This window comes from Trematomus bernacchii, unplaced genomic scaffold (assembly GCF_902827165.1).
Source record: "Trematomus bernacchii unplaced genomic scaffold, fTreBer1.1, whole genome shotgun sequence".
Lineage (NCBI taxonomy): Eukaryota > Metazoa > Chordata > Actinopteri > Perciformes > Nototheniidae > Trematomus > Trematomus bernacchii.
Genome location: NW_022987735.1, coordinates 504,894 through 1,079,840, shown reverse-complemented (window position 1 = coordinate 1,079,840; position 574,947 = coordinate 504,894). Strand labels below are relative to the sequence as shown.

The 574,947-nt window shown below is 40.6% G+C and overlaps 33 protein-coding genes, 1 long non-coding RNA gene and 1 other non-coding gene across 66 annotated transcripts in view; 23 read left to right on the top strand and 12 right to left on the bottom strand.

The window, feature by feature from the left end:
• LOC117494996 (parathyroid hormone-related protein-like) overlaps positions 1-1,839 on the bottom strand; it is a 2,389-nt gene extending 550 nt beyond the window's left edge. The window contains exons 1-3 of the mRNA XM_034146052.1: positions 1,465-1,839; positions 1,132-1,250; positions 1-622 (exon numbers count right to left, since the gene is read on the bottom strand). The exon at positions 1-622 is cut by the window's left edge and continues 550 nt beyond it. Coding sequence (XP_034001943.1) covers positions 241-622; positions 1,132-1,235 — 486 coding nt within the window. The 5' untranslated portion in view covers positions 1,236-1,250; positions 1,465-1,839 and the 3' untranslated portion in view covers positions 1-240. The remainder of the gene's footprint in view (positions 623-1,131; positions 1,251-1,464) is intronic.
• Positions 1,840-29,009: 27,170 nt separating this feature from the next.
• On the top strand, positions 29,010-34,432 carry LOC117494988 (lamina-associated polypeptide 2-like). Its single transcript, XM_034146035.1, has 6 exons — positions 29,010-29,637; positions 29,756-29,873; positions 30,666-30,830; positions 30,914-31,023; positions 31,382-31,488; positions 32,490-34,432. The coding sequence occupies exons 1-6, from the start codon at positions 29,404-29,406 to the stop codon at positions 32,872-32,874; spliced, it is 1,119 nt and encodes a 372-aa protein (XP_034001926.1). The 5' UTR covers positions 29,010-29,403; the 3' UTR covers positions 32,875-34,432.
• A 4,040-nt stretch (positions 34,433-38,472) lies between these two features.
• ldhbb (lactate dehydrogenase Bb) lies at positions 38,473-43,054 on the top strand. The gene is made up of 8 exons (XM_034146013.1): positions 38,473-38,527; positions 38,827-38,963; positions 39,101-39,218; positions 39,561-39,734; positions 39,830-40,003; positions 40,701-40,818; positions 41,158-41,281; positions 42,072-43,054. Exons 1-8 carry the CDS (start codon positions 38,473-38,475, stop codon positions 42,237-42,239), a joined length of 1,068 nt encoding a protein of 355 aa, XP_034001904.1. The 3' UTR covers positions 42,240-43,054.
• A 519-nt stretch (positions 43,055-43,573) lies between these two features.
• LOC117494940 (spexin-like) lies at positions 43,574-44,828 on the bottom strand. Its single transcript, XM_034145951.1, has 5 exons — positions 44,766-44,828; positions 44,612-44,657; positions 44,477-44,536; positions 43,711-43,785; positions 43,574-43,632 (listed from the first exon to the last, which is right to left on the bottom strand). The coding sequence occupies exons 1-5, from the start codon at positions 44,826-44,828 to the stop codon at positions 43,574-43,576; spliced, it is 303 nt and encodes a 100-aa protein (XP_034001842.1).
• A 2,014-nt stretch (positions 44,829-46,842) lies between these two features.
• On the bottom strand, positions 46,843-49,022 carry golt1bb (golgi transport 1Bb). Its single transcript, XM_034146016.1, is given in 6 exon segments — positions 46,843-47,382; positions 47,906-47,987; positions 48,070-48,149; positions 48,151-48,249; positions 48,336-48,427; positions 48,886-49,022. Coding segments are annotated over 6 exon segments (417 nt in total). The 5' UTR covers positions 48,911-49,022; the 3' UTR covers positions 46,843-47,343.
• Positions 49,023-50,581: 1,559 nt separating this feature from the next.
• slc35b4 (solute carrier family 35 member B4) lies at positions 50,582-55,536 on the top strand. The gene is made up of 10 exons (XM_034145982.1): positions 50,582-50,814; positions 51,410-51,523; positions 51,621-51,723; positions 51,832-51,881; positions 51,987-52,068; positions 52,199-52,259; positions 52,701-52,810; positions 52,921-52,996; positions 53,123-53,198; positions 54,102-55,536. Exons 1-10 carry the CDS (start codon positions 50,738-50,740, stop codon positions 54,349-54,351), a joined length of 999 nt encoding a protein of 332 aa, XP_034001873.1. The 5' UTR covers positions 50,582-50,737; the 3' UTR covers positions 54,352-55,536.
• A 955-nt stretch (positions 55,537-56,491) lies between these two features.
• LOC117494955 (proline-rich extensin-like protein EPR1) lies at positions 56,492-63,545 on the top strand. Of its 3 annotated transcripts, XM_034145977.1 has the most exons (9): positions 56,492-56,703; positions 57,794-59,939; positions 60,037-60,151; positions 60,937-61,117; positions 61,233-61,247; positions 61,476-61,559; positions 61,798-61,868; positions 62,752-62,887; positions 62,995-63,545. In XM_034145977.1, exons 1-9 carry the CDS (start codon positions 56,632-56,634, stop codon positions 63,016-63,018), a joined length of 2,844 nt encoding a protein of 947 aa, XP_034001868.1. In that variant the 5' UTR covers positions 56,492-56,631; the 3' UTR covers positions 63,019-63,545. The 3 variants fall into 3 exon arrangements, with proteins under 3 accessions (XP_034001868.1, XP_034001871.1, XP_034001872.1); XM_034145980.1 differs by lacking the exon at positions 61,233-61,247; XM_034145981.1 differs by lacking the exons at positions 62,752-62,887; positions 62,995-63,545 and having other exon boundaries at positions 61,476-61,558; positions 61,796-61,868.
• A 14,868-nt stretch (positions 63,546-78,413) lies between these two features.
• Positions 78,414-85,273, top strand: LOC117495007 (neuroepithelial cell-transforming gene 1 protein-like). The gene is made up of 12 exons (XM_034146064.1): positions 78,414-78,553; positions 80,586-80,652; positions 80,750-80,809; positions 81,315-81,422; positions 81,543-81,710; positions 81,802-81,864; positions 81,965-82,061; positions 82,732-82,808; positions 82,899-83,156; positions 83,293-83,463; positions 83,558-83,744; positions 84,310-85,273. The coding sequence occupies exons 1-12, from the start codon at positions 78,414-78,416 to the stop codon at positions 84,639-84,641; spliced, it is 1,728 nt and encodes a 575-aa protein (XP_034001955.1). The 3' UTR covers positions 84,642-85,273.
• A 5,176-nt stretch (positions 85,274-90,449) lies between these two features.
• Positions 90,450-95,682, bottom strand: asb13b (ankyrin repeat and SOCS box containing 13b). The gene is made up of 6 exons (XM_034145943.1): positions 95,337-95,682; positions 94,189-94,388; positions 93,949-94,099; positions 92,805-92,939; positions 92,112-92,303; positions 90,450-92,018 (listed from the first exon to the last, which is right to left on the bottom strand). Exons 1-6 carry the CDS (start codon positions 95,377-95,379, stop codon positions 91,870-91,872), a joined length of 870 nt encoding a protein of 289 aa, XP_034001834.1. The 5' UTR covers positions 95,380-95,682; the 3' UTR covers positions 90,450-91,869.
• Positions 95,683-100,060: 4,378 nt separating this feature from the next.
• On the top strand, positions 100,061-118,025 carry tasor2 (transcription activation suppressor family member 2). 2 transcript variants are annotated; one of them, XM_034145924.1, is made up of 22 exons: positions 100,061-100,900; positions 101,170-101,318; positions 101,562-101,657; positions 101,752-101,824; positions 103,628-103,719; positions 104,023-104,160; positions 104,317-104,450; positions 104,571-104,587; positions 104,970-105,069; positions 105,192-105,286; positions 105,379-105,485; positions 105,879-105,951; positions 106,064-106,135; positions 106,230-108,365; positions 108,760-109,510; positions 109,702-110,155; positions 111,272-114,742; positions 116,015-116,137; positions 116,218-116,371; positions 116,474-116,579; positions 116,820-117,001; positions 117,248-118,025. In XM_034145924.1, the coding sequence occupies exons 1-22, from the start codon at positions 100,867-100,869 to the stop codon at positions 117,343-117,345; spliced, it is 8,655 nt and encodes a 2,884-aa protein (XP_034001815.1). In that variant the 5' UTR covers positions 100,061-100,866; the 3' UTR covers positions 117,346-118,025. The 2 variants fall into 2 exon arrangements, with proteins under 2 accessions (XP_034001815.1, XP_034001816.1); XM_034145925.1 differs by having other exon boundaries at positions 100,063-100,900; positions 109,198-109,510.
• A 4,565-nt stretch (positions 118,026-122,590) lies between these two features.
• Positions 122,591-133,501, top strand: taf3 (TAF3 RNA polymerase II, TATA box binding protein (TBP)-associated facto). Its single transcript, XM_034146011.1, has 7 exons — positions 122,591-123,255; positions 124,144-124,386; positions 124,962-126,793; positions 128,020-128,102; positions 129,177-129,432; positions 129,671-129,777; positions 132,616-133,501. Exons 1-7 carry the CDS (start codon positions 123,090-123,092, stop codon positions 132,728-132,730), a joined length of 2,802 nt encoding a protein of 933 aa, XP_034001902.1. The 5' UTR covers positions 122,591-123,089; the 3' UTR covers positions 132,731-133,501.
• Positions 133,502-137,649: 4,148 nt separating this feature from the next.
• LOC117494966 (CUGBP Elav-like family member 2) lies at positions 137,650-170,453 on the top strand. 12 transcript variants are annotated; one of them, XR_004557143.1, is made up of 14 exons: positions 137,652-137,843; positions 152,470-152,666; positions 155,917-155,999; positions 157,683-157,731; positions 158,209-158,343; positions 159,230-159,309; positions 160,497-160,658; positions 161,342-161,405; positions 162,154-162,294; positions 163,693-163,815; positions 164,415-164,624; positions 165,177-165,323; positions 165,783-165,960; positions 166,857-170,453. XR_004557143.1 is itself a non-coding variant. In XM_034146004.1 (13 exons), the coding sequence occupies exons 1-13, from the start codon at positions 137,731-137,733 to the stop codon at positions 165,908-165,910; spliced, it is 1,596 nt and encodes a 531-aa protein (XP_034001895.1). In that variant the 5' UTR covers positions 137,650-137,730; the 3' UTR covers positions 165,911-170,453. The 12 variants fall into 12 exon arrangements, 11 of the variants coding, with proteins under 11 accessions (XP_034001895.1, XP_034001892.1, XP_034001893.1 ...); XM_034146004.1 differs by having other exon boundaries at positions 137,650-137,843; positions 162,157-162,294; positions 164,448-164,624; positions 165,783-170,453; XM_034146001.1 differs by having other exon boundaries at positions 137,651-137,843; positions 162,157-162,294; positions 165,783-170,453.
• Positions 170,454-173,751: 3,298 nt separating this feature from the next.
• Positions 173,752-190,791, top strand: dhtkd1 (dehydrogenase E1 and transketolase domain containing 1). Its single transcript, XM_034146015.1, has 17 exons — positions 173,752-174,019; positions 174,790-174,942; positions 175,585-175,796; positions 176,904-177,098; positions 177,272-177,541; positions 178,312-178,483; positions 178,632-178,830; positions 180,068-180,380; positions 181,332-181,416; positions 181,522-181,661; positions 181,804-181,954; positions 182,050-182,156; positions 182,615-182,779; positions 186,006-186,088; positions 186,560-186,726; positions 189,674-189,759; positions 189,843-190,791. Exons 1-17 carry the CDS (start codon positions 173,848-173,850, stop codon positions 189,942-189,944), a joined length of 2,772 nt encoding a protein of 923 aa, XP_034001906.1. The 5' UTR covers positions 173,752-173,847; the 3' UTR covers positions 189,945-190,791.
• A 439-nt stretch (positions 190,792-191,230) lies between these two features.
• Positions 191,231-218,784, top strand: LOC117494973 (calcium/calmodulin-dependent protein kinase type 1D-like). The gene is made up of 11 exons (XM_034146017.1): positions 191,231-192,481; positions 204,789-204,920; positions 207,114-207,188; positions 208,799-208,937; positions 209,953-210,079; positions 210,323-210,398; positions 211,796-211,908; positions 214,424-214,502; positions 215,530-215,617; positions 215,732-215,891; positions 216,901-218,784. The coding sequence occupies exons 1-11, from the start codon at positions 192,384-192,386 to the stop codon at positions 217,050-217,052; spliced, it is 1,239 nt and encodes a 412-aa protein (XP_034001908.1). The 5' UTR covers positions 191,231-192,383; the 3' UTR covers positions 217,053-218,784.
• On the bottom strand, positions 218,597-225,371 carry ucmab (upper zone of growth plate and cartilage matrix associated b). The gene is made up of 5 exons (XM_034146018.1): positions 225,295-225,371; positions 225,104-225,166; positions 224,926-225,021; positions 219,709-219,807; positions 218,597-219,626 (listed from the first exon to the last, which is right to left on the bottom strand). Exons 1-5 carry the CDS (start codon positions 225,350-225,352, stop codon positions 219,529-219,531), a joined length of 414 nt encoding a protein of 137 aa, XP_034001909.1. The 5' UTR covers positions 225,353-225,371; the 3' UTR covers positions 218,597-219,528.
• A 1,457-nt stretch (positions 225,372-226,828) lies between these two features.
• Positions 226,829-262,125, top strand: LOC117494979 (cyclin-dependent kinase 17). Its single transcript, XM_034146026.1, has 17 exons — positions 226,829-227,198; positions 240,396-240,544; positions 248,205-248,369; positions 249,157-249,290; positions 253,793-253,918; positions 255,961-256,017; positions 256,174-256,288; positions 257,001-257,095; positions 257,311-257,373; positions 257,811-257,934; positions 258,185-258,305; positions 258,803-258,900; positions 259,060-259,165; positions 259,561-259,603; positions 259,775-259,865; positions 260,022-260,099; positions 261,148-262,125. Exons 2-17 carry the CDS (start codon positions 240,418-240,420, stop codon positions 261,183-261,185), a joined length of 1,581 nt encoding a protein of 526 aa, XP_034001917.1. The 5' UTR covers positions 226,829-227,198; positions 240,396-240,417; the 3' UTR covers positions 261,186-262,125.
• A 380-nt stretch (positions 262,126-262,505) lies between these two features.
• elk3 (ETS transcription factor ELK3) lies at positions 262,506-270,648 on the bottom strand. Its single transcript, XM_034146027.1, has 5 exons — positions 270,261-270,648; positions 267,327-267,535; positions 266,229-266,981; positions 264,316-264,438; positions 262,506-263,268 (listed from the first exon to the last, which is right to left on the bottom strand). Exons 2-5 carry the CDS (start codon positions 267,531-267,533, stop codon positions 263,170-263,172), a joined length of 1,182 nt encoding a protein of 393 aa, XP_034001918.1. The 5' UTR covers positions 267,534-267,535; positions 270,261-270,648; the 3' UTR covers positions 262,506-263,169.
• Positions 270,649-272,327: 1,679 nt separating this feature from the next.
• On the top strand, positions 272,328-279,619 carry hal (histidine ammonia-lyase). The gene is made up of 20 exons (XM_034146025.1): positions 272,328-272,867; positions 273,043-273,103; positions 273,537-273,564; positions 273,653-273,727; positions 273,808-273,880; positions 274,017-274,083; positions 274,178-274,215; positions 274,339-274,464; positions 275,128-275,267; positions 275,444-275,491; positions 275,720-275,867; positions 275,966-276,061; positions 276,472-276,530; positions 276,725-276,805; positions 277,348-277,413; positions 277,503-277,668; positions 277,857-277,991; positions 278,636-278,744; positions 278,874-278,943; positions 279,027-279,619. The coding sequence occupies exons 1-20, from the start codon at positions 272,621-272,623 to the stop codon at positions 279,156-279,158; spliced, it is 1,965 nt and encodes a 654-aa protein (XP_034001916.1). The 5' UTR covers positions 272,328-272,620; the 3' UTR covers positions 279,159-279,619.
• Positions 279,620-281,572: 1,953 nt separating this feature from the next.
• On the bottom strand, positions 281,573-281,660 carry trnay-gua. The gene is given in 2 exon segments: positions 281,573-281,608; positions 281,624-281,660. It is a non-coding gene; the product is annotated as a tRNA-Tyr (tRNA).
• An 8,415-nt stretch (positions 281,661-290,075) lies between these two features.
• On the top strand, positions 290,076-299,824 carry LOC117494976 (netrin-4-like). The gene is made up of 10 exons (XM_034146022.1): positions 290,076-290,406; positions 290,626-291,176; positions 293,505-293,777; positions 294,666-294,792; positions 295,036-295,224; positions 296,427-296,634; positions 296,776-296,888; positions 297,017-297,085; positions 297,783-297,956; positions 298,331-299,824. Exons 1-10 carry the CDS (start codon positions 290,346-290,348, stop codon positions 298,471-298,473), a joined length of 1,908 nt encoding a protein of 635 aa, XP_034001913.1. The 5' UTR covers positions 290,076-290,345; the 3' UTR covers positions 298,474-299,824.
• Positions 299,825-299,973: 149 nt separating this feature from the next.
• Positions 299,974-307,215, bottom strand: LOC117494977 (methionine aminopeptidase 2-like). Its single transcript, XM_034146024.1, has 11 exons — positions 306,707-307,215; positions 305,847-305,960; positions 305,579-305,641; positions 304,812-304,914; positions 304,358-304,519; positions 303,564-303,745; positions 303,254-303,348; positions 302,290-302,386; positions 302,096-302,199; positions 300,935-301,050; positions 299,974-300,754 (listed from the first exon to the last, which is right to left on the bottom strand). The coding sequence occupies exons 1-11, from the start codon at positions 307,026-307,028 to the stop codon at positions 300,484-300,486; spliced, it is 1,629 nt and encodes a 542-aa protein (XP_034001915.1). The 5' UTR covers positions 307,029-307,215; the 3' UTR covers positions 299,974-300,483.
• A 218-nt stretch (positions 307,216-307,433) lies between these two features.
• On the top strand, positions 307,434-315,904 carry LOC117494975 (uncharacterized protein C3orf20-like). Of its 3 annotated transcripts, none has more exons than XM_034146021.1 (18): positions 307,434-307,609; positions 307,689-307,762; positions 307,845-308,335; positions 309,462-309,518; positions 309,598-309,697; positions 310,427-310,636; positions 310,758-310,907; positions 311,219-311,339; positions 311,731-311,856; positions 311,942-312,049; positions 312,237-312,408; positions 312,672-312,894; positions 313,368-313,451; positions 313,556-313,901; positions 314,198-314,314; positions 314,870-315,012; positions 315,366-315,485; positions 315,623-315,904. In XM_034146021.1, exons 1-18 carry the CDS (start codon positions 307,550-307,552, stop codon positions 315,726-315,728), a joined length of 2,808 nt encoding a protein of 935 aa, XP_034001912.1. In that variant the 5' UTR covers positions 307,434-307,549; the 3' UTR covers positions 315,729-315,904. The 3 variants fall into 3 exon arrangements, with proteins under 3 accessions (XP_034001912.1, XP_034001911.1, XP_034001910.1); XM_034146020.1 differs by having other exon boundaries at positions 307,435-307,609; positions 311,930-312,049; positions 315,626-315,904; XM_034146019.1 differs by having other exon boundaries at positions 307,435-307,609; positions 311,930-312,049.
• A 302-nt stretch (positions 315,905-316,206) lies between these two features.
• Positions 316,207-330,166, top strand: LOC117494949 (FYVE, RhoGEF and PH domain-containing protein 6-like). 4 transcript variants are annotated; one of them, XM_034145962.1, is made up of 21 exons: positions 316,207-316,761; positions 317,783-319,748; positions 321,427-321,580; positions 321,779-321,846; positions 322,425-322,455; positions 324,438-324,589; positions 325,317-325,473; positions 325,611-325,698; positions 326,225-326,275; positions 326,396-326,454; positions 326,553-326,624; positions 326,855-326,923; positions 327,077-327,160; positions 327,274-327,353; positions 327,496-327,595; positions 327,724-327,870; positions 328,517-328,622; positions 328,886-328,980; positions 329,060-329,188; positions 329,275-329,414; positions 329,499-330,166. In XM_034145962.1, exons 1-21 carry the CDS (start codon positions 316,749-316,751, stop codon positions 329,533-329,535), a joined length of 3,798 nt encoding a protein of 1,265 aa, XP_034001853.1. In that variant the 5' UTR covers positions 316,207-316,748; the 3' UTR covers positions 329,536-330,166. The 4 variants fall into 4 exon arrangements, with proteins under 4 accessions (XP_034001853.1, XP_034001855.1, XP_034001854.1 ...); XM_034145964.1 differs by having other exon boundaries at positions 316,208-316,736; positions 327,496-327,598; XM_034145963.1 differs by having other exon boundaries at positions 316,208-316,761; positions 321,785-321,846; positions 327,496-327,598.
• A 291-nt stretch (positions 330,167-330,457) lies between these two features.
• nr2c1 (nuclear receptor subfamily 2, group C, member 1) lies at positions 330,458-341,232 on the top strand. 5 transcript variants are annotated; one of them, XM_034145966.1, is made up of 14 exons: positions 330,458-330,718; positions 333,332-333,463; positions 333,673-333,906; positions 334,159-334,237; positions 334,333-334,518; positions 335,412-335,592; positions 337,175-337,271; positions 337,499-337,683; positions 338,018-338,171; positions 338,330-338,451; positions 338,600-338,742; positions 339,459-339,596; positions 339,749-339,854; positions 340,302-341,232. In XM_034145966.1, the coding sequence occupies exons 2-14, from the start codon at positions 333,392-333,394 to the stop codon at positions 340,471-340,473; spliced, it is 1,869 nt and encodes a 622-aa protein (XP_034001857.1). In that variant the 5' UTR covers positions 330,458-330,718; positions 333,332-333,391; the 3' UTR covers positions 340,474-341,232. The 5 variants fall into 5 exon arrangements, with proteins under 5 accessions (XP_034001857.1, XP_034001856.1, XP_034001859.1 ...); XM_034145965.1 differs by lacking the exon at positions 330,458-330,718 and adding an exon at positions 330,771-330,909; XM_034145968.1 differs by lacking the exon at positions 330,458-330,718 and adding an exon at positions 330,772-330,909 and having other exon boundaries at positions 335,412-335,562.
• Positions 341,233-343,854: 2,622 nt separating this feature from the next.
• LOC117494927 (transmembrane and coiled-coil domain protein 3-like) lies at positions 343,855-356,901 on the top strand. Of its 2 annotated transcripts, none has more exons than XM_034145939.1 (4): positions 343,855-344,056; positions 352,397-353,340; positions 353,985-354,120; positions 354,596-356,901. In XM_034145939.1, exons 1-4 carry the CDS (start codon positions 343,991-343,993, stop codon positions 354,896-354,898), a joined length of 1,449 nt encoding a protein of 482 aa, XP_034001830.1. In that variant the 5' UTR covers positions 343,855-343,990; the 3' UTR covers positions 354,899-356,901. The 2 variants fall into 2 exon arrangements, with proteins under 2 accessions (XP_034001830.1, XP_034001829.1); XM_034145938.1 differs by lacking the exon at positions 343,855-344,056 and adding an exon at positions 349,834-349,998.
• A 7,779-nt stretch (positions 356,902-364,680) lies between these two features.
• On the top strand, positions 364,681-391,824 carry LOC117494926 (coiled-coil domain-containing protein 136-like). 6 transcript variants are annotated; one of them, XM_034145934.1, is made up of 12 exons: positions 364,681-364,976; positions 366,569-366,705; positions 374,845-375,144; positions 379,257-379,331; positions 380,392-380,694; positions 383,111-383,228; positions 384,294-384,570; positions 386,036-386,164; positions 387,828-387,940; positions 388,314-388,367; positions 389,337-389,387; positions 389,536-391,824. In XM_034145934.1, exons 2-11 carry the CDS (start codon positions 366,654-366,656, stop codon positions 389,356-389,358), a joined length of 1,443 nt encoding a protein of 480 aa, XP_034001825.1. In that variant the 5' UTR covers positions 364,681-364,976; positions 366,569-366,653; the 3' UTR covers positions 389,359-389,387; positions 389,536-391,824. The 6 variants fall into 6 exon arrangements, 5 of the variants coding, with proteins under 5 accessions (XP_034001825.1, XP_034001826.1, XP_034001824.1 ...); XM_034145935.1 differs by lacking the exon at positions 364,681-364,976 and adding an exon at positions 365,043-365,199; XM_034145933.1 differs by lacking the exon at positions 364,681-364,976 and adding an exon at positions 365,043-365,239.
• Positions 391,825-396,112: 4,288 nt separating this feature from the next.
• LOC117494999 (filamin-C-like) lies at positions 396,113-419,120 on the top strand. 2 transcript variants are annotated; one of them, XM_034146056.1, is made up of 47 exons: positions 396,113-396,836; positions 399,394-399,642; positions 401,140-401,237; positions 402,369-402,519; positions 402,739-402,857; positions 402,983-403,060; positions 403,152-403,314; positions 403,478-403,678; positions 403,841-403,942; positions 404,502-404,639; positions 404,815-404,941; positions 405,031-405,167; positions 405,261-405,454; positions 405,541-405,654; positions 405,762-405,905; positions 406,097-406,220; positions 406,494-406,654; positions 406,769-406,859; positions 406,989-407,158; positions 407,252-407,369; positions 407,451-407,713; positions 407,838-408,435; positions 408,880-409,053; positions 409,852-410,014; positions 410,576-410,904; positions 411,013-411,136; positions 411,302-411,458; positions 411,542-411,731; positions 411,818-411,841; positions 411,949-412,190; positions 412,299-412,398; positions 412,509-412,649; positions 412,768-412,896; positions 413,017-413,190; positions 413,303-413,467; positions 413,603-413,806; positions 413,919-414,071; positions 414,166-414,288; positions 414,393-414,641; positions 414,770-415,042; positions 415,352-415,489; positions 415,608-415,723; positions 416,475-416,607; positions 416,720-416,896; positions 417,016-417,234; positions 417,615-417,842; positions 418,455-419,120. In XM_034146056.1, the coding sequence occupies exons 1-47, from the start codon at positions 396,461-396,463 to the stop codon at positions 418,640-418,642; spliced, it is 8,229 nt and encodes a 2,742-aa protein (XP_034001947.1). In that variant the 5' UTR covers positions 396,113-396,460; the 3' UTR covers positions 418,643-419,120. The 2 variants fall into 2 exon arrangements, with proteins under 2 accessions (XP_034001947.1, XP_034001948.1); XM_034146057.1 differs by lacking the exon at positions 403,841-403,942.
• Positions 417,452-434,329, bottom strand: LOC117495001. The gene is made up of 3 exons (XR_004557145.1): positions 434,234-434,329; positions 433,942-434,032; positions 417,452-417,794 (listed from the first exon to the last, which is right to left on the bottom strand). It is a non-coding gene; the product is annotated as an uncharacterized LOC117495001 (long non-coding RNA).
• A 9,575-nt stretch (positions 434,330-443,904) lies between these two features.
• On the top strand, positions 443,905-475,629 carry kcnd2 (potassium voltage-gated channel, Shal-related subfamily, member 2). Of its 2 annotated transcripts, XM_034145941.1 has the most exons (7): positions 443,905-444,278; positions 444,529-445,710; positions 469,820-469,982; positions 470,430-470,525; positions 471,413-471,511; positions 472,501-472,721; positions 474,104-475,629. In XM_034145941.1, exons 2-7 carry the CDS (start codon positions 444,599-444,601, stop codon positions 474,279-474,281), a joined length of 1,869 nt encoding a protein of 622 aa, XP_034001832.1. In that variant the 5' UTR covers positions 443,905-444,278; positions 444,529-444,598; the 3' UTR covers positions 474,282-475,629. The 2 variants fall into 2 exon arrangements, with proteins under 2 accessions (XP_034001832.1, XP_034001833.1); XM_034145942.1 differs by lacking the exon at positions 470,430-470,525.
• Positions 475,630-476,118: 489 nt separating this feature from the next.
• LOC117494938 (5-hydroxytryptamine receptor 2B-like) lies at positions 476,119-478,231 on the bottom strand. The gene is made up of 2 exons (XM_034145950.1): positions 476,678-478,231; positions 476,119-476,302 (listed from the first exon to the last, which is right to left on the bottom strand). Exons 1-2 carry the CDS (start codon positions 478,229-478,231, stop codon positions 476,147-476,149), a joined length of 1,710 nt encoding a protein of 569 aa, XP_034001841.1. The 3' UTR covers positions 476,119-476,146.
• A 3,336-nt stretch (positions 478,232-481,567) lies between these two features.
• Positions 481,568-483,821, bottom strand: parietopsin. Its single transcript, XM_034145949.1, has 4 exons — positions 483,467-483,821; positions 482,623-482,951; positions 482,218-482,463; positions 481,568-481,717 (listed from the first exon to the last, which is right to left on the bottom strand). Exons 1-4 carry the CDS (start codon positions 483,819-483,821, stop codon positions 481,568-481,570), a joined length of 1,080 nt encoding a protein of 359 aa, XP_034001840.1.
• A 1,959-nt stretch (positions 483,822-485,780) lies between these two features.
• Positions 485,781-493,213, bottom strand: nt5dc3 (5'-nucleotidase domain containing 3). The gene is made up of 14 exons (XM_034146061.1): positions 492,800-493,213; positions 491,869-492,053; positions 491,233-491,307; positions 491,056-491,111; positions 490,699-490,789; positions 490,473-490,610; positions 489,541-489,601; positions 489,277-489,379; positions 488,912-489,013; positions 488,658-488,739; positions 488,471-488,557; positions 487,148-487,288; positions 486,994-487,058; positions 485,781-486,892 (listed from the first exon to the last, which is right to left on the bottom strand). Exons 1-14 carry the CDS (start codon positions 493,176-493,178, stop codon positions 486,634-486,636), a joined length of 1,824 nt encoding a protein of 607 aa, XP_034001952.1. The 5' UTR covers positions 493,179-493,213; the 3' UTR covers positions 485,781-486,633.
• Positions 493,214-495,747: 2,534 nt separating this feature from the next.
• Positions 495,748-503,668, top strand: hsp90b1 (heat shock protein 90, beta (grp94), member 1). Its single transcript, XM_034145970.1, has 18 exons — positions 495,748-495,925; positions 496,408-496,510; positions 496,833-496,974; positions 497,729-497,845; positions 497,936-498,264; positions 498,932-499,043; positions 499,176-499,301; positions 499,722-499,838; positions 499,927-500,064; positions 500,156-500,233; positions 500,344-500,409; positions 501,206-501,475; positions 501,856-502,101; positions 502,308-502,444; positions 502,560-502,638; positions 502,805-502,960; positions 503,178-503,282; positions 503,391-503,668. Exons 1-18 carry the CDS (start codon positions 495,877-495,879, stop codon positions 503,415-503,417), a joined length of 2,397 nt encoding a protein of 798 aa, XP_034001861.1. The 5' UTR covers positions 495,748-495,876; the 3' UTR covers positions 503,418-503,668.
• Positions 503,669-507,635: 3,967 nt separating this feature from the next.
• LOC117494952 (cAMP-dependent protein kinase type II-beta regulatory subunit) lies at positions 507,636-515,557 on the top strand. Its single transcript, XM_034145971.1, has 11 exons — positions 507,636-508,122; positions 509,202-509,237; positions 510,085-510,137; positions 510,308-510,391; positions 510,616-510,722; positions 510,921-511,074; positions 513,246-513,347; positions 513,437-513,511; positions 513,617-513,685; positions 513,777-513,912; positions 514,009-515,557. The coding sequence occupies exons 1-11, from the start codon at positions 507,858-507,860 to the stop codon at positions 514,140-514,142; spliced, it is 1,215 nt and encodes a 404-aa protein (XP_034001862.1). The 5' UTR covers positions 507,636-507,857; the 3' UTR covers positions 514,143-515,557.
• A 421-nt stretch (positions 515,558-515,978) lies between these two features.
• On the top strand, positions 515,979-524,888 carry hbp1 (HMG-box transcription factor 1). The gene is made up of 11 exons (XM_034145997.1): positions 515,979-516,034; positions 517,296-517,454; positions 517,775-517,955; positions 518,320-518,431; positions 518,539-518,653; positions 519,230-519,348; positions 520,560-520,716; positions 520,915-521,059; positions 521,641-521,928; positions 523,655-523,796; positions 523,912-524,888. Exons 2-11 carry the CDS (start codon positions 517,382-517,384, stop codon positions 523,927-523,929), a joined length of 1,350 nt encoding a protein of 449 aa, XP_034001888.1. The 5' UTR covers positions 515,979-516,034; positions 517,296-517,381; the 3' UTR covers positions 523,930-524,888.
• The last annotated feature ends 50,059 nt before the right edge of the window (positions 524,889-574,947 follow it).

Genomic DNA, 574,947 nt, shown 5'->3' with positions numbered 1-574,947 from the left:
CAGATTTCCCAAATAAATATGGACAGAAGATGTTATTATGATAGTTCATGAAACTTCAGGAAGTATAAGATTTAAAATACAAACACAGCAAAATATTATCATACTGTACAAGCACAACCCCATGGTTGTAATATGAAGTGACTGAGTCAGCCATTGGCAGAGTCTGTCAGATCCCAGTCTAGTGTCTTAGTGCAGCACCAAAAAGCTCTACGGAGTCTCTTAGCCACGGCACTGCGTCCTTCACGGCTCCTTTGTTGAAACAGACCGTGCTCGCCTCCGCTTCTTGTCGCTCTCTCTTCGTCGGCCTAGCCTCACCTTTTTTTTCCTCTTGGTGGCCACTTTAAGTGGCTGGTCCTTATAAGCCAGAGCCTTGTTGGTCTCCTGGGGCAGGTCTCTGTCCAGCTTGAACCTCTCAGGGAGGTTCTTGGTGGCCCCTGAGGGCTTCTCGTGCAGAGCGTTCCCACTGAAGGTCTGGCTCTGGGTTTTGCTCTGCTCAGGTGGAGCTCGCTCATCGGCGGTGTGCACCTCTTCCAGCAGCTCCTGCAGCCACGTGCGGCGCTTATACTCCTGCAAGGAGCGACCCTTGTCATGCATCAGCTGGGCGTGGCTCACTGACCTCCTCCTTAAAGCATGACATTAGACAGACAGTCAGATCAATGAAAGTTGAGAGTTTAATTAATTAATTAGTTGATTAAAAAAATCATTTTCCTGCACCATGCAAGTTCACCTTTCTCTGACTGCCAAACATCTTTTCTTGGCTTTTTCAGATTTATTTTAAATTTCCAGTGAGACAATTAAAGTAAAATTCCTTATTGATGAGTTTGTGAGCATTAACAAAAAGTCACAGTTTTGTTGTTCTTTTCATGGTTCACCACAGCTGACATGTTAGGCAAAGCACCAGTAAACCTCAGTGCAGTAGGTGGCAGCATAAACAAGTTTGTGAGAACCATCTCAAATCTGAGCTCTAGACCTCAAAGAGCCAGAGTTAAAACAGAGAAATCCTCCTTTACCATAATGGAATCTAAGTAATCAAATGAAGTTGTGTTTACTTAATCCAAAAACATGACATTAAAAAAATAATAATATTGAATTACTTTTCTTTGGTTATCAAAATTCATATAATTTACTCACGTTCTGCTACTAAGTGCATCAACTGGTCTCCCATCAAGAGTCACCGGGGAGCACAGCAAGAACACAGCCAGACTCCACTGATGAAGTATGACTATAGAGCACATCCTTAAGCTTAAGATCTGAAGAACACAAGAAATATTACATCAGTCACCTCAATGAGGAAAGTTAAACTTAGTTTTATGAACTAAACTGTTTGTCTACTATGCAAAAGATTGTCAGTAGCAGTGTAGGCAGCTGAAAATGACATCGTTCTTGACTACGTGAGATTTCCCAGGGAGCATTACTTGTGCCAATAAAAAGTGTATTAAAGTAGAGAAGAAACCTTAGACTTACATGGTGTGGATCCTTACAGTAAAAATCCACAAAGTGTTCAGGCTGCAAGCTCTTAAGAGATTATCTTGTAAAAAAAAAAAGAAAAAAAGTTATTCGGCAAAACACATTTTGGCCAGATAAAAATGTGTGTCCAGATCCATTGGTGTGAAGGCAGCCTGGGGAAATCCCCCGTCACTCTGCTCCATTCATTTGCCTCCCAACAGTGTGTGTCAAGCTATTTATTTCTCCCCAGCGTCCCAATTGAAAGAGGGATAAGATAGAAAGAGCCGCAGCAGCAGCCCATCAGCTGCAGAGCTGCCACTCCACCCAGTGTTGCAGTAATCTCATGAAAAGTAAGCGTGAAGCATCTTCTCTGGTGGCCGCAGCCGGAGAGCTTTTTACAGTCCAGCACTGTGTGAGGCTGTCCGAGAGAGGCACAGTGAGAAAGTCAAACTCCTCTTTGGGTGAAGATGCAGGCACTACCTTAGACCCTTCCCAATAAGTGCAGTCCTAACACCCTCCCCTCCCTCCCCTCTCTACCTCCCCCCAGCCCTTCACACACACCTGCTGTGACAAGAAGGAGGCGCCCGCACAACGTCTAAACCACCACACAACAAAGAGTATACTTAACACAACACATTTTTTAATCAATTCCAAATTATTTCAGCTGCAGTTTTTTAAATGAAGTCTCCTAATTCTTTCATTATATGTAGGTCAGAAATGACAGGTGTACACCAATGGAGGTAATCCTGTGTTACCAAGCAGAGTGTATAAGGGGAGGGGCAGGGTTACTCCAAAGTAAACAGCCAGGCCTAACCACTTTCCCAGGGGAGAATGACCATAACCTCAGAGAAACCCAACCCACAGCCTCTCACTGCAGACCATTCAATTCACCTCCACTCTGCCTCAGCAAACCAGCTCACCACCAAATGGTTACAGTGGGCACTGAGGTATCTCTCATATCCAGCTAATAAGGAAAGTGGAGAGCTTTGCATTGAGGCAGCCATATACAATCCACGGTTCACTGCTAATGCGATGAAACCAGTCTAAAGCATCCAGCCACATTCGTCATTTTTGTGAAAACGTAATGAGGTCAGTAGTTTGACGTAAGAGTTAGCGTTGTCTAAAAGTGAATTTATTTTTAGTACCACAATGATTGACAGCACTACATGCTGAAGTGCAGTAGTAGATGCACAGGAGGATTTCTTTTGAATGCACTACAGTTGAAAATGCATTTTTAAGAGGGAGAATGTAAGTCTTGACATTGAAGGGAGCACTACAATTATTACAATTAATCTTGAGGGCAATTTTTTATTTCTTTAACCATTTTTTATTTCTTTAACAAATGTCATGGGAATCTGTTCACTAGTCATCATGATACCCTCAAACTTGAACATCATGTTGGTGACAGATGAGAAGTCTGATAAAAGAGGATACCGAAAATGAAGGATTCATCCTCTTGGGAACATGAATGTCTGTACAAAATGTCACGAAGTTCTGCACAATACACAGTACCATCCCAGCCAAGGTCCCAAGCGAGCTGAGGTGATACTAAATCGTGGATTTGAAAACAACTGGTAATAAGGAGGTATCACTTGTCATCAACAATTCAAAACTAAATTCAGATTACTCCAGCTAACAAATATTGGGTATTCCCAGAATACATTTTTTTTTTTAGAAATAATAACTTCTCAGTTTGTTTATTTATTTAATATTGTTTACATTACTTTTCTTTTTTTTTTTCCTTCTTATTTCTTTTCATCGTTATGCGGTTGAATTATTATTTCAGCCCTGGAAATTGCCTTGTAATATTTGTATTGGTGAGTGCATTTGTGTACTTATACACCTGAACATATGGTGCTTATGTATATTTTGTGTATGTGTGAACATATGAATGTAAAAAAAGTAACTTGAAAATAAGTGTTCACAATGTTTATATGCATATATTATTATTATCATTTATGTAATACATGTGTACATATATATATTTTTATATATAGTATTTTCCTTTTCAAAAAAGATAGTCAACTGCTATTGACATGTGCAGAAAATGACCTATCTAGTTTTCTTATATGCATTTCTTTTTTTTTCTTGCCCTAACTTTTATTTATTTTTTCCCCAGTTTTCTTTATTTCTTTGTACTCCTTAATTTGTATACGTTTTTGACGCAATAATGCCAATGTTATATTAGGATGATTCACGGGAGGGCTACTTCCCATAAGCTATGCTTCAGCCCTCCAGCTTCTACTAATTTTGTTTATCTTTGTGTGTATGAATTATACTTTTTTTATTTTTTGGATGAATTAGTAGAATAAATAAATAAAAAATAAAAAAGGTACTATCTCCAGTGGGAACCAAGCTCTAATGGCGCGTCTCCACTACAGCGCGGAGCACGGTTTAAGAGGGCTGTGACGTCAGCGGCCCGTTTTTGGTTGCGTTTCCACTTGGCCTAGTACCGGCCGGCGGGTCCTAATTCACAGTTTTTCTGGCCTCATAAAATCGTGGTTCTAGGGCCAGAGACAACGAGGCTGAGTCGGGCTGAGTATGCTAAACTAGAGAGAGAATCGCTGGCAAGGGGGCTACAACTACAACAAGATGGACATATTTGACCGTGATTTAATTGTAATACACGTTTCAAAATGATGCCGAAGTAACAACATACTGATACCGGTTAGTAAAAACCATGAATTAATGCTTTGTCAAGTCTGCAGACAGACGGCAGGCGAAAAACCTTTTAAAATGCGTGTTTTCTAAATGGAGATTGGCTAAGCTAACGCAGTATATGCTCCGACCGTCCACACTCACAACAACGGCCTATACAGACATAAATAAAGCAGCGACTGTATTCGCCATGACACAGGCAGTCTGTGGTGTGTACTTGTTTAACTTTTGTCTAGTTTCTGAACATATATGAGGAGCTGTGAGCTCTGAGGGCTAACAGCTAACGGCTGTGTTGTTTTTCTGGGGTTCTCATTGAAGATGACGTCACGGCTCCGCCTACACTGCGTTACTATAGATACTACCCCAGTTCCTAAACTGTAATGGAAATGCGCCATAAAGTGAGCCAGTCCTAACGAGGCCTAGCCATACCGAGCGAGGCAGAGCGAGGCCGTGTAGTGGAAATGCGCCAAAAGTGAGTTGAGTAGAGTAAGGCCACACCAGGCAGTGGAAACGCTCTCCTATGCCAAAACATTTGCCGTCTGTAATGTTTGATCTTACACAATGTCATTGAGCTGAGGACCGTAAACTCTGCAACTTCTGATCTTGAATTTCACAGTGGGCTAATTAGTTTCGCAAAATTCTTGTTTGGTACAATAAGAACATGGTGTTCTTGAGTTTGATGAAAGTGATCTCTCCGTAAAATGTTATTGGACTCAAATGAAAGATAAGAACATGAACATAGTTGTACAGCTATGTTTGTAAGAGAGTCCCTCAGTTGTAGTTAAAGTTAGTTTTGTTCTGGCAGCAGATTCTTCTCTGATTTATTTCTTGGTCATGACCCATTTGTTGAAGAACAATAGTACAGCCTGTGCTAACACATTAAGAACATTTATAAGGACATTCTGCCTCTGTGCAAACTACCAATGTTCTCGTTTATTATACTCAACATCATTTTGTTGGCCTTGTTAGTGGTGTGTCTTGTTGATAGCAGACCAGTCCTGTCCCCCTCTTTGGACCAAACTCAAAATATCTTAAGTATTTGATGAATTGCCATGAAAATGTGTACAGACGTTCATTGTCCCCAGCAGTTAAACCCTACTGATTCGTTGATCGCCTGATTTGTTTTAATAGTGCTGCAAGCAGGCTAACATATTAACTTTGATCAATATCACAAATAATTGATGATTTTCATTTCTTACACACATTCGTGGTCCCGAAAGGATGAATCCTAATAACTTTTAAGATCCCTTTTCTTGTTACGTTTATTTATCCATGAAAAATGTGGTAAAAATATCCCTGATGCTAAGACGATGTACCACTACAAAGTTGACTTTGGTGATTCTTACACACTCCCACCACACATTTCTTATACTTTAGTTACAAACCTAAGAGCATTACCATCAGCCTCAACTTGACTTTGTTTATAGCTTTAACTGTAAATGTTGCTTGGTAACAAACTAAGATGGTGAAGATTGTTAACATTAAAGATTCTATAAACACAATTCAGAGCATGAACCGTGGCGTTGTTGCAAAGTATAATTAACTATTTTCGTTGTACGTCTTCCCTACACTACAACACTTACTATGTTAACCTACATACAATATAAATACACTGCAATTTGGCTGTTTTTAGTGATCCATAGTTAAAATCGTTTGTGAGGTGACTAAAATGAATACAGTCCATTCAAAAATCCTGAGTCATTTATGTGGTCTCTGCACCTACTTGCACTGTTTTACTGGATGGAATAACTTGCATTTCTCCGCATGAATAAGACTCATAAATTATTTCTGTGTGCAGTGATGATTAGTAGAATCACTTCAGGCTAGACTGTAGACCAGTCGGTGGTAAATTACTTAATAGAGGGCTCAGTATTTTACAAGCAGTCATGATTCAATTCAGCAAGAGGTCCAGAAGGGGTTTGGGGCTGGGACAAATATATGGCAGACCCCCCCTGCTGTCTCCAAAACTCAGCTTTATTCTGTTTCCAGCTAGTCTGCCTCAAACTTCCAACACTTTAACGTTCGGTAGGGAAAAAATACCTCATTTGATTCCATTCTGCAAAGACTTTACCTGCAAAAAAATATGAAAAAAATCCCATTTCCTGGCAGGCGGCAGCGTAGGGAACGGGAGCCAGGAAAGCTGCTTTTGATTCATGCTAAATTGCACTCTCAACACAGAACAGTATTCCTGTTCGTTTTTCATCCTTTTCACACTGCACCTACTTCAAATCCACACATAGAAAACATACACACACACGCACACACACACACACACACACACACCCACTATCCTGTTCCAAGCATCCAGCTCACACACACTCTGCAACCAGAGAAACACCCCTCATTTCAGAGTTCAGCTTCTATTTTTGGATGTGTTGTACCCATTGCCTATTATTGGCCCACCCTATTATGTCATCAATCCTGGCGTTAGTTGCTGCAACAGTTCCTGCTTTTGTTTTGGAGTTACGTTCAGAGTCACCCTTTGCATTAGTCAGTGTTAATTCCCACGCAAATCACACTTCGAGCTGTCAGCATTCTCTGTATTTTATTACTGTTTTACAGCACCACTCCCCTTTTAACTCTGAACACTATCCCTGCTTTAGGTTCAACTGAGTAAGTAATTCAGTGCAGTTCCTGTTAAACATTCAAATAAAAGCGTAGATATAACACTTTAACGTTATACTGTTACCATATATTTAGCCTCAAAGAACAGAATCAGGGGTTTTACAGCGTGTTTGATAAAGGTCCCATTATGATGCAGACATGACTTTAATCGCTTGGCCGTTTGCTCACATGAGAACTTCAGGTTTTCTTTAATGGGAAACCTCCTTTGAAAAATGACTTTTGCAGATTTGCTTTCCCTCGTAATGGTTTTTTAACGGTGAGTTACTGTACAGGCCGTTTCGCTCATTTTGTTTGAGGCATACTTTACACTGTCGTATTGCGGGAAGAGTTTTTGTCTAATCATTCACACCTCCCAATCATAACTGTCATCCCAGGAATGCTCTTTATTCCTCCTGACCTTCTTCCGCTTCAGCTATTTTCAACAGCTCTGCCACTGGCACTGTGGGGTATTAATAAAAGTTCAGGAAAGTTGATGCACCCGGTTTTCTTTTCAGTTGGTGGTTTATTGGTGCTTAAAATATGGCCCTCCAAATCTGGACGCTCTACAAGGACATGAAAGCTGCAGTTAGAGAAGGGATGAGATGTGGTTTAAAACTTCTCCAAAGGCTAGTTAGTATATCTTTGTTCAGATTTTTTGGCCCAACAACATATTTTCCTTTTACTAATATAACTGTTCTGGAACAAATGCAAATACTTAAATGGTAAGCAAGACATGAATTCTTATTTCACGGTTGTATTGTAACTATGAAGGTATTTACAACTTACAGCATATACTATTACAAAACATTCCATGAGTGTACTGTGGTTGGTTACAAATCCAAATAAATGTAGCATCAAGAAATATGTATTGAAGGAGTTTTTACCTCCATCAAACAATGGATATGTGTTAGCCATAGCTGTTATTGAATAAATAGTGATTTAGGATTAAGGGCTATGTGTAGCCTAACTATTGTTTTCAACAATTAACTCGTGATTTTGTTTTTAAAAGTCTTCAGATTGCATGATTTTTCTGAACAACAGTTTAACATCAAAAGTGTTTAGCTGACTTTAATAAAAGTGAAATAACTGCAGTTAATCATCACATTTGTCCAGTTGGCTCTACTAAATGTTTGGCATTTTGCTCGATAAAGCATTCAAATGAATCATTGATAATTAATACATTTAATATTTCAATAAATGGTCTCTAAATATATATGATTTTTGACTGGGCTTCTCAACTAACCAATGTATTGTTCTCACTTTCTTGTGTTTAAATAATTCATACAGAATCTGGATTCCACTGACACTGCTGATGTAGCTCAGAGCTGGTGAAAGAACACATTTCTTACATTTGAAACTATTTAAATATTTAGATGTCTGAGTTTATTTTGTTTTGAAACACTATTGCTGCTATGGCAAAAATCATAATCTCGATTATTTGGGTCAATAATTGATATCACGATTATTAAAAACGATTATCCATTTACTTTGAAAACATCCATTTATTGAAAAAGAATGTTTGAACAGTATGTTTTTAACAGTTGATTACCCTGAACTTTGAGTATAATTCAACTGAAAAACCAATTTTAAAAAAAATTAATAAAATAAAAAAAATAATCGTTTTATTTCAATTATGTTGTTTTCATAATCGTTGCAAGCCAAATCGTAATTGCGATTAAAATACGATGAATTGAGCAGCCCTACTTTTAACATAGCATTTTACATATTCACATCCATTGTATTGCACAGATTTACGGGTTATGAGTCAATGTTTAAAACAGCAAAAGCAGACTTTTAGGTTTTGGGCCACAAAGCACAATGGACAGTTTAGTCAGGATGTAGGAGAAGGGTCACTTCGCCACACTTTAAGAGCCATACATCCCGAACATTACCTTTTTCCTGCTCAGGGTTACCCAAACATGCCCTCCTCCGTCACGCATTTACTTGATCTGAAAGGAGCTGCAAGATTTGTCTGTTTCTGTTTCTGCTGCCTGATATATGATAATCCTCCTCAGGTAGCACTTTGGGGCATATTTCTTATTTACAACTAGATTCTTTTGAACGTTAACCATAAATGTCAAGCTCATGGAGACAGTGAGTCGGGGAGGTCCAACTTGGACAAAAGCACTGTGTCCAGACTCAGTCTACAGCACAGGTATATTAAATCATTATTTTTCAGACAGGAAATATCTGCCACTGGACATTTTGCCTGTAAAATGTATTTCTAAGATGAAATGATTCCTGCCTGGCACAGCTCTACTCTCATCTGAACTGGAGCTGTTTTTACTCTCATCTATTCAACGTTAGAGCTTCTTAGTGGAAACCATGTTGTTCATCTTATGATTAAACCATGCCAAAGATGTGATTCAGTGTGATGAAAAACAAGTCCAGAGTCTTTGACCTGGCCTTATGACTTGCCCGCCACATTAGCATTTCTCTCCTGGCAGATGTTGGTGGTGGGGTGTCTGACTGTGGCTGGCCTCTCTCTGCAGTGGCCCTATGCTTCAGGCTCTGGGGATGGGAGAGGGGGCTTCTTACTCCTTACTCTCCCCCCAAACCTAAACCACAAGCTGCCCCATGTCTGATGCCCCCCTCTCTCGTTCCTGACCTCAGAGGCAGACCCCAGGCCAGCTGGACTCAGCCTGAAACCCCACACAGTCACCACACAGCCGCCACCAATGGCCACCACCCTCCTGCCCCTGACCTATCACCCAAAACATTACCATAAACTTCTGCCTGGCTGCCAAACAACACACACAGCAGAGCGCACAGTCCATGTAAAGATAGCTCTGTCTGAAAGCGCTCTCGGTTATAATGGCATTTTACACGCAACATAAAACCCACTTTGGTGTTTTATGTTTTGTGGTTTGTGGTGATGCCTGTGGAACAGACTCCCGCCCGCTGCAAAGACTACTGTGCAGTATTTGAGGCTGATGAAAAATGTGTCCGCCAGTGTGTAAACCGCTTTTGAAACATGCCACAAGTCTGCATGCCACACGTCTTTCACACGCTTGACAAATCGTGCCGTTTCGCGTTGCCTTAACCCGGGCGAAAATTGAAGAATCAATAGAGGTCTGATTGAGAAGACCACACACACATGGTGTTACGGTAATGACGGCCTGAGTCTGTTTGTTTGCATAAGTGAAGAGCAGGCTCAAATCGTTAATGAGTGCTTTGCGTCCAGCGTGCAACCACAGCTAAGCCAGTGGGTCAACAAGGTTGGCCAGACTAACCACTGTGTGTGAGCGTGTGTGTGTGTGTGTGTGTGTGTGTATGAGAGAGAGAGAGACAGACAGAGAGAGAGAGAGACACACTATGTGTACATGTCTCTGCATGTCCTTGAAAAGTCAAAGAAAAGTTTACGTGCAGAAACTGAAGTAGTATTATCAGAATGGGTCAGACTCCCCTTTTTTCCCTCGCGTGTGTTAACTTGCTCTTACATCATGTTTAAGCACTCTGTAATGTTTCTATATTTAACATCATTCTATATTTACTTGTGCTCTGACACACAGATACCGTTTTGTTTTGCAGTGAGCCATTTCAGTGAATATTTAAACAGTGAAAAAAAAGGCTTCACCTGAAATTTCCAAATCGTTATAATGCACGGTGTGAGCCAAGTGCACTTCACCGACTCAAAGCTGATCCATTTACTGTAAATGAGCTTGTCTCTGTTGGTTTCCTGACCAATTACTGTACAGTGAACTTAGGTCCCGTATTTATTTATCCATATGTTATTTTAAATGGACTGCACTCAATGTAGAGTCCTTGTTGAGCGGTCTTGTCCTCCCTGCCTGCCCTGGGACGTACTCGCAGTGTTGGCAGACAGACACGGATGCTGAAGGCGGCCCCTGGACAGCTTTATTCCACGCCGAGCGGGGCCACCCGCCTCGCGCTCACCAGGGCACAGGGACTGGCACGCCGTTCCCTCAGTTTTTACCTCTCAATTTTCTGCTTCTCCAAGAGAACTGGAGAACACTGTGCAATGTTTAAAGCTGTGTCACCATGAAAGGATATCAAGGCCAACCAGAGAACTTAGTAGAAATCACTATTAAGCAAAAAGAGCTTTAAAAACTGTATGAGGGCGCACACCGAAATGAAGAGGGCGCAGCGCCCCTGTAACCCGGTTAAGACAAAACCCTGCAGCATGAGTTAAGATCACTTCATTTATAGGCTGAAAAGCAGAAATTATATTTATTAGAGGTTAAATATGTTTTAGCCTCCTCATTAAAGGTGGGGTAGGTAAGTTTGAGAAACCGGCTCGAGATACCCTTTATGTTATATTCCATGGAATGCTCTTAACATCCCGATAGCAATGAATATCTTAAGTGCTTTGACAAAAAATCCATAAAAAAATGTCATCTGTGGAAGCCGTAGTACTGTAAAAAGCACGACCAATCATTTTAGCCGGCCCGGCTAAAATAACTGGATGGCCTACCTGCCTGTCAGCCTTCCATCTGTGCACAAACTTATCTCGTGCCCTCATTGGTCATGTGCGCGTTCGTGTGTGTTGGAGGAGGGGCTCTGTAAGGAAGTGGCAGATTTGTTCCGGCTGTATATTTTCAAATTCTAGAGCACTCAAGCTGGTTTCTCCAAAATGACCTACCCCACCTTTAAGCTGACATAATGAGTTGATTAATAGATAAGCTGATACACAGAAAAGTCAATATAAACAGTCATTTGAATATTGTGATTATTTGTTTAAATCATTTTTCAGGGAAATATCTTCTCGTTCCAGTCTTTCTGATGCTCTTCTTTGTCTTACAGTATATGATACAGAACTGATTTTCCCATCAGTCTTGGGCTTGTTGGGCATATAGGGAAAACCATTTGAACTATTTACTGAACAAAAGACTAATCAAAGATATACTTAGATTATTAATTATGATATTTATAATATGTTGTTAGTTTCAGCTTGAATAAAGGCGTTGTGTATGTGACATAAAACATGTTTTTCTTATAGGTGACTCCTGAAGACAAGAATATAAATAAGTAGAAACTGGTTCACTGCAGCAGCAAATGGGATATACAAGGACACATACAGCACACATTCACTTTTTATGGCTGTAGCAAAACAAGTTTCATAGGGAGCCACTTCATTGTTAGACTCTCTGGTGCCCAATAGAGAAGGGATAGGTCATGTCTGATGAGTTATTATGAATTGCTATAGTTCAGTGTGTGGTCTCGTTTAGCAACGTGTCTTTGTAAAAGGAACTGGTAATTCTGCAATATTCACAGATATTTATTAAAGATGTGTTCAAGTTGTTTTTTAAAGCTCAATTAGTCATATGTGGTGAAAAGTGACATCATGCTTTTTTACAGGATGCCACATCTTTCAGATTCCAGCAAACACAGACAGACAGACTTTTATAGTTGGGTGAGACAGAATAAATGTGAGACGCAATAAAAAAAAAGAGACCCAATCAGAGAGGATACTGTCCGTGGATTCATTATGTATGTCTCTTCAGGTCTACACTAGTAATCAACAGACTCTGTGAACAAGCGTTTTCCTTTGGATACTAAAAGCTATATCTGAAAATAAATGCAGTAAAATATTTAGACACAAATATTAAGTCATAACTAATCAAAATCAGAATGCTAAAATCATGACAGAAAACTCAATATACGTATACAAAACCGAACCATTTTAACGGTGAGATATAACTGCGCAGGCCCAAGAACAAGTACAGTAAATGCACACATTTAGGTCGAATGCCACGTTCTGTCAGTGGCTGAGAAAAGTCGAGTTTAATGATTAATTTGGGACTTTAGTAATACAACAGAGGCCACAGAGTCACCATTTTTGATTGGTCCTTTTAAAATTGACATTATGTTCCCTTTAAATCTTTACGAGCCAGTCTTTAGAGGTGTTCTGGTCTGGCGTTGAGCTTTTAGTTAATAAAAGTAGTTCTGTTATTCTATATTTTTCAGAATGGGTTCACGCAGAGAAAAGATATACCCACCCTCTGAGCAAAAAACTTTAAAATAACTTTTTCTTTCACAAATTGAAAACACGTGCTGGGCTTGAATGATGTAAATGTTCAAAAGTGTTAATTCACTAATGAACAGTGAGTCCATTAGACATTCGATTACATACTCCGGGCAGCAGATAAATCAACACCGAGTGTAATTCAAACATGGACTCTGGCCAGGCGGCTTGTTTTCTGTCCGACTGTGGTTTTCCAACAGTCTAAATCCATGAAGCGGATTTGCTCACAACAGCCAACATATTTCTTCAATCTGCATCCCCTTGTAAAGTAAAGGAAGGAAGGCAGCGCTCACAACTGTTGGTTTTGTGCTGCCCACGCTCTCAAAACCTTGTAACATAAGGCCGTGCTTTCATTGCTCGCTCCACTGCATGAGTAAAAGGGAATTAGCTTTTTAAAGTTTGTTTTGTAAGAGTTGTAAATAAAGTGGCCCTGATTCAAACTAAGATCCCCTTTCTCTCAGATGGGGTATGGCTTATGTGGGTGGCTTTTGGAAATACTGAGGCATGCTCAATATGTTTATATTACACTGTCCCCAGGGAGCGTTGAGCTTTGTGGTGCAGATGGATTACAGGGGGAAAAGAGCTGTTGTAGACCTTTTAAAGTTCAGTGTTAATGGTGGGAGTGAAGTGGCTGTGTAGGTGTGATGTGTTCCTTTCACAGGTCGCTGGTATTTATGTTCACGACGATGAAGGGTCAGGGGGATTCCCACACCAGCTCAAATGATGGTTGTAGTTGAACTTATCACATGACATAATTGTATGGAAAAGGGGTCCTGATTTGCAGTTCAGCGTACCTTTACAGAACCTTTTTGCATGTTTTTGCTAGTTTTTGGGGGTTTTGGCCCACAACTACGAGTTAGAAAAAAACCTCTTATCTTTGGTATAAATATCCCGATACCACTAGCAGCTCTGAAGATAAGTTGTTTCCTCTGCTAAGGTGATGTTTTCAGTTTGGTTTGTCTGTTTGTCAGCTGGATAATGGAACAGCCCATTTTTCACGACACTTGTTGGAAGTGTGTAACATGGGCCAGAAAGATCCTCATTTAATATTGGAGCTGACCCAAATCAGAGAGGCAGATCGGAATCATAAAAACGCAATATGTTTTACTTATTAAAGCAGCCTTTGCAAAAGGTCTGCGCTCTTTCGGGGCCGTTCCACAGTTGTTTACTTGTTTTTTTGTCTGTTGTTATCAGGATTACGGAAAAACAACTGGCCTCATTTGCATGAAACTTGTTTGAAAGGTGAAACGAGGCGAAAACCCATGCATTTTGGAGGGGATAACATGGCAGATTCATGCATACGGTTTTTTACTTGGAAACAGCCTTGAAAGAGGTCTGCGCTTTCCAAGTGCCCCTCTACTAACACTTAACACTTGTAAAACGTATTTGTTTACTGTCTGGCTTAAAGCCACCGGAATAACAAAAACGAGAATTTAATATTTAATTAGCATTAGAGGTTCTGGTTGTGGTATTCTTTGTATCTTTGGGCAAATCCAATAAGCTGTTTCCCCATTACCACACAACTTAGCTATATGTAGCTTCATACTGTACAGACTCGCATGAATGTGGCATCAGTATTCTTATATTGATATTGTACAATATGAGAAGTTCTTGTCCCAATTGTTCCATCCAAAATAATTGTGATTCTTTATTTTATACCAATAATTATGAGTAAATGCTTAAAACTCTTAAATGACACTTGGAAAAAAAGGAATGACTTCATATTCTCTGAAATGTTAGAGGTCAGCTGTGACCGAGGTTGAGTCCACCAATTGGATCCAGGTGTTCTTGGGCAGGATACTGGACCCCAAATTGCTCCCAATGGCATGGCCAACAGTGTGTGAGTGTTTGAATGTTTATTTCTCCTGATGATGTAGCCATTGCCTCTCTATGAACGTATGTGAATGGGTAACATGACATGTGTTGTAAAAGCGCTTCAACGGGTTGTAGAAGACTAAAAAAAAGTTATATAATTTGCAGTCTATTTATCATTTTCTTAAAAGGAGCTGGTGGAGAGAGACCAAAACAGAGCTTAATAAAACGTGACTCCTAATGGATGCTAATATAGCTCCGCTGGACGTGTGTAAAACAATAAAAGATATTGAAAGATTTATTCTAATGCCTCCACAGATGTAGATTTCTGTTCCCAATCAGGACTTTTTGTGTAAGAGCACACCAGCTCTCTTCTACAGTAATGAACCACAGCGAGAGCAGTCCTGTGCTGTTTAGAAGTGTGTGTATGTGCGTGTGTGTGTGTGTGTGTGTGTGGGCGGGCATACCTGAGGTTGCTGAGCCTCGGCCTTCTCCTCAACATTAATAAGGACTTCCTTCCTACCAGACAGAGTCAAACACCTGATCACTTACCAAGTAGGACATGCCCACGCATCCCTCAGAGCTGGCAGCCTTCAGCCGCTAATAAGGATCGGCCTGTGTTCTTTAGCTGCCCATCAATCAAAATGTTCACATGCCGGACATCCATACACAAATCATGTTTTCTCTTCGTACTCCACCCCTAATGTGTGAGAGTGTGTTTATGTGTAAGCTTAGCGTTACATATCATGGGTGGCGACTATATCCAGGGAGACAGAGCAAGAAATAATCCCACTTATACACACACCACTTTAAAAAAAAGAAATACATATTTTTCTCCAATAGCAATAAAGTTTGGCTTCTTTTTAAAAGATGTTGAGCCAAGACACACCATGTGAAATGTGCATTTTCATGATGTGCATAACTTCTTATTTTTCCTCCAAATATCAGGTTTTTGAAATGTTTTTTTCTGTAATTGAATTAGAGTGCCTAGTCAAAACTGACTCAAAAACACATAATCAGCCCAGATGCTGTCAAAGTATCACCTGGCCAAAGCAACAGAACAGAAAATTGTCTTATTCACAGAGTTTAAGCTTGACACTATAATCAGAATTACTCTAAAGAGTCTCTCAACTATACAAGGATACGATTATCACTTTTCTCGAGATATTAGATTAGGGATATGTGATATCTCGAATGTGTGGGCCAGACACGCTGGCTGTCATGAATCGGGTGTGTTCAGATTAGTGTTACATGGCTCATATTCGCTCGACACGCCACACAAGAACGTTATGTTTCAGCAAGAAGAGCTACTTTAATCCGTTTTTGCTCAGCAAAGCTAACGGGGAACCAAATCTCCTTCAAACTAAATAAAAACCTACTTCACTCCTTCAGCCAGGGAGTTGAATCTCAACATAAATGATTGGCTCCGATATAGTTATTACAGACCTTTTTTTATTAATATTTTAGTGTCATCTGGTTTTCATGTTCTGAACACATCAGAAAAACATCAATAAATGCAGTTATTTTGTTTTATTTTTGTGATGTGATGAGAACATTTATGTTATGGTTGGACATATAAAGCATACAATTATTTAGCCTCCTAATATCTCATTTTGATGTTGACGTAACTGTTGTTGCATAACAGAAGGGTGGTGTACATTTAGCCACTTATTTTAAGGTAACAGTACATTAAGTTAACCATTGTACTAAGATTCCTTTTTTCTCTGTGATAATGTTGTTGGCACGGTCATTGCTGTTACTAATGTTTGAGTTGTTGCTTAATATTCAGTTTTTCTTGTATTTATTTCACATACTTCTATTTGAAACACTGTTTTATACCACAAATCTACTGTTTTGTATTCTCTGTTTTTTACGGTTAAAAAAAATTCTCTTTTATATACAGTAAGCAAGCAGCTGTGTGGCAAACATGGAATTATCACATGACAATGTAAAGGAGTACATCCCCCCCATTTCCAGCATTGGGGTTAGTGCAGCTCAGGAAGTAGAGCTCAGTTATAGTAAGGTGGGTGTTTTGCATCTGCATGGTCAAGGTCATTGAGACAAGATCAAAAATAGCTGTTTTGGACAAAGTGAATAATTATGATAATTATTTGTTATTATATTGTTATATAATGTTGACACACTTTATCTGACGTTTGGTTTGCATTGTGGAAAAACTTCCTTACAATAAAAGTAACCATCTTCTTCACCTATGTGCTTTGAGCAATCAAATCCTACAGCAAAAGAGAAACTTTATTAACTTTCTCCAGCGAGGAACCTCCCTGTCCGGAGAGACCTGGGCATGTCGTCACTTTGGAAAGCATTACAGACGACAAATATGTCACATCATTTCTGAGGAATGGATTTAAAATCATTTCCTTAAGCTGCCTGAACTTTCCTTTTTGCCCCACAGGCTCGGTACATGCTCCTTTTACGTTCAATCTAAAACCACAAAACTCACTATCAAAGTATACCAAAACAAATCTTTTTTTCCATAATGCACTTGAATATCCCTCTGTGTGGGTTTTCCACAGTACAAGTATGAACAAATTCAGGCCCGGCTGTTGTACGGGGCTAAGGTCCTCAGCTCTGTTTGATTAGGGCTACACACAGGAGGTCCACTGCACGCTGTTTTCTTTACCTGGGCCCATAACTCTTAAAAACACACAAACACTTGGGTTGTAAATGACCTGTTCATCACACAGTGACAGGAGAGGTGATTCTGGACTCTTGGTGGGCCAGGTGTGCAGATCAGGACAGCCCTGCCGTGCCAAGACCTGTTGGCATGGCGACGCGGGACCGTGGAAAGTTCTGGGATCTGTCGCTGCTGGCAGGCCCCAGCTCCTGAACGGGACTGGTGTTGGCTTTGCCTCCAGCTGTTTCTTTACAGACATGCTCAACGCCAGCAACAGCCGGGGGCCAAGATCAGCCCAGCGAGTCTGGCCACACACAGGCCACTCACACACACACACGCACACACACGCACATATACACATGCACATACACCCCCAGAGTTATACAAGCCTACACAAACAAACACACAAGCATTTTCTGAAATAAGCTTGTCTCTGCCAGAGCAACAAGATGCAACAGACCTTTTCACACATTTCATATTCCCCTATCATTATTATTTAATGTACTTTTGATGTACAACATATACTAGTTGTTTATCCATTCTTTAATAAGTCATATGTTTGTATTGCTAATAATCCTAATAATTACACTTTTTAGTGTCTTCCAGATTTGACATTCCTTTTTCTAAAATACATTTTATTATCACATCTTTCTGCAGATTGTGTTTTTGTTCTTCAATAGAATTTCATAGTTTAGATTAAGTATTCATTGTTATTGTATCAACTTTTTTTTGTAGTTTAAACGCACCTCATAACTTGGTACTAAGTGCTTTTTAATCACAGTTCGACTGACGTACTTTTTCCTGTTTAGTTTGTTTTTTCTTGCTGTGGGGTGTTTGCTAGTAATCAGACTAAATTGACATTTATTTGCACTGAATCACTGAAATAATCTTGGCCAGCGATTCAAAGTTGTTGAACCAGCTGAACTGTGTGCTGCTGTGAAAATATAATCTTATCTATGATTACATAATGAACAAAAAGCTTCTTTGTGTACAACTGCTTTAAAAAAGACCGACTATCATAAACACATTAGTAGCTTGGAATGATACATTTAAACAGCGTGCCAATCAGCTTGCCAACAGCACTGAAACCTTTCTTGGACAAACACTTTACAGGTGTTACTTTTTCCTGTGAAAAAATATACAAAACATACCCTTCCAGTTCTTAGCTAATTATAATGTGACAATGTAATACACAGTGCAGGAATGTTCCCGCTGCAGCTCAGTACTATCAATGGTGCTTGAAAGTTTTGATTGAGGAACCTTTGAAGGTGGTGTCAGTGAATAATCGCTCCGTTGAAACGGCCCCACCACAGAAAAATAAACTTGCCATCTTTTGTTTTCTTTGTGCGGTGGAAGGTTATTCATTGAGTAAAGAGAAATGGGGGAGAATTCTTTCATGGCTTTTGTTCGGTAATTCATTATGTTCAGGAACGGGAAAGTGGCTGCGGAAATTAAAATGTATTGAAATCTATTTCAGTGGTAAAGTTGGCCATGCTTCGCAGAGAGTCTGGCTCTTTTTTTTACCTTGCACAGTGAGTTTTGGTCAATGAGGAGGTGAGCTGCTTTTGTGGCTTTCATTGGAGGGCGAACGTGTAGGGTTGTGGCCGGTAGAAACCTGCAGTTAGAGGAACTAGGAAAGTTATAGACTGACCATTCATGTTTAAAATGAAAACATTGTGATCTTTATTCCTGTGGATAAGTGGCCAAATAATGTCCAGCAGGGCATCACATTGACTGCCAATTTGACTGGATCATGGAGTTTGACAGCACACAATGTGTCGATTAAAGGCATCAGTAATACAGCATGAAGAGCTGGGGGGAACAATGTAGCTATAAATCCTTTATAAAGGAATAAGATATTCTGTGTTTCACTAACAGCCACAATAGTGCCCATAATGCATTGCAGCTACTGTTTTTTGTTTTGAGTGAGTGACCCAAAATGCTTCTTACTTACGAGGCGCTGGATTATTTACAGGATATTATCAACAGGAATCGTATCATATTGCATGAATTATCATCATGATGTCACTATTTTTTTGTACTTGTCAATTGAGGTATATTGTGAAACCCCTAATTGCACCCTTAATTGTCAGTTCTGACACAAGGAATCTAATCAATGTGGTTTTCGGTCCACCCCGAAACCGCCTTTTCTACAAGCCCTTAACTTAAACAGTATCATCAACTCAAACTGCAGTTTTAAGAGTTATTCCTGCAAGTTGATTTACAACAACCTGTATGGTTGCATTAATGTCATTCACGCTTGTTACCATGTTCATGGAAACTTTTCTGTCCCTTTTTCTTCTGGCTCTGACATAGGAAGGTGACGTGGCCACTTTGAAACCCACCTGCAAAGCTTTTTTTGGCCCAGAGCCGTGGATCAACCAGACCTTCTTAGTTCTCTGAAAAAATGTAGACAGCTATTCAGAGGTCTGAAACCGCACTAATTTAGCAGGTTCTAATTTTGGTCAAATACTATGTACTTAAATTAGTTAACAAAAGGAAATGCCTAGCTAAATTGCGGTGACCTCTGCAGGTATTCCTAATGTACAAGTACTTCTTTTCCCCCATGTATTGTGTCACCAGCAGGTTTCAGGAAGTTTACATTAAAGCTCTGTCCAGCAGCTCCATAGCCTGCTGAGATGAAGTACGACCTGACTGACTGAAAGACTTCCTCTCCGCTGTCCCCCTCTCTGGGCACCGAGTGGGTGGATATGGTTAGCAGCAGTCATAACAAGCATTTTTCAAAATGAGTTTCATCTGATGACAACCTCGGACATATTGAATACTCGACAGTGTTTTCCTGTCCAAGTCTCTGAAGATGTTGTCCAACAAAGACTTGGCTCTCCTGTATAGATGGAGGAAATACATGTATATCTTTTTAGGAAATGGAGCAGACATCCAGGACAATAATGTCTTCAGCATCTTGCACACAGCTGGACATGCAAGGCTTCCTCTAGCTGCTACAGAAATGTTCTCTGAATTGACCTCGAGTCATTATGCTGTCACTTCAATTTCAATCTCCACAAGGCGTTATATGTCTTAATGCATGTGGTTACTAAACGTATTGCATTACCAGAGTGTGTCCATCAACTCGCAAAGCTTCTCCAATTAACTAATTTCCATTTACTGTCTACTGCTGATGTTGTTAGTAGCCGTACGTTTTTGCTTTTCATATCCGTGGTGACTGCCAGCACTTATCCAACCCACCCATCTGGTCTCATTTTGACACCCAAGGTTGCCATCTTGTAAGTCAAAAAAAAGTAAGAGCTATAGAGAGGTGACAACAGTTTTCCCTCCTAGCTTACCTCCCTGCACCACACTGAGTCTGACAAGCTGCTGAAAAATAGGACCGGGTCACATTTCAGCCTCTAAAGAATGTGCAGGGGCTGTGAGTAACCCTGTGGTCTGCGTCGGCATGTTTGGTCTGGCTCTTCATAATATCATGTAGTGTGCCATTGAGGGCCGAGGGCATGAACACCAAAGAGAAATGCCCAGGGCGTTCCTACTTTGGACCAAAATGCAGGCCAAATCCTAATAGTAGCACTGTAATCAGTCTTTCCTCTAATATTAGCACCATGGCTTTTTTCTCCGGGGTGGCGGTTGGTGTGATTGGCTCTGTGCATCCTGTGTGACCTTAAATTCAGTCATGTGGCTTTTATAAAGCTCCTCTTGGCATAAACAGCATTGAGCACATTAATAAAGTTCAACATTTACCTGAAGATAATGATACCAATGATTTCAAAAACATCCTTCATTTCAATTCTAAACCTCTTTAACAACAAAGTGGATTACTAAATTGATCCGTTAAGCTTCTCGGCATGTCAGATGTATTAACTTTTGCCACATGGTTTTCTCATTGAAGTCAGGAACTCTCATGGAAATGGCTTCTCCTTTATCAGAACCAGAAGTCTTGGCGATGGTTGACTGAAGCGGGCAGAGTCCAGTTACACAGAAGAAAAAAAGTGCAGGTCCCAAAAGGACTGGACATGAACTTAAAGATAACTTGGTCAATGCACTTCAAATAATGGTTGATATTTAATATCACCCCCACTGGCATTTGTCGCACCACTCGCACTGCAGGGTTTCCTTCTACTATCGCACCTGTGCTGAATCTGCAGGAAATCTCAACCAAAAAGAGAGGAGTTTTTCAATTAAACCAGAAGCCGATATCTGGTCAATCAAGCCACCCAGTATGCGCTCTCACTGTGAATTAAAATTAAAATTGATATCCCCAGCAGGGCCAATATTTTTTGTTCTGCCACTAAATGTCGGCGATTTATCATTCAAACATCCCAGGGTTTTGTGTAGGTACTTTTGGACCTCAGGTTCAGTGGGTTTGATGCTCAGCCAGGTACAATATCGAATCCATGCCAAGAGTCCAAGCTGTGAACGCTTGTCTGAGAGTTACCGTAAATCCTTCTGCTCGCACCGCTAAGAAGCTCAGAAAGCCACAGCCCTGCTATTTGCCACCCCTGTGGTCCTTACAGGTAGCCACTGAGACTCCCCAAATCATGATCTGCGTGTATAGGGGAGCAAAGCAGGAACAGAGCTCAATGGATAAAGGACTACCTGTTGCCCCTTATTTTCCTCAGTGGATAAGGACTGGGCTGTCAGTTTTCCTCTGTGTTGATTAATAAGGCTCTTTATTGGATATGATACTGATGATTAATGGCATATTATCTTGAATGTGTTGCCCTTCTGATACAAATATTGAGATTGCAGATATTTTCAGGTTAAACCTGATATCTGTGGCTGTTAATCCTGTAATACTGTGATTTACACACAATATCTCACTGTAGAAAATAATATTTTATGATTGTTCTAATGTCTAATTTGTTTAATGTAATTTAATTCCATATTATTCATTGTCTTTGAATTTATAAAATCATGCAAAAAATTGCCCACAACATGCATACAACCTTTTTTTAATTCTAACCATGGTAATTTAATTGTAATTCGTATTATATTTTCAACAATTTACTGATAAAGGTCAAATCATATCAATCACAGCCTCATGTGAACCATGGTTATTGAGATTATCCATCCTGATAGATTACACTTGCAAATCAACACGAATTAGCATAGTTCCAGTAAACATGATTATGTTCTCAATTTAGACATCTTTTTTCAGATGGAAAATGGTCCGTCAGAAGGTGAAGTCCAACACTGCCCCCACCAGGAGTTCCCAGCAGGGATCCGGGATCACACATCAAGGTCTGTCGCTGGCCCTCGACCCCTGCAGAGGCCTCTGTGACGGGGAGGAGCCCAGGTTGAGTGGGCCGGAGGAGACAACACACCATAGCTGTGTGCAACTGCACAGTGAGTCCTTTCGCCCGCTGCCATGCTGTAGCTGACCGCAGGATTGCAGTGTTTACTTAAGAGCCGGTGCATAAGAGAAAGACGGACCACCGGCAGTCACCACCCGCCGGGCCCTGGGCAGGACCTGGGGCTCATCTTTGTTGAAAATGGCTCTGGTACCTGCCACCTCCCACCGGGTTGGCCTATATTTAGCAACAAACTGAAAAACCTCTTCATTCTTAAAAAGCTGTTTAGGTTTCCATTGAGTTGGGGGTTCAGAGGAGGACGGGTGGAGATGCTGTGGTCTGAGAGGTGCTTCTCTTTGCCCTGGACTCACCTGTACAACATATTTATGTTAACAACTCACCTAGGATGGACACAGGTCTTTTTTCTTTTCAAGGAAAATGTGGTATAATAAGAAAATGGATCCTGGGAAATCCAACAAGAGACACTGTTATCATTACAGCTAACCAATGGCGTATATATAAACACATGTGAGCACACTGCCTATGCACTCCCTTTCTTAGACTATTTAGTCTAGTTTGTTAAACCTGCTATGGTGCATATTTACGTCATATTTACTCATGCAACAACTCTTAAGTCCAGACTCGCAACACAAACTGACAAAGTAAATATATATAATTATACTTTATTATACTTTATATACTGCATATAGGGTGCAGGTTTATGAATCAAACATTGAAAATAAGTTACATGAAGCAAAACTAACCAATTTAGAAATGAATCATTAGATATAGAGAAATTGTCAATGATCCTACTTTCTTTTTACCATAATATAAGATTTCTGTCCTATTTCCAGAAGGACAGTCTGCTTTCTAGATTTCCTAAAACTCTTTTTTTTACTGGTCTGAATGTTAAATACTTGACTATTTTTCATCATTTGCTAAAGAAATCCTAATGAAAGTGGCAATTTGCTGACTCTGACTTTTTCTGTTTGCGTGCTGTTCTCTTCCCCACTTCTCCACGTCTCATTGAACTCGAGAGGAGGGCAAATCCAAGACAGGACATGCGTATTACATGTTTTCGTTTGCCCTCATATATGCCTGAATAGTGAAACAATCCCTCTTTTCATGCCCATGGTCTCATTCAGTGGGTGGCGAGTGCACCACTATGATTGAGGATGAGGGAGCTGGGTGATTTTTTCCAAGGTGAGCACCTCATGGGAGATGACTGCTCGCTGCCATTAGTTTAAGTGCAGGAGTGTCAGTTAACCCGACACTGGCACCAGCAATACTTAATGCCAGATGGAGGGAGCTGTCCTTGAAGTCGTAACAAGCAGGCGCAGAGAAACAAGCCTTTATTCAGTGTGAGAGAACATAGAAAAAATTGATAACTTAGCAAGGTTACCACAAAGTGTACGTTAAATCCCACATAGGAAAGGGAGGGATAAAGGAGATTGAAGGGGGTGGGGAGGGGCAAAAGTCCAAAGTGGATAAAAACACAGTTTAGATGTTGCTGACTGTAATTTTTGATTGCGTTCAAAATACGCAGGAATATAAAACAAAGCAGCGGTTGTCATGCTAAAGCTGCTTAAGAGGTGTCAAATTATTGTACCTCAGCTGGATACATCGGTGTTGGAAGCCAGGGGGGGAGAAAAGAGCCAAACCCAGCAAACTTTGGCACATTTGTCCTTCACCGCTGGCACGGATGAGCCACGCTGTGAGGCTTCAGAGCATCGATAGACCCCCGGCGTTTTACTACCCAAAACTATGAGCTGCTACACGAGCCGAACCTTCAACGCTACCTCCTGGAAGGACAGTAAACATGACGACAAGTGCTTTTTCCACATTGTGAGCCTCCTCGTCCACTGACCAAATAGTTCTGATGTAGGTCCAGCCTAAGAGCGGTCCATTCAGGCGGGCGAGACACTATAAGGCCTAAAAGTTTCAATTTTCAAGATTGAATAAATAAGATTATATCAGCTTGAAGTACCAGGTTTTTGGGGAATGTATCCTGGCTGCAGTAGAGACGGAGCTGAGAGCTATTACTTAAAATAACTCAACACCAAGACCTCAGAAGGACCAGTAAGGAAATTACAAACACAGTCATGTCAGTCTATGGAAGCACCTCACACAAAGGTCCCCAAAGAGCTTTCTTTTTGTCAGCTTTTATAAAAATCCATTCCCTTTTCTTTTTTGATACCTAATTGAAAATTGAGCTTGAATCCTGCCAACGATTGCAATAAAATGCTGAATGCACTGAGCTGTTGGCACGTCCCCTGACCTGGCACTTTTACCTGAGTGCTGCTGAGTCTCTGTTGATTGTCTGCTTCTGGTTCATTAGGGTACGGTTGATGCTGACGCTCCCTAACAGTGACTCCTCGCTTGAGTGAGGGTCCTGTGAGCTCATGCACCCGACTAAGAGAGGAAACAGTCGAGGGGCATGGCGGTGTCACAATCGACACATCACTGGAGGCTTTTGAGAAGTTGTTGGCTCTTCCCATACTGGTCCGGTACCAGTGTTCAGCCATGCGGACAGAAAAACTAAGCAGAGGCAGGTCTGTTGAGAGCTTCAGCCAAGTTAAGCACGGAAATATTTCTTTCCTGTTAACTCAAGAGTCTGGCAGTCACCTGTGTGAGGTTGCCCTCTCTTATAGTCGCCACTGGCCATTCGGTTCACTCGTGTCAGACACGTTGAAAAAGGCCAACCTGGTGATGAAACATGAGCAGGTTTTTGAAATTGTACAGAGTTTAGCATTTTGACCCTGTGTTGCACTGCGTATCGTTGTGGAAAGTGTTCTGTTTGCAGGTTGTGTTGGCTCAAATAAATTCCCCTTTGTTGTTAAAGTGTAGAGTTACAATGAGTTCCTGAAGGCGCTGTCATGGAGGAGCCAGGTCTGCATTCAAACAGTGGATACATTTCTGTTTGGGCAAGGCTTGTGATTGTGTTTGGCGCACAGTAGCTCAATAGCACAAGCTCTACTTTGAATTGCAAATTGGAAATATTTATTTTTCTTCCACTTGGGGGCAGCAGAAACAAGCTGAAAAAAACATTAACGTCACCTTGTAATGTTTATCTGGGGAACTTGTCAGCTGACATTGGATTGTTTATTTTTCCAGTATGCATTTCTGGACACTTTCTGATGAATTGTGGTGCACTATTCACTCTATTTCTAACTGCTGTGGGAAATATCTGGCTCTTCAGCTGCTCAATGCTCTACTTTGCTAACTTTGATTTGTGTTGTTTGGTGTTAAACAGAAAGGTTTTTTGCACTATGACGGGTAACCCCAAAAAAAAGATGCGAAACACAAGTTTGATCCATTGTGAGTATTAAAATAATTGATGACATCCGCTTTAACTATCCACACAGGGTGAAGGATCTCCTGAAGTGAGAGGTGGATAATGTGTTTTAGTGCATTTGCAGAAGAGGCACTTTCTGTCAGTGCATTACTTTTTTAAGAGATGGATCGCCTACATTAAGTTTTCCCCCCAATGTTCCAACATGGCGTCCCAGTGGTGCCTCACTGTGGAGCCTTAACAGAGATTCCTCATTCACTACCTGAAAGTTCACACACAGTAATTTTTGCCTTAAGTTCAGTGAGGACATGAGCAAGAAAGGCTCTGTACTGTCTCAATGGCCAAATAAAACGGGAAAAGCCCAAATCATAATAGTAATGCAAATATATGGAGGAGTAGGCTACTTATGATACAAACAGGCAAGCGGCCAAATGGGCATCAACAAGGGCCAGAGAGGGAGTCTCATTTTTCCTTCTGACAGAAATGTCTACAACTAAGCTTGTGTCCTTTAGGTAGAGTTTGGATTGTCAACAGATGAAAATATACTGTGTGTGAGCACTACTGGATGGCTGTTTCGAGGCCAGGACACACAAATCTCAGCTCCTTTGATTTACACAGCTCCCACTTCCTGCATCCTACCCTCCCTTTTGTACAGGAAACTGCCCAGGATTTGATCTTAATTAGTTTGGCACTGCGTAATAACATATTCTGAGGATTAGAGATTGTTTTAATAGATTAGTGCAGGAAAACACACCTTTTCTTAGTTTTGGATGGCACAACAAAATACTTTGGTTATGTAAAAACTCTAAATGTAATGAAAATAAATTAAATATACAGCTGAGTGTTTAGTTATAATGTAAATCTGGACCATGCAACAGATGTGTGGCCATTAGATGATCATACGATGTGCTGAAATGTCATAACTAGGTATAACTAAGTACGTGTTTTGTTGTGTCAGTGGAATTGGATCAGACATCCTCTGGGTGGTAAAGGTTGACTTTTCCTAAGCTACTTCTGCGGTTGGCTCAATTGGGATTTAGAAATGTTTGAAATCCAAGATAAACTTTACTAAGGAGTCTGTGTTCAACATTTGTCTAAGTGATCAAGAAACACTTTTAGAACATGGATGTTTTAGTTTGAGATGTGCAGTCTTTTCCAAAAACTTACCATTTAACGGCTCAATCCAACTTCCTTTAAGCAACTGGACTTGAATTTCCCCGTAACTTGCTTTTTGTCTTTCCCCTGCCAGTTGTTTCATTTGTTCCCTAGATTTATTTTACAATCATCCGTCAAGAAATGTCGTTGATTATGCTGACCGGTCAACGTCAGGTAGAGCGGTTCCATTTAAAATGAACTCATTCTGAAAACGTGAATGTTGACGATTAAAGAGTGGGCTTTGATCATTTTTCAGAGGCCATGACTGTTATGCTTAAAGAGGCACTCTCTATGATTCTTGGCCCGTGCCTTATTTTCTGTATAAATTACATACAAAGAAAGCTTAAGAGGTGTTTCTCAAGGGCTCAACATTTTTTATGCTTACACTCCATTGGCAAATACACTATGGAAAAGCTGAACTATACTTGAAGTGCTGTATTTTAGTGTGGTTTGGAGCCGAGGTGGGGATCAATTGCTTGGTTTCTGCAGCAGCATCCCAGAAAGCCCCAGAGAGGCAGGTCTGAAGGACAGGTGGGGAGCCACACAGTGCCACCTCAAACCGCTGTCCCCACGGTGGGAAGGGGGGGCTCCACCGCAGAGTTAGAGGCCTGAGACAGGCAGGAGGTCAAACACTGCCATGTCTGTGTGCGAGTGTGTAGGGCTGCAACTTTAGAATATTTTCATTATTGAATCATCCGTCAATTATGTGCTTCTATTTATCATTTAATCTTTTATTACTGACTAAAGGTATAACGTTTTTCAAATATGTCAAAAAAAGGGACTGGAAGAAAGGGATTATTGTGCGTCTTCTGTTCTTTATTTTACTTTTACTTCTCGTACTGTAACATATGATTGTGTAGGTATCAAGATGCGCCCAGGACAAAGTTGAAAACATATGGTCATCGTGCGGATGCCATTGTGTCTCCTCAACTTTACTACTCTAAAACAAGAAAAAACGTTTTTGAAAAATCCAATAAAACTTGACCCATATTTCTTTTGAAAAGTGTGGCTCATGCTGCCCTCTTCTGTAAAGGGAGGCAAACTTCGTCTAAATAGCTCAACATTGATTCACTACCACATGATGTTATATTTAAAAAGATCCTTGGTTATTATTCATTAACTACTAAAACGTTCATCAGTCTCCTTGGGAATTTTTTCTAATCAACAACAACATTTACAAAACTTTAAGGGCTTTTCTTAAATCAATCTGTAACAGCAGAAATGAATGGATTGTATGCACAATCCAGTTTAAACAGTACAAAGTTACACATAACTGAGTGTAGGAGATGGATTTCAAAAGATTGGACAGGATTGACAGGACTGTTTAACAACACTGCATAACCCACACAAAATATATTTATATATATATATACATAAAATAATAGGAAAAATAATTTGGTAGAACTTTACCTGAAAGCAATTAATCAATTCACAACATATTTTGTCCATGAAATGACTTGGTATACCATGAAGTGATGCCTATTGCTTACATGATTTGAGGGGTAAGGCTTTTGATAATGTGTAAAACAGCAGTACATAATAACATTAATTGAAGGGGCTTGTAATTTGTTTATCTTACAACAGATAGTTGAACATAAACCAACACCTGTTGACTCTTAACACACCCACCCTCCCTACTACACAGTCAAAAGTATGACAAAATGTTTAAGAAGGGAAATAATAAAAGGTTAACAGTCATAATGGACAAAAAACTACACAAGGACTGTCGAAAAATGTTTTTATGATGTGAACAAGTGACTAGATGATGTGGAGTTTAAACACATTTGGTTGAAAATTGCAATTGTAATCTAAGAAATGCACTGAAACCAACTATATAACTCTTGCTACAAACATGCTACACAGGTGGAACTCCTGTTAGCAACCACTACAATCTAACCACTATTAGCATTGTTCTGTCGTCACTCAATGCTACTCAAATAAATAATGTAAATTCGTATTTTTCTACTTCTTAAAAACACTAACGCCAGTGAAGTCAAACACTAGTGTAAATAGCGTATGCGGGATTTAACCATGGATGTATAACGCCCATTGTAAACACACGGCCTGCTGCCGTTTCTTTGTGGCCTTCCCAATCATAGCCAGCCAACCAGAGCGCAGCTTACTGACACCTCTCGTCCAATAGCAGGGCTGGTTGTTGTTGGGGCCCTGTTGAGAACGCGGACAGACAGAGCACAAGTAGACCGGTTTCAAGCTAAGCTAATTCAATCAAATTTGCGCTTTTTTTGTTTTGATAGTTTGCATTTGTCCCGTTTGCGGCACATGCTCGGATCAGATTGAAAAATACCGAAGCTATCTGTTCCTACAACAGCCAGCAGGCTAACACTTAAACCCGGTATTTACTTTGTAAGCCGCTTCTGTGCTAGCGAGCTAAATTGGCGCCAGTCGGGTGTTTGACAACAGCGCGGTTCAGTCACGTTTCCCGGTGTTGTTGTTTGTAGCCGCTAAAGTGAACTGAGCTAGTTTCCGTTTAGGCGCAAACTGCAGAAAAGACAAAAGCGCACCACGATAGCTTAAAATAAAAAAGTTAAGTATGGCTGAATTCCTGGAAGATCCGTCGGTCCTCACGAAGGATAAGCTGAAGAATGAGCTCACAGCCAACAATGTGGCACTTCCCAGCGGAGAGCATAAGAAAGAGGTGTACGTGCAGCTGTATCTGAACAACCTAACGGTGCTCAACGATAAGAAGAGCCCGCCTGTAGACACCTTCTCCAGCGATGAAGAGTTGCCCACTCCCGTGGTGTCCAACAAAAGTCGATCTGGAAGAGTAGGTTTTATTTAATTGTTCTGTTAATTCACGTATTAACTGTGAAGTGGTGCTGAATGATGGGACACGTTTAAGTTATGAGTTGATGAATGATATGCAACTTAAATCTTTCTTGCAGAAAGCTACAAAAAAGACAGACAAGCCTCGCTCAGAGGAAGCAGAGGTGACAGATCTCACAGATGACGATTTAAAACAACAGCTGGCCAAACATGGTGTGGAAACAGGACCCATTGTTGGTGAGTTCATGGAGCCCTTTCTCAGTCTTTTGTGGAACAAAAACGATTCCAATATGGGATAAAGGATTAGGTTTTGGTTTTTTTTAAATACAAAGGCATGAAATAAGTAATATATTTATTATCATTATGTTTTTACCAATTTTGAAATCAAAGTAACATAGCAATTAATTTAAAGTAAACTTAAAATGAGTGCATCTAACTTTGTGTAGACGTGTTTTTAGTCTTAAATCCAGTTACAATCACTCATTTAAGTAAACGCTACATTCATATTTTCACCAACAGATTTTGACTTAAAGCTTTTTCAGACATTTGACCAGCTGTATTCCAAACACGGTTATTAGATCATGTTGAATAGTTTTTGTTTTAACCGTAGATTTTTAAGGCTAGGTATATCCTTGTATATAAAATGTGGGAAATGCTTGATTTTGCAACATTATCTGGTGTCTAATCTACATAATTGTTATGTAAACCATACTATCAGTGTTTATAAGAACAGCTGGCCAAATAAGTGACAACATGCATAGATATCTTTGGGCATAAAGACATTGTTTAAAGTTACATTTTCCACAATTGCATTTGTAGTTAATATTTAGATATGAGGAAAACTGCTTTGAGGCTCTTGGTTTTTAATTTGATTACCTGGAAAAATGCTTGAATTTTACTTTTAAAAAGCTGTACGAACACTTATGCAAGTTATCAGGCTTAATAACTCAATTGAACCAAATTACATAAAATCCATCAATGTATTGCATGTTATTCATCCTTTATTGTCCCCTCCTCCCCTTCATACAGCCACCACCCGTAAGCTGTATGAGAAGAAGCTGCAGAAGGTTTTGGAGCAGCCTCCAGCCGAGCCTGAAGCTCCTGCAGAGGTCACAGAGGTCACAGCTCTCCCCAAGGTGGACAGTAACCAGAACGGAAACACAAACTCTGACCACTACAGTGACAAGGAAGATGGTAAGCTGAGCTCTGACAAAGCTTAACTCATGTTTATTCACTTAAACGTTGTTTGTTTGTTTAAACATTACGTGTGTTTTCAGAGGAGATTGCTGAACCTGAGCCAGAGCCCGTTCCCGTGGTGGAGAAGGCTGTGAGGAGCCGAGGGAAAACTCCAGTTACGTCCAGAACCAGCAGCAGACGACTCGCTAAGGTGAGACATTTAACCATTTCCAATCTTAGAAATAGATATCCAGTTTCTCTTGGATTAAAATCACACTGTACATTTTACATGTATCTATTCAGTTTAATATTTAATATTCCATCTGTCACATACTTATGTATAATACCTTGCTTTATATCTTGTTATTGTTAATTTGTAAATTCAACATGTATATTTTCTACTTTCTTGTTTATTCTTGTCTTTACATTTTTATTGTACAATGCCATGTCTTTTTATGCTGCTGCAACGCAAACATTTCCCAAATGTGGATCAATTAAGTACTTCTTATCTTATCTCTCTCTTATATTGTTCGTTTGATTTAACACTGCCTTTCTAATGGCACTCACAGGTGGTGGTGGTGGAGGAAATTCTTACTGAGGAAACCCCGAAGAAGGCCAGCGAGAGTGTGGTGGAAGATATCCTCGCCAATGAAATAAGCACACCAACAGCCTTGAGGTAACGGACGTGAATCATTTACTGCAAAATATAAGCTGTTGAACATAAAAAATAGAATTGACAACATAAGTTTGGTTATTAAATAATATATTATTTTAAATCATGAATCAAGGTTCACTTAGTTTTTCCAAGAGCTTTCAATTCAATTTCACATCCTTACTTTGTACATTTTAAAAGGCATTTTTCATGGAGAAATGGCAGTTAATGCTTTTTTCAGCAACTCAAATATGAAGACTTGGTGCCTTGCTCTGCTTTTACTCATTAAACTGAGTATGTTTTGGTTTTGATTTCGCAAAACAAGACCTCAACTTGGACTTTTAGAAACAGGGATGGAAGTTTTCCCACAATTTTCTGACATTTTCATATACATTTTCTTTGGCGTATTATTTGATAACGAACCTAGTTCTTGGTCAGGGTGTCCGCGGGGTCTTAAAAAGTATTCAAAGTTGATCAATCAATTTAGCGAAAATGAAGGCTATTAAAAAGTGTTAAACGGCATTTTCCAAGGTATTACATTTTGTAGCTTGTTTTCAATAAGTATATAAATTGTCCAAAGAGGTTGTATTCTACAGTTTGCCTGAATGTAATCATTGCGTAGGTGTGTAGTGTGATTCTGTGTAGTTTTATTTATGGCATCCCGTTGGATTTGACGTCACCTGAACAGGACATCGCACGCTCACTGCTTGATAGCGTGCGAAGGTCCGTTAACGCCGGTTGTTAAACAACATCGTTATGGGGAAATGCACGTTTGCGTCCAAATGGTTGGAAGATAAGGAGGAAGGACAATCTATACTGTATATAGTCAATGTGAGGCCAATGTAACCGGTTAGAACTCGAAGTGGCGATGAGGTCTTAAAATGTATGGAAAGGGTCTTAAAAAAGTTCTTGAAAGGTATTACGTTTTACTTCAGGATTCCTGCACATACCCTGAATTAAAAGCTCCAGATGGTCTACTCTTGTGTCTCGCCTATAAGGCTGATTTTACTTTTTTCCCTGCTCAGTGCGACCTGCAGGCGTCCGATCCGAGGGGCAGCTGGGCGGCCATTGCAGCCCAGTGACTACTGGCTGGATGAGTCCCGTGTGAAGCGCAGCGTCCACTCTGAGACCCGCCCTTTCTCCGAGTCTTTCTCCAGAGGGGGCAGCTCCGTCTCTTCGAGCAAAGCTCCAGCCCAACCAGGCTTCCTCTCCATCTTGTTCAAGCTCCTGCTCCTTGTGGTGGTGGCTGCTTCTCTCTTCTATGTCTACCAGAACCTGGATGCAGATAACATCAACGCCCTCAAAGGTCTCCTGGACAGCGTCGTCGTCCCCCTTCAGGGCGCTGTGAAGAACGCAGCCCGCTACCTGGGCCTCGGCAGCAGCGGCGCCCCCAAGATCGCCGGCAAGTAAAGACGCAGTCTCTCACCCACCACCCCCCCCCCCCCCCCCCCCCCCCCCCCACCGCCACCTCCCTGCCACTTGCCACACACACACAGCACACGCAGTAAACTTGGCTCACCTTCTCTTTACCCACGTGTTTTTGGACAGAGGTTACAGATTGAATTGTAGCCATGAACTTTCTCCTCTCTGGACCGCAGCTTCCCTCACACCACAAGAGGATCACAGTAGCTTCTGGATAACACTGTTTTGTGGCAGTCAGAAGAGACTCATTTAATGTTGTTTTTAATCTGTGAATTCTTTGTGTCTTTGTGCGTATTTAACCCTTGTATGTAGAAGAGCAGGTGCAGGATGGAGAGGCCAGTTTATCCATGCATGGTTGTAGTCTATGAAGGTCATACTGTAGTTTCTAACTCTCTGTGCCAGGCTTTTTTCTGACTGTGAAGTGCCTGGACACTCTTAGCACGTCCCAGTTTAAGCACAAAGCAGTGCTACTCCTTAACCAGAATGTTTTTGTGTTTCCAGATGAATTTCAACACTTTATCTGTAGCTATACAGTTAGGTAGAGAGATTTTTTATTTCAATGGTGCTCAGGTCAATTCAGCTCAACGTTTTATTTTCATTTTGTATGTGGTCCTTGCTGGGAGGAGACTCAGAGTAATCAGGTTCCATCACTGCATGAGGAAAATCTGCCCAAGTCCAGGTTAAGATATACAAAGAGAAGTTATCAGTGGCTGAACACAGCTTTTATCATTGTAAATGGGGCTCTTTTTCATTATGAAAAAAAGTACTTTCTGATCGCTCCGTATTGTTATCATGATTATTTACTTTCATCACAACATTCGTATCAAGTTCTTAATGAAACGGTGTTTGATTATTGATCATGTAATACTTATTTGACATTTCTTCCTGAGGGAAACTGAAGTTGCTGTGTGTGATTTATGATTTGTGAATTTCCAGCCCTGCCAGTGTGCTGATTTGAGTTTACATGCTTTTGGTTTTAGTGCTTTGCTGTGCTTTCTTTCAGATCTTTTTTAGATTTCTGATCCTTCAGTCCTTTACGCAGGACTGGCTGTTGCCGTGCACCACATAGCCCACCTCACTCTGCATGTGTCAAATTATGGCAGATCTGCAGAGAAGACACATGGGACAGTAAATCAATTTACGCTCTTCAGACCTCTTTGACGACTTCTGCCAGAGCAAATACCCACGATGAAGAGACTGTATGTCACCTGCAGAGGGAGGAGGAGGGGGGGGGGGGGGTTTCACTGGAGGTGATGATGGGCGTGGAAAGATTTCCGGGGCATCTTTGTTTCTATTTTGATATTTTTCTAAAATGGCGTGTTGAATTTTTTTTATAGTACATTTTAAGGTAACATTTGAAAGCAATACGAAAAACATGAAAGTGATACTGAATTTTAATTTTGCTGACTTAACACGAGTGATTAATTATCAGGCAGCTCCCACAATGGACTGAAACAACTAGGGTTATGTGGTTAAGGATTTTTAATCATGTATTTATGATATTGTAAGCAGTGTATCATAAAATAAACGTGGCTGTTACCAGATATATTGTTCTTTGTGTTGTTTACCAGTGATTTAAAATGTGTATTGCAAAACATAAACAACGTTACTAAACATTTTCCAAAGCAATCCATACTTTCAGGTAATTTTTTTAATGTTATATTTTAAGTTTACACAAATGTCATGCTACAAATTAAATAGGGGTTATGTAGAAGATGTGTCTTAAAGTGAAAGTAACACATGCCATCTCAATTAAGTTTTAAATCCATGAATTGACCCTTTAGTGGCACAAACTCCCTATGAGTTATGCCGCTGAGAGGCTAAAATGTGCTCTTTGCTGTGACGCGTTCCATATAAGAGTCCGAAGTCATTCATAGTCCATAGTGTTTATGGGCTATGAATGATAAACAATGTACAACTGACACAAACAAACAATGTACAACTGACGGTCAACAGAAAGTATCAGAGCGCCATTCACCCTCTTCGTACACCCTATCCTCCAAACTGGCATCCAACAGGTGACCTAAAGACCAATAAACCACACCCATGTGACCATTGCCGGAAGTGATAAACAATTAAACGTTACATTAAATGTGATGCAAACAGAAATGAAAATAATAGAAGTAATAAGTAATGGCAAAACAAGCATTTTGGCTCCTACAGACCCTTTAAAAAAAAAAAAGCAGGAGAACAGGCATCGTCTTAAACTACTTTATTAATAATACTAATTAAAAGGCATTTAAGATGATTTACCGTAAGTAAGGTTTCAGATCACCTTTCCTTACTGTGCTATATTTTGTTCTATTCTTCTGACCTCCTTCCATTTAAGGATACGATGCGTGACAGCTTGACCGAGCAGATCTCCAGCCTGTACACCCTGTCTGGGGCCGAGAGGCAACGCCAACATTTAACGTATATGTTTATGGTGAATTTAAAGTGGAATTTTCCTAATCCAAACAACAGCTCTAATTGTTTAATCTCTTAGTTTCACACATTTCAGTTTTTCAGTGCACACTAGTGTCTTCAATCCAGTGATTCCTCCAGGTGCTGAGAGAAGAAGACCTGTTCCTTTTCTTAATGTGAATGTGACAGACCCCCATTGTCTCTCCATCGAATACTGATATGAACGTAGCCGTGAGACACTCCGCTGAGGCCTCCTTAGTAAAGTCCTCGATGCTTCAAGGTGACCTTAAACGACCTGGGTCATATAGCATGAATGTTTTTGAGCTAGTCTCTGCATTTATCTTTTGCACTATTAACTATAGCCTTTAAAAGACATACTTAGGTCCTTGGTTACCAAGTTGAGACCCAAATAAATATATGTTATTTGTATGTGTTCGCAGTTTCTGAGTGCAACACATTCAATCATCAACTTCAATTGCCTGAATGATTTTAAATGAGTCCTAAGGAACTTTTCATCTTCTGAGGTTAACAACATGACCGGATTGTCATCAAACACTAATAGCCATTATTTATTCAATGCAAGGTTTGACCACTACCTCAGTGTTGCTGCAGAGTTGATCAGGTGTTTGTTCTACAGTTTTCTCTGCAGTGGTTGTGCTCTAACTTTGATTCTCCCCCTGCTGGCTCAGTGGTGTCTGTGCTTCACTCAGAACTGCAGCCCGGCAGCCAGGGTCCTGGAGGCGCTCAGATTTAAGGGTAAAGAGTAAATGACTGAAACCTTTCATCCCTCCCTAAAATCCATCAGTTCTGGAGGAGATCTTTTTGTGTTTGTTTTTAGGTAAGAACACAATAAATGCACACTCAAGAGAACCTTTGAGTCCTGACATGTTAGTGCAAAAATAATAAGTGATGGCATTTGTCTTAAATTCCAAAGTTGTATGAAATGGGATAAATATTCCCAAAATATTTTCGTTTTTAATAATGTATTGTTTTACAATGCATGATTTAGAGGAATTGAATTACACACAAACACTTGAAAACTAGAAAAGTAATGGCATCCCTTTTTACATTTGATGTTTGAGGCTCCACTGTCTAGACTTTGTTTCGGTATTATTGACATGGATCCTAAATTTCTATATTTTGTTTCCCTGCAGTCCTTTTTATACAGATTGGCGGGGAGCCAGCGAATGAGGAACAATTGGCACATGCTTTCATTTGAAAAGAACAATGGGATTCATCTTTTTAAAACATTTCTGCTGTTAATAACACAGCATGAAAGTAGATTCTCTTAAGAACAAATGTAAGAACGGACTTAAGATAGTACTGGTGAATGCGGCCCAATCAGTATGAAAAAAATAAAGTTTGAAAATGCATAGAGATCCAAATGATGATCAATCTTTTAAAACATTATTTCTTCATTCTATTCAACAGGAAGTATGTGTTGTTTTTGGTGAGCGTTGTACCTAAGGTGACCCTTGGATCTCCAAACTGAGACTTTGTAGAGGATGGAGAGGCTTAGTCAATTAAATCCAGTTGGCTGCAGCCTGATCACAGAACAGGAAGGGGAACAGGCACAGAGTCCCGCATGCCAAGGGTGAGTCGAATTGAAGAAAGGACAAGGACTTGAACCCCAAGGAAGTGGACCCTCAAGACAAAACAGGTAAACAGCCGTGGGTTTCTTAAAAAAAATCAGCAGGACACATTTGAAGTGGATTTAGATGGATTTAGGTATGTTGTGTCTGACTGGGGGGAAAGTTATGATGTGTTATCTTTTCTTTATAAAGTGATAACAGGTACATTTTTAACGCCTCTTCCTGTTTTCCAGGCAGATTTTTTTATCTTTGTAGAATTGCAATGAAATCTATCCACTTTGTATGATTGGATCTACTTACTTTTGTCACTAGGTGTGTACGTTTCCAGTTTGATTGTTTATCTCCACCATCTGAACCATGCAGAAAAATGGGGGAAAGTGTACAAAAAATACGATGTTTTTGGTTGTTTATTCACAAAAAGATAATTATATCTCGTTAGCAGTTGTTTGGGAAATGCATCTTTCTTGTGAGTAATTGGCTTTAAATGTAGTTTATCTGGAACCCTTTTTACTCATCCAATAATTACCTATATAATAAGAAGGGCTGTTTTGACGAAATATTGCTGTCAAAGTTATATACCTGTATGTATTGTCCTTTTTACTATAGTGGTACTAAAATGCTCTGTTTTTGGATTACAGTTCTTAAAGTGCTGTCTGCACCGCGCTGTCTGAGTTCAAGTTTACTTAGGGCACTTAACGTTCTAAGTCACATTTAAACAATCGACAGCTGTCTTGCAAATTCTCTGATGATACTTTGGCTCCTCGATCATTAAGGTACCAACAATGTTTTTACTTTGCCTAATTAAAGGTAATGACACATTCTGCCCCTTTGGTGAACTTCCAGGCTTAAGCCACTTTATTACCTCCTCATGTTTACATGTTTACATGTTTTCAGTCCACAGCGCTTTCTCCTGCTAATCCAGTTTCACTCATGGCTAATTAATGGACACGGCACCTTTAATGGGACTCGTATTCTTTCTCAGAGATGTCAAATAGTTAGAATGAGAGATGGCACATTGCTTCATCACACACACCAAAGTGCCACGAGTGACACACAGCAGCAGAGCCCAGGACAGATGAGTCAGAGCAGCACTCCCCCTCCATCACACACTGACAGCTACAGCTAAATCTGACGGGATTAACAGATGTCCTAACAGATTTCAACCTGTTCTTATTAAACAGTCGCAATATAGCTGTATAAGAGAACATGCACTATACTCCACTTAATTAACATCATTTGTTAAGTACTTCATACACTGTATTTTAAGAAAGTCTTTTGTTATTGTTCTGTATAGACATCCTATTAGAGACAAGTTGCTCATCTATAGTTCAGGTGCAGCAGATGGAGGCAGCGTTAACGGATTACAGTAACTCCTTTAACTGTCTGCAGTCTGCCAGTGAAGTTCAACATGAGATTATAGTGCCTAGTCTTCCATTTGGGGAGTAGGGGGAGGAGAGGAGGGAGGGAGAGGAGTTGGCCCTGAGTCACATGGGCTCTGCTACGCTGCAGCTGACTGGGCTGCACACAGGGAGTGTGGGGGGTGTTGTGGATTCAGACAGTAACACACCTTCAGGTGTCCTGTCACTCTGCCATGCTGATTACTTGCTGGTATTTATACATCTCAGCTCGGAGCATCGCCAAACAATGCAAGTATTGCTGCTGTTTTTGTTACTCAGGCTGCTTGTCATTTCGAGGTGAACTTTGCAGAAAGGTGTAAAGGAAATGTGTTTTATTTTTATTGTGAGATGACAGCGAAGTCATGCTTCTATTAGAGCTACTTAGATCAATGTCATGCCTCTACACTCGAGTCATCCTGATTCTAAATGCAGTATTTATGAAATTAGAGCACGCAGCCTGCTTTCTGGATGCAGGACTGTTCTCCTTACTTGTGTCGCTCCTCTGCAGTCCATTCTGCTCTCCCCTTCTATTATTTTACTCTCCGCAGATCTGAACATGGCCTCAATTCTGCAGAAGCTCCTCACCCCTCTGTCCAGCGGGCCTCCTGAGCTCCCCAGGAATAAAGTGACGGTGGTGGGAGTGGGCCAGGTGGGCATGGCCTGTGCTGTCAGCATCCTGCTCAGGGTAAGAGTGTCATCTGTGTAAAGGTATCAAAGAAGCATATGCTGCAGCCTTATAGGAGAACAGGAGAACTTTTTCATTGATGAATGAGTTTACTGTGAGCTGTTGTTCTGAGTTTCCTGGTGTGTTGGTGTGTGTAGGAGCTGACGGATGAACTGGCGCTGGTGGATGTGATGGAGGACAAGCTGAAAGGAGAGATGATGGACCTGCAGCACGGCAGCCTGTTCCTCAAAACCCCCAAAATAGTCGCGGACACAGGCGAGTTTACCCTATGAATTATTTATGAACAAACCCCTCCTTCCTTCCTTCAGAATATAGACACAACTGGAAATGTTACTGTATATAAATACTACTAAAGTGGGGATTTATGACTTTCTCTTTATTAATTGTTTACAATAAGACAATTATTTGTAATACTTTTTCAGAAAACATTTGTCTAAAGATGCAACTGAGGCATTATTTATTGCTAACGTTTGGTGAATTCATTAGAAAAACTCTCAAAATTGACAAGTGCATGAACAAAAATCTATATTTTTGCCTATTAATCTATACATGAAGACACTTAACCATTAAGACGTATGTATTCCTCCTCTCTCCCAGATTACTCTGTGACGGCAAACTCCCGCATCGTGGTGGTGACGGCTGGGGTCCGTCAGCAGGAGGGGGAGAGCCGGCTGAACCTCGTCCAGAGAAACGTCAACATCTTCAAACACATCGTCCCTCTGATCGTCAAATACAGCCCCAACTGCATCATCATCGTGGTTTCCAACCCAGGTGCTGCCAAACACACATTTGACATCCTGCGTTTCCTCTCTCACACAGCAGAGACACAGTGTTCAGACTCTGATAACGCTGACTCTCTTCAACAGTTGATGTGCTGACCTATGTGACCTGGAAGCTGAGTGGCCTTCCTAAGCACCGAGTCATCGGCAGCGGCACGAACTTGGACTCGGCTCGCTTCCGCTTCCTGATGGCGGAAAAACTGGGGATCCATCCCAGCAGCTTCAACGGCTGGATCCTGGGAGAGCACGGAGACACCAGTGGTGAGGAGGCAGGGGATTCGTGATTGGTCAGAATACTTTGATGTCATTGAGAAACATTGAAAGTTAATATGGTTTAGAAATGTCCATTTGTGTTTAATTTGTTAAGTTTAATTAGCTTACAGAGTGTTAGCCAGGGTCTTCTTAGTTTTCGGACATGTATATTGTTTTATGTTTTGAGTTATTTTTCTGTGGGGCCAGGTATGTCTCAGAAGTATGTAGCTACTCATACTGTACATACAAAATACATGGTGAGAGAGCTGTGTATGAACAGCAGTAGTGTTCAAATATTTTAAATTGGGATTTCATTTGAGTACCACCCTCTGAATAGCTTGGTTAAATAATCTCCAATAAAATGTTGGACATTTCTGATTTCACACAACTAGACTTTAAGTGAAAAACACTGGGGATAAACTGTGAAGTTATTGCCTCATAATGTCATCTCCTGGAATATCTCGTCCATTCAGTTTTTGACCAAAATTCATGTCGTCTCCTTTTTTCATAGTAGAGAATTATTATAAGTCAGAAACAATTTAATTTACAATCATGCTGATTTTGCTTTTATTCCTATTCTAACTAGACAATATCCTTTCGGTTGAGTTGAAGTTTTTCTCAAAGGATTCTTTTTCATTTTACGATAATAACAGACTGTGGCTGTGTGAAGCGTGTGGATGGAGGTTGACGGTTTTGTGTGTTTCAGTTCCTGTGTGGAGTGGAACCAACGTGGCCGGAGTAAACCTGCAGACGTTAAACCCGGAGATCGGCACAGAGAATGACGAGGAGAACTGGACGGAAACACACAAGATGGTGGTGGACAGGTCAGTTCACTTGTGTATATTAACTTACGTGGTGGTTTTTGTTTTAAGTATAAGTAGTAGTCGTTAAAAAATAGGACAGTGACAACACCTTAAAGTAAAAGATATTAAAGAGTTAATTATGCATTCAGCACTATCTCTCCCTTGATCTCTTTTTCATCAGGTTAGAGGACTTAGCCGTCCTGAGGGAAATCTGCTTCTTGTGTTTCATCAGCTTATTTTTTAGCACTTCTGGTCTGCTTCATCACCATTAAAAAAACAATTAACTATCATAAATCCAATCTTTAAGCAGTCTGAAAACTCAGCCCCACCTTTCCTGTGTCTGTGTCCTGTGCCCCTCAGCGCCTACGAGGTGATCCGACTGAAGGGTTACACCAACTGGGCCATCGGTCTGAGTGTGGCCGACCTGACGGAGAGCCTCATCAGGAACATGAACCGGATCCACCCGGTCTCCACCATGGTGCAGGTAACGGCGCTCACACACATTCAACTTCCCTGTGTAGCAGCGTCTATATTGCGTTATAGTATTTCAATAGTACCTTTTAGAGCATAAATGTAATATACTTACTATATAACTTAACTATATACTATAACTTTGTTATTGATTTCTTCGTGATCATATCGATGTGTTGAAGTCTAAAGTTCGACTTCTTAAGCAAAATCTGAAGCTGATTAAAATAAAATTGTGATTACCTCCTTTTTAAAAAGTAAATTAAATAGTTTTTTACAATTTCAAGCTCAATTGTCTGAAATCAAGTTCACCGTACCCACAGTCAGCTCCATTGAAATTGATATATATGGCAGACATCAATAAATATATAGTTAATTCAGGTGTGAAGAAACAAATTCAATAATAATCATTTTAGTTTCGTTTTGCATTCATCCTCTGCTTGTAGCTTCCTTTGTAGCTTCCTTTATGCCAAGAGAGCATGATGAGGGAGAAATGTTCACTGTTTTGTTTGACTTATTATGTCAAAATCTTTCCATAATGTGTACATGAATACACAATATAGCAGACGGTGAACATGTGTGTCCTCTGTAATATATAACAAAGCTTTACTGAATATGGGTTCATTTAAGTGCATCTCCCTGGGGAAATATCTAGAAAATCTATTTTCTGTCTCCTATAAGTTCTTTAAAAGCTGGATGGATGAACCCCCCCTTATTTAAATATGAGCTCATGATTTTACATTGTTGTATCCTCTCTCTGTGACTTTGGGCAGACAGACAGTGACGTTGTGTTTTCTTGTCTGCAGGGCATGTATGGCATCAGTGACGCTGTGTATCTGAGTCTGCCCTGCGTGCTGAACGGCGGGGGCGTGGCCAGCGTTGTCAACATGACCCTGACGGAGGACGAGGTGTCCCAGCTGCAGGAGAGTGCCAGCACCCTGTGGGACATCCAGAAGGACCTGCAGGACGTCTAGCTGCACAGCAGGGGGCGACGTAGCTGAGCCCTCCTGTTGTGTTATCACTCTGCATTCACGAGCACAGCTCCACCTTCAAAACACCGCCCTCTGTCGACTCACAGGGAGTTTAATCCCGTCAGATTTAGCTGTAGCTGTCAGTGTGTGATGGAGGAAGTGCTGCTCTGACTCATTTGTCCTCGGCTGTACTGCTGTGTGTCACTCGTGGTGCTTTGGTGTGTGAAAGAGCAAGTTTGTGGTCACTTTAACAGCAAACTGCATGGGTTCAGTTATTCAATAGTGAAGGGAAAACAAAAAGGCTTATGTAAAAGGGTCAAATTTATAATCCTATAACGCTGTGCACATATAACACAAAGCTCCTGAAGGGATTTCACTGAATCACTGCCCAATAATTATTATTTGGATGTATTATCACAGACAGAAATGCTATGCGTCTTTATTTGTATAAACGAGAACAAGAACATTTGGATAATAATATCAGTCATCTTGCTAGCAAGGTAACAACAGCTGTAAAACAGAGTAATGGAAGATCTATGAAAGATTATGGTGCAACTATCTCTGCAGTTATATAGTACATATATAATATCTCTGTACGTCTTTGAATAACTTTAAGGATAGACATGTGCATAATGTCAGCAGGGGAAAGGTGACATTGATCAAATATAGAGACGACACTGGATGGATTATGTGTTTAATGATGGGGTTTTCTTGCACAGATTGTTATGCACACGATGCAAAATAAGGTTGATCTGATATTTCCTCCCACATTTATCAGCTCTGACATGTCTGGTTATGTTCATTATATACAAATAAAATGAAGCTGTTTAAAAAAATTATCTTTTTGTCTTTTTAATGAAAGCCGGGTTCATTCCTGTGTGTCCTGCAGTCAGTTCAGGGATCATGTGGTAAACATCTAGGAGCCATATGCAAATTAAGTTTTATTCAAAAAGATATCAGTCTAAAAAACAGAATAAAACCCTTCTCAGTTTGTGACCTTTGTTTGACTTCAGACGGCCATTTACAATAAACCTAATTGTGCCCCCTCTCTCAGAAGGTGTGATGATGTTTATCGTGGTGTGAGTCTCCTGTGGAGTGTGAATTCATTAGTTGTTGCCCCAAGCTGACACAAATCTGTTTTATAATCAATGGAAAGTGTGTGTGCCTGTAAAAGAGATCCCCTCCATGCGAAACACACACACCTCACAGACAAGGCAAGGGAATTGTATTTATTTCACACGTTGAACTACAAGTGAACTCAAACAGTAGTAACACACAGAACATCCTAATAAAAACTACAAAGTGCAGCAACAAGACAGTAAAATGGAAAATAGTTTTCACAAGTCATTTAGATTCAGCTGTTGTTCATTTGGGTAATTATCTGGATTGCCTGCAGCTGAGGAAGACAAAGAAACACACAAATATAACTTTAAATTGCTCAGATTAAGTGAAGTGATATCTGTCAGGGTTTTACCTTCGTCCACAGCTCGCAGCAGAAGCTCCAGAAACAAGGAGGACAAATTCAAACCCGGTCCATCTCTGTGAGTCACTGCAGGGACAACAGAACCAGATATTTAAGTTAAGAAAAACATGCCCTAGAAAGGAAGATTTTACAAACATACATAGAATCAGCTTTATACTCCCTTATATAAGAATATTACCGTTAAGTCAGAGTATCAAACTGATACATGTGTGTTTTTAGGCACCACTTTCTGGCAAAGTATTATGAATAAAACCTATGTCTACCTATGCTGTAAAATGTATTATCTCTTTGATTTACACACGGCATCTATTGCACGTCTGTCCATCCTGGGAGAGGGATCCCTCCTCTGTTGCTCTCCCTGAGGTTTCTCCCATTTTTCCCTTTAAACTGTGGGTTTTTCTCCGGAGGTTTTTCCTTGTACGATGTGAGGGTCTAAAAGGACAGAGGGTGTCGTTTTCTCATACTGATATTCTGCACAAACTGTGCTGTTGTATTTGCTGTAAAGTGTCTTTACTGTAGGGTATTTTTATTATATGTACAGCACTTTGGCTTGACCAAAAATCGTTTAAAAATGTGCTATATAAATAAAACTTGATTTGATTTGAAAACATGTGGAAGTCCATTTAATAATGGCTCTATTAATTGTTATCAAATCATCTTCAAATACCAATGAGACCAGTTACAGTATTACCCATTAATAGGAGCACATTTTGTGTATCCAGGTTATTAATATATATGTTATTAGCTGCACGCTCACCTGAGTGTAAGGTGTCTCCTTCCTCTCTGCTGGGGCGCTGCAGAACTGAGCGATGTCCTTCTGTAAAACATCAACATCAAACAATGGTTCCTCCTAATTTGAGTCTCAGATAATTGTACAGTTATTCATTCTTACGTGCTCCCGTTAGGTATAAGATGGCCTGAGGAGTCCAGTTTCTCTGCTGCATTTTGATGTAGAAAATGTTTCGTCATAATTATATTCCTTAATATGTTTTTGTCTTTTCAATTTCAGCTTGAATATGAAAGAGAAGGAAATGACTTTGACCCACCTGTGGGGAAGTCCAACACTGAGCAGCCAAAGTCACCACCAGCAGCGTGACAATTAGAGACATGGTAGGACTCTGTAATGACAGAATTACAAATGATAGAATTACTTGAACAGAGGGAAACAACCACATCACCGTTATTACAATATAATGAAGTTATAAGCAGATAACAGGAGGGTGTTTATTAGTGTACAAAATGTGTTAACGTACATTTCTCCTTTAAAGATATATTTAATATTCAAGATGAAGGTATCTTTAAGAGTATTTTACAATATTGTCAGTCATTATATGTTTAAACACAAAATAAATTATAATGGTTACATTCATTAACTATTGTCTTTTAAAATCCAGAGTACATAGTGGTATAAACAGTTTATTATATGCTTATACAAATAAAGGGGCATAAATTCAAGTGTGTAAACTGACTAATGTTCTTACATTTTCTCACAAAAAAGTACAATTATATTTTTTAACTTTAAGATTACAATACAAATCTTTATAAAAAGAACATAAAAGTTATTTTAAATAAAAAGAAAATCTGTTAAATTATAAAATATTAAAATAATAAAACTGTATTATTTAGTATAAGACATAAACAGCAGGAATTGATTATGTAAAAACACTTTTTTTTAAATAACTAAAATGACATTACATTAACAATAATCATACTTATAATACAATAATGATGATAAAATAAGAATAGGCTTACCTTTAATGATTTTCTGGGAAATGGATTGTGTTGTGCTCTCCTGCAGGGTGTGGGATTTCTGCTTCCTCTATCACTTCTGTTACGTTATAAAAACCAAGCGCCTCATTAATATGCAGCGTCACCAATGAGGCTAATTGGTCTCATTACGTCTCACATGACTTTTCCATTGACGAGTGACAGGTGATGAAACTGTCGCTGGTCGTTAATCACAAACACCGGAGATGGAAACTTTTTAAGACTCCCTCGAGCAGCGCAGGGTCCTCCCGGGGTCACGACATGATGACGACACTGATCAGATCTTTATGAAGGAGTGCTGAAGTGATGACAGCGAGTCGTGTGTGTGTGTGTGTGTGTGTGTGTGTGTGTGTGTGTGTGTGTGTGTGTGTGTGTGTGTGTGTGTGTGTGTGTGTGTGTGTGTGTGTGTGTGTGTGTGTGTGTGTGTGTGTGTGTGTGTGTGTGTGTGTGTGTGTGTGTGTGTGTGTGTGCAGTTCATGTCCATGAATTAAAGTGTTGTTGATGCTTGTCATAAAAAGCTGCAGGACATATTGTACAAGTGTGTCTGTCTCTCCTCCAGTGAATGAACAGGGATCTATTTTCATTGACTGAAACTAACAAGTTACAATCTTTTTAGTTTTGCTAATTTGAGCTTTGTTCATTTGTAATAATTATTGGCCCTCTTGTTGCAAATCATATGGGAAGATATAACATCTTCCGCCAGCATTCTTCAACCTCACATATACTTTGTGACCCTATGGTCCTCATCCTCAGGTTCATATATGTACAGTGATACAAGGTTACATTGATGTGTATGTAGTGCCCCCTCTACTGTGACATGTCTCCATGCTTTAATGTTCAAAAAGCTCTTTATTTTTCTCAAACTGCCTGTGCTGCAGCACCTCTTTTCACCCTCTGTCTGAAACCAGAGCCCCAGTCTGCTCTCATTGGTTAGCTGGCCGGCTCTGTTGTGATTGGTCAACCGCTTAGAGTTGTCCCTCTCCATTGTACGAGTAGCCTATCACGTACAATGTTTTGGAGCGTTAGCTAACAGAATTGTGAGTGTTACATAGTGATGTCAATATGGTAGGGTGTGTGGGAAAGAAACTCTGAGGGATCACAGGGATTTTAGCCTTTGCAGACCATTTACATGCACAAAAACCTATAACACACGACAGGAAAGGGAAAACCCCAATAAGCATAATAGGGCCTCTTTAAGTCATATGTGACTCCTCAGATATTTTCAGACAGGAACTGAAATGTTCCTGTCTGAAAATCAACAGCCTCTGTTGGCTGTTGATTGAGAATGTCACTGTTGCCCTTAAGGGGAAAACATACAAACTGATTCCAAGGTTATAAATAAATATAACACAAATGTATAAAAGACACACTTTATTCCAAGTATGCACTTACAAAACGTACAGTAAAACATCTCCAACACAAGCTTCTTAGAGCTTTTCCACAACAGTTCAGGTTTCTTCGCCTGGGTAACATTTATCTCAACATTAGTTTCTTGAATGTACAAAGTTCCAGTAACACGTCATCGAGGGACTCGTAACAAAGCTCTCAGTGTCTGTCGAGGCACGATCTGGAGGAGAGGACCCTCAAAGAGCCCCTGACTCTCCGCAGAGTTCATCCAGTGGTCCCATGTTATCAGTCCATACATATCAGACAGGAATGGTACAAAATAGGAGACCTGCTTCCAGCTTTTGAAATTAAAAAAATCTCTTGGCAGTCAGATACAAAACATTAGATGTCAGTCAAACGTACAGGTTGTTTGGATTCACAGTTCTGGAGTGGCAATGACCAAAATATACAGTCACCATTAGAAGCTATGATAAATACTGAAACTCTCCTCGAAACAAACACGGTCCTCCGTTATACCATGTTGTTGCTCTCCCCAATTTTATCCACCAGCTGGAAGAGAAAAACACAGGAGAGGTTTTTATGAGTTGCATTTTTTACAGATGTAACTGCATCAGACAAAAAAATCACTCTTTTAAAGGGATAGTTTGGATTGTTTCAAACAATACTATCTATCCATTAAAGTATATGGAGAAAAAACTTGGAAGATTTATATTCCAGCTACAACTATAATTTAATTAAAAGATTAGTCAATCAACAGCAAATCAATCAGAAACTATTCTAATAATCAATGTTTTAGCCAAACATTCTGGCGCCAGTTTCAAAATGTATGCTTTTTTGTGAGAAATAACAACATCCTTCTCCAGTGACATTACATTTTGATTGTCCCATGACTACTTGTAGCCGTTCTGTTAGTGACGACAGCCGATTAATACCGTTTTTTGCCAGGATTTAACTTTCAAATATAGTATGAAGTTGCAGCTTTTGATACGAATGAAGACTTTTCAGGCCTCTGGAGCAGGTTTGAAGTGTGCAATAATTTAAAGGGACATTCATTTCATGTTGTGATACTTACTCGACTGATCCCTGGTAAACTGAGCAAAGATCCGAGCACGGGTACTCGTCTGATGAAGCCCACCGCCACGGGGAAGAATCCTCTGTAACAAAAAGGGAGATGAAGATGAAGATAATTCTGATTCTGGATAACGATGACACTGATTTCTTTGTGTTTGAGCTGACCTGAATAAAAGGAAGAAACCGTAGATCTCCAGAACGACTCCAATAATCGGCCAGCCGATCAGGACCACCAGCACCCCCCCCCAGGAAGAAGCTGGTGGCTTTCACTTTGTGTTTCTGGAAGAAGAACCTGAACGTCCGCTCCAGGCCGATGACGAAGGAGAGGCCGGCCACAAACAGGATCTGAACCAGAAGAAGACACACGGTCAGAGCTGAGGGAGATGCTCGACTGTCATGCAGTGATGTTAAAGCATCATTTATCAACTCACATTTCCAATGGCGAGGAGAGCTTTATCAAAAAACAGCACCATCCCAAAGAAGAGGAAAAACACACCGAACCCCGTCAGCCCCATCCCAATTTCTGTAAAAGACAAAAATACATTTAAACAATTTATTGAGGTAAACCAAACTAGTATTTATATATCAAAAATAAATAAGGTATAATCAAATATTGTAAAGAGAAGGACATTTGAAGAAAGTAGATTAGTTGTTACTTCAGTAAATAAGTAGTAATACTGAAATGATAACACTTAAAATAGACACAAATTAAAGGATACAAATCAATGCAATTAACAATATAAATGTAACACTTGAAATTCAACTAAAACTACAAATATAAAGAGACATACATTAAATGATAAGAACAGTCTCCCAGTTTTAATAATACAAATGCTTCATGTACGTGCAGCTAGGTGACGTCATGACGCTCTCAGCCAATGGGGTTTGAGATGCTAACATCATCCATTCAGCTAACAAACCGGGTTTTTACACAGTCACAACAGAGACAGAGAACAGCGGGGAAACATGAACAGCTCTTACTCTGTGAATCCGTGAGGGAAATCATGTTGGCGGCGGCAGGAGAATTTATCAAACAACAAAATTCTCGTAACGATTAAACCTGCGGCTTTCTGCCGTTAGCACACACTGTACAACAGGAGGAGCGGGGTTACGCCACGTCGTCCGGATACACGCAGCACGTATTTCAACAAAGATCGTCTAATGAGAAGATGAACCAGAAACTTTGAAGCATCCAATATTTACTTTTTTTCATAATATTGTATTTTATATTTTTTTCTTTTTTCTTAAAGGTGCAGCTAGTTGTAATGACTTTGTATACTGAAGGGTAGATTGTGAATTTACTCCAGGTGTAATCAAAGTCGTTTAAGTGTTGAATATCATTTCAAAATAATTAATCAACATTTGCAAGTAACTTAAGATATTAAATACATGTAGTGGATTTACACTACATCTGAACGATTTACCTCTGAATTGTAGTTGGGTAAAATTTAAGTTAAGTCCAAGTACCTCTAAATTGTACTTTAGTACAGTACTTGAGTACATGTACTTAGTTACTTTACACCACTGTAGGAGGCTCACAGAACAGCAACATGTTACAACTAGTTTCTGTTACAAGACTGTTCCATTAATAATGAAAAATTAAATTACTCAAAGGGCAGCTCACACAAAACAAACCACCAAACATGACACTTTATAGTACATGGAATTACGTATAAGATTCAAGATTAAAAAGGCTTTATTGTGATATGCACAGTAGGTACAGTGTAGTTATAGGCAATGAACATCTTAAGTCCCAGGCTCCTCCAACAATGCAACATAAATGTATAAAACAACATTTTATTTTTAAACAATAGAAATGGCGCAAGAAGAAACAGAGTAAAAAAAGAGAATGTTTCAGATTGAACTGCAAGTAATGCAGGAGAAGTGAAGTATGGTAAAATAGACAAGCTCAAGTCCATCATTTTTCCATAGACACTGTCCAGTGATATTCCAGATAACTCCAGACAGTTTTTAACACCAAGAGATTCCAGGTGTTTCCTCCACTGCAGGGAAAGATGAGTCCTTCCATCCAGACAGTGTTTTATTTTTTCCAGACTCATACTCATCTGGGATCAATGTTTTCCACATGGAGATAGATGGAGGGTCCTCCCAAACCCACTTACCAGAAGATACAAATATATATTAAGACTGAAAACAATGTTTACCCAAGGACATCTTATAATACACAAAAAAAACTCTAAAAGGTTAAAGATGGCAAAACATGATGAAAACACAAGTAGGGCAGACATAAAAAGAGAAATTCTAATCAAACCAAAAAACGGATAAATTGTAAAATAGTGTATTGCAAGTTTTTATATTTTAAATTTAAGTTTCTTGGCTTTTGCAGCAGGGCTGGTTTTGTAATATAAGAGGTGTAGTGATATTATCCAGAGATTTGAGCGGAGTGAGACCTCCATTTTAAAGAGACAACTGATCTGCGCATGCGTTAGAATGTTTGTGTGCGTCACTGTTGCGCAGTCATTGCGCTGTTAAAGCAAAATGATACTCTTTCAATTCGTTATGTTTCACGTATTTTACCCATATTTACTCTTACTTTTGCTCCCTACACAGTATTTTTATTTATTTCGTAATGTTCCCTGAAATACAGACATTGCGTACCCTTTTCCCCCTAGTTGTGTCAGAAAGGAACTACAACTCCCATGAGCCTATGCAATAAGGAAGTTTCAATCTCAGACGTGTTCAGAGTTTGTGTTGAAGCAGAATATCTCTTGCAAGACACACAATCAGCTGTTTCTTGCAAATATGCACCGATCAGAAATCCGCTTCATTGAGTGACACCTTTTCCACAGAGCTCCTGTCTGCTCTCACCAACATGGGGACTGCTTTCGCGATTGTTCTGGTGTTTGTGGGATGTTGCTGTAACGTGGTGTCTCTGGAGCTGCTTGTAAGGTCAGTGACAAACTTAGACTGTGTATTAACTCCTGTGCACTTTACTAGAAAAAGGTTTCACAGCTGTGTTTGCTTTGAGTGTGTGTCTGAGTGTATCCAATGTGTAGCAACTGTAGAGTCATTTATTATCAATTTGTCAGAGAAAGGCTTCTCGTGTAAGTGCCACTAGGAGCTTATCTTGTACTTGTGTTTAACTTATTATAGATTAAGTGCTCTAAAGTGATTGGTGCTTTTAAGAATAAGATAAGAAATGACTTAATGTATCCCAAAGTTCAACATTTTGTGGCAACATCTCTTGATTATAAAGATAGTATAAATATTCTTTCTTTTAAGAACATATTTATTATATTTTTCATTAATAGAAATTGAACAAGAAATAGTAGAAGAACATGAAGCATATGGAAGTGAATGCCAGAGTTATTTGTATATTTTATTGAATCCTTATGACCTTCTGCCATAGAGGTACCCACTTTTTCTGGGGTGCGTAACACATGCAATTATGTCAATTATTGAGTCTGTGTTTTGCAATTTCATCCTTTAAAACTTAACATCTTGGATATAACACCTGGATATTCTCTGTTGTTGTGTCCTGCAGACAGTTTCCAGGATGTGGAAACATAGTCACCTTCGCTCAGTTCCTCTTCATCGCATTAGAAGGTTTCATCTTTGAAACAAAATTTGGAACAAAGAAACCAGCGATCCCTATCCGGTAATAACTCAACCAGGTGGTCTGAACGTCCTGCTGCAGGAAAATATGTAGAATGGACACTAAAACAAACCTGTTATCTCACATCTCTCTTCCCCAGCAACTATGTGATCATGGTGACCATGTTCTTCACCGTCAGTGTGATCAACAACTACGCTCTCAACTTCAACATCGCCATGCCGCTGCACATGATCTTCAGATCGGTAAGAGCTGCCTATTGTCTTCTTTTAACCTTTTATTATTGAGTTTCTTTAATATGACATTACTTCCATATATCACCTGAGTCTGATGTCTGTCTTGTTTCATTGCAGGGTTCGCTAATCGCTAACATGATCCTGGGAATAATCATCCTGAAGAAAAGGTACACCTTCCTGAAAACAATGATACTTCAGATATGATATAGATAAAGTCATGTCTTCAGGTTGAAAAGCACTCATTTCTGTCTCCCCTTCTTCTCCCCCTGCAGGTATACAGCAAGTAAATATCTGTCTATAGCTTTCATTTCAGCGGGTATCTTCATCTGCACCATCATGTCTGCCAAACAAGTGGTGAGTCCTCTGTTGCCTCTGTTTTTCTAAACTGCCTTTTTTTTAACAGTACAAGACGTCTTCTCTTTCAAAGTGCATGCAACATTGATCTGAAATGTTTCTGAGGCATTTTGTCATTTTGTTTCTGCAGAATGTAGCCACTGAGGGATCAGAAGAGCAAGGCTTTTACCCACTGATCCACTGGCTTATAGGTGAGTTGCACTTTCAATTGACAATTCAAAATGAAAATGAAAAGACCGCAACCATGTCATTACATTGTGAATCATTTAGTCAAGAAAATGACAAGAAAATGTGTACATTACCACAGGCCACAGACATATCTTAAATTACATATTTATTCCAAAACTTAAACATGTTTAATTTACATGCAAATAAAAGAGAGAAAGCAGCTAAGTTTAACAGCGTTTTTGTCATTTTGCTGATAAAACTACAAAAGAAATGTAACAAAATCATATTAATAAACCTTCTGTCGATTGACCTTATTGGAATGAGTGTGATGAAGCCAACCAAGGTCATAATTAGATTTAAAATGAAAAGGTACAATTAATAAAAATGAATAGACGGATTCAGATTTAACATCTCTCCCATTAACATGATCTCCTAAATTGATTTTATTATTTTGTTTTCTTCAGGTATCGCCATGTTGACCTTTGCTCTGCTGATGTCTGCGAGGATGGGCATTTTCCAGGAGACACTGTACAAGCAGTACGGAAAACACTCCAAGGAAGCCCTCTTCTATAATGTGAGTTTTATCCCTGCTCCGACATGATTGGGCTCTTTGGAAATATTCTCTCTGGGGAATCAATTATGGCTTCAACAGCTATTGATCTTTTTATTCCCATCTCTGTGTAGCACTGCCTGCCTCTGCCGGGCTTCCTGCTACTCTGCACCGACATCTACAACCACGCCGTCCACTTCAGTCACAGCAGTGAGTGTTATTAATAAATATCAATAAAGCCCTTTTGTATTGTATTGTATTGTATTATTATTATGTCAGGAGAGCATTGCATCTTTTCTCACAGATGTGAATGAACTTCTCTTTTCTCCTTCTCAGCTCCTACAGTTGTTCCTGTGGTCGGAGTGACGATGCCAATATTGTGGCTCTACCTCCTGATCAACGTCATCACACAGTATCCTGACAAACAAGTTTATATCACTACCTTCTATTTATTTATCCAATTTAAAAGTGATTACACTAATGACCGACCTCCAAAAGAGCCCCCAAATGTATTAAGAAAATAGGAAGAAACAGTATATATTTAAAAAAATACTTTTACTTTATCATTCATTTTGTTTTCTCTCTAATCCGTGCTTTTTTCTTGTAAAATATTGTATAGTTCTGGTGGGTTGCTAGTAGACACACTGTTTGTGTCATAGTTAGCGTTGGCTATCAAACATTTGTCAACCGCTGTTTGTTGGTGGTCTGATAGTTCGAGTATCCAAATTTCGGTAGTGAATTATTTCTCCAACACTGTAAATAAAGTATGCATATTCTGTAAAGTTAAAAAAAATATATATATAGGTTAAACTAATTCAATGGGTACAATAAGATGTAAGTTATTCTGAAATTAAGGAATAACTTTTAATATGCTATTAAAAGATCCTGAAAACGTATCCCTAGCACATTTTAGGTTAAGGATCATTTTTAAAAATAGGCTGGGTGTGCTACACTGGCAGAAACCCAATAACCTGATACGCTGTTCCCAACACTGATCACATCTCCTCTGAAACTCACGCATCATGTTTACACAGGTATCAAAAAATATTGCACAATTAGCTCATAGGTGAAAAGATAAGAAACCACTTTTTATTATTTTCTAAAATAACAAATCATTCTTGTTTTTATCAGCTTGAGTGTACAACATATTTAGTTTGTTTTTAACTATGTGAGGAAATCAACAAACTGTAAATACTTCACTAGAGACAAAACAAGATAGTTACACTGGCTGTCCAATACTTAAGCTGAATTGTAAATCGCATTTATTTAGTATTGTCTCATCCTCTTGTTACAGACTTTAACCAGTGTTTTTCAGGTATGTTTGCATCAGAGGTGTCTTCATCCTGACCACAGAGTGCGCCTCGCTGACCGTCACTCTGGTGGTGACCCTGAGGAAGTTCCTCAGCCTCATCATCTCCATCATGTACTTCCAGAACCCCTTCACCACGTGGCACTGGGTGGGCACGGCGGTCGTCTTCCTCGGCACGCTGCTGTACACCGAGGTGTTGAGCAGTGTGTGGGCGGCTCTGCGTGGACCAGGCGGCAAGGCCAAGAAGGCAGAGTGAAGAAGAGGAAGAAGAAGATGATGATAAGGGACTAATGGTCAGATAGAAACACAGCCAATGTGATGGACTTGGAAGTTGTTTTTGGTCAAAACTACCTGCAGCGATTTTATGCAGTTATGTCATTTTCTTAGACAGTAGTACACACACACACACACACACACACACACACACACACACACACACACACACACACACACACACACACACACACACACACACACACACACACACACACACACACACACACACACACACAGTTTAGACTAGAGGATAAGACTGGTGATACTTTATATGTTCATTATTATCAGCTAATCCCTAGGAGACTCAAATAGGAGAATTTTATTTCAATATATTTGGGCTTTAAACTATTGTTTTCTGATCTTTAATAGACCATAAGATTAATCAATAATTACAAGAATTGTTGCAGCCTTATTGTAGATTCCTGCACCCAAGTATCCAAATTACATTTTTAATTGAAGCTTTTAAAACTGGTCACATATTTTTCAAATGTTAAATCATTTCCCGGAACATAACTCGTCACTGAAGTTTTAGTGAACATAATTCAAACACGACTAAATTGTGAATTTGTTAAGGAGTATTTTTAGCTGTGACTCAATAAACAATAATCGAGGGAACATGTGATGTGTCTCAATTATGTGTTTTTAATAATTTCTGTGAAATAATGGCGCTCTAGAACAGACAGAGAAAGTTGTATTAAGCTTTGGCTACTGGGTCACTTTGGGTCACCGATTTTTTCCTAAATCGGATTATTGATAATAAAATATCACCAGCCCTATTCTTAAATATTAGTACCTCATTCGTTTTATCAGGTGCAAAATGATGATGCAACTTTCTTGTGTCTTTAAAAGTTTTTAATATTTATTTTCTCAATGTGACAGCTAATTTACTCCATATTAGCACTGATACCAACGTTTGTCAGTACAGTGAATGCAATAATGTGATGCTGTTGGATGTAAGACTATTCCTACATTAATGTTTAGGAGCAGCTGGAAACACTGATTGTATAGAGGGATAACTTATGTGGATCATAAGGATGCTGTAATCTTGTTTTCCTCATCTGTCAAACTGTCTCAGGTGTATTTCATCAGTTTTCCTCAACAGGAAACATCTTAAAATAAACCTTTACACTCCCTGCACACTCTCATTAAAATGACAACCTGCTACTAATATACAGAAGATACCAGAGTATCTGTTTTTTGAATTTTGATGTACTTTACATGAGTATTAATAACTGAACCTCCTTCATACTTCTGCTCGTCTACGTCTAAGTTGTCTGTACTCCTCTCACATAAAATATAATTGTTATGATGTATTTTAGATTAAGCAACCCAGCAGTAAAGATCCACGTTTTCCCCCTACAACATTAAAGTTATGCTTACATAAAATGTATCAATCACCATGATACAATGATATAATATACATAATTATGAAATGAGACATTTTGCATTAATAGCGCTTTAACTTTCTGTACTTTAGAAATATATTATGAAGCGTTATTTTTAACGTGTACCTTAAGTACTGCTTGAGTATTTCTACATGCTTACATTGCTACTTTTACGGAAATTATGAGTACTACCACTTCTTTAAAATAAACTTAAAGTAGAAAAAGTATGCAGAAAGCCCCATTTCAGAATAAAGTGTATCATATTTTTGGATTGTAATACATCATTTGACAGATCAATGCATGTATGATCTTAACCTTGCAGTTAGTAAAGGCGAAGACAATTGTACACACGTTAAATCCTGCTGCTGTGTATTGTAATAATAGGCTATATTATATATTATATTATACTTTACATCAATTATTTGAATCTGTCAAGTAAATAGCAATATAGTGGATACTTTACATGTAGCCTACAACATAGGCCTACAATATTTTCTTCTGAATTGTAGAAGAGTAGTCATGAAGTAGCATAAAATGTAAATTCTCAAGCCAAGTACAAGTAATTAAAAATGCACTTTCAGTACTTGTGTAAATGTCAGGCTACTTCAAAACACTGATAAATTGTTAGTTTTATAAGTATTGTTTGCTGGGACACAATGTTCCTTCATGTCTGACACGCTGTAAAGCAAACGGACCAATCAGGAGCCGCGTTGTTCAGCAATATCCAATAGCAGCAGCTCTTGTTGACGCTCGGAGTGGGAAGGGCAGATTGTTGCAGCTGTAGAGTTGATATCACTGAGAGCACATCCACCTTGTGGATTAAATAATATCATAAATACTAAGAGTAGCGAGTATCTGCTGCTGCTGGAGTGTGGATGGGGGGAAACAGCCCGAGTCACCTCCCAGGAGAGGAGGGTGGAGGAGTCACTTTTGTGAAGGGCATTCGGGTGAGTGAAAGCTCAGGGAGAATGCATGGGTCTGAAAGTGGGAGAAAGTATTCAAACAATTACTGCACACTGTTTCAATGCACAGACCCTCAATGCACAGGGCAGGAGTGTTAGGTTGTTTTTGCAAGTCTTGCTGATTTATACTTTTCTGATTTTGAGATATGTAGTATTTTTTTGTATTGATTGAAATGGACCTCATGTTTGTTGTCACTGCAGAAATGTAGGCTTTCACACACTGCTGTGGTGTTAAATATAGCAAGAAAATGGTGGGCTGTAACATGGACTACAAGGAAAATACAAATACTTGTACACCTGCTTGAATAATCTTATTAAGGAGATGATCTAATTTATTAAAAAATAAATCACGTTTTTTTTTAAATAAAACGTGTGTCACAAATATACAATTTAAAAGCCAATTCTAAATTCGTGTTTGAGTATTTAAACAAGCCCCAGAAGTTATTTTTAGGTAGTTATCAAACTGCGACCTTTGTTTATTGACCACTATCGGTGACCTCCTGCAACACCAAGGGAACTTTAAAACTCTAAGGACAGAGCAGCAAAGTAAACATTAAGCTGATACACACATAATTATGTATAACTAATCAACCACAAGGAGTGGAAGGTTAAGCAGGTCCAGATTATGTAATAAGTGTAGTGATTGTAAGAACGTTTTTACATTTTTTACAACTAAAGTTCTGTTCTTGACTAGACTACATACTGAAGCACTCCTAGTGAATTTCCTCTCTAGGGATCGATACGTTTTGACCTTATTTTTAGTATTTAGAGACTTTCTTTGTGATCATGGCCTTCAGATCTCAGATAGGTCTTAAACATTATTTAATTAAATAATGAATTTACTCTTAATCAAAAGAATACAGAAGTATTCATCAGACAGAAGTAAAGTTGCAAAGACATGATTTTCGGACACAATGACAGCTCCATTTCTTTTAATGTAGGCCGGTCACATCTCGCGCTACTAAAGCCAGATAAAGAAAAAGAGGTCAAAAGCACTTGACGAAAAACACTTAACTATAAGAAGAAATCCTTAACAAATCCATGTAATTTAAGTGTTTCTCTTGTTTCTCTCCAGCTGTCAGACAAAGTGATCCATCGGATGAAGGAGTCTAAGGTCGTCGCTCCTCCACCTTCACAGAAACCACGTCCTCCTCCACCTGAAACACAAACACCACCTCCCGTTGCCCCCCCCTCTGTCAAACACGTACTCCCTCTCCTGACACCGCCACTTCCGTTCACCCCACCCCAAACTCTTGAAGCCCCATCCCTTCCTCCATCAGTGGAACTGGCTCCTCCTGTAAAACTCGTACTTCCACCTCCTGTGAAGTTTCACTCCCTGCCAGAAGCTCCACCTCTAACTGACCCTGTTCTCTCCTCTCCACCTCCGCCTACTACACCTCCACAAGTAGAGGCACCTGTGGAGTGTCCTCCTCCACCCGCTGTAGTGGAGCCAGTAGTCCCAACTCCATTTGAATCCTTCATCCGACCTCATGTAGAGCCAGAAACCCTGTCTCCACCTCCAGTAGCAGAACCTGTTGCCATACCTCCACCTGTGGACTTGGCTCTTGCTCCACCTGAACCTTTAGCTTCCCCTCCGCCCTCTGAAACACCTGCTGCTGTAGCTCTGTCTGTTGAACCTCTTCATTCTGCTTTACTGTCTGCTCCACCAGAGGAAACAGTTCAGGCTCCACCCACTGTTGAATTAACCCCAATAACACCACCCTGTCCTGTTGAGGCTGCAGTCCCTCCTGCTGCAGCTTTTGATTTAACGCCTGCATGTGAAACGCTTCCACCTCCATCACCTCAAGAGCTGCTGGAAGCACCCACTCCTCTTTTTGAGTCAGTGGCAGCTCCATCTTCTCCACCAGAGTATGTGGCAGCACCATCTACTCTTTTAGAGTCCATTGCACCACCCTGTTCTCCACCAGAGCCAATGACAGCACCATCTACTCTTTTAGAGTCGCTAGCAGCTCCCTGTCCTCCACTAGAGCTTGTGGCAACACCATCTCCTGCCCCGGAGCCGGTGGCACCACCCACTCCTCTTTTAGAGCCGGTGGCACCACCCACTCCTCTTTTAGAGCCGGTGGCACCACCCACTCCTCTTTTAGAGCCGGTGGCAGCACCATCTACTCTCTTGGAGCTTTTGGCACCACCCACTCCTCTTTTAGAGCCGGTGGCAGCACCATCTACTCCCTTGGAGCTTTTGGCACCACCCACTCCTCTTTTAGAGCCGGTGGCAGCACCATCTACTCCCTTGGAGCTTTTGGCACCACCCGCTTTACCCTTAGAGTCTGTGGCAGCACCCTGTCTTTCACTAGAGCTTGTGGCACCACCATCTCCTGCCCCGGAGCCGGTGGCCCCACCCACCCCTATTTTAGAGCTGGTAACAGCACCACCTACTCCCACTGAGACGGTGGCACTGTCTGCCCCTCTTGTAGAGTCTGTTGCACCACCCGCTCCTCTCCCAGAGCCAGTGACAGCACCAGCGCCTTCCTTAGATTTGGTGGCAGCACCAGCTCCTCTTTTGGAATCTGAGGCGGCACCTTCTCCTCCCCCAGAGATTGTGAAAGCACCTTCTCCTCCCCCAGAGATTGTGGAAGCACCTTCTCCTCCCCCAGAGATTGTGGAAGCACCCTCTACTACTCCAGAGGAGGTGGAAGCACCCTCTCCTCTTTTAGAGTGTGTTGCACCACCCACTCCTCTACCAGAGCCAGTGGCAGCCCCTCTAGAGCTTGTCGCAGCGCCGTCTTCTCCCCTGGAGCCAGAAGCACCACCCTCTCCTCTTTCAGAGATTGTGGCAGCACCCTGTCCACCTTTAGAGTCGGTGATAACACAATCTCCTCCCTTAGAGTTGGTAGCAGCACCATCTCCTCCACAAGAGCTTGTGGCACCACCCTCTCCTCCACTGGAGCCGGAGGCTGCACCTTCTCCTCTTTTAGAGTTGGTTGCTGCACCCTCTTCTCCCCCCGAGACCCTGGCGGCACCTTCGCCTCCCCCAGAGCTCACTTTTGAAGAGCCCTCCCCTCCCTGTCACTGTGTGGAGTTGGCTCTTATACCCTCTGATGCACCTGTAAGCCATTCCTTCGTCGAGTCTCTGGCACCACCTCCACCTCCACCTGCTCCTGCTCCACCTACTGAGGAGCCCACCCTGACGCTGTTTCTGCCCCCTGCCGTTGAGGCTGAAGTTCCTGCTGTAGCCTCAGCAGCTCCACCTGCAGCAGGTGAGCTGATCGCCAAGGAAAAGATTGTAGCAAGATATTTAAATACAAATATAATTTTTTTTTAAAGCTTTTTATTAATGATTGAATGTGTTTACAGCCCCACCTGCTCCTCCTGAGATGGTGGAGGAGAACCTCAGGCAGAAGATCAAAGAGGAGATGCAGATGAGTCTGGAGGAGGAGATCTACCAGAGGAGGCAGGAGCTGCAGCGACAGTAAGGAATCCTGTTTCTGTGACCTGTCCTCTTATGTGGGAAGACTTTTGGGTCCTGTTGTTGTGTGATTAGATTAACTGTATATATGTTGTTTTCCACTTTAATTGAAATAAGATGTCTGATTGATATGTAGCAGTGAGCCATTGAATTGAATATTGGTTTAATTCATCGGTTAAAAGTGTTACATTACATTTCATTTAGCTGACGCTTTTATCCAAAGCGACTTACAATTACAGGGACATTCTCCCTGGAGTAACTAAGGGCTAAGTGCCTTACTCAAGGGCACACTAGTGGTGGTATTCCTGGCGGGATTTGAACTCACAACCTTTCAATCTTCAGCCCACCTCACTATCCATTAGACCACCACTATTACAAATTCACAAACTCTCAACAGAATGAAAGGTCAGAGTGGAAAAAAGTTTGTGTGTGTGTAGGCCTGTAATCAATGGTTATTTTCATTATTAGTTGATTGGCCAATTACTTTTGTAGCTCGAATAATCGGTTTGTGGATGAAATGTCGAATGTTGAAAAATGCACATCATAATTTCCACGATTTCCATCTATGGCCAAAACCGAAAGATACTCAGTGAAGAGTGATACTAAGCAGTAAATGCTCACATTTGAGAAGCTGAAACCAGCTAAAGATTGAACATTTTTGCTTGAAACATTGCATCAAAATTGCAGTTGATGATATTTCTTTCTATCAACTTATTACCTGTTCAATCGCTTTAAACAAATGTGTGAAGGATGAACCAGTGCAAGTAGAACATGTGAACTGTGTGCAGGCTGGAGGAGATAAGGGCTCAGGCTCATGCAGAGGCCCTGTCAGCCGCTCTGACTCAGGTGGAGAAGCAGGTGATGAATACGCTGCAGGCGGAGAAGGCGGCGTACGTGGAGACCCTGACGGAGGCCATCGCGAAGGAGCGAATAAAGACTGGCGATGAGAGGCTGATGGTGCAGCTTTATGTAAGCACACAAACAACACGATCTGTACATCGATAGGATCTCTCGTGACAAAGTGAAAACCCTTCCTCCTCTTACTGTGAATCTCTTTCTTTCTTGCCCTCTTGTGTTGTTTCAGCGGATGGAGGTGAAGGTAAGACGGGAGATCATTTATACGTGCATGACTCACTTTTTCACTTTCATTCTACTCTAATCACACTGAAGCTGTTTATGCTTTGCTGCCCTTCATTTCTTTGATGATGAGATAAGAAAACAAAGTGATATCACATATTGGAATTCTGTTTACTGTCCACAATATATGAAATCATGAACATGTCATTGTGGCGCAAAGATTGATCTATTAACACATTTAAACTCACAGGCTCATCAGCTGGAGGAGCGGGAGAAAGAGTTGAGGAAACGAGACGCTCTCTACAGGGAACACGTCACAAAACTTGAAAAAAAGGTGAACACAATGTCGAGAATCGCCTGAATCTGCAGCTCTTATTGTAGCTTCATAATGAGTATTTGCTCATTGTTTAGCTCTCCACAAATGTACTGTTTAGATTCCAGTTTAGCACTCTCATTGTGTCGTTTACAGCAGCAGCATGCAGGCATTGTCAGAGAACAAGCTCTTTATATTTTAAGTGTTGTAATATTTTACCTTTATGTTCATTCTGTGAGTTTCTTTTCCTGTTTGACAGTGCACTGAGTTTTATAAAGTGACGGCTGAGAGCTTCCAGAAGGGCAAAGAAGACACTCACAACCGTTTTGCGTAAGTTTGGAATCATTTGCATGAATCCAAAAATGATGTCGAAATGTGCCTGTCTTAATAATCTGGTTTTAAAGGGGACCTAGTATGCTCATTTGCAGGTTCATATTGTATTTAGTGCCTCTACTGTGACATGTTTACATGCTTTAATGTTCAAAAAGGTATTTATTTTTCTCATACTGCCTGTTCTGCAGCACCTCTTTTCACCCTCTGTCTGAAACCAGAGCCCAGTCCGCAACATAGTGATGTCACTATGTTTTAGAAGTAAACAAAGGAGTCCAATAGAGGTGTTCCAGGCAGAGGAAGGGAGTGTGTGGGAGAGACACTCCCTCTGGAGGGAACTTTGATTTTAGCGTATATATAAGATATTTCTCTACAGGGTTCTTACGGTCATTAAAAACCTGGAAAAGTCATGGAAATTCAAAATGCTAATTCCAGGCCCTGAAGTTTTGGAAAAGTCATGGAAATGTAACTAAAGTTGCATCAAATATAATTTATATTTTATCTAATCGCCGTAAATAGTAATACTATAATGATAATAAATACTGTATCGTATAGTAATGACACGTCAAATGGCATTTAACTGACGAGGTATTTTGCTGGTGAGAGATTTGAGTTGCTTTAGCGTGTAGAAGCTAGTAAGCCTACTATTTGATTTGTTTTAGATAGGCACAACATGTTTCATATGCAGACCTTATTTTCATGTTCCATGTAAAAATAAACCATTTTCAGTGGTACCGCTGAGAGTAATTTTTTTGGTCATGGAAAATTAGGTAACAGTCATGGAGAAGTCATTGAAAATCATTGGTGAAAAAGTGTATGAACCCTGTCTCTACTTTGCATGTTTCAGAAACCATTATTCTTTATATTTACATGTGTCTCACAGGCGTGTTGATATCCAGCCAGTGTGCAGTGACCTGCAGGGTCAGATTCTGAAATGCTACAGGGAGAACACTGGAAAGACTCTGTCCTGCTCCAGTATCGCCTCGGCCTACATGCAGTGTGTGGACAATGCCAAGAAGGTATGACTCCAATATATATATATATATATAAAAATCTACCACCGTCACTCTTTGATACATGTCAAAGTGATTTATTGTTGGTAACATTTTCACCCCTCCATCTACAGAATAAACTGAGCACAGGAGGGTAATGTGACTTGATGAAGACATCTGACAGATGTAAGAAAACAAAAGAAACTTGATGAAGATAATTCAACAAATGAACGATTTACTGGAAGCACAGGAGTCACAGGAGAATCAACTCCAGCCTTTACACTAGTCTGGAACAAGTGCCAGTCGTTTGAAGATCATCTGAAAGCCTGTTGTGCCACAGCAGTAGCAAATAGATCAAACCTGGTGCTGAAAATAAGGCAAATCACAACAAAGGAGCAAACGATGAAAACTTTAGAAGGTATTTGTATAAGATATAAGGAGTGCTGTTGATCATCATGTATGTGTGCCTTGAAGTTAGGAAAGCTATTATCAGATTGCAGATGCATGAAGGAATTGTTCAATGAGCCGAGTGTGAAGTGACACACACCTATAAGTGTTTGAGGTTATTGTACTGTACATACATTATTTCACGGGTTATTTCTGGTGCATGCACAAAGATATTAAAGACATCTCAATAAACTTTGTTGTGGAATCACAAAACGACTTCTGTTTTTGTTTTGCAGTTTTAGACAATATATGGTACTATACCCTCTAGTGGATGAATCATGTCCTCATCTAAAGTTGAATATATTTTTTACATTTTGATGTCACATGAATATTTCTGAAAACATTCACTTGCAGGGATATTTAAATAAATATATTTTTATATAACATAACATGCAATATTAATTCTTAGGGTATAAAGCCATTTTAGGTAAGCTTCCACTGTACATATGTGCCAGATTTGCTCCAGTTAGTGACTCTTACAGTACAACCTCAGAACCAGTGCCTGGATACGGTTCCAGCTGGGGTCCTGCTGTGCGGACTAAGGCTGGAAAAAGGAGTCTTTTTTTATTATGCTCCTTGGTCTTGGAATGACCTTCAATCAAGCCTCAAACTGATGGCACTTGTCCCAATAGCCTGTTTTCAATTGAAGTTGTCTGAGGTCCTTACCACCAGCTGCTCTTGCAGTAACAAGTATAGTGTACCCAAATGTGCACAATGTAGTGACTGCTTTTAGTCGTCCTTGTTTACTTAGTTGTGTTCTCTGTATTTTACATGTCTGTGTTGTGTGTAAGAACGTGTAACGTTGCTGCCTTCTTGGCCAGGTCAGCATTGTAAATGAGATTTTATCTCAATGCTTTTATCTGGTTAAATAAATAAAAAATGTTACTTATAAAAGTAACAGTAACCTGTTTATTTTGTTATGTTTATAGCATTTCACTGTTTTATTTGCACTTTGTATAAACTGTCAAATAACAAATCAACTGTTCAAACCTTTCAGATGACACAGCTCACTGAGGTTGGTCTGGTTTATTGCAGTTGTTATACACACACAAAAAAACATTTGTTTAAATGATGGTCCCATTGAGATCATAGATCTCTTTTTCAAGGGAGACCTGCAGGCAATGCAATGCACAATGATAAAATGAGCCAAAAAAGAATACCTTACTACTAATCAAACCAACCAACAAATTCAACGTGAGATCTGTACAAGTCTATAATGCTCTATTTTAAAATTACTGACCTGAAACAAATCATTGAAATAAAATGAAAAATGCTTTTAGCAATGTACAATGTACACCAGGGCTACCGCTGATGACTTACTGCGAACAAATATATGGAGACAATAAGTCGTGTACTGTATACAATTAATAGTAAAGAATTTGGGACACTGTGTCTGGCTCACTTGCTCTCAACATACTATTTTTGATTTGTTTTTGTTGCTCTTAAATATAACTCTTACACTCAACATCAGACAAGACACTGATAACACCAGTAGAGGTCCCTCCACCTTCAGACTGCTACTCAAAACATTTCCTTATCCATCCGTTATTGATTAAAGGAAGGATGGCATTCCCTTTTGTTAGTGTCACTTATTAACCATTCTTCAAACAACATGTTGGGTTCATTGACTGTAATTTTACCTGGTTAACATATGCCAGGTTTAGAGAGTTGTTTTAGACAGTTAATATTACTCTATTTTTGTGGTAAAACTAAAGCAATATTAATCTTCAATGTTGAGGGATTCTAAATTAAAGGCTAACTGATTTTGATACACTGTATAATCCCATGTGGTGACACCATTTGCTTCTGATTATAGATGAGCAGAAGCATAGGACAGGATAACAATGGATTTATGTGCAACTGTATTAAAGGGAGGTAGGCTACATTTTAAAGTGGTTTAGTTGCATTTCTTATTAGATCTCGAGTCTTTCTGCTCCTAATTTTGGTGAAACCACAGTGCTGCTGAATCGAGGACTTACGTGCCTGTTAACATGTGTGTGTTCGTCTCATCTAATTTTAGTTACACAATGTGCTGGTTGATTTCAGGAGGAAGTGAGCGTCTACATGCATGTGTGGCTGAAAGAAGTCGCTCACATTCACAGAGATGGTGAATAAAAACTTTTTTGCAATTTAGAGATTATATAAAAGGATCTGCTCTATGCTACATGAGCTTGTGTGATGTGAGGAAGTTCTACAGCCATAAAACTATCTAGAAATAAATGGTTGTTAAGCCAAAGATAAGGTCGCTTCTCTTGGTTTCTTACATTTTGGAAGTACTTGCATGTATTTTACCCTTCTTATTTTCAGTCTTACTGCATTAGTGAACTTTGCTTTGAACTCTGAATTTGATTTGTCAAAACATATTAAAGCTTATTTATTTATTTAATGAGATATTGTTACAACTTCCCTTCATGTTGAAGCCTAAAAGGACTTCCACAAGCAGACATTAAAGTGTTTGTTTACCCTTGCAGCTTACATCCTCATCTACTGGCTGTACAAGAGAAGCCATGAAAGTAAAACCAAGGAGCAGCTGTGCTCTGCAGACCAGATCTGACATGCATTTCTTTCCCACAGAAGAAGCAGCGGCGACAGGCACCAGTGTATCTGTGGCTTTTTGTGTTTATGCACAAGAGTGGTGTGTGTACTAAACATTATGTAATTGCATTTGAGTACACTCATGCAATTTGACAAAGCACTACTCTAGAAGCATCATGTTTTGTGTGTGTACCATCTGTTTTTACTATCAAATGAAGTACAAACATCCAGAGCAATAACATGCAAATGTGAGAAAATGCTCCTCTGGAAAAACTGGCAGAACCACACAGTTTGTTTTTAGTGGTTCTGCCAGTTTTTTTCACTTCACAGGAGTCATTGATTGATCATGTTTGACGTATTGTTAATGCAAACATGAACAGTTTTAAACCTGAACAGTATGACTGCTGATTCACTGGCAAAGGTCATTTAAAGCTGCTGTGACTTTAATAAATATATTTAGCGACACTAGTGTTTGGACATGAATCTCTCAACAACTATTAAATGGATTGCCATCACATTTTGTAAATATAAGATGGTAAATATGACAGCTAAACATGCATTGTCATTGTAAGCATACTAGCATACTGCTGAGGTTAGCATAGCTCATATGCAGCCTTGACTAGCTGCTTTGCCATAGCCTCTTTGTCTTTACTATTCTCGCTCACTCGCTGGTATAATTTTATATTTCCTTTAGGAGTTTGTGAAGCGCAAAACGAAACTACAAGAGATTTCATTAAGAAAATCCTGTAGTCATGGGTGAAAACAGGACTCCAAAAAATGCTAATGTGTCTCTGTGTCTGCGGATGTGTAATTAGGCAACAGTTTGCGAAAAACGTTTACTTTACTTATATGTCAAAGTTGTGCTTACAGTTTGGTCTTGCTGCCCACAAGTGGCCAAAAATAATCACATAAAGCAGTTTCAACAATAACTAAAATAGTGATGTTCTCTGTGTCCTTGTTCAGGGGTCGTCGTTCCCACTTGGGGCTCTGACTGCCATCTCTCTTCACTGCTCGATATTTCCAGGTCCATTTTCAAGGTGCAGATCACAGACATGATCATCTGACCCTCCAAACTGTAGTCAGACACTCTCCATTTGCTCTTACTGTCTGCTGTCTCTGGTGAGTGAACCAAACAGGTGACTCTAACCAACTCCCTCCCCTCAAACTGTATCTTTTTAAAGTGATTCTTCGTGTTAGCCAGCGTCGGTATGTCGATCTGATGAGGGTGGATTTGGGTCAAAAGCAGCGTCATCCTTTTGCTTTCTTCTTCAGCTTGTGCCGATGAGAGTGGGATTATTAAAGTTGTGCTGAACTGGCACACACATACCCTTTCCTTGCACCACATTTGGTTAAAACTCAATTCATCAGTTTTGGGCCCACACTGGAAAGACGGTAAGCAAAGAGCCAACGCTGTTATCTGGCCTTGAGTCAGGGCAGATGGTTCGAGGTTTGACACTTCCATCTTAATGATCCTTCGCTTTGGCCTCACCGAACCTGTTGCCAAAACATAGAAAATCAACTTGCCTTGTATTAATGACGTAACATTACATTTCATTTAGCTGATGCGGTAAACCATGGTGATGCAAACTCAGAATAATAGTTAGCCAAAACCATTGTAAGTGGTGGTGCATTGGCTTCAAATGGGCTAAACCTTGTAAGGGCTGGAAATATAACAAATGTTTTTGTTGGGTCTAAAGGTCGAGACGAAGTGAAGACTTACAGCTCTCCTCATTTCAATGGGGAGCTCGTTCCACACCTTTAGAGCCAGAGTAGCTAACAGGTGTATTTTTGTTGAGCGGTACCTGAATAGTGATCTAATTAGCTGATGCCAATACGTCTTAAAGTGACAATCTTTTTCAAATAATGCTTCACCCAGAGAGTTGGGATTCTATGTGGATAACATACCTGCAGATTCATCCATGTTGTTGGCTGACCTGTAAAAAATGGTCAAAAGTTTTCTTTCGTCCTGTTCAGATGTAAAATGTTCACATAAATCTTCCATTTTACTTAGTTTAAAGAGATCTGAAGAGACCTTTCTTTGCATCTGAGTGAGCACAGTTTTTTGAATCAAAACAATGTTAACATTCTGAATTCTCACAGTCGTTGCTACAATAATAAAATATAGGCCTGATAGTTCTGGCCTCACTGTGTCCGTGTAACTTAGATTTTAATGGAACAATTGTGGATGTAACATTTGAAGTGATAGTGATTAAAATAAGAAAAATATACTATATGTTTTGAGCAAATCTCAGGGGCAAAACAATGATGACACTTGATATGTCTGCCTTTGAAATGCAAGCAGTCTGATATTAGCGCTTCTGCGTTATCTCTCAGCCCATCATGCAGGTAGAAAATGTAGCTTTTAAATATCTATGTAGATTAATGTCTTTGGTTTAGAAGGTGAGGGAATGAATCTTAGCTGGTTAAATGTATTCAAAAGGAAAACATATCAAGTAAATGAGGCCTGTTGGTTCCACAGAGAAAAGCCCATTACTGTTATTGTCACAAGGAGTTTGTATTCTCCTTGTTGTTTCCTGGCATGTCTCCTTTCTGCTCTTTTCCCTCAGGCCATGTACCCTCCCTCACACTACCCAGGTCTGCCATCCTCACACCATCCAGCAGATGCCCTCAGACTCACCTCCCACCTACACACCTGCTATCATTTCCTTCATCCGCTCTGCCTGGCCTTCCCCTCCTACCTCCTCATCTGTGTCTTATTTACTCATCAGCCACTCTGCGGATTTAGCAGACGTCACCTTCCCACCAGAAAACTTCTGCCTGTGTTGGACTTAGTGGCAAAAGTTCAAAACAACACTCTGCATCATGAGTGCCATAAGGGAAAATGTGAGTAAAACAAATGAGAATGTGCTTAAATCAAAGGCAGTTGGACTCAACAGGGATCCTTACACCATACAAAAGAACTAGTTGTCAGTGACGCATGGCCAGAAATCAGGTTTCCTGACATTTATATGTTCCTGATTACGACGCAGGGGAAATCCACAAAGCAAAGCTTGAAGTCTACAAAACCCTTGATGGCTCAACTACTCCAAGGCAGGATTTTTCTGTGATATTAAAGTGACAGGGCATAATTAATATTTCGGTTGTTTTATTACACCTTTTCATTTAAAGAATTGTACACTAGCTTAAATGTAGCCAAAGATTCAACATAGGCCTACCTGACATAAAATTGCATCTGCAAATCCACATTTTGCTGACTGGATCACAGTTGTTTTTGCAGATTTCATTAATCCATTTAAATCAGTTGTCTTTAGCCTTCGACAGTCTATTTGTATAATCGAATGCAGAACAGATATTTCCCTTTTTTGTTAGATGTATTTTTACAACATTCAAACTGAACTGCAATCACTTCCGCATACGGTGAAGTGACTTCATACACTCGATGAATGAGATGTTTTGTTACCTGTTTTTCTAGTCCCTGTCTAACCTTCTTCCTGTTTGAACCTTGGCCACCTGTAAGCTTTAGTTTGTATTATGCCTTCAGTAATCTTGTTCCAACATCGTGTTGTATTTGAATGTGGTTCGGTACAGTAGCAGCCTTGGCCAAGTCACTCTTTATTGATTTTACGTCTCAATGGGATTTCCTGGTAAAATAAATTGCACACATTCTCCTTATGAAGGGTAACTATTCATCTCTTCTGCTGTTAGTGTGGGAGGTGTGTGTATGGCTTTGCTGAAATAATCTTCATTTTGGGTACTGAAACATATATCCAAGCATCCAATTCTTCTCAATATCACCTATGCTGTACTATGTGCTGTATGTGGGTTATATCTGCTGCATTTAGCTGGCATACGAAGGCATCGAGTTTGTCGTTACGCAATCCTGTCCTTTCTTTAGTGGTGCTATAGTGATTGTTACCAAGGACGCGTCTGAAGCCTGCAGACTACATTGGTAGTTTGTTACATAACAATGTTTGTTTTTTCTTTGGTAGATTTCTCTTGTTGCCTGCTGAGCTTGAAGGTGTGTGACATCTTTTGATTTTGCATGACAATGGTGTTATACAAGGTATATATGCAACACACTATATTGCATAGAGACTAATGGTAATCATGCAGCAGTTTCTTTATTGCAACCTGCAATGTTCTCTGGGTAATATAGATATTGCATAAGGGTTCATATTTAGCAGTCAGATGAGAGTGGCATCAATCTTCTCATCTTGCTCTCTGCCAGAAATCAGAAAGCATATTCCCCAACATTTCAAACTATAACTTTAGTTTCACTTTTAAACTTCATGCTTCATGTTCATCACACAGAAGTAACACCCACCCAGGCTGTCTTGATGTCGCTCTAAGCTCAGCGCAGTCGGAGAAGTTAAACTGAGCATTTGACAGTTCAGCAGTCTCGATATAGCTCATGTCTGTTTGCTGGTTGTCAGAGTAACACAAACAGAGAGAAGAAGAAGGTGCAGGGAAGCTCATTACTGCTAGGAAAAGTAAAAAAATAAGTATCTCAAAGTAAGTTTGCCTTCTAGGCCAATTCCAAGTCATTACTTTGAGAAACTATATCATTATTTAAGAAGTTTCTTATTGTCTTGCAAAATGTAGTTAATATTTTAGTAGTCATTTATTATTCTTAAAAGGTTCCAAGTGTTTTGGGATATTTAGTCATTATTTTGACAAAGCTTCCCTTTTTTATTTTCAAGACTTGAAATCATTATTTTGAAAGGTTTTCTCAGTAATTTGCGACATTGCTCCAATATTTTTGGGGTAGTAATGACTTACAAGATCTTTTTTAAAATCTTTAGATCTTTCATATGCATCAGACTGAACAGAGGAGTCGTATTTTCTGTTTCTCTGAGTCTTTTTAGCAGAGATGTCCTGTGGTCAGGATGGTCAGGATGTTGGGCAGCGGGCGGAGGTCAGCTGCAGGACTGACAACATCTGGAATTTAATCCCTTTTTAATGCTGCGGCTGTGGATTCACACACAGCTGGAAGAAAGCATTAGAGTAAAAGAGAAGAAAGTGGGAGGTCCAAGGAGGAGAGAGTGGCAGCAGGTGCACACAGCGCTGCAGGAGGATCAAAGTGTGGATGTTGTTGGAGAGATTATCATGATGAGGAGGAGGAGGCAGGACAGTTTATGTGACTCAGCTCTCAGAGCCACTTCCTTTGGCATCTTCAGGATGGACAGATGAAAGGAGAAGAGAGAGCGACTCATCTTGTGGTCATCTGACTCACCATATAGGAACGGATACTGGGAAAGGAAGCTGGGTGATGGGTGGGGGCGGGGCCTATGTATACATGTATACGAGTGCTCTATGCCTTTGTTGTTTGACAGAGGCTCAATTATTCAATTTCCCGTCACACCAGAGGAATGCAGGGTGAGATTCCTGCTCTGTGAGTCGTGCCCTCTCACCTGCCATTACCATACGGATACTATGTTATCCTTCCCTTTCCCCCCTCGGCCGGGAAATTCCCCAGTTTGTGTGCTTTTACTCATGGAGGAAGTTACAGGGTGTTGTTCTGGCAATCATTGGATACAAGTTGCGGCTTGGTTTAACGATATGTTCCTGTTTTCTCTACACACTTGATTCAGCTCACTTGAAGGAGTTCAGGAGTTTAATCCAGTCATAGAATAACTGGAAACAAGGAAAAATACAGAACATGTGAGGCTGATCGCTTACAAGCATGGAGAAAATAAAGCATGAGGATCATGTGGATGAAGTGGGTAAATGGAGTAAATTGCATGTTTGCGTTGCTGAGAGAGAAAGGATGCTTTGTCATGCTGGGTGTGTTGTGTTTGTGTAAGAGAGATTGTGATTTACTGCAAATTGTATTTTTCCAGTATGGTTAATTATCTTGTGAGAACTGTTTTTATGATCATTACATTTCACTGTTTATAACTATAACAATTGTGTGTGTGTGTGTGTGTGTGTGTGTGTGTGTGTGTGTGTGTGTGTGTGTGTGTGTGTGTGTGTGTGTGTGTGTGTGTGTGTGTGTGTGTGTGTGTGTGTGTGTGTGTGTGTGTGTGTGTGTGTGTGTGTGTGTGTGTGTGTGTGTGTGTGTGTGTGTGTGTACAGAGTTACAATAATGACTCAGAGCATTTGGATGAACAGCTCACACTGACTGTAAAGAGCAGAGAGAGAGAGAGGAGAGGGTGCTGTGCTCTCGCTGGCATCTCCATCTCATAACTCCTCTGACGCTCAGTGTGTTCAGACAGTCACACTCACACAGAAATACACGCAGCCTGAAGACAACCCTGAGGACTACAGCACCTGTACAGTTCCGGATAAAATACTTCAGTCGGAGCAGTGTGTGTGAAAACGTCGCAAGGAGAAAATAATGAATCGTGTGGTAAGTGAAGGATAATTTGCAACAGGTTAGTGTTTGTGTTTATTACTGTGATCATGTGTATGCTCATGTATTTTCTGTGCTTTTACTTACTCTTTTGTTGTTTCACTGTTTGTATTTAATTGTATAAGGTGTGTTACTAAAAGTGACGTAGCATTTTCACTTTCAGTCTATTTTTGAACCACTGTCAGTCACCTGTAGCTATGCAGAGTGACTGCTTTCTGACATGTCTTGAAAACTTGTTTGGCTTTAAATGTATTTTTCTTGAGAACCATTAACTGGAAAACAACTGCCAAAATCTGTGGGAGGGAATTAATCAGCTGGCTTACCAGGAGAAGAAACACCAAGGAGGTTTCTTTCTGGGTAAACGTTTCAATTCAACAACAAAGTATAAGAGTCCTTCTCTCGGTCACACTGTCTGCATTGACAATGTGATGCTAGTACGATGTATTTCCAACGATCAACATCTTTCTTTATACTGAAGTATCTTATGTGCATTCGTACTCCTTTTATTTTGCTCTCATTTGGAAGTATTATATATGTGAGTGCCAGAGCACCTGGATCCTGTCTGACGATAGTTTGGGTGTATGTATGTATATATAGTTACAATACATATTCTCTGCAAACCTCATTCTGTCATTTCAATCCTGCTTGTGATGAAGTGTTTCTTTGCCACTGCTCTCAGGCAAGGCGATAAAGGTCCAGACTAATTAACGGCAGATTGGCAGGCCTCTAAAATCCCCTTGTGGTTACTCATCCTCCAGCATCAAATAAGGTGACATGTTTTTCCATGTTTTTTGACATAAGTGATTCAGTTTTAGCTTTTTTCACACACTTGACTTCATACATAACCATCACCATGCAGAGACTGATATATGATTGAATAAACAGGAGACCGCGGCTGCCTCTTTAAAATGAAAAGCCCAGGAAATATTTTCTATGACTCATCTGTCACAAGGTGAAACACAAGTTTAGGAAGCGGAGCTGTTGTGTTGGCACATGACGCACAAGTCAGTTTATCAAGTGTTGACATCATAGACTGACTTATCTGCCGCGCAGTGTCATAAAGTTAAAGAGAGTTGTGTTGGGTTTCAAAAGCTTTACTGTTGTTTGATCCTGTAGATTCCGTAATCAAGCAACAGAGATTTATGGATGTGTTCTCTGCTTTTTGAGGATTTTATGAGAAGATTGATACCACTGTCTGTTCAATATAAACCCAGTTAGCTTAGCATCAAACTGGAAACGGTTTGAAAAAACTAGCTTGGCCCTGTACAAAAAAAACACAAGACGACACGTCTAAAGTTTACTAAAACCTCAAGTTGTTGGTTTTATATGTTGGTTTCGTAAGCATCAATCAAACTAGATATAAGATGTTCTTTTTTTAAATGGAGCAAGGCTAACCGTTTCCCACTGTTTTCTGTCTTTATAGAAAGCTAAGCCTACTCGATGCTAGCCATACTGTAGTTTCAGAAAGACATATTTTATAGCGGTGTCATATTTCATAGATACAGTATCTCTTTGCAAGACAGAGAATTACTTGAATTGACTGAATGTTGAACTGCTTTTCTAATGGTAATGAACCGTGATGCTAATATGAGCATGCAGAAAGAAAGAAAAAAAAAACATTTCATTGGGAGTAGATAATCATCAGAGCTATCCACCAGTAATCTTTTTGTTTTGTTGCTGTCTTCAATTGTAAATATTTGAGGCACCCAAAGGTGTTGCTGTTTTGCGTTCCCCTCTCCTTCTAAACTTCTGGAACCTCAATGTCAATTCAGCTTTACTCGGGTCAACAAGCCTCCATGTCCATGATGAATAGGAAACCTTTCCTCTAGATTCAATACATCCTCCCCCTTCCTCATCTGTCTTCCTCACGAGCACATGATTGCACATATTCATCGGGTTATACCTTCTGCCATTAAGGATAATTGCTCTGCCTGCCCTGCCCTAAGCGTGAACTCACTTAAGCATGCTGGAGAGCATCAGTGCAATATGAACATCGAGCTGCAACCAGAGACGCACCAAGCCTCCAAGAAGAGCTCCAGTAGAGGAGGCGCAAATGCATATGGGAGAGCTGTATGTAATATTTTTAAAGTAAAGTAAGCCTATATCCATTAAATATTTAGATCCTTTAAATCAATGTAACCCTTCATATACAAAGCTGTGCATTTTTTTTAAAGGAATGGGACAACTAGCCACATGTTTATAGCTAACACATACAATATAAACAGGATTGTCAACTCTACTGATCTATTTCAATTAGATAATTGGTTACATTCACTGTGAAATAAGAAACCAAAGTATACTAGTGACTGATCCTATATAGCTGGAGTGAGGGGCACTTTCATAGCTCATCTGATCTGAGCAATGCAGAAAGGCTGAGTCTTTGCAGCATTGGTTCCTGGTTCAAAACTGACTTCTGGCTCTCTGCATGTCAACCCGTAACTCTCCGTTTCTCTCTATGACTGTTTTATCAATTAAAGACACAAATAATGGCCAATATGCCTCAAGGACATTAAAGGAATTTCTGAAATGATGGATTTTAGTTTTAGTGTGCCAATGAAAAAATATAACGATAAATATCACACATCAAGTCTGCCTCCATGAGACTCCACTAAGTTCAGCTCTTCATATCCAAGTGACTCACTCCTGATCTGAATTCTTGGATGCTTAATGACTGCGGACATACATATTGATGTAATGAGAGATAAATTGATGACTAAAGTCTCGATGGATGCCTACTGGGCTTATTCTCAGTAAGCTGCGGCTCAGTCATCATTCTGGTTTGGTGATGCATAGCATTTACCATCAAACCCAGAGGAGGGTGGAATTTGATTTCCTTTCACTTAACTCCTCCAGGACTGTTTTGTTTGTCTAATGTGGCAAAGATGGCACGGGAACAAACCTTCTCCTTGACTGGAAACAAGATTTATCCTGCATCTTTTTGTCTCTGCCTGTCGTTTTAGATGTATTTAGATGGGATTTGGCCCATGTGGTACAGTAGGAAGGGGAAGCGGAGGTGTGATGAACAGTGTGTCATATAAACCTTCACCCCCTCCAGCTCCTGTTCAAATAAAGCCATCTGGGAACAAACATGAGTCATAGCATTATTTATTAGCCCTGCTGGACCGGATACCTTTATGCTGCACATTTAATGCTAACAATATCTCGATCATAATGCATGTTATTTTTCCCACATGTCTCTTCTTTTCCTGCTGTTGGGTCTTTTGTAATCATGTTTTATTAAAAAGATATTAAGACAGTAGATGATACACCTTTTATTTTAACAGTGTTTACCTAAATGGTGCGTTTGCCCTTGTACGGTCATGATTGAAACACTGCCCTGACATGACAGGTGCGGCATTGAGGTGTCAATCCTGCTTCTCCATTAACCGCATTTTACTTTTATTCAAGCACCTTGTACTTTTAAAGGAATGATTTGACCTTTCGGGAAACGCACTTGTTTCCTAAAATGTCTAGCAGTTTCCTTAAAAACTGTGTTCTCATCCTTATGTACATGTCTCAAACTTGATTGTTTTTACTGCATTGATTGTTTTTGTGTGTGATGAGTTTGGTCTCTTTAGGTGGAGTACTGGAAGACCTTAAATAAATATCCCTTTGAACTTTAATTTACTCTTCCACTGACTTCCTGGTTTGGCTCTGTCTTTCAATGTAACCCCACCCTCTACTGTTCGCTTTAGGCCATCGTGCAGCGAGAGGAGCAAACACAGGACAGCCTCCCTCTTCAAACAACAGCTACTTTTGACCCACATCTGCACCCAGTTACCAGCACAGGTCCATGTTGCACAACATCAGGATCTCTTTTCTGTGTATCCAACATGTCTCAAGAACAAAGCACTGAGTGTCTATACAACCAGAAGACTGCACTCAGAAACTGATTTCATTTGGTGACGTAGATGTTTGTACCCAGTCTCTAGCACCATATGAAATCAGAGTTCTGGGAGGTGGATGATCAGCATGAATAAACTGAAATATGAGATGCCACAAAGTAGGTCATATTTGTATAATTTACTGCTCTGTCCCGCTTCATTCACAAACTGGTCCCAGCTGCTGCTCCGCTTCTTGTTGAATGTTGTGTTCTCTCCGATTGGCTCAAACATACTTTCATCATGAATCCAGTTTCATTGATACATTTTAACCCATAAAATCAGCTATATATATATATATACTATGATTTTGAAGATCAGGATTTGCTTCACACACTGTATGTATAAAATACTGATATTAGCTTGTATTTTGTGCTAATAAATTGTACAATAAGCCTTAATTTCTTTGTTTATTGTGTCTTTAATAAACCTCAAAGCAACTGTCACATACTACCTCAATCCCAATAAATCTTTTCATTGCAGCTATGGTACATTTACACTCATCTGTACTCAATGGAAGGTAACTGCTTTGCTTCTTTATTAGTGCTCAAGGTTTTCTGGCTTCAGCTGAAATCAATTGAAATGACTGAATGGAATCCATTGGCCTCATTTAACCAAACTCAGTCGAAAATATGTTACATGACAAAGGTTGAAAGAGCCCTACCACCCCCCTTTGATGTATTTTAACAAAAAAAATAAGGACATGCAAGTTGAGAGTATAGAAGTTCTTCTTGACATTGAAAAATCTATTTAGTAGCTGCTTTTGATATGAGCTTGCCCATGTCAGAGAATTGTTGAAATCGCTGCACTTTTCTTCTGGTTACAAGGTTAGATTAATTGTATTTGATTAAAATGCTCCAGAACAGCCACTGAATGGCCCTTGTAAGTCTAAACAGACAAGGAGTGCTGGAAAAAATATTTCAAAGAAAGAAGAATGTTGGATACAATTTAAATCTCATAAATAAACCTCAAGGTGAGATTGTTTTGTCAAATATATCCATCTGTTTGTGTTTGATCTCATCCAACTATAAATGCACACTTTTATACATGGTATGGATGCACCCCACCCCTGACTTTATGAAGACACTATGGCAGTGACATCAGGCGTAATATCTCATGTGACTGACAGGTATGTTGATTAAAGTGGAACGGATGGCCGTACTGAAGTGATGATGTTCTCCTGAAGGACAGAGCTGCAGTATCTCACCCTGTCCTGTTGACTGATGGTCGGGTCGTCTATAGGGGACGGTCTAATGGGCTTTCAGAGTATATATAAAATCTAATCCTGATCATTATATTTTAGTCAGTGATGTCCATTAAGTTCCTTCTTAAAACATACTTATATAGGAGAGCCTTTCCTGATTTTGTTTTAATTAATTTTTAATTCCATGGTTTTTAAAGCTGTTTTATTTTTAAGGGAATATATATTATGCTTTGTTCAGGTTTATGTTTCTATTTTGTGTTATGCATTCCTAATCAAATGTAGATGAAGTTAAACTGAGGTAAACAAACGCAGAATATTAGCTGATACAAGCGAGTATGTACATAAATATATGTATTAAACCACACTTGGACAACCACATAGAGCAGCTATACACAGTTCAAATCGTTACTTACATAAGGTTGTGGTCCGGTTGTTACTGTGTTGCAGACGCCAAGTAATGAAAGCGTGCATGAGAGTGTATGACTACTGGAATACATATTATGAGAAGGCAATAAATGAACCTATATTCAGATGTGGTATGTGCATTAATTGATGTACAGAGTTTATATAGCAAATGATGTGACCTAGGAAGTGTCTTATGCTCTTCCTTAAGAAGTTAATATGTAATATGACACTAAGAATAGAATATATTCAAAAATTAAATGTGAAACTTCCCTGTTTCATGGCCATTAGCACTTCTATTTGTGTGCTTGTTATCGAAATTAGATGGGGCAAGAAAACATGATCAATAAATGTAATTAATTTAAATTGCATTAATCTGATAGTATAGGTTGGAGAGAATGTTTTTTATGCAACATGCTGCGGTGTGTTATTATGATTTAATTAGTATTCATAAATTATACCATGTTTCACGGTTGGTTTGTTTCCCATCATCCCCCGCTGTTAAAAACAAGATTATGCTACATTCAAGGTCCTATTCGTCTCACTGGCCCCTCCCACCATATGGTATCCTAGCAGCCGATCTCTGAGCCCTCTCCTGATTGGTCCGTTTCACCGAATCCGCCATATTCAAACTTCCGCCGTAGTGTGTGTTCTGTTGTCATCGACCCTCCGCTTTCTTTGTACACATCGGGCCAATTTTCATACGTCTAGAATTGTCTTTTTAGTTTGCTTGATCAATAACCACGTCTCGGTATAGGTGACTCCTACAAAATGGAAGAAATTGAAGAAGTTGGTGTGAGGGCGGTGGGAAACAAAAAACCGAAACTTCGCAGGATGTCATCGAGGACTTCAACGACATCAGTTATCAGCGCCGCTTCTCCACACACACTGCGGAGAAACAACTCAAAAAAGTGAGTCAAAAATACGTGATATTATATTAACGTTATGCATTTGTTTTATATTTGAAAGCTCAGTTTGTTCTGTACAACGACTTTAGCACATTTCGAGTTATCTTGTTGGCCTATACGGTGACGGACAGGCTGTTATTGTAACTGGCAAATGCTGCATTCAGGTGCACCTCGGAAGACGTAATGTCGGATTGTGTCACCACGATTTGCCATGCTTGTCTTTTGTGATCTAGTTTGATAAAGGAAAAATATCACAAATGTGTTCTGATGGGTCTGTAGTCTTGAAATATTGTGTGGGCATGATCTGGTTAAGTATCTAACAGTATAGCTTTGATATTTTGAGATCACATGAAAAATCACACTTTTATCAATGGCCAAAGTCAGGATAAAAATATCCAGCATACTATATTATCCTTTTGGCACACAGAACTACTATTTTTTTACGAAACAAATGACTAAATATATAGAAACCTAATATAGTATGATAAGAAACCTTTATATATTGTGAGCTAAATGCACAACAGAAACTCATTAAAGTCATATTGTCATAAACGTCTATTTTGTAGCTTTTATTTTTTTTAAAGATGAAATGATTTAATACAATTCAAAAAAACTAGGAGTCAACAAAAAGGCAATTCATTCTGAATCTGATTGTAATACCAATACTAATAAAGTATTTGAAGTTAAAATTATGAAAAGCCCCAAACCATCCCAATGTAAAAGCTGGAACAAAAATGACAATATTGCCTGATCAATTTAAACAACATATCAGTCACTTCTGTAGAGTGAAAAATGAATTGAATAATATTTTCAGCACTAATTAATGTAAGATGCAGATTAATGTTTTCCAATACTGGATTGTTTCTATAATTCTGATAATGGACACTTTGGAGTCTGTATTTTCAATGTTTCTCTTCAATAGCAACACAGACTGTAAGAGACACTCAAAAGGCATGTCTGAAAAGTTAAACCTGTACTGCACCTGTGTTTGTTTTTTCAAGCTGCAGATAGGGTTGTGAAAGTACTGCAATATTTGTGTTGGCTTCATATCACTGCATTCCTACGGTGTACATATCATTACAAAGGGCCAAAAACTCAAATGTTTTAACTTTATAACCTCACATTTATTATCTTGTTATTAAGGCTCTGTAACACTGACATATTGACATGCTTTTTGCTCCTTACTATTCAAATTAAATGTTGTTATTCCTCATCACTTAGTCTTATTTCACTTACCCTCCACTCATAATTTGGTTATTTCCAACGTGACTTGAAGGCAGGATAACAAAGCAGTGTGTTCAGCTGACATCAACCTCAGGGAGTGTTTGACATAGAAGGACATTGTTTCTCTCTGTAGCTGCAGTGTTTTGTCAGAACATAACTGACTTTTTTTAAGAAGCAAAAAGCGGTTCAGTTCCTTGTATGGTTCAAATATTAACGTCCCGCAGGCGTCATCCACAGTGTTGGACACATTTGAAACATAACAGCCAGTGTAGCAAAAGAGGCATACAAAACGCATCCATCATAAAAACAGAGCTGAAACTGATTCCCTATAAACAATGCTTCTCTTAAGCTGTGTTTGTGTGAGGACTGCAAAATATATATTATTTTTTATCGTCATTGCAATGTAGAATTGTACCATATACACATGGTACAAGACGGCAATATTTCACTAGGGTATTTTTTAGGTTAGTTTAAAGAATATCAGTGAGTATCGGTACAAAACTGCACTTTAAAATGAAACTGTCATCTCTCAACAAGCTATAAGCATTATGACTAAAAGCATCAGAACTCATTCATAGCTATTTATTTATCGTTTTTGTTAGCATGATATTCAAAAACATTATCAAATATGTTCTTGATTGTGCAGCGCTAGTTTGTATACTTTGACTGCTATTAGTGGTGCTTTTTTAGCTGCCAGCGTTTGCACATATGATCAGATTCTGTACATGAGAAGCAGGCAGTCACACTGTAATGTTGATATAAACCTGTTGTCATTGTGCTTGACCGTTGCTTTTTGTCTCCTTTCCTGTAGACCTCCACTGCAGAGAGGAAGCTCCTTCACCTTTCTCACGCCTGGGACCCCGTGGGACTTCAGTCTAGTAAGTTAATTAATTCTTCAACATGTATCACAAATACGTGGAAGTATTTTCAAATGGGATGTGAAAGTAACATATTTGTATTCTTCCTCTGCTGCAGAAGAGAAAACGCAAAGAGAAGGAAGATGACACAGTCAGTCTGTCCAGCTTCGACCTGAAGGTGAGAGTCAGGGCAGCTTCCCGTCTGTCCGCTTGTTGTGAGATCTATGACAATTTCACTCATGCGAAAGAACACAGAGCAGACATGATGTGTATTTGTGGCTGTGACGCTACCGTATGTCCCACTGTGTGCCATCATGGGTAAAACCGCCATGTGACACCCGTGAATAAATGTGTCCTTCAAAAACGGATATGAAACTGGCTTCTGTCATGGCCGGCCAGTTCAGAGGTTTCGTTGCATATTTACACCAAACAACAGCAATGCTTTATCATATACTAAACTGTTTTATAAGTAAGAATAAAGTAAAATTAGGGCTTGTCTTATTTTTCATCAGCATTTCTATCCGGTGTTAAACAATATAAGTTGGTAAAAGTTTTATTCTAAATATTTGAGAGCCTTTTATCAAACAGTATCGTTTTATTCAAGGTAGTGTTACACCACTACAGTCTATACCTCAATACAATCCATTGGAAATAAATACGTTTTTTCCCCCCTTTATTCCCAGGAACCCAGTAACAAGCGAGTCCGACCTCTAGCCAAAGTTTCGTCCCTCGTAAACTTGATTTCTCCTTCAAAGAATGGAGCTGTGCGGCGCTTTGGACAGACCATCCAGGTGAATGCCATACTCTTGTCCCACCCACTCTAACAACATACATTGTAGATTTATAAATAGAAAAAAAAATTGTTTGACTGTAATATACTCTTTCTTTCTTCCCCCCCCCCCCCCCAAAAGTCTATGTCAATGCGTGCTGACAGTAAGTCACCAGGGATGCTCCTCAGAGGCGGCAGCAAGCTGGCAGGTCCGACTCCAACGAAACGCAGGAACAGCACGCTGTGGTCCGAGACGCTCGACGTCCATCAGAAGAGCACGTTCTCCACCAAAGAGATCAAGAGACAGGAGGTTAGGCAGTTCAGGCTTTTTAAAGTTAAATAATAAATACAGAGAGCATAACAATAATATCTTCTCCTGCTGTGTGTGTTTTTTTCTTCAGGCAATTCATGAGCTTTATAGGGGAGAACAGGATCTCATAGAAGATCTCCAACTCGCACGAAAGGTTAGAAAATCTTTATTTAAAACCATACAAAGTAATCAATACATTTATCCTGCAGTTTAAAGAACAAGGTGTGCTGACTGCTGCTTTTTCTCACATCTAGGCATACCATGATCCGATGCTAAAACTCTCCATCATGACATGGGAGGAACTGGCTCAAATATTTGGGGACCTGGACTCATACATCCCCCTACACGAGGGTAAATTACCATTACCCATGCTTTGCTTTGAGTGCTTCAATTGATGCATGGAGTCATTCTTATGTTAGCCATCAAAGCTCAATGCTATGCACATTTAAGAAAATGCATACGAATAGACTAGACCCTAGCAAATGAGAATACACCAGTTCGACGGGAATGCACATCATTTACACAAATCACTGCTTTAAGCTCACAGCATGTTGGAAACTGGTTCCAAGGGACACTAAAAGTTGATAACAGGGCCGTCCTAGTGGTTGCCATGATTTCTGGTTAATGCATTTTTTGACACCGGTTATCCACTGATGTGATTGCATAAAGATTGCAGTAATATCGCTACATTTTGCCATCACAAAGTGAAAATAACATAATAAATCTTAAATGTAACTATTTAAAAAAAAAAAACACTGACAGATAGCTGCCTTTAACAATTTCATGATCCGCAAACGGCAACAACAAGTACTGCGTTTCTCAGCAGTGTGTATCACTTTTATCTTGGATAATAGTTACAGGTGTGTTGTGAACTTCTTGCAGTAGTTGGTTTAGATGATGTGCCTTCTCGTCAAAATATGTTTTGTCTATTAGCATGTGTTTTAATTTGCAGTGCGTCAAGCTCTAGGAGCCACCATAGCCTTTGACTGTGTGTGATTTTTGTATTTTTTTGTATTTGCAGACTTATTGATGAAACTGACTGAGGGAACTGGCTCTGATGGAACAATATCTCAGATTGGACAGATGGTTATAGACTGGGTATGTGTATAGGTTTTTTACACAAATTATCTTCAAATATGACACATTTCAGCGTGTAAAAAGGTTGTAACTGTCACTGTGTTTTCTCAGCTGCCTGGTCTGAATGGTTACAAAGAGTACTGCAGCAACCAGCTGGCAGCCAAAGCCCTGTTGGACCAGAAGAAGCAGGACAGGCGGGTCCAGGACTTCCTGCAGCGCTGCCTGGAGTCGCCTTTCAGCAGGAAGCTGGACCTCTGGAGCTTCCTAGACATCCCGCGCTCACGCCTGGTGAAATACCCACTGCTGCTGCGAGAGATCCTGAAACACACTGCTCCTGATCACCCGGACGTACCCAGTCTGGAGAGAGCTGTACGTTATCCTCATGACAGATAGTGCTGTTGCTTTTATTTAGCTGTTGAATCTAAAATTAATATGGCTTTTATTTCACAAATGATTTAGTTGTGTGTGTTTTTCCATACTAATGAGTCTTTCCTTGATTACCCAGATCACTATTATCCAGGGGATTCTGTCAGATATCAACGTGAGAAAAGGGGAGTCTGAGTGCCAGTACTATATAGACAAACTGGAGTATCTGGATGATAAGCAGCGAGACCCTCTCATAGATAACTGTAAGACCCTGCTCTGTCACGGCGAGCTGCGGAACAAGAGTGGCTCGGTGAGGATTACTTCCCTTATTATTACCATCTGCATACATGTTATTGTCCTGTATTATAATAGGTTTAATGTTTTAATAATGTGTCTCTTCACAGAGGCTGCATGTGTTCCTCTTCTGTGAGCTCCTGATCATGACCCGGCCGGTGACCCGTAACGACCGGAGCTGCTTCCAGGTTTACCGACAGCCCATCCCGGTTCGGGACTTGGCTCTAGAGGACCTGCAGGACGGAGAGATCCGCATGGGGGGGTCCTTCAGAGGGGCTTTCACCAACGGAGAGAAAAGTGAGTTCAGTTTATTTTCACTCCATCTGCTGGCGAAGTGTGGCTGAGGCAATTTTTGTCACCCATTATTTTACCAAAATGATGCTTGATTGTTTAATTTATCCAGAAATGATACTCTTTAATGTTGAAAATGTAATATATTTTTGTGTCTTGGACTGCTGGTCAGAAAGTATTTTGAATACACATCATTTTGGGCTCTGACTTTCGTCTTACTAAATGATGAACATAACAATTATTCATATAAACCCTATTTTGCTTCAAAGTAGGCCATCATCGTTTTCATAAACTCTGTGAATTTTCAGGGTTTTGAAGGGGTGCTTGATACATCCTTAGCCTCTGAACAAGGCACTGCTGGATGGGGCAGGTCTTAGTTTTTCATAGTACAATAAAGCTTCACTTGGATCTTACATAAGCTGAAACATTAGATTTGTTGTTGAACAATAGTTCGGTCTAGAGTTCCACAGTCTGACGCCAACCACAAAAATAAATACTCTATACAATGTCTGTTGTAAGTTATAATAGTCCTGACCTAATACAGAATTTGCTGACTTCTGTGTCCCTCTAGCTAAGAACGTTTTCCGTGTGCGCTCTCTGGATCCCTCCCATGGCCAGTCTCACACTCTGCATGTGAACGACGTCTACCACAAGCAGCAGTGGCTCAACTGTCTGCGCACCGCAATGTCTCAACAACAGGAAATGGCACCTAGAGTTCAGCACACAGAGGTTACCAGGATCAAGCGTCGCTCCTCCACCGTCTCAGCCAGCATCTCTGACGAGGAGACCGACGAGAACTGTCCACCTGTCTCAGGTCCTAAACTCAGGCCTCAGACTCTCTCCAAAACCAGACTGGACCAGAAGTTACAAGGCTCGCTAAAGAGGAAGGAGACTGGAGTGTAGACTTTGAACCCGAAAAAAGGGATCCTCTCAGACAGACACATGTACACCACACTAGTCCTGTTAAGTCACATGTCTGTCGGTGAATTTTCAAACGACCACTGTTTTTATGCTCTTGCTTTTGTCCTTGTCTGTAGATGCACTGAAAAGACCATTTCAATCTTCTCCGTCCAAATGTTTTGTCCAATTCTAGTCGTGCAATTAGTTTACAAAAAAGAGATGTATGTGACTGAGATGTATGTTTACACCTGCTAAATGTGTGTGGAGTTAGGGTTTTATGTGGTTACCTATCTATGTTTAAACAGCTTTATACCACTTTTAGCTCAAGCTTTGTTTAAACATTCATTCCAGTATTTTTCTGCTGCACTCAAAATGCATTTATATTAGGCTATAGGCAATGTGTGTGCAGTTGTCAGTTATTTTGAGTGTTATCTGTGCCAAGAAAAGGAACCAAGATACTGAGAAACTGTGAGACCAGAAATGTTTAAGATTAGATAAAAGATAATGAGAAAATGTTGAGCAACAACACCAACCATGAATATCATAAGGTTATCACATTTCTTGGAAGAAAAAAAATCTAGATTTGTTCAGTGAAATGTAAAATAGCAAATGATAAAACATTTTGTACGTTAAGAGTCCCGAGTGTGGTTGTTTGAGATTGTATGTTATAGCCGGTTACAGCACACCACTCCTCCTGGTTGTACTTTGACCTCCTCAGTCGTTTCCGCTTGCTGTTGACATAGCTGTCCAACAGTCTGTCGCAACATTTCCACCTAGTATGTAGAAATCCTACATACCCTTTTTGTAGTTTTGTTAATTTCTCAGTCCAGAATGGAACAGTTCATTTTTAAGGCCATTTAAGATTAAGACAAAAACATTTAAAACCAATGGAAAGAAAACAATACTTTCCCTTTTTTCAGTTCAGGAGCCCAATTACTGCAGTTTGCTACATTCAGTCCAGTGTTTTTATGCTGCACTCAAAATGCATTTATATTAGGCTATAGGCAATATGTGTGCAGTTGTCAGTTATTATGAGTGTTATCTGTGCCAAGAACAGGGATCAAGATACTGAGAAACTTACTGTAGTTCTTACAATGATGGGTGCTTGGTATATTTGTACATGATTCCCACGAGTAGAAAAACATTTTAAATGAACCTTGATCTGTGTCTCAAAGTTTGCCATGTTATGTCTTTGAATTAGAAGGAATTAGGCCCAAACCAAACAGTCCTTTAGTTTCATGTTAAAGAAAGTGTGGGAACCCTGTATAAATGTAAGTATACTACAGATACATATCTGTGTTAATGCTTGAGTTTGTCCTTGCGGTAAAGCCACGATGACATCAACATTTTCAGTTTCAGTGTGACTTCCTCGTACTTCAGATATGAAAAGGAAATGTACTTTATCAAGCTTGATTTGAGAAGACTTGATAACGCAAAAACTAAAAATACTACATTTATGTCTTAAATTCATACAGACAACAACATAAATAAGAGTTCATTAGGAAATAAAAGCAGTTAAGCTTCTGACTGCTGAGGAGCGACATTTTGAAATAATTCTGTCCTGGCGCTCAAACGGGGTGCGGGTGCTTGGGTCTTAAAGTTAAACCAACAAGTGCTATACTTTATACTTTATACTTTACTCTATATGAACAAGTTGCATGGCCGCTCCCTTTTCCTACTCCCTTTCTCCTGATGCCTGCTAGTACAACCATGACCATAGCTGCAAGCTGTCAGCAGCTGAACCTGCAGTATTTATAGCTCATGGTAAGCCACAAACACTAACTGCTTCTCAACAACCTAGCCGATACCCTCTTCCTCAAAATATTTTTTTCTGCTGAAGAAAGAAGCTGTGGGAGTCTTTATTTTATAGCCGTTACTTCCTGTCAAGTATTAGCTCAATGTTGCTCCAAGATAAATTGGAAAAATCCCCAGCAATCCCTGATACCCTTCTCCAATAAACATTAACACCTGCTTTTCTAGAGGTGATCAGTGAAGACAGCTGACAGAGCCGCTGTGGTTCATGGAGGTTCAAATGACAAGCTCAGGGAAGTGAAAATATTTTAGATTTTCCACACCTTCACCAGCTTTCTTTTTAACCATCAAGCCCTGCCCTTCAACAACATTCCCAACTTGTGTAAACATGTTGACGTTTTTAGCAGGAACTAGTTTTACAGGTTGTTGTAGCCTACAACAACCGATTATTATACATCCATGGGTTAAACAGGAAGTAGCAACAGGCTAGGACTATTAGCTGCAGGCTAGGCTAGAAGCCAAAGACAGGATGGGTATAAGTCTTCCCAAAATGCCCCACCCATTTTAACTTTAAGATAAAGTTTTAAATGTTGTTATGTTTGTTCAGCTGTATGTTTTTGTGTATCTTAATTTCAATAATAGAGCTTGGGCACGTTCACACCGCAGTACTTTTCCCACTTTAGTTCCGATATAGTTCCGAAATGTTGCGTTCACACCAAAAAAATCCGGAACTAAAATTAGTTTATGAGAACCTTTTTACCCCCTTTTCCGTCCCTGCTAGAGAGCAGGGACTTTCGTGGGAGAAAAAGGTTCCTATAGAGAGGCGAAGTCCCGCCCATCTACTTCCGACCCATGGGACCTTATTTCGGAAAAATTATGCATTGAAGTCAATGGGGAGAGAAAGATTATCTTTCGATCCCGTTTGAATTGTGCCACGAATTACACATATGATGTTTGTCAATCTTAAATAATAATTTCCATGTAAAAAAAGTCACAGTTTGTCGTAAAACTGTTGAAATATAAGACTATGAAAAATACGCAAGAATCCCGGTCCCGCATGCTGGCTCTTACGGAACCAACTAACTCCCCTTTTGTGTATGTACAGCTCTCAACATGCCCAGACTTGTAGTGATTTTCACCTCTTTTAATACTTTTCGCCTCATTCTGAAAGAAAGAGGTGAAATGTGCCAACGTGACGGCCGTCTTGGTGTGTGGTGCGAGACGGGAGATGTAGTTCATTGAGCGGTTTCACACAAAAAAAGTGTTACTTCACAGTTTTACGACACATTTTTATTTTTTTTACTTGTAAAATTATCTTTTAAATTGACAAACATCATATGTGTAATTCGTGGCACAATTCAAACGGGATCGAAAGATAATCTTTCTCTCTCCATTGACTTCAATGCATAACTTTTCCGAAATAAGGTCCCATGGAGCTCAACCGGAAGGGGAGGGACTTCGCCTCTCTATTTCTGATTGGCTGGGCGGATTGCAAACCACGCCCCGTAAAACTCCAAGTGTTGTGAAGCCGCCATTTTATTATCCTCGCATTAGCATTATTAGCATTAGCATTAGCCCAGCGCACAAACGCAGAGAGACTAACTTATGGAGGTGTCGGCGTTCTGGCGATTTACTCGGAAGGCTGGGAGTCCCAGCAGCTTCTACTGAAGCCAGTCCCCAACTCCAGGGACTTCCGGCCGGGGACTTCAGGTGGCAGTATACGCCGTGAAGTTGTTTGCGGCCTGCCAGTAAACCCAAAGCAGAAGAAGAAGAAGAAGTGACGTCAGCGGCTTCATTTGCCTAATCCTCCCCCAGGGATTTATTCCGGTGTGAACGCGATCTGTACATGTAGTTCATGAGAACTAAAGAGTTCTCATGAACTAAGTTCTGATGAACCTTTGTGGGAAAAGTACTGCGGTGTGAAAGCGCCTCTTTTCGGAACATCACACTCCTCATCTGCCTGAACACACCAAGCTGACTGAGACTAAAACCATTTTGAAACAGAAATGTTGTATTGTATTTGAGTCAATATCACTATAAAGTAACTTTGGTGTCCCCATCAGAATCACTCAGTCATCATGAAAATGTAGCAGAATAATGAAACTCTGAGGTCTTATTATAAATGGCTAAACATTTACACACATATCAGTACAATGATAAGTCTCTTGAAATGTGTTTCCTTCATTTTATACCGTATTTTTTCATTGGATGTAGGCCTACGTGATTTTGGCATGTCCCACACACTGCTCTGCTAACTACAGTGTGTGTAATAAGTGATTAAATGATACTACATTTTTAAAATAATGATATGGTTTTATTGTCCACAACGGGTTATTTGATAAAAACGAGTCATTTTGATCATGTATATTCTATTTTCATAATAATATTGAACATTTTGCATGTGTCCCTGACATTGCTGTCCACCCTGTCATTATGGGGTAACTGCCCCTATAAAAAAACATCTGATGTTTTCAGTGACATTACTACCACCATTTTGTCTTTCCTCAATGGAGGCTGAGATATTGGCTAGTTGCAGAGTAAATATTTAAACTTATATTAAGTAATTTTAATCATATTATGTGTGTAGTTGGATGTTGTCAAGCTTAACATGTCCACTCTGTCATAGTGAAATGTCAATTCATATAAACACCTTTCAGAAATTCGAAATCTATTTCTTAAACAGTACACAGTCACCTTGCTAACTGAATCATGTTGCTAACTGAAGGTCCACCATGTGCTCATTAAATGCTAATATTAGCCAAAAATGTCCACCCTGTCATTGTCCACCCTGTCAGCAAGCCTTCCATGACAGGGTGGACATGGTGCAAATAGTTTGCCATCATTTCATTATTATCCAAATAATTGTTCCATTAACTGAAATATATTGTTGAGAAAGGGACTAAATAGCTTTCTGAAAATGTACATTTTATAATCACTATGTAATTACAATGTATTTACTCTACTTTGAATTTGTCCCATACAGGGTGGACACATTTTGCTGTTTGCATGTACATTGTCTGCCTGCAATTAATTCTTGACCAACATCCATTTCTAACGGCATAACATATACTTAATACAATGAATATGAAGTTCAATGGAAAATCTCAGCTTTTTTTTTTGTGGAAATGGGGAAGTCTCAAATGCACCGTATGGTGATATTGACTCATTTGTAGAATGGAAACTCCCCCAAGTTGCGTAAACCATTACATTCCCAAAGTATTTCCGCATCAAGAAATATATAATCTATGAGGTCACAGTAACTGTTAAAACACAGTTTCTGTTAATTAAAATAACTGCAGTCATTGTACTGATTCAATGTTAAGTGAATAACCGATTGGGCAATAACAGACCTTACTCAGATTCTGATTCAAAACACTTTACACCTGATTCCTGTCAGCCTCTATAGCAGCGGTGCAAGTTCAGACATGTTTTTTGTTCAGTGAGTGAATACAGTCTGACTAGCGTGTGTGCCACTTATTTCATGTTTCCTCTCTAACTCACCAACCTGATAGCTGCATTGGCGTGACTTTGATAAGGTCTTTTATTTGGTGGTAACTAATCTTTGCCTGCTAACTCTCGGGACAGGATTCTTGTCCAGACAGATATCTACATATATTCACCAGTTTTTACAAACCAAAGGGTTTTGGAGAAGTCAAAGTACATTTACTGTAAAGTTCGAGGCCCTATTTCCTCTATTGACAGTACAGCAGAAACTGGACTGAAGTTACATTGATTTAGTTGCATGCTCTGTACTTTACAAATACAAGAGTATTTAAAACACTTCTGAGTTTTTAAGGTACCTTTTTTGCAGCTTTAAATGCATTTGAGAAGTAGTGAGCATACAACATATTTGTGTATAAATGTGTTTTGATATCGTCTTTGTTTGTTTTTTTCATGTAGGTTGGTTTGGAAATTAAGAATAATTTACCTCACAACAATAATCACAAAATGACAACCCAATTCGTTTTGACAAACAGCCCTTTTGAATAAATATTTCCCCACAAAAATATCTATCAATGTTGATGTTTCTTGTTCAGTTACAAAAGAAAACACAACACTGGAGAATTATTTTTAAAATACTGAAGTGGTCTGTTAACACATTTAATCGAGGTATGTATTATTTACACATTTACATTAAAAATAAATACTTTCATGTTATATACAAATAAATACAGTGATATAACCCTAGTTATAAAACTACTTAATGTTCCCTCTGTGTTTAGTTAAATATTACAGGATCTATAATAAAGTCACACTTACTTGATCATATTGAGCAAGCCAAGTTCACGTTTATATATTTTATATTATATAATCTCCAAAAAGCTATTGATTAGATAAAGCTTCTGGGATTCATTGTTTGGGCCGTACATGCCTGTATGGGAGTGGCTAATCAGGAATGTGCTCAGGGTAAAGGTGGGTTAAGCTCTGCTGGAGGTAATGTAAGGCCATCAGAATCGTTTGAGTAATAAAGATAACAGTTGTTGCCGTAACAAGTGCAAAGGGCTAAGTGGAGAATCTGTGGGTCTGTCAAAAATCATATACTAAAATACTATTCATGCTGATATGATGCAATCATTTGTATATTTATGTTCCAACTGCATCGTTTGTGTATTTTGTTTAAGTGAGAAACACCAGGATGTTTTCTATAATAACAAGAATTTCTGAGTAAGAGAAGTTAGGTTACTTAACTGTTAAGTATAAGAGTATGTTAAGCCTTAACATACTCAACTGACGCACAGTGCATGGCGGCTCCTCGGACGGTACAATGGTGTGGTGCACTGCACAAAAATTAACGGTTACAATAACTAATTATGAATACAGCTGAGTGAAAGCATGGGAACACATAGGTTATCAAATAAGACATATTACTTGAGTTAACTTGAGTGTGAACAGTCTTTTGGTCATGGCCTTATTAATTGTTAATTTAGTAGGCAGTATCGAGTACATACAGATTGACTTTGTGGTATGCAGTAAGTTTGTATATTGTTTCGAACACAGCCCAGGCCTCATCTCTCTTAACCCTTAAAAGCATTTGTTTTTCCTGCAAACAAGATAATGACAAACAGCAGAGTTGAGTTTGAGTAAAGTAATGGCTAGTGGGGAGCCAGAAGATACAACTAGAGTTGAATGCAAGTAAATATTGGACTTAAAATTAATGTGTTTTTTTTAAACATGACTTATTGCTGTGTGTTTGCTGGGTGTGTAACCAGGCAGTTGTTTGATGACAGGTAAGCCAGAACTTCACGATCAGTTTGTGGTACATAAATCAAAGTTGCCTATTTTGCTTTGGTAAACATTCTGATTATTGATGTTGTGAAATCTCTCTGCACCAAGCTATTTTGGCAGTGTTAAGACATTTCATCTGTGCTGCCTTCTGCCAACTTCAACATCCTGTCAGACTTTCTGAGTTCTGCAGAGTCAGCAGACATATTTGGTCTGGATTTTCCTGGAAGCTGAATCTTGGGTGTCTCATTGCTGTCTAGATCTCAATAACTGGAGGTGGCATGTAAGAAAGAAAACGTATGATGCGATCAGGCAGATCCAGCTTGGAAACAACTTCACATGCTCTTATGCCGAGAGCCCCTCTCACAGCCACTCTGCTGATCTGCTGTAGACTGAGAGGGGTATCTATGGAAGAGAAAGCCAAAGAGGTGACATTTTATCTGTGCTCTTAGATCATTTATATTTTTAGCAGTGACAGGAGGCACACTTCAAACTTACTCTCATAGAACTCAAGGGAGAGATACGAGGGAGATCCCAGACTGGTGTAGTGTATGGGCTTTTTTTTCAGATTATCCCTCGCGTACACGTTCCCCCCAAACTCCACAAGTAGATCGATCAAGTCGATGCTCTTAGTTTTGGCTGCGTGATGAAGAGTTGTCTCATGTAAAGTTGCAGCATTCACATTTGCCCCTTTGGGAAAGAAAGACACGCAAAACTGTATGAGAAAGAAAACACTTTTCTTGTCTATACAAACTTTGTATTTACATAATGTATACTGCCATGACGTCCAGTTAGAATATAATAGCCGTAAGCATAACAAACCAATACAAGACACACTATAGGCGAGGTGCACACAGTTTTGTGGTTGCTTATCAACAGACAAGGACATTTTAGAAAAATGTGTAAATCTCAATTAACTTGAGTAAATAAGGTGTTTTACAAAATAAATCCTTATATAAACTGTATCTTACAGAGATATTAATATAGTAACATGATTTATTTATGATAACAAACTTCAGCAATATCGGGATGTAATTGGAAAATTATTCTTAAAGTTGCCTTGAAATACATAATATATTACAAAAGCACAGATAGCAACAATCATTAAAATGGCAAATTGTCTTCATCCAGGTTTTGACTCAGAAATACTGTGACACTGACCCAGCTCTGGTGTGCAGAAGACAGACTCACCTGCAATGAGGAGAACTTTGGCGCAGTCGCAATGTTGCGTTCCACAGGCGACATGAAGCGGTGTCCCATAGTGGCAGTCGTGCGCCTCGATGTCAGCTCGTTGATCAATCATGAGCTGGACACACTCAGAATTACCTATTGTGACAGACAGGAAAAATTATGTCTCAGAATCCCAGAAGGAAGGACATAAGTACATTTGAGAAGTTGATAAAGATACATTGCTCCACACCAAGTATTTTAAGTATATAACAATCAGTTCCCATAGGCTTTAAAGGTGTATGTTCCTTTTGTTTAGTTTCATCCTACACAGGGAACTGAAGCTGTTGCTCAGCATGAATTGATTTTGGCTGGACTCTTCTTCTTGCTGTTTTTAAATCAATACAGCAATCAACTAAATGTGTTCCAGTGCCTAAGAAAGTATAGTCAGTACAGTAATAGTTTACTGGTAATTGTGTAATTTGGTTTCTGCTACATTTTCAAAGGTCTTTAATTAATATTCAAGAGCTTTGGTACTGCGTTCTGCTTCTGGCACTATAGAAGAAGAACACAGAGGAACCTAGTGTATGTTAAAGGTAGGGTAGGTAATTCACTTCAGAAACACTTTTTGTTATATTCCATGGAATGCTCTTAACATCCCAATAGCAATGAATACTTTAAATGCTTTGACAATAAATACATTAAAAAAATTCATCTGTGGAAGCCGTGGCGCTGTAAAAAGCACGACCAATCATCTGAGCCGGCCCGGCTAAAATAACTGGATGGCCTACCTGCCTGTCAGCCTTCCATCTCGTGCACAAACTTATCTCGTGCCCTCATTGGTCATGTGCGTGTTCGTGTGTGTTGGAGGAGGGGCTCTGTAAAGGAAGTCTGAAGGAAGGGGCAGATTTTTTCCGGTTGTGTACTTTCAAATTCTAGCGCACTCGAGCTGGTTTCTCCATTCTTACCTACCCTACCTTTAAAGCCTGCCTATATAATTAAATCATTCACTATTAGTTATTTCACTTTCACCGGCATTTCAACAATGTGGAATCAGGTATGGCAATGCAAGACTGAGGAAACAAAGACATATTAATGGGTAGATAGATACTTGGCTCAACCTGCAGTACATACATTCCTATGTGATGTTGTGTATAACAACACGCACCTCCCATGCAAGCTTCATGAAGCGGTGTGAAGGTAAACATTGGAGGATTAACTGTTGCTCCGTACTCCAACAGCAGCTTGACACATTCAAGGCTGCCGGCTGCACAGGCATCACACAGCGGGGTGCTGCCGTCGATGTTCCGAGCATCTACCTGTAACACAAAGAGCCGTAATGTAGTCAAAGCGAAAGTCAATAATGCTCTGATGAAAGGAGATATCAGCCTCACATATACCATCTCACCTGTGCACCAGCATCCAGCAGCAGTTTAACACATTTGGTGTGTCCCCGTATACATGCCTCATGCAGGGGGGTAATGGAGCTTACTGCCACAATGTTAACGGCTGCCCCCCCCTGGATCAGCTGCTGCAGCTGGAGCGCCCTGCCCTGCGAAGCAGCCTCATGCACGGCTGACCGGTCCGTCCAGAAGCCAAGACCTTGAGCTGCAAATAATGTGAAACCAAAAAAGACTGAACCGTCACACTCAAGTTTTTTTTAAGTATCTGCATGTTGACTCATGATGATTAATAACCGCTTCATTTTTTACTTCCTTCCAACAACTATAACACAAGTTAAACCTTACTTATTGAGTGAAGAGGCCCTGTCGCATATAGTTTTATGCAGTATGCATGCATTATGATATTTCCCCCCTATTTTTAAAATGACCTTATGTTTTTAAGCTTAAAAAGCATACGTTATATGCTGACCACAAGATCATTTAGGTATTAACTGATTAACTGACAGATTTTTTGGTCAATTATCGAATTTGAATGCCTTTGTTCATGGTAAAAAAACATATTATTCTAATTATTTTGTTTATTTACTTATGTATTCATCATAGAACATACAAATACATCGAAAACGACATGAAATATAGGTTATTTATCCTGTAATAAAAGTACTTTACCTTAAAGTTTGGAAGCTTTGCCTGTTTATGACAATTGACGGCAATTTGCACATAAGGAGGCATAATACAATCAGTCATGTAACCTACATCATGATAAACAAAAGTATTAGTTATAGAAAAAGTAGGCTATATTTGTTTGTATTACATTGTAAACTGTGTGTTATTGGGCCAAATGACCTGCACATTCAAACAGTGCACATGTTGTGTTAAATCTTTAAGTATGTCACATTTGCTGCTACAGAGCAAAGCTAGGTGCATGTAGTGCCTGCTGGCCTCACTAACGAGCTTACAGCCTGCTGTCATTATCTTGAACATCCACTTAGAAAATATGCTAGCTAACGTTGACCTAGCTATAACTCTGACCGACACTTAAAAGAGATTAATTAAATGAAATCTGAAGAAAGCTTGACATAGCAGCAACCAGCTTTATCAGGTCAACCTGTTGTCCTGAGTTACTGCTGGTCACCACCGGTTAGCTACTTACCGATTTCTCCATACAAGGACGGTCTGGTCCGAGTCATCTCCATTTCATGATACCGTTTTCTCCTCCGTTAACTGCGTTTATTTAATCAAACCTGTTATCCATCTTAGAAGTAAATGAATAAAGACTGTGCATTACTTCAAAACGCTATGGGGCATCATGCTGCGCATTGAGTGATGGCAGCGGAGGACCAGTCAACATAAACAAAGGCTTGGAATTCTGGGATATGTAGGCGAGGAACCTACCAATCACAGTAGTCACATGTACATTTGTTTCCTACATTCTAGCAGGGGTGGGATGTAACAAAGTACATTAACTCCAGTACTGCACTTAAAGGTGGGGTAGGTAATTTTGGAGAAACCAGCTCGAGTGCGCTAAAATTTGAAAATACACAGCCGGGAAAAATCTGCCACTTCCTTACAGAGCCCCTCCTCCAACACACACGAACGCGCACATGACCAATGAGGGCACGAGATAAGTCTGTGCACAGATGGAAAGCTGACAGGCAGGTAGGCCATCCAGTTATTTTAGCCGGGCCGGCTAAAATGATTGGTCGTGCTTTTTACAGTACTACGGCTTCCACAGATGACATTTTTTTATGGATTCTTTGTCAAAGCACTTAAGATATTCATTGCTATAGAGTGGCGAAGTCCCTCCCACTTACTTCCGGGGTATGGGACCTTATTCCGGAAAAGTTATGCATTGAAGTCAATGGGGAGAGAAAACTTATCTTTCGATCCCGTTTGAATTGTGCCATGAATTACACATATGATGTTTGTCAATCTTAAAAAATCATTTCCATGTCAAAAAAGTCACAGTTTGTCGTAAAACTGTTGAAATATAAGACTATGAAAAATACGTAACTAGAAAGACTACAAATCCCAGAGTCGCGTAAGTGATGTCACAATTGTTTACCTCCACCATTCAGATACCTAAGATCAGCGCAATATAGATATAATCTATCTATATGGCGCTGGCTAAGATAAGATAACTTTAACAAGATGCCTGTGTGCTTAGTACCAGGTTGTTATTATACCAGCAATGGGTCTTGCTCGTTCTTTTGCTTCCCGTCTGATGAAACGACCAGGAGTGGCTTGATCAAGTTAGCTACCTAGCTAGTAGCTAGCACGTTAGTTAGCATTACAGCCTTGTCATTTTTATTAGCCTTAACATGAAGTAACATTAAGTAACCCAAAATGTTAAACAGTAAGAGTAGTAGTCATATTTCGTGAACCCTTTGAATAGTACTGTCACCGGTGTGATCATTCTATAATACACCATTTAATTCCGGGGGAGAAATGCTAACGCTAACGTTAGCATCGGCGATCTTTTCTACTTCATGCTATCTGCACAAATGGTTGACATTAAACATTAAAACGACCAGGCAGTTCAGAGAGAATCAAAGGAAGGCAGGCTTTGCATGACATTCTTCAGGACGTGTTTCATTGTGGTGATAGTCAATCGTTTGTTGACAAGACAGTAGTGACGGCCATCTTGGTGACGTGTGTGGTTGACCAGAGATGTAGTTCATTGAGCCTTTCACACAAACAAATGTGTTACTTCACAGTTTTACGACACATTTTAATTTTTTTGACTTGCAAAATTATCTTTTAAATTGACAAACATCATATGTGTAATTCGTGGCACAATTCAAACGGGATCGAAAGATAATCTTTCTCTCTCCATTGACTTCAATGCATAACTTTTCCGAAATAAGGTCCCATGGGGCTCAACCGGAAGGGGAGGGACTTCGCCACTCTATAGAGTGGCGAAGTCCCTCCCACTTACTTCCGGGGTATGGGACCTTATTTCGGAAAAATTATGCATTGAAGTCAATGGGGAGAGAAAACTTATCTTTCGATCCCGTTTGAATTGTGCCATGAATTACACATATGATGTTTGTCAATCTTAAAAAATCATTTCCATGTCAAAAAAGTCACAGTTTGTCGTAAAACTGTTGAAATATAAGACTATGAAAAATACGCAACTAGAAAGACTACAAATCCCAGAGTCGCGTAAGTGATGTCACAATTGAGACACTACGATATACGTATAATACAGTATATATACGATCAGCGCCATATAGATAGAATCTATCTATATGGCGCTGGCTAAGATGAGATAACTTTCACAAGATGCCTGTGTGCTTAGTACCAGGTTGTTATTATACCAGCAATGGGTCTTGCTCGTTCTTTCGCTTCCCGTCTGATGAAAGAGGAGTGTGTGGATCAAGCTAGCTAGTAGCTAGCACGTTAGTTAGCATTACAGCCTTGTCATTTGTATTAGCCTTAACATGAAGTAACCCAAAATGTTAAACAGTAAGAGTAGTAGTCATATTTCATACTTCATGTTAAGGCTAATAAAAATGACAAGGCTGTAATGCTAACTAACGTGCTAGCTACTAGCTAGGTAGCTAACTTGATCAAGCCACTCCTGGTCCTTTCATCAGACGGGAAGCAAAAGAACGAGCAAGACCCATTGCTGGTATAATAACAACCTGGTACTAAGCACACAGGCATCTTGTTAAAGTTATCTTATCTTAGCCAGCGCCATATAGATAGATTATATCTATATTGCGCTGATCTTAGGTATCTGAATGGTGGAGGAAAACAATTGTGACATCACTTACGCGACTCTGGGATTTGTAGTCTTTCTAGTTACGTATTTTTCATAGTCTTATATTTCAACAGTTTTACGACAAACTGTGACTTTTTTGACATGGAAATTATTTTTTAAGATTGACAAACATCATATGTGTAATTCATGGCACAATTCAAACGGGATCGAAAGATACGTTTTCTCTCCCCATTGACTTCAATACATAATTTTTCCGAAATAAGGTCTCATTACCCGGAAGTAAGTGGGCGTGACTTCGCCACTCTATTGGGATGTTAAGAGCATTCCATGTAATATAACAAAAAGTGTATCTCGAGCCGGTTTCTCAAACTGACCTACCCCACCTTTAAAAGTGGGGTAGGTAATTCACTTCAGAAACACTTTTTGTTATATTCCATGGAATGCTCTTAACATCCCGATAGCAATGAATACATTAAATGCTTTGACAATAAATACATTAAAAAAAATCTGTGGAAGCCGTGGCGCTGTAAAAAGCACGACCAATTATTTTAGCCGGCCCGGCTAAAGGAAGGGGCAGATTTTTTTCGGCTGCGTAGTTTCAAATTCTAGCGCACTCGAGCTGGTTTCTCCATGCTTACCTACAAGTACAATTTTGATGTACTTGTACTTTGCTTGAGTATTTCCATGTAATGCTTCTTGATTCCACTACATTTAAAAGGGAAATAATGTAATTGTAATCCTTTCAACAAACATTAAACTAGTGGATTAACTCTTTAAATCACGAAAGAGTCAAATTATTTAAATATTTTACAAAAAAGTCAATCAGAACTTTGTTGGTCAACTACAGTAATATGCCACTGCAACAATATTATCTAGAAATGTCACATAATATAAATAAATATAGACACATAAAGGCAATTTTTCTGCACAATGATTACTTTTAATTTGTATATTTTCAGTACATTTTACTAATAATACTTTTGTACTTTTACTTAAGGATTTTGACAACAATTTATTGGTACTTTTACTCAAGTGAAGCATCTGAATACTTCTTCCACCACTGCATTCCAGTTATATATTTGACTAAAATAGACAAAAACTAAAAACAAAATAATATATGAAACAAATGTATTTAATCGCTTGTTAACCTGTGCATGATCTCGATCGCTAATGTTAGCAAGCACAATCAGTAGGCCTACTAGCTAACATGGTCACATTTCCCCCTTTAAAAGAAAGCTTTTTAATAAAGCTAAATCAAAATGATACATCCCTATATTGATGACGTTTCCAAGTGCAAAGGTAGGAATCTTTTTTGTGTGCGTGGTTGGACCATACAGTCAATGGGTTAAACTAGCTAACATCGCTAACTCCAGCTAGTGTTACACTAATGCTAATCCTTGATGTGTTGGACTTGGATTTGCTTTTGTTTTACCAAATGCAGCAACTGCATTAATTTTATGTCAAGGAGGTGTAATTATTTACATTTTAAATGTGAATGTGATTTAAATGGGCGAAAAATGTCAACAAACATGGACAGTTAGGCTACTCGTCAAAAAACCTCAATCAGTTGTGCGATCATTTTATGCATGTTTTCAAAACTCTACAGTAAATAAATAATACTTTATAAATATTACTATACAACCTAGATTACTCAATTGCCAGTAGCCTATACTGTAGTATTACAGTATAATCTAACCAACTATCTTTCTTAGATGAGGCAATAGAGTCATAATTAAATAATGAAATACATTTAAAATATTTGTTGGTGTCATTATTTAGAAGGTAGCCTGTAATAAGAGGTCATAGAGCTGGTGAATGAGATACATCATTTTGCATTACCTAGAAGGGCTTGCTGTACGTAAAAATCACCAGAGATGGTCTCAATATGGTGGAAAATAGAAAATAAATACTCTGGGATCGGAAAAGTGATCAAAAATGTCAAAACATTTTTTAATGGATGTCAATGGGGGAATATTTTTCTTCCGGTCCTGAGTGTCTGTATTTTGGCTACAAAGTTGATCAATCGATCAATCAACGTTTATTTATATAGCCCTATAGCCTATCCCACATTTTACATTTTACAAAAGCTCCAAACTTGGACTGAGATAAACATTTTCCAATATTTTTTTTACCAAACTATTATTCTTGAAAATAATAAGAATATTAACTGATTGCATCCCTAGTTTATTTTCATAAATACTTCACATTGAATTATATAACTAGCAAAGATAAAACTGGGAACTAAGGCTTGGTGCTGCTTTCAATGTGAGTGTGTGCTAAACTGTGTAAAAGTGAAATATGTGTTAGCAATGACGCCCAACTTCCGCTGCAGTCTGTAGTTACACTCAACTATGTTCATTGAGCCTCCATGTATTGTAGAAACCACACTATAACCTCCAAACACGGCCAGGTTTATCGTGTTCAGGGTCGAAACGTAGTCCTTTTTCATTGTTAGTACGTTTTACAGTTAGCAATCATTAATGTTTCTCGCGACAAATAGGAACACATATGGGAGGGGTAGGGAGCCGCAAGCGCAGACTGGCTCTAACAACCAGCGCCTCAGTTTGGTCTAGTACAGTTTCAAGATGGATGCTTTCGCCCTCGATAGGTTTCTGTTTCTTTTTCGTGACGAACTCGTTCGGTTCGATCCCCCAGCGTGAATAACTGAAGACCTTTCTAAATAACGCGGATTTACTGATCTACGGAACTGTTAAAAAGTGGATTTGAGAGGATATCTTTGTGTCTACGTGTTCGGACTGTCGCTTATTTTGTAACTTCCTGGTTGTGTCGCATAAAATGTCTATCGGATCTGTGGCGACAGCTCAAGTTACTTCGAAATCTTTACTGCTCACAGGATACACGGGACTTTATATTTCTGTTGATAGGTTTAAAACGAGAGACAATTGTCGTGAACGAAGAGAAAAGGGAGAAAGACAGATTTCATAAGTGCTCAGCAATGGAAAGTGGGAATGGTGGTGCCTCGAGTAAAGGTGACGATCTTCTTCAGTTTTTTCCCCTCGTGTGACTTTCACTTTTAGGATTAACAACATATTTAGATTGGATATTTATTTCCTGATAGACATACACTAATTGTGGATGATTATACCAAAAAAAAGGACGTAGAAAAAGGTCTCATGTCTCACAGTACAAACAGTCATCGAAAACTTTTTTTGTTGTTTTAGAAAAAATAACATTTGGTTTGATTTTTGCATTGTCGCTTGGATTTGATACTCATGGTTGTTTTTCTTCTCACTTCTAGGCCTTTTATTACCTGTCTCAGAAAGTTCTCTCGTCTTTCAAAACAATATTCTGATTCCAATTAAAAGTGCGTACTTGTATGAGGAGTCAAAGCAGTCTTTTAGGTACAAGTCCGCTGCCTTGGTAAAAAATCCACCACTGGAAGAAAAGGTCAGTCAAAATCTTATTTTTCATGTCTCAGCTATAAATGTCATTACATAGTAAACCACACGTAATTCTTAATCTTACATCCGTTTACATTTAGTAAAAGCTGCACAGCTTGTATACTATATCCTTCTATGTAAGAAATATAAGGTCAAAGAATAAAATGAATGCTACCTTTAATAATTACAGGAACCTCAAACATGAAATCTTAATGATTTTGACAACATATTTTGTATTCTCTCACAACAGTATTCTGCCTTCCGAGCAAAGAGAAGAGAAGTAGGATATTCAGAGGAGGAGCTGAAAGAATCCTATGGGTTTTTGCTGTTCGACGATGTCAACAAGGTAATACACTTGAAATGTTTGCACGCCTGAGAAAAACATGCTCCAACAAATCTTCTAGATCTTTCCCGTAACTGATATTTGTATTTATTTAAAGGCTAATGATCTTGGAGAAACTGGCGTGCTCACAGGAAACAGCACATGCACAACTCTGGGAGATCCTTCCAAAGGTAAAATATAATGATTTTTTTATGAGATTTTCCCCTCTCTCATACTGCCACTGTTAACCAGCAGTGAGATCACAGTGACATTTCAGTATGGTCAGCCCAACCAGAACAAACAAACAAACAAGAGGTTGTATTACTAATCAGAAAAGACAGAGTTGAGATTTGTACACAACAATTTCTGTAACATATAACATAGATATACTTACTGGTTATTTGGTAAACATGTAAAGAATTACATAAATCCTTTCTTATTTAGTTAAAGTATATATCCCAAGGTTTTATCTTTCCAGCTTTGCCCATTACATTGCATGTGGCCTATTCAAAGTATTTGTAGTGCAGATCATGCTCCAAGAAAACATATGTGTCGATTGCCTGGTGCTCCCTTGCCTTTTGAAAGTGAAAGCAAGTTAGAACTGTACAAATGTATACAAATGAAAGTGGAAGCATTTCTTTAGTCAAACAGAAACTGTAAGTTAGTGCACAGCTGTACAGGATATGAATAGTTTCTTAAGCAGTTAGACAATGAATTCAGCATTTTAATTTCCTTTTATTCCTGCAATATGGAAATGTTTCCTCTCAGAGATATTGTCTGGTCTGTTAACCTTCCACCCTCTCTTTTCTGTGATAAGTGTGGAAGACAACATGTTTAGATATTGGTCAAAGTCCCAGTTCTTCTGTAAACGTTGCAATGAAACCACACTGTATTGGCACATAAAATCAAGAGCTCCACTGTCTCACATGCCCTTGCATGTAGCAGTGTTGCAAGGGGTCATAATCTGTGTTATACTTCACACCCGTGCGTGTTTCAATCTGTGTAGTTAAGGTTTTCTCACATCAAAACAGACACAAGCATTCCTTAATGGCAGAAAGAGACATTTGGAAAGCTCATGAAGTTAGTCTTTTTCTAATATGTCATAACTTATCTCACTTTTTCTGCACATTGCTGGTGGAGGAGTATAAACCTACCAGACCGGTTATTGGCTCTTTGTTTGGCCCCCTTTGTTCAGAATTTCAAACTGAGAAAAGTTCACTAACTGTCCCTTATTGTCAAGTGTCTTAAGTCTTATAATGTCAGTCCATTGAAATCATTGAATTATATATTTTAATAACATTTTAATACCTTACGTACCTTATTAAAGATAATGCATTATTTTTGCCAGACATGAACACTCCTATAAAAGTGGCTTTTTGTGAGGAAGCATCAACACCTGCCCCTATACTTCAACCAGCTAATGTCGGACTTATGTCCATAAGATTGAACTAAATCCTTACTCAAATACATTAGAAGTAGTGAAAGTAACTAGTAGAATACAGACATTAGAGGTTATTCCTGCTGAGGGAGGAGGAAACTTTACTTGTGGTATCAATGAAGTTTATTGAATTGCTTTGGGAGACTCAGAAATAAATTAAATGATTAGGAAAACAACCCAGATCTAAAAAAAAGGTCTTCAGTATCTAAAATGAACACACCTCCTTGACTTTGATTTTAGACATAAAAAACGGTTTTAGTAAATGTAGAGTAATTCATGTGTTATGGTCTAGAAAGAACATTCTGTACAATACAACATTGTTCAGCTGCAGTGGGTGAGGTTGTTCAGATAGTTGTCAATCCTGTTGTGTGACCTTGAACCCACAAGCTTCAAGGTGTGGCCTCGCTGCTGTAGGAGTGTCAGTTGTTGGGATCAGTCACTTTGAAGTTAATTATTGTAGTTGCTTATGATGTCCTCAAATCTTGATAAGAAACCCTTCCTTCACTTATTTTTAACTGCACACATATTAAGTTAATCTCTCTGTGTTTTTACTCAGGTGTTTACATATCAATGTACTCTGACTGTTTGGATCTGAATCGCTGGTATCATGGGAAATCTGGATACATTGTCATCATCAGGCTGACAAAGGTATTCAAATAATTGTCTCAAATAGGCCCTATTATTATTTTTAGGGTCTTCCCTTTCCAGTAGTGTATATATATGTTTTTGTGCATGTAAAAGGTCTGCAAAGGCTAAAACCCCGAAGTTCACGACAGAGGGAGTTTCTCTCCCAAACCCCCCCCCCGCCCTCTCCCCCTGTAACATAATGACATTGCTGTGTAACACTTGTGCTTCTATTGGCTGGCACTCCAACACATTGTACTTGATAGGCTTTTTTCATTCAAAGAAAACATGTAATGAACAACATCACTGTGCTTTCTTTTACCACAGGGTAGAGTCAAAAACGTTTCAGAGAACTACACGCAGAATCTCACTGCACCCACTGCAGGGTTCGACTGTCATGTGTCGGAGCAGTTGCCTTCAGTATCTGCTAAAACAAGCTCCTTTCTCGCCTTTGAGAGAACCCAGGTAAGAATGTGACTGGTGATGAAAATCATCAGTGAGGATAATATGTGTATTTCTTATTTTTCTGTGTAGATGAACCCTTGTGATCTCTCTATCTTTGTGAACCTATTGGGGAGTAGACAACAGGCATTTCAAGTCTGTCTATTTTTGTCTTTGCAGTATTACATGTATGAGCTGCTAAATGATGAAAGCAATGATACAGCCCAATCTCCCAGTGCTGCCTGTCCTTTTGCAATTGTATCATTCTCATATACGGATACCAAAGCAACACCTGCAGCATCCCCAGAGAAAAGGTACTGTATTGTTACAACAAAGCATGACTCAACCCTGAGTAATAAACTATACCAATTCTTACAAATTAAGAATATTTAAGTCAAATCACTTAATTGTTTGCCTGATTTATCTTTCTTTAGAGTGGAGAGAAAACTTGGTAAGTAATATATTTTAAATATAACATTTGCGATTGGATTAATTAATTAGATGATAGAATTCTGTAAACTGCTTAGAAACCCCCCCATTGTAAATGAAGGGATTTGTTTATGCCCCCAAATCAACTAAGCCAACATTTTCCCCAACTTTGGCTCCTGACAAGATAGCAGGACATGTTTCTTACCAATTAATCCCTTAGATTTATTTTGGTTTTGATGTTTCCCACTTTACCAGTGTCTTCACTTTAGCCTTTAAAGTGAGCCTACTAAAGCCTATGATGAATGGTAGCTGATTCTGTAAGCGATCGCTTAGATTGAAATTGTAATGTCATGAATATCCTCCCTTTTAAAAAATAGTCCTTTTAATTTTTTTTCTTACTCCAGTTCCTCATTACCTTCCATGGAGTGGTCAGCTTGAACTAGGGGCCCTGTTCTATGATGTTGGGCTAAGGACTACGGCAGGGGCCTTGATTCCTGCAGAACTGTAAGTTAAAATGTGAAACATTTAAAAAAAATACTGACTTGTTTTTAATACTTAAATATCTTTGAAAAGTTTGATTATATAATCTATTTTTTTGTGCTTTTGTTTTATCTTTTCCATTTAAGGCCACCAGTGGTAAAAATTGATCAAGCAATATCCATGTCAGATCTGAGACAGCTGTTGCCAAAAGCCGTCTTTGAAACCTGCTTCGCTGGTGAAGGTGTGCTTTTAGAATATACTAGAAAAAAACCATCTTTTTGCGCAGTTTCTGAACATTTCATTGATGCATTATGTTTTTTGTATGTCTCTCAGTCTTTGTAGGTGGCTTGTACTGCACTCTGTGTGAGTTTGTTCCCTGGGGGGCAGTAGAAACCCAGTCACTTGCTCTGCTTCTGCAGGAGGTCAAAGAAAAAGATCTAGTGAGTTTCTGTTTGTTATCATTCTTTGAGAGATAGTGGGTTTTTGAATAAAAAAATTAAAAATGATTACAATGTCAATTAAAGTTTATCAGTGCCAAAAGTGGTATTTAATTCGGGTTGACTAAAAATCAGAAACCTAAAGTAATAATACTACAGCCAAGCAAACACTTACATTTGTACAATCGTTACCAGTGACTGACTGATCATTTTGTATCATAAAATGTCTTAATAACCTAATCGATCAATAATTAATGGTCTAGTGAATAGTTTTCTTAGCACTGGAAATGTCCTTGAAACAGTTGTTCTCCTTCCTTCAATAACATTTTTGTTGAATTGTACTTGCTACACAACATTCAAAAAGTTTATCTGACAAACTTGCTTATTTATTCACAGGCTCTCACGTTTCAGCTGCATGATGGTGGTTTTCTTATCCTGTTGCACTCTTCTCATTTCCTCACATATGATGGTAAGATATGAAATTGATGACAGTTCTAAGTTTTCAATCCCACACCAAAAGATCTTTGTTCGTAATTCAACTTCACATCAGCCACATACAGTATCTGCGTTTATTTCCCCAGATACTGGGTCCAATGGAACTGATGTCCTGCAAGGCATATTTGTGTTTCCAGTGTCACAAGTTATACGGAGAGGTAATTACAGCATATGTTTAACAGTTTATATTTTCATTTGATATGTTGAAATAGCCATGAATACAAACTATTACTCTTTCTTGAATTTCCACAGATACAAAACTTGTTCAGCGAAAGCCTGCCATCTCAACTGACATCCTTCAGGTTCTACCAGTGCTAAGTTATGCAGAGTGTGAAGTTGAGAAAACCCCAATTGACCCAGGCGAAGAGCTGTGTGAAGTCTTGGCGCAGCATATGCAGAGTTACGCAGCACTAATAAATCCTGGGTTTGCATCAATTCCATCTAGGGAAGTCAGCATCTTTCCAGATCAGTATGATGTACCGGATGCCCACAAGCACCTCTACTTATCCCCGGAGTGGACTAACGGGGCATGGCAGAGCTTCAGGACTTACCTCAGCAAACCTCTCTCTTTTCAACTGCCAGTGTCCAGGGCTTCAGAAATTCTTGCGACTGGACGAGTGGATCGAATGGAAGACCTTGATGATGATGTCTACATCTTTTACTCATCTCCTGAAGAGGCACCAGCTAATTCTGTTAGCATGGAGTCAGAGGATCAGTTGACAGGACAGAGATCTCCTGTAAACGTTAAAACACTTGTTGATACTTGTATTACAAATGCTGCAGCACAAGTTGACTCTACAGATGTCTCTCAAAATGTTCTAGCAAATGATTTGCAAGCTGCAGATGCTTCCCAAGACACTGGCAAATTTGATCTGACTGTGCTGATCAAAGCTGATGAGATGGCGTCAAAAAGTCTTTTGACTCCTTCTAAATCAGATGACCTTCCTGCAGAGCTTATTGTCAGCATCACTTCTGCTGAGGGAACTGTCACTAATGAGGGTTTAAGTATAATCGGTACTGTATCTGCAACAAATCACAATGACTTTCATTTGTCTGGTTTTACAACAGACGAATTACAAACGGCAGGAGTGAACTCTCTGAACGATAAGACGGTTACAACCAAAAACATTTTGGATTGCCCAGAGGTCCCCAATCTCTCAAAAACTCAACGGAAGAAACTACGCAAGGTACATTCCAAAGCTCAGAAAAAAAAAGTATCCAAAGCTTGTGTTGACCCTCCAAGTTTACAAGTACCAGAAGTGGATGACAACTTAAAGAGTCAGACGGAAGGCCAGGCCAAGGAATCTTCAGACCACCCACAGTTGGGTAATCCTTCAAAAATTGATTGGAGGAAAGGTCGGCCAAAGGGCACATTAAAGAAACTGTCAGCAAAAAATGAGAAGGTTATATCTGCTTCTGTTGGATTAACAGTACCAGAGGAGAAAAAGATAGACCCTGGACAGCAGAGCTTGGGAAGCAACCTTTTAATGGAACTTGAAGCTTTACCTTTGAGAAGAAAAACCGAGCGCTGGGACTTAAAGCCAGTCATCAGTGAATGTGGAAGAATCCTGGTTCCTCATGGCTCTGCTGAATTTGCCGATCAGATAAGGTCTTTAAAAGATAAACTTAAATCTGATAAAGATGAACTCATACCTGAAAAAGTGTTGGCTGATGCCTCTGTGAATGCTCATGAGGCAGTCGAATCAGTGGGCGGAACAGAGGCCTCAACATCCAAAGATGGAGGGAGCACCCTTCAAAACGCTGTTGACAATGAGGTCAATCCTGAACACAATATTTTAGGAGCATCAGATGATGGCAATGGTTTATTGGCTCTGAATCAAGAGATTAGTGACCATTCTTCAAAAACTGATGGCAAAGCAACCCCTCTCTCAGAAGTTGTTAAAAGAAAATACTTTCATACCCTTTCTCCAAAAAGGATTGCCACAAAGGGTGCATCTCTGTTGAGTAAATTAAAATCAGTTCTTCTAAGAGGAAAGCGAAAAACGGCTCTTCTATTGCCAGAGGAAACGACTGCAGATACTGCACAAACAAGTGAGCCCTGTCTCAAGAAGGGCAAATTTGACACAAGCATTACAAGTGTCCAGGAAACCATTATGCATGTCGGGGAAGCTTCAAAGAGGCTGTCAGTTGACCCTCTTTTTGCATATGCCCTAGGCCTGACTCCTAAAGAGACACCAGATAATATACAGAAGACACAGGATCAGGAAAACCAACAAAGGAAAGAATCATCAGGGACACAAGTACAAACCATTTTGGACAACCAACCTCAAATCCTACACAAGCCTCCATCAATCTTTCCGAGAAGGGGAAGGATTAAAATGCTCAAAAAGCACCAAGGCATCCCTACAGAGTGTGTTAAAAAGAAATGTAAGTCTTATTTCAAAATTCTAAAAATTGAATGTTTGTTTTTTGTGCATGATGGGTGACATCTCTTCAGTATTATTAATGACATTTAAATTGACTCTTTTCTTGGATCTTTAAGCTTTGCATCTGTCCTTGGCATGCTTTCGATGCCCTTTGCTACTTCTTTCTTTGCTTATGCTTTTCTCTTGTTTGTGCTTCATTTTTGCCTGTTCATCTGCACCCAAATGTGGTGGTGTTGGCCAAATAAACAAATACCTTTTTGTTTTAAATAATGACCTAGTTTACAAGGTGGCAGGTTCCCAATAGATATACATTGGTATATTTCAAATGCTTTCAATGTGCTACTTTTTATTTTCATGCTGTTTTTTCTTTTTTCTCCTCTGTTTTGTCTTCACAGGGTGGTTGCATTTTCAAACCCCAGCTTGTTATGCCAGTGAGAAACTCAAATACAAAGAGAGTACTAGAGATAAATCTGTCAGGAAGACTGTTAAGGAAAAAAAGAACAGTACTTGCTCATCTACAGATGCTTTGAACTTACTTGCTGACTTGGCACTCAGTGTCAGTAATGAAAAGGTTCCACCACAACCAGATCCAGCTCTTGAGAGAAAACCTGAGACAAGTTTGAAGAAGTGTGACCTTACAAAAGATGTTACCAGTGCTGAACAAGAGTCAGTTCTTCATGCTCTGCTTAGACAGCCTGCTGCTAGACCCATGCAACCTCTTGAGTGTCCTTCTCCAAGCCATCCTGTGGGATGCAGTGAATTGGTTGATTTGGTATCTAAAGAACATGCTTACTCATTGCCCCCATCTTCCTCTCTACTGTTGGGTCTGCCAGGTACACCCTTCCAGGTTTCTCCTATAAGTGGTTCTACCAGACTGCTGCAACATCACCAGAAAATGTTTGGCGATGGAATTAATACACTACACCCTACTGCCAAGAAATTAAGGACAGAACAAAACCACAGGACTCCTGAGTACCTGAAAATAAACAAGGCGTGCAGAATCAAATTCAGACACTCTCGTACCTTTGCTAACAAGGATGGATCAATCCAAGTCACAAAGCATTGGAAAGAAAACTATGACTTTGATCTGGACAGCAAGTTTACAAATGACTCAAAGGATAGAACTATCATCCGAGCCTTGCATGGGTATGTACATTGTGTTCAAAATATCCACACAACATTTTTTAATGAATCTCTTCACATAGTTGAATTGCTATACTTGTATCTTGCTAACAAATGTGGGCTATATACTTTAAAGTTGACTTTTAGTTCAGATTACATGATAATCAGTTATTCAACTGAAAGTGTTAATATTTGTACATTTACATCTTCGATAGCCCATGGGATTTCTCCATTGAAGACACCAGTGAAGAGGTGCGACTGATCGTCCACATGTGGATCGGTCTGTTCTACAGCCGGTCAACAGACAGGTTCTTTAATATTGAACTATGTCCAGAAGAGAGTGGTTCTTTGGAAATGTCCTGTGGAATGGTGTCAGCAACAGCTCAGCCTGAGCTCACGGTCAACTCATTGGTTCCTCTCCCAAGTGTAACAAAGACTGCAGACACATTGATTCCCAATGCTATGGACCTCAGCAAGAAGGATGATTCTGTGTTACGGCAAGGATCTGTGATTTTGGACTTGTCAATGAGAAACTCCAGTGCAGAGATAGTCACTTCAGATTCACAAAACAGAATGAAAATTTTTGTATCCAGTAATCGGAAAGACACCATTGACACCTTGAACCCTCTCAAGTCATCTGCAGGACAACAGAAGACCATCACAACTCAGGTATGGTTCTAATTTTATTGTTTCTGCAATCTATCCTGCATTTTATGTTTTTGTCATGATTTATTGATGTTCTTTAAAATAATGAAACGTTATAAGATCTGATTTGTGTTCTTGTCATGTAACCATAGACATGCAAACATAGAAGTTGGAAGAGACAATCTACAGTTATTTTTACCAGCAGAATGCATCTTAATGAGTCACAAGCTTTCTTAAATTTCCCTCAGACCTTTTGGCCACAACTCCAAATAGTAATAATTGTGGACAGGGCCGTCCCTGGCCAACATGGCTAGTGGAGCCTCGCAGCGGTGAAACAGTGCTGCGCCACACTAATTGCGCCGCATAGGTGCCCCGCATTTTCGGCTCAGTTGAGGCACCCTCCTCAAGATGAGGCCCCCTCCGCAAGGTGAGGCCCAACGCATTCTGCATGATCGGCCTGTAGGGAGGGACGGCCCTGATTGTGGACTTTGGACAGACCTCATGTCTCAAGCCTCCTAGGATGCTGAGAGTATCGGCTCTTACAGAATTAAAATCATTGTCTTGCTTCTACTAGGGAAAAATAATCCATGCTGGTAGCACCGATTGAGGTTTTGTTGCCTTGTAACCAAGACATTTTATTTTCCATTAACCTGTCTTTAAACACTGCCCTTACCGTGTTCCTGTTGAGTGATTACTTACTGTCTGTCTTCTTTACTGGGGACAGTTTAGCAATCATGAATCCAAAGTTTTGTGCTCTCCACAAAAAAATGATGTATCTCCAACAAAGCACAATGACTTTCATCGGTCTGGTTTGTCTGGTCAAAAATGATGGAGAGCTTGGCTTTTGAAGGAAGTCCCAATTCTTTATGGTTCAGATTAGTTTATATATTAGTTTATGGTATCTCCTGTTTGGCCTTCCTATGGGGTGGAGCCATGGACCCATTTGCAATGGGAGACCTTACCAAGAACCATTGTACCTAATAACCCAGCTCCCACGCAAACCCTTCAAATATTGATGCGTACTCCTGGTACAGTAGAAATAGATTATCCCTTTCAACCGTCACTATTGGGGAAAAGAGTATAAATCCATCACAGGTTCCTAAAGATAATGTAATTTCTTATGTTTTCTTATATTTGCAGTGTTACAAAAAGATGGTCCAGTCCACAATGATTGTCAATGAGATGAATGATTTCCGACGCACTCGTGAAAATATGACGACTTCTACACCTTTGCAAAAAGATGGAACCCTGGAGCACAATGTTCTACACATTTTTCAAGGTGATGGAACATACATTCCTGCACAAGAGATGAAACTAATATTCTTTCAGCCAGAAAATGATGACAATGCTCCACGAATTGGCCACTTGTTATTTGGATGCAAAAACGATAAGTCCAAAATGATAGATGGCATCTGCAATTCAGAGACTACAGGGATAAGTTTGATTGAAAAACATGGAAAGGATTTCTACAAATCTGTGAGAGATATAGAGGTGGACCTAAACAATAAAGCATGTGATGTGGTTCCTGAAGTTGAGCATGATGAAATGAAAGCCATACAAAGAAAGAAAGAAACGCCATGCCAAGAAAGCAATGAAGAACCTTCTCCAAAAGTAATTAATACGAATGATGATTCTACAAAGAAAGAATCGGGTATAGTCTGCAATGGAAGTCTTGTAGAAAATGAGAAGCCGTTATCTAGGAAGGAAGTTGTAGCAGTCTCACCAGGCAAGGATGACATTGTTAAAGAAGATATGGATTGTTCTAAAGTACACAAAGGTAAAGTGATCGAAGATGCCTCTGGAAAGGGAATTGGACTTGATCAGAAAGACAGTTGCGTTTCAGCTGTGGTCTCGTTAAAGGATTGCATCGAAGAGTGTAGTCACAAACCACCATTGGTTGAGCAACAACCTGAGGCCAACCACGAAAATGACAGTGCATTGTCAGGTGAAAATGCGATGTCAGAAAATACAGAAAAAGCTCAATTAGAAATTAAGTCTATTTCTAAAGATCTTGCAGTTGAAGACAATTCAGAAATTGATATCAGTTTGGCAGATAAGGCGCATTATCAGATGGCATTATCACCCAGATCTGATGAGAAGAACTCTATTGTGGATGGCTCCAATGCAGATGGGCCTATTCCCCTGACAAAAGACCAATGTAAAAACGGAAGCAATAACAGAGTATTGGCAAACTTGACTCCGAGTAGTCACACTTATGAAGACCAGGATACCAACTCAATTGAGGCAGAGCAAAAGGTTGTTGACCCAACTGAAAAAGAACTATTTCCTCATCAGTCTCAATCCCCTCAGCGTGAAGCTGAAGTGGCACTGATAAAGGAAACGGATGTCAATCAGATCTTCATACCAAATGAGGGATTGGAAAAGATCTACAAGGGAATTGTCATTCCATTTATTGGAATCGACACCTCCCAAGAGGATGCAGAACAACCACACAATTCAAGCTCATTAGGCAATATTAAAGAAGTTGTCAAGGAAGGAGTACCAATGATCTATGTTAGTACCTGCCCTGAAACTGTCCTTCCCACTGGGGTATGCAGTACATCTAAAATAAACAGTAAAAAGGCAGAACTGTATGCTGAAAAAGTTTCTGGAAGTGAATCTGACGACCGGTGCCCTACCCCAACTATGGATGAGACACCATATCAGCACCCAACTGGCTCTGGCCCTAGAAGTAGTAGTGTAACAACTTTTTGTGGCAGTGAAACCTCCAAAAACATGACTCCGAAATGTCATAGCAGAAAATCCCTACAGAATGAGATGCCTAACAGGTCTACAGTTCACAGTGATGCCAAGCCACATAATGATCTTGACCCTGATGTGGAACGAAGAACTCTTAGAGTTTTAAAAAGTATACACAAGTACTTCTCAAAATCAAACTATGTTGACACATCCAGCCAGGTTCAAACAGCTGATAAACACTCTCCGAATAAAACCCCTAACCTCAGAAGCAAGTATATCCCCTCTCGCATAATGCCAAGCCACACATCATCTGACTTTGAGGACAAGAAAATGAGCAATAAAACGTCGACAATGACGTCAGCCTCTACCTCACAAGAACTGCACAAAGACTCAACAGCTCACATCCTTATAGCGCCTTTCAAAAGCAAACTAGAGGAAGTACTTGGAGTAAAGTTGCAGCTACAGGAAACTGAATCATCAGTTCAACGCCTCGAAAAAATGGATAAATTACAAGAAACCTCCATTGGGCCAGATATGTGTCATCCCTCAAGATCTGTTCCCTCCACTGAGAGTTTGCAAGACATTAATCAATATACTGACCAAGATGAACATAACACAACATCCAAGACCAATTTAAGTCAGGAACCACGTTCATACAGTCAGCGTCCTATCATGGCAGTGAAACCATCCAAGAGTGATGAAAGTAAAGGAGATTTCATTTCTAAAGACAAGCAAATTGAAAACACTGTAAGGTCACATTTTTTCGCAATCAACACCATGTTCTTGGAGAAAAAGACAGAAAGCCTCAAGAGAACTTCTGAAGGACTTAATGATAAGCAAGGGGCTAGTGAGCTTCCTCCAAAGAGAAGTTTGTTATCAAGTGTTAGTGACCGTGAGCCCAAATCAGATAAAGAGGAATTTATACTTCTAGATTCCTTCGATCAGCACCAAGGAAGTGACATGACACAATTCAACAGGATTCCTTCACCATCTCTACCTGTGCACTCTTGTGATTCTGAACAAAATTCTTCTGGACTTGTTGATGGAAACCAAGGATTCATGACAAATGTTGTGAAAATTGGGCAAGCAACTAAACAGAGCATTGAGATGTATCAGAAAAACTGCTCAAATGCATCGACTTCAGATGCAGATTACAAACAATGTGGCGTAATAGATGACAGTCTTTCAATGGGACCTAACAGCTCACTCATGTGCACGGTCAATAATTCTAGCCAGGAGAGATCTCCTTCTTTTCTGGAGCAGGTTTCTCAGAGGTGCATTCAAGATGACCCTACTGAGGCGTCAATGGAGAAGGAGTGCCTAATCTTCTCAGAACAAATGAAACTGCTTTTAAAAAGGAAGAACAGGGAACCCATCTGCCAACAGGACACGCATGATAAAGTGAATTTGTCATGTGTCAGTCCCATGACTGTGCACTTTAGCAGTCTAGAGGAGCAGGAGGATTATTTGGATCCATTGGCACATTTGGATGCACCGTCATTTATTGGACATCAAATCAAGGTAGACCTGTCTGAGAGGAAAGATCTTGCAGTCTCTGCTGAAGAAGGAAGTACTTTGCATCCTCAGAAATTATCCCAAGAAACAGATAACCCAATGAAACATCCTGGAATTTCTGGTTTGAAATCTGAGTATGCCAGACTGTACAAGGCAATGATGAATGAAGTCTGCGATGCCAACAAGGTTTCATCTAGACCGAAGCACTTCCGAATGGATAGAGGTTACTCAAAGACTGAACCAAGTAACCATTTTGACTTCTGTGATCAAATGAAGAGAGAGATGGATGAGAGTTTTCGCAGCAATCTGAATTCAGTTGTGAAGAAATCCTGTAAAACAAAATACAGATTCTACATAATAGTGACGTCGGAGGATGACTTCTTTGAAGAAACCAAGGTAAGACTAATTTAAAAAAACTTCAAATTGTGTATTTCTATAAAGCTTCTATTAACTATATTGTTTTGCTAACTAAGGTGGTATGCTACCCAAACATATTTTTTGACAATGTAAAACTCATCCCCTGTTTAGAAAATGACGGTAAAACATATTTTGATATTAGAGGTTTGGTCAGATGAAAATGAAATATCTATACAAAATATAACGGTCTACTATGCTTCTGAGTCCTCGCTACCCCAGGACTATGATCTGTCCTACTGCACTGTGACCAGCCCAATGCCACTCTATTGTACCATCACACATTGTGTGAAAGTAGAATTAACAAACACTAAATAAGGTGGTAGTTTGTGTTTGAATTACTAGTTATACCGGTGAGTCAACATCCTTTAGTGTTTTGGACACATTATTTGACTTTTGGCTCCCAGTACTGAACCTTAACACTAATGGAATGCCTTACTACTATTTTTCCCAGCAATCCTTCTGTTGAATTGAGACCCTTGTGTTTCTTTGTTGTTCGTTTGCTACAATAAAACAAATTGTTGTAAAGCCACTGTTAATAGTAATTTAACACAACAGTGAAAATAATGTTCCAATGTGGCAATTATAAGAATTTATTTCAAAACGACCTAAATGTGAACAATATCATCAAGGTAAGCTACGTTATGATGATCTAACTTAATAACACACCTACGGAGACCAAAATAAAAATGTCTCCATGAATCTTTTTTATAATAAAGAACCACTGACAATACTTTTTTAAAGCAATGTCTTACGCCATTATTGTGTGAATCACTTGAATACATGTGAGTCATATGCATGCAGGCGAGGCTGGAGAAATTTCCATGTAATACCTTTTTACACCATAAACATATTTTCACAGAAATCTGTCATGTCCACTAGTAACTTCAAATTTTAACGTAAGGAAGTATCATATTGTGAAACGTTTTTTACATTATTTTTATCAAGCCTACGGTTTCAGAATTAAAAGATACATTTTGGGTGGAGTAACCTTTAAAAAAATCCCGAGATGGTTTTAAAAGGATTTTTTTAGCATTTCATGTTTTGTTTTATGTAGTGTTTCAATACATTTATTTGACCAGTTAAGGTTGTTTGTCATTTTGTAAATGAAAATAATTTAACAACCTCATATTGTCCTTGAATATCCCCCTGTACACTTATGCTTTCACAAAATATATTAGAGCAAGCAGTGCAAGATTTGCTAATGAAAAATTGATTTAAAAGTTTGATTGATTTCTCCTTGATTTTCAAAAGGTACAATTGGAGTCAGAGGGTCACACTGCTGTACAGCCAACAGAGTTCTTCCTTGGTGAGGATTGTCATTCATCTCTACTCATCATCCTCAGGAATGAAGACATTGCAGAGCACATTTGTGAGGTAATTGTTCAGCTTGAGATAAAGATTATGACAGGACTTTTTCAATAAGTATTCACGCATTAATGAGTCTGATATTTCAGGTCCCGCATTTGCTTGAGCTCAGGAAGTCCCCAGTTGTGCAGTTCGCTGGAATTGACGAACCAGATGATGTTTTGAATCTAACCCATCAGGAGGTCTTCACAAGGGGTGGCTTTATAATGTTCGACAGAGCAGGCCTGGAGCACCTGAACCTTTGTAGGTGCACTTTTCACTGAAAAAACAAATGATTGTTATTTCATATTGTGTCATTTAAGCAGACAATTGTACTCATTATATAAACTTTGTATTAATTTGAAGGCAACATCAAAAAAACGTCAGAAGTTTTGCAAGAGCTAAGCAAAACGGGGAAGTGGAAATGGATGTTGCACTACAGAGACAGCCGTTGGCTAAAAGAAAATGCAAGGTAGGGGTTAACTTTAGAAAAAATGTCTACAAAAAACCTCCCTTTATAGCAATACACAGATGTTCAAACTTATTTGGGATAATTTATACTATGTTTCTGACCTGGCACTAACCATGGTTTTCCATAAATCATCTATATTTAAATTGAGGTATTTTTCACAGATTTTCAGATACCGTAGTGTCATCATTTTATGAAAGAATAATGCTGAATGCAAAGTTTAAAACCTACTCTCATATGCAGGTTGAGTTTGGAGGGAAAGGAGAAGCAGAACTTCCTGAACTGTTGCCAAGAAGCTGGAATAGTGGAGGTCTTGCCTTATCATGAGTGCGACCTCATGTCAAGAGATGGGCCAGACTACCTTGCTTGTTTGGTCCGTTTGCAGGTCCAGAATATATCAGCACGTTACCCTGTGTTTATAACCGGTGAGACGCTAATCTACAAATACATTATCTGTTTCTTTACATTCAATGAGACTCACGATACTGTTGTTTAATTTTGAAGATGTCGTTTGCAAGAACTCTACAATTAACATCCCCAATACCTAGCTTGGAGTAATTGCTTTCAATGCTTGATTTGATTGGACTTTAAAAAGATCCTCAAAAGTCAACCTGTAGAGGTTTTAGTCATTTTTAGTGCAAAAAAATGACATGTTTTTCTTATTCTTACAGACACAACGGCAGACAACGCATTTGGAAAGAAAGGAATATTAACAATGACTTTCGACTCTTTCCTGACGTATTCTCCAAGCTTAACACGTACAGCCTGAACTGGAAAAAGTCAAATGGAGTATTAAGTTTTGCAATTCAAGAACACAACAATAACAAAAACTCACTCGATGGGAGGGAGAACCCGTAATTTACCTTGTTATGGTGATTTCAAACCTACTACATTTTATTATTTATTTTTTGATGAGGCCTTCAGCAGTTAATCTCTTTTGTATGAAGCAATAACTATTGATTTGTTATTTGACATTATTTTTCTATTATTTTTTACAAGTTATCATTCAGTTAATGGATAGAGCTACACACATATTGAAAGACAGGCAGGTGTAGTGTATATACTGTATGCATTTTGTATATTTTGTAAATTGTATTTTTACAGTTCTAAGTTGTGTTGTCTTAAATGTTGACTTAATTGAAGGAGGTGATACTGAACGTTCAGTTTGCTTTGGTTAGTCAGGGTTTTTGTACGAGCATGGCTCAAAGAAGAACCAACAGATACAGCCATGTATAGTATTTGATTTTAGGTACAACTTGACAACAAAGTCAAATAAGGCGGTTAAATATGTTATATATTTAAGTATTCTGACAGTGATTCTTAATTATTTTCTTTTAAATAGTTGAAGGAAAGCAATTTATCGTTTGACTATGCACTTGTGTTAATATTTCATGACTGTAGAGATATTTTACTGAGAATAAAGTGGTTTCAATAACAATGTAAGCTTTGGGGGAAGACTCTGGTTTTAAGTTACTTTCAGTCCATTCACACATTGGCAATACAAAGCCACTCATAAATAAAAATATTACATTTCAATATCAGCAGACAAAATTGGGATGTGCAAATCTATCCAAAGTGCTTTTACCCGATCCTTAGCATGTACATACATCATTTTAGACTTAAACTATGTGTGGAGTTTAAGTCTAAAATTAGGTCCTCTGAAGAAGATGTAATCAAATTAAGTTATTGCATAATACTGCATAATAATGCCGGAGGAATTCTGAGGTGAGGGAGGTGTGAAGGTAATGTAAAAAAATAAAATGTCTGACTGGACATTATGGCCTTATGGCCCATGCCTGAGTTCTGCTGATTTATTCTCCAGCTCATAGCCTCATCCATTCAAGCCCCCAGGAAGTGCGCCGGACTCTGATGAAAATATTCGTTGTGTCCAAACGGCGGTACTACAATTTCCGTATCAGTCCGTGACGTCACTGGGCCCAGAAAGACGTCTGTAAATCAGCGGATACTTTTTTTTAAACTAATTAAACTACCCAGTATGTACTATTGTATAGCCCTTATTAGAATAATTCTGTCCTTAAAGTTGTAAAATGCACTAAAAGCCGAATCTAGATTTATTTTCTGTCTCCATTCATTCTACTAAACCGAGAGTGGGAGCTCGGGGAGCGGGGCGCATGCTCTGTGAGCGCACATACGGGTTCTTCTGCTCTGACAGCTAGGCATGATGGGTAATCTGTGACGTTTCGCTCTCTGAAAAGTTGGGCCATTTTGTCCTCATGTGCCATGAGCAGCTCTCATAGGAAAGAACCAGACCCCGCCTCCGACGCTGTATCCAGTTCTTATTAGCCGCGTTCACACCGGAGTACTTTCACCGTACTTTTCGCGTTTTAGTTCCGTGAGTACCCCTTATGTCGCGTTCACACCAAAAATCGTACTTAATCTCGGGTACTTTTACCCCCATTTTTAGAGCCAGCTCAGAGAGCGTACTTTTCTGTGGGTGAAAAGTGCTCCAAAAGTGCCCCAGTGCTGATTGGCTGGGCGAATTGCAAACCACGCCCGTACAACTCTGAAAATGTTGTGTGGAGACGCCATTGTTTTTCCTCGCTACAAAAACACAACGCTCCGTGCGTTGTGTTTGTTTTTGAAAGCAGTTATGGCAAGCATCAAGAAATGATGAGGAGGTGTCGGCGCTTCTGGAGATCTACGCCGAGGACGCGACCCAGGGAATGCTACTGAAGCCAGTTCGGTAGCTTTCACTCGACCTGGGAATTGTGCACAGCCGGCTAAATATAAAGAAACTCAGGCAGGACTACAAACGGCGGATTCAGTGGCCAACGATGACTACCACGATGAAGGTAAAATCAACTACATGCACTGGGGTTTTAATCTGCACAATAATGGTCTCAGATGTACTTTTATTTGCTCAGTAGATCAAGCTAGCCATGCTAGCCATAATAGGCTAACACCGGCCCCGGCTAGCTACATCTAGCTAGCTAGATATTCTCGGCCGCTCTGAAAACGTTTTGACTTGTGAATAACTGTGCAGTGTTTCTGTAATTTGCTTCACTAACTCATGGCACTAATCGTCTGTTTCAGGCGAGGATGGACAACTCTCGGGATTGGAAACAAGTGAGCTTTGCATTCTAGATCACAGCGCTTTGTCGTCCTCCTTACCAGCAACCAAACGCAAAGGTACACGCACTGTAACTTTGACTTGAAAGAACGTTACGCATCGAACTGATGTTCACAATCATGTTTATTTCATAATATTCATCATATTTTATGTTTAACTTGCCTCAACAACATTAAACAAAGTTCAAGCATACATGAAGCACTCTTCAAAAAGGAACAATCCTCCGTGTTTGAACCTCTTGAATCGCTGCATAGCCGATTTATTTGGACTGGATTATCCCAGAGAGGCCAAACATTCTTTATAACACAGTTTCAGATTTGTGAAACCTTAATTCTATTTGTGAAAATACAAAAAAGGGAGATTTCAGTGCTTTTTTTACATGTAGACCACATTAGACCAGGTCCTGATCTAAAACCACTATACCTAGACTCATCAAATCTGGACTGGATTATCCCAGAGAGTCAAAAGATTCTTTAGAACAGTTTCAGATTTGTGAAACCTTAATTCTATTTGTGAAAATACAAAAAATACATTCCTAGTATGTTGTAAAACTACATGGCGACTAAACAGATCTTGTATCTTGCTTATTTTCCCCTCTTAGGAAAGCGGACACGGGATGCGAATTTCTTTGACACCGCCCAGGCGTTGGAGGACCGGCGTGCCGTGGTGAATGAGTCGCTGCGTGGAGATCAGATGGTGCTGTTCACCAAGGCCCAGGAAACGGAGGACAAGATGCTCACCTCGATGGAGCGCCAGGCAGAAGTGTTCAAGCAGCAGATGGAGTGCCAGCAGCACCAGGATGAAGTGTGGGCGCTGCGCCATGAGGAAGCGTCGGCGCAGCGGCAGGATGAGCGACAAACTGCATTTAATAACAGTTTATTTGGTATAGTTTTTGTAAATACTGACACACGACACACAACGTTGCACTAAGGTGTGTATGCTGCTGAGACTATCCCTACACCTGGGACAGTTTATTTTATATTGTTATTACTGTTATGACTTTATTTTATATATAATGTTTACTGACATGTACAACTGACACTTTATTTACATTTAAAATTGTTCTATTTAATGTTATGTCTTGAGAGTGCAATAAAGAAAACCGACATGGCGATTAAGCTTATTTCTCCTGACACTTTATCTTTTGTGACCTGTGTAGCATCCTATACATCACATGTAAGTGATTATTCTGATACCATCATGTTTCATCGGTTATAAACTGGCAAAGCTTTATTTGTCATTTATTTATCATCAATGTTGCAACCTTGTGGGGGAATGGCAGGGGCACATACACAAATATGACAATTTATATAATTTTAAATATTATTTGACCTAAACTTTTAATTCCCCCCCATTTCACACAACACAACATGGAGTCCACTATGGGCCAAAACTAACATGTATGTTTGCATAGTGTTTATGGCAGACGGATGCAGTGGGTCTCAGGAAGATATATAATAAAGGTGGGTTTGCTGCTGAGACTATCCCTACAGCTGGGAGTTTATTTTATATTGTTATTACTGTTATTATATAGTACAACTGACACTTTATTTTATATTGACAATGTTTACTGACATGTACAACTGACACTTTAGTTACATTTAAAATATTTCTATTTAATGTTATGTCTTGAGAGTGCAATAAAGAAAACCGACATGGCGATTAAACAGATCCTGTATCAGTTTTTCTTCTTCTTCTCTTGTTTTGTAGCGGGTTGCAAACAACTTTAAGGTGCTTACCGCCACCTACTGTACTTGTAATCTTCCCTCAGGGAAAAGTACTCCGGTGTGAACGCGATCTGTACTAAGTACCCTGGGGTTAAAAGCGCCAGGGCTCTTAGTGCCGGAACTAAGTACAGGAAAGTACTTGGTGTGAACGCGGCTATTATACATCCATGCATCCAACTCTGTTCCCTTCTCTTTCACTCTCTTCCTGAGTCTTTTGGAGGTGGGGATTCACCGGGCCGTAACACTGCCTGATAAAGCTTGTTCTGCCAGTTTGTCTGTATTTTTCAAGCTGTTTGCAACCTCACTCGGTGTGTCCCCTCCTTTTTTTTAGCTGATCAATGTGCTTCTTAGAAACTTCTTTTTGTGCATTAAACCCTTTCTTTTTCTTTTGGTCCCTCTGTAACTAAGCATCTGTGACTTTTTGATGAAGCAGCCAGTTGCTTCAACAAAAGTATTTTGGATCTAGATGAGTACTTTATTGATTCTAAATTGGGGAATTATTTTCGAGCCACCCCCCCTAGAAAAGAAGAAGGCAAAAGGTGTCTACATCGCTGGACTATGTAACAGAACAACACAGCATAAATAGTAACACACAGTAAATCAATGGAATTAAAATAAAGTATGTGTGTCATAAAATCCGGAAATGAAATTGAACCGACTCTCCTTAAAAAACATGTATATCCGTAGGCTAGTATCTTCCGAGCACTCCTTCACAACATTAACCCTAAAATAAAGCTGAAGTCAACCGTTTATACATCGGATGCAGGAAAAAGCGCTGTCGGTGTTTTCTCCAAATTCAGCATGACACAGCGGATGTGAAGTAAAAACCGAAACTGACCGTCGGTGTGCAACGTTAAAACCTCCTACTTAAATCGCTTGCAAATCGTTTTGATCCAGTTCCGTTCAGCCACATCTAAAGTAATTAATTAACCAATCCAACAGATTACCTGCCCCAGTTTGTGGTTCATATCATGAACAACATTTATTGGACTAACGCATGGATGTATAAAGGGAACTGGATACTGCGTCGGAAGCGGAGCACCGTACATTCCTAAAAATTGCTCGGTGGCGCATGAAGCTCAAAATGTAGCGACTGATTCAGAAAGTACCCGGATCATCCGGGGTCTTTTGCTTATGGAGCATGCGCACTTGAGTTTTCCTTAAGCCCCGCCTCCGATATCTTGCAGATGAATTATTTAAACAAGGGCTAAATAAGGGTTCGTGCTGGGTCGTTTATTTCGCAAAAAAAAAAGTATTCGCTGATTTACAGACGTCTCTTTCCCAATGTTAGTCATTGGGAAAATGGTCTTTGGAAATGGTTGAACTGTTTGGCCACTACGGCCATTCAAAAATCCGCTTCTGAGGCCGTCGCACTTCCTGGTGTTTGGACTATGACAAACGAAGTCGTTGCTGCGCAACTTCAGCCGTTGGTGAGCCGCTCGAACACAGCGGAGCCGCGGAGGCGGACGCTGATTTCTGCGCATGCCCAGTCTGAATTTCGGGGATGGGTCTATCGATGGAATCAAGATGGCGACTCTGGCGAAAGCGCCAATATATTTACTGAAGTAGATGTTCAAAATCAACCGCAGTAGCTTGTTTTCTCAAGCCCCCGAGGGGTTCCGTGAAACATGAAGACCGGGAACATGTTTTGGGAGAGGAACTGACCGGGATTAATACCGTAACAAAGTCAGCGAGATGTGTGAGAGCTATGCCCGCTCGCTGCTGCGTGTTTCGGTGGCGCAGATCTGCCAGGCTCTGGGCTGGGATGCGGTTCAGCTCACTGCATGCGATCAGCTGTCCGATGTGCTGCATCGATACATCCAGCAGCTGGCCAAAGTCTGCCACCGGTACTCTGAACTCTGTAAGTGCTCGGTTTAGTCCCCAGATTACTTTTAGTAACCCGTAAACCTGAAGAAGTCGATCACGTTGTTGTTGACTGGTTCTGTGGCTGGCGCCCCCTAGCAAAGGTTGATGTGTCAAAAAGTACAGTAGCTACAGAGCTAAATAGCCTTCATGTGTTGTTATTATGATGGCTATGATGCCCTTCAGCTGTGTTCCACAATGTGTTAGCCGATTAGTTACCTAAGTATATTGTACCTATCTGTAAAATGATTCACTCTTCTAACCTGTTGAGTGTTTGGCTACTTCTTGCTTCAAATATTCAAGATTCAAAGGTTTTATTGTCATATTCACAGTAGTTACAGTGTAATTATGGCAATTCAACTCTTAAGTCCCAGGCACCTCCAACAATGCAAAAATAAATAATATATACAAGACATAAAACACATTTTAAATACACAATACAAACAGTGCAAGAAGAAACAGATTATAAATAGAATAGTGCAAGACCAATGTGCAAGTAATGCAGAAGAAGTACACTTCATACATGTCAAATGAAATACAATAAGTTACATGTTGTAAGTGACCAATTAAATGCAGGAGTCTATATACATGCAAATAGAATAAGATAAACAAGAACAGCATGTCAAATTAAATACTGTGCAGTGAAATTAATACGGCTTATTGTAGTATGTAGATGCAAACAGTTGAATGCTATATGTTGAATGTTGTTATATGTTGAATGTCAACATCACTCAGGGCACCTCTTGTATGTGCAGCACAATCACTAGTATATAATCAATCTTTTGTCCAAGGCTATCATCAACCCTAACAGAATAATTAAGTGAACAAGATGCATTTAGAGTGTGTTTGCAGTGGTTTCATGTCTTGTTGTGCTGCTGCATTTCAGATGGAAGAACAGATCCTGTCCTGGATGATGTCAGCCAGGCCTTCAGACTGCTGGGGGTGAGTCTGAGTGAACTGGAGGACTACGTCCACAACCTGGAACCTGTGGCCTTCGCCCAACAAACGCCACTCTTTCCTGTCAGCAAAAACAACGTCTTGCAGTTTCCCCAGCCTGGAGCCCGAGATGCAGAGGAAAGGAAGGAATACATTCCAGATCACATGCCACCCCTGGTCTCCTTAGAAGATGGTCAGTTCATATAATGACAATACAAATGTGCACATCTGTGATTGTTTTAATGGCTATTTTTGGCTGTTCTATTAATTGTTTTCAATATTTGATTCACTTAATTTCTATCAATAATTGTGGACTCAATATTCTGTAAACTCTGCGCATAACATTTAGCAAAAGCACAAAACGACATCCTCTAAAAGATTCCTCTAAGATCTTTAGTAATAGCTAAATATACCAAGGTTATAACATGACAATCATACATTTTATTTTCTTGGTTGCAGAGAATGGAATAATAATTGTAGTAAACATCAACAACATCAAAAGCTAAACCATGCAAAATTATATATTTTTTAACTACTATCACTATTCTTATATATTTATATATAGATCAAGAAGAAAGAGTGGCTGGTACAGTTTTAATGGTACATTATTATCCAGTGTATATGTGCATATTTTTGGTTTGAGTCAAATCAGTTCGGATTTGCCTTTAACATATCCTGTATATCTGTTAGAACATGACTGTGTTAGTGAGAATCCTTGGAGTTAAAATTGAAAATGTTCAACTCTTTTTTTGTCCTTTTCCTCTCCAGAAGAGGAGGAGGAGGAGGCCCTTCCTGACATGGGCACCTCAGCCGAAGCTATGCAGGTGGCACTGGAAGAGGACGACGAGGAAATAGACGAAGATGAGACGGTCAACGATGAGAACCACCCACTGAAGAGGCACCGGGACCTGGACAGTCCGGATGCAGCTTTGGGCATGATGCCTACTAAGAGACCCCGCATGTACCCCGGCCTCAGCCCAGAATGGGGGGTTGAGCTCAGGGAGCCTCTTACCTCTCTCAACCCTCAACGTGTTCCCCCAGGCATGCTGCCTTCTCATGATAGCCTTGACCCCATGTCTCCTGAAACACCTTCTGGAGCCCTGCCTTCCTTCAGACCTCAGCCAGTAGTACCAAAACACTCTGATCAAAAGGGCCTCACCACTCCAGGAAGAAAGCCTAAGGTCTCGTCACCTGGCAGACAACGGACTAAGTCCCCAAAAGGGGTCCTTCCTGTTCCGGTGGGAGGTAGTCCCCTCCATTCACCTAAAACGTCTAAGGAAAGAAAGAAATCCCCGGGGAGAACGAAGAGTCCTAAAAGCCCCAAGAGCCCAAAGACGGGTTCAGCCAAAGCATCCCAACCCCAGAGCAAGTCGGATGTTGTGCACAAGCTCCCGATGTCTGCGCTGAGCGAGAGGATGGGCAAGGAGAACATCCATATGCGTCAAAATATAGAGGACAGGGAGTTAGATGAGGGCCCCTTCAAGACACTAGAGCCTGAAAGTGCAGACATCGAGGACTCCATCGATGCTGTGATTGCAAGAGCGTGTGCTGAGCGGGAGCCGGATCCTTTTGCTTTCTCCTCGGGCTCTGATTCGGATAGCAATGGAATCTCCAGTCCAAGGAGGCTGACCATCATGGAGCCAACTACGCCTAAACTCCAGATTGGGATCTCTGCGAAAGACACATCAACACCGCTTCACCTACAGGCACACGCAGGACCCGGAAAATGGACTATGGATGATTCGATCAATGAGGTGATCCGAAAGGTCAACCAGGGGGGTCCTTCTGCACCCCAACAAAGCCAAGGGGAGTACGTCTCGTCAGGATCAGCTTCACCGCCTACACCTGAACCTTTACTCAAGGTGTTTGAGGAGAAGAACAAGATGGTGCCATCAGTAGACGTCAAGAAAAAGCTGAAAAAGGAGCTCAAGACTAAAATGAAGAAGAAGGAGAAGGACAAGCCGAAAGACAAAGATCGGGAAAAGGATAAGGGCAAGCTGAAAGAGAAGAACAAGGATAAGAACCGGGATAAAAACAAGGACTTTTTCAAGGATGGAAAGATGCCCTGGAAGGAGTTTGGAATGAAAGATGACGAGCACTTCCTTCAGCGAGACTTCACTCTTCCCGAGGGCTCCATCAAGATAAAAACCAGAGATGTAGATGTCCCTAAGAAGGAGAAGGAGAAACACAAAGACAAAAAGAAGGATAAAGAAAAGAGTAAAAAGGACAAAGATAAGAGGGACAAGGGTAAAGACAGGAACAAGGAGGACCGGCAGAAACAGTCTGCGTTAGCGCCCTTTGCTCTGGGTGAAATCCCCCAACTGTTCAGCGCCGCTTCCTGCCTGCGCATCCCCTCTATGCTCCCTCCTCTGGCCCCGATCCTCCAGGATAAGGAGATAAAGAGCAAGGAGAAGGACAAGAAGAAGGACAAGAAGGAGAAGAAGAAAAAGAAAGACAAGGAGAAGGAGAAGGATAAGGAGCGAGAGAAGGCCAAAGAAAAGGAGAGAGAGAAAGAGGAGAAGAGGAAAGAAAAGGAGAGGGAAAAGGAAAAGCGGGAAAAGGAGAAGGAGAAGGAAAAAGAGAGAATTCGGTTGGAGAAGGTAATTTTATTTGTTTGATATGTCATGATGTGTTTGTTTTAGAGCAGGGGTGTCAAACTCAAGGCCCGGGGGTCAAATCCGGCCCGCGACTTCATTTGATGTGGCCCCACATGTAGGGCTGCTCGATTATGGCAAAAATCATAATCTCGATTATTTGGGTCAATAATTGATATCACGATTATTAAAAACGATTATCCATTTACTTTGAAAACATCCATTTATTGAAAAAAAAAATGTAACAGTATGTTTTTAACAGTTGATTACCCTGAACTTTAAAGGTGGGGTAGGTAAGTTTGAGAAACCGGCTCGAGATACACTTTTTGTTATATTCCATGGAATGTTCTTAACATCCCGATAGCAATGAATATCTTAAGTGCTTTGACAAAAAATCCATCTGTGGAAGCCGTAGTACTGTAAAAAGCACGACCAATCATTTTAGCCGGCCCGGCTAAAATAACTGGATGGCCTACCTGCCGGTCAGCCTTCCATCTGTGCACAAACTTATCTCGTGCCCTCATTGGTCATGTGCGCGTTCGTGTGTGTTGGAGGAGGGGCTCTGCTGGTTTCTCCAAAATTACCTACCCTACCTTTAAGTATAATTCAACTGAAAAAAAAAAAAAAATAGTTTTATTTCGATTATGTTGTTTTCATAAAGCGTTGCAAGCCAAAATCGTAATTGCGATTAATTGAGCAGCCCTACCCACAAGAGCTTGCAAAGAATATAATATGTTTGTTATATGGTTACATGGCGATTTACAGAAGCACGTTGCCCATAAACTACATGTCCCACAATGCATCTCTCATTTGACTTTTTTCTCAGATTTGATTTTTTTTCTTCTAAATATGCCTTTTTTCTCAGAATTTGCCCTTTTCTCAGAATTTTTTCAAAATGCTACTTTTTTTTTTTTTTTTTTTTTTTAAATCATTTTGTGACATTCTCACTGAAGAGACTTGCAATTATTTGCCCTAGACTTCTGCTTTCAGACCGAGTTAATTATGAAGTTATTACCCTATCCGATAATAATCCAATGCAGAGGCAATGATGTAATATAATACATTATTTTATATATATTAAATATTTACATATGTAGTTTTATATAGTCTTAAAGTTACAACCGGCCCTTTGAGTGCAACCATAATGCGAATGTGGCCCGTGATGAAATTGAGTTTGACACCCCTGTTTTAGAGTGTCATTGATGTTTACCACGTCCTTCATGTTTCCTCAGGTGAAAGTAGAGACTGCAGTAGTTCTGCCTTCTCCAGTGATCCCCAGACTGACGCTCAGGGTGGGAGCAGGCCAGGACAAAATGTAAGCACTCAATGAATGTTCCTGGAGATATTTCTCATCATGTTTCTTCCATCACCTCTTTTCATGTATCGTGATCTCCTCTCTTCTAATCTTTTTTGTTTTTAAATGTAAATTGTGTTTATCTGCAGCAGTATAATTATGACATATTTTATTAGTGTTATTTATTATTCCAATTTTACAAAGTTTCCTTAAAGTGCCTTTTCATTTTCAGATTTTCTTGACTGTAACATCTCAGTTCAGACTAGAATGTAAAATGTTCGTTTGGGTTTCCAATATTCAGTACAGTATGCCATTTACATTTGGTATAATGGTTTCAGTTCTAAAATTTTCATGCAACAAATTGCATGAAAATTCAGTATTTAATTAATTTCATAATCTTGGATTCATGTAATCCTTGTATTAGCATAATATATTAGTGTTTTTCATTTATCTTCAACAAAAACTATACAGATCTACACAGTGACTCTCAATAGACCGAGATAGCTACACAAAAAACACGCACTTTAAAAAATATATATATTTGACTGAAACATGGGGTTAAATTGTACAGCTTACACAGAGAGTAAAGTCTCATAATATCATATATATATATATATATATATATATATATATATATATATATATATATATATATATAGCGCAGTATAATCATGACATACTTTGTTATTATTATTAAAGTTATTATTTATTATTCCAGTATTGACATCTTTCTTAAAATGCCTCTTCAGATTCATAGTATTTTTTTTATTCTTTTCATACAGTACTTCCTTACTTTTCAAAATGTTGCAAATTGAATTAGGCAAAAGGATCAGGAAAAAAACATCAGTAGTCAATAATCCAATTTAAAAACAAAGAAATTCATTAAAAATAGGTGTTATTACTACGTGCTACATTGCCTTTGTGGTTCAAATAATTCTGACATTGAGTTATATTCTTTAAATTGTACAACTTACACAGAGTAAAGTCTCCTAATGTTATTAATAATGACATATTATTATACTATTATTACCTCTTCTAAATACCAGAATTATTATCATTGTACTAACTAGTATTTATCTCTCAATGGGTTTCCAGTGTCATCAGCAAGGTGGTTCCGAACTCGGAGCCCAGGACGCCGGTACCCAGGACCCCTGCCTCCAAGTCTGGACCAGGGAACCGTCCTCGGACGCCGCCTCCGCCTCCAGTCCTCGCGCCGGTCATCCCCATCCTGCCTCCAGCGCCCTCTCCTCTTCCACCAGCTCCTGCCGCTTCATCGCTGCTCTCCACGGCCCCGATGCTCTCCCCCGCCGCATCCTTCAAGACGCCGGTCCGGAGCGTAGTAACAGAGACGGTCAGTACATACGTGGTGAGTGCTTGTACGTTATTGTTAATTGTGCATAGTATAACAGTCTATGCATATGAAACACGACTACATGCATTTCCTATCATCACTTTTCTTGACTCTTAAGGTGGGCAGTAAATTAAAACACCTAAGAGATACTAACTATATGGTTATTCAAGATTTATTCTACTATTGTGTCATGGAGCAGTGTGTTACTTTTGTTTTCTGTTGTTTGCATTTCCGGTAGATACGAGATGAATGGGGAAACCAGATCTGGATTTGTCCTGGATGCAACAAAGCTGATGATGGCAGTCCCATGATAGGATGTGATGACTGTGATGACTGGTATCATTGGTAAGAGACCTACTTCAGTTTTATCTTCAGGCCTTATGACTCCCTTCATTGTGTTTTAAAATAACATCGTTCTGCATAGTTGACAATTAGGCTTGACTTTAACCAATTACAGATTTATAATTCACTGATTTGCATAATTGGGTGGTAACGATACACACAAATAGTGGGATGATATGTTTTCAGTACAACAGAGAAAACATTTTGATGTAAAATGATGACTCATTGGCAATTAAAGGGCTGGAAAAAGGTTAGTAGCAAAAAGTGAAACATATGTCAGTAATCCACTATTACATTACACTATAAACACTAACATGTGCACTAGGGCTGCACGATATTAGAAAAAACTGATATTGCGATATTTTTTGTCCCCTGCGATATATATTGCGATATGAACAAAATACAGGAATTGAAGAAAAGACCGTTTTTTTTTGTCCGCAAACCATCCTTTCTTGAACTTTAATGCTATACAATTGGTATTTTTCTAACTATATTTAACCGGATGTAGGATTTTTGTCACGGACGTCTGGATCTCAAGTTATCAGAGCAACAAGCTGAGCTAGCTCGGTTAGCAGCGCCGAACTGCCCTGGAGAAACACATGAAACGACTTTATTCAGTGTTTTTACCTTTAATCACCGGGTCCGTTTGTTTTGGAGATTTAATTGTGATTGGTGGTTTGCTGTGCATGCAGAGCCTGCATGTCACTCACTCAAGTACCCCTGACATGAGAGCCGCGCAAGTTTTCCTTTTGTAGCAAGCAGCAAAATAATTGTAACATGACGTGTTTGAGTGAATTTGCCTACTTAATATCGCACGTCGTAAAAAAAAATGTACGTCCTGCGATGTGAATATCGCGCATGCGCATATCGCGATTATAGTCACGACACGATATATCGTGCAGCCCTAATGTGCACATTTATTAGCAATGTCCTCTTTACATATTTACATAGAAATATCTGATGTTCGTTTTATTTTAGATGTATGTATCTATAGCAAAACTAACAACATGTTTGGAAAAGATTCACTTTTCTTTTGAACTCAACAACAATGCTGTTCATCATGTGTAGGCTTAGCTCTATGGGTATTACTGAAACTCATCAACAGACATTTTTTTAGCCTGCTTACTTTTTGTGGTTGTAAATTGAAATTTCAGCCCTAATTGTATTTCCCCCCCCCCCCCTTATTGTAGCAATTCACAGCAAGGAGGACGTCAGGGAAGTGAAGGGACACTCAGCGAGAGAGAGAGAGAGAGACAGAGACAGACAGTCAGAAAGAAAGTGAAAGAGAGAGATGACACAGCATACAGTTCAGAAATTAAACAAATATTTAATGTTCAGTTCAGTTCTCTTGTGAATAAATGTATTCTCTTAAACAGTGGCCTTATGTGGTTGTTTTTCAGCCTTTCTATCTCCAACATGTTACTACAACTTGTTCTACATGTTGATTCATTCACACACGCTGAGGACATTATACAGGAGTTATTTTCACATTTTATTTACAATATTATGATATTCAAATCATAAATAGGGAGAGACAAAGCAAATATTTGTAAAATCAACACTCAGTAGCCACATATATACATGTAGTAGAGGAATAAATGGTGTTGCCAACCCTTTAGTTGGTTTTGAGTTTGCAGAGACATAACGTCACCAAACATTAACAGGATGCCACACAGCTTTCATCCTTTCTACTCTTTGTCCAGTTGAATTCTGTATGTTCATGCTATTCAAACTATGAACAGCAACTTACACATTGAAGAATGTTTAGCTAGTGCCTCGTTTCTTTATTCAATAGAAAACATCACTATACTCAAAGACTCTACCCACTAGTAGTGATCGACATATTTGTAATTTTTCATTAATTGTCCTGCTGTCAAAGCTTTAATCATTCGGGGAATATCTGCATTTAGTCGCATGTGTTAGCCTTTCCTGGCTAGACAATTTCATGGACTCTTCAGACGTTGATGAACAGTTGGTCTGTCCGTTTTTTCCATTCAAGAGCAAGTGTTATAGGGATTGTTTGCATTTTTGAAGTGGGGTTGTAGGAGGTGCCTTTCCATAGTCAGTGCCTAACTTTAACAAAAGTGGTTGGCAGTCAGCACAGCCCCATTTATGGTCCTGAGCTATGCAATGTATTGCTGTGGAAGGGGAAACTATATTACAAACTATATTTTAGCTACGCCTAAAAAAGCAATATCAACTTAATTGTTCACTTCATTTAGTGCATTTTCACCGCTTTACCTTGCCGTCATTCTGTCTTTTCCGTTGGAGAAATCCAGCTGTTATTTATGTTCTGCCACAAGTCTATATTTAACACAAACAGTCATTTTGGCCTCCAGAGCATGGAGTTTCTGGTCTACAGCTGCCTCGATCAGTTAGTTTGTGTTATTGCGTGACTTTGGGGAATCCAAACTTATATTCTTATCTTATATACCCGTAATCGTCCCACAGAGGGGACATTTACATTCTGCATTTGACCCATCCTAGTGTTAGGAGCAGTAGGCTGCCATTATGTACAGCGCCGGGGAGAAACCAAACTAACCAATGTCACACAATAACAAACAAAGCAGCAGATTCTTCCAAGGAAATTGCTTAAATTCTGTGCACACATTCCTGTCTGTCATCTAATTTCAGTAATGCATTCCCCATTGGTACCTCATACAACACACTACACTTAAAGAAATATCCCTTTAAGCTTATGTAACAGTTATTATTCAGTTTACTGGGCATATCCAAACTCAATAACAGTTGGGGACTATTGCTCTTCCTTTTACATCCCTGCTAGAGAAATATGTGTTTCTTTTCATTAACCTGAACCCTTTTCTCCTTTTTTCTGCTCAGGCCTTGTGTTGGGCTCCTTACCGCTCCTCCTGATGACCAGCAGTGGTTCTGTGTTAAATGTTCCAGCAAAAAGAAGGACAAAAAACACAAGAAAAGGAAACACAAACTGCATTGAGACTATGCAAAAAGCACATTTTTGAACTTTTTTGGACTTGAAGCCATCACTGAACACTCGTGGCACTGCTGTAAAATAAAAAAAAGAAAGTTTAAAATTGAGGCTGTTACTAACATCTGATGATTTTTAATAATGATGTCAGCCATGATGCGTTGTAAGTTGGAAGGAAGAAAAAAGGCTTTAACCAGCACATATCCAGCCTTAGTTCTCGTGTGGACTCTGTGGGTTTCTCTTTTCACCTGTACACTGTTTGCTTGTTGTTTTGGTTATCCAGTCGTAGGAGATCCTGACAATTACGTCCGTATAAGGTGACCATGACAATTTGATGAGAGCTCAAAAAAGCAGAAAACCGGAGAACAACTTAACATCACCGTCTTTTTTTCTGTTTCCTTTGTCGCCACAAAATGAATGACCACCAAGTCAGACCTTTCCCCAGTTTCCTGCAGTATCATTGACCTGTCATGTATATAATGATGATGGAATCAGGTGTGTATAAATGTGTCTACCAACTTCCAAGCAAAGTGCATTTTGTTCTTAGGATTTCTGACTTGTTAAATCCATTTTCAGATATTGGTTTTTAACTTGAGTGATTTTCTGTAATTTCTGTACATTTTTTAAATTTAAAGTTTGTATTTTTATTATTTCTTCACATGGATATGTCCTGGAGTTAATACTGTAGCTGTGCTTGTAATGTAATTCATTTAGCTGATATTTCAATATTAAAGTTGATCGGTCTGTGTACTCACAGACTTTACGATGTAAATCTCAATACAATCAAAAGTGTATGCTAAATTTCCTTTCAACCACTTCTGTGTATCCTTATTTAATTACATTTTAAACAACACTGCACTGAAAATACTTTCCAGTAGCTGATTGTTTGAATTTGCTTGGAAAATATATCAGATAGGAAATCTTTTAACAAACTACATTTCAGATGTTGAATTTATTTCCTACTAATTTTAGACTTTATAACAAAACTATTTGTGTCAGCAGTCAAATCTTTGATCCTGACTTGCAGCAGTCTGTGCAACGCATTAGCCCAGATTTAGGGCTTTTTTTGTCTCGTTGTCATCTTGCACTTAACCTACATAAGATATTTAAAAGAGTGCTTGGCAGTCACATTGCACAGGGTGGCATTAAAATATATTTTGTGGATTGTAAGCAAATATGTTCTCATGTCTTTAGAAGTCTGTCTGATGATGCCTCCTGTTCAGTTAATCTGCAGCAGAGCAGTTTTTGCTTTCCCCTCAATGGCCACATGGTGTCATTCTTTATACACGCACACTAGCATGCGGCTCATGACATGTACAGACTCCACAGCAGGCTCACACAGAAAAGGACCTCACAAACCACTTTATGAATGTAAGAAATGTGACAGGTGTCTCTAAATTGATGCATGTGGAATCCTATCTCACAAGTAAATCCAGCTCCAGGAGGGCCCTCCCTCACTAGAGTACCTATAGCTGACTTAGATTGTAAACAGGATTTACGGCCTCTCATAGATATAGATATATATATATATATATGGCCATTCTCTTATATATATATATATATATATATATATATAAGAGACTGAGATAGTTGTGTCTTTCGGTGTTATCATTTTTTACGAGGCAGGTTTTGCATTCGGGTCAAAAGTTCCAGTGAACGATTTGCAACTGTTATGTCTATCGTAGAAGGTTTTATAACCACTGAAGTATAACTTCACGTACTGAACTCTGAAAGGTTGAGATGTTTATCAGACTTCTTCTATTTATTTCTGGCAACAATCAGCAGCCAGATGCTGTCTGAACTACTATAGCATAACATAACTTTATCTTGGTGGAAAACTATTTAATGATTTATAAACTGTAGCAGTACTTTAAAATCAATTAGTTGACAGAGTGGTGTGATGTGCAGAGCAGCATTGATCTGAATAAGATGTCAGAGAGCTCTTAGGAAAACCTGAGGAAAGCACATTAAAGTCGTTCAACCTACAAAAGGGTAAAAGCATGGCTTACTCTAATTCAATCTTGTTCAGTTAATTATGTTCTAATGCTGTTATATTTTTTGGGTGATAGGCAGATTTTTGTCTGTATTGTTATTAAAAAATGTGTTCTTAATCATGACTTAACCCAAATGTCTTTCAGTCTTTCTACCAAGGAAATGGTGGCACACCCACTCACTGACTTTTTTGGTGAGTTCAGTCACAGAGGACACTCTTTAGTAATATAAAGGACTTAAACTCCATCGAAGGCCTTCATTATATATGAATGCTTTACATTATCTGCAGCTGAGAAGTACACCTGACTCATTCATTCCCTTCTTGAAATTGAACTTTTCCTCTTACTTATTAATCTCTTTCTCTCATTTTGTGTGACGCTCCCATAGATGGCGTTGACGGAAATCTGCTCAGTGTCTTCCGATAACACTAAATCAAAGAGGAAGTGGAAAAAATGATGTGTGACTGAAGAGAAATGAGGAAGTTAAATGAATTCTGCCCATGCAAAACAAGCAGACACTTCAGTGTGGTGTTGCTTTTTATCATATGAGATGCATTCACTCGTGCAAGCACACATGAGCAGTCATTTTACACAGAATTAATTCACCAAAAGGTTATTGCTGAGAGACAGATGAGGCATTGTATGAATTAAAATGTCAAGAAGTTCATAGATAGCAGTGTCCTCTAATGCTAAAAGTCTCTCATGCTGTCTGTCCCTCTCTTCAGTCACACATGCTGGTGTCAGGTCTCGTACAGTCGAAGCTTGTTGCTAGCATCTGTTGGCTCATAAATTTCACCTCCTAGTGCCGGTAAAGATAGAGCTCTGCCATGTCTGACATTAAAAGGATTAAGTCTTTATTTCTGACTAAGTACAACATGTTTTCACCTTGTCCAGACGCATCTTAACTCCCCCATAAACAGGACATAAATATGATGTAAAGCATAGTATTAATTCTTCAATGTTAAAACACACGTGTGCAGCACTGCGCATTGGTACAAGCTGCAGGACACGGTGTGCACCGAGCTGTAACAGTTTCAGTGTTAATCCACCAAAACACAGACATTATTTGTTTGTCCAATCAGTCCCAAGAGGTGGTAAATGTGGCAAAAAGGGAAAGCTGATGGTTGCTTTCACTCATCACGAGGCCACCTGCAGTGCTGTAAATATATGCTGCTATTTAACTTCAGTGTGTTTTTGTCACGCACTAAGACACACTAAGGCACCAGCTTTCTCTTCACTGTGGATGTGAACAGGATGTGGTGGGTTTCTCTTAGTGATGCATCGTTGCCTCACTACTTACAGCTTTCACAAGATGCTTTTAATGTCATATTCCTACGCCATTTTGTGTTGTGTTATTTTTCTTCTTCAACCTCTTTTGAATGAGGTTTCAACTGGAAAGCATTGAGCACACACTATTATCATACTGAGCGTTTTCTGGTGCACTTACATGTTGGTAGATCATAGCTCTGTAAGATTATGTGCTCTACATGACGCCCGTGGCACTGAGCAGCAACACATCATACAGAACTGGATTTCAGCATCAGTGTTTAAATATTCATATCAGCAGAAAAGAGCAGGGCTGGAATGAAGAAGGTTTTGTGCCATGATCAGAGGAAGTGGAGCCCTTTCATGCTGATCTACTCAGTTAGATACCAGCACACACCGACATGACCCTGTTTCAGATGACTTTCCTACTTAATGTCACGTTCTACTAACAGAACACAACACCTATGGGAGAATGAGACCTAGATTTTATATCTCCTGGGTTTTGCGCAAAGAATATTGTGACAAATTGCTTTCAAATGTTTAATCTAGTGGCAAAGTGAGAGCAAAACATGATTAAAGTGTGTTAGTTCCGAATATGTGTACTGCAGCTTTAAAAACTGCTCTGCTTTCAACATATTTTCAGTTTATGGCTCAGAACACAGTCAAATGAGCTTTACCCAATGCAAGGTAACATGCAAGGAGTTTTTAAAAGCACCATGTTGTTGAGCACCACCCAGTTGATGGTAAGGGCTTTTAGTAGTTAGATTTTAATGTGAAGAAATATTTTCTATCGTAGATCTTTTTACAGAAATACATGCCTCCAGGTCGATTTCATGAGTACAATATGCTCTTTGGTAGGCCTATTGTGAGCCTGAAGTAGAGTCTCAGGCAGTATTTGCATGTATTTGAGTAGTGGATTGACTGCAGTCTGAAATGGTGAGCAATGGGGGTTGCACTGTGACCTGTCCTTATTAAACAAGTATTCATGCTGACTACAATGTATGCTTATATTCTAGCAGGCTATCTTTATCTGTACCCACTCCAGAATAATAATGACATGAGGTTGTCAGCTCTCAGCTCTCTACCTGTCACCCACTGGTTAATCATCAGCCAGCTCACGGAGGGACAGAGTCATGCACATCCCCACAGGAGCTGAATATAGAATGGCTGTAATATTTACCTACAACATGTACAGGTGCTCAGTGAGGAGTTGAATTATTAATGTTAAAAAAACGTAATGGGAACAGTTTTTAGGGAAGCAGGCTTACAGGTGTGTAGGCCTACTTTGCCTTGGCCTTTATTTGGAGCAATTCACTGAATCATACATGCCGACACTTACAGAATGATGCCACAAAACCAGGACTAGTGGATGAGATACTGAGGCAACTGTTTCCATGTTTCCTCTAATCTATCCCAATCTGACAGTGGGAATAAATCATCCATGTCCAATTTGCTGAAGTTTTCCTAGTATGGGTGTCAATTAGTGCAAGAGTGCTACTGTGGCCACAGCTTTACAGGCAGCAAACTGGGCTGCCGCAGGCAGCACAATGCATTAGCGCACGATGAGCTGTCAGAGAGGATTATTTCAGCCACGCCAGTCAGCGAAGGGGGTGGGCGCCGCTCTGCTGCACTAAACCAAGGAGAAAGAGTGGGCGGGAGACAGAGAAAGGGAGAGAAACACATAGAGGAAAGAGGGAAAGAAAAGAAAGTGTCCATTTCACCGGTTGGATTTTTCCAGAGCACCGAACACCGATGTTGGAACACTCTTCTGAGCTGGCCCTGGTGCAGAGTTTGTATGCCAACAGCATGCGTTGTCCCCCCTCTGCAGCCGGGATCTCTGTCAGGAATGAGGACCTGCCTATGAGGTACGTTTGGGTTGGCCCCTCATTCAAATCTGGGCTAGCTTTTGTAGAGCAGCCCGTATTTGGACTGCTTCTTTGTCTGGGCTGAATATTGTCATAGGATGTATTGTTTCCAGCTGAGGCGTTCTCTCATACTGTGTCTGTGTGACTGTGGGCAGGGTGGTGTTCCTCTGCTATCCCAGTGTGGTTTTTCACCCCAGGATCCCAGAAACCATCAATTTTATTGTTTGAATGTGGCCATTCATATAAATCCCATTTTCCCTCGTCAAAGAAGTGGATTAGATTTAAATTGTATTGGAATATAAAAATGAATATACAGATTCTCATGTCATTGAATTTCCTTTCTCCTCTTTGCAGAGTTCAACAAGGACTCAGATACTTGCATTAACTGTTAATAAAGAAAGAGACACAAATGTGTCTGTGATGCAGGTGTTTGTCTCTGAATTGAAAAGGACAAACCCATGTAAAAAGATATCTACTGAAACCAACCCCAGCCTATACTCCCTCAGTCAAGAAACAACAAAATATGTAATTTATCTTTAAAAGAACAAGAAGGAACATCTTGTAATTTGCATAAATTGAGAGAAACTGCACCCTGATAACAGTGTTATCATTATTAGCCTATGTTGACCCAGTAGATTTCCTCTGAAAGGATGATAAGATGAAGTTCTCTCCATTTTGAGAGCCCTTTAGTTGGTCGCCATTCTGCAGCTTTTACGAAGGGCTGAGCTGAAAAAAAGTGTGACTTCAAGTTTGAGGCAACGTTTTCAAACAGAGATGATGTGACCCATTTGGGTTTGAAGTTGGCCTATTTTTACACTGTGCAGTTTGTCACGAAGGGGTGCAAAATTAAATTTGATGATGATGATGATGGGGGAGTGGAACTTCAGCTCTACTGCATGAGAGCAAATCAAACAAAAAATGGATCACAGCGGTAATAATACTAATCTAAGATTAAGAATAGGAGGCTATTATTAGAAGATGCAAGCAACCAGCCATCATCTCTTAGAAAGGACAAGGAGATGCATAAACTGGTGCGAAGGCATTATGAATTATACAAAGCTGTGTATATTGTACATACTCACGAAAGAAAGGAGCTGCTCTTTACAAGAATGCTGCTTCTTTTAAAACAAATCTCTGCAACAAGATCCCCTGAGATCTAATTGAGTCAAAGGAAATATGTGGTTGCTGAGGATGGGATGACATTATTGTCTTTTTCCTCCATTTTAATGAAACCTGATTCTCCAGAGAGGTTTACAATATCTTTTTATAGCAGGCCCTCAAGCTTAATGGTAATGCATGTTGCATATAGTGGGCTTGTATGCATGTATGGCAAAATAGGTCGCATATCACATTATGCATACAAACCTCTTTTAGGCAATGTTTAATAAAGCATGCTCTGCACTGGTGCCAAGTTGCCTTGAAATTGCTATGGATACAAGGATTAAATTGGATTCCATGAATAGGATGTTTCTTAACACTCGCTATGAATAATATTTTTGGATTTTGCAGCTGCTGGAGCAATAATGAATGATTTGATAATTAGGATAGGCCCCAGCCTCTATGCTAAGGCAAACACTACTTGACAGCAGCCCCCCTACTGTTCCCCCCCAAGTTAGGAGGCCTCGCCCTGCAAGTCTAGCACAACAAAAGAAGATAAGCCTCCCTTCCCCCAGGGAAACAACAGCCCAGCACAAAGGGGAAGATGACCTATGACCCAGGGGGAAAGCATGACTGAAGACAGCAGAATGAAACTGCATTTTACCATTTGATTTGAAAAGATTTATATAAAATAAAGGTTCCTCATTTGGACTCTTGATGAAATATGGAAACAGGGGCAGCACCATTAAGCTTGATGATAATGACCTGGGTTTATATTTAAACAGTTTAAATGGCCCTTTAATCAGGATCATTAGTCCCTGACTCACCCATAAACGAAAAAAAAAGACTGGACATGATCTGATTCTTATAATGTGCCTTTTTTCCTAAAGAGTCTACGTGATATCAGTCATTATACGAATAAAAACAGGGATGTCACAGCAGATAAAACATAATAAACTACAAATAGGTCACTACAGTCTTTATAGAATACCACGTGCAGGCCCTGTGGGACATTACAGTAATTTTACATCGGGGGGTAGGGGCTCGTGAGGCAGCAGAAGCAGCGGGCAGCATGCTTTCAGACTTTTGTTGAAAAGGCCACGCCTCTGGTTTGCTGCAGCTCAGTGTGACAGCGGCTTGCCTGCATTTATTTCAGTCGGAGACGAGATAGAAATTAGGAGGAAGGAATAAAGGCGGATACCGGTTCCCTCTCTCTCTCATGCAGTTTTGAAGAAGACGCCCCCCCTCCCTGCACCTGTTCTGCTCCGTCTTGTCTCGCAGGAGTTGAGCCTCTTGCGAGTGAAAGTCGCTTCTCATTGTTAGATAGACGTTGTTTTGAGCATGACTTCGGCGTACAACCTGGATTTCCACCCTCTGGCCGAAAGTCGGTTAATGGCTTCGAGCGACTCAATGTAAGTAAACCAGCTATCGATGTGCATTGTGTTCCCGTCTCTTTGTGGACACATTTGTGAGTGTTTTTTTCAAAGATACAACAGTTCAGGGCGAATTAGCTACCGTTAGCTTACGATGCTAACGTTGCTAATCATACGAGCAGTGACGGTACGCTCACCTGGAGTTTAAGTAGTTTGTCTAACTTCGATAATAAGGGGACGTAACCTCAACGGAAGTCAAGTTAAAGTGAATGTAACACGACTCCCAAACACGACACGGTTTGGTGCTAACGTCACATTACTGGAAGTTGCTGGACGAAGAAAACGCAGTTTGCTAGCTATCGGATACTAGGCGCGCTACATTAGTCAAGTAACATGTGCTTCCGGAGATCACAGGCTTCGGTATCATATCTAAAAACTGCATTTATTAGGTTTTAACCACAACAAGCTGCCGAGTGTGTGTGCAAGTTAACTTGTAGGGACACGGCACCACCTTCAGAGTTAGGTTAATAAGTTTACTTTGAGGTGTGCGGGATCGAAACGGTAAGTTTGGTGTAACAACGGTCAGTTATTAACGGTTAATAGGAAGTGCGTTGAAGGGAGTTAACGCGATAGTTTGTGAATAATATGTAGTGTTGCACACCTGATACGTGATTTGCTTTTTGGTTTAAGCTGAACAGCATAAGTGCAGCTTGTTTGTAGGCAGCACACGGGCTCTGCTTTGCCTGGCGCACAACCAGACCCTCCCTGCTTCTCTGCTAGCTATCAAGCTAGCTAACCCCCTCCCCGTCCATGTTGAATGCAGAGTGCTTACTTAAAAACACGTGGTTTGCTACATTATTGAGCCATTAATGGAAATCTTGTGACAGGGCATGTACACACAAGGGAGAAGAGACATTCACCAAGCACAGATGGATGCATATCTTGTTTTTATTTATTTCATTTTTAGTACTGTCAGTCCTGCACAACCATCCGAATATTTTTGCACATTTGTACACAAAGCTACCTCTTTTAATATCTGCACATGTTTATTTTGTCATATTATACTGTACGTAGTGTTTTGGTATCTCTATATTACCCTATATTTTTAATATTACAATAGTAAAAAAAAAAATAGATTTGTTTTAGATAACTGTTTATTTATACACACAAGGCACATTCATGTAAACCTTCTTGGCAATAAACCTGATTCTGATATTGTATCAGCACTTCTTAAGGGCGTTAAGACCATAGTATATTTATTTAGCATTAAAATAATCCGACTCTCGTCTTGCTTTGTGTCTTTCACTTCTGTAAATGTCATGACCCAACTGTTATTTTGTAACAGTATGTCTTCAGACTGTTTTTTTGCAGTCTTATCATTAACGAATGTCAGTGTGGTTGGCTGCAAGGCCAGTTCTTGATTTGTATTTTTGATCTTTTGTACCACATTTTGTTCTACTGTGATTTATAGCTGAATACATTCCCTCAAGACAACAATAATCGACATGGGTTTTGTAATTTTTCCATTTATAAATACTAACAGTACCTGGTTCCATCTCATAAAATGTGATGGGTTAATGCTTTTCTTTTTCTAATGGGATAATAGATTGTATGTCTTTTAAGGTTAATGTATTTTAGTTGGACAAAGCAAGCCATTTTAAAACATGACCTTAGACTGACGGAAATTGAAAAAATAATTGGTTGAATAATTTCTCGTGAAAAAAAGTTTTTCGAGGCCATAACTTGATTATCCCAAATTGAGGAAAGCTTGTGGAAATAATAGGGTGTTTATATCTGACAGGTTAGATTGTGTATACTATTTCCCATTTGGGACTAAGGATATTCTTTGAACAGTATCTCATCTATTGGACATGGAGATGGTAAGGTGCTGATTAGATCCTGTCCCAGCTGTATTTGATTGATTTATCTCGTTCATTGTTGACAGTGAGAGAGACTATTTGGGCTTACGTGTGATCCTTTGGCAGCCAACACGGCCATAGTGCTATGTCAGTAAGCTAAGCGTCAGAGTGATCCCCTTTGTTGTGGTCGGGACGCTGTTGATCTGTGCAAAGTGTAGGATCTTGGCACAGAGTCTGGGGGCTGCCCGGCCAGCTGTTATGCTCACTGAGGGTGGTGGCGGTTTGAGAGTACCATGCAGCCAGATGTTGAAGGCCAAGTGTGGGAGGGCTGTGATCCGACCTGTCACCTGTTTCTGTGCTCCTGCTGCTTGCTTGGCGCTGCAATAATTACACGACTGGCTGTCCTGGAGCTACGTGTACACACAGCCTTGGAGCGCTCATAATCACGTCCCCTATGTAGGGTGGTGAGATCGAAGGTTGAGCAAATTACTGTGCATGCTTTGCAAACAAAAGATATTGTGGGACATGGTTGCATAACACCAGATGATCCCACCATGTCCATGAAATTGTCAGTACTGTGCGTCTGTTTAGTTATAAACAAAGCCTGTACTAGAGGCATATTAAATCAGCAAAATAGTGTACGGTACTTCTTATTTCATGTTTCTAAAATGTGATATAAATTAGCATATCTTTTTTTATATTATGCACTGTTCAGGTCGGCATGCTTCTGACCTTGAATTCAGAAGCGTGTCTGTAGTCCACATGAATTGAAAAGAAAAAGCACTTCTTGAGAGGACAAGTCCAGAGTAGCAGTAATCGAATTCGGATTGGATCGAAGGCATGTGACAACAAGAGAACCTCCCGTTTGGATTGATGGCTTTGTGGGGCAGAAAGCTTCTGTCAGAAATGAGTTGTTATTTATCATATGAAGTATTTGTCTGCTATTTTTAGTTTGTGACTTGTATGGATTATATATTGCCCTAAAAAATACAGGCAATCAAGCATATCATTAACAGTACTTTCAGCTTATACTCCAAACAATGCACTTTTTCAATTATGGTTGTTATACAAAAGTGTTAAAAATTAGATTAAACATACTTTATTTGCTCACTATATTGTAAACTGTTATATATTTTTTAACATAGGAATCAATAAGTACGGGAGTTATTTTGGACACAGCCACATACAATTATATGGTATTTGTAAGCATTACCCAAAAGCACAAAATTACATGTTAGATAGGGAGTTTTTTTATTAAAATTGTTCTATTGCTTATCACGGGTTAGGCTAATGGATGCCGAACCAAATCGGGGCAGTAAGCACACTCTGTCAAGTGTAATTGCAGCGTTTAGTGGTCTGTTTGTCTCTTCATTTGTGATGCATTGGTAAGGCTTCTGCCTGTTCTCATGAGCTCCACCCGAAGATTTAAATTCAAGCTCCACCTGACACAAACAGAGGTGTGAGCATTGTTTATTTAGTTGGATGTGACTGTTTGTTCACAGAAGCGTCATCCGTATCCGCCAGGGATGCTTGGTGTGAGTATGGAGCTAATGGGGCGGGCCTTGTCTGGCCGTCTGTTAACATGAGGCCCATTCAGAGGCTGATTGAACACGTCTGTCTTCATCATGGAGAATACAACAGTGAAATCGGGCCATATTGAGCTGAATTGGAGTTAATGCCAGGAGGAAATATCATAATGACTTCTCATCAGAACCACAATGTGCTGATTAGGGTCGACCACTTGGTATGGAAATCAAATAACACACAGCCTCCTGTTTCTGCTTTTTAGCCTCAAGCGACATCCGTCCAGAGTTGTCATTTGTTCTTTCAAACCTGGGCCACGAGTCTGACTGGTTTTTCCTTGGGGGTCCTACAGCAAAGTTATGTAAATCCTGCTGCCGTCTTCTGTGACCAGTTTTGAAGTTGCAACTCAAAGCCTGTGCCGAAGATATTTTTATGCCAAGCTTTTGAAAACTACTTCTACCTGTCAAATAATATTCTGCATCTTTTTGTAGTAGAGGAGAAAATAGATGGAGCTAAAAGAGTGAGCCCTCATGTTGACAGCTGTCAAAGATATTACCAAGTCATTAGAGGCATTCTGTGTCTCGTTGAATCAGCTTATAAGGCCGCTTGTTTCCTGAAAGAAAAGCAACTCGTGATTTTTCTGAGGGTATTACAAGCAAACAGCTGTTTCAGTTGACTGATTTTCCTCTTTTCTCTGAAGCATTACGTTTGCCCATGTGATCTCTGACTTTCCTTTTATCCCGAATAAAGCTTGACAGCCAAAACAGCCCAGGGCTAATGAGTTTTTGTTTATTACTCCAAACAGGAAGAGGCTCAGCCTTATGTGTAGCATTGCCCTAACAAGACTTGTTCACTTAATATTTTAATTAAAGAAACATTGGGGGTTGAGTACCAAATAACCTGGACAGTATTAATATAAATACATTTAAATCATGTTTGTTGGTTTATTTTTAATATAAGTGACCACAACAATTGCTTTCCGTCAGCTGTGGATGCAAAACAAAATCATGTGATGAGACATGTGCTACTGCTGTGACCCCTGACGGTTTAGGGATGAGTAACGTAACACAATGCTGAGCTTTCGAAATCTTGTGCATTACCAGTCAAATTGGCCGGCTTTCTATTATGGGCACGGCAAAGGTGTCACTGGCATACTTGCGCGGTCAGAGGGAGCTCACCAACAGGACAGACACATGGTCCAAATAAATCACCTGTTTTTTTATGGGTGGTGCAGCAGTAAGCATGCAACTGTCGTGGCTCTGAATGACTTGTCAGCTGCTGCAGGGTGTCTCGGGCTCGACGAGCTGCCACATCGCATGGCTGTTGGTGGAAGCTCAGCAAAAGACTTCCTCATTCCTGTCTGGAGCACCCTGCTGGGCTGGTAGAGAGCAGAGCCGGGACGTATTGATAGAATCAACTATAGTATTTTTTTAGTTGGTACCGTTATCAATGATGTGCCAACAGTTATTGTGTGTCTGTTGGTACTTTTTCTTTATAGAATATATATAATCTGCAGTAGGTATGACTGATTTAACGTCTTGACACTCCAGTTCTGCTGATGGACACTACTTAATGTCAGCAGGTGTCACTTCAAACTGATATGCTACTGGCAGATGCTATTTGGTTTCTTATAGAGTTGGAGTTTACAGCATGGCTATTTCTTGGCCTGTACCAAGTTTAAGTGGTGCTAATTAAATGGATTGTGTAACATTTGGACAGAGCCAGGCTAGCTGTTTGTATCTATTTCCAATCTTTGTGCTAAGTTAACCGGCCGCTTTCTTAAGCTTCATATAACCTACTGATATGAGAATGGTTACAATAGGTCTCACAGTTAGAAAACACCCTGCAATTTGAGTTTAAAATTCACCAATGTTTCTATAGTTTTGATTCCTTCTTGGGCATGAACAAAACCTATACTCTCTAGAGCAGTGGTTCTCAAACTTTTTTCAATAATGTACCCCCTTTGAAAAAAAAATTCAGCCAAGTACCCCCTGATCAGCGCAAAAACAATTTGTTAAGGAAAAAATGCCTATATAAAGAGGTACAGTGCTGTCCCATCAGTGTCTGATTTATTAAAACAACAACATTGTAACTGAGAAACACTTAAATGCTACATTTCAAATGTTTACAATCCATCACTAAATTCATGGCAAACCAATTTTAACATCATGCAATAACACTAAGACGACATTAGTTGCATTGAACTGATCTTTTTAATAAGTTGTCCTTAAAATTTAGTGAGAAACATGGGCTTGTGCTTCACTGAGGATCTTTGTCATTCTGACAGGAAGGCAAACTGCAGTTATTACACTTTGCGTTTTGAAATATGTGTAAATAAAACCCACACTGCTCAAACTTCCTTACTTTTCCCAAAATTCGTATATTTATTTATTTTGGGGCGTGGGGAATGAAGAGGAAAAAAAATGAGCATTTTATGAGCATGGGATTTTGACCCCTCATATAAACATATGCATAATGCTGCACTATACTTTGCGGCCACACGCCTTTGCCAAGCAACACTTAGTGTTTAGGTGTCCTTTGATAAGCAGGCAGTCATATAATTAACTTGAACTAGCTAGATCTGATAGATTTGGACATAAACGCGAGTGAAGTATAACCGGACGCGAGAGAGAGATCAGAGATCAGATCAGCTGCTGCTGACGGAGAACACGCAGCTCTGCATGATCACAGCTCCGCCGCTGTGACGGACCGTTGAGTGGAACAAAATTAAATACACTAAGAGTTGGACCTAACACACTTGGCTAGTTTATCTACTCTGGAACTAGCTAAACTAGTTATAAATATATTTATTCTTTAATGTCGGGTCACTTATTACAGGTTCAGCGAGCTGCACGAGACTGACGGGCTGTCGGGAGAGGAAAAGAGAGCGCCCCGTTTATTTTTCCCATTTTATTATCCAGAATTGCTGTAAACCTTTGAATAAAGTCGTTAATCTACTATTAGTAGTTTGTTTAAATGCATTACTTATGTTGTTTTTCTCATTAACATAAAATAAATCTCACGTACCCCCTGCAGTACTCCAACGTACCCCTAGGGGTCCGCGTACCCCCATTTGAGAACCACTGCTCTAGAGCAGCGGTTTTCAAAGTGTGAGGCACGCCTCCCCTGGGGGGCGCCAGAGAGCTTCAGGGGAGGTGCAGCGTAAAAAAGAAAAGAAAAAGAGAAACAGTGAAATCTAGCTAGTTAACTTCAGCGAACTTTATGAGAGTGGCAACGTGGATCGATTTTTAGTGAAGTTACCTAAAGTGAGAGAGGAGACGGCGTCTGGCAGAAAGCGTCACTTGCACACTTTTGGCTGTCTGTGGAGACCGAGTTCCCCCACCTCGCCAAAAAGGCTGTAAAAGTGCTCATTCCCTTCACCTCCGCCTACCTGTGTGAGTGCGGGTTTTCCGCATTGACTTTGATCAAAAGCAAGTACCGGTCAAGCAGGGGCGGATCTACCGGGGTGGCATGGGGTGGCAACTGCCACCCTAAAAATAGCCTTGCCATTCCAGTTGGCAGCTTTGTTTTGAAATAAAAGTTGTGGCTCATCGGACATTTATGAGAGAAAGTCAAGTGAATGCAGCACAAGACGCGAGCCTTGTAACCCCTCCCCCGTCCTTGGCGTGAGCGTGGAAATGTGATTGGCGGCGATTTCATTTGAACGGGACGGCGCAAAACGAGAAGCATCCAGACCCAAGCAGAGGGAAGGAATGAGGTATTTGCGGTCTACAATGACAGAGAAGAGACTGTCAAGTTTGGCTGTACTCAGCATTGAATTAAAACGCACTAAAGCTTTAGATCTTAATCAGTTTGTGAGGCGTTTTGCTGAACAAGATGGTAATCGCCGCATTCAGCTGTTATAGGCAACTTGATGCTCTGCACACGGATGACTCGATGAGCATAAACAACTGTTAAGATGATGACCTTACGTGTGTAAATATATTTTTTTCTTTGTGGGGGTCTGCCCCCAAAAACAGTTTTAACTCCTGAGAAAGTCAAATAAGACGGTGTGTCAAACTACACTGCCCAGCCAAAAAAAAGTAACCACTTTGAGTTAACTAGGCCAGTAGGTAAGGACTTTCCACTGGATAATAATACCCCTGCATTATAGCAACAACAACCATCATAATAATAATAATAATAATAATAATAATTGGGAGGGGGGGCGCGGTTGTTCTTATGTTCTCTGAGGGGAGGCTCACCTTCCCACACTTTGAAAACCCCTGCTCTAGAGCACATTTACACACACATTTGAGTCTTGAAATGTTCACCCAAAAAGTTGGTAATGCTTGTTTTCCTCAGTTCACAAGTTGTATCAAGTACCAAAATATTTGTTTAATTTAATTATACTTTTTAATTATTAACAAATCAGTGTGGTCTTTTAAAATAAACAAACAACACACTAACTTTAACATTAACATATTAATATTATCAAGCGCATTTTTTTGATATGTTATATCCCCTACTGACGCTACTACAGTTCTTTAACCTGTTCCACTCTGAGCCTGTTTTTCAGGTCTCAGGCTCGAAAATGACATTCCCAGAACAAATGACCATATCTTCCCTTCTAAAAGGGTTAAATTAATAATCTTTTTTCTCAAAGTAATGATAAACCTGTGAGTTGGATGTAGAAGTGTCAGAATCAATATAAATGTTTTTTATTTTAAAGAAAATTCAGATTTTACATAGTAAAAAACTGTAAATTATAGTGTCCGTCCAAAAATTATTTTTCACAGATAGTGAAAACTACCCTTGGATGATGGGTTAGTAGACTAAAAGCTTTAGGAATCCAAAGTACAACATATAATAAGTACCCTGTATCAAGATTGATGCAAAACAAGTGAAATTTGACCTTTTTAGAGAGATTTAGCCAAAAACTGGGCCATCTGGGGTCATTTGGGTGGATTTGACCTATCTCTGGCCCCCCTTGCTCGATTTGGTTGGTTGACATACCCTTGTGACCGTTAGAGCCAATAGAATCGAAGGAGGAGACTCACATACACACACTGTAAAGAAAAAATGTGGCCGCTTCGCGTGTGGAAAACGAAACCACACTGGAGGAATGTCTCCTTCTGGAGTTTGGAAACTAAAACGCAGTTGTATTGCTTATGGATTATCAGAAATAATTTCAAAGAAGGCACATAGGATGAACCTATGGATTAACTGCAGCATCGTTTTTTTATCGTTTTAATGCCATTGAAGACCACTTTTGACCAAGGTAAGCCATATTTACATGTTTAGCTTCTTAGCTCCACATGTGATGATGTACGCTTTCGTTGATAGCGTCGCGAATGTTTATCACTGAGTGTTGAGGTGGGCACCGTTAGATTCAGTGTCTCCAGGACACCAAAAAAGAGTGTTTGGTTGTGCATCTAGGATAAGTAATAAGGGAGTTATGAGTGAGTTTAAGTGCCTTTGTAGGTCCCGTTTTTTCGATCGAGGCTAATTCAGAGGCTGAGTGCTAGCATTGTGGGTTTTTTTTGAAAAAAAAAATTAAAAAGACCTGTTTCACACCTTCCCCCCGGTACCGGGCGGATAAACGCGTCATTTGCAGGAAACAACGTCTAAGGAATCTTAATATTGAATAAAACTATGAATGTGTTATATCCATGTAACGGGAAGAAACTCAGCTAACTGATCTTTTTAAAAAAAAAATTAAAAAAAAACCCACATTGCTAGCACTCAGCCTCTGAATTAGCCTCAAGCGAAAAAAACGTAACATACTAAGGCAACTAAACTCACTCTAACTCCCTTATTACTTATCCTAGATGCACAACCAACCACTCTTTTTTGGTGTCCTGGAGACACTGAATCTACCGGTGCCCTCCTCAACACTCAGTGATAAACATTCGCGACGCTCTAAACGAAAGCGTACATCATCACATGTGGAGCTAAGAAGCTAAACACGTAAATATGGCTTACCTTGGTCAAAAGTGGTCTTCAATGGCATTAAAACGATAAAAAAACGATGCTGCAGTTAATCCATAGGTTCATCCTATGTGTCTGTGCCTTCTTTGAAATTATTTCTGATAATCCATAAGCAATACAACTGCGTTTTAGTTTCCAAACTCCAGAAGGAGACATTCCTCCAGTGTGGTTTCGTTTTCCACACGCGAAGCAACCACATTTTTTCTTTACAACCTGTCTGGGTAGGAGCCTCCCCCTTCGATTCTATTGGCTCTAACGGTCACAAGGGTATGTCAACCAACCAAATCGAGCAAGGGGGGCCAGAGATCAAATCCACCCAAATGACCCCAGATGGCCCAGTTTTTGGCTAAATCTCTCTAAAAAGGTCAAATTTCACTTGTTTTGCATCAATCTTGATACAGGGTACTTATTATATGTTGTACTTTGGATTCCTAAAGCTTTTAGTCTACTAACCCATCATCCAAGGGTAGTTTTCACTATCTGTAAAAAATAATTTTTGGACGGACACTATAATTTACAGTTTTTACTATGTAAAATCTGAATTTTCTTTAAAATAAAAAACATTTATATTGATTCTGACACTTCTACATCCAACTCACAGGTTTATCATTACTTTGAGAACAAAGATTATTAATTTAACCCTTTTAGAAGGGAAGATATGGTCATTTGTTCTGGGAATGTCATTTTCGAGCCTGAGACCTGAAAAACAGGCTCAGAGTGGAACAGGTTAAGGCTAGTTCAGCCGCATTGGCACTTTTAAACTGTAATGCTCTTATATATCTTTTTTTTTTTTTTACTTTCTCTCTGTTGCCCTTTTCTCGTTCCTTTCGACTTAAGCGGTCAATACAGCTCTTAGTGTGACTGTGCTCTGTGGTGCACTTGTCCACTTTAAAATATTGTTCCACAAGGTTACAACACTTTAAGGCAGACAATTTGAATCAACTATTTTATTTACTTGTGATTAAAAAAAAAAATAGTAGATGTTTTGTGTTGTTGCAGTAAAGCTGTCATCTTTGAGCGGGTTTGTAGGAAGGCCAAAGACCTTAGCAGCCTCTCAAGCTGAAGAGACAATGCACAGCTGCAGGGGGCTTGTGCGTTTAATGAATGCTAAGGAGAGCCAGTCAAAAGGAGTTAATTTTGAGCCTTAATGTTTTTGAATGCTGTGACACATTTCCAGTTTTTTTTTCTAGTGAGGTTTACTGTTTCTACAGCGGGATTTCATTTCAAAGGGCCCTCAGCAAAATGGCGTCCGAGTGCCACTGGCAATACTGGATAAATGGTGTCACCCACCAGTGCTGTGGCCTAAGCAGACATAGCCGTTGATGTGTTCCAAAGCATCTCTCTGACTTGGCCCATTGTGCTGTGGAGGAACGGTGAATAGTGTTCTCCAGCAGGGCGAACAATATGTGATTGTTCCCCCTGCTGTGGTGAAGAAGCTGTAGGTTACTCTCTGTACCATCGCCAAAGCGCCTGAGGAGGAGATGTACCGCAAAATCTCTGTCTGCTAACCAGTGATTCTCTCAGGTTTAGCGCTCTGCAGTGCTGCTTACCTTTAGCTGTCGGAGCTGGTGGGAGGGGGGCACCCACCCCTTTTTGGTGGAGAGAGGCTTTTGTTTCACTGGAGCATTTATTTTTTACCGTTTGTGTGTCAGCGTTCAAATGTATTGACAGCCGCCAGGGGATAAAGAAAACATTCGTACCGAGGTGTGGAGCTGGATTTCAGAAGAACAAGAACTGAAGTGTGATTTGTTAGCATGTCATTTAGGTCCCTCAAGGAGTTTGGTGTTTCTGCGGAACGGTTGGGCACAATTTGTAAAAAATGGATGGCTCGCGTCCAAAGGTCTGTGTGTGACATTGTTCTTACATTAATGTATCTTAAACAGTTTTTAAAATGTTGGTTGTGTGTGTGTGTGTGCTAGACATCTTTTGTACTATAGTCTACATCTATTGACTTGTGATCCTCTGTGGTACTACATAATTGGGAGTGATGCTTCATATTTGCATGATTTGTCTACGCCCATGAAGGTAGCTCCGGGACGAGACTTTTGCACCCGTCAGGAAATGTTGTTTTGCTTGTTTTTGCGTCTGAGTGAGACAAAGTTGCTGTAGTCGTAGATACACTGGTGGGTATTGATTCTCTGTCCCAAGGCTTGCCTCAAAGGAAAATGGCACGATTTAGTACTTCACTCATCTTCATCATTGCTCTACTACCCCCGAACACCCAGATTGTTATTCGATATGTTGTTGACTATGCAATCCATTGTTGTTGGACCATCCATTATTGTAAACAGTATATTGTTTCAGGAACTACTTCAGTATACACATCAGCTGGTGACAATGCCAATGATTAATGCTTTAGAAACAAGACTTCTAGTATTATTTTTTAAATATATAAAACTTATCAAAGCACATCAAGATTAGTTTTGAAAATCCAATTAAACAAACAATAATAAACCTGATTTTAGGTGACATTCGTTCTCCAAGCTGGCCTGATAGCAAACAATCTAACGAGAGCACTGTTCAAACTGTGAAATAATTGAGTATGTTGTGTTGGCATGTGGAGCAGTACCTACCTTCTTTAAAAAGAATGTTGTTTAACTGCTATTACTTATATTACTAGATCACAATTGGTTCAAGCAGGCACTGAAATTGGCTTCCAAAACAAGTTATTTAATGTTTGTATTTAGATTTTTAGGAGATTTTTGTATTTGAAACCCCTTTCTGTGGTTTCTAGCCAAGTACTTGACAGCGTGCAACACAGCGTATCATATCTGAACCCTTCAAATTATAATATTTGAAGACCCTTGTGTACTTAAAACAAATCTATTTTGTTTCTCTCAGCAACGGCAACGGCAGCAATATGAACGGGTCGCTGGAGCAGTTAGATCAGCCGGATCCAGACTCCATCAAGATGTTTGTGGGCCAAATCCCAAGATCCTGGACAGAAACAGAACTTAAAGAGCTGTTTGAGCCATTCGGAGCTGTGCACCAGATCAACATCCTCCGTGATCGCACCCAGAATCCACCTCAAAGCAAAGGTATGTTCCACTCTTTGGTTTACTCGTTTTACCATTTACTCGGGATGTTACTAGGCTATACCCCTTAAAATTCATATCTTTTTTAAGATAGTGTTGAGCCTTCTTTTCAGTATTTTGTTTTTGAAACCCATAATGAATTGTCATATCTAAGCATGGGTCAGTACAGAGAAACGTAGCCCTTTTTGATATGCTCGCCGTTGTCCTCCACCTTGATTTGCATGGGTTTAGTGGTCAAGCCCTATACACAAAACCCTGTTATAGCCACGTCATCCACCATCACATTTCAGCACAATCCCCCTTAGGCAGTGCACAGCATTGCCTGTCTACACATGCAATGCAGCCGTTAGTGCAAAAGCATGAGATGATTCAATAGTCTTTTGTTTCAGGGTTAAAAAGCAGGACTTTTTTTAATAACCCTGCCATTATAGGAATATATTTTCTATTGTACTTTGCCGTTTGGCTTAAAAGCACCATTGTATGAAGAAAGTGTTATTCGACTGCTATTTTCCATTAAGACGTCTATTGATGCGCTCACCTTTTTATAAATGGTGCTCGAGTTGAGCGGTTCAGTTTCAGTTCCAATTAGAAGAGACGGTGAAGTGCAGGCCTGCTGCCTCCACCTTCTGCAGAGAGCTGCAAAGTGCCACTGAAAGGGCTCAGTCTCCTGTAACTAACTGCAGGTGAATAAAGAAAGCGACAGTTTCACCGATGTAACTGTTCTCGGTTTACGACATCACCCACATTTCAATTTAGTTGATGGTTGGATTGCTAAAGGCACTAATCCACTCTGGCGGGATATGTTTTGATGCTGTATTCTGCGTCTAAATGGAGTTTTGAGCTACCAATGCTGTACCGAGCTGCCTGGCTATTATTAAAGAGCTCTGGCCGACCATGGCTGGTGGTCTTTAAAGGTGTTATTGGCCTTTAGAGCCACTGTTCCACTGGTTAAGCCTGTAACAGTGTTGGTGGAGGCAGACTGAGGGAGAGTGTTGCTCGACTGGCTGTTCAGCCAAGTGAATAAGTGATTTGATCCATTTAGCACAGTAAATCCTCATGTTTTTGCCTCCGCCCTTTTTCTTTTCAAGTGAAAGACATGCTGACAACAACGCTGCTACTTGGAGGCGGACATATTGCCTTTCTGCCGTTGTATTCTCCATCTCTTTTTTTCTTTTTTCCAGCATTCATTCAAACGTTATTTGTGAGGCAATACATTATGAAGTGACAACTCTGTTGGCTGTGCAAATAAGTTATTTGCCTTTTTTAAATGATTGGCAGTATAATTGTTTTGATTTTCATGGAAAAAAGGAATTTCTTAACTGCGACCATTTGGTCCAAAAGAGCCTTTAGCATGGATTGTAAAATATCTTGACATTTTGGAAATGGTTTATTTTAAATCATTTTTCTTTTGAAGGTTAGTATTATGCTATAATTTGAATATACTCCTCGTAAATCCTGTCGTTATATTTGTTTGTCTCGTGGCGTCTCACAGCAGATGCGGACCCAACCAGAGCGGCTAAGCATTAAATATTCATGATAAAAACATACAATCAAAGTTAATATGCATAGCTGGAAAAATAAACAAAATGGAAATGCACATTGATTGCTGTGTGTATAATTTGTCTTATTTTTCTCAGCACTGCATTTGTGGTAATTACAATATTAACATTTAGTTATATTGGTTTTTTTAGCTACCTTTTTTAAAAGTGTAAACTTAAAAAAATCTATGCAACAACCCTAATTGCAGCACATCATGTGACCTGGACAGCACTTAATTCACATGATCTTTTTAACAAGATCTACACACCCAACAAGGCCAACATATCCTACATGTGTTCAAAGTTACCCCAGCAAAATCTCAGGGGTAATTATAATTCTGTGTATAAAGAACAGCCAACACTGCAGTTCATTGAGAGGATGGATAGTTCAAAGCCTCCTTTTCTTTCTTTTTTTAGCAAAGACCTCCCCTGTTCTATGTGGAGTGTCAGCTGTGATGGCCTATTGACATGTTAATGCAATGTTAATGTATTCTAATAGATCATCTGGCCTGATCACAGCGGCCTTTGGCTCACTCAGACTGTGTGAGGTGAATATGGTGCAGACCCACGCCCATTAAGCTTCTCTGCCTTCCTCCTTCCCCAGTAGTCTGGATGGCAGTTTCATTAAAGCAGGATGGCCTGATGATATTTGGCTTATGTTTATTTGCATGGCAAATAATTCACCGTTCACACCCTTCCTATAATCAATCTTCCCTTTTGTTAGATTTGTTTGTTGAAATTGCTGTAATCCCTCCTTCATTTGGGTTGTTTACTTTGCCACGGATCTATGGAGGATCCATCAGATATTGAAGTGTTTTTTGGGTCACGTCTACTGCAGGTCATGAAAAAATCATCTGATAACCATCACGCCTCTCTAGATGGTTTATTTAGCCCCAGTAAATGGGAGGCAGGGCTAAGCAGCAGAGAAAGAGAGGCAGAGCTCAGCTGGTTGTGAGAGAGAGAGAGAGAGAAGAGAGCAGCTCGATGCATATTAGAGTTCAACAGCCCTCCCCGCGGCCTGGGAGCTCCAGTAACAGCATAATACACACTATGTAGGTCAGAGACGCTGCAGTGCTCCACTTCCCCAACCCAGTGAAACTGACAGGCTGGAACGCCACTGGCGGTCTGCTGGGACGGAAGGATGAGAGCCTTTTTTTTGTGTTCTCCCTCCCCCGCTCTTCTTTTCTTCATCCCCCTCCCCCATCTCCTCTCTCCTCCCATGATTCCTCTTCCTTGCTCTCACTCCTTTTCACTCTTGTCTCTTTGTGCTGTTTTTATGCCTCCTGTATGTTTGTTTGTATGCGATTGGATTCTTATGTAATGCAGCACGACTCTCTCTGATGTGTTGGTACTGTGCCCTGGCATGCCTGGGTTTTGTTGACCTGTGGACAGTGCCTCCTGACAGCTATCTAAACCCTGTGGTCATCTCTATGGCCCGGTCACACAGCAGCCTTCAGCTATCTCATTACTCCAGTGTCCCCGCTACATGCTCCTACATGCTCTGTGTGCAGCATCTAACAGTTGGTGCCAAGAATAACCTGTCACATGTTTTAAACATGCGATATGAGGAGAACATGCACTCATACGACTAGCTCCTTTTCTGCTCTGCAGTTGTTGTGGTATTGGATTCACTGCCTGTATGCGCTGTGTTTCTAATGCTGTTTTTGTCTCCTTCCCCCCGCCCATTGTTTGTCCCTGTTTTTCTCTCTCTGCAGGATGCTGTTTTGTAACTTTTTATACAAGAAAAGCTGCACTGGAGGCCCAGAATGCACTGCACAACATAAAGACTTTAAGTGGGGTGAGTAAGCACAGTATGGTCTGCATTTAGCTGCTTGAGCCCTTCTACAGCCCGGCTGCAGCCTGTGAGCTTTTTGCTGGCTGATAATGAGCTCTCGGCTCACTGAACGCAAGTTTGCCCTGAAAAATATCTGGTCCCCACTATGCACTGACATCCAGGCAGGACTGCCCCTGAATCTCAACACACTGAACTGATAAGCCCGCTGACTACGCACACACACGCATGCGCGCGCGCACACACGCAGGTAAAAGGTAAAGTGTGCTTGACCAGGCAGCAGGTTATTCACTGAGGCACGGAACCTGATTGCCACAAAGTGGAACAAATTATGAATACTTGTCTTCGTGAATCATTGATGCACATCTACATTTTTATGTCCTAAAGTTGGAGGAATAAAGAGAAGAGGGATGAAGTCTCTTTTTAACAATGACGCCTTGTTAGAGTGATTGTTGTCTCCTATTTCCCCTCCTGATTTATCTACAGATTAAAGCCCAGTCATCCGGAATAAGTGCAGTTTCTTGTTAAACCACCACAAATCTGGCCCTCCTGTACGGCGTTCTAAATGACTCTCTTCCAATCAATAAAATCTATAACAAACAACTCCAGCAGTCGATTTAATCAATGGCACAGTCTATTCGAAATGCTACCCCTGTCAGTGAGTTTACAGGTAAATATTGAACCGGGTTGATAAATGAGTGTAGCAGGCTGGGTATATGGGTCTAGCTCTTTCTACTGGAGGACTATCAATCAGCCCGACATTTCAAATAAAGTGTGGTCTAACAGCTCAGCTCTCGAACCCCAGTCCCAGATCATACTGTGACTGGCATCGACTGCAGGTTCGTTTGCGTGACTGTGGAAAAGCTTGTTTCTGTTCCTGTTTTTTCTCCCTTCTGTGCCTCCCTCCCTCCCTGGTCAGTGATGCTAGCCAGTACCCATACTGAGCAGGCCATCTGTTGGCTTCTCTTTAGTGCTTGTCAAAAACAAACCCACCACTTTTCATAAGCGCCACCTGCACCCGCATCATGCAGCTAGATTCATTTTAATTTAATTTTTGGCATCGCATGACAGTTAAAATATGCTAAAAATATATACACTTGAAGTTCTGCGAATGGCTTTGAAAAAATGTGTTCATTAAATGGCATGAAATGACTGATCCTTAAGCAATTTCTCACTTAACAAACACAGCTTTGGAAAGGGCATTTTGTTCAGAGATGTTAGGCTGACTCAAATGAGATTTATCACAGCCCACATTTGCCACACATGTTTCTGTTTATGGGATTCAATATATAGTCACAACCAAAAACTCTCTGTACATTTGAAAGCAAAATAGAACTGCCTTGCTTGTCACCCCTCCTTGTAAAATTGTTGTAAAGAAAATGAGGGATGTTGACAGGAAGAATCGATAAGTTCAATCACAAGTCTACACTACAGCAAGAAGTGAAATTGGATACCGGAGAATTTGATCCCCCGCCATTAACTCGTAGACATTTCCTCCTGAATCTGGCCGTGGTGAGGGAGGATGGTGGTTTTAGAACAAAACACGAGGCAGAGAGAGATGCCTGAAGATGGAGGGCATGTGTGAAGATATGAGCCTCTTGTGATGACGGATAACAAGGCCAGACACCTGCATATTTCAAAATGGTGACGGATGCAGTGTTAACCATTTCCCTCTGCTATTTTTTATAGATGCATCATCCTGTCCAGATGAAACCCGCTGACAGTGAGAAAACAAGTGGTACGTGGATTCATGTGAAATGTAGGGTGACATGAGGACAGGAGGGTACACAGATAATGTCTGTTGAGAAAAAATCTTTTTAGATTTAGCGAATTGAGTAAGAGATTTTAAAAGAAGACCAGTGAAGGACTTAGTTCAGGGAATGTGCCGCAATACACAATTTCTATCTAGTGTCAGGGGTTGGGAGGATTAAGGGCTTTAAAAGGCACCGAGGGGAGAAGAGTAGAGCAGGTAGAGAGGATATGGTGAGCACAAATGAATGATACAGTCATCTGTCTCGAAGTAGACGAAAACAAAGCGGCAAGTTGCAGAGATTTGTACAAGAGGCTGCCACCTTGAGTGAGAGGCAGAAAATGTGTCGAGACGAGGGAGCTTATAAAAAGAGAAGTGCAAGATTTAACGCCTGATGTGACTGCCGCTTTCATAGCTCCATAATTGTTTGTCTGAATAGCTTTCCTCTTTTCAACCTTCTTGCAGCGGTAGAAGACAGAAAACTCTTCATCGGGATGATTGCAAAGAAATACGGCGAGAACGAGATCAGAATGATGTTCTCGTCTTTCGGACAGACCGAAGAGTGCCGAATTCTCCGGGGACCAGATGGTCAGAGCAGAGGTAGGTGTGCTTTCAGCGTAGGCACAGTGTTATCTGCCTCACAGCCGCCATCTTCAGCGAGTACAAGCTGTAATCATGTCTTTATACAGGCCCCACCCTACTTCTTTATTTCCACCCCCTCCAAACCCTCAAAAACAAGTGCTATTCACCTCCAGTGGCACCCATTCCATCCCCACAGTCCCATCCCTGTTACACTCAGCCTCCACATCTCACTTGCCGTCCGGCACAATGGGCCGTCTCCTTGGCAACCGCTGGCTGCCGGTGTTCGTGGGCTCAGCTGGCAGGCGGCTCGGCTCGGCTCCTCCTTTACCGCCTCCTTCATCCCACTCTACAAAGGCTGGAATTAGCTTGTCGTCGCGTCTCCTACATAGCTCTCGACTGCATAAAGCCTCAGATAACAGGCGGCTCGAGGCTCTCAAGTTGATATATACGATAAAACAGAGAGTGCTGGCCATTAATTTCTTCCTCTCTTTTAGTAAATTGACAGTCTCCACAATTTAATGAAATTAACCTTAAAACACCCTTTGATGTGAGCAGATCTTACACATTTTAGCAAATCAAAGCCTTTCAATGTGTAGTTATGTGTACATTTTATGTGTTTTTTATAATCATTGACTGTTTCACCATGACACCACCTAGTCAAGCCTCTTCGGGTGGCCAATGTAATCTGTCAATCACTGTGCTCATGTGACATGTGTTACTGTTCTCCTTGTTGTGTTCTTTCTCCGTGTGCTAACAGTGAGGGTGGTTCTGTGTGCTTGGGAGTTGCCATTCTTTGTACTGTAAAGTGTTTTTTGGGGTTCATAACGAGTTGTCCAAACCTTTTTGTCTTGTTTTGTTTCTTCTTGTCCCTCCCTCCCTCCCCCCCTCTCCTATTGTTCTACAGGCTGTGCGTTTGTCACATTTACTACCAGGGCACAGGCACAGAATGCAATCAAAACCATGCATCACGCTCAGACTATGGAGGTACTGTACCCCTTAGCACCTATTTCTCATTTCCCCCTATCCCCTCATACATTCTGCTGCCCCCTTGTGTTGAAAAGCTGAAGAACATGTACAGGCAGATGGCGTCCATTCATCACAGAGCATGAGTCATTTCCAAAACCACTCTTGTTAATTACAAAATTACATTGTCGTCTGAAAAATAATTGAATAAAAAGTGAAACATTGCCTCATTGCTAAATTCATGGCTAACGTGAAACGACAGGAATTGCCGTCATCTCCAATTTTTGGGGTGAACTAAAAGCATCTCATTTATTGATTCTGATTAATATTTTAGAGCCTAGCCATCAAAGTCTGCCATAATCAATCTATAGTTCAGACCACAGGGACAAGAGCTGCCACCATCAAATATAGGTTAACAAAGAATTAACCCAGACTGGATCAGCTGCTCTACTAGATTTCTTCAAAAACTGGGTCCATGTCATCATGTAGCCGATGGTATGTTTGTGGAAGTGGAGCAGCAGTAATTTGACAGCTAGCAGGTCAGAGGCTCCCCAGTGGAGCAGCAGACCAAGTCTAATTAGGAGCCTGACCAAACATAACACTCCTCCTACCAGATTAAACACAGGCCCCAGTGGTGCTGCCACCTATTTCCCCGCATTTCATAACCTCCCCAATTCTCAGCTGCCATGGGAAGTGCGGCTGGTTCAAAAGCCATTTCCCCTGTCCAGCCTGGTCCCTTTATGGCGCTCAACTCTGAAAATACTTAAGCAGAGCATGCCAAATGTCCAAGCGTCTTTCTGAACAGTATGGGACTGTCTGTTTGTGAGATTGTGTGCATTTGTAATGCATTTTTTCTGTTAATGTCTGCTGACAAATCCTCGTTTGATTGTCTGTTTTAAGTGTTGTCTCCATCTGTTGTCTGCTTGTCTGTGGACTCAATTACGCTCAGTGCTAAAAAAGAATCACTGTCTGCAATTTTGTCCTGTGCCCCTTTTGGAATGTGGCCTGGCTCAGCTATGCATGGAAGATGTCCTTTGTGTGTTAGATATGAATGCAACAGGCTTAAATCAAACTGTTTTGAGGCATAGATGATACCCTTTTTTAAAGAAAGTCCTTGCAATGACTGCGTCCTTACATTGATAAATGAACTGGATTCTTCAGTGTGCTTCCGAGTCTGTCTAACGTCTCTGACCTCTACATCGCTTCAGGGCTGTTCCTCACCTTTGGTGGTGAAGTTTGCCGACACGCAGAGAGATAAGGAGCAGCGGCGCCTGCAGCAGCAGTTGGTGCAGCAGATTCAGCAGCTGAACAGCGCCTCCACTTGGGGAAACATTGCCGGCCTGGGGACCCTCACACCGCAGTACCTGGCAGTAAGTGTTGCTCAAACACGCAGAGCTGCACAAGCCTGCCTCGTGAATTGATATACGGCACGGTTTAAGTTTCAAAATGTATTTATAGTTAAGCCATATGTTAACCATATGGGCCGCTTGACAAAATACAAGTTTATAAACTAAGCTACATACAATATAAAGGAATACACTTATATAAATATTAAAGGGTCTTTATAAGACAATACATTATACATGTGAAGTGTTGGTTGTAAATTAATGTGTAGATGGAGCCAAAAGAGGACTTGCTTTGATCTTAATTCTTGAGGTTTTGCTGTTGTACCGGTTGTCATATTGATGTGGTTAGGTTTATCTTTGAACAGCCTCTCAACAAAACTGCCAGGGATATGTTGTACTGAATTTTATTGTCAGGTGATCTTGTGTTGTTAACTTGTATGTTTAACAGTGACTGACTATTCTGAATAGAAATGCAGCAGCCATTTTGTCTGCAATATAGACAGCCTCTTAGACTTAACCCTTTGAACAATATTTGTATTACATTTTCAAAATGAATTAACTTGATAAAGGCAACACTTGAATTGTCAATACTGTTCTGAAAAAACCCAGCTTTGTTAAGCTATGTTATTATATTGTTGATAAATGATGAGATGTGTCCCTTATTAGTTGCTGATATGAATTCCTTCCTTTCTCTTTGTCCTCAACAGTTGCTCCAGCAGGCCACGACCCCCACCAACCAAGGCAGTTACAACAATATGCAGAGGCTAGGAGGTAAGTGCAGCCTCTCACTGCTCTGAAGTCCTTCTCTGTAAATGAACAAGCCGCCACTTCTCATGTCAACAACCTTGTGACTCAGTGCCTGACGCCCACCTGGCTCTAACTACCGTAAACCACATGACTCTTTCAGATCAGTGGCGTATTAGTAATGGATGCCTGTGTAGGCTGCTTAAAGACACACAGCACATAACCATTACTTACTCAAATGTTCTGTGTTTTTAAAGAAGAAACGGCAAACAGTATAACTGGAGGGGCACTGTATGTGAAGCTCTAATACTCTAAAACAACTACTGCACTTCCTTTTGGTTTTGAATACAGTACTCTTTCTGTTAAAGTCCTCTCAACCAGCTATAATAAACACTATGTTAGGATTTATTTCATGTCATGCTACCAAATTAAATGGCTTGATTTATGAAATAAAATAATGTTGAAGATGAAAGATAACTTTCCAAGGATGGGTTACATGGTAACGTGACAGAGTGAATGCAAAGCAGCATATTAATAACATGAATCCCACTCAATGTTAAATGGAGGAGGCTGAGAAAAAACTATTGTTTTTAATTGAAGACATAGTTTCAAAATCACTTCCCAACTTAAACTGTAAACATGTATTTTCCAAACATGTATTTTCCATTTATTCTCGAGAATTGTGTTCCCTCGAAGACTTTATGGAAAGCTTTTTGTGAGGATTTGAGCATAACTTTGGAAGACCTTGATGTTCACCTCTGTTTCTCGGTTCTAGCAGCAGGTGTGAACCCCCTCCAGCTGCAGAACTTCGCCACATTAGCGGCTGCTGCGGCTGCAGCGCAGAGCTCTGGCAGCCCAAATTCCAGCAACGCTATGTCTGCAAACAGCGCAGCCCTGGGAGCCCTGGCTAGTCCAGGTAATTAAATACTGGCATGAAGTGTAGAATTTGCATGAAATGCATTAGTGGAAGAAGTAGAAGTGTCTTTCACTTAAGTCATAGAAGCAACACTTTACTGTGATGAAAATATTCCACTACAAGTAAAAGCCCTGCATTCAGGATCTTACTTGTGTAGAAGTAATTTTAGTTCATTTATGGCGCATTTCCACTGCAGGGCCTCGCACGGCTTAGTACGGTATAGTTAGGCCTTGGTAGGCCAGGCTCACTTTATGCTGCGTTTCCATTACAGTTTAGTAGCTGGGGCAGTAACTATAGTAACGCAGTGTAGGCGGAGCCGTGACGTCATCTTCAATGCGAACCACAAAACCAAACATCAGCCGTTAGCTGTTAGCACTCAGAGCTCACAGCTCCTCATATATGTTCAGAAACTAGACAAAAGTTAAACAAGTACAAACCACAGACTGCCTGTGTCATGGCGAATACAGTCGCTGCTTTATTTATGTCTGTATAGGCCGTTGTGAGTGTGGACGGTCGGAGCATATACTGCGTTAGCTTAGCCGATCTCCATTCAGAAAACACGCATTTTAAAAGGTTTTTCGCCTGCCGTCTTGCATTAATTCATGTTTTTTACTAACCGGTATCAGCATGTTGTTACTTCGGCATCATTTTGAAACATGTATTACAATTAAATCACTGTAAAATATGTTCATTGTGTTGTAGTTGTAGCCACTCACATCACTAGTTTAGCATATTCAGCCCGGAAAGAACCACGATTTTGGAGGGCCAGAAAAAATTGTGAAAAGATACCCGTTAGCCGGAACTACCCCTAGTGGAAACGCAACAAAAAACGGGCCGGGTTTGGCACGGCACGCTTAAACCGTGCTACGCGCTGCAGTGGAAATGCGCCATGAGAGTAGTTTATTGGAGTGTTTAGCTTGCTGTTTTTGGCCTTGTTGGCTGGTTTCCCCCGTGTCCGTTACCCTAGTTTATCTTCACGCAAAACATTTAAATCTAAGTGTAAATAAAAATCCCTTACCCACTGAGATGAATGTACACGTTCACAGACAGCCCCCCTGCTGTGGCAGTATCAACAACTGCTCTGCAACCCTCCCTCCTCCCCATTTCCCTAACGGCCCCTCAGCCATTCCTCATGTGTTTTATGGGAGTTAATCAGCCCCATATAACATTTTATGGGAGCCCCATTTCCCTTTTAATCTGTGTAAATATACATTGGCTCCATCTGTCTGAGTTTGGCATATTGCTGCTGCGGTAATCACCTTTCCTCGTTAAGAGACAGATTTGAACGGCCCCCTTGCTGCCGTGTCATCCTCTCATAACCAAGTCATATGAGGTGTTCTGAGCATGAGCTAATCACCCTTGTGGTAACCCATATGTCCTTTTTATCGTGTTTTTCAGTTGGATCATCTGCATCCAGCGCCGGGGCTGCCATGAACACTTTGGCCTCTCTGGGCTCCCTGCAGGGTCTCACTGGGACCTCAATGGGCCTCAACCTCAACGCTCTCACCAACAGCGTCGGCGGTAAGAAGGACCTTTTTTAATCGCAGCTAGCTTCTTTTTAGCTATTTTAACATTAGTTGTTTTGTTTTTTATATGGAGCCAATAAAAAAAAAAAAAAAAAAAGCTCCTGGGCTGCTAAGTTTTATTGACTAGTTGTCTACTTTTTATTTAATTGTCAGAAAGAAAGACAGACTTATTTATTCACTACAATGTAATAGTAATAGCCCTAAATGCTGAACTGTTGCTCTGTATCTGTTGCATGTTGTACATAAACCCACTGGCCACTTTATTAGGTTCCTCTGTAAAAACCTAATTTAATCCAATAAAAGGCCTCGGCCATAAATTCTACCGTTGCCAGTATACCTCAGTAATCAAGAGAAAGTGGATTTAATGCCTCTTGGAAGGTTTCACAACAATCTGGCCATTCTAAACTTTGTAAAGAATGAATATGAGGGAGAGCACTACTGACCTGCATTAGATAGAGGTGAACCTAATAAAGTTGTTATAGTGGTGTAACTTGACAAGCAAAGTTGTAAAAGTATGTAAAAGTTGTGTTTTCTGCCCCCTGGTGGCCAGAAAAGCTGAATTCCCTCCTAATGATTGTCAATCTGTGTTTTCAGTGCGTGATCCGTTCGCTTCTCTCGGTTTGACAGGTATGGGGGGCATGAATGGCCTGGCAGCCTCAATGGCCAACGGATCAGCCGCCAGCTCCATGGACGCTCTGACCCAGGCCTACTCAGGGATGCAGCAGTACACGGCCGCCCTGCCCTCCCTCTACGGACAGTCCCTCCTGCAGCAGCAGAACATTGCTGCAGGGGGTCAGAAGGAAGGTGAGCATTATCACAATGCACTGCTGCAGGGATTTTGTGTTTTCATAGACCAACCCTGGTTCATTCTACAATCGCCAATGTGTGTGATTTTGCCTTCGGATTATTGCAGGAAAATAAATCTTTGATTAGATGTTTTTGTTCAGCATAACTATCTTAACAAATAAACACCAATTTAAGGAGAGCTAATGCAACTGGCAGGAATAGAAAGACAATTTTAGTCCATAAATGACTTTCATGCTCTCCCACAGCTTCAGCGGTAACACCACTAAGGCAAAAGTGGACTAGCCCCTTGTTAGCAAACTCCATTTAAGAGACGTAAAAGCTACATAAAAATGGCAAGTGGGACATTCTGAGTTTTTTGGAAATTATTCTTAAAGCACTTTTTGTTGCGGTCAGTTTTCTCATCAATATATGAACGTATTTTTAAAAGAAAATCTGTTTTATTTATAGAAGATTTACTTATGGATTATTTGAGTGTGTGTGCATCTTGATGCCTCTTGATCCTATCTAATTGGAATGTCCGTTTTTCCTTTCTCTTTTTACCAAATGGAGTAGGGCCAGAGGGCGCCAACCTGTTCATCTACCACCTGCCCCAGGAGTTTGGGGATCAGGATCTTCTGCAGATGTTTGTGCCTTTTGGAAATGTGGTCTCTGCCAAAGTCTTCGTTGATAAACAGACCAATCTGAGCAAGTGCTTTGGTAAGTCTGTTGTCTTTACAGCCCTTTTTATTATATCTTAAATGCGTGCTTTGATGTGTGGTTGAAATTAGATTGTCATGTATGTATACAGTAAGCCACCTACCTGCACATGTTTTTATTTTCAATACACAATAATAAAAAAAACGTTATTGTGAAGTTGTGTCAGGAGAAATAGCCAACGATAATAACAAAGCTTGTCTTATGGCTTTCTCTGGTGTGAAAGTTATTCTGTCCTGTTGACCAAGAGATCTATGGGAACATTGCCCTTGAGGTAAAGGGCAATGTCGCCCTAACCTTCGTCTGAAGCTGTATTTTAAAAAGGGGAGCAAGAGAGCGTGCGACCGACAAGTAGTTGAGATTGGTGCATTTAGTCAAGATTTAAAGGGCTCAAGATGAAATGGTGTATTATATTTCCTTTAAATGTTTGTAACGCGGGTCCTCCACATGTTTTGTTCTCAGGGTTCGTCAGCTATGACAATCCCGTGTCTGCGCAAGCTGCCATCCAGGCCATGAATGGTTTCCAGATCGGCATGAAGAGGCTGAAGGTTCAGCTGAAGCGCTCCAAGAACGACAGCAAACCCTACTGATCCTCGCCCCGGGGCCCCCCCCTCCCCAGCTCTATGCTAGCACTGCTAGGGTAAGTTCACCCTCCAGCCAAGGTCACCACAGCAGAGACTCAGTGGGGCAGGGGGAAAGGAGCCCGCCACAGGAGGGAGAAAAAAAATTGGTTGCAATGATCTTTCTACATTTTACTGTATTTCATTCCTGCGGTTTTATCATGTAATTTGAGTCGGATTTAATATTTTAATGTATATGATTATTTATGACTATCACTGGAGTCGGTGTTCGCTGGAGGTATTTTTGTGTCACTGTAATTAGTGGAGAGCATCAGGTGTGTTTCCATGCCATGTCATTGCCTTCAGGTCAAGCTAGAACAGGTTGACTAAGGATCAGTTGTCGTTGACGCCAGGCCACGCAGACCCCGAGCTTCAACCTGTGTTTGGCTTTTTACATTTAGTCTGTCTCGTCCGTTTGTCATCCTTAATGTTAAAAACTCTTTTGCACTCTAGCCCCGCCCCCCCTCGCCCATCTTTCCTCTTTCCATCTGCCACCTTTCCCTCATTATCTAAGCCATGTTGAGCTAGGCTACCTCTCTTTTCTCTATTAACCTCTTCCAGTCATTCCATCCATCCTCCGTCTGCCTCAGGGCGACGGGCTCTCCATGGATCTCTTTGGGTGCCAAGTATACAGTCTGCATGTTGGAGTCTCTGCCATATGTCGTAGTGGTGTCACTTCCGTACATCCGTGTATTGTTTTTGTGTGTCGGGTCTGTGGGGGGGGAGGGAGGGGGGGAAATGTTTGTCCTTTACTGTACGTGGTGATTGGCATTGTTTTTGTTGGTTTTTGTGCCTCATGGCTAAACAATTCTTGTGCTGTGGCCCTAACTTTCTCTCCTCTTTGTCCTCTCTCTCTCTCTCTCTCTCTCTCTCTCTCTCTCTCTCTCTTCCTGTCGTGTTTTTGTTCCTTTTTTAGAACAAATCTCCATGCCTGTTTGCTCATCATTAGCCTAGCATGTCTTCATGATGTTGAAAGCCAAGCCAAACTCCTGGCCTCATCATCCCACCATTGTCTGTGATGTCTCTCTAAGCTCGCCTGACCAATACCTGGCCACCCACTGACCCTTGACCTTAGCTCAACCTGATTTCTCTGCATGTATATTCATTTTGTTTTTTCTTTCTGTATAGAAATGTGACAGGTGGGAGAGAGGTCAAGCAAATCAATGTGAAAACGTACCTGCGTTGAATTCATTTAAGATACCTTTTTTTCTTTTTTTTTGCGAACGTTCTTTTGTTTTTGCGAATGTTTTAAAAACCTGTGGGATTTCTTATTTTTAATTTAGCTTTTTGGTTTCTTTTTACCTCTCTCAGTAAAGTTCACTTGAAAGTTGAATACAGGGATTGGCACACAGCTGTGCTATTTGGTGCCATTAGCAATATGTTGGCTTCTTTAAAAAATAATAAAAAAATTCAATGCTTCAGACCACTTTCCAACACTTTTGAAAGTCTGGCCAGTAAAACCCCTCTCAGTGCTCTGTGATCTCTACATTTTGCGGGCAGTGTGAAGATTTACACCAAGGCTATTTCAAAATATATTTTCACTTAATTTACACAAATATCCAGTGTATTTACCTTTTTTTTGAACTATGATGGCACAATAAAAGGTACATTTGCTCTGTTTAGAGAAATGACTACCTACATGAGTCAACTTTTTTAGAACTGATTCACAAATAGACAATCTGTGGTTTAAATGCACACTTAGATTACCTATATTTTATACCATTGAATCTATAGAAGATTAACTAACAGAACCCAGGCAAAACTTTGGGTTTTTTGTAGATTATGTTGTAATGTCATCTGTGTCGTGGGGGGGGGGGGGCGGGTCTTCAGTGTATTACATTTCTAAAGAGGGTTAAAAAAATCTGTTTGATCAGAGGGTCATTTCTATTCAATTAAAAACACTTTAAGTCAAATTCCTCTGCATTAATTGTAATTTCAACTTCTTGGTAAAAAGTAACTTTTTTTCCTTAAGGGTCACAGTATGTCGACTATTTTTTTTTCCTGCGTTAAAGACATTTAGTGTTCAACTTCCACGGTACGTGTCGTTGGCTTTCTGTGAATTTGTCATTAATAATTTAATTAATGGATGTTTCACTTTGGTTTAGTTTGGATGCCTGAAATATGATGATTTACAATGTCTGTTAATCATACAGATGCCAGACAATGTGTGTTTTTGTTTTAATTTGTTGTTAAAGTGCCCATGTGTCAAACTTAAGTGTTTATGAATTCTCACGTTTTTTTCTTGTGATATTACCTAGTTTTCTTTACACACACACACATGCACACACCGTGACACACACACTTTCTGTGGTTGCAAATGTGGGAGCCCCTGAAGAAGAGATCACTTGGACACGACCTGTGGGTCTCTGCACATTTTATAGACACACACCTGCTTTTTTTTAATTTACGTTTTTTGCTAATTGTTCTTTTAAGTGACTTCTAGTGTCATGTTTCAGTCGTACACGATGCACAGCACATAGATATTACTGAATCCACCACGACTAGTGTTGGTTTACAAGTACATTCCATTTTTTCAGCACAAAGTTTACACTTATTTTTACCGGGTGGTGTTATGTCTGTTGTACTACACGTTTTTAAGACGACCCTGGTAAAATAAAAAACCACTTCACCCCCAAAGAAGGGTTCCCTAAAACTGCGTACCTGATGGCGCTAAAGAGCTGTCAACTCAGGGGCTTTTTTTGTGTGTGAAACTAGACACTCACACAGGAATACGACACAAAATGCACAATTATCACCATTTGACCTTTTCAGTTTTGGATTTTTATTTTATTTTCGTTAATCAAAATACATTAATATTCCAAAAAAATATACAAAGAGGAACCAAATTTGAAACAGTGCTCGAAGGAAAGTGTTGGGAGTTTTGTAAGGAAGAGTTAAGCACAATTGTGGGAGCTAATCACTTTTGCAGAATGTTGTGTGTGATTATGATCCCCAAATGTTCAAGGTACCACTGATTTCACTTTTTAATATGGGCATGTGCTTTTTACAGTGTTTTTTCTATCCAAATGCAATACAATATTCAAAGTGCCATATATACGTCTAGAAACTGCCTACACATCCTTATCAGGCCTTGGGTTAGAGATTGCTGCAGTTCGCCTTTTTTGTCTATTTATGCTAGTGTCATGAACGCTCATGTCACCTGCTCATGTCCCCCCCCCCCCTCTTTTTCCTCCCCCACTCTGTGTTGAGTCATTGGTAAATATGTATTGTGATGTACTCAATTTGAACAGTTGGTTTAAAAAAAAAATTGTAGATAAACAATAAACTTCCCTATACATTTGAAGGTTAAACCTCTTTCTTAGTGAGTGTGAACATGTGTAACACTTTGCGATACAAACGATCGGTAAACCAGATGTGAGGGTATTTGTGAAGTCAATAAAGTTAAAAAGAAAAAAACAAGGTCAAACTTATTTAAAGATCTTTTTAAATGATCCAATCGTGTGTCAAACACTGAAATGATTGCAGATCTGTGGTCGGTATGCAGTGTATGGTGAAGTGTTACTGTGAATGAATTTAAAAAAGCACAATGTACAGTCCACCGGTCCGAACAGGGGCTTGACTCACTTCAGGGGCTTCCATCACAAATCCCGCTCTAACAATCACTTTCTTTCTTTTGTTGTGTTCATATTCTCAAGTGCTATTTTTTTGACAAGTGTGGTAGCTTTGCATCTCTATAGATATTGTCTTGATCCAAAAGAAAATAGGAAAAAAAAAAAAACTTTTCCTGTGTTTTATTTTTCTTGTCTGATAATCGGTAGGACTTTGTTCACGTTCCACCAATCCATTTAATAGATGTTTTATCTTGTCTTGATGAAAGCCAAAGTGGGTGCATCTTGATGTAATCTGTATTATACATACAGTAGGTTTTTTTCTGTTCAGTCAATATCAATTTTTTGGAAAACTGGGTGGGATTTGAGAAAAAAAGGCACACAGGCTTTCCAATTTCTACAACTGGTTGTTCATATGTATTTTGTACCAGTGAAGCTTTTTATATTGGAAATTAAAGAAAAAAAAATCTATATTGGAAAAAAAATTGTCTGGCCTCTCAATGTGGCCTCGCCTTGACCCGGTCTCGAGTTTGGCCTCTTGGTGGTGTCAAGCAATTTTTTTGTTTTTGTTTTTTTGTCTCTAAAAAAGATGCCTGATTTTGATTTTACTCGGATTTCTTCGTGTTCCTCACTTCGTTAATTTCAGTTTTCGGGGGGGTTGGGATCCTCTAAGTCGTGGTAAGTTTCATGTTAGTATTTGTGCTGTCCACATAGTTTAATGGTCATCAGGATATCGACAACTTGTGTGGTTAATTGTCTTAGTTGAAGAGTTAAGTATCCGTTTAGTTTGAGCCTTGCTTTTTACCTGTGTAGAGGTTTCTGTTTTTTCCCATAGCGGAGTGTGTAGCCGAAAGACTCTGTGTTCTTTTTTGGTCAATGTTTGTTCATGTGTGGTGTGTTTCTTTGCCTCTGTCTCCAAATTAAACCATTTCCCCTAATATGGACTGTGAGTCTTTGTGTGTTGTGCTTGTCCAGTGTTGTAAAGACATTTTACAAACCACCCCCCCCCTCCCCCAGTGTGTCATGTCTCGCTAACTTGTTTCTCTTCGTTGTGCTTCTCTTTGCTTACTTTGAGCAGTAACAGACAGCTGGTTTCTTAATGTTAACCTTTAGAGGTCTGATGGGGGAAGATGGATCTACAGCCACACTAGACAAAATATAAATGCTACACAATTAGTTTTGCTCCAATACTTTTTCTATAAATTAAAAGGTTATTTATTTCAAAAATGATGGTTGAAATTTTAAAAAATCTATTATGTATAACATTTTATTATACGTGATTATAACACAGGTGTGCCTGAGCTGGTCATAAAATGACCAGTCTAATGGATTAGGAAGTCCTGAATCTATTATTTTGTGAGAGAAATGGGAGTGTTTGTTTTTTGGGTGTCTTATCCGTGAAGCTGCACCCGAAGGCGTTTCCAGAAACAATTTAGAGCGCACAAACAAATATAAAGTTTAATTAAAATGTGCAAAGACCTTGAGTTTAGACTTCAGTGATAGTGAATGGATTAATCAATTAGTTGGGGATTAATTAGTTGGGGAACAGAAGGTTAACGTTTTTACACTACCAGATGTAAGCGGGTGATCAGAAAAGTTAGATGTTTTCAACACTGCATCTGCAAAATTGGTAAGAGGAAATCTTTACATTTCATAGACCGAAGAATAAATAAATGGAAATATCTATGCAACCCTGAAAACCAAAGACCCTACATTTGTTGGTTCTTAATTTTCAAATACAAGGCTTTTTATTGATTTATTATATCAATGTAGATATATTTAGATTTTAAACAGTTGGTTGCACAAAACAAGACATTTGAACACATTGTGTGTTCTCCATGTTGTGTTTTGTTATCTAGGCATAACAAAGTATAGTGAAATGATTAACCAAATGATTATTAGTTGCAGCCTAAATTCATAGAAAAGCTCCAAAAGCTAAATATTAAAGAAAGAAATCTTGAATATTTTCAAAATATTAAATGAATCACTTCAATAAATCAGGAAATGCAGCTTTCTGATGCAACTGCTTGTTATAAAGTGAAAAGACTACATTTTGTAAGTTAACCTGCTTCAGACTGTTTTTCTGTTTCTCTATCTTTAAGTCGAGAGAAGGATAGCTGTAGTAGAATTGTAATGATACTATTTATGTGCAAACATTACAGAAAAGCTGCACAATGCATTTAAAGTTTGGGTAATTCCCTGTATTACAATGAAGTTAAGTTGACCATGTTTTAAAAGTTTCCTTCACCTATTCAAAAGTGTGGATCTTTCTGTGTCAGACTGTCCCTAAATGAATGCAGACAAAACTAAGTTGTTGCTGGTCTCAAGAAATTGAAAATAAATATCATCCTGTATCAGGCAACATATAGCAGGATAAGGGAAATACATGATTGTTTTTACTTAAATAAACGTATAAAAAGATGCTACATATCCTTTTTAAATTCCACGTGCCTTGTGGAGAAGAACAAAATGACCGTAGAAAACCACGTGGAGTCCTGCTATATAACTTTGAAATGTGGAGAATGGAGTTTACAAGCAGCACTTGAACACAGCATCGATCTCTTCCTTAAACACTTAAACTTACACTTGTTGCGCTACGTCACGGGGGATACTTCAGGTACTTCGGACTTGTTTAAAACTAGCTCAAACACAAGAAGACTTTGTTTTTAAAGTGTATAGCCTTGAACTAAAACTACTAACTCGATGTTTTCAAGAAATCTGGGACAAATAAAGTAGTTACAAAAGGTGAAGGTTTTCCTTGTGACGGTGTTGTGAGACGAGTAGGTGACGCTCAGCCAATCAGCTTCCGATGCGGCGCCTCCTCCTCTCCCTCTCTGACGCTGAAGTGAGCTTCCGGTTCAACAGTTGAGGGGAAACTTAAGGTAAACTTATATTTTACAAGTCTACGTTTAGCCTAGTGGGTGTTTGACCTGCACCTTGTCAAATGTGATTTCGATGTGGCAAAACATGAAGGTAATTCATACAGTATTTGCTCCATAAAATGATTATTTTTGCCTTTGCAGTCTTTCTTCTCTGGAATAATTGAGTACAGATTTGAGCAGTCCTTGTGGTTTCTGACCTGAACCCTGTCCACTCCAGTCTGTATAAATAATAATGGAATCCCCCCTTTCTAGATGTGAAAATCTACATTCAAAAATTATAAAAGTTTTCACAAATTTGAAAGAGTTTCAGAAAACAATATCTAGAAGGACTAACATGAATTTGCAACATTATAAATACAATAAATAAAGTGGACAATCGGTCTCTGAGGTTTATGTCCTTCCCATTGCACCAGCGCATTCCTATGAGTATTTTTAGCACATTTTTAGCACATTTTTAGCACAATACTACCACTCTTAAAACTGCACATCTCTTCCACTATAACATTCTGATATACTTTAAATGTTTTCACAGTAATTTGTCATTATCTCACTATTTCTTTTTTGTAAAACATTTTTATTTTATTTTAAATCTTATTAAAGGTGGGGTAGGTAAGTTTGAGAAACCGGCTAGAGATCGCTAGAATTTGAAAATACACAACCGGAGAAAATCTGCCACTTCCTTATAGTGGACACACACGAACGCGCACATATAGTGGACACACACGAACGCGCACATGACCAATGAGGGCACGAGATAAGTTTGTGCCCCGATGGAAGGCTGACAGGCAGGTAGGCCATCCAGTTATTTTAGCCGGGCCGGCTAAAATGATTGGTCGTACTTTTTACAGTAGCCTACTACAGCTTCCACAGATGAATTTTTTTAATGGATTTTTTGTCAAAGCACTTAAGACATTCATTGCTATCGGGATGTTAAGAGCATTCCATGGAATATAACAAAAAGTGTATCTCGAGCCGGTTTCTCAAACTTACCTACCCCACCTTTAATGGTTCTAATGTTATCTTATTTTATAACTTAATGTCTTTGATTGTGATTATGTATGGGTCATAATAGTATAGTAAATACTGTTATATTTTGTATTATTTTTAATATTTTTCTAGTTCTCTACCTGTGTTTTTAATTCTTGTTTTACTTTAATGTATGCACCACGACACCAAGTCAAATTCCTCGTACGTGTCAACCTACCTGGTAATAAACCTGTTTCTGATTCACATTCTGATTCTGATAATACCCTAAAACAAACTCATTGTATGTGTAAATCTACTTGGTAAATACCTGATTTGGATTCCCCTTAACTTTCCCCTTAGCTGTGACGAATGTGAGTCTAACTTCAGCCTCCTCGTCTCGACTCCTCTCGACTCCTCTCGGCAGTATGGCCGCCGTCCTGTAGCAGCTTCTGTGTGCAGACATAAGATTACAGCTTTAGCACTTTACAACATGTCGGCGGTACTTTTCCTGAAGAAGTCTCTGAGCAGACTCCCTCCGGCTGTGGCTCGGCAGCTGGTCCGGTGCTGCTATCACACCGAGAGAGGGGTGTTCGGGTACCGACCCAAACAGACCGAGAGCCGACATGAGTTACTGAAGGACCGCATCGAAGCGCTGAACCAAGGTCAGTATAGGGTTAATTTAAGGGGTTAAATAAGGTTTCTATTACAGTATAAACAACTTTAAGACACCCTATAGATGTGAACTAATCTCTAATGATGACAAAGTTTAACTTCCTGTTGTTACGTTATTTTAATCAAGTATTCCAGTTTGTTTGTACGTGTATATACCTGTGGTGGAAAGTAACTAAGTACATTTACTCAAGTATTGTACTTAAGTAAAACTTTTAGGTACTTTTACTTTACTTGAGTATTTAAATGTCATCCTACTTTATACTTTTACTCCACTATAATTTGTTGATAAATGTTGTACTTTTTACTCCACTACATTCATTTAGCAGATTGAGTTACTAGTTACTTTGTAGATGTATGTTATTGATACTAAATATGAATCAACATACATTATCATATATTATTGAAGGTTAAGCCACCCAGTAGTAATTAAAGTAATTCAAATATACCCCAAATGTACCAAATGCAACATTGAAGTGATGAAGACATTAATTCACCAATAAGTATAATACAATAATTTAAAATATATGCTGCCTTTTGGTACTTAAGGTATATTTTTATGCTTGAGTACAAGTTTGCATGCAGAACTTTTACTTGTAGCATTTTAGTATTTCTACACTGTAGTATTGCTCCTTTTAATTACTAAATCACCTGAATACTTCTCCCACTCCTTCCGTTGTCTCATTGTTTATCAGATGATGTTGCTGCTGTTAGCCAAGGTTGCTATTGCACCTCACTAACTTATCGGCCTGTTTTCTTGCAGATCATGGTCTGTCCCGTCTGGTGGAGGCATACAGAGCACATGGCCACAAGGCTGCTAAAATCGACCCGTTACAGCCCGATAAACCTGTTGCTGACAGCGTCCCGGAGATAACCATGCTGACCGACACCGTCACAGGAACTCTCCACACCTCAGGTACAGGACAGCGTGCAGGGAGTCCTGCAGAAAGCATCCAGAAGTTTGTCTCCTCTTTTAAAAGCTTTCAGTGGTGGAATACATTTACTCAAGTATTGTATAATTTAGAGGAAATGTATGCGAGTCATTCCAGTTTCTTTATACTTTTACAGGACAACATTCAAGAGGGAAATACTGTACTTTGTAGTTACTAGTTACTTTACATATTCAGATTATTAATGCAAAGTACAATCATTTATAAATTCTACGGTATTTTTTCGAATTAATATCTGAGATTAATACTGTAGTTAAAGACAAGTTCAAATAAGCTCCACCTTTTAGCACCGGCAACATTAAAATGATTAGCACACTGTTGCATAAATTAATACTATGCAATAATAAAATATCAGCATTTTGAAATGTCCCATTCTGCATAATTAATGCTTTTACATGAATTACTGGGATATCGCTACTCAAATCAAAGATCTGCTTTCACCATTCACCAGGGAGTATAACATAATCATAAGTGAGATAAAGTTGGAATCAAAGACAGTGGTGCTTTAAAGTGTTAATTTTGAGGTGTGAAGCATGAAAAACACCAAAACAATGCTCTCCTCTGTTCATAAGTCACTTGTCGATGAATCATTTATTGTATTTCTGAAGGTCTACGACATTTTGGCAAAGCAGAGGCTTCCGTGGAAGAGGTGCAGGCCTACCTGGAAGGAGCGTACTGCGGCCACCTGTCAGTGGAGACCAGCCAGCTGAGCAGCCTGGAGGAGAGGGAGTGGTTCGCCGACCGCTTTGAGGAACTCAAGAAGAAGAGTTTCTCCACCGAGGAGAGGAAGCAGCTGGCCAAGGTCATGCTGGAGTCTCAGGTAGGCTAAAAAAAACTTCACATCAAATCATGTTTCGTGTAGATTTACGTTTCTCTTGGTATATTCTGACGGAAGTAGAAGTGTGACCAATTAAGATAAGATATTTATTTCAAATAATAACTGCAAATGATAGCATATTCAAATATCTTTGTAGTTGAGAGTTAGGGAGTTAGCGACCCCAGGCTGTTGTCAGAACAGCCGATTTCTGAATATATTTCACACTTTTTCTCTAAGTCGCTAAATTGGTCCCATTTAAAAAAAAAAAAGGTTGCTAGGAGGGTCTCACTTGTTTGGGGCATCTAGCAAGAAAGACCCAAAGTTACAGTGTGTGTGTGATGCTGTGACAGAAGTCCAATGTTATTTGTGCTTCTGTTCACTCTACATCAGGGGTGTCAAACTCAATTTCATCGCGGCCACATCAGCATTATGGTTGCACTCAAAGGGCTGGTTGTAACTTTAAGACTATACAAAAATACATACTGTATATAAATATATCATATATATAAAATAATGTATTATATTACATTATTGCCTCTGCATTGGATTATTATCGGATAAGGTAATAATAACTTCATGATTAACTACGACTGAAAGCAGAAGTCTAGGGCAAATAATTGCAAGTCTCTTCAGTGAGAATGTCACAAAATGATTTAAAAAGAAAAGCCAAATTCTGGAAAAAAAAGTCACAATCAAAAAAAAGAAGTGACATTTTGAAAAAAAGAAGTGACATTTAGAAGAAAAAAAGTCAAATTCTGAGAAAAAAGTCAAATTTGAGATGCATGTATGGGCAACGTGCCTCTGTAAATCGGCATGTAACCGTATTAAACATATATTCTTTGCAAGCTCTTGTGGGCCACATAAAATGAAGTCGCGGGCCGGATTTGGCCCCCGGGCCTTGAGTTTGACACCCCTGCTCTACATGAACCCTTGTCCTGTGCGGAAGTGGTAATTGAGAAAATGTACAATTTCTTAGACTGATGGCATAACAAGCTCGAAATTGTCTGATTCTGGTCGTCGGCCGATTAATATGTGCATCTCTACTTTCGTATAGCAAAGTCATTTATTTATTGTCCATCTGTTTCTTTTCTTTTCTCTCACCAACTGTAGGAATTCGACCACTTCCTGGCCACCAAGTTTGCTACTGTGAAGCGTTATGGAGGAGAAGGAGCAGAGAGCATGATGGGATTCTTCCACGAGCTATTCCGTCACTCGGCCTTCAGCGGAATCACTGACATCGTGATCGGCATGCCGCACAGAGGCCGACTCAACCTGCTGTCCGGCCTGCTGAAGTTCCCTCCAGAGGTTAATCTGCACGACACAACCACATCTAATGAGACATGTCCAATTATCTGTGACTTGACAAGATAAGATTGTTTACTTTGCACCACTGTAATCAGCAGCACGAGTAAACAGGAAGTCACAGCCTGCTGCCAAAGGGTAAACAAGGGTAACTTCAAACAACTTTTTCTCCGCAGCTCATGTTCCGTAAGATGCGCGGCCTCAGTGAGTTCCCAGAGACGTCCTCTGCCACCGGAGACGTCCTCTCCCACCTCACCGCATCATTAGAGTTGGATTTCGGAGCTGCGCGTCCTGTCCATGTGACCATGCTGCCCAACCCCTCCCACCTGGAGGCCATCAACCCCGTGGCTCAGGGCAAAACTCGAGCCAGGCAGCAGCTCAGGCAGGAAGGAGACTATTCCCCTGAAGACAACGCACAGCCAGGGGACCAGGTCGTCTGTCTGCAGGTACAACTAACACACACTAAACTCTTGTACCTTACGAGGGACATCTTTTGTCTTTTTAATTGAACATTTTGCAATCATTTTGGCATATGGCGTACATTTTGTTTTCTTTTGTTTGTTGGAAGTTCAACCTCAGCTTTAATGGTGAGTCTCTAATAAACTATGTTACCAAAATACAGACACTCAGACCCTTCAGTACAAATGTCCCCATTGAAACCCATACAAAACACAATTGTTGATACCATGGCCATTGGAGCATAAATGTATGCATTCTTTTATATAACGCTTTCATTTTTAATTGGTTGCACAAAGGGAGGTCTTCCTTGTTCTTTCTTATTAAGCAATAGACTTAGTAAAACAATGATGGTTGATGCTCACTACGTGGATTTTGTTGCAGATCAACGTCCAGAATCCAGATTACACATTAAAAAAAAAGAAAAATGATATGGATTTCACAGCTTGGTAGATGTTAGGCTGCACAGGGTATTTCATATGTTCAAGGATGTTTTCAAATGTTTTCATGTCTGTCTTTAAATAAGTGTCAGGCGCCCATATAAAAAAACAAAACTTATTTTATGTCACATATGATTATTAGTTCCATCGAGAAAAAAAGTGTCCACAGACACTTAAATAATAGACATCTGAAAGTCTTCTTTGCTTTGCTCTTCTGGTCCACAGTTACAAACCCCTCTAGGCCTTGTAAAATATTGAATCAATAATCCCTCCTGCAGTGTTACTAAAACGTACAGACCATCCCTGTCCTCCTCTCCTAGGTCCACGGTGACGGCGCTTTCACTGGACAGGGGATCGTTCCAGAAACGCTGACCCTTTCCAACCTCCCTCACTACAGAGTGGGTGGGAGCATCCACCTCATCGTCAACAACCAAGTGGGTTTCACCACTCCATCCGAGAGGGGGAGGTCGTCTCTGTACTGTAGCGACGTCGGTCAGTAAAACATATTAAACATTTGTAATATTTGCTACTATTTGAATTGCAAAGTTTGGTCAAAACCCAAGATACATTTTAAAATATGACTCCACCAGGTCATGTATTCTTTTATAATTAGAAGCTAATGCCCACGTTTGTGCCCCAGGTAAGATGGTGAACTGTGCTGTGATCCACGTGAACGGCGATGATCCAGATGAGGTGCTGCGGGCCACTCAGCTGGCTGTGGACTACCAGCGTGTTTTCAGGAAGGACATCATCGTGGACCTGGTCTGCTACCGTCAATGGGGCCACAACGAGCTGGACGAGCCCTTCTTCACCAACCCGGCCATGTACAAGATCATCAAGTCAGTTCAATTAGCCTTAAAGACTTTGTATCACAACGCATATCACCTCAGATGTTAGTGTAGCAGACCCATCGTATTTCTAAGGCCTCTTAAGCAGATGATAAAACTGTTATATTTCAGCAGGTATTAGCTAGTATAGAAAGGTATTGAAATACTTAGAAAATGGGTAATAGTACTAGGGCTGAACGATTAATCGATTTTAAATCGAAATCGCGATTATCAAATCGCAAAGCCTGCGATTTTTTTATTTTTTTTATTTAATTAAATAAAAAATAAAAATGTGGTTCTTCTTGTGTGTCAGTCATCCACACCAATCAGAAGTGCTGTGCTCCACATGTACCAGCCATTGTTAACCAATCAGAAGTGTATTGTGTAGTTAGTAATGCTCCATCACATGTTTTACATCTATTACAGGGTGAATCTAACCTGAAGCTTGACTTTAAAGGAACCCAACGGAAGTTTCATGTAAGTTTAGTTATTTCACTCGTAGCTCGGGCTGCGGGGGTGCTAGAGACGGGAGCATGTTGATACGACCTTCCTAGCCGGAGATATGGCCGCATTTTACAATAAACTTCCGTTGGGTCGCTTAAAAACAAATATCGCAAATCGAATCGCAATCGCAATATCTGTCAGAAAAATCGCAATTAGATTTCCCCAAATCGTGCAGCCCTAAATAGTACTGTTTTAAAATCTAAGTACCGATACATTAACAATGACAGTGTTTAAACAATATAACACAAAGACATTTAGGAGTTGTAGCAATGTGTTCGAATGAGGATGCACAAAGCAAAATATGGCACTACATTCCTCTAGCTGAGGCTTATGAGTTACACTTACACTTGTAAAGGTATGAATGATTAAACCAGTGGCTCCATTCAGCTCAACTTAAAGAAATAAGCTTCACTCACTGTTTCTACCTTTCTTAATAAAAGTCTTACAAATATATATACTGTATCACTGCTTGACCAGAGGGAATCTAAATCTAACATTAAGAGCATTTCGCTAAGAAGCAACTCAACAAAGGGACATTGCTTATTGTTTTCATTGATGCCAAATGCCATTTTAATATGATTTTAATTTAATTAATAAATTGAGTAAAACCCACAAGCATTCGTTAAATAGTTTGTGTAGATTTACTAAATGTTTTATTTCCTTACAGGTATATTACTATTTGCACATCGTGTTCTTGAAAAATATACTGTGTAATAAAACATTGTGTCATTGTCGGTCCTCACAGAACTCGTCAGAGCGTCCCTGACTGTTACTCAGAGAAGCTGATCTCCGAGGGTGTGATGACCGAGGCGGAGCGAGACGAGATCAAGTCCCAACACTACAGCATGCTGAACGACAAGCTGTCCAACATGACCCTGTACACCCCCCCACTCACCAACCTGCAGGGCCGCTGGGGGGATCTGGGCGAACCCCAGGCCAAAGTCACCACCTGGGACACGGGCGTCCCCGTCCCCCTGCTGCAGTACGTAGGGGCCAAATCTGTGGACATCCCCGAGGAAATCCAGGTCCACAGCCACCTGAGGAAGACCCATGTTCAGGTACTGCTATGTCTCATTTAGTGTGTGTGTGTGTGTGTGTGTGTGTGTGTGTGTGTGTGTGTGTGTGTGTGTGTGTGTGTGTGTGTGTGTGTGTGTGTGTGTGTGTGTTGTGTGTGTGTGTGTGTGTGTGTGGTGTGTGTGTGTGTGTGTGTGTGTGTGTGTGTGTGTGTGTGTGTGTGTGTGTGTGTGTGTGTGTGTGTGTGTGTGTGTGTGTGTGTGTGTGTGTGTGTGTGTGTGTGTGTGTGTGTGTGTGTGTGTGTGTGTGTGTGTGTGTGTGTGTGTGTGTGTGTGTGTGTGTGTGTGTGTGTGTGTGTGTGTGTGTGTGTGTGTGTGTGTGTGTGTGTGTGTGTGTGTGTGTGTGCATCTTTCCGCAGCTAATCTTGCCACTGACCCACCTGCCTAATATTTTTGTGGTCTTATACGACTATATGCGGAAAGACCTCTTGTATTTGCAGTGATTCAACATTTTTGAAAAGCCTATTTTTTGGACCGTTTTATATCGTAATTTACGCCTGAATCTTAACCTCTTGGGAGTAAGCAACAACTGCTTCAGAAGAGAAATACTTTCAGGCAATTGGCGAGTCCAAAAACAAGCCTTTTCTATTTTAAAACTGCCTTTTTGAAACTGAGAAGCATAGAAAATGTTGATCTTTATTTTGAACTGGAGCATCTGTAGATTGATATACCCAGTATGTTATGGTCCACTCAAGCTAAACACTAAACAAGATGAATAAATCCACTTTTTATGTTACCTACACATCCATGTTGACTGTAACGGAGTCGGAAGAGTCAACTCTTCTTTGTTTGAAATGTAATGTGATGACTGTGAGGGGAGAGGGAGACAGACTTTGTGTAGTTTTGTACTCTATTGAGCAAACCTTTCTAGTTACTACTGGATTGTCTTTGCTTAAAATATCAGCTCAATAGGTTTTTTTTTCTTTGTGAACTCAGGCTCGTTTGCAGAAGCTGGAAGAAGGAAACAAACTGGACTGGTCGACAGCAGAGGCTTTGGCTTTCGGCTCGCTCCTCTCCCAGGGTCAGTGTAACGGAGAAAACACATCAGATCAAATATATAAATAATTTCTTTCTATTGCTGACAAAAATTGGATTTGGAGAAAATGTTAAATGATTGTTGTTACAGGCTTTAATATCAGAATCAGCGGACAGGACGTGGGAAGAGGAACGTTCAGCCATCGACACGCCATGGTGGTGTGTCAGGACACCAACGACATGTACATCCCTCTGAACCACATCAGCCCTCAGCAGGCTGGCTTCCTGGAGGTAAATACCTTATAAACCTGATAAAACATAATCCGTCCTAATCGTGAGATATTTAAAAGCTTAATTCTTTAATAGTATCAAAATGTGTTATCCTTTCATGTGTTGTATTGTGATGACTTTGTGTCTTTGTGTGTGTGTTCAGGTGTGTAACAGCCCGCTGTCTGAGGAGGCGGTGCTGGGATTTGAATACGGTATGAGCATCGCTCAGCCGAAGCTCCTTCCCATCTGGGAGGCTCAGTTTGGAGATTTCTTCAACGGAGCGCAGATCATCTTCGATACCTTCCTCACTGGAGGTAAGCTCCTGACTACACTGGTGCTATGAACATGTCACACTTACTCTCAGTATCTTAAACTTCCCTCATCAGCTGTGTAACTCTTGTGTCTGCAGGTGAAGCGAAGTGGCTGCTGCAGTGTGGGATGGTGATCCTGCTGCCTCACGGCTACGATGGAGCCGGACCCGAACACTCCTCCTGCCGCATGGAGCGCTTCCTCCAGGTCTGTGTGGCGGGAATGTAATCCATGTCAAACCAACTTACCAGTTTTTAATTTTCTGTAAATAACGTCCATGTTAACACCAAGTTTGAAAGAGAACTTGGATTTGATATGCACTTAAATGTAGGATAATAGTGGAGTCATACATTTCCACTTTGCAGCATACTGCAGGAAGTAGTGTTCAACCACAGAAATGTTTTGAATGCAAAAAACACAATTATATTTTTCAAAAATTCCAAGTAATTTAAATGTTGCTGGTTTTGAAACCTCCACAGACTAAGACACTCTTGCTTTATAGGATTTCAAAGCACTGCTCTATCTCTGCTGTTATTTGTTAACTGGTTTACAGCTGTAAGTCTGGATGTTTCTGAACTGAATGTTCTGCTAGCAGCTTTTTCGTTGGTTTGTGTTATGTTACTCATTAGCTGAATGAGTGCTAACTGCTCCCGTCTGTCTCTCAGATGTGTGACAGTAAAGAGGAGGGTGTGGATGATGACCGCGTGAACATGGCTGTGGTCAACCCCAGCACGTCCGCTCAGTACTTCCACCTGCTGAGGAGGCAGATGATCCGTAACTTCCGCAAACCTCTCATTGTGGTTGGACCCAAGACCCTGCTCCGATTTTCTGTAAGTGCTAACAGAACATTTCCAAATCCTTTAAACCAGGGGTCGGCAACCTTTTTGATATGAAGTGCCATTCTAAAAAAAGGGGGGGGGGGGGGGGGGGGGGTTGAAGAGCTCGACGAAAGCACTCGTGAAAAGTGATGTTTAAAACTCAGTTAATGGGGCTCATTCACTGGCGCTTCCACAAACAACCAACATAATTGTTACATTCAAATGAAGTACATTATTCAAGTTTACATTACAGGGTTCGTACGGGTGCTGGAAATCCTTGAAAATGCTTGAAATTGTACGAGGTGTTTTCAAGGTTTGAAAAGTGCTTGAATTTTGGGAATGGCGCTTGAATTTGGGATAAAGTGCTTGAAATTTTAAATGCTTTACTTCGCTTTTTAGATTAAAAGAAAATAAAGAAGTCAGAGCGCGCTTAATTGCTTCGCTTTACATAAAACAGCTCCGCTCCGGCCTTCCCGCGCTATGCACGTGACCTGCAAGTGTTTTTGTTACGTGTGTGACCTGGGCATTCTGATGAGAGTGATAGATGACAGTATGCCAGGAGGTTGCCGTTTCAACGAGCGTTGGCTAGCAGAAGACAAATACAAGCCATGGCTAAGACGAGGGTCAAGCGAAGCCCAAGAGTAGCCTCCTGCAAAGTTTGCAAAAATAACGATGCGAGAGTCTGCGCTGACGAGCCACATGAAAGGTACGCCGTAGTAGAGCATTTTAGATTAGGCTAACGTTGCTTGTTACGTTTGTTTAAGCTAACGTTAGCAAGCTGAATAGCGAACTCGATGAGGGAGAATAATAATTGCAGGGGACAATCATTTCAGAGGAGCGTACCTATGTTATGTCAGTCGCCATCCTGTGGTGTTCAGCGGATGAAGCACTCACGGCATTTTGTGTTATAGTCACGAAATATAATCTATTGATTCGACACAGAGCGATTTTAAAAGCAATGTATTTCTACTGGTAGTATGTTTCGTGCCTAAACCAAATGTGACTTTCTCTATCGAAATCAGTCACATTGACCCGAAGACACATTTTAGTTTGTATTACTGGTCTGGGGGAAGCTCGCGAGTGTGTTTGTGTTTGTGTATTTTTTAGTTTGTGTAACGGGGAAACACTCACAAGAAACACCGGCTGTTGTTATGCTTGCTGTGATGTTAAATTACTCCGTTCTCTGCTTGTAATTATGCCGTTACAAGCTTCAAAGTTGTATTTATCATCTGAATTTGCCGAAACAAGTTTAATATTCTGAAAGCCAATACTTTGTTTATTTGAAAACAGATGAAAACAAACTGTCTTTTATATAAAATTGAAGTATTATACAAGTAAAACTACATGTTGCTTTAATCCCATGTAATTGTAGAATGAACACAGTCTTCCTTTGAAGATGTATAAGTCAGGTGTCTTGAGTAGTCAAAATTACCTACAAATCATTGTACACATTTGTAACTATTATTTTCCACTTGTTACCATTGTGAGTCTATTTTTATGCAGCTCTGCGTGATTTTGTGGCTACAATTCAGGCTAATATACTACCAGAGGTAGAATAAGTACTCAGATATTGTACTTGAGTAAAAGTAGAAGTACTCCGATCTTGTACTTGAGTAAAAGTAGAAGTACCAGAGTGTAGGAATACTCTGTTTCAGTAAAAGTCCTGCATTCAAAATGTTCCTCAAGTAAAAGTAGAAAAGTATTATCATCAAAATATAGTTAAAGTAGCGACAGTAAAAGTAGTCATTGTGCAGATTGGTCCATTTCAGAATAATATATATGATATGTTTTATAATGATTGATCATTAAAGTGTTCTCAAAGCTGGTAAAGGTGCAGCTAGTTTGAATGACTTTGTATACTGCAGGGTAGCTTGTGAATTTACTCCAGGTGGAACTAAAGTCTGATTTAACACTTGATTATATTTCACATCATTCATCCACATCTGTAAAGTAACTAAAGGTATTAAATATGGAGTCAAAGTACACAATTTACCTCTGACTTATGTTTACTGCCAACCTAAAAGTACCTCAAAAATAGTAATTAATAATGTATTGAAAAAAATTAAATAATGTATTGAAAAGTTATTTGGCTGATTGTTTTATATCGGCTCAGCCAGGTTATATGGGATGCCCAGTCTACGTACAGATCACTAATTTTGAAATATTAAACTTAGTTTTCTTTTCTTAAATTTTTCATCCTCATGTAGAATGCTATCACGAAACACACATTTGGTTGTTTATAGCATAAAGAACATCTGATTTAATGTGAGGTAGGGAAATAATCATTTGAGTATAAGTATAAGTATGTGTATATAAATATGTAATTTACAACAGCTGTAAGATGCTTGAAAAGCTTGAAAATGCACCTTGAAAATGCTTGAAAAGTGCTTGAATTTGACTTTTGAAAAGGTGTAAGAACCCTGACATTAACTTTGGATAATAACACGGGAGAAATGAGCGGAAGCGCTCTCTTTTCCTCTCTCCCCCTCTCTCTCTCTCTCTCCTGACAGCCCGTCAGTATCTCATGCAGCTCACTGATCCAGTAATGAGTGACAGTGAAGAATAAATATATTTATAACTAGTTCCAAAGGTAGATAAAATAGCTAAGTGTGTTAGGTCTAACTTGTGTTCTGCTCCGCTCACCGGTCCGTCACAGCGGGTGGAGCTGCAGGATTTCTGCTTCACACACGTTGCACCGCTATTTTATTGTCATTTTTGGACACCTTAAAATACTGCCAGACTGGTGAAGCGATTTTGGCGAGCTTGTTTTGCAGCACACAGAGAAAAGTGTCATGTATGTTACGTCTCGCGATCGGCCTTTTTAGAGAGCACCGATCGATCGGCAGAGAGTGAGTATCGGCCGATATCGATCGCCACGCAAAAACTGCGGCATTTTTACAGCTCCTTATGGGTACTGCAATTTGTGAAGTGCTTTCCTCTGTGGAAAAACTATCAGCACTGCATTACGGAAGAAAGCGGCAGAAAGTCGCCTGGAGTTAAAGAGAGTGGGGCTGCGTTGCGTGCATGGCTTCCTTCTGCAGGTAACGGGGAGACGCGCTCTGGCGGCGGTCTCGTTCAGGATCCAAAAATAAAATAAATATTTTGTACACTTATTCCTAGTGTGCCACTGGTTACGGTGCCGCGTGCCATTGATGGCACGCTTGCCAGGGGTTGCCGACCCCTGCTTTAAACTAATGTTTCTATGCAAGTATCTGAATAATGTGTGTTGTTTCCACAGGGCGCAGCGTCCAGTCTGACTGAGCTGGCTCCAGGAACATCCTTCAGACCAGTGTTGGGTGATACCTCAGTCTCTGCAGCAAGGTACAGAAGTAGCAATATTTATATTATTGAAGACATAAAACACAATTTAAATGTTAATGTGCCCTTTAACAAATGGGAAAAATCTTGTTTGGATTGTTGCTAGAGTTCCCCGATAATACAGACACTTTTCTTGCTTTGTGTTCGACAAGCACCATCAGTTCTGAATTTCTGAAATGATTACACGTTTCTTTTACTTTTTGACTTGACAACACTGGAACTATTGGATTACTCAAGTCAGAAACAGTGTTATGCACGAAACACTAGACTATAATATGCAAAAAAAAGCTGAATCCAATGTTGATTTAAAAATGTCAATGTCAATATTATGAAAAAACCCTCAAATGATTGGTTACAGCCAACATTTTCTTTTACAATTAATCATTTTTCAATGTTCTTTTGTCCTTTTGATTGAAAACTGCTGATTTGTGGAAGATTCATACATTAAGCCCATCTCATTGTACTTCCATGCAGTGTCCAGAAGGTGGTGCTGTGCTCAGGGAAACATTACTATGCCCTGCTGAAACAGAGAGAGACATCAGCAGCCAATCAGAACACAGCACTGATCCGTGTGGAGGAGCTCTGTCCGTTCCCTCTGGACGCCCTGCAGCAGGAGTTCAAAAAATACCCCAACGCCAAAGGTATGTGCGAGACCCCGACCCCCATACTGACTGTGTTAGTGCCATAAGAACATCTTATTTAATATCAGTCAGGTCTTTGAGGAAAAGTTAATTACTGTATGTTTAATCAGGTCTTTGAATACACTGTTGTATTGCAGGCAAACAAGTGCTCACTATGAATATAATAAACATAAGTCAGCATGTAGGGCTTGACTATATCCCTTAACAATTGTTATCATAACTGGCCCTTATATCACTTTGACGAATACAAAGACAGTAGAGGACAAACTCACAGCCACTACAAGAACCTCACTGTACACACAATCTATAAATAGTGCTATATACACATTTGAACATAATAGATCTATATCAAACTTTTCCGAACAGATGTTACAGTGCTTCACAAGACAATAAAGGTAGATACATCAAGCAAAGAGAATAACAATAAGATGTCCATTTAAAAAGTACATTCAATAACAATATAAAAAGGTAAAGTAGTGAAACAAAGTGATAAAAAGAAATTAATACTTGAATGTGATGGTGTACGTGGACTCTTTGCTGACATGCTTGCTGCATTTTGCATAATACTCATGAGTTTCTGAGGCACTTCCCACATTATGTAATACTGCAGTCTTGACTGACTGATGCACAAGAGGCAACACAAGGCAACACAATTTATAAAGAGCTTTTTCAACACAAAAGCACCGTGTAGCTGTTTACTTCAAGTTTTAAAAAAAAAGCATTCAAGCAACATTTAAAGCTCGAAGGTAATGAAGATAAATAATGTGAAATGAAACTACACATAAAGACAAATAATACACAATCAAATAAGTATTTTATTAAAGTTACAGGGCAGGAATAAAAACCCAAAATGTAATAAAAAAAACTGATGCAGACACGGATCTTCTGAAAAATGGTTCCAGGAATGAATGTACTGCAGAGAAACTGAAAGTGCTTTCTTAATCTCTTAAAGGTAGGGTAGGTAATTTTGGAGAAACCAGCTCGAGTGCTCTAGAATTTGAAAATACACAGCCGGAAAAAATCTGCCACTTCCTTTCAAAGCCCCTCCTCCAACACACACGAACGCGCACATGACCAATGAGGGCACGAGATAAGTCTGTGCACAGATGGAAGGCTGACAGGCAGGTAGGCCATCCAGTTATTTTAGCCGGGCTGGCTAAAATGATTGGTCGTGCTTTTTACAGTACTACGGCTTCCACAGATGAAATTTTTTTATGGATTTTTTGTCAAAGCACTTAAGATATTCATTGCTATCGGGATGTTAAGAGCATTCCATGGAATATAACAAAAAGTGAATCTCGAGCCGGTTTCTCAAACTTACCTACCCCACCTTTAATTGTAATACAAAAAAAGCATAGATAGATGATAGTCATTTCAGGTTTATCATTCCATACTTTATGGAAAGAGTTTTTTCTTCGATACTTTCAGGATCCAGAGTCCGTATGTGATGCAGCCATCTATATTTGAGTTTCGGACAAAAAAACAATTTCGACAGCATCTCTCTTTGTGAGTCACAGGAAGTTGAATGGCATTCAGCGACTTGAATAGAAGTCTGACAGTCTCCACTTTAATCACAGTCCTGAGGAGAACATCACTGACAAAGAAACCATTCATCTAAAACAAAAATCTGAAGTATGAGCTACAGCAGACTGGTTTTCACTGCACGGCCCATTGTGTTAGGTGTTTCTATTATTGTGTCCACCCTGTGTCGCTGAATGAGTGTCACTCTGACTGATTGCTTAAAATTTCGTTAAGAAAGACTTTGTGAGCATGAGGAACTAGAGGCTGTCAACATCTTGTGGATTTCAACATTGGCCGATGTAATCATTTCCCAAATTCACGACATGTATATCTAAAAAAAAACCTCTGGTGATTCCGTTTCTTAGTCTTATCTAAATAATTTGCTTTTCTGTGTTTATATCTTAAGAACAGGTAAAACAATGTTTTGAGGTGAATTTCATTTTGGTCAGGGTCATTGTGTTGGTTGTTGTTGTAATACTTATTTCAACCACAAAATAATAAAGTGCACCACTACCAGTGAATATACAATATCTTATATATATCGGACTAAAAGCCGAGTGGGAGGCGTGTGGCGCAGTGGATAGAGCCTTGGTATGGGGGTCAGATGGTCACAGGTTCAAACCCCACTGCAGTCAGCATGTCGTTGTGTCCCTGGGCAAGACACTTCACCCCAAATTGCTCCTGTGGGGATTGTCCACAGTACTGAATGTATGTAAGTCACTTTGGATAAAAGCGTCTAACAAGTAACATGTAAAAGTAAAAGCATGTTTTCTACCATGTGAGTTTTATTCCTCCATTTACTGTAAGCATGTCTTTCTTTAGGTTAGAAATGGAGGCGTGTGGCGCAGTGGTTAGAGCCTTGGTGTTGGGATCAGGGGGAGCACAGGTTCAAACCCCACTGCAGTCAGCATGTCGTTGTGTCCCTGGGCAAGACACTTCTCCCCAAATTGCTCCTGTGGGGATTGTCCACAGTATTGAGTTTGTAAGTCGCTTTGGATAAAAGCGTCTAACAAGTAACATGTAATGTAATGTAAATACATTTAGAAACGTTGTTACATAACTTGCTAACACACAATAATTGGAGATCAAACTTAGAAAAATTATCACCAGATTTTTCTTTCTCACTTGCCTCATGTTACTGTATGGCTGCCAAGGGTGGATTTTGTGTTAGTCTCATTATAACAAAGTGACATTTGAAAGCTCAGGTTTCACTTCAGCCCTCAATTGTGTTGTTCTCACCTCCACAAAAACACCCACAGAGAAAGTCCAGTTTCAGTTCGATATGGAGTCTCTCTTCTCTTTGTTTAAAGGTGAAAAGAGAAGAACTCCCTGAACTACATGAACCAGTCACATGTGTATTGAAAACACTGAGCCATGTGCTCTTTTACTTCCAATGTAATAAATGTTTAACAAATCCCCCCCGCAGAGTTTACTTGGAGTCAGGAGGAGCCACAGAACATGGGCCCCTGGTCGTATGTAGCCCCCAGGTTTGAGAAGCAGCTGGCCTGCAAGGTGAGCCCTGATTCAAATAATAAAATACACAATATCATGGTTCTGAAATGACACACACGTAACCGTCTCATCTTGTTTCTCAGCTCCGGTTAGTGAGCCGCCCTGCTCTGCCCGCGCCTGCTGTCGGCATCGGGATCCTCCATCAGCAGCAGCAGGAGGCCATCCTCTCCGCCACCTTCTCCTAAAACACGCAGCAACACTGACAACAGTAAACAAGCATCAAGACTACACTACATACTAGCATCTGCTCTAATCCTTCAAACCAGCGTCAGTAAATGAAAAGAGTTTTTTTAAAGAGGATTTTAATTATTATCTTTAGGGTTTTCAGGAAACGCCTGAATTTGTTCTCCCCTTTCTTGTTTTGACTTTGCCTGTATTGTTTATGTGTTCAGTGTCAAGGCACTGTGGAAAGGAAAAAATACATATGTGGGTGGGATCTGACTCGAGGCCTTAGAGACATTGTCTACAGTGCAACTGAAGTAAAGGAACACTATCAGCTGACAGTCAGATTTTCAGCACTGGAGATGGTTTCTCTTGGTACGACCTCTTAAACCAGGAAAACTGTTAAAAAACAAACACAGTTAGAACCGATATGCTAAAACTAAGAGTATGGAGAGACAGACTCACCCATGGTTGGTTTACACTCTTATTGTCTATTCTGAAGGACTTGCATTCATCTCGACTCTTGCATCAGCGGTACATTGGTCCATTGACTCTGTTGCTGCTCGCCTCATGCATTCAGTCTCCACTAGTTGTCCGTTGTTCTGAACAGAAAACATTAGAAGTTGTTGGAAATATCTTTGAAATATTTATGTAAGAACAGGGAGTACTTAAACTGGATTTCGGAGAAAAGACAGTTGAATGTTTACGCAGCCTTGAGTAAGATGTATTTGGACATTTTATGCTACAAATGAATATTTAATCATGCTTCTAAGACTTGAAAAAATAAAAGCATTAAAGGGCTAATGTAAATAAAAGAAACAAGATGGATTTCAAATGGAAATATTTTCAAATAAATCAATTTTCACTTTATGCATTATGTGTTTTTTTTGTTTCCGAATCTAATGATTGGTTAAGAATATGTTACTTGAGTTGAAATATTAGTGATGGATGTGATTCTAGAGATCATAATATCTCTGTACATTAGCTCCTCTGATCGACAACCGTGATAAGACTCATAATCAAATGTACAATCTGTAGCTGCTGGGAGAAGCAGGCTTGATATGGAGAAAAATGATATTCAAATTTGTGACATTGTTAAAGTTAGCTCATTGTGACATAAAGTTAGAATCTGGGACACAATGGAGGATAACACAAAATAAAGTTTACAGCTTCTAAAGAATACTTATCTGGGTAAGGATAGACTGGTTCAAGAATAAGAGGTCAACACACTGGACTTCAAAGATAAGCACAGGCAAATCCTTATAAATATACGTTCTTTAATGAATACAACTCGTGAGTTTCCTCAACATAAATACATGTATGTGCGGACTGAGCAAAGCTGCGCTCGCTTTGTGTGTTTGAAAGATGAAGGTGGGCTTTCGCACATTATGTTAGTGTAAGTTATTAATAACGCTGCTTTGTCACCCACTCAAACCTCTATTATTTTCTTGTAAACTCTCCAAAACTGCTCATAACACAATTCACAATTGGAACTTAATTACAAACAGCACCATAATTATAATATTAGTTTTGCCTTATCCCACCTTTGCTCAAAGTGTCAGGGTTTAGACAGAATGGGGCATGCAACAAAAAAGCTGCACATCCTTTGATTATTGATAAGAGTTTGAATGTCAACATTATGAATACATCTTTGAACTATTCAGTGTACACCCTTAGTACATGCATGCACATTTTAGGTAGCAGTTTGACATCTGCACAGTGACAAACATACAAAACATGAATGAAAGTTAAGAGGGGGCGAGGGTTCACCTGCTGTGCATTGGCCCCCAATACTCCTGGCTATACGCCCCTGCCCTTAAATCTCACCTCCTGTCAAAATGAAAGCATGTATTTGTGCATCAACCTAACACAAAACACGAGATGTAAAACACAGACTGGGGTCAGGGCAGGAGAGTTTGAACCGGGCCGGTGATTTGGTGCAATGCGAACACTTAAATGGCTCAGTGTGTGCAGGCTGTCAGACAGACAGGCGGAGCAGCAGCCTCCCACTCCTGCTGCTGGAGGAACACAGCAAGGTCGGTGTTACACAGCACACACAGCAGTTCGGATGTGAAGTGTCTTCCTCCTGCAAGCAGCCCGACGTCAGATCACCACATCCCCGCGTTGCCACTGACTGAATCCCGCCTGACAAAGGGGGGGAGGAGGAGGAGTGTTTCCCCGTCACAGGGATCGGAACAGCGGGGAAGCTCAGAGTCGGGATCCGCTACGTCAAACAGATTAGTCAAATAACCTCTCGTGGTAGGACATACCTCCTTCCTTTGGGCTTGCCTGGCTGCATGCATGGGCTGAGGAAGCTATATAGTCTGACAAATAGCCAGGAAGCCCTTGGCTAAATACACAAGTACTTTTTCTTTTTCTTTTTCTTTTTTCTCTGGGGCTGGCTGTGCTTGGTCCTCCAGCAGCGTCTCTTATTCTCCTCCTCTCCCCACCCCTGGTGCGAAATGGCGAAAGAAAACGGCGAGTCCAGCAGCGATGGGTCCTGGAAAAAGCATGTCGATGATATCAAGCAGATATTTGACTTTAAGGAAGTCCTTGGGACGTGAGTAACACGATAACACACAAACTTTGTATCCAGTTGTGCAAATTAGCGGCAGACAACAATGACACATTCCTTTTCATTTCCGTTGAATCGGTGCTGACAGCTGTTGAATATGTGTTGAATTCACTGAGAACTGCTCGATGGAAAAGAGGAAAAGGCCTTTTTAACTTAAATCCCTAAACAAAGAGACATTTTAAAGATATTTAACGGTGAATTAATTGTTCAGGGAGTGGAAATTATGTTTCATGAGACACAATGTTTGTCAGAATCACAGTTCATTCAAAAAGCTGCGTGTTTTTATTCTACCATGTACATGGGGATACACAGATCAGGCAGCCATTTATTTTAGGGTCGTTTTATACAACATGACAACTATGAAAAAGACATCTGGGCCTTTTTCTCACACATAAATCAGCTCCTCAATTAAGGGACCATCTGTATTGACTTCTAGTGCTCAGTGTCTTTCTTCTCCAAACAGAAAGGCAGATTTAAGCAGAGACACATTATGTCTGGGTTAACAGATACTTGTTTGCACAGTAAACACAGTTTCAGTTGTGTCAAGGGACCATTTTGGATGAAGTAATGCTCTTTCCCTTGGACCACAGAGCAGCCAAATTCCAGTTTATTTTGGTCCCCTGTTAGTGCTGCTTGACTTCATGTTTTTACCCTGTTTTTGAACAAGTTTTGCCGCAGACAGACAGCCTAATTGTTACCCTGAATGGAAGACCCCAAACTTCTAAAGAGGTCAGTGAGTCACTCTTGTGACTGACTGTGTTTCTCATTTGTCCTGCTGGTCTTTAGCCCCTGAAGACATGACCATTCTCCCATGGCTCAGAGGAATGTAATGACGTTTGTATTGTTGGGGATTCGGGAGGGGGCCTTGGCGAGAAAGGGGTTTCCCTGGGAAAATATGCTTGTTTTTTTTAATTTGGAAACAGAAACTGGTGTGAATATGAGGGAAGAAATGGCCTTGAGTCACCATGTTTGTAGCTAAACTGGAATATTTCAAGGATGATAAAACAGACACTTTGTGGTTTGTAATACATGCAACCTCATCTCCTGCAAACGTAATAATCTATCTTCTAATTTTGTGCTGTTTGGCATGACAGCCAGGTTTTTTAAATGTGTCTTTACTGAGGAACAGGATCATACAATTTCTCATCCAGATTGGTGATTCATAAAGCTCACTCGACACTTCATCTGTTGTACTAAACAGTCAGACGCTGCTACCTGGAGGCTGTTCTGATTTCCCCAAGGCTTTCATGTATGTGTGAAGCGCCTCTGAACAACACGCAGTGAATCATCCTGATTTACTGTCCACACAATGGCCAGGTTGGAGGAACACGCATCCCTCGCCCACGACAATTCACACATCTCCGAGGCCAGTTTGTCACTATTCAGCCCCTTATGTTACATATGATATTATACTGTGTGTACTCGCCCTGATTCACTCCAGGAATCAGGAACGCCTTGTTTCTGCACAGAGAGCTTCAAAACAGGTCAGCTTAGGGCGAGAAGCCTTGCTGCTTTGCTTCAGGATTAAAAATGGACGAGAAAGAAGAGGAAGAGACTTAGATTATCCTCCTTTTCCTCCCACTCCTCTTTATCCTCCTCCTCATACTGATCCACCTTCAACTGGAGCTTTCTCCTCAGGTTTTCCCTGTCAATCCTCATTAATTTCCCTCTACACAGCAGCCGTGGAAGTACATGTACTCAAGTGCAATACTTAAGTACAATTAAGAGGTACTTTACTTGAGTATGTATATGACATACTTACATACTTATTCTCTACTTCATAAGACCATGTCATACTTCACTAAAATATGATGCAATGTTATAAATAAAAGCTACCTTCATTCTACTGTAGTCAACATTAGCTTAACTCCACCTGCTACAACACTAAAATCAATCATGATAATCAAATATTTAACAATACATAATTCACATGAGCACTTTTGCTGCATATTCTTTATTTTGAGAACTTTATTTGTGTATTCTTGCATTTTCCTTGTCACCTAGTATTTCTACATTGTGTTATGGCTACTTTACTTAAGTTTAGGATACATTTTCCACCGCGGCTGCACAGAGATCTGATTTCAGCAGCCGCTGGAGGCCGGCGTGTCTGCGTGTGAACGTTGTGACTGATTACATATTGACAAGAGTTGGTGGAGTACAAAGCCTGCGGTGGTGACAGTAGAGCTTTGGTCACATTTATTCGCCCTGTTTCCTTGCAGTAGCTGTTTGTACGCTAATGAGATCTTTGACACTGAAGCCAGTCCTCACACCTCGTCGCCACTTTGCCTTGTGGCTAATTTGAGAGCCTTAAGCTGCTGAAACTCTGTGGAAGCAAATTAAGTAACCTGAGCACCTTCCAGACTCCAGTAACAACTTAGACGAAAAAGAAAATGAACCGTGGTCGATATCAAAAAAGTATTCCGTCCACATGGAATCGGCACAAGAAACGTGTCCATCCACACGAGACCGCTCGACCCGCTGGAGACGCTGTAGTACATATGCCGGGCCTGTAAGTGGAGCTGTACTTCCGCCACAAAATACACCAAAAGCAGCGAATAAGACCCCCCGAGTATGGTTGCCATGGTTGCCTGGTTGCCCTTCTGTTTATTCTCCACGGTGGATTTAGCAACATGTAGTTCATGTAGTTCTCCATGTCCACTTGTTGCTGATCATTGTGGTAGAGGAGCTGTAGATTTTGCACTAACATCTGTATCTTGTTCAGTAGCGCCTGGAGCACGAACTGAGAGCTGCTGTGAGCTGCTGTGATCCGCCATTGTTGTTGTTGGCGAAACGCATCCGCAATGACGCGGGTGACGCTGAAGTGAGCAGGAGAGGTGGGGAGAGGCGGGGCTATGATTGTTTAGGGTGTACACACTGTGCCGCAAGCGTTACGTTACCAAACCTTCCCACTTTGGGATGCGTTATCGTTTGAGGGCTTCCGTTACGGCCTCGTGCGGACGAACCGTCCATACGATCAGTGGCGACTGGTTATTAGGCACAGCCCCACCTAGTGTCAGCAGAAAGTATTACAAATAATGATTACAAAAAATGCAAAAAAAAAAAATATATATAAAATATATTTTAAGATCATGGTTAATCATCTGATTCGTCTGTACATTGCTGTTTTAGTCTGTGTTCTTCTAATTAGTCTCTACAGTGTGTGCCTATTGAGCTGTTTAGAGCCATGTGGGACAAAACCTGATCATGCCCCTCCCTCTCACTGTCTAAGTGAACGGTGACTGTAAAAACTACACTGCGCATGCTGAGTATTTTCCTATTTAATGTGTGTGGCAAAAAAATAATGACCATAGGGGCACTGAGCTGCCATCCCCACCATACGTCATCTCACATAATTCAGAGCTGCAGTGACGCGTCCTAAAACCCGGAAGTAAGCTGCGCGTGGCTTCCCTCGACAAAAAAGCAATGAGATTTCTCCATAGGATTTCAGAAAATAGCTCTGTGGGAAACGTACCTGTTAGATAAATGCACGTTTTGTTCAGCCGGATAATATCCACATGTCTACCCTACTTTTATAATTTTTTAATCATAAATCTATCGATTAGATTTATGATAGACTTTTGAAACTACAAGAAGATAAGGAGGACTTTTACAAAAAAGTAATAGACATTTTTGTCCAGAAGGATAGGCAAATGGACTTCATCTTCAAGTCAAGGTAAGACCGCAATTTTATTGAAAATGGGATCTTACTAAGAGAGAACAATTCAATATTTAAATGATAAAATTACATTTTTTGGGTATCCTTTTGTTGAACTGTCTGTTTAAAATTAATCAAAGCATCAGACAAAAAAAGCTTTTGAAAATAATATTATATTTTGGTTTAGGTCAAAATATAATATTTGTAAACCTGAAGAGTCAGTGCCAGTGCCTCAGCAGCCATGAACCTCACTGCACGTCACTGCAGAAGCTTATATATAGACATCTAAGTAAGTGCCCCACCACTTTTGTACATATAAAAACGCCACTGCATACGATAAAGAACTATAGCGGATACCACCCGTTTTGTGTCCGTGTGGACGGGGCCTTAGCCGACTGATTAATGAGGATGCACTAATTATGTTCCCTCTGCTAAAACTGCACGGTAACAAGCTTTCCCCAAATTTAAAATCGGTGTCCTTTTACGTGGCACGCATCAGCATTATTCTGATAACATGCAGCATGGAGATTGCTGTGGCTCTAAATTCTGCGTCAGTCGGGCCGTCACGACTCACAAATGTAACAAAAGATTGTGGAAACACAACACTGTCAAGGAAACTGTATTTTAATGTGGGTGAGTCACATCATGGCCAATACTCCCATCTGCTTAAAAAGGTCTGTAACTCTGTGGATACTGAGAGTATATCAGATCGGTGCCTCCATAATGATAATTGAACACGCTGATATATGCGCTTTTGACCAGCTTATATATGTATTTTGTTCCAAAAATAAGACTAATATGCTAATTTTCAGGTTCATATTTACATGTTGTGCCTCTACTGTGACATGTTTACATGCTTTAATGTTCAAAAAGCTTATTTTTCTCAGACTGCCTGTGCTGCAGCACCTCTTTTCACCCTCTGTCTGAAACCAGAGCCCAGTCTGCTCTGATTGGTTAGCTGGCCGACTCTGTTGTGATTGGTTAACCGCTTAGAAATGTCCCGCCCCTTAGCCTACCACGTACAATGCTATATAAGTGTGTTACAAAGTGACTTCCCTATGTTACAGAAGTAAACAAACAAAAGTAGTCCAATAGAGACGTTTCAGGGGGTGTGTGGGAGAGAAACTGCCTCTGGAGGGACCTTTGGGATTTGAGCCTTTGCAGACCATTCAGATGGACAAAATCCTATATAACACACTACTACAGGAAAGGGAAAAACCCCAAAAGCATAATAGGGCTTCTTTAAGGCTAACGTAGACATATTTATTATAGCCCCTTAGTTGAATGAGGCAATCCTTGTGTTCATTTAGGAAAAAGAATATTGGCTGTGATATAATCTCACTGATATTTTGGATCAGTATAAATACATCTTGTAGGGTTTGTTGTCATGTTTTTCCTAGAATCTGAGGAACAATGCCAAAGTTGATCTCTGTTAACTAAACCGACACTCTCATGTCACTTATTGCCACCTAAAGCCACATCTTCATGGTTATCTTTGCCACCAAAGCGGAAAATATCAGTGAAACAAAATTAAGAACTGTTAAATGTACACATACTACAGTCTCTTAATTAACTCAGTTTGCCTATTTTATTCCCTTTTAGCTGTCACACATCTGTTTTTAACATCTATCCTTACCCTTATTCCAAACATATAATTTCCCCTGAGTTTAATATTAATGAAATAACAGGCTTTCGTGTTAGACATTAAACCGGCCCCTGATCTCTATGACCCATGATGCATTTTGGTGACTACCTTCATGCATTGATCATTTTCTGAACTGCTGCTTCTGTAGAGACTAGTTTGGTCCTTGATGCAGGAAAATGGCAGCTAGGCAACTAGCAGGATGGACGTCCTTGGTTGCTCCCCCTCCAAAGAAGACTACCCACCACCGTCCTCCAGCTACAGTCACTGTGGGTGGAGATACTTTGTCGTTGACAGTAATGATGGAGAGTCAAATGAATAATGCGTACTATGTTGCATGATTCTGAGTTTCCATTAGTATTCATGTGTCTCACCACAGAGTCCTACACGCTGCGTTCAGTGTGTTAAAGTGTAGCACACCGCCCTGTTTTCAAAGCACAGGAAGCTATAATCACCCTCATTTCAATTACGGCTGGGCGGTATGGTTTAAATCCAATATCACAATCATTTTGACCAAATACCCCAGACTAAGGTATACAAAGCAATTCATAAAATAGTTTTTTGATAAATAATGATCAGTATTGTGGATATAATGACTAAGTGGCTTAAAACAAATATTACAAAGTATAATATGACATCCCATTGCTATGATGCAGCCTTTAAAACCAGGTGAAAGACAACACTTCTGCCATATTAGAATATGACGTTATCCCAAATGTAAGATGATGTCTCGTTTCACAAAATCCATATATATTGACAGACATATTATTTAGGCCTTATTTAAATATTTCATCCTCTCTCCGACCACACTCGGACAGTTTCTTTGCCAAACATTTTCCCTCGATAGATGTGTTTCCTTTTGAGTTGTTTTATGAGTCCCATTACCCGTTATCATGCTGTAAACTAACCATCAGTCTGAATTGCAGATTCCCAGAAAGCAGCCTCAGGTGCAGTCAGTGTGTTTTGGGTCGTTTGGACTGTGAGAGCATCTGGATTTCATTCAAGTCATATTATTGGAGTTTTATTTAATTTGCAGCATCAGATCAGTTCTGTTTACTACCTGGCATCCCATAAACTAGTGGTGGTTAGTCTGGCAGGCAGCGATGAGAAGCCAAACTGATCTGATGACATAAGCTCTGCAGCGATAGAAAGTAACTCGAGGTGATTTGAGGTGTTTGTACTTTACTTGAGTCGTACCATTTTATGCAGCTTGTGCTTCTTCCTCTCTCCTACAATTACTTCAAAGGGTTACAAAATATTCTAATAATTATTTTCATATTCAAGTATATTTGCAATGATCAATCGATCAATGCAAGTCGATCGACAGAATCACATTTGCCAACTATTTTAATAATTGATTAAAAGTAATCTTTTATGCAAAAATGACCCAAAAATGTAGTTTTCAGTCTTTAAAAAATGGAACTGTTTACTCTGTTTTATATAATTTAAATGTAACATTTGTGGGATTTTAGACTGACAAAACCAGACAATTTAAGACATCACCTTAATTTGTATTTTAAACTTTTGAATTGGCCTTAAAACCCATTATTAGCCAAACTATCAACAGCATATTTACATAGTTCTGTCGCTAATATTAAAAATACCTATTAACTGGTTTTTTTAAACTTCAACTACTGCCCTTTCTTAAAAAGATGATTTACAGCACACACAAAAAACTATTATAAAGAGAGATATACATCGTCCAGTATGTTAATAAACATAGTGCTGTTGGTTGGAAACATTGTTATTTTCCCGTAGTTTGTCCAGCTGACTCTGCATTTTGGAAAACTCTGAGTCGACAGAGTAGCATATCAGAGCTGAGCAGATGGTGCTGTTAAAAATAAGGAGTGCTTGTTGTAACTGTAAATCTGCTGCCAATATAACTTCTATTAACAATTCTGAGAGATCCTAGTAAAGCTGCAATCTGGCGATAACCATGATAAATATACAGTACTGCTTAAGCCTTAAGTCCCATGTGTCACACTCAAGGCCCGGGGGCCAAATCAGGCTCTTGGTGGATTTAATTTCGGCCCGCAGGATAATTTCTAATTACTATTAGATCTGGCCCGCCGGTATATTGCACGCACACCTTCACTCCATCCTGAGGATTTCCTCAGCTCAGAGCCTGAGCCCAATCATTGATGAACTTGCACCCAAGATGAGATGCCAAGTATCTGGCTTGAACTAGCATCACAGAGCAGCAAACTGAGTTTCAATGGATGTTTCCTTCTGCACCTTTTTTCTTGCGACAACAGGGCATGTTTGGTTTTTCCTTTGAGGGAAATTGTTTTTTTGAAGCTGTTGTTGGCCTGTGGAAAAATGTAATCGTAAGAAATGACTCCGGAAAAGCTGCAGATCGAGCCATGAGAAATGAATGCAACTGATTATTTAATGTTGTTTTTATAGGCAATAATTTAAGCTTTGTTAGTTCCAGGTTTAATATGTGCAATAAGTTCATTTCAATAAGTTTTGCAATAAACATTGAACCAGTCCGGCCCTCGACTAGTACCCATTTTTTTTATTTTGGCCCACTGTGTATTTGAGTTTGACACCCCTGCCTTAAGTGAACCAATTGAACTGAACACAACAGGGACCAATGAAATGAATTATAATGACCCTTTAAAATGCAGTTTTCTATATAACTATATATTGTGCCATCCTAGATCTTAGCTATCAGGATGTTTATTGTTCATGAGTCTGATGACATCTGTTTTATATGCATGTACAATTCTTATGCTTAGAAGAATCAGTAATGATCCGCAATATCCACTGTCAGTCTTGCTTGCTTATATTATATCATCTGTCATGTCTTCGCTGGACATCGAACGCAGAAGGTCACTCTGCTGATCCCTCCACCTGGATTATCAGGCGTGCTTTTTCCATCCCATGTGTTGCGTAACGGTTCGCTGTAATGCATCTTACACAAGATGACTCTGGGTGATTACTCAGCAGTGACACAGTACAGCCACTGTTAATAAGCCAGACGTCGAGACCCCCTCCATTACGAAAAAGAAAAAAAACCCTCTAACATTAACAGTGATGCTTTATTTTCATGATCTTTAAAGGACAACCAGCTGAGGTCACAGCTCGGGAAAGTTTCTGATGTTAGATGCACGGCTTCACTTTGCATCTGCGGCATCAGTTTCACACACACACACACACACACACACACACACACACACACACACACACACACACACACACACAGCCCACATTCACATTTCACATTAGTCAACCTTGATTGTCACACACACGCACATCTCATACTGTCACACGAGAGCCGTGAAGAGGTGGCTCAGTGTCTCTAGGAAGAATTTAAAATTCTAATATTATTATTCATCCCAGTGACTCAGTACCGCTGGGGCAGAACAACATTTTCGTCTCGTAGTTATCTCTCAGGATAGATTGAGATGAGTTTCAATAAAGGGTTCACTTCAAATAGAGGATTGCTCTCATCACTTAACGCTCATCTCCAACAGCTGGATTATCCCAGAGATTAATTAAGTGCTGGTTGTCACATAGGTTGTTGCAACTAATCATTATTTAGTTGCACCATTTAAGTATTTTAGTAGTAGTGTATAACGGGCAAAGGGGCATCTTCTTATTTTCTAGTTTTCCCAACCAATTTACTACAATATAGGACAAAATAATCAACAAATTGTCCCATTTTCAAAAGCTGGATTCAGAAATTGTTTGGCATTTTGTGTGAACATTTTCAACACACTGACACTGAGGAGGCAGGTGCGGCTCACTTTATTTAACAACTGGTGTCGGGCTTAAATGACTTCCCTGTCGAATCCCATCTATCCACCTCCAGTTACTCACCTGGTAAAGCCATACACACCTCCAGTTTACAGAGGAGAAACTGCCCAACTAATGGTTGTACCACTTGGGTTGTGTGTGGAGGTGTTACTGTATCTTTGTGTGTATGTGCAAATGGAGCATGTGGGTAGTGCAATCACCATATGTCTCCAACAGACATTGCACCTTCTCTTTCCTGTGAATTAGGAATAAATAGATTGAACGCTTGCAGCTCATTTCTCAAGCTTAGTGCATTGACAGAGGGAGATTCTGTCATTCACAGGAAGTGATGTTGCTGCCTGTTAATGTGGTGAGCAGGGGGGGAAGACACGGTGCTACGCTCTCTGAACGCCGTCTCAGTGAGCTCACGGGCTTCCTGTGGTTTTCTTCAGCCTGTGTCTCCTGCTGCAGAAAGCATGCTCTGAAAAAAAAAAAGCTTGCAAGAGACGCGTTTGACAGTGGAGGATTTTATTTTCCTGCTAATGTCCACACAGCTGGGGAAATGGGTTGCATGCGCTGAATGGAAATGATGCTCATTGTCCTCACGGCAACAGCTGCGGTGGGAAAGATAGCGCTGTAACACGCCATCAAATAAAGCACCAACTTCCTCACTTACACCATTTGCATATTGTCCCACATCATGTAAGAAGCAGGTCAAAGTCAGAAGGGCGTATGCTCAAAGCCCCCGCCATGACACCCGGGGCAGCTTTGTGTCCAGGTAGTGTGTTTGTGTGCAGTCTGTGTTTATGTGCTCTGGCTGACCCTCCCCCCCCGTGATAGGCTGGAGTGGTGAGGGATTAGCGTGGATTTGAAGGCCTCCCTGGGATTTAATGCAGTGAGTGGTGCTGAGGTTAGAGCCCGGTGGGAGAAACTGATTACACTCTGAGAACATAACAGACCTTTTGATGTTGGCCGTCTTGATTTTTAAAGGTCACTTAAGGTGTGTTTCTCAACGTCGCTTTCATCCAATGTTATTTCTGCAATTACACCTTTATGTCAGAGAGCGAGGGCTTTCTTTAAAAAAAAATCCCCAGCTTTGTCCTTTTTCATCTTGGCAGGAGATTACTAAAGAGATGCTGGATTAGAAGTGGATTGCTCCTTTGTAACATTATACCCCTTTTCCTTTAAATACACGAGGCTGCTAGCTAGAAGAATCCATCAAACTGAAATGTATACTAGCAAACACTAGAATGGATCCTTCAATACATGATATAAACACTATGCATAAATGGACCTTAATTCGAAGACTATAATGTGAAATAAATGTGCAATATTGTAAATAATGGACTCTATAAAATGATTCCGTATATGTGGCTGAATGGTATTTTAGTGAGTATTGTGTCAAGATAAAAAAAAAAAAAACCTTATATTTAAACTTATACATTTAAACCACTGAGGGGAAAGAAGGATTATAAGAAAATGTAAAACCACAGAGCTTTATTTATTTGAGTATAACATAATGAAGTATTGCCCGGCTTGGTTAGCAGTTTATCAAGAATTTATGAATTGAAAGACGGAAGCTATAAAAACACAGAGAATCTCACGTCATAGCCTCAGGCTCAGATTTCGATTTTATTTCTTCTGATGCGCTGCAGCGAACAAGCCTTCATCAGAGCCCTGAGCTCATGAGTGGATCTTATTTGTGTCTTTTTAGATCATATTTGTTGTTTTCCTCTACTGAACATGAGTTAAAATCAAACAGTCCTTATTTAAAAACATTCTCACATTCTTCTAAAGGTGCATTGAGGAGAGGAACGCCTGTGAAGATGGAAACTAAAAGGATGAGGGGGGGGGGGGGAAAGCAATCACGCTGCCGGCTCAGCGAGATTTATTAAGGTGGAATGGATCTGGTATCATAGCAACAGATACAGATTGCTTGAGCAAATATTCCCTTAATTCTGTATTTGTTTTGTAAAGGCTCTCATGTATGGAGACAGATGGTCCTGAGGAGCACACGCTATCTGCCGTCCTAAATGGGTGTTTTTTAGAGGTTTTAAAAGTGTTTGCCGTGCTTTTGGCTGCACACGAGCAGCGAGCTTAAGCCAACAGACGGCTGTCGGCCATAGTCAGGGACTCTGGCAGTTCTCAGTAAATATTCCCAATATGCTGTTTGTGTACTCTGGCTTGAGTGCCGTCTATCTACTCACTGACGATGAGTCAATATTGACTAGTCCGCATATAAAGCAGGACTAACGCAGTGAAGTAAAGCAGTACTGTACTTAAAGTGGACCTATCATGCTATATTATAATAATATAGTGTAGAACCATACCTATATAAGGCATATTTATACTTTTTTTTTTTCAAAATACCAAACAGATCATGCATTTTAGCCATGCCTCATTTTGCTCAATTTGACATTTTTTAGCTCTGTTTTTGCAAGGGTTGATTCTGTGAGAACAGCACCATCTACAGGCCTGGCATATGTACTACAGCGTCTCCAGCGCTTTCGAACGGCAATGGCCGTGGCTGTCTCCTCCTGATTGGTGGAGTTGGCCCAATAGCCGTAGCGCCACTGTCCTGACGTCAGGACAGTGTTCAAATCTGGATCAGTTTTTATCAGATCCGTTGCAGCCCCTTTTTTTAGAGATTTGGGTATGGAGGAAAATAGAGAGGGTTGTGTTTTCTGACACTTGGTGAGTTCCCTGGAACACCGGGGACACATATTCATGTATAAAAGACGTACAAAAGTGCATTTTGCATGATAGGTCCCCTTTAAGTAACATTTTGAGGTACTTTACTTCGTAGGAGTATTTCCATTTTATGCTACGTTATACTCCACCACATTTATTTAACAGCTTTAGCTACTTTCAAACAAATGCATTTTTAAAAATGTAGTGGACTAACACTTTAAGTAAAAAAAGAGTCAAACTATTTAAATATTTTACAAAAAGTCAATCAGAACTTTGTTTGTCGACAACAGAGGCTACTTGATGCAACAATATTATCTAGAAATGTCACATATATAGTTAAATACACACATCAAGGCAATTTTTCTGCACAATGATTACTTTTTCTTTGTATACTTTAAGTGCATTTAGCTGATAATATTGTTGTGCCTATTACTTAAGTAATTGTATAGGACTTTTACTTATAATGAAGTATTTTGACAATCATGTTTGGGTACTTTAACTCAAGTAAAGCATCTGAATACTTCTTCCAGCAGTGCTAACGTATTTCTCTGTCTCTCTTGCAGCGGTGCGTTTTCTGAAGTGGTGATGGCTCGGGAGAAGGCCACAGGAAAGATGGTCGCAATCAAGTGCATCCCGAAAAAAGCACTGAAGGGGAAGGAGACGAGCATCGAAAACGAAATCGCCGTTCTTAGGAAGTAGGTACCGCCTGAGTGAGCCACGGGGGAGTGTGCAGAAGAACAGTACTTCAAAAAGGGTCAGCACCTCGCGGCGTCCTCAGGGAAGCTCGTGTGTGTCTGAGTGATGACTCAGAGCCAGGAGGCTGGTGCCGATCACTTTATTTAACACAACTGTTGTCGGGCTTAAATGACTTCCCTGTCGAATCCATCTATCAAAGCTCACCTGGTGGAGGCATATGCAGCTCCAGTATACAGAGGAGTCATTGCTCCCTCTTCCCCAAAAATGTACCAGTGGTATGTGACCAGTTATGTCACATTTCCAGGTGCTTTACAGTCAAAGAAGAAGAAGAAAGAATGAGTGGATATATATTATAACAATAACTAACCTAAATTGTTTTATCGATAAAAGTCACTGAGTTGGATTCAAACAAGGAGCGTTAAAGAGTTTTGGACATTAATGCACTCACCACCAATCACCTTTAAATTTGAAGGCTAAATCTGGGAATTATGGTGCAGGACTGAGGGTTAAGTGCAGGAGAAGGAGACATGTCTCTCTCTTCCTCTCTCGTCTTAAGGTATACAATTATTAAAGGCAATGAAGACTGAAAATGTACCACTTATGTCACATTAAAGTGCTTTACAGTCAAAAAAAGAGGAAAGAATAGGTGAATATATTATAACAATAACTTACCAAATGTATTCAGACAATGCGAAGTGTTTTAAGGAGCAATATCAAGGTGGTTATTTTAGGGTTTTGGACATTAATGCAGGGTCACCTTACATTTTGAGGCTAAATCAGGAATTTTGAGTGTTGAGTGCAGTCATTTCTGTCTCAAATGATCTTGCTGTTTTGAATTTGTATACTCTTGTCTGATTATTGATATTGAAAAAGGCAACGGAAAAATATAAAATATCCACCATTTTGGGTCTTCACAGTGTAAACTTGTATGATAGGATTGCACTGACACCAGGCGATCCTCCTGCAGGGCCTGATGGGTAATCCCTCAGAGGAGCTCGGTTATCACTCACTGGGTGCGTCTCACTTCTCTTATTTTTCATTTCCTTGCTCCTCGGGCTCTGTATCACTGGATTCGTCTGCGCCATCTTGAGTACCGTCCCAGTGGCCTTATTTTTGCCGGAGGACCGAGGATTGAGGATCGAGGAGGGATAACGGAGGAGCGATAATCGAGGAACTACCAGACCATCCTCCGGTGAAATCCTCAGACACTCGCCCCGCCCCCTTACTGTGTATCGCTCACTGATTGGACGATGCAGCGCATGCACTGATCTGGCTGCTGTCAGACGATCAGCTGTGCGGCGTCATCACAAATGGACGTCGCTTCACGTGACGCTCCGGAGGACACAACGTCCCATTGCTCTTAAAACGAATTTCCCTGCTTCTCGTGGTCTCTCCATGGGACTAGTCGCAAGTGAGGGACGCAAGGAATCCATTTAACCGAAGTGAGATGCAGCTACTGTTGAAACGAGCACGCCAGTTGTTGGGTGTAGTTGCTTGGTTACAGTTGCGATCCTTTGACTTCCTCCCTGTTTGTATTTCTCATCCCTCTCTTCAATCCTTTTCACACGACTCAGTTTGACAAACTGCACACCTCATTTTCATTCTGGACTTGGTATTGAAAAGGAAGTTGTTGAAGGTTGTTTAGTCCTTTCAGCCTCCCCTCCTCCTCCTCCTCCTTTTCCTCCCCCACTTTTTCCTTTTCAGCCACCTGCCCTTGTGAACACGCTCTGTCATCTGCATATTTCCTCACAGAGGTTTTATAAAAACCTTGTATGTTTGGTTGCCTGGACACAGACTTCCAGCATCTTGATCCCCCCCTGTATTATTATTTCCTTCAGGTGCTCCTGCTGACGGGGGTTGCCGCTTCATGAGTCATTGAGTAGCCTCCTCTAAGAATTCCTCCCCCCCCTCGCCTCACCTCACCTCACCTCCCCTCCCCCCTGCTCTCCATCACACACAAAAGCTTTCTCCCCTGGGTGAATGCTACACTTTGTTTTCAACACGTGCACAAACCCACCAAGTGTAATTACAGACAAAGTGCTGCGAACGAATAGCAACAAAATGTTCGTTTTCGGTTGGCAGGGCATCATTTTAACAAAAGAAAAGTCTAATTGCACCTCATTAATGGACTGTGCTGAAATGAACAGAGGCTGACAGCTAGCAATGTGCATTTCTTTGTCCTCCCTCTGCAGGATAAAGCATGAGAATATCGTGGCGCTGGAGGATATCTACGAGAGTTCGAACCACCTGTACCTCATCATGCAGCTGTAAGTACAACAACCCATCACATCGTCCGTTTAGGTCTTTGTCTCCAGGGTTAATAATGTCTAGGTTTTTTTTGTTGGGAATAGGTGTCTGTAATGTACCTAAGGCCCTTTTTTTCCCATACCCATTTTCCACCTCAGATGAACGTCTGAGTGAATGCAGCGAGGCTGTAAAGATGAGTGAGATAATATGAGGAATAGGTTTGTCCGAGGGTTAGATAAGAAGATTGATACCACTCTCATATCTGTCTGTGTGGAGCTGTAAGCCCCCTTCGTTCCTGTCCAGTATGATTATTTTATCATTATATTCGAGTCACCGAGCTAAGCACCTGTTTTGAAAAAAAATAAACCCATAATCTGTGCAAATAACTCAGAAGGTCATTTAACATCTCTGAAGGTATTTCCAGGATCCTCAAAGGCTCCTCTAGCCATCTGGGTGTAAAATCATTTGATGCATGATGCAAAAGGTTGTTATCCAGGTAGCCAGACATAACAAATGATTATATGAAGGAAATATGAACATGTTCAAATAAAAACATGGACATAAACAGTAATATTGGAAATTGACATAAGAGTGGATGTCATAAGCATTAGCTTTTGTCGAGGCTTTCACAAATTGCCAGTATGTTGTTTTTAAAGTGTTGCAAATATCTTGTGAAATGCTTTTCGGTCAGTGTTTGTGAAAGTTAATGTGTGAAAACCTCTGGGCTGCTTTCCTGTGTGCCATATATCGTCATGATTTCAGAGACCTTTCCCCTCACCACATCATTTCACAGTGTTTGTGACTAATGTACCAGCAATTCAGGCAGCCATTATCTGCCCTCATTGTGCCTCTGAAAGGTGTGTGATGTGGCCTTGTATCCACAGGCATATTCTCCTAATGATTTCTCAACTTAATATGAGTCACTTGTGTCTTAGCCTTTTGTTAATGCGCTTTAAAGTAGTTTAGATGAAATTGCTGGTACATCCGTTGCAAGCACTTCAAAGTTACATAATGTGACAAAGGGACAAAAGTAACGATGACACGTGATGAAAGTGCATTTGGAAAAATAAAGTATATAATCACCACAGACTGATTTAAACACACCGTTTCAACAACCGCAGTTAAATGACAATTACGCTTAATCATCCATTTTAATTCTGGTAATGAACTGAACAAGGCATTTTTTTTATATTTGTCTCATTGGGTTTCCCACTTATAATTTTCATGAGATTTCAAGTGCTGCAATCCAACAATTTACCCCAGAAATGCAGGTTTGGGAAATTAAATGTTAGAAAAAATTCACTGGTTTTATTCCAACAAGGAGGCTGTTACCTTAAATGTTTAAGGCTGAATCAGGAAACTTTGGTGCAGGATCAAGGGTTAAGTAAAGAAGTAAGAATACATTGTATTTTAAAGGGGACTGAAAAGAGAGCCAAATGTGCATCAACATATCATTTTTACTGCAGATGTATTGGGTTGTAATATGTAGGTTAACCTGGCAGCTACACATGGCAAAACACTCACGCCTTTAAGATGAAGTCAATCATTTGTTATTCAAATAATAATATTACAATGGTCATACCAGTTAAAAGTATGTTGTGTGAAATAAACCTGTCTCTTGTGCTGACAGGGTGTCTGGAGGCGAGCTGTTCGACCGCATCGTAGAGAAAGGCTTCTACACAGAGATGGACGCCAGTCGCCTCATTCGACAGGTTTTGGATGCAGTCAACTACCTGCACAATATGGGCATCGTGCACAGAGACTTGAAGGTATAGCAGGGTCTTTTATTTATAGTTAAACATAGTTCCTCATGAAATCCACTACAGGAACTGGAAATGTTTTGCTACTCATCGAGGAGGACCCTTCAGTCGTAGTGAGAGGGAAATCCCTTCAATTGAACCTTTGAGGGATGATATTACGTGAGCGCTTCACAAGGCATCACCCACGGAGGTTAAATGTCGGGGATTTTCCTTCTCGCTGAAAGTGATGAAGCCTCTTGGTTGAGCCGTAAAACTCCCCCGCTTCTTAAATGATAAATCCGGGGGATTTAGTTTCATATTTCATGATATGGTACTGCCTGGATGACTGAAATTAATCCATACAGTCATGCACAGTCTGTGCATGAGGTCCCATGAACACACACAATATATTCTCAACTACTTTGTATTTGGTATTCTTCTAAAGACCACAGATAAACTAAAGGGGTATATTCAAATTCTCCTTGGCCATTAAAATCTATGGAATATACTAAAATGATTTGGCTGTTTAGAAACTAATGTGCTTGCAGGATTCTTGCTTTTTTGAATTTGTATCCTTAAAGTTGATTGTACTTATTGTAAGTCAAATTGGAGAAAAAAAACATCAGCCAAATGCATTTCAAGTACAATACATATGTCCAATCCTCTCTCAAAACACACTTGGAATATAAAGTTTAAAGCTAAAATAAAATAGAACTTTATTGATCCCAATTTGGGAAATGTTTGTGTTGCAGCAGCATAAAAATCTTGAGGACGGCTATCTTAAATAAACAACTAAATATATACCTTCCATAGATGTTTACATTATATCAACAACCCATAATGGTTCTGCCATTGTAGGAAAAATAAAACTATATTTTAAATGGTATTTATGCTGTTTAAAATCAATACATATAGTTGACTCATGGGTTAGCCTCTGAGCAATTTGTTTTCTATTGATAAATTGCTTGATAAACTAAGTCCATCCACTCATGTATGATTGTTTTCACAGACACATTTCTTAAAACTCTTTCCTGTTTATTTGCAGCCGGAGAACTTGCTGTACTTCAGCCCCCACGATGAGTCAAAGATCATGATCAGTGACTTCGGCCTGTCGAAGATGGAGGGAACAGGTGACGTGATGGCCACGGCCTGCGGGACTCCAGGATACGTGGGTGAGGACGCCCTCTGATCTCTGGAAACTTCCCAGAGATAATTAGATCCACCAGACGGCTAAGCGTGATTTAATCTGATCAGGCAGTAGCCACAGGTTGACCTTAGCCATCTGCTGCAGGAAAACAACAAACATTTACATTCTTCTCCTGCCTCTGTCATGATGAATGTTCAAAAAACTGTCTGCATTGTTTCACTAGATGTCTGAATATCTGATCATCTTTTGAAATATTTTCTTGTCGCAGCTCCTGAAGTTTTAGCTCAGAAGCCGTACAGTAAAGCAGTGGACTGCTGGTCCATTGGGGTCATCGCTTATATTCTGTAAGTGCTCATGTTTAAATAGATGATTATTAACTGAACTGAATTGTGTGTTTCCTAGCTTTATTTTCATGTATTTGTTAACATTTATTTACATAGGGAAGCCCATGAAAAACAAGCGGCAAAATCATTGAGATTAAAACCCTCTTTATACAATGTGTCCATACCAAGATAGGGGGCAAAGTTAAACCTACAGACAATGCTACATAGGCTACATAGGCTACATAGGCACAATTCTCACGTTAGCATGGACACAATCATGCTTTTATATATCTTTCGCTATGTTTTATTCATTTCTTAGGTTACATTTAAAAAACAATGTCAGAGAACATAAAATCCATAACACGATTAGAATAAAAAAAACAAGAGTCTTCAGAAATGCTGTCTCTGTGAAATCCTCATGTTAGCATGCTAGCATGCTCACAATCATGCTGTTATATAGTTTTAGCATTGTTCTTTGTAGAGAATATGTTTACAGCCCCGTCGATTAATTGTTCTCATCAAATAGATTCATATATTTTAGTCGTCTATGTATTCATTTAGAAGAAAACAGCCCTATGTGTATGAGATATTTCACTACAAAACAGAATCACGAATCTCATGCTGGCGCTAAATCAAAAGTCAAACAATCTCCATATTCATTGGGATCCATCCTCTGGGTTTCTCAAAAGTCTGCAGAAACATTTCATCTGATAGTTTACATATTTTAGTCTGTGGTGAAGTGATTGAATTTTTGACAAAGTCATTAAAAGAGGAACATAGCAGCTAAATGGAAATACTAAACACACCAATAAATATAACATAAAAGGTCCCATCCCAAAAACGTGTTAACTTTAAGACTACCCAAAAGAGGCTGAAACCATTAAACCTGAATAAATCCAGATTCTAATAGATACACCATTTGCTCTGGCTACTATTTTAAAGAGACTGTAAAGCTTTCAGTGGAAAGTGTTTTGGTTGAAGCTGTTAAATGAATTAAATGGTGTTGTTCGTTAGCAAAGAGAAAATCCCTGATGTCGTTAACCATTCAATAGGTGTGAGGATATGTTAATTGATGCAGTGTTTCTGTAATCAGCTTCCGCCAGGTGGTTGTTATGGAATAATGTAGACTAATTAACAATATTGATCACAATTTAAATATACGAAAGGAATTTACTTAGTAGATTTGGCATTATTTCCCCCCATCATATAATAATGGGCTGCTTTTGTCCCTAGCTTCGCTCTCTGTGACCTCCCTGAACCGTCTCCTGTTGGATGCCAAATGAAAAAGCAAAATGCCAGTGAATGCGATTAGGCCACAGCTAATCCTTTTTAGAATTGGGTTAAAGTTTCTAACATCAGCTTGATGACGGCACTCACGCAGACTGTTGTTGTGTAATCCTCCATCTTCTTTCTCCCAGGCTGTGTGGTTATCCTCCTTTCTACGACGAGAACGATTCGAAGCTCTTTGAGCAGATTCTCAAAGCAGACTACGAGTTTGACGCTCCGTACTGGGATGACATATCCGACTCTGGTGAGATGCCACGTGTCTCTCTCTCTCTCTGTGCATACACTGTGTTTTTACATTTTTAGAAGTAACATTTTATTTGTCAGGTCCCATCCTTTTTGTATATTTCTCAATAAAGGAACAGATGTCATCCAATTTTGGTCTTGACACACATTTTAATAATTTATCTAATCCCTATCATTGTTTGTTTGTAGCCTTTATTTAACCAGGTTAAAAAATCCCATTGAGATCAACGATCTCTTTTTCAAGGGAGACCTGCGGTACATTAGTTACACATGAAAACAAAAGGACATCACAACATAATTACAGGGGTATACATTAGCAACCTATTTACATTGACAGGTATCCAATAACATTTCATCCAGCCGTGCTTTAAAAGTATGCAAGGGAATCAAAATGCTCCGTTTCAATGTTTTTTGCATAGTGTTCCAAGCTAGAGGAGCAGCGCACATAAAAGCTTTAGTACCTAAAACAGTCCTAGCACTTGGCACATGTAATAAGAACACATCCTGTGATCTCAGGCAATAGCTACTTGCCACTCTCCGTGAGATCAAGGAGCATATATAAGAAGGTAGTTTACCCAGCATGGCTTTATATATGAATATGTACCAATGACTGAGCCTCCGACCAGTAAGTGAAGGCAGACCTGCCTTGGCATACAGGGTACAGTGATGAGTAAGTGCTTTACAGTTAGTAACAAATCTCAGAGCACTGTGATAGGCGGCATCTAACCTTTCCAGGCAATGGGCAGGTGCATTCATGTAGATCAAATCACCATAGTCTAGCACAGGTAAAAAGGTCACAGTGACTAGCCTTTTTCTGGCTTCAAAAGAGAAACAGGACTTGTTTCTGAAAAAGAAACCTAGTCTAACCCTCAGCTTTTTAAGCAGATTAGTGGTTAGTGGTACCAAGGTATTTATAACAGCTAACCACTTGGAGTACTTGTCCTTGCATAGTCACAATATCCAAAGCAGTCTCTGGAGTCTTTTTAGCTTTAGAAAAGAGCATTACCTTGGTTTTCTCAACATTTAAAAGAAGCTTTAGTTCAGAGAGCTGAGTCTGAATAATGTTAAAAACAGCCTGTAATTTAACAACCGCCTCCTTAATGGAGGAACCTGCACAGTACATCACGGTATCATCCGCATAAAAATGCAAAGTAGCTTCATCCACATTTTCACCTAAACTATTGATGTAGATGGAGAATAAAAGTGGACCTAAAACAGAACCTTGAGGAACACCATTAGCAATGTTCAACCACTCAGAAGACAGCCCATCAAAGTGAACACATTGGGACCTTTCAGAGAGGTAGTTCACAAACCACCCCACTGCATGGCTGGATAAGCCAATACTGAGTAGCCTCTGCTTTAAGATGCGATGATCGACGGTATCAAACGCTTTGGAAAGGTCAATAAATAGGGCTGCACAACTCTGCTTTTTATCTAAAATACTTGTAATGTCATTCACCACTTTCATTGTGGCAGTGATGGTGCTATGTTGCTTTCTGAAGCCTGACTGATGTTTAGACAGGATATCATTGTTACATAGAAACTCCTTTACCTGTTCACTCACTAGGCGTTCAAGAACCTTAGCCAGAACTGACAATTTCGAGATTGGCCTATAGTTATTTAAAACAGTTGCCTCCCCTCCTTTTAGTAGTGGCAGGACATACGCTGACTTCCATACTTTTGGAATTGTATTTGTGCTGAGGGAGAGGTTAAAAAGAGAAGTAAGAGGTGGAGCAATAACATCTGCAGCTATCTTTAAAAAGAAAGGTTCTACGTTGTCCGGGCCAGCCGGTTTCTTAGGATCTAACTTAGATAATGCTTCATGAACAACATTTACAGTAAAAGGAGTACAACTGAAAGGGTTTTCCAGACCACATTGTTCAGAGTCACAGACTGTGGTGTTCACAGAAGCAGAGTTAGTCACAGAATCAAACATAGAACCGCAGGACACAAAATGCTCATTAAAACAATTTAACATGGTGGCCCTGTCCGATATAGAGCCAGATGTTGTGGTAATGCACGGAGGTAGCTCATTTCGGATCTTACCGGTGGATATCGATTTTATGGCTTTCCAACATTTCCTAGGATTATTTAGGTTTTCTGTAGCAACTGACAAATAGTACTTCGACTTAGCACCGTGTGTATCAATAGTTTGTAACATAGTGTGTGTGTTTAATAAGATTTAATTATTTATATTTCTTTTAAAAGTTTAAATAGGTGTACGTTGTATGTATTCAGCTTCAAGAAATATAGGGAATATTGTTTACAAAAGTTAATTAATAATTTCTTAAGTTGAATAACAGTTAGCATTATGTCTGTAACATGTGCTGGTTCCTATTTAAAATCTTAAGTAAACAAACTGATATTAAGTATGTGTTTCATCTCTTTTATCCTAAAATCACTACTAAAATGCATTGTTATGTTCAGAAGTTGGAAAAAACGTCCCTTAGCTGTTACAGAGTATACAACATGTTTTCAGCTCTACATGTTTTTGACCCCGTCATGTCGCTCCTTAGCCAAAGACTTCATCAGCTCCCTGATGGAGAAGGACCCGGAGAAGAGGTTCGTCTGTGACCAGGCTCTGGAGCATCCATGGTGAGAGACAAACCCCCGGCACCCTGCGCCCAAAACCAGACCATCACTGGGAGCCACATGCACATTTTGGTGCGATCAAACAGCAGTATGACGCAGATTGCCAGGCTTACGCATTTGTCATGGAGAGCATGTCCTCCCTCTGTCATCTGTCGCCATGGCTGCGAGCCGGGAACCCACCTCTGCTCGGCACCGCCAGCCGCCGGAGAGAAAATCTGCTGAATAAATGGCCGCCAATTAGTAGCTGGCGTCCTGAAGGATCCTTGAAGAATGTGGACGCTTTAATGAACAATTAGGATGTCTTCCCAGGCCTGAGCTGCAGCTAACGAGAGAGAGCGAGCGAGCGTGGGCTGCTGTCTCCGGCTGAGTGGCTCATACGGAAAGTTCTGTTAGCTGTTAATGGTGCTGGGCAGGTGGCCTCTCTGGAAAAAATGAGGTTTGTGACACCGGTAACAGGTGTCATAACCGAGAGAAATGGCTTTCATTGACTAGGTCTCATGCAGAGATATTATGATAAATGTGACAGAAAGTGATGCAAATATCGCCCCCATCAATCACAGATGTTTTAGCAGAATGAAAATAAATGATCCGAGCAGATAGGAAAACAACATTAGGATGAATCCCAGAGGCATTACTGATACAAAAATAATCTATTTAGGTAATGCTGTGTTTGTGTGTGTGGACTGTCAGCTACTTATCTTCTCTTTTTAAAATTGGAATTATGGAAGATACAATCTCATTTTGCAGGACTTTTTGTATTTCATTATTCCCAAAGTTTTCTACACCTTCTGCAGGGGGATACCTAGAGAGTGATCTTAAGATTCAAATCTGATAACACTGAATAGTTTTAGGTTATGATCAAATGTATTGGGTCCAGGCTGTCGATGTGAAAATGTTTAATCTGATCATTTGTTATGCTATTCATATCTATTGGCTTTAATGTTATTGGTTTGACGTAAAAGGTTGGTGATTTAGGCTAATTTAAACTAAACATGTACATGATATTAAAGGACTTGACTTATATTTCCAGGATTGCTGGAGACACTGCTCTCTGCAAGAACATACACGAGTCAGTCAGTCGACAGATGCGGAAAAACTTTGCCAAAAGCAAATGGAGGGTGAGCACTCGAGATCAGATGTTACTAAAAACAGAATATGTTCTATCTTTGTGAATAGCCAAGGATTTGTCTGTACTTGGTTTACATATGTCTGTTTACATCCTCTCTTCACAGCAAGCCTTTAATGCGACGGCTGTGATCCGCCACATGCGGCGCCTGCAGCTGGGCACCAGCTTCGGCGGCAGCAGCATCCACAACGCCAACTCCAACCCGCAGAGCCGCGCTCCAGCCAAGAGCCAGTCTGTGGACTGCGACCCGCCGTCCCTGAAGGACTGTGAGTGACACTTCAGCTTCTCCGTAGACTCAAACGTGTCCAAGTTTAGAGCCGCTGTCAGCTGGCCTCTGTTCACTCTGCTAACCTCAACACTGGGAGATTGGAAACTGTTTATGAGTTTTTAATTAAACAGACTAAACGTATTTGACATGAGACATTTGATTTAACGTAAGATTTATTTATAAGAAGAATACATTTCTGTTTATTGCTCACGATAGATAGATAGATAGATAGATAGATACTTACTTTAGGGATTCCAGGGTATTTTAGACTCTACTACTTCTACTGAGGAATGTTTTCAAGATCAATAACTGAAATATTCCTGATTAAACTTATTTTTTCTCTGTCAAAGAGCTTTAATAAGTAGCTACTTGACATTACATGTTACTTGTTAGACGCTTTTATCCAAAGCGACTTACATACTCGATACTGTGGACAATCCCCACAGGAGCAATTTGGGGTGAAGTGTCTTGCCCAGGGACACAACGACATGCTGACTGCAGTGGGGTTTGAACCTGTGGCCATCTGATCCCCATACCAAGGCTCTATCCACTGCGCCACATGCCTCCCTGACAGATGGCTAAGGCCGAGTTACACTTCATTAGAACTAGTTCAAACGATAAATCAAGTGTTTATGTTTTTTTAACGTCTGAACTCATAGGCCTGCTGCCAGAAAGAAGAGAAGACACTTCACCATTTAAATATGGGGATAGCAGCACAGACTCTGAGACTGTCTCTCCACGAAGACTTTTAAAAAGCTACACAAATAGCTTTCTTTAACTCCATACAGCTGCCCAATGACTAAATGTAATCCAGGATCAGAAATGTGTGGTGTGAGGGTGTTTCCGAAGATATTGGTACATGACAAGCAGCATACTGACTTCATATGTAATAATCAAATCATAGGACATTTCCAGACCTATCCTTTAACCTTTATTTTCCCTGCCTGTCAAACAAAACTTAGTTAATGACTTGCAACACTTTACTGAAACTATATTTTCTCCCACAGGTCCTCCGATAGCACCTCTGCCCTCCACAGTTACAGTGTACAATCAGGACTCTGAAGCCCCCTCCCCTGTCCGAGAGGAGCCCTCCGCGGTGGCCGAGGCCTCTCGACCCCGACCCTCCACCGTCACGGTCATCCACACTGGGACTAAATGACGCCAGGTGCCGCGGGAGGTGAGCTGGGAGACCACAGAGCTTTGAGACGGGAAACAACCATCTCTCAATGTCCTCGCCCAGTTTGCTCATCCCGCAACCTCCCATCTGATTCTGCCAACCAGGGGGGAATTTGAGGAGCGTTGGCTCCATTTACCACGGCTCAGCACGACACCGCTGCTGCTCCCCTTCCCTCTGTCATACAGACCTGGAGGTACAGAGGGGAAGATGCTCACCAGAAGTTGTTTTTGAGGAAGCTGCGTTCAGGATCACGGTTGTCTGGCAGGTGAAAAAGCAGCTGGGGAAGTGCCACACTAAAGGGAACTCTTTATTGAAGCTGCGATCAGTTTTGACTGCGAGCGTCTTGAGAGAAGGACGCTCCTCTGTATGCCTTGTGTAAATATCCTGCGTGGAAATGTTGAGTGGAGTCATGTTATGCAAGTGAAATATAACTGTGGTAAATAATCGTGACATCATCTGCACTCTGAACTTTTTTCTTGTGGTTTTGACAGCTTTGGTTAATGTGTGGTGGTATTTGCTACAATGGCTCCAAACAGTGTGACAGTGTGTGTGCTATATCTTTGCTTTAAAGTGTTTGGACAGGACGGCGTGCTTCAATCACGGCTGTGATCGCTGAGAGGGCCGGTGCATTGCACTAATGTATTGGATTATTTATTTTCTTACACCATATTCTGACTTTTTTGTAAGTACCGTGGTATTAGACTGGACTGAAAAGCTATTGAATTGAATGATAAAAAACACAGTATCTAATATAGTTGTTAGTTTATAGTTTCTGTTTAAGTTGAGGAACTCATGTTTTGACTGTGAAGTCCTCCTCGACCACAGGAGGGCGACCTCGTGTTGTTTCTGTGTGACCAGCTCTCAGGGATGTGCTCGACATTAAGCCAACCAAACCCTCTCACTGCAGATGAGGACGTTGAAAAGTAAAAACCTCCACATACTGCATATTATTCTAATGTGCCATTGGGAGAGTATGACAGATGTTTTATATTTCTTTTAAATCCATAATTATTGACAGTATAATGTAACTGAATGGATTGTTTTCCCCTTTAAGAAAGTATATTTGGATTCAAAGAAAGTGTTTATCAGTGCAAAAATGACAAATGAATGCAAACGTATCTCTTCGCAGAACCGTCTAATCGTCTAATCGTCTAGTAGTGTACAGATCAGTAGGCGTAATATATTGCTACCTGCTTGCGCTCAAGAGGAGGCTGGTCTGAGAACATCTCCTTCTCTCTGTGTTTAATCACTGTGCTTTCATACCAGCCTGTTGAATTTAGCAGAAACACTCTTTCTCCTTCCTTCTTTCTCCCGTCGCTCTCTGGAGACTTTCACACGGAAAGGAGACGGGATCTGTCTTTGTATCTATTTAATTTTTAAATCATACAACATGAACGATGTAAAAACAACACTCCACCAGAATATGCCCAATATCCAGGGCTTTGCCATATTAAATTATCTCAAAATGTTGTGGTGAATATTGACTTCTACTTACTGTAAATACAAAATCTCAACAAACAGTTAGCTTTGGTCTTGAGTGTTTTATTTTTTGTCTTCCCTATATATTTGTTCTCCAAAAAGAAAAGAAAAACATCAACAGAAAGCAAAAGTTATGAAGCATTGAGAGCCCTTCGGTTTGCATGTATTACGTATTGTTGCAGAAATGTGCTTTTAGAGTTGTAGATTCATGTATTAAAAAAGAGACTGTTCTGCATGGGTTGTTGATTCTTTGAGAGTAAATATCAGGTTAGTGAGTTAGTTAGAGTTTGTACATATTTCTTACAGTAAGATTATAGATCAATACATCAAAACTACTACGTTAAAAGAAGAACTGTCAGCACAATGGATTATATATAGAGTAATTGCAGTATATGGTTAGTACAATATATATGAGTAAATACAGTTTATTCACACGCATTCATCTTCTGGTAATGTAGCATGAAATCATTGCACATCTATTAACCCAGGCCCTCCATTATTTAAACATACTTAACATTATTTTATCAGTTTAATACTTTATGACTTTTCTTTAAAAATGAAAATAATCTTTAGTTCATCCACAGCCCATTCAATATAAAACATAATACATTCTCTCTTTATGCATTAACTCAGTTTAATGGTTATTTCTGTACCGTGTCTCCTTCGTTAAATGTGTACGGCCAGTTTGTGGAAATGAGAAAAGTACTTCAATACCTACATATTTGCTTTTTAATTAAAAAGTTGAAAAGAAAAGACAAAAAACAATGCAATAATTATTTGCGTTATTATTACTTTTACACACCTTATGAGAGTCTGTGGGAATACTAAACAATGAGGATGTAAAGCTAGCATCAACAACAAAAGGGTGAAAACAACAAGCTGTTTTCTCAACCGTCAGTGTCAGATGAGAAAAGCCTCATTGTGTTTTTAAAGTTGTTTCTCTAAAAGCTCACATCTCTCCTCTCTTCAGCCCTGGGCCTCAGATGGACTGGCGGTTGTACTCCTGAGGAGGATGCATCCCGTCGTAGTGAAACTCCCTCCACTGCTCCGTGCTCTCTCGGCTCTTCTCGTTTTGTTCTGGGAAGATATGTAGGATGTTAGTTAGTGGATGAGCTGCTGGAGTGAATGAACTCTCGCCTCTCAGCCTCTTCAGACCTACCATCATCCTCCTCTTCAGCGAAGTTCTCGTGCCGGGTCCTCTTCTCCTCGTTAAACTCTCTCATGCGTTCATCTGCAGCTAGAATCTGCCTCTGCTCAGCTGGAGCGCAGAGGAGGAGGAATTAAATAGTGTAACAATCATAAACATCTGTGATACAGTAGCTTATTGTCATAACAACTAACAAAGAAGGAGGATTAGTTTATTTACTAATTATTTAAATTCTTCACATTTTCTTTGAATTACAAAGAACAATAGTTGTTTTTTAACTACTTTTGACTAATCATTATCAATATTAGCAGCGTTGCCTTGTATGGCTTGATAAGTAACTTTTATCATTTAAAACATTTAGCATATTGATAAAAGAAAACATTGTATTTTAGAAGAAAAAAAAGAAAAGAAAATTAAGTATGGACCCGCACGCACGCACGCACGCACGCACGCACGCACGCACGCACACACACACATTCACACAATGACTGTTGAACATCACAAAACTACACTTTCAAATAAGGACGACCATGGAGGTGAATCATCAAGTCTGAACAAAAGCTGCTTTTTGTGAACTTCTTAAAGCTGGTATTTGCTGTGATTCACAGAAAGCTGCGTGTTGCCAAGGCCAACGCTGAAAAACAAACAACCCTCGACCCTCTGGTGACGGAAGAAAATAATGAGTAATGTCTCACCCTTAGATCTACAAATACATGTGTGGGGAAAGCAGTGGTGGAATATATACATTTTCTCAAGTACTTAAGTTCAATATTGGCATCGTTTATACCTTTACTCCTCTACATCTCAGAGATAAATAAGGTGCTTTTTTTAATTAAGTGTATTTAAGACAAGATAACAATGTAAACTTAGTAAAGAAGAAACCAAGATGTTGAGTATCAGAAATGTGTCCTCTGCTCAGAGATCTTATTCTCATTACGTCTTTTTTTAATGTTTTTTTTTTTTTATCCCTGCCGAGTCGAAGCACAACTGTTGATTGGTTTCAGTGCCAGAAACACTTTTTAGGAGCAATGCGCTCATGGTATAGATGTAAATTGGTTGTGTGTGTAGACGGTGGAAGCAGGGAGAGGCATATACGTGCCTTGATCCCTGCCGAGTCGACACACAACTGTTGATTGGTGTCAGTGCCAGAAAAACTTTCTAGGAGCAATGCGCTCATGGTATAGATGTGGCGCATACATCTTAGTTCCTACTCTTTTCCCTCACCCTATCCTAAGGGAGTGCATGTACGTAGACACGTTGTGCCTCTCCACCTCTGTTCCTTACTTGTTACTTGCTACCCTTTTCCCTCAAGCTATCCTAAGGGAGTGCATGTACTGCTTTCATGTACGTAGACACGTTAGTTTAGCTGCTATAGGCTTAGACTGTCGGGGGACACCTTACTTCTTCCTTCTGTCTGTCTGTACCTGTGTACTCTCATGTTCCGAATAACCCAGCTTCCCCCAAATTTATTTTTGGTGTCTATCTACGCCGGGATCCTGAGTCGTGGCTGATCCTGTTGCTGCGGTCCTGTGTCCTGGATCCTGAATCATGTGTCCTGGATCCTGCATCCTGAGTCCTGGATCCGGAGTCCTGGATCCTGAGTCCTGGATCCTGCATCCTGAGTCCTGGATCTGAGTCCTGGATCCTGGATCTGAGTCCTGGACTTCGAGTTGTGGCTGAACCTATCACTGCGGTCCTTCCTGACTCTCATCATACTACTTCCCTGATGGCTCCCACAGGATTGTTGACATCCTCGTGGATTCATCTTCTTATTATAGACACATGCATTTCCAAACATTTGGTCTACCTACGCTGTAAAATGTATTATCTCTTCGATTTACACACAGCATCTATCTGTCCGTCCTGGGAGAGGGATCCCTCCTCCTTTTTTTTTTTTTTTTTTTAAATTTATTCAGGTTGTATCCCATTGAGATCATTGACCTCTTTTTCAAGGGAGACCTGCAACCTCTGTTGCTCTCCCTGAGGTTTCTCCCATTTTCCCCTTTAAACTGTGGGGTTTTCTCTGGAAGTTGTTCCTTGTACGATGTGAGGGTCTAAGGACAGAGGGTGTCGTATTGTCATACTGATATTCTGTACAAACTGTGAAGTCCACTGAGACAAATGTAACATTTGTGATATTGGGCTATATAAATAAACATTGATTGATTGATGATTCATTAATGTAACTGTAAGGGAATACAGTTACCTTTTTTGGTATCCTGATTATGTAATCCCGTTACATGTAATCCATTACTCCCCAAGCCTGTTTACAAGCATATACAATATGTCGGCCTACATTGAAGTCGGTGGTTCAGCAGAAGCTATAAAAAGATTTTAGCAGTCTGAGTTTGTCACAACATTACAGTCTCTTTAGTAGGGATGGTTTCCATTTTGGATCCGGTTGCAGAGTTGTTACTAATAATGGATGCAGAGAGGCGACCTGCATGTGACCTCTGAGAACATTAAAGTCCTCGTCTGTCATTTCAGTTTCAGTGAAGCTCGCACACTGACAGCAGTGACATTAGAGAGAGCCGTTAGCTGAGATAAGAGAGGGCTGGGATAGTCGTGCTGACCTTTCAAAAATCAGGTCACAACCTTTGACCTTTTAACAGGATTCCCAGCCAAGCCTGTGCATGCAGTGAGAGCAGGAAGCACGGGTGGAATGTAGGGAAGTACATTTACTAAGTATGAAGAATTGGGAGGGATGAAACCCTCTTTAATGGTCACACATGCAGAGCACACAGCCTCTGCATTTAACCCATCCTAGTACCAGGTGCTAGGAGCAGTAGGCAGCTATTTTACAGCGCCCGGGGAGCAATGGGAGTGGGGGGGTCATCTGGTGCCTTGCTCAAGGGCACCACGGCAGGGCAGGAGGTGAAGTAGGACCTCGCCAAGTAGCAGTCCACACTCCTTACTTTAAGTCTGGTCGGGGACTTGAACCAGCGACCCTACAGCTCCCAGTCCAAGCCCCTACTGACTGAGCCACTGCCGAAGTATTGTACTGAAGTACAATTCTCAGGTACTTGTACTTTACCTGAGTATTTTAGTTACGTCATACTACTACTCCATTACATTTCATAAGCCAATATTGTACTTTTTACTGCGCTACATGTACTGTTTATGGGGTTGTATTGTTTTTATTTAAGTTTTTTGTTAAAGGCTTGTTAAACACTTGGTGTTACCTTTTGTGTATCAAAAGTGCTATATAAATAAAGACGATTTATGACGAGCTTTAGTTACTTTACAAATTCAGATGACTAATTTATGCAAAATATAAATCAACAAATAAATATTTATATATAATCTTGGGGTCAAAACATCCATTAGCAGTATACAAAGCAGTTTTATTAGCTCCACTTTTACCAGCTATGATTAATGCATCGATAATCTTAATCCAGTAATTTCATATAAGTGATTTTAAAATTGGCCATTACGCCCAAGGAACATTCTCACTTTTTGCAAAACCCCAGAAAGAATAACAGGGCCCCTTTAAGTATTGCTACTTTCACTAAGGTATCAAATCTGGGTACTTCCTCCACTACTGACTGGAACTAATGCTGGGAAGTGAAGTTACTTAGTTATATATTACAGAGTTTAATATTTTAACAAATTAAGTGCATATTATTAAAGATTTGAAGATGAAAATATTTGATGGCAACTACAGTACCTGCTATTATTGATTTGTTTTTCTCTTTCAGACATTGCAGAGCAGACCTGCTTCTTCTGACTCACCTACTCCCACAAATGTCAAACCGCAGCATTCGTTGAGAGTCTGATGTCTCTGTTTTGATGTTTCCACTTTGCTTAAAACCTACTTTATCCACTATCTGCAACACGTAAAACATTAATCAAATATCTTTATTAGAACATTTATCTGACTGCAAGCAAGAAGATGTGCTTTTATGCCATAGTGCAGCAGGAGAGGCTATTCAAAGTGAGCGCAATTTGTTTGTGTTACTTTTGAACCTGTGTTTTTTCTCTGAAGCCTTTCTGCCTGTGTGTCGGCACATTCCTCATTCAACTCACAGCCGCTCACCCACTCACTCCATCTCAGTCTCCACGGCGTGTTTACTGCTTTGTGTTCACTTTATCCCCGCTTTTAACTGCACAAAGTGTCTTTTTGTTGCTGGTACACACACAGACCCACAGCATGTTACACAACTTCACATTGAGAGCAGCAGCCTCAGTGTGTGCTCTCACCTTCCTGTTGGCAGAACGGTACATAACAGCGGCCTTAAATCACTCGAGGATGTCAAACATGGTACAGTATGTGAATTTTCACAACACTTGTAAGGAGAATATTGACTGATTTACGCTGGAGGTGAGGGTGTGTGTGTGTGTGTGTGTGTGTGTGTGTGTGTGTGTGTGTGTGTGTGTGTGTGTGTGTGTGTGTGTGTGTGTGTGTGTGTGTGTGTGTGTGTGTGTGTGTGTGTGTGTGTGTGTGTGTGTGTGTGTGTGTGTGTGTGTTAGAGCTCCATGCTGCCCTGTGGCTCCTGCTGCAGACAGCAGAGAAGTTAACAGCTGCTGGCTGCCATAAAAACATCCAGGCTGTCATTAAAATGTCCACTCCCTGTCAATTAAACTGAACAAGAAAAACTGTTCGAGAGTAATTTCCCCCATCACTACATTTACCTAAAACAAGAGGACATATGTCATTGTGATTGTACTGTACAAAGTTAATGGGATTATTACAATACAGTGCCTGTTTATGGTCAGGATGGGGATAAAGAGACATTATCGCTTTATTTCACAAAGTATTTAGAGCTTGGACTTTTTTACGTCGTTAATATGATCAATGCTTTGTTTCGTCGTTGTCGAGCATGTTCGTTTTTTTTTTTTTTTTACTAGTTATGTGCTTTATGGTTTGTGATGTTTTTGTTGAGGTCTATACTTTTTCAAGGCACTTTTGTGCAAGATGATTTTCTTTTACTGGCAAAAATATTTAATTCACATCAATTAACTTAGATTCAATTAACTTAAAAAAGAACATTGAATGCTGAAAATGTTCAGAAATAACTTATAGACACATGTTTGTAATCTCATCACCAATTTGGATTCAACGATATGACTTCCATTGTGGCATAACAGTAAGGAATTGAGTGTAAGTAAACCTCTGCTGCAAGAAGTTCTTGTATAAGGAGTCACGGATTCCATCAATTACCACAAACACACAACAACAAACACACACCTGGTCGGCTGACCAGACCTCTGTCCAAACTGTGAACTCACCATTAATCTCATCCTGAGACTTTGAGGCTCGTCTGCTGCGTGTTCTGAAGAAGGTTGCTGCATCTGCCTCCTTCATGAAGATCTTCTTCATTGAACCTGCGGTGGGGAGCAGGAGGGGGTTCAGCTCACAACACAAAGAGATAAAGAGAGGGGATGAAGAAGAGGTGCAGCGCCTCACCTTGTGGCTCTTTAACGCTGCCTTTGCTGCTGGGCACAGCTGCAGAGTCGGCCTCTGGAGACACTGGGGCAGAGGGAAACACATAAAGGGTTACAATGATTAAAACACAGAGAATCTAGACTCACATTCTTACCCCTGCATGAAAAATACAAACAGATTTCATCACATTGATTCTCCTGCATCAGACTCACAGGAAAGTGCCACAAGCACAGCGACGAGGGCCAGCAGGGTTGCATACGTCCAGGACATCTTCAGCTTTGTGTCTGAATTTGTGGAGAGAAATGAGTAATGTGGCAAACCACGATGAGAGGTGGGTTTTTGAGAAGTGGGGAGGGAGCCTGGAGGAATATTGACTGCTGGACAGAGGAGAGGGAGGGAGTGACCTGAGCATCTGATAAAGCTGAATTCAAGAAACAGCAGACAGAAAGGGGCTGAAGGTCAATTAAAAGTTGGTGTGTGCTCTTTTAACCACTCATTTTTTAAGTACAAGTGGCCTGTGAGAGTCTATTTATTTAGTCATAGAAGAGAAAACGTATAGGCTTTGCTGTAGAAATGACCCTACAGGCTAAATATGCAACACTTGTCAGATTGATACCCGCACAAAATACATTCGATGACAAAAACACTGACGTTTCTGGAAAATAAATACAAAAACAAACCGAGGCCCAGGGTTGAAGGGGTTTTCTTACCAAATGTCTCCTTTGCAGATGCAGCTGAAAGAGGCCCCTCAACAAGGCCGCTCTCTCTGCTCCTTGCATAATGTCTTGCCGGAAAGTATGCAGACTTCTGTTTGCTAGAGTTTTTTTACACACCTGAATTCTGGCAGTGCACCAGAAAATACTGAATGTTATAATTGTTTTGTGGGGGAATCCAAGATGGAGCAGGATTGTTGCTCAGGGAAGTGAGAGGAAATCGGAAGGGGGGTTTCAAAATTCGGTCGTGAGTTCATTCAGGTAGGTGCTGAAAGCATATTGAGGATGGAAAATCATAAGTAAATAAGGACATTGGATTCAACAAAGAGGCTGTGAGTTTTAAATTCAGGGAAAAAGCTACACGGTGTTATTGTGTTTATTTTTTCCGCACAAAACCTATAAAGTCCAAAATAACATGTTTTTTAAAAATAAATTAAACTACTCTTTAATGTTTTAAATAAGTTTAATGACTGAAAAAGTATCACTTCTCACTTTGGGTTTCGTGTAATTGTGACGTAATTTCTCATTATTTTCAGAAGGCTCCACCTAAACCAAGAATAACAGTCAAATCTGTTGTTATTATTACAGATTATTATAATTATTTATGCATGAATATGTATGTTACCAAAGCTGGTTAAAGTGCAGCATTAATTACTTTGTATGCTGCAGGGTAGCGTGGGAATTTTAAACCAGGATAAACTAAACATTATTAATCCAAATCTGCAAAGTATCTAAAGGTAGGCTATTAATTAAATGTAGTGGAGTCAAAGTACACGATTTGCCACTGAATTGTAGTGGAGTGGAAGTACAAAGTAACACAACATTGAAATACTCAAGTCAAGTAGCCTACCTCAAAATAAAACTCTTAAACTCAGTAGCCTACTTTGGAAAATCTCCTTAGTTACTTTACACCCCTGCATTCCTCCACTGATTAGTGGCCCAAGTTTATCTTTGTTTAAAGGCAGCATTTCCTCCACTAAGAGCCGCTGTGGGCCCGCTGTCTCCGGGCCTCTCTGCCTCTCCTCGCTGCGGCAGTAGGGGGCTCTGTTTCCCGCAGACACCTCGATGACACGGCGGTGTGGCAGCGTCAGCAGGCAGAGGACACACTCGGATCAACCAGTAATCACCATCGTCACTCACACTGCCATGGTCGAAAAAACCAACAACAGCGCTTCCTATTTTTTACCGGGAGTGAAACTTTAAAAGGCTGGAAAACAGACATGCTGCTAGACGCCATAACCCCGAGGATATAGGCGACATTAAAGAGCGGAAAGTAGCCTCCACCACACCGAAGCCACAAAGAAGGTTCTTTTTTTTTCACGCTCGGAGGGAAAGACGGCATCCGGCCTGAGAAGAAGCTCCGAGGTCGGGGACTCCGGTCGGAGCAACGCTCATCGTTTCTGGTGAGAGTCGCACACATTTTCAGTGTAGTTTCTGTGAATTTACCGATGGGTTTAGCCCCTGGTTATACCCGAGGTGATATAAGAAACATTCACACCGCCCTGCGTTGACTCTAAACGGGCTTAACAATGTTTACTTCACAGTGTGTGTGTGAATGCAGTCGTTTGTTGTTTGTCCCATTCAGCGTTGAATGGCCGCATTTAACTAAAAAACAAACTGTGAGGTTAAAAACATGCTGCATAAATGAATAGTAAAGTCAGTTAAGACTGGCAAATGCTTCACTATGTGTGTCCTCATGGTTGCACATTTGTGTCAGGTTTGTAGTTAAATACACAGCAATTAAAAATAACTGGTTAGTTGTCGGTAAATTGTGTGAGGTTTGCTTGTAAGAGGGGAGGGCTTTGCTGCTCTGCGTGTATCGTCTTGCATAGATGTCACCAAAACATTCACTGACCCATATTTTAAAGATGGATTGTTTTACAGACCATCTTTTTTCTCACTTGGAAGCACCGTGCAAACTGTACCAGCCTCTGATCTCTCTCTCTCTCTCTCTCTCTCTCTCTCTCTCTCTCTCTCTCTCTCTCTCTCTCTCTCTCTCTCTCTCTCTCTCTCTCTCTCTCTCTCTCGCGCTCGCACGCACGCACGCACACACACACACAGTATTAAGCCTTCTCAGCTGTTTGTGGGAAGGCCAGCAGCAGACATGGGAAACAGTTTAAGAGACACTTCTGCAACTTCTAGGAATTTCACCTCAGCTTTCATTGCATTCCCGTACTTATGTCTTCTTCCTGAGCTAACCTGCGAACTGTGTGTGGATTAATGGTGGATGTGAAGTTGGCAGGATGTCCAAAAAGGAAGACATCATTGTTCTGGAGGGGGTGGGATGCTCATGGCAAACTCCAGAGGAAGTTCATTTTAGTGTAAAAACACCCAGGAGCCTATGTGGTTACAAATTAATTGCCACATGTATTGTTCTCGTGTTAACACTTTTATTCTAAGCACAAATACTTAGAAAGCTGGTCAATCTTCTGTGTTGTGCAACTATGTTACATTGTTGTGCACATGGGACCAAACTCTTCATATTTGTACAATAGTAACTTTAAGAGTTATGTTTTTTACCTTTTTAATTATAGCATGATCAGAAACCAAAAGTGGGAAGACATGTCAATAACTTTTTCTTTTATCATATTAATTATTTTGCAGAATAGTTTCCTCTATTGATTAATTCGTTTTTTTCAATTATGAAGAAGGCCCATCAGAATTTCCTTAAGCCCAACTTTAAGTCATCACAAGTCCAACAACGAAATATTCTGTTTACCTTCACACTAAGAAAACCACTTGACAAGTTAAACCAGTACGTTTTTTGCCATTTTACTTAAAAAAACATTACTTATCTATGATTTTAACACGTTTCTGATTATCTGTTGATCAACTAATGGATTAATAAACTCATGTTTCAGCTAATGTTACAAGTTTAAAAACAAATATTAGATTCTGCTGATATTCAGAAATTGGTGATATTGAATATTGTCACCCTGCCTATACATTTGATCAGAAAAATACATGTTCTTACACTAATTTGTTTTTGTTTACTAGTGCAATACCTGTAAAAAAACGTACACAAACATTACACAAGTCAAGAAGATAAGTGGTTTTCTACAGACCCCTTTGTTTCTTTAGCTAAACCAAACTCCAAAAATGTAAAGACACAACACGCCTAAATAAATACCTTGGAAAATATATTTCAAACCAGAAACATTGTGATAATTTAAGCAGGAAGCAAACCTTCAGTGAAAGCTTTATACACTTTCTGTACTATGGAAACATTGTGGTCAGTATATAAAAACATCTTGAGGTTTCATAATCATTCTTGTCAGTCTTTACAGTTTATATGGTTCTCATATAGAAAGAGCCATCAGAGCACTTCCTGTCATTGAATAGGTTTCAGTTTTACAGACGCCGTTGAGCTTCCTCGATGTGCATCATGTATCTTCAGGAGGTGTGTCAGTGTTATGGGCTGAAAATACCTCGTGGTATCCTGGTACCTGCAGGATGGCAGGGGGCTGTTGGGGGACAGTGTGCCCGTGTGTTGGTTTGACGTGGGGTCGTTCCCTTGGTGAGGGCCTTGGGGATGGTGGTGGCAGGGAAACCTGACGCGCTGTGAAACAGCTGTAGACACGCGGTGCTGATCCCTTGTGTCCCAGTGCAGATCAGATGATAGGCTAGTATGTGTATGGGTGTGTGTGAGAATGTGTGTGTATGGGTGTGTGTGAGAATGTGTGTGTGTGTGTGTGTGTGTGTGGGAGCATACACATGAATGTGTCTTTGCCAGGGATCCATTCTCTATATTCAACACACTATCAAACACATTGATTTTAAAACCAGACATCATAGACTTTTTTTGGGCAATTTGAGCAAGGTGTGTCTTACACTGTGTGCTATCTCTGGGTGTGCGTTTGAGAGCTCATGTTTAAGCGGCAGGCCAAGACAGCTGGCTGAAGGTTAATGTGTCACTACTCTCTGGAGAGCAGCTGCTATGTCACAGGCACCACTCCTTTCTATAGATAGCCGTGAATACCAACTCTTCCTCTTTTCTTTGCTGCATTAACACAAGAACTCTGGCCCCGGCATGCAGCTCAGGCCTCTCACATGCGGTCGCCCCACAAGACAAATGCTGTGGCTTGCAAGTTTGTCCGCCTCCACTCCCTGAATCCCTATCTCCGTTTGAATCTGGGAAGTAAAGACCCCTGCAGAGCCAGCTGGCCAGAGAACCTGTTTGATCGAGTTTTACTGTAATACCTTACTCCACATATCTGGATCGCCATCTGATCTATTAATGTCTGAAACAGGTGAGGGACAAATATTGCCCTTTTTACCGTCATTCTTGGCAGGATCTGCAGGAGCTGTCTGAACACTTGTCTGGTCTTTATTTGGAAGCAGACACACACACAACTTAATCCAAAACAACATTATTACAGCCAGCACTGCTTCACATATTTAAAATTTACCGCAGTGTTCATAATTAAGTTCTTATTGGTTTAATAAAATACCATGTTTAATCCATGGCTTAGGTTTTTAATTAGCTGAATTTAGAAACCCTCAGGCCCACTCTACCTGGGCTCAGTAGGTTTTTCTAATCGGGGATTGAGAAAGGAGACCAATGTTCAACAGCTAAAAAATAAGATCCTCCCTAATGAAATCTATCCATTCTCCATTTAATTCAAAGCGTTGTGTTTGTCGCAGCACTCACAAGGGGATAAGAAAAGGGTTTCCTCAATCATGTTTTAAAATTCAAATGGAGATATCAATTCAATATTAGTTGATAAAGGATTAATCAATAACAATTTTGATAATCAATCATCCCGAATATTAGCTTCTCAAATGTCACAAATAGCTTTGTTTTCGTTTCAATAAAATTAATATCTTTGTGTTTTCCGACTTTAGGCTCTGAAATATTGTCACAAGTATTTTTAATAAGTTAAATCTGATTACTATTATTCCATTTGTAAATAGAAGATTTATCCCTGAGAGTTTTGGTCATTGTTTCATCTTTTTGTTATAGTTTTTCAACCAAACAACTAAAAAAGTCATGCAGCCATAACAAGATACCAGCTTTACTCTCTGCAGGGTTTTCACCAAAGTGGAAGAATCAACTGTGCCTGGCAGGCAGACTGAATTTATTACAAAGGCGGCTGAGAGCTGTTTGTGTTTGCAGTTTGATACTGAAACTGATATTCTGATAACCCCGTCCTGCCGTCTGCCCTCAGATAGCCGCCTGGCCTGTTGCTCCCCCTCTCACAGCCATGAAAAGCTATCAGGAGCTGCTGGGGGTGCAGAGGAGGGGGGCTAATTGTCGCTCTCTCTGATGCTAATGTGATGCTCACAATCGTACGCCAGGTGACTTGACTCAAATCAGATGATTATCTCCGTAATGAGCCAAACAAGAGTGTGATAATCATGCTGCTTTTTATCCAGAATAAATTAGGAGAATCAATCTTAATATATGTTTTTATGAGGAGAGAATAACACAATCTATTAGTGGTAAACCTTCCAGGGCCCTTTCTGAAAATGTTTTATTTGATCCTCCTCATTGTATCCGCAAATTATTCCAAACACAAAACCTTTTGAGGATTTACAAAAAAGTAGTTTTGCATTGTAGTAACACAAGTGTGCTGCCTGCCAGATGATATCAGGCTCTTTCTGGCGATCTCAGCTGTGTCCACAGCGCTTATCTGCCACAATCATGCAGGCTTTTTATCCCATTCATAAGCTGTTATCATGTGAAGTGTAAGTGGCGCTTATGGATCGTTTCATATGAATAATCTAATTTTATGCTATTCATCACACTTTTTTTTTATCTCAGAATTTGCCCACACAAATATGTGAGCGTACATTTATGTATAAAATGAAATAGTAAAAGTAATTTTTCTGTGTATTTAAATAATTAAAATGTATTAATAGAGCACTTTGAAAGGAAGTCCAAAGTGTCGCTGCTAGAAAAATCAGACGGCATTATTTCCGTGGACCGATCCAAAGCCTCTGGTCCTGATTGCAAATTCTCTGTCCCTCTTAGTTTCCAGCATTAAAGACATAGAAGACCTCTACAAGGATATGATAATTTGCAAAGGCTCATAAGGGATTAAAAGGTATCAAACAGAGTCTGGAGCCAGGTCGGGAAGAGCTGTAAAGGTAATCAAAAGGGCCTTGAAATCAATCCTAAGACAAACAGGGAGCCACTGTAAAGAAGCTAAAACTGGTTTGTATCTGGTTCTGGTTTACCAAGGATTCATGGGTCATTTATTGTCAATAAGCAACAAAGGGTTGCTCAACCAAAATGCAGTTTTATCTTAGTCCATTATGCTAAGCAAGACATCATAACAAAACAAACGGAACAAAGAGTAGTGCATTCCTGTAGGTCTAGTACTTTGTTGGAATTTGCATTTAAAGGAATGTAAACGGCAGTAACAAAAACACTGGTCTCTGGGGAGATAACATAACCTACATTTTGACTTAACAATTCAAACTCGGGGGAAACAATTCCCATCTATTGTGACGTTTTCACACCATTCATTGAAACATAGTGTCCGCATCATCTAATATCATGTCCTGCGGTCGCTCTTCAAGTTCAACAGCATGATCTGGAGCCCTGATGGAGCCAGAGGCCTGTACTACGAAGCCGGATTTTTGCTTAGCGAGGTAACTTCAGGATAAACTCTGGGTTTCCGGTCCTACGACGCTGGTTCTCTTTTTAGCGGGCTAGATCTCCATGGTAACTTATGCTGAACGGCAAACCTGCTCCGGAGCAATGCTGACCAATCAGAGCTCAGTGTGTGGAGTTTAAAGCTATCAAGTCATATTACAGGATAAAGGAAAAACTGCAGTTGCAGGAAAGACGGTCGGCAAAAATCAACTGACTGTGTGAACGTGAAAATGAATAGAATATCACGTCCCATCTTCAGAGCAATCTGACTATTATAACATTAGCGTTAAGAAAGCTTACTTAAATATCTGCCACAACATAAGTAACCGGATCAAAGTAATATTACGTACAGTCCGCGGCACTGAGTGCAGACGTCGATGTGTCCCATTATCATTCATATCACATCACATCATAATGTATCATATATTTCCTTATTTGAGTCAGCTTCTTGAGCCGTATCTGGCCGTGCAACACTCACAGTGTCACATACTGTATGCAGAAGTATTATTTTAAGCGACACATTAAGTTGACAAAACACTCGAGTCAAATGTAATTAAAGTCAGATCCACTCGTGTCTTAGACGGGGCAGTGATATCATAAAACTGTTAATGTACTCATTCAAACACTTTTTTTTTTACCAGCTGTATTCACCTTGTGGCTTTTATCCTGGATAAAGTGTTTGAGCCATGGATGTTTAAAGTTTAACTGCTTCATATTTGTCTAATATTATAGTTTTCTTTTCATTCAGGAAGTATGACGCTGCGCTGTCAGTACGCTTGTCCATGTTTGTGATTGGTCAAATGTTGCTAACCCCGCCCCTTTCATGTGAACGAGCACTCAGCCGGACAGAGGAACCCTGGCTTGAGTTACCGAGTTGATAACCAGCGTCATAGGACCGCTTAGCGAGATCGCGTTTGTTTTTGGATTAGGTAAGCCGGGTAACTCAAACATATCCAGGGTATGTTGAACTGGATTCGTAGTACAGGCCTCTGGTCTCTGTAAAGATGTTGGCACAACATTCTCCAACGTTGCTAGGTTAGCTAGAGTCTTCATTTAGCTATCTTATGTTCCTGAGACCACATTGACCCTTAGCAGACTGGGTAGAGGGATACATTTAAGTCCTAGCTTTTTTAGCTTTGCTTCCATCTCAGCTCTTATTCCCCTAATCCTGGTGGTCCATTTACTCTTGGTGGTGTTTGGTCCGGCAGGTCTTGCTGACTGCCACTGTGGTCAGAAGATGTTGTAGACGGCACTCGTCCCAAGATTTTTGGTTTATTGCTTGTAATAAGGTCAGTGGTTAACACAAGCTTAAGACATTTCAATTAGGGATGTCCCGATCACCTTTTTTTGCTCCCGATCCGATTCCGATCATTTGATTTTGACAATCTGCCGATACCGATTTTTCCCGATCCGATCTTTATGCAATGCATTAAGAGAAAAAAAAGGAGAAAAGCATTCAAGTTGTCCCTTAAACCCCACGTTCTCCACCACAGATAACGGCTGGTCATCCAACGCGATGAATTCAGCTATCTTGGCTGTTATTTTTTTGGCCTTTTCACTGTTCTGGGGCAGTTTCTCTTTCCTTTTTAAAAGTCTCTGAAAGTGTCGGTTGTTTCAGTGCCGTTACCTGAGTGGCCGCTGTGTACTTGTCGTGTTGTTGTTGGTGTTTGTATTAGATTGGTCGTGTTGAACGTAGCTCTGTTCTTTCCACCACGCGGAACCTCCGCCTTGCAAACATTGCATCTGGCTGTTACACTGCCTTCGCTTTAAATTTTATAATACTTCCAAACTCCTGACATTTTCTCTGTCCCGACTCCCGAGTCACCAGCTGAACGTAGCCTCTCGTTAGCTTACTGCTACTATTAGACACTGCGCCCTGCCAACTCTGTTGCCAGATTTGAGAGAAATAAGCAACCAGGTCTATGAAAACAAGCCCAAAAGAAGCAACACATACATGATGTGTAATTTTAAACCAAAACTAAGGCCTCAGGATGACTTTAAGACGTGAACATGGTCATTTTTGTTTTGTAACATTAAATAAAAAAAAATATATATTTTATTAAAAAAAAAAAAAAAAAAAAAGATTCCCTATCCCCGATTTTTTTCTCCTCTTTTGAAAATCACGTGATCGGCTCCGATCCCCGATCACGTGATCGGATCGGGACATCTCTAATTTCAATGTTCTCTCCCTCAACATAAAACACTTCAGTGTATACCCTTCTTGTGAATGTTGAAGCTTCGATTAGAATGGGGTTGCTAACAAGTGACTTGAGGACACTACTAAATGTTATCACCGAATAAATATATTCCGACCTTAGCTTAGTAGTGTTTATGGTAGTTATGCTATTGTGATGCAGATCATTAATAGCATAACGTTAGCTACTTTCTTTCTAGTGATTGAATTTGCGCCAGAACATTTATAAAAATGGGGTTAATTTAAAAAGACTGTTTTGCTGAGTTTTATTATGCTCTAATCCAAAAGACAATGGAAACTTGACTTTAATATTCATTGCAAACTTTAAAGACGCCCTATTATGCTTTTTTGGGGGTTTCCATTTCCTGTATCGGTTCTATAGGTTTCCGTGCATGTTAATGGTCTGTAAAGGCTAATATCCCAAAGTTTCCTACAGATGGAGTTTCTCTCCCACACCCCAAATATGAAACCTGAAAATTAGCACAACGGGGCCCCTTTAAGGTTGGCCTACAAAAACACATCATATCTGCTATACTCCATAAGCATGTGACCTGTTTTGCCCCCCTCAAAGGATCTACAACGATACACAACCCTAGCTACGTACCTGCAGTATTGAACATGTTCATCTGCTGTGTACTGCAGGCAGTATTGGGCCACAGGAAGCTTAAAGAGGAGCAGGCCTGTCACTCAAGCAGTTGTTACCATGGTAGCAGTGTTAATCAGCTGGTGTTGAATCTTATTGCCAGTGAGATCTGTGGCTGTGCGTCACTGGTCTGGCCTCCTCCTTCGACCAAGGGCTCTGGCTAAGGCTTCTGTTGTATTACACACACACACACACACACACACACACTCTGTCTGTCAGCACCACTGAGCCCTACAGACACAGGTGACACGTGTGACGAGTGTGAATGCAGCAGGGTGAGGAAAGAGTGTGTCAGTGGGGCTGGGAAAGGGCAACGAAAAGACGAGAATCTGATGAGACTTGTTGGTGTACCTGCTCTTCAACACAACTTTCTGTAGAATTAATGCCTCACCTGCTGCAGTGCGTAGGGGGAGCCTGGTTGTCAAGCTCAGCACCACGCAGCACAACAGCTACCTCCTGCGTCTCTCGAAAATGAGCCAACTTTTTACTGCGCACAATGCAGCCTTTATATAAGGCCCCTATAATGGAGCCAGCTCCTTCAATCATGTCCTCATTGTCTTGGCTGGGATGAGAAAAGGCTGCTCTTTAGAAATTCTAGGCTGAGCTCACCCGTGAATCATGCCAACAGTCACGCTTGTTCTCTGTGTGTGAGGGCAGAGGAGCAGACCTTTTTCTAGGACCCTCGTTCTCCCGAAGGCAGTGACGTTCGCTGGTTTACTGAACCCTGTAGGGGGTCACACAGAGGTTGCGACCTTGCTCTTCCTGTTTCTGTTTCTGTGGGTGGCCCAGACAGCAGGCACCCTGTGGCAGCGATGGTGGCCGTGGTGTGATTGGTTCTTGTAGCAGAAGTGGGACAAAAGCGCAGACCTCAGCAGTGGTGGTGGCTCGTGGAGTTTGGCATTACAGAGCGGCCGTGGGGGGTGGTTGTTCCTCACAGTGGGACCTCTTACCCTTTAAGGAGCCCGCAGTTCACCATCAGCGCAGTCGCTGTTTGCTCACAGACAGAATCCATACGGAGCATATGTTTACTGTCACCACTGCAGCATCCATAGTGCTCCTCCTCTCCGCTGCCCCCCCCCCCGTTACCTCCTGTACTGCCAGATACAGCTGGAGATGTCGGTTTGTCTCTGAGGGGAGAGTCGTATTATGGTGGGTATTGATGGCTGGTTTAAGGGGGATAAAAATGCAGACAGTCGGGAGTGGAGGGGGGGGGGGGTTTGGGGTTGCTATATGGTGGGAGACGGAAAATCAGCATGCATTCAGTCTCCTGCCGTGCTCTGCATTTCCAACAACATGGAAAAAGCAATGGGGTTGCCATGGGAACAAATCCAGAATCAGCGCAGTACTCGGACCCCTCTGCTGTAACCCCCCAACACACCCCCATCTCCCCCCTGTTTCCCCTCCTCCCCCCGGTATCCCCTCCTCCTCCCTGGCCCCCTCCCAGATCTGGAGCTCAGACCTCAGACCGGCCTACTTATGGGAGCAGGGATAAGGCTCGGGACAGGGATCATGTCCAAAGCTTACCACTGGATCCCAGAGCAGGAACGACAGCCAGCGGATATGGGTGCACACTAAAAGAACACCCCCCCCCCCCCCCCCCCCCCCCCCCCCCATCCCCCATCCCCCATCCTCCTCCTCTAAACTGCTGCCATTAATTCTCCATTAAAACTCCCAGAAAGTGATTTGTATCCGGTCTGCCGGATAGTAGGTCATATCCCGGTGATTTATGAGATGTTAATGTGCCCCCTCATATCCCCACCATATACATTTATAATTCAAGAGGGTATTCTGGATATTGCCATGGAAACTAAAGAGAGATTTACTGCAAAAACCAACAGTGAATGTCCTGTACATTTTGAAAAAATCTGGAGCCAGATAATCCTGATTTATTTGTGCTTCCCAAAGTTTGGAAACACATTTTAGTGAATTTGTATCAGAGCTACAACGAATGACTGTGTCCTTTATTTGTTTAATTATTCCATTAAACCTACGCCCTAGTCCTTTCTAAGAGACTTAGGTGAATTCAAAATGTTGTCCAAGTAACAGTCCAAACATTTTTGACACTTGATTAAATGACTGGAACATGACTTGATCAGAATAGTAGCTGATTTATTTAGTGTCGACTAATACGTTAAAATCAAGTGGGTTGCTTGCTTTGGAAAGAAAAGCAGGAAACAGCTTTTTGCAAACTCATAACTCTGAGCTCTGACAAACTTGTCTCTGTCAGAGCTCCCTTCCACAGTTGTGATTTTAAAGGTTTCCATTATTGTAAAGACTAGGGCGGCATTGCAAAATATATTACGATGATACATGATGAGCTGGTATTAGGAAATATATTTTGTCCACAATGAAATTGCTGCCAATAAATTATCAGCAGATAAAATAAAGCCACATTGCCTTCATAGACTTAATAAGCATGGCATCTAAACTCTAGAGTAGAGAAAACCACACAGGGTCACCTGACAACACGATTGAAATGTGCACGAGATGTTAATAATCTTCTCAACTTAATTTTTTATTTTTTATAAGTGAGCAAATCTGTTATTTTCTTTGTTATTGTTGTTGGTCGTAGCCAGTTCAGAGCAATGGAGCATAACATTAGCCATCTTTGTTCATTACATCTTAACCCTCAAGTGTTTAAAATACAAAAGGTGGAATAATCAGTCAAGTTATGGGTTGAAAAAAAACCAGATTACGTTGACTTTTCTTATGCTGCGCACATGTTGCAGGCTGTGTGAAACACTGCAGCAGGAGTGTGGGTAGGAAACCCAGCGAGCTGTTCTTGAGACGACAGACTGCTCCTCACGCTGCAGCTGATGTGTCATGAGGCGACTGATGTGAAGCTGCTCTGACAGTCCGCTTCACGTTCTGCCTCGTCGCAGCTTCTGGGATAATTACATTGATTCTTTCTTGACTTAGAGCACAAAAGGGCAGTATGTAGAAACGAACACAAGACGATTTCTCCATCTCTTCCCCTGTGACTCTTTTTGCCACATTAATCTTTGATGTTGTCACAAATTGTTGGCAGAATCAAGCCAGAAATGTCACATACATGGTACTCCGCCAAGACCACTCACCCAACAAGATGCCCCTGGATGCATTTCAATGTCATGTTACATGATTGTTGGGTGTTCAAGTCGGACTGCTATCTGAAGCTGTGAATTTCTGAGGTTTTAGTTTAAGTTCTCATGATCGAAGTTATAATATTTTGCTTTGCACTGTCCCAGTTTGCTTTGGCCTTATGCCACGCGGCTGCTATCTGCTGTGTGAAGGAATGGGGGCAGACTTTTGGACAATTAAAACTCTGTTTGCAAACGTTTGCTCTAAACGTAGAGTTTCTGGGGTGTGAAATAGTCCGTGCCTCTGTCGAATCCTTTTAACAAACAGATGTATAACGTCTGTTTATGTCAAATTTTAAATTTGGTTTGGTGGCCGATTTTGTCATGTTTTCGGACTTTTCCACCAATCTTCAGGTCAAATCTGAGTTGCCTGTTTGGGCTGATGCTTCTCCCATTCCCACTGCAACAATCAACAAAACACTTTTAACCATTTAAGTTGGTTTTGAAGCAAAAATCTTTCTTTTCGAGCTTTTCAAAAGTGAGGACTTGCTTTTCTCCATTTTAATATTTTGTAATGTGTTTGGGTTGTGAGCTATTCATTGCCATGACCCTGGGCTCTGGGAACTAGTTTGCTATTTTGTGAAATGTGTTATTGTAAGAAAGAAACCAACAGATACAGTAATGTTGCTAGTAGCCTTGATGGTAAAATGTCTTGCTCTTATCCTGTTTTGTTGGGTTTTTGTAGCTTTTGTGACACAAATAGATCCCTACCCACTGCAATTCCAATGGAAGTGATGAGGAACAGTACTCTCTCTTTGCAAAAATACATTCTTACGTTAAGCTGAAGATTATATGAGGATTTCACTTTCTTAGTTTCAAACATTAAATAGGTATTTGACTTTTTAGTTTGAGATGAGTTATGCAACAAAATGTGCGGAGAAGCACAAAGAGGGCATTTCTTTCCATAAAGGCTGTGACTTTGGAAGTGAAAGTTCGCAACTTGATTTGTCATATCCCTAGTTGAACTTTGAATGCACAAAAAGTGCAGAGGACGGTGGATTTTATCCTCCATCACTGGTATTTACATCATACATCTTTTTGTAGCCAGTAAGGACAGAAAGAAAAACGACAGCGACCAAAAACCATTGCATAGCCATGGAAGAATTATTTTAAAATGATTAACTTCCCTTTTACCTGATGAGTCAAGCATTTAAGGGCAGTCTTTAATTTCAAGCCGTACCCTGTTCCGGTATATGTTCTCATTATTTGTTGTTGCGTCTCTGGACAGAATTCAGGTTATTACAGAGATTTGGAAAACAAAAGGCTGTCAGTAGGGAAATGCCCTGAGGAGCGACAGTACTCATGTGTTGTCATGTCTGCCTTTACTCATCATCGTCTCAGACTGACACATGTCCAGATCTGCAGGAGTAGAGGAGTCATGATCTCTCTGTATCGAGGTTACAGGGAGAGGCTGCTTGTAATCTGCCAAACATTCACATATATGTTGATGTCTTGATTTGACATACTTTTGATGACGAATTCTCCCTCACACACACTGTCTGAGGCTCTCATCAGAGGTTACTCATGTACACAGTGAATGCGGCTGGAATGTGTAATGTGGACTCAATGCGGCCCGAGCTCGTCCTGCTCCATTCAGCAGCAAATCCCCCGGGTTTAGGATTTGCTTTTACAGTCCGCTGTGCCAAAGACCGTACTCACCCGTAAGAATCTCTCACCAGCTTGTCATGTTTTCACAGAGGCAGGAATGTAAAGCAATGTGCCCGAATGAGCTGAGTCATAATTAGTGTCAGAGTGCGAAGATGTTTGTGGCATTGTTCGTCCCCGTCAGATTCCCGGTGATCTCACAACGTCTTTGATTTCACTTTGGCTCTGGGGTTGTGAAACATCGCTGTAGGCGGATGAGGTGTATACTTTTGAATTAAAGGCAAGATACATTACAGTCATCGAAATGTCAAGGCCTGCAACACTACAGATAATGGTGGTACTGTTCCGTAACTAAAACAAGCTGTATCTGTTCTTGTTGTGTCTTACATCGGTTACAATCACAACTCACGTCTGTCTTGTTTTATGTGTCGTCCCCAGGCCTCCCCTTCCTGAGAGCTCAATGGAGAAAATGAAGCGGTTCAAGCGGCGTCTCTCCCAGTCGTTACGAGGCAGCCACACCATCGACGAGTCGCTGTCCGAGCTGGCAGAGCAGATGACCATCGAGGAGAACGGACTGAAAGACAGCGGTGAGTTTTAGAAGCAATTTGTAAACGTTTCTGTGTATGAGAAACAGTACTAGGTTTCATTGCCCATGAAATTGTTTCATAACAGTTTTCATCAAGCTCTTGAACACTAGTACGCACTGATCTCCAGGAGAATTCAAAGGTTGTAGGGGTCTTTTTGTTATTAAACTTTCATCAATTTGGCAAATGCCTCTAAATAATACGACACCCACAAGCCAAAGTTTTACAATTTGAGGCAAAACTCTGCATCATAAGTCCTTTTAAACATGGCATCTGTGCCTTCATTAAGCTGTTAAAGTAATTTTTTGGCCGTCATATAGGGTTTAATGACATGGAATGAAAACATTCACTTCAAACCATACATGTCAACCTTAAGGTGGTATTAAAGGAGAATAAAGGATAATCTATGCTTCGCCTCGCTGTGATACTCCAATTTAAGTATTTAAATGTTAAAATTTAAGCTGAATGATTGGATATTTCTGACTGAAATGCACCTTCATGGTTTACTTCAGTCCTTGACCTATGTGTGCCCGAAGACTATATCTAGTGTAGAGGATTATTAATGGGTAATCTGCAAAGCTCACATGATGTTTGGCTGCTGGTGCTACTGGAGAATGACTTGATGTGGTTAGAAGATGAGAAGAAACCAGTAATGGATTTTTTTTGTAGTTTTATTACTATTTGTCTCCATTAAGTGAAGAAGGGACACTGTATTCTAACAATTACCATTAGCAACGTAGGTGTCACATTATTGTATTTTTACCCCTTTTATCCAAGTCCAAACTGTCTCCAATACTGACTGAGAATGTGAGAGTGGACTAAGCTTACCTGCTGAATATGTTTCAGGTTACTACAAAGTCTAATCTATGCTAAGGTTCACTGTTAGGCGATACACTAGTAGAATTTAAAAGCTCAATGACTCGACATTTCTTAATAACAAGCACCTTGGAGTTTATGGCTTACCTTTGTCAATCACCCAATTCTGCCCAAAGACTATTTAGTAAAGGGAAACTATTATTTTATTCTGATTGGTCTCCCTTTCCTGTAGTGTGTTATAAAGGGTTTTATGCATGCAAAGTCTAAAATCCCAAAGTTCCCTCCTGAGGGAGTTTCTCTCCCACACACTCCCCCATCTGCCTGAAAAGCGTCTATTAGAGTCCTTTTAGTTGTGTAACATAGTGACATCATTCAACTCTTGCATTTCTATTTGCTAGTGCTCTAACATATTGTATGTGATTAAGGGGCGGGACATCTCAGATACCCCTTTCACACCAACGCGGTTCCAGGGCCGGTTCGGAGCTGGAGCTTGAAAAGCACCGGTTTTTCCTGTTCACACCGCAGCGGAGCCGCCTCTAAGCTCTGGAATCCGGTTCGTTTCAAGCACCAAAAAGTTGTCTGTCTAGAAAGCAAGCACCGCATACGTCACGCTTACGTCGGAAGATCTGGGCTGTGTCCAAATAACATGCAACATCCGCCTTTCCGCCAGCTTCAACATGATCTGTGGAAATAACATTGAGAATCAGTTTTAATGTTATACCATAGTAATTAATGCTGCAAAGCTGGGTATTTTGAGCTTGGCGCATGCAGAGGCTAACAACAGCTAGCTCTAACGCCATCGAATAGGACGTATATTTACCTTCTTTCTCCTACCGAATCGTCGTTGAAGTTGATGATAATGATTGTAAAGAAGTCTTGAACGTAGCATGTAAAGTTGGTAGTAAAGTCGTCCCATTTGTTCCATTTCGTTTCGACAGAGCAAAACCAAAACGAGTAGCGCTTCAATACAATCTGCCATTGTTGTTGTTGTCGATGTGAGGGGTTTCCGCGCGGTTTGGCTTTATGAAGCAGGCACGCAAACGGTTACGTCATGACGCAAACGATGGCGCAATGACGCAGCACCAGTCGGGCTCTGAGCGGTGTGAACAGAGCGGGAGCTGAACCGAAGAACCGGTTCTGAACCAGAAAAGCTCTAGCACGGAGCTAGAACGGGAAAAGCCTTGGTGTGAAAGGGGTATTAGTGGTTGGGGTGACAGGGCTCTGATTTCAGACACAGGGTGAAAAGAGGTGGTGCAGCACAGGCAGTATCAGAAAAATAAAGACCTTTTTGAATATTAAAGTATGTAAACATGTCACCGTAGAGGGACTAAATACAAATATAAACCTGAAAAGTAGGGCCTCTTTAAAGTTAGTAACTGCCAGTCACTTAACTATGACCTTTTAGAAAGTTGATGCGACATTTACAGATATAACTTTGTTTTCGGACTCAACTCTTTATTTATGCTCCTGTAGACACACTCTGTTTCTCAGCCGCAGATGTTGACGTTGGTTACATCGTTAATCTTGATCCCTCTGAAGGTTGTGGCCTCCGAGGTGTTAAAATCAGAGCGGAGTGGCGCAGCAGTAGCTTATCTCTGCTGATATTCACAAACCTGCCGCAGTGAGGGGAGGGAGCGCAACTCCGAGCTCTACCACGTTGTTGCCATGGCTCCCAGGATCTGGAAACATTCTAGAGTTTCCATGACATTGCCACGGCAACTTGGATGACTTGGTGAAACCAGCCAGGCATCTTGATGCATTTTTCCGCTTGTTTTTCCTCCTTTTTTTTCATCTTTCAGCTCTTCTTCCTCTCCTTTGACCACCCAGAGTCCCCAACATCCCCCCAAAAGCTTCTTTCAGGCCTGTCCTCAGTTTTCCTCTCTTGTCTTTTGTCCAAGTGAGAAGTTTTTTTTCCCCTTCTTCAATCCATCAGATCGTCCAAGTCCTCCCTCTCCTCCCCACAATCCCTCTGAGAACTAACTGGGCTTTTCTAAAGAGCTTTTTGTGTAGTGATTAACACCACGTTTGGCCAGAGTGTTCTGTGCTTGGTGCCCGGGGAAACAGAATCCTGTTGTGTTTGTGTGTGTGTATATATATATATATATATGTGTGTTTGTGTGTGAGAGAGAGGGGATTTTAGAAGCCTGTGAAACAGTAAGTAGGGGAGAGAGGAGACAGAACGAGTGGCCAGATGAGATGTGATCTGAACTCTGGGATTGGGGAAAGCGTTTTGGTCCTGATCTGATTATGTAACGCGTATATAACTCAGGCCTGCAGCAGCAGAAGCAGCTGCACAGAGATAAGGGAGAGGTGGCATAAGGGACTGGATGTTACATGGAGGCTGTGTATTGGTCTGTTTTTACAGGAAATCTAGGAAATGCCTCATTGCTGTAGAAAGGATGTGTGCAACAAAAAACAACACATTGATGAAATGGCTTGTGATATATAGGACACGCCAAATGTGCCAAACTTTTGACATCTGCTCTTACAAAACTGTTACGTAGTGAAATCTGTTTTAAAAGCTTAACAAGACTCACACTCCCACAGCTCTCTGAATCAGCTTGAAAGGGCAGCCTGGACCTTGTGAGCTTAATTTTTGTCAATATGATTTAAATCTAAAAGATGTACTGAGAGTTGTTGACCCTGAAAACTAGCAGCCAAACAAATCAGACGGCGCTTTCAGATGGTGACCTGGATTGCTTCCTCTTAAACCTTCTGTGATCTTATTAAGTATGAATTATTAGGCTTTTCAGATACAAAATGAAGCATTACTCGGCAACTACAGTTTTTATTTCCTGCCCCAGTTTTATACGGGTTTAAGAGCCATTTGACAGAGCAGTCGCCTTGTTTTTCAAGCTTGAGAATCAGAGGCGATGGTTGATGACAGCCCAGTCAGGGGTGCATTTATCTAATCTCGTGTGGGAAGGGTTGCTGTGATGTCTCAGTGAAGTGGAGCACATTCAGTCATCTGTTGTTGTGCTAGAAAAACAAATTCAAAACGAGGCCAGCAAGACATCAGTGAGTGCATCTAAATCTTAGTGTTGTCTTTCTAAATTCTATGAATGAAAAACATCAACATCTTATTATTTTTATTTTGACCTTAGCCCAGACACTTAAAAGTCCTTTAATAAAAATACAAAAAAATGTATGATTGCACACCATCCAACAAAAAACTGCAACTGAATTTGACCTTTTATTATAAAATAATACAAACGGCAACATTGTGAAATGTGAAAGGAAAAACTAGAACTGACAAAAGACTCACTTTAATAAAAGATAGGTTATACATTTTTTACTCTTATCATGTTTGGGATTTAAAGTAAATTAGGATAGGGTAAACTCATACTCAATTCACAGTTAGCATGATTCCTCGTTTGTCATTTGCACTGATCTGTTCTTTAGGGATTAGGGTTAGGGTCAATGAGGTACCTTTTTATGTACAATACAATTCCTGGGGAATTAATCACGAAAATGATATTGGATAAAGTAACTACAGAGGAGAGATTGGATATTTCATCTGATAGGGTAAAGAAAAACCATCAATGTGTTCCATGACATTGAAGCTAACACCTTATTAAGATATAGCACATATAAAGTCAAAATATCTTTCTCTTACCCTGTTTCATAGACAAACCAATGAGTGTGCTTGTTTTTCTTTTCTGTTAGTCTATAAATGTCTCCTCATAATATTTGCTGCTCTTGTTTCAGCTCTTACAGTATCCCTCTGTCCCGGCTCCATTTCCTCCCCACTTTCACAGTTGGTGTTTTAGTTAGTGCTACTCTGTACAGAATAAATCTTTCACCTCTGTCAGCTCCATTCTCGGTTCAAGACAAACGCTCCTCTGTCAGGCAGTTTAACACCCTTTTATTCCAGCCAAAATACACTGCTACTGATTATACAAGACTTTTTTTATATTTACAGACTCAAGTCTCTCCCTTCTCTACTTCTGATATTGGATATTTACAGTATAAGGGTCACACTGGATGAGAGAACAGCTCTGTTTATAATCAGGTAACCTTTGTGTCAGTGGCAGGAATGTGATGTTCTGGAGAAATCAAAACACAAAAAGATAATATTGATCTAGACATGGTACAAGAAAATTCATGTCAAGATTATCCTGGCCAAAATAATTTATGATTCACAATATTATCCAGATAATCATCTAGATATGCTTTAAACTCTTGAAACATACTTTAAAGGTCCCATGTCATGGCCATTTCTACTGATCATAATTCCATTGTTGAGGAATACTAAAATAGATTTATATTGCGCAATTTTCCAAACTCACATTGGTTTCTCATACAGCATCTCTGAAAAGTATGTGTCTTCACTCTCTGTCCTAAACGGCTTGTTGGAGCTCCGGCCCCCCCCCTCCCTGTGAGCCCAGTGTGCTCTGATTGGTCGGGACGTTGCGAGGCTCGCTGCTCAGTGAGCTGGCTTACTGGTGTGGTTTCCGGGTCGGCGATACAGCGGGACAGCGCGAAACTCATCCTGAGCACACACAAACACTCACAGCCGAAGTAAAAACAATAAGTGTGGCTTGATATTGAGTAAGAAAAAGGTATATACACGCTGTGAGAACTTTTCTATTACCAACCAGGGAGCTCTATGCAAGTCAATGGGACTCCCTGTTAGTTGAAAATGTACGCTAATGGTCCTGGTGTGTGAGGAGCTCCGCGGATTGGTCCATTTTGGTTCCCGGAAGAAACAAATGGAAAAAGAGAAATCTCCAACGAGGCGTTCTGGGGCAGCATAGACAGGTCTTTTCTGTGTTAGAGTTGTACTCGCTACAGGGTGTACTTTGAGGGTTTTTCACTCTGCACACCGTTTACATGCATAAAAACCTTCATAACACACAAGGGGACGGGTAGGGATGTCCCGATCACCTTTTTTTGCTCCCGATCCGATTCCGATCATTTGATTTTGACAATCTGCCGATACCGATTTTTCCCGATCCGATCTTTATGCAATGCATTAAGAGGAAAAAGAAGGTAACAGATAACGGCTGGTCATCCAACGCGATGAATTCAGCTATCTTGGCTGTTATTTTTTTGGCCTTTTCACTGTTCTGGGGTAGTTTCTCTTTCCTTTTAAAAGTCTCTGAAAGTGTCGGTTGTTTCAGTGCCGTTACCTGAGTGGCCGCTGTGTACTCGTCGTGTTGTTGTTGGTGGTGTTTGTATTAGATTGGTCATGTTGAACGTAGCTCTGTTCTTTCCACCACGCGGAACCTCCGCCTTGCAAACATTGCATCTGGCTGTTACACTGCCTTCGCTTTCAATTTTATAATACTTCCAAACTCCTGACATTTTCTCTGTCCCGACTCCCGAGTCACCAGCTGAACGTAGCCTCTTGTTAGCTTACTGCTACTATTGGACACTGCGCCCACTCTGTTGCCAGATTTGAGAGAAATAAGCAACCAGGTCTATGAAAACAAGCCCAAAAGAAGCAACACATACATGATGTTGTGTAATTTTAACCCAAAACTAAGGCCTCAGGATGACTTTAAGACGTGAACATGGTCATTTTTGTAACATTAAATAAAATGTATAAAAATATTTTATAAAAAAAAAAATTCCGATCCCCGATTTTTTTCTCCCGATCCCCGATCACGTGAAAATCACGTGATCGGCTCCGATCCCCGATCACGTGATCGGATCGGGACATCCCTAGGGACGGGTAATAACCAGAAAAGCATGACATGGGACCTTTAATGCATTAACCATTCTACAAATAATGTTGTTGCATCACAGATAGGAGAAACAACTTTAGTCAAAAACAAATAGACTCTTTAATAAAGAATTCATGAACCAAACCCCTCCATAAATAAAGAATACAACAAATTATATAACATTTAGTGAGTCTGTTCTTTCGGCAGAATAATCTTTTTTATACAATTGTATAATTCTTAAATTATATAATCTCAATTTTCCACAGTTTTTTTGTCCCCATTTTTTTCAGTTATTTTTCAGAGTTGTCAGAAAAGAAAATGCGTTCTTGTTCCCACCCATTTTCGGAAACACAACTCAATGTGAAATAGTATGACAGCAGTTAACTGATATAACATGCAAATCTATGCATCAGTAGATTACAAGTTTAAATCTCTTGTGTAACGCGGATTATTTTATGCCGTTTAGTGTTATGCTATGTAAGCAGTAATGAATAGTTGGTGCAACAAAAAGCTTTGAGTCTGCAAAATGCGGATTAAAATGGTGGTTATCTCCTAAAATTAAAGGGGCCCTTTTATGCGCACTTTCCGGCTCATCTCTACATTTAGTGCCTCTACTGTGACATGTTTACAAGCTTTAATGTTCAAAAAGGTATTTATATTTCTCAGACTGCCTGTGCTGCAGCACCTCTTTTCACCCTCTGTCTGAGCCCGGTCTGCTCTGATTGGTTAGCTGGCCGGCTCTGTTGTGATGGTCAACCGCTTAGAGATGTCCCGCCCTTAAGCCTATCACAAACAATGCCTTGGAGTGCTAGCCAATAGAAGCACAAGTGTTACATAACGGTGACAGTGACACTATATTAGGGAAGTAAACAAAGGAGTCCAATGGAAGTGTTTCCGGCAGGGGGAACTTTGGGATTTCAGCCTTTGCAAACCATTTACATGCACACAAACCTATATAGCACACTACAAGAAAGGGAAAATGCAAAAATAGCGGCCCTTTTTATGAACTTTCAGATTGCTACATTATGATTGATGATTACTGAGATTGGCGAATACTTGGAAAATGGAGCCATGTCATACACTCTGAGGCAAAAACTGAAAAAGAAAATGTTCACATTGATTTAGTCTCAGGCAGGCTCAGTCATTCATGATCAGATATGTATTTTCTTGTTCTGCAGAGCCCATAGTGAGGAACGGTCGTCCTCCCTCCGCCCACAGTGTGCACTCCTTCCTGCACCAGTACACGGGCTCCTTTAAAAAGCCGCCGCTGCGACGGCCTCAGAGCGTCATCGGAGGAGGTCTGGGTTCTCTCATGGTCATGCCTCGCAACGGCAGCCGCCTCGGTAAGACACGCATACACGCTAAATTATTCAATATCTTATTCAAACTCACTCACAAACACGCTGTGATCGCATTAGATATGTATCTTTTCTTTGACTTTTAACAGAGGTTTAGCACAGGAAATGTATTGTGTGTCAATTGGTAGGATCTGTATAGAAGTTGCTACAGTGGATACGTTTGATTTAGTTTTTCAATGAGTCCAAAGTCCACATGCAAAATATCCTTTAAAACTGCATGTCAAATATTTTAATTTTATTATTTGTATATTTCTAATGTGTCAGCTGAGCCTCACACACAGCGATATGTTATGTGCCAGAGGCCTATATTAGTGCAGACACGCACATAAGCAGCAGTACAATCCTTCCTCTTACATCCAGTCAAACAATAAGCCATTTGTTACGAAATGTGACAAACAATTATGTGTTTGAACACTTCCATCAAACCAGCAATCCAGATCCAATATTTAAATGTTCAACACTGCCTAATATAAGCAAAAAACCTGGAGGAAATGGAGTTTGTTTAGGCATTGGAAGATTACAGTGTGGGTTTGTCTTGTAAGGCCCTGTGGCAAAGAAACAATTTAAATCCATCAGTCAAACTTCTTAAAACCTGATACACTTGCTGTGTTTAAATCTTCTCCTCGACACAACTAGAAACAAGATAAGATCAGGGGCGCTCGTAAAAGTGTCCAAGAGAGTGTTTTTCTTTCCTGCCCAGTGTTGAGCCCTGCCCTGTTTCCTCAGACCTGCTCCATCTGTCAAACTCAAACTCTTATCCCGTATGCTCCAGATATCGTCCATGAGAACCTGAAGATGGGGTCTGACGGGGAGAGTGACCAGGCGTCGGGGACTTCCTCCGACGAGGTGCAGTCGCCCACGGGTGTGTGTCTTCGAAACAGAGGGAACAGACGCATCTCTGCAGAGGTAGGATTTTTTCTTTGTGTGTTTAGACGTCATCTGTCCTTGGAAACCTTTAAAATGATGGACATGTTGTAGAGGAGATGAATCACTGGCTACATACCTTTTTTTAATATGTTACTTTTGTAAAATAAGTGATGACACATTGGCTTGGCTGTTCTGATGCATTCACTGGGAAGTAAATGAAGCATAGTGTTTGATAATGGACCTTTTACTCGGCAGGAATCGGTATTTAATGATGTGTGCATTGCAGCACTGTGCTGTAACTCAGCGTAGGCAGATTCTGAAAGTGTCAGGAACACGCTCAGCTGCCCACAAAATCTCAGACACACACACACACACACACACACACACACACACACTGTTACTCTAAATGTACTGCACTGCTGAACATGCTTTTAAAATCTGATTAATGCACTTTCACTGTCGCTACTACCAACCCCCTGCCTTACTTTCTCGCTCTGTCTTCATGCAACACACACACACACACACGCACGCGCGCAGTTTACAGATTGTTTCATTCCTCTGGTGGTTATATAATGTCAACTCATTACGGAAAGACTTTTCACTCGCTGCGAATATTAATGTTATTGTTGCACATGAATGCAGAACCAGAGAGTGAAAGCTTTGATCCATGCAGCTTGTAGGGACACATGAGGCAGTAAGAAAGGCAATCACACTGCTTTTTAGGCAACAAATAAAGAATTTGCTGACATTGATTTACATCAGATTATTTGTGTAGATATCAGTAGTAATTAAAGAGAATGAGATGGACAAAATGACACACCTGCTTGATGCTTCCTTCCTTTGTCAACTGTTTAACAAAGCTCGGTCTCTTCAATCCATCTTAATGGCCACTAATGGGATTTAAGGATGTACAACTGACCTTCCAGCCTCATAGTGAAAGTGAACAAGAACATTACTTCCTGCCTTCTCTATTTGATTTTCATTTTTATTACGCTTAGCATTCTCAGAAGTACTTACAGAAGAGGAATAGAAATAGAAATATAATCTGTTTTCATCATTGCATATGAATGAGGTTGAAGATGGGAGTACTATTCAAATATAGTGATGTCATGTTTTTATATAGTTTAAAAACTCTTAAAATAAAGTAAAAATATGACTAATTTTAGAGCTTTGGTTTGGGATTAGAGAAGCAAGCTATTAAAACTTGATTTATATAATGTAAAATATATAAACACAGGCCAACTCTTTCCCTCTACAGTAAAGTAAAATAAACACCCGTCAGGCCTCCTTTATCTTAAATAATTATAATGATCGTTAACATATTATTTTGAACGTAAAGAAGAAACATGGCTAGACGGACACATTGCGTTTCAACCGTTTCATTTCGATTCAATGAAATGGTTAGACGGATATATTAGTATTCTGCAAAAACATATATATCTTTCATTGAGTTTTGTCGAGATATTGCTCTCAATAAATATAAATAATACAATAATCAACCCAAGCTTTTTTTATTGCAAAAATAATCTGCAATAATTAGCGGAAACATAATTCTTCCTTTTTGTTTTTTTTGCACTGTGTGTGTTTTGTGCTGTGTGGTTGATGTTGACACCCTGCCAGCGCACCACATGTTGCTCAGTACCTGCTGGGCGATCATGCGAGGAAACGTCTTGTGATTGAAGAACACACACTCCCCTCCCTCTGACACGCTTTATTGGTCCGTTTGATTGCAGGACCTCTGGGGGATTTACGAGCAGATACCAGTCGCTACGCAGACAAACCAAACATGCAAGGCTGCACGATAGAAAAACTTTAAACTTGTAGTCAAGCAGCTTACTCCATTTGAAGCAACCCACACACAGAGACATGACGCATCACCTCTAGCTGTGCATTGACAGAGTGTTCAAGAAGCGATGCACCCCCCACTTCCTGTGACTGTTTCACAAGAAGAGGTTCAGTTGGACAGAAACCCATACATAGCCTTTCACACTTTTATACTGACAAACAAACAAAGCAGTGGGATTAATGGCGCTGTAGCTGACTTTAGGAACATATTTCACCATTATCTGTGGTTAAATGCAACTTTTTATCTTTTGTTTCTTTTTCTGTGGTGTTTTACCTTCACAGTAACAGTTTGACAGTGTCAGTTTGTTGCCATGGTATGTTGAGAGTAACTTAGCAACAGTTGGATTTGTAGCTGTGTTAATAGGGAATGGACCTGCGCGGCTAACAAAGTAGCGTAACCTTTTCACTTTCAACTTTTTAAAACATTGTCAGTAGGCACTGTTATCTCGCTGGCAGTAACAGACACTCCAATACATATGAAAGAAAGCTAGAAATAAGGACCCTGGGATCACATTTACACTATACTATTTATAGTAACATTGAAACGTAGCAATCATCAGCAAGAGATGCAGAATTGCAATATTGAGGAATGCTGTACTACAGCACAAACCACTACACAGGGAGTATGATTTAAAACAGGACATATTTTAATACTATTCTGATAGATTAACTGCATAATAAGCCAACGTTTTGTTAGCATTCAGTTAGCCATGTTTCCTCTGTCCGTATGATTCGATAGTTGTAGTTAAACCTGTGGAGTTTTAGGTCCTTTTTTTATATTTGGAAATTGCAGACAAGTGTAGACACCAACTCTAAACACCAGAGAGGCACCGACCTCAGTAACAGTGATTGGTCCCTTCTTCTCTTAATGAATAAGTACACAGGTCAATAACTTACTAACTAACTCCTCTGCTACATCACTGTGTCCTCATGCTTCGCCTTTGTGCTGATGTGACATTCAGTGGAGAAGAAGTGAGGAAGAGGAAATCCCTCCGTCTGTGGGCAGGTGGAGGACTGTAGGTCTCACTGGAGAGGAAGCAGTGCTGTTTCGGGATTACATCACAAGGATTACAGTAATGCGCTCCAGATGGGCCCCTGTTGTCAAAGATTAGGACGGGTTGATTGGACAACTGTTGGTTGGGGCAGGGTGCAGAGGTCAGGTGATGCATGGCATCACTTGCTCCTGGGACGAAGCAACAATCCTGACTCAGCATACGGAAACTGCAAGCTGAGAGTTATTTCATTGAAAAATATAGATACCAATACATCAATGAAGTGTAGCAGTTATATAAATGAATTGATATATAGATTTTTACCATGCATTTAGATTTGAAACAATTAGACAGAAGTTAATATACAGTGATTTTTTTATAATTAATTTAATTATACAAATAATAATTGTTGCCTCTTAAGTACTAGAATTGGCGTTTTTTCTTCGTCTTATATGATAATAAACTTATTATTTCTAGTTTTTGGGCTGTAGATCGGATAAATAAGCATTTTGCAGAGGTAAACTTGGGTTTCAAGAGCCTATCATTTTAAACATTCCCCCATTTTCTCAAATTATAATGGCAAAGCAATTAATCCAATAACCAATAAATGAGCCATAAGGGCGATAATTGTAAATTGCAGTCCCATATCAATTATTATATCCTTTTTTTGCTTGAAATAAAGTTTGTATTAGTTTGTACATGGCTCTTGACAAAATAATTTAAATATATGTTGCATAAAAATAAACAAATAAATCCTCACGGCAACAAAATCGGTCGTGTTACACTATTGTAATAAACATTGTCCCCTTACTACAACCTTTATTAACTGCTATATGCAGATTACGGTATGTCCCATTTATTAAAGTTGTTTTAAAACCAATGAAAACGTCCGTTGAAGCTAATCTGATGTCTGAATCTGTCCAGCGTAGACAACAATAAGGGCAGAAGCTGAGTCACCGTGTTAGTATAGAAGGAAAGGCTTTGGGGTCAGTCACCTCAGGTTACAGATTTATCAATGAGCTGGTTGTTGAAATGTGGACGGTTCAAGGTTGCATATTGTTGTGTTGCATATTGTTGGGGGGGTTGCTAGTGTCCAGTGTTACCTCAGAGGGAGTGGAAGATTTAAAGCAGTGAGAGAGAGCGAAAGGGAGGGAGAGAGAGGCTGGATTAACAGTAATCTAACAAATAGAGGAAATGCATGATGGGATGAATCCAGGCACTGCATTGTGAGCGTGTTTTGATTTGATATAACAAGTCATAAGGATCATGCTAGTGCTTTGCTGCTCTAGGAATGGAAGTCTTGCATTGCTCTACAGTAGGTCTCTATCAAGCACACAAGTCTGCTACAACACACTGTAAAACTGCATGCTGCTACACACACACACACACACACACACACACACACACACACACACACATACACACACACACATACACACACACATACACATACACATACACATACACATACACACACACACACTGGCCTCTCTGTTGACCAGTGAGGCCTAAAGCCGCCTGCCTATTACAGATGCTACTTGTTTACTCTGGGTTTCGGCCATTTTGTTGTCAATCTCTGGTATTTATTCAGAGTTTACGCTGTTTGCTGAGGGTTTCTCATTGGTTTAATGTCATGTTGACACTGTTTTAAAATTAGGTTCTCTGTTGTTTTTAACCCTTTATGTGTGTGTGTGTGTTCTGCAGGACCTGAACAAACGTCTGTCCCTGCCGGCTGACATCCGGATACCCGACGGCTACCTGGAGAAGCTGCAGCTGAGCAGCCCGCCCTTCGACCAGCCGCTGAGCCGACGCTCCCGCAGAGCATCACTGGTGAGACCAAGGGAGAGAACTGGGTTAGGGTTAGGAACAATGTGGTCAAATGGATAATAAATCAAATGGAAATCTAATTCAGTTTTTAAGCTGTTATGATCCTACTGTAAACCTTCCTGCTAAGCACCGAACACCAGACACAGTTAGTGACTAGCCGAGCATTTAGCAGCTGTAGAGCCACATATTTTTCTCTGGAGTTTGTGGAAACTAAAACCATATCTAAAAGGAACATGTACATTTGACTTCCAGTTATCAACTTAAGTAAAACATGAGACCCCCTCCCCTTTCATTGGCCTATATTTGTTTTGGCTATGAGCAATCAAGGTCTGCATGATTTTGAATCTGAAGAAACATTTGAAACATGAACAGTCTCAAGTTCTGGATATGTATCTATAAAGAGGATCATTTTTCTACATTGTTTTATGGACAATCATATGTGTCTCTGGTCAGATAAAACTGAGTTATGACTCGGAGAATGAGTGATATTTCTTTACTTGAATTTTGGCAAACTTGTGTAAAGCGTTTACATTGCCTCTTTGAACTTGTCACAGAAGCTGCTGCTAACGTTGACTGTTGGTAAAAGGTCAAAATCACTGGTTCAACCTGAAGAACAATAACCCACTTCCTATTCTTAGCCACCGTCCTTTTCACCTTCTCGTATTTATCAGTTGAGGATTGACTTGCCTGTCCTGTTTATTAGATACAAATCAAAGTACTTCTACCTGCTTATTAACTGTCAACAATGCCTGAAATGGTCTAATACACCCAAAGAATGTCAAATATATAAATGTATATCATTTCATGTCAGATATTCCTTATATAATCCAACCATTATCTTATCTCACTATGCTCAGGTCAAATCTGGATCAGCACGTAAACTCATAGCCCAAACTGGGAGATACATGTAGGATTAAATTCTACAATACTTCCCTGTGATATGTTGTATTTAAAAATAAAACTCAAGTGCTGATACCTCCGAACTCTGCTTATGTAAATGTGCAGTAGTTGCTGCCCACTTCTAAAAGAGCGTGCTGTTCGGATTTGAGAATCAGCAGTGGAGGAGAGCCGGGCAGAAACGGAGGCAGCATAAAGATAGCTTTTAAGCGTTATGTTTTATTTAAAAGCACCTAGAAACCGAAGTGAGAGAGCTCACACCTTCCTTCCTCCGCTCTCTGATCTCGTCCTTTCCTCGCACAGTCCACTGCCTTTGCGTTCACGCCTGCGCCCCTGCAGAGTTGTTTATAAAGCACTGAGAGGCTTCGGTCAATTTATTTTCCACCCGGAGATCTCAGCTCACCTGGCTCTGGTCCTCATGCGTCCTCAAGAGGCTCCGGTTATGCTGAGGTAGGGGTTTTTTTTTTATGCTCCGAGTGGCTGGAAAATGTTTCCTGAGGACTCAAGATGACCTCAGGTTTCCACTTCCTTTTATAATTAATATTGCATCTATATTTCTCTAAAGCATATTTAGCCTGTAACCAATTTATATTCATTATAAAAAAATCTGCAGATTATTTTTTTGATTATTGAGTGGTTGATTTATTTGTAAAAGTCAGAATATAGTGAAAAATACATCTTATAATTTCCCATAGCCCAATGCGATGTATTAAGCTAGCTTTTCTTTGTCAAATTACAATCCAAAACACAGATATATATTCATACATTTGAAAGAAAAGCATTAAATCAAACATTAGATAAGGTTTAAAAGACGGTTGCATGTTCTGTTAATTGTTCAGTTAATGAATTGATCTATTACTAAAGCTCTAAAGCACATTAGGGTTTCACATTGCGTCTCAAACATGCTTAATAAAGGAAGTTAGCCTTCCCTTCCCTATAAACAAACACATCGTTGAAGCCGAAAGCCAGCGGTAGTTTGTCGGAGGAGATTATCTGTGACGGTGGTTGGGGGGGTGGTTGACCTCTTTACTCCCCCCCCTCTGTTGCTGCGAGGCCGTCATAAGGATTTGCCGTAGTGTCAGTAAGCTTGTCAGCGCTAATTAAGACGCCACCCTCATTAATACAGCTTGTCCCTTTCTCTTCTGCAGTCAGAAATCGGATTTGGGAAGTTGGAGACCTACATCAAACTGGATAAACTGGGGGAGGTACGTGAGAGTGTTTGTTTACCTTCTCCACAGGTGCTGACGTTCTCACAGAGTTAAACACAGGTGTAGAGTTTGCTTTAACCCCTGACAGCCTGACTCACCTGCCTGTCTTCCTGTCTCCCTTTCTTTCTGTCCTCCTGTCTTCCTGTCCTCCAGGGCACGTACGCTACAGTCTTCAAGGGGAGGAGTAAGCTGACGGACAACCTCGTGGCGCTGAAGGAGATCAGACTGGAGCACGAGGAGGGGGCGCCATGCACCGCTATCAGAGAAGGTATGAAAGTTCAGTGTTGCACCAAGATTACAATAAATTACCCCCAATAATAATAAATCACTAGGAATATATCACTCTTTTCCCGGGAATCTGGCCATTTCCTGCCGTAATAGAGCGCTTTATTATATAAAAACAAATTCCAGATATGTAGTGGACCTTTTCTGATAGTATTGTTTCATATTCATTCGACTTTGTGGAGGTAGAACTCTTAAAAGTCTTAAATGATAAATAAAAAAAGACCCCAAGAATACAGTATCATTTTATCTAGTTACAAACAATATAGTTTGTCCAAAAAAGTCATAGCATAATTTGTCATAAAGGAGTCGTAGCATAGTAGGTGATAAAAGGTATTGGCGGTTTAGTTTGAGGTGTTGACGAGGTGTCTATGTTTCAACACATGCTGGGAATGCGCACTGGCACACAAACAACAAATCTCCTAAATCCCCAGATTTGGCTAGAAAACACCAGTCTCTAATGTTGTAACACAAAACCAGGATGTTACACAATAAAGAATCGTCACAAAAATGCATGAATATACCGATTACCTCGATGTGGGGTGAGTTTGGAGTGAATCACAGAAGTTATTCAAGGAGAGTAATGTCTTAATAGTCTTCCGAGTCCTTTTGTTGTAGTTTTAATTTTGTTTCATCTTTGTTGTGACTTGGTCGAGACATTTGTGTTCTAAATTGCTTTTGTTTCCTCTTTCCTCTAGTGTCATTACTGAAGGACCTGAAACACGCCAACATAGTGACGCTGCACGATATCATCCACACAGAGAAATCACTCACACTGGTCTTCGAGTACCTGGTGAGACCCTCACTTCCTGCATGACTCGCATGTTAATTCTGTGCACTGATGCTAATATCAATACATTATACATCATAACTATTCATGACCCTCTGCACAGTTGAGGATGATACTGTCATGTAGGAGCACAATTGTTGCTATGCTTTTATCCTTTCTATGCTTCGAACACCCTCCCTCACTCTTTCTTCTTCTCTCCCCCTCTCTCTTTTGTGTAGGACAAAGACTTGAAGCAGTACATGGACGACTGCGGGAACATCCTGAGCATGCACAATGTCAAGGTGAGTCTCTGCAGGCGGCCTGCTGGTCAACTTCATCAAATGCCATGAGTTTGTTGCTTGTATTGATGCAAGAAACACTATTAGTGTGCCCCCTGGTGGTGAAGCTACGGCACTGAAGGGGAAAGTGAAATTTGCTTTACTAACCTTACTTTTCCACACAATTGTAATGTTTTTGTGCATTTTGTATCTTTAAATAAAGAAAATAAGATAATAAATACTTGAACTTCATATTAAAAGTGAACCTGGGCTCTTTGAAAGGAGCGCATGTAAATATTATCTTTCTCAAATTACATGTATCCAGGATTCTTTAGCTTTTTTCAATGGGGTTTGGGTAAAATTGCATGTAATGTAGCATCAATATCAGTTCAGCAATGCTTTTTGAAACTGATTTCACCGATGTGACGAGAGTCGCTAATCTAGAATATCTCTCTGCCTAGATTTTTCTATACCAGATCCTGCGAGGCCTGGCGTACTGTCACAAACGGAAAGTTCTCCACAGAGACCTGAAGCCCCAAAATCTGCTCATCAACGAAAGAGGAGAACTCAAACTGGCTGACTTTGGTAAAAACGAAAGAAAATACTTACACCAATCTGTTTGAGATAACAATTCTTATAGTGATGGATTATCTGCCACTTGGATGTTAAAAAAACACTTGTTTTTACAATTCTTTAAGATGAATTCATCTATTATTTTCAAAAACTGCTTGGAACAATTGAGCAATTAATGAAAATGTTTGAAAGCCACACTTCAGTTTGTACTAAATGTGCCTCTTGGATCAGTTTTTTTATTTCTCATATTTCTGCTCCACAGGCCTGGCGAGGGCCAAATCAGTGCCCACTAAAACATACTCTAACGAGGTGGTGACTCTTTGGTATCGCCCCCCCGACGTGCTGCTGGGCTCCTCTGAGTACTCCACGCAGATCGACATGTGGTGAGTGGGCCGCACTCAACAGGAAAGATTACAACTGTTATAAAACACGTTTCATAACTCTCTATGTCCATATGACAGGGATGGTGCAAAAGCAAATATGATCCTCAAGAAGAAAGATCTTTTTTTGTACCCGTCGGTGTGGAATTAGCCCCTCTGTTTGGATCTTCTTTGAATAAGTTGAGCAACGTATGAAGTGCAGCAGCAGACAGGTGTCCTAAGCTTCAGTAAAAACACTTTGATGTGGCACATGGTTGTTAGCGACTGAACGAGCTGTTATGAAATTTAAAGCATGAATGGTTTCTCTTCAAAGTACCCGGCTTTCTTAAATTAATCCTTCCTTTGATTTTTCCTTCGTTGGACAAATTGTAGTTGGCCATATAATGTGCGATTCAGGGAAGAAGATCAAAAACACAGATGACCTGTTGGAAAGATTAGTGATAGATCTTCAGTCAGACTTCTTTTCCTGACCTGACCCCACCTCTCTGCCCTCCTCTCAGGGGTGTGGGCTGTATTTTCTACGAGATGGCCGCCGGCAGGCCCCTGTTCCCAGGCTCCACGGTGGAGGACGAGCTGCACCTCATCTTCAGGCTGCTAGGTCAGTGCTGCCCTCTGCTGACCGGGGACCACTCAAACTTTTAATATGAGCTTTTAATCGCATTAACCCTGGCATGCAGCCCCTGTGGCAGCCCGAAAAGTCCCTCCAGCTGCCACGGTAACGTCTGACTAACAGGGTCCATTGAATGTCCCCCCACAGGCACTCCCACAGAGGACAGCTGGCCCGGGATATCCTCGATGGACGAGTTCAAGTCCTACAAGTTCCCCAAGTACAAAATCCAGCCGCTCATTAACCACGCACCCAGGTGAGAATTCCCCCTTAAATATCTGATTTATCTTTTACAACAGATTTAGCGTTCTGCAGCTCATTACATTTCACATCAGATATTAATACAGCATTTCTACAGTCTTTTAACACTCTGCCTCACTTCTCTTGTTAGCCCTGTAATCATTGAGGATGGAAGTGAGCAAATGTTGAGACCCAGGTACGAGAGGAGTAACTGTATGTAGAGCTTTTCAGAAGCTTAGAGATTTAGTCATTTAGGTTTTGTTTAGTTAGCAGTGTGTGCTCTTTGTCACTTCCTGTAAGGAAATCCTGTGGAATAGTTGACTGTGTTTCCTTCCTTACACTCGCCAGCATCTGTGAGTCACCCCCACCTCCACTGACCTTTCTCTCTCCCCCCCCCCCCCCCCCTTGTAGGTTGGACACTGATGGCATTGACCTGCTGATGTCATTCCTAAAAGTGAGTCTCTCTAAATCTGCCAGGCATGCCTGCGATGTTAAAAGCAGTGCGACACATTTAGCAGATATGTTAGGGCTGTATTTGTGGACAGAAGTAAATCAAGGAGCAACAACACATTGCTGACCTCCTTTCTTTTTTAATAACTGTCTTTCTCTCACTGCCGAATTTCAGTATGAGTCGAAAAAGAGGATCTCCGCTGATGAAGCAATGAAACAGCCGTACTTCAGGAGCCTGGGGCCACGTGTGCTCGCACTGCCAGAGAGTGAGTAATGAAACGCCGTAATGCAGACTTGGCAGGCTACGAGTTGAAGGATATTGCAGCGAACAGCGAGTATCAGTTACAGCTTCATGACAAATAAACTATTTTCTTGGCAAGATGTGATTTCTGTAGCACTGACGGCCTCTTTGTGTCTGACAGGCATATCCATATTCACACTGAAGGAGGTCCAGTTGCAGAGAGATCCCGGCTACCGGAACTCATCATACCCCGAGTCAGGTGAGGGATGAATCATGGATGAGCACTTTGCTTTTGTATTCACTGTGAATCTAAATTATGAGGTGTGCCTCCCCAGGGGGCCGAGGGAGAGTTGAAGGGGAGCCTTGAGTCTAAGATACTGCATGGGGGGGGGAAGAGACAGCTGCATGCTAGGGTTTTTTTAAAAACAACAGGAAGTGAGTCAGGCCTGTTCATGAACTTGGTAAATGGTTTTAGCTGTGCCTGTGCCACACCTTATGGAGGCAATTCATGTAATTGAACCATTTATAATATAACAAATGTGCATTTTCCTTCTAAAAATGAACTCACTGCATGCAAAGAGTGTTTACAGTGAATGTGACTTACAATGAGGATACTGAGGACTTCATTTTATCTGACTTCCATGGCAAATAACCAGTCTTAAATCCACTCTAGTTAGTTAATAGAAAACTGCTATGGTAACTATAGTAACTGCTCCTTTTAATTGGCTTTCTTCTGCATCAAATAAATCCAGTGAATGTTTCCCATACATACTTGTTCACATTGCATACAGGAGCTGCTTATACTTAAATAATGACACTTTTAATGTCACCTATTTGCCAGAATGTAAACAAATATAAAGGTGAAAAATTAGGCTTAGGTTAGGGCTGGGCAATGTATTCGTATTGTGACATGGGAATAGATATTTTCTTAGATTAGTAGTGTTTACTTATTCTGTTGTTATTGTTTATATTGCAGTGAAGTTGTTGTGTGATGTTATCCACTTGGTCATTATATCCACATTGCTGATGATTCTTTATCAAATGTCTCATTGTGTTAATATTTTGTCAATGCAGCAAATGTCAACCCTGAAGTATCATCATGATATTAAGGTATTTTGTAAAGAAATATTGTGATGTTTTATTTGTATTATAAGTCTCATACTAAACTCCGTCGTAGTTCCTGTTAACAAGCATTATGGGAGTAGTTGTTGCAAACCTTTCCATGTAGATTCTGGGGTTTGGGGGTCCTGCTGTAAACTGAAAATAAAAACTAAATAATATATGTTTCTCTCTTTGTCTCCCCTCAGGCAACGGAAAGAGCAGAAGACAGAGCATGCTGTTTTAGATTCTCTGGACTGTATTTTTTTATTTGGGAAGGATAGCTGTACAGTCTCGCCGATGGATCAGTAACCTGAGATGGATGTTGGCATGGAGCATCATCTTCATCATCACCATCATCCTCATCATTACAAACCCCCCCCAACTTGGGAAACTCGTCCACAGTGCGACCGATCCCCTTTCCAGGTCTGGCCTGAATCTGGCCAATGAGAGACATTTATATACTGTACATCTATATTTATTGAGAAGAGAATTTGCTGCTAAATCCAACTACTGTCTAGAATTCTAACGGGCTCAGTCACTTTAATGAGTACATGCAATGTGTATAGATTTCATTTCTTTTGAAGTGGTGGTATTTTAAGTTTTTTTTGTCATTTCCATTTTCATACATAAGAAAAACTCAGCCTCGAAACTCCTCAGTGTGTGTGGGGGGGTGTGTGAGGCACACAGCGAGCAGAGGCATGTTTCTGTAGCAACTCAATAGGGTTTGATTACTGTCTCTGTTGCCACGGTGCTGTTTCTCAGCTGCACCCATCATTTGTGACCGTTTACTCCGAGGCTGGCTTTGATATAACTGATCATTTTATCCTAACTGGAGGTTACTAGGAGAGCAGTGCAGCCAAAAAAGATCCCGCTCTTGTCAGAGGCTGGCATATCATTCCAGGATGCTGCGGTTTCTGTCGTGACCAAGAAACACATGCAGGAGGGAAAAGCAAACGTAGAAATAATGACAAGGGCATTACAAGATTAGTAACGCCTCTTAGCTCTGAATAAAACATAATTATGTAACTAAAGTGAACCTCCTTCTCATCCTTTTTCCATCTCAATCTGACACTTCTCCAGTCTGTTACAAGGGGAGGTGAACGTGAACCCCCAGTGTTGGACTCTGCTGGCTTTGAGCTTCGCAGATGTGTTCTCCTCTCTGCCATTCCCATCTCCATCAAATGTAGAAAAAAAAAATGTATCTTTTTGTTTCTGGATTGGCTCCATCTTTGTGTTGCATGCCTGCTCTGTTGTATGAGGAAGCACACAGCCACTGAGCTCCTGATTCGGAGCGCTAGCTATAGTCCTGCCCCTAGTGAATACCATCCTGAGTCAGTCTATTTAACAGTGTTACAAGAGATGTTTTGTATGATATTCTTTAACTTTATTTGTTGATAATTGTTATTGGTGTGGGATTTCATTGCAGATGCCCTCCCATATTTTAGCTTTTTTCCAGAGTAAAGAAAATTAAATCTAAAACAGAAGTCATGTGACCTGGTTGTGTTTCTCTCTGCTGTACGGACACTTCTAGCTACTGTAAAATGTTGGATTTAAAGACACTGTGTTTAAGCATTCAATGCTTTGTTTATTGAAAATGACAAGACATTCTTCACAATACAAAATTATACAGAATACAAACTGTATACCAAGTCCAGTATAAAAAAAAAATGAACATTACAAGTGTTACAAAGGTTTTTCATTGATTTGAAATCTCGTCTTCATTAAAAGGTTTTGGAAAGAGAAAAATAGGACAACAAGGCACAGCCGGTACTATCTGAGAAGCATAGTGCATACATTACATAGAAAACCACACAAGTAAAACAACCAGTTTCACGTTGTGATGAACACTTATGGAAAACAAAGATTTTTTTGTATTTATACAAGATTAAAATAACCAAGCTCTCTGCGCAGAATGAGCGGCTGGCTAGCCGTTTGCAGCGAGCTATGCGTCTCTACTGTCCAGCGTGGACAGGGTCATGTGGAAATGTGCTGTACGTTATAAAGAGCCAGACGTCTCTCAGACATCGCGGCGTATGGCTTTTACCAAGTGCTTTCAACCACTGGAATCTAAAGCAACTCAAGTGCAAAAAAGTGAGGTCACAAACTGTCTCCTAGGACTTTTTTGAAGCGAAATCTAACAAGACGGACACGAGATGGTTGCTGCTGCTGATGATCGCTCAGAACAAGGGATGCATGAAGATGGGAGGTTTTGATCCGCAGACCCTGGATCAGGATTTGTGGGTGATGTGGGACAGGAGCAGGGAGGAGGGTGTTCCTTCCAGGTTTGGCAGGGGGATAGGCATGTGTCCGTTGATTAGGCTGGGGAACTGTGGAGGAAGAGAGAGAGGGAGGGAGTTAGCGAGGAGGGGACGAGGTTCTATGAAAGCTGCTTTCCGCAGAGGAACTGCAGCTTTGTCACTGCTCTGGTTTCCTGTTTTTTGTATTCATTGTGCCTCTTCCTGTTCGTCTCTGTCCCCCTCTACCTCCACAACAGAAGGAGAAGTCAACACTGTTTCTGCACAAAGAATCCGGTATGGTGTGTGTGCGGCTGCGGTGGGGGTGTGGTGAGTGTGTGTTTTTCACAAATGAGGAGCAGCTCTCAAACCAGTCCACCCTGTTCAGACTGGCTCCCCTGGGCTCAAACAGGAAGTATTCACAGGATTTCCTCTCTCTCTCACAAGCGCTGAAACAGGACACCTCTGCTGGACCTGCTTACTAACTCGAATAGCTTCGAGTGTCTCGCTCCTTCGCAGATCTCATAGACGTCTTGTTTTAAAGTTTAGTATATTCTTTGTGTTAAAGTGAAATTATGCAATTCATGCAGGTATTCAAAGACAGATCAATGTTAATGCCCATTATGGGTATAAGTATCCGTCATATTTTGTTTGACTGTACTCAGTTTGTTAAATATTTATATTTTGTAAATGTTGTCTTAATCTTTAATTTGCTACAATAGTCTTTAAACATTTTCTTTTTTAAAATAGCTTCTATAATAATTCAATTTTTTTGCTCCTTTCTTAAAAGAAAAAAAATAATTTTTTCTGTGTCTTAGCGTGCAACATTTACACCAAAGCAAATTCCTCGTATGTGTAAACCTACTTGGTAATAAAACCGATTCTGATTCTGAAGAAACAAAGGATTCGATAAAGTTTTAGTCAATAAAACCGGAGCCAAGTCCTGCCTGTAACAAATACTTAGGAATTCCTTTATATTACTCAGCTGATGTTAACAACTGCTGGGAAGAAAGGGGATTTTGCGGCAGAGCTCATTTCACCCGTGCTGCCTCTTAACGTCCTCCTCGGCTTTCAAACGATACCGGTAAACACTTAGGAACCCCACCCCCCCTTATGTGTCTCCACCTGTGTGTGTTTTACCTGGAAGAGGGAGCCGTGGCCCTGCAGCCGGGCGGGGCTGAGCGGTGCGACGGGGCTCAGACTGCTCCAGAAGTGGATGCCTGACAGCAGAGGACTGTGAGCCAGCAGCAGACCAGAGGGAGTCTGCAAGGGGGGGGGGGGGGGAACACAGAGGGAGGAGGGGAGGCTTTGTGTAAATACGAGAAACCAAGGGGAAGACAATATTTCTTTTTAAATAAAAACACAGAGACCCACTGCTTGGAGAGCATTGCTCTGAGGGCTTGGGTAATGCGAAACATGCCGAAACGGTAAATGGACGGGTATTGGCGTTTGGAAAAACAACTGACGGAGCAGGAAGGAAGTCTGTGGTTTCTCCCCAGAATACAGGGGTGACGTGGGGAGGGGGTGGGGGTTGTTGTTGATTGGGGGGAGGCTGGGGGTCCTCAAGCACTTCAAACTCCAAGCAGGGAGAAAACATATGAAATCAATTTCTCCCTCTCTCCCCTGGCCTGCTCTCCCCCCTCCCCCCCTACTTTCCCCTGTGTCACCTCAGAGAAGTGAGCCAGTGTTGTGGAGGGACCCAGCCCCGCTCCCATTATTAATGGAATTATTGGAGCATATGGCATCACTTAGGGCCTCTTCCCCCCTCTCATAGGTTGGACTTGCCGAAGATTCCTGTAAATTGCTTGTTTTCCTCTGATCTCCCTTTTTGCGCCCCCATAAACAGACAGTGAGAGTGTAGTAATAATGGCTTTCTCAAAGTGTGGATACACCTCTGATGTGGCAGAGTCATTTAGCTTTGTAACAACGCCAATGTAAGCACATTAAACAGATTATTAAATACCTTTTAGCGTTATGGCAAAGATAAAAAGGTCCCAGCTGGAATAATTTGGCTCTAAATGTGTGTCAGAACACACTTAATACAGTACCGTAAAAAGCATAATTCACCTTCAAGCAGTCTTATTGATCAACACTAGACAACAAAAAGAGAAATGTACCACAAATTGCTTGAAAAATTCCAGTTTGCTTGTGTACTATATTTTCTCTAACTTTAATTTTAGCGTTGACATACTTCCATAAGGCCTGTTATTTGCAGCACATAAACATTCTGGCAGTCATTTTGGCTTTTGCCCCACAAAACTGTTTATTGAAATGTTTTGAAGTTTAAATCCCAAACACAGACAGTGACGCATTACATTTGATTTAATTTGCATTTGTTCAAAACTGTTAAATTGACCTGAAAGTGCCTGTGCACATATCACCCTAAAATCCTGCCTTTTTTCATACCTTTTCTCTGCCTGTTTCTTAAGGATATTTGAGCTCAAGTGACTACTTAAATAAATATAGCAGTAGTCTTTCCACAGAAACATGCCAGGCTGTGTCAGATGTCACTGGCTGCTCTCTGAGCGCTTTGGGGGCACTGACATCATACTCTGGACGGATCCCATCCTCTCTGTGTGGCCGGCCAGCACACAGATAGCATCACAGGATTTATTCTCCTTCTTTCAATAGATTTGATTATTATTGGTGTCACTGTACTTCACCTGTAGCTGGCACAGAGTGAGACGATCTCTAATCCACCGTACATTATTGAGAGTGGAAATAAGAGCGCTTTAAAATGTGTACGGGAGAAATCACAAGGTGTGCAAACATGTCTAGACTAGATAGATATGAAGCTGGTTTTAGAGGAGTCTGAGGTGTTGAACCTGTAAACCTGTCATGCTTACATTATGTATCATATTTCATTGCTTGGGAACACCTTCTCCCCCAAAAGGGCTGACAAACATAACTTTAAGAGTCTGTAAACAATCAGACGTGTGTCAGAGAGAGGAGACCCTTTGATCACGGGCAGGAAACACACACAAAGTGCAGTCATGTGACCTGACCGTGCTCTCACAGTGATGGTTGGGCATCAGTCAGATAAATGGTCTCACCTGAGCAGTGAAGAAGGCGGGGGTGAGGGATCCGGATGGCAGGGCCGGGCTGTTCAGGGCGATGGAGCCGATGTCGCTCCCTGAGAACAGCAGAGACGGGGCGGAGATCTCCAGAGCTTTGGGCTTTTTGCTTTTTGGTGGGAGTCCATCTCCTTGGTAACTACTAGAGCTACTTCTACCGGCGCTGCTGCTGCTGCTCCTCTTCTCCGGGGGCTGCATGGCGCGCTCCCGGTGCCCGGAGGAGAGGTTGAGGGGCTGGGCGCTGTGGTCGGAGGGCTCCTCTTCCTCGAAGACGGCAGGGCTCCAGCTCCGGGATGTGTGGGTGTGGGGGGAGGACAGGGACCGGTGTTTGGATGGCGGGATGTAGGACTCTGACTTAATAGAGGGGGGAGAGCTCCTCTCGTTGGCATTGGTGCCGAAGCGGATGACGGAGCGCGGCTCCTCCTGGCGCTCCCGCAGCGCGCGCAGCAGCTCGGGCTGGTTCTGCAGCGAGCTGATGCTGAAGGAAGAGTAGAGGCCGGAGCGGAGGTAGTCGTTCCTACACTGCTGCGCCAGGGTTCTCCTCTGGGCCTCCTCCTCCCCTTCCTCCTCCTCCTCTTCCTCTACCTCCAGCTCTGAGGCCTCTCCCTCCTGCAGGGGAAACCTGCCAGAGGCCAGACCCATCTCCACCGCCTGAGGGTCCATGTTCAGGATCTCAGGGAAGGACACAAACTTATAGACAAACTTCTGGCCAATCACCTTCTTGATGATGTTCTGCAAAACACACAAATGCACAAATGATGAGGAAAATGTGTAGGTATAGCCAACTGAAACAAATAAAGAAAATAACAACATATCTTGATCATCACAGGGATGGTGATAGTGAAGACATACTGAGACAACTCTTTGTCAAGAGTGGTACATAACAACCAGATTTCTACTTTGTGTTTTCTGACAAAGAGGAAGTGGAAGTGTCTATCAGGGGAGATTGTGGTTTAAAGAGAACAACAACATTTTGTAGATGTACTTCAGGTCCTGTCGGTTTCAAAACCTGCAATGAAAAGATTAGTTGAACTACAACACAAACGCGACCCCTTCATATGACCCAAATGGCCTCACCTTGTCGTAGTAGTAGCGCAGGGCTCGGCTCAGCTTGTCGTAGTTCATGTTGGTCTTGTTCTTGCGCAGCCCCCACAGCTTGGCCACTTCCTCTGACTTCAGGAGCTTGAACTCTCCGTCAGTGGACGTCCAACATATCAGGTGCTTGTGACTTTGGTCCAGAAGCAGCTGCAGCAGGAACTGCCACAGAGTGATGGCGCTGTCCATACCTGCAGCAAGACATGACCAGCGTGAGTGAAAACATTGGACTGGAAACGAACATAAAACGCCTTCAATGTTTAAAAAAAAATTATAATAAGATGTCGTCCTCCTGTGGCCTATTCTCTGCAAGATAAAAAAGTAAAATTGCCACCCAGCGATGTGTCCTAGAAGAAAAGCACATAAACTTTCTACACTACCTGCCGGATGCTAAATGACAGAATAAGCACACAATTCAAACCCCTGAGGAAAACCAGCCTGTAAGCTGTTTGCACTCCACTGTGCTCATTATTTCTATTTTCTAGACTTAAACTAATTGCTTATTTATAATAAAACCTACCTTGTGTGTTTAGAGAAACTGTTAAGAACAAGAACTGATACTTTATCTTAATTTAAAATCCATTTTGGTGATTTCCGTCTTGCCAGTCTCCTTTTACGGCACAGACTAAATGAGGTTACTGGCTGAGAAGGAAACGGCCTGTAACATGTGGTGTAAGGACGAGTCCACCGGTGATGAATAGAACAGTGTGTTTTAAAGAGTGTAGTGTAATGTAGCAGCAGCAGCAGAAGAGAAGAAGAAGAAAAAAAGAGTATAAGGAGGAACAACAGCTCAAGCCAGAAATATGCTGCGGTTCAACCTGGCCCTCTCTCCACAGGAAGTATGACGGCCCAGGGTGGGTTATTCCTTTAATAGAGGAATGTGCAGCCTCGCAGCTCCTGTCTGCCTGCTACGAGCTCACGTCTTAATACTGTGAGTGTGTGTATGAGTGTGTGTATATGTGTGTAGGGGGGGCTGTTTCTGTCACCATGGATAGCAACACCAGATTAGCGCTGAAAGGATTAATCAATTAGTTCAATTGCAATTAATAGATTGGCAGTGTTTTCGGTAATTGATTAATAGTTAAGTCGTTTAAGCTAAAATGACATGCCGTTGTTTCCAGCTTCTCAAATGTGAGGTTTTTATGCTTTATCAGTACATTCAATGATTTTAAATTGAATATGTTCGAGATTTTGTCGGACAAAACCAGCTATTTGAAGACATCCCCTTGGAATCAGAGAAACTGTGATGCCCATTACTTTTTTTCTGACATTTTAGAGGCAGAGGAATGTTTAAGAGGATATTCGATGATGAACAATCTTTAGTTATAAGCTAACATCAGATAGACATGTGTGTGGATAGGGCTAAACTTTTAATACATTTTTGGTGAATGAGTCCATTGCAATTATTATTTAAAAAAAAAGGTTCCAAAAGTTGATCCTAAATCAGGTTCAAAGATGATTTATAGTCTCAATTTATTCTTTAATCTGATATTTACTGTAATAAATCAGAGTGTTGCTAACATTAGTGTCAATTTGATTGTCCTTTGGCTATTTGTTTGAGAAGTTTGACTTATTTTTGTTAAATAAAAATAATTCCTACTAAACAGCTCGATAGATAGTGATGGACCTGCCTGAGTCTCATCTTTGCCGTCTTATCGGTGGATGTGAGGAACAATTAGTGACTGATGCTTAAGAACAATGATAACACTCTTGCCTTTAAACTACATGTCTCTGTCCGGAGAGGAGAGAGAGCGAGAGGGCTGAACTCATTTCCGACACAATGCATCCCCTGAGTTTTCTATCTTCCACGTGAAACTACAAACCTGTCAGAGTCAGGACTTCCTCCCATTCTACTTCCAAGGACATATGTTGAGAGAGAGGGGATCCCACAGCAGGGGAGCATTTCCCCAGTCATGCCACACTTCCCACAAAAATCCCAAAAGGGAGAGGGTCACAAGATCAAGTCATTGTCATCTTTCCACAGATCCACCCTTTAAAAACCCAAACCAAAGTCTGGGTTCAGATCGGTTCAGACACTTTGAAGCAAAAGGAAAGCTGGCCACTGAGCTGACAGCTATACAATTAGGCCAGTGTGACTTATAAACATTCACCTTTGCAAGATGCCACAAATAGCACAGAGGGACTTTAAAGTATGGAGCAGCTCCTGTAGGGCAGACATACCTCCTACATAAATCAGATTTGATATGTAAAGTAAGGCAGTTGTAGGGGATTATACATATTGTATATTTGAATACAAGAGATATACAATCCCCTACAGCGAAGTAATTACAGATACAGCACAGCAGACATGTTATGACCACTTTCTAGGAACATTACAGGGACATTGTGGTGGTTTTGGTCCGGACTCAGGAGCTCTGTTGTGGATGCTCGGGTTGAGAAGTCTCGCTGTGTGCACAAAGCCATCCAGTGTTGGCTGAACGGAAACTGCTAATGAGATTAGATGGTGTGTGCAGACATTACTTAGCCATGACTAAATCTGCTCTCTTCCTGTTCGCACACGGTGGAAAATGCAACAGGGGCCCTTAAATAAGAGAAGCATCTCCAAACAGCCGCCGTGGACTAGATTTCGCATAGCTCCTCGTTTGTTTGCGTCTCTTTTCTGGGGAGGCGACAGTTGTATCCGGGACTTGAAAGTTGCCTTTACGCACACAGAGGTTTTGGATCACTATTGTGCCACACTGACTCATATTCAAGATGTGGCTCGGACCGGAAGACAATTGTGTCCGCATCTAGACAGACATGTACTATTCTTGCGTAAAAGTACAACAAAAAACACTCGATCCGAAGACAACTTTAAAGCGAATACAGTTCATGTTGGTAATACTTCCAATCATGCACTTCCCTCTCTATAAGCCATCAAAGCTCTGTTCATAGAAAGATTGTTTTTTACTTTACCTGCGATTTCTGCCTCGGTGTTTTCCTCTGCGAAACTTTACGGTGAAGCCTGAGTGATTCCTTGTTTTTCCATGCTTACTTCTGGTCTACACAGTTGTGCTGGACTGAAATAGGATCCCGTGCTTTTTCTTTTTCTGAGCAGGAAGTTGGAGCAGGCAGACACAGAGCCGGCTGACTTCCTCTCCCCGACGATTCCCCAGGCGTTTTTGCCGTCTGTGTAAACACACTTTTCCTCCCTCCTCTTCTCCTCTCCTGCCTGCTGACGGCCAGCAGAAAGGCCTACTCTGCGTCCGCCGCACACATGGGGCTGCAGAAACTCCTACAGCCCGTAAACTGACATCATCCGTCCGCAGTCTGGCGCGATGCGTTCAGGTGCGCCTCGTTAGTTCTGACACTTCCACTCACAGGCCAAGAGTCATGTGAGGTTTTATCGTGTTTCGTTTCAGCAGTGGTGGAAGACAAATCCAGATATTGTATGTCAGCAAAAGTAGAAATACTATGTTGCAATAGTACGGGAATAATTCAGATACTATACCTGTACTAACACCCATTGGTGGAAAAGTATCTAAGTACTTGTACATTATAAGTTTCAGTAAAAGTATTAAGTTACAGTATGAACTAAAGTACACAAATATTATTATTTGGTAGATTAAACCAGTCAACATTATATTAAAGTAACTAAACAGAAAGTTAACAGAAAAAAGGGTTTCTTTTCACAGATCCAAGCTTCTTATATGTGAAGATTTGCTGATTTTGCTTCGTCTTTTAAAATATATATTTTTAAATGTCTGCAATGAGTAATTTTACCCCTAATACTTCAAGTACATTTTCCTAATCATACTTAAATACTTTTACTTAAGTACAATTCTCCATGAAGTACTTTACTTAACATGTTTGTATTTTTACAGTGTGGTATTAGTACTTATACTCAAGTAAAGAATCTGAATACTTTTCCCTTCACTGCTAACACAACACTGAAAAGTCGTGTATTGACATGTTACTTAAGTAAAAGTAAGTCACTAAGTGAAATTCAAAAAATGTAGTAAAAGTACTTAAAGTAAAAGTAGTATAAAATATAATACAAATTGTAATAAAATGGTCATAAAAATGTCACAGTAGCCTATAACATATATAAGCAATACAGTCCTGCATTCAAATGTTCTATTCATGTTAAAAATTAGAGGAGGCATCATCAGCACAAGTATATTTCTTGGTAAGCTAAATTAAGTTAATGTTTTACTCTGAAGTAGAAGTAAAAAACAAATAAGCAGTTTAATTGTAGAGCTTTGGGAGCCTTCTGTAAGTTATGTTGGGCTGTAATGAGTTAGAATATTAACATAATTCAAAAACATTTTAATTGTTATCTAAGCATAATAGAAACAACTAAGTCATGGCAGGTGTAATTTTCAGGACCAAAGTTATTAGGCCCGTTCCAAACAGGAATGTTTGTTGCAATGCACTCGTTATAACAAATCCTAATTTTTTAAGAACCCTCCTTATTCATTGTAAGCAGAACTTCCTGAATGTTAAAGTAACTACAGTAAATCTGTCAAGTCATTGTGCAGAAGCAGTACGATTGGCACAAAATATGTAACGCTGTGTGGGTCGGAGCTTTGAGATGTACATTTGTTTTTGTGTTTATTTGATATTATGGAAAGTAGGAAGAGCAAAGTGGAAGGACATGCAACAAATGACATCAGCTGTCAATGAACTGTTGATGTTGCAGACACATGTTATCCACCTTTGACCACTTAGATTAAAAAAAGTTTTAGTAGCAATGCATCAGAACCCCATCATGTTTTATTTGGTAAATATCAGCCATTGAGAATTCCGGTCATTTTGGGTCATATTCATATTTTTTATTCATATATATTATTTACACTTCCTATAAGATTCACAGGCACTAAAATGTCAGACAGCAAGTTAAGGCACCAGCAGAAATGGGATACATGTTATTCGAATAATTTGTTATTGATATGTAATTTTGGAAATAAGATTTATCTAATTTTGGTTTCCAAAGCAAAGCCAGAATTGTCTCGGTTGTATCACTTTAGGACAATTCTGGCCTGACAACTAGAACAACAATACACAAAGTCAGCAGACTCTTCCCGTTTGTCTAATTCAAACACCTAAAAGCCTCCATATTTTCTGAGATTAAATCACGTGAACGCATTTCAGTCAGTATGTCCAAACATCAGTGTGACCGACCTGTGCAGGTCAGTGACCCCCAGAGGTGTGACACCGGCGAGGCGTGGCTCCCGAGCGGAACTTCTGATTGGCTGCTGGACTTTAGGTGCTGAAGGTGCTTCCCCGGGGAGAGGAGAGCAGCCCTCACTGCTGCAGACTCCCGCTGAAGTGCAATGCCTCGATTCACCGTACATATCCGAGATGAGTGGCTGGCAGTGCCCTGCAAGGACGCCACCAATACCATCCAGTGGCTCGGACAGGAAGCCCTTAAACGCTACATTAAGAACAAACCGGACAACGGCGGCATCAAGGATGTAAAGGACGCCCAGTTTGTGGTGCGCAGGTGCCAGGGTCTGGGCCTGCTGGACACCGATGACACTATTGAAGATGTGCTGGAGGATAATGACTTTGTGGAGCTCGGTATGACTTTATGCATGTAAAATGTTAGAACATTTATGAATTACATTTAAGGGACAGTTATGCCAGTTGTTGTGCGTAATTGTGCATGGCCAGTTTTTAAGAAAGAGACATTACATTTAATAATACTGTTGATAAAAGTAAAAATGTGATGTAAAATATTATCCTGTACTTGCAGCTGTCCAAGGAGACACCATGTCCACTGACTTTATCCCGTGTCAGCCCGGAGTATCCCACCTGTATCCTTCCACTAAACTGTTTGAGCCATATGTAAGCTCCCTGCTGTGATACTGTACTACACTTTGGTCAACCTGGGTTGCTTTAAAACGTTCTTTCTAAATTAACGTGACTGAAGTTGATATTATTAATAGTGGAAACTGTTGTATTTTTCATTAAGTTAAGGCTATTAAACAGTTTTCTAGGCTAAGTAATTTACGCTGTCGTACATAAAGTTGGAATAATTTTGTTTTTAGACACATTCTTATTTTTTATTCCTATTTACACAGACAATCATTTTATGAGAAGAGGTACAACATATTACATTACACCATTATGGGCAACAATGTATTTTATTAAATAACATAAAGTTCTTGAATTTCTGCAAGAAAAAAATAAACTATAGGGCAAACTTGTATTTGTTGAATGTTATCCTTGATCAAAAATGTGAAATAGCACTGCAGCATACAAAGAATCCGCGGAGGTAAGAGTTGATTTCACCATTTCTCTTGCTGTAGTAACATACTACTACTGATTGCTTCTGTGTAACACGGCTCTCTCTCCCTGTGCAGTTTCTTTCCCTAGATGGCAACAGCCTGACATCGACAGATCTGGTCAATTTAGGAAGAGGACTCTACAAGATAAAGGTAATGATCAACTAATTGTATTTCTTGTCATGACTGGTCAGTGTAATCTTTGACTTAACGTAATCATTCCCTATTTTCAGCTGACTCTGGAGGCCGAAAAAAAAGTGGTGCAATCCAGAGAGCTGTTGGATACCATTGTCAAAGAAAACAAAGGTTAAGAAACATTTAGGGATAAAGATCTGTAATGCATTGGTCCCACTGTTAACCAGCTACTTAAAAAATTGGCACATTTGATAAATCAATAATCCCATGTATTGAGTTCTCTGTATCTCTCTCTATGTTCCTCCAGTTGTCTATGGAATCACAACAGGTTTTGGCAAATTTGCCAGAACAGTCATTCCTGTCAGCAAGCTCAAGTAAAGACAACATTTCACATTTTCTTTGTCCCCATTAAATCTTCTGTTTGAGAGTGAGTTGGTTTTAATGTGCTGACGTGTGTTTGTTCCACAGGGAGCTGCAGGAGAACTTGGTGCGGTCACACTCAGCAGGTAATAAAGTTAAATTACTAGTCTAGAATTAAACATTTAAACATTTTCAGAGCTCCAGACAACATTTTTAGCTTTTGCTGCATTTAAATCAGCACCACCAATGACATGGTTTGCTTTTTGTAGGTGTTGGAAACCCTCTAAGCCCAGAGAGGACCCGCATGCTGCTCGCTCTGAGGATCAATGTTCTGGCCAAAGGGTACAGTGGAATATCTCCGGAAACGCTTCATCAAATGATCCAAGCCTTCAACGGTGAGCCTCATTTACCTCGTCTGACCGGTGATATCAGCTTCAGTTAACTGCTGATACCTTCATTAAGGGATCAGTATCAGGGAAGCTGGATGTTATATGCAGAGGTGGAAGAAATACTCTTGTACTCAAGTAAAAGTAGAAATACCAAAGTGTAGGAATACTCTGTTACAAGTAAAAGTCCTGTATTAAAAATGTTACCTAAGTAGAAGTACTAGTTTTGGCATCTAAATACACTTAAAGTACCAAAAGTAAAAGTACTCACTATGCAGATTGGCCCATTTCAGAATCATGTGTATTATATGTTTTCATTTTAATCATTGATGCGTTAATTTGTTTATCAAGCTTGTAAAGGTGGAACACATTTTAATTACTTTATTTACTGAAGGGTAGCATGTGAATTTAATCCAGGTGTAACTAAAGTTTTATTTAAGTGTTGATTGTATTTTTTGTATCATTTATCCATATCTGCAAAGTAACTAAAGGTACAAGGTAAATGTGGTGGAGAAAAAGTACAATATTTACCTCTCAATTGTGTTAGAGTAGAATTAAAAAGTACAAGTACCTCAGAATCGTTCTTAAGTACAGTACTTGAGTAAATGTACTTAGTTATTTTACGCCAATGGTCATATGACTAATCTTATCCCTCCCTCACTCACTCTGCAGCCTCCTGCCTCTCCTTCGTCCCAGAGAAGGGAACAGTGGGTGCGAGTGGAGACCTGGCTCCTCTTTCTCACCTGGCCCTGGGGCTGATGGGAGAGGGGAAAATGTGGTCTCCCAAGAGCGGATGGGCAGACGCCAAATATGTAAGATTTACCTCTAATACTGACTTCCATGGTTGTACAACAATAACTTGCCCAATGCTCCAGGAAATGTGCTTTGTGTTAGTTTCGAGTGACAGGTTGCAAGGTCCAATAGAATAACATGTTTGCTTTTGATGACCCTTGACATTTTACGTGTTATTTCTCCTTTCATCTCTGAGGTCCTAGAGGCCCATGGACTGAAGCCCATATCACTGAAACCTAAAGAGGTAATGTTTAAAACCAGCCGTGCTCTCTCATATTTGATTTGTTTGCACTCAACAGCCTGACCCAGGGTTCACTGGGGACATGTTTTGCCCTCTCTTCAGGGTACAAAGTGTATAAGATTAATATCAGTGTTTATATTTACAGTTATACGAGTGCTCAAAGCATTGCATTATTCTAGTGGCTTTTAAAGTGTAAAAATGTGCAACTCACTCCCAGTCTTTACCTCCCAGGGTCTTGCTCTGATTAATGGGACCCAGATGATCACGTCTCTGGGGGCGGAGGCTGTGGAGCGAGCCGAGGCCATCGCTCGGCAGGCCGACATCATCGCTGCTCTGACCCTGGAGGTGCTGAAGGGAACCACCAAGGCCTTTGACAGTGGTGAGCAGCATCAAAAAACTAGATGGAAACGCTTACTTGTAAACTTCAAAATGTGATATATGTTCAATCCCTCCTCAATTTGTGGTCTCATCCTGCAGACATTCATAAACTGCGGCCCCACCCCGGACAGATCGAGGTGGCCCTGCGCTTCCGCTCGCTGCTGGACTCTGATCATCATCCATCTGAGATTGCAGGTCAGAGGACAGGGACATATCCTAACACAGACAAATAACACAACATCATAAAATCATGCAGAATTATTTTTATATGCTGGGCAGCAATGTTGCCACATCAATAAATGTGTCGTAAATGCTTACAGAGCCACAATGAGTAGAGTTTGCATGTTAGTCTTCAATATCTCTGGGGTTTCCTCCAAACCAAAACACAAACATCTGTGAATAATATTTATACCCCTGCACTCGGTTGAGGTACTGCTTTCACTGTGGCTGCCCACAGCTCGTAAATACTTAGTCTGGTTTAAATGCAGAGGGAGTATCTTCCCAGAAGGATTAATAAAGTATTGCTTTTGGTAACATGATGGCTGCTTTGCATCCTTTGATATGTACAGTAGTTCTTAATGTGTGTGATTGGTATGTTTTTCCAGAGAGCCACCGGTTCTGTGACAGAGTGCAGGATGCCTACACCATGCGCTGCTGTCCTCAGGTAACCTCAAATAAAGTTTATTTATTCATCCCAAAATCACAAGTTCTTCCCTCAGGATTTAGCCGTTTTACGTCACACTTGTGGTGGATTGTGGTACATACCATGAGTGATGATGAGCAGAGAAATCAGATTACTGGAATTGAAATAAAACTGTGCTAAATATGATGTTTACTTTACTTACCTTACTTACACAGGTCCATGGAATCACCAATGACACAATCAATTTTGTCAAGAACATCATCAATACAGAAATCAACAGCGCCACTGACAACCCTGTATCCTTCCTCATCGTAAAAATGTAAAGACTGTTTCATAAATCTAGACGTGTCACTTAAAGGTGGGGTAGGTAAGTTTGAGAAACCGGCTCGAGATACACTTTTTGTTATATTACATGGAATGCTCTTAACATCCCGATAGCAATGAATATCTTAAGTGCTTTGACAAAAAATCCATAAAAAAATGTCATCTGTGAAAGCCGTAATACTGTAAAAAGCACGACCAATCATTTTAGCCGGCCCGGCTAAAATAACTGGATGGCCTACCTGCCTGTCAGCCTTCCATCTGTGCACAAACTTATCTCGTGCCCTCATTGGTCATGTGCACGTTCGTGTGTGTTGGAGGAGGGGCTCTGTAAGGAAGTGGCAGATTTTTTCCGGATGTGTATTTTCAAATTCTAGCGATCTCGAGCCGGTTTCTCCAAAATGACCTACCCCACCTTTAAGTCTCTGCAATTAACAATGTATATTGGTTCAACCAAACAGTTTTCGGCTTTTATGGCAAATCAGATGTGATTAATGTTTCTTAACGGCCATAAAAGATGGTGTTTTCCGAAAGAGGAGAGACCATTTCAGGTGGGAATTTCCATGGTGAATACCCGGCTAAAGTACGTAAGAAGTGATAAAATGATTTTTTTGTTATGTTTAGTAGTTTTGTTGTCCTACCTCTAATTGCCTTTTCACTTTATTTTTTTAGGCTCTGGACTTTTTAGCCATTGCAGTCCATGAGCTGGCTTCCATCAGTGAGCGCAGGATCGAGAGGTTGTGTAACCCGTCTCTGAGCGAGCTGCCGGCCTTCCTCGTCAACGAAGGAGGACTCAACTCCGGCTTCATGATCGCTCACTGCACCGCTGCTTCCCTGGGTAAGTGTGCACATTTCTAAAATAAAAGCGCATTAACACAAGTAAAGAAATTAGGTGACAATTATATTTTTGGTAAATAAAATAGATATTGTTGGGGGAGTCATTAAATAATATATATGTTGTTGTAAAGTTTGGCAGCATTTGATCATTATATTGATTTGTATTTATGTCCTTTTTTAACTGTCTAGTTTCAGAGAATAAGGTTTTGTGTCATCCATCGTCTGTGGACTCCTTGTCCACCAGCGCAGCCACAGAGGACCACGTGTCCATGGGGGGCTGGGCTGCCAGGAAGGCCCTGAGGGTCGTGGAGCATGTGGAGCAAGGTAACTCGTTTTTTTAAATCCAGGTACGATTGGATTATTGTTACTACTAATATTTAAGTAAACAACAGCATTCCAGTTTCTTAAAGTGAAAAAAAAACATATTTACTCCAATGCAAGGAATCCAGTGGCTGCTCTACATGAACATTTACGATCTATTTTATGTGCTATTCCTTTGCGATTAAAAAAGAAATGGACACATGTTGTTAAACTATTTAGTTAAAACATGCAATGGGCTTCACAATCTCACACATAGTTTAGTACATTTATGACATTTGTTTAGTATTAAAGTATTTTTAAAGCCCTATTTCTGATCTCATAATCTCATACCATACATACACTCTAATGCTTTCAGTGTGCAGCCTCACTGCAAACACAGGATTGTCACTTAACACGCTCATATAGAGACATCAGACAGCCAGATTAGATTGAATGGAGATTGAGTTTATAAGAAACAGGGTTGCATCACATGTTGTGTAACATTTCCATTTTTTGTGACAGAAATGATAACCACTACAAATAGGACTTATCTATATACTGTAGGATTGTTTTCAGAATAAAGTGTCCTGAAGAGAATCATCTTGACAAGTGAACAAGTAAGAGATATAATTAATATTGTTAAATATATGTTTTTTTTCTGTGCTCAGTTCTTGCTATAGAGCTGTTGGCAGCCTGTCAGGGTATCGAGTTCCTCCGCCCTCTCCGCACCACCACTCCGCTGGAGAAGGTCTATGAACTCGTGCGCAGTGTAGTCAAGTAAGTCAAACAGATGTGGCCAAGGTACACGACTCTCAGTCCACTGAAACAACGTACAGGATGGTTAATATTTATCCACTGTTCCACTTCGGACTCTCTCTTCTTCTCTTTCTATTCTGATATTAACAGACCGTGGATGAAAGACAGATTCATGTCTCCGGACATTGAAGCTGCTCACAGACTTCTACTTGACCAGAAGGCAAGTGACATTAAATGGTGTCCCAGGTATGGAAATGACAGATAGAATTGTAATTTTTTTATATTTTTATATTTTAAACCCAGGTGTGGAATGTGGCCAAACCTTATATCGACAAGTATAAGACCGAGGTCATCCCAGAGTCTCGCCCAGTCTCTCCGACCGCCTTCTCTCTGGATCCGCCGGCGTCACCGAGGAAGCGCTGTCGTCATGAGTGAAAACATGTCTGATCTTTGCTATTTTTAATAAAAAAAAATACCCTTTGCATTCCAAAGATTTATTTAAAGATGCAGCATTGTTTTGTCCCTTGTAGACTTAATTCATAAGTAGATTTCTGGCCTTTTTAGGGTTTTAATCCTTGGTGTATTAGTAATTTAAGAATTGGTGCTGTTCCTCTAGTAATTTTGGTGGGTTGAACACCTCTGTGCACTAGAGTTGTATTTATCTAGACTTTTGTTGTCCCTTTAAAATGTGCCTAATTTAGTTTTTACTGCCACATTACTACCTCAGCCATTGTAACCTTTTCACATAAAAAAGTCCTTAATGATGTAACACAAACAATACTACGATTAAACATTGTTGTTGTTTCTCTGGTATTATCATATGAAATCTAAAATGATTGTCATCTGTATATTTCCACTTAGACAGCAATACAACTTTTGAAAGCTGCATTCTTTAATTGTTTGTTTGATTGTGTAATTCATCTTTTCTGCTACACTGATACATTCACTTATTTCTGGTTTGTCCAACAGTATGTTGAGATCACTTTTAGAAGAAACAGTGGTGGAATTATTTAAGAAGTAGTTATAATAGAGTTACTGCTATATTTCTGCCATTAAGATGTTTGGTACCTCCCACCATTATATTAGTACATTTACTCAAATTCTAAGTGTGTCCAATCTTTTTAAATGTTTTTTTACTTCCTTGAGAATTTACATTTTCTGCTATTTTACACTTCTTTTCTACAACATTTAAGAGGGAAAATATGTGAATGTATTGTTGTCCAGTTGACTTAAAAACATTTATCTGACAGCTGGAATAATTAATGACTTTGCAAATTCAGATGTTATGTACAAAACGTTTTAAAAATAAAAAATGTCTTCAGTTACATTTTTAATGGAGGATTTTTTTAAAGGAGGATTTTTACTTGATACAGTATTTGTAACTTTTAACTAGCAAATTAAGAATTATGTAAAATAAATGTCTAAAATAACAGAAGAAAATGGACATTATAATTGACCAGTGCCCGATGTGTTGGATGTCAATCATACTCAAAGGTAGTCAGTTTACCATCATATATGCAATTGAAAATAATCCAATACCCACATTTAGGAATCAAAAACCAATAAATCTTTGATTTTTTCGTTTAAAAAATCACAAGAAATAATTGATCCATTGTTAAAATAGTTGCCTATTTTCTGCCAACTGCTTATTTGTGATGTGAAAGTAGAAAACAAAAATGTCAAAATTATGATTAGCAGCCAAATAAAGTGGTCCCCAGGTACGCAAACCATAACAAAATAAAGCAATGAATATCAATGTGTGGTGACAAGGTGTTTATCTGTTTATTCAAAGCACTCTGTTTCCCCGTAGCGATTTCATTATCTTTCAGTATCTTAATTACACACACAGTCAGCGTAAACAGAGAGGAAAGTGTTTGTGGGTTTGCATTCACTCTGCTTTTGTTCTCAGCTTTGTTCTCTACATTTAAAATAAGCTTCCTAGTCCAGTTCAACAGCACCTACCTGTCCGGGCTGAGAAAGAAGCCTCGCTGCCCCCTTCAGGTGCTGTGAGGAAACACCTGAGGAAGATAAAGAGGTGCATCAAAGACCTGCAGAAAGCAGCAATGGTCCACAAATTCAAAGGTTACACAAACAATTCATCACAGATAGTAGCACAAGGGGCAGAAGTCTGTTGTTCACAGAAATAGTTCAACCTTAGAATAAAGCCTTTGTCATTGTGTGCTTAGCCTCACTGGAAAAGTCCAGTTGCAATCTCAGCCTTTTCCAGACATTTAACCTGAACGTTTGGTGCTGCTGAATTTAGTTTACTGCAATATTTGACTGCATTTTACTAGTGTAAGTCAACTAAGAATTTATTTATCGGAGGAGGGCATTATTAATATGTCTGTGGTTGTTCAGAAACATGCATGCATTGATCAATCTAATCAATATACAGTACTACCAATATTAATAATATGATTATAGATTATTATTATTATTATTATTATTATTATTATAATTATATTATTTTAATCAAATGTTGCTTGCCTACATTACAGAATATGACAGCCGCATGCTCGAACTGCATTTTTTCCTATATTTTTCCTAATTCTGTATTTTATATTATCCATAATTAAAATGTTCTGTTAAATCATCACTTTACTTTTAATATAATAATAATAATAATACATGGTATTTGTATAGCGCTTTTCCTAATGCTCAAAGACGCTTACATATATAACTATAATATAGTTATAATAATGCAGTAAACTAAATGACTATAATATAGTCCGTACTATGTTATGGTGATAGTGTCATTAATTGTTTTCGTTTGTTGTGTACATTTTGTATTTCTGTGTCTATCAGTCCACAAACTACGAATAAAACGTTTTATGGGGAAAAAATGGGTCTCCTTCGAGCCGGATTTGAACCAGCGACCTAAGGATTTCAGCTGATTGCCTCTACAGTCCTCCGCTCTACCAACTGAGCTATCGAAGGGACGATGTTGAGGGGAAGCGTGGTACAAATTTTAAAGAGGACAAATTGTGAATTAATGTATCGGTGTTAATGTTCGTAGATCCTTTCAACAAAGCTAACCGCTAACTAAAGCATTCAAATAGACATAATAGCCACGCGCTAATGTAAACTAACACTACCGAACGTCCGCTAGCTAGTTAGTTAGCTAGCTAGCTAGCTAGCCAAAGTAACTTAGGTACTGCCGTTCATTTAGCTTTCAACAAAGATAGTCACTGCGTCGACTGAAACTCTTTGGAAGAAATACATTGGACGTAAGTAGCTAGCGTTGCAAGCAAACCCTCAAAAATAGCGGTAGTTTTAAAGAAAAATACTGATGGCCTAAAGTTAGTAGCTAACAGAGTTAAATGAACGCCCAAGCTAGCTACATGTTATTTACGTTAGTAGGTTACGTGTTCTTACGTTTCGTTTCTCACACAGTTTGCTGAGTTGCACGCCTTTGACCCATCCTATTTTTTAAACAAGTTAAAAAGACATGAAGCTAAACATTGGTACATGACTGGTGCACTTATAAATATGCAGTTTTAATCGTACCTTTGTTGCCCTGTAAACAGAAACACACAGGTAAGCGGTGCTTGCTAAAGATCCACCTCAGGAGTATGCCAACATTTGTACTAGTTCCATGTGTTTAGCCTTAAATTCACACTGGACTACTTGTTTTGCTCTGAAACAATTTATTAACAGGCCTTTTTGCTTACCTGTTAATGCAATACAAACAACAGAGCTTCAATACAGACAATTGTTTGGTATGAATTTAGCTCTTGTGCAACATTGCAACGATATGAATGGATGTATTTTTGTGTATTTGTGCAAATGTTCATTGTGTGCTGGTTTTTACAGTGTTTTTGTCATCCAGTTAACAATAAGAACATTTAAAATTAGGAGGTAGTCTTATTAAAAACTGAAGCCAGGCCAGTAGGCCCAATACCACAAGAGAACTAACTCCCCTTAACAGGTAATTGTCATTGATTATAAGCTTAGATTTCATGTTTAACAACATAATTTGGACGTTTTAGTGACTGTAATCAAACTAAATAACTATAATAAATCAGTCTGGATTGTTTTAAAAGCTGTAGTTACAGAGGTGTGTTCCTGGGGTCAGGCATCAGTTTGAAAAGTGGTAACCAGCAGCCACTCTTATCATCACTGCCATCATTTACAGTGCTATAAACAACAGGAAAAAGCAGACGTACTGTTTTTTAAAATGTTTTTGGAGGATTTTATCTGTGTATATCAGAAACACTGTGTTGTCTATGCATTACTGCTGCAAAGGGGATATTTTAGATGGTTAGCTCTGTAAAGGAAACGTGCATTAAACATTACAGTTACAAGAGTAGATTTCTAATTATAAATAGGAAGGATCTTCAACAAGCTTTGCTACTGCACTTCAAACCTACACAAACTAAATGATACTGTGCATGTCTTAAACTAATACTTTATGTTCATTAAACTCCTTTTGATAGACAGTAGTGGAAGATCTAAGAATTATATTTTAGTTGTGATTCTAGTTTTTTACAGTTTTGTGTATTTTTTTGGGTTGTACAATCAGAAAATGCAGGACAAAAGGCTTCTCTGAAGTGAAAGATTGATATTTGGCCATAAACAGATCAAACATACGAAAAAGACACATTGGACATTTCTGGAAAACAGGCTTATTTTTTGAAGGCAGCTCAGAAATGCTTTATTGAATATCTCAACCAGTGGTTGCGTTAGACTTTTTCGTTGTCTGTCATTTTGACGGACAGGATCGTAACATTTCCGTCATAATCCATTATTACCCGTCATTTTATTTTTCATGTTTTAATGATGAGACATATTTAATATTTATGTTTGGGTACTAAGCAGCAAATGTTCATTCATTCCTTTTTTTTATGATTCATACAGAACTTTTAAGGGCATGGAGAAAAAAAAAGATGAACAGAGACACCGACCGTGCGGTCACTTTTCATGTCGAAACGAATATGAATGATTTATTTTTTCCTTGCCACTTGCTTGTCCCTCTGCTGCTGGCTGAACGTTGTCAGTGTTAGTCTTACTGGCTTGTCCTTCATCCTCCACTGCATCAATCCCTCTTCTTTCACCTCGTTTATCCACACCATCACAATTACTGGGCTTATTAAAAAAGCTTCGGACACTCAGCTGCCGTGACATTTTGCGATTGCTAAAGCCGGTTAAACAACGAGGAAATCAACGAGGTCAAATACAAGACTAGACAATAGCTACTTAATATGCACACACTCGCCACCAACTGGACAGGGGTGTGAATTACTAAATAATAGTTAAAGTAGAGTACAGTAGATCGCCCTCAGTCGACCTGGCCATAAGGATGTAATATAATGTGGGCCGCTGGTGGACATTTTGGCGCTGTTCCGAGTTGTGTTCTAATCTGTCAAAATGACGGACTGCTTTCAGAGTTTTCCGTCATTCTTGGAAAAATTACGTCATAGACGGAAAATATTCGGTTAACGCGACCTCTGATCTCAACATACTATACACTCTTGACATGTCTGCCTGCAGGTAAATCAGTTTTATATTCCTGAATAATCAATGGTGACATTATAATTAGCGACATATTTATCATAGTTTAATGTCCGTGGGATGAGCATTGAGGAGCTTTATGATTTAATTTGTTTGAAAATCCAACAAGCTATATTTTCATGGATAATGACCAAGAGTCACCGCTCAATATCTAACCCTTCTTTCGCAATTTCTACCACTAGGCGGCAGTATTCCCCTATTTTCTTTCTTGAATCAACACGCTTATTATATGCTATTAGATATTTTTTTAATTGAGAAAATCAGCACATTTAGGGTTCAGGTTAAAGAAATGTATTTACTTTTAAAAATATAGTGTGTCCTTGACTTCAGTACCTTGTGAGGGGGTTTGAGTATCAGGACATTATGGTTTTACCTTGGATTGCATGATGTAACGAGTAAATACTAACCCTGCAAGGGGAAATTCAGTTTTCAAACCATCTCACACTGCTATTCCTCACATTGTTACATAACAGCACCAAGCAAGGGGCATACCCCTGCAGAATTAGATTTTAGCATTACTCAATAAACCCATTATACATTAACAAGATCGGGGAAGTACAATCTGAGAAGCTATTGGTATCAGTGAGTGACAGACAAACACCAGTTTTCTGAACACTGCTTTACTTTGTGTGAGTATTTGATGTTTATCTTGAGAGGTTAAGTCAATCAACAGACTAAGATTTCCACATTTAAAACATAGCAACTTTTAAAAACCAAATATGATGCATGTTACAGTGCCACCTACTACCTACCTAGCCCTACAGCTACATGAACATTAAAGCGGTGTGATGCATCAATCATATTTATGTAGTAATATAACAGAGGACCTTTGTGTTTTATGTTAACTCTTACTTTTAATATATATTTTACCGATTACATCTGTCTTTACTTGTAGTGTTTTTTTCTTCCATTTTTCCACTTTGACCTTGTAAAGGATCTGGATTCTTCCAAAACCATTGGGGAAAGCTCAGGGAGATTCAAACCAAAACTCAAGGAGTCTGTTGAGCATAAAAGAGACGAGAAAATTGCTTTCAGCAAGGTTTATTAAAGGCTTCAAATGATAAATAGCAATACTTGCTGTCAGTCTGCTCTGTGCAAATTAAGATATATTCAGCAGGGTCATGCTAGTGAGGCAGCAGACATTCCTCTCATAACACAGGCAGGCTCGAATCTTCTCCATCCCTTACCGAGATTATCATCCTGTCCGCCCCTGCACTGAGAATCCCCTGGGAGCTACTTAACCTCACCTGCCTGAGGTAAAGTCTGAAGGGTAGATCTTCCAGACGCGTTACTATCCATCATAACAGCTTCAACATTAATGTTATCCTCATTCCAGCACCCACAGTCAAATGTTTTATGGCTCTCTTTTTCATTAAAGTGTTTTTAAAAGCACTAAATAAAAACTAAATGGCACAGTCGGTGGAAAAGTAAAGAAGATTTTTTTCTCTCAGCAGTTTTAACTGGGAAAGCCAGAAGGCATCTTCATTATTAACAACAGCCAGCAGGTCTTATATCAGCGTTCCAAGGTCACTGTCAGTCAGATCATCATGGGCCGTCCCATGTGACCAATGATGCTTTTTGTAAGACAGGCGCCTTTCAGTGTTTTACTATCACCATATACAATGGATCACAGTTTCTGATGGCTGTTCAACATGGGCATTTTTAAATGAGACCTACACAATTATGGTCAATTAAGTAATTAAAACATCAATGTGTCCCATCTCCATTCTGCATGCCAATGCAGATTATAACACATGTTATAATGCTGCCATGACAAAAAATGTGGGATGAAAAAAGTATATCTATCTAATCTAATACACTAATTAGTATTTAGTATAATGTTTTGGAGGTAAGTGTACAATAGATTACAATAGTATACTTTTGTATTGATAGGAGCTGTAACTGTTGAGCACTGAGATTATTTTCCTATTTAACATTTCACAAACAACAGGTAAAAGCATATTTTTCTGAAATAGTCTATATGTTTATGAGCACCATCGTATTTTCAGGCAGTGAAAAGAGTTTCCTTTTCATAAATACAATACAACTTTCAAGAATTTCCCAAACCGGGACAAATCATTTCCCAAACTGGCATCAATAAAAGTATATCAATCTAATGTAATTTATTTATGAAACAACATCTACACAGATACAACATTTGGACAGAAAATAAATAGAATTGTGAAGATACATATCGTTTTTAGTAATGTAAAACGATGATACAGGGGAAGCAAGCTAATAGTTAAAAAAACAAATGCATAAAAATGTGATCTTTGATATTAGAAATGTCCACCTGTTTGGCAGTATTTCAGTGTTCACCTGTCAGATACAAACTAATAATGCACACCTGTAGTTTGTACAATGATAACAACCTGATACTCTTCCTCTTGGTCTGTAATACTGTATGTTTTTTTTTGGGTTGCTTTTATTCATGCCATATGTTAGTTGACCTGACACAAGTACAGTTCGCCCTCTGTGGGTTTTCCGTTACCACTCTCATAACACTAAAACATAAAAGTGGGGCACATCCCCCTGCCTGTGCTTCATGAAGGTGAAACGCCCACTGCTCCTTTGTTTCTGTGTCCACTTTAAAACCCAGGCTTGTGCTCAGTCATCTGGTGAGTCTTTCCTGTGCAATAAGCGAGCGTGTCAAAAGGTGACATAAAATATAGAGCATAAACTTCCAGAAGTGTCTGGGTGGAGGGGGTGAGGGGAATGTGTGTTGAGGCATTTACTCGGGGTAAGTAGTATCAAGAGACTTTCTAGTGTAATTGTATAATACAAATACCCAACTGTTGCTGCCAAATAAGTTACATAATGGAAAGAGTTGCATTGTAGGACAAATATTTACATACCGCAGATCCTTTTTCACTTTGGTGTAATTTCAGATTAAACTGTCTGATAAAATGAGGGTGAGCTGAATGTTATGACTAGAAACAAGCAGACAGATAGCAATGATAAACGTCATAGAAATGGAAGCAAAGAGAAAGAAATATAGTGACAGAAGGTGTTTGGAGCCCGCTGTTTATTGCCTATAGCCTGTGGGCAAGGCACCTACCATCCTCGCCTCGCCTGCAGCGTGTCTGGCTTTTTGTCTGGCTTTTACAGGAGAGTAGACACATTAGTTGCAAGGGTTGAGACGGTTCAGTGAGCTGAAGGTACTAGGTGACATGGCAGCATTGGGAGGGGGGGGGATATCCTTTTACAGTCTGGAAATAAAGCAGCACTGGACCCTTGTCAGTCATCTTATTGGGCCATTAGATGTCGAGGCCCCAGCAGCACCACTGAGGTCCAGCAGCAGACTGTAGACAGGCAGGCATAAAGGTAATTTAACATGAGAGTAGTGTTTCATCCCATGTTTTCATTTGGTATTGAATTATCCCCTCTGACTGTACTGTAATGTTTGGCATTATTCAAAGGTTCATAAGCCTCGGCTTGTCCAAGCATTGAATATGATTATGGCAATAACTCAGTTTTTTTATTGACAAAGAGAACAGTAATTTCTTCTTAAATGAAGCTACAACCAGCAGCCTGTTAGCCTAGCTTAGCAAAAAGACAGGAATCAGCTAGCCTGGTACTGTAAAGTAACAGAATCCACCTTCAAGCTCTTCAAAAGCTCACTTATTAGATGCTACATACAGTATCTTACTTGTTTAGTTATACAAAAGCTGAAGTGTGAGAACAACACATTGGCGTTTTCTGGGGGGGTTAGGTATAATAATAATAATAATAATAAATTATATTTATATAGCGCTTTTCTACAATTCAAAGACGCTTAATATATAATGCTAATATATAATGCTAATATAATAATAATATATAATATTAGTATAGGCCTTTTTGTTTGCTGGTTGCAGTGACCTCCTGTTTTCTCAGCTGACAGGAATCCTGAAAGTGAGGGTGTGCAACAACAACAAAAGTTTGGCACATTTTATAATATGCTATTTGTATGGATTAAACAAACAAGTTATAATTGTGTTAATCAGTTAGTTTTAGAGTTGTTGTTTGATTTTATTACTAATGGACAGCGCAACGTTTTCCCCCTGGTAACAGCCTTTGTGCTGAACTAACCTAATCCCATGCTGGCTGTATGTAGCAGAGTAAAATGATGAACAGCTGGTCTTAAAGAGAGTTAAGGAATTTGTTTGTCATGTGTGTTGCTTTCATCCTGCCAGGGGAATACACCACAGACTGGCTGAGATTAGACATCCTTCCTCTGAAGCATTTTTCACGGTGACTCCTGGGATTTTAGGATCTAAAAACATGCAAGTGATGTACAAAGACCTTTGCCCCGGCGGATCATCTGGAGACAACCAAAATAACCCATGCAAATCTAAAGACATACAGACATGAACCCTGTTTGGAACAGAACAGGCCGTCACTGACGGGACTAGCAGTATTCAAGGAATGTCCTGATCCGGGACACCTCAGGGAGGAGACTGAGGAAGCCCCCCCTTCTCCTACTTTAACATATACACACATATGAGAGGATGATACATGTGACAGGCCATGTTCACATGTGAGAACAGATTACTCCTGACCTCATGTATTCAGAGGTGATGCATATTCTCAGTGACACCTTTCCCTTTTCATCTTCACTCAACAGCCTGTCCTGTCTTTAGCTGTCTACGCTCTAAAGTTTTTACATGGTATCAAATTATTGTTGTACATAACAAGCCACTGGCAAACTACCTGTTGTATCACATGACCTTTTCTTTCTTCTTGATACATCTCTTTTGACACAATGAGGTGATGTCACTGTTTGAGTTTAAAAAAAATGGTGTGCAACTTGATGATTATTGGGGTCAAGGGTTGTGCGACCCCTCAGGTCTCGGGCTGCTGTCTGTTTGACGGGGCAGGTAAAGCGAGGTTAATGAGTGGCAGTTAGAAATAAGTGATATGTGGCAGGAATGCATCACAATCACATACTTGTCGGTCAGCACTCAAGAGCCTGGGTGGTTTGTGGAGGCAATCTAAATGTCTCCCTTATTGTTTTAAACCAGTGATTGTCTACTTTAAATATGACAACAACCAACTTTATCATTATGGATTGAGAAAGAATACAAGTTAATAATGTCCTGGTGTTAAAAATACTTATTTCATTTCATTTCAAACCTTTATTTATCCAGGTGTATCCCATTGAGATCATTGATCTCTTTTTCAAGGGAGACCTGCTCAAGTAGGTTCCACATGAAACATTAAAAACATAAACAGAACAACAAAAAGGACATCATACAGCATCATTACAGGGATTACAATTTACATAACTATCCACATGAACAGGTACCAACAGCTTCCGTTTGAGTAGCATCCAACCGAGCTTTAAAAACATTTAGTGGCACCAGATTGCTCAGTTTCCATTTCAATTGCAGACTATTCCAGGACAGTGGAGCTGCGCATCTAAATGCTATCTTCCCTAAGACAGTCCTAGCAGTTGGCACATTTAATAAAACCACAGCATGCGATCTCAGGCAGTCGCCACTTACAATTCGCCGTGAGATCAGGGAGCAGATGTAGGATGGAAGTTTCCCTAACATGGCTTTGTATATAAAAATGTACCAGTGACTGAGCCTCCGTACAGTTATTATAAATACATTTATTAGTTTGAGGCTAATTAAAATGATCATTTTGTTGAGGGTGATGACAAAGTGTTTACATATCATTATCATAATCAAAACATCCACTTTAAACTGCATGTATTGTATGCAAAGAAGTCTTTAAAAGTTTGCATATTGCTCCTTTTTTGAATTTGGGGAACCAGTGTGGGCGGGGTCTGGGAGAAGACAAGAGGAGGAAGGCGGTGCTAACCTCTTCATATTCCCAAATGTCAATGAACTAGCCACAGCAAATTGAACCCTGAAGTGCATGGGCTGAAATCATTTGAGTGTAATGACTGCAGTTAAATCTAACGAGGCGTTTCAACACCATGAAAGAGAGATGAAAGCTAAATTCTGCTGAGTTTGTTTTACTTCCGTAAGCGTTTGGCAGTAGATATTTATCGAAAAGGAACATGTTGGATTATTAACGACTGGATATCTTTGGATCAAGCTGTTGAGTACGCCTTCTTACACGACAGGTGATTTTGTGTGAAAGTACAACAAACTCTCCAGGATGAGACTGTGGACTTTACTTGTCATTTTCCCGATGTGCGCATCCTCTCCTCTGCCAGCCGGTGAGTTTGAGACTTTTACGCACGCACTTTCTGAATGTGTTAAAAACAAGCATTGCCCGTGCTAATCTGGGAAAGGTTGTATCCACGTGCCTAACAGCATCATATGAGCAAGAAAGGGAGTTGAGGAAAGCAGGAACTGAACTCGCAACATGTTCAACAGTAATTGTCTTTAACCTGACTCAAATGTTACTCTATTGAACGTCTCTTTTCCCCTTACAGAAGTGTCTAAATCAAAAGCTGTGGAGAGCCGCTGCTCCGGCCGAGCCTGTAACCCGCGCATGGGCAGCTTGGCGCAGGGCAGAGTCCTGAGCACCCAGTCGGTGTGCGGCTCCAACTCCTCGGAGCCCTACTGTGTCTACAGAGAGACTGCCTCCCCCCGGAGCAGGGAGTCATGCTCGCCAGCAAAATGCAGCAAGTGCAACTCCGCCATCCCCGGCCAGGCGCACCCTCCCTCCGCCATGAGCGACTCCTCGTTCCGCTTCCCGGACACCTGGTGGCAGTCTGCAGAGGGGGTGAAGGAGGAGATGCTCCAGCTGGATCTGGAGACGGAATTCCTCCTCACCCATCTCATCCTGGTGTTCCGCTCCCCCCGCCCCGCTGCTATGGTGCTGGAGCGATCCCAAGACCATGGGCACACGTGGAGGGCCCTCAGGTACTTTGCCAGGGACTGCGAGGAGATGTTTGGCCTGGCAGAGGGGTCGTCAGTAGGGGAGAGTGGAGCAACTTGCACCTCCAAGTATTCAGGAGCATTCCCTTGCACCAGAGGAGAGGTGAGTGCAGCTCAGTGAGAGGTTTAGACACATTGCATGGGTTGGAAAGTGGTGTGAGAATGAGAGGGGTATGGCAGGGGGCCATATACAAATAAATACTACTGCTGCATGTAACATAAAAAGAAGAAAGCAATAACAAAAAATATGTTGTTTTACCGAGTAATAGGTACATCACTTCACTGGAAACAAACCATGATGTGCATTGTTGGGATTTTCTATGTTCTCCCTGCTTAAGTGCTTTTGACAGCTCAGGGAAAAAAAGGAGCTGGAAAATTACATTCCTTCACATCTTTACTTTAAAGTTATGATGCAAATCTGACCTGTAGATCCACCTCTTGGGAAGCATTGAACAAAAATACTGTTGGTGGTATTTCCATCCCAAAATCCATCACTTTTTCAAATGCATTATAAAGTAAGAATGCAGAGTTATTTAACAATCACATAATTTATATAACAGTTCACTGGCAAATTATGTTTAGGGGTCGACTTGCATAGACAATGGTGTCTGATCCGTTAGATATACTTTAAATGACTGAAATGAATATTGCTTCTTCATTTCTTTCCAATGTTTGAGTGAATAATCAAAGTGATGTTTATTGCGAGTCCCACTGTTACACATTACATCAGAGAAAAAGCTCTCCACATTCACAAAAACAAAACTTGATTTATGTTGATTGTTGTTATTTTAAATTAGCAGAATTGTGAAAACAAACTATGATCATATTGCCAGAATTTATTTCCACAAAAGGTTTGTCTAAGACAAAATACAGAAGATTGACCTCCCAGCCATAATCTTAACTGAATGAAGACTCCATTAGTAATACACTTAGGTCAGGGGCCATTTATAGGTCACCTCTGTGTGAGCAGGATGCGGTCACTCAATACTGGATTGTGAGTTTCTTCCTGATATCGGAGTGACCTCACTGAAAATGCTGCCAGAGATTCCCTCAGCACTTCTCAGCAACAACACTCACCATCTGCCCTGCTCTTGTTGTCAATTTATTGCCACATCGATTTACTTTAATCTGATATCACACAACACTGAACAAACAATAGCTTTATAAACTGACCTCCTCTGATATGTTCTTTTGTTAGGCCCGTTCTTTAAGCCACAAACTCTTTTGACATGCAAGGCTATAAGATAAATTCATCTTTACCTCTAATGCATTTTTGACGCACCACAGATGGTGTAAAAGCGAGACTCTCACTGGATACTAAAGATTTGTTTTGCTCCAAAGAGCCTCAGACCACGCTGGGAGGTTCTGGTTGAACGTCTGAATGAATGCTGTACTGTGTATGGCTTTGACTGATCTCATAATTGCAGTGTGTTTGCATCAAGTATGTGTCTTGCTACAGTATGTCAGCTCTCTTGTGTAAGCCTTTTTATAATTAGTGTCTCTGTTGCACAACAGACAAAGACATCACAAAATGTTGTGTGAAAATGTAGAGTTTGACATGAAGTAACCCTTCAGACATCGTATACTTAGCTTTAACTCTCTGCTTGCAGTAATGAGCTGAATGATACACATTCAGATTGGTAATTTGCAGTTATTTTAGGCTACAGTAGATCTAGTTGTTTACATCTTTAGGTACCACTAACCATATGATGTCATTATACAACATGAGTTTGTGCTATTGCAGAAGTATGTCTCTTGTGTATAATTCAAACAATGTAGGATGTATACATGGACTATTGGTGGCACTGACTTACTGATATATGTCACAGTTCAATTTAATAGAATAAATTAAGGATAAAAAGCTATTGGTTTTTAATTCTTAAAAACTGTTTTCTTTTCTGCCTCTACTGAAACACAGGACTGCTGAGATTATTTATATTAAACCGGAGGTATTGAGTACATGGTTTGTCCATACTGATGTATTTATACATATCCACATTTGCTTTCTGCTTTCGATTTGAACCCTTTAAAATTCCTAACTCAATCCTTATTGTGTGTCTGACAGTTTTTTTTCATTCCTGATGTTGCGATGAAGGGGTCATGTGCATATTTTCATAAACAGACGGAGAGGACGTATCTGAAAGATCAACATTCATCTAAACTTAACAAGATAGAACAAGAACCATTTGTCAATGTTTGGTTTGGAGCGAGTCTGATTTTCTTAGAAGAGCATTTTTCTGATAAGCATGAAAGGCGAACCAGATTGATGCCTGTTTTTTATTATGCAGGCGGAGAAAAGAGAGAAACTGCCATAATTTATGTTTAGTCATGGTCTGTCAGTGTCTCTAAGGTCAACTGTTTCACATGTTAGGGAGGCTTGAACAAGTGGAGTAAAACAGATTTTGAGTTTTCTCTTTCCTTTAATCCCCAGGTGATCTACAGAGCGCTGTCTCCCTGGGACTCGGTGGACCCGTATGGACCCGCCGCCCAGGACCAGCTCATGATCACCAACCTGCGCGTCCGCCTGCTGCAGCGCCAGCAGTGTCCCTGCCAGGCCAAACACCCTGGAGCCGCCCTCCTCCCCACAGACCACTATGCCATCTATGATTTTATTGTCAAAGGCAGTTGTCTTTGTAATGGACACGCTGACCACTGTGTACCAGCCGAGGGCTACCAACGCACTAAACAGAAGACCAACAACATGGTGAGCGATTCTCAGCTGGATTATGTGAAAATACAGCCTGCAGGTGCACAAAACTCAACCTGCTGCTGTGTTGTTAAAACTTACCGAGATATTTTGCTACCCTGACGTCCGTCGGTGGTTTAATTTTGTCTCCATTTTATTTGTTTATGTGGTGAGATTGCGAGTCCAGGGTTTAAGGTTTTGTTCCCACCACTCCCTTGTTACTCAGCTGTGTGCTGGTATGTGCCACTGAAGCTGGAGGCTGCAGTGAAGCCTGGATATCAGGCCCCGGCTTTACCTACCATTACAGGGATTTAAGGATGTGGAAACCTTAATTATGGTATTCAGGCTAATGCTTAAACCACCAAAGTCTCGGTCGAGTTAGTCTCTTTACTGTAAATGGAAAATAGAAGCACTAGTTTAATTCCAACACAGTTTAATGGGGTGTAGACATGTTAACTGTAAATGTTGGTATGTTGAAACACTTAAGAAGTATTACGCACATCACATTAGGGGCAAGGCTTCAGGAAATCAGCCTCAATGAAAAGAGTAATGCTGACTATAGACAAAAAAATGAATCAAAATCAGTCAGATCCATGTCAAGCTTAAATGTTTTTAAAAGCTTATCACAGCTATATATTCATTTAGAGGCTGATGAAAGACTCATGATTAACCATCCAACCTGCCCAGAGTAAAAAACACCTCAAACAATTGACAGTTAAAGAAAAACACATTGAAAACTCTTGAAATCCCAAAGAATACAGTACAATATGAGACAGTGTAAAGTATGTTGCAATACTCTTTAGGCAGTGTCTCTGAAGCACATTAAAAACACTATGTGAATAGTTAAAAGATGGATGCAGATACAATGAAATAACCATGTTTCTGTGTGTGTTGTTTTCCTGGCAGGTCCATGGCAAGTGTGTGTGCAGACACAATACGGCCGGGCAGCACTGCGAGCGCTGCGCCCCACTCTACAATGACCAGCCCTGGCAGGCTGCCAACGGCATCACAGGGACACCGCATGAGTGCCAGAGTGAGTGATGGGGCAGGAGAGTCAAATGCAGAGTAGGACACACAGCATGTAGACGTATCTCCAAGATGAATTTAGCCTCATAAATCAGAGGTTGCCTTTTAGACGCTCATGCATAACAGAGCCTCTATATTTAATGTAAGCCCATGTAAAAGTCATCATTGATATCACCGGGGCTTGGAGACGTCAGCCAAGCAAAGAAAAACATCCGTGTGTGTTTAATTAAACATGTCCATCTCTTCCTAGAGTGCAAGTGTAACAGCCAGGCCAAGAGCTGTCACTTCAGTCGGGGATTGTGGTTGGCTACAGGACGGCGCAGTGGGGGGGTGTGTGACGACTGCCGCCACAACACAGCGGGCCGGCACTGCCAGAACTGTGCGAAGGGCTTCTTTAGAGACCCCAGCCGACCAAAAACGGCCCCTGACTCCTGCAAAGGTATGGCCCTTAAATCTTTTTCTTCAGAGTGTAGCCTTTTTCTTCCTTAAAGCATAACTCTTCTGGATGAATGCCAGCAGAGAATTCCAATTAAGAGGGGGAGCCTTTGATATTTTGAGGGCAGTAATGGAGATTTGATTTTTCTTTTGACCCTTCAGATTAAAGCAGATTTATCTCTTGATAAGGGCATTTTACCCCGGCACCTTTCTGAGTCACTGCCTTCCCGGTGATGAGATCGTAAGATGACTCTATTGCGCTCCTAAGCAGGAATGACGGAGACCGCACTGTCTTGGAATGTGACTGTAATTGCAAACAATGGAGGAATTTCCCATGGACCATGCGAGCACATTTTTCCCATTCTTGCCCTTTCCCCCCGCCAAGCATGCCGAAGCATTTTTAAGAACAAACAAGCCATTTTTGGAAACAGATGAAGCAAGTCTGTAACAAAATCAATCTGTCATCACAAGGGACCATCAGGCGGCAGGTCGGACAGTGTGGAGTGGGAATGATTTACTGTTTGTTTTTGCTGCAGCTGCTTAAAGCATGTTGAATACACACTCGCAGCTTGCTGCTTGCAACCGGAGGATTATAAAATACAGTTAACCTGAAGAATGGGTAGATGTAGTTAATCCATAATGGAAAAAATTACCCTTTCTGTTTGCCTAAAAATGAATAGATTTACTAAGTTATCTGAATGGGTGTCCTTTATTGGACAGACACAGCCACATTTTATAGAGTTAACTAACCGCTAACAATGAGCTGATGTCCACTTCTACAAACAAAAATAAAAGGTTGCTTGGTGTCCGTCACAAAGTATTGTACATTTTTTGTGTCGATATTACAACTCTGTTACCATGCATCCCTCTGTTAATGTATAACGTTCACGAAAATGGTATAACATGCACATAAAAAGAGGATAATGAGAAGGAGAGGGTTTCAATTCAGACTGCCCCCTTATTGCACACCTTTATTACTCCCTGTAACTGCAAGTTTATTTGACTGGTGAAATGTTCTCAACTATCTTCGAAATACAAAGAAAAAACAGTTGCCATGGGAGTTCACTGTGTTCACTCTGAGTGTGTTTGTGCTTTCAAGTAGGCTCACCCTTTACATACATGGAAGCTCATACAGAGTGCCAGAAAAGGAGACTCATGTTTTGACCCACAAATGAAATGTTAACATGCTATTGTTCTCCTCTGCAGCCTGCTCCTGCCACCCTGTGGGCTCCGTCCTCTCTGGAGGTAGCACTCTGTGTAACCCTAGCAGCGGGGAGTGCACTTGTAAGCCCGGTGTCGGAGGCCCACGCTGTGACAGCTGCATGCTGGGATACTGGGGGCTCCATGAATACGGCTGCCGTCCATGTGAATGCACGGGGGATTGTGACCCCTACACCGGGGACTGCATTCCTGGGTGAGAGCCAAGACTTTAATACCATATCCATATGTATTTGTACTTGGATTAATTGATGTATGGTGTAGAGGTGGAGTGCATTCTGGATGTTTAACACTGAGTGGAGCCCTGCCTCTGACTGGTTTTACCTCTGCGGCACAGCTCAGATGTGGAGGTCTTCTATACAGCCACCGGCCACATGGGACACAGCAGCAATAATAGTGAGACGGCACTCTTTAGGGTAGAGGAGCTTTTCTCTGCACTGCACCACTCTGGTGAGTCACAGGTCAAATCACACGTAATGCACGGCACACTCATCAGCCCACACAGACACAATGCAGCTGCTTTGATCTTCAAATCCATACATTATGATGATCTCATTAATCATGTGTCATTTTTACAGAGAAATGCGAGTGTGTCGAAGTCACCCTGGGCAGCCCTAAACTCTTCTGTGCTGCGGAGTATGACTATGGTATGTGCTATATGACAAAGGAAATAATTAAGAATTTAGACTGGGGAAGGTGGGTGAGACCTTTCAACCATACGAGTCTGGTTGTTTAAAACCCAAAAAATGTATCTAAAATAAATGTTTCAGTTTAATTTTATATTTTTATTGTTTAGCATTCAGTGCCACTGTCAGTTCTAAAAAACAGACGATAACAGAATACCAACCTAGAGGCTTCAAGAAGGTAGCTCAAAAACCAAAATCCCTTTTACCTACGTCCACTTCTTGTTTACAGTCTACATTATCTCATCCTTATTGATCCAATTACAGAAACATTGATTTCTATTGGTAGTTGTTGAAAACTATTCAGGGAACCTTTTATTTAAAGTTAGAAAAATGATGCGTTGCTTCTCAAGGTCAAAATTGATGCGTGATCAATGCTGGATCATACAACACTTATGTTGCAACTCTAGTTCATATTTTCCTTTGAATCTACCAGACTTGCATCCTTTAGATGTAATGCCCCTTATCTAAAATGTGCAGGCTGTCAAAAATCAGCAGTCTCCACGACCAAAGTAGAAAAATGTCTGGCAGCGCTCCTTATGACTAATAAACTGATTTGGATGTGTAAAATTGAGTTCCCCTTTAACCTTTTGAAATGAGTGAAAATTATATTTCGTACTTGTTAGACTGCCCATTTATTTATTTGTTTTTGTCTTGACAGTCCTGGTGGTGAAGGTAATGTCCGCTCACGATAAAGGCTCCCATGCAGAGGTGGAGGTCAAGGTCAAGAAGGTCTTGTACCAGAACCCTCAGATGAAGCTCCAGAGGGGAAGCGTCACCCTCTACCCGGAGTCCTGGACCACCCACGGCTGTACCTGTCCCCTCCTCAACCCAGGTCAGCTGCAGCCACTTCCAATAAAACACTTTTTGCTCAGAATGCAGAAGCTTTGTGCCGAATAGAGGATCTTTGTCTATGCTCATCGAGGGTTTGAGCGGGTGCCAACGTCCTTGCATCACTCATTTAGATTGGACAATTACAGTTTAAAGATTAGAGCCACCTCTCCCTTATGAGACTATTTCACATCTAACACTTTCACAATAATCATTTCTGGCAACTATATCCAAGCCATCCACATCAGCAAAGTGTTTAACCATTTTTTTGAAATAGTTTTACAATGTTGTGCCCTCTTTTTGCACAATGTGATTTGTCTCCTGTTCAGTGTATCTTAGTTAAAGCTCATTAAAGCTCATACTCTGTCTCTCCTCCAGATTCTGAGTATGTAGTGGCTGGTCATGAGGACTGGAAGACGGGCCGACTGATGATCAACACAAAGAGCTTGGTTAAACCGTGGAAAGCAACCCTGGGACGCAAAATCCTCCACATCCTCGGAAAATACTGCGGCCGTCGGTAGAACTGCAGTGGGATGGAGACAGTGAGGATAATCTGCGACATACGGTGTGCAGAATGAACAGAGGGACTGTTCCAATTAGGCATTACTTTGACACTAAATTGAAAGCAAACAAAACTCCATGCCTACTACAGGGGGTTTCACAGTTTCTTCTGTTTCTAAAGGGGAGTTCAAAGCCCCGAGAAACAGCTACAACGCCAAAGTGCCTGTGGTAGAAATCAGCACATACCTCACCAGACTACAGTCACCTAAGAGTCAAAGAGAACAAAGCAAGCCATAAAGACTTTCACCTTAACAAAGACAACGTGTTTTATTACTGTATTATATTTTTCCAGGTTATTTAATTAACAGTAAGCGTGTTTAAAAACTCAATTACACTTTATTTCCGGGCCAGTGTTGCTGTCAGAATTGATGAGTCAGTCATGCCCTCCTGTATCAATTCAATTTAGAGCTGTTTACTCTGATATCTTGCAAAGGCGCCGACTGAATTATCTTTGTCGCCTCACTGTTATTGGCGATAAATCATGAATGAAGTCAACACCAGATTGTGTGTGGATGTGCTCGATGTCCTTGGCAGGAGTCTGGGACTGTGCAGGTCAGAACAAGTAAATCCTGGATGAGGGGAGAGGATGAAAAAACATTAAAGGAATCAGGCGGCTTAATCTGAGCGGCTCTGCTCTGGCAAACTTGCCCGACTGCTGTCTGACAAGAGCGACACACACTCCGCTCCACCCTCTCCTGTCTGGAGTACATGCAGCCGGCTAACACTCTGGATTTAGTTTGCTCTCTCAGCAGGTTCGGTTACAAGAGTGTGTGATTGTCAGGTTGCTTCAGTCAGACTTTATTCTGTGAGGATTTTCTCCTCTCCTACTTCCATTTGAGGATTCACTTCAGATGGACTCTCTGAACCAATGTGTGTGTGTGAGAAAGCAAACTCACACTCTTTAAGCATTTCTCCTCCTGTGACTTCCTCTGCTCCTAGATAAATGTGTATTAAAAGCCTGGGTATTCATTGACATCACAGTTCATCAGATGCAGAGTCCACAGGCCATTTTTTGAGCCAGGCCCAGTTAAGAATAGGTCGGGTCCGCTGTCTCCAAGGAGAAGGACAAACTCTGTGAGGAGACATGAAGCATTCCTCAAACATGACATCAACGCCGTGTCCTTGTCCCAAAGACTTGACCAAAATAAGAGAAATGGGCTGGAGATTTCCTTGTAAAGGACAAAGTGGTGATTCAGGGGGCATGAATGTACTTTGCTGTTAATGTGATATTTGTAATGCGCTTCCTGTTTGTTATGTTATTTTTTTTCCCTCTAAGCTGCATAAATAACACATCAGTGTGCTCATTCTTAATGCTTCTGGGAAAAAGTGTGTTTTACTTTCCATGACGACTTACAATTAAGCACAAGACAAGAAAATCATGATGTAACTTACTGTAATATTTGTATGAGTACAAGTGGCTGACTGGTGTTTGACCCATGTTTTAGTACCGCCCTCCTTTGGTTAAAAGAGAGAAATACACCTCAGATATGGCTGGTTATGTAATTAAGCATGCTGCACTCTAAAGTACTTATAAATATGCAAACACAGTAATCGATTCAAGTTTGATAACAATTTATTTCTTATAAAAACTGCATTAAATAAAAATGGAGCAAAGAAATATATAAATATTTCATTGCTCCTCACATGGTAATGAAGCAAAACATTTTCAGGTGAGTTATTCACCAAAACCTTTTTTGCATGTTTGTTTTGCATATATAACTTGCATATATCCTAAAAGCATCACAATATGGCCTAAATGACAACACTACATTTCTTAAAGATATGCCCTTTGTCTTTTGCCTCAATCATTTGAAAAGTAACTACTATTAAGCTTCTACCAGGACCAAAATCGTTTCGCTCTTGCTTGAATAATGACTTAAAGGTACTAAAGCAGTGGTAATTTAGATCAGAGAAATATTGCATAATTGCGATCAGTCTGCAGAGGTTTCTTGTCTCCTCCTGCTTCTCCTTCAGGTTTGGCGCATGCTTAGTAGTCGTCCCCCCCGGCTCACTACCTCCTTGCAGGTGGGCCTGAGTAGGATTGTGTGCTCGTACTGCGCCGTGTAGCTGCCCTTGATGTCGCAGAGCGGAGGGTACGGGTCTATGATGCCAAGGTCACACAGATTCTTCAACGCCATCAGGTACTTGCTCTCACCCAGGCGGTCCAGCCAGCGGCGGCAGAATGCCAGAGTGCCAAAGTTCTCATTGATCACATTCAGCAGATGTTTAGCCCTTGGAAGTCTGCGGCGCAGTAACAACACAGAGTCATTAGAGAGACAAGCCGGAGACTGGCTATTGATGTAAACAAGACAGTATGCTCAGTCTATTTTGTTAGAAATATGGATTAGAAGACAGAATATGAAGAGCAAATTAACCAAAACACTTTCTCAATTTTGTTTATATTAATACAGCAGAACCAACCTGATTGGTACATGTCCAACATTGAAGTTTTTCATATAATGCGAGCACTCCATGTCATCGTGGACTGCACCTCTTCCTGTGCTGCCAAATGTCTCAATGGCGTAAGCTTCACCTTCCTAGGAAGCAACAAAAAGAAAGGCAAAACACTTTATTTGGTAACATGTTGAACTAATATGAATGTCTATATTTGTATCTATGCACTTTTATACAGGGCTCAGAGGGTATGATCTTGCAGAAAGGACAAAAAAACCCAGGGGACTGAGTAAATGTAATAAAAGCCTCAAGAAGCCAGAGGCTGACATATTCATGTGGAGTCTATTAAGAGCAGCAGTGTCCTGTGTGGCGCAGCGCCTCCTGCGAGTTGATTGACTCGGTTTCATTGGCGTTTTGTATCTCTATCAGCGCGTGGCTGTTGTCGGAGTCCCTGTGGTATTAGCCGATAACACTGCGACACCCTCTCTCGATGCACCGATAATCAGTCAAAGTGCCAGAGGCCCCGTGGCACGCCCAGCTGCCACTCTGTGCACTCTGATCACAAAGAGGGTAAGGGCTCTGTTACACCAACAGACTTCAGCTAAAAATACAACATGTAAAGCTGCCACATCAGCAGCAACCCCCTCCTGCAACCATCAGGTAAAATGCTTGACTCAGCGACTTGCCAATAAAAATGCTCAGTTCTCTCCAAATACTACTGCAGCTGTGCGAGTGTGAGGCAGGCGGTGATCGCAGTGTAGAGGAAATGTGAGATAGTGCAAAAGCATGTTTCTCCTTGATAGAGTACGATAATGAACTCTAGATGCCCACGACTATTGAGATGAAATAAGGGTTACGTGTTGCTACTCGATGCGGCTGGTAATTCCATTAAAGTTGTAATTAAAGTGCTGACTAGGGTGACTAAGAAGCTGTTAGAGCAGTGAGTTGGAACACTTCTCTTACACCCTGCCGTCGTAACCCTAACCAGCCACATGTTCTTCCAATTACACTTCAGACTTAAAAAGGGTTTATTTATGTGCAAGGTCAAGCAGCTAATAAAGGTTTAATTTCACACACTCCAGCAAAAAGGTTCTGCAGTGCTGTTTTCTGCTCCTGAATCTGGTCACATCCACATTTGGCTCGGATGTAATAACATTTTGAGTGGGTTGTATTCGCTGCTGCACAAACCTCCATCCTCGTGGCTTCTCCGCCTTTCACAATAGGGACCGTCTTCCCTGAGTGTATCCTGTACTGTCCGATAGAGTGGCCATTGAGATTCCTGATTGGCTTCACTAGAAAGAGAACAGCACCCAGAGGTTTAATAAATAGGAAGCAGTGCTGGACGTGTGCACGATATAAGATGACGAACGACCTCGCGTTACCTTGATATGTTTTCCCATCTATCTCCACCTCGTAAGACTCCATGACCTCCTGAATGGTCTCACCGACATCGCACAGGCGCACATCAATCCCTGCAAACTGACAGAGAGGTGTTTACTCTCACATCAATACACGTCATTACAATGGTCACACACAGTCAGTCTGGATAGTAAATGTGATGTGTCTTATTTATAGGTAGCGTGGAAACACTTAACACAAACTCCCGAGACCCAAATGAGGAACCCTGCTAATACATTCACAAATGGTAATTCCTGAATACCTGAAAATCAAGGACTAGATTAAAACACATGATAGTTTTAGGTATAGCTACTATGTTAATTAACTCTTATCTAATGATGATTTTCTAGAATGATTAACATAATGCATCATTCCTGAATTCTGAACTATGTAAATAGAGTCACATGATTATTTGCATTTCATGATTTATTACTTCCCTTCTCTTAGTTATAATTAAGGGTCTCAATACACTTTGTAGTTTCTGGTTGCATAAGCTGTACATTTTATCTCCTTTTCATTTTCCATATGGTATACATTGCTTACTCAAAATGTTTACAACTATCCAACTCCTTTAACGGAAATGTATGTAGACTAGGGGATTGATTTATTTTTACACATTTATCATATTTTCAGTGTTTTTCATGCAATTTAATGCCTGTATGTATTCAGATAATCTACTAAATATACTGTACCTGATTTTTTCTTTATTATAACATTTTTACAGTCTTATCTTGACCAAAAATACCTTGTTTACAGTATGTATAAGATCATTACAATTATATTATATTTTACTTACTCTGCATTTTTGTGTCACATCAAGCCAGATTCAGAAACTTAGTTGTTACTGGGAATCCATCATTAGAGCCAAATATACCCAAATACTCTATTATGGCATTATTGTATAGGTTTAACTGTTAGGAATTGGGGAAGGATGAAGAGCTGTATCACCTTAATGCCGGTGTTAGTTGCGTCTCTCACAGCCTCCAGCAGCCTGTCAAACTTTGGATTAAAGGTGACGGTGAAGGCACAGTCTATTATTCGACCTGAAAGACCAAAAACTTCAGTCAGTTCCAATGAGGTTATCACTCTGCAGGAAAATTCATCATGTCTTGATTTAAAAAAAGTTAATTAACTTACAAGAACCGCACTTTCCAGGAAGAAATAATTATAATGTAATCATCATTTTACCGTTTCATAATAAATGCCAAGGCACAGCAGAATTCCTAAAGCACTTAAAAAGTTATTAGCGAGCGCTTGCCGTTGATGTGCGTCCCAAAGTCGATTTTGCAGACGTCGTCGTAGCGCAGCACCGTGGGGTCTCCTGCGTTGGGGGTGTAGTGGGCAGCACAGTGGTTGATGGAGCAGCCGGTGGGGAAGGCCAGACCTGCCTTTAGCCCGTTTTCTTTGATGAGCGTCCTGGAACAGTTCTCCAGCTTCTCACTGCCAGAAACAGAAATAGGGACAATGGAGGACAGAAACAATGAGACTGTTTTGAGGGCAGATAATGCATGCAGAAGAAAAGGATGAAGCCGCAGAATAAATCATGCTTGCTTTGATGCATCTGCACTTTCTATTATATTCTATTTTATTTTATTTACCTGTACTATTTTATCTGTTTTATTGTGTTGCACTGTTGGAGGAGCCTGTGACCTAAGATTGTCATAACTACACTGTAGCTATGCACAAATGACAATAAAAGCCTTGAAACTTGAAACATTTCAAACAGACATGAATCAATTTCAAATCAAAGTTAATTTATGAAGCACTTTTCATACAGAAAACATCAAGTGCTTCTAAATCCAAAAACATACAAACACATACACTAACCCCACTTCCAAGGTTATAAACAGACTTTGTGAGTGTTAAAAACACTTAACACCAACATAAGTCGATAAACACAGGACTGAAAAAGCAATTATAAAATAAATAAATAAGAATAATTGGACTTAAAGCCAAATTAAAACGTCTCAACTGAGCCAAGGCAGGTATAAGCAGCCAACATTAAACTCCATTACAAGGGGCTCAAGGTCAACGCTTCAGCACATATCTCACCAGATGTCAATCATGGTCATCCCTGGTTTGATCCAGCTATTAACATAGGAGCGGACCTGCCGATGCGCCTCGGCTGCCTCCCTGAAATCACTCCACATCTCCTCGTTGGCCATGTCCAGCGCCCGCTTCTCCTCACTGGTGGTCCGCCACGCTGCACTGCGCCTGGTGGGGGGTAGACAGGCACACCACAGAGAGGAGGAACTCATTATTTTCTCATTATACAAATACGGGTAATGAGAATACGACACACGACAGGTGAAAGTCGTGTTGATACTTTGCAGATCTGACAAATGAATTTGCTCCAGAACAGGAGATTAACACTGAACATTGCACCTAATTACGCTGTCCAAACATGAATGAGTGCAAAGCAGAGAGACCTAAATGAAAAAACTAGGCATGTCACACAATGGAAGACTACTGCTGAGTGTGAGGGAGAGATGTGGAGGTCACACACCCGTCTTTCGATGGTGGATATTCACACTCCTCTCCCTTTGGAAAGTCTCCGCTGGGAAACAGCTCACAAATAGGGATTGAGGGAGGGTCAGTCTGTCCCTTCACTGTAACCCAGATAGTGAGAAGGAGAAGCAGAGGAAAGCAACCACAAAGAGAGAAAAGAAAATACAAGTTATCCTCCAAATGTTCATGACTTCTGCATTTGAACCTAGTGAGAGAATTCAGTGCAGCTCCTGCCTTACAGATCTAATTAAGCAAGGCACCCCTGAGTAAAAGAAACCTATTTAATCATAAAGTGAGACAAATCTGTGGCAATATAAAAGCACGTGTGTCCTATAGTGGGTTATATGACATTTTACGGGGGTGACTTACTTTCAGTTTGCTCACTCCACTGTGAGACTGGCATTTACTGATTGTGATGTCATTAATTTCCTTCTGTCTGCCTGACATATATAAGGTCCTCTGTTGTTTTGTCCTACACCTGCCCTCTCTGTCCTACATTATGTGTCTCTCATGACACTAATTAAAAAAAGTCAACCTGCTTTTATGCACCTGTTGTATTTACCTAAAGTGATGTAGAACAAAACACAGAAGAGCTTTTGCTGTTAGAGTGTTATTTGTGTATCTATAAAATGAGATGTAAACTGCAGTTTCAATTAAAATCCTGAATGTAGTTAATGTGAATTTGGTTCAAGCAGTCCTTGCCAATAAGCAATCTGTGGCAGAGTGTAGAGATGCATTTGGTGCACTGAGAAGTAAACGGCTTACATCCTTTCTTCTTTTTCTTCTTCTTCTTCTTTTTTCCAGCTGAGTTCTCTCCTTCTTCCCCATCTGTTGAACGCATCATTAGTTTCAATACAGTTTTGCAACGTGACAAATATCGACAGGAGCTTAGGCACAATCCCCAGTGTGCTACTGAAAATCAGATATCACATTGCAGATGTAACACGTTGAATTTCACTGAGCACGATCAGGGTCTTAAAGTTCAACACAATCTCCGCTGCAGATGATGAGGAAGATGATGGTGAGGAGTTACCTTCTTCTCCATCCTCCTCCCTCTCTTTGTCCTCCAGTGACTGCTGCTCCATGTGTTTTGTCACATCCCCAACACTTCCAGCTTCTCCATCGCCCTCAGCTTCATTTGTCCCTGCTGCAAAGTCACACACCCGCATGCATGCATGTGCAGGTCAACACGCACGTGAAGACCATCGGCAATCATGCACATGCATTAAGATACACAGGCACACATACATACACAAACACACACACACATTGAGTAAGTAAATCATTTGTGCTTCAGAGTGATTTCAAAAAAGTGCATCCACAACTTGGCAGGGTCTGTGCATAATTTATTTCTTTACCCTGAGAGTCAATATCCTCAAGGGCATTTGTACCTTGCAGCATTATGACATTTAGCCCTTCAGAGACAGAGCTGTGTGGACAGCACTTGACTTATGGCAGGCTCAACAAACTTAGGTTTTCTTAGATTTTTCTTTTCATATCATGAGGCAGTAAAGCTGCGATTATCATCACGCTTTTTTTGCATTTGAGTGGTTGTCATCTTTTTGCACTAAAACTGTGGATATTACATAATTTCATGCAGTTTAGGGGGATTTATAGGATGGAACATATTTAATCTGGAGTAAAATTACATTTGATTCCACCCATATCTTCAAATGACAGCTTTCACTCAGCTTTGATGGTAATTTCATATTTTCTAGAGACTGGTGTCTAGTTGAGTTGGGACAGCTGGACAGGAGTCCCATCTGACAGGTTGGAAAGTCTCCTGTCCCGCATATTTGATATACTCGTACTCTTTATCGAGTGGCACTAAAGGAGACAATTTCTGCGCTATTTTCTCAAAGCATTCTCCAATCGCAAAGTGATGCCTCTCACCTGGTGCTGGGGTCTTATTCCTCTTCTTCTTTCTTCTCCTCTTCTTCACAGATTCTGACGCGTCTGCATCTTTTCTCTCCTCGTTCAGGTCGTCCCCATTGAGAAGTTGAGGCTCCACTTCACGCTGGAGCTGTAGCTCCGCCATGATCAGCGACTGAGAGGTGAAGTGACGCATAAACTGCTGAGAGCCTCCAGTGGTCAAAGCAGAAAAGTGTGCAGGAGGAAGCTGAGCCAATAATGAGCCATTAGACAATCTCCGCGCAACAACTTGACCCGAGTGGGAAGACGACCCTGCTCTGTCACGAAGAGCAAAAACTTTCATTTATCATCAGATTTTTTTTTCTTCTTCCTGCAGGGGGAAATTACATTTTGGGACAGCAACACAATGTGCTCTGTGGAGGGTGAAATGCTTAGTTATGGGGCCATCATGCCCTGATAAATGGCCTGTAAAAGCTGCACTGCCAGAATCATCACTTTGTCTAGCGCTGAGTTTCAGGTTACTGTGCGCACCTGCAGCTCCTCGACTTGTGTGTCACTTCTCCCGTGTGTCCCCAATGGAAAACAGCTTATTTTACTTGTCAATAATGTTTTGGGTTTTTGTTTTGTCACAGATTAACTTTCTGTTTGATGCCCGGAGTCGATTGATGGTGCGTATCGCGAGTATTTGGAGAGGCGTATACTGTAACCAAGCAACAAGCCCAGCACAAAGAGTGGACTGAGGAACATTGACAGCAGTGGAGGTGGATTTTAAAGCACTAAACTTATAGATTTTTGTGTGCCTATTCTGCGTTTGACGATCATTTTAAGGACATTTAAGTGGATTTAAAAAAAAAGAAAGAAATAATGACTTCTTCTGTTGGGCTGACAGAATTCAGATGTGGCCCTTTGTACTTCTTTGACCAGGTGAGGAAATTATTAATTTAGCTGACTACAGTTTATAAGAATCAGCAATAAATTAACCTGGCAACTGATCTCTACGCAGCCAACAAAACGAAACCGAATTAAAGGAGCACGAAGCAACATTTTGCATTTTAATTTGGCACGTGAAGAAGCAAGGTAATCAAAGTCCCTTATTGCTATGCGCAGTCTTTTAACCTTCTTCTTGTGCGATGAAATAATTTGTCTAATTTTCCCACAGTCATCCAGATGACAACACAGAAGGTAAAAGTGGTGAGCTCACTCAGAGGCTGTCAGGTGAAACATGTGGAGATGGTGAACCTGATACCTCTGTCGGTGCTGCACTCAACATAAAGGACCAGGATCCAATGGACGCATACCAGCGAGCAGCTCCTCTGATATTAAATGACCTGGCTCGCCTACTTTCACAACATAAGTGGACTGAGGAGGGCCGGATTCCTCACGGGATTGTAAATATTCTGAATTGCTCCTGGAAGGATCTGACTGCGGGGTCGGTGCACTTTAAAAGTCCGGAGCAGGCTGCCGAAATACGGAAGTCCAAAGATTCCGGGAAGCTGGATGAATCTCGATCCAGTCAAGTGTCCGCCGAAGACAAGAGGGAGGCAGGAGGGAGAAACTCATGTGTTGTGGAAAATGGAAGTCCCTCTGTGAGAAAACCACAACTCAGCTCAAATCCACGCGTGAAAAAGCGTAAACACAGTTCAAATAGAGGTAAATTAAATTAAAAATAAATATGTCTGGGTCCCTTCTATGGAAGCCCACCTCTGCCTGAAAAATAAAACCTGAGGAAAAGTGAAATACCTAAAGAAACTCACTGTCAAAAGTATGGCGAGATACAGTAGGCTACATCTCTACCACACTTAAGATAGCCAACAATAGATTGTTAACTCACTATACAATATATGCTGTGTAATTAAAAAAGCATATTAACATTGACATATTTAATATTTGTTTGAATTGTTTCTGTCCTGTGCATGAAAAGGGCTTAGCATGCACAGTAATTCATCTTTAATAATGGTTAATAGATCATTTATTTAAGCCTTCATGATAAACCAGGTAAAAAACCTGCTACTTAATTTGACATTTCTGAAAAATGGCTGCACAGCACCTGGACCAAAATCTACGCATTTGCATATGAATAACTAACTAGTATAATTGGGCTATTAGAATCAAGAATACATTGATTAAGGTAATATGTCATGTTAGTTCTGCAGGCATACATATTTGAAAGTAATTAATGATGGCTCTTCTTCCACTACATTTACCCATCAAGCTGTAAGTGTCAATAAACTGTTTGACAAAGCAAGTAAAAGAATATGCATATGCAACCTGGCAACCCAAGAGTATGTTTTACAAATGGCCTTTAAGCTTTCATAAATGATTTATTAACACCCTGTTGTGCCTTTAGTTAAAGCCCATACAGTTTATAAAATATGCATTATTAGAAAATGCTAGTGTTGCAAAGGAACAATTGTGTAAAACTGAGAAAAGTCAGAACAGACATAACTATATTTGGGGCTCTAATGTAAAGAGACAATAACAGTGAGAGTGAAAACCCATTAAGTAATATCTCATGACCTTTAAAGACTGAATGTGAGGACAGCTTCGGTTGCAAGCTTGTGGAAGTGAGGGGATTAGTTTAACAGATAGGACAAGGTAGCCGGTAGCTGGGTAAAGATGTACTGCTGTCTGTTAATCAGTTACAGAGCTATTGAGTTACAGTATTGAGTTTCTTAGTGCCACTGTTAGGGACTGAAGTATTGTCTTCACAGATTCAATGAAAAGGTGAATCAGACCTCAGCTGATAAACTGACTAAGATCTGTTTTTCCTCCGCAGCTCTCAGCTCCAGTACTGTCAGTTTCTCCATCTCATCCAACAGCTGCAGTAATCCAGGTGAGACATTGTGTTCATGAAGGCCGCTGTGTCTTTGGTCGTCTCTCTGCTGCCTGAGCTGGATGTGATTTGTGTCCAGGTTGGATCATCCAGTCGAAGCTGCCCTCCTGTGATGAGGCTCAGCAGATCCGTCTCTGTCAGTGGGTGGTGGAGCGACTCCAGGCCGCAAGAAGTCTCCAGTGGGTTTTTAACCTTTACTAATGCATACAGTAAACGTGTGCAAATGTGTGTCAAATGAGGGGTTACATATTCCATAATGTGATCTGATAATCAGATGTTTCCAGGGACAGCAATGTCAGTCAATCTGTCAGTCCAGACTGCAATATCTCAATTACTATTCAATGCACTTACACTGACAGATATGATTCAACAACTCTGGTGATCATCTGACTTTTTATCTCACCTGCTGTTCAAAGTTTGTCATTAATCTAGTCACACGTCTTTACATTTATTAGATGGATTGGAGATATTCTTGATTCCCAGATATGACCTTGCTAATTTCAACCACTGAGGCTGGATTGTAATAACTTTGGTGTTTCCATTACTTATCTTGTGGCGCCCTAATAACGTTGAAATTGAACTTACTTCACAACCTTCTGACTAAAATCCTGCGCACATCCCACTCAGCTATTCTTTGCGTTCAGTGCTAATTAGTGAATGTTAAAATGCCTTCTATCACGCTAACATAATTAACATGATGAACATTATACCTCTTACGTTAGCGTTTGTCTAAAAGTATGGCTAGAATATTCTAGCTTGGGCTGCTGTTTTGGTTTTTAATGATCTGTTGAGTTAATCCTTAATTTTTGGGAGTAATCCTTACTGTATTTTCAATTAAGTCATTATTTTTGCTATGTGCTACATGAGAGACCAGTTCTCAAACATTCAAATATCACCTCTTTTCATAGAAAACTACAAACTGAGCAGGACCTGAACAAGCCCCTCATTCTCCGTCATTATGGTGATGCTAAGGTCAAACTGAAGGACAGGAGGGCGAGGAGAAAGGTCCAGCCTGCTGCTCTTGTCAACGGGATGCCGCAGGTACCAGAAATGAAACCCATGGATCCATCACGGCAGAAACTACACTACAGGATCAACGACGGCTCCTCCTTCATATAGTATCCTTCTCTCGTCATGTTTATTCATAAGTTCCAGTAGTCGTACAAGAAAGGCATTGTGCAGCATATGGATAATATGTCACTGCAGATTACCTTTTGACCCTTGACCTTGGGCTCTCAGCTACCCGTCTGGTTGTATCGCCGTATGCCAGAGTCGCTCAGGTTTGCCGTGTGGAGGCTTCTATACCAACGTGTTCAATGACAGCGAGTGTCCCGTTATTCTGGCGACTATCACAGCGTTCGGGAACGGGGCTGCGACAAACCCTCTAACGTGAGTTTGGTGCTGATATGTCAGACAGTCTGAGCAAATAAAACGGGTGCTCTGCTGAGAATAAGTAAATAAAATGTCAGGATAATATCCTCTCTGGCTTTTCTTAGAGAGCTTCCGACATTTGAAAAAATGATCAGTTATCTTATGAATTTAGGATATGTAGCACCCATTGTTTATTATTGATGTTCTCATCTCGCTCCCCCAAAGAAAGCAAAAAATGGCTTTTCTCCTAAATGCTGAAAGTCTTTAAACAGCCTTTCTATAACCATGTATGTGTTACGACGTTAACAATGTTTACACTTGTTCTCCAGCTCTGTCATTACAGCAGTGTGGGACCAGGATGGTGGATTCATATGTGACCAGCATGGGAAGATCACTAAGGAGTGGAGCTGTCAGAAAGACCGCACACTGAAGGAGAAGATTGATATTCAGGTGCAGCCAGTGTGCAAGAGTGACACAACCTCTGACATATTTAATAGTATAATAGATTATATCCATGTTCTTTGTGCAATGAACAAACAGCTATGTTGAACAAACAGCTACATGTTGTACAAAAACCAGGCCAAAGTTTATCTGCTGACAGGATATATGGTCAGTGACAAGAAAGAACCTGACGTGTGAGACAATTGTAAGAAGTGCATTTGAGAAACTGCAAACAAACAGGGCATGAGAGGTATGACGCATGACCTACTGATGACTGAACACAAACTTTCTCTGACAGGGGATAGGGGTTTTATAACAGTGTGCTTATTAGATAATCGTGAAATAATTATCACATTTTATGAGGGAAAACTTGTAAATCAGTTTTTTTTGTCTCCTTCAGTTGTCAGATGTAATTTCTGTGAGGCTGCTCAGTGGTACCTCTGCCATGCTCAGCTTCAGGTGCAACAACGAAAGTGTTCAACTTCCTCTTTCTGTCCTGTCCAACCTTAACAAATCACGAGAAACGGTAAGATTAATGTTTAATAGATATTGGATTTATGATTAAACTCCTATCTGTAACGTCACCCGTGTATTGACAGACATGTTTGCAGACGGAAGAAAAGTTGACCTCCGACTCTGCTCAAGACCTGTTGCTGTTGAGGAAGACAACAAACCCTGTTGTGGTCCTAGAGAGCAAGAGGAACCTGACGTTAACACCTGTAAGACACTTTTTATCCCCTGCAGACACTTTCCCATTACATAACTTTATAGACTCAAGTGTTACAACAATACCGAGGATCTATTTTGAGAAACCTTCACTGAGTCACTTTGTATAAAACAGCTGGCTAAATGCCTTTTGTTGTTCTATATATTCTAACCCACCATGCGAGTAATGATGTGTGGCAGGTGTCAGTGTGCTCCCTGGAGGTGCTCCAGATGGTTGGAGAGGTGGAGGGGCTGGAGGAGCCGTCAGCACAGTGGAGAAGAGGAGGGCATGTTGGCAGGGAGCTGAAGAGGCTTCAGCAGAGAGTACGAAACACCCTGGACGGCTGGCTGGATTATTACCGTGTGGCCATAGGTTCGTACATTTATAGCTTTTATGAGAACAACATCGTGTTCTTACGCGAGTTATAAAACTATGCAGTGCAAAAAAAGTCTCTTTGAGCCAATCTGATCCAAGGTAAGGTTGTTTAGGAGTGATTCAGAGAAGCAAAAAGTTACAGTATCATCTCATCCTGCAAACTCAACATTATTGAATAGTTCCATCAGGATCCTGTTCACGGTCACTCGTGTCACTCAGTGTCTGTGTGCATTTCTGAGTGACCTCTTCCTCTCCTTCAGGTATCAAGTGTCCTGACATGAAACGGATGCCAGATGCCCCACTGAGGACCAGGCTGAGGAGGGAGGTGCAGTCAGCGGCTCTGCCCTCTCTGAACCCACCTGAGCGGGCAGATGCGAGAGCAGTGCGGCCAGAGGAGGGCAGGAAAGAGTTACAGGAACAACAAAGACATCTGTCCGCACCGGCAGAAAGACCTCCTCTGGACTGCTACGTCAAGCTGCCCAGGTGCACATTTAACATGAGAATATAGGACCAGAATGTTTGCCATTGGGACCACACTAACACTTTTAATTGTAAATGTACTTTATTTTACTGTTTCAAGCTGGAGCCATACTTGGTAGTTACATGCTAATCTATGGCTATGTTCACACTGCAGGCAAAAGTGACTCAAAACAGATTTCTTTATTGGGCTAATGTGGCCCAGATCTGTTTTGAACAGCACAAATCACGTGATATTTTTGTTCTTAAAGTCTGATTTGTGCCACTTTTATATGCAATCCTAATAATGTAAAGGCGTTATTTTTTCGCAATGTTCTAGTTAACATCTGCTCCAAGATTGGCTGGCTTCCACTGCATAGCAACATATACATGAAACCAAATTCAGAACCTACCTACCTAGTTATTGATTTTGTAGTAGTTACACAAACACACTGTTCATTGATCAATTTCAAGTGCTGTTTTGATCTGCATGTTTGTAGGACACGAAAAAAGCAAACAAACGAAGAACCCCGTCTTGTGACACAGATAGGACCCCTTCAAATTCATGGCAACATCCAAATTGAGTAAGACCACATAAAAACATTCATTCAAATTGACATAAACTGCAGTTTATAAGAGCAATAGTTTATTTACAATGACAGCTTCACTATCACTCCCACTCTGCCAGGTCAGTATTTATTCCAAACAGTGCAGATTTGCAGCCCTCCGCTATTGCCCCACCGTCGTTCACCCCCTCCACCCCCCTCACTGTGTGCCCCGCTCTGCTGAGAGCCGCCCTGCTCGGGGAGGGGGGACGCAGGCGGTGCTGCTGCAGCGCTGCACTGATGCCAGTGCTGACGGACCCGGAGTACGATGCCTTCGTCATGGGCCAGCCTCCGCACAGTCAACAGATCCTGGTGGTGTGTGTGACTCCTCCACCTCAACACGTCAACACACAAGCAGCGCCGGGCCAGGAGGTGCTGCAGCTGCTGTACAGGAAGAGGAACAAGCACAGAACCATGCCCTGTTCTCAGGTGGGAGTGCTGTCTCACATGCAGGGGGTGCAGAAAATAACAACAACACAAGAAGCAGCATTTTCACCCTATTTTGTGAACCCCACAGCGCATCATTACAGTCTCCAATTTGCAGCATGTACATCACTTTTACTTTGTTGTAATCCAGTCCTACAGCAAGTACACTAAATGTGAAATATACATTGCTTTGCACATACTAAAAACAGAGGATCAGAGAAAGACATACTACAGTCAGAGGTTTATTGAAAAGTATGTATTTCAGCAAACTCAGTAACAGGTTTTTGTTTTAAATCTAGTGCCAGATGGATTCATTTCGCCTGGTGAGGTATGAGATGTCAACAGGGAAGCCCAGCTGTGTTGCGGGGAGCATCCTGCTGCAGCAGCGGCATAACGCAGCTCCAGGGATGGTCCTGGTCAGTAAAACCACTGCAGGCTCAGCTCAGTGCAGAGTTTCAATGTTTCCTCTGGGTGGCAGCAGTAGTGCTTGCCTGAAGCTGAAGAGGGGAAAGTATGAGGGGGATGTGGTGAGGAGGAATGTTGTAAGCTACTGTCCTTACCAAGAAAACCAGACAGTTATTATTAAAGTAGCAGTGAAGGATGGCGCTTCTTAATTACAAAAAGGTTGGTTAATTTTTAGCCCAAAGTCATGACAGCTGCTCCAGTGAGTTTTGCTGTAAGATTAAATTCCTCTCTACAGTCTATAAATCAAACAGAAAACCTAAGTCTTACTCACATTGAACACACACTCTAGGACCCTCAGTTGTGAAAAGTACAAATTTCCACATTACTGATATGACGAACATTTGGAAAAGAGAGAATCAACATTGTGATGCAAGCCACTTCTCCATACTCTAAATATACAGTGTAGACTAATGCTTTTTAAATACCACAATGAAAAACTGCAGTGTTCATAGTTTTGTTTTTCCGTTTCCACACATCTAATGTGATGTTACTTGTTCATGTGATAGATGTACATCAGAGGGAAGCTGCTGTTTGTGGGCTTCATATTCAGTCGTCACAACTGCACAGTCAGGGACCTTCACAAGCAAATCTCCAGAACAAGGAGAGACTACAGATTAGGTGTGAGCCTACCTACAGACTATAAATTCAGGTATTACTGCAACACGCCCCTGATCTACTGTATCAAACTCAATCTTTACTGTAATGTCGTGAAACAGTGTGAATGTAAAGTGTTACATTTAAATGTTACAGGAATATATGTACAGGGATTATTATGACAAGGTTCAATATTTAACGAAATGCATTTTATACATGCAGAAATTAAGTTTACTGCTTTAATTGTTTTCATAATTTGTAAACAATATATATTCATATCATTTACTTACATGTTTTGTTAGTAAATAATATAATACAAATAGAAACACTTAAGTGAAGAATTTAAGTATCTCAAAATGGTACTACTTAGTTAGGCTACTTTCATAGTTTTCTGTCCTTTCCTTGCAGCAATACAGTTGATACCCCTTCAGCCGCAGATGCACACGATTCCCAAAATTCCACACTAAACACAGCAGATAACAAAACACTGACTCCTTCAGTGGAAAGAAACCAGAAGGCCAATGAGAAGTAAGTGACTGAGATTCCTGCAACAAGATATACATTTTATTTAATACATGTGCTGTGTTCTTATGAATAGTGATGGTCCATACTGTTATTTAATGCATGATAAAAAGTAATAACGTGTTAAATGTCTTCTTTCTAAGCAGAAAAAACTATAAAGTTCCTGAAGTATCAAACCGGCAACATAGAGACTTTTGTATCAAAGCAAAGAAGACTCCAGCACTCCCTCGTGTTGCTATCACACACTGAATATGCTCTGTGACGGGATTACATCTGTATCAGTCCACTTTAAGTTATTAAAACACTAGTACACTACTACTGTTAAACTGCAGCCTCATTTGCTTACTATGCAGTAGACTAGTCTAATAACTTGCTCCTGAAATGTGACATTTTTTAATTTATTTTGGTACAGAGAAGTAGGCCAACACAGGCATCAAGGATCAGGATTTATCATCCAGATAAACATTGCATGATTTATTATTTCAATTGGGGTTTAATTTTAATCAAATATCAATGAGAAACATCTGCATTCACTGCAATATTTTACAGCAGATTTACTACTCAGTACTGTGTTTCCTTTTTTATAAATCTAATATCTCTTGACATTTATTAATCTAATGTCCTTTGGCAAGATGTCCTTCATATCACTTCCTTCCTCTTAGCCAGAGCTGTTCCAGTAAAAATTACTGATTTATGATCCTGGTGACAGATTGACAGCATGGTGAAAGCACCATACAATGATGTATTTTGAGTTTTACTTCCCCAATTTGATCAAATATAGCTTAGAAAGCATTAGCTGGCTCCCACTCATATGTCTCTTGTGTCATAGTCACACTTGCTGTGTTAAAATTAGCAATGATGATGTCTGGGGAAAGATGCGTTGGTGGAAAATGTGAGTAGTGATGATTTAGTAAAAATGCAATTAGGTAGAAAAAGGGTAAATAGATGTGCACATGAGACAATTCTGATTTAGTAAATGCTACACCAATCTGTCAGTGTGACCCCTGAGGCCCCCTGCTGGATCGTTCATGGAAACAAAGGAAGCTCTGCATTAATGAGGCAGCCACTCAGTGCGGCTGCGGGGAGAATGAACTGTGGACAGCAGGAACACATGAGTTTCTCGAAGAAAAGCGGAGACAAGGTGCTTTTTTGACTGATAACTTATTTTGGAGTCGACGGCTTGAGATGTATCCGGACACGAAGGATGGTTTCTTTCCGCTGCAGTGAATTTAAAAAAGTTGACAAAACAGAAACGAAGTGAGTGAAGCGATGATTAACTCAGGTAAGCGACGGAAACTCGATGATTGTTCTGGTCAGAGTTTTGTTAGTTGATCAGATAAAATCAAAGCAGGTCGATTTATTGTAAAACCATGTATTTATTTATCTGTTACTTCATTTATTTATTGGGGGAATTACATCTAAACAGTGTTACACAGGGAGAATACATTCAACAGTGGTAATGTTTACTTTCTAGCTGAAGCTAATCTGCAGCCCCTGTGTTTCAAATATATAGGTTCATACAGACAAACAATTCCGTAAAACGATTTGAGATAGATCATATACTTAAAACAGACTGTGTGTATAAGTATTTAAGTCAATGTTTTGTACAGCTATTTAAATGGCAATCCTTTGATTTTATTTAGAGATATGTATTATAGTATATGGGACATATCCCACTTATTTCTATGTATACTTCAGTGGTTGACTGTAAAATCTCCAAATCCAAACTCCTGAGAAAGATTTTGTTGGCTGTGTCTAACCTGTGGTGACTTTCTGAATGAGGAAATATGTGCAGAGGGAAAAACCAACATCCCTCTCTGTCAGCAGATCAGCTGTTATTGTTCTGTTCACCACAGAGGAATTTTAGGGCATTGGTTCAGCCAGATGTGCTAATTTGCATGACTTTTTTTTGGAAGTCCCTGCACCCCTTCCTCCATTACTATCCCTCTCTTCATCTCCCATCTGCTCCTCCTCCTCCCCTGCCCAGTTGACACGCACCATTAGCCGGATTACAGTGCTGTTGTGTGGAGTGGCAAACATAAGCCATGTGATATTTGAACCCCCGGAGAGGTGGTCCAGTACTTTACAGCAGTTCAACACTAAGCTGTCACTAGGTTAGGATCAATGCTGCAGAGTTAAGAGTGAACTTTTATTAGGGCAACATCTGTCAGACCACCAACAATGCATCAAATATAGTTAGATTCCTAATCTGTTCGATATATTTCAGATGACAAGAGGCTTTAATTCAGAGGAGATAAAGTACACAAAATCTGAAGTGCATTTGTTTTGTTTTTTCTCTGTAGGCATGCAAAAGCCACCTGTGGCCCCCAAACCGAAGCTGGCCCAGCCCCAGAGGCCAGGACTGTCTCCTGCAACCCCGAGAAGAGAAGGGCTCTCTCTCCCGTCTCCTGGCACACCGAGGAGGGCTAAACCGGTAGTGGCCCCCAAACCCTGCCTCTCCAAACTCACCACTGCTGTGGAGTCCAAACCTCTTGCTGCGAAGAGCCTGCTCCAAACATCTGTAACAGAAATGCCACAGACCGAAGGTCTTCTTAACTCGCAGAATGGAATACAGCAAGAGAACAAAAAGCCAGATTGGGATTATATTATTCCGATCTGTCTGTGCAGCCAGGAGAACTGCATGTGCAGCGGCAGGAACTCGTCAGCACACAGGAAGATCGTCTCTACATCTCGAGGTTCTGTGGATGAGAGTAGGGAGAAAACAAACAAGTGCAAAGTGATGAACACTGCTACCACTACTCACCTCACAAACCATAAACCTCTTCAACAAACTGTGGACCAAAATCTCAACACAGACATCAACACCTCCAGTCCAACAGAGACACCAACACCTCCGACTGTTAGGCCGTCCCTTCCTCACAGAACATGGAGCGATGAGGCAAACGGTAACGTACTACCTCAGAGTTCACCTGGGCGAGGACCAGAGGAAGATGCTCTTGGCTCAGAGGAGATATCTTGTGTGTCCCAGCCAAAACCAATCCCAGCAGCCTCTAGGAAGCCCATCCCTATCCCTGTACCACAGACACCCAGGTCAGCTGGGCTGGCCCGTCAGGAAAAGATGGTGGAGGAGAGTGAAGAGATAGTGAGCCAGGAAGGAAGGGAAATGAACGTCAAAGAGGTGAAGCTGTCATCGGAGGGGAAGGGCAGCTCATCACTGTCTGTCAGTGTACCTGTTGGAAATGAGGCGCCAATATTTCTGTCTGCAAGGAAAGCCTGCGCCCAGCCGGCCCCTCCGCCCAAGAAAAAGCCTTTACTGTCAGCACCCGAGAAAGCACCGACCTATGATCTTCAGACACTCCCTACGGATGTGGAGGAGGAAGACCTGGGCTGGGACAGCATCATCCAGGAAATGGAGGTGTCAGTCGACCAGGAGGATGAAGAGGTGGAGAAAGAACTAACGCGTGATCAGGAGTCAGTATTCAGTGACTTCACACCTATTCCTCCTTCTAGCAGGTCGCACAATCTGAGCCAGCCTCCTGCCAGCAGCGTGGCAGCAGAGGTGGTCAAAGTAGCTCCGAAGAAGCCCAAGAGGAACAGCAGCCCGATGGCATGGATGCAGAGGAAGGCATCCTCTGAGGAAAAAGAAGTGTGGAAATCAGGAGACGAAGAGAAAAGGCAAGCACTTCCTTTACAAGATTGTGTTTTAAAGGAGAGGGTGATGAAGGAGCTGCCTGCGCCACCAGTGGAGAAGACCAGCAGAAAATTCCTAACACCTGGAATAATGAAGCCTTCTCGCTCCAGCCTTAACAAACAGAAATCCAAGTCCTTCTCCGGCGCTGACCTCCTGCGCTCCGAAGGACAGAAGAGGAACTCTTTCCGGAAACTGCTGGACTTGAAGCTCTCTGTGATGATGCTTCCCAAGCTGATGAAAGGAGGCCAGAGCTCGGCTAATGATAATGATCAAAGGGAAAACGTGCACAGGGAGCTGGATGCATGTGAGGACCAAAACATGCATCTCCCTCAGCGTAAATACTCCTGCCCGCTGATCGGAGTAGAGCAAAGCGTGGACGGAGATGATTTTCCTCCTGGAACAGAACAGGATATTTACTACGAAAACATGCCTGAATATGAAGAAATAGCAGACTACATTAATGTGCATGTAGGAACGGAAGTCACATCCCCTCGGGGGTCCATTGCACAGCCTACAGCCTGGCAGTATAATGATGAGGGCATCTATGAGGAGCAGGAGCCTTATATGTCCTTTGAGAAAAACACTGAGCAGTATCAGATGCCAACAGACCTTGAGAGGTATATTATCATGGCTTTTATCTGTCTTGTTTCTCTCAGTACTTCACATCCTATCTCTGAATATATTGAGTGATTTCCATTGTTTCTGGTACAACACCTCTGGCCTCTTTAAAACAATCAGCTGAGAAAAAGATCTTGTGAATGAGACAAAGGGACTGTGAATAATTTGTTTATCAGGAAGTTTACGGAGAAGCGCGTCACATTTGTGCCTTTGTTGCAGATACCTGTCAGGGGAGTTTGACTGGTATAGTGGCACACTTGCTCAGCGTTTCAGGTGTTGATGGATTGTAGATAGACAACTTAATTATTTAGATGCCTGTTTCATTTTCGAAAAATACACTTCATGCTAACATTTTCAATGCTATAGCCACGCAGACAGTTCTTTTTTTCGTTTTTAAGGATCTGTCGCTGAGATTTTTGACCACACATATATACGATTTTTGATGCTTTACTAAGTATTTTCTAAAAGGAGTGTGTCCTTCTGGAAAGTATATTTATGTTTCTTAGCATAAGCCACAAATCCTTCTGTCAACGGTTTGATTTAAAGTCCTATTTTAAATAAGAGGAATAGGTCAACTAAAGAAGAGTAAGGCTTCTGATGAAAGAGCTTTTCTGTTTCAAATGTTCAACACTTCAAATAAAAAATATCTACATGTCCAGATATACAGCAGCTCTCGGGAAGCTGGGAAAAATATATTTTTGATTGAACTGATCCTGTTAAAGTTAGACAACTAGTCTAGAACAACCCCATTGATGCTTAATTAGCTCAATTAAACTTAGCATGATTAAATTATAGTTAGAAATGCGTCTAATTATCCTCATATGTTGAATTGTGAATGAGCAGTGAACAGTCAGAAAAATAGGATTACAGTTTCTGTAACTGTACACTCGGGGGTGTACAGCTTAGTGTGTCGCCAATCTTTAGCTCAAACTGTGCAGCGATCACATGTTTAAGGACGTTGATCAGCTCACAAACAGAGACCACTAACAGCGTAACATTGTAAACATACCACAGTGTATAAGACTTACAGAGTCCGGCTTATTGGGTTTGCTGTTCAGCCTCGGCCTATTTCTTTTTCTGCAGCTTTTGTTCAGGGAGGGGCTGTTGTTTCACATGTAGAGCTCCCTCTGGGATTGATGGCATTTGAAATATCCAGTTTCTTTTTGGTGCTGTTCCCCTTTTAGCTGTCTACATGTGGTCATTTAAAAGCACTGCTTTTGTATGATATGGGGTGTTAGCGGTTTGCTGTCCTTTTGTTTCTCATGGACAAGACTAGAATCATGTGCCCGTGTTGATAGTTTATTATTTAATGTTTCTTGCTGGTTGTGTCAGGTTTTCCCTTTCTTTCGTTTTATGGCTCCCTCCTGATCAGAGCAGGAATTGTTCAAATACTGCTGGACTGACCTCTGTTTGTATCCAAAACACTCCTCTTTGATTAATGTGCTTTTATTCCAAACCTCACCTCTTTCCCCCTTTTTTAAGAAACGGCATCCACTCTTTCTTGTACTTCTTAAACTAATCATGTAGCATGGGAATGACAGTCAGCTGGATTCAGTGTTTTTAATAACTGCATGCAGCTGCTGCGTTGTGTCTTAATCACCCATACAGTGATGTGTTCATGCTCTGGCATCTGCCTCTATTCTCCCCTGACCCTAACATCCTGTCCCTCTTTGACAGAAGCTCTGTGGATGAGGAGGTGACGCCCTTGGACGACGGCCCTTCGGATGACGGCCCTTCGGATGATGAAATCTTGGCCAACACCTCAGAGGAAGAGGACGATAGCAGCTCCTTCTCCAGTAAAGGAGAAGCTGAGCCGGCAGAGGAGAGCACGGTGAGAGGCACACCGTTAGATTTATGACTTCACTCTCTAGAAGTGCTCACAAATGATTTTGGGAATCCTCACACAGGGTTTGCCCTTTGCAAGGTTTCAGATAACATTGATCTGTGTGTGATTTAGCCATGAACTACACAGGGTTTATTTATAGTGCATTGAAATTCTAAGTCTGTGTTTTTTGCATCTTTCTGTCAGGGGCAGAGTGGGCAAAAGAAGAACAAGATTCACCACATCACCACAGAAATCATGAGCTCTGAGAGTGTGTAAGAGTCTTCATTTTTTTCTTTTAAGGTTAAACCAAATATGAAAAAAACAATATTATATGAATTTCATCAAGGGGGCAATTGGATGTTACCAAACATACTTGGCTATCGATAGGTTTCATTTTCATTTCTCTGGTATATAATAAAAATCATTACTAGATGTTGGAGCCAAAATGCTTATTTTGCTGTTGCCTATTATTTATTTTACTGTCATTATTTGTTCACACCACACACAGTTGTAATTGGTCACTTATGGCACTTATCACATGGGTAAGGTATCTATTCCACCTGTTGTGTGCCAGGCTTGTGTGGGTGTCAAAGAGGGTGAGCTATAGGCTCTGAAGGACTTCTTGAATTGTTTTATTGGTAAATGATTTGTGCTTTGACAGAATTGTATTCACCTCAATTGTATTGAATGGAGACGGACATTTCAAAACCCTGGCAAATAAACACAAATTAGCAGCATAGCTAGACACCACTAGATAAGCTAGAATGTATTTATTTTTGGGAAAGAGACTCTTTTCTCTAAAACAATACTCATCCTTTTATAACTTCACTTAATTTTCCCTTTTTTCCAGGTTTGTCGACGTCCTGAAGCTGCTTCATGTTGTAAGTATCCTGAGACATTATCCATTTGTGTTTTTTGCTTCACAAAGCTATATGTTTGCATTAATAAAATGTTTTAAAATTCCAAAGCGGGAACAGAATTTCATCTACACTTATATAAAATACAGCCAAAGAGATTGTAAACATTTTTTGATTAAAACACAGCGAGAGATAGAAATCCATATTGAAAGAGTTGTTTTATATATTTTTGCAGTCAACATTAAAAGTGTTATTAGGAGTCCAGGAATGGGCCACATGACAAATGTTGTTTGTTGAAGTCTGCTGAAAAACATAAATATTCTTATCTTTTGAAAAATGGAACAGGACATGGTGTAGAGAAAGATTTAAAAGGCTCTCTATATGTTTTTATCTAGTACTAGTTTACTGTGAGCCCACATTCTACATATGTGTCTGATTATTAGCCACCGGGTCACACCCCATGCAGGATAACACCGTCTCCAACACACAGCTCACATTCCTCATGGTTTTCCTCTGCTTTTTCCGCCAGTGATATCTGACCGTAACGCTACACTTGTTTGTTGCTTGTTGATTAAGAAATGTAATCCATAACGGAACCAGAACTCTAATATGAAGCTCTGGTTTCTTTGCTGCACTTGTTTGTCAGATCAGTATACGTACACTATAAACTTGTATCCTTCAGACAAAAATCAATATGATTGTGTTTTTCACAAGTAAAAAAATAATGTGTGTATTCACCCAGTGATGGAGATCCACTACCACATTTATAGAGGACATTATGCTAATGTTTAGGTTTGATTGGTTACTTTAATTATTTGAGCAGGGATTAAACATATTCAAAACATAGATACAGGAAGGTATGAGACGATTTTTTTATGAGACACAGATCTCCAAACAGGATTGTAATGGGACTGAGTCATGAACAGTGACTCCTCGCAGCAGAGCGCAGACAGGAAGTGCTCTGCAGACTGTGGAGGAATAGAGTCCAGTAATGAGGATCAGTCATACCAAGTTCAGAAGAATGTAGAGGTGACTTAGTTTCTGTTCTCCATCCCCACCAGGCACTCAGCCAGCTTTTCACAAACTGATTAATGAGAGCACCACATGCCATTTGTTGTGAGCTTTTATCTGAGTTATAAGGAGAGACATATTTGTCAGCCATGCAGTGCGTAATGTTGCTGTCAGGTGAAAACTTTATGGTCTGTAAAAGGTCATCTTTCCAGCAACACAAAGATAAGAAAGGCTTTGATTTATAGCTCGATGTAAATATGTGGTATGGTCCATCTGATAAGCGCCTCATAAACTAAGTTAAAATAATGCTTTTAAGCCATATATAACCTTTTATCTAAAGTGAAAACAGGAACATCAAACCAAACTGGACAATAGCCGTTTGTCCACCCTGTTGTTGTCCCCATTCAGAAATATTCACTTACTGCTGATTCAGTCACGGCTGCATTGTAATCTTTTCTTATCTTATGAATCACCCGGTTTTTTCTAATTCCCTGCCAAATCCTACTTCACGTAACGCGCCTCCTTCGCCCTCAGATCACACATGTTAACCACAGGAGCGCTCTACTGGGTGCGCAGTCTGGCCGTTTTATATGCCATGTGTCCCAATTAACCACAAAAAAACCTCCACATCATCAGAAAAAGAAGCAGAGGGGGCACGCTCAAGGTCTCCTGCTCTCCTTTTTCTTTCTTCCTGATTCACCGTACCGTTGATATTAACACATTCTTAATGTGTGTGCCGGTCATGAGTCAACCGTATATATTCTGTATCTTTTATACTAAATGGTTCTGGAGCTTATCTTTTTGTATAGTGTTGTTCTGGTAACTGATATATGTGATTTGCAGAGCAGAGAGATTTAAAACCTCTATTGTTTTTAGTTCTTCTTCAGTACTTCATGTAGATTTACTTCTGGTTTTCCTCTTCCTGCCTGGATGAGTTCCTGAATCTGCCCTGCTGACTCTTTATCTGTCTGTTTATTTGATTATCTGACGTGCAGGACTTCCGTGATGCGGTGTCCACGGCGTCTCGTCAGAGTGGGAAGCCTGTGATTGAGGAGCGTCTTCTCAACCAGATCCTGTACTACCTCCCTCAGCTCTATGAACTGAACCAGGATCTGCTCAGAGAGCTGAAGCACAGAGTGGCCAAATGGTACATAATACATTTGAATGTTTGTGCATATTCATCACGTTTACTGGCTTAAACAGCTATATATGCACATACACTATTTATACAAAGATACATTTAAACCCATGACCCCATATTTGTGTCTAAATGTTGGTATTTTTTTTTAATAGTTCTGACGCTGTAGTTCAACTAAAGATATAACTTAATGTTTACGCAGGGAATGTGAGTATTTATATTTAGTCAAGCATTGTACCTATGTACACATTTGATCAATGTTCACTAGAGACAGCTTTACATATTAAGATATTTTTCACAATTTTCTGAAATTTTACCCAAAAAATCTATTGATAGTTGAGAATATAATCAGCAATTTATTCTATTCCAGATACTTCTACCGACTACTACCATAACATCCTGCTGCCACTAATGTGGGAGTAACAATATAGATATAATATGAAATAGCAGAACAGTAACCGAGGACATTTTTCTGTATTGAGTACTTTTTTTTAAAGTACATTTTCCTGATGATGCTTGCATACTTTTACCAAAATGCAGGACCTTTTCTTGTAACAGAGTATTCTTTAAATGCGATACTAGTTATTTTGCTTCGACAAGTAGTCCTTGTACTTCCCCCAACAACTCTGTATACATTTTTCTGTACAATAACTATTGGAGAAATAATAATAAACCTTAATTGTAAACATTTGAAAATATAATGTTGAAATATTACTAATTTGACCTTATTTTACAGGGATGAAAATGCTAAGCTAGCAGATATTTTCCTGAAGAAAGGGCCGTATCTCAAGATGTACTCCACATACATCCGTGAGTTTGACAAGAATGTGGCTCTACTGGAAGAGCAGCGTAAGAAGAACCCTGCATTCGGCGCAGTGGTGCGGGAATTTGAGGTAACGAGGCTAACCGGTTTCCTCCTTCAGAGGGGGAGTGACTGTTGCATAACTGAGCTTTCATTGTTTATGCAAGTGAGAGTTTGTCCCTTTAAAAAGTATCTAATTTGTAATATTTGTAATTTTTTCGGTCCAAGGCCAGTCCACGGTGTGCCAACTTGGCTCTGAAGCATTACCTCCTGAAGCCTGTTCAGAGGATTCCTCAGTATCAGATGTTGCTTACAGGTACATCAGCAGAAGAGTCATTCTCATTACGCATCAGGCTCATATTCAGTTTAATTCCTGGAAACATAACCTGCAAGTCCTAATTAATTCCTTTCGAACTAACTTCCTTGTAGTTATGGGCCCTTAAACATAGTTTGAAAAACCTGTGATGTTTCTCATTTTTGGCATCTTGCTGCCCTCTGGTGTCCAGAAAAATACAAATGCTTTGGAATTTCTTTGCTGCTCCTCCAATCCTCATATAATAAGATTTTTGAAGTGCAGCCCAAATCAGATTTGGTGACATAACACAAGCTTTAACATGAGTGAGCTTAGTGTTTCATGAGTCTAATGGATCAGAGTTGATCCCTAGGGACCAACATGTGAAAAATGTTTGTACTTCACTCCTATATAATTCTGTTACGTGATTTTAGAGTATAATCCAGGAATGTAACACAAGACTGAGCATTTATAACCCATACAAAGTCGTTTTCAATGTTGGACATAACTCTATTGTTAGAGTTGGACCTAACTTATTTTTGTGTTTCAGACTATCTGAAAAACCTGTCTGAGGACTCTGATGATTACAAGGACACACAAGGTAAACACAGTTCCTTTTTAAATCTGTACTGTAACTCACCTGATAGTTTCAGGAACAGAAACACATAAAAACCTCTGTTATGTGTTTGATGCACATCTTTTGACATTTCTATCCACCCAGCGGCCCTTGTCATAGTGAAAGAAGTGGCCAATCATGCCAACGACATCATGAAACAAGGGGTGAGGAAAATAAAATATTCTATTAACATGTTGATAAAAGCTCCATACAGATTGCTTATGTCCTTGTGCATTTTTGTAATGTTCTTTTTCCCTCTCAGGATAACTTCCAGAAGCTGATCCAGGTGCAGTGCAGACTGAACGGCCACCATGAAATAGTCCAGCCTGGGCGGGTAAGACCATAAAGCTTTAGCTTGGATTTATATTTTTTATTAATTATTGTGTATTGCTCTATTAAATGTTAACTGTTAAATCAACACTTATTTGATTTATTTCTCTGAACACTCACTTTTGTCGGGCAGATTAGTTTGAAAGGAAAGTATAAATAAATATCAGGAAATAATTAACAAGTCATTGTGAGTTATTAAAAAATGTTTTACCTTCTGGCGTTTTTGTGCTGTAGATCTTCCTAAGAGAGGGCACCCTGAAGAAACTGTCGAGAAAGGTCATGCAGCCCAGAGTGTTCTTCCTGGTACAGTAACACATTATATCTTCTTTCTCTTGTATGTTTTTTTATACAATAATATCATCATGATGTTCTAAATCTTACTCTAAGCTCTTCTGTGTATTAGCAAAGACGATTTGACAGAAAGTAAGTAATGTTTCTTTGTCATGTTCTTTATAGTTTAGCGACACACTGCTGTACACAACTCCTGCTCAGTCCGGCCAGTTCAAGTTCAACAACATGTTGTCTCTGGCTGGGATGAAGGTGAGAACTTCACTCCTTCTTTCTTTGCACTCGTCATCTATTCACATATATATGTTATTATCCCACTATGTTCTACGCTGCCATCACTGCTCTCACAATGAAATTAATTACAGGTTAGCAAACCAAGCCAAGAGGCCTATCAGAACGAGCTGAACATTGAGAGCGTGGAGCGCTCCTTCATTCTTTCAGCAAGGTAATGATCAGAAACAAAAGAAAAATCTCTTGGTAATTTAGGAACGTGCTGTTTCATAACAGGCTTCCTGTGTTCTTTATTTGAGTGCATAGGTCTGTGAGTATGTGTAGGCGTGTATTCACACTCTGTTTTCTCTCTGCAGTTCAGCCACAGAGCGAGATGAATGGCTCGAGGCTATTTCCACAGCGATCAGTGACTACACCAGGAAGAAGATCAGTTTTATATCGGGCAAGCCTCCAGAAGAAGTAAGAAAACACATTTCCTGTTTGCAGTGTATACTTTATGATACTGATGAGATCTAAATCAAAGTACTTTATGTAAGCTTATGTAAGAGTGATGAGAGTTAATTTCTTTGTTTGTTTACACTCAGTTAGAGCTGGGGGATTATGGGGACGGTGCTCCTTTGGGATCCAAAGCCCCTATATGGATCCCTGACCCGCGGACCACCATGTGTATGATCTGCATCTGTGAGTTCACGCTGACATGGAGGAGACACCACTGCCGCGCATGTGGGAAGGTAAGGTCACAAAAGTCTCCCTTCAAAATCAAACGCAGTTTCTAAAATAATGTTATAATAAAGGAGAGCTGCAATTAACAGTTATAAAACTGTTCATAAAAACAGAGTAGCTGGTTAAAAAGATATATCATATGCAACTAGAAAGTACACTCAGTAGAGTTTCCCTCTCCCTTGTTAAGAGTTTAATCTCACTCAATTGTCCCTCCTGGTTCCCTTATAGTCAAGTGGTGAAGATAACAAAAACAGGGATTTATTCAAGTTGTATTGTGCCTTACTTTAGTGGATCATAACCTACCGGGTATAAAATTAATATGCAGATGCTCTGGTTCAAATTAAATCTGATAATGTCCTATAAATGTCGAACAAAAATACCTTTTGCTAGTTAAGAAAAGTAAATACTCTACTGGCAATTTTGAATGACCTCAACCACGAGAACATCCCTGAGCATACAGTTATAAATTACCACAAAAGGGTTGTGCTCATGGACCTGTAGTATGTAAGATTAGCTGCTGATACACCGAAGGAAATAGGCACACAAACACACGACCAAAGACATTATCCTTATGTCTGGCAGATATTTAATTGGATTGGAAAGTATTCCTGTCAACCAAAAAATAACATATTTTATGCTTAATCATCCCCTCAGGTGGTGTGCCAGTCTTGCTCGTCCAACAAATACTGTCTTGAATACCTAAAGAATCATTTAGCCCGAGTGTGTGACCAGTGTATCGATATTCTCCTGCAGCAGAAAAGTAAGTCTTGCTTTCTTCTGACATTGTATGCAATATGATCCAATACAAAATGATTTAAAAAAAGTCCTGCATATCACAGGGCCTGATAGGATGGTAGCTGGATCATAAATAAGGATATTTAATGATGCTGTGTACCAGGCTCTTCTTTATCATTCAAAATCCTTATAACAGAGGCATCAGTGTTGATTAGACACAGTTAAACCAACACAGGTATTGTGGGTCTTTTCTATCTATTAAACCAGTGCATTTTTCACCTTGATCAGGTCAACAAGCCCAATCAGCAGCTGTATCCCCTGGAAGCAAAGCCACCTTTGCTTTCAACAGGAAGCAGAAGAAGATCCCTGCAGCTCTCAAAGAGGTGATTGATGCTTTGTTATGATCATAATGCACTGATGGTGATAATGACCTGATATATAATCAGATGTGTTTTGTTTCAGGTGACAGCAAGCACAGACAACTCTTCCATGAGTGGGTACCTGCAGAGGTCAAAGGTGAACAAAAAGCAGGGGAAGAGGCTGTGGTTCGTTATCAAAGACAAGGTCCTGTACACGTACGCTGCAAGTGAGGTAAGATCCCAGTGTCATGTTATAATTAAAGTAAAGCGAATTGATTTAATCTTTATCTGACACTCTTTTATTGTGTCTTCATGCAGGACGTTGCAGCATCAGAGAGTCAGCCCCTGTTAGGGTTCGTGTTGAAAGAGGATTCATCACAGAAGTTACATTTTAAGCTTTACCACAAAAACACACTTTACTACATTTTTAAAGCTGACGACCTCCAAACAGCACAGAGGTACAGTATAAAGAGTCGTGCCACTTATTGTAGCACATGGGTATGAAATTAATAACACTAATAACTTTTTTTTTTCTTTAACAGATGGATCGACACATTTAAAGGTGCTATGGTGCTCTAACATTGGTTGACAGTGTTTACCTCAGTGCTCTCCGACTTGTGCAAAAAAAGCACCTATAGAGACACCATATTAGTTGCACTGAAATGCAACCTAAATACATTATTTTATTGCTTTTATTAACCATACAGTAGGAAATAGCCATGTTAGTTTTATATTTCAATTTAAATCTTTGCCACCAGGATTTATGCAGTTTTGGATAGAAATTAAGAATCATAAGTCGCTCCATGTGAAGCTTTTTTAGACTTTTTACCCATTTTGTATAATTTTTTTTAGTAACCTGCTTGGATCTCCAGCAGATATCTGTTAATAAAGCCCATTGTAAATAGATTTGTAATTAATTTTAGAGCTCAAAACAAACCCTACAGTATGTGTAGATGTTCCTTGTTGTATAGTAATAATTACTTTATTTCACACCAGCATGTGTCTGACTGTTGAACACAGTGTGCACTCATTATTAACCCTCTCTACAACCTACATTCTTACTGGTGTATCAGGGGGTTGTTGTCTGTATGGGCATAACTGTACCATGTTTATTGCACTTAAGTAATTAAAATGGCTGTACATTTATTCAATCCCTACAAGCATTTTTCTGTAAATATAGAGGATTGTAAATTAAACGTAATCAAATGTCCCCTGAATCTCACTGTTATTATTGTAATGATGTCACTGTAATGCATGTTTGTTTGATTGTGCATTTTGTTATGGTAATAACAATTTTACAACTTGAAACAAAGCCTGTCTTCTTGACAACTGTTTTCATACTATTATATCCAATTATATAGCCAATTATCAAAACAAAATAGTAATACACATGATTCTGAGTAAGCTTCAACAACTGCCAAGTAAGAGTTTGTGGAACCATAAGTTATATTTGAACATAACACACAAAAGGTATTCATACACTGTGATAGACATGCCGTTACTCCTGTGATTTAAAAAAATATATATATATTTTGACAGGTTGACACCATATACTGTATGCTCTCACATACACACCATAGACAGTATATATAGACATACACACATAGGCTATGAGCCTCTGCCACCCAACTGCGCATGTGCGTGAATCGTTTATTGATGGAAAAGGTCACGAACTCTGACCCTCCCACTAACTGCAACAAACAGTTAAAATATTAATATATTGAGGACTTATACATAATCTGACACAACAGCTAATTGGCAGGTAAGACATGTTTACTAATGTGGATGCATGCGATGTTCAAGAACCAGACACGAGTGGCCAGTAACACAGGAAGGGAGGGAGTGTTCAGTAGGTCTGCAGCAGGGAAGCAACCATTACCGGTTAGCAAACAGCTATCCTAGCTCGTTAGCACTGTCGTCCGGAGCACAGAGCTTCGAAATTAGAATAGGCAGGTATGTAATAGTGTTGGTATTTGTACGCGTCTGCATTAGTATGTATGTAGGTAACGCTATATATGTTAGTGTGTAGCTAATCCGAAGCAGTAATGTTGCAAACAAACAGGCTAGTTAGCCAACACGCTAACAAGCTTAGCCCCGTCAGCTAGCTGTGTTACCGTTAGCTCATGTTAGCTGCTGCGCTAGCAATGCTAACTAGCATCCGCAAACCAAGCAGCCACATCGTTAAAAGAAAGTCTGAGTGTGACAACAGCTCATCGTAGTGTTAACCCATGAGATGTCTTGTTAAATTGATGATAGATGTGGATATCCAGTGCAAGAATTAGTGCGGTTTTTGCCCATTTGTAAAACGCGAGGTCCCTCCGCTGACTGCGATTGAGCATCATGGGCCTTGAACCCTATCATGCTTTAACCCTTCAATTTTGACCTTTCACCCACAGGAAAAGAAATACCTTTATCTTCCGTATCGATTTTACATAGCTGGCTGTCAGGAGCTTGTTTGTGTTACTACTGCACCTTTACCGCTCATTCGTTGTCACTTAACATTCATATTATGCCATATTTTGTCAGGCCATCAATAGTACAGTTTCGAGCTAGCGGTTAGCATAGGCCACGAACTAACATTAGTTAGTAGCACGCAATACCATAAATCAGATGATATTATTTCACATTATCGTTCATTACGGAGGATTGCAAGCCACATGTTAACCTCGTTAAGAAGTATCAATCACGTTTAGTCCAGAGATATATAAAAGCTAAAGGGAGAGGTAACGGGGAACTAAAGCAGGAGCGTAAAGGGTAGTAGCATTATAGTTACGTGTTTGTAAGACTTAACGTTACTCGCTTTTAATAACATATCTGAGATATGATACAGTTTATGTAATTCAAACTATTGAGATTGAGCTCCGTGGGGCTCCAATATACATCGGTATATAAGACATTATATTTGCACATGTGGTAAAAGTTTTATGAGATGTCCTACGGGTATCATGTTTACACACAGAACTCAAAGATCTACTCACCAAAATTGATGTTTTTCCATATTTTTCTTATAGTAACACATTTATATGAAAGACCAACACCGACAGTTCATTGATGATGTTATTAATGAGTATTGTCAGTGTTCCCTGATAGAGCTTATTCCTCCACAGTTAGTTTTCTGTTGCTCAGAACCATTGCAAATATAGAGCTCCACAGTTGTACTGGATGACATGTTCCTGCATTACTTTGAACATGGCCACTATATATTATGTTGCAGCAATCTCACATATACTGTCCAACTGTAGAAAATACTAACTAGGACAGCTGTGTTAAAAATCTGTTCCTAAAAACAAATGTAGGGACTCTTGAAATGGGACTGTTTGTTAACCACCACTTTCAAAAGAAAGAGAATAAACTCAGCCTTAGGCCTAGGCTCCACGGGAACGAAAACGGGTTGAATCCGCATATTTCTCATGCGTATAGCCCTTTAAGCTCGACGACGCCGTAACGGAAACGTAGAAACAGACCCTGCAAACGACAACGGGTCCAAAGGTGGATAGATCTGGGAACGGAGCGCTCTGGGGGGTCCAACGGGGCCGTGGAGTCGCCTATACGGTCATCCGTTTCTGATAATGACGACGCAATAGCCCCGCCTCTCCCCACCTCTGCTGCTCACCCCCGCAAAAGTACACTGCACACTGAATTCAGATTATTTATCTTTATCTCGATATGGACATAAACGCGAGTGAAGTCTAATCTGACAGGACGGAGACACGCAGCTCCTCCCGCTGTGATGCAGCGGGAGGAAAACACACACTTCAAGTCAGATCATCACCCTTAGCTATTTTAATTACCTCTCAAACTACCTAAACTAGTTATAAATATGTTTATTTTTACTGTCTAGTCATCATTACTGGATCAGCTGCTGCATGAGACAGACACTGACGCTGTCAGAAGAGAGGAAAAAGAGACAGCCTCCGTGTATTTGATGATTATATATCATTATATCGTCGTTATTCATTTGTTTTAAAGCTCAATAAATAACAAAGAAGACCTTTGACCGGCAATTTTATAATTTTGTCTGGAAGATTTCAACTTTAACACACGTTGACCGGCGAAAAACTCTGCCCGGTTCCCTCGGCCCCCACCAAGGAGAATAAACATGACAACCATTCTTCTTTGCTGCTTTTGTGGAGGAAGTTACAGCTCCACATACAGGCTCGGCATATGTACTGCAGCTTTTCCAGCGGTTGGATGTAAACGGAGCCGTCTCGTGGAGCTTGACACAATCCGGTGTATATTGCGTGTGGGCGGAAGATTTTTTGCGTTTGCGTTTGCGTTACTCCGATGCGTTTTGCCGTATGCGTTCCCGTGGAGCCGGGGCCTTATTCTTGAAGGAATTACTTTAAAGAAAGTAAAGCATATGTTCTCTCGACAGGTGTGAATGCCTCATGTGGCACTGATGTGAAGAACAGTAGAAGGTGTACGCAGTATCAGAATGGATGGGCAGACTCAAAGGATTCAACTTGTGTCGGCAGACAGCAACATGGCATTAGGACACAGAATACAGGTGAAGAATGATCATCTTCTTTTCTTTCAAAGATCAGCTGACAGAAAAACCTAACACTGTTTCAAATTTGCAAAATATCCTTAGTCCCCCAATGACATGCATTCTGTTTGCATAAATACAAATCCTATTCTTTATCATATAATTAGCTTAACTTCTCTTTCTGCATAAAGTCAACAATCACTCATGTTTTCCTTTTTTTTCCCTTACAGATTGTAACTGATCAGCAGACTGGTCAGAAGATCCAGATCGTCACAGCGCTTGAGCCGTCTTCCCCTGGAAAACAGCAGTATATTTTAGCAAACACTGACTACCACTCTGCAGGGAAAGTGATCCTTGCCAAGCAGGAGGGCTCTGCCAACAAAGTCATCCTCTCCTCTCAAGACGGATCTGGGGTCAACCACCTGTTGTTCGCCTCCCCTGATCTGGCTGGGCAGCAGATTCAGGTATATCCAGGAAATATTAGTTTTATTCCAATTGTAATAAACAAGTTACTGAAAGGTCTGATCACTAAAGAACAAACGTGTAATATTTCAGAATCAGAATACCTTTATGAGTCCCACAGAGGGGACATTTGCATCGTTACAGCAGGAAAGAGCCACAGACAGCTTAATGTTATATATGTTAAAAAAAGTACTACATTTCCAAACCTAATGTAATATGTGCTGTATTTAACTTTGTTTAAATTTCTTTTTCAGTTTGTGACTGAAGGGTCAGACCAGTCTCTTGGGAAACCGGTTGTGGAGTACTGCGTTGTCTGTGGGGACAAGGCCTCTGGTAGGATTTAAGTTTAACCTTCTTTAACATTATAATTTTTTCAGTAGTGAGCAAAGATTTTCCAACTTGACCCTGTTTTGTCTTTCCTCTCTCAGGGCGCCATTACGGGGCTGTCAGCTGTGAGGGCTGTAAGGGTTTCTTCAAACGCAGCATTAGAAAGAACCTGGTGTATACGTGCAGGGGCTCCGGAGAGTGTGCAATCAACAAGCTCCACCGAAACCGCTGCCAGTACTGTCGCCTGCAGCGCTGCATATCGCTGGGCATGAAACAGGACTGTAAGAGTAAAATACTCTATTTACAGTTTAAGTTAACACTTTAGCCGCTTTCACACCAAGCACTTAGCCGGTACTTGTTCCCCCCGAACTCTTTAGTCCCTCAAACTGTCCTAGTAGATCGCGTTCTCACCGGAATAAGTCCCTGAGGGAGGATTAGGCAAATTAAGCCGCTGACGTCACTTCTTCTTCTTCTTCTGCTTTGGGTTCAAATTATTTTCCGTAGTTTTACGGGGCGTGGTTTGCAATTCGCCCAGCCAATCAGAAATTATTAGTGTGGCCGACACACGCACAAACTATTTCCTTCTCAGGAAAGTACTACCTCGCTAGCAGGGACTATCTGGGGGTGAAAAGGTTTGCGCGAACTAGGGACTAGTTCCAGATCCTTTTTGGTGTGAAACCAAATCTCCCCCCCCTATCGGCCTAGTTCGGGGGGAAAAGTACTCCGGTGTGAAAGCACCTATTAAAGGTGGGGTAGGTAAGTTTGAGAAACCGGCTCGATGTACACTTTTTGTTATATTCCATGGAATGCTCTTAACATCCCAATAGTAATGAATATCTTAAGTGCTTTGACAAAAAATCCATAAAAAAAATTCATCTGTGGAAGCCGTAGTACTGTAAAAAGCACGACCAATCATTTTAGCCGGCCCAGCTAAAATAACTGGATGGCCTACCTGCCTGTCAGCCTTCCATCTGTGCACAAACTTATCTCGTGCCCTCATTGGTCATGTGCGCGTTCGTGTGTGTTGGAGGAGGGGCTCTGTAAGGAAGTGGCAGATTTCTTCCGGCTGTGTATTTTCAAATTCTAGCGCACTCGAGCTGGTTTCTCCAAAATTACCTACCCCACCTTTAAGTTCTCACTTATATGATGTTTGACTCTGATTACTTTGTTTTGTCTCTAGCTGTGCAGTGTGAGAGGAAACCTGTTGAAGTGAACACCAGAGAGAAATCTGTCAACTGTGCAGCCTCCACTGAGAAAATCTACATCCGCAAAAACCTGTGCAGCCCTCTGGCTGCCACGACTACCTTCATGTCCGACAAGGAGACCGCCAGGTACACACACTTCATAAAACATGACGCCAGGTATACACACTTCACAAAACATGACTCATTATTTTTGTTGTTAATTGTGCCGCATTTCCACTGCATGATCTGGCACAGCTTTACTCAATTTCACTTGCTCTATTTTGGTATATCCATTAGCAGAATAAAATAAAATAAAAAACTCAATATATTGTAGTTCAATACAACCCCATTATTAATAGGGCTGTGCATCTTCACTGGTCTCACGATTCGATTTGATTACGATTATCCTGTCAACGATTCGATTCAATTCGATATCCCGATGCATCACGATTCATACCAATGCGCTGCATCCTCAATTTTCTATATTACTGCACATGGCTTATTTTTCATCAATGCATACATGCAGTAAATACATATGAACTCTCTTTTTATTATTTAGAAAGTGCTTCAGAAATCAATAACATAAATGTCTTGACATTAATTTATAAACCAAAATAAATTAATTGTATAGCTCTAGCCTGTGTCTGTGTGTGAAGTTGTTCCATCCTCAAAAACAAAAAACTAATGCTTCTGCAGTCTGCAGCTTCTAGCTACGGTCTTCTGTTAAAAAAAGGACACTGAATGTCCTGAATGTGGCATCACACACAGGACTTGAGTCTGAACACAGCAGACAACAGGAGTATTTACAATAGCATATACAAACAAAAATACTGCGTGTGGGTGCACACTTACATTCTCTGTCTTACTGTAGCATAAATCCCATGAATGTATGAGATTAAGTTAGCTTCATTATATCTCAATCAGTGATTAAGTGAATAATAAAGTTTCTATCAGGTCACTATCAGCCTGTCACTCATTATTTTCAGGGAGGGGGCGGGGTTTGGAGGAACGGAGAGGAGACGTGATCGCGGAAGCTTTTTTCCTCCTGCCTTCACAAACTTTACACACGTATATAATAATATCGTCTGAAAATTGCTAGAGGACATTCATACTCTGCAATCCAAGACTTAATTAAATCCACCAAAAACCTGACATGATTGTAACGCGATTATTTTTTGAAAAACATAAATCCTTGTGTCTCTGAGCCGCAGCGACACGGAGTGATTCAGAGCGGGTCCTTCTGCTGTTGGTTCTGGACTGGTGTTCTTGTGTTGGTGGATAAAGCAGACTGCTCCGTGTTTGGTGTTGCTGTGCCGCTGTCACGTCTGTTCCCTGATCTCTGCGTCACCGACCGATTTGATATTAAAGTGACAGAAAAAAAAACGTTATCGTAAAGCCTCGGCCGGAAAATCAGGAAGCAACGTTACTACGCTATAATCGATTATCTTCCGTCACTGCATCGATACCGAATCATCCACGTCCGCATCGCAATGCATCGTAGAAACGATTATTTTCAACACCCCTAATTATTAACCACAGTCTCAAAAATGTCTGTAGGGTTGACTTGGCATCTTTCTATCTCATTGTCTTTATCTGACATAGGATTCGGGAAAGATAGGATTTTGTTACATTGGATTGGATTGAATGAGACTGTACACATGTAACTAATCAACTGATGAGAGTTTGAGTTATAACTTACTCGTATTGCATGGTTATATATTAAATAATGCAATGTGAAATGTGTCTTTTCCAACTTCAGGTCTACAAGTTTGCTTGAGTCAAGCATGTTGCTCAACATCCAGCAACCGTTCTGCAAGATGGAAAACACAATCTTGATTCCAGCATCCCCCGACAAGGTAACACAGTCCAACATGTCATTCCTACCTAACAATTCCTAAATATTAGTATAGATACAGCCGATTTTACTTATATTTAAGAAATGAGTATTTGCTTGCTCATTGAAGCTGCATGTGTCTAAACTTCTGTATGATGTAAACCAGTTTTGTTTTGGTTATTCTTTCTTGAAGTAGTTGAGTGATAACCACCAATGTTTTGTTAAATAAAACACATTTCCTTTTTGCAGGATGACCCGTCTCATGGTGACCTCGGCACGCTGGCAAATGTAGTGACGTCCCTCGCCCACCTCAACAAGGCCAGAGAAGCGAATGACAGCTGCAACGACATGATGGGAGATGATACGCTTAGCAACGGGGACAGCTCCATGACAGACCTCCAGGCTGATGAGCAAACTGCAAGTGATATTACTCGGTGAGGGAGATGTCATACAGAATCAAGAGGCTCTGATACTGACCAGTTGTTGTTTCTGAATAAGTTGTAAGACGTGAGCACTAGAAAGAAACCCGGGGGCTGTTGTTCTCTGTTTGTTACAAAGCTTTAATAGAATTTCCTGCAGGGCCATGTGGTTTCTGACTCCGCTCTTTAGGACTTAATTAGATTCACCCACAGTTATTTAAAAATAAACAACATGTTAAGGGTGCACTACAGTGCTGCTTTGAGTTCTATCCTTTGTTTTTGTTTCCACGTAAGCTCAAATAGAATTGATGTCTAAATGTTTTTATGTTAACTCTTTTCACTTTATTAGAGCTTTTGACACTCTGGCCAAAGTCCTGCACCCTACTGACGGCTCGGCAGGAGAGTCCCTGGAGGCCACCATGCAGCTGATGTCAGGGGACCAGTCGGGTCCTGTGGTGGAGCTGGAGGGGCCGATACTCTCTGACAGCCATATCCCTTTCAAGGTAAAACCACAGCGGACACTGACCTCTAGCCTCAGGGTGAAATCCAACTGAGACTACAAACCCCTGCTTATGTTCGACTGAGTGCACATTTTAAAATCAAACTCTGGCTAACACCACAGTGATGTTTTCCCTCTTTATTCTCTAATGTGTTTCTACAGCTTATGATGCCTTTGCCTGTGCCAGAGTACCTCAATGTCAACTACATCTGTGAGTCAGCTTCCCGGCTACTTTTTCTCTCTATGCACTGGGCACGCTCCATCCCTGCCTTTCAAACCCTCGGGTAAGCCTTCGTCATATTTCCTTTCATTGTCTGATAACACCTTTTTACTTCATTCATTACCTGTCAGTTATAAAATGACAGTTAAATGTGCGCTTTCTCTAATGTGGCCATACAGTTCAATTAATTCCCCTTTTTTTTTTGTTAACAGCGGTCAAGATAATGACATTAACTTAATGAAAGCCTGCTGGAATGAGCTGTTCGCCCTGGGTCTGGCTCAGTGCTCCAACGTCATGAATGTTGGTACCATCCTAAGTGCCATTATCAACCATCTGCAGACCAGCTTACAGGAAGGTAGGAGGCTCTGCTGTTTGTTTGCCTGCTAGGTCAAAGGGCGTCCACAGCTAGAATTATAGCTAAAAAAGAGCGAGCGAGCAAATCCACTTGACAACTACTGTGTCTACTGCACGACTACAGAAGTGAACAATATCATTAGGATCACTTTGATTGATTTAATGACCGATTTAAAAAGCTCACAGGAATTTAAAATCCATCTGAATTCAACAGTGCATTTGTCTCACACATTAGGGTGAAATAGTAAAATGAGTTTTAGCCATATTTTCTAAAAGAAATAAAGTGTACACATTTAAATAAACAGCATCTCTCTCTTCTCATCTCCATGGTGCTGAAAGGCACAGCAGCTGCAACTATTGGACTGTTTTCCTATGCTTATTATTCATATCCTTATTTGAATGTCTTTCTCTGCACAACGCTCAGCAGTAACAGGCCATCAGAATCCACTTTAGGGCTTGGACTCAGCTGCAGCTGGTGCTCGGTGCCACCGTTTACAGAACCTTATCGTCTATCAGTGTGGATGCTCACATTATATATTTGCATTTATCGCTCTTGCTGTGACCAGACCTTAGCATTTGAATACAATTGTTTTCCAATGTGATCCAAAGGGGAGAACAATGTAATACAAGCTCTATTCGTATTTACTTTGCATAACAATCTATATCAATGTCTTTCCCCTTGCATCCTTGACTCATGTTTTCTTTTATCTCCTACAGATAAGCTGTCACCAGATCGAGTGAAACTAGTAATGGAGCACATCTGGAGGATGCAGGAGTTCTGCAACAGCATGATCAAGCTGTCCCCAGACTCCTATGAATATGCCTACCTCAAAGCCATCATTCTTTTCAGTCCTGGTGCGTTCACAACTCACCAGTTCACACAATAAAAACTACATTTCCCAGTTCTTATCCTCCTGTTGGGGAACAATCCTTTAAAAAAGATTTACATAGGGCTAAATGTGCATGGGCTCTTGTCTGACTGTTTGCATTTGTTGTTTTTGTGCCAGATCACCCAGGCATAGATAATACTCCACAGATAGAGCGCTTTCAGGAGAAGGCCTACATGGAGCTGCAGGACTACGTGACCACGACTTACCCAGAAGACTCCTATCGGTCAGTAGGCTTTACCTCTGCTACATGACAGCTAATTTCACAAAGGTTATGATGTCCTGATACAGAATTGTTATATTTCTACTAGAGGTGCAACACTGAATCAATCTTCAGAAATATAATCATTTGATTATCAATGAACCTTTAAATGTCAGAAAATGCTGTCTTCTGCTCTCAAATATGGAGATTTCCTGCTTTTCTCTGTTTTATATAACATTAAACTGGCTATCAAAGCAATACATTACAAAACATTCCTGTGAACTTTAGAAACTGGGATGGACATCTTTCACTTGTTTCTGACATTTGATAGACCAAATTATTAATACAGAACATATCGTCAGAATAATCTATAATGAAAATAAGCAGCCATACGATTTTGCAAGACCGATTTGTGATAATATAACGAATGTACTTGCTACATGTCTCTAATTTCCCCCTCATTGCTCGCAGGTTATCCAAGCTGTTGCTGCGTCTTCCCGCCCTCCGGCTGATCAGTGCTGCTGTCACTGAGGAGCTGTTTTTCGCCGGTCTCATCGGCAACGTGCAGATCGACAGCATCATCCCGTACATCCTGAAGATGGAGTCCACCGACTACAACAGCCAGGCGGCCTCTGGGGTCTGACACCAGCTTGTGCCATTTGTAACTGAACTGGACAGCAGGCCAATCAGAGAGCTCCACAGAGCGATCACGAAGTGGTCCCAACATACTGTATTTATGACTCCGCATCCTATGGGAAATCAGTTTTCACTCTTACCTTGCTCCGGCTTCTGACTCCTGAGTCACCGGTCAGTAGAACTCACAAAGAGGACGAATGAAATCAGCGGCTGCGCGCCTGCCAACCTCTGCCCGTTCAGGAAGGAAACCTGGAAACCTGCATCGTAGATTGCGCTTTTTATTGTACATAGTATTTTATGTTTCATCGCGTGCAAGCCTCTCCTTTTTTCTGCAGATCTTGTTTCTACTTTTAGAAATGAAGATGGTTTGATTTTCACTGCTTTCCTACGTGGTCATGCTTTTTTATTTTCTTATAATTATGCAGAGAAAAAAAAGACTTGTCATAATGTGAGATGTTGTTATTGCAAAAAGGTTATAACCTTTATTTCTTATTTGTTTGGCAATCCAAAGGATCAGGCCGCATCACTTGTTAAATACCTGACATCATGAACGTATTGTGTATATAGATTTGTATATAGATCGCACCAAGAAGGCTAGAATGGGCAGCACTTGGTAACTCATCAATCCCATCTTTTGGACAAAATAATGTGGACAGAAAAAGGACAAGTCATTAAAAAATAAAAACACATTTCCACCATGTTTCTTTATTATTTACACAAGTGAGTTTTTATTTGGAATGAATATTAGTAAAGAGTATAAATGACAGATCTGACTCCGTTTCTTGTCTCCAGATGATTTACTGTATGCATTGTTTACGTACCGACTGCAAGAAACAAGAGTAGCTTTTCAGGTTCTTTGCTTTTAAACACAATTTTGTTTTTGTGTGAGAATTCTTTTTTAAACATAAGTAGATGTTGACTCCCAAACAGCCAAAGATACAATTATTTTGGACCCATGCTCAGTCTTGTTTGGATAAAATGGTGGGTCCACAGCTTGAGTTATAATCAGCTTTCTTTGTGGATGAGGACAGGACATGTATTTTCTGTTTATGCAAAAATCGTCTAAATACAAAAACAGGCTTACATAAATAATGTGCCAGTTTATCAGTCTGTTCAAATTCAGACAGACGTCAATAGAGTAATCAAATTATTAAAAGTGATTAACATTATTTTTTTCACAAGTTCATCAAGCTAATCAAACTTTGACCTTTGTCAATCAAAGAGATTAATGAATGTCTGTCTCAACTAGTTAATCAGTTTTTAAGAAAACTACAAATAAATCTGACCACATACAAAGATTTTGGGGTGAGCACTAGAGTATACACATGTTGTCTTCTCCCCTAAATTGCATTAATCCCATAGATTTATCCACATTTTGATTTAGGGGCTTCCTTCAAAAAAGTTATCTCCGTTATCTGGACAACTTAAAACCCTGCATAACTCTTTGTTCTCTGAGACAAACGTATCAAACATGATAAACTCAGTACACATGCTTCATGGAACTTCAAGCCCCTGTCTGAATAACCTCAGCAGGTTGTTTACATGGTCCTTCTGAATAAATAATGCAAAATCTGTATCCTCACCCAGTGACTTAGTGCAGCGTCTTGTGTAACGTGACGGTGGAAGATATCTCAGGCTGCTGTGCAGAGGAAGATAGACTTTCAGTGTGTTATTAGCAAATCCATTTTTCATCAGTGCTCTGCGGGAACAGAGGACAGCACCTGTAAGCGTTCCTGTGCTGTAGTTACCTAGAGACTGAGTCCAGCTAATTAAAGCCACTGATACGACCATTAAATCTTAATGCCCAGATTAATTCTGATGCTGTTCTTAGAAGTCCAGTACATCCTGTAGCTCTTTAATTTGATTCCCCAAGGCCATATCTCCAAATCTCTCTACTCTCCCTGCATGCCATGTTACACTTGCTGTTCAAACAAAAGAGGACAGCCCAGATAATCTGCAACTCCCGAAACACAAAGATATTGTGTGTAACTGTAAAGGTTTAGCGATTTGTGATGCAACATGGGCTTTTGTGTTCACAGCCAGGTGGATTAGCAGGCTGAATGAATGTGAGAGAAAGGCCCCGCTGGACTGTTCCCATGGCCTCTTGGGGCTTTTAGTTTTAATGCTCAAGGGCAAGTGAGGAGATTGCTACAAAACAAGGTGTCTCTTATATTAACTTGAATATAGTAATACAGATATAGCATAATCAATTGTAAAGATAAAATATAAAAGTACCAGCTAAAGACATCTCAGCAGTGTCCAGTGTTACCAGCTGAGGTGATCATCACACATTTAAGATTAAATAATATAAGTAAAATTAGTAATTACCGCCCAGAAAACTGATAAGCATTTACACTTTTGTTTTTTTCATTTACACATTCCTCTTTAGTAATATCGGTTTTCTCTTGTTTAAAGCATTTTTTTGTTAAATCCAGAAAAAACTCTTATTTTTACTTTAGAAGTGATTTGTAATGTTTTAAACTCTACCAAATATCACAAGTCTAGAGTCTATCACAAAATAATAACAGCGAGTTTGTTGGTTTGGTTCTTGATACACAGTTTTGTTTATAGCTAATATACTGTACAGCTTTGACTAATGGAAATTGGATATGTTTTTGATTTGTATGTATTTATCTTTTTTATACAGTCTATGCTTTTCCCCATATTTTTAAACAATAGCTGTTGCATAAGAGATTTTTACTCAGGAACTGTACACTTTTGAGGTACTTTCACTTGTGCATTTCCATTTAATCTATTTTATATTTCTACTCCACCATACAGTTGTTTGACAGCTAGGAACTAATTTCTAGTTTACATGCAGCACATGTCGACAACAAAATGATCATGCAATATAACAGATTAAACTACCAGCAGGCAGCAGCATATATCTTAGTTTACTAGTTTAAAGTGCTGATGACTTTTTTCTGATAATGGGCATTTGAAAAAAGAAATGTCTAGAAACTTTAATTTTCTTTTAATTTAATTACAACTTCGATTTAACTAGCTTAACAACCACGAATGAGCGTATTGGCTTTGAGTTAACATGTGTAACATTGCATGATTAATAAATCAATATCATTTATGTAATCAATATTGCAAAAGACTGACTCTTTGCTTTGTTGAGGTAGCCTAGATCTCCACTCTGATAAATGCGACACTTCATTTGAAAGCCATTCATCATAAGACGCCATTAAGTTAAACCACACTTCAAAACCATCATAAGCATATTGTGGGAATATCATTATTAAAACAATTCTCTTGATCACAAACTCAAATAAATAAATAAATAAATGTATAAACTGTTTTTCCTCCACCAGTGAGAGGCGCTGAAGGAGTTAACCCCTCCTTTTGGACCGGGAGAGGCGGAGCTTTGTTTTTGTTGAAGAGGGCCATCAGAGTGTGTGAGAGGGAGAGAGAGGGGGAGAGAAAAGGGGCTCAACATGGACACGAGATTAGGTCTGAGTAAACTAGTCTAGAATTGAAGCCCCGACCTCTCCGGACTGACCCACCAACCCGGGATTATTATGCCCAGCGCCAACGTGTCCGTGCGAAGTTTATCCGAAGTGGAGAAATACCTCAGCAGCCGGATGGTGAGTAATGTCATGTGAGAGTGTGTTCCGCAGCATTGTTGTGTCAGGCAGGTCCCTTACTGTACCAGCGCACATTGTTATCGGATCATCTCCACGTCATGAGAAGCCGACAGCTGCGCCTGAAGCTGCACATTCCCCCAACAAAGAGCCTCCAACCCGGGGTACAGGCAGGGGGATTACGCAGAGAAAGAGCATGTCTGGTTCCACTGGTTGGATGTCTTCAAGTGTCACTGTGAACTCCGGGTACAAAATCCTGTTCGGCTCCTCATAATGGGGGTGTCCACACATTTGAAGATATCCAAACGGGATGATAATCTTTCTGTGATGCCTCACATCCAAATTACGCCTGAAACTAACGAGTATTTCACATATCGATTACTGTGGTGATCATTATATCGTTTTTTAGATTCATTCTCTGGGCTATTAAATGGTATAAATTATAGAAAAAGGCCCCCTACATCCAAGAGCATGAATTGATGTCTTTACATTGCCTGATTTGTTCGACAGTTCAAAATAATAATACAAAAAAAACATGTAAAGTCCCCATGGGTGAAGCTGGATCCATTGAATTTGAGTTAAACAAACTCATATGATTTATTATGATAATATATTTGTTATACTATTTTAATAACCTAATGTTGCAGCTCTAATTAAAATGTATAGGCAAGGGCTATAGTAATTTTGACGGGTGTTGTTTCATCCATATGTCAATTCCTTTCTGTAGTTTGGATGAGCTATGGAATTGCAGTGTGTTTCTATGTGTTATCCTCTAGCCAAAAAAGGCGGAACAAGCATTTTTTGTCATCTAACCTAGTTTTTAGAGAGTAAATCTGACCTCATCTTGATTGTCATGCACTCAGGACTCATGTTATCTATGATAATGAGTGAATTGTTGGTTTCGTTGAGATTTAATTATTCAACGCCTATCACAAAGAGGGGATTGAACTCACATAGAGAAATGTCCAGATAACTATCAAAGTGTATCTTATTTATATCTTTAAACAGAAATGTAGACAAATCAGTATATTCATTAATGAAACCCAAATCACCAATTTGTCTGAAAGTGCTTTCAAATATGTCCAACAAACAAACAACTCCCTCTATTGTTAACCATTGAGTCAGATAAGAAAAATAACAACCTCCAAAGCGTCTTTTAATATCACAAGTAACAAGTCAGGTGTAGTGCAGCAGGTTGTTTCTCTTCCCAGTTTATGTATGAGCCTCCAGTGCTGCCATTCCTGTCAGCCATACTCTTCAAAGGGATCCTGCGTCCCAGAGAGAGAGAGAGAGAGAGAGAGCGCTGGCAGCTTTTCTTTAACCGGTTTAGCTCCTATTGAAACTGCCATTTGAACAATTGCACATACATTCGGATTACAGTAACTCTGATTGGTGATAAAGGAATGAAATCAATAACATTTCCCCTGGAGTAGAGCTTGAAAGAAAGATACTCAAACAAATATTTTTGCCAGCTCAAGTAAACAAGTATTCGGTTGTGGTTTGATTGCCATCACAATATAATGGAACAACATATTTTAGGATTTGGCTAGTTTATTACCTCTGGGCTGTGTAATTATGCGTTTCCTTCATTTGTTGGGCTGCAAAGGACATTCCTGTTTGGTTCCTCAAAAAAAAAGCCATGCAGCAGATATAGTGGCTTACAGGCCAAAGATGATGCAACGCCTCATTCTGAGTCTTTAACCCTCTCTAGATGGTGGCTTTGTAGAGCTGTACGTGCCATTTCCCTCTGACATCAGAATCAGAATCAGAATCAGAATACCTTTATTAGTCCCACAGAGGGGAAATTTGCATCGTTACAGCAGGAAAGAGCCACAGACAGCTTAATGTTACCTATGTTAAGAAAAAAGTTATGATATAATAAAAATATAATATAAAAAAATAAAAGTAAAAGAAAAATACTTTCCAAAATACAAATCCTGTAACAGTTCTTAGGATTTAGCAGCCAGGTATATATTACACAGTTATTAATGGCATATGTATATAATGTATATATTGCACATATAGCACATATTGCACATAGTATGATGGTATTTAACTGCAGCAAGTTACACAATTTACAAGATACAAAAAAACACACCTTGTAACGGTTCTAAGGATTAGCAGCCAGTTATAAATTACACAGTTATTAACGGCATATATATATATTGCACATATAGCACATATTGTACATAGTTGATTGGTATTTAGCAGCAAGGGGTGATATATTCTGTGTTGTGGTGTGTGTAGGGGAGGGGGGGGGGTCTACTAGGGGCTGTGCTGGTTGTATAGAACCCTCTGCCAACCTGTAATGGTTTTCTAACATTAATGTCACCAGGAGAAAGCTTAACAATACATCAGTATAATAAGCAACCTTTTAATAGTTACCTTCTTTATGTTGTAAATCATTAACTGGCAACTATTGTCCCTTTTTTCCCTTTATAAATGCATGTTTAATGTCTCAAGAGCCGCCTTACTGGTCACTAATCCTGCTACGCCATTGGCTCTATTCACTCTCCAACTTTGAATCAGTGCATTCAATTTAGCTGCATTTGAACTTAATTGAATCCCATTAAATACTTTCTCAGTCCACGGGGGCAGGCAGATGCTGGGAGTGTTAATGGGCCATTGATTTAGTCCAGGACCTGCTTTTCTATGAGATAATAATGAATATGTCTTAAGCAATTCACTCCGCTGACCTCATGGGGATTACTCATTCAGGGAACTCATGACCTCAAACTCTGTTGCAAGTTTTATTTCCTCTGTTGTTCTGATGAGGCATACTTCTTGGCCTCTGAAGAAAAAGTTTTGCAATCAAACTGTGGCCGCACATGCAGCTGTGGGATGCAGATGAGAGGAGGGGGAGGAGATGCGGGGTCAGCTCTCTGCAATCAAAGAGGTGCTCCCTGTCGCTCTCCCTCTCTGCTTTTCTTCCCCTCTCCCTCTGTGAGCTGTGAGAGTGTCTGTATCCATGAGGATCAGCTGGAGGGAATACCAATAAGCACTGCAGGCTTCTTCCCCTCTGGCTCTGTTCTCTCTTCAAAGGACGGTTTTGTTCCATCTAAATGAGTGTGCCAGCTCTTTTGCCCCGTGTGTGTGTGTGTGTGTGTGTGTGTGTGTGTGTGTGTGTGTGTGTGTGTGTGTGTGTGTGTGTGTGTGTGTGTGTGTGTGTGTGTGTGTGTGTGTGTGTGTGTGTGTGTGTGTGTGTGTGTGTGTGTGTGTGTGTGTGTGTGTGTGTGTGTGTGTGTGTGTGTGTGTGTGTGTGTGTGTGTGTGTGTGTGTGTGTGTGTGTGTGTGGTGTGTGTGTGTGTGTGTGTGTGTGTGTGTGTGTGTGTGTGTGTGTGTGTGTGTGTGTGTGTGTGTGTGTGTGTGTGTGTGTGTGTGTGTGTGGCCTAGCATTACTATACTTGTGGGGACCTAAATCTGTTTACACAGTCACTCGCCTGGGGGAATCATTAATTTTAGGGTGAAGACTTGGTTAGGTTTAGGGTAAGGGTTAGGCATGTGTTGGTTATGGTTAAGGTTACGATAAGTCTCCAGGAAATGCATGTAAGTCAATGTAATGTCCCCTGAAGTGATGTATACATGGTATGTGTGTGTGAGGGTTTTGACAGTGAGAATAAGTTCCCCCCCCTATGCACCACTCACCACAGTCTCACCATTTGTATCTCATTTCCTCTAATGACCGCAAACACCTGTGCCTGTGCATGTGCTGCAAGACCTGACCTTACAGTGTGAACTGATGATCTCACAAGATTACATATGTGAGCTTTTGCAAACTTTACTTCCTCGTAACGGGGACAATGCCTTCCTGTTTGCATAAGAAAAAACTGTGTTTTTCAGAGACACCTTTAACAGGGAGGGACAGTGAGTTTAGCATTAAACGGACTCACTTTCTGTAAATCCTGCTCATCTGAAGAACCAATATTTATCTCACTAACGCTGCTCAGTACTTTTACTGCACCCATTCTGAATAATCTATGCTTTCACCACACTTTCACGGACTTTAGTGCTGAACCGCTGCTTTGCATGTTTCTTCCTCTGCTGCGGTAAAAATATCTGTTTTTGCATGAAAAATGAAATTGATCATTGATCATTGATCCAAGAGAGAGCTCACTGCAGTGCAAGATAAGCCGCATCTGCAGTTTCTATCAACTCACCCGCCTTTGCCCCCAAATGTTACTGAGATTTGGACGGATTTCTCCAGCAGAACAACACACACTCTCTGTTGGGCTCAGATTGAGGCTAATGCAGTTGGATCTTTATGTTATGCTGTCTAGCCAGGTCATAGCATTTTAAATGGGTCATGGTGTTGGACAGACGCTGTTTGGCTGTTTGCTATGTAGGGCAGCATGGGGGCTCAAACAGGGCTGAGGTGTAAGAGAGGCACCCCGGGGGCATCCTGTAGATCCTGTTGGAGGAGATGATGATGATGATCGGGGTGATGTGTGCTGCTGTGCCCTGTCTTTGGGAGCGTCCTCCTTTTGTTCTATTCCTTTCATCGTATCTGTTTTGGTTGTCTACATTTTCACTTTCTGTCTGTCTCTCTGCTTCTAATCTCCTATCAAACTAATATCAATGGGTTAGTCAAACAGTAGTGGCTTATTCATTTCAAGGACAACATTTTTCTCACATTGGTATAACCAGATTTTAGGCATATGATCAGTCAGATGGGTAAATCAAATTCTCACGTTGTAATCTGAATGAATCATCATAAATGAGCACAAGTAGGAGGTAATCCTTTAGCTTGAAGACAGCCATACGGGTATTAGGATGAAGATGGAAACTCCATAATATCAAACTCTAACCAGTGTTGAATCTGGGATGTTTCAGTAAAGGGCTGTCCACATAACTGTCAGATTTTACTGTTACCATCTGCCTTTTTGTAGCGGCTTTTCCCCTAGTTCCTGGGCTTCCCCCCCTCCCGCCAGCCCCAAAAGTCCTTTAATCCTCTCCCTGTTCCAGCCCTCTACCTCTGGAGAATGCCTGCATAACTCCCTGGGAGTAATCGACTAAAAAGTAGGGCAGCTCCTCAGCATATTTCGGAGGACATTTTTCATCAGCATGAGTCTAATTCATTTAGCAGAGCCACTCACCCAGAGAGACCCTCACATTTCTCCAGCGTTTAGCCAGCGTGGGCAGAAAACCTTGAGTAGCTTTAATGGAAATTATATTTCTTATAAAAAAATAGTCGTATGTCACACACGTTTTTGGGTTTGAGTGTGTAACATATGGGTTGAGTTATGAGTGTTATACTGTATGAGCTGCTCTCGTGAATCAGGCCTCATTCTGCCAAAAGCATTCTTGTTTTTTTTTATAAGAACAATCGTAGGCCCATCCTTCCAGCTGTGTGAAACTCTTTCGGCTTGACATTCAGTACTACAGGTCTTTTCCAGCAGGCTTCAGCAGTGATTCATCAATGGCTGCCAGCCAGGTCACAATTTGATCTATTCTACGCTCATCCGGAGTATGTGATATCACAGCACCTTGAAGCAATAGAAATACACCCCTGTTTTCTCTGACCCCTGCTGTACCAAGAGAGAGTATTGAACATTTCAAAGTTAAGGCTGCGGTAGGAGAGTGCCTGAGGAGCCAGCTTAGTTCCAGTCCTGGATAAATAGCATGCAGTCTAAGCTGTCTGGTGGAACAGGCAGCTCTTTGTGTTTGTTGTTTGAAAACTAAAACGATTGGGTAATATGAGCAACCTACTCACAAGCCTGCCCTATACTTCCGCTTGAAGAAGGAGGATATTAAACTCCTCTTTCTTTGACAAACAGGTTTGACAAAAAGCAGGACTTATGTGTGAACCTGATTGTTTTGACAAGAGTTATTGTTTGCGTTCTGGAGAGAGCAGGATTGTGATTGGACGCGGGGCTCCTCAGGCTATACGTCAGGCCAGTGAATCCATATGCAGTAGCTCGCTCATCAGAGTCCTGGACAGAGCAGAGGTAGGACATGACAAAGTGCGCTTTTTTCTCCGAAGACAAAGCGTCCTGTGTTCAAGAAGGACAGATGCCAGAGAGGGGGGGGGGGGAGTGGGATGAGGACAGAGGCTGAATTACCCCAGGCATTGCATTCTCTGGTTACACACTATGCATAAAGTAGCCTATGTAATATGTACAGTATAATTATAGGCACTATAATATTACAACTACTATTTGTAAATGTGTTCATGTACTACTAGTAGTTATTACTACAGCCATGCTAGCAGTTGGTTTAGCTGTACTTACTTTGATTCAAATACTAGTGCTAGCATCATAACCTGCTTATGTTTAGCAGCATTTATATCTTAGTGTAGTTGGTTAGCATGCTAACTTTTGCTAATTGGCTAAACTTGGCCACATGATGGTGTTACAAAGTCACAGAAGTTCTTAGGATTTATTTTCTGTGAAACATGAATCCATTGCGAAAAAGTCAACCCGTGTTTGTTGGGATAGTTTAGTCTGTACGAAATTATTGAACCGAGAGATAGACAGACAAACAGAAACACCTACAGACAGTTGACAGACGTACAGACAAACACAAAGACGGGCCTTTCCAACCATAAAGCCAAAAACAAGTACATTTTCTGTGTTACTTTATAGTGAAACTACATTCTAGTACACAATGGAGAAGTCGGCGATGATGCATCAAATTCTTGCTCACTGGTATCACCCACGAAAACTGGTTTGACTGGTTGATTAAGTGTGAGGTCATGGCAACAGCAAGTAAACGGGAATGTGTAACTGGATAACTTAAATCCAACTGGTTTGAAAGAGGAATAAAGACTGAGAATGTATTTCTTATGTTATCCTCTGTTTGTGTGCAGTACTCATACTTAATCACTGTAGTATTGGTTAACCCTGTCTTTAGGTACACCTGACAGTCACATGTCAAGGAGTGTCAGTGTGTGGTGAACGCGAGGCATTTGTCAATTGTAAAGGTACTTAGCTTGCAATATGTAAGCATTATGTGGTGTTGTGGGAATGCTAAGCTGGATTCAGCCCTAAGCCTGCCTGAGTTGGCTGTGATCTGTTTATTTGCTTGAAACTAGTGGTGTTACATTTGTTAAGGATTATTGCAACTTTGTACAGCCCATAGTGCTTGTTGTACAACACTTCGCATTAGGCTCTATCAGCTTACACATCCTGTCCATACACTGGTGTTGTGTTATAATCAAATTGAAGTGCTATTACACTTGAGGTGCAACTCATGTTCTAAAAATGCTGCTCCGAAAAAAAAAAGAAGAACATACTGTATGTCTTCACAGCTTTCGTCTGTTTCCCCTTTCATGTGAAGTTGTTAGGTTTCCTGTCATAATTGAACTTGCTTACTTAAGCCACATTTATTTAGTTTCACTTCCTGAAGTTTAGTCGACCTCTCAACATTACACTATTGACATGTCAGTCAGTAGTGTAATGTTGAACCTTTGTTAGGAGAATGGTAATTTACTGTAAAAACAGGGGGAAATGTCTTGAAAAGGGATCTCCTGTGCATCATGGCCTTATTTGAGATTATCACTGACCTACATTTGATCCACGCTCCACTTTTCTTTGACACACATTAATAGTTGGTATCTGAATGTGTCAAGTGTGCTATAATGTAAATACAACAGGATTACATTCTGGCTTCTAAAACATAACAGATGCTCCAAATAAGAGCATTACATGCCCACCCAGATGGTCTCACTGTCTCTGTATTACTGTAGAGAAGAAGAGCACACGTCAAAAACGGCAATTATGTTTTATTACCCAGCTCTTGTTTTTTCAGCCATTGTTCGTAACATCTCACTCACCAGCCACCCATCTTGATGTTTTTAGTCTATTAAATGGCCGACATGAATGTCAATGTAATGCTTCAGACGGTGCAAACTGCACATAACACATGTTGTGAAATGGTCACAAACAATCGCTTTCCAGAGACATAAAAAGGCACCCATGGGGCATAACAACTCCTTCAGTTCAAATTCTGGAACCACCCTCAAGTTTTACCAAATTATCCAAACTTCCTGAAAATAATAAATTTGATACAACTGTCCATTGGACTAGAGAGCTCCTTATCAGAACCCACCACTTGTAGTTTTCCATACACACTATAGTTTTGTAATGCGAAATGTGTCTCTTAAAAGAGTATGGAGATGATGTGAGATGAAATAACATAATGTATTGTAAATAAGAGGAATTATAGTATAAACTAGGAAATGAGGTCCAATTTGAAAGTGAATGAAATGCTCCTTTGGGGTTTCATGTATTAATGCATACAATGGGAAATGTAGTTGCTGTTCTAAAGTAGTTCCAAGATCATTTCTGCAATTGCTCCCTATCTAATAAAGTATGTTTATCTGATTGTTGTTTCTTCTACTCGTAGGACCGGAGTTCTGAGGGCAGTTTCGCGAGCATCTCCGGGTCAATGCGGCGGGGCTCTTCAGAGACCAACTTGGACCTGGATCTGACCGATGGAAGTCCTGGTCTGGGCTCCGAGGTCGTGCGTAGCCGGTCTGGCTTGGACAGCCTCCAGCAGAAGATGCTCAAAGTCACGGAGCAGCTGAAGATTGAGCAGACGGCCCGGGATGAAAACGTGGCAGAGTACCTGAAGCTGGTGAACAGCGCCGACAAGCTGCAGGTCGGGCGCATCAAGCAGGTGTTTGAGAAGAAGAACCAGAAGTCCGCTCAAAACATCGCCCAGATGCAGAAAAAGCTGGAACAGTACCATCGAAAGATGAAAGACAGTGAAACCCACTACAGCCCATCCCCTCACCCGTTGCCTGTCAAACACAGCACCATGCCCAGGGAGTCGCCCAGACAGCTGCTGAAGGACATGACGGGCAGTGGCCGACACCCGACCATGGACAAGATCAAGACCATTGGCCCAGGTGTTTCCCTCTCTCCTCCTTTCTTCTTCAGCAAGCCTAGAGAGTTCGCTAACCTCATCCGGAACAAGTTTGGCAGCGCTGACAACATCGCCCACCTCAAGAACTCTCTGGATGCTTCCCCTACGCTGCCCACTGACACTGCCAGCAAGGGACTGAGTAGCAGCACCTCCATGGTGGGCAAGCCCAAGTACCCCAGTGATGATGAATGCTCCTCGGGGAGCGCCTCCATTTCAGCAGATAGTAACGGGAACCCAGCGGGGCTGACTCCGGGCCAGCAGGCCAAGGACGACAGCCAGGGCAGACTAGCTCTGAGCCTGGAGGAGGTGAGGGAGATCAAGGAGGCCCAGAGCCAGCTGGAGGAGGATATGGAGGAGATCAAGGCTCAGTTCAAAAGGGAGTATGGCATCATCAGCCAATCACTGCAGGAGGAGCGATACAGGTATGTTTTTATTACTTAATTATATAATTTGGATACAATATTGGTTCTCTATTGTGCAAGTATGGTGAGGGCATTACTTAGAGATGGGTTGTTGGATTTTTCTGACGTCAGCCGGTTTGCAGTTAGCACCCGGGCATTAGTATCATTCTTTCCCATATTTTTTAATCCTAGTATCCGTTTGCCTGAAATGCTAGCAGAGGCATTTGTGGTTTTACACCCAATTGAGTTGAAGAGCGAGTCTGTTGTGTTAGATCTGCCCACTCTCTCTGCAGAATCATCCAATAGGACAATGCATAACTAACTAAGCTTGCATGTAATTTCCCCTTGGAATGTTGCCACAGACACCCAGTTTGTAATACTGGAAATGAATGGGCTTTCCTCAGTGGGCCAGAGCCTCAATTACCATTGTGTGCCCCCAGTGAGCAACCTTTTTGATTTCCACGCATGTTTGAGACTTACTTATCTGATTTCTGACTTATAGAGAGACTAGCTATATTCACAACTATCAATTGAAATGTCCTAGGCATAAAATACATCCTTTCTAATGTTACGTCTATTCTCTAAAAATGTAAACAAACATGGCATTTGTAGTGAAGTATTTCATACACAGTATTCAAATCGGACATTTCTGCATCCTGTACCAGGTACGAGCGCTTAGAAGATCAGCTGAACGACCTGACAGAGCTTCACCAACATGAGATGACTGATCTAAAGCAGGAGCTGGCCAGCATCGAGGAGAGGATCGCGTACCAGGCTCAAGAGAGGGCCAGAGACATACAGGCATGTAACAGAGAATCACGTAACAGTAAACGCTCTGAAAAGTTTAGCCTTTGCAGAGCGTTTAAATGCACTAAAACCTATATAACACACTACAGCAAAGGAAACGCCCAGAAAAGCTAAAATAGGGCCACTTTAAGATAGAAGCATATTCAAATGTATAGTTTTGGAATTATTTAAAATCTTAACACCTCGACCAAGCTTCTCTAAATCCCATAATGAGTCTACTGTAATCAGGCTAAGGACATTACCATATAGAGGCGAATGCATTAGTGGCCTACGTACAATCGTTCCCTTCATGAGATAACACTCTGAAGGGTACAAAGTCTGTTTTGTCATTTGACATTTATCTTCTCTGTCTCTCTGCTCATGCATAATGAATCTCTAATTGAAGTTTGATTAATTAAGGGTCAGCAAAAAGCCCTTTAGCCATTTTGGAAACATTCAGACTCTCATGGTTCTTCTCTATCTTTTGTAGGAGGCTCTGGAGTCGTGTCAGACGCGAGTCTCCAAGCTGGAGCTCCAGCAGCAGCAGCAGCAGACGGTGCAGATCGAGAGCCGTGACGCCAGAGTGCTTCTGGGAAAAAGCATCAACATCATGCTGGCCATCATCACCGTCATCCTCGTGTGCGTCTCCACTGCTGCCAAGTTTGCCGCTCCACTGATGAGGAGCCGGCACCATGTGGTAGTTACCGTACTGGGAGTCTGTTTTTTGACCATTTTCTGGAAGAACTGGGAGCGTTTACAGTACGCCATCGACAGGTTGTTAGTGCCTGTCTGAGAGTGAAGAGCGCACACTGACAATAACACTTCAGAAACATGGACGCTGTCTGGTGTCAGGATAGGACTGTCTCAGAGGATTGGTTGTACAATCGCCAGTAGACACGATCGCCACGCATTTACAGAAGTCATTGTTTTTTAAAGTCAAACTGCAATTAAATGTAGGTAATTTTTCTCTTGTGTAGAACTTGAATGTGTTGCTAACGTTTTTCATTAACCTTTAAAATAATATTTATAACAGTTAAATGAATTAATAAATTGTGTTACTTCTCTAAGGTTTGATATGAATTCATCACAAGAAAATAGTCAAGGATCAAGAAGGGTGGAAAGAGTTGCATATGAGACTTACTTTTCCCCACAGTCTTTTGGGGAAATATTATTTGAAGAGGTCAAATTAGGCCACGGATAAATGTTTCTCATGTTGCTTCTGCTTGACTTGAACATCTCTCCATCTGTTAGAAATCATGCACACACAAACAAAACCTCAAGCTTGTTATGTTGTTGGCTAATGTTACGAAATGCTATTGTCACCTTGATAAGAATAGTTGGACATTTGGGGAAATGCGTTTATCTCTGTTACGCTAGATTCCATTTAAATATGATGCTACGGTTAGCTTAGTTTAGCATAAACAATCGAAAGAGATGGAAACAGCTAGCCTGACTTTTTAAATGGGAACAAAATCCACTGAAAAACTGACAAATGAACACGTCATGTTTAATCTTTAATCTTTGTGACTAACTTTATTCCAGGAAGTAACTGCTTCGGTCACATAACCTACATGTACTTTTGACACTCTTACACAGTTTGTTTTTAGATGCTCCGAGGCAGATTTTGTTGCCACCATTACCTTTGCACAGGGACATGCTAGCTATTTCGCCATGTTTACAGTCTTTATGTTAAGATAAGATAATTGGCTACTGATTGTAGATTATTTCCAACCCTGGACATGTTGTTATCTGGCTGTTATGTGCTGTAAACACTCGACTAACTAGGTGCTCTGTAGCTGCATATTTAGCATACAGACCGCAGAGTGGTATAAATCCACTTATCTTATACTCTGCAAAGAAATCAATAAGCATATTTCCCCGAATGTTTTTCTTTTGCTTGAAATGAAGAATTTACAGTCTCAAGCACAGAGGCAATAGACATCCTGTTTGTAGGTGTTTTCTTTTCCTTATCGTTGTCTGCCCTGTGCGGTCAGTCGTCTCTTAAAGTTTGTTCTGTTTACCGATGTTTAAAGTGCAATATGTTTAATTTTCTAAGAGCACTGTTTTTAAAATGGTATTTTAGGAGTAAGCATTTATGTCAATGTTTTACAGTGATAGGGTGCTGTGGGGTGGGGGAAGTGTCATTAATGTTGGCATAAGAGATCCATAACCACTGAAGCCTCTGCTGGGCTCCGATAAGACCAGCTGTCTCTCTCACTGTGTTACCGTGCTGTTGGCGTGTTAAAATTAACACACGGAAACTCCCAGGCACACACACACACACACACACACACACACACACACACACACACACACACACGGCTCTCTTTATGTCTTATGGGTCTGATGTTTGTATTTTATTAATAATGAGTGAGAGGCGATGGATTATACTGTGATACAAGGCCTTTTTCTGAGGAAAAATGCAATTCGTTTTGTTCTTACAGCCTTCAGTACAGGCTCTGAGTGATGATCTACGAGCCAACTTTTGACTGATTAATGTATTGTTTTTGTCTTACTAACATTGCCTATGATGATCTCATATGAAGCTAAGGACCACTTTTTAATGTTCGTCTGCCATAATAACATGTTTGTGTTAATACTTGTCTTCTACCTACTGTATTATATTTCTCTCTTCCTGTTTAGGACATATTTGAGGACGTTTTACTGATTAATACATATCTGGTTTACATTCTCTATTCCTCTCTGATGCACTACGTTATCAATCAGTTGTATTTCATGCATTACGTGCCTTTGTCTTACACTCTGTTAAATTAAAAAGCCTTTTTAATCATCTTGTGACGGAGTTGTTTATTTTGGTCTCGCTGGATGATAATGTGTGTGTGCGTAGCACTGAGCTTTTTAGATTAGTATGTCAAGTAGTTGAGTAGGTTCCTGGGAAAAGTCAATACTGTACAATGCTGTTATTCACAGGAAAAGGATATGCACATGTACACAGCAAAGTCTAATTCAAACAGGAAAAATGTATGTTAACCTTTCATGTTAAATATAATATTGTGATAAGTAGTTCATTACTGTCACCCAGCAGCTAACCTGGAAATCAAGCAGACAAATAATATATTTCAATAATTTAACAAATTATTTTGCATGTGATGGCTAAAAAAGATGATGGCACAAAGCCATGTGCAATCTGTAGTGCACAAAAAAAATTGTTAATAGATTTTTAATATACAGTTTTTAAACAAATATTTATCATCCGAGAATTGAATCAATGCGCATGAGGAAAACTGTAAAAAGAAAAGAGGACGGGTTGTTTACTCACTACTCTGAAACTGGGAACACTCTTTCTAAATAAAACTGCTGTTTTCTTTATTTTCCTCTCAGACGTTTGCCCCTGAGGTACGAACATATCAAAATGTAATATGAATACAGTTTCTAAAGTACATTTGTACACAACAAATATTTGCTGTTCTCTCACTACTAAACACTCTCCTTCAACACCACTAGAGGGTGATGGTGCTGCACTGTTGACACAACACAGAGACTGAGAAAACATATAGGAAGGCTGGAGCATCTCACTCAGCCTAATAGCAGAAACCAGATTTCCTGCATGATTTATATCTAAATTATTCATTTAAAGGTCACCTATTGTGCAATATCCACTTTTTCATGTCTTTTACATAAACATGTGTCCCCTCTGTGGAAAGAGATTCTGAAAGTTTCAGGAAAAAAGATTTGCACTCTTTTTCTCCTGATCCATTTATATAAAAACCTGTCTGAAGTGAGCTGATCAGATTATGGCCACTTTATGATTTCATAACGTTTTTTTGGCTTGTGTAACCATTAGCCAATCACCAACCAAGGTAACCCCCCCCACCTTATCACCCGAATCTCCTCCTAGAGCACCATTGTGTTCTTTTTAACCAAATATCTTGCAGAGGGGAGTGGCTCCTTATTTTCATCTAAAGTAACAGACAGAGAATCAGCACTTTTGAAACAGGGCTGAAACAGAGGGGATTATGGGATGCTACAATGGGTGATCTGTTTGGTATTTCGAGGCAAACACTTCAGAGACATGTTTTGTATATATCTGAGACCTGTAATATATTGATGAAAAACAGTATGATAGGAGACATTTAAATTCCATCAAAGCAAATGGCACAACTTCACACATTTAGACAGAGACAACACTTTCCTTTGGCAGGGATATCACTAGCAAAGTGGAAGAGTGGCACCCTCTGCTATTGTACCAAATTAACATTAAAAAAGATGTTTTAAAGATGCACACCATTTACGCTCCATCGTAGAAATTTTTGCATACTTTCATTAACATTAAATCTAGGTCATATTGTACTCCATGCTTTGAACAGGAATGCTTTCTGCAAACTAACTGTAACTGTGTCTGATGTAGTTCCCATCAGGGTGGATGTTGTTACCCAGGATGCATATGATCCAAGAGAGATGTATAAAAACTGTTAAAGTTCCTTTTATGATCACCTAGCCGAGCTGTTACAGCATACGTCGCTCCAACAACATCACGCAGCCATATGTTGTGAAATATCACCTTAAAATACCACGTTCTTAACAATACAAACAGCTTCGACATCACTGCTGGGTATCACTGTCAGGGAGCAGTATGGGCACACAAACACACACATCCAGAGAAAATGAAGCTCATGCACGGTTAAATTCAGCCGCAGTGCCATATGGGTCACCTGGCAGAGTGGTGTGCACGGTTTAGTGTGCGTGACTAGTGCCTGCCTGCATGCCATCTAGAGGCACAGACACACGGTGAGACACACAGAAAATCAGGATGATGGACAGATAGCTTAACTGAGGATCTCAGGCACTCACACAATGTTCCCGTACTTTATGAGAGCTTAAGTTTTGGAGTGGAATTGTGAGTTTTGTGCACATGTGTAGGACGGGTTGTGTGTTAGTGCATTTGTGAAGCAGCTAAGGTGGAAAAGAAATATTCAGATTGGTGTGACGCAGAGATTCTGACTAACACACACATGCACACAGCCACCCACACACACATACAGAGGCTTAAAAACGGGGATTATGAGCTATATTTGTAGGTGTGAACGGAAAGCAATATTTTCGTTCCCAATCTCTCTCTCTTCTCTGTATTATGTGATCTGAAAAGTGAGCGCTTCCTTTGATGTGTCCTGTGTTTTCCATTGAGCTCTCTTGTGGCTCCTGGTGCTCATGGCCTATTCACTGGCTCCATAATGAGCTGCTAATTATCCCAGGACCTCATCAAGTCTCTTTGGGCTCCGCAGCTACAGTAAGCCTCCTCCTCACACAGGTTGGCATGGTGACCGTGATGGGACCAGGAGGCCACCAAAAGCACCGCCACAGCTTCACTCCCAATCTCCTTTACTGAGGGGGAGTGAGAGGGACACATTTTATTTTATTCTCCCCTTAAGCCAAGCGAGAGAGTGGGAAGTGTGCGGATATAATTTAGCTTTAAGCATGGATGGTGAACATTTTAGTTGTAAGTGTGTGTTTATAAATGAATACATAATGTGAGTGTGTTTTACTCAGGGGTGGAAGAAGAACACAGATATCGTACTAAAAGAGGAACTACTACAGTCTGAAAATACTCATCTACATGTCAAAGTCCTGCATTTCAAATCTTAATTAAAGGTAGGGTAGGTAAGTTTGAGAAACCGGCTCGAGATACATTTTTTTTATATTCCATGGAATGCTCTTAACATCCCGATAGCAATGAATATCTTAAGTGCTTTGACAAAAAATCCATAAAAAAAAAATCATCTGTGGAAGCCGTAGTACTGTAAAAAGTACGACCAATCATTTTAGTCGGCCCGGCTAAAATAACTGGATGGCCTACCTGCCTGTCAGCCTTCCATCTGTGCACAAACTTATCTCGTGCCCTCATTGGTCATGTGCGCGTTCGTGTGTGTTGGAGGAGGGGCTCTGTAAGGAAGTGGCACATTTTCTCCGGTTGTGTATTTTCAAATTCTAGCGATCTCGAGCCGGTTTCTCAAACTTACCTACCCCACCTTTAAGTAAAAGCGCAAAAGTACTGACAAAGTAACAAAATGTACTTAAAGTACCAAAAGTAAAAATACTTATTGTGCACAATAGCTCAATTCAGAATCATGTATATTAAATTACTGGGTTAATATCTTTGATATATTAATGTGTTCTTAAAAGCGGGTAAATGTGGAGCTGCTTTTAATTACTTTAAATACTACTGCTGGGTGTCTTTACCTATATTTATATTTCATAGTTTATTTATATTTTGCATTAGCTAATTATCTGAATCTGTAAAGTAACCTGTAACTAATTTTGTTAAATAAATGTAGTGGAATTAAAAGCACAATATTGGCTTCTAAAGGGTAGTGGAGCATAAGAATAAAGTAGCACGAGAAAATAATACTCAGTAAGGTATACCCAGATTTGTACTTTGGTAATATACTTGAGTAAACTTCCTTCAATACATTACAGCACTGGTTTTAGTCCCGCATGATTTGATATTATGGGAAAGTTGTGACCTCTCTTCCACGCTGATTTACCCTCCTCTGGCAGCACGGGGCCCATCCCATTTCCTGTTGATGGTGTCATGGAAACAGGCCATATTCCCTTGCTCTGCTTTTGCACTATAACATAAAAATGTGCCCTGCATCGAGCAAACAGCCACAGTCTCATTCCTCTGTGAGATCTGCAGCTGTGACCAGAGACTGCAGTGATGAATACTAAGAATCAGCCGGTGGAAAATTCCTGATTCATGGCAACATTTATCATCAAGGTCTTCATATAAATCACCTCTTAAAATGCCCTAAATCAAAGGCACCTTCAGTTTATTTTAGTTGCTAGGCAACCGTAGAGTGCCACAGTGATGCTGGGAGTTAAAGGCTGGCAGCCCGGTGGTGTAGAGACGACTGTGGGGGTGAATCACTGTCTTTTTCAGCTCCGAGGTTACATAGCTGACAGTGACAATGATACACCGTCACTAGAGAGTAATTAGACACCCTGCTCATCCCTCTGGTGCATCCACCAGCTAATTATGTTGGCCCAATGGCTGTAGTGCGGCTTGTGCTGTGTGACCACTGACACTGGACGAACATCATAATCAGTTCTTAAAGGTAAAATAACAACATCTGGCACTTTTGCCCTTAGAATTAAACATTTGCTTGTTTGGGAAATAATAGTTTCATTCTGCTCTGTCCATCAATGTCCATGAAGTCTAATTAAAGTCTGAATGCCATATGGTTAGTGTCTACTTGATTAAAACACTCTGGGGCCCTGATACAAAAATTAGCTTTTTGGCCCATTTCCCCCACCTCCTGCTCCCTCTGCGAATCCATCCTCTCCAAAGTCCTATTAGGAGCACACTGCAGCTGGAGACTGAGTTAACAACAAGTACAACCTGTTCCAGGTTTACTAACAACCTAACTTTCCGATAGGACTAAGCTCCATGTAAACACAAACAAACCAAACATGGGCATTAGGAGTCTTCAGGTAGTTGCCATCTTTACCCAGTTGGGAGATACACTTCGAATGTACATATGTGCTCTGATGTTGATATGATGTTTGTCCGAATTGTGTCTTAATGGTTTTTCCTCTAATCCTAAACACCTACTCAAGAGGAAAATAGTCAGTCTGATTTTTCAGATTTTAAAGAGTCTGCAGCCATGCTAAACGCTAAAGACAAAACAGTTGAAGCTGATGGCAATGTCATTCAATCCTAATAACTGTTACTGTACATGATGTGTATTTTGTAAATTGTTTAACTTTTTTTTATTTTTTATATCATAACTTTTTTTGGTACCACTTTACAATAAGACTACCCTTATAAAGGATTCATAAAGGGTTTATAATTAGGTTGCAAACACTTTATTAATCATTAAGAACCATTTATAAACCAGTTCTATACTATACAGGCTCACTATTTGGCAAGATGACTGAGCCTTATATTGGCTATAGCGAGAATCAACTCAGTGAGCAACAGATACCAAGGATGCTGGCTGATGAAGAAGACGAAGTAAGCTAGGTAGCCAATATAAGGCTTAGCAGTACAGATAAATGTGGGCTCTCTATTTGGCAAGCAACCGGTCACAGTCGTCCTGTTTATCTCATGTCTTATAAAAGCTTATTAATGATTTATAAAATGTTCACAACCTAATTAATAAATGAATTACAAAATATTCGTAAACCGTTTATAATCTCAATCTTTATTTATTTATATAGCACATTTAAAACAACCTTCAGTTGACCAAAGTGCTGTACAGGCAATAAATATTAAATAAGACAATGGGAGTACAATAATAAAACAATAATTAAAAACATGATAAAAATGCACAATAACTAGAAAAATATTTAAAAAAAAACACATACAAATGTAAAAATGTAATGTTCAACTAGTATTAAAAGCCAGTGCAAAGAGGTGGGTTTTTAGCTGAGATTTAAAAAGTTCAATTGACTCAGCAGTCCGGATATGTACTGGGAGGCTGTTCCACAGTCTGGGAGCTGCAACACTGAAAGCCCTGTCACCTCGGGTCTTTTTCCTGCACCGAGGAACCACCAACATATTCTGCTGAGCTGATCGCAATGCTCTAGCTGGAGCATGGCGGTGCAACAACTCAGACAGGTAATGTGGTGCCAGTCCATGCAATGATTTAAAAACAACAAGTAAGTACTTGAACTGGATCCTGTAACTGACAGGAAGCCAATGAAGGTCTGCCAAAACGGGTGTGATGTGGTCATAACGTCTCTTCCCAGTAAGAAGGCGTGCAGCCGCATTTTGGACCAGCTGCAGGCGACGGATCAAACACTTATCAACACCAATATACAGGGAGTTACAGTAGTCTAAGCGAGACGTTATAAATAGGTGGATTAGCTGTTCAAATTCCTTACTGGGAAGATAGGCCTTTACCTTCCCCAGAAGCCGCAGCTGGAAGAAGCTTGTCTTGACAACTGAGCTTATTTGTTTGTCGAATTTAAAACAGTTGTCAAAGATTACTCCAAGATTTCTGACAGAGGGACGGCTGTAGGAGGCTAAGGGGCCGAGTACACTATTAAAGCCATCCAGGAGTTCAGACTCTCCAAATATTATAATCTCTGTCTTGTTTTCATTGAGAGTCAAGAAGTTGATTTCCATCCATGATTTTATGTCTTTCAGACAGCTAAGCAAGGCAATCCTAGATTCCTTATTTGCTTTTATAGGCAGGTATACCTGCAGATCATCTGCAAAGCAATGGTAAGAAATGTTATGCTTTTTAAAAAACCCTTTATAAGGGTCTTATTGTAAAGTGGTACCCTTTAAAAAAAAAAACGTAGTACCTTTTAATGCATGTAACATATGTAACATTACTGTGGCTCTTTTTCTGCTGTAACAACGTAAATGTCCTCTCTGTGGAACTAATAAAGGTATTCTGATTCTGATTCTGATTAGTTTGGCAGAGCTTTGCTTATATCCAAGTATTGGACACATTGACAATTTTACCTGATGATGGTGGGAGATTTAAAGTCAACGCTCTTAGGGCACCCTTAATATCTGTCAAAAAAAATTCACAGGATTACACCAAAAGTGTCAAGGATCACAAAAGTTAGGAAGATTCATCCTCCTGAATGTCATTACAACATGTTATAGCAATAGATCCAATAGTTGAGTTATTTCAATCTAGGCCAAAGTTAAAGACCAACCCACAAACTGACCTCACCATCCCTGGAGTCACGGCTCAGACACAAGAATTGCACGCCTAATCATTCATGATTCACATTTTTGTGCAAATCCTTTTTAAACACTCCCATTGAAACCATCATTCCACTCAAAATTACATGAGTGCAGCATGTAGAATGTAAAACGTTACAATTGCAGATAAGACACTGTTGGCCCTTTGTGTGTTTTTGCATCTGTGTGCGTCCATTTGTGTTTCTTTTCAATTACAGGCTCCATTTCTGAGGGCGCCTTGCATATGACTTGTTAAATGTGGAGAAAACAAAGACGACAGTATGAGCGGATGGATTCCCTGTGCATGACCTCACACTCGGCGGGACAGAGCTCTGTTACAGAGCAAACACTCACAGACATTTGGCATATGGCACTTGGATATACTGTACTTTTGCTAAATTAAAACTTTGGGTGAGGTTGCTGTAGAAAAATGTGATTGATTGTCTCATAGTGTCCAACAGTCCAGCCATTCAACAATCATCTCAGTGTGTTTTGGCAGATAGACTTCCATCCCACCCATCTGGTTCAGCAAGCAGTTTGGAACAAGCAGTGAGAATAATTTTAGTGTTGGACCAGGGTTTAATCTTGTATTTGCATTCCTGCTGTGCTCGTTCTGCTCTGCCACCAGGCTCCTGCCACAGTCTGTGACACGGTGGACTGAAGCAAGAAATTGTCAGCTCCTTATCAACACCTTGTCAGCAAACCGCTCTCCCTTCCTTTGTGTGTCAGAGAGACTTTTTGTGGGACAACTTTGAAAGATGCTCGCATGCTTTATCTCCTTGTCATGGCTGCCTGAGGAAAGCTGTGCAGAACCACCCGGAAGTAGAGGAAGTGTCTATGAGCGGACATTTATCTTTTCAGTCTGGTTCCCCTTTATCCATTTACTCTTGTTCACAACCACATGTAGACCGTGTTTCTATTTCCGTTGCACTTACTTCTGTTTTTTTCTTACATTTCCTCTTTCAGATGTCGGCAGGTTCCATATGTGTTTGACTGTGTTGTTTGTGCGTCTGTGTGCACTTCCTGCTCTTTGACAGTGCTGTGATAGGAATATCCTCCTACTGGGCCAGCTAATGGTAAAGCCTGACCCTCCTTTCCTCTCTCTCCAAGCTGAGAGACTGTTTCACGGCACACCTCACATTTCTGGCTCCTTACGTTCTGCACAGAAGTTGCCAGATGTGATAGCGGCTGAAGAAAGAGTGAGTAAGAGGTGAGAGACAGTCAGAGAGAGAAAGAGATGTGTGTGTGTGAAGGGAAGTGATGAAAATAGAGGTATGTGTGTATGTGTGTTTGACACAACTGTCAAAGCAGTCAACAGAAAGAGAAAGAGAGTCAGCAAGGGGAGGAAATGAACAATGGAGGGGAAATAATCAGTAATCTGCGGTGGTAGCTGTCAGCCTCCACAGCAACAGCCTGTCTGGACCTCATTATAGGTAAATTCATCTGGCTTAGGGGCCAAGGCTGTACATGAGGGTAAGAGGAAGCATGTGTGTGTTAATGTGTGTGTATGCAAGCAAGCACAGATGAATGAATGCTACGAAGCAAAGACAGAGTTTTGAAATGTTTTGGTGCTGTGATCCTGTCAGCTCTTCTTGAAAGCTGTTTGTATTCGGGTATACAAAACGTAAATTTAGTTTATTGGAACTAGACAAGCCAGTTTGAATTTGCATTATGAAATATGTATGGGTTCAGCATTTGGCAGGTGAATGCATTGCCATTCACTGGAGATCAGCTATTCTTGCCAACTATTTCACACCGGTGGATTGATCTTGCAATTATTTAACAAGGTCTAATGTATCAAAGGGAAAGTGGGGCGCAGTGGGTTGTGCGTTGGTGTTCGGATCAGGGGGTCACAGGTTCAAACCCCACTGCAGTCAGCATGTCGTTGTGTACCTGGGCAAGACACTTAACCCCAAATTGCTCCTGTGGGGATTGCCCACAGTATTGAGTATGTAAGTCGCTTTGGATAAAAGCGTCTAACATGTAACAAGTAATGTAATGTAATGAAAGTCCAGGATATACCACCATATATATTTAGATTTTTGGAAAAGATTCAGAAACTATATCAAAAAGAAAGTACTCAGATGAAATCTAACACATTTTTTATGTATCTGTGCATCTATGCAAATATACGTTTTGTTGTTGCGCAGAATAGCACTTTTAAAAGTGTTGTATTATTATAAAATGTTATACAATTATTTTCAGTATCACTAAAAAATAAATACATAATCTTGTAATTTGTCAATGTAAAGCACATTTTGGATACTTTGTGTTCTACCGAGTTGATTAATAGTTTATACATCATAGACACATCATGTTACTTGTTACTTAAAAAGTAACTACTAACTAGAAATGGCAAATAAATGAAAGTACAGTATTTCCCTCTGTGATGGAGTAAAAGTATAAATTGGCAGAAAATGGAAATACTCAAGAAAAGTACAAGTACCTCAAATTGATACTTAAGCAGTACTTGTGTAAATGCACTTGGTCACATTTCCACCACTGTGTATTTAAAATAGCTGGGGTAAAAGAGGGAATAAATTGAGGGAGGGAGGGAGGGAGAGCTTGCCGTCTGGAAAACAGCATCCCCCTCCTCCCTGCTCCTCCCCTCTTCCCTCTCGGCATCTCTCCCACGCTGCGGAGCGCTCAGCCTTCAGCTCCCCGGACCCAAACTCTCCCGAGGTTCAGCCTCTGTGTGTGTGTGTGCATATGTGCATCGTAGCCTGCATGTGTGTGTGAGTGAGTGGCGAGTACTAGTGCTCAGTACTTTCCGTGTGTTTCTGCCTCTCTCTCTCCCTGCAGCTGAGGTGGGCGTGTGGAGCCTCTTGACCCTCTCTCGCCCACTCTCTCCCGAGTCTCCCCCTCTCCGCTGCAGCTACAGGGGGCTATGGATGGACTGCGTTTACCTCCACTCATCGAGGAGGCTCTGGACTCTACAGGTCTGTTCAGCTGTTTGTCAGTGTGTGTATGTGTGTGTTTAATCGCGATGATGTGGCTATTTTTAGCACCCGTACTACAGATAAGCAGGAAAAGGTAGAGGGGTCGATGTTTATCTCTGCTGAGAAAGAGTGTTTACTGCCAAAGCGAGGGAAAGTGTGAGCTGAGGCTGTTGGCTGAGGAGCTGCAGAGAGCTGGTCAGCTGGTAGGAAGTGGGGATATTATTATAGGAGACTGTCTTTATTAGGATCTGTGCCGAGCTGATACACTGCATTTCTGTCAGCTGTGGACCTTTGATGGAGGCAACGTGCTGCCAGGTAAATATAGAGGACTGGCACCCAGAGGCATGTTAGTCAAGGCTGTGTTAGAGGGGCTGCATGTGTTATTCTGAGACTAATGAATTAAATATTAGACCATTTAGTAGTTATGGTTACAGTAGTTTCCTTTTTATAGGGGTTTGGGTTAGTATGGGGTATGTTTTTGGGTTGTAATGTTGTGAATAATACACAAACTCTCTCAATTCTATATGTATCAATGATATATAATGTAAATACATTATATTTGTTGTCTGGGCCCCTGTTCTCAAGCTTCCTACAGCTTATTGGGCATCATTTCACATGTCTCCATTATGTCTTTTGATTGTATTTGTAATTTTTTTTTTTTAAACTTGATGATGATGACAATGGATGGAGTCTGGATGTTATTAAGCTTCTTTTTATGCTAAGGTTGTTTTCAGCTCACCATGTATGCTTGTGGTGGACTCACTTTGCATATAATGGTTGGGTTCGACAGCTGCTGTTGAGCTTGTTTGGTAACTTTATGAATGTGTGGCATTGGGCACAGTGCATTTTCACAGAATCAAGAACGTGTGGAATGTTTTCATGTGTGTCCGACAACAAGGAGTGTGTTTTCTTCATGTTTTGTATGGGCGTGAAGACAGAGCAGCTCTGTGTGGGACCCTCCTGTTTGGGAGGATGTTTGTCGGTGTGGAGGGGCTCAGAGAGAACCACAGGTCACAGCCCTCTGACTGGCGGCCATGTTGCTTCCTTTTCCTGCGTAGTACATGTCCTAAAACTGAACTTTCAATAACAAGCATGCAAATTATCTCTCAAAGCCCCCCTGCTCTTCAGAGTCAGCTGTAGACTTACTACACTGCTTTGTTGTTAGCGTGTAATTTCCTTTTTTTTTTTACATTATGCTGATGCCTGCGTATTGACCATCATAGCATTTGATGCTGTCTCAGGAGAAAAGCTTCTTTCCTAACAAGCTTGTTCCTGCCGTCTAAACTCTGGAGACCACTTTCCTTTCATCACAGCCTGAGGCATGCTTTTAAAGCCAGAAATTCAGCATCTAGTGATGGCAAGTGTGTGGTTTAATGGAGTGTGAATCCTGATCATAATAACGATAGACAAACAGCAAAGAAGTGGATTTGGGTGATGGAAGGTATAAACTCATGTCTTTTTGAATTTCATACACCCTGGGATTTTAATGGATCTAAGTGCATTCATTTTGTCCTGGATCAGGTCAATTATCAATCTGACACTTTTATTTTAAATGCATTTTCAGCCCTGTTGGGACGTTGTTCCATACTACCCTGGAATTAATGCTTCTACCACTTTCCACATCTACCAACAGGGAATACAGATGCTTTTACACAAACACACGCTCCCACTGATCAATAAAACACCATTAGCAGCTGATCTCAGCCGTCGGCCACCATATTGTTCCTCCCACTTGCACCAGTCACTGAGCATATCTCCCTCCATCCTTCTCTCTCCTCTGCTGTCCTACACAATATCTCTTCCCCCTCTTTCCATCGCAGTCCTCTGCTCTCTTCAGCGCCCACACACCCTCCAACACACTCACGTGCACACACAGGCATAGAGACACAAACCTTTGCACCTGCCAGTGCCTCAACCCACACATTGTTTCTCTCCTGTCCTCTCCGACTTTTCCCTCTCCAGTGTTGTACTCTCACCTTGTGAAATGCACATCATCAGCAATATTCCCAAAGGGTGGCCAAACAGGGTTTATCTCAGCTCTTTAAATCTAATAAATAGCAAAGTTGCTGCTGTAAACAAACTTTGTAGATCTGGGAGCTGCAAAGACCTCTGAGAAAAACAACAATGTGAGATTCTCACATCACTGTTTAATATTGCAAATCAAATGAAAACAAATCTTGCATGTTTTTCCACCCTCAGGCATCCCATTTCCTCCCCCCTGCACCATCCTATCCCATCAGACTTTAGAGCCTTTTAAAACAAGCTTTCAATGCACTCTGCAGGTACCTGAAATAATTGAGTGTGCCACATGTTTTTTAATTCTCACTAAGTTGAATAATGGAACAAAATCCTCATACTTTCAGGGGAAAAAAGAAGGTTCATGAACTCATAACTCCTTCCTGCAGCTTAAGCTATTGATTTAAAATACTTTTATTCCCCCCTTGCAAAAAGGCTTGGCACAGACAACCTATCATTAGTGCGTTCTCTCTCCCCATTAGTCTTTATGCTTTTTGGATTCGCTACCTGACGAGCTGTGGTGCCCCGTCTTTCCTCCTCGTTTTAAAGGAGCCCTATCTTGCTTTTTGGGGGTTTTCCCTTTCCTGTAGTCTGTCATATGGTTTTTGTGCATGTAAATGGTTTGCAAAGGCTAGAATCCCAATGTTCCGTCCAGAGGGAGTTTCTCCCCCACACACTACCCCCCCCCTGCCTGATACGCCTCCATTGGACTCTTGTGTTTACTTCTGCGACATATTGACATCACTATGCAACACTCGCACTTCCATTGGCTAGCCCTCAAACACATTGTACGTGATAGGTTAAGGGGCAAGACAGCTCTTAGCGTTTGACCAATCACAACAGAGCCAGCCAGCTAACCAATCAGAGCAGACTGGGCTCTGGTTTTCAGACAGAGGGTGAAAAGACCTGCTGCAGCACAAATAAAGAGCTTTTTGAACATTAAAGCATGGAAACATGTAACAGAAGAGAAACAAAATACTAATATGAACCTGAAACAGGGCCAATTTAAGTGATTTAAAATCTTTGACAGATTGATTTAAGGTGGGAGGCAACAAATGCTTGTTAATACATCATTTGTGTTCATGTTTTGTTCTCTTTCATATCCCTTAATGCAAAATAAGCAAATGTAGACACAAACAGGGCACCACCACGTACGCCCATGAAGAAACATCTTCCCTGAATCTGTCACCTGCAGTAATTACACACTGACACGCTTTGTGCATGTTCATGTAATGAGGCTGATTTATACAGTATCTCTTTCTACAATGTCTTTATTCTGTTGACCCACTTTCTATTATTCCCTTTGAAAATGCAAACATGGATTCTCCATTTAAATAACAGAGTGGCTCATTAAGTCAGTCCTACTCTTTGGTGCTTATGATCCCGTTTCTTTTCTTGACGTCACGGGCTGCAGTTGTTCCTCACTTTCCCTGGAGTGTTCACGCTCAAACTACAGAGACAGAGGGAAAGAGATCAACTCGCATTGACCTCATTAAAGACCTCCATCCCTGTGGCTCGCTCCTCGTCTGAAGCTGCTGAGTCTCACAGTTTGGAGTCAGAACATCTCACATGATGCCGGCTTCACTATGAAGTGAGCTTTATGGAGGGACACCTGATAAGATCACGTGGGCTTCTCTGTGGGGAAAAGCATTAGCAGACAAATGCCAAGCAAAAGTGTGCACAAAACAGCTTTATCGCCAAGGTGACTTTCCAGATGGTGTATCCCTGTGTTGTTGGTGTGCAGAGGTCACCATAGAGATAAACTAGTGTGATGCTTAACCTGACTCCTTTTAGTTTCATGAGGAAGTGAGCATCTCCCAGGCCATTGCATAACTCCACCTTCCTTGCATCTCTCTTATTGTTTTCTCCTCCTCTGCTCCTATTTCGCTCTTGCAAAGTCTCTCCGTGATTTGTCGACTCCTACCTCCCTTCCCCAAATTATGTGTTGCCGAGGAAGTGTGCCAGTGCAGGGGAAAAGCTAGCATCATAGTGCTGGGCTGGTTTCAAAGCTGGGGCGGTGTGCATTATGCATGGCCTCCCACACAGCTGCAGAGCTCCATGGCATATATGCACAGACTGCAGCTTAAACACGTGTGATCATATATGAGTATGGACTCATCACAAGTGGGCCTAAGAGATAATACAACATGAAACACAAGCCTGCATATCACCATTTTGCATATACACACACAGGTTTAAGTACAATTACACACTCATGCATACATTTTATACACAGAATTAGGGCTGCACGGTTTAAAGAAATAACTATTTGTGTTTATATGGATTTTTTAAAATTGCGATATGATGTGTGATGTAAGAAGGAATGAAACAATATTCACATTATCATCGAAAATTACGCAAAATTATAATGTGATTTTTTAAATAAATGTGTAGAATAATTTTTAGGTCGGCTCCACAATACTTTATTCAGATAACTTTTGCAAATGTTGTCCTTAAAAAAGATTGCGCTTACCACGATTAGGATATTCTATTAGTCCAAAATGCGAGAATAGACTTTCAAGTTATTGTGCAGCCACACACACACACACACACACACACACACACACACACACACACACACACACACACACACACACACACACACACACACACACACACACACACACACACACACACACACACACACACACACACACACACACACACACACACACACACACACACACACACACACACACACACACACACACACACACACACACACCTCTCTCTTACAGTGCCTCACCACATTTCTCCTCATTAACATGTTCAAGCTTGGTTCAGCACGAGGCTCCATCACACTACACCTGCTCACAGCCTCCAGCTCCGGTTTCAGTGAGCCGTCATTTCTTTTTACAGCTGATTTGACTCCAGATGTTCCTCTCACCACAATGAAATGAGAAATATAACCAGCAGTCAGGGGAAGAGAGCCACGTGTTACATAGAGAAGCTTTCTTGCAATATATCACGTTTGAAATGACATCGCACCTGATTAAATAAAAGCATAAAGTATAACAAATTAGTATCTTTCTTTTTCAGAAATATCTTGTTTGGTATACTGCCATCTACTCTTTATTATTATAGTGTTATAATGATTTTCTTTTGTGGATTTCAGTTTTTGCTGCATATTTAAATAGGCTCTATTATGCCTTCTGGGTTTCCTTTTCCTTTAGTGTGTTATATAGGCTTTAGTGCATGTTAATGGACTGCAAAGACTAAAATCGCTCCAACACATTGTAAGTGATAGGCTAAGGGGCGGGACATCTCTAAGCGGTTGACTAATCACAACAGAGCCGGCCAGCTAACCAATCAGAGCAGACTGGGCTCTGGTTTCAGACAGAGGGTGAAAAGAGGTGCTGCAGCATAGGAAGTATGAGAAAATTAAAGCACGTTTTGAAGATTATAGCATGTAAACATGTCACAGTTGAGACACAAAATACAATTATGAACCTCTAAATAAGCACATTATGGCCCCTTTAATACACAGAACTGAAAGTCTAACAGCAAAATCACACGAAGTGTTTTATGGAGAAGGGTTGCTGCGCTGCCAGGTCAAATCCTCACTCCTCTTCAATCAGGCAAAGTGCAATTATAATTACACTCCACACTTCATCTCCGAAAACCAAATCAGAAGCAAAACAACAGGCTTGTGTTGCCAAATGACTGTTCAAATTTAATCTCAGACATCTTTTCTGAAATGCTGATGGACAACACAGCCCTGCTTGTTGTCTGTTTTATAAAGTGGCACAATGTTCGCAGTGACATACTCAAAGTGTTTGGCTGCAACGTGATTACGGAGGAATGTACAGGCCAGATAAAGCCATCCTCTGCCTGGAGCGGTAACTCTGCTCCTGAGATGCCTCCATCGCTCTTGTATGCAAGAAGTGTCCATGTCTAATGCAATCCCTGCGAGACTAAAGACCAGCACTGAGCCAAGTATGCTGTGGAGTGATCACAGGTGTCATTGCAGACAATTCTGCTGCACAATGTGTTTGACATTCACTCACAAGGTGAGGCGATAAAGCTTCCTTAAGGACTGAAGTGATAAACACACAGATGGGAGTTGCCAAGAAGAAACACTGGACGTATAGGGATGGCTCTCTAGGAAGGTTTTAGAGAGTTAATGATTGGCACAGAATGATATGGTGAGAGGCAGAAGCTTATACATTTGCATCAGAGGAAGTTAAAGAAAGTAGAGATGGGCTTTCATATTAACAGATGTCCAAGACAATTCAGCAGCAGCTACAGGAAGCGGGTAACAAGTGTGCACTAAACTAAACTAGCCTTGCACTATAACCTATATTTCAGTTGATTTTTAATCGGCTATCGTTTGTGCTCATTGTAGGGCAGTCTAAATGCTACATATTCAGATGCGAGTGATTATTCAGTGGGGAGCTTTTTGTCTCTTGATGGCCTTTTAGCCGCCGCTGGCTGTACAAGCAGCTCCGGCCCCTCTCTCCTGCTCCCTTTCTTCATGACTAACTCATTACACCAGCATCAAAGTTTAATGACAAAATAGCCCAGTGCTCATGAAACCTCTCACATGCCTCTTAGGGGGGCTGCATTGTTTAAATGAGGACTATTATGAGACAGGAAGGATGCAGCCTGCTGCTATTGCTATAGATATGATTAGAAAAATACATGCTTGGTTGTGATGGAAATAGTTACATCTCGTGAGGGGAACAACAAGGCAGAGAAATAATTACCACAAGAGATGGAAGCATCCCTTGAGCCAGGATTACCCCGGTGAGCATCACTTCTAATTAGATAGATCTTTAGTTAATGCTTTGCTGAGTCCCCTGCTGCACTTTTTTCCTGTCCCATCTCTCTATTCCCATCTCGGCAAACAATATTCCCCTCTCCCTTCCATACACTGCTTACAGTACAGACATACATGTTCAGAAACCACTTGAAAATGAATAGTAGATGCTGCACATCAATTTATTTCTGAGATTGGACTTGACCGCGGAGGGCATGTTATTGAGAAATGAGAGAGAAATGGTCTCAGGCCAGTGTGAGATGTAAGCAAAATGTCCTTGGATGAGACAGTTACTGTGGCACAAATGATCTTTTAACCTTTAACTGCACCTGAGAGCAAACCGACACTGTGAATATAATATGCATTTAGCTCTGGCCGTTTCCCGCCTGGCAGCAAATCTCATCTAACTAATGGGAAAAGACTCTTCTGCCTCGTCTAATGAGAATTTACCCTCATGCTGTTGTGCTGCAAATGATGCCCTCCCTTCTCGTTTTCTGACCTGCTCTGCATTCATCTCTGCAGCCTTGGCAACCAACAGCTCTAATCATGTCAAATCGAGTATACATCATAATGTTTCATTGGGCTTTGTAGACTCTCTTCAGGACGTTGATGCGGACGAGGAAAATCAACACAAAACAAAACAATAGAAAACTGCAGACAGCCATGAAATTTGACACGGTGTAATACAAGAGAGAAACGTGTTTTTGTCACATCTCTCGTACTAGCTTGTGTTATTATGGACTTGGAGGTACATTGCTGAGTGGTGAGTCATAATGATTGCTTCAGCATACAGCTACAGCCCCCCCCCCCTCTGTCTCTCTCTCCGCATTGTGTCGGCTTACTCACTCCACCTACTGGTCAGAAATGTTAAGTCAATGAGCGGATAAACCAATGTAAAACAGATGTGTCTTAAAACTGTAACCAGTGGTCATCAACAGGTATTATGTATTGATAATGTTTCAATTCATAACAACGTAGTATCAAAACGTTTTGAGCCAAGACAGTTTATACAGCTTATATTTTGATGCATTCTTCCAAACGTGATTGGATTTCTTTTTTATCCCTTTCTATAAAAAACTAAGCTCTATTATAATCAGAAGTGTTGTCAGTATTTTTTTCTATATTAAAACCGTTATGTGTAGTTGGGGTATATGAGTGCAATAGAGTTTGGTGTACAATAGACTCAATGCAAGATAAGATCACAAGATGGTGCTGTTGATCCAAAAGAAAACCGTGTGCTGTATTCGAATCAATTTAGGTTGATGACAAAGAGGTTTTTCACCTAGTCATCTCTCTTCCTGTCACCCTCTCTTTTTAATATCATGAATCCCATTTCTTAAATTTCACTCTCATCTTTTCCTCAGATGACCCGTGCGATCTGAAAGCAGAGTGCAGCCCCACCATGGACAACCAGATAACAGCGAAGGAGAGAGGCATCCTGCAGGAGAACAACGAGAAGGAGGCGATGGACCAGGAAGAGGAAGAGAAGAAGCTGAAGGAGCAGGAAGGCGAAGGGGAGGAGAAGATGAACAAGGAGCAGGAGCCGCTGACGGAGGAGCAGGAGCTGGAGGAGCTGAGGGCCCAGGTGCTGCAGCTGCTGCTGGAGCTGGACGACGCCAGAGAAACCTCCAACCAACACCAGGAGAGCTTCCACGAGCTGCAAGGTCAATGCTCTACCTTTACACTATATATTCATTATTTAGTGCCTTGAATCATTAATCGTCTTCGAACACAATCTTGTATCCATTATTTACTTACAGCCATCTGACCTGATATCAAGAGCTCTTAAGCCACATGCAAACATCTTCCACATAACCTAAATACTGTCATTTCAGCCCAAACATTTAAATATATCTTTCAATGCTAGAGAGATGCCAAATCTTTAAAGAAATACATGTTAAAACAATGTAATATAAAAAAATCTTTGAATAAGCTAGAAGTCCCTGTAGCATATGTAACTGCATGGCAGATGTTTTTTGTCACAATTATCCACAACTGGAGTCCCCTTTAACCTTTAATTATATGGTGGCAATTCAATGCCATCTGCACAGTGGGATCCTAGCATAAACACAGGCTGAATGGAGAGCAAGCAACAGCTTAATGGTGTGTGTGCATTCATAAGGCGGCTAAGTCAGTGGCAGGTTGAACCAAAAGTTGATACGTGATGCTTTAAAAAAGGGGCCAATTTGAACCAATTCGGGCTATAAAGTAATTTCCTTTTAAGAGTGACCATTCATGATGTATTTAAAAGCTCGACCACTGTCTTTATCTGCCGTTTGCATTCGACAATATTTTTGCAGTGCCTACTAATCGCCTCATTTCACTGATCACTATCATTTTCGCTTTTGCGTTTCCTGCATCTGCATTTCATGTGTGAAATGTTAAACCATAAAACAAAGTGGACAACACAGAGACTAAGATCCACATTCAGTTCCCTTCATCTCAAGTGTATTGTCAATAAACAAGAAAAGCTTCAAACTTAATGAGCGATTAAACATTTACATTTATGGGCCTTCTGCCATCTGGAGTCTTCCTGCTATAAATCAGCTTAATTTATGTAGTAAGATGTCATGATCATGGATTCCATATTTAATCAATATTGCAGTAAAAAAACAAACATTGCACTTTTCCATCTCAGTGATAGTTTACATTTTTATCAGTTTTCACACCACAGAAGAAAACTCCTTCCTCTACCTGGACAGCTTTACTCATCCCGACGTCTCCGGTTCATCACAATCTAGTTGAACTTGTAGAAGCGTAATGTTTATATGCGGTCACTGACACGGTCAGTTCCTCACAGGCGCTAAATGGAGCATCACATCATAGCTTAGAAATGATGAGCTTAATGTTCAGGGACACGAGCAGTGAGTAAGGCCTTGGGTATGGGCTAGTGAGCTCAGTGTGTGTGTGTGTGTGCATATTTATGAGTGTGTGTATATGACTGTGTCACACTAAAAGACACGGTGAGCTCAGTTGTTTGTTTGGCAGCGGTAGAGGCATTCCTCAGACAACTGTGTTCATGCTGAGGGAGGCTTCCAGACTGGGTGTCCTAAATCGCATTGAGAAAACACATTTGTTAAACTCCCTCTGAGGACAGTCAGCTGTCCCCATGCTGGCAGCTGTTGGGGTGGGGGTCCTGAGTGACATGGTCAGAGAATGATGTAAGGTGAGGTGAAGAAAAAAATCAAATCAAGGGTCTACAGAGGATTATTAATACAAGCTGCAAATCATGCTACACTCACCAGGAGACAGGACAGGAAATGAGAATGGGGGTGGGAATGACATTATATCCACCAGTAGAAAAATGTAAAGCAGAATAGTTTTGCTGAATTTTCGGTTACCTCAGGGAAAGTACAGCAAACTAGACTCCCTGCTATATTTTCACACTATATTCAATTATTTACCTCGAGTGGTATGGTGTATAGCCTTACAGAAAGTGTAGTTTTTCTTTGAGATGTCTTGCTAGAAACATTGTCTCAATATAAAAACGCTCATGACAATTGTTGATAGTTTAATAATCTGCCCTGGACTTGTTTTGTATGTCATTCATTAGTATATTATTTGACTCACCTCTGCTTGTGTTTCAGAAACTTTCCTGCCTCGCGTGTTCTCCCTCCAGTTTTCTTTTCTGCCCTGATTAGTTTCACCTGCCGCTCGTTAGCCCTGCAGTCACCAGCCTCCTGCTCACCTGCTCCCACTTCCCCATTAGTCTTTCACAATTTGTAGAGCACAACTGTCAGGAAGGACCCAAACACAGACAAAAAGCAGGCTGCCTGCAGCAGTTAAGTGATTTATCGCTAACAGATAAGAGTCCAATTGCAGGAAGGTAACAGGTAAACAAAACCCAATACAGAAACTGACAAAGAACAAAGGAGCTAGGCTAGTATAAATTGTGAAAGAGTAATGGGGAAATGGGAACAGATGAGCAGGAGGTCTGGTGACTGCAGGGCTAACGAGGGAAAGGGGAAACTAATTAGGGCCAAACAGACCAAGGGTGTTTCTCAATCGCGAGTACGCTTGCTTGGTAGCACATGTCTGCCGAGCATCTTGCTTCAGAAGCGAGGCAAGAATACTTCCTGGCATTCGGAAAACGAAGTGTAGAACACGCTAGCAAGTGTGCAGGTGTGCGTCATATGAGAGGCCCCGCCTTACATCTTCCGACACAAATTTGGGGAAATTGGTCCGTGCGCAAAGCATTGTGGGGATTTTAAGACCGCGGAGTCTACTCATGTGCAGCCTCGATATTTCTCCAAACGGAGTACGCCGGGCTCGGTAGATTTCCAAGTATGCTGGAGATTGGAACAGTACTTCGGCGGCACTCGATGACGTAGTATGCTTGAAATAGTGACTCTACAGCAGCTTTACTCGCGATTGAGAAACACCCCCAATCTGGAGGGAGAACACCAAGGCAGGAAGTGATCAGTAACAAGAGGAGAAATAAAACAGGAAACACTAAAAAACAATGAGTGACACAAACAAAACTTAACTAACGTGCAGCCCTGTGAAGAAGTACCGCGGCTTAATGCTATCATCAGAATGCTAACATGATCACATTGACTCTCAGGGTGTTTCTCAATCGCGAGTACGCTTGCTTGGTAGCACATGTCTGCCGAGCATCTTGCTTCAGAAGCGAGTCAAGAATACTTCCTGGCATTCGGAAAACGAAGAGTGGAACAGGCTAGCAAGTGTGCAGGTGTGCGTCATACGAGAGGCCCCGCCTTACATCTTCCGCCACAGATTTGGGGAAATTGGTCCATGCGCAAAGCATTGTGGGGATTTTAAGACCGCGGAGTCTACTAATGTGCAGCCTCGATATTTCTCCAAACGGAGTAAGCCGGGCTCGGTAGATTTTCAAGTATGCTGGAGATTGGAACAGTACTTCGGCGGCACTCGATGACGTAGTATGCTTGAAATAGTGGCTCTGAAGCAGCTTTACTTGCGATTGAGAAACACCCTCAGAATCAGAAACAGGTTTATTACCATGTAGGTTGACACGTACGAGGAATTTAACTTGGTGTCTTTGTGCATACATACAAGTAAAACATCAATTAAAAACACAGATAGAGAACTATTTCAAAAAAACTATAATAGCATTAAAAAATATAGTAAAATATAGCAGTATTTACATTGAACGCCAACAACATCACAATGACTATGCAATCTTGTTGATGTGAGGCTGGTTTACTGTTCACCACATTTTAGTCTTGATAAAATTAGTGTACCGACTTATCCCTCATATTTATTGAAACAAAAAAATGCATTTCTAAATATATATACAGTATATGGCTGGATACCGCTAAAGGTAAGGTTAGGTTGTATTTGGTATGTTGTAGTAATTTATCCTTTAAGAATATACAGACTCAATTGAAGGTCCTCTGTATTCATCTAGAAGCTGTTGTTGTATTAAAACTATATTTAGATCTGCCCAAAGCATGCTAGAGAAAGGACTTGGCATAACAGAGACCAAATGAAACAGAGAGAGAAAAATAGCAGCAAACTAAAAGCACAGCCAAATTAATCTGCTTTATTTCTTTTGTTGACCTGATTTGAAAAATAGGTGAAAATATACTCATATCCTAACTCATCTTATACAATATGCTGGTCAGGCCCACATGTATTAACACACTGACATACACAGATCTGCTTGTGTCATTCCCACATGCCTCAAGGTTGAAGAGCTTATCAAGATGTCATCTTTCTCTTTGGCTGCGGAACTGACATTTTCTTCTTATCTCTCTCCAAATCCTCCCCTCCGCTCACTTCACCTCTCCGACAGATCTGTTGGAGGACGAGCGTCTGACCAGCGCCCATCAGGCTGAAGCCTTCACCCGCCAGATCCAGAATCTGCAAGGTATCAACAAAAATAAATAAAACGTCAGCAATAAAGCTCTATGCCCTGAATAAACCCAGGAAATAACTATGACTGTTCAACAAAACAGAATCGAATACAGATATTGAATATAACATTTCTCATGTTTTTCAATAGTCAAGGTCATGCGGATTTACTGTCTGCTGCCTGTGCGGAACAATTTGTGAGCGTTAATCAACATCTTGTATATCACTGTAAGGGATTTCTATTATCCTACTAGTTCTCTACTGAATAGTCTCAGACAGAAAGTGCTAAATAAGTATGCCAGGATATGATTGACAAGAACACGTTAAAAGCTTGTATTTCTTTTTGGCATTTTCTTATTTGTGACCATTTTTTAAATTCCATTTGAAATAAATAAATCATTCACATAGAGACACACAATTATTCTTCAAAAAGCTGTTTGTGTTTAATCATAAGGGGTCAACAAAACACACCTAAGAACAAACAGTACAACTCACACACCCCCAACCCACCAAAGTACATCATTTGAAAACAAATGAAGCAAAAGAAAAGAGATAGAAAAAAACTCCAAACTCAATCTGTGCACAGAAATAAACAAAGAAAATGTATAAAGTGTTGTTTTTAAGCTGCTACTTCTTTTTCAGTCAGTTGGATGAATGCCAAACTATTGCATTTGCATGCATACAACAATCAGGTCTTAAGTGTTTAATTGAGTTATCAAAGGTTTTATTGGTGTTATTTTTGTGTTAACATATAGTCTGGACAACACCCTGAGAAAAGGTCTGTTTCCATCAGTTACATCAGCTCCACTTTCATATAGCACACACACACACACACACACACACACCCACACACACACACACACACACACACACACACACACACACACACACACACACACACACACGAACACACGAGCACTCCACCCACTCACAAAAACATACAAGCCCCCTGTTGCAAAAGCTCAGGTGAGACACACACGCACTCACACTCTCAAATATATAAATCTATAGTAATGCTGCAGTCCCACCTACACATCCCCCATAAAGCCACACTTCTCCTCCTCCTCTCCCCACAGCCCAGCTGCGCTCTGTGCAGGAGGAGATGGACAGCCTGGAGGAGGAGAAGGAGAGCGAGCTGGCCGAGGCCCAGGAGGAGCTGCGAGTCGCTCAGGAGGAGGTGATCCTGCTGCAGCAGACGGCGGACGAGGCGGCGGCAGAGAGGGAGTTCGACATCGCCTCGCTGCAGGAGGAGCTGTGCCGCCGGCGGGCCGAGCTGCAGCGCCTCAGCGAGGAGACGCAGGAGTACGAGCTGGAGATCACCACGCTGAGGGCCGAGATCAGCATGAAGAGCCAGCGTAGGGTGGCCGAGAGGAGAGAGGGTGAGGGGGGCGGGGAGAGGAGGTGTAGAAATAATAAGGAAAACACAATAGGTTCAAGATTCAAGGCTTTTATTGTCATTTGTGCATAGCTACAGTGTAGTTATGACAATGAAAATATCAGGTCACAGGCTCCTCCAACAGTGCAACAACAATACAATGGATAAAATAGTGCAAGTAAATAAAATAAAATAGAATATAAAAGGGATGGATGTAAGAGAGGAAGGTGGAACAGAGTGCCGAGGTGGTTTTGGTAGTTTTCACACATACCTTCTCCTTCTTTCCAACATTGTTTTACTTACAGTACATAATAGATAAGATTAATCAAGTCCCGTATTGACACTTCATCTTCACACCACATGTATAAAGCCATTAGTGGGAGACATTTATCAAACTCACATGAATGTACAAATAGTCCACGATCAGTCTTTGTGCCTGATATTATGGAAACGGAGCATGATGTTATAGATGTTCTTCTTCCAACCCTCATATCAGCTTAGCACCCCGCAGTCAAGAACATTAATCATTTGTGGGGTTTAATAAATATTACAAATGTGATGCTGAGTGCTGCAAGGGGAGTGGTGTCTGAGTGTGTACGTGTGAGTGTGTGTGTGCATTTAAAATACCAGGGACATGAAGTCATGAGCGGGAGGGACACACTCTTCTAACACATGATATCATCGCTGGGCTCTGCAGTCTCAGAGGGGAGCTCATGATATTTCATACTGGGCTGTTTCATGTAAACATCACACAGAATGGCATTAATATTGAAGTGAAATCTAACTCACAGCGGGCAATACTTTTACAGGAATAGTTTTTGACATTTGAGCAAACACGCTTATTTGCTTTCTTGACACGATGTGGTGAGAAGAACCAGTAACTTCCTGGATTCTACCCTCTTTGCCTGGCAACCGAGCAACAGTCAAGGCACAATCCAGCTAAAATCCCTCTAGAAAACATCAAAATGTCTTTTAACACTTAGTCTTTTGTGTGGATTAAACAAACAAGATATGATATTTTAATATTGAGCTAGTAGGCAGATTTTGTTACTGTTGGACAGAGCCGTACTAGCTGTTTCCCCTGTTTTCAGTCTTTAAACTAAGCTAAAATAAGCTCACTAGCAACTGGTGCTAGCTTCATGTTTAACAAATTGGCATTGGGTTGACATCAAGCTACTCATCTAACTCTAAACATAGTCATATTAGTGCTAAGACTTTATAATAACCTTATTTGAAAATGGTTTGTTGATAGATAATTAAGCTTTAGTTAATAGTTATCAATAACGGTTTACATACAAATAAATGATAATAATGTTTTAACTAATGAATGCTTAAAGGTGGGGTATGTCATTTATTTCAGAAACACTTTTTGTTATATTCCATGGAATGCTCTTAACATCCTGATAGCAATGAATATATGAAATGCTTTGACAATAAATACATTAAAAAATGTCATCTGTGGAAGCCGTAGTACTGTAAAAAGCACGACCAATCATTTTAGCCGGCCCGGCTAAAATAACTGGATGGCCTACCTGCCTGTCAGCCTTCCATCTGTGCACAAACTTATCTCGTGCCCTCATTGGTCATGTGCGCGTTTGTGTGTGTTGGAGGAGGGGCTCTGTAAGGAAGTGGCCGATTTTTTCCGGTTGTGTATTTTCAAATTCTAGCGCACTCAAGCTGGTTTCTCCAAAAGTACCTACCCTACCTTTAAGTAATGCGAACATTTATATTGTTTCATTAGATTAGATAATACCTTCATAGCTAAAAGAGAAGATCACAATAATATATTAAGTAGTTCTTGATGCATCAGAAACAATGATGGACAAGACCATTTAACAAGTAGTAGCCGTCCAAATAATGCCTTTAGTCAGTTTACTATAAAGCCATTTCTAACCCTTCACAATGTTTTTCAAATCAGTAAAATTGTATATCTGGGACAACATTTTTTTTAAAGTGTAACTATTGCATTACTAGATAACTAATTTGTTAACATCAATCTAAATGACTATTAACTTAAGTTGAATCAACTTTACTGAACCACTCAAGGAAAGAGTTCCTTAAGTATACTCTTAAGATGTTGTGACTATATCAAAGTCTCAATCAGTAACATTCAAGATGAGCTCACCTTATCTTCCTTCTCTTAACCTCTTCTTGGCTCAGAAGGTAGTGTTGTCGTCTATCAATCTTACGGTCGGTGGTTCGATCCCCAGACCCTGCAGTCAACACATCGATGTGTCGTTCAGCAAGACACTTAACCCCGAGTTTCTCCCGATGGCAGGGCCAACGATGTGTGAATGTTAGTCTCCCTGAGCAGGTGGCACCTTGTATGAATGGGTGTGAATGGTGACAAAAAAAGGAAAAAGTGATATATAAACACAATCCATTTAACAATTTTCTGTCTGACCTCTCTGTCCTGCCAGGTGACGTGGACCTGCTGAAGGAGGAGTGCCGCACGCTGAAGGAGGAGTGTGAGACCCTGAAGGAGGACAACAGGCGTCTCACGGAGAGGCTGCAGCTGCTGCAGAGACAGAGGACATGGTGAGAGGTCGACGGCTGCTCTCTCATCAGCTGTGCTTCCTGCATCAGCTGGAAGGGGATCCCTCTGGAATATTACCCTCGTCATTCACGCCACGTCTCATTTAGAAAGGCCCGGCCACCTGTTTAATCGCTGCAGTACAACTGTAACATCATACGAGGGATTACACACACATTTATTAGATGATAAGTAGATTGATGGAAAGATAATGGACAACAATTTTGAAATTGAAAGTTAATTCTTGACCCTTAAAAACTATTTCCTCACACGAGCTATGTAGCAGCTGCTGATTTTTTTTTAGCGCATCACACGATTTCCCTCAGCAGATGGGAAACTGGGCATCTGCTGATGGAGATGTCCTGATAAATCAAAAGCAATTTCTAACTTTATTTATAGCGCTATTGAAACCGATGTTACTTTACAGGAATAGAAAGGGAAAGGATGAGTTAGGAGAAACACAATATATACAACACAGAGATACAGTATAACCCACCAAATAAGTTATACTATTAATACATTTGCAGTAAGCACTACGTCCAGAACATACCAATTAATATGATGATTATTCAATTTAAATTCACAAATCAATAATGCCAAACATGCTCTCGTTCCAGCTCTGCTTTGCTCTGTTTTGCATATTTTTGAAGTTAATAAAATAAATATGTTTTGGTTTCGGACTGTCGGTCAGGCAAAATAAGCAATTATTTTGTGATGGGCCTTTTGTGACATTTAACAGACCACACAATTAACTGATAACAAAGGAAGCAATCATTTGATTAATCTAAAATGACAATAATCTTTAGTTGAAGCCCTATTACAAGGCTGGCTAGATACATAATGTCTCAATCAGTTATCAAATGTTGTGTACGTCATGAGGAAATCTCTGCATATGAAATGTGACAACACAAACGCTAACAAGCTCTCACTAAATAATTGCTGGAAAAAACACGTTTAGCCTTTCATCTGGGAAATGATCGGCCTATTTGGAGCCAATGTTTGAGCTCAAGGCCTTTGCAGCTGAAATCAAACGTTTCTCGAGTTTTTCACAATTATTCCTTTTCCTCCAGCTCCAGCGTCTACCTGTCTCTGAAGGAGGAAGACGGAGAGGAGGGCTCAGAGGGGAAGGATATGCAGACCGGCTGCGATGAGGTCATGACGGAGAGCTACATGACCATGGCCCAGTCTGGGAACTGTCGCCTGGTGGACGCCTCCATCCAGAAGAACATTTCTTTTGATGGGAAGCCCGCGACACAGAGCAGCTGGAACGGGGGCATCGGGGAGATCTTCTCCCTGAGGGAGCAGCTCAAACAGGCGGAGGAGAAGGCCTCACAGGTCCAGAGAGAGGTATGGTGCCCTGGGAGTTCACAATATGAATAAAACATGGGATGATGTGGGTCAGCCATTATAGGAAAATTGATTTCAATCAAACACCCTGCTGTCCAACCCTTATTATACTGCTGCAAGGTGAGACATTACAGAAAAAAACATTGTTTTTGTTTTCTGCTCTTGCTCTGAGCCAGAAATCTCCACTGCAGCAGCGCTTATATACACCAGACTTTCAAGTTGTATTCCCATCTATCTTCTGAGGGATTTTACAGAGGGGTATAGTCATAAATCATTCATACCCCGATTTATATAACATTTTATTTCTGAAAACCTAGCGAAAATAGATGTTTTTTTTATGACTAAGGGCAGTATTTTTTGATTTATGGAATGTTATCTAAAACATTCTCTTTAAAAAATTGACTCTTATACTGACAACAAATTGAAACAAGAAAATGTAACCTGACTGGATTCAATGTTCAGATTTATGTTTTGGAAATGTATGAAATCAGCACATATTTACTAAATAATGTTTCAAGACAATGCCAAATTTGAATATTTATTTTTTATAATTAACATTTCAAAACACTGCTAATACAAAACAAAATAGTCTTAATGTTATTATTCAACTGTGGAACTTCCATGGTGGTATCTAGTCCGGCAGTGGCTCAATCAGGGCTTGGACTGGGGGCTGTAGGGTCGCCGGTTCAAGTTCCCGAACAGACCTAAATATGGGGTGTGGACTGCTACTTGGAGAGGTCTCAGTTCGCCTCCTGGGCCCTGCAGTGGTGCCCTTGAGCAAGGCACTGGCCAACCCCCCCAACCCTTCCGGGCGCTGTACAATAGTTGCCCACTGCTCCTAGTACTAGGATGGGTTAAAAGCAGAGAACACATTTCACTGTGTGTGCTGTGTGCTCTGCATGTGTGACCATTAAAGAGCGTTTCATCCCTCCGATTCTATCTAGAAGTTATATTTTTACCTGTAGCGTCTCCCCTTAATACATGCAGTCAGTCCCCTGCTGTAGGGAAGCGCCTGAGAGTGTGTCCTGTGTGACCTGTGTGTCCTGTGTGTCCTCAGTGTGACCTGTGTGTGTCCTGTGTGACCTGTGTGTCCTCAGTGTGACCTGTGTGTGTCCTGTGTGACCTGTGTGTGTCCTCAGTGTGACCTGTGTGTGTCCTGTGTGTCCTCAGTGTGTCCTCAGTGTGACCTGTGTGTGTCCTGTGTGACCTGTGTGTCCTCAGTGTGACCTGTGTGTGTCCTGTGTGTCCTCAGTGTGACCTGTGTGTGTCCTGTGTGACCTGTGTGTGTCCTCAGTGTGACCTGTGTGTGTCCTGTGTGTCATCAGTGTGTCCTGTGTGTCCTCAGTGTGTCCTCAGTGTGACCTGTGTGTGTCCTGTGTGACCTGTGTGTCCTCAGTGTGACCTGTGTGTCCTGTGTGACCTGTGTGTCCTCAGTGTGACCTGTGTGTGTCCTGTGTGTCCTCAGTGTGACGGGCTGAAGACGGAGCTCCAGGAGCTGCAGGTTATGTACGACAGCAGTCAGAGGGAGCGCACCGAGCTGGAGGAGGAGCTGCAGCGCTGCAAGGCTGAGCTGCAGAAGCTAGGGGGGGCTCAGGTGAGGGGCAGACATGAATAATACAATAACATACAGTTGGTATCAGAAGTAGGTAAACTGATGTAAATGCTATATATACAGTATGTGATTGTGTCAGTTTTGTAGTTAGATTTGCATTTGCAGTGCAGGTGTTTTTGTCTTTTAAATGAATGTGAAAATATGAAAATATTCTAGAAATAGTTATGCTATGATGACTACACAATTAAAAAAATGCTTTTTCTTTGCACTCACACTGTCAACCAACACGCCTCACATCACACCTACTGTACCCTGTGTCTGTTGAAACCTTTATATGTGTCTCATACTGTAAAAATCTGTTTTGATATGAACTGACCTGGCCTGTCAGCCCATATCAGTATTTACTGTGGGCATTGGGCTGGGGAACATCCCCCCTGCTGTGTCTGTGTTCTAACTTCTGTGTGAAAGCTGTGCTTTAATACTTTTATCAGACAAAAATACAAAACCTGCAAAAAAGGCATTCAGGCGTCAAGCAGAGAATGCCCTATTTTCAATAACTAAATCCTTTGTAGGTGTTTTATATTTTTCAATTGAGAAAAAGTAATGAAAGGACCGTTGAGATTGCCTTTTTACTTTATTAAGACCTGTTTTGTTCATTTTAATAAGGTGCTGTGTGAAAGTTAACTTGCAGTCAAATCAAATAAGTTGTTCTTACAATAACACTCCTTTTATTTTTCTCTAGTCACAGAGTCGCACTATCATGTGTTGCATAATAAGTGTTTGAAAGCATGGATAGTTTTTATGTGTTTTCAAATGCTCACGGGAAAAACAAAACTGTTAATTTGAACCGTTTGAACCTCATTATCTTAACCATCTTATGCCTTTTGTTTGTCCTCTGGGTTTGACTTTTTTTGCAATCGCAGCACAGTGTGACTGTTCCATTTACAGACCCGAGGCCAATCTGGGGATTTAACTGCATTTCAAAGCCAAGACAGACTTTCTGCAAGTTGATTTTCATACAGTTTTAAAAGGAAATTACAGAGTATTTTCCTACAAAAATACTTTAAAAAACAAACCAAAGAACAAAACCAGTGGTTGAAGAAATGTTAAATACTTTACTGTAATATGGTCCCTTATGTTTTATGAGAAACAAACCGTACTTGCACTCTGTGTTTTGTCTTCATCAGCCTAATGAGATGTGTGCGTCAAACTGTCTACCCGTGCCTGTCTCTGATACTGTCCTTGTCCTCTGAATGTCCATGACCTCTCAGCCTGTACGATCACAAAACATCAAAACAAACTACGAGATGAGGATAGAGAGACAAAAACACCACCATACGCTAGTCACAACATTCATGCTGTATGTCTGTCTTTCTTTGTCACCATTACATCACACGCTGCCAACAAATGCCACACAGCACTGCTCGCACATTATTACACTGAGTTGAAGATGTGTATGTCACCTTAAAGTTATGCTTTGTTTATTTAACAGCAAATGTGAATCGCTCCATCAAAACCCCTCCCTTTTATATCACAGTCATAGACCATGTCACACTTTTGATTTAGAGATTTGTTGTGGTGGTCCATTTGTTTTGTTGTCACACCTTTTTATCTGTGTTTATATATTATTTGGATACTTCAATCCATCCATTCATTCATTCCCTTCATTCCCATTGTATTGTGTTTGTTTTTATTCCCTCCTCAGAGATTCATCCATCCGTCTGAGCACCCTGTTCTCTCCATCCCCTTCATAGGAATGATTGTAATATTGGCTGTGGTCTGGTGCTGGTTGTCGGAGCTGGCGTCCCAGAGGGCAAGGTATGGGAGGAGCTTATCTCTATCTGATGCATTATGCTAAGTAAGGCTCTTACACACTGATAACATAAAAACACATTTTCTGCCAGGCCTTATCTTGCTATGCAGATAGTTTTGCTTCTATTTGCTCAGGTGTTGAGATATCCGTTTTTGAGTCTTACCCCAAAAACAATAAGTGGAAAAATGTTGTTCCTGTTTACTCTGGATTATTCACAGAAACTATCAGTAACAGAAACAGTTTTTATAGGTACTATACTGTAGAGAGAAAGTCTATTCTGTGAATAATCCAGAATATTAAGGATACTGTTTTTACGTTAAGACGTGTAATTGGATTTTTATATTTTTAAAATTCACCTCACTTTCATTTGGGTTGAAGGAAAAATATCTCAAAACCTGAGCATGGCATCTGCATGGCTCGATACTGCCAGACGTAAGTAAGAAAATATGTTTTTGTGTTATTTAGATGGACTGACCATTTAATATAAAAACATTTTCAAGATTCATTTGGAGTGGTGGTTGGTATGGGAGGGTCTAAACTGAAGAAAAAGCCAAATTTGCCTGAAGTGAATAAAGGTAGATAATAACATTAAACATTAATGGAAGGTGGACGTGGGACGGGTGGGCAGTTTGGCAAATTCGAATAAAATATGACTTTAAATGTAAATGTGCTGTTTTGCCAATAATTAGATAAGAAAACGCCTTCAATGTTCAGGTCGACTATGACCCTTTTTTAAATGTTATTTCATGCAACAAGGCCCTAAAATCTGCATAAAAACAATACTAGCAATTTTTTCTGTTTTGGTGGTTTGAAGATCTCCAAAACATTGTTACATATTTGATCACATTTTTGATGATTGAGTTTGAAGAGATATTAAATAGAAAGGTAAACAAACACCTTCAAAATAAAAATGTGAATGTAGATTTTGTGGTTTTGAATGGATTCCAAGTAAGGTTTTGGATTAACTATGAAGGCTTGAAACAGGCGTAAACCGATAGCCTGGCGCTGTCCAAAATAAAAATATATACTTACTAGCACATCTGAAGCTCAGTAATTAACACGTTGTTCGTTTAATCTGTACACACAAATAATATAATAACAACAATTTGTGGTATTTGGGGGCGCCAAGAGCCGTAAATTGTGGGCCGGTCGCTGTAACTCTCTGGTGTTTGGTATCACCACAATCAATGAAGACAGCATTTGGGAGGACGGGTAAACTTGGTTATTTATTTAACCACCCTTAAACCACAAATTCTTATTTAAAGTAGTTTAAAAACGATTTGTGTATGGATTCAACAACCAGGATGCATACTTTTATATGGAGTTTACGAGATGCTTGTAGGAGGACATTTATTTTTGAATTTCAGAGAGAGCTAAGCTAGCTGTTTCCCCTTGCCTCAGTTTGTATGCTAAACTACGCTAATCCCCTCCTGTCCCCAGTTCCAGAGAATGGTAACACTTTTATCATCTAACTCTGTACAAATTGAATCAGCATATTTCCCAAAATATTAAACTAATCCTTAGCCTAATACATGTTATCTGTGCCTGAGGAATAGCCTCTGCTGACTCTTAACACCACTATTTTCCTGTCTTCCTTCAGGGGAGTGAGGTAGGTTGGAACTCCATTTTGACTATCACTGCGGCCACAGCAGTGCTGCTGATGATGACTCGCTTGTTGAGAGCTCTCGTCCGATGTTGATTGGATGGGCAACATCTGCACAGCGACAGACGTCTGCTTCAGTCCAGCTCTCTCCTGCCGCGTCTGTACACTGAACTGGAATTCTCTAAAAGTGAGCTGACAGCCGTGTAGTAGAAAAGGTTGTCGCTAATAGGAAGATACATGCACTGAGAACGATGCACTCAGTCTCATTTGAGGTTGAGGACGATGAAGAGTTGACCTGCAGAGAGCCAACAGAGGACTGATCTCACTCCACTAAATGTTGTGCTTTGTCTCTCCTCCTCTGTGTCTGTGAATATTATGTTTCTCTCCTTTTAGCTAACAATGTGATAAAAATGAAGGTTTTGATTTTTAACGTGCACCAAGTGGTTTTGGGTTTATTTATCCATTATTTATTTATTTGTTTGTTTGGATATTGTTCATAGATGTCGCTGATAATAATGAAGAACATGGAGTATAGGCATTTGATGCACTGAAATCCCTGAAATGTACATACAGTATGCCCTTTAAATGTTAATACAAAGAGCAGTTTGACATTTTATGTGAACGATTTGACTTAAAATGGTTGCCTTCCTTTGAATAAATTCTGCTTCTGGATTGAATGTCGCAAAATCTGCATGATTTAACAACATGCCAACATTACCAACTATTCTGCCACCATTATTCTGCCAAACTTAACTTTGGAATATCAAATTGATGTCTTTCGATTGCTAAGACAAATGATATGCAGTTACAATGAGAACAATTGTAAACAACTGTCAATCCAAGCCCAGAGCAGCGAGCTCTTCTTCACATTATTGTTATTCTTATTTCTCCAGGCTCGGTCACTTCCTGTCTTGTGTCTGACTTCCACTTTCCTATTTAATTATCAATTTAACCGAGACGCCAGAAAGTCTGCAAAAGTTTCTGATTCATCTCACCTGCCCACAGCTTGATTTGAATTTCAGTTATCTTACGCCCACAGCTACATTGTTACACTTACAAAATGTTCGCTGTAGTTTTTCTATGTGCTATTAAAGATATCCCAGCAACTTTGGGAGCGAATCTTAGGAGGCTCAAGCTATAATATTGTTATATTTTTGATCATTTCAATGTGGAGAAATAAGCTTTTGTTCCTCTCCAGCAGGAAATGGCTAGTGAATTGTTATTTAGATTTATGGGGATCGCAGGTTGTTCCAGGTACTCGGTGTAAAATGTCCGCCAGCATCTCCTTGTTTACTGACGACATACTTTATGTAACAAACTGCAGAACAGATAAACACCAGTGGACATTCGGCTACACTTAAATTGATCTACTGTTGTGACTGAGGTGACGATTGGTGTTAGTTGTGAGGGCATTTTAGCAATTAATATGGTTACAAAATATTTAAATAGGAAGTTGTCAGGACATGTTTGTTAAGGCAGTCAATACAAAACATAAATATGTATATGTGGAAGGACTCTGATTATTGTTTATATTTGTGAAACGTATTTTTTTGGTGAAAATAATTAAGGTTTAAAAAAAGCATGCTAGAAAACATTTAGAAGCACAATATATCATTTAAGTTACTTTGTATTCCATGTAAATAGTTATGACATAAAGTACTATGGGAGAGATATTTCTTAAATCCATTTGTACTCGCTTTGTAGAAAGTGAATTCTATTTTGAAAGAGCTTCGTATATTTGATAGCCATATTATATGCTGTGTAAATGTTTAGTTATGGTGACGTTATTCAGAACTGCTTTCATTACTAATCTTTTTCAGTACCTCTTTGTTGAAAGGTTGTGTAGTCATTGCATGCATTTCAATTGCATTTTACCTTAGTTGCTTGAAAGACCAATTTAATTCAGAAATGAATTAAAAGTCTTTGCTGACACATTTGTCATTAAACAAACTCCTGATAAGCAATGCCTGAGCAATTGTATTTCTATTTAGGAAAATGAACAAAGGTAAAGATGAGCCACTGGACTGCAAATGCTTCACTGTCTATTCAAAAATATATCAGCAATATAAATTAAATTCCCATTGACTGCAATGGTACATGTTATAATTATTTTCATGATTTCCTGAATATTATCTTTATCATAGTTTCACAAGCTTCTATATTGCACTGTGTTTCTCAGCTTGTTGCTTTACATATTGTGGTTTTCAATATAGTTTGTGGCTATTTTGTTACATCGAGGTCTATTTTGTACTGTAATGACTTGAGAAAATAAATATAACTCCCCCACGTGATGTCTGAGTCTTTTCTTTTCTTGGATGGTGTCCTCACCGTCAGTCACAGTTTTAGAGTTAAGGATATTTCTGGTTCTCATTCATGAAGTCACTACCAGTCAACCTGAGTGACAACCGTCTCTCAGCTGGGATTACATTTCACGGGTTGTATGGATATTAATAACCTTCACTGCAGAGACGTGACATAACTCACAGACACGGTCTCCTTACAGATGGCAGGAACTGGCGTGTCAACGTTGTCGATGGGCCCCCTAAACTACACTCATTACTCCATTGCCACGACATGGGTCACTAAGTTCAAGTGTGTCTAATTAACTAAAAGTAGCGTGGATGTGCCGACGTAGTCATGGGGTACAGTTAGCTTAACCCTCATTGAGCAACCATCTGTCACTTTAAATTAAATATTAAAGTAAATTATTCCCAACAGATTCTGAATCAGGTTTCTGTGTCATTCTGAGTTATGGCTAAATAAATACAACAGTCTTTACAGTCTTAATGTCAGAGCCAGATCACCAGGGAAACCTAATTAAGTGGGCCTTGGCCTCAGGAATATCTGTTCAGCAAATTCACCCCAAATCCCTTCTTAAATATTTAATAGATTCACCTGATAGACTAACAGGGAAAAAGCTAATTAGAAAACTTGGAAGGCTGAGTGTGAGAAGCCATAGGCTGGGGATTAAATGCCAAGTATACAGTGACAAGGTCTATGTAAATCTGTGCTTTGGTTTTTAATTTAGTTTACACATACTTTATACTTTCTATCTTATGTCCAGCTGCAGTCGTTCTTAACCACGCATGGCATCCATGAAAAGTTTCAGTCTGGCTTCAAACCCATGCACAGTACTGAAACAGCCCTTTTAAGAGTTTTTAATGATCTGCTCCTAGCCGCCGACTCAGGTAGCTCAGCTGTCCTGGTGCTGTTAGACCTGACAGCTGCCTTTGACACTGTGAACCTGAACTGTTGTAACAACATCCATAACATTCATCTGCTACTTAGTAATTATTTATCTATTTATCTAATATATCATTCCAATAGCTTGCATATAGACTCTTATTTCACTATTTCACTTTTTTTCTTTTTGTATTTACTTTTTAATATTTACTTGCACTATATTTTTCTGTTTTTCTGTATTATTGTGTTGCACTGTTGGAGAAGCCTGTGACCTAAGATTTTCATCGACATAACTACTCTGTAGCTATGTTCGTATGACAAATAAAGAACCTTGAACCTTGAACCTTGACCATAGCATCCTGTTGTCACGGCTTGAACAGTCCGCAGGCATCACAGGCTCTGCCCTTGCATGGTTCAGGTCCTACCTGACAGACCGTAGCTTCTCAGTGCAGCTAGGTGCCTTCTCCTCTGCTAAAGCCCCTCTTACCTGTGGGCTCTATCCTGGAACCCATCCTCTTTTTACTGTACATACTGCCCCTAGGTTCAATTCTCACTAAACACAATATTCCCTTCCACTGCTACGCCGACGATGTACAGATCTCTCTGCCTCTCAAAGCAAATGTCAAACACTCACTACAGCAGTTGATGAACTGCTTGATAGAGATAAAATCCTGGCTGAGCAAAAACGTTCTCAACCTCAACGAGAGCAAGACTGAGGTCATCTTTTTTGGACCCCAACCTCCAGCCTCTCCGGTTGATATTCTGGGCTCTCTCAATGAAAAAATCCTCCCCTCTGTCATGAACCTTGGAGTGACCTTCACTAGCACTTTTAAGTTCGACAAGCAGGTCAGCACCGTAGTCAAATCCTGCTTTTTTTAAATAAGACTATTGGCCAAGACCAAGTCGTATTTATCTTTTAAAGACCTAGAAAGGGTTATTAATGCCTTTGTTACCTCAAGACTGGACTATTGCAACGCTCTGTATGTGGGTATGGACCAGGCCTCAATTAAACGCCTGCAGCTAGTCCAAAATGCAGCTGCACGTCTTCTGACTGGCCACAAAAAGCATGACCACATCACCCCAATTCTAGCCTCACTACACTGGCTTCCAATTCGGTTCCGAATTGATTTTAAAATCCTTTTATTCGTTTTCAAAGCCCTAAATGGGCTGGCTCCGGCCTATATAGCCAAACTCCTCCAGCGCTACACCCCAGCCAGAGCTTTAAGGTCAGCTGAGCAGCTGCTGCTGGTAGTGCCCAAGACCAGGTTCAAAACCCGAGGTCACCGAGCCTTCGCAGCAGCTGGCCCCAGGCTCTGGAATAGTCTGCCCCTCCATGTGAGGTCGGCCCAGACACTAGGGGTTTTTAAATCCTCACTAAAAACACACTTTTTCTATCTGGCCTTCTAGTCAGAGCGGAGCATGACACCTGACTATTCCCTGTGTTTTTGTTTTTTATATTTCTGTTGTAAATTATTGTCTTTTATTGTGATTGTAGTAATGTGTTTTTATTACATGTACAGCACTTTGGCTCGACCAAAAATCGCTTTTAAATGTGCTATATAAATAAAACTTGATTTGATTTATCAAGTTAGGATTATGTGTATCAATGAAAAGATAAATCAAAGCTATCAAAATCACATTAAAAAAATCATTTACACACAGTTTTCTCGAATACTGAATAATCAAATACATTTTGAAGTTCTTCTGCTTTACTTGAGAAATGTGATATTATGGTACTTTGAAAACCCCAACTCTGTTCCTGTCAAATACAGGCATAAAATGGCCAAAAGTTCTGTTAAAATTAAAAATCTTTGCTGCATTGTAATGGCAAATTGCACCTTCTAGTTTTTAAACAACTACTGTACAAAACAATTTAACTTAGTTTAATTGTAACAGAATGTATGATCATCCAATAAAATATAATGCTGTAGATAAACCTACCCAGTAATATACGGTAAGATGCTCCACGTTATATCTACAGAAATAATGCACACACAGGGATACATAAATATGACAAAGTGACACTGACAAGAATCAAAAGGACTTGTACAATTTGATGGCTTGTTCATTTGAAATACGGAATTATTGCCATCCATGTCTTACAACCCTAAAAGATGAAAACATTTTTGAAATACCAGTATTAAAGTTTATTTCCATATACTAAAAAAATATATTTTGGGGGGAAATATTCTGATAAGCATAAAATGGAAAAAAAAGGTTGAAAATCTTCAAAGTGCTTCATCACACAGTGAGAGATAAACACGGGGGACCCCTGGCAGTGCGCAGACGGAGCGTCCTGAGAATGCCTCCAGCATGTGTCACAGTGACTCTTACCTCCCACCATCGAGGTCGCTGCTGGCATCTGGTGTCACCGACTGCTGAGTCACAGCAGCCTGTCAGCCCCTGAACCTGCAGCAACACAACATGTATTGGAAATGACTCATTTTGTTTACAGATGATCAATTTTACTATGCGCACAGGCTGTCAACTGTCTCAGAGTATTTCTGTACACAGCCTCATCTTCGATCAATGCACCCTGTCATGTTGACACAGTTGGAGGTGACACTAATTTGCTTTCAGTCAATTTACGAAGTCAGTTTGTCCTTTCTTGATAAGTAAAAAAAAAAGAAAAAGACGATCTTGTGGCCTGACAGGCATTTTAATGTGAAAATTGAGCAATACATTCTGAATGTAGTGAGTTAAAAGGCAATAACCCACAGTTGTTGTTGTTGGGAAATTAACTAAACAATATATTTAACTACCATGGTTTTGCTTGATGGTGCATTAACATTCATATAAAATATAAATAAACTGTTTTTCTTCAATATCAAGTATCTTTCCATAACCTTCCCTGAGTTTGTAGTGACCTTTGCTTGTCTACACTGAGATGCATTTCACTCAGGGTTGGCAGATAGCTGTCAAACACACGTAATGCACTCATCATCTTTATCAGGGTGACCTCAATCCTTTAAAATGTTACCCTCCAAGGCCTCAGAGTTTACAATTCCACTTTTCTTTTACTTTTATCCTCTGTAAAAACGTTGTTGTTGGGGGGACAGAGGGACCACCTCACCTCTCACTTTCTTTTCTTAGCTCAATTGTTCAGACACTTGGATCCTGAGCATGACACACATTCGCAACAATCATCAAGTCCCCGGCCGGCCCCCAGCAGCCCAAATAGGAGCGCCTAAAAATAAGCAGCATGCCACAACTGTTGCGCTGTCTGGCCAATCACGGCCCCCTCTCCCCCGTAAACCGAGCCCCACTCCCCTTATTCTCCAGGATTATAGAGTATGATCACAGAGGCTGAGTGACGCGGCCCTGGGTCCTTTATATACCCAACTCTTTCCTCGCTCAGCAGTCAAGTTAAACACGCTCGAGTCAACTTTAACAGTGCAGCTCAAGCTCACCTGCCGCGAGACTTCATTTTTCTAAAACCGACATCCTCCTCGGAGCTATAAGAGAGGAACGACTTCACAAGAGGGTGCCAATTTAAAAAAAGCGGACGACCAGCTGCCTTGCCCATTGTCCATCGGATGTTTTAATCCATCACTGTCTTGACATAAGTGGTTTCTTCGCAAGTACATCCGAAAAATCTCTAGGCTGCTTTTTGAACTCTCCAAAAGGGTGAACTTTCCTCCGCGAGAGCGCGCTTGCCGTCCTCCTGCTAAAGTTTTCTGCGCACAATTCAACACTTAAGTGTCACCGAGGTATAAAAGTGGACACGGAAAACGCCACCATGATGAGCAATAACTACAGCGACGACCAGCCGCCTCCACAGTACTACCAGGCCACAGACTTTGGGGAAGAAGAGGACGACGAGATGCCAGCCGGGGAGAAGGACCTGGCCGAGGACGCGCCCTGGAAGAAGATCCAGCAGAACACCTTCACCAGGTGGTGCAACGAGCACCTCAAGTGCGTCAACAAGACCATCACCGATCTCCAGAGGGAATTTACTGATGGGCTGAAGCTAATTTCACTCCTGGAGGTTTTGAGCCAGAAGAAAATGTACAGAAAGCACCACATCAGACCCAACTTCCGCCAGATGAAACTGGAAAATGTGTCTGTGGCACTGGAGTTTCTGGAAAGGGAGCATATCAAACTGGTTTCCATTGGTAAGTTGAATTGTTGGCTTGTGAAGAAAACACACTGTTAAATTACCTAAAGGGCAATATATAAATAGTTACCAAGCTACATTAGATAGGAATCAGTTGTAAAAATGTATGACAGTTATTGATAATCTCCTTAATAAGATGTTGTGGTTCAATATTTAAAAGCTGAACCATGACCACATATCTTTGGATATTTTTAAATGTATCACACACCCACATTGTGTGGCTGCTCTCTTTGCATGCTATCAGCCCATGTGTCAGTCAGCAGTGAGACATGGGTTTCACAGGCCCCTGGAAAGCTGCATGCAGCTGGGGTCATCAGCTTATTGGAAAGTTACTGCAGAGGTGCCACTGAGGTCATTAACTTGAGTCAGGGCCAAGGACTGAAAGCTCTATAATATTCTCATAAGCATTATCCTGCTGCAGCAATGTGGTAAACTATGAGCTGGAAATTTGCTAGGTCTGTGCTAATGAAAATGACACAATTTATACCTGTGGACGGCAGTCACACACACACACACCAGGGCTATACACAAACAGGCACACATCTCTGTGAGGTCAGGGGTCACAACGACTCAATGAGGCTCCGTGCTGACAGCATATTGCTGTCCTGAGCCATCAGCAGCTCGTGTGAGGTGAGGATTAACTCTGGATGGATTTGGGGATCAGACTGTGCTACGGATAGCTGAAGTTACAGTAAATTGTTGTGGATAGATGTGTCACACACAAAAGTCAGAAATAGACTTCACCCCACAAGAGCGTACAGAATGCCACCTCTTAGAAATATTTTACAACTGGCGAGAAACTAGTAGCCTTATATGAAAAGCCATAAAGGAGAAAGGTTATTAAAACTTTGACAGGGTATTTTTCTGTTTTGGTGACTGATGATCTCTGCCACACACTGGAGAGAAATTCCCGGCATGGCTGAGGCTTTGGCCGGCGGACTGTGAAGGCCACAGTGTGTCCACCGCCATACACTGAGTTATATTTGATTGGTGTGTGACATGAGGGCGTCAACCAGTATTTTCATTGTTAACTCAATTATTAGTTTCGTATTTTGTTCTTCAAATGATTAGTTCTCAGTGTTTCTTAAGTGACGTCCTGGCTGTCCTTTTTCCTAAATACTTAGAGATAATCTTATTACTCTCAAAGCGGAGTAAAGAAACCATAACATATTTAAGAATCTCTGAATTTTGACTTTTTTTCTTAATTTTATTTTTCATTCTGTTAAATCCATTACCAAAATAGTCTGTGATTAATTTTGTATTTGACAAACAGTTTAATCAGAATAATCTAATATTTGTTTCAGTTTTCAATAGGAAGTTCAAATCTCAGGGTCCTGGTTAAAGGAGGGCAAAGGTCACCATCACAGTTCATCTCAAAGTGTGCAGTGTGTGTCTATGATAGTGCCTCTGGGACTAAATATGTTACTGGCAGTATTTCCCCCGCTGTACTGACAAACACAACAGGTCCAAAGGAAACAGGTCGTGATAACAGAAGTCCTGGCATTTTATTTCCCAGAAGCCTCTCCCTCCATGCGGCATTAGTGTGGCCCTCTTAAGATAATGGCTGTCTCATTACAGTGACCTGGAGACACTTAAAAAAAAAAATCACCTCAGGCTTAGTCACACATGTGTCACACTATGAAACTAGATACCATCTGATGGATGTCTCTTTGAGCACACAGTTGCCCCTAAATCAGGACACGGGAGGATCAAAACCAACACACTGTGCCACGTCGTGCCACCTGCCTGCACCAGTCAAACAGTGACACATCAAACACTTCCCTCTGATAGGAGGCAGTCATCTATGAAGAGACACGTAGTCGTAAAAAACAACCTCTCAATAAACAACTGGCATCAAAGTCCCTTTGTTATTAAAGTCTTACTGAATTAAGTGGAGTGTATCACATAAGATTATTCGATTAGTAGATATTAAAGTCAAACGCTCCTTAGAGGTTTTCTTGTTTAAATGGCTGAACACCTAAATGAAGGTGGATGTGAAATAGCCTATTTGACAAACTTTTCCTCAGAGACCTTCAGGAAATGAGCTGCGTGCTCGCTGTCAATGAATCTAATCTACAAACTATTTGATTGATCACACTGTTGCGCTACAAGTTTTGGACGTAATTGAAATCCAAGTGGAGTTTTATGCAGAGAGGGACCACTTCCACACATCCTCAGCTGTCACTGTCTTCAGAGTGCCATTGTGACTAGATGACAGATTGTCAGGGGTCCTCAGCCAGACAGCTGTCTGAAAGAAAGGGGCTCGGGGGAAGCAGAGAGCAGCATTAAATTCTTGTCTCCTCAGCAGTCAATCATCATTGTTTATATTTCTGATCCTCTCTGTAGAACAGCATGGGAAGACTAGTCTGATAAAAATACATTTAGGTTTAGATCTTAGGACTTGCCTATGTGAAACCATTTACTATTAGAGTGTAGTGCCCTCACCAATGAAATGCAGTTAACTAGTATATAATAAAGAAGTGTAGGACATGGTGCATGGTGTGAACATTTTGGAAGTTTTAAACCTCATGTTTGTCTCTACTGTCCAACTACAGATAGCAAAGCCATTGTGGATGGGAATCTAAAGCTGATCCTGGGTCTTATCTGGACTCTCATCCTCCACTACTCTATCTCCATGCCCATGTGGGACGACGAGGATGAAGAGGAGAGTAAGAAGCAGACCCCCAAACAGCGCCTGTTGGGCTGGATTCAGAACAAGGTGCCCCAGCTGCCCATCCACAACTTCAACCGTGACTGGCGGGACGGCAAAGCCCTGGGAGCTCTGGTCGACAACTGCGCCCCTGGTAAGAAGTGTGTGGTGTCACCAGCTGAGCCTACAGGCTGGGTGGAGTAAGTGCTGAGTCAGACTACGTGCCTGGCCTGTTGAGGGCTTGTTGTATAGTGGTTTTCCTTGGTTGCTATGGAGGTTGAGGTCAGGCATGTGTCAGAAACAGTATCACCTTCTCAGGAGATTTCGTCTCCTTTGCTCCTCATATAGAAACGAGGACTGTATTTCACCCACACACTTCACAGCACAAACACACACACACACACACAGATTCAGATGTCAGTGTGTTAGCTGTCTCTGGAGAGCAGGTAGTGTCAGTAGGTTGTAGAGGGGTTGCTGATGGCCGGGGGACGTCCCTGCCAGCTGTCCCACAATGACTGAAGCATTCCTCTTACTGTTTCGGGCCCTGAGGCACAAGCCCTGCTTTAGTGTTTATAGCCTTGCTGCTACACAACACCCCCAAATTTGGGCACCATTCCTCCTCCTCTGTCAGGGGGGATGCTTGGCTCCGCATCAAAATGCAGAGTTATCTGTCACAGGGAGGTGCCTAAGCCACAGATCCAAGGGCCACGAGGCCACAGTTTGAGCCATAGCCAGTTCAGGCTTCTGCTTCAAACATTGAACATCAGAGTCCTATCCGCGCTGTGCATCACAGAGTGAAGGTGGAGGAGTAACAAGAGGAGTGCAAAGCTCCGACTTTCACTGTGTTTATATGAGCCATTGATCTGTGGAGATGCATCTTTCAAACACTGTGCAGCAGCACTGACCATACAAGGTTCTGTTCTTTCATCAGCTATTACCAAACAGCAGGGTTACTGACGAAACTCACTCCGTTCTGAAAAACACACAAGCTCTGCTTTCAATGCAGATACACAAAAAAACAAGTTAATTGGCCAGACCAGGAATACATAAATGTTTTATCTGACAGGCAGACACAGTTTCTGTTCATATATACAATCTATGGCATACGTCCTGCTTCTTGGGGTATTGCAGTGATGTTGCATTATGAACTTTGGGGCTCTGGGTTAACTCCAGAGCTGACATCACTTTGAAAAGCACAGATTGTTCATGGCAACATGTTAAAAGGCCCACCCTGGTGCCTCCCAAGTGACATACACTCCCTTGCAGATGCATGTTAACTCAACCCTGTTAATACTGTGTGCCCGTGTCAATAATAATTGGATGATAGTATTCTATGGTGTGCCTGTACAGGCCTATTGAGTGAGTGGCCACTCCATCAGCAACACTAATCCAATTTAGGCATTAGCAGCATGGAGGAGGCTAGCTACAGCCCTAGTGAAAGGGCTAGTGCTTCTTGAGCGATAGAACAGCGTAAGACCTTTATTGTCACACTTCATAGGAGCAGAGCAGTGTGGGTAAGGTCATGCATGTTGTAGTTGAAGGTGTTAGACAGATAGTAGTGACAGCCCAAGTGCCCTTATTATAGCAACAGTGGTGTAACACTGACTGCATTGTGCAGGATTGTCTAATCTTCCTGTTTGCTCTCCGTTAGGTTTGTGTCCTGACTGGGCAGAATGGGACCCCAACCATCCTGTGGAGAATGCCAGAGAAGCCATGCAACAGGCTGACGACTGGCTGGGTGTGCCTCAGGTAAGATTCATGATGGATGTTGCTGACAAAGTGCTTTTTAGTTTGCTTCAGTTAATCTGGGTGTAGTTGATCTCACAGGACAATACAACAAGACAAGCATGTCTCGTTTCTACCTTCAGGTGGCAACATAGTCCATACTCAATGGAAATACATTCAGCAAGCACAAGTCATTACCATGCAATTAAAATGGAGCACCAAGAAACATTTGCAAATGAAAACTCACCACATGTACAGACACTGGTGCGGCAACACTGAACTGAAAAAAGGCAGTACTGTGTATGAAATGGAGCCCAGTGTTTTCCAGGGAGATCATGCTGGAGGGTGTCATGAAATATTTATTACCCATCACACTTCCAATATTTCCATTCACTTTATTGTAGCTCTCAGTATGCGAGTTTGTAGCTTTATTGAGTAGTTCGTGAATTTGTGGGGGTATGAGCTTTCTGAACACCTCCCGAGCCAGCCGCTGAATCAGAGGTGTGCGCTCATCAGAATACCAATGTGAACAGAGCGGGGGTGCAATATTTCCACTCCCATTTGTAAAACTCTGAGTCTCCGTATTGTAATGTGCTCGATGTAGGTTGTTTACTTGTTGGTCTAAGGCACGGGGTTAGCTGTTCTCCATGAGGCTTAGAATTGGTAAGATAGCTGGGTGGGAGGAGGGGGTGTATGTCATGTATGCAGACCTGGGGGCTGGAGTGCAGTGTGGTGGTGTTAAGGAGATGTGGGAAAATTCTGGCTCAGGATAAATCCGCCTGGCTGGCTTATTGAGGGCAACAATCCTTAACCCTGCTGTCCTGGGGTTAAATATAACCAGCGCCGTGCATGGCTTTGTGCCACGTTGTGATAGACAGGCAAACAAGTGCCGGAAGGGAGCGAGGAGTCAGTAGTGGGGGGAATAAATAAATGTAATCCTTGTTAAATCCTATTGCACTATGCTTAATAAGGGAACGCTTTATAAAGAGTAAACCATACCCTTCTTACAGTTCAAAATACTCTTAACTTAAACATAAAATGGGTAGGATGTTACATGAAAACTGAGCTTGACCTTATATGTTGACTGTACTTTTCAATCAAAACACAATACACATTATTAACCTCTGATATGCTGGTTGTCTTTTTGTGCTGCAGGTGATTGATCCCGAGGAGATTGTGGACCCAGATGTGGATGAGCAGTCTGTGATGACCTACCTGTCTCAGTTCCCCAAGGCCAAACTGAAGCCCGGCGCTGATCTCAGGCCTAAACAGCTTTTCCCAAACAAGGCCAAAGCCTATGGACCTGGTGGGTAGCCACGAACAACTGCATAGTTTTAAAAAGTTCATATTAACAGTATACATGTATATGGAATAATGTATAACTACTCAGTCCTGAAAAACAGGGCATGGATAGTATACCTAGGGGATAATAAAAGTTAGAAAGCTTTTTCACACTTTTTAGTTGGTGTGCCACTGTGTTGCAGAATATATTACTAGATCCTGTGTCTCTGTATTTACATTACAGGTATTGAGCCCCATGGCAACAAGGTACTGCAACCAGCTGTGTTCACTGTGGAAACTCTGGAAGCTGGCAGTGGGGAGGTCCTGGTCTATGTGGAGGATCCTGAGGGACACAAAGAGGAGGCAAGTTATACAAAAAGCCTGCAAGTCAACTCACACAATCTTGCTAAGTTGCAGAGTTTTGCAAAGTAAGTCTAGCATCTAATCTTAAATGTAACCCTCTCTTACTTTGTCTTCTTATTCTCCAGGCTAAGGTTAAACCCAACAAGGACAAGAGCAGATCATACACTGTCACCTATCTTCCCAAAGTTGAAGGTGTTCACAAGGTAAGAGCAGGTCCACACATCACTCAGCACGACACGGTCAAATAACTTTAAATAAAATTGTCTTAACTTTGTCTTGCTTTTGTCTCTTTAGGTGAAAGTGCTGTTTGCTGGTCAGGACATTGACAAGAGTCCCTACACAGTGAATGTAGCGAAGGATTTGGGCGACCCCAGCAAAGTACATGCCAGGGGACCAGGTCTGGATGCTACAGGCAACGTGGCCAACAAACCCACCTACTTTGACATCTACACAGCTGGTTAGTACATGACCATAACAAGCGTCAATAACAAGCATGTGATCTGATGAGAGGCTTGCAGTATTTTCAAACAAAGTAAAAATAAACTGTAAAATATTCTTAGGGAACTGAAGATAAATCATCCTTCAATCTGTGATAATTCTTTTTCTCCTGTCACACTCAGGTGCTGGTAATGGCGATGTAAGTGTGGTAATCATCGATCCTCAGGGCAAAAAGGACACCGTGGAGCTCATCCTGGAGAATAAGGGCGAAAGTGTTTTCCGTTGCACCTATCGTCCCATGCTTGAAGGGCCTCACACCATCCACGTACTGTTTGCAGGCCAAGAGATCCCCAAGAGCCCTTTCACTGTCAACATCGCAGAGGGTGAGCCATCTGTCTGTGTCGTCAATTAGTGTCAGACAAACCAGATTTCTTATCATGCTGTTAATGTCAGGGTGATCTATCAATCACAATCTAGTCATTTTTATATTCCCTGGGAACACTCACCCAGTATAGACCGTAACCATTCCTATCTGTCATTTTTAGCTCCTCCAGTTGCTCCTCTGCAGATAGCCCCTCAGTCAATGCACACACCCCCTGGAGCGAAGGGTGGAAAGGGGGTACCCCCCCATAAACCCGGCCGCCCAAGTTAGTATGGTTTCCTGGGAGGAGCTTGTGCCAGTTGCTAAGCCAGAACCGCCCAAACATTTTCTCTTTGCCACGCCCTGCAGATTGTGCTTTCTGTAAGAATAGAGTGCCACGGCTCAACGCCGTGCTTGGTCGCCTGCTCCAACTTCTTGCGTCCTGTAGCTTGATGATTTTGTTATGTTCCGAGAGAGAGGAAATGCAATGTGGAACAGATTTTCCCATCTTGCATTTCTGTCCACGTTCTTCTTTGTTAAATGTCTTTGCTCTTCTGTTGACATGTTTGTTTATCACATCTACGTTTGCATCAACCAGCATTTGATTTAAGTCAACATTTTGGAGTGGCTGACTGAAATGTTGTCAGGCTATTGAGCATTCTGCATTTTAGTATTATGTGCTGCAACACGCTTTCTGATTGCAGGTTCTGTCTGTCAAACTTTAAGGAATCCCAACTGCATTGGATATTTTAATTTCTTTGCTACTAACATTGCTGTAAAATGCTTGATATTATCGGTTGCTTTGCTAAACATTTCTCTCTAAGACTTTTTGTTATTCCTTTCAGCAATAAACCCAAATGCATGCCGAGCTACAGGCAGAGGCCTTCAGCCCAAAGGCGTGAGGGTAAAGGAGGTTGCAGACTTCAAAGTTTTCACCAAGGGAGCTGGCAGTGGATCACTGAGCGTCTCAGTCAAAGGACCAAGTGAGTCAGACAGCTTTCTCCTCTTTGCATCACTCGTCCTCATACATCTTTACGACTATTCACTTTGTTTGGGTTTTTATCTGAAGGGTAACATTCTCATATATGATAAACTAAAAGCATAAAATGTCTCTACGCCTTGATAAGAATCCATGTTCACTTTATTCTTCCTCCTCAGCTGGAGCAGAGGAGCAAGTGAAAGTGCGAGATGCAGGAAACGGTGTGTATGAATGTGAATATCTCCCACTTAAGCCTGGTAAATACACAGTGAGCATTGCCTGGGGAGGCCAGCCCATCCCACGCAGGTAAGGTCCAAAAGCTGCCTTAAGCTATTCCTTAACAATTCACATTCACATTTGTAGTTGGTTATATTGTGTAATCTTGTGTACTGCAGCCCCTTCGAAGTGGAGATTGGTCAGGAGGCAGGTTTTCAGAAGGTGAGGGCCTGGGGTCCTGGTCTGAAGACTGGCATGGTGGGAAAATCGGCTGACTTTGTTGTAGAGGCTATCGGCACTGAAGTTGGAACTCTAGGTGAGATATTTGCTAATAATATCAGCTCTTTCAGAAGAAAAGTGGATCCAAAAAAAGAATTCTCACTGTGAAACCTTTATTCTTGATGTTTAGGCTTCTCCATCGAAGGCCCATCACAGGCTAAGATTGAGTGTGATGATAAGGCGGATGGCTCCTGTGATGTGCGCTATTGGCCCACTGAGGCCGGTGACTATGCTGTCCACGTCATTTGTGATGACGAGGACATCAAAGACAGCCCCTTCATGGCCCACATCCTTCCTGCTGCCAATGATGTCTTCCCTGAGAAGGTAATTCCCACTCACTGAAATATACATCATATAAAAGCAGGTTGCCATATTCTCAACAAATACATTAAAACAACAACATGTTGCAGGTGAAAGCATTTGGTCCAGGCCTGAAGCCAACTGGCGTCATTGTGAACAAACCGACTGAATTCACCATTGATGCCACCATGGCGGGGAAAGGTCACCTCAAGATATACGCACAGGTATGGGTAGAGAGCCAGTTTGTGAAATCTTCATTGATTATTTATGGGAACACATCATTGATGTTGCATGTAAAGAGCAGATCTGACATGCTTTTGTACCCACAAAGGACGCTGAAGGCAGCACCATGAACATCAAGATAACTGACAAGGGAGACGGCACATATATTTGTGTGTACACCCCTGTCAAGTCCATTAAACACACCATCATCATCACCTGGGGGGATGTCAACGTGCCCAACAGCCCCTTCAGGGTAAGACAAATGACAATATACTAGCACACACACACACACACACATATACAGTATATATATAACATTGCTCCATTTTAAATTCAGTCAATTAAATATAATGATACTCGAGCAATTATGGATGAAGTAAGAGTACTGCAGCAGTTCTACTTGAACCAACTGCTTTTGCTTAAAGTACGATGTGAATTCATTAGGTGCTGGTTGGAGAGGGTTGTCATCCCGATAAAGTCAAAGTCTATGGGCCCGGAGTGGAGAAGACGGGGCTCAAGGCTAACGAGCCAACATACTTCACGGTGGACTGTGGGGAAGCCGGTCAAGGTGAGCATTTACAAGGAGATGGTGTGGGAGTTACAAAAACACTTCTGAGTTTAGTTCACTCTTAATTATAATAAGTGCTACACCATGTGGGATGTTGAAAAATATAAAAGGAACAAATGAACAGAATAAGCAATGCTGTGCAGTTTAGCTGACAAGTTATTTGAAATGTACTTGAATGAAAGCTGTAGGCAATGGAGCGACTGTGTCTATTTATTCAATTCATCTATTTTTGAATGACCTTCTTGAACTATGCTCATTGCTATGCACCATTAGGGGACATCAGCATTGGAATCAAGTGTGCCCCAGGGGTGGTGGGCTCTGCCGAGGCTGACATCGACTTTGACATCATCAAGAATGACAATGACACCTTCACTGTCAAGTACACTCCCCCCGGTGCAGGCCGATATACCATCATGGTGCTGTTTGCTGACCAGGTAGGAATACAGTTCCCAGTGAAAGACAGACTGATGAGTTAGGTAGAATTTTCTTCTTCATATTACTTGGTCTTCAGTCCTTTCTTATGAATATTTTATGATTGACTCTTTTAGGAAATTCCCATCAGTCCATTCAAAGTCAAGGTGGATCCTTCCCATGATGCTAGTAAAGTGAAAGCAGAGGGCCCCGGAATCAACAAGACAGGTGAGATCCACTCCATAAAATAGTTTATTTAGAATGACCAGAAACCACTTTCTACATTTCTATGAAGTAATAGAAATGATTGATGATTGGATTAGGATTGATAGCACTGACAAAACACGTGTTTTTCAGGAGTGGAGGTGGGCACTCCAACCCACTTCACCATCTACACAAAGGGAGCTGGCAAGGCCAAGCCTGAGGTGCATTTCACAGCATCAGTCTCAGGAGAGGCGGTTCGTGACTTTGAGATCATCGATAACCACGATTACTCCTACACTGTCAAGTACACGGCTCTACTACAGGTACAGTAGGCCTCAGTTTGAAGCCCATTACAGAGATTATTCATATGGATCACTCAAATCCATTAATTTTCATTCTTCCATTTGTGCCTTCAGGGTAACATGACCATTGCAGTCACTCATGGAGGAGATCCTATTCCCAAGAGCCCCTTCATCATCACAGTGTCACCACCACTGGATATTGGAAAGGTGAAAGTGGAGGGATTAGACACGAGTAAGTTACACTAAACAAAACGTTTGCATTTACTATGTAGAAAGTTAAACGCAGCAGTTAAAGCATTTCATCTTCTTGCAGAAGTGGAGGTTGGAAAGGATCAGGAGTTCACAGTAAACACAAAGGGCGCTGGTGGGCAGGGGAATGTGGGGGTGAAGATGACCTCGCCCTCAGGCCGACCAATCCCATGCAAGCTGGAGTCAGACAAAGCCAAAGGCACTCACGGTGTGAAGTATATTCCCCCAGAGGAGGGGCAGTACAAGGTTGAAGTCAGCTATGATGGCAACCCGGTGATGGGAAGCCCCTTTGGGGTTGAAGCTGTGATGCCTGCCGATCCTTCCAAGGTAAAGGTTCATAAAAGCTTCATGTAGTTCTGCACTGTGTGAATGCTCGAGGCTCATGAAACCTACAAATATTTGATGTTTTATACACCATATCTCAAAAACTGACCTGACTGTTGCATCACAGGTGAGAGCTTTCGGCCCAGGCCTGAAGGGAGGCATTGTGGGTAAACCAGCTCCATTCACTATTGACACAAAGGGAGCTGGTGCAGGTGGGCTGGGTCTGACTGTGGAGGGTCCCTGCGAGGCAAAGATTGAGTGCCAGGACAACGGGGACGGCACATGCTCAGTGTTTTACCTGCCCACCGAGGCTGGGGAGTATTCTATCAACATCCTGTTTGCGGAGCAGCACATCCCCGGCTCTCCCTTCAAATCTGCAGTGCGCGCAGCCCTGGACCCCGGAAAGGTGACGGCTAGCGGGCCGGGCCTGGAGAAGGCCAAGGCCGGAGAGCCAGCGACCTTCACTGTGGACTGCACCCGGGCGGGCGACGCTGAGCTCACCATTGAGATTGTGTCAGAGACCGGGACGAAGGCTGAAGTTCACATCAAGAAAACTGCTGAGGGAACCTTCTCTGTCACATACACCCCACCCTTCCATGGCACACACACCATCACGATCAAGTATGGTGGCCAGATGATTCCTCAGTTTCCCAAGGTGCTGCAGGTGGAGCCCTCAGTGGACACCAGCGGGGTGCATGTCTACGGGCCAGGAGTAGAGCCCAGAGGTAATTAAGAACCTAAGCATAAAAATGTGTTGGCATTCGTGCCAGGTTTTAATACACCTAGGGTATGTACTAAAGAAAGATTTATTTAAGTCATTAGTCAATTGTTATGAAAGCAGCTGAAGTCATTTATCAAGCAAAATGCCACACTTGCTGGTAGCTTTTTCTCAAACTTACATTATTATTATTCAGATACAGCTTTTGAAATGTGGTTCTAAAAACGTACAGTAGGAGATGTCACCTTGTTTAGACTAAACAAACAATAGTAAACAGATTAAGCCATAAAGAAACCATTGCATTGTTAGCTGCAGCCAGAGTGTGCACTTTACGTAGTTAAGAAAAATCTCTTTACAAGGATTTATAATGTCAAGTCTTTAATATGACCGAAGCCTCTTGGTCTAGTTTGTCTTCGGCAACAACTCACCTGAAGGGCTTTTCTGTTTCAAGGGGTCCTCAGAGAAGTGACAACACACTTCATCGTCGATGCTCGCACCCTCAACAAGGTGGGAGGAAATCATGTGAAGGTTCAAATTATCAGCCCTTCCAACACCAACACAGAAACCTTCATCACTGACAAGGGAGACGGCACCTACAGAGTGGAGTACACAGCATTCGAGGATGGTAGGAGAATAATATTACTTTATCTGATTTAACAATGTTAATCCACATGGTTAAAATATCACACAGTGACATAGGCATCAAACAACAACAATTGAAGATGTACAGTATGTCAAAAGTACAACATAAAACACCTAAACGGCTGCAAATAAGATTTTAGTTATAGGCAGCTGTCTGAGAGAGAAAACAGACAATCTCTAACAGGTGTTTGTTTACAGGCGCCCTTTGGGAATAAGGCAGCAGGGTGGAATAGAAAGAACGAGAAAGAGAGGGGTATAAATACAGAATGATGCAGTGGAGCAATGATGTGAGGGGCAGAGAGCAGAGAGGCTCTGTTTTATAAATAGTCTGCTCTTGAACAGAAGCTCTTAACCAGCCAGGTATGTGTGCTGAAGGCTGCCTGAGCACAGCTATATAGCAGGGACAGGGGATATTATTATAGACCTATAACACAAAGCAAAGAGATCACAGAGCACTTCTCCACCACCAGACAGGCTCTAATATCATCGCAGTGCTGCTGGGAATCTGGCATATAGGCCTACTGAGAGGGCTCTGTCAAAAAAAAATGTTGCTACAGAATAATGAATAGGGAACAGATGTAACGCCTTGTACGTTCACCAAAGCGTCTGCGCTCTAGATCTTTTTTCAAATAAACAGATGTTTGTGTCCCTGAAAGGGAATTTGTCTTGCTCATTATTAAAAGCAAGTGGCAATAACAGAAAACCATTTGTTTGCTTTGAGAACATTCAGGCAGAGAGGTATGGCAGCAGACATTGAACTGGTGTATCTGTTTGTGCGCAGGAATGCATCTGATCGAGGTGCAGTATGACGACGCGCCGGTGCCCAAGAGCCCCTTCAGAGTGGCGGTGGTGGAGGGATGTGATCCGACACGGGTCCGTGCCTATGGACCGGGACTGGAAGGAGGGATTACCAACCAGCCCAACTGCTTCACTGTGGAGACCAGGTACTGTTGAATCACATCCTCCACTTTCACTTTGTCTCATTGCGATCTATGCAGTTCGACCTATGCAGTTTTAATATACGTAATTTTTATCAGGTATATGTTTGTCTATAATGCAAGTTATTGGAATGATATATTAGATAAATAGATAAATAATTACTAAGTAGCAGATGAATGTTATGGATGTTGTTTCAGCAGTTCAGGTGTTTAACAGATGTTGTTTCAGCAGTTCAGTTGTTTAGCAGTCTTATTGCCTGTGGTATGAAACTGTCTCTGAATCTGGTGGTTTTAGTCCGGATGCTGCGGTAACGCCTGCCAGACGGCAGCAGACGCTTGTTTTACACAATATGCAAATGAACTGTAACTTTCTAAAAATAATGATCCTTTTTGTGATGGCATGAATTACATAACTATTCGTTTTTTGAGTGGAAAATAAATTAAAATGTTTCTTTGATGGTTGTGACTTATATTAGCTGGTAGTCCTGGTATGGTAATGCGTTGGCATGATGAGCATTAAAAGAGACATTTGTGCAATTCATTTACAAGCGTCGGCTTCTCTCTCAGGGGTGCTGGTACAGGAGGCTTGGGCCTGACCATCGAGGGGGCATCAGAAGCAAAAATATCCTGCAAGGATAATAAAGATGGCAGCTGCAGTGTGGAATATATTCCCTTCACTACCGGAGATTACGACGTCAACATCAACTACGGAGGTCATCCGATCCCTGGCAGTCCGTTCCGGGTTCCAGTGAAGGACCCCGTGGATCCCACCAAGGTGAAGTGCTCCGGTCCTGGTCTGGGCACCGGAGTGAGAGCTCATGTTCCTCAGACCTTCACCGCAGACTGTACCAAGGCTGGACAGGCCCCACTGGATGTCAAACTCTATGGCCCAACAGGTGAGATCATGCGTTTGATATTTAAAAATCCATGTCTTCTCTAAGCTGACAAATAACAGCATTTCAACTTTACATTATATGATTGATTCTAACATGTCCTAATTCCAGGTACTGTGGAGCCAGTTGGTGTGAAGAACAACGGTGATGGCACCCACACGGTTCACTACACCCCATCCCAGGATGGCCCTTACACTGTAGCTGTAAAATATGCAGATCAGGAAGTCCCACACAGGTACGGTATCATTTAAAAAAATCACCCCATTAAGCCAGGAAGGTGCAGATATATGTCTTAATTAAAGTTCCACTCTGTCTGGCAGGATTTGAAAAAGAAGTTCAGCAAATTTTCTTTTCCCTTTAGTAATTAAACTTGATATTCTCCTCTCTCTTTCTTCTTAAGTCCATTCAAGGTGATGTCTCAGCCTGGGCATGACGCCAGTAAGGTGCGCGCCAGCGGCCCCGGTCTAGACACAAAAGGTGTGTCTGCAAGTCTGCCAGTTGAGTTCACCATCGATGCTCGTGATGCTGGAGAGGGACTGCTCACTGTGCAGATTCTGGTGGGTTCAGCTACCTTACATCAATCATAATTTTTCTAACAATAAGTCACCATTTAAAGCAACGTAATTTAATGTATTGACAGGACCCTGAGGGAAAGCCAAAGAATGCAACCATCCAGGACAACAGGGACGGCACCTACACCGTCTCCTATGTTCCTGACTCCACTGGCCCCTACACCATCACCATTAAATATGGAGGAGACGAGATTCCTTACTCCCCTTACCGCATCCAGTCCCTGCCCACAGGAGATGCCAGCAAATGTTTCCTCACAGGTGAGAAAACCACTGTGATCTTTAAGTGGTCTAATAAATAAACATTTAATTATTTATATTCAAAATTGCCATTTTTTTCTTTCCAGTTTCCATCGGAGGTCATGGCGTGTGTGAGTAACAGTGACTTTGTTTTTATTGATGTGACTGATTGCTCGAAAAATCTCACATTCAATGCATTTATTTAGCACTTACTCTTTATTATCTCTTTCCTCAACAGCAAATCTTCAGAAGCTGCAGACCTCTGAGGATACAGTTATCACCGTGGATGCAAAGGCTGCTGGGAAGGGCAAGGTGACCTGTAAGGTTCAGACCCCACAAGGGATGGAGCTGGACATGGACGTGATGGAAAATCGCGATGGGACCTTTGACATTTACTACACAGCCCCCGAACCTGGGAAATATGTTATTACAATCCGCTTTGGGGGACAGAACATCCCGAAGAGCCCCTTCCATGTGATGGTGGGTAAAAGAGTTTATAAAAGATGCTACAGTTGTTTGCTGGGTGCACTTTTGTTCTGACATTTACTTGTATGAAACCAACTGTTTTTCTTTTCTCTGTATTAACAGGCCACAAATGAGCCAGTTGCTCCCCGTGATACCGTGGACCCTCTCTTCCGTCCCGTTAACTTCCTCGTCCCCTTCACGCCACAGCAAGGAGAAATCACAGGTGTGACACAAACCACTCTAACTGAAAGAAAATCCTGCACACAAACACATCCACACAATGTCGCTACCATATTTTCAGGTCACTGACATTTCACCAAACTGCATTTCCAGGTGAGGTGCGGATGCCTTCAGGCAAGACTGCCCGCCCTCATATCACTGACAATAAGGATGGCACCATCACAATAAAGTACCAGCCCACAGAGAGAGGTCTGCACGAGATGGACATTAAATATGAAGGAAACCACATTCCAGGTCAGAATCATAGCATTTTAGGAGGATGGGAAGCCGTTTCCAACTCTAAATATGAATATATTTTGTTCTCTTGCCTTCTTAAATATAATGTTTGTATACATTTTTGCATCCCTTATAGGAAGTCCTTTGCAGTTCTTTGTGGATGCTGTGAACAGCGGAGTGGTGACAGCTTATGGTCCAGGTCTGAGTTACGGCATGGTCAACAAGGCTGCCACTTTCACTGTGGTCACCAAGAATGCAGGAGAAGGTACTATACTTCATTTCCTGACAGCTATTTCTTATTTCACAGTGGATTTGTGATAATACAGTTAACCCTTACCTTACTCAGCAGAAAAGTAAAAACGTGTTATTCTTCCTCCCCTCTCAGGTGGTCTGTCCCTGGCAGTGGAGGGTCCGTCTAAGGCCGAGATCACCTGCAAGGACAACAAAGATGGCACCTGCACTGTGTCCTACCTGCCCACCGCTCCTGGAGACTACAGCATCATTGTCAAGTTTGACAACAAGCACATTTCAGGCAGTCCTTTTACTGCCAAGATCACTGGTGAGAAAATAAATCACTGACTTTTTTACTGTTGATTATTATAGTGGATGTGTTTATAATAAATCAGGTTTACGGGGTTGACAAACATCTAAACCACCTTGTTTATGTTAAGGTGATGATGCCATCACCAGGACATCTCAGCTGAATGTCGGCACAGCGGCTGACGTGTCCCTGAAGATCACAGAAACTGATCTGAGCTCTCTGACTGCCAGTATCAGAGCGCCATCAGGCAATGAGGAGCCCTGCCTGCTCAAGAAGCTGCCGAACAGACACCTCGGTGAGATATTCTCTTTCCAGATAAACAAAATCACAGGAAGAGTGGAACATAGATAAGCAGTGTTTGATTCATTGTATGCATTTAGATTTTATTTCTCTGGTTCTTTCTCTTGATTTGTTCCCCTCTCTCTTGCAGGTATTTCTTTCACCCCTAAGGAGGTTGGCGAGCATGAAGTGAGCGTGAGGAAGAATGGTGTGCACGTTGCCAACAGTCCTTTCAAAATCATGGTTGGCCAGTCAGAGATTGGCGAGGCCAGCAGAGTGAAGGCTTTCGGCAAAGGCCTGACAGAGGCACACACTTTAGAAATGGCTGAATTCTTTGTGGATACAAGGAATGCAGGTACGATTGAGAGACGGAATATTTCACCTTTACAGCAAGCGAGGTCAGAACAAGTACAAAGGCAACACATACGTTTTTTTAACTACTCTCTGTACTTCTCCTATTCCTTCAGGTTATGGAGGTCTAGCATTGTCGGTTGAGGGTCCGAGCAAAGTGGATATCAACTGTGAAGATGTGGAGGACGGGACCTGCAGGGTCACCTACTGTCCAACAGAACCTGGAAGTTACATTGTTAACATCAAGTTTGCTGAAAAACACATCCCAGGTTAGAATCTTTAACTGGAAAATGTACAAATGCTAAATCTTTTGACATGTTAACATAAAATAAATCGGTATATATGTTGTTCTCTGCCCTCCAGGAAGTCCTTTCACAGTGAAGGTGGCCGGAGAAGGAAGGATGAAGGAGAGTATTACTAGAAAGAGACAGGCGTCTACTATCGCCTCAGTGGGCAGCACATGTGGCCTTAACCTCAAGATCCCAGGTGGGTACATGAGTTCAGTCAGAAACGGTTACAAGGCAGCGGTCAACCACCATCAAATAAATGTACTCCCATTTGTATCCTCACTGCTTTTTTTCACGCTTCAGGAAACTGGTTCCAGATGGTCTCAGCTCAGGAGAGGCTGACCAAGACTTTCACCCGCAGCAGCCACACATACTCCCGCACTGAACGCACGGAGATCAGCAAAACCCGGGGTGGAGAGACCAAGAGGGAGGTCCGAGTGGAGGAGAGCACACAGATGGGCGGAGGGGGAAGCCCCTTCAGAGATGTTTTTGGAGACTTTCTGGGCAGAGAAAGCCTCAGCAGCTTTGCTGGAATCACTGCCAGACCTGAAGGTGAGAGTCCACATTTAAACCCTATTTTTGAGCTTGAAATTGTACAATTTTCTCAAAGATATCTGTTATACATTTTCTGCAAATGTCTATCCTAAAGTGTCGTCTCTGCGGTTATTCCTTCCTCATAGTAGTTGAGAGTGGCTCTCAGGCCATGACGGCTCAGGTGACCAGCCCCAGTGGGAAAACAGTGGATGCTGACCTAGTTGATGGAGGGAGCAGCACCTACAGCGTGCGCTTCATCCCCCAGGAAATGGGACCCCACACTGTCAACGTCAAGTACAGAGGACAGCACGTCCCCGGGAGCCCCTTCCAGTTTACTGTGGGGCCCATGGGGGAGGGAGGATCACACAAGGTCCGTGCCGGAGGACCTGGTCTGGAGAGAGGCGTGGCTGCAGCACCTTGTGAGTTTATGGAGAAAGAGATTTCTACAAATACTGCTTACGACTTGATTTTTTATAATTCCTTCAATTTGCCATAACATCACAACACAATAGGACAGACACGCGTTACTGAAATAGGGAAAGAAAAAAGGCAGAAGAGGACAAAAAGAACACTAAACATATAATATAATAAAACACATAATAATAAGTAATACAATATAAATCAAGAAAGTAGAGCTTGATTAAGAAAATAGTAAGCGTGATTTAATTCAACACATGATTCAAATATTTATTAAAATGTTAATACCAACATTGTTTCCCCCTCTCTAGCTGAATTTAGTATCTGGACCAGAGAGGCAGGTGCTGGCGGTCTGTCCATCGCTGTGGAGGGTCCCAGCAAGGCTGAAATCTCCTTTGAGGACAGGAAGGATGGATCCTGCGGCGTCTCCTACATAGTCAAGGAACCAGGTAAAACATTTGTTGCCCCAAAGAGTAGAAAGACCCCAATTTTACTTTTCAGTATTTCTTTCATACTTCCTTACAGTTCATTTGTTGGTGAAAGTTAATAATCTGTCTGCTTCCCCAGGTGACTACGAGGTGTCAATCAAGTTCAACAACGAGCACATCCCTGACAGTCCATTCATCGTTCCAATTGCTACACTGTCAGACGAGGCCCGCAGGTTCACTGTTACTAGCGTTCAGGTAAAGCCACATCAACATAAAAACAAAAACAACACATGCTGTCACAAAATATCAGGTTTAAAAAACAGATTGCATTTAACATTGTCAGAGTAGCTGTAGATATTTCTGTCTAATAGCAGTTCGCCCTTGAAGTGTAATTTAACGCCAGAGTTGGAGCGATAATACTGTGATGCTGGCCAGTGATGAAGGGCTGGATTAACTGTCCCTTGCTAATGTTGGGCATCACAAGCTGTGCTATGTGTGGGCGGGCAGCGAGTCTTAGTGATTCTGTGTCTGTGTTTTCAATTGTGTCTCTGACTGAGAGGAAAACGGCGAAAAAACAGTGGGTGCAAGATAACGACTTCTTTATAGATACCTGTGACAGCTCACAATATTGCTCTCCGCGTTACAGATGCGTGTTTTATTTGCTTTCAGTTTCCATTACAATTGCCAACAATGCTCCAAACATATATTTTTACCTGACTGAAATGCCTCTTCAGAGTGCTTTTCTACCACTTGAAGCCGGATGAAGTGCAATATCAGACCAATGTTTACAATGTCACACTGCCTCTTATGTCAGGCAGGACAGCTCGTACGCCTGTAGGGCAACAATACTAAACGCCTCGCTGTAAACTATGACCTTTTCTGCCTCTTACACCCAACCGTTAAATCTATTCTAGTTCAGGCGCGATGAGTCACACTTTGTTTCCCTGGAGACACACACACACACACGCACATATATTCTGATCATATTCTTCCCTGTCTTTTGCAGGAGAAGGACTTGAAGGTAAATCAAGAGGCATCCTTCGTGGTGCAGCGCAATGGGGCTCGAGGTGTGGTTGACGCCAAAGTTCACACCCCCTCCGGCTCTTCTGAAGAATGCTATGTCACTGAGCTTGACAGCGGTACGCACGAACCTCCCTGTAGTGAAAAGTAGACTTCATTATATTCAGTTTTTCTGTTTTAGATCTGTCATTTAAGAGTACTTTACCCAGTTGTGTTGTTTGTTGTGTTCAGACAAGAATGCAATCCGCTTCATTCCACGGGAGAACGGAGTTCACGCCATAGATGTCAAGTTCAACGGATGCCACATTCCTGGAAGCCCCTTTAACGTGCGAGTGGGAGACCCGGGGCTGGTTGGAGACCCTGGCATGGTGACAGCACACGGCCCTGGGCTACTGGGAGGGACCACTGGTAGGAGTCACCACCACCGCGACTTCAATTATGTTAAAATGTAGCTGATAATAAAGCATGGCTTCACTGTAATGTTGTGCAATAATTAAGAAATCTTCTCATCTTTTTCTGCATTGTAGGTGCATCCTCAGAGTTTGTGGTCAACACCTGTAACGCAGGCTCTGCCACTCTATCGGTCAACATCGACGGGCCATCCAAGGTCAAGATGGACTGCCGGGAGTGTCCTGAAGGCTACAAGATCACCTACACACCCATGGCACCCGGCAACTATCTCATCACCATTAAATACGGAGGGCCACAGCACATAGTGGGCAGCCCTTTCAAAGCCAAAATCACAGGTCTGTTTGACAGTCACTCTCCCATCTGATCTGTGGATCTCACATGACAATTGTCTCGATTATGAAACAAATGTTCCTCTGATAAAAGCGAGGAAGTCTGGAAAATGTTATGTCATCTTCGTTCTTCAGCTCAGTGTACATTTTGCATAAAAACTGTCTTTCCCTGGCACTGCAATGAAATACTCCTGCTGTCACTGCTAGCAAATTCCCTTTTCATTTATTAATGCGACATAAAATACTTTCAAGAGTAAGAAAAACTCCCATGAGTCTAGGAAATTCACTTTATTGGAAAGTGGTATGAAATATTTTTCATTTTGTTCTCTAGTATCACAGACTGAGTCTTGATGACATTAGATAACGTCTCTCTGTTTCTGCTACAGGAGCCCGGCTCTCAGGGGGACACAGCCTCCATGAGACCTCCTCTGTGTTGGTCGAAACTGTCACCAAGACCTCCAAAGTGGGCGGTGCTTACAGCTCCAGCTCCTCCTCTTCCACCACCTCAACGAAGCTGACATCTGATGCCAGCGTGGTGGTTTGTCGTGGAGCAGGGCTCTCCAAGGCTGTGGTTGGACAGAAAAACAATTTCACAGTTGACTGCAGCAAAGCAGGTGAGATTATCTGCCACTTAAAAGACAAAATACTTTATATTCATACATTACCAACATAAGTCAAATATCTGGATGAACATCGAGCAGACACAAAAACAATTAACATTCACACGACTCATTAGTTTGAGTCGTGTTTTTGGCAACCAGAGACTTTCAATTCTCTTTCCATCTCCAGAGCGATACATCTTGCTCTTCAGCGGCTTAATGCGCCACTATTCAGAAATGTGTTGCCTGCTTTGTGATTTTTGGAGTTTGGTGCTGGGCAGGTAGCATACATTTTGTCTTGACTAAAAACAGGGTGGATGAGTATTGGTAAACGAAGCCTTACAGTTGCAGGGTTTCATCCAAAACAAAGAGCTAAAAGACACTAAAATGCAGAGCTATGGTGAACAGAATATTAATAATAATAATACATTACATTTATAAAGCGCTTTTCCTGGTGCTCAAATCGCTTACGGAGATGGGTTTGTCACTATGAGCAACACCTCTTGCATTATACTTAATCATTTCATCCATTGCTTGCATAAAATGTTTGATAAACGCATCTTCAAGATAAAAATAACCCATTTGTCAATCATAAAATCATTAAACCCTCTATTACTTCTCATCCAGGTTCCAACATGCTGATGGTCGGTGTGCATGGACCCCAAGCCCCTTGTGAGGAGGTGTATGTCAAGCACATGGGCAACAAGCAGTATAACGTGACCTACACCGTCAAGGACAAGGGGAGCTACACCGTCATTGTCAAATGGGGCGACGACAACATCCCCGGCAGCCCTTATAAGGTGGTTGTACCCTAAAAAAGAACCCCTCCACTGACCCACAATCTTTCTCTCGTCCTGTGCACGCATCGATCCGGTTCTTCCTTTCCGGTGCTTCTCCTGCTCTTCAGCAGATTACAATTTGCTCAACATGCACTAAAACCTGCGAGGACTTTTGCTTACAGTTTTTTGATGTCAGAATATCTATTGTGCCAAAGTTTTGCATTAACTCCATGACATTTACAAGTATGCATCCACATTCAGTGGTGTAAAGGCAGACAGCGTAGTTTATGAGTCTTTGAGTGATGTTTTGCTCGGTCCATAACATTTCCTCTCTCTGTTCTGTTGTGTTGTAAACGAATGTCATCATACATGACTGTTCAGAGATGTTGGAGTAATCAACAGTTTTAGAGTGTGATGCAATATGGTTTTGTATGGTTTAAGAATGAGATATTGATTTTTTTGTTATATTAACCTATTTTTGGTAAGTCTTTGCAGACCTAATAAAGATTTAATTGCTAACTTTCCAGACAGCATTGATTGCATTTATTTGATTCCTCACAGCGCTGGCAGAGCCTTTGCCATTTCAGCAGAAGGCATTTCTCACTTCAGATTTTTACAGTTTCATCATGCAGCTATTTTCTGACCACTGCTGGCTCTGCCTTCTGAGCAGCCCTCAGGATATTTTCTCCTGATCAAAGAGTTGCTCAAATGAGTATCTGACCGGTATTCTAAAAGATGGCTTTCAAGGCGTTTAATATTCTGAGTGTGCCATGATACATTTCATATCATTTCAACATTACTGCTTAGTATTAGAGTGATGAAGCAATCCAGGACATTCAGTCATTTCAGTCCTCTCATTTACATCCTGTACTTGTGCAGATGCAATCACAAGATGGCAGCATAGTCAAGCTCTCTTATAAATCTACGGCTCAACAAAATACACCAGAACAAAATCTCCATTGTTCCCAGTGAAGATTAACTACTCCATCCTCAACACAAGGGAGCCTGCGGAGCATAGAAACCAGAGGCATCAGCCTCCATTGTGTGTGTAATTAATCCTGTTGGATCAGAGATGGAACACAAGTGGTTTCTGTTGTTGCAGCCTAGTAGGGTGGGGGGTGCAGACCCTGCTGTGGCTCAAATCAACCAGAAAGAAGGGAGTTTCAGCCTTATGCCTGTGTGTGTCCCTGTGCATATGTGTGTCATGACTTGTGTCCTCCATGCCCTGTGCATGTGTTCTGATGTCCTCTGCGTGTAATACCGACCTCAGTCCCCACAGTGAGTCAACCAGCCAGCCTCCACACGCTGACACACACCACCAGCACCAGTAAGAGTCTTCACAGAGAGGGGCCTATAATTAGGTGCTAATTTTCTCTGGTTCCACTGTGACATGATGCTGGGGGCCATGGCGAGGCAAGACAGAGTGAGCTGGTTCATTCGATGAACAGTGGCGAGAGCTTGACTCCGGACCATCTGGCCAAGTGGCTGCCACTGCTGTCCATGCTGACGATGGGACCTGGGAAGGGCCCTCCCACGTCAACCTGCTCCTCCGGACCGGGACCCAGGCGTCTGTCCACCACAACATGTTTATCTCAAGTGGCTGCCAAGTGAATCACGACCGTGTGGAAGATACAGCTCCTCGCTATGGAGACAGCATGCGATCAAGCAAGCAGCGAGAGGGAGGGAGGGTGGTTGATAGTGATGTAGGGGGGGAAAGAGGGAGGAGAGGGCAAACAGAGTGTGGGAGGAAGAGAGGGAGAAAGATGGATTAGAGGACGAGAATGGGATTAAAGGAATCCAGATGGAAGAATGAGACAGACAGGCATGCAGACACACACACAGAAACAGAAACAAGCACAAAACACAGTGCAATTGAGACAACCTAAAAACACACAGTGCTCCAAATTCATTTAAACATGGTAATGCAGTTGATAGCTTAACCTCAGAGCAATCATAAATGTTGGACTTAGTGAAATGGGTGATAACTTATTCAATCTGTTCTAAGGAGGATCAAGAGGGGAGGGGGGGGGGGGGGGGGTTGGGTTGCCACGGAGATGCACTCTCTCTCAGATATCTGGATTATGTTTTAGAGTAAAATTGTGTAAAGGCATGCCCCCAAAAGCTTTTGAAGTTGGTGCTTTCAGGGCAAAAAATCTCAGTCTCTGGCTTGCCCCCTATCATGCTGACTCCTGCTCTCCTCTCTCTTTCCAACTACTCTGATCCAGCCCCCCCCCCCCCTCCCTCCAATATTTAATTTTTCCTCCCTCTCTAAATTCCAATCAATCCAAGCCTCTGCAGATCCAGTGGTTTATTTCTCGTCTCACTTCTTCTGTCACCACAAGCCTCGTTCCCCAGAGCCTGCTTCTGCTACCTTTGACCTTTATTTATCAATGCGGCCAGTCTCTTCAACTCAGATGGAAATCCCAATAGACACTGACATTCCTTGAAGCAGGTGAAAAAAAGGAAAACTGCTATGGCTGAGCGAGCAGACAAACAAACAGCTAAACGAATGTTTGCACAAACAAATGGCCGCCTCGCTGGATTAATGAATGGACATATAGAGGAAGTGAGGGAGAGATCGTTGTAGGAATGTATCCATTCGGTTTTCATCTGAGCCCCAAGGCCCTGGTACTTAATTGCTTCATGCATAGTTGATACACTTCATAATCAACCAAATACACTATATTTTGTCTGTATTGTCCAGAGGGCTGCATGTGCATGAGCAGGCCATTGGTGAAGTTTGGATTCAATGAGAGGCGCCATGTAATGGAAGAGTTCATATCTGAGTGCTCATCGCTCCCCTTTAGAACAGATAGATACACACGGGACCAGTGAAAGGTATGCTGTCCTGTGATTGAATCAGGAACATGTTGTGTTTTATTCATATCGAACAAAGATGAAATATTCATAGCAGAGTGTTGTTGCTATGCTTTCTTCTGTGTCTCTAACCTCTCATGTACACAAATCCTGATTAAAAATCAGACGGACTATGACCACAAATTGGTTCACTTCGCGTAGGAGCGTAAAAACAATGCAAATGGACGGGGGGAGGTCCCACTGGGCGTGAGCAGATTGTGTTCATGCAGCATGCAAATGTATGAAGCATGAAGCCGGTCCAACATACCCCAACCCAATACAGGCAAGCTGATATACTGCACTATATAGAGGGATGGATTTCAGCCTCAGACGAGAGACGCATGCCAAAGACCGCCCCAAGATAGCACTTTCACCCTCGTGCCAGAGAGCAAGCACACACAAGATCACACACGATTTCTTTCATAGACATGCACCCACACATAAGCTGACCTGCCATTCATACTTTCACGCACACACACCAAGGCGGCACAACACACATGAAAAGAAAACAGCATGATACGAAATGTTTTGGCTTCATGAGGTGAATGAACAGCAACAGCCCCAGGCAGGGGACAAGATTGGAAAGGATAGCCTTTCTTTCGTATGAGAAAGGTATGCTCACACTTCTTTTGTGGAGCAGCAGGGACGTGTCAGGGGCAAAGTCCCCATGTCTCCATCTCTAATTGGAGCGTATCCCTCTGTCCTGTCCCTATCACACTATGATGGAAGCAGGATGCTGTGCTAATGGGTACCCCCCCCCATGGAGTGCTTGTCCTTGATTTGCTAGGTTGAGGGTGGCCCACGCTGAGGGTAGACTGCAGATTAGAGGCAAATCAGAAGATTTGTTTGTCCTCTCTAAGCAGGACGGGACATTCAAGGAGAGAGACCAGCCATGGCTGTGATGGAGTGGGTAGCCCGGTGCGACAGATGTGTGTTAGTGTGACTGATGTGTTCTGGGTGAGCGGGCTCTGCTGGGTCACCGACACCTGGAGAAGGAACATAAGCCCGTCCAAGAAATGTCTGGGCATACTGATGCTGTGTTTGTTTGGATCAATGTCCAAAAGGCAAACAGCTGAGCCAAAGGTAGCTTTGCGTGATAACACCTCTGGAGAAGATTTAGGGGAAGATAACGATGTTGTAATTACCTGTGCAAAATTGGAACTGTGGATGCTCAATGAGCTATAAACAAGGTTACTCCGGTCCCCTTGGGGTAATTGTTTCAAATGCCTGCAACAGTCTGGTCCAGTGATGGTGAAATTGGAAGGGGTGGTATCCTGCAATTTCTCAGATCACTGAAGCATGTCGTCTGTGTGGGTTGAAACTCAGGCTGATTTAAAATGGAGGCATAACTTTTTGTTCCCTCTTACTGTAAGAGTCAAAGTCATTGGTCCTCATCAGCTGTTAACCCGGAGATGATAGGAGCCTGTGGGTCACTGAACAAAACATGCGCTGCTTTTTACATTTCAGTGAGCATGCCAATTCCCATTTAAGAGTATTTCTCCAGTCACGGCCGGAGTGCTTTCCATAAAAATCTTGTATTAGAATATATGCACAGGTGGTTAACTCTATGTTAACTTGGATAGAAACAGCTTGCTTGAACAGAAATACATCTTATTAGATGCTACTTGCCGATGAGGCAGTCTGCTAACATTAACATAATGGAATTCAAGGCACACTCACAGAAATTCACTAATTCATCACACCATCAGGACAAGCTAAACAATGCGGTGGCCCTTGAGCATCGAAAGGGCCACGTGTTTCCAAATATTAAAACAGATTAACCGTTTGCAGCCTAAACAAGTGCTGGTCTTAATTTCTGAATATTTTTTCAAGCAGACAGCACTGCAGGGGGAGAAGTAGTGTCCGTCATGCTGGTTTTACCATAGGAAAGGCTGTGGACTGACAGGTTATCCTTCAGATCTTTATATCTTCTCCTCCACAGCCCACATCACACCATGTCATGGTGAAATTCAAAGCAACGGCCTGGTACTGTGATCTCCCTCTGATTTACATTTCTTCTGTATCTGACTGACTCACTGTAATGCATGCATGCGTGAAAGAGCCACAGCTAGTTGTTTTATCAAAGTTTGATTATAATACAGTCACCCCCTTTTATATGTAACTAACAACCTAACACAGTGTATGCTGTGAGATTGAAAGATGAGAGGAATCACAATAAATGTGCTGCAGCAAATTTTTGACTGCTGCATGAGGAAATATAATATAATGCATCGTTGCCGTGTGCAAGTCAAAAGGTGTACATAGATTAAAACGCCCACACAGATGGACACACACACATGCACACACACACAAGTTATTTCACAAGGAATTCTTCTAAATGCATGTGTTCCAGGCACTCTGTCTTCTAGATGTGCTCTCAGCTAGTGATTAATAATGTGTTTCTTACATTATTTAAAATCTTTAAACTAGATCACTCTTTGTAGTCATGCCTATTACATTATCATATAGGTTCAGGTCACATTAAAGTCACGTAGGCTCATCTCGGGCCCCATGAGCTTAATTAAGCATGTTGTCTTTAGTGTGTGTGGGTTTGCTGCAGGCTACTCATGAAGACGTGATGTCCGGGAATGTCATTAACATTTTATGTATATCAGACATCGAACGCCACATGCATACAATATATATGTCATTACTCAAGAGTGGAAAGATAAAGATAAAAGGTAGAAGGATGTTTAGTTTGACTCATTGGAAAGACTGAAGGACAAATGTTATGAGAGAAATGATCATGGCTTATGATCATATAGGAAATCAATCCATGAACATTTAATGAAAGTGGGCTCTGTTCCATATAGAGGATCCTATAATTACTGCATCAAATATCACATGGTGACATTTACATAGAAGATATGAGCCTATATTGTGCCATTAAAGTCCCAGTCAGTAGATTTTAAATATATATAAAATACAGGGATTTTCACATGTGGAATTGATGATTTTAACCAAATGATGGAAAAATAAAAAGTTTGTTTCGAAGTGATTATTACTTTGGAGAAGGTTTAGCACTCTTTGTCTTATTGCTTTGCTTTAACGACCTTTCTGCTATCACTTTGTCACTGCTTAGCACAAAACAGCCTACAGGCAGAGTTTACTAGCTGGCGACGATCAGTAACAGAGACCAACAACAACATTTGGACTGTACATAAGTAATTTAATTTAGAATGACTAAATGATGTTGAAAACATTGGGTAAGGGGGGCGTGTGTTGGCCAAACAGCGGTGTGGTTTGGTCTCACCTTGATGAGTTTCCTGCTCTTCCACCCCTCCAGGTAAAAATCAATTATTTTGTTGTTGTGAGGGATGGTGCCAACAACAGAGCCACCATGTCTCCCAGCTCAGAGGGGCTCGAGGAGAAGAACAGAGTTTGGAGGGAAGGTCAGGAGAACTGAGACAACGGATGAATAGAGGGTCAGAGACACCTACTGCGCAGGTGATGTGATTGAGTTAGTGAGGTAGAGAAGCCTGATCTTGTTCATGAACCCTATTTATAAAAACGTCTTAAGTCGTGGGAAAAAGCAGGTTATTTATTATAAGACGCAGGTGGAGACCAAATCAGGACTACAAGGAGAGTGAATATTAGAATAACATTCGGATGACCAGACAAATAACTTCAATGTACGCAAATGGTGTATTATAAATAGACAACAATTTGCTAATACATTATCTTAATAAGGTACAACTATTTCAGGGTTGTGAATACTAAATGTTTTGCTGCCCCCCAAGTGTCAAAGGCTTTTTTAAGTTATCAGTTTTAACTCCATGTCAGAATAAAGGGATGTTGTCAGGTTTTTTTCTTGCAGATGCCAACGCCTCCTGTTTATCCTGTCAGAGCAGCTGACTTTATAAGGCATTACAACATGGATCAAGGTGGTAATGTGATGTGAACCAGCTTTGAATTTCATTTACACCTGAAGCCTCATTGTCATGTGCATACATTGGCTCGGCCCCTAACCGACATTTAAAGGAGGAGGGGATGCATTTCCCCCACTGCTGTCCTGTTAGACTAAATATTTCAAATCAAGCAGAAAAACAAAAACGTAATCTTGTTCATTTGAAAAGGATAATGAACCCAGTGTAATAGGCATTATATGCAGTATACAAATGATTGGCAGCCCTTTTCTTGGCTTCTAGGTGTGTGAAAAGAGAGAGACAGGGAACATTCGCGTGTGCTGATGTGAATGCCCATGTGTTGTCTGTTTATGTGTTTATGGATTTGTAACTCCAACGGGGGATACAATTTTGTCTGTTGTGATCCAGTCCCAGCTGTGTCTCATTAACTGCTGTCATTTTAATCCTCTTAGTCAAATCCCATAATTTAGTCCATCAACAAAAACATAAGCAACAGGGCAACGATCAAGCTACCCAGTTTCAGCCTTTCAAAATGGAGCCAGTCTAGATAGATTCAACACTAGTTCATTTACATCCAACCTGATTTTACGTCAAACAAATCGGGATGTCCTTCCTTTACATTTTCATCGACTACTTGGTGCAAAGCTGCTGCTAATCTGGTTTGGGCTCTGCAGAATTCTGAGAAGTGAAAGGATGTCTTGTTTGTAGCTTTGCTCATCTGCATGTTCTCTGGGGAGGATAGCAGTTTGGTTACGTTACATTACGTACCACTCCGGATTCCTGCAGTCAAATTCTAGTTTACCCATGTGGATTTTTTTTGAAAATGTATGACTGATTCAGTCTCTGCCTCCCTGTGGCCCGACAGTCCTCTTCCCTCCGTGATGAAAGCTATTTTCTTCTTTCCTCACACTGACAGCTGGTGTGTGCTGCACACCAGCAACACTTCAGCTCAGACCAGCTCTATGTATAGATCCCCGTCATTGAAGAAGCTTATTTTAGTGGCTCTTGCTGCTATGAATATATGTGCAACATTCTGCCTGCTTTATTTCCAACGCAATTACCTCCTTCTCTCCAAATGAGTCTAATAATGCTGCAATGCGCAACCTCTTCAGGGTACATAAAATCCAACTTCTACCCTGATGAGAAACACGACATGATTGTCCAAATGTCAAGCTGTCCCTCGAGAGGCATTGTAATGTACACAGAGCTTGTGGTTGGTTTTAATTGTGACATTTATGAGATGTGGGAGAGCAACATTTGTGCTCACGTTCTCCTGAGCCAAAGCCAGCCAGAGGATGCTTATTTTCCTGAATTGTCCATTAATTGTGCGTACAACTGGTGAATCGATCTGTCAGGTACTATTTTCCCGAGCTGCAAATTAGTTTCCTTGGAAGCTGTTGGACTAGGTATGAGAAGGTTGCAGTGTGTATGGTAATACCACAGTGTTGCCATAGCTTCCCATGATGCCTATAAAGTTCAAATCACCACATTGCAATTACCATCTATTCTTCAGTGTACGGCTGCCCGTAGTGACTGCCTCCACCAGGAGAGTTAGGGCAAGCTTCACTGCTTTATTCTCCCGTATGTCATCCTGGACTGAAAAACAAGATTAAATTGGTTCTGCTCAACTATTTGCTGTCAGCTAAAAGTAGATGGTTCAGCCTCAGAGAAAAAGGTATCCTGTGAATCTGCGACCAAACACTCAGTCAAACAGACAATAAAAGCGTCCGTGAACATATGCACCGTGGATGCAGATGCACTCGCACAACCTCGCACTTGCAACACAAATAAAGCGAAGAAATTCAAAGGCAGATTCAGAAAGCACTCACAGAGATGCTTGCACATGCTCATACACAAATGTGAACACACACACTCAGTAAACACACACTGGGCAAAACACACAAGACCACACACACACTCAGACATTAGTGGCGTTTCAGAAGTCTGTCATTTCTTGTTTGGAAGATGTGAAGGCGCAGGCCGGATTTGTGACCTTTGTTGTGACTGAGGCGTGCTTCCCCCTCTTTGGAGAAGATGATTAATTTCTCTTATTTACATTACTGCCCTGAAGGCTCCTCAATAGGCCTCACACATTTGTCATTTCCACTGCACTGTTTTTCAAATGGAAATGAAATAGAATGTGCAGCCTCCTGGGTCCTCCTTACCGAGACTCTTTTAAGCAGAGAAGGCGCAGGGAAAAAAAACTGTATTTGCTCATAATAAAACAGCCGTGTCGACATGGCGCTGCAGCAGTCACACAGAGAGAAGTCTTTTGGCTCTAGTAAACAACAGAATAATGTTGAGAGCTATTAGATGCTTTGCGTTTGCCATTCCCACACTGCGCTTGCTTAATTAGAGCTCTGATTGGATGGGCACAGTCCATAAAGCAGCCATAACACTGGTTCAATCCAGCTGCGGATCTGCACTGCTTTTTTTAATGTTAGTTTCTAGCCTGCAGGAACCATGGCATCCCCAGATGTCTGTGTGTGTATTCCCAAATCCATGCAGCAAGCACACACACCTATTCGTGAAACACCTAGTGAATTTATGTTCACCCTGTTCGCACTTCCTCCTCTTCCTCTCTTCCAACAGTTCAGGGCTTATTTCTTTCACCTCCTGGGAGTGTGGCAAAGAAATGTGAGAGGAGGAATCAAGGAGTCAAGGGGAAAGTGAGAAAGACTTGAAGGTGTCCTCGGAGCGCTTTTGCTTTATGGAAAACGCTGCGGCTAATCCTTTGAGTGTCACTTCCCTCCCTGCATCCTAAATAAGAACCTTTTTGTAAGGTAAGTACAGACACTTCCCAAGACGTTACTATGCCTCCCCCCTCATTTCCGTTGGAACAGCCTTGGAACAACAAAAAACACTAACAATCAACTGCAGGAGCTTTGGTTTATCGTGACCATTATTAGCATTCACCGACACAATTACACGTTTTATGAAGAAGCACAAAGTCTGAGTTTTCATCAGGGTAGCGGAGTTACACTAAAATGGTCTGATTGGAAAACAGTAGCCACTAATGAACCATACATGAGTTATGGTCATTTAAGCTTATCGGACACACTACCGTATACACACCTCGTTCTATGTTATTCAAACACATTATTTTCACAATGAGAAGGGCTGGCATCAGTTCCTCTGGGTTGAATTACTACAGCTGGCCTACAGCTGTGATCATAACTTAACATCTCCATAATGGGCTCGGTCCTCTAAGTAAGCTGACCTGTTAGGCTTGGGACTGCTTGACGGCAGTAATTACACATGTGAGCCATTTAAAATGAGCATGATTAGCCAGTAACAAGCTAAAAGAGTGAAAGGAGGTGATTAGACAACTGCATGCTGATTCATCCGCCAGTGGGAAAACCCTAAAACCGCTGCAGGTGAATATTTGTGTCGCTTTATGTCGTAATAGTTGCTCTAACGATGTTTATACTCATGCTGGGTAAGCCCAACCATAATGACAGTCTCACATTGAAATACAATGTGGTTTACTACTATAATTTAGACAGAAGGCACACAAAGGCACAATAAAAAGGAAGTGTTTTTAAGCAGCTGTGTGTTCTGAGAAAGGCAGTTCAGAAAGTCAAAATCTATTTAATATCAGCAGTTCAGATTGGGTTGCTCACCTTGTGTTTATTTCAGTCTTTTGTTTGATTTAACCACAAGCTTATGATGTCAGTGTAGCCCCTGAGCACGATCAAAGCCCCAGTATTGCCATCTGGTATTTTTTCCCTTTGCAAATAAAGAACCTCTGGCTTAGCATATCAAAATATTGCACTTTAATGTGGCAGGTTTATTTATAGAATGAAGGATTTATCATTATTTTAGTATCAAAAGATATGCTGTATTGTGTCATTCTAAAGCTTGTATGTGCTACTCGCCATTAATATGTGACAAGCAGCTGCAGGCTCTTCACCATGTTTTCTGAGAAAGAGTCCAGTTGCCAGTGTTTTAATAATATTACCTGTCCACATTTTTTCCATCAAAACATACCTTTGAAATCAGTTTTTACAGCCAACATTCTACGTGTGCACAATTCTATAAATCCCCATGAAACAAACAGTACGTTTTACCAGTGGTCATCTGATCATTTTAAAGAGAGCTGCAGAACCAAACGACCAGTATAAAGCACAAGGAAAAAAGAGCAAGAGGAAAAATCAGCCACATTTCATCTTGAATGCCTGGGGTGACTGATCTGCCCTGTAGATGGAGTGAACCGCAGAGTGTGACTCTACTGTTCTCTATTGCAGGAAACCAAATACCATCAAACGTTGCATTAAGTAGAACATGACATCAAATTAGGCTCAGTGATTAGTGGCCTTAGTAGAGGTCAGATATAAAGCAGGACACATCTCCAGTAAACGCTCACAAACGCACATATCCATGCCCAAACATACGTTCGATAATGATCCTTCACTCAGCTTGAAAAACTTCTGCAGCAGCAGGCCAGTTCCAGCAGCCATTGCCATTAATAACATATTAACGATGTATGCCTGCTTTAAAATTATAATATTTTTGCAGGGGCTCAATTTGAAATCCATCACGGGTGTGGGGGGCTCATTACAAGTACGTAGCCGAGGAATTATCGGAACATGGCCCTTTGCTGGCTGTCTGTCATTACAACACTGTCAGATGTGCTTTGGCTAGGAGGGCTGTTAAAACGAGCACGGGGACTTATCTGCTCAGCTGTAAAATGATTTTCTGTCTCCTCAAGAGATACCGGGAGTGTGTGTGGGGGGTATCAGTGATCTGAGAGTAATTAAGATATGGGCTCACATCACACAAGGGCTTTGCACGTGGGAGACGAGCTGATAAAATTGAACGTGAAATAGTTGAGTTTAAAGGGGGACTTTGATTAATTACAAAACTCTCAAAGGACGGTCCACCCCCTCTTAAATTGAACTGCCATGCAATGGCAGCTGCTCTCAAGCTGATGACCTCAACACCTCCCCTTTATCTTAATAGGCAGGTTATCTCCTTATTCGTTGCAGCTCACACGTTCATTTGCTATATTGCTCGTTCTGCAAGACTGAAATACATCATTATCTTTGTATCAAGCTGTTCCATGTAAAGATTTTTTTTAAAGGGTAAGACAATTGTGTGCTGAATGGAATTTCAATTGGGTTTATGACGCATAACCTCACTGGTCTTTTCACCGCACGCTCTCGTCACTAAGGATGGTGCATACCAGTGTTTCCGCCAGACCAGGGCTGAGAGGGCGTCCACCCCGAGAGCGGGGGGTGCTTGAATTTTGAGTTGAGCCGTCCCTTATAGATACTGTCTTTTTACATTAGTGAGCCGGGAATGGAATGAAAAAGACATACGACAAATAAGATATTATTTGGACACAGAAAACTTACTTTTTTTGTGTACAAATAATATATATCCTTAAGTTAAAAAGAAAACAGAAGACACAAATAACGAACCCCTTCAAAATTAAGAAGAGTGCCGGTTAAAATAATATAAAACTAAATCAACTTTACTTAAATATGATTATCAAAGAATGAAGACAATGTACAAACGGAATTGGCTTGTATCTAAATATTAAACCACACAACTTAAATCCTCTCAGATTTCTTTTGGCAAAATCTATATTTTTAACCCTTTTAACTATTACTTTATGCTGGTGTAAAGTAACTAAGTATATTTTCTCAAGTACTGTACTTAACCTGTTAAGTCCGAGAGCCCCCTGTACAGGGGGCTGCGGGGTGTTTTTTCACAAAACTGTGTCTCAGGGCATCTTAATATTTAAAAATCTATGAATGTGTCATACTCACTTAACGGTAAGAAACTCAGATAACTGAAGATACGAACCATTTTTACCGAAACAAAGCACAAGTCTCACAAGAAGCGTCTAAATGAGCCCTGACGGCCCGTCCACACAGCGGCGTGCGTTGTCGCTTGCCGGCGGGCATGTCTGAAGCTAGACCAACAACCAATCACCTGAATCTCCCGCCCCGGACACACAAGCAGCGGTTTGATTGGCTAGAGCTTGTACTGGCATATGATTGGATTGGCTGACGCTTCCGTCGAAGCTTCAAAAGTTGAACATTGCTCAAAAACTGAGATTTCATATTAGCTGCTAATGATAGCCACCAGAGTGTATCGCAGCTTCCGGTTCCGGGGCATTCTGGCTGCGCAGCACTCATTCACCAATGGGTAATGTATAGATGGATTTTAGGAACTTCCCCTCGATTCTATTCTCTAACGGTTAACAATCATCAAAATCGAACGAGGGGGGCCAGAGATATTGAAAATGCACCCAAATGACCCCAGAAGTGGGGTTTCTTTTCTAAATCTCTCTAAAAAGGTCAAATTTCACTTGTTTTGCATCAATCTTGATACAGGGTACTTATTATATGTTATAGTTTGGATTCCTAAAGCTTTTAGTCTACTATCCCATCATTCAAGGGCAGTGGCGAGCCGTCAGGGCCCTCTAGGCCCTCTGTGAGGGCCTAAGATATTCCAAAAAAATAATATTTAAAAACATTAAAAAAAAAAAAAAAATTTAAATATATATTTTTTTAATATTATTTTTGTTATATTTTTCATTAGTTTTACCGAAAAAAAAAACTTGATTTAATTGTATTTAAAATAACATTTCCAAATAAATAAATCCTTCGAATCTGCCTGTTCATTCTCTGTTTGAATGTAGGGGTTACATCAAAGAAGCTCGTCTGGCCCTCTCTGCGATTCACAGAGGGCCCGCTATAGTAACTGAACGAGAGAGTAATGTCAAATGACAGTACAATTGACCAATCATATCTTCCCTCTAAATGGGTGGGTTTTATTATCGCGGACATTATGACAAGTTCCGCCCGCTGTGAAACTTTTCTTGTTTCCATAGCAACAACAACTTCCTGTCAACAGCGTGAACTCGCCTTCAAAATAAAAGCATGCCAAATTACACTTAAGACATACAACTGCAACGAAAGTAACAAACACAATGCAATATCATTTTCAATGTCAAAGAACACAAATTGGGTTCACAGGTGTTGTTTTGTGTGGTAGAGGGTCGCTGTCATTGATGCGTTTTGCACCCTGGGCCGTTGTTTTGATATTCCGCTGAAGTATACGCTGTGACGTAATAACTATTTTTTTTTCTTTTTTCGAGGGAAGGGGTGGGGGTCAGAGGGCCTAGGTATAAAGCTCACGGCTCGCCACTGTTCAAGGGTGGTTTTCACTACAAGTACATTTTTTTTTTGGACGGACACTATAATTTACATTTCTTTACTATGTTCAATCTGAATTTACTTTATAATTTAAAAAATCTATATTGATTCTGACTGTTCTACATCCAACTCACAGGTTTATCATTGCTTTGAGAAAAAAGATTATTAATGTACCCCTTTTAGATGGGATGGGAAGTTATTGTCATTTGTTCTGGGAATGTCATTTTCGAGCCTGAGACCTGAAAAACAGGCTCAGGGCTTAACAGGTACAATTTTGAGGGACTTGTACTTTACTTGAGCATTTCAATGTTTTGCTACTTTATACTTCTACTCCACTACAAATCAGAGGTAAATTGTGTACTTTTACTCCACTAAATGTATGTAATAGCTTTAGTTACTTTGCAGATTTGGATTAATGATGTGAAACATAATCAACTCTCGAACACATTTATTTAACTTAGCTGCACCTTTACCAGCTTTGATAACACTTTAATGCATCAATAATTGTAATCAAAACATATAATACATTCAGTGTTTCCCACAGAATTTGATTCTATTTGTGGGGGCACCGCACCGCACCGCACCCCCCCCCCCCCCCCCCCGGCAAGAAAAGCCAAAGGCCCCTTAACCTATTCGGGTGGTCCACGCATCCACCCCCCCCCCCCCCCCCCCCTCAAATAAGATAATACATGCGAGTTCATGGCTACTGTAGACAACGTTCTTGTTGCTCTGTGTTGCGTTGTTAATGAGTGAAAGACACCGGAGTTGAGGATCTGTGGGGTTTATTCTCCCAAAAATATAATTTACAAATTACAATTTAGGCATTTACTGTAGCAGACGCCTTATTCCAAAGCGACTTACAATGACCAATTACAGGGACATTCTCCCTGGAGTAACCGAGGGCTAAGTGCCTTACTCAAGGGCACACTAGTAGTGGTGTTCCAGGCAGGATTTGAACTCGCAACCTTACGATCATCAGCCCACCTCACTATCCATTAGACCACCACAAAAAAAAAAAATAATAATATATATTTTTTTTTATGAGATCCATTTGAGGCAGACGATATTTAATTGTGGCGGCCCGCCACACATAAATCAATGTATGGGAAACACTGACATTATTCTGAAATGGGTCGATCTGAATAATGAGTAGGCTACTTTTACTTTCTATTTACTTTAAGTATATTTAGATGCTGATACTTGTGTACTTTTACTTACAGTAAGTAACATTTTGATTGCAAGAATTGTACTTGTAACGGTGTATTCCTACACTCAGGTAACTCTACCTTTACTTAGATATAAGATCTGAGTACTGGTTCCACCCATAGACTGTATATATAAACTTTGGTTCCACCTCTGCTTATAGCCAACTCTCAGTTCGCTCACGCATTACACATGCATGGGCATGGGCTCCTCAGGATAGCAAAATCACAGAAAAGTTTACCTCGACGTGGAGTGTCATTCCTGGATGAACAGTGTGGGGTCCTACAGATGAAACCAGCAGGCAGCGGAGATGAAGTCCTCGTCCAAAAAACCTACACCATGGACATGCAACACTTTCACCGTCATTTCCGGGTAGCAAAGGTATGGGCTCAACGATGTTAGCTTAGCAGTTAGCACATACACACTCGCACAATAATCAAACGAGATTTAGCAACAAATGTGCGTATTGTATTGTTCTACCACTACATTATTATTCGGATTACTCGTACATTCACCCAGCTACACTATCCTACATTTTCATTCATTTTCCCAGCGTCTCACGCTCTGTTTTTGTTTCTCTCCTCCATAACGTTTTTGTATCTCCCGCCGTCTTCCGTACCTTCGACCAATTACAACAGGTGGCACTAATTGACACGTACAGGAACCAATCAAACTAAATATCTGAAATTAAAGGCACAATCTGTGTATTTTTTTATTTAATTTCCTTCAACATTGCTTAAAACGGTTAATTAGATTACTTATCAAACAATTGCATATTACGTTGTTACTAATTCAATGATTGATTGGTTTAAAAATATGTAGGCTATTTATTAATTAAACTACACCATTTTTATTTAAAATTGCATTGCTAAATCATTTTCCTCAAATTTATTAGAAACTTAATTGATTAAATCCCTGACTTTTTTTCAACAGACATTGTTTCACAGGGGATTACATGTCGAAATATTTATTGCCTCTTAGCAGTTGCCAGGCAACCAGCGTTGACTACAGGAAGTTGCTGCTCCCTGCCAAGGAATAGTTTGCTTCATGATCTTTGTTTAACACATCAGTTAATTATTGATCAACTTATATATATAATGTGTTATTGAACACGCTTTATAGGTCCTGTAAGGCAGCTTTAGAAGTCAGACTTTAGGCTAGTTTTCCTCTTTGTCCAGTCTTTACGCTAAGCTATGCTAAACGACTGCTGGTTTTTAGCCTATTATGAAACGGACGGATATGTAAGTGGCATTTATCTACTCCATTAATTCCGTGCAAGAAAGCGTATTTCCAAATATGTCAAACTATTCCTTTAACTGTCACCGGTGGCAACGTCAGCCCCCTGTGTGATGCTGTGTGCACTCATTTGGTGAAATTTGGGATTGCTTGGGCACAGTTCCCCTCTCAAAATAATTGTTCATTTATAGTCTGGTGGGTTGCACAACAAAAGCTGTGGGAAGTGAATGTGGAAATAATGAAATATGCAAAGAGAAGCAGCTCGCACAGGGCTTTCTTATGGATTGATTACCATGTGCACTCCTGTCATCGCCTTTCTGTCCATATAATTTCCTGTGATTCTGTGGTCTGTGTGCTTTCTAGTAAAGCAGAAACAGCACAAGCAGCTCAAAGAAGCTTTAGATTAAAGTGCTGATGCTTATCGCCGTTTACTGATATGATGTATTAGGAGGAAACCCTCCATCATTGAGTCTCCCCCCAAGCTGTGATGCTCATGATTGATAAAACTTTCAAAGGAGTAAATTGATTTGCCTCCTTCCCTCAGGATTAATAGGTCACACTTATACACCTACAGAGTGTTCAGTTCACTTTTCAACCCTTGTCTCCCTAGGTCTCTAAAAAACATCACAAGATATTTGGTTCAATACAAAATCTCAGTTCGCTGTTTGTTCCACTGAATACCATTCACAGATGACTGACGGTTCCTTCATTTGGGACTAAGAAACAGAAGAAGAAAAAAAGGCGGGGACATGAGACAGAGAGCAGAAGAGAAACAGATTTTGCAGTCAAGATAAGGGGGAGGAGGAAGTGCTATGTGCTGTGCCTTCATGATGATATTTCACCCTGAACAAACAAGCTGAGCCTCACAGAGAGAGGAAAGCATCGATCTACCCGACTCCAATCATAATACATCCACTTTTCCCTAAGTTTACTTTCTGGCATTCTATCAGGACTTAATAAATTATTTTAGGTGACAAATCGATCTGTTGCTTTGCCCCCTCTCTCTGCTGAGTGAAGGGAAACTTGATTGGGAGCAGTGTGTGTGTGTGTGTGTGCTTATGTAAATCTGTCTGTGCGTGTGTGTGTGTGTGAACGCTTGCATGAGGGTTTGTGTGTCGTCTGCTTTGGAGGCATCATCTGCCATCTGGCCTCAAAGTACAGGGGCCACATGGTGGGAAAGCAAATGTCACTGGTCAGAGCAGCTAGTGCCAAGTCCCGATAAATGACGTCAGGAGAAGCCCACACTGTCACTGCCCAAACAAACAACCCTGCTGCCATCAAGTCCGGTCCCCTCCTGACCCTTTGTCACAGTGTTAGTTACTGGTAATGATGGCGCTGATGATCTATGAATTAAAGCTTCACCTATTCAGCATTCAGTGACAGTACCTTGGGAAAAGAGCTGATGTAATTTAAGGTCACATATTATTCAAAATGTACTTTTTCCTGGCTTCTAAACATAAATATGGGTCCTTGGGGCGTCTAGGCACCCCTGAAAGTTTCAGAATAATAAGTCCTCTCTCTTTTTCTCCTGCTCCATCCATCTTATACTGAATGAATCAGATTTGTCTCCCCTCCTAATGTCGAATAGGTATTCATATCCCATATTCAGGTTCCTGGGATCAGTAGAACCACCTCCAGCAAGGTGATGTTCCTCCTAAAAAGTAGCTGCTGAATCTCTCCTGTCCGCCATTTTTGTTCCTCACTATCATGGACCTGCTTACACAGCCCGAGCGAACAAAGTCACTTGTTCTGTTGTTTGCTGCAATAACCAACAGAAAAACCTTTATGTTCTCCCATCAATCATCTGAGGTTGAGAATTTATGGCTGGAATGTCCACACAACAACAGAAACAACTTGTTCTCAACAAGAAGCAGTACACTGCAACAACATTCACTTCAGTATTTAATTTGATTTGACTGTACAGTATTTAATTTGATTTGACTGTACAGTATTTAATTTTACATTCTGTTCTTGTATATCTTATTATATTTGCATGTATATAGCCTCCTGCATTAACTTGGTCACAACATTCTCTGCATTATTAAGCTTATTGTATTTATTTATTTTTGACATGTATAAAGTTCACTTCATCTGCATTACTTGCACATTGGTCTTGCAATATAATCTGCATTATTATATTTTAATCTATTCTACTGCTGCCTATGGCAATATTTATTTTTTATAAACAACTATGTTGCAATGTTGGAGGAGCTTGGGACTTTTCATTGCCATTTCTACAATGTAGCTACTATTCATATGACAATAAATCCTTTGAATCTTTGAATCTTCAAAAACTGAAGTTGAAGTCAGGATGAATCTGTATCAGCTGTACTTAAAACTGGGAAACTTTCACTATTGCCTTTTTGATGCTGCTTTACAGTTTGCCTGTAAGATTAATGTTAGCATGTTACGCTAATGCACCCACCAGCAGCCTTGCTTTTCGACCCACGGACCGGAGAAATGCAATATTTTATGCAGATTGTTAGACTGTGTGAGTGCTAAGCCTCATTTGAATTCAATTAAATGATGACAGTTGTTGGTTGAAAGTGAGTTGCTGTGTTTTCATGTTGCCTTTCGTGAAACGTTAGCTCAGCTGGCACTGTTTACAAGAAGGCCCCATCTGCTCCATTCCACTCTCTGATTAGGCTACATATGCAGCAGTATTGTATCATTGATATACTTTACACACTGCTCTCAATGTACACATGTGAAAAACAAATGGTCAAATTGTACGGAATTTAAAAATGTTATTGGCAAGTTGTGTAGCTTTGGTTAACATTAGCAACCTGTTGCTAATTGCTTTGGCTGGTGTTATACTGGAAGCTCGACTTTCAGTGTAACATATAATATAACATATGAACACATAAATGAAAAACTGTCAGCAGCCCCAGATTTTCACAAGTTACACTCAAAGTCAAATTTCAATTCATTAATTATTCTATACAACGATACAAAAAAACATTTGTTCTTATTGTTTTACACTGTTTGCAGCTTTTGCCATAACTACAAATGTAAGATTTGTTGATGAACTTTAACTGGTCTTCCTGTCAAACACCTTGATATGATTACATGACAGTATAATGTTACAGTAAATCTACTGTTTTGCAGGTGATCTGAGTAACCTGGTGGTCGGTCCTGTAGACTCTTCTCACACAGGCCATCAGAGAAGAGGCATCATCATTGTCAGGATAGCCAGCTGACACCCCTTCAGTTCAGGTAAACCCAATTTATATTTCAATGTTATTGTATATGAATAAAGTGATTTTTATTTAGGAGGATATTTTTTTTAAATTCAGATTGAATGATCTTGTAACATTAGATCACACGTTAGATTTATTTCACAAAGATGACATTACAATGTTTATGGTATCAGAGTTAATTCAAACGTACTGAGCAAATGTGACAAGGAGATATAAATAGCATTATATACTGGAGACAACCTGTAATTTAAATTCATTAATTATTCTATACAACGATACAAAAAAACATTTGTTCTTATTGTTTTACACTGGTTGCAGCTTTTGCCATAACTACAAATGTAATCTTTGTTGTTAATTTCTCCCTGATTTGAGATCGGATTCCTGATGGAAAATGTGGTGTGTAAAGTTTTTTATTTAAGAAGCGTTTACTTCAGTTATTGTTCACCCTAGAAGTGGGAAGTAGACACAGCGAGTCTCTCTGACCGCAGTGATGCTGCTGTGAAAAGGCCATTGTTTGACAGTGCAGACCCAGCAACCAATCAAAGCAAACTGGGTATTTTTGGGAGAGGGGATTAAAGACACAGGCGCTGAACCAAAGCTTTCAGACAGAACGTGAATACAGCTATAATCAGGCAGACAGTATTAGAAGAATAAAGGTTTTTTTTAACATTACAGCATCTATTCATGTTCTAGTTTGAACCCGAAATACAAAAGATGAACCTGAAAAGTTGCATAATATGTGTCATAAGTACATCTTTAGGGATTAGAGAGAAGTTTATGACCTGAACTTGACGGCCTTTGATTGTCAGCACATTTACACAATAAAAAAACGGCAAGCAAATCCAAAACAATGGATTGAATCTGAGCCAACTGTACTAAAGCCAGTGACATTTAAGTATCAATCTGCTGAAATGGCAATGAAATTCTGAATATGATCCAATGAAACAGGACCTCACATCTGCCAAACAAATATGATTTCAAGAGGCAGATTAGATCAAAATTGTTCCATCTTGGATGCTATCCAGGGTGCTCCAACATTCATACAAATCTATGCACATAATGATGGGCAATGAACTCTGAATGTGTAATGTCTGTTCTAGTCCTGAGCTGAACTTTACAGCTAATATCCGTCTCCTCTTAGCCGTCCTCTCAGTGCAGTGAAGCAGCTGCAACGTAAAGGTTTCATCACTTGTCACACTTAAAAAAAAAAGGAGAAGCTTCCTTTTCAATTTGGGGCTGCGGTTGCACAGACAGTGTGAACCTGTTAAAAGCTCTGTGTTCAAAAGTTCACATAGCATCTGCTCAACACCTCTGCAGTGGGGGTTGTATTCAACAGATGAGACGGGTATACAAAAAGTCCTTGGAAAATAATTCCTATTTCAATGTGGCTTTGCAAGCTGGGCACTGTGCTGTCTTTAGTTTTTAATTAGACACCATGAGATAAACGCACATCTGTATTTCTGCAATGCAACAAGGCTAAAAGGAATAATACAAGGCTGAGCTGACAAGACAAGGTAAGTAAAAGTATGGTTTAGCTTAGTTTCATGGCCGCACGTTACATTTTTCAGCAGATGTGCCCGGGTGCAGTGGCAGTTAAGGGACTTACAACTGATCCTGCAGTGATGTACTGTACTCAAGGAGTTCTCAAAGCCCCAGACACATGCGGCAGTGTGTGCTTTAGCTATAGGCACAAGCACTCACGCTGACAGACACCTCCCTTTCTGTTCTAATCCCTTCTACACCTCTTCACCAGATGACAAGAGCTACTTTCCCTATAGACACAGTGAGAAGGAGCCAGGTGAAAAACAATTAAAAAGGCGCTAGTGGGTGGATTTCATTGTTTCCTATCCAGGATGGGCTGTATATAAATGATAGACTGATTTAATGAGTGAGACCATATTTAAATAGTATTTTTGTGTTTTTGCCAGACTGTAATGGTGCCAGTAACATAGGTTTTAACAGATTTGGTTGTCTATAAGTTACAATATGCTTTTGATGTCTGGCTGGGAAATATTGCAGAGATATTGCAGGGTTGACTGTTGGTGCTTTTCCAAAATATCCATAATTATATTTAATAAATAATCTACATTAATGTGGATATAATGACTTAATGGGTAAAGCTAAATCATAGAACAGCTAGAAACGTCTGGTAACTTCAGGAAATAACATCACTTTACTGTAATACCAGTACATCTCTTAAAACCAGGGAGAGACACTTACATGCGACATTACAATATCCATAATCTAAGATGAAACGGATATAATATTTATATATTTCCCAGCACCTTTTTATGCTGAAATAAACCCACAGGTACAGTAGCAACCACACATACACATTTAGCGCATTTGTAGCTTTTTGACAAGAAGCAGTTGTTAAATTACAGATTATCCCAGCAATCCTGACAGGGATAAAACTAGTCATACTGTCCTCAAGCGCAAACATCAGCCTCCCACTCCCGGCGTCTCTGTATATAGTACATACACATGAACTCACAAATAAATGGCTTAACACATGAATACATGGATGTGTACACACAAACACGGAAAGGGAGATGCAGACACACAAACACACCAGCTGCCATGTGCAATAAAGAACCAAGAAGACCAACTCTATTTTACACATCCGCGGGGGGTCAATAACTCATTAGAGCCGAGGTGAGGCAGAGGAGGCTGAGTGAGATGACGTGGTGTGGGAGGGTTGCTCACCTGAGGATATCCGCATGTCATTGTGTCCAGAGGTCATGAGGACGATTCAGACTTCATTAACAGCATGTCATAAAACATGCCAGGGTGGTACCCACGCCTGAAATAGGGTACCTTGTGTCATTTGCCTGTTTTATTCCTCTTTAAACTTTTTCTGCCTTTCTGGGATTTTTTATTGCTCATCCTATTGGCTTTTTATTTATGACCCTTTTATCGCTTGTCATGAGCTTTGCATCTCGTTGAAATGCTCCATAAAAATAAAGTTTATTACGGGGTTAAAGTAGACTTCTATCCCAGTAAAGTACAGTACAGAGCCTGTATGATTGTCTTCAAAGGCGTTGTAGGCATTGAAGCATGTATTTGTACTGTAGATGATTCGTTCTGCTCACTTGGTATATCTGGCTTAAATTTACAAGCTCGCTTCAATTATTTCAAATGTTTCAAGATTCTTCATTGATGACCCGAATCAAATGGCGGCTGCCCTTTAACTTCTTACTTAACAAGCCATGGCACGTATCTACTGAAGGGGACTCATCTGTTTAATCATCTCAATCACTGAGCTGGACCTGACTAAATATAGAATACAGAAAACACGCAGCACTGAGGGCTGCACCAGTGTACAGTGGACGGACTGTTACTGTCAATGACTGTCAAATTAGAAAAGGATGACTCGGTGTGTGCGAGCATGTTTGTGTGTGTGTGTGTTTGTGTTTGTGTGTGTGTCTGAGCCTCCATGAAAGTCTGCTGAGGGTTTATCAGACAGTTTTTGTGTGTTTGTTTTGGGTGCGTGCATTCGAGTTACAACACTAAGCACACTTAAGGACCTGTTTACAAAATGTATCCTGCTGTTACACAACCTAATCCCAGAGCCCTCAGCACTACTTCCATGGTACAAGTTTAAAATATCAGTAGGCCTTATCTGGCTGGACAGAAAAATAGCCTGATGATATATAACTATTATTTCTGGAAGCCTTTATAAACCATGTCTGTATTTTTGTTGACATTAAGGCATTTATCATACATCCACATGAGCGGTTTCTATCTTTTAACTGATGTCCACGCAAAACACCACAAAAATGCCGGATGAGTTGTTCAACCTTGTTGAGGACACATGCTAATTACTTGATCCAAAGAGTAAATCCATAAACACACAGACGGTGTAATTAAATCATCTGCACAGCTCTGTGTCAACACCAATCATCTGAAATGACCTTGGAACTTCTTGGAATGGACTGTGTTCATGAAGCATGTCAGCACCTTGAGGGTGTCATTCTGACCATCCCACTACACCACAGAGCACCACCATATAATATGACTGGCCATACATAATGTATCTGTCAATATACTGTGAAAAGATATAGGCTGAAACTGTGGATTCGCTTTTATAGAAAGATCTAATCATTTAGAGGATTTACAAACCAAAGGCAAATGAAAATATGAGGAATGAGAGATAAAAAAACTGCCATGCTTTTTTATACATAATTCTGAGGCAAATATCATCATGTTCTGTTCGAAAATCTGAACGTTTTTGAGAATTTGCTTAAATTACAGGATATGTAAATGCTAAATAACCATTTACTAAATAACCACTTTGAATACCTCCTAAATTAAAACACTGTGGCTATCTGTGCCTTGACAAGCTTGCAGCTATTCTGGCATCACGCTCTGCTGGGACGCCTGTGTTTGGTGCCATTTGGCAACCGCTGGAATATTTAAATGCCCTGATGAATACATAGCCCCTGGGCCTGACTGCTCAAACCGAACACTGAGTGTGATCCGCATACACTAATGGGACTTCTGACAGTCCTGTGCATTCATCCTACAAAAACTCACCATGGAGCCAGAGGGGACCAGAGGCTGGGCGTGAATGGAGTTAACTGGCTGAAGATCTGAGAACAAAAGGCCACAGGTCTGACAAGTGCAACTTCTTATGTGTCCATCAGCGACCACTTATACTGTCAAATCGTCCTTGAGCAAAACACTCCGCCACTTCTTTTTCTTTTGTTGCAAATTGCCTTTTATAAGAGCAACAGCTGGTGTTTTAAACACATTTTTTAAGATAATTAATCTTAACCCCCATTTGGTTTGGGGCTGGAGGTCTGGGTCAATTATCGAAGAGACCATAGTCTATTTTGTTTAAGCTCAGCAGCTGTGTGTAGTTAACCATGACTCTGAACCCCTCTGTGCTGAGCGGATCTGGAGAAGTGGTACAGCTGAGTGAATACACTGTAAAACATTTCTGGAAACTGTAACCTGCAGCATACCGGGAAACGAGAAAGATTTTGAAAGCTTTAGAGCTCTCCGTGGTGCTGAAAAACAAAAATGGTTGAAGCTGGACTGAAATCTTCTAAAGGTTCAGTGGCAGTGGGCTCCTTATATGGAGAACTGAAGTCACAGAATACGCAACAAATGCTCCATGCAGTTTTCTAAAATCCCCACGGAGATGGCAGGTCTGTGTTGTGGCACACAAGAGGCATTTCATTGATTATGGTTATTTCTGAAAATGTCATAGAGCAGTGTAGCCCAACGATGTTGACCTTTTAAGCTGTGTAACTCCATGCAGTAACATCACAGAACAATGCAATTCAAGAAACAATATTGATCACGATGTGCTGCAGATCTGAAGCCTGTAATTTATTTCTGTTATGAAAAACAACAACTAATAAGCCCCAATATTAAGATCAATAATTATCACCAATAAACCACAAGCATTGCACCCTGAAAGAGTCTTATTCATCGTAACTCTTCAAACCGAGTCGTTTTAGACTTTTTATTTTTAAAGAGAAAAACGAAGGACATCTTCAAAGGACTTGGTTAATGTGGCGAGAAACCCACACAAAATAACCCATCTTATTTAAAACAATCTATGGTTTATTTCATGTACTGTATTTTAGATTTTAGAAGTCAAATCGTGAGGGTTCACGGTGTACAGCGGGAGAAAACAAACACACATAAGCAATAACTTGAGCTGCTGGAGATGCCGCCTCCTTTACCATTACGCATTGATTAGTCTCCCCACAGAGGAGCGGCAGAGGAATTTCTGGGTGCAGATCGGACCACTCCTCTCTCTGCATATGATTTTCTCTCCTCTCTCCACAGTCGGAGCTTGGTGGTGAGGAGGGGGGAGGGTGGTCTTGCAGTCGACGAGAGGAATAGGAGTTTATTGAGGAGTAGCTGCAACGGGAGAAAAACGCATGCAACTGAGCACCGTTGCTTTGCGGATGAAAAGAAGAGAGAGAGAGAGGGAGAGAGAAAAAGATCGCGCTTGGACGGCTGACCACTCTCTGCTGAGAAACTGCTGCTCCGTTTGTTTAACTTGTTGATGCGACGATATTCTTCTGTTTTTCCTCTATCGTCTGGCTGCAGTGTTCTCTTCCGAGGATCGCTATTTTGTATTAAACTCGCCGTGGATGCAGTTTAAAGAACAGCCTTCCCTAAGGTGGGTGGTTTTCTTTTACTTTCATTCCTGCTTATTGATGGGTGACGTTTTCCAAAGCCAATTCATATTCTGCCGCAAAGTATGAGCTTCCATAACATGAACAGTTACAGGCTTTGAGAGTGATACTCATCAGTGCTATGCGCATTGCCAGATTAAGTAAATGGGTTTGGGGGTTTTCTTATCACATTCTGTTAAGCCTAGGTGCTCCAAACGCCTAACCACCAGTTTCTATCTGCTGTTCTTCCTGCAGATGCAATTCGTCTCTGAACCATAGCACTGTGATAACCGGAGCAGGGTTATATTAAACACTGTAGGCCAGCATGGCAGCAGGTGTTGCGGCGTGGCTCCCGTTCGCCCGAGCGGCGGCCATAGGATGGATGCCCGTGGCGAGCACCCCTATGCCTATCCCCCCGCAAGAGAAGAAAAAGGGCAAGGACGGACTCATCATCCTCAACGTGAGTGGGACCAAGTTTCAGACGTGGAGAACCACTTTAGAAAGGTACCCGGACACTTTGCTGGGGAGCACTGAGAGAGACTTCTTTTTCCACGACGAAACAAACGAGTACTTTTTCGACCGTGACCCTGACATCTTTAGACACATCCTCAATTTTTACCGCACGGGGAAACTACACTATCCGCGGCAAGAATGCATAGCCGCGTACGACGAGGAGCTGGCTTTCTTTGGTATTATCGCCGAAATCATTGGGGACTGCTGTTATGAGGAGTACAAGGACCGGCGGCGCGAAAACGCAGAGAGGCTCCAAGACGACGAGGAAATGGACCAGAGCAATGACGTCACGCCGGTGAACCTCACGCATCGGGAGTTCCTGTGGCGGGCTTTTGAAAACCCTCACACCAGCACCATGGCGCTGGTCTTCTACTATGTCACAGGCTTCTTCATTGCCATATCAGTGATGGCCAATGTGGTTGAGACAGTTCCATGTGGGGCGATGCCCAACAGGGCAAAAGAGATGTCTTGTGGAGACCGTTACTCCCTGGCTTTCTTTTGTTTGGACACTGCCTGCGTCATGATATTCACAGTTGAGTATCTTCTCCGATTGATAGCAGCTCCCAGCAGGTACAAGTTCATGAAAAGCGTGATGAGCGTCATCGATGTGGTCGCCATCATGCCTTACTACATCGGCCTGGTCATGACGGATAATGACCAGGTGAGCGGTGCTTTCGTCACGCTGAGGGTCTTCCGGGTCTTTCGGATTTTCAAGTTCTCCCGGCACTCTGCGGGGCTTCGCATCCTGGGCTACACCTTGAAGAGCTGCGCCTCCGAGCTGGGCTTCCTACTATTCTCCCTCACCATGGCCATCATTATCTTTGCAACGGTCATGTTTTATGCAGAAAAAGGCTCCACAGCCAGCAAGTTCACCAGTATCCCCGCAGCGTTTTGGTACACCATTGTCACCATGACAACACTGGGGTAGGTGGCTGCATACAAGTCCATAAAACCCTTTAAGCTGTTTCAACTGTCCATAAATCACCGCCTCACAGCTTACTGCCTCAATGAAACATTCATTGTAATAGCTAAACACGCTACGAAACAAGTCCCCGATTATTCAATTACAGTAATCCTATGAATTCATCAACTATTTTTTTATTTTTCTAATTTGTGAGAAGCTGTTGAATTAGCGTACAGAGCCTAATTTTGGGGCCATTGTTTAAACTAATTGTGTGCAGCCACAGGTGTGCATTTAGTGGGCATATTAACAGCCTCAAGTGCTGCTCAGCCAACAGTCGGCTTTATAGAGGCTTCCGTGCACCATTCACTGCCTATCAATGAGGCTGCACCTCACAGGCAGCCCTTATCCGAAGGTTAGGCCTTGTCCCTGCCTGTTTTTTAATGGCTTTTATTGGATGGGCTCTTTTGAAAAGGTTGCCGCAGCAAACACATACAGTGTGACCAGTAAAAAAGACAGTGGAGGATTTGTTTTGTTGTATTTTTCAGTTTTTTTTATTCCGTGTGAGAGGAAAAATCTTTGGGCCAAAGAAAAAAAGACTCCTAACTGATCAAGATCCTGCATACTGCATTTTCTGGCCAAACAGTGATTAAATTAAAGGCAAAGTAAAAAAATGTATAGACGACACACACATACACACACACACACACACACACACACACACACACACACACACACACACACACACACACACACACACACACACACACACACACACACACACACACACACACACACACACACACACACACACTGCTACCCCTGCATCTCATTAATTCATTCTCTCCCTCTTCTCTTTCTTCCTTTAAAGAGTTACAGTAAACATTTGAATGCTAATGTCATGCTCATGAACAACATCAGCTGTACAATGTGCTGATGTAGCATAACATAATTAAAAGCGGTTAAAACGGTAACATCAAATTAATGTGTATTGATGAGGGCACTCAACCGCTCGGATGCTTGCATGGGTTATTATATTATTTGAGCTATTATTTATTTATTTACTCAGCATTCTGGGGCGGTATGCTTTCCAAGGTGCTGAGAAGTTGTTGTCAGAGAGCGACTGGCTGCTATTGGTTTTTATCCGTTCAGATGAATAAAGTGAATGTGGCATTTGAGTGCCTGAAGTCACGATTATTAAGTCATACAGTGGGAAATAATAATCGGACCGTTTCTAATTTGTGTGTAAAAATATCCTGGTTGCTTATTTACTCGCTGCTGCACGTATGAGGTTGTACAGCCACTCAGCCAATGTTAGTCCTCAGGCGCAGCTACTCACTGATGACACAGAAATGAGATCCTGTTGAAATAATGTTGTCTTTTAATTTCAAAGTCATAACATCACAGATCAAACATTGCAAAACAAACTGCCACTGGCTGTGTGTTATGTGTGTGTGTATAAGTGTGTGCATAAGTGTGTGCTTGAGGATGTGTCTGTTCAAAAGTATACATAACATGTGCACTTTTTCTGTATTACTTTTGGTTTAACTGATGCAGGATTTTTCACGCTTATACAAACAGAACTAATTGCCTGCTTGACTTTTCATGTATTTGATACGGATCCTTCTTGATCTTCATATCTGCATTGATGCAGACACTCGGCACCTGGGTACACTTCAGCTCTGCAGGCAACAGATCTTATTATAATTTTGATTATTATTACTTATTATCACAACGTCATCCTCTCGCTATCTGCAGCGGATGACACTGAGTTAGTGGATTCTCTGTCACCTTAATGGCATACAAAGCTTTTCCCTGCACTCACTCAATACCAGTCGAACTACCACTCACCCTCAAAATGACCAATGAGTGCATAATTAGTGATACGCACGATCTGGTGATTGAAGCGCCTCAAACGTAATGCTGCATTGGCTATGCTTTCCATTCACATTCAAAGCACAGATGAGAGATGAGTTGTGTAAGAGGGTACATTATTTATCTTTGGGAAGCAACAAAGATATTGCTGCATTCAGCCCAGGATCCCCTTTGTGTTGCTTAAGATGGATTTGAAAAAGATGTTCTGCCGTGCGAGAACAAAACTGAAATGTCCTTGGTAATGGGGACGTTTCTGTCACTCTATTGTAAACCATGACAGCCTCTCTGACAGATTTGCAACCTCAACTGAAGCCTTGCAGTGGTGCAGAATGCTGCATAGTGGACCACCGGTGGAGAGGCTGAATACCTATCACTGAAAGACAAAGTCGGCTCCTTCTCATGATCTATCATTGTCTTGAGGTGTGCTTTTAAAAAAAACATACAATCCTACAGTCGAGCTGATTTGTGGTTGTCATTGTCTGCTGAAGACACTGAAGTGAGGGAAATATCTATTGTTGTACTCTCCTCCAGTAACCTTCAAATGCTTATCTGATCAGGGTAAATTAGGTACTCTGATAGTTTATTTCAGATCTCAGCATGCAGAAAAATGTATCCAGGTCTAGCAAATAGTTATTTCAGCAAGATATGGATGTGGTAGTCGTGTCATTCGGTTGCAAATAGCTCTAGAGGGGGTGCTGCGGGTTGTATCCATCTGGGGCTTTTGATTTCATTCTGATAGTCAATGATGCCTTATGCCTGCATGGTATCATGATGCCTTTCCACAACATTTATTTTCAATTTCCCTGACTCCCACCCTGAGGAAGTAAAGACAGTGGTGTGCATTCTGTTTCCCGCTGATGGCCCATTGATTGTGCTTAAGCAGACGTGCAGACATTGGGAGAGCAGGGGCTCCTGTTCAGAGGCACTTGGCAGGCAGCCTGAATGAAAAGGAAGGGTGCCTTGAGACTAGCGGAGAATCAATAGCACTGTGCAGCTGCGTGTCACGCCTCTGCGTGTCTACAGCTCTGTGCCACCAAACACAGGACAAGACCCACTTATCACTCCTTATTTATTGAGTCTAATCTCGGTGGCTGCTTTCGGATACCTGACAAAGAGGAATCTGCCTCTGTCAGAACGCTCCTGCCAAGATCCTGGGTGTGAAAAATATGCGATTGTTATCTGTGTTGTGCAAAAATCTTGTAAACTGCTCTCAGGTCTGAGTGTATGATTGTGTAACTTGATGTACTATTGTCCAGTTAAGGCAGCAATATATTCCAATATAAAGAGAGCATTCAACTTTATCAGGCTGGAATCAGACATTGCAGTGTTTTCTTGCTCTTGTTTTTTCTAGATGATCCACACCGTCAGGGTGAATTAGTTGTAGAGGGACTTTTTGGTGCTTCAGATCTTTTAAGTGATTTAAGGTGTAATGGAGTGCACTGCTGAGAGCAGCTGTGAAAACGGTGGAAGTCAAGCGCAACCCACAAGGGAAGGGGAGTGGGGAGGACAGGGTTCAGTGTGCCACACTCACGTTACTCTGGACACAAACTGACATTACCTCTGACAATCAGAATGAGCCTCAGCTCCACAACAAACCCACGCTTTTCTCCCAATCCTCATATCAATATTTTCATATGCTGCTTCTGAATAATGCTAAGAAAAATAATTTTAAATTACGCATTTGTTGTGGTGTTTACTATGTGCTTTGTTCGCTGCTGCAACAAACACATGTACATTGTTGTCACTCAACAGATGCAAAAATGTATCACCATGTCGTTTGTCTGTGCTACAGCTCCACCCACCAAATACGACTGAAAAGGCTTGACAACTGAGCCCTATAAACCTCTCAAGGTAGGATTTACAAGACAGAGGAGGCAAGGTTAACAGACTTGGGGGTCAGTGTTGGGCCCATAAACCACAGCAAGTGTAACCATTATCATGCTGCCAGTGTTGACACCTCAACCCCATTGCAATCAAAGCCTACAATGCAAATCATTAACGTAATGCTTCGATGTGGTGCAGAGCAAAGCTTTTTGAAGGCCTTTACCACATGTCAAATGTAATTGAAATGTACAGGGACAATCTGCAGGGCCTTTACTGCATCTGTATCGTTGAGATAACAAATGCATTTTTGATGATATACTGTAGTAGGCATGTGGTTTGATGAGTTACAATTCCTCTCGCAGCCAATGCAGAGGATTTTCACTCTGTTTTTTTTCTCAACTGAGCACGACAGTCAGCGAGAACATTTGGTGTGTTTGATGATGTACTGCAAAGGGTGTCATTTTTGTGTTCAGCGGAATACATTACACCACTTGGCATTGTGTATGTTTTGCACATTATGAAAATCAGCAATCCATTATGTGATGAATTACTGTGTAAAGAAGAAGTGGCTGATGTGAGATGTGTAGGCTGCCATTAGCCTGTAGGCCTATAGTGCCTCTCCAGGTGCTTTATTGGGAAAGAGAGGTGATGCTAATATGAGCCTGGTATAATGGTGCTGAAGTGACAGGTGACTTAATGAGGGGAACCTGGCACTGAAATGTGTTATGTGCTGGCTCCTTTCTGCCCATGCAAATGACTTCGAAATGGAGGAGTGAGAGCGAGGGGCGGGAACAGGCAGTCTTCTTCAGAGGAGATTAGGATCATTGTGAAAGACAGAATCTGTGAAAAACAAAACAAAGATGCTCTTTTTTCTGCTAAATTGAAAATACGCAAGCCCCTGCATTCCTTTTATTCTCTTTGTTTTCATCACACTGATGCAGCTTCTCACTGGCAGCTAGAGATTTAAAAGGGTGTTATGGAGGTGTGGGTTGAATGATTGATTAACATTTTATAGGGATTCATAAATTACATATTTATTACATCATATTTATGTACTCTAATAGGTAGAAACTTCAAGACTCTGCAGCTTAAATTATATTTTAATGATAGTATATACTGTATAATAATACAATGGCAAAAAGAAAATGCATTTGTGGTCGGTCAACCCTGAACTGAAAACAGATTATGTCCAGCTGGTAGGTTGATGTGAGGATACTGTCTATGTGAACTGACTCTAAAAGCAGGCATGCGTCACTGCGGATGGTCAGATTGATAAATAATCTATATAGCAAGGACAAAATGGCTGTCCCTCCATTTGATTCGATTTCTTTGACAACCCATCTTCCAGGCAGCACCAATAACACTCGTTGCGTGCAGGGTTTTTCATTAATTCACTTTGAATGTGCTGCATTAAGCAGGGAAATAAACTAGCATGTTCTGCACTCGGGGCCTGGGTAACGTAGTGTGAGGACATAAAATATGGCATCAGTGTTTTTCCCACCGCTCAGCATTTTCATCGTCCTCTTTGTATTGCAAGCAACGTCAAAGATTAATGGAATTTCCTAGAACAAGATTAAAGTTACTCCGAATGAATGCAGCATCAGTGCATTAGGAAATAAGGAGATATGTGAGAAAACACATCACCTCGATTTCATTGTTGTTAGAAAGTGTTTGTTCTGCCTGGCTCCACTTCCCTCCAATCTAACAGCCCAGGGACCCTGACCCCGGTTGAGAGAATGACTGAAATGGGAAAATATTGCCTATTACAGTATGTGACTGTGTCCTATCGTGGAATTTGATATGTTGGAAAAGATAGCGGATGAAAAAGTGTACGCCATGAGATCTGTGGATCAAATGGTGTTCAAATGATAAACCCAAGCCCAACAGCTATCTCCTACTGCGACGTGGCTTATTTACATACTTAGCATTTACATACAGATGGAAATGGCTGGTCTGGTCATGGATATTGGTATGCAGACACGCATAATGCCTCCTCATCACTTTGTTGAGATGTACAACAGTATACTATGTGGATAACCCTGTGCTTAGCATTAGATCCACGCAATTATCCTGTCAGGGTCGCAATGAATGTATACAAATGTTGCTACTATTAATATAGTACATTGCTTTATCTCTATTGAAAAAGGTGCATACCATTGTAATTGTTTACAGAGGCCCTTGGGGTCAAGAGAGAAAGGGGTGACAGATACAACCGATTTTCCATTTTCAATCCCATGCCTAAATAACACCAAGGCCAACATCATTGATGTCCATCAGAGGGCATTCATTATTAAAGTTGATAAATGTAATAACATGTAGGGAGTCCCTCGTGTCATGATTTATGAGGTAAATATTATTATCTCATGATCATGCTGCATTTCCATCAATTTGTAATGTTAAATAACAACATTTTATATATATCTGTATTATGTTGTAACTCTATGAGTGAAGCAACTGCAAAGAGCACATGCATTTATAAGAGTGTTCATTTTTTTTTTTATCAATCTTATTGATGCAAGAATCAATACGCAAACAAGACTAAGTGCTGGTCGTCTCAATCGTTTAGGTATAGATTTATCCACCCCTACAGCACAATGAATCTTCACAAAACACTAGCAGATGTATATAAACCACAGTTATTCACAAATGCAAAAAAAAAACAACAGAGGAGAGTTTAACAGAAATAGCAGAAGAAACTGAGAAACACGAATCAGCTAGCAATGTTTATTTAGTGATGTGATTGTTCCAATACCATTGGAGAAACTATGCTGAGCATTCACCTTTAATAAATAGCTATTTTTAAAGTATCTTAAGGTAGTCCTCGTGTATTTGCTTTTGTTTTTTTCCTTTGCAGTGCTTTTCTATGTTATTGCAGCCTTTTATATATTTAATTATTATGTATGCCACCAACGTCTTGTCAATATGGTGAAGAATGACTTGTTTCCCTTCGCTTGTGCTTTGCTTCCTGGAGTCCTGTTGTCACTGCATCTGGTTTGTGTACACATAAAAACAACAATATGACATTAATTGAGTTAATTAGTACGTTTTAGAGGTGCTTGTTACCTTTGAACAGAGCCAGGCTAGTTTCCTTGTTTCCAGTCTTTATGCTAAGCTATTTCTTTAAACATAACAAACATATTTTTATAACCTTTAAGGACATGGCTTTAACCCAAACAGCAATGTTTCCCTCCTCCTTACCAAGTCTTTGTTGTGCCTAAACCAAAACAAACCTTAACGAGAGCGTCAAATTATAAAACTGATTTCTTTGTCATTAGTTATTTAACAGCTTTTGAAGGCAGAGACACAACAAATAATTGGAAAATGCTTTTATATGTTGTTCTGAAGCGCAGGGACATGCATCGTATCTTGCCTTTTAATCTGGGGGACTTGTTTTGTTTTTTAGGAATTATGTTAATTTGCTTTATTAATAAGAGTTGGATGAACTCTTATTAATAAAGCAAATTAACACAATTCCTAAAATTTTACCAAGTTACTTAAACTGAAGTTCCCTGAGTTATCTTCCTTTAAATCAGAAACGATTGTAATAATATTTTAAAGGTTATTTTAATATATTCCATTTGTATCACTCGTGTCCTTTCATTATGGTCGAGCCTCTCTTCCAACAAAACATTTTCACTGCAGGAACACTTTTCTAAATGTAAGTCCAGCTACTAAAAGTTCCCTTGGAGAGACATAATAGCTACTACCACTCAGTAGTTTAAATGTTCATGCTTGGGGTTGCACTGCAAGGTCAGCAAACTAATTATCGACTCAACATGGTGTTTAAACAACAGAAGAATGAATTGGGCTGAATCATTCCCACAAGTCACATTAGCATTGTGTGGGGAACAAAATCACTGTAATAAATTGTAGAGTTAAACAAATGCAACTCACCGGACCTTTATTTGTTACTTCAGCGTAACACTTTAGCTAATCTGTATACAAGGAACAGAGAGCTGAAACGTTTTGAATGTTCACTATGCCTGTCTGAACCGCTCCCTCACAGTGTAATGTAATGAGTGCTGGTCGGGGGAGAAACAGTTGTTCCTTTATTTGTAGATGCCACTGTCTCTATGGTAAACATTGCACTAGAATTCATTATGCTGCATTTACCACATCTATTCCAGCCCTTGCCCCCTTTCTGACCTCGAAATCCATCTATGCAGCACAGATGTAGGGACAAAAAAGTTTTAAGGAAGGTGATGATAGTCCCACCTGTCAATGTGAAAAGTGTGGGCGGGTTGAATTGCACTTTGCACCGATTTCTTTCTCTCCGGCGCATGGGACAGCATAGCAAACACAATATCTTGAAACGGTGCCAGCTCCTCTAATGCCAGACTGTGAGTATCCCTCCCCCTGACATTTGTCTCTTTATCAAAAACGCCCCTCAGCCAAACAAGCCAACATCTGCGATCAGCAGAGATTCAGAGATTATAGCTAACAGCAATCATCAGTCTGCTGTGTGTACGAAAAGAATTCAAAGTGAGGTAACTTGTGCTCATCTGAAGAGTGATAGGATATCACTAAATAAGGCTTTAAAAAGGAAGTTATGCTTTTTAAGGCCTCTCAGCGAAACATGAGCTGGATGAAATGAAAGTAATGTATAAACTTGACAGTTTCCCCAGTTTTTAAGTATCTGCACTTAAATGCTGTGTAGAATCTATTTATTTCACACTTTTATTGAAAAAAAGTGTGTGATGTTACACCAGTTACTGTCTATCCTGTGAGAGTGTGAAATCAATGGAGACTTTCATGTACCAAAGACAAACAGAAGGCATGGCTTGTCATCAGTTTCTGAGCGAGCGGGGACACTTTGATGCAAACACATTAATTGAAATTTGGTTTACAGCTCATTCATAATACCTGATCGTGAGCGGCTTCACAGCAAAGTCATGAATATTGATTCAGCTTGTTTGCCAGCTTAAAGCGCTGTTGATGAACCGTCTCATTTTTGTCGGAGCTGAGGCATCTTGTTCCAGTTTACAGCACCAGGATACCACAATAAAAGCTCCTCCTGATCAATAGTGATCCCACTTGAATACAATCCTCAATTTGCTGTAAAGGCAGAAAACGGATCTCTGTAAAGCGCACGAGTGTGGCTTTGAATCGAGCGGCCCATACTTGCCACTGTTAACCCAGTTTTTTATTGTCGAGTCTTTGCCACAGGCTCCATAGATTATTAGTTTCCGTACGCAGAATGAATGATAAGAGGCGATGTCCCATTTCAGTTTATGTATTAAGAGCTTCCTCCCGTCTGCCTCGCAGGGAGGTCCTGCTGAGATGAGGGATGTCAGCCTGTCACCCTGACGCATGGCAGCTGTTTCCTGCCTGCCCCAGCTTCTATAAATAGCTAAATATATCACCTAATATAGGCCATTTGGTCAAACAGAAACTAAACAGGGCAGGTGCTCCAGGGCTATATTTTCCTCTTTCACCCCAAACAAATTTCTCATGAGCAGGTGTACCAGTGTCTGGACATTTTCCCTTTTTTTAAACTGTCCCCATGCACACTCAGATGGATGTTATATTAAGCACCATTCATATATGCTATGATGTGAAGACAACTGATCACTTAAATGCACCTAATGCAAGAGCAATTGATTTTGTAAAGGAGAAATATTTCTGTATTTCTGTATAAATTGATACAGTTTCCATCATAGGCTACGGTGGACGCAATAAAATCAATCACACACAACAATAAGATGCAATTGAATTACTATGGTCTTAAAGAACTAGCACCGTGTTAAATCAGCACTTTACTGCCACAGTCTCAATAGGGAAGAAGCATTAAATCTTCACAAAGGGGAAATGGTGATGATGCTTTTATTGTGCCCGCCACCTGTAAATTCAGAGCAGTCACATGGCAGGTTGAAGGCATCACATATCAGTGTCTGTCTTTTGTGTGTATTTCAATGTAATTTACTATCCCACAGTGATAAACCATCGCATTTCTCCGCTTAAACAGACAGCAGGTTTTTTGTTCGCAGCACCAGCAGCGTGGTTCCATGAATGGAAATCGATGTCAGCTGGTTGAGCCAGCCCTATGTTTGAGAATATACGATGGATTTCCATGACATTTTGTACAGATATTTATTGTGCGCAGAGGATAAGGAACACTGGTTTTGATATTAGTGATCCCCGACTTTCCCTCTAGCGCCACCATTAAGATGACATTGAGTGAGACGTGTCTGCAAGAGTTTAGATGATTTTGCTTAAAAGTTGATACACATTTTCGAGTTACCCTCGGGATTAGTTGTAATATTTTTCTTGGTTTGTTGATCTTATCAAATCTGAAAAAACTAAAATGTTGACTTTAATTAAATGTAATATGTCAACAGATTTCACATACATGTATTAGGTTGGTTGAAAGCAATACTATTAGGTTTAAATAAAAAACATTAGGTTAAACTTAATATTATTGCTTTCAACTAACCTAATGCAGTTATGTGAAGTCTGTTGACATAATACATTTAATTAAAGTTAACATTTCAGTTTTTTCACTGCAGTGTCATAATCAGGATGACATTTCAATTCCCCCTATTCTTTGGTTTATGACCAAAAACCTTCAATACTATGACATTTCTATCTGCCTTCGCTGTGGTTTGTTTTTAGCACCAAATAGCAGCCGTTTCATTACATTACATTACATGTCACTTGTTAGACGCTTTTATCCAAAGCGACTTACATACTCAGTACCGTGGGCAATCCCCACAGGAGCAATTTGGGGTGAAGTGTCTTGCCCAGGGACACAACGACATGCTGACTGCAGTGGGGTTTGAACCTGTTACCATCTGATCCTCATGATACCCCACCATAGTAAGGCGACGAATATAGTCTATGGCGAAGCAGAGACTCTCAGAGCTGCTAGTTTACATTTGTGTCAGTAACAGTCTGTCAAGGTAACTTGGTGACAAGGCTAAAACATGTACGACCTGCTACTTCTTGCTCTTTCCTACTGGATGACTTTTAACATGTCATAGTGCTATCACAGCTAATTCTTACATCACGGCTCAAAGGTATCCTGTCAGTGAATTAGTGCTCAGTTCAGGACAGTTTTCTGTCATTCTGTCAGAGCTTCACATTTGGTGTTTGACCCTTTTGTCACAGAGCAGGAGCTTTTGGTGGTGAAATATTTGGCACTCTAAGTATTTCTTTTGTGTGCTGCTTTATACTTCCACAGCACTACATTTGTTAAGGATATTTGACAGCAGTAGTTAGAGATGAAGTGTCATACAAAACCCCTTGGTTAACAAATAATATCTGATACATCAGTAAGATGTGGGCTCACAAATAAAAGTTCAAATGCTCCTTAATAGACATGAAAGTATCAATCATGATAATAAGAATCTGAAAAGGGGCCATTCAAGATTATTAATACTTATATTGATATCGTAAAATAAATGTTGCTCAATAATACTTTTATAATTACTAATCAGTTAGGACCAGAGTAATTATTCCACTAAATATAACATTTCCAACACATGAAAGAAGTGAATACACACTCCAGGGAGTAAATGAGGCTTCCAACTCACAAGGTTACTCCAGGTAAACATATTAAAGCATTGAAATGGCAAATTCTCATCGTACTCTGTCAATGCCTTTTAATACTGTAATGGTTGGATTTCATTGACTTAAAAATTGCACAATTTAATAGCTTTATTTAGACGCCAGTAACTGTATATTGATATGTTTGCTTAGATATTATTGAAGAGTGGGTTTTTCTCCCACCAAAAGGATTTTGTGCCTGTGTATCTCTCTGCAGGCGTCCTACACAGGAGTACCCCTCAACTGCTTAAGGATTGCATTTCTATGTGGGGATTTTCGTTTCTTTTTCAAGGTATTAGAGGAAAACCGTAAACAGTTGATTATTATTTGTATTTTTCCCCTTAGCCAATTGTCCGTAATCCCTGTGGAGGAGCTTAAGAGTCAGATTTCTGGCATGCAATACCTAATTTTTACATAACGACCACAGACAAATGGAGCTTGTGTCATTTTTGACTAACCACACAGCCAGCGAGTTGAGAGGAAAACAGCTCAGACAGGAAGCATAAATGAAAGTAAAGCCGGACATTGTAAAGCAATTTCAGGTCCAGCTTAGTGTCTTTTACTTGCATATTGTGCTACACTCTCACCTGCATGGAAAAACATACTGTGTACACTCCTGATGTAAATGCTTAGCGTAGGTGATCCTCGGGTCCTTGCTGTCCTCTGGAGGTCGAAGGGGAATCATGCATGAGCGTCCTGGGAGACTGATCCAGCATCGGCCTCTCCAATGTGACATTCAATTACCTCCGAAAGGTGAAATGGTCTCATTGTGATTCTGAATCAATTCTGCATGCAGTTTGCTCAGGTTTACTCCTCCAGGCTCTTCTAGATGCTTCTGTGTACATATGTTGGAGACACAAAAACAAGCTGCGTCGTCGCTGTTCCAACTCCCATCTTCTTTTCTGTGAAATGGCATCCATCAAAGTTAATGGGCTGTAATCATCACCACAAATACACTGTCACACGTCCCACTGCTCGCTCCCGAGTATTCAACTCCCAGTCAATGGGATGTAAAGAGTGACAAGCGTGAGGAACACAATTTCCCATATCATTAACGACTACAAGTAGGATTTGGTAGAGAATCCTAAAAGATGAAAAATGTTCTGAGAGTGCGAAGAAGAAACCCTTATCAGATGTGCGTGTGACTACTGACGCTATATTTCGGGAACATATCAACATTTTGATCTTGTTAAATAATTCTTATTAAAGTATGTCACTCAGTCCCGACCTATCTGCTTTGGTAGATTATTTTCTGAAGCAGCCAATCCTGCCGGCTTTATATCAGGATTTCAGCATATAGTGTATTATCTACTTATCTCCAGGGTGTATGCTGCTGGACGTCTGATTATACATTACACAGGCGCACACACACACACACACACACACACACACACACACACACACACACACACACACACACACACACACACACACACACACACACACACACACACACACACACACACACACACACCAACTACTCTTTCAGTGCACTCCAAGAAGACCGTCCCTAAAGTATTTGTGTGTTTGATAGGATGTTTTAGCTGTAGCAGCCCCAGAAGACCATTTGTAGGCCTCAACAGATGGAGTATTCCAATTAGAAAGCGGGCGAGTGAATGGGAGTGATGGGAGGAAAACGTTCCAACTCTTCTTCTCTCCCCCAGGACAGATTGCTAATCTTAGAGTACAGGTAAAAAAACAACATAACTCGTGTTTTGGCGGGGAAACATACGAAAAAGATAAATAAAAGCTAGAAAGCAAGCGTCTGTGATTTGATTCCTTAACACTACACAGTCAAAGCGTTACATTTGATACAGCTTGCTCCTACTCCACATCTACAGTATGTAAAAATATCTCCTTCTGTTGTCTGATTCTTCAAGGGCAGACGTCCCACAAAGCAATTGCTTTGCCATCAGCCAAGACCAAAAAAAAAAGGAGAAGAAATGAAAAAGTGCTTAAATATAGCAACCCCCTGGGATAGTGGGAGGGAGGGCGTGCTGTAGTGTGATTAAAATGAATAACCTTCATTCAGTCACGATTGTTAACGGCACATTCGAATGTGTTGTCTGCGGTGGTGCAAAAGCTCTGCCTGTCTTCAGAGTGTTAACATCATTATTCATCAGGAGCCTGTCCTCTGCAGTGACCAAGACGCACAAGTTATAAATGATGGGAGTTGTGTCATTAAGTACACATACATTCTCCCACTGGCCCGGGGTCGGTTTAACTCAGCCCCCCCACTGCTGTGAAAGTAAATTTAGCTTTAAACACGTTGATAGATTGTGTGGATGCAAGGCCAATTTTCATCTGCAAAATGACCTTTTAGTGGCGTTGTTGTTGTTGTTGTTCAGCCCATGGCGCTGAGTTATTATTTTTCGTGTCATTATTTGATTTGACAGGAGAAATCTCGTGGAGTGAAATGGAAAAAGTAATGATGTCCCCATGCGCAGGAAGTAGTATGTGGTGCAGGTGGGGAGATGGTGGCGTCAGCGAGCACAGCAGCTCCATGCTCTGCCCCGGGGGCCAGTCAGCAGCTGTTAGAGGAGATGCAGCTCTTCCCAATACATCCCCGCAGGTTCTCGCTGGTTCCTGCTACTCGCTGTTATCTGGCCTCGCTGCTGTCGCCGTCCTGGCTGCTGTCCACACTCTCTGAGAGAGCGCTCAGTACATTTTTACGCTTCGCCACCCCCTCTGTCTCATCCCAACCGCCGCTATTCCCCTCAGCCTCACTGTGAGATTTTTGAAGTGTTTCTTTGAACTTGCAGCTGTTTTTTTAAACGGCTGGAATTTGTACCTTCATGTTTGTTTCAAAGACACTCTCTCAGGAATATAAAAAGCTTCTTTCACTGGCATGACACGTTTTTTTTGCTATTAGGTTCTGTATCTACAGCGTCCCATCTGAGGCATTAACTATCCTGCACTAGAGTGTAGTTTGGCATGTAGTACAGGAAAGCAAACCTGAAGATGTGGGGCTGCAGCTGTTCGGTGTAAAAAAGCTGATATAGACATTTTAAAGTTGCAACTCAAACAGAATCGAGAAGTTTTCTGGTGTTGAGCATGAGGAAAATTGATCGGCCCCCCAAACATGTAATATCCTAAGACTTATCCTCTCCTCCAAATTCCAGGGCTTTATTCGGCCTATTTTTACTTGATTTGTTTGCCTCAAGTCTTTTTATTTTAGCTTTTATAGAAACATTGACCTTCACAGAGACTGCAGAATGATATTCAATCAATCAGGGAAGTTAATTCTTGACTTGGAACAGTAATTAGCTTAAACAATCTGAATATAAGGTTCATTATCAGTGAATGGAGTTTGCTCAGTATTTTAGATAAAGAATTCACAAGTTCCATCTTCTTAAATGTGAGGAAGTGCTGCTTTACTTTGTCTTTTATAATTGGCAATTAAATAACCTTTTGGTTTTTAACTGTTGGTCAAGACATCAGATTTCAGGTGTGGTGATAAGCATTTTCAATTATTTTATGACATTCAATTATAATAGTTTAAACAGATGACCAATTAAAGAGACACTTGTGTGATATTTAAGTGCACTTCCATAAACGTTGGTTATGTGAGAGATACATTAAGGAAAGAATTGTCATAAAGTGACGTTCATTACTTCTTTCAAATTCCAATAGTTTGTAACTCAGACTATGTTAATCATTAAGGCTCAGAGCACAGATAAAACTGATGAAACCAAAATCAGGGGTTATTTCTGTACTTGACAAACCTTCTCCAGAGCCACGGAAGATATTATACGTCCTTTGTTACAAATTAAGTCCTCCTTATAATGAGAAAACTAATCTTCATGTGTAAAGCTGGTGCTCTTTCAAATAAATGTTTAAAAAGCACTCTAGATGAATAGATACTGAACATAATCAGCGAAATGGCTACATCTGGCACATTTAAACTTAACATGTAAATGTTTCTTTACAGTAAGTGTAATATTGCCAAGAGCAAAAAACTCACTGGGGCCCAAAATCTTGTGACTGTTCTCTGTCGTTAAAAAAGCAGATTTTTAGATACTGTAAGTCATGAATGCACACGCTGCAAACTTAGAGTAAAGGGGCCAGTTGGTGGAGGGAGCTGATATCCAGCGGCTGCTCTGTGTGGAATCGCACATCAAAGTTAATCTTTCACCGTCTGCTCTGGCGCCGCGGAGCACTAATCTGCTGTCAGTGTAATGAGGCTGCTGGACCCGGTCTCCCATCCAACACACAGGCACTAATGCACAATACTTTTCACAGTTTCCTCTCCTCCATCACCTGACCACACAAGAAAGGGTACCGGGGTCACTATGAAATCTCGTCGGGTCAATACTAGTGGACCATTTGCATCGATTGGCATGTACAGTATGCACCAGTAAGAGGCCTGATCCCTTTTGTCTTTGTGATGAGGGGGTTCACATTGAACAACAATACAACTCATTATATTAGCAGTGGTGGAATGTAACTACGTATTTTCTTTATAATTATACTACTTACATTTGAAATTGAAAGCCAATATTGTAATTTTAACTCCATTATGTTTATCGGACAGCTTTAAATACTTTGAAGATTCAGATTTTTAGCAAATACAAACTATACATCAACTTATAAATATTCTATGATATCAAGCAGCAGTATTTAACGTTATAAAAATTAGCTCTACCTTTACCAGCTGTGAAAACATGCATAACTAATCATAATTCAGTAATTTCATATATGGTTCTTAATAAGTGGCCATTAGGCTTAACAAGTGCAAATAATTGTGGTACTTGAGTATTTTTTGATTCCAATAATTGTACTTTTATTTGGAAAGAATGACTTTTACTTGTAACAGAATCTTTCTACAATGAAGTATTGATAATTGTACTTAAAGGTTCCATGTCATGGCCATTTCTACTTATCATAATTCCATTGTTGAGGTATAATAGAATAGATTTATATTGTGCAATTTTCCAAACTCACATTGGTTTCTCATACAACATCTCTGTATGTGAGTATGTGTATTCACTCTCTGTCCTAAACGGCTTGTTGGAGCTCCTGCCCCCCCCTCCCTGTGAGCTCGCCCACTCTGTTCTGATGAGATCACCACCAATACAGCGGAACATCAGTGATTATGTGTTACAATGGCGTTTGTTAGCAACCAGAAAATGACACCAGTAATGACAAACAGATGAGAATGCTGCGTGGGGTCTGGGTGCCGTTGGCGGAACGTTGCGCGGCTCGCTGCTGCGAGGAGCGGACAGTGTGAGCTGGGTTCATTTCCTGCTAGCTGCGTGGGGTCTGCGAGACAGCGAGACAGCGCGAATGGACGCGGGAAGGGGGGGGGGGGTTGGTTAACTCTGATTGGTTAGCTGGCCGGCTCTGTTGTGATTGGTCAACTGCTTAGAGATGTCCCGCCCTTAGCATATAACGTACAATGTGTTGGAGTGCTAGCCAATTGAAGTGTGAGTGTTACATTACATTTGTTTTCTCAATGGCTAATCTCTCGTCTCACCTCTGACCCCGCCTCAGACCTCCACACACCAGGGGTGAGGTAACTCTCCGCCTGCTCCATCAGAGCTTCCAATGTTCAAGAAAATGCCACCACTCCCTGCCGATTAACCTATGATGAATACTGAATGAGTTCATTAGCATAATCGCTTGAGTGTCTGATGATTTCATTTTATTATCACGTTCTCTCATAATCCATAGCGCTGGCACCCCTTCGTGCTTTCAACCCTTCTTTCATGTTCCTTTGCCCCCCCCATTCAGCCACGCAGCAGTGTTATTGCATTATCAAAGCATTATACAGACCTTATGAGAATATATTTTTAGCCCCTGGCTTTCTAATGTAAGGAGGATGGGTAATCTAAACATGGAATTACAAATTACTGTGAGCAATGTTTGAGTCAGTTTTTTCATCTCGGCCTTCCTAATGGAAGACATCCAGACCGTAACACACACAAATTATAACTCTCAAATATGCTGTTCTCAGGATAACGTGCTATTTTGTGTGTCCATGAGGATACTTAACCCTCGTAAAACTTCTATTAATACAGAACAGCCATTTATCTTGTAATTAAAAGAAATCGCCAGGAGGACTTGGTTGTAATCATGACGACGGGGAGCTGAGGTAGAGGTGACTTAGCACATAATAGCAGGGGAATAGGGCTGCTTTTTTGCATAGGACAGCAGTTGTTTCTTAAGTGTCAGCAGGTGGAGACTGAGGGAGAAGAGCAGAAGAAACGAAAAAAGTGTCAAGCAGGGCTGTGCAGGCACTGAATGATAATAGAAAAGGAGGAGAAAAAAGAAAGAGAATTAAGCGTTTCATCTCCACCTCATAGTTGGAGGCCGGTCCAGGCAGAGGAAGGGTGAGTCAAAGTCAGAAATGGAAGAGCGGTAGAGAGGAAAGCTTTTTTATCATCCCTGACTCTTAAGAAGATCTCCCAAATGAAAGAGGGCGTGCATGCTAATGTCAAAGCCTCGGTGATAACTAGCCGCCTGGTTTCCCCGGGTTGAGGGTTAAGCTGGGATTTGGAGGGCTGAGGGAATACATGTTTGATATGTGAGCAAGAAAGATGAGGTGCCTTTGCCAGAGCTATACGTGGGGGATTATTCTATATGGTTATCTCTGTCTGCATGGGTAAGAAAAAGGAATTGCATCTGCCTTTATTGGGTCTGTGTAGTTCCTGAGTCTCCACGTTGAACCTTCAGTTTGAAGATCACAGCCACGTTGACACTGCTGCATCACAAAGTCTTCATTTACAATGCCTTAACACAGACTGGCGTGTAGCCATGCGTGCAACGGCTGTTTCCTTGAACTTCACATGCTAACCTTCAGCTCTTCCAAGCGCCTTCCGCAAATCAGCAGGGACTGTCAGCTGGGTTGTGGAAAGCATATCAAAACTATCTCTCACATCTGCTCCACACTTCATTTTTACTGCATTTAAACATCCAGTCAGAGCAATGAAGTCGGTGCATTATTTCCCACAGAGTTGGCGGTGTTTACCTTTTTCAAAGTTGTCCTTCCCTGTGGCTATTGTTCACAGTTACTCATACTCGAGCGCTCTGTTTTTCCTACCGCACGTATAACACCAGGCAGTGCGCTCCTTTCGCTTCCTGCTATCTCTGCTTCCCTATCTCCCCATTATGTTGTGTAGTTCTGCCAGCCTCTCCTACTCTCCCTTATCACCTGCAGTGAAAATCTAGCAGGCTAATCCCAGCGCCTGTGGGATTCCCTGCGCTATAATGATGTATATCTGAGGGATAGCATCAGAGCACAGCCCTATCAGCCCACACACTCCTAATCCCATCAGTCTTTGGTGTCCAAACCCAGGAGATCCAGCGTTTTGGATGTTGTGCTCCCGGGCCGCAGCCAGGGATGCAGTGCAGAACATCAGGAATGATACGTGGTGTTTAGGGATCATGTTGGAGATCATGTTCATTTATTGTGCTTCTGATTCTTGAAACCTTGTGCTGTGTCTCCCCAAAGGGTTGCATTGCAGTGTAGCTGTGCCTCTGCATTGAACAAGTCCTTCAGGGTGATCGCCACCGGGGTGCTGCCAGTCTCTCCGGCATAACACAGATTTTACAGTCTGTTCACGGTGGAGATTAATAAATACAGTGTGTATTTAATATTTTAACACGCTGACCAAAACACAAAGCAGATTTACATTTGCTTCATCAATAATATAGGTTTATGGTACACCAGAGAGTTTTCCTTTATTCGTTTAGTTTCACTTCACCCTTGTTCATCTGTAAATGGTGCAATCCTTGTTTGCTGCATTTCTCTTTTCCTACTCTTTGGTCAGATTCATGATGCCCATTGGCACAGAAAAGAACGATCATATAGCCTTTCCTTTCTTGTTTTTACACACTACCATTTTTTATGAGAGCTCTTAATATGACATAACCACCCTCAAGACCTCTTCTGCAGTACACCATAAATCTCGTAGTCTTCACAAACACACCCCAGAAAATGTATATCGTCTTGTCGCTCATGTAAGTATGCCTCTGTGACATGCAGGCAGCACAATCCATTTTCTGAATTCATAGTGGTATGACCATGATGGAGTTCATGAGGAAAATTACATTCTTTTTGGGAACATCTATTATTTAACTGTCAGCGAGGTGGAATACTGTGCTCTCTCAGCCTTGTGGAGAATAAGCGGAGAAGCATATTGTCATAGAGCTTTGCTCCATTTGCACCTTGTCATATATCGTAAAAAATGTAGCATCTCCCGGTTGGTCAGTGTAAAGCTTCATCACTTCTGTGTCAGAGCCTCAGATAACATTTTAATGTTGTGTCCACTCTGACAGTCTTTGATCCTCGGCTGTAGCTTTACATTTCACATCACGCTCCAGGAGATGTCCCCCACTTACAGGATATCCGATACTTCCCGACCTTGCCACTCTCCCTTTGTCCCCGCACTGTTTTAATGCCTCTCTCTGTCTTTTGATTGGTACAGTCTTCGACAGTTTGGGAGTTTCAGGATAATTGGCAGGTTTTGGTCTCACAGGTTTGGAGGGCTTGTCTGTGCTGTAGAAACCATTGAACTGTGAAACTGAGCGAGTGAATTACCTCAGGAAGCACTGATAGGGAGCTCGGTGTGCGATGGGATGGCTGTTGAAGGTCAGACGGAGAATATTGCATTCACAGAATTTATCAGTGACATGCTGATGACACTCGATGGAGAGAGTATGTTTGAAATATCTTATCTTTTTTGAAATGATAAAAAATGCTAATGCCATTTCAGAGTCAAAGTGGCTGACCTTGACTTTTTTTCCACAACAAAGTACTTTTTCAAATGAATGTCTTACTTAAGCATCTCAAAGAGCATTTCATAGTAAGTCCACTGTGACTCAACATGCACAACGGACGCCAGTGAATGTGCCTCAGGGCGATTTCCCCTTGCCGATGATAAGAAACTGACATAGAGTGAGATGTGAATTTCAACCAATCTCATGAAAGAAGGAGAGATTGAAATTAATTTCAGATTCAGATTCTCAGATTGCAGGCCCTCCCAGCAATCATTGGCATGAAACAACGGATAAAGATGATGCATGAGATAGAGCAGTGTGCTTAATTTATCTCAATTCTAATCAGCTGACAAATCAAAATGCTTATTGTAATAATCAAATTAGTTCGCTTCTCGTTGAAATATCGAAGTGGAGTAGATCAAAGTACAGTTTGAAGAGATGTCTTTTACCATGACGGATTTAATGGAAAAGCACCACTAGTAGCTGGAGTATCTTTTTCACAGGGTTTTTCTGCTTTTGAACACTTTGACCTTCATGGATCATCAGGGGAATCGGATGCTGTGAAGACATTTATTCCCTTTACTTTTATTATGGCAGACTATAGTCACTTCTGCAGGAGGCGAGGGAGTTTCATGGTAAACCCCGGGAAGTGAAAGCCAGAGGTACCATGACAGAGGTGCCAGTGGATGATTGGATTTTAACGCTGGTGACAAAGCCCTCTCAGCTAAAAGATCTGTCACAATCCCTCTTGGATCCTAATTGTCAGCGCGGTTAAGCTTTAGGCTGTGATCCCTATACTGCAGTGTGAGTCTGTGGGACAGCAGGACTTACTTTAGACCCCCGTGATTACATCGGAAACCTAAGCCTGTGCTCAGTTAAAAGAGGTTTTTTTTGTAGGTGATGCCTCTCTCCTGCCAACCCCCCAAACTCTTTGATGGGTTGATTTCTGTTCGCAGCAGTTCAAAGATCAGATTTTAAACAATTGAGACTCATTATACCTGGAAGGATTTCCTATAATTGTGTTTGATTTAAGAAAAAGGACCGTACTCTGAGAAGAGAAATAGACAAATGACGTGTCTGTAAAGTCATCCAGATATCCTGCTTTTTTGTATTTGTTCTGCCCTCACTTCCCACTAACCAGATGGCAGTCAGATTTCAGACACAGGCTTCTGGAAGACAATCAAGGAACAAGATTGCTTTTTTGGGAAGAGGGATTGGTTTAACTAGATGTCAAATTAAAGGCCTTTTCACACATACACGCACATATTCACACGCAAACAAACAAACAAGGGTATGTATCTGTGACTGCTTGCTCGTGTGTGTGTTCCTGTGTGTCGGGCATCTCCGTGTTTCCAGGTGTCGTGCTCGCTGTGTGGCGAAGAGGTCATGTTCAGAAATCTGTCTCAGATCACCCCTGATGAAATACCACTTCTTAGGTCAGTGGCACAAACTCTGCCACGCAGGTTGATATAGGGACTCATGAATGTTTGATTGGTCTATTATCCGAGCCGGGCGGGGACATTCATCGCCCGCTTCTTGAATTAAAATATACCTTTTAGTCTGACATTTTTCACACACTGTCTGAGACGAAGCCCCACTTCCCCTCCCCTTCTCTCTCTCTCTCTCTCTCTCTCTCTCTCTCTCTCTCTCTCTCACACTGTGCTGGGCTTCATCTGCAATGCTGTCATCTCACTGTAGGACAATTCCACAGAATGCGCTGTTTTTAAGAGCGGTGCAATGCGAGCGCAGTATGGTTTCAGGTGGGTGGAACTGGGGAATTGATACTCAGTCATTCAGACAATCCTCTTCCTCCTCTGCAGGGTGGATAAAGATCTGGCCATCCATCTTCGTGTCTCACCCATGTCAGTTCGGGCTAGGAAACGTGGGTACCTGGTAGTCAGAGACAACAAGAACAAAGCAGGAACATTACTTTAATCTCTCGTTGCTGCTAATTCCTCCCACTGCCGTCATCCTGGAGGCACAGCTTTGTGTATCTCAGCTTCCCCCTTATGAACAATCCATCACTGTTAGTGTTTCTCTCCAGAGGGCGCTTGCTCCTTCCTTTTTTTTTTCACCTGCTCACTACTACCCTTTGCTTTCAATAAAAAGCGCTGCGATATATTGCATTGCATCAGGCAGCATCCTACCAATTTTCCCATTGGCATAAAACAGATTAGAGAGAGTCACATTGTGTGAGAGAAAGCTTTCTTGCATTGTTCATATGGATTCCTTAATAGGCCTCTTAACAGTACATCAGGAATGTATAATTGACACCTGCTGTTAGGCTTTGTCAGTGATTACATAGGGAAATGACTTGACCCGTAATGATCTGGAAAACTAATGACATCTGTGTGAGATTACTCAACTTGAAATCAAACTGTTGTACATGAAGTCCCATCGAGCGTGATATTAAAATGTCCACTTTTACATCTTTCCGCCCAAGCTCTGTAAAAGCCCCGGCTGTTGGGCCAACGTGATGGAAACCTGAGGCTAATGACTCAAGCAGACGGCTGTGGGCATTAGACAACTTCATTTATGAAATAGTCAACCTCCCGTGTAGCGATACATTCACATTACCCCGCCTCACTTGAGAGACGCGCGGCTGTCACAGCCACTGAGCAATGCTGATGTCCTATACCTGCATTCATCTTACTCTCAGGAGGTAATGGTCTTCTCAGGTCATTTGCGCATTAAGGATCTCGATCATTCATCTAACCCACCTGCAATCCTGCTGGTCCTCTGCCGCAGCACACAGAGGGATATTTAGAAGGAAAACATACATGCTCTGAATCATTTATTTGCTCTCTTTTTCTACTCTCAGTGCTCCCTGTGGCCAAAAGTATCTGCAGAAGGCTATTTATGCACAAGCAGGTCAGGTCATGCTGGCCGAATTATAGTCTTCATAGCTAGTAATTTGGTGTTAAGAACATGTCCTAGCAAATCATACAGAAATACATCTGAATCTTTTAGCAGTAGAATTTCCCTTACTATGGTATGTTATTTCATCATTAAAGAACACAAATTTACAACCATAATAAGATAACCTTGTTCGCCACGGAAACATTACCCTTACCCTAACAGTGTCTCGTGTCAGTGTATCGTCTGGTTTTGTAGTGAATTGAAAGCATCTGTTGAAGCAGTAACATGAATATTAGTGCTGAACGTCGCGTCGGTTTGAACAGTGTTTGAACAAATATGTGTTGCACGAGCAGCAATTTCAAGAGTGCAAACTCAAAGTCAAGTTTATTTTTAATCACAAAGAATCCTTTTAATGAATTGATTGAAACAATTAAAACAGCTAAATGATTTGCAGTCTCTCTAGTAAGTGGCCTTGGATGTGTCGGAAAATGTAAAGAAAGTGAGATCATGCAGACAGTTTGATTTTTGCTTTACCTTGAGCGCAGACAGGCTGATAGAGGACGGTACATTAATCTCTTTAATGGGGAGGATTCAGACCCACCTGACATATGTACAACCATTAATCTGCTCATGCTGAATGTAGCCTGTTCAACATGTGTAAAATGTCCCAAAATGTAATGCATAGATCAGATCAATGTCGCAGCACAGAGAGATGCTTTTCGCTTTATCTCAAACATGAACTGTTTTAATGTGTTTTCACTTGGTGTCTGCATTTAGTATCAAGTCCATTTTGATGTGGGAAGGAGAACAAAACACACCAGTGGCTGAGGCCCACACACACATTTCTCTAGGGCTCGGCATCACACTGTTCCCTTCCCCTTTTGCTTTTACTTGATGTGATACTACTCCCCGTATCTTACACAAGCTGTTTGGCTAACAGAGGTCACCGGGGATATGTAGCGCATTTGGTCGTGATGTGAAAGCATTAGTCGGTGCCAGCAGGTGTGTAATTATATATGAAACAGGGTTTTAAAAGAGCAACATCAAGATGGCATGCAGAAAGTAGGCCAGGAAAAAAGCGACTTCAGAGAAGTCCTATTTATTCCTCACCAACTTCAAATGTGTGACTTCGTATTTGAAATATTCCAAGGTCACTGTGACTATTTCAAGACTTTTATAAATAGCATCAAACAAACAACGACGTAACGTGATGAAACAAACCTCGAAAGCGGATTCTTTCAAAGGAATATATAATTTTGTCTTGTTTTCTCACCCGGTGTGCTCACTGTTCTGTTTTCTGTGTTTCAGGTACGGAGACATGGTGCCAAAAACAATCGTGGGCAAGGTGTTTGGGTCCATATGCTCTCTGAGTGGTGTGCTGGTCATCGCCCTGCCTGTCCCTGTCATCGTGTCAAACTTCAGCCGGATCTACCACCAAAGCCAGCGGGCGGAGAAGCGACGAGCCCAGAGGGTACTGACACTCCCCCTCCCCCTCCTTCCTTTTCCTCCCTATCTGTCTTTATTCTGCTTCTATCTGCCTTTCTCCTCTGTCCCTGCCTTATCCACAAGTAACAGAATGACAGGGCAAACACTATCTTCCAGAATATTAATCTGTTATTGTGTTTCTGTGTATGTGTGTGTTGGATGGGCTCAACTTCCTTGAGTCAGTAGGAGAAAGAAATAAGAGAGGGAATGACAATGACTGAACAAATGATCTTCAGAGTATAGTGTCAGCAGCTTTTCAATAGCAATATGTGCATTTCTTTCTCAAAGTGTTTGCTATGGCAGAATTTCCTAATGGTTGAGTTAAGCATGGCCTCTCCCTACTAAATACTGTGGCTGCCGGAGGGAGACAGCATCAATTAGCCTGACAGAGAAACCGTCAGAGGCTAAAACAGAGGTCTGTTTGTTCAAACAGAAATCTCGGCTTGCTAGAATCCGTGCTGCGAAGATTCGAGGCACTAATGTCTATATGCGCTACAAACAAAACGGGCAGATCAACTCACTGGAGGAGGTAACGGGACCAAACAGCGGCTTGACTGACCGGGGCCTCGCTGATGCTTGCATGCCACTCTGCTCGGGGGGCCATGCCACCACACACAGGGGGGGGGGGGGGAGGGGGGCGTCTCATGCTGCTGTCATTCCAGCGCTTCAGTGTGATCGTCTCTTACATCACACCTCTCAGCTGCGGCATCGACATGCTTCCTCGACACTCTCTCTATCCATACAGCAGGAGGGCCAGGCAGGCGCAGTTGCCTTCTGGCAGAGCACGGCCATTACAGTCACACTGACTCATGACAAGCTCTGCATGTCTATCCAACAGGGTTTGGAGGGGAAGGAGGGAAACTCAAGGCTTACTGGACAGTGGGTCTATGGAGGCTGTCTGCTCTCCTGCATCTCCTCTAAACTCTGTCTCTGATCTGCTGTGTGTTCTGTGTGTTATTTCTAGAGCATCCAGGTTGTAATGCAAACTAACACAACATACCTTCCATCCCAGAGCCGTGCAGAGCTTCATCCACGTGTGCGGTGTTGTTGTGGTCCAGAATCTGTGACGTGTTTGGTGCAATCTGTCCGATCTGTGTCTAGGTGTGCCACTGCTGTTGCACTGAAATGAGCTCTAATTTGACATTTCTGGTCCTTCTCACCAAATCAGCGTAATGGCAAAACCAATTCTATCAGTGAAACACGTTGTAGTCAGCCACTGTCTCTATGCATCTTTAAAACATCCCCATCTCGCCAGGTTCTCAGTAGATTGGCTGCCGTGCTACAGATCAGCATTTCAACCCTCAGTGCTTTGTGTACTCTCCACTACATCACCGAGCTGTTGCCTGACACTGTTTCTGTGCAGAGTGTGAACCTGCTCATCTACACTGTTGTTTCTCTCACTTTGTATGTTCCAAGGCCTGCAAGGAGGCAGGAAAAGCCCTGGTGGCGAAGGCCGCCAGCCCTCCTTTTGAGACCCAGCATAATCACCTGCTGCACTGCCTGGAGAAGACCACGGTAAAATATATTTTCTTTTCTTTAAATGTAGCGGCCAAGGAAAAACACACACTCACTTATCGATCAGTCTTACTATCTTGGTAACAGATTTGAGACAGTTTAAAATAACCCACTGTAAAAAAAGAAGCTTACTTTATGTAATGTTGCATCACCTCTGTCTGTGCTGTATCATGCAGCAGTGCGGTCCAGCTACAGTGTGTTGCAAATAGAAACAAAGTGAGCTGTTTCATCCATGCACAAACTCTACATTCTATATTATATGCAGCACGTGTTAAAAATAGCTGTAAATGGGGCAGGGAGATGTTCAGTGCCCTCGCCAGCAACATGCAAAAGATAACATGACTCAGCCAGCCAGAAACATTACGCCTTTCAAACAAACAAGCACACTTCATTTTACACAATGTATAATTTAGTGATGTAAGAGCGCCCATAATGCTTGGCTGTGACATGATTTTTACACTTGCAGCTCGAAAGCCATGGACAGGCACTAAATCAGTCTCCCTCCTCTCGATAGTGAAAGGCTTGCTTGTCGTCCGGGAAAAGCTCCAAAAAGGCTTCTTGCCATTCAGATGGCAGCGCACATGTTTACATTAGGCCCATCATGGCGTGCATTATAGATGGCAGGACTGACAGAGGGAAGGTATAAGAAAGGAGGCGTGATTCAGAGCGTGGCATCAGATCCTGCGTGGCTCCTCTGCCACCTGCTGGCTGCGCCGGAAACACATTTGGAGCCTGACCTTCAAGTCATTCTCATTTGTCACAGGGATAACAGTTGTGAATGTTTTCACAGATGGCACTTAATACGGACATCTGGGCCAATATATTTCTATTCCCGTGATGACTCATTTTCAAATTATTAAACCATTTTACTGTGGATTCTGTTCAGTCTGTTTAGTCTTTACCCATTATTTAGAGAGCCAATCATCGATGTAATAGAGTGATTCATGAGCAACATTGAATCCAAAATGTTCCGCCATTTTCCTCTGCAGAACCACGAGTTTGTGGACGAGCAGACGTTTCAGGCCAACTGCATGGAGATCTCTGTGATGAACAAGTCGGGGTCCTGTGCATCCTCGCTGTCCTCGTCTCCACACGGCCTCAGCTCGTGCTGCTCACGACGCCACAGGAAGAAGAACAGCTTCAGCCTGCCCAGCACAAACAACCAGGAGCTCAGCACCATCCAGATCAGAGAGAGGCCGATGGTCAACAGGTAGTATCTTCTGTTTGATTCACACACACATGCAAACAGCAGATATTGTATTATTATAAGACAAGATACACTTTATTGATTCCTTGCTGGAAAATCAACTGACACATTTATTCATACAGGTATATAGATAATAAGATAGTATGAGGAAGGAAAACATACTGTTGCTTTCCTGTGAAAATCAGGTATCTCTTTATTTAGTTTTTATGGATTTTATGGCTAAACTGAGGCATCTTTTGTGGATTCATTATATTAAAAAAATGCATTTTTATGAATCATCAAACACGGTAGTTCTTTATCTTATTTTGGAGATACATGGATTTCTTTGAACAGCTAATTAAGGTGTTTGATTTTTTGACATGTTGGGTATGGACATTTACATTGCATTTGATAGTCTTAAAGCGCAAATTCACACAAGATATGTTAACGCCTTTTCATTTTACATACCGCTACCTCTACTGGTATCTATCTTCAGACAGTTTTATTCTCCATGGTCTAAATAAATCTATCTTTGAGATTTCTGCTTACAAACCAGCACATTGGAACTGAATGCAATTGGGTTTGTGTTGCTCAAAGATAGATAGAAAAGCAGCAACATGTCCCTCCAGAGACAGCTTCCCTAATCCACAGGAATTGCCGTTTTCAGTGAAACTACTACAAAGAAATAGACCCTCTTTCTGTGAAAACTGTAGAACAGCTTGTTCTTTGGATTATCCATTGCAACTAGGACACTGTATTCGGTGTCGCTGGTGATTTTGATGCTGTAAACTGCAGTAAATGAAATCCAGACAACCTTTATTATACAGCAGAATTAATAGAGATGAATATTTGATAGAAATGCTGTAAAATCTTTCATTCTGACTGTGAGAAACCCAGTTATTTAATTAATTGGGTGAAATGACACCCATTAATCTTGGTGTGAAAGATACCACATACATAGCTGAGAATGATTTTTCATTGGTTTGCCTGTCATCACAGGTTATCTTCTTCTGTGAATCCTAATTGCACGTGCAACACGACAGTACAGACAGCAAATGAGGATGTATTCATCATGCATCTGAAAACACATTTAATTGGAGGATTATAACATGTTTTAGTACAAGATGGACCACATATAAAAGAGCTTTCATATAGCGATTCCTCTCACCTCTTTAATCTCTGACAAAAGCAGAAATCTACCCTGAAAACATAGATATGGTTAATGAGTAACATGAGACAAAGCTCCTCTATGTATTCACTCCGTACAAAGCATGCAGGTATTTCTGAATCGTGGCTTTTATACTGAAACTGTAAAATAATAAAGAACTCTGTGTAATGCAGGCTTTGTGTAATACATTCACATGGTCAGAGCTCTCACCTGCTTTCATCCTGTGTCTGTTTTACAGCCGCTCCAGTCTGAATGCCAAACTCGATGGGACTGCGCCCTTGAAATGTGACAAATCTTACATCACTCCTTCCATGGTCAGCCTATCTGCCCCGGTGGTGACCTCATCGGACGGGCACGGCTCCACCACCACCTCCACATACTCTCAGAGCAACATTGTCCGAGTATCTGCCTTGTAGATGTCATGCTTATCTGATCAGCAAACTGGTCTCAAGAAGCACCAGATGCTGAGGAGAGGGACCACCGAGCATCAACCTGCCATAATCTAGAGGGATTATAAGATTAGCAGAAATCTGGGTTTTTTGAAGTAGTGATCTCATCTGATGTCAAACTCTGCATGGTATTACAATGATGTGGACGGCTGCCTTGGATATATGAGCGAACCAGCAGATCTTGCTCCATTAAGCACAGCAGAGCAACGGGAGTGTTTGGACTGCGTGGTTATCGTTGTTGCCTAAAAATACTGAGAAACTTTATTTTTGAATATGTAATGTAGTTGTAATTGTTGTCTTCTGGTTCAAAGGAGGAGAGGCAGACGTTACAAGGTCATTCATCATGGCCTCTGATGACAAAGCACACATATTCATTAACCAAGGGCCATCTTTGTGAATATTAAATCTGAATACTTACACAGAAGAAACATTCACTCACCACCCACTTAAATAGATTTAATTCTCAATGAACTGCTTTCCAATAGTCCCCTCACTGTTGTAAATTCAGAAAACATGCATCCACTGGAATGGATAACTGTTGTGAATATTCATTAACTGACTCATTAACTGGTTGGTGTCATCGCTTGATGAGTAAAATATGCTTCGCATCATGACATGTTTGTGAAATGTGCAAATGAAAGTCAAAATGACAGAATCTGTGTTAATTTACATATTTGACATTCTGATATGGATCTATGTGAAAGCCATTGTCATTAATTAACAATTGATATTGCGAACTATACAGGGTACATACAGTATTAGTTAGGTCACAAGGTAGAGATATACGTTAATGTTCTCCGCAACACTTAACTAATACTAACCCTAATGTTGACTTAAACCATATGAAAGAGTGTTGGACATCAATTCCACTGAGTTGCTCTTAAATTCTAATATTCATTATAATCAGCGAGACTTGGTAGATTTCACTGTGTTAAAGGACCATTTTGTACATTTTTCATATTGTAAATATCTCAGTTAGAATTTATCAAATGCATTTGAAGTTGGCTTCTCTTATTTCTAGATTTAGTTGACAGTTGTTGCCATACTATTTCTGTCTGTTAACTGGTTGAATTAAGGATTTGCATGCTGTCATTGCAGAGTTCTGTTTTATTAAAAGTATGTCTTCTTGTCGGAGGTTTGTCAGTAAAAATGAGATTAATGAAAGGAAACACAATGAGCCTGGTATGTTATGATGTAAATTCTTTGCTTTTAATGAAATGAAAATCTTGTCATGGGTGAGGAAAAAGGGATAAATAATCACACATTGTGCATTTGGTGCAGTGGATAGAATAAATACTGTAGCTCTACTGAAAAACCCATTAAATGACCCATGTCTTTTGTTTTTAATAGGGTGCACTTAGGTGGATTTCATCATGTTTTGCCTGATTACTCAAAGAGCTAATAATAATAGGATGGGATAATAATTAGGTGCTGCTGGAGGACATGTGAGGGCCTGACTGTCCCAGTGGTGGGTCTCTGCTGCGGGGTCTCTGGAGACAGACAGGCGGGCCTCAGTGATTGTTTGACAGAGGCCTCCGCTGCGGCCCCCTGCTGAGCCCGCTGCGTAGGACCAGGCTGTTTCTCCCAGCATGCAGCGTCTCCGCTCTACCGTGTTAAATAACCGCTGTGAAGTCAGGCTGCATAAAATCTAAGATAACACAGCGGCTTATCAAATAATAAAGCCTCCTATACCCAAATTAAAATTCACACTTTGACGTCTGGGGTTTAACTTTGTTACTATTTGAACAATGACTAGAAACCATTCTAGTATTCAGTTACATACTGTATATTGAATTTGGTCTAAAGAAAAGTAGTCAGAAGTGGAAATATGATCACTTCTTAGTGAATCTGGACACACATTTTGTTTTCAACCTATAAAACTCCGTCCTAAACTGAGGGTTCACTGCTGCATATATGATTGGGTTACTCAGTGATGTGATGCAGGTGACAGACACTGACAGGATCTCCACTTCCTTAATGACTTTCACCTGAAAAATCACAGGAAATGATAAAGTGTTAGAGAACAGATCAAACTTGGAGTAATTCTATCAATCTAAAGAATAAAGCGTTTAAACCTTGGGCTCTGAATACGTGTCAGATGTGTATATCATATATTTTATGCCGAAGCAGCCCCTTTACATTCAAAGTCTGGATATATTACTGCAGCATATACATCTATATAAATCACATATAGTGTGCACAATCATGACATTCTTAAGGCTAAAAATAGAGCCTGGAAACTGTGAGAGGCCCGAATACACATTTCAGTATAAAGCACAGTTATTCTTTCATCCACTACAAACTAAAACCTTTTACACATAAAAAGACAGTAGAAGTTCAACCCTTACCAAACAAATACGTACCTGTGGGTTTTTGTTTCCGTGAACAACACAATTAATCAGGATAGTGATGATCAGTGGTAGCCAGAACAAGAGGAAGGTTATAATGATGTAGCCAGCACGCTTCGCCATTTTGCTCTCCTTCTTTTTGCTTCCTCTCTCTCTACTTGCTTTGGAAGGCATCATGCAAACAGCACCTTCCACCTGTGTGTCTTGTTTAGTAGCTTCTGCTTCTGGGACATTACTTGAGCCAGGGGGTAATGAAGACCCCTGATCTGCTGTAGCAACATTCAGTGTTTCTCCTCCATTGTTGCTCTTATCTTGTTTTGGTTCAATCAGTAAAACAGAAGTGGGTTCGGGATTTTCTAACTGTGCAGACGAGTGAGCATGGGGGCTGGCTTCTTTCATTTCAGAGGGCACTTCGTCGATGTTCACTCTTTCTTTGGACGGCTTTTCTGTGTTGAAATTGCTTGACACCTTCTGTGGCTTTGTGGTTGAGCTCTTAACACTAGCAGCAGCATCTCCATTTGATAGTTTCGCCTCAAATTCTGTGCCACACGGATTGGGCTGCTCTGCTTTAAAAGGCTTCGTCTCAGACTGCTCTGCAACCTGCAATGCAGGGGGATGAAGTGTTTCTGTTTCCAAGTCAGATATCACTAATGTGTTTTTTAATTCCTTTTTAATCTCTGAACCAAGTGATGCACATTGTGGAGCTTTTGTCGAGGCCAGTATAGCATCCGCAGAATCTTTGTTAGAAATATTTTGTTCAGCCGGTAGTTTCCCCCCAGCAACACTTTTGCTCAGGTTTTGCTCAGATTTTCCGTGTCCATTTTCCACTGCTGTGGTTTCTTCTTTCTTCTGCTCATCTTCTGTTTTGTCTTTCTTTGAAAGAGGAAAAGAACCTTTGTCAAATATTTTGCGATTGTGTGTTCTCACAAGGAGAAATATGCTTGTGTAGAATCCAATGATAACACTAATGCAAGCTGCCCACAGTGGGAACAACATGTAAAGTCCAAAGGTGTCATAGCTGGATGATGTTTCCATTGATAGTCCTGTGCATCTCTCATGCACCGGAGAGTCCTTCATGAGTATCAGACAAAAGGCAGCAACCAGAATAGCCAAGGTCCACATTAGAGGAATCAAAACCATAATCCGTCTTCGCCTCTGAGTGGTGGTGAAGGGTCGGGCGATGGCCTGGTACCGCTCTGCGCTGATACTGGCCAGAGTCAACAGTTGGATACAGCAGCTGAAAGAGAAAGAGACCACTTGTGTATCACAGATGAACTGGTGTACATGTCCTCTGTGGTTCACAGTGATGACTATGGTTAGGAGAATGGGGCAGTCAATCACACATCTCAGGAGGTCTATGACTGCGAGGTTCACCACCAGTGCATTGTTCACATTTTGCAGGGATTTTTGTTGATAAACTGCCAGTATGACAAAAAGATTTGCTGCAATCCCCACGGCACAGGTGATCAACAGGATCAAGCTGTTGGCAACTACAAAGGCAATGTCAGAGTACTCCTCCCAAAAGGTGGTGTTCCCAGAGTCCCATGCAGGTGTGAGCTCGCCTCTCATCTCCAGGTTCAAAGAGTCAACATGTTCAGTTCTGTATCTTCATTCTCTCTACGCCGCAGTGAGCCTGCTTTGCTTGCTGGCAAGTGATTCTCCACTGAGTGAATAATATTAATGGGGGAACCTGTAGCTCTGATAAGTATCCGCCCTTTTCATTATCACTCCACTGCCGCAGCAGGTCACCTGGGAGTCCTCACTGTTAACATTCATTAAAGACTGTGCAGTGTGTCCACAGCACAGAGGAATGGAAAAAGGGATGGTTGTTAATTGAAAAGTATTTACGTTACTAATGTCTCAAAAGTAGATATGCAATAAGGCTGATGGTATGGCACTAAGGTGCATCGGATATACATGCAGGATGTGTGACGTGAACAGCTGTCCATTTCCTTTATTACAGTACCTCACAACAGGGTTAAAAGCCTTGCATTAAGCAGATGGATGACTTGGGAGTTCCTGAATTGGCTCAGGAAATAAAGGGAGCCATGCTGCTGGATTATAGCATAGCATTGTGTAATCCTGTTTGGAGATAAAGTGTGAAATGCTCTTTGCTTCGAATGTAGAAGCTTATGGTCTAGGCCAAATCTGGGATTATATCAACAAAATACATTTTCCTCCAGACCATCCCACAAATTAAACTGATCATGTGTCTGTCAACATTGTGTAGATACAAACAAGTTTTTGAAAAGAAACTGTGATGAAGCAAAAAGCCACTTATGGAATGTCTGGCACTAAGCAAATGACTTTTTTTAGGACGCCATACGCTAAGACATAACATAATGAGCAATATATAAAAATAGAAAGAGTACTTGTGATAAAAAGGGACGATTGTACATCAAACGTGCCAAACAAGTGGGAGGGAACAGGACAAAATAAGTAGCGAGACAAAATCACCCAATCTATTTTTAACAACGGCCCAATATATATACCAATCACAACAGGGCACCCACCACTGAGTATGTGCCGTGATGCAAATAACTTATTTTTGGAAAGTATTCAGACCCATTTTTACATTTTATCAAGTTGCAGCCTCTTGCAACAATAGTTTGCACTTTTTAAATAACAGACTATTCTACAATACCCCAACAATACTCCGTAAAAACCCCATAGGGATTTTAGATATTTCGACAATTTTATTAAAAGGAAAAGACTGGAATATCACATTGACTTCAGTTCTCAGAACCTTTGCCATGACACTTAAAATGTCCCTTATGTGCTTCCTGTTTCTCTTGATTGTCTCTAAAAAGTGATTACACATTGACACATGCAGTGAATTAACCTGATTGGACATGATTTGGAAAGTCTCTTTAAGGTCTAACAGATTATAATGCATATATGAGGGGAAAAAAACAAGCCTTGAGTTCAAAGGAACTTAATGAATGGCGTTGGAGTACAGATTTGGGGAAGGCTAGGAGCAGATCTGCTGCACTCGAGGTTCCCATAGGCACATTTTAATTCTTTAAGGGAAGACGTTTAGAGCAACCACCACTCCACCTGGGGCGGACCGCCAAACTGAGCAATCGGGGGGAGAAGGGGTAACGAAGAACATGATGGTCACTAACGATGAGCTCCAGGAAACATGAAAGAAACTTCTAAGGACTATGAGAATGAAAAACAACATTTTTGCAGTTTGCAATCAATTCTTACCATCAAGTCTAAAGGACGTGAGGTATATAACACATAATTCAGCTTTTTGTAAAAATAAGAATTGTCAGTTTATATACTCAAGGTTTATTGTGAAAAGATTTAATCATAATTTAATAAACATAAAGAACAAATACAATAAATAAGGTATAGTAGATTATATAATTCTCTGAGATCAAAACATTGCAGTTGCTATCACTAAGTCAACAATCAGAACACTCATTATTTGTGTCCTTTTTCTTTGTTTTTATTCAGTGATTCATATCAATCCTTGTGGGTGACTCAGTGTGGACTCATGCGTGGACCATATAAGACACAATGTCCTGGGTTTGAATGAGACTCAGATTTGTCATTACTTTTCTGAACCCAAACCCCCCTCTGAGTTCTATTTATAAAAATACTAATTATAGCACCTATTTAATTAATAATGACAATATTAAGCATATAAATACGAAATTGAAATAGCACAAAGTAAGCCAGGCAAGAAAAGCATAGAAAGCAGCATTTCACAGCCTGGCTGACTTCCCATTGTTAAAACATGAGCAAAGTGAGATGTGTAGCAGGCTCGACAACCAGTGCACCCAAACGCCCCATGTTCTTGATTTAGTGGGTATTACAGAACTGATTTATATTCATTATGCTACTCCTATGGATTAAGGCCAGCCACACAGTGTGAGAGCATATTATGTTGCCTTTGCAGCTTTCCTGAAACGGGTTAGTAATTGTTCTGAGTAAATCCTGTATTCACACAGGTGCTTATGAGGGAAATTATGCATGTATACCTTGCAGCAATCTAATAGTGTGTTCTGTGCAGCACACTCCTGCGAAGTGTGAGTGTTGACGAGCGTGAGGCCTTGTACGTTATTTGTCCGAGCTGTCAGTGTTGATGACACGGTGGAGCTGGCTATGGTCGACATCGATTTCATTTATTTGCATACTAATGTAACATGGGAAGAGTTGCCGAGCAGTATGTGTATAACTAGCAGAGTATTTGTTTCCAAAAAGGGCAGCACAATCTACTAGATATGAATCAATATTTCATGCCACACAGAATGCTTTTCACCAATTTCCCTAACATGTAACCCGACCTTCAGAAAGGAGTATCTTTTCACAAAACATGTACAAAGGTCAAGTGCATTTTATTTATAAACAACATCACAGGGGTCAAAGGTTTCACTTCCTCCCAGTCTCTCTTTACAATCTGGCTGTATTTCACTTGCCTATAGTCTTGTTAAAAATGCTAAACCCCCTTTATTTTTGGCTAGTTTCCCCACATGCATAAAGTACACACCTGGAAACATCAATATGAAAAAGGTTAACGTTTATTGGTCTACACAAATCACAGAAATAAAACCGGTATTACTGGACACTTTGTTCTAGAAAAATGGAATGGACAATAACTAAAGGAAAACCTTGCAATATAATGCAATTCAATACAATTACAAAACTACCTTTCAGACAAAATCAACCAAATTCTTTTATAATCAACATTTTGGAAAGGATTGGATTGCATTACTGTGTTTTATAAGGTTTTCCACTTATTATGTCCATCTTCAATCCATCAGTCAATGAGCCGATCTGCTCTCACTGGGCTGCAGGTCGGACCCCTCGGAGAGACATGGGCCTGTAGATGGTCTGCGTCCTTAAAGAGGTAAACGATGACAACCATGGCAGCTTCTTGTTTTTTTCTGGAGGAGGTCACAGAGGCAACACCCTGCTGTGCGATTTGTTGCTCAAGGCAGCCAGCCGGCTCCTCCTGTTCAAGGTCTGCATGTTGATGCTGACAGCAGTGTGAGCGCGAGGTATGAAGTGACCGCACGACAACACCTCCAGAGCGGCGTCACGGAACTGTTGGACATAAAGAAACCAAATGCATGAGCTTTAATTTCACATGCAATTCAAATCAATTTGACTGAGCATGCCTTTCCAGCTAGCAGGCCCCCTTTCTTTGGAATCAACTTCCTGTTTTTATGAGGGAGGCAGACAGTGTCCAAACTTTTAAGAGTGTGCTGAAGATTTTCCTTTAAAAAAAAGCAGATAGTTCAAGCTGGTTTAAGATTACCCTATGTTGGGTACATTTTATGGTATTTCTTGTTTTATTATATTCTTATTCTCATTTTGGTGTCTCATTTAATTATATATATAAATATTTATTTTATTATTTATTTTGTTATTTGTATTTTACATTCTATCTTGTCTTTTATTATTTTATTTTCATTTTATATCTCCTTTAGCACTGTAATTCATGTTTTTTTTATCTGTAAAGCCCACTGAGACAAGCTGCTTTGTGATATTTGGCTTTAAATGAGCTTTGAGTTGATTTGATTTTCAATTTCACAGCTGCTTACCTGCTTGTTGGTAAGGAAGTAGATGATAGGGTTATAGACAGGGCTGGTTTTAGCAAAGTACATGGGTATGGTGGCAACCAGAGGAGGGATGTAGAGCTCCGGATCCACAACGACCACCACTGACAGCACCGTGTAGGGCAGCCAGCACACAAAAAAAGCAGAGATCATGGCCAGGACCATAGTGATGGCATGGTCATTCTCCTTCTTGCTGGAACGCCCACCCTGCAGCTCCACACTCCTGTTCAGCTGCGAGTAGAAAGGAAATGTGACTCCTATTAAAGGCTAACAGCTCCATTTAGTCAGTAGGTGGTTAATTGCAAACACGAGTATGTGGGTATGAGTTTTAAATCTACTTCTCATGGTGTTAAAGTGTAATGAATATACAGAAGCCATTATTGGGCCCACCTTGTTCATGGATTTGAGCACTTTGGAGTAGCAGTAGATGATGATTATAACAGGCAAAATGAAGCAGAGGAGTGTGTAGAGGATGAGGTAGCTGTAGTTGCTCCACGACCGCTCCTCCCAGGCCAGAGAGCAGGACGTCTGGACCCCCTCAGGTCCGTAGGAGCTCCAGCCCAATAAAGGAGCGACCGCCCAAAACAAGCAGAAGAACCAGACAAGTAGCAAGCCGACGATGCTTCTCCGCATGCTCATCTTCAGACCCTCTTTGGGCTTACACACCACATTGTAACGCTCGTAGGCAAGCAGCGTCAGAGTGCAGAGAGATACCAGACCTAGGAAAGAGCAATTCATTTAAAAAAAAAAACTAAGCTTAAAGTCAAACTACTCTTTTTTTCTGGAGATTTTCACTAATTCTCATGGATGCTCTCAGAGAACGGTGCTTGCATCTTCAATATCTCCATAACAAATTGAGCAAGCTCCATCCACTGAGAAAGCTATGTTGTTGAAAGCTCTGAAAGAAAAGCTACTGCGTGTGCTTTGAATTGCATTGAAACTTTAAATCAGAAAAACACATTTTTCAAGAAAGAAAAATTGAATTGACAACATCTGATAAGAGACATTTTTAAAAAGCTTCAAGCTGAGCCAAAACATAGATGTGTTTGTGAAGCTACAAAACATACTGAGATAAGGTGAAGTGAAAGAAATAGATTGATATTTTAGCCTTACAATTGTGTTTATTGTGTTTCTCAAAGACTGACCCCAAGGCACAGAGAAAAAACAACTAAATTGCTCACAAAAAGTCCATAGAGCACAAACTGCTCTCTCCAAAAGAAAGGGCTCCACTTACCAAAATAATTGACTGCAAATCCCTGGAAGATGCAGGCTGCGTGTCCAATAAAGAGATGGCCTTGGTAGTTGGTGATGGTGACGACCAGAGATCCGCACAGGCCGATCATGAGGTCAGACACTGCGAGGCTGAAGATTAACACGTTCATGGGATGCAGGAGAGACGGGTTCCTCAGCATCACGGTTATCACCAGACTGTTGTTGAACACCGAGAACACTGTGTTGATGAACATGAGGAAAGCCAGTATACTGTAGCCCACCCGAGGGAAGATGGTGGACGCAACAGTCACCCCCTCGGCGTAGATGAAGCCAGGATGTGTGCTGGAGATGGACGGCGTGCTGTTGCTGTCCTCCATGATGCCTAAATGAAGATCTGCCTCGAGGAAACCACTATGAGGCCAGAGAGTGAACCCGCCGGACACAGCGTCGTCGATCTTATCATATCTGATCCCTGATAAACCAGTCGGCTTTGCTTATTGTCAAAGATCTCAGATTGTGCACCTGCCTGATGGAGAAAGCCTCAAATGCAATATTGGAAATTGGTCCGTAACACGATTTGAATGGATTAATCCCAATAAACCCACTGCTATAATGGTAATTGGAAAGTTGAGGGATATTAAGGAATGAATTAGTACTGAAAATTAATTTAATGAAATTATGAAATATGGTTTCCCTTTAATGTTTATACAGCTAATAGAAAAGGAAAAAAAAGAGCACAGTACAAAAACGGATTAGACATTCAATAAATACACACCTGCTAATTACATAGCAATTACCAAACCATATCAATTTGCTTTAGAATAAGAAATAAGCACTTGGCTCGGATCATTAATTCATTTCTACTTGAATAAATAGTGAAAAATAAAATACACCTCATTATCACATATTTTTAACTACAGAAACAAAAATAAACCATGAGGTCTTGTGGCCACTGTTTACACTCATAATTCGCCTTTTCCAGATATTTATCAAATATATTCTTCTCGTGCATTCATCCTAGCACGTGTGAAAACATTTGACTTCTGCAGAAGTGTCAAATACCAGAAACTCAATGATGCCTTAACCCTTGTGTGATGTTCATATTTTTGTTACTCAGCCAGTGTTCGTGGGTCTGGTGGACCCGCTGCCTTATGGGCTTCAATTCAACAAAATCAAACTATTTTATGTTAAAATACTCAACAGATGTTTACTTCATCCCAATTACAAGCAATATAAACAGCATATGTGGTTAATATTTGCCCTTTTACATTTGTTAGATCACATAAAGTGCTACTAGTTTTTTTGCCCGCTGGCCGGCTGGTCCTGTGGCTCGTCTTTTTTTTGTAACTAGTTGATGCTCAATCTCATCCTCTTCTTCAAAGTCACTGTCAGACTCAGAATTCTCAGAAATGTGATCCTCACATTCTGAAGCCTCTTCCTCTTCCTCTACATCATCATCATCAAATGGTTCTCTCGCTTCCAAAATCATTTGCAAGGCCCTCTGAGCAGAGAATCGTTTGGCCATCTTGATCAGAATCAGAATCAGAAACAGGTTTATTGCCAGGTAGGTTCGCACATACTAGGAATTTGACTTGATGTCATGGTGCATACATAAAATATAAAAAACAAGAAATCTAATATAAAACACAAAATCTTTTACACCGTAATAAAATACAGTTAAATAGCAATAAAATACAAATTAAAAATTAAATAAAGCAGTAATTTACATGGAAATAGAATGCTATGAATGAATTTTTGCATATAAACTATGAAATGTGAAATCAGAATATGTGCAGAAAGGAGTATGACATTGTGTGCATTAATGTAATGCATATCAGTTGTGATAAGGACCCAAACTGGCAAAGCTTTATGTATTGTGTCTCGCCCCAAATTTGTAGCTAGGATAGAGTGTGAAAAAAATTAAGATTGGTTCCCGCAAGACATAATGCGGGAATGTGAGAGCAGACAGGTGTCGGTGCTTGAATTCATCAACAATGTTGCAACCTTGTGCGGGAATGGCAGGGACACACACACACACACACACACACACACACACACACACACACACACACACACACACACACACACACACACACACACACACACACACACACACACACACACACACACACACACACACACACACACACACACACACACACACACACACACACACACACACACACACACACACACACACACACACACACACACACACACACACACACACACACACACACAACACACACACCACACAGTAGGGGGTGTGTTGCAGTGGGTGGTCAATGAAAATGTGTTCTGATATATGTTCTTCACAGAAAATGAGCCAAGGCCGTTGATTGTGGGTTTGAAAAAATAATTTATCATATCATTTTTCTTTAACTAAATAATGAAAACGGGTCCCACAGATCCGAACACCATACAAGGGTTAACAGATCAAATAGCAACTCCTGTGCTAAATATAGCAACAATGATCTATTTGTTCCTGAAAATATGAACATTTCTCAGCATCATGACACATACAGGCTGTGGTGTAAGAAACGAGTTCAGATAATCAAATACAGAGATCTCTAAACCTAAATGTGCAGCATGTCACAATGGCAGCTCAAAATGAAATATTGATTACCATAGATAACATGTGGCTGTAAAAATAAACACATTGTAGTAATGTGAAAAAAGAGAGTAAGGCAACAGAGTTTGTTATGGAAATGTCTAGTATGACTATTTCACCGTCAGTCTCTTGTAACGGATGGAAAGAGCAGAAAAGCAAAGGTAATATGACAGGGAAGAAATGATGCAACAGAGATCCTTGATAGACATGATGTGTGACTGCCCCTTATTGTTTAGACTGTGTAAATGCAGCCTTTTCTCTCAAACACACTCAAGACAAACACACAGTCCAACAGTAACACATATACGTAAACCTAAAACAATCAGTGCATTCAATGTCTTAAATTCTGTGCGATTAAAAAACCATGTTTTAAATGAGAGAACTACATCCACTGCTCCTCCTGAATAGTTTGAGAGGAAATATCTAACTAGTCTAATAAGTATTACCGTGACTGTTTCCAATTGTACTTGTGTGGCATCTTCTAAAATCCTAATAATTTCCTTTTTTTTTTATAAATAGATCAGCAATGGAGATGATCCTTAACTTTATTTTTGAATTCCATCTCCCTCTCTTTCTCTCTAATCGGACTCTGCTTTAGTCCCCGGAGCTGACCGGGGAACACCAGTAGGACTGTGTTCAGGCCAGAAGGGGGACTCGTGCTGCAGGGGGGTGCGGCGAGGGAAGAAGGTGTGCTGGAAGTCATAGTTGAGCAAGCAGCTGATGGAGGGCATGTAGATGTCAGCAAAGCGTGAGAGTCGGCGTGAGAAGTAGGTGGGGTTGTGGTACGTCCGGAAGAGACTCCCGAACTGAGGGTTGAAGATGTCCTTCGTCTGTGCTCTGCCATAAAAAAATAACATTGATAGCGTCAATAGTAGTCGATAAGATCTGTCTGCAAGATCCCAGATTTTCGTGATTGCCAAAGTAATTATATTTAATACCTCATGTCTTCTCTCTCGCTGATCCACTCCTCCACGACAGCTTGAGATGCTGGATCCCTGTGAACCTGTTTGGGAGAAGTGCAAAATGTTAGGCACACAACTCTTGGGATAAAGGCAAAAAGGGAAAGACACATTTTTTGTAAAGTCTCCTGACCTGCATCTGCTCAATAAGTCCAGTCAGCGCTTGTAACCAGGCCATCATGTGCACATACTCCTCTGTGTTCATGATCTTAATCTCCTTCCTCAGCTCAGGGATGATGGCACCCGTCCTCCAGCCATGTTTCAGAGTCAGATCCTGCAAAACAAAGCACCAGAATTGAAGAATTTACCCATTCGTTGATACACGTTTTTTTTACATTTAGGGAATGAGCAATAATAAATGTAAAGGAGGGGTATAAACAACACACAGTAGTTGGAGAAATAACACATATCCTACAGTACAGCAGCCTGAATGTGAGGGTATTGCTGCTGTTATAACAGTGTCATAATCACAATGATGATTAACTGGTGGGACAACTATGACATTAACCTTGTCTATACCAGCCATACACACAGCACATCAGCAGCACAACTGCAATGTCACACTAAAGATTTGCTTTTGAAATTGGTTGCCGTATTGCGCCTAAAGCTCAAATAAATAGGTGACCAGTACAAATTGCTAACAGCACCAATTTAAACATTTAAGACTGTAACAAGTAGGTAAGTAGGGCGACTGAGAAAGCCTTGCTGATTCAGTGAAGTGAGAAGATGTTTCAGGATTCTGCTGTGTACTTAAATATAGCTGCATGCTCTGTAACTCCTTAGCAACTCCTGCTTCTTCTCTGTGTCCAATTGCAGTAACAATCTCCTCGATGTCCATCTATCCTACAGTGGAGCTGTGGCGGTGTAACACCATGTTCCATCTTTCTTAATGAGCAGGGTGGCTGCCTGCCACCAGCAAGGCAAAGATGTAAACTCCGTATTTCATTATCACCATTTACAGTTGATCAGACACATTCAGTCGTTATAATAAAAAAAGACAATGGATCTTACTTTGTGAGTTTATCGAGATGAGGGGCTGCTTACATCAGGTTGCTAGGTTACGATGTAAATTAGGTGCAGGGATGCCCACTACTGTAGATTTGGTAGGTGTCAGGGGACAGTAACACTCATTAAAATGCCTGTCAACAAACCCAATGCAGTGCTACAGTGACTGTGGTTTAATGCATTCCTAACCCAGTTATTTTAGTATCTTTGTTCTGTTTCTAACATCCGCTCAGTATCTCATTATGTGCTCTTTAACAGAGCGTTAAGATTGAGACTGTTGGATATAAAGATTAACTCAGCGTCGGGCCTTTAAATTCAAGAGAAAAACACTTATCTTAAATGGAGCATGGTCAAAGCGGGGTTCCCCTCTTTGTTCATGATATGGTAATCTTTCATTGTACAAAGTTTTGTGTAGTTATAATGAGCACTTCGTTGTGATCATGCTGCTTACTGCCAAGTCACTGTAGATGTGATCACCAAAGTAGAGCACTTTGGATCCTCCCCAGCCGGTGAGTCTCAGGAACTCATAAAGGTTTCCCTACAGGCATCAAACACACATAAAAAAAACATATATTTAAAAAAGCTGTATCCAGGATTACTAATACAAAACATTTAAACTAGCATGCATGTAAAAACACCTGTTTGTAGATCTTCCCTTTCTCCAACTTGTGAATCCTGTCCCACAGCAGTGCACCTTTGTCTGTCACTCGTCTGAAAGGTCTAGAGAAAAATACACAGAGAAGAATATTAGCCAATGTTGATCGCTCCCAAACAAACATGCACCTTCTGTGTAACAGTATGAAACAAGGTGTACTGGTAACTTCTGGCACAGTGAGGCCTCTAGTGGAATATTAAAACACAGCATGGACACAGTATGCCTTGTCTTGCTTACTTCCTCCTGTCGTTAAAGAAACCCGGTTTGTCGGCCTGAACGATGACAATATCAAACAGGTCCCGCCAGTCCTTCCCTACGATAAAGTTCATTCCTCGATCCCTGGGAAAGATTAAAGAAAGTATCTTGTCAGCAACTTCTTAAAGCTCATCATGAGGGTACGGTAACAAACATTTTGTGAATCAAGTCTGACCTAACAAGATGATCATAGTCACTGACAGGGAATTACAAACACTTGCAGCCCTTTGATGTGTGGTTGCCTATCTATATGTTGAATGGCACTAATTAAATATTAGTACATCGATACAAGATATTTTTAATTAATCACAGAAACAAGCACTCGCGCTCTGTTTCCTCACACTTACACAAAGTCAAATGGGCTGTTGGTAATGAGGAACATCTTTTTTCCATGCTCTGCCAGCTTCTTCAGAACAGCATGGCTCTGCTCACCATAGCAAATGTATTTCCCTGAAAAATAAGAAAAACAAAGATAGTGTGCAGTGGATAATTTGGACAGTCAAAACTGCTTTTTATTTGCAAATCAGAGCCTCATTATTTCCGTATTAGTTTCACATGACTTGTCAACAATTCAAAGCTCAAACTAAGTAAAGCAAATCAAGGAACATTACCGATATCTGCCTCCACTGCGCGGTACATAATGCCTTTGACGTGAACATCTCTGATGGCTTCCTGTGGAGAGGAAAGAGTAAAGCCAGTCATGACTTAATGTGCCAATGTTAGCATTCAGCTGCAGTAGCAACACTTTGCTCAGTTTATACACGGTTGACTTGGAGGCACAAAAGAAAGTGCACCTCTGAATACAAATTAAATGTGCAAAAAGCAGACAATAGTTGAGTTACTTTGGTGACACAGTGAGAAAGTTTCTCTGTATTTTCAGAAGTGTATTTGAATCACTGAACGAGTAAATAAACCCTTCTTTGTGAACTTGTACATTTAAGGGCAATTTTAAAAGAGGTTTATCATTTACAAAGATTATTGGATGAATGCAAAAATAATAAGTAAACAAAAGGGGTAATGCTGAATAATAAATCAAGCATGGCAGGGAAAAAAGAGATTAAGCAGTCTGTCCTTGGAAAGATATCGAGAGGCACTCGAGGAACTGAGAGTGTGTGTGAGGGCTTTTAATGACAGCGATCTGTCAAAAACGCTGCAGTGTCACACAGAATAGACAGGACCAGCATGACAGCTGCCCTCAAAGGCAGAACAAAGCGCTGATTTCTCGCCCCTCTCCCTCTGAAGCGGCAGAGCCACCAGAGAACAGACGCAGATGGCTGGAGGCGGACTCACCAGACTAAAATTAGACACCGGTTTTCAGAGCTAAAATTAAGATGTGATTGAATGGCTGGTGTATTACATCACACTGCAAACATGTAAACGTTTATGTAAATGTGGCTGGATTTAATGTCTTCACATGCATTGAACCCTGGGAGATACAATAACTGGGAAAATGAGTGCCACTGAATCAATTTAATGCAAATGTTGTATGCTGAGTTTCCAAACTGTTTATCAAAGAAGGTTTATTAATAGCAAGACAGCTCACCTTCACGTCTTTGTAGAGATGCACTGGCTCATAGTCGATATTGTGCCTCATGAAGAAGTCGTTGACACAGGACAGCAGGGTCATCTCAGGCAGGGAGAAAATGTCCATGAACTGCTTCATGGTTTGGCCATGGGAGCTCTGCAGGACAGTGATAAACAGCATTATATGTTGTTGGTTTTATCTCTCTAGCGCCTGTCTTGTCATAGATAAGAGAGGAAATGATCACCTTGCCATAGAAGTCACTCATGTTCTCTAGAGGTACATGGCAACCTTCATACATGGCAATTACTTCCTCATCAGGAACTGGATCCAGACCTCTGATAAAGAAACACAAAATAGAAAGTCCTTAGACAAAAATATAATTCATACTGTCATTTTTAGCGTCTGCAAACAAACTAAAAGTGATGATAAACCATAGAAAGGCTGTAGGTTGTGCAGTCTTGATTGCTAAATAATTGTATTTAACTGTCTAAATCTGTAGCCTGTAGAGAAAAGCACATTACACTCACAGTGTTGTGTTCATTTTACATTTCAGTTTATTACTCTATAGCTCGATGTGAGGAGTAACACAATGCAAAGTTACCTGTACACAGTTCCCAACTGGATGTAGTGAAAAGCATCTATCTTCATCAGCAGTCCCTGTTTAAAATGATTAATGTTCAACAAAATGTATCATTAATAAACAACATGTTTCGGTACAATGGTTGTAAAGAATATCAAATTGTCCATTTCTGAGTGAGAAAAATAAAGATCTTCTCACCTTCTGCACATCATAGTGAAGTCCTCTCACGGCAAAATTAGGAATATACTCATAATCTCGCAGACCCTCTGGATACTGATATAAAAGAAAATCAAGATTCTTTTTTTAATAACAGAAAAAGCACAAGATAAACTGAATATTAAAACAATTTAGCAAAGGAATAAACCACAAGGTTAATACATAAGTCAACCTTCAATATGTACTGTAGGTAAAGAAGCTGCTGCTGTATGATAAAACAAACAGTTTAAATGCAGGGTGAGTATTTTGCCTATTTTAACCAAAGCTTTTCAACCTGTTGCTCTCAGTACCATCTCTCTACTGTATATGTTAGTGCATGTGTCATGTGTGTGCATGTTTGTGGAAAAACTGAGTGACCCCTCAAGGGATTAATAAAGAGTACCTTCCTTTTAACACTACTATAAATCTCTTAGCTACAGGATATCTTAGGTTATTACTCTACGAGACATTCTTCATGGCAAACATTAAAATACATGATTCTTTATTGTCCTGTTTTGTGTTTGGTTCATTTAGTTTACAAATACATTTCAGCTGTAAATAATATTTCTTTCTGTATCTGGAAAAAAAAAACATTTGTACATCTAGCTTTTAAGATTCACAAACTTAACAAACACACACCCTGTGGTTAGTGATGAGAATATCCCGTGCTATGTTGAAGATCAGGGTGTGGAGGTTCCTGGAATAAAACGCCAGGGTGTAGTCATAGTCGAAGCCATAGACCTCTGTGTCTCGGAGGCTCATCTCATTGTTGGCAAAAATGGTGTCAGGGTTGACTGCATTGGAGGTAATGGCTGGGATCAAATCTAAGAGGAGAAAAACACATTATTCTGCAGCCTTCTTACATCTGGGTACATTATATATTGCTACGACAGGAAAGCTTATATTAGGAGAGAAGTGCATCTATCTTGTGTGGTATATACATGGTTCTGAATAGGTGTCTGAATAAAGCCAGAACACTCCAACATGCACCACCACATTAGATTGTCAACTACAGTTTAATCCCATTCAAATAAGATAAGATAAAATGGATCTATATTGATCCCCATAGGGAAATTCAGGTTTTATAGCAAGAAGGAAACACATGAGAATGTATGCTTTCAGTGTTCAGTAACTTACTATGCATAATTCAGGAGAGCACACTATTACATTTAATAATTCAAACTTTAAAGAACAGGCCTTCAGGGTTTGTTCATTCTCTAGCAAAAAAATACACAAGTGGAAAACAAAAATAGATTAACTGTGTTGTGATGTAAATATTTGGACTTTTTGGCCACATGTGGGAGATGAGTAGTTTTTACTTGACCTAATATATTATATTTGTATATACAAAGTATTTAATGACCACGATTTTGATCAGTATAAGTATTCATGGCTGGGGTTTATGTTAGCAGTGCGCATGTGGAGAATGTGTTTATTGTTTACAGGCTTCAAATGTGATGCTGTAGAACTGGTTAGTGTACTAGTCTGCTGGAAACATGAGTTATAATAGGGTTACAATGCAGCGTTGTTTACACCGAGCTGTCTTTGCATTGTATGATAGTGTCCCTACCTCCAGTCTGCCTTTTGGTCTCATTGTAAACAGACCTGAGCCTCTCGGTAATGTCCTGCCCGTCTGCAGAGCTGCTGCACACACATGCTGCGTAGTTTGTGCTTCTTGGTTGGTGTGACAGGAGTTTACCGACCCCATGCGCTACTGCACCGAAATTCCGTTTCCATAAGAAAGATGTGAATGGCGGATGATGTAAACTCTGTAATACATTACAGAAGAGAGACGCCTTCTGTAGAAAGTCCTTGTGCTTCAGGAGAGACGCCAGGGGTGAAGACAAGGGCGCCATGACTGTGCTCTCTGCGGGGCTTATCGGGTGGAGGTCGCGGTGGACTCGCAGACAAACGTATGCACTGGACGAGCTCTTCTGTAAATACCGCATGTGTCAGTCGCTGTATGTTTGCTCACTACGTCACTTCCGCATTTGTCTGCGTACCAGTAAAAGCAGCCAACCAGCGAATCAGAGGCCGGTGCGTCTGTCTGGAGTCCAGTCTCCTCCTACTGAGCTGCTGCAGAAAAAGTGGTGAGGACAATTTCTCCAGATTTAACATCAGTATAGCAGAAGACAAAAGATGTTCCCCCACCTGTGTGTTGAACCTCGAGCTCCTGCATGAAAAACCAATGCATAGACCTCTGGATCACCAATATGTTTTTAATACATTGAACGCCACAACTATTAGTCTTGCTGTGATGTGATTTTGAGTGAATGTGTACCTTTAAGCACACATGTATGGAGGACAGAACATGACATTAAAAACAAATTAATAAATGCATAAATATAAAATAAATGCAGGAATAAATACAGGAATACAAAAATACAAGAATACATATATTCGAAATAAAACAGAAATAAATTAATGTGGAAATAAATACAGGAATAAATAATCACAAGAACATTTTTATAAATACAGGAATAAATAAATACATGTGGAAATAAATACAGGAATAAATAAACACAAGAAAAAATAAATAAATAGGGAAATAAATGAAAAATTATAAGTTGAGAATAAAACTGAACACACATTATATATCTTTAATGTATTTCTACATTTATTTTCACTTACATTAATATATGTATTAATGTATGTGTCACACAGTGTTGTTTTGCTTGGTAGCCTTGTACTGTGTGGATACAACATTTATAACAAATGTACTTTCAATTGCTCTGAAAGTACACGTGTCTTTAACAATCTCTTTGAGTTGCTATCATATTTTATTTCATTTCCTCTCACCAGTCTGTATAAACTGTAAAGCCTCCTGAGACAAAAGTACAATTTGTGATATTGGGCTACATAAATCAACTTTGATTGACTTTGATTGATGGATTTGGCTCAGGTACACTTCACTTCAGAGCCCTCAAGAGCCAGATATAAATGTGTATTGGTGTCAAAAATTGTGTTGCTATTAAAGGTTTTGGGAGGCAAGATGGAATGTGTGGGTGAAATGGTGAACATCGCGTGAGTACAGAGTAGTACAGAGTATTTTACTGGAGACCCAGCCTTAGGTAGACCGTAGACGCCCCTCCCCCCACACCTCCGAGGGACGTGAAAAATATTTGTATGGCATATAAAAAGAAAAATATAATAATACAATAATATTAATAAAATATTAATAATAAAATAATAATTTAATTAAGAAGAAAAAAAAAAATTATGAAAAGAAGAAAATAGTAATACAAATAAGTATTGAATAAATAAAATAATATAATATATAATCATACAAACTAACTTAAAAAAAGATGTATAAAGAAATGTAGTATGAAAAGAAATGTTATAAGAAAAAGAAAATGAGAAAAATAAGACTTAAATACATTATATATTTTCTTAAATGTTTATATAAAACTTGAAAATTGAAAAAAACAATTACAATTTATTTGGCAATTGGGAACAAAGATTGTCTCTTTGCTGCTTTAAGAAAGAAACACACACACAAAGGTACAGGACTTTTTATGTTTTAATTTCCTTTATTATCTTTGAGAGTTTTCATGTATTGATAGATGTTGTGTCCTGGCCAGCCTAAACGGGACGTTCCGGTCAGCTAGCAACACCACACCCATAGTAAGTACTATTTGACACCTGTAGTAGGCTTTTATAACCAGGTAAACACCATTGGCTTCATAAATATACTAAACATACTCATCAGACAGGCTGAGCAAGCAATATTCTAATGTGCACATTTGTATGATACTGTTACAAACTATTTATCCATAACCATTCGTTATTTCACTATGAAACAATCTCAATTTTCTACAAATTGTTTAGCAAGTATTTTTTTCCTTCATCTGCATTTCATTTTACTAACAGCGACACCTTGTGGACGAAGACTAGTTTTTAGATTAGATTAGATTAATTTATTGTCATTACAAAATGCAAGCACAGTAGCAGGTATGTACACAATGAATGATACAAAAATAAAGGTAAATAGATGGGAAATGTATAAATAAGTGATGCCGTTAATATATTCATCATTCATTCAGTGCGTTTCCACAACAGGATATCTGACGTACTGCATCCACACCTTTGAGGAAAAGGGAATGCAGAGAAGACAAATACTATACCATATACACCTACGTAGATAAACGTTACATCATTCAGACTAACATAGACGGAAACAGGCACAGTGTTGCTTCTCAGGCACTGACAATAAGGCATAAACAAAATATGCAATGTCACCCAGCTTCTGTGTCACCTGGCTGTGACATTGCATGAGAAAATAAAACTTTAACTAACGTGTTACTGTTGACAGAGATTTTTTTCCTCCATATTGAGTGGTACATTTAGGGAAGTGATTTGCTGATTACTCATTCTTGTCCAATGATGTCTGGCCACGATTTTCGGGTCCTCACATATGTTGACGAATCTGATTGGACAGCATGTACCAAATACTCTACGGTGATTGGTCGAAGGTTGTGCGTGGTGCGCTGCCATTGGTCGGTTGTCACGGGTTTAATAGAGTGGGTTCTTTCGGTGCGAGAGGTAGCTTGTCAGTCTCTCTTGTTAAGGCAGTGCTGCGTGCACTTATCTCCCGGCTTTTGTCTCAGGAGCTGAAGATACACAGCGTCGTTCAAGCAGCAACTCAAAATGAAACACGCCTGGGTGATAGGACTCGTGTTTGCACTCTGTGCTTTTGGTGAGTAGCAAGAACATTTTGCTATCTTGTATCACTTTTTTATTGCCCAACATTTGAGCTAACATTAGCCAGTAAGCTAGCGTTAACTTGTGGGTTTTTATCTGCTCGTTCGTGATTAGATCCTCATGTGATAAGCATTTGTTAAAGCTTCACTTAGACAGCATTGTTTCTTGGAACAACGCTACTATAAGCTATTCTTGCCTTTCCAGAATATTCTAGTAGAAACACCATGTAACGTTATATTTAAGCTATTTGATGCTAGGTAACATCCCTATTCAAATCTCTCTGGTAAAACGTTACATTTTAAATCTGGTTTTCAAAACACACCATACTTAACCGAACATCTAACATATTTGGGTAATTCAATCAGATCTTTGCAGAGCTTCATTCCCAATAAAAAGCTTTTAAATGCTGAATATTTCTCCAGATATAACTGTATGTAATCTAATGTCTTTAACCAATCAACTCTGGTCCCTTTGCAGCTGCTGTGAAGGCAGAGGATGAACTGGACATCGAAGGGACAGTAGAAGAGGACTTTGGTAAAAGCAGAGATGCCTCCAAGACAGATGATGAGGTGGTGCAGAGGTAGGTGTCTCTTTTAATATCCTTTCACAATATGCCTGACATCAGGAGAGGTCACCTAAACCCAGAGTTACCAGCACAAGGTCAACATGACCAATCTTGTGCACACAAACCCTCATGGCAGCAACCCTTGTATTGTAGTGGTGGCCAAGCTTTGCAACATTAAGTGCACATCCCTCCAACAAGGGACTCTTCTGAGCCTTTAACTTGGATACAGATCCCTCAAGGGGAACACAGATTTACCTTTTTTGGTTGTTGACAGGGATGATTTGTTGTTGTGCATGTCCCTGAACTCACCTATGTTTGTGCTTCTGTCTATCCCCAGAGAGGAGGAGGCTATCCAGCTGGACGGATTAAATGCCGCTCAGATCAAGGAAATCAGAGAGAAGTCAGAAAAACATGTCTTTCAGGCTGAAGTCAATCGTATGATGAAGCTGATTATCAACTCCCTCTACAAGAATAAGGAGGTGAGAAGGAATAAATGGCACCTTTTTATATACAATCTGCGGCTTGGCAGGATCCTTTCTATGAATTGTGTTTGCATCTGTGACCTTCTTTCCCTCCTGTTTGTAAATGAGGAAAGCCAACTATTTGAAATGCCTCAATATACATGGTTTCACTAGATCCTTAAAACTTTTTAATTTATTGATATCAAAATAAAACCCTAATTGGTATTAAATCAAGTCTTGAAAATGCTAAGACATGGAAAGTAGGGAAATATTATATTAACGTTTTTTTTTTCTTTTGTCCTTGCAATTTGAAATCTGAAAGTACTTGGTGAAATCATTTAAACATTTTTCTTTACCAAATCACTCTCATTAACAACTTGCAGTTCCAAATAGAGGAAAAATTGGTTATTGGTTGTTTCAAAATGTTAATGAATCTCTAACACCGTCAAACAAAACATAATTTTTTTTATCTTTTATAAGGTATAATTTATGGCTGAGCTGCTGTATTTGATTGCATTAGATTTGACAGACATATCAAGTCAAATGGTCACCCAGTCTATATGAAACGCATACAAACAGAGCTATATGTTAAACCATGTACAACAAACTTATCCTAGCAATGAGAATTAAAACTACTTCAAGAAGATCTGCATGGCCTGATGCCTGTGTTCACAAGGCCGGCGCATTGTGTGCTTTCACTATTATGGTATATCTTACAGACCTTTTCAGGAAAGGCTAACTAATGATCAAATGTTTTTTGTTTCTTTTTCAGATCTTCCTTAGGGAGCTGATTTCCAACGCCTCCGACGCTCTGGATAAGATCCGCCTGATGTCTCTTACCAATGAGAATGTAATGGCCGCCAATGAGGAGCTGACTATCAAAATCAAAGTATGCACAAAAAAGTCTTCAATACAATTGTTGCAGTCTTTATTGGTCATGTTTACCGCCTGTAACTTAACTTGAATGTTTTACCTTCAGTCTGATAAGGAGAGGAACATGCTCCACATCACTGACACTGGTATCGGAATGACCAAAGAGGATCTGGTGAAGAATTTGGGAACCATCGCCAAGTCCGGCACCAGCGAGTTCCTCAACAAGATGACAGAGATGGAGGGGGATCAGTCCACCTCAGAGCTGATTGGCCAGTTCGGAGTGGGCTTCTACTCGTCTTTCCTCATTGCTGACAAAGTCATTGTGACATCCAAACACAACAATGACACGCAGCACATCTGGGAGTCTGACTCTAACCAGTTCTCTGTCATCGAGGATCCCCGTGGGGACACACTGGGCAGAGGAAGCACCATCACGTGAGTTTACATTTGGTTTTTAATCATTTTAAAATCACCGTTTAGCAATTTCTAAGCATTATGATTAACTGCTGTTATTCATATTGATGTTCACAGCTCTTGTTCTTTCCCAGAATACCAAACACCTACTCAGTTGGATATTAAAAGCTGTTTTTCTGTTAGTAATATTGATGTTGAAATAGGGCTGTTCGATTATGGCAAAGATCATAATCACGATTATTTTGGTCAATAATTGATATCACGATTATTAAATACGATTATTCATTGACTTTGAAAACATCCATTTATTGAACTTTAAAACAAATACAAATAATAACTGTCGATTACCCTGAACATATAATTCAACTGAAAAACCAATACAAAAATAAATGATACATTTACATTTTAAATAAATAATATCAAAATAATAAATACAAATAAACAAGATCAACACATATTTTGGAGCGCAATTCCACAAGCTACTAAACATATATAAATATGATAAATAAAAAATAAATAAATTAGACTAAAATAAATTAGATCAAATATGTCACAACCTAGCAAAGCAAAATAATCATTTTTTTTCGTAATTGTGGCAGGCCAAAATCGTAATTGCGATTTTAAAATACGATTAATTGCACAGCCCTACGTTGAAATTAAATCATCCAAAATCTTCTTCTTACCACAGGCTGGTCCTGAAGGAGGAGGCCTCAGACTATCTGGAGCTGGAGACCATCAAGAACCTCGTCAAGAAATACTCTCAGTTCATCAACTTCCCCATCTACGTTTGGGCCAGCAAGGTGAGTAATTTAGACGCTTCCTCCTACACTGTGACTCAGACGTGATCCCACACCACAGTTACATTGTGAAACTGCCAAAATGTGAACATGAACAAATAGCCGTTACATCATTTCTTCCTCTCAAAATGCCAGACTGAGACAGTTGAGGAGCCAATTGAAGAAGATGCTGAGGCAGCAGAGGAACCAGAGAAAGAGGCGGAGGACGACGTCGAGGTAGAGGAAGAGGAGGAGGACAAAGAGAAGCCTAAGACCAAGAAGGTAGGAAGTTCATCAGTGTGGCTGATAAGCTCTTATGTCTTTTAATAATAACTTTCCCTAAAATAATCTAACAATATTCTTTTTTTAAATCTGTATTTTAAGGAATGATATTGAAACGGGGAATTCAAAAATATATATTTAAGATGTAATGACAAAGAATAACTCTATCTTATTCAAGATGTTGTAATGTATTTTAAAAAAAAACATCTGAAGCTGTGAAAGATTTTGATGTACTTACTTTAAACTATAATACTTCCTGATTTATTTATTGTTTCTATTATTTTTATGGGAAGGCAGTTCAAAGTTACTTGATGATGTTTTACTGAAAGGTTATGCAATGTCATTTTAATACCTCCAATATTTGGCCTGATTGTTTGGAAAGGAACACTATTTGAACATGTCTCATCGTGTTTGTCACAGGTTGAGAAGACTGTGTGGGACTGGGAGCTGATGAACGACATCAAGCCAATCTGGCAGAGACAGGCTAAGGAGGTTGAGGAGGAAGAGTACACAGCTTTCTACAAGACCTTCTCTAAGGTAGGCCCACACCCATCCATGTGGATTGAGAGCTCAAATTGTCTTAATTTTCTTAAATTAATTCGAACTGTCTTTCCCTCTCTCCCAGGACACTGAAAACCCTCTGGCCCACATCCACTTCACGGCTGAGGGTGAGGTTACCTTCAGGTCCATCCTGTTTGTTCCCACCGCTGCTCCCCGCGGAATGTTTGACGAGTACGGCTCCAAGAAGAACGACTACATCAAGGTATTTTTCCTCAGGCATTATTAAAGGATGGTTCTTTATGCATGAATTCCTGCAAACAATGGTTTCTAAATGAATGTCTATTCTGTCTCAGCTGTTTGTGAGGAGAGTCTTCATCACTGACGACTTCAACGACATGATGCCCAAGTACCTGAACTTCGTCAAGGGAGTGGTGAGTGACTCTAACCCCAGTGCAGACCCCGACATGTGCTGATGTGGAATGTTTCAACTTTCCTAGATGGTATCGGCTCTGGGATTAATGGACATTTATTATTTCTCTAGGTTGACTCTGATGACCTTCCTCTGAACGTGTCAAGAGAGACTCTGCAGCAGCACAAACTGCTCAAGGTGAGTTTCACACGTTACATTTATACCATCTAAAAAACAATTAATTGTATTCTTATTTATAAGGATCCCTTTTGAGTGTTACATTTTATTAACCTTGTACTCTATAATATTTGTAGAATTTATTGACTGGTTTATAAAAGCTTTTTTCTTTTAAAATAAAATATTGATAAAGGAGCATCAGAATCAGGAATTGTTTCAAAAGAGAATGAGGTGTAAATACAGTTATAAGATCAGGGGGTCCGCAGGGTCTTAAAAAGTATTAAAAGTTGATAAATCAATTTAGCGAAAATTAAGGCTATTAAACGGCATTTTCCAAGGTATTACATTTTGTAGCTTGTTTTCAATAAGTATATAAATTGTCCAAAGAGGTTGTATTCTACAGTTTGCCTGAATGTAATCATTGCGTAGGTGTGTAGTTTATTTATGGCATCCCGTTGGGTTTGACGTCATCTGAACAGGACATCGCACGCTCACTGCTTGATAGCGCGCAAAGGCACGTTTACGCCGGTTGTTAAACAACATCGTTATGGGGAAATGCAAGTTTGCGTCCAAATGGTTGGAAGATAAGGAGGAAGGACAATCAATACTGTATATAGTCAATGTGAGGTAAAGTGTGTCGCCAATGTAACCGGTTAAAACTCAAAGTTGCGATGAGGTCTTAAAATGTATGGTAAGGGTCTTGAAAGGTATTACATTTGACTTCAGGATTCCTGCATATACCCTGAAGATAAAAAAGGTTAGGAATAACAAATACTAAATTCAACATTCATTGTAATCTCATCTCCTCCTTGTTCAGGTTATCCGCAAGAAGCTGGTGCGTAAGACTTTGGACATGATCAAGAAGATCGCCGAGGTGCATTACAACGAGAAGTTCTGGAAGGAGTTTGGAACCAACATCAAGCTGGGCGTGATCGAGGATCACTCCAACAGGACCCGTCTGGCCAAGCTGCTGCGCTTCCAGACCTCCAACAGCGACACCGAGGTGGCCAGCCTGGAGCAGTATGTGGAGCGCATGAAGGAGAAGCAGGACAAGATCTACTTCATGGCCGGGACCAGCAGGAGAGAGGTGAGTGATTCAAGATTCAAGGCTTTTATTGTCATGTGTGCATAGCTACAGTGTAGTTATGACAATGAAAATCTTAGGTCACAGGCTCCTCCAACAGTGCAACACAATAACACAGATAAAATAGTGCAAGTAAATACAAATAAAATAGAAATAGTGCAAGAATAGTCTATATACAATTATATAAGTAATTGGAATATTATATATTAGATTTTATTTTTTTTAAAGTTGCAAACAGATGAATGTTATGGATGTGGTGGATTTATCTCAAGGTTAAAAATGCCCTATTATGTTAAGAGAATAAAGGGTTTGCAGAAATAAGACTCAAAACAGTTCAAGTAAAATGTAATGGCTTGGCATTAAACATCTGTTTCCCTCTGCAGGCGGAGTCTTCTCCCTTCGTAGAGAGGCTGCTGAAGAAGGGCTACGAGGTGATCTACCTGACGGAGCCTGTGGATGAGTACTGCATCCAGGCTCTGCCCGAGTACGACGGGAAGCGCTTCCAGAACGTCGCCAAGGAGGGTATCAAATTCGACGAGAGTGACAAGACCAAGGAGAAGAGGGAGGCCCTGGAGAAGGAGTTTGAGCCTCTCACCACCTGGCTGAAGGACAAGCCTCTGAAGGACAAGGTAGAGGATTAGATTCAAGGCTTTATTGTTATTTGCACATTAGCTACAGTGTAGATATGGCAATGAAAAACTTAGGTCACAGGCTCTTATTTGTGTAATATTCATGACATGAGAAATTAAACACCAGCCACTGAGGCGATAAGATGTTTTGAGTTGTGTCTGCTCCAACTGATCTGTTATCTAATACGATGTTGTCTCGCCTACAGATTGAGAAGGCCATCATCTCCCAGAGGCTGACCAACTCCCCCTGCGCTCTGGTAGCCAGTCAGTACGGCTGGTCCGGAAACATGGAGAGGATCATGAAGGCACAGGCTTACCAGACAGGAAAAGACATTTCCACAAAGTGAGTAACGACCCTGTGCTCTTCAGCTATGTTAATGCTCTTTGTCACAGTTCTATAATGCAAATGTGAAGCATGTTGTGAACTCAGCTTATCATGCTTATTTTCTGTTCTTCAGCTATTATGCGAGCCAGAAGAAAACATTAGAAATCAACCCCAAACATCCCCTCGTCAAGCAGATGCTCAACAAAGTCAATGTAAGTCTGACTCGTATCACTTTACAAAGTCATTACTATTGTAATGATGCCTAATTTAACTTTAAAGATGCACCTATGCAATGATAATGATTTTGCCGAAAAAGTGTCCATACAGCCAACCTCTTGTATTATTAGCAGACCAACTGATCAGGTTTTTCCCCTTCAGGAGGACGCTGAGGACCAGACAGCGTCAGATCTGGCTGTGGTTCTGTTTGAGACGGCCACGCTGCGCTCAGGATACCAACTGGCCGACACCAAGGCCTACGGAGAGAGGATAGAGCGCATGCTGCGACTCAGCATGAATGTTCCCCTGGACGAACAGGCACGTCGTAGCTGCTTACGAGACATTTGCGTACCAAAGTTCTCCTTTTTCAGTTTGCATATGTCAGGCCACATTTCCTGTTCAGCAGCCAGTGAGCTCTGACCTACAACTGCATTTGAGATGGTTCCACTTTTTTTGTAGTATTGCATGACCTTTCTACCTTCAGGGCGCCCAGTCAGGCAATTTTATAATAAATATTAATGTTATTATTTGACAGATTGAAGAAGAGCCAGAGGAGGAGCCAGAAGAGCCAGCAGAGGATGACGCTGAAGATGACGCTGAAGAGAAAGAGGAAATTATGGATGATGAAGATGATGAAACGGTATGAACACTTCAAGTTCTGAGGCATCTTAAGGATGTAAAGAAATGGGATGCCATGTATTTGTTCTTCCGACTGTCTCTTCATGACTTTCATTTTGTTCCCTTGCAGATAACATCGGACAAAGACGAGCTGTGAAGCACTGAAAAGAAGAGCATGTAACAACTGAGCTGGAAACGGATTTACTTCTTGTTCCAGCGCCACAGTGGTCGATGTTATTCTGGGTGGGGTCCTAGGGTTGGGGTTTTTTAAGGCGAGCATTGTTTGTTTTTGTTTTTTATTACATTCCTCATGACTGTAAATTTGTTAATATTTAACTGACCTGTTTATGGAAAGAAGCGATCCTGTCTCTTGATCGAATAAATGTTTCCTGGAAAAAGGACACATGATTTCTGTTTTGGTGATTTTACAAATGCACTACGACAATCGATGTTAGGTTCTTTGACGGATACAAATGTCTGTCCATCAGCAGTTAGTTTGCCTTGGAGATCAAATCATAAACTTAGATTGTAATAATGCAGAAAAATTAATGAATATGCCAAGGAAAACTGACAAAGTATTGAAAGATGGAAAAGCCTTAACAGGGAAAATAAGCAGTTTATTTATTTATTTTATATACTCAACCTTCTCAACAACAGGTATTCAATTTCCTACACATAAAAACTTAACATGGATCATCAAAGGTGATTTAAAAAAACGACCAAATGTAATTTTTCAGAGTTTATTCCAAACATCATAAATAGTGTTGTTCACTTAAATTGCTATCGGTCATCTCCACCACTCTAATCCATTATTCCGTCCACTATGTTTGACCTGAACAGAGAATGCATTTATCCTTGCTGTATCCTACTGCATCCATAATGTGGAAATGTTACTTTATATTACCCAAAGAAATGCATACTCTATGGTTTGTGTGTACATAATGCTACTACTGTCCTGGCCAAGCACCTGATGCTAACCCAGACGAAAAGGAAGGAAAAGTGGAGCTGTACAGGTAAGTATTTTCTTTATCTTGTGGTGAAGGATATTTGTCAATGTTAATGTTTTCTTCACTTGGGGACTTATATTTAAATATACTTGCTTTTGAGTTTATCAGCATTTTCAAATTAAGAATACATCACTTTTATTTAAAAAACCAACAGTGAATTCAACAGTTTTACTTCAGTAGAAACATTTCTTATCAGTGACACACTAACCATACTTGTTTAGTAAAAACTGATAAGAGCAAACCACACAGTATTATCTAAACATCCGTCTGTGGTGGAAACTTGATAGGCATTATCTAACCTCAGTAGAAAGAAAAATGCTGTATAACCCGCATGGTGTCTTGAAATAAAAGTGTATTGTTGCTTTTGATTCCAGACATTATCTGTGCTGGCATATCATTAACAAGAAACTGCAAAATGATTGTATCATTAGTGTTTGCATATTTATAATCATTCCCTTGTTAAAAAAATATTTAGATATGAAATCATATAATTTATTTCAAAGTTGTGTTACATTACATGCCCAGTAGGTGGCACAGTCACCCACGTCTTGAAAATGTGAATGGTACTATAGGAAGTTTTATAGGATAAAAAGACAACATGGAACATAGGAACATTGTAATTCACACTATTTAAGAGGGTAGATGGGTTTGTTTGTTCTTTATTGACTCTGTCAGAGGCTGCATGTTGTTGGTGTTATTGCAGGTATTAACTGCTGAGAAAGTAGGGAAACACTCGGCATGATGAGGTATCTGCACATTTACGTAGGAGTTGTAAAATATGGGCCCAGGTGTGGCCCATATTTTCACATGAATGAATTCCCACACCTGATCTGAGTTTATAAACCGTGAGCTGGAACAAAGCATTTGACCCAGTGTTACTGCTGCCTAAAGGGAACCTATTTGAAATAGTTGATACCATGCCAATGTTTATTTATATGATTTCATTTGCATATTAGCTTGACCATACACTGCTTGTCTTCAGATGCAGAGGCATGTACTGTTCATTCATGAGTATTAGCCTACAATTAAGTATTTGTTTGAAATGTTTTAGAGGGGTGTTGATTTTACTTTACTGCCACTTTAGAAGCCATATTGTATTTCATTATACTTCAGGTCTCTCTACAATTCGTAACACCTCTAAAACGTCAAGGGAGGTGGGCTGAATATGAATGAAAAAAACAGAACATGACAACCTTCATAAAGATAGGACTTGTTGTATACGTTTGCAAGCTACCCAATGAAATGAGAGCATAATCTGTCATTAACAATTCTGTCACCTAATACAGTACAATGACTTCTTTTTTACTATGTACATGCTGAGCCTTATTCCAAATATCAACTTATGGTCTATGCAGTAAACCACATACCGCATCATTACTACTACTATTTATTATTACCTTATTGCATCTTGTAAAAGGCAATCTAAAGTCTTATTGCGACCTAAGGACAAGAGAGGTTCTTTGCATTTTGAAGTGTAATTATCCTGAAGCTGCATGCTCCATTGCTTTGATGAGAAGCGTTAAGCAGAAACCATCTTCAGGATCTCTGGTCCAGAGAGCAGAGCTGATGCACAGAACTGGTTTTTATAACAGTTTCTGATGTCTTCCTACAGTAGGTCCAGTGTTGGGGCTGTACTGAGCACAACCAAATAAAAGCCCTTGAGTGGTGAGTGTGGGAGATAGCATTTAGGCAGCAGCAGCATACATTACTGGTCACTGCACAGATGTGCTCCCATATGTTCGCCTGAGTGAGAGAACGTTGTGCTTTCTTGATAAAGAGTGACAGATATGGGCCACAGGCAGCGGGGGGAGGGGTCTCACGGTGGAGGAACAGTGTGCTGACAGCTTGGCAGATAATAGCTGGACTCTTTTGGTGGATTTTCTTTATTTTCTCCGTCAAATGATTCCCTGCTGCTAACCTGTATTCCTTCACCTTTCTTTACCCTTTGCTCATTCTAACCCAGTATGATAATCCCTGCAATGTGGCACACACAATGGAGGGGTTGTTGCACATTTGGCAATCTGAGGGTGTTTCAAACAGGAGCAGTTTTACAATCATGTGTCCAAATCAAAACACTCACCTCAGATGCTCTGACCAAAGCCCTCAGTCTGTCCACAAATCCACGACTAAATGCTTTGGTGATGTGGTTTTTGCTGCCCCAAAACTATGGATTGTTTGTCCTCCTGCCATTTGAATTTTTCAGATATGGATGCTTGAAATACACAAAGAAAACACCTGTATGTGCTTTCTTTTAAATGTAGATTACCTAATCTGTGCCGTTACTTCTTATGAAGGCAAATAATTGCTCCTACTGAAGGAGTTTGTCATCTCCTTCATCATGATAAACGTATGATCTTCATTTACACTTTTCTCTTCTTTCTGTTGTTTTAATGGGATAAAGTGTGAAATGTGAATCCCAGACATTAGGTTTTCTTCTATTGTGAGTGGAAGATATCATTTTAACTGAAAATAGTTCTGGAAATCCAAATGACCGTCATTTCCATGTTTTGGTCTTGATGTCTATACAAATTGTGTTGAGGGTCTTCTTGAGTTTCTATCTTTTATTTCAAGGGTTCGAAATAGTTATATTGCAAAGTAGGTTTTCACATACAGGGCAATTGCCTTCATGTAATTGGATATTCCTGGCAGCACACAGTATTTGCCTGGGAGTCTGAATGTTCTGAGGGCTGTCATTAAAATATGCATCAGATTTATTAGTTTGTTTCCCTCTGGAACAAGAAACAGGGCCTAAACTGCTGGATCTATTAAAGGAGCAGTCCCTATAATGAGCTTTGTCTTATACTGCTCTAAATGAGTTTATAAATCTAATTAAAGATTGGATTTGAGCTGGAATAACAGCATGACAATAAGACTGTTATTCACTGTCCTTCTTGTACATTTGAACGGTGTTTGTGTTTTATCAGTTTGATCCCAATGTAAAATAAATCACATCATGATTTAATATCTTTATGTGATAGATTTTTCACGTCCATTTTTTCCCTAGTTTATGAATTAATTTTAAAGTGAGACATTGTTGGAATACAATCATTTAAGATTAAGATGAAGATTTTAATGTTTTATTAAAGTACATTTTTTCACCAGATTATGAATAATTTTGAAGTGAGACATTACAACCGACTGTAAAAAATACATAGCCTACAGATGAGCTGCCAGTAAAACAACATATTTAAAACATATTAGGTGCATCCGATATGTCATCTCTCTCAATCGAATCGATCTGCCTGATAAACCGGAGGGTTTCTCATCATTTGTATTTTGCGTCTGACTGCAGATTCAGCGCCGCTGCTGCTCATACGCAATCCCTGGATAGGTGGTTGCCATGGATTCCTGGGTCACATGCGTGGGTTTCCTGTAGCCAGAAGCAGCAGAAGAAGAAGATGCTTGGACGAAAAATCCAGAGCCATTTTCATTCAAGAAAAAGAGAGGAATCGCTGTGGAGGGATTGCTGACTGGGTGGCCTGACTACACCCGTCTGCTCGTTTTGGCTTTTTTCATCCCACTGGGTGCTTTTGGTTATTTCGGATTCGCAGCAAACCGGTTTTGTCCACATTCATAGACTGATAATAGGAATGAGTATAGAAATTCCTGAAGGACTGACGGAGCTGTTACAGAGCTTTACCGTGGAAGTGTTGAGGAATCAGCCCAGGGATTTGCTCGAGTTTGCATTACAGTACTTCACCCAGCTGAAGGAAAGTGAGACCAAAGAGGCCTCTTTTGGCAATGACCAAAATTCGGCCCCAAGACCTGGAAAAGCGGTCAATTTCATTGACGAAGCCATGCAGATCGATTCGGAAAACGGAGAGGAGGACGACGACGATGACGAGGAATTCATAGGTAGGCGATCATATGTACTCTATGTCGGGAGGAAATGTGATGGTGGATTTTTTTGTTAATTAGGAACAATGAGCATGTTTCGCTGTGTACACGGCTTCAGATGGAGACACATTGCTCGCGTGATGCTCCGCCACCTTGCATCCACCACGGCGCTGTCATTTGCCATATATGGTCACAGAGGGTGAAAGATGGATAATGAACGTGTCTTGTCTTCATCTGTGCAGACACGTTTGTGTGACAAGGACAGCATTCAGGCAAAGCATCTGCGAAAAAAAGGGGTTTGTGTTTATTTCCACACAGGCCTACCCTGCACCTCTAGGTCATTTCAATATTTCCAGTTTCAGGTGCAGGCCGGATGGGCCTTCCATGATTATGTATAAGAAAATATGACAAAGCAGACACACGTGAAAAATGAACCTCTGCTGTGATGCAAGCAATGCAAAATATGTGTGTAAATGTATCTGGATGAATTGTGCTCCCTGAGCTGTGGTCATATGTCTCACTGTGGCCGGTGCAGTGTGGCCACAAGGTGCAGCAAGTAGCATAGCAACCCAGAGCTCTGACACAGCATCCCAATGAGGGTTGGGGTCTGCAAGGCAGCCTGCAATGGTTACATAAGGACACGTACACTGCATTCAGTCATTAAACTAACTATTGTAGTATTTTTGGGTCATGATTGTGCCATATCAAACCTCCAGTGCCTTGTCTTAATGAAATTCCAGTGAGCCTCCTTGGACAACAATGGCTGGCAGGCTATTAATGGATGAGACCTCCTATCTAATGTATATTTCATATTGAGACTTTTGTGTTAGAGCTTGGCACCTTTGCTGGGTTTTGCATTTGAATTTTGTTTCTCATTCAAATTAGATTCAAACGCACTTCAAAGCAGCTGTCCTCATTCAGGTTTTACCCAAATGAATAAGGCTCCTTAATGAGCAAAGGTCTGTGCGTACGCCACTGATGTAGAAACACTTGTGTGTTAGGATAACCTTATCTGCATCAATGATTCACCTTTTCTGTGAGATAGATGTACTGTATCATGAAATAAAACATTCTAATACATATGTTTTGTTTTGCAGCCCCGGTAATAAACAGATTCATCAGAAGAGCATCAGGTGAGTTATCATTCGCTGGTTGTTTCAAGCATGTTCTGTCAAGAGGGAAACTCTGGACTGTGTCAGTGCTGGAAACATATAAAACTTATTTGACACATGAATACGTAAGACCTGCTCCATTACAAGGGAAAATGAAGTATTTTTCCATCTGTCTTTTCTCAATGTCTTCTGCTTAATATAATCGTGCAGATTTATTAGAGTTTGTGAAACCACTCTGTCTCTAGCCGGGTTAATAATGTCAGTGAGTGACGTTGGTGAGGAGAGGAGGACAAGTACTGCTACTAATTATAATCTCCCTCTCATGATAATAGTAACATTGTGGCTTCAACTTCATAACTGCATTAGGACTGATGCATCTGCATGTTTGACAGCCTGAATGGAAAGTATGAGCAAGTAAAGGTATTCAGTAACAGCTAAAGCATATTACTTACATTTTATCACTTCAGATTTTACCTAAACATCCTCTACATAGGCCAAAGAAATAGCACTTGTGAATAAAATGCATTTAATAATGTACTGAAAAAGGGGTATATTTGAATTAATGTAAGAATAATTGAAAGTTTGTTATGATACAGTGTCCTGTTAAAAAAAAGGAAGGAAATGCAGTATGAAAGCCACCAATAAAGCTGTGTTCATTGAAAGATTTATTACATGAAATGTTGCTGAATCATTCCTGAGATTTGCTGTTGTTATGATCACTTGAATATGACTATGTTTTGAGTGTTTTATTTAAAATGTTGTTGTTTCCGAAGGTTTTACCTTTGGGTAGACATCTTCATTTTAAGGTGAATTATGCTCTCTGTTAGAAAGTGTCGAGTTCATTCATTTGTTGATCTCTGTCATGCAGTGTGTGCTGAAGCTTTCAATCCAGATGACGATGATGAGGATAAAGAGCCAAGGGTAAACTGTCTTTCTTACCATGAAGATCCCGTCTTGGTTGATTTGTAGTATGGATTGCAGCTCTGAATATGAATCAAACAGTCAACATGATAAAGTATATGTATGTATATGTACTTTAAAGTTTATGCCATCATAGGCTTATATCATAAGACCTGTGTATTAATTTACAGGTCACCCACCCAAAAACTGATGAGCAGAGACAGAGACTACAGGAAGCATGTTGGGACATTCTTCTGTTCAAGAATTTGGATGCGGTGAGTGGATTATTCCATAAGCACTCTGTGCTCCTCTGGTTTGTGCTCTGCCATCTCTTAAATTACACAAAGGAGGACATGGCCCGAGGCCAGCAGCTTTTTGCCCAGTTCAGTGCACTATGCATGATTTGTTAAGATGGTTATTTTAAAGTAGCTGAAACAGCACGCTGAGTGGATTCTGCATGATTGTTTTTTTTCATTTATTTGACTGATATTTTACACAGGAGGAGATGTCTCAGGTGCTGGATGCCATGTTAGAGAAATTCCTCACCGAAGGCGAGCACATCATTGATCAAGACGACGACGGGGACAACTTTTATGTTATTGAAAGGTGAGCTTTCGTGTGGCTTTCACAACATGGCTTACTTATGATTTTTTAAATCAGAGCATTGATTGTTTTGTAGAACTGTAAAATGTTTATGAAATAATCTGTAAAATCATTGTTTCAAGCTGATTCAAGATTTACGGACACACCAATATGTCTGCCATGTATTTATATTTTTCTCTGATGTTTTTCTTTTTCATTCAGTGGGACGTTTAACATTTTCGTGAAGATTGATGGCACAGACAAGATGGTAGGCTGCTATGACAACCGAGGCAGCTTCGGAGAACTAGCGTTGATGTACAACACCCCCAGGGCAGCCACAATAATCGCCACCTCCCCTGGAGCCGTTTGGTGCCTAGTGAGTAAACCATTAAAGCCTCATGCAAGGGCACAGTTGGCTCCGTGCACAGGATTAAAAACCCGCTGTGCTGTTAGTTGCCACATTTAACAGTAAATATCTAGGTTGTCAGTGACAGTGTTGGCATTATTAGATGAGATCATGTGGACTTACTGCGATAACAAACTGTATGAAACCTAATGAATGCAACAGTACATGAGAGAGCACTAATAATGCCCCTGGATATGAATACATGTTCATTAATGCATTTATTAAAGCTAATGAATGTGGAAACTGAATGTGAAAAGATATGTTTATTTATGAATGTAATACAGGCCAATTAAAAATGTTTTGTGGCCCATTCAGAGAGCTCCGCTATCAGATCCGCTCAACAAGGCAAAGTGAACCTCAGATGAACTTAACTTGTTGAGTAATCAAGTTATTCAATTATCAGAATTTAAGCTGGGGCTTTAAACGCCATAATGGAAAACACAAAGTGCGATAACAAAAACTGGTAAATCTAAATTAAAACAGTTTTAAAAATTGGGTCTGAAAACAGCTGTTTTTGAGTAGTTGATCTGTGAAGCAGCTTGTTTATTAATGACTCAGCAAAGGTCGTGTCCTTATACTGTGGGGAACAGCGTTGTTATGTCATCTGTGTGCAGACCGGGCAGGTTGCAGCAGTATCCCCTATTGACCCGGTACTTGTAGTTTGTGTTTGAGGTTGTGAACAAGCAGAGAGTCGTGTTCAACAGACAAGCCCCTGACATCGAGGAGGGACAGTGAGGGCCTCTGTTCAAACAGTAGTAGAGTCGGATTTAGGTCTGGGACATCTATCAGGCTTATTTCCGCTGATACTGCTGATCACTTGGTATCATTTGAAATGGGGTTGTAATGGTTAACTTTTTGGTAACCTTGTTAGATATTAAAGCTGTGGTACACCATGTCCTTAGGCCCAGGACTGACTCTACTGACAGATATTATACTGTACTTAAGTAAAAGGTAGTAATACCACGGTGTAAAAATACTCAAGTACACGTCTGGTATTTGTCTGAATAATATATATTATATCACTGGATTTTAACTAACAATCCATTTATGCACACATCATTTTAATGTGGTAGCTGGTTAAGGTTAAGCTAACTTAAACAACATTTTATCATGCCATGTACCTTATAATAATATGCCATAACTAATTTGTCAATTATATTTTTGTATTAATATTATTAACCTGGAAAGTCACTATTAACTAATCTTCTTCGTGCCTAAATCGTGCACGTCCGCCAAAACACTTCCTATTTTTAAATCCTGACTAAAAACGCACCTATTTGCCGCTGCTTTTAATTGAGCTGCCCATACTCACACTACAGTATGCCTTTTTAGTCATGTATTCTGTACCAGCTGTGTTTATTTATTTATTTTATTTTCATTATATGAAATGTTTTATTATATATATATATATATATTATATTTATGTTGTATTTGTTCTTAAATGTCTTTTGCTTTTAATGTGTAAAGCACTTTGAATCGCCACGTGCTGAAAAGTACTATATAAATAAAATTGCCTTGCCTTGCCTTCTCAAATAAAGGTAGTGAGTAAATAGTACAATATTTCCTTCCAAATTATATAGGAGTAAAAGTTTGCCGTAGCATAAACTGGAAAGACTCAACTTAAGTTCAGTTAAGTACAAGTACCTCAAAAAATGTACTTAAGTAAAATACTTGAGTAAATATACATAGTTACTTTCCACCGAATAGAATAGAACAGAATAGTATGTAACCAGCTACTACTGTATGCCATCAAACATGTTGCTGGATATTATTTGAATCTAAAACATCATCCTGCTGAATGACACACAAACAAACTGAGATATTTCTAAAGATTTATCGCTTAGAGCAACAGCCTCCATGAGCACATGATTGATGCTGCTTGAATTATCCCAGAGCTGGTGTTATGGTTTGAAGGAGACGCTTTTCTTACTTAAAAACGGGTTAACAGTGACCCCTACTGCAGACATGTTGTTTCATAAGAGATATTGTTTGCTTAAGGATGCCAGAACATTCTAGGGAAAATGTAAAAAAGGTCAAAATCAAAGGTGTTTTACAGGAAGAAAAAATAGAGGGGCTTTTGAATAAATACAAAAAATACTCTGACATGATTTTGTTACGTTTTCTTTTAATCTGTGTTTCAGGATCGTCTGACATTCAGGAGGATAATAGTGAAGAACAACGCCAAGAAAAGGAGGCTGTATGAGGCCTTCATTGAAACGCTACCACTGCTTACATCATTAGAGGCTAGGATTAGTTTGTCCTCCAATGTGAATAAAGTTGACCATGCTTTAAAAGTAACTCCATTGTTAACCACATATATTGTCTTCCACAGCTCTCAGAGAGAATGAAGGTAGTGGACGTAATATCCACCAACGTGTACAATGATTCACAGCAGATTATTGCTCAGGTGAAGAATCTCTATGATCTGTTCTTACATTGATAATTTCACCTTCTGCTGCAATGGAGCAATAATAGATACTGAGTCACACGTTTAGTTTTCTTTGTATTACAGGGTGATTTAGCAGATTCCTTCTACATTGTTGAATCTGGCCAAGTAAGAATCACCATGAAAAGAAGCAGGGTATGTTTGACCAGTTTGCCCTTCGTTATTTAAGTTAAAAAAAATGTTTGCATATCCAATTAGGTTAATTGTGTGTTTTTCTTCCTGTCAGACGAAAAAAGATCAGGAAGATGAGGAGGTGGAAATCGCCACGTGCTCTAGAGGCCAGTATTTTGGAGAGTTGGCGCTTGTCACAAACAAGCCCAGAGCTGCATCAGCCTATGCTGTGGGACGAGTCAAATGCTTGGGTATATGTTTATGATTTATTTAAAACAATCATAACTCTAACTCGAAACTCTCCTTAAATGATTTCTGACTCCTCTGTAATTTGTCTGTTTTGTCAGTCATTGACGTACAAGCCTTCGAGAGACTGCTGGGCCCGTGTATGGACATCATGAAGAGAAACATTGCTAACTATGAGGAACAGCTGGTGGCCCTGTTTGGGAGTAGCACTGAGATTGAGCAACAAAGTGCATGAACAGCAATGGACCATGAATTGGTGGATGAAAAAGAGGGTTGTTACGATGTTTCCCCCATTATCACTTAAACAGCTTTTCTTACAACAAATGTGAATATCCACTACTACATTTGTGTGTCAGATAAATATAACAGACTACGTCAGAATCCCATATGAGACGAGGTTCATTTTAGCAGAGTTGCCACAGCGTGTTACAGTAAGCCAAAGCAGAGATGCTTAAAGCTTGTTTGAAGTAGAATTGTCACGATTCTCACCTTAAAATGTAAGCGTACATTTTACCTGTCAGTGTAAGACGCATTATCTGTTTGTATATTGAACACTTTTGTTATTGCTCACCTTTTTCTCCACAGTGTTATAGTTACACCTACAGTATAATATCGTTTGTACTACATTTCTAAACATTGTTTGTGGAAATCAGATGCCAAAGCTAATTTCTTACTGGATAATGGTGAGCAAATATGTCACGATCTCTCGTCATTTTTGGCTAGAGCACTAACATTTGCGGCATGAGGTGCACTGGTACAAGTGCCACAATATGAGAAAGGATTACAATTTGTAAAAGAAGTTGATTTGATAACATATTTCACATTTTGATTACCACAGAATGTAAACTTGGCAGTACTTTAACATTTTTACAAAATACGTTTCTGTTTATCATAATGTTGAACCCCTTGAACACGTTCATAAACTTTATATCATCGTTGGTAAGTGTGTTTGTGGCTGTTAGCCTAATTCTATGCTTTTGCAAAAAAACAAACTTCAGAGAGATAGCTGATAGTTTTGTAAGAATATACAACACATTGCTGTACAATTTGAAACTGAGTATTTACTGTTATTATATAGGCCCAGCTTTAATTGAATAAGTTGCCCCACTAGACTAGTCATTATAGGCAGTGTCTTGAAACAATTGATTTTCCTGTGTTTTAATGTAAAATGTAGGTCATATTGTTTTTGTGTCTGTGAAACATACATTATGATTATGACATTCATTATTGCTGTCTACCTCTGCCAACTACTTTTGGAAACATATGTTCCAACGTTCCCTCTAAGCAGGAATCTAAAGTGGGTCTTCTCTCTCTCTCTCTCTCTCTCTCTCTCTCTCTCTCTCTCTCTCTCTCTCTCTCTCTCTCTCTCTCTCTATCTCTCTCTCTCTCTCTCTCTCTCTCTCTCTCTCTCTCTCTCTCTCTCTCTCTCTCTCTCTTCTTCTCTATTTTTAAGATTAATAATTGAAGTCTTCTGTAATTTGTCTGTGGTTTACTGCAGCTTAAACTGTTCAAAGCTGGTTTAACATTGAAACATTCTGACCTTCCCCCCCTTTGTGCAGGTAGTGCTGGTCATTTTTGAAGGCAAACCCATGATACTGGCTGAAAGTACTGTATGTTTAACTTTTCATGTCAATAAAGAACATTTTTATATTTGCGTTTCACTTAATATTTTGTCACAATTATGGAACAGCCATACAATTCTGTAACGCATTCGTTGTATTACATTTTTCATTCAGTGTATGCATTTGTTTGAATAATGTTGTTGTAAAACAGTTACAATTGTAACTGCAATTACTCAACTGCAAGGTAAATGACACTACATCTAGAAAGCAGACTATACTTCTTGCTGTGGTTGCAACATTGTTGATTAAAAAAATAATCATGCATTGTTCCTGTTATTCCCAATCAGCTGTTACTGGGCAGTAATAGGCATGTACTTTCATCCAATCATACGATGAAAAACAAACTAGGCCCCGCCTTCAAGGTTTTTCTCAATCATGTGAACCAATAGAATTCCCGGATTCTTGTTATTGATGTTCTTATCCACCAATAGGAGGCTTTCTCTGTATGCATTCATTCCCACCCTTCGAGTTCATGCCAGAGAGTTTCTTTATGGCGACTGGTTTGGTAAGTGGAAAACAGACTACTTTTATCGAAGAAATAAACGGTTTAAACGTATTTTTAACGTTAGCGTCGTGTGATTGGTGTATTTGCTGTTCTAACTCGATGTTTTAGCTGGGTTGTCACGCCTTTATTTGATCTCCAATGACAGGTTGTGCTCGACAATGTTTTTTTTCGCGATGACGCTTGTTGTTTTGGTGATAACAAGCCCAACCAAAAGCTCTTCTGTGTATAAAAAACATGTCATTCATTTGGTGAAATCTGCTTTGAGTCGTGTAAAAGTCTCGTTTTAAAAGCCTCTCCGTGTTTTTGTGTCATTCATTTTGAACGGGGCAGTGAGGTTGCGTCATGCCTCAACTTGTTGACATTCTTTTGTTTACAGTGTTAGACCCGACAGCCTCTGGGACTGAACACTGTTACTGCTTTTGGGGAGTGGGGAACAGCAGGCCCGAGTGTCAATCTCTCTTTTTGGACCTTTTAATACTTCTGAATCGTTATATTTACTGTATGTTATTCGTGTCCGTGTTTACGAAGTCAAAGCGACGTTTGTCAGAGCGTGCAATGACGGTTGGAACGCACATATCCGTTATTTCCTTCTTGTAAACTGAATCATTTGATCGTCACCTCTTTATTGTACATATTTGTAATGATTTTTTTACTTTGCATGTCGCTAAAAAACACATTATGTTATATTAAAATCAGGATTACACTCTTTTACTTCGTATTTTCTTCCATCTCCAGTTTTCGAATCTTTAAAAGCCACTTTAACAGAGGAATTCCTGCTATTTTTCACTTTTGCTACGCAGTTATGAATGAATGAGCTCTGGTACGCATGCGCCAAATCCCTTTAAGTTTATAAACAAGGCCTCCATGCAGCGGGTCACGTGACCAGCCGCAGTGGTATACTGTGTCGATTCAGAGACAAAGGATTCCCTAAATGCTTCATACCTTCTCCATTTTAATCATGCAATATATGAAATGTCTTGCTATGATAACAGACTGTCACAGCTGTTTATTTATTTGCGCGTTCAGAAACATTTGGCTACTGTGATAATGTTTTTTTTTTATCCACTACATTGATCCGTTCATTATGTCTTCCTGAAACCATATCACTATCAAAAACACGCGTATCGCCATTCAGGCGTATGCAATCCTTTTTTAGTGGGTTAGGGTTAGTGATTATTTTTAATGCAGCATTGTGCAGCAGTTTCACTTTAAATGTGAAAACTCACTTTTTTTCTCCCCTTTTTGTTTTGCATGAAATCAGCTGATGTGGCAGCATATGATGACGGAAGCTGAGTAAACAGACCTGCAGCCTGTTAAAGAGAGAGGAAACAGTAGAATATTGTGACAATGGACGAGTCTTTCGATCCACTCAAGTGCAACGAGGACCTGCCTTCCTCACCTGCATGCCACATGGAATATGGTAACATCCCAACACAGCAAAATCACATTTTACACTGGCCTTTTCCACATGTTAATAATCAGATTTGCGATTAATTTATGTTGTCCATTGGTTTGAGAATATTACGAATACAATCTGATTCCTGATTTTTAAATCTGGATTTGTACTGATCTATATGGCATTAAGTCATCATCTTGGTAGTTGGAAAAACAAAGTGATATTTTTTTAGACCAAACAACTAATCAAATATTCGAGAAAGGTATTGACAGATTTATAGACAATGAAAATAAATGTTAGTCACAGTCCTGGGATTATGAATTTGACCGTTGATTTCTCCCCAGATGACCTGCCGGAGCTGCAGGAGGTGGAGGAGGACCAGAGGTCTCCAGGGATATTTCAGGTTGGAGCAGGAGTGTCCCACCAGGAGCTCAGCTGCTCACCCAGCACCAACTGGCTGGCTGAGCTGGCTAACATTGCCACCAACCCTAAGACCTCCCTGCTAAAGAGCGCCCCCCTCAAGAGGTTTGTACTGAGGCAAAATAGTATGAAAATCAAAAGTCTGATGAGCGTATTCAGGGATATAAACACAGAGAAGTGTACAATCCCTGTACAACATAATTACACTGCTTCCCCTGGGGGGTGCTCCACATAGCAGGACTGTCGAGTTAGTCACATCATTTAGAAAATGTGTTAAATATCTTACGAAATTCTGTACATTTTTCAGCAATCAATAAAGTGAATAGCTTTCTGTCCCTGTCTTACTGTCTAAACCCTGCTTCTGCTGAACAACTGAATCACCTTTTGCTGTCTGTAGATTATTAAAAACACAAATATTAAGTATCAACAGTGACCAAATAAATGTGAATGATATTGTCTTTTTTTCCAGATCATCACCAGTCCACATCAGTAATAGTTTACATTCCTACGCTCGCCCCCCATTAGCCAGCAGTGCCCCCATCCCGTCCAGAGGCTACCTCAGGGAGCGCAGGCGTGTCAGGGTAACTCTTCACTTCAGACAACATTGTAAACCTAAGATTCAACCATAAATTGTGTATTACATGTAAACTAATGTAATTTTTTCACGTTATTTTTTAATATACAATAGGCCAGCAGCGAGTCCGAATCTGGAGTTTTCTCAATGTCCTCCTCTTTTTCTGATGATGAAGACATGGCCTGGTCCCACTCCTGGCCCTCCACAGCCTGGCATTGCTTCCTTAAAGGTGAAAACACACACTCATGTACAAACGGTATTCACTGTGGATTCTGGTAACTAGCTATGAGTCATAATTCTTAGATGTTCTTTAGAAAAGCTCAGGTTTCACTTGAACGTGTCTGCATGCACTGGTGGTCATTACAGTCATTAGTCATGTTTTCTTCAATCTGTTATTGTTTAAACGGTAATGTGCAAATGTAAGCCACACACATTTTTATTTCAGACTTGAGAACATTTTTTTTTTTCTATCTTTTATTGAAACTTGTCAGAACTGTTTGTGAACAGACCTGTAATTAGTATTGTAAAAAAGTACTGATTGCATTTGAACTGCTCTGCCCTCAAAGTTTGCTAATAATAACCAAAAATGAAATAAAAACTGTTTTGGACAGAAGCTTTAGAGGTTCTGACAACACTCTTGTTTACACACAGTTCAAAGAATCCTCACTCTACAACTGCTACAAAAATGTGTAAAGAAATTCTGACCCCTGGTGTCCAAAAAGCAGTATTGCAACCTTTTCCAGAATTCTCTTCTCAGTATCAACACTGCTTATTCATCATGTCACATTGTTGTGTTTTTATTCAGGAACTCGCCTGCGCTTCCACCGAGGTCCGAATGTGGAGTGGCAGGACGCGGATGAACTGGGGGATTCTGATGAGGACACAGACGATGAAACCATGAGGCCATTCTCCTTCTCTTTAAAGGTAGGCAACAAACCGTAAGATATTTAATACGAATCGGCTGGAATAGGTTCCCGCTTTGTACAGCTCATGTTTAGTTTTCAGGGATGCAAACACATGTATGCCGAACAAAAGATTGCACTACCTGATTTCAAAAACATGCAATCTTTTTCCAATCACCTAAGCCCAATAGGCAACCTAAAAAATGCCGGACTGACATAGATTATTGGATCCAAACACATTCTTACAGCTTAACATGAATACAACTGAATTCCTTATGTTGGCCCCAAAAAACTAAAACAGCAGCAGGAAATGAATCCATACCTTTTTATCACGCAACCTTAAAGCCAGGTACAAAACTAGAGATTCATCCTGGGTGTCAGACTTAATTTAGAAAATAACATCAGTCATTAAGAGATTATCAATCTACTGCTTAAGAAATATTTTTTAAAAGTATTCGTTCAACATCTGATTGTTAGAATCTAGTTTACGCTTTAATGTTGAACCGATAACTGCAAAAGTATTTTCACTGCATTATCAAAACATTCAACAGTTGAACTTCAACTCGTACAACATTAATGGTTCAGCTCCCCAGTTTATTTCGGACCTGCTCACAGATGATTCCCCATCAGCCCTCTCCGGTCTCCAGACTGTGCCGTTTTGGTTAAACCCAGAATTAGATCAGGCACTGGTGAAGGGGCTTTTAGTTACTGTGGCCTCCACCTTGAGAGTGCTTTGCCTGAAGAGCCGCAGTCTATAAAAACTGCATGTAGATTTAAAACTAAGCTCAAATCTTTCAGATTCTTCTAAGTCTTTCTTTTTTTGAATGTAAATTGGGTTTAGGTCTTTGTAATGAACATGCTTTTGAAATACACCTGCCTTGCTTGCCTTCTTGTTGGTTTTACCTATTCATATTTAAAAACCCTTTGTAATTAGTTTGCATCCCTCAGGATTGCTGACTGCTAGTAGAGTGAAGTGCATGATTGATTCCTTGTGATGTCAGTAGTCAAGACAACGGCTTTTAATGACCTCAAGGTGGCAGCAAAGCTAAAAGTAGAGGAAGAGAAACTGAGTGTATGACTGAAGACTGTCTTGTTGATTCGCAGAGGTGGTCTCATTTAGTATAATGGAAGTTTTTCAGGCAATTGGGAAAGCTACAGCAATTCACTCTCTGGTGGCGAGTTAAACTACTTCCTCATTATGCAAAACCTTTCTCTCATTGGTCTTTTTCACAGAGATACGGTTCAGAGGGGATGAAGTTGGTGAGCCATGAAGAGACGGTGTCTTTTGGCCAGGCTGTCCTCAAACTGACCTTTGACCCCGGCTCACCTGAGGAGGGCCTTTTGACAGCTGAATGCCGATTGGATCACCCATTTTTTGTCAAAAACAGAGGTAAAACAAGAACTTAGAAGTTCATATATGTTAAAAATAAATATAAATATTGATATTGTTTTACATTAATATATTTATTGATTTCATTGAAATATGAGAAAGTTTTTTTTCTTAATGGAAAAACTCCTTTTGGTTTATGTTTAAATAAACAGCTGTATGACTAGAACTGTTTTAAAATGTACCATCTGTGTTTTTCAGGGTGGTGTTCCTTTTATCCGAGCCTCACCGTGGTGCATCATGGGATCCCTTGTTACGAGATGCAGGTGGGCAACGTGTGCCTCCCCCCAAACCACCCAGAAGCCATCAACTGCGATGACTCTGTTGTCTTTGACACCTTCAGAAGGTACAATAATGTGATCTTGCTTTATGCAATGAAGAGACTTACTATAGTAGATATCATTCTTTTTGAATAACAATTCATCAAATGAGAATATGACAGGGGTCTCGGGGATTAATCTACAGGTACAAATTATTATTCTTCTGCTTTTAGCAACTATATTTTTGCCTCTTGGGTACGGCCAAATGCAGCCGAACTTCTTTAATAAAGTAATTATAACTTCCCAAAAATTGTAACCATAAATTAGTCAATTCTTAGATTGCAGCCTTCTTGTACACATTCCTTGTCTAATCATCATCTTTTACAAATACTACAAACTGTTTGTAGCAACATTTAATGCGGTTTGCAAAACATAAATATGCCTAAAAAGTCCGATCTTTTCAAAACGAAATGCAGCACACTGTACACTCAAAATGATTACACTCCTTTACATGTCAATTCTTTGTATTTTTTAGAAATGCATTTTTATTGACAAATATGACATTTTCAGATAATATTTGTATCAGACAGCCCATATAGACACAAAAAACGAAACTAATAACACAATATGAACAGCTATCTTTACTCTCCCTTGTGTCCTCCTGCAGCTATGACTTCACCCCCCTGGACTCCTCAGCAGTGTACGTCCTGAGCAGCATGGCCCGGCAGCGCAGGACGTCTCTGTCCAGCAGCGGCGCCGTCAGTCCGGACTGTGACAAGCTGGAGCGCTCCGGCTCCCCTCAGTCCTCCACCGGAAAATCCAACAAGAGCAACACCTCAGTGACAGCCACTGTTGCCACGCCTATAAAATGCAAGCGTCCAATGAATGCCTTCATGCTCTTCGCCAAGAAGTACAGAGTAGAGTACACGCATATGTATCCTGGGAAGGACAACAGGTACGCAAACAGCCATTGTGATTCATTTCTATATCACTGTGTTACATCTTCAGGTGTCCACATTAGCCTTTCTGTTCAATGAAAGTTCCCCACATTCAGCCCAGGAAGTGGAAATGATGAAGAGTAAGTAGTTTAATATGACTGTACCGTCACAGTACAGTCTCATTGTGCAATGGGATGTTTAAGATCCACCATTTAAGATCCCATGAGCAATGCATTTATCTCCAAACGAGCGCCGGGCCAATTTATGAAGCCAAGCTCCTCCCAGACATTTTGGTTTCCCTGCGTGGGAAAAAAAAGAGCTCCCTTCCACCTAGAGAATATATTTAATTTGATGGTGTTGTTTTTCTTTCAAATGATACCATTCTACCGTAGGATTATCATTAAACTTCACCTTCAATCTAATTATATTCTCTTGGACCATTAAACATGTATATTCATTTGTATGAATCCATTTGTCATTTAAAGCCACAGGACCCAGATTCAGCACCTGAGGTGGAACATCTGGCCGTAAGGGGCCAACATGTCTTTATTAGATATTATACCGACTTATCTTTTACGGTTTGGTTATCCTCTATTATTACTTTTTTGCCCTTATCTTTTTAACATTTTCATAGCATATCTTTTTTAGTATTTTATGCAATTTAAGTGTCATACTATACAATGAGTTTTATAGATTTTTATCAGGACATTTTTACGACTTTTTGATTGCATACCGTACTATGATACACGCTTTATTATCATTTCATTTTTATTTGTTCCGTTCATGGTATGCAAATCTTAAAGTATAATAATCGTAAACACACCATTGACCGAAAAGGAGCAGGAAGAATAAAAAAAATCTTATGACCTGCCCCTTTCTAAAAAAAAAAAAAAAGAAATAGAAATAGATGGTCTGCCCTTCATATGTCTTTTTCACAGACAAATGTATTCCCAGCCAAACATAACAGTATCTTAGGTTAATAAGAGAAACACACAAAAATACTTATTTCCCACTTGACAATGACTTTGTATGGCATAATTCACTTTATCACTTTTTTGTATTTTATGGCATACTGTACTATTCCATTGTTCTGTTTCTTTTCCTGTATTTACTCTGATCTAAACGATAGCTTGGGTTGAAAATAGAAAAATAGAAATGCGCACAATATTCTTTTTCTCAACAAAAAAAGAAGAAGAAAAGAGCAAAGTTGGATAGATCCTTCTAAGACAATTCAATCAGGAGAGACGGGTTTGATTTAAGAATACATATTTATTGCCAGGAATACACAAATGAATGTAATGGAGTTTTGGCGATTAGGCCCCGTTGTGCGGGAGTATCATTCGGGAGGGGAGAACCCATCCGATGAAATCCCCCCCGGGGTCTAGACCCTGGTGGTGGTGAATGGATAGTTGGGGTCGGTCTGAAGGGGAGTGGCTTAGCTTGACCCTCAGAGGGACAGGAGGTGAAAAGGGGTGGAGGAGGGTTGTGTCTAGTCTCCTGAAATGACAGCTGTCAGAGGGGGGAGAGCAGACTTAAAAAGGTTTAGCAGAGCGCTATGATAGGCTTGTGAGAATAGAGCGAAGTGATTGGTTAAGCTGGAGAGTGACGCCCCCGATCACTTATTGAGAGGAGAGAGAGTAAATGGATTAGTAAAGACGGTCTTCCTGGTTGAACTTGCGCTGAGCTTCATTAGTCTGGGAAAGGCGAGTACTTTATCTTCTGTCTCTCACCTTACACTCACAGAGCCATTAGTGTCATCCTGGGTGACAAGTGGAAGAAGATGAAGAATGAGGAGCGGAGGCTGTACACCATGGAGGCCAAAGTCCTGGCTGAGGAGCAGAAAAGAATCAATCCAGACTGCTGGAAACGTAAAAGAACCAACTCGGTAAGGAACAACATATATATCCAAACTGTAAATATTATATTATATTCACCCAGTCTTTGGTTTCAATCATGTGTCCGCCCGACTGTGGACTAATGGCTGATGTCTTCCTCCACAGGGCTCCCAGCAGACCTAGATAATCCCCCAGAATCCCCGGCTGCAGGTGCTTTGACACGGCGAGGTGCTGGACAGAGTCCGACGGACCGCTTGATGCCTCCTTGCTCTCTCGACTGTGACGCAGAGTTCACTCGCTTTTTGTAACCTTGAAGCATTATTAGAGACAACCCAGAATTATGAACTATAAACAAAACATGTAATCTAGTCACTAACAGTGCATATATTTTCTTATATCTTTAATGTCAAAGGCTTCTTATTCCCCTGATAAGAACTTCCTCATGTATTTCAGGTTATTTTATATTCAAGGTTGATACAAATTGAGAGCATGTGGTGCTATGCTTCAGTGTAAAAGGAGCAGTAAACGACAAGTGTGTATTTATAACTGTAAAAAGGGGAATTCTAGCAAACTTTTCCACAACTTTTCAAATTGATTATATTTGTAAAAGTCAATATATTGCATCCTTTAATGCATTTTGTAATACAGTATATTCTGCAGCTGAACTTTTGCCAACAGTTTGAGATGCTGCCCTGCCATGTCTGTAGACTTTAGCCCAGCCACTCGGCCATATGACGCTTCAGCATGTGGTGGAGGGCTTACACTCAGTCACAAAGCACTTCAGACTTCGCTGTAAGTGTTTCTTTTGCACTTTATATAAATATGTAACCTAATCATATACAGCCATTGTATACAAGTGGAAACCATTTGTTTCTTACAGCTAGTATCTTGACAGTTAGCCGTTTGACACAATCATGGCCCAGTAGCCGTGTTCTGCTTCCAGGTTGAATTTTAAAGTGCTTTGTTCATAATGTACAGGTCTCACAGCCCCAACAACCTCTTGCACAACATATCCTTGTATCATATTATAAATACTTTTTTTTTAAACTTGCATCTTATACAAGTGTTTGGTTCTTTTCAAAAACTGTAATCACAACCTGCCGGGGTGCTTGTCCTTGTGTTTGAATACATGTTAAAATGTGTTTGCCTGTCTTTTTTCTTTTGAATAATAAGCATTATTATTGTGCCACTCATGAACAAGTGGTTTAAGGGAAACGCTGAACCACACGCATGTTTTATCTCAAGCTTTAAGAGCCCTTGAATATCCACTGATCCAAACATCGGACCTGTAAAGCCCGATGTTTCTAGGTTACTCAGTTGAAGTGCGTTTTATTCTTCTGTTCCTTTCTGCCTCACAAAAACACCATGCGTATACTTGTATGCTAACAACGCCTCTGAAGGAGCAATTGTACTGAAGCAACACTGTTCACTCCAGACCTGAATGAGGACAACGTTAAAGGTCTTAATTGAATGTTATACTCACTGGAACATGGGTCTATCCCCCTGGAGATGAGAGGGGTCTGAAAGCAAATGAAAGAACAAATTATCATAAGCTTTCAACTAGTGGAGAGACCATGTTCCCGAGGAAGACTTCACAAGTGATGTAGTTAGATGTACAAGATATTCATGTTCCTTACAGCTTGCACAGGCACAATGAAATGATTAAAAACAACAATTGGGAAAGAACTGCAGTATTATCGTCAATTTTAGGTCATTATTTACATTGTATGAGCCAGAGGGCGCCATCTCTCCATTTTTCCTTATTAGAAGACATGCTGCTTTACCGCCCCCAATCATATAAACATCTCCTATCTCAATCTTCTCTTAGATAAAAGATACAAATAGATAAAATGACATAAGGTCAACATACAGATAACATTAATAATACTGAAAGTGTGCTGTGGGGAAAATAATAATACGTTGCGTTTATATCAAATAGAAGTAGCCTTACTATGTTGTTGAAAAAACTCAAATGAACATCTCTGAAATGATTCATGGACATTGGAAAGTTGTTATTTTTCTGAAATGTATGAATATCTTGAGGGCACTGCTTGTCTCCAAGTAGGAACATTTACATTTGAGAATATGAGATTCATAGCCGTGTATGCCTCATGAAATAACAATGATCAACACCCGGCAAGCCTCTCACGCAAAGGAATCTAATTATAGCATTTCCATAACAGGCCTCTCCAAAACGATCCGAGATGAATACTTAATGGTGTATTTGAGGACATGGGAAGTTGTGTCGACTCCGCTTCCGGCTCAACACCATTGTGAGCTTTAATGGAGGACCAATGAGTAAAGTGGTTATGGCGGTCAGAAATTAAAAGCATTTTTCAAATCATGTCACAGTTTTGTAAATGAAAAACATGTGTCACTGTCATGAGGAACACAACATGAAGCATTCATGGCCTTCACTGTTCTTCCTACATTTGATTTGTGATGGCTGCTGTGCTGAAGATTACATTTAAATAATAAAAACACATCTACACCACAACAGGCTCTGAATCTAAGATGTGGCAAGTTGGAGTATTCTTTAAAAATCATGAATTGATGACTTAAATATGGCAAAAATATAGCAATCATCTAATTAATTCTACATCACTGGGTGGCATTCTGCTGAGAAAGGTGTCATTTTGCTCAAATGGCTTGCATTTATGCATAAGGCTCTTTTGACAGGAACAATTAAAGAGGACCTGAATACTAACATGGACAATTAGAATGGAGAGAAACAGACAGGGATCATCACTGCTGGCGTCCTCTTGAATCAGGAGCTGCACCTTAATCAAGGCTTGCTAATTAAGGGCAATTATCTTCAGTAATTCACTGAAAGAGCGCCGACTCGGTGTCTTTGTTACAGCGAGGTGTTTTTGTAAGGCAGTCATCTCTAAATGGGATTGTGTTATGGATACATGCGTTGGTTTTAATAGATTATGTTGTTGTTAAAATGGTTTTGAACATGTGTTGCAATAGAAAATAAAAAAGGTGTTCAATTCAGAAAGTACATTTTTTATATCAGATCCTCGATCACTTGAGCACATATAACATAAAATACTTCTCTTTGCATGTTTATGCTCATTATTTATTTCCAGATTCCTGAGCAAGATACTGTGTCAAGTTAGGGAGAAGGAGCTGACATTTAAAGAGACTGCAGGAAAGAAAAAAAAATGTGATAAGTGGATTTATTTTCTCTCCCTTTCCACCATCACTGACAAGACATCTGAAGAGAGAGGAAGATTTCTGCAGGTTCACTGGATTGTTAACAATGCCATAGACAGAGGATGTATGTGTAACAGAAGTGAGGGGGGAAAAAGGACACATGTATGCCAGGTATGTTTTGATTGAGCACTCTTTCCTCAAATGTTACTCCGTGGAAAATAAACAGTTGTTTTTTGCAACAGTTAAAATGCAATGCTTGGCCACCATATAGCTCACCTGGTAGAGCTGGTTCAAAAAGATTCAAAGGTTGTATTGTCATATGCACAAAGCTACAGTGTAGAAATGGCAATGAAAATCTTATGAGCTCCTCTAACAATCCAACATATATAATAAAATACAAAATAAAAAGTAGTGGCCCATATATCAGGACTCAGTTCCTGTGTGGAGGACCCAGGTTTGAGTCCGGCCTGGAACCCTTTAAGCATCTCATCCCTTCTGTCTCCACCTTTCAACATTGTCATCTCCAATAAAGGCTAATTTGGCCCCAGAAAAGGTGGTGTATTATTTCTTAACTTCACCTAAAACACAGTCAGATTCGTATTGTTGAAGGGAGATGTTGGCTCTGCGAGAAGTGTAGTGGACAGCTCAACACTAGACCTGTACAAAAAACAAGTAAATATTTCCCTTTTTGTTCAGCCCGCTAAGAGGCCAGCAAAGAACAGTGAATGCTATCTTGTCACTTTCACTCAGTCACCCAGTCATTTGAAACCCACCACAGGAGCAGAAGAACAGCCCATAACGGACTGATAGAGGGCAACGCTGAGCAACACCCAGAGATCTGTGCTCACTGATTTAACCTTTATTCCAGGAGTGGGCCGCTGATACAGAGTGGGCTCTGAGAGGCAGGATGTTGGTGGACATCTGTCAGAAGGTGAGGTGCTGATCACACAGAGGGAGGTGAGGCCAAGGTAGTGACACAGTGAGGAAAACACCTTGGTTCCTCAGCAACACTTAAAGGTCCCCTATTATACTGTTTTTCATCAATATATTACAGGTCTCAGATATATACAAAACATGTCTCTGAAGGGTTTGGCTCGAAACACCAAACAGATCATGCATTGCAGCATCCCATAATCCCCTCTGTTTCAAAAGAGCTGAGATTTTTGTTGTACTTTAGATTGAAAATAAGGAGCCCAATCCCACGCCCCTATGAGATATTGGTTTTTAATAAAAAAAAAACCACATTGGTGCTCTAGGAGGAGATTCAGGTGATAAGGTGGTCACTGGTTGCTGATTGGCTAATGGTTACACAATCCAAAAAATCGTTATGGACTTCAAAAGTGGCCAGAATCTAATCAGCTATTTTCACACAGGTTTTATATAATATGGATCAGGACAAAAAGTGAGAGAATCTTTTTCCTGAAACTTTCAGAATTTTTACACAGAATCATACAAGACATGACAAAAAGTGTATTTGCATAATTAAGGTGACCTTTAAGCAGTGGCGGCGGTCCATAGGGGCGCTATGGGCACCGCACCACCTCTTCACATATTGAAAAAAAAAAAAAAAAATAAATAAATAAATTAAAATTAAAAAAAAAATAGTTTAAAAAAATAATATATAATTTTTTTTTATTTTTAATGAACAAGGTAAATATTATATAATTGGTATCAGTAAAATGTATAATCTACAATAAATCTCGTTTAAAATTGTGTTACGATGTCTAAAGTTACTGATAAGTCACATGTTCCTGCTGGCCTTTGCCCATGCACCTTCTCTCGTCTGGGCGCTAAGAGAGGAGCCTTCAACCATGCAGCAGCAAGCCACTAGCAGCTGACTGTTGCTATCTGTAACGTGTAAACTATGCCGCGAAAATATAATTTCAGCCAATCAGCGTTGTCAAAGATGACGGTCACCGGCGCCAATGTCAGCGCCCAGTTGCAGTCTGTGAGTAGTTTGGACAGTGACTCGTAATCCGGTTGACGCAGTAGTTGATGAGGATGGCTTCGTGTGCAGGTGGAGTCTCCGGACCTCGGTCCCCAGCCGAATTCTGTTCAAGAGCTAATCTCCAATCCTTTCGAAAGGAGAAGTTTGGCAGATAAATTGTTGCTTAAAGACCTTGGACCGGACCAACCCGATTTGAATATATCGCAGCAATCTCGTGAAAAAGACAAAACGTATACCGAGGCTTCGCAAGTAGCTGGTACACAAAAAAGGCTTGGCTAGCTGGATGCAAACAGGTAAATGCTGTCCTTTTGTTTCCCATGCTTGGATATCACTTTATATGTAGAGAGGAGGTTTCCCATGGTTGTTAGAAGTTTATTAATAAGTGGGCATTTATCACAGAAGTGATTGTTCTGTCTCCACGTTTGTTGCATTGTCTGTGATGTATTTTCCAACGGTTATAGCTCCTGTTCTGTCCCAGCAACACTACACGGTTTGCAGCTCCACCACATTTTTGGTTTATCTTCGGTGTCGCTTAAAATCTGCTTCCCATCGGACTAAAACCTCCACGTAATCTGAAGACAGATACTTGAAGTTATTTAAACCTTTTGCAAACTTTATGTTCTTTCTTGCTCTAGCCTTGCCAGTTACATTGTACATAACACATATATTATCATTATGCTAAGTGGTTGTTCGTGTTAGACGATGTAGCTTTTTCATTTCCGAGTTATTGCTATATGTAAATAAGCCTGTTTGTAAATAATCCTCAGAGAAACAAAGAAAAAAAACACAATTTATGACATTTTGTGCCTGTGGTTATTTTTTTTAAATTGCATTTATTCACAGTTCAGTTTGAAATGCTGTAGTGGACTTGTATTGAACCACTTAAATATTTATAATTAATGCTACTGTAAAGATGCTATTAATTTTAATATCTCACATGCAGTTCACTGTAAAGCTACTTGGTGAAGGTGTTGGTTCATAAAACATGAACAGTTTTAAGAAAGAAAAAAAACAGACTAGTTTCTGAGAACACAAATTCCTGGTAAGTAGTAGATGTTCAGGTTGATAATAATATTTTTCCACACTGAAGATTATGGAGGTATTGATCAGTCTTCTCATATTTTTAAGCCTCGATTTCTCCTTTCCCCCCCCCCTCTAACATCACCAGAAGTCATCATTTTAAGGGGTCATTTCTGGAAAAAAAAATTCGGGGGGAAACCCCCCGGACCCCCCCGGGGTAGGTCACTTGCGGTACGTCAAGAGCCCCACCAAAAAAAAAGACCACCGGCCGCCACTGCCTTTAAGGTATACTGTGTATACAATGGTGTAATGTAGTGAAGTACATTTACTCAAGTGCTGTTCTTAAGTACAAATTCGAGGTACTTTTGACTTACTTCACTACATTTTGGATGCCATTATTGTACTTTCTGCTCCACTACATCAATCTGCAAGCTCTAATCACTAGTTACTTCACAGATCATTAGCTAATACAACTTATACATAAGCTAATCAATTAACATTTATATTTAATTATAAGTTAAGATATCCAGCAACTGTATATAACCTTTTTACAATAAGCTCCACCTTGCCATGCTGTGACACATTCATGCATCAATAATTTATCCCAGTATTTCATATATATATATATTTCTGAAATGGAGCATTACGCCTAGTAAGATATTTAAAAATATTTTGATGCCAATACTTTTGTACTTACATTTTTATGGAGAACTTTTACTTGTAACAGAGTATTTTTACAATGTGATATTGCTTCTATACTGAAGTATCGAATCTGAGTTCTTCTTCCAGCTTTGTGTGTATATTATGGAGCAGTTTAAAAATGGACTCATTAAGCTGATTTACAGTTTGTTGAAGTGCTGCGAGAGGCTCTGAAATGTTAGAACTCCATGCATTAAAAAGGTATTGTTCAGCACTAGCAGTAGTTGTACAGTACTTCATTAGTATGTATAACACATACAAATATAGCACTATCTACATGTATATGGGATTTTGAGGATGGATCAAAACAGTTGTATTTTCTGATAGTTTAAAAAAGTGTATATATACGCCTAACATACACTTACATTTTTGATGATACAGATCTCTCTTAAATTAAACTCGTCATTGCTCTCTGGTATGTAATGGAGAAGCTTTTTCTACATAACCTCCAAAACATCTGTGGCATTTTTATAGTGGAATTTATTGTTTCCTATTGGCTGACATATACACTGTTAAAATATCTGCCATAAACGAACGTTGTCTGATATATTGGTCTAGCTGGGTATAGAGATATATCGTTTTGCAATGATTTCTGCATAGTACAGAACATGTATTTAAGTGCAAATAACATTACATGTAATTAAGTAAAAGGCAGTAAACAAAAGAAATACATACATTCTAACAAAGCACATGCTTACGCAGGTATGACAGTATTCAATGGCACGCATTTCCCTTCCCTTCTCTAACTTTATTCTTTAACCTGTCCACTAGCGCTCTTTGTAATGCCCACATCTCAGCCGGCCTGTTACTCACACCCTTGTGTTTCCGACCCTTAATTGGATGGTGCGTGAGCGCTGTGAAAGGGGGGAAATCATTTCATTTTTCTTGGTCCACAGGTTTCAGGCAACAGAGATGTGAATTGAATAAACCCCCGCTGATAGAATTTGCACTTTGGTCTGACAGCTGAACAACAGAACAGCCGAGAGGGAGGAAATCACAGAAGAGTCAAATAAGGGGAGGAAGGGACAAAAACCCCCGCCCGGCCCCCTTCCTCCACACTGAGGCGCCGGGAGTAACAGATTACACTGGATGTATTTAAAAAGGTAACTGTATTCCCTAACAGTGAAGTAAAACAAAACAGGTAATCAGATTGCTGTTACATTTCTCAAAATGTGGGATTACTGGCAGGATTACAATGTTAATTAAAAAGCATTGTGTTTGTTTTAAAAGGAGCGGATTTGATCTCTTCTTTGTAACCTGTACTGTTCTGTAAGGTAATACTTTAAGTGTTGATCAATACACCTCCTGCCTTAGTATTCTTTATGGTTTTCACTTCCTTTGGTTGATTTGTCCTTTTTTTTTTATTCAGTAGGCGAACCTTTATGTTTATAAAATAGTATGTGTAAGCTTAACCTTTTTCTTTTTTACAAAAAAAATTGCATTCATTTTGATGATTTATATATTGTTTTAGTTACCGACATGACAATCCTACATATCCACATATTTATATAGTATTAAAGTACACAGTATCATCTACTGTACAGTATTAAGTTTGATTTGTATTTCTGTTTATCTTATTATACCTTATGTGTGCACACTTTTCTTTTCCCTGTAACTTACTAGACCATTAGGTCTATTGCACTATTTTCATTTTATGTTAAGTATATCGGATGTTGCATTGTTGGAGGATTCGGAGACTTAAGATTTAAAATTTCCAACAACTAAAGTGTAGCGTTTAGGCCTATGACAAAGCCTTTCAATCCTGATATGCTGATGTTAAGGTGTAATGTTTACTATACTCACAATCTAAGTTTAGTAACGAAAACTAACTGGATTACTCCCGGCATTATTATTGGGGGAGGAACAGAAATGTGTGGAGCAAATTTCTAAACAATCCATCAAAGAAATGTTGAGACGTTTGTTTAAAATCCCAGGAATTGTCCGGGGATAATGACGTCACTAGGATTCATCCTCTAGGGACGAATATCTGCGTACAATTTCACAGCAATCCAGCCAATCGGTGTCAGAATAATTTACTAATGGGAAAGAAATGTCTCGTAGCCCTAACGGGAATGATGTATGACCAACATCGGTCAGAGTTTTTTAAGGACACGGCCTCGGGTTGTGGGAATTTTTCCGTGATGCACTGACCTTATCAAGCAGATTGGGCAAAAGTCTGAAGTCATTGATCCAGATGCAAAGTTGTGTTTCATATATATCTCACTATAAAAGTCTTTGGTTTGGTAGAGCTCAATGTGATGCCTGTCAGGTCAAATACATCTGAGGTTGATGCATATTAACATTGCAAAAATGGTCTAGAATATAGTGGTACACTTTTTACAAGCCTAAAAAGAGTCATGGTGCATGAGCTGCCACATTTATAACTAAAAAGATGTGAAATCACATTACCTATGGACTTTGAAATGAGTTATGTTACTGTACACATGTTGAGATTGTAAATACTAAACTTTGATTTTAACAGATTTGACTAAATAAATAGATACAACTATTTTCAGATAACCATCATTTGGATTTTTGTCCATAAAGAATATAACTGCAAAAGCTATATCTACACAAATGCTCATAAAACAAGATGCAATGTCCCTTTATTGCTGCCTGTAATCGATAAATATTTCCTCCAGATTATACTCCGGGTCCAGACAGATGCTCAAGCCAGCACAATGTAAACAGTAAACATAATCACAAGCCTCAGATCCTCATTTCCTGTGTTTACTATGTCGCAACATACAACTGGAGCTTTGATAACATGATTAACGTCTCTCAGGGATCAATAACCCTGGAGCACACGGCTAATGAGACAGCAAGGCACGACAGAGAGAGAGAGAGAGAGAGAGAGAGAGAGAGAGAGAGAGAGAGAGAGAGAGAGAGAGGAGAGAGAGAGAGAGAGAGAGAGAGAGAGAGAGACATAGAGAGAGAGAGAGACATAGAGAGAGAGACAGAGACAGAGACAGAGACAGAGACAGAGAGAGAGAGAGAGAGAGAGAGAGAGAGAGAGAGAGAGAGAGAGATAGAGATAGAGATAGAGATAGAGATAGAGATAGAGATAGAGATAGAGATAGAGATAGAGAGAGAGAGAGAGAGAGAGACAGAGACAGAGAGACAGAGAGACAGAGAGACAGAGAGACAGAGACCTATACGGATAATAATTCTTCCCAAAACTCAATTATAAGCATCCTCAAATATTTAAAAATGAAAAACTAAAAATACTACTGGGGGAATATAAAGAGAGCTGCATTGTTGCAGGACAGTTTGTCTCAGCCTGCCACAGTTTGAGGGAATCGGACTGAGCTGATACACCAGGTCTCACATCTTATATATCTTGTGTATATATATATCATATTCTATTTTGTATTAATGTATTATATTACATTACATGTTACTTGTTAGACGCTTTTATCCAAAGCGACTAACATACATTCAGTACTGTGGGCAATCCCCACAGGAGCCATTTGGGGTGAAGTGTCTTGCCCAGGGACACAACGACATGTTGACTGCAGTGGGACTCAAACTTGCTATCCCCTGATTCAAGCTCAGCGCACTATCCACTGAGCCACCATTATATGAATGAAATTAATCTGTATTCCTTGTAAGAAAAAAAAAAAAACATGTTCTTGCTTAATGTTCAAATTCTTAGCAGTTTGTTTATAACTGTTTATTTGTTTATTTGTGTGTATATGTTGCAACTATACAGAGCTTTGGCAATACTATATGTAACTATGGTCATGCTAATAAAGCTATTGAATTGAATTGAATCGAAAGAGAGACAGACAGACACCTGACTCACATCATGCCCCAGTGATCTAATAAGAGCGATGGAAGTTTAATAAATACATAGATATACATCTATATAGGGCATCATAAAATGCTAGCTACAGGAAATTATTCATTGATGGTTGACATATTTTAGGATTAATTAAAAGGATAAGCAGATTGATGTTAATGCCTTCTTATTTGCACAGAAGCCCTTAAAGTCGTCTGAGCCGTGTGCCTGAAGTGATCCACAGTGGTATCAGGAGACTAATAAAAGAGATTTGGAATTATGCAGCTGACTTATTCATCAAAACAGAGCAGCTAGTAGCTCCAACATGACATCCAGTGCAGCAGAACAGCTGTGGGGGGGAACACATGCTGTTACGCTCATTACATGGGGCGCTGGTATTTGTATTTTAGAGTTACACACAATCACAGAGATAATTTTGGGTCATGACATGGAGTAGTTCAGTACCACTGAGTGATGTGCTGAGGATCTCAACGAGAAGCAGGGAGAGTATGTAATTAAACTGTGACTGTGCAGCGGGAAATCATTTTAGTGTCAAAGAAAGAGTATAACAATGTCAAGTGACAAAAAGACACTTTGTCCGCACATCCATTTTTACTTTCACATCGGAGGTTCAACCATAGGGATGAGGATTAGGGAAAATTGTTTTGGTATGCAAAAAATTTAGTTCTGACTTTAATCCCAGAATGTATGACAGACATCTTGAGAAAAAAGTAATAATTCAAGAAAAAAAGTCATAATTCTTAGATTTTTTAAAGTGGACCTATCATGCTATATTATAATAATATAGTGTAGGACCATACCTATATAAGGCATATTTATACATTTTATTTTTCAAAATACCAAACAGATCATGCATTTTAGCCATGCCTCATTTTGCTCAATTTGACATTTTTTAGCTCTGTATTTGCAAGGGCAGATTATGTGAGAACAGCACCACCTACAGGCCTGGCATATGTACTACAGCGTCTCCAGCGCTTTCGAACGGCAATGGCCGTGGCTGTCTCCTCCTGATTGGTGGAGTTGGCCCAATAGCCGTAGCGCCACTGTCCTGACGTCAGGACAGTGTTCAAATCTGGATCAGTTTTTATCAGATCCGTTGCAGCCCCTTTTTTAGAGATTTGGGTATGGAGGAAAATAGAGAGGGTTGTGTTTTCTGACTCTTGGTGAGTTCCCTGGAACACCGGGGACACATATTCATGTATAAAAGACGTACAAAAGTGCATTTTGCATGATAGGTCTCCTTTAAGTAAGAAAAAGTCAGATTTTTTTCCCCTCAAAATTGTGACTTTTTTCATGTGGCCCTTATCTTCTTCTGTATAACCAGCCTACTATATACACAGTATATATACACACTATATCATGTTTTTTGTATACGTTTACTATTATGTTTTTACTTGTATAGGTATTCTGCTCATACTAGTATATTTAAAAGGGTTTTGTTTTTGTAGCTATTTCTAATTCTTTGTACTTCTGTTGTACATCACAAACATTTCAATGTGTGTACTTGTATGTTTGTTCTGTGTGTGACTAATGAAAGTATCTTGAAATGCTAACAGAGTCAGACATGGTAACAACAATGACTGTAATTCATACGTACATATGCAATAAAAAGAGAATATATTCGTGGCTATGACTTACTGTATTGCTTGGCGCTGACATGCATGACTTATGAAAATGTACAAATCATGAACAAAATCCTCTATTATGGTGTAAATAATTTAACATATCAATATACAGTATATCTTGCTGTATAAAATATCCGGGGAGTAATAACTGTGTGGCTAATCGTTGAATAGATCAACAAGTTTATACAGTAGCCTTTCTAGAAGCTCTATTTCACTGAATATTTTAAAACGTTAACAGGCTTGGTGGGATAATAAAAAAGATTGAGATCACCAAAACTATAATAATTCTTCCTCTGGGAACCATGCATATTTTACCAAATGTCTTGGTAATCCATCAAGTTTTTGTTGAGTATTCTGTCCTGAACAAAAGTGGTACACTGAGATGCTGCTAGCTTGGCTTCATATCCAATATAGCTTCTCATTGATTTGTAACATTGCCCATAATGCGTCCAAATACATTCACAGAACAGAACCTGATGCCACAGAGAAAATCAATAAGGGGAAAACATCACACATCATCCAACTCTAGTTTTAAGTGTCCCATCAAAGACACATTTCCTAAGTAAGAGAGGAATTGTGTAACCTGGCAGTCACCCTGTGCTTCACACCATAAATATACCATGAGAGAGACTAAGCCAAGGACATAGATGAAGGTAAGCACACTGCTTTGGTTCCTGGCGCCTTATCTTTTATTGAATCTTTGGAGACATCAATGTAAACCTAATAGGCTTCTGCTCTAAGCCTGCCTGTGGAATGGAGAAATCCCTGATATCTAGTCTAACATCCCGTGTGTGTATATTACATCAATCTCGGTTCTCCTTTAAAAAAACACAACACAATTCTGTATTTAAAAATGTTTTTTTCCCCATAGGCCATCTCAGACTCTAAACCAAAAACATGCTGGTCTTGCAGGAGAACATCTTTGATTTCGAGGAGTCATTCTTTAAGACTTTAACACTTTATTAATATTGGCCCTTCACCTGTAGATTATTCTCTAAAATACATTTGTAATATCAAACAACATTGGAAATCTCCATCAGAAATGCTACAATCCTAAGGTACCAAATTGTAAATATGTAGCAACGTATTTTCCCATAGTAGAAACATAATTGCCTGTCAAGAGACCTAACTCTTGTAGCTCCACTGGAAACACATTTACATTTTTGAAAGTGCAGAATTGAGAGTCTGCATGATGTGAAGTGAGTAGCATATGGTGTAGTTCTTTGCGAAGTAATCCATGAAAGTTGATCACCTCAGAGACGTTCATGCCCTCACAACCTTGTAGCATTTAGATTGGCTTTCTGTCTGGTCTTGTAAAGTGCTGTACTTCGCTGCCAACATTTGTAAGCTGTCTTATTATGTTTCTGACACCTAACCTGGCCTTATGTTATATCACTCTGTATTTTATCACTATGCATGACTGACATCAAATATAAATCCTGTCAAAATACAAAAGAAACAACAGATATTGTAAGGTGTTGAAAATCATGGATTTGTGATTGAGTGTTAAAAGGGAAACATCAAAATGGTCTGAAAAAGGGGGAAGTATGAGTGATTTGGTTCAGTAGCTTGTTAATGTTGCCATGTCTGCTCTTCATCCCCTCAGTTCTCTATCTCCAGTCAGCAGACACAGAGAGGAGCTTTCACAGACCTCAGATATCATCACTCAACCGTCAACTCCCTCTTGAACTAACACTCAACCTTCGATGATATCGCACTTCCACTTTCAAATATTCATATTGGCTCTCCTGGTTATTAAATATTTGACCACGGGCATCCATTTCTTGTTATTACTTCATCCGTGAGGGAATAGGAGCAGTGGACGAGGGAGGGACTGTCATTTAAATCTGACAAATCGTACTTGATAGATACAGGGGACGGGCACACTATAATGTAAGGCAGGCTAATACAATAGCACTAAAATAAACACTACTTAGTAAAAGTATTATTTTCAGACGGTCAGACAGGCTTAGTGCTGGTTTGGTGTTGTACTTGATTGCATCCTATTGCAAAGTCAACCTACAGCTTATAATATATTAAAACACTTTACAAAGCAATACAACAACCAGACTGGTTTATAATATTACGGGAGTTGAATTAGCCTCTTTCATACAGTTTGCTTTAACAAAGAAAAAGCTTAGCAATAGTAGTGTTTAAAGAAGGGCCAAAATAGTTATCCATGTTTATTCTAGAGTGCAACTTTTATTATGTGTGTGTACATTGACAGAATAAATAAGAGTTTATTGAATGCTATCATTTGGTCACTGGTTAGTTGGGTTACTTGGCCTAAAGAAATGTAATTTTAGTGCAGCACATAAACAATGATTTTCTACCAATGAATGATCTGCTGAATTTTCTTTTTTCTTTAGTCTATAAGTGGACCAAAAGTAAGGAAACAGTCTATCACAGGGTTTCAAAGGTCACATCTTTAAATACCTTTTTTTGACTAATAGTCCAAAACACAAAGATATTTAAAATAAAACTCACACTGGAGAAGCTGAAGCCAGAGTATGTTTGACACATCACTTCACAAAATAGTTGAATACTCATTGTCAGTCAACTGAAGAATAAATGTATCGTTACAGATATCTAGAATATGGACAGGAATATAAAAGTATCATTCTGAAAAAAGCAAGAACCACACACTCCAAAGAAGTCACTGTGTCGAATACTCAAAAGCTATGAATACATTCTGTCGAAAACTAAAAAGATGCTGACTGACCACACTGTAAATCTCCGGCCACAGACCTGGATATCAGTGTCAATCAGGCTTCAGGAACTGCTTTTATTTGCAGGTTTGGAGGACAAAGACACCAGTAATTTTATTTCTGAGAGAAGTCGTGTGGACTGCGGCATCATGATCCGGTGCTCGTCTCACTGACACCATGTAGATGGATGATAGCCGGGACACTTTGTTTTCAGCTGACGGTACCTGAAGGCCACAGAGCACCAGGCTCAGTCCGTGACCTGATCTGATCATGATGGATGCTACTGTCAGCCCACACACACACACACACACACACACACACACACACACACACACACACACACACACACACACACACACACACACACACACACACACACACACACACACACACACACACACACACACACACACACACACACACACACACACACACACACCACACACACACACACACACACACACACACACACACACACACACACACCACACACACACACACACACACACACACACACACACACACCACACACACACACACACACACACACACACACACACACACACACACACACACACACACACACACACACACACACACACACACACACACACACACACACACACACACACACACACACACACACACACACACACACACACACACACACACACGCACACGCACACACACACACACACGGACACTGTAAGTCAGTGACAGTTTATTAAGAAGAAGAAGAAAAGGTGAGAAGAAAGAGAGAGCACAGAGGGAGCTGTCATGGCAACCATCTAAAAATGACGCAGCAACAGTTAATTACCACCTCCGCCCACAGGTATGCATACATAATGGCGAAGGTGACAGGACACCTGCTACCAAACCTCAGCTAGTTATCACCTGCAGTTATTTCAGGAGCGACGTGTGCCGGGAGACTAGCCCAGTTTCTTTTTTCTTTTTTTTAAAGATTCAGCGCATAAGGAGAATGTGAACGTGTGAGGGAAATACCAAGAGATCTGCTGCTTTCAGAGAAACACCCTGACATGAGGTCTCTGCAGGATTTGACGGAGACAATTTAGAGGTTGCTACTCATACTATCATCCTTTTCTGAGGGGTCTACATGCAGGGTAAAGAGGCATCATTCCCCTAAAGACCTTTACAACCTAATAGAGTGGTAAAGATCAAGTTAATTTAATAATATCATCTGCAATCGTGGCGCTATATACGCATGTCATTATCACTCTAATGCCACGTTGTTATGTTCCTTCAAAAGCATGTGATCCACTGACTGAGCCACCTAGCTATTCAGTGTAGTCTATCCATCACGGTTATTTGACATTACCATGTCTTCAGACTCAAATCAGTCGCTATTCAGACAAACTGAAGGTTCATTAAATGTGGTTGAGAACTCAGGTATCATTACAACAGCCAGGATACAAGGGGAATTAACCTGACTCCTTGAATTGACCTAAAGCTGGCAAAATGCAGACAAAGCAACCGCCAGCTGCACCAGAAAAAAAAAGGTGGATCAGGTTTTTATTCCGCAAAATGGGCTAGAGGCTGGGAGAATAAGATCTTCACAGCTCTGAAAAAAACACCTGCCAGGCACGACACGAAGCAATATGAATGAATGGCCGTGAAATGAAAAGGTGTAACTAGATTGCATACTTTTTTGTTTCAAGGCAGAAAAAGAACTTCTGCGACCTGCTAACTATAAAGTCATTGCATCAGTCACCTTTGATGTTCCTAAGACCTCTGTGCAGCCATATACTGATGCAGTATGCTTCAATGGTCTTGGACACTGATCCTAAAGCAGTTTTAAGAGGAGGAGATAAAAAAAGACAGGTCTTACACACTTGTCACATTCGTTAGTGGTTCACTCACTTCTATATCTGGGGTCGTGGGGAACTGTATGACTCACTCTTCTGAACAAAAATGGATCCTAGAATTTTTATATATTTATTTCACTCTCTCCATTTGAAGTAAAGTTACACCGCTCCTCCCTCATTGTAGCAGACATCTGTAAGACAATTGTATAAGTGAATTTTTCTTCATGATGTAACGTTACCCCATAAGTAATTTGTTGATTCTAAGCATGAGAGAATGTATCCATCAGAGAAAACTAAGAACAACCTACTTCATCTTTTGGTTTGCTCCAAGGGTTGAGTGTGGCCACAAGCTGCCATTTTACATAAAGAGGGATTTCCACTCATCCATCAGTTTTCAGCTGAATGAGGTATTTCTTCGATCAAACTCCAGACAGAAGAGTGGACCGCAGCTCACTGCAGGCCACACTTTCTTTTACTCTGATGACAAAACAACATTTGGACCATTACAAGTTGAAAGGAATTGGATCCATGTGCTTCAGTCCTTTTTCTGCATTTTACATATAATGTAAATAAGGGAGAGTTTCATGTCATGATCTGTCTTCAGTTATCCACATAAAATGATTCCCTTGAATAAAATAGGACTGATAAACAACAAAATGGGCAACTGAAAGGCCTCAGGAATTGATGCTAAATGGATCCAATGCTTATACTGCTGTGTTTATAATGGATAATGAAAGGTAGAAAACCCCTTACTACTGTAAAGTCGTTATTCTTTATCTGTTTGTGACAAAAAGGGCAAAAGCTTCAGTGGGCTAAGCAATGAGAAGGAAATGCAGATATGTTTTTACTTCTTTATCATGGCATATTCAGATGCTTTATATAAGTCATCTTTTGGGCTTTAAAGGGCTCACACTTAGTTAACAATATAGTAGCATTTAAACTTTATTATTACAAGCATGCGCTTTGCAATTAGGAAGCGATGGTGGTCACGTTCATGATGATGTATTATAACTATGAGAGTTAGTTAGTAGTTGTATAAATGTTTTGTGACCTCAAGCAGTAAACTGTTTTCACAAAAGTGAAATTTGGCTTAATCCTATTATGTAAATATTTTTTACGATAAAATAAAAGCAAAAAATCATCATAAAAGGTTGATAGCTATTAGGAGTAATGTGATAAACTGTAGCATTATTGGCCTGTCTCCCATGCTACATTTTACAAGATTAATTTGTTTCTGTTTTCCACTCATTTTGTGCTCACTAAGAATAAATACGTTGTTCATTTTCAACAAGGTGAACAGTGAAATACAAGGCTGCTATTACTCATGGCTGTCGGTGGAGAAAACCACACACAATTGCACCCACTTAACATCGAAAGGCAGAGGTTATATCTGACTACCACTCCTCCAGCACCATTTCTCTCAAAGGCTGTCCAGTTCAAAGCCGCGCACAGGGACGATGAAAGGTGAAACACCTGCATTGCCTGCACCGGTGAAACAAGATCTCGTAAGCTTAAAAAAAAAAAAATAATTGATCCTCGGCCGCAGCTGATAGTTACACTCGAGGGATGAGAGAGATGGGAACGTTGAGACTGTATTGGCGCCCTTGCTTGTTATCTGATTCTCACCACTGCTATCATCATTATCAAACAATCCACCGCTGTTATTTTGAGAGAAACTGAGTTTAGTTTGAAGGTAATGGATTTGAAATAGTCCATGATGACCATGTGAATGCTGCTTTTGAAAATGCACATACTGTACAATACTCTGTCCGCGTACCTCATCAGGCCCATACATCCCTCCAGCTAGAAAGTGTATCTTTCGAACACATGGCTTTTTGGCCAGCTAAAGCGGCGATAAGAACCCTAACACAAGCTCATAATCACCGTTTCCTCCCAACAGATGGAGAGACATGTCTGGACCTTCACACTTGATGATCCAACCATCAGCTGTAAGTGGAGACACTTCAGAAACAGAGGAAGTCTCCGTAGTCTGTACTTCAGAAGGTAATCTTCATAGACAACTTATGCAGTATCCTCAGAGAGTTAAATATATTAAAGCTATACGGGTAAATTGAGGGTAAAAAGTAAAGTGAAAATCCATGCTATTTAAATCTCTGAACCAAAAAGGAAATCTTAAATTCGTCTTCACCTGTTTTTTCAGGAGCTTTAATATCTGCTAGTTCCTCATCAGAGACTACAGATGGTGTCAAACTGTAACACTTCATGTAGCTCAAATAGTTCGCTGAAATAGTGTTTCACCTCTTGCTCTAATGCACAAAGGTTTATTTTAAATAGACTGTTGTATCAAGTAACTATATTAAATATGTCGCAATTGGGTTAAAGACACTAAAACACAAAGTATAAACAGTTTCTGCTTCCAGCTCGAGGTCGGAAGGCACATGGGAGACTTTGTATTCCCTTCATGGCCAAAGATGAAGCTCAATTCAGGGTTACACTATACACTTAAACTACCAGTAGACAACTTTACAGCCCATTTCTTCTCAGCTTTGAGCACCCCACTATTTGTCACTCGACACACGCTATCAACGCGCTGAGCCATTCCTGAAATGAACAACACCACTCTTTAAGACTATGTTTCCATTTATTTATGTACACAACCAGGATGAAAGGGACAATATCAGCACAACTTTCCCCAGAGGTGTCACACTGCCTCACCCTCTTCGCTATAAATCAAGAGACTTGTTATCCACACCTCTTTGTCATCATTTTGCTGCAAGAGTTCAAACATACTGTCTCGGAGCTGATATAGAAGCACCTGTCAAGCAGCACTAATATACAGTCAAGCTCTTTTTACCATGTTGTATTTTACAAGCTGTTTATTTGATCTAACATAAGCAGCTAAAGTTAGCATGTTGGACTAACTAGCTCACTACTCATGGATACCGTGTAAGCACAGCAGGAGTCTTGCTCTTTATGAATTTGGAGTTTACAGACAAGCAACTCTGGCAACCTGACCATGATATCGTTACATTTGCCACATTTTTGACTATTCCTCAAAGCGTTTTCTCTTGTAAAGATAAGAGTGAAATGTACAGTGAGTAATTGTGAGAAAGTACATTAAGCTTAGCAGCCAACGGAGAAGTGCTACTACAAACTACTGCTAATACAACTAAATAGCACTTAATCAGAATCAGAAATCCTTAATTTGTCCTGCAACGGGGAAGTTATGAAGTTCAAGAGCAATATTGTTTCTTTTTTTACTATGTCTTCAATAAGGATTGTGAGCTAGAGAGGCGGGTTCATAGCTTTAGTATCAATTATCTAAATGACCATAAAAGGGATCCTATTTACACCATTCCTGTTTTAAAACAAGTCCCCTGCAACTGAACTCAAGGACCGATTGTTTCAAAAGTAAAACATTTTTTGAGAAATAAACCATGGTAATCGTATGTGTCATGTTAAAATGGAAAGCTTGACAGGTGTAGTAATAACAACAACTGTATGAGCTTAGCAAATAGTCAACTACACACTCTATGTTGGTGATCAAGTAAGTAGTAGACAGTAGGGCTGTGCAATTAATCCTATTTTAATCGCAATTACGATTTTGGCCTGCCACAATTACGAAAACAACATAATCAAAAAACAATTATTTTGCTTTGCTAGGTTGTGACAGTGCACTGCAACATATTTGATCTAATTTATCATATTTACATATGTTTAGTAGCTTGTTGAAGTGCGCTCCAAAATATTTGCTGATCTTGTTTATTGGTATTTATTATTTTTGATATTATTTATTTAAATGTAAATATAAATGTATCATTTATTTTATTTATTTTTGTATTGTTTTTTCAGTTGAATTATACGTTCAGGGAAATCAACAGTTAAAAAGATACTGTTCAAATTATTATTTGTATTTGTTTTAAAGTTCAATAAATGGATGTTTTCAAAGTCAATGAATAATCGTATTTAATAATCGTGATATCAATTATTGACAAAAATAATCGTGATTATGATTTTTGCCATAATCGCACAGCCCTAGTAGACAGTCCTACAAAATTGTTCTATTTGATACCTTTATATGGTGAAAATCTGTTGCACATGAATTGATACACTGTTGAATAACACATAGCTGGCCTTGTCACAATAATTCAAATGAACGAAGAAGCCTCTGTGTATCACCATGTGACGCCATGGTGGATTCCTGGCAGTGCCACTCATAAAACTGTTCATTCTGGCGGCTGTGGTGTGACAACATGTCTTGCCATGGAGGTTCCCAGTCACCCAGGTGGCAAGTGACACAAGCTAGTGATTAGCACACAAAAAATGGCTCAGTTTCATTTAGAATTACTGACAGGACTGCATTTGAACCAACACAGAATAAGCTGAAACAGGTAAGCCTCCCTGAGATAACGGGAAAATGAAAATGGAACACAAGACGGCGAAGAGATAACCATCCATAACCACCGGGATGTGAACGAAATGTTAATGCTTTTTTTCTCCTATAAGCAGCTGCACTCTTTGAAGCTCGTCCTGAGAGCTTTTTGTTATCTTATCATATGAGACTCAACATTTATCTCTGGGCATGGCCTCAAAAAATAACAAAAACAACTGTGCAAAGGCAAATGGATCACAGACCTAATTTGTCCGCCACAGAAATCTTACATCTTCAAAACCTCATTTCATAACGTGTGAGTGTAACCGATTATGGCATGTGTGGGATTTTTGCATGTGTGGGGTGCAGTATTTATTCAGTGCAAATTTAAACAGTATTGAAAATCAGTGCCAAGGACATACTTTGTTATTTGGGCTGAGTTTTTAGCTGCACACAAGGTTTTGGACTGCAGGGCTTGATTTAGCCTTTTAGTTTGGATGCTAGATGGTAGATGAAACACATACAGTCCTAATACCTTCTGACTGCACTGGATGTTGCCGTGAGCAGAATATGTAATATTTGAGTAAAGCCGAATAACTCTAGTTATATATAACAACACTGCCGCATATGTACAGCTTTGATATTTAGTGCCTAGGCTCTGCATCTTGGCAATGACCCAGCTCAGCTGTTTAGATCTAATTAAGATATGAAGAATATCCTAATTATATCAACAGCATTAAACATCGCTGTTTACGCGCCAACAACAATCAAAAAGGAAGAAAATGAGCTCAGCCAGTACATCACACACATGCTAATAATACTGTGTTGTGTTTGCAGAAGCCTACACATAGTAGATCTTAGAAGCCACATACTTAAAAAAAACTAACTTTTAATGGTATCCAGTAAAGAAAAGTTCAGTTCTGCAAAAATCCTGAGAGGATAAAGTATGACACTTCCTCTTGAACAACGACATTTCAAAAGCTTGTTAAAAAACCTTCAAGTGACATGTAGCAGAAACTTGTAATATTGAACTGGATCATTTCAAAGCTCAGTGAACTGCAAGAGTGAATGCTCCATGATCACAACATAATTTGTCTCTTTTGTTACACAAGGTAAATGTTAAGAGCAGATATACAGGCACCAGATGCAGTCATGAAGAGCTGCTCCTGTGTGAGAGGCGTTTCAAAATATCTTGACACAAGGGAAATGACACCCACTGTCCGGGCAAAGATGCTTTACATTTGGCTGCAGGTGTTGGGGTATTGACTTCGGATCAGATCCAATTTTCACAAATAAATTCAATAAATGCTCTTGCATCATGTAATGTGCGTTGGACACAATTCTAATTGTTTTACATTATTCTAGTATTGTTATAGTCCTTGTAGCAAGCCATCACACAAGAATGACATGTCAACTTCAATAATTTAATTAAAAGACATTTCAAGCCATATTGAGTTTTCACTGATTCCTTAAGTTTTGCTCACATCTGGAAATTAGGTTAGCTAACTAAGTTAAATCTACTTTGTTGCATGTTGGTACAAGAATAGGTTTTAAACTGTTAAAAAAAACTCTAAGCTATGAGAAAGCAACACAATAGGACTCTACACAGCGTCCCTCACAATAGTTACACACTACTAATTTCTACCCTGAAATGTATTCTTACTTATACTACAGATTTTAACATTCTTAGCACCAGTTATATTTCCTAATGGCTTAATGTGGAGCCATACTTCAGATTCTATTTACAGCCGGCATGCAGTCGTTATCTACTAGCCAACTGTTTCTCAGCATCAGTAGAAATAGGCTCTGTAAGATAGATGTTGCTTTGGCCCAACTATTAGATTATCTCAATGATTGGCCCATGCAGGAGGTCTACCTCTCCCTCCAACAGTGTGCCATCAATTGCTTTTTGCTCCCCATGCCTATGTGGATCAGCTTCTGCAGGCTCTATCATCTGTTGTGGCCCACTTTCATCGTCTCTTCCCCCTCCAAAGCTAAATGCAGCAGGCAGGGGTTATTTATGAGAAGTTTGAAGCAATGCATCATCACAGAGCCAAGATGGAGGAGTGGGTTTGTAATGGGTTGCAGCAACACCACGCGAGCCTATAATTAATGACAACAACAGCATCAAACCTGGGGCAAAGTAGGAGGACCACTGTTTTCCCCATGAAAAATAAAGTAGGAAGAGGCTGCCTCCGAGTAGTCCTACAGCACTAACACACTGCATCCTTGAAGAATGACATCTCATTGGGAAGGTTGGGGACTGTAATGTGTTTACATTACTATAGATGGCAGCTTTATAGTCCTGAGCGCCAAGAAATACAATTATCATTAAGTAGCCTAGCCCTGATTAGGTGAAGAGTTCAGACAGCGTTCACAGAAATGCAGAAATGGATGTGGCTAATCAGATAACTATGAAGTGCAGTGTAACACCCTGGGGTGGGGACATCCATTTCCAAAAGAAGAAAAAGTGCATTATTGAGCTTAGCATAAACAACTCTTAGACAACTTCAACACAGCAAATGGTGTATTTATATATCTGCAGTTTAGCTCAGTATCTGTGCACACATTTGCACGCGTCAAGATGGATGAGCACAATCAACACCATCTTATGTGCTGTGTCTTTACCCAGGGTGATAATGAATCATCTGCAACATACTAAGCAATAATTTTACACTCTGACAGGAGAGAGAATCATTTGCAGTCCAAGATGCAGGAACAGAGAGATGATAAACCAAGCATGGCCAACATAAACTTTGCTTTCTGACGGTGCCATTTTGAAAATACATAGTTTATAATGCCCCGGCTGAGCAGTGATAAAGGACGGTGTAGTTTTTGAAATTCAAAGTGTGACTGTTTAAAAAGGTATGACTTCATTGATTCCTCCTGTGAAACCTTCATGTATTCAGATTAAGGTGGTAAGGAGAGTGTGTGGAATGGAAAAGGAACAAGTGTCAGACCAAAAAGACAACCAGGACTTATTTATTCTCTCACTCCAATTGGTAACATGACAATAACATGATTGATGAAGAGTGAACTTTAAATAGCCAAAAGCCAGAAAATCACAAAATAAGTGGTTATTTTGTTCAATGATCATCAAGAACACACAAACATGTTTTTTCAGCTTAATGCAAGTTATTTAAGTTTGCAAAAAATCACTGTTTAAGCCTTAGAGTGGTAATAGATGATGAACACTTACTGTAGAAGAACAACATTGATTTCCCTGTCCTTCAAAATCAAGTGGACCATTATTATTGCTGCCAAGTGGCTGAAAAAGATCAGTCAAGGGAACCTTATCAAAAATCTTTTTTAAGTGTTTATTTTTTTATATTGTTAAACCTGACGTTTGATCATTATCAGATATATTTCTCAAAACCTTGTTATCTCTATCAGCCTCTAAATGTCAGCATCCGTCTGGCTCTAGCTGTAACTGAACATATTGAGATCAAACGACTCCCTGTGGGATTTGAGATCATTTCCTTCTGGATTAATGCATGTACCTTTATGAATATAAATCATGGTTACAGCTGTCACACGGGCTTAATTACAACAAATATTGCTAATTCAGGGACTCGGAGAAGAGATTTGAGCCTATCGGCGCGGCGAAATGCTGGATGTATAAAAGGAGCACAGGTGTGCAGAGGGAATGATAGTCCCGTGTCTGGAGGTGACAGGGAGGAAGTCAGTGAAACAAAGCCTTGCTATATGAGGGAGGAAATAAAAACACGTCATGTACCAAAGACAGGTGGAGGATCTGACTTCTACACAGCAGGTAATGCTATTAAATATGCATCAAAGACAAAAGCACCAAATCCCTGCATCAAACGCAAACCCCACTTTACAATCCAGGTGCTGGGAAATGCTGCGAGTCATGGGAAAACACAATGACAGGTCCCGCTCTCAGAGAATCTCATTCACTAATGGCTGACCCCTCTGACATTTCCCCTTGCTGGTATTTTTAAACCACATTTCACTCAACGATGTCCTTACATCACTACCTAGACAGGCGCACACTTATAGTTTCTATAAATAAGAAATGTCAAAAAGGAGATGACAGTGATATGATCTTGTCATCAAAGAGCCTCATTGCTAAAGATCCTACAAAAAGTTATTTTAGGTCAAAGCAGAAAGGAGAAAAGTGAAGAGTTTGTGGTGCATAACCCCACTGTGTTGTTTATATAGACTGTCATCCTTTCCACAGTGCACTGAAGCAGAGGGCAACAAAAATACTTGTTCTGTTTGCAAAAGAGGCCAAACTCGTATTTCAGACAGACAGTCCGACACATGGGCAGAAACTGAGGGCTTTGTTCTTTCATGAAAACAACTTTTGAAGTCACTTTCATCACAAAACATTTCACTGACACTTTGAAATGGGTATATTTTCCTCACTGCACCACAAGTAATTTTATTTGACGATTCAACACCTATTTTTTAACGATGGTCACTGTCTTAAGGTCTGGCGATTCTGAATGAGTATCCGTAAATTAAAATGCTTTCGGCTCACAAATCGCTACAGAAGAATGAATTCAAAAGACTATGTTGCAAGGCTTCGGAAAGAAATATCATAATTTATGGTTACTTGTGAAAATGAAATAGCTTATGGTTATGTTTCAAGGAAGCTGACGCATTGTTGTGGTTAACAATGTTTTCAAATGCCACAATACAGACACAAAACATCCACATTACGATGCAGATGTAAAATGTGCTGGATAAATATGGATGATGGTGTCAGAAGATGTGGACAGACCAATGTGTGTTGATCACTGAATGCAGAAAGAGATTTACATGTGGCTGATCACAATATTCCTGGTATACTGATTGTAATCGTGTCACTGATTTCACAACATGTACAGAAAAACAACTATAATAGTGACCTTCTGATGGATGTGTGTAAGGTGGATAACAGTTGTAGGAGATTTTGTGGAAGCATGCTGTCGGTTTTATTCAGCAATTTGTAAAAATACACCTGACAGTAAAGTGTGATCAAAAAGGGCTTATTGCGATTTGTATGATAATAAAAAAGTATAGTGGAATGAATGCCATATTTACACATTGACAAGGACTGGTTGGAAGGCGCAGCTTTTATTTAAATCCCAGCTCAGTTTTATATTCAAATTAGCTGTCAACACTTTTTTATCACACATTCACTACGTGCTTTTCCTTTAGTCAAAGCCTTTGTAAACGTGTTACAAAGAGACAGTGATTCATTTGCTGTTCAAATATCAAAGCATATAAGAGGACTGATACAGGAAATATAGACAACTAAAATACTACTATACACCACTCTGATTAAAAGGCACTCTGAGGTGTTATGTAACTCATTATTAAAACCACAGTGGAACCATGTAATTGGTTATCAATCATTTATGAAAAATTCCTATTGTAAAGTGCCAAATACACCTTGTAGCGGAGAGAGTAAGCGGCGGACAATCAGCATACAAGTCTGAGACACCGCAGAAAAAAGTTTTTACTGCCAGGTTCAGCTCAATATGTGACCTGAGGCGGGAGCAGAAATAACTACCAAAACAAGCCGTGTGTGCAAACATTTCCTCAGCCCCACGGAGGAGGAGCAGGAGGTGGACAACGAGCACTGGAGGACAAACGCGGGAATTGATTGGTACGACGGCAACTATGATCATCTCAGCTCTATGGATCAAAGAGGACTGCTTCAACAGCTCAACCCTGCTGCACAGCACACAAAACAATCCCTCCTTCGGCACAAAAATGACATTATAAGACATAAAACCAATGTTCATACCACACCTATCTTTCCGGCTAGCTTGTCATTAGTGAATCACACATTTATTTAACTGCTAGCATAACTCAATTGCCCAAATCATCGTTCAAAGTATGAATTCGATTCTGGTGTCATTTGTTGAATATGTTTGATTAGTTTAGAGGTACTGAATCAGTGCATTATTATTAATAATCTTATGTAATGATTAATTTTCCATTCCTATTTTATGCAATGAGCTGTACAATTGTTTTTCTTAGTAATGGCTCTGCGAACAGTGTGTCTTTTAGGTTTGATTCTTCATCAACGTAACTCATTAATGGGATCCTAATTAAGAGCCCCTGTCATTTCTGAAATCAAAGATAAACCCTGAGAAGAACAAAGGGCTGTAGTCAAGACTAACTTCAAGTCAATAGAGTCCAAGTCAAGTAGGAGGCGTGTGGCGCAGTGGGTAGAGCGTTGGTGTTCGGATCAAGGGAGCACAGGTTCAAACCCCACTGCAGTCAGCATGTCGTTGTGTCCCTGGGCAAGACACTTCACCCCAAATTGCTCCTGTGGGGATTGCCCACAGTATTGAGTATGTAAGTCGCTTGGGATAAAAGCGTCTAACAAGTAACATGTAAAAGTCAGAGTCAAGGCAGAGTCCAGGGGAAATACTGTTACAGTCCATAACAGGCTATATTGTCTATTCTAAATAACCACATATGTACAGTAGGTTACAGCTCATTTTGGTAATTCAAAATGAGAAGTGGCAACAAAGGTATAAACAGCAAATGTATCAAATTTAAAATGAGATTACTGGCCCATAATACTTACACATTTTTGTTACATGTCACACCCAAGAGACAGGAGTCCAAGAGAAGTTCAAGACTCGGAAACCCAAGCCCGACTATAAACCTTTGGATATAAATAATACATTTTGATATACTTGTATGAATTGAGTTATGCTAAATAATATTTGGGTACCAGACTAGATTAAATACACATTGCTGGGGTATATAACAATACAACCTGTCATTGTTAAAACTAAAAGAAAGTGTGCTCATTATTCTGTTGCTCACATTCAGATCTGTGTCACATATAAGGGTTAAATAATAAATAAGGACACCTTTGCCTGTAGTGTGAACATAGAGTTAGTACTGCACAGAACAAAAGTTTAGTTTGGGATGGAGTTTGCTGTAAGGCTCATATTTTAAATTATAATGCAGCACAGTATTCAAAATGTCAGAAGTTGCCCACGTCAGGGCAGCAGCTCCTTTATGTGCTGGAGCGCCCTGCTCTGCATACCAGTAACCCTTCAGTGTCTGCTGTCCCTGCTCCAAATAACATCCCAGAGGGTTTTGGCAGCATAGCAACGCATATTTAAATAAGGATTTAAATACGTGATGAATGTTGGAGAAATGAGGCCCTTTTACAAGCTTGCCACTTGGAGGCAAAACCGTTTTACTTCTGCTGAATTTTAAATTACTCAAATTAGACGGAAGAATGTCCATAGTCTCGAAGCTTAGCAAAGAAAACCACGGAGAGACACTCCTGCTGTCTTCAGATGGAGAGACACACCATAACAAACAATATTAACACAAAGGGAATTCAGAAGGCTGCAGTGGACCTACAACAGTTTTGAAAAAACAGCTGGTCGGTGTGCATCCAGACTGAAGTGTCTATTCAGTAATCTGAGAGGCAGTGGAGCATCTGTAAAGGGGCAAAGCAGACTCTTGGAGGAGCCTCGGCAGAATGCTAATGCCGTGAGGTTCACCTCTGTCCTCTCTAAAACATACAAGGGCAACACACACACAACACACACACACACACACACACACACACACACACACACACACACACACACACACACACACACACCACACACACACACACACACACACACACACACACACACACACACACACACACACACACACACACACACACACACACACACACACACACACACACACACACACACACACACACACACACACACACACACACACACACACACACACACACACACACACACACACACACACACACACACACACACACACACACACACACACACACACACACACACACACACACACACACACACACACACACACACACACACACACACACACCACACACACACACACACACACACACACACACACACACACACACACACACACACACACACACACACACACACACACACACACACACACACACACACACACACACACACACTTTAAATCATGTAATCAGATCGTCCTCTAAAAAACTAGATCAGATAACACTGCATGATTCACATGCACACAAATCTCCACAAAAGCACAAGTACGTACGCCCACACACAAAAAACCAACACACACACACAATATAATACAGTGCACTCCACTTTGCTCCACTTCTCTGAGCAGAATGAGTGGGAAAGAGATACAGAACGCACTGTTTTATCTGTGAATTCCATTTCAAAAACCACTTCAAGGGAGACAAAATTATCAGATGCACACAACAGTCAAAGACCCATGCGAAAATACCTTTTATGAGATATTCAAAGCATTTTCTATATAAAAGGGTGCAGGTTCTGCAAAAACAATAACCACACTGTGCCAGCAGTGAAAAAGAGTTCAAGTGTGAGCAATGACATTATGAGATCTCATTTTATTCATAATTAATATATGTTACAGAGGGAGATAATTAGCACCGTGCCAGACAAGAGAGGAGGCAATTAGCTATATCAACCCTGAGATGAAGTGACAACATCAGGACACTGTGTACAACACTAATGCAAAAACAGAACTGTAATTGAACCTGAATAGTATTTTGTCGTATCCCTACAAATGTGTTCAGATTTTCTTTTGTATTATGATGACCTATGAGTAGTAATGTTAGGTGTAATGTGTGGCATACATTTGTGTCAGGAATGATTCAGGCATATGTTAAAGAATTGGAATCAGCTAAGAAAATGCAAACAAATACAGATCCTTTATCAACTTTGCTCTAGAGTTTGGTTCTCTTCAGCGTGCGGTGCAGGCATTTTGCAGCATAGGCAAGTAAAAACAAGTGTGTGAATATGAACAATTATTTGGGTTAAGTGTTGACTCTGAATTCTGATCTCCAGGTTGGCAATATACTGCGACTTTCTAGAATGAGCACTGACTCTAACTTTCCCTTTTAAAAATTGCAAATAGTAGCGATGTACTAAACATTAAAGTAACAGCGATGGAGGAGCGGAAGTACCTATGACCTTTTGGGTTAAAATTACAAGAGTTTTGGTCAGCAGATCATGTTTGCTGAGTTTATTATCTTAGTTACAACTTGATCTCACAGTTAGACTTAGCTGTTGTGTGTGTTGGCTCTACTAAGAGTAAAAGAGTTTCTTTAGTCCAACACCTGAAGTGATAGATCCATTTCAGGAGATTTAACCTCCCAGGTAAAGTTTTAGTCGTAACACATTACTAATTTAAAGGGGACCTATCATGCAAAATGCACTTTTGTACGTCTTTTATACATGAATATGTGTCCCCGGTGCGTCAGGGAACTCACCAAGTGTCAGAAAACACAACCCTCTCTCTTTTCCTCCATACCCAAATCTCTAAAAACGGGGCTGCAACGGATCTGATACAGACTGATCCAGATTTGAACATTCCTCTGACGTCAGGACGGCGGAGCTGACCCTGGGGAATGAGAGGTTGCCGTGGCATGGTAACAGCATGGTAACACGACGCTCGTAACTCGGCCCCCTCCTTTGCAGGGGGGCGTGGTCAGCTGCAGCGCATGCAAAGACAGGGTGGAGGAAAGCAAAATAGAGCGAAATGAGGCATGGCTAAAATGCATGATCTGTTTGGTATTTTGAAAAAGAAAACGTATAAATATACCTTATATAGGTATGGCCCTACAATATATTATTCAAATAAGCATGATAGGTCCACTTTAAGCAGATCAGCTCAATAGTATTGAACCAAGACCTTCAGTATATTGACAGTGGCTCATAAATAATCAGGTATGCCAAAGTCAGTACGATGCAACAGTTAAACTGATGTGCCTTATATGTTTATTCACAGTGCATGTCTTCTGCTACTATGTTAACCCAAGGGTTGGATTGAAGTCGGAAATGGCACATCCCTAAAAGGTTGGGATAAGCAAAAAAGTTAATCCAAAAACCTTGATCTGGATGTCTTTTTAAATTATATTTTATTTGTTATGTACGGAAAATAAATTCTCATGTTCATTGCTTTGGTTGTTAGAAACAGAAAAGGACTCTGAAGATAATAAATGCTAACTTTATGATAATTTATTTATAAATGTAATTTTATAATGTGTTTCTTTTGCACCATGTCTTAATGCTTTTTAATGTTCTTTACTAAAGCTGTTGGAATTGCCTCGTTGTTGAAATGTGCTATATAAACAAACTTGCCTTCAGTTGCATTTAGCAGCGCCATGCTTTCTATCAGTCCGGCTTATACCAGAGCTTGATTTATTTTGGGGTTTTAAAGATATTTTGAGGCATTTTTCTGTTTGATAGTGACAGCGTGGAGAAAACAACAAAGCCAGGGCAGAGAAAGACTGGAAGACATGCAGGAAAGGGCAAAGGCTGGAATCAAACATGGGCTCGCTGCGGTAAAGACTCAGACTTTACACAGCGGGGCGAGCTATACCACGAGAGCTTACGGGCCCCAGAGCTCGGTGAAAGGAGGGAATCCAAACCCCCGTACCACGTGCTACCCAGCATAATTCATTTGTAAAGTTCCACTAATATATAATGCAATTTCAGCACAGTAAGCAACACGTCACCACATATTGAGCGACTACAAGCGGCACGTACACATACAGAACAGGCAGCTGTCAGATGAGCAGCAAGATCAATAGCTATTTTATTGCTTCACCAGCCTGAGAGCGAGAGTCCATGTTTAGGCAGTAATGCACTCCCCTCTCTGATCAATACACAGAGCTGCTGATCTAAATAAAGAGGAGACATAACACTTTTAGTTTAGGTCTTTTGCAGCAATGCGAGTTAACCTTTAGTATATCACTATTGCCACACAACTCATAAGACAAACAAAGATATGATAATCGTAAGAAAATAAGGCAGGTGCTATTTGTGATGTTGCTGGTGTCCTTCAGTCTAGTCTGATAAAGGAAGGGCTTTTTAAAAAGGGCACATAGAGATGGACTTGGAGATGACAAGCAGGCTTCAAAAAGAAAGCACTGCCAGGGAATGATAATGGAAAGTGTGGAATGGACCTGAGGAGAGGGATATTGGAAAGAAGATTGAAGTTGGTAAGAGGCTAGACAAAATGCAGGGTGGAGAGGAATTGTGTGGAGGAAGGAGAGGCTTTAAGAAGAACGAAGAATGATGGTGGAATTGTGGTGGTGCAATAAACAGGTGAGTTTTTTTATAATCTCTGTTCTATTTCAAACAAATACAAACATTAAATAATCACATCCAAGCAAGTTATTCATCAAAACTACAGGGTGTATTGCTTTGCGGGCTTCTGGTAAAAAACGTATTTATAAATGTCATAAATACAGCACTAACAAAAAGGTAAATATTTCATGCGTTAGGATTGCAGAAATTAACGAGGTATTCAAATATTTAGATCGATACTTTAAATAGTTAAAACAATATATATCTATAGTTTATATACCCACCAGTACCTTTTCTTTTTACTGGTAAATGCACATTTTCAATATTACAGAGACAGTGATAAATTAGTCAAAGTTTTACATTTCATAAACATTTATTTATACTCACTCAGATTTGATGCAAATCGTGCGAGTTCTTTTAAAAGCTTTCCTAAATTAAGATTTAAGGAACAAAAACAATATATTGCCTTGCTTATCTTATTGCAATTTATCACAATGTACTAAATCATAACCCCAAAATATTCTACGTATCCATCGCTAGATTTTGCATTAGCTTTGCTGCATTTTTTTACTCAATGCGGGCAAATGGATGTCAGAGCTGAACAGCAGGACAGCATGCTGGAAGTGAAGCAGTGGGTTGAAACCAGACAGAGACAAAGGATGACACTTTGAAATTACAAAAACACGCATGGTAGAGATCTGTCCTGTTCATATGGTTTCCTTTTAACCTCCACAACAGGTACACTACCTGTGGAGACTCATTAGAAAGCCATTAGCCACTGTCAGGCGGCTAATTGCTGCCTCAAGGGAATTCAGAAATGGGAGGATTCAAAGTACAAGGACAAGCACTCACCATGAAATCCATCAACACATTTTACAAGGACAGGAAGCTGTCTTGTATTTCTCTGTGCACACAAACATTACTGGAGTTGACCATTTTGATTTATTTGTGTGGCAGAAGGGATATCATCCAAACAAATGTGACCTGTTTATTATGTATGTAATTAGATATGAATTGGGGACATACTGTAATCACAAACCATGGTCAAGATGCCGGCCCGGCTAAAATAACTGGATGGCCTACCTGCCTGTCAGCCTTCCATCTCGTGCACAAACTTATCTCGTGCCCTCCTTGGTCATGTGCGCGTTCGTGTGTGTTGGAGAAGGGGCTCTATAAGGAAGTCTGAAGGAAGGGGCAGATTTTTTCCGGCTGCGTACTTTCAAATTCTAGCGCACTCGAGCTGGTTTCTCCATTCTTACCTACCCTACCTTTAAGATGTTTAGGAAGTCCTCCAGCCATCTATTTAAATTGAAGCAGTTGGGCTTTCTGACTTTCCAGTTCATAAGAACGAGGCGTTTAGTTGAAAGGCATGCTAGGGCTATGAGTTTACTTGCAAAATGTGATTTTATGCCATTGAGCGGGGATCCCAGCAAGCATGTAGCTGGAGTTAAGAGTATCTCTATGTTCAGGATCTCCAACTACGTCCCAAAGAGATTTTACAGCCGAACAGGACCAAAGACAATGTAAAAGGGTACCCACTTCCGCACAACCATGCCAGCATAGGCCCGAGAGTGTTTGATCCATCTTTTTGAGTCTACAGGGTGTGATGTATGCTCTGTGAAGGATTTTTAACTGTATTATTCTAAACCGGATACACTTGGAAATTGAACATTGTAATAAAATGAAAACAACGTGGTTAATGGCTTGTTAGCATTAATTGGAAATAAGGTTTGCTACAGTCTGTGACTGGGTTGCTGTTGTGGTGGATAAGTTGATATTTCAACAGCCTACTCAGAATGTTTATTGGCTTATCATTTTCAGTGATGTTTGACTGATGTATCCTTGTAGCGACTGCAGGCACAAGTGAGCCGTGAAGGACATCTTGTCATGACCTGTCAAAACTGCAGGAGGAACAATCCGATTACACATGATGTATGTAGCTAACTACTAACTACTCTCTATCACTGTTCCGTTACCTTTAGATTTTTCAAGCTACTTGGACTAAAATATTTTGGAAGAGATTAGAAAAGTTCAGAGTCGATTGAAATCAGTACATTTAAATGTATTATGCTGTTGAGGTCGAGGAGGATTAAGACTTCAAACAGCATGTTCCCACAACTCTGCATTCTGCAAAGGGTTCCTGACAATTTAACAGAATCTTCCCTCATGCTGAAGTTGTCAGGCCTCCAGCGTTTCAGGCAGTGACGTCAGCACAATGCAAGTAAATCTCCTAAAACTGGGTCATATTCAAATCTTTCCCTGCAATTGGCAACACTTGCTGGCTCCAACATATTTATTGTCTGGGCTTTTTCATGAAATGAAACATTGTGTTTTAGCTAAATACAAGATTAAAAATAATATATTTGAAAGGATTTCTGTATTTAAGAACTATAATCGATGTATTTTTTGTTGGCAGTGTTTGTTTGCATGAGAGGAAACGACTCACAGCATCATAACACTCTTTCTTAAAGCTTACTGACAAGATAAACTCCTTAATAGCAAATGCAAATAAGCTCAAATCAAACCACAGCTTATTTCAAAAGTGGTAGCTCCCCCTTGCCAACAAAAATTAATTAAGAAAGACAATCACTTAACACCTAAATGTGTTACCCATCATTAGCCTTCCTTGTGTATGCTCATTGTGTGTGCGCTTCGGTGAAACTAGATGTTCTGATTTGTCTCACTTTTGAAAAAGATATCTCTCTTTGCCAAATGATGACTGCCACAGCAACACAAAATCTACTCAAGGACTTGCAGATGAAACCAAACGTTGGATGCATTGCAATTTAAATGTAAAGTTATATGGCAGGAAATAATTAACATGTCGGTGCAGAAATGCAATCTTCAAGCCCATCAAGTGGTTTTCGATCCGCATGCTTTGTTTCCCTCTTAAGCTGCGACACAATAAGGAAAGTTGCTCTGACTCTGTTGTTGGCTCGCTAACCCACACAAGACCCGGCATGACGCCATGTGAGTGGGTGGGCCGTCTGTGTAGGACATTTTATGGCATTTATAGCCATTTTGTATGATATGCTTACATAAACATTGTGGTTTGTGATCTATCCTGCAGATTCCATACTTGAAGCAGAATAGGATTTGAAACTAAATGGTTAAGTGTATGGCTGATAATATATAATATCAATGAACCTGTGGATTATCCTCTGGGTAAATCGATTAATTGTTTTCTCTATAAAACTTCAGAATATATGTCCTCATATACGCCCGTTGACATATTTTGCAAATGTGCACGATGTGGAAGGTCAGATTTGAAGATGGCTGTGGTCTAAGCAAGGAGGAGGGAAGTTAGGAGGTAGAAAAGCCCAATTTGGGGACAGAAAACAATACAGATATGTACTGTAGAGCCCAAAGATACATGTGGTCCAATCCAGGTCCCCGGATATAGGGTTGAGTAACCGTTTCCTAAGGGCTTCTCCTTGATCTGCTGTGGCCTGGATCGTACCTCATTTGTACGCCTATTTGGACAAAGTGTGTGCCAAATTTAGAAAATAACCTTTTTTTACACAACATATGTTAAAATCACCATATTGTTAATCACTAGTCAGCTTGTGAATACGCATAGCTAATTTGAAATTCAATTTATCGAGACTCATGCATCTTATTTAGTGTTAATTACTTTGAACACTCACGCAAGACATATCACAAGATTAAGTGTCAACCCTATCTCCTTATTCTTTCTATTTTCATCTCATCCACTTCACATAAACCACTTTAGTTTCAGAGAGAATCACTGATTGCATTGGTGAACAATATAGTCGAAAAATAACAGTATTGTCTAATGGTGTGTAACAGAAGGCAGCAGGCTGATGTAGTCTTGTTTTTCTAGGCAGGAGGGTAATATAATTTAGCCGCAGAGTGATTTAGAACCTTCCAAAAAAAGCTCCTGAGCAACTGATACAAATTCAATATGTTGGCCTTCGACCTTGGCCATGGATGGCTCGTCAGCAAAGTTAATAAATGAGATATTTTCAGCTGAAACTATGATACCCTTTCTACAGTATAACTCACTCCAAGGCAATGTTGAGTTCTGTTCCAAGAATTAACTTTATCGAAGCAGGTGTGATTCATTTTTCCTTTCTGGAAGAGCAAAGGCACAAAATGGCTTTGGCCTACAAATTGTGAATTATGAGAGCAATAGGAAGATCTTTAAAGATATACAAAATAAAAACCTTTAATCAGATAAGATAGCAAAGGACCCCCTGAAAGCTTTTTAATTTGAAAGTCTCACAGTTCATTTCAAAACAAGAGTAGTCGTCTCATATTACCACCGTTAACTTAATGAAAGTCACTGGCTGCAATGATTTTATTGCACATGTTGTGTAAGACTTTGTGAGATTGCGTTACGACTTCTAATTTGATGTACTGTGGCCATCTTGATCAGTTCTGTAATATATCTCCCTCGTTCTCTGTCCATCTGTTCCTCTCTCTATCTATCAATCTCTTTCTCTCCAAGCATTGTGCTTGCAAGATGGGTTGATAAAGATATGCATTATTCATTCGTGTCCTTTCTGTCATTGCAGAGCTGAGCTCTGAGCAGAGGGGTGCGAAGCAAGAGTACAATCAATCAACCAGGGTCTGACACTTGACACAATGGGATGTGTTGATTGGACGTCACAATATATCCATGCAAATAGGAAATTATTATGGGCCATTCTACACACTGACATTGTTTGGTCCATATTTGCAACAGCAGAAGTCCATTGGTATTCCAACCCTTAGCCAGTAAAATACCCAAACCACCTGCTTCAGAAAATACCCAACTGCTCGCCACACTGATGGCATTTAGTGAATAATAATGTCACTGTGTGTGCACTCGAAGTGCTACAGTCAACAGATGTCAAGCAAGAATATTAATTCGTAATTCGTCATTTGAAACATGTCTTTCTTTTTGCAGTGAAATTCATAAAACTCATAACTGTATAAGTTGTTTATTTCATTGCGATAAACAACACCTGTTGAGTAGGTATGTGTTCATAACAAGTAATCAATAGCACTTTTGATGCCCCACAATTTCTTTATGGGGCTGTTCAACCTAAATTACAATGCATTTTAGTGGATTTAACTCCAACACTAAGAAAATGACTGAGCTTGACGTCCTGATGTCTGAAAGCAGCAGACTGAGGATGGGAAGTGGTCAAGCCTGAATCACTCGAGAATTACATTTATATTTAAGAGTAAAGTTCAGAAAATATGAAGAATGCAAAAGGATATTTTAAGTTATTTGTACAAGTTTTTTTTGCATGAAGCCAATTGTTGCTTATGGTTGAACTTTTAAGTATACCCCGGAGTTATTCATGTGTTTCAGCACTAATTAAAAGTAGACAAAAGACAATCTCACTATGACAACCTGAAGTTTGCTGTGTCAACACAGCAGTTGATTAAATGTGCTATTTCAGGAAGCAGAGAAGTTTGCCTTTGCTGATTGAGTCATTTGATGATACACTGCTTTGGAAATTAGCATTCGATTATTGACTTTCTAAACACTGGCTATGGTGAAGGGTTATTTAAAGCCAATTAATATTCTGCAGCGTACCTAAAGAAAAAGGCAAAGTTAAAAACATGACAAAGAACTCCTGATCACATGTGAAAATCCATTTGATAAAAAATTACTAATGCTCAAATGTAATTATGGATTCCAAACAAAAGGGTTGAAATGCGGAATTGGTCCCCTAAACTCTCATCTGTTCCTTATTTATCAGAAAAGTCAATTTCATGGCTAATAGGTTCATTACTGTGGTCATGCTTGAGGGGCCTTCTCTGATAAAACTCACTCAGGAGTTGAGCTAAGCTGCTGGAGCACAGTCCTTAATAACGTTCTCTCTCTGCTACTCTTTCTCATGGAAATATTACAGCAAAGTCAACCTTTAACCCTTTTATTCATACAAACTGCTGTATTTTAGACTATTGTGAGTGACTGCTGTGTGTGGAGAAAAAAAATCCAACGACACAAGAGAATTCTCCTTGTGTAGAAAAGGGCACAGGTTTGCCTCAGCTGCTCCATTCACTACAGACAATTTATCTGCTGTTCTGGGGGGGAGAGTGTTTCTGCAAAGGTCCAGCGAGACAAGACGGGTCTGTGCTGCATACTAATGGCAGCCGGCTGTTTCCACCACACAGCCTCGTCACATCCTGCATTCCAGCCATGTTCTCATGCTGTCACGCTGCGGTGAAGATGGATCGTTTTATGAGGCGATGCTTTGCTACAGCACGTGCAAAGCTCCGACATGTTTTTGAAATTGAATTCTGTATTGTCATGCAAATACGCTCAGAGCTTACCTGCATCATGCCGCCTTTTTTTCTGTACCTTTTCTTTTTTTTCAAGTTCAACATACCACACATCCAATATCCTGATTCAGCAGAAACAGTAACCTGACCGAGGTTGGTGATTGTGAAAGCATCCTGACAGCCCTTCCTCCTGCTTAATCCCACATGCATGTTCAAGGTGAATTAACTAAATGTATGCTTTATAAAAATCTGGTTTTACATTCTGCTCTCTTCCTAGTTGCAAATTCAAATGTCATCTAACAAATTACAATTAAATCTTCAATATGTGCATTCTGGACGGCTAGCGGTTTCCCTTTCATTTATTTTAATCTAACAATCATGTAATATTCTCCAAAAGGCTCTGCTTATCATAATGAACCATGAGGGCTAAATAATCCACTCCTTTGTTCCCAATCTGATTACTTCCTAATTGTTCTCTGCTAAGATTTCCTGCTCCCTCTTTTTGTCACTCACACTTTTAACCTTCAAAAGGCACAGTTCAAAATCTATCATTGGTGATGGTTTAAAGTGTGGCAAGCACTATATCAAACAACAACAACACTAGTTTATGTGTTAGCAAGCTATTTGTTTTACGAGTGCCTCTGTCTAATCCAGTGTAACTGACCGGCATTACCGGTCCGTATTGATTTCCACCTTAAAGGTAGGGGTAGGTAAGTTTGAGAAACCGGCTCGAGATACACTTTTTGTTATATTCCATGGAATGCTCTTAACATCCCGATAGCAATGAATATCTTAAGTGCTTTGACCAAAAATCCATAAAAAATTTTTATCTGTGGAAGCCGTAGTACTGTAAAAAGCACGACCAATCATTTTAGCCGGCCCAGCTAAAATGACTGGATGGCCTACCTGCCTGTCAGCCTTCCATCTGTGCACAAGCTTATCTCGTGCCCTCATTGGTCATGTGCGCGTTCGTGTGTGTTGGAGGAGGGGCTCTGTAAGGAAGTGGCAGATTTTTTCCGGCTGTGTATTTTCAGATTTTAGCGCACTCTGGTTGGTTTCTCCAAAATTACCTACCCCACCTTTAAGAGGAAGATAGATCATGAGAAGAGAGATGGAGTTTATATCTCTGGCTGCCAGTGAAAGAGAATTTAACATATTTAAACCTGATTTAAACACAAGCCAAACTGTTGAAGAGACCTCAGCTCGGAGTGGTGAGATGGAAGAGTTGTGGCCTCTGACCAGTGTTGTGGGGCAAACACAATCAACCTGAGGTCAAGGGCTTCATCACAAGCTTTATTGAAAGTAAAACTTTGGTCATGTTTTCAGTCGAGTAATCCTGAAAGGAGAAAAAACTAAGCTCTAAGAGTTTGGGCTCCTTGGTAAAACAGCAATCAGCTCTATAAATAGTTCCCACAGCACAGACTGTTCTGGCCAATTATTTATGAATAATAATGGAACGACTTGCATGGAGACATGTCACAGTTAAAAACAACATCATCCATCTCTCCCTCCATCTTAGTTCTTGTAGCCCAAGGGAAGGTGGTGGGAGTGGGGTTGAAAGGAGAGAGGGTGGGGGTTTTAGAGGTAAGAAAAAGAGAATGCAAAAGAAAAAAAATCTGTCATTTTGAGCAATGCGAGACGTGAATACCTGTCTGAGTAAACCACACTCACACTTTACACATCAACATGGAAGAAGAGGCTCCACAAATAGCAAGAAATCTAATTTCTTCATCAAAATGTGTTTCAGGGTCAACAGAAATTGTGAGGTGAAATTATTTCTGGATCAAAGATGTATCGCCTGTTCCCTGCCACACACACACAGAGGAATTCACGATCTAACTGCTCGACAGAATAAGGAGGTTTCAGCTCTACAACACTCCCACTTTCTAATGCAGATGTATTTAAATCATGTCCGTGACAGAATAAGAGTAGTTTGCCTTTGGCTTTAAATCAACAAAGCTATGTAGTGTTGATACTAGCAACTAAATAATATTCCAAGCAAGACAACTGACTCCACGTGACTGTCATTTCTAACGATTTATTATAGAAATCCTATCATTAAAAGTGCTTTCTAAATGCCGGCTCAGAGTATAATGACCTGAGCCACTGGAGCATATCACATTTTAGGAATTGGACAAGCTGGCCCATCATCCAACATTACTCAGCATCAGTGTTCAGTTTAGTGTAAATATCAACCGCGGGGGCACACAGGAAAGCCTCTGCCATCCTTCTAGTGCTGCCTCATTTGCATTTATACAATATAACACTGAAATATTATTGTGACAGTCGTGATGATGCTGAAGCTGGCTGTAGATTAGAGTTATGAAAGTTTCGAGGCAAGTGAATAACTTAACCAGACAATAAATCAAAGTCTGACCTGCAGCTTAACCATTAACTTGCAGTACAGAGCAGCCTTAAACTTATGTAAATTGTGATCAGGACGAATGTGAAATCTTATGTATTCAGTGATATAGCCGAGCTAGGCAGTACAGTATATTTTTGGGCCATTTCGGGCAAAACATTCCATATAACCTTTAACATAATAAACATAAACCCTTCTGCATCTCCTCATATCTCTGTTGTTGGGATTTTGAAAAGCTAGCCAGTGAAGGAAGACTTTTGCGCAGGTCACTTCAGAAAGAGTTACTATTGGCCGTTCCACAACTGCATATGCACATTCCCTCAGGTGGTAAACGCCTGATTCTGCAGCAAAATATCCTGCAGGAAAAGTTTCAATTCGAGCATTTGCAACAAATGCTTACACATCAGAGCAACAAAAAACAGGAAGACAGACCTATCAAATAGAGAATCTGACAATTAGATCAAAGAGTTTTAGAGATGGAGAGACATGTTGATAACAGTTGAGCCTTGAGCTAGTAGCTGTGAGGCTGAAATGCTTTACCGATATTGTAACCTCCTAGAGTTTGAAATCACAGTATGTCAAAGGGCTTTACAGTCCCACAAGTTTGCAATCAGAGGATCATGATAAGAATGATGTTTGAAATGAAGGATTGGTACTCGATCTTACTGTATAAAGTGCGTGGGAAAGGTTGATCAGCAGAAGGGCTTTACTGTCAAATTCTGGCAGGTTTTATTTTGCCTTTTCCAGAAAACCGCCTACCTTGAGGTTTCACTTGAAATAAACTACGTAAAAAGGTTATCATGGAACTGCCTCCCTCAGCTTTAAGAAAACATGCAAGACAATATTGCATACCTCTGGCAGATTAGGTGTATTCTCGTATTTGAATCTTCACGCAGGGATAAGAGACCTACAATTGGCACCTACTGTATAAGCTAAAAAGACTCCAGAGACTGCTTTGGATATTGTGACTATGCAAGGACAAGTACTCCAAGTGGTTAGCTGTTATAAATACCTTGGTATCTGGCTTGATGATTGTCTTACTTTTAAACTTCACGTCACTAATCTGCTTAAAAAGCTGAGGGTTTAGTCTAGTGGGTAGAAGGGGGTATCATGCACCCCCCTGAAATATACTTCTAATCAGCTTTTCTAGATTGGAAAAATTGTGTAGAAAACGATTAGCTATGTTAAAAAGTTGGCAAATTGTCCCACGTATATTTTTTTCCCAAATTAGTGTTTATTTACCCTAAAAATCGAGTTTCACTCTTTTTACACCTTTCACTATATCTCAGCCATTATTGCAGATAACTGAACAAATAAGGTATCCAGATCCATGTTTTGAGGGTCAAGGAACACAATAAAACTATTCTTAAAGTGATCACATGTGTCTGTGGCATGCTATTATGCTAATTAGTGCCGCCATTACAAGAAAATAGCATTTTAGTCTTGTACCAAGAACGGTGTATTTTGCACCGACACAGAAATATACTTATAATCAGTGTTTCCTAAGTGGAAAAAGTATGTAGAAAATGATGAGCTATGTTAAAATGTTGTCTGGATGTCCCACATGTATTTTTTATGCAAATTAGTGTCACCATTACCAAAAACGGAATTTTCACATTTTTCACTCTATCTCAGCCAATATTGCAGATAAATGAACAAATAATGTGTCTAGACCCATGTTTTGATGGTCAAAGATCACAATAAAACTATTCCCAAAGTGATCACATGTATCTGTGGCATGCTAGTATACAGCGCTGGCAGTAGTGAAAATTCCCGCCTTTTTTCCCGCCAAAAACAAACAAGTAGCTGACTTGGCTACACACACACATTCAACCTTCAAACAAACAAGGTAAGTAGCTAACTCAACTAGACTCATGTGTTTTGTATGTTTTATATAGGTTTCTAGCTTAATTGTTGTTAACACATCATTTTGCAGCCCAAAGTAGGCTACACACTAGAACATGTGTTAGTGTTATTCTGCCCTGCAGAGGCTAACTGCAGTAAAATATGGTAAACTATTAGCTAGCTAACGTTAGCTAACTAACTAACAGTGACGTGAATGAGGGATAGCTAGTGGTGTAGCTTGTTGAATAAAGCTATTAGCTAGGTAGTGCTAGGTAGCTAGCTAGCTGTACAGCTAATGTTAATTAAAAAAAAGGCAGTAATTGTAATGCAAAACTGCAGGGCAGTATTCTTAACCCGTTAAGCCCGATTGCCCCCGGTACCACAGCGTCCCAGGGCTTGTTACAATGTAACAACCTATTAACGTTGCATACCCACTTAACGGGAAGAAACTAAGCTAACAGATGATAATAACCATTTTAACCTAAACGAAACACAATTCCAACACCAAGCGTCTAAATCAGCACTTAACGAACGCTAACGCTAACGCCACATTAGGACATGACTGGCGATTTTTCTACTTCATGCTATCTGCATAAATGACATATCATATGAAAGCTGAGATTTATCAGATTCCATTGGTATAAGTCTCATCACTGTACGACAAAACTCACTGAATTAGCAGCCAGGAAAGAGGGTTTCCATCATTAAGGGGTAGTTTTCACTATAAATAGTGAAATAGGTTATAGGTTTTTTTAGGCGGAGATTAGAATATTTTTTTTTTACTATGTTTAATCTGAATTTACTCTGACACAGCAAGATCTATATTGATTCTGACACTTCTACAGCCAACTCACAGGTGTATCATTGCTTTGATACAAAATATTATTCATATACCCCTTATAGTTGTGAAGATATAATCATTCATTCTGGGCATGTCATTTTTCGAGCCTGAGGCCTGGGCTTAACAGGTTAAACTGTGGAACATGATGGCTGCTCTCAGAACATCTGTTATAATTTTCAAAAGTTCTGATTGTATAACAGATTGTCTTTAGGCGCTTTCACACCGGAGTAATTTTCCCACAATAGTTCCGATGTAGTTCCGAAAAGTTGCGTTCACACCAAAAAAAAAAAGAACTATATTGGGATGCTCACACGCCGCAAAATGTGTGGTTCTGGATATGCAGAGATTCTGTTTGAGGCACAACTAGTGACAAGTGGATCCCTCAAGAAGAAGAAGAAGAAGACACACTTTATTAATCCCTTACAGGGAAATGTCTTTCCCCACTCTGTTGTGTTAACACACATTACACACACAGGGGAGGATATACATGCACAAACACAGAGGATATACATGCACACACATAACCACATGCAGATAGGAGAGGTGGCAGAGCAGAGAGGCTGCCAGGTACCCGGCGTCAAAGGTGTTTTAAGTGGAAAGGCATACGCAAAGTCCCTCTTTTGCCTCAAAACTGTGCGAATCAATGGAGAGGCTGTTGATGGAGCGGTTCATTGAGGAGGAAAGCGTCCTTATCACTGACCCTGCTGCACTTCTCAACATGACCCAGTCTTGCAATCGAGAGCACCTCGATGAAGCCCTCAAAGACCGCTCAACTCTAACGCTCATCGAGAAGTATCACGCCTATGAGGAGAAGGTGCTCAAGGGTCACCTGGGAAAGACAGCTGCCTTATGGATGTCATTTATTAACCACTGTCATCTTGTCTTCATGCTACTCCACTCCGTTAAGACCAACAACATCCAGTTGTTTCACAAATGCAATGGAGAGATGGCAAATATCTTCTTTGCATTTGATGGACACAACTACTCAAGGTTTGTGCTATTTACATGACAATTTACCAAATTTGCATTATGAGACAAGCTTTGAAAATAAATGTTTCTATGTGTAATCTGTGCCTTTCCTTATCTGCAGATATCTGACTTGGCTGGAGGTCTATCTGACAAACCTGGAGAACACACACCCAGGGGCCAAAGACCTGCTTTCTAAGGGTGCAATTGCGGTGGCCCGCTCAATGATACCGGGGGCACTTATGGCGCATTTCCACTACAGCGCGGAGCTCGCTTTAAGCGTGCCGTGTCATGCCGTGCCCGTTTTTGGTTGCGCTTCCACTAGGCCTAGTTACGGCCCGGCCCGGGGCCACTTTTTCACCTCTTTTCTGGCCCGACAAAATTGTGGTTCTATCGGGGCCAACAAACAGGGCTGAGTCGGGCTGAGTATGCTAAACTAGAGAGAGGAGCGCTGGCAAGGGGGCTACAACTACAACAAGATGGACATATTTGACCGTGATTTAATTGTAATACACGTTTCAAAATGATGCCGAAGTAACAACATACTGATACCGGTTAGTAAAAACCATGAATTAATGCTTTGTCAAGTCTGCAGACAGACGGCAGGCGAAAAACCTTTTAAAATGCGTGTTTTTCTAGATGGAGATTGGCTAAGCTAACGCAGTATATGCTCCGACCGTCCACACTCACAACAGCATGAAGTGAGTCGGCCCTGTTAAGGCCCAACGCGGCCAAGCCGTACCGAGCCGTATCGAGCGTGGCCGAGGCCGACCGTGTAGTGGAAATGCGCCATTAGTGCAGTCGACAAGACCATGGAGGAAACGTTCATGCGCTTTGCCAAATCATCAGGTACATTATGATTTTTACCCAGACATTGAACAGATATACAGACATTGTATCAAGATTATTATATTATATAATACAATTGTATACTGCTCTCACAAAACCACATTTTATTTGATGATTTCTGAATTAAAATGCATGTAACTTATTGTGTGGGAGCAGTAGATCACATATTTGTTTCATACTTTTAAGGTGGCTTCACTGGACTATACAGCCAGTTTGGGGCATACCAGAGGTGGTGTCAAACAACCTCCACACGGGCACAGTTTTATCAAAAGACCCTTGAGATGGTGGACCTCATCAAAGACCCAGACTGCCCAAGGGCGGGGAAACATCGGGAGCTGGAGAAGGCAGAGGTCAAAAAGGGTGAGGAGGCCATTCAGCGAACCATCGTGACAATTAGGAACTTTAGGAACCCCTTCACCATCTCAGACAAGGACAGGCTCTACTCCCTGGCTTCTGGTGCTCCTGTCCTCATGGAGGTCGAGATGGACGTGCTACAAGCAGAAACTGTGGACAAGGCTGCTAAAGCTGAGTTCATCAAACGGCTACAGAGCAGAGAGCCAGCTAGCTTCTTTGACCCAATCAAAAAGAAGAAGCTCAAGACCATGGAAGCTTGTAACAAAAAGGTCACCCTCACATCCTCACAGGGAAAGGTAATGAGATGTTCCAATACCTGAGGTCTACTGTATTATTGAAATTAATTTAATAACCTTTATTTTTTATTGTTGTGACCCCATATTTGTTAATGATACACTATCAATATCATTCCAGGTCATCCAGTATCAGGAGCAAAACAATCTTGCTTTCCTGCTCCTTGTCAAGTCACAACGTGCAGAGGACCCATTGGTCTTGGAGGAACTCATGAAATATCCCCTAATGCCTGTGCCCCCTAGCCTTGGGACACCAGATGGGTTTTTCTCCAAGACTAATAAAGCGGCTCTTCTGCACTACAATCTGGAGGACACCACCCCAAAGGATCTGCCATACCCTAAGGATGCCCTGTTCATGCAGGATGGCATGGCTCTGCTCCATGTCCTCACCAACCTTCCCCCAACATGTGGGGAGATATGCCTACAAGTGCTTGATCAGATGGTGGCCAAAAAGCACTTTTTGTTCTCGACTGACAGTTACCATCCAGGATCTATCAAAGCACAGGAGAGGTTGAGACGTGGCAGTTCAGAGAAGATCATTTTGGCTGGACCAGCAACCAGGAAGCCATATGACTTCAAGATGTTTCTCACAAATGATGACAACAAAAAGCAACTCTGCCAGCTCCTGCTGCGAGTATGGAGTGATCAACAGGCAGCTTCAAGGCTGGAGAGAACAGAAATGGCAGTGCTGATCGTGGAAGGGAGAGCCCATCAACTTCTCTCCTCAAACGGCAAGGTAAATTGAAAGCCCATATTAAAAGTGATTGATGGTTAAATTATACTCTAAGTGATTATCTGTGATTTGTGTCTAGTCTCTGTCATTGTTGATCAAAGTGCAATATCCCATTGTGTATCAGGTTGAGGTACGTGAGCTCCCCACAATCTACGGCAACCAGGAAGAGACTGATACAAGGGTGGTACTCTACCTTCATCATGCTGCTGCCCTTGGGTACAAGAATGCTGTAGTCAGAACACCTGACACAGATATCTTTGTGATTCTTCTTTACCACGCTCATGCCATCAGGCTGACTATATACCTGGATACGGGGTCAGGGAAACATAGACAACTTCTCAACCTCTGAGCTTGCAGAATCCCTGGGAGAAGACTACTGTGCCACACTTCTTGGATTCCATGTGTTCAGCGGAGAAGACTGCACCAGTGCCTTCAAAGGGAAGGGGAAGGTGGGGCCCTTGAAAAAGCTGGAGAAGAACCCAAAGTTTCACAGGGCGTTCAGTCAACTCGGTGACAACTGGAATGTCAAGCCTGAGGTGCTGAAGCAGTTGGAGCAATTCACCTGTCTGATATATGGAGAGAGTCGTGAGTCTTCAGTGGACGTAGTCCGTGCCAAGTTGCTGCGCAAAATGGTGGGGCAGGACGATAAACTCACTGCCAAGTCTAAGGTTGACCTGGCTCGCCTTCCTCCATGCTATGATGCTCTGAAGCCGCACGTCCAACGTGTGAACCATCGCGTCGCCCTGAACAAGCGAGCTGATGAATCAATTTTAGAAAAACCAAACCCCTATGATGAGGAGCAGGGATGGATGAGGACTGATGGAGTGTTGAGACCGGTGTGGTCCTGTGGTCCTCTCCTGCCAACCTCCCTGGTTGATCTCCTGGACACGACAGAGCGTGAACAGGAAGAGGAAGAGGAAGAGGAATTTGACTCTGATGATAGCATTGAAAACGATGATTGAGTATTAATCAGATAGTGGAGAGCCAAACCTTGACTGCTTATCTGGAATGGGAAAGAGTAGTCACATCAATACTTATATTATGATGTTTGACCCTTGCTGTAGGCTAGTACAAAACAAATAAATATTGGTTAAATACACAACATCTGTCTCGACACCTTATTTGTTCACTTACTGTACTGCAATATTGGCGTCTCTTAATTTGCATAGCATGCCACAGATACATGTGATCACTTTGGGAATAGTTTTATTGTGATCTTTGACCATCAAAACATGGGTCTAGACACATTATTTGTTCATTTATCTGCAATATTGGCTGAGATAGAGTGAAAAGTGTGAAAATTCCGTTTTTGGTAATGGTGACACTAATTTGCATAAAAAATACATGTGGGACATACAGACAACATTTTAACATAGCTCATCATTTTCTACATACTTTTTCCACTTAGGAAACACTGATTATAAGTATATTTCTGTGTCGGTGCAAAATACACCGTTCTTGGTACAAGACTAAAATGCTATTTTCTTGTAATGGCGGCACTAATTAGCATAATAGCATGCCACAGAAACATGTGATCACTTTAAGAATAGTTTTATTGTGTTCCTTGACCCTCAAAACATGGATCTGGATACCTTATTTGTTCAGTTATCTGCAATAATGGCTGAGATATAGTGAAAGGTGTAAAAAGAGTGAAACTCGATTTTTAGGGTAAATAAACACTAATTTGGGAAAAAAATATACGTGGGACAATTTGCCAACTTTTTAACATAGCTAATCGTTTTCTACACACTTTTTCCAATCTAGAAAAGCTGATTAGAAGTATATTTCAGGGGGGTGCATGATACCCCCTTCTACCCACCCAACTAGTTAGATTAGGTTTCTTTTTCAGAAACAAGTCCTGTTTCTCTTTTGAAGCCAGGAAAAGGCTAGTCACTGTGACCTTTTTACCTGTGCTAGACTATGGTGATTTGATCTACATGAATGCACCTGCCCATTGCCTGGAAAGGTTAGATGCCGCCTATCACAGTGCTCTGAGATTTGTTACTAACTGTAAAGCACTTACTCATCACTGTACCCTGTATGCCAAGGCAGGTCTGCCTTCACTTACTGTTCGGAGGCTCAGTCATTGGTACATATTCATCTACAAAGCCATGCTGGGTAAACTACCGACTTATATATGCTCTTTGATCTCACGGAGAGTGGCAAGTAGCTATTGCCTGAGATCCCAGGATGTGTTCTTATTACATGTGCAAAGTGCTAGGACTGTTTTAGGTGCTAAAGCTTTTATGTGCGCTGCTCCTCTAGCTTGGAACACTATGCAAAACATATTGAAACTCAGCATTTTGATTCCCTTGCATCATTTTAAAGCACGGCTGGATGAAATATTATTGGATACCTGTCAATGTAAATAGGTTGCTAATGTATACCCCTGTAATTATGTTGTGATGTCCTTTTTGTTTTCTGTTTGTTTTTATATGTGTAACTAATGTACCGCAGGTCTCCCTTGTAAAAGAGATCGTTGATCTCAATGGGATTTTTAACCTGGATAAATAAAGGCTACATACATACATGGACATAACGGCATGCAACGCAGAACTCATCTGAAATTAGCATTGCAAGGATAGAGGGGGTTCTTGACATACAGTATGGCTCACAGCATTGATAATACTACTGAATTATGCCAAACAGTCAGAATTAAACCAAGGTTTTAACTTTGACCCATGAAAGCATAGCTCAGAGACTTTGAATCCCAAGCAGTCCCACCTTAATCCTTATTGCGGAAACCAATGGTGATTTAATAATCTCTATAATTTGCATAATATCTCCAATTATGCAGTTCTGTGGGAATGCAGGGCTCATCTTCTTGCATTTTCACTCACTGTTCATCCCTCTATTGGTCCTGCATGTGGAATACATCTGAATTAGTGCAATGCCCCCCTGAGTCCTTTTTGACTTTTCTGGGTCATGCTGATAAGAGACAACACTGAGGCAGTATTCCTTATCTATGAAGTTGAAAACGCATCGCATGACATTTTGGCTTCCATTGACTGTCACTGTAAAATAAGTACATGTTTTAAAGGTCTCAGCCTTTTCGCAAATCAAAAGAAATTCTAGAGTACAAAGAGTGTCATCTTACATTGGCCTGAAGACATTCACATATAACAATGATCCACATGGCTCCAGGAGGAATACAGCCCTATAGATAAAACTACCTTTGTAATGATCCCAAAGATTGGGTCTACTTTCTCCTCGGCCATGTTCATTATCCCTTGACAACACCATTAAAGAAAAAGGTCTTCCATTGACAACAAGATAAACGGTACTTGTAGTAACTGGGCAGAAAGTTTCTTCTGGGTATATATAAACACTGAAAGCACAATGCAATTCAGAATCAAGTGCAATGTGTGCCAAAACATATATGTTTGCTACTAACAATATGTCTTCAGCATAGGAGACCCAAACTAAACAGATTGCATGTCAAATATTTTCTTTGATAAAAGCTGGCAGAGGTTCCGTTTTGTTATTTGGTTGGGGTGTTTGCTAGTGCTGAAAACGCTAGTCTCCGAGTGATGGTATAGTTTTAATGTTGTGTAATTCTCGAAACATCACTGAGTCCAAACATCGAGCGAGAATAAACATCAATTCTGCGTGACCATCCATGCTGCCACAAATTGGTTCAGATCGGCTGTGTTCGATTCAGGAATAGATGACAGCACCTCCTCTTTGCTGCCTACACTTAGTGTTTTCTTGTAACTGGAAAATGTGCACCACCTGCTAGAGAACAGCAAGCCAGCAGCCTCTCAGCCAGGCCCAGACTCTCATCTCCTGGTCTTCAGAGTGTGTAGGCGGACAAACTCCTTTCCACTCGGTAACAGCCTGAATCCCTGTTACATGTTTGTGAACTTTAGTGCCTCCTTCAAGAGGCAGCTTCCTTCCTATGTCTGTCACAAATCATCTTTCTTCAACACCATCACTTGTTGCCCCCATGAACCAAAATAAACTTGATACAGTGCAAGATCACAGATGAAGAGGGAGACAGACTGAGTGGGAGATAAAAAAAAGAAAAAAGATCTATAATAAGAGAGTGGCAGAGTGAAGGTACAGCAAGGGGATTGTCAGTTAACACCAGTGCCACTACGCTGTATCCTTAAACAAATATAGAAATGTTAAAACAAGCATCATTATGATTCTGCCTCTGTGGTTGCATAAAAACTCAAAAACAGAGAATGCAAAGGAAAAGTTCTATCCGTTGTAGAGATCAGATCTGAAGAAATAACCAGTTTTCCCCCTTTTGAAATGACACCTTGTTGTGATGTAGACAGATGGCCTGATATCATCCATCCTGGACGATTTTTTTCTACTTTTTCTTCCAAGCACACAACCCTACACTGGACTGACAGGGCCCTGTTGCTTGCCATCTGCTTGCCATGTTTGGCACTACAGCATGCATATCCCGTTTGAGATCTCTCCTGTTGAGGGACACCATCCATTACTCACCCCAACTCTCCTGTCATAAAGACAGCCTATCAACCCATCACATTAATCAGTTCAAC

Excerpts from the sequence above, each read along its gene's own strand:
- tasor2 (XM_034145924.1), top strand. The coding sequence starts at position 100,867 with ATGGAAAGTGGGAATGGTGGTGCCTCGAGTAAAG. Across the intron at positions 106,136-106,229 it reads GTCACAAGTTATACGGAGAG|ATACAAAACTTGTTCAGCGA; the intron begins GTAATTACAGCA and ends GAATTTCCACAG. Across the intron at positions 116,138-116,217 it reads TTGCAGAGCACATTTGTGAG|GTCCCGCATTTGCTTGAGCT; the intron begins GTAATTGTTCAG and ends CTGATATTTCAG.
- LOC117494979 (XM_034146026.1), top strand. The coding sequence starts at position 240,418 with ATGGAGAAAATGAAGCGGTTCAAGCGGCGTCTCTCCCAGTCGTTACGA. Across the intron at positions 256,018-256,173 it reads AACTGGATAAACTGGGGGAG|GGCACGTACGCTACAGTCTT; the intron begins GTACGTGAGAGT and ends CCTGTCCTCCAG. Across the intron at positions 259,604-259,774 it reads TGCTGATGTCATTCCTAAAA|TATGAGTCGAAAAAGAGGAT; the intron begins GTGAGTCTCTCT and ends GCCGAATTTCAG.
- hal (XM_034146025.1), top strand. The coding sequence starts at position 272,621 with ATGCCTCGATTCACCGTACATATCCGAGATGAGTGGCTGGCAGTGCCC. Across the intron at positions 273,565-273,652 it reads CATACAAAGAATCCGCGGAG|TTTCTTTCCCTAGATGGCAA; the intron begins GTAAGAGTTGAT and ends CTCCCTGTGCAG. Across the intron at positions 276,531-276,724 it reads CCATGCGCTGCTGTCCTCAG|GTCCATGGAATCACCAATGA; the intron begins GTAACCTCAAAT and ends TTACTTACACAG.
- slc35b4 (XM_034145982.1), top strand. The coding sequence starts at position 50,738 with ATGGGGACTGCTTTCGCGATTGTTCTGGTGTTTGTGGGATGTTGCTGT. Across the intron at positions 51,882-51,986 it reads ATAATCATCCTGAAGAAAAG|GTATACAGCAAGTAAATATC; the intron begins GTACACCTTCCT and ends CTCCCCCTGCAG. Across the intron at positions 52,069-52,198 it reads TCATGTCTGCCAAACAAGTG|AATGTAGCCACTGAGGGATC; the intron begins GTGAGTCCTCTG and ends TTGTTTCTGCAG.
- LOC117494975 (XM_034146019.1), top strand. The coding sequence starts at position 307,550 with ATGACTTCTTCTGTTGGGCTGACAGAATTCAGATGTGGCCCTTTGTAC. Across the intron at positions 309,698-310,426 it reads CAGGCCGCAAGAAGTCTCCA|AAAACTACAAACTGAGCAGG; the intron begins GTGGGTTTTTAA and ends CTCTTTTCATAG. Across the intron at positions 315,013-315,365 it reads CCTACAGACTATAAATTCAG|CAATACAGTTGATACCCCTT; the intron begins GTATTACTGCAA and ends CTTTCCTTGCAG.
- LOC117494976 (XM_034146022.1), top strand. The coding sequence starts at position 290,346 with ATGAGACTGTGGACTTTACTTGTCATTTTCCCGATGTGCGCATCCTCT. Across the intron at positions 294,793-295,035 it reads GACACCGCATGAGTGCCAGA|AGTGCAAGTGTAACAGCCAG; the intron begins GTGAGTGATGGG and ends ATCTCTTCCTAG. Across the intron at positions 297,086-297,782 it reads TGCTGCGGAGTATGACTATG|TCCTGGTGGTGAAGGTAATG; the intron begins GTATGTGCTATA and ends TTGTCTTGACAG.
- dhtkd1 (XM_034146015.1), top strand. The coding sequence starts at position 173,848 with ATGTCGGCGGTACTTTTCCTGAAGAAGTCTCTGAGCAGACTCCCTCCG. Across the intron at positions 175,797-176,903 it reads AGGTCATGCTGGAGTCTCAG|GAATTCGACCACTTCCTGGC; the intron begins GTAGGCTAAAAA and ends CACCAACTGTAG. Across the intron at positions 182,157-182,614 it reads GCATGGAGCGCTTCCTCCAG|ATGTGTGACAGTAAAGAGGA; the intron begins GTCTGTGTGGCG and ends TCTGTCTCTCAG.
- LOC117494952 (XM_034145971.1), top strand. The coding sequence starts at position 507,858 with ATGAGTATAGAAATTCCTGAAGGACTGACGGAGCTGTTACAGAGCTTT. Across the intron at positions 508,123-509,201 it reads CGATGACGAGGAATTCATAG|CCCCGGTAATAAACAGATTC; the intron begins GTAGGCGATCAT and ends TTTGTTTTGCAG. Across the intron at positions 510,138-510,307 it reads ATGAGGATAAAGAGCCAAGG|GTCACCCACCCAAAAACTGA; the intron begins GTAAACTGTCTT and ends ATTAATTTACAG.
- parietopsin (XM_034145949.1), bottom strand. The coding sequence starts at position 483,821 with ATGGAGGACAGCAACAGCACGCCGTCCATCTCCAGCACACATCCTGGC. Across the intron at positions 482,952-483,466 it reads ATTTGCAGTCAATTATTTTG|GTCTGGTATCTCTCTGCACT; the intron begins GTAAGTGGAGCC and ends GCTCTTTCCTAG. Across the intron at positions 481,718-482,217 it reads ACTTCCTTACCAACAAGCAG|TTCCGTGACGCCGCTCTGGA; the intron begins GTAAGCAGCTGT and ends TATGTCCAACAG.
- LOC117494988 (XM_034146035.1), top strand. The coding sequence starts at position 29,404 with ATGGCTGAATTCCTGGAAGATCCGTCGGTCCTCACGAAGGATAAGCTG. Across the intron at positions 29,638-29,755 it reads ACAAAAGTCGATCTGGAAGA|AAAGCTACAAAAAAGACAGA; the intron begins GTAGGTTTTATT and ends TCTTTCTTGCAG. Across the intron at positions 31,024-31,381 it reads GCAGCAGACGACTCGCTAAG|GTGGTGGTGGTGGAGGAAAT; the intron begins GTGAGACATTTA and ends TGGCACTCACAG.
- LOC117494973 (XM_034146017.1), top strand. The coding sequence starts at position 192,384 with ATGGCGAAAGAAAACGGCGAGTCCAGCAGCGATGGGTCCTGGAAAAAG. Across the intron at positions 210,399-211,795 it reads GGGGTCATCGCTTATATTCT|GCTGTGTGGTTATCCTCCTT; the intron begins GTAAGTGCTCAT and ends TCTTTCTCCCAG. Across the intron at positions 215,618-215,731 it reads TTGCCAAAAGCAAATGGAGG|CAAGCCTTTAATGCGACGGC; the intron begins GTGAGCACTCGA and ends CTCTCTTCACAG.
- LOC117494940 (XM_034145951.1), bottom strand. The coding sequence starts at position 44,828 with ATGTCTCTAATTGTCACGCTGCTGGTGGTGACTTTGGCTGCTCAGTGT. Across the intron at positions 44,658-44,765 it reads AGTGTTGGACTTCCCCACAG|CAGAGAAACTGGACTCCTCA; the intron begins GTGGGTCAAAGT and ends ATCAAAATGCAG. Across the intron at positions 43,786-44,476 it reads AGGAGACACCTTACACTCAG|TGACTCACAGAGATGGACCG; the intron begins GTGAGCGTGCAG and ends TTGTCCCTGCAG.
- LOC117494938 (XM_034145950.1), bottom strand. The coding sequence starts at position 478,231 with ATGAGAGGCGAGCTCACACCTGCATGGGACTCTGGGAACACCACCTTT. Across the intron at positions 476,303-476,677 it reads ACGGAAACAAAAACCCACAG|GTGAAAGTCATTAAGGAAGT; the intron begins GTACGTATTTGT and ends GTGATTTTTCAG.
- hsp90b1 (XM_034145970.1), top strand. The coding sequence starts at position 495,877 with ATGAAACACGCCTGGGTGATAGGACTCGTGTTTGCACTCTGTGCTTTT. Across the intron at positions 499,044-499,175 it reads TCTACGTTTGGGCCAGCAAG|ACTGAGACAGTTGAGGAGCC; the intron begins GTGAGTAATTTA and ends TCAAAATGCCAG. Across the intron at positions 500,065-500,155 it reads AGAAGAACGACTACATCAAG|CTGTTTGTGAGGAGAGTCTT; the intron begins GTATTTTTCCTC and ends ATTCTGTCTCAG.
- LOC117494926 (XM_034145934.1), top strand. The coding sequence starts at position 366,654 with ATGGATGGACTGCGTTTACCTCCACTCATCGAGGAGGCTCTGGACTCT. Across the intron at positions 375,145-379,256 it reads GAGCTTCCACGAGCTGCAAG|ATCTGTTGGAGGACGAGCGT; the intron begins GTCAATGCTCTA and ends CCTCTCCGACAG. Across the intron at positions 383,229-384,293 it reads CTGCAGAGACAGAGGACATG|CTCCAGCGTCTACCTGTCTC; the intron begins GTGAGAGGTCGA and ends CTTTTCCTCCAG.
- ucmab (XM_034146018.1), bottom strand. The coding sequence starts at position 225,352 with ATGTCCTGGACGTATGCAACCCTGCTGGCCCTCGTCGCTGTGCTTGTG. Across the intron at positions 225,022-225,103 it reads CAGCGTTAAAGAGCCACAAG|GTTCAATGAAGAAGATCTTC; the intron begins GTGAGGCGCTGC and ends TCCCCACCGCAG. Across the intron at positions 219,808-224,925 it reads GTCTCAGGATGAGATTAATG|CTGAGCAGAGGCAGATTCTA; the intron begins GTGAGTTCACAG and ends TCTGCGCTCCAG.
- elk3 (XM_034146027.1), bottom strand. The coding sequence starts at position 267,533 with ATGGACAGCGCCATCACTCTGTGGCAGTTCCTGCTGCAGCTGCTTCTG. Across the intron at positions 266,982-267,326 it reads TGCGCTACTACTACGACAAG|AACATCATCAAGAAGGTGAT; the intron begins GTGAGGCCATTT and ends TGTGTTTTGCAG. Across the intron at positions 264,439-266,228 it reads CCGCCTTCTTCACTGCTCAG|ACTCCCTCTGGTCTGCTGCT; the intron begins GTGAGACCATTT and ends CCCCCCTTGCAG.
- LOC117494966 (XM_034145999.1), top strand. The coding sequence starts at position 137,731 with ATGTTGGAACACTCTTCTGAGCTGGCCCTGGTGCAGAGTTTGTATGCC. Across the intron at positions 157,732-158,208 it reads TGACAGTGAGAAAACAAGTG|CGGTAGAAGACAGAAAACTC; the intron begins GTACGTGGATTC and ends ACCTTCTTGCAG. Across the intron at positions 164,625-165,176 it reads TGCAGGGGGTCAGAAGGAAG|TAGGGCCAGAGGGCGCCAAC; the intron begins GTGAGCATTATC and ends TACCAAATGGAG.
- nt5dc3 (XM_034146061.1), bottom strand. The coding sequence starts at position 493,178 with ATGCGGTATTTACAGAAGAGCTCGTCCAGTGCATACGTTTGTCTGCGA. Across the intron at positions 489,014-489,276 it reads AACAGCCCATTTGACTTTGT|GGATCGAGGAATGAACTTTA; the intron begins GTAAGTGTGAGG and ends AATCTTTCCCAG. Across the intron at positions 486,893-486,993 it reads AGCGAGAGAGAAGACATGAG|AGCACAGACGAAGGACATCT; the intron begins GTATTAAATATA and ends TTTTTATGGCAG.
- ldhbb (XM_034146013.1), top strand. The coding sequence starts at position 38,473 with ATGCTGATTACTTGCTGGTATTTATACATCTCAGCTCGGAGCATCGCC. Across the intron at positions 38,964-39,100 it reads CTGTCAGCATCCTGCTCAGG|GAGCTGACGGATGAACTGGC; the intron begins GTAAGAGTGTCA and ends TGGTGTGTGTAG. Across the intron at positions 39,735-39,829 it reads CATCGTGGTTTCCAACCCAG|TTGATGTGCTGACCTATGTG; the intron begins GTGCTGCCAAAC and ends TCTCTTCAACAG.
- LOC117494955 (XM_034145977.1), top strand. The coding sequence starts at position 56,632 with ATGGGGGGAAACAGCCCGAGTCACCTCCCAGGAGAGGAGGGTGGAGGA. Across the intron at positions 59,940-60,036 it reads AGCAGCTCCACCTGCAGCAG|CCCCACCTGCTCCTCCTGAG; the intron begins GTGAGCTGATCG and ends ATGTGTTTACAG. Across the intron at positions 62,888-62,994 it reads GTGTGGACAATGCCAAGAAG|AATAAACTGAGCACAGGAGG; the intron begins GTATGACTCCAA and ends CTCCATCTACAG.
- hbp1 (XM_034145997.1), top strand. The coding sequence starts at position 517,382 with ATGGACGAGTCTTTCGATCCACTCAAGTGCAACGAGGACCTGCCTTCC. Across the intron at positions 517,455-517,774 it reads TGCATGCCACATGGAATATG|ATGACCTGCCGGAGCTGCAG; the intron begins GTAACATCCCAA and ends ATTTCTCCCCAG. Across the intron at positions 518,432-518,538 it reads GGGAGCGCAGGCGTGTCAGG|GCCAGCAGCGAGTCCGAATC; the intron begins GTAACTCTTCAC and ends AATATACAATAG.
- LOC117494927 (XM_034145938.1), top strand. The coding sequence starts at position 349,849 with ATGTGTGAACCTGATTGTTTTGACAAGAGTTATTGTTTGCGTTCTGGA. Across the intron at positions 353,341-353,984 it reads CTGCAGGAGGAGCGATACAG|GTACGAGCGCTTAGAAGATC; the intron begins GTATGTTTTTAT and ends ATCCTGTACCAG. Across the intron at positions 354,121-354,595 it reads AGAGGGCCAGAGACATACAG|GAGGCTCTGGAGTCGTGTCA; the intron begins GCATGTAACAGA and ends TATCTTTTGTAG.
- LOC117494977 (XM_034146024.1), bottom strand. The coding sequence starts at position 307,028 with ATGAAAGTTTTTGCTCTTCGTGACAGAGCAGGGTCGTCTTCCCACTCG. Across the intron at positions 304,915-305,578 it reads GAAGAAAAAGAAGAAAGGAT|TGAAGGGACAGACTGACCCT; the intron begins GTAAGCCGTTTA and ends TCTGGGTTACAG. Across the intron at positions 300,755-300,934 it reads GTTGGACATGTACCAATCAG|ACTTCCAAGGGCTAAACATC; the intron begins GTTGGTTCTGCT and ends ACTGCGCCGCAG.
- nr2c1 (XM_034145966.1), top strand. The coding sequence starts at position 333,392 with ATGGATGGGCAGACTCAAAGGATTCAACTTGTGTCGGCAGACAGCAAC. Across the intron at positions 338,743-339,458 it reads GCAGACCAGCTTACAGGAAG|ATAAGCTGTCACCAGATCGA; the intron begins GTAGGAGGCTCT and ends TATCTCCTACAG. Across the intron at positions 339,855-340,301 it reads TACCCAGAAGACTCCTATCG|GTTATCCAAGCTGTTGCTGC; the intron begins GTCAGTAGGCTT and ends CATTGCTCGCAG.
- kcnd2 (XM_034145941.1), top strand. The coding sequence starts at position 444,599 with ATGGCAGCAGGTGTTGCGGCGTGGCTCCCGTTCGCCCGAGCGGCGGCC. Across the intron at positions 470,526-471,412 it reads AGATCAACTCACTGGAGGAG|GCCTGCAAGGAGGCAGGAAA; the intron begins GTAACGGGACCA and ends GTATGTTCCAAG. Across the intron at positions 472,722-474,103 it reads GAGAGGCCGATGGTCAACAG|CCGCTCCAGTCTGAATGCCA; the intron begins GTAGTATCTTCT and ends TCTGTTTTACAG.
- LOC117494949 (XM_034145961.1), top strand. Across the intron at positions 325,474-325,610 it reads CAGTGGTGCGGGAATTTGAG|GCCAGTCCACGGTGTGCCAA; the intron begins GTAACGAGGCTA and ends TTTCGGTCCAAG. Across the intron at positions 328,981-329,059 it reads TCCCTGCAGCTCTCAAAGAG|GTGACAGCAAGCACAGACAA; the intron begins GTGATTGATGCT and ends GTTTTGTTTCAG.
- taf3 (XM_034146011.1), top strand. The coding sequence starts at position 123,090 with ATGTGTGAGAGCTATGCCCGCTCGCTGCTGCGTGTTTCGGTGGCGCAG. Across the intron at positions 123,256-124,143 it reads CCACCGGTACTCTGAACTCT|ATGGAAGAACAGATCCTGTC; the intron begins GTAAGTGCTCGG and ends GCTGCATTTCAG. Across the intron at positions 129,433-129,670 it reads GGAGCGTAGTAACAGAGACG|ATACGAGATGAATGGGGAAA; the intron begins GTCAGTACATAC and ends CATTTCCGGTAG.
- LOC117495007 (XM_034146064.1), top strand. The coding sequence starts at position 78,414 with ATGGAAGAAATTGAAGAAGTTGGTGTGAGGGCGGTGGGAAACAAAAAA. Across the intron at positions 83,157-83,292 it reads TACCCAGTCTGGAGAGAGCT|ATCACTATTATCCAGGGGAT; the intron begins GTACGTTATCCT and ends TTGATTACCCAG. Across the intron at positions 83,745-84,309 it reads TTTCACCAACGGAGAGAAAA|CTAAGAACGTTTTCCGTGTG; the intron begins GTGAGTTCAGTT and ends GTGTCCCTCTAG.
- asb13b (XM_034145943.1), bottom strand. The coding sequence starts at position 95,379 with ATGGAGATGACTCGGACCAGACCGTCCTTGTATGGAGAAATCG. Across the intron at positions 92,940-93,948 it reads TCATGAAGCTTGCATGGGAG|GTAATTCTGAGTGTGTCCAG; the intron begins GTGCGTGTTGTT and ends CTGTCACAATAG. Across the intron at positions 92,304-92,804 it reads CAAAGTTCTCCTCATTGCAG|GGGCAAATGTGAATGCTGCA; the intron begins GTGAGTCTGTCT and ends TCTTTCCCAAAG.
- LOC117494999 (XM_034146056.1), top strand. The coding sequence starts at position 396,461 with ATGATGAGCAATAACTACAGCGACGACCAGCCGCCTCCACAGTACTAC. Across the intron at positions 411,732-411,817 it reads CAGCAAATGTTTCCTCACAG|TTTCCATCGGAGGTCATGGC; the intron begins GTGAGAAAACCA and ends TTTTCTTTCCAG. Across the intron at positions 412,191-412,298 it reads AGAGCCCCTTCCATGTGATG|GCCACAAATGAGCCAGTTGC; the intron begins GTGGGTAAAAGA and ends CTGTATTAACAG.